The 556,847-nt window shown below is 47.3% G+C and overlaps 31 protein-coding genes, 1 non-coding gene and 4 pseudogenes across 123 annotated transcripts in view; 17 read left to right on the forward strand and 19 right to left on the reverse strand.

Moving 5' to 3' along the window:
• Positions 1-284: 284 nt before the first annotated feature.
• ZDHHC1 (zinc finger DHHC-type containing 1) lies at positions 285-20,960 on the forward strand. 12 transcript variants are annotated; one of them, XM_057533867.1, is made up of 13 exons: positions 285-585; positions 7,705-7,751; positions 9,147-9,389; positions 13,822-13,997; positions 14,294-14,444; positions 15,506-15,717; positions 16,129-16,253; positions 16,336-16,512; positions 16,808-16,920; positions 19,761-19,843; positions 20,083-20,176; positions 20,315-20,393; positions 20,504-20,960. In XM_057533867.1, exons 2-13 carry the CDS (start codon positions 7,743-7,745, stop codon positions 20,767-20,769), a joined length of 1,728 nt encoding a protein of 575 aa, XP_057389850.1. In that variant the 5' UTR covers positions 285-585; positions 7,705-7,742; the 3' UTR covers positions 20,770-20,960. The 12 variants fall into 12 exon arrangements, 8 of the variants coding, with proteins under 8 accessions (XP_057389850.1, XP_057389852.1, XP_057389851.1 ...); XM_057533869.1 differs by having other exon boundaries at positions 16,354-16,512; XM_057533868.1 differs by having other exon boundaries at positions 16,144-16,253.
• A 929-nt stretch (positions 20,961-21,889) lies between these two features.
• On the forward strand, positions 21,890-29,154 carry TPPP3 (tubulin polymerization promoting protein family member 3). Of its 4 annotated transcripts, none has more exons than XM_007198109.3 (5): positions 21,890-22,032; positions 24,059-24,223; positions 24,349-24,542; positions 24,655-24,808; positions 24,924-25,473. In XM_007198109.3, exons 2-5 carry the CDS (start codon positions 24,152-24,154, stop codon positions 25,110-25,112), a joined length of 609 nt encoding a protein of 202 aa, XP_007198171.1. In that variant the 5' UTR covers positions 21,890-22,032; positions 24,059-24,151; the 3' UTR covers positions 25,113-25,473. The 4 variants fall into 4 exon arrangements, with proteins under 4 accessions (XP_007198171.1, XP_007198172.1, XP_007198173.1 ...); XM_057533873.1 differs by lacking the exon at positions 21,890-22,032 and adding an exon at positions 29,129-29,154 and having other exon boundaries at positions 24,137-24,223; positions 24,924-25,083; XM_007198110.2 differs by lacking the exon at positions 24,059-24,223.
• A 350-nt stretch (positions 29,155-29,504) lies between these two features.
• LRRC36 (leucine rich repeat containing 36) lies at positions 29,505-80,449 on the reverse strand. Of its 2 annotated transcripts, XM_057533866.1 has the most exons (14): positions 80,380-80,449; positions 67,073-67,200; positions 63,606-63,798; positions 62,717-62,813; positions 60,059-60,141; positions 48,499-48,626; positions 46,440-46,491; positions 42,380-42,820; positions 39,088-39,377; positions 36,229-36,394; positions 34,790-34,935; positions 33,872-33,995; positions 31,175-31,289; positions 29,505-29,877 (listed from the first exon to the last, which is right to left on the reverse strand). In XM_057533866.1, the coding sequence occupies exons 1-14, from the start codon at positions 80,447-80,449 to the stop codon at positions 29,652-29,654; spliced, it is 2,259 nt and encodes a 752-aa protein (XP_057389849.1). In that variant the 3' UTR covers positions 29,505-29,651. The 2 variants fall into 2 exon arrangements, with proteins under 2 accessions (XP_057389849.1, XP_057389848.1); XM_057533865.1 differs by lacking the exons at positions 63,606-63,798; positions 67,073-67,200; positions 80,380-80,449 and adding an exon at positions 37,927-37,983 and having other exon boundaries at positions 29,527-29,877; positions 62,717-62,841.
• Positions 80,450-81,394: 945 nt separating this feature from the next.
• KCTD19 (potassium channel tetramerization domain containing 19) lies at positions 81,395-113,128 on the forward strand. Its single transcript, XM_057534542.1, has 16 exons — positions 81,395-81,409; positions 85,358-85,654; positions 98,741-98,891; positions 99,692-99,883; positions 101,149-101,280; positions 103,139-103,349; positions 104,884-105,044; positions 106,330-106,433; positions 106,911-107,053; positions 107,248-107,331; positions 107,603-107,717; positions 108,114-108,741; positions 111,056-111,247; positions 111,425-111,579; positions 111,911-112,012; positions 112,942-113,128. The coding sequence occupies exons 1-16, from the start codon at positions 81,395-81,397 to the stop codon at positions 113,053-113,055; spliced, it is 2,796 nt and encodes a 931-aa protein (XP_057390525.1). The 3' UTR covers positions 113,056-113,128.
• Positions 113,129-113,130: 2 nt separating this feature from the next.
• Positions 113,131-120,599, reverse strand: PLEKHG4 (pleckstrin homology and RhoGEF domain containing G4). The gene is made up of 21 exons (XM_028162829.2): positions 120,095-120,599; positions 119,857-119,952; positions 119,658-119,781; positions 119,477-119,570; positions 119,319-119,393; positions 119,118-119,234; positions 118,862-118,960; positions 118,620-118,768; positions 118,329-118,467; positions 118,118-118,234; positions 117,762-117,944; positions 117,004-117,506; positions 116,682-116,928; positions 115,871-115,960; positions 115,565-115,786; positions 115,302-115,472; positions 115,050-115,227; positions 114,557-114,673; positions 114,174-114,410; positions 113,971-114,086; positions 113,131-113,799 (listed from the first exon to the last, which is right to left on the reverse strand). Exons 1-21 carry the CDS (start codon positions 120,597-120,599, stop codon positions 113,794-113,796), a joined length of 3,585 nt encoding a protein of 1,194 aa, XP_028018630.2. The 3' UTR covers positions 113,131-113,793.
• Positions 120,600-120,695: 96 nt separating this feature from the next.
• Positions 120,696-146,304, reverse strand: SLC9A5 (solute carrier family 9 member A5). Of its 13 annotated transcripts, none has more exons than XM_057534696.1 (17): positions 144,722-145,404; positions 141,623-141,925; positions 139,945-140,108; positions 139,693-139,771; positions 139,211-139,388; positions 138,411-138,631; positions 137,970-138,172; positions 137,653-137,742; positions 137,485-137,555; positions 136,618-136,747; positions 136,044-136,132; positions 135,756-135,882; positions 131,514-131,684; positions 130,906-130,975; positions 130,103-130,237; positions 122,178-122,229; positions 120,727-120,808 (listed from the first exon to the last, which is right to left on the reverse strand). In XM_057534696.1, exons 1-16 carry the CDS (start codon positions 144,912-144,914, stop codon positions 122,222-122,224), a joined length of 2,232 nt encoding a protein of 743 aa, XP_057390679.1. In that variant the 5' UTR covers positions 144,915-145,404; the 3' UTR covers positions 120,727-120,808; positions 122,178-122,221. The 13 variants fall into 13 exon arrangements, with proteins under 13 accessions (XP_057390678.1, XP_057390679.1, XP_057390676.1 ...); XM_057534693.1 differs by lacking the exons at positions 120,727-120,808; positions 122,178-122,229; positions 144,722-145,404 and adding exons at positions 126,095-127,541; positions 145,666-145,708; positions 146,048-146,303 and having other exon boundaries at positions 141,623-141,905; XM_057534695.1 differs by lacking the exon at positions 122,178-122,229 and having other exon boundaries at positions 120,696-120,808.
• Positions 146,305-146,443: 139 nt separating this feature from the next.
• Positions 146,444-162,252, forward strand: FHOD1 (formin homology 2 domain containing 1). Of its 6 annotated transcripts, none has more exons than XM_057534685.1 (24): positions 146,445-146,733; positions 154,176-154,282; positions 154,659-154,723; positions 155,059-155,126; positions 155,204-155,309; positions 155,387-155,481; positions 155,750-155,861; positions 155,947-156,041; positions 156,151-156,294; positions 156,426-156,559; positions 156,641-156,859; positions 156,997-157,020; positions 157,394-157,447; positions 158,312-158,427; positions 158,514-159,106; positions 159,441-159,596; positions 159,803-159,985; positions 160,071-160,190; positions 160,298-160,459; positions 160,858-161,048; positions 161,143-161,335; positions 161,417-161,582; positions 161,661-161,861; positions 161,935-162,252. In XM_057534685.1, exons 1-24 carry the CDS (start codon positions 146,533-146,535, stop codon positions 162,015-162,017), a joined length of 3,588 nt encoding a protein of 1,195 aa, XP_057390668.1. In that variant the 5' UTR covers positions 146,445-146,532; the 3' UTR covers positions 162,018-162,252. The 6 variants fall into 6 exon arrangements, with proteins under 6 accessions (XP_057390671.1, XP_057390672.1, XP_057390668.1 ...); XM_057534686.1 differs by having other exon boundaries at positions 156,689-156,859; XM_057534690.1 differs by lacking the exon at positions 146,445-146,733 and adding an exon at positions 149,682-149,743.
• Positions 162,253-162,364: 112 nt separating this feature from the next.
• On the reverse strand, positions 162,365-165,034 carry TMEM208 (transmembrane protein 208). Of its 2 annotated transcripts, XM_007198103.3 has the most exons (6): positions 164,906-165,034; positions 164,185-164,280; positions 163,367-163,426; positions 163,149-163,285; positions 162,747-162,831; positions 162,365-162,647 (listed from the first exon to the last, which is right to left on the reverse strand). In XM_007198103.3, the coding sequence occupies exons 1-6, from the start codon at positions 164,909-164,911 to the stop codon at positions 162,510-162,512; spliced, it is 522 nt and encodes a 173-aa protein (XP_007198165.1). In that variant the 5' UTR covers positions 164,912-165,034; the 3' UTR covers positions 162,365-162,509. The 2 variants fall into 2 exon arrangements, with proteins under 2 accessions (XP_007198165.1, XP_007198166.1); XM_007198104.3 differs by lacking the exon at positions 163,367-163,426 and having other exon boundaries at positions 164,906-165,023.
• Positions 165,035-165,133: 99 nt separating this feature from the next.
• LOC103004690 (leucine-rich repeat-containing protein 29-like) lies at positions 165,134-179,471 on the forward strand. The gene is given in 8 exon segments (XM_057534543.1): positions 165,134-165,157; positions 168,299-168,400; positions 176,874-177,164; positions 178,400-178,502; positions 178,728-178,770; positions 178,772-178,808; positions 179,000-179,221; positions 179,289-179,471. Coding segments are annotated over 8 exon segments (1,005 nt in total).
• Positions 174,712-186,497, reverse strand: ELMO3 (engulfment and cell motility 3). 5 transcript variants are annotated; one of them, XM_057534701.1, is made up of 21 exons: positions 186,271-186,497; positions 186,088-186,128; positions 185,917-185,989; positions 185,670-185,720; positions 185,288-185,457; positions 185,104-185,203; positions 184,850-185,001; positions 184,690-184,768; positions 184,510-184,560; positions 184,302-184,424; positions 184,081-184,212; positions 183,877-183,978; positions 183,664-183,772; positions 183,419-183,555; positions 183,155-183,318; positions 182,923-183,035; positions 182,724-182,828; positions 182,537-182,619; positions 182,369-182,455; positions 182,062-182,281; positions 174,712-174,843 (listed from the first exon to the last, which is right to left on the reverse strand). In XM_057534701.1, the coding sequence occupies exons 1-20, from the start codon at positions 186,346-186,348 to the stop codon at positions 182,069-182,071; spliced, it is 2,163 nt and encodes a 720-aa protein (XP_057390684.1). In that variant the 5' UTR covers positions 186,349-186,497; the 3' UTR covers positions 174,712-174,843; positions 182,062-182,068. The 5 variants fall into 5 exon arrangements, with proteins under 5 accessions (XP_057390684.1, XP_007198161.1, XP_007198164.1 ...); XM_007198099.2 differs by lacking the exon at positions 174,712-174,843 and having other exon boundaries at positions 180,893-182,281; XM_007198102.2 differs by lacking the exon at positions 174,712-174,843 and having other exon boundaries at positions 180,893-182,281; positions 186,411-186,466.
• A 277-nt stretch (positions 186,498-186,774) lies between these two features.
• Positions 186,775-193,355, reverse strand: E2F4 (E2F transcription factor 4). Of its 2 annotated transcripts, XM_007198097.2 has the most exons (11): positions 193,171-193,355; positions 192,645-192,754; positions 192,342-192,503; positions 191,972-192,015; positions 191,197-191,258; positions 190,675-190,972; positions 189,983-190,180; positions 189,835-189,882; positions 188,067-188,114; positions 187,809-187,853; positions 186,775-187,705 (listed from the first exon to the last, which is right to left on the reverse strand). In XM_007198097.2, the coding sequence occupies exons 1-11, from the start codon at positions 193,303-193,305 to the stop codon at positions 187,590-187,592; spliced, it is 1,266 nt and encodes a 421-aa protein (XP_007198159.1). In that variant the 5' UTR covers positions 193,306-193,355; the 3' UTR covers positions 186,775-187,589. The 2 variants fall into 2 exon arrangements, with proteins under 2 accessions (XP_007198159.1, XP_007198160.1); XM_007198098.2 differs by lacking the exon at positions 189,835-189,882.
• Positions 193,356-195,437: 2,082 nt separating this feature from the next.
• On the forward strand, positions 195,438-200,624 carry EXOC3L1 (exocyst complex component 3 like 1). Of its 4 annotated transcripts, none has more exons than XM_057534512.1 (14): positions 195,438-195,602; positions 195,807-195,953; positions 196,156-196,331; positions 196,413-196,632; positions 197,176-197,788; positions 197,868-197,985; positions 198,122-198,247; positions 198,347-198,447; positions 198,651-198,761; positions 199,509-199,638; positions 199,758-199,880; positions 199,965-200,132; positions 200,209-200,333; positions 200,408-200,624. In XM_057534512.1, the coding sequence occupies exons 1-14, from the start codon at positions 195,491-195,493 to the stop codon at positions 200,595-200,597; spliced, it is 2,460 nt and encodes an 819-aa protein (XP_057390495.1). In that variant the 5' UTR covers positions 195,438-195,490; the 3' UTR covers positions 200,598-200,624. The 4 variants fall into 4 exon arrangements, with proteins under 4 accessions (XP_057390495.1, XP_057390497.1, XP_057390494.1 ...); XM_057534514.1 differs by having other exon boundaries at positions 196,171-196,331; positions 199,965-200,120; XM_057534511.1 differs by having other exon boundaries at positions 200,209-200,624.
• A 321-nt stretch (positions 200,625-200,945) lies between these two features.
• On the forward strand, positions 200,946-208,843 carry MATCAP1 (microtubule associated tyrosine carboxypeptidase 1). 5 transcript variants are annotated; one of them, XM_057534516.1, is made up of 7 exons: positions 200,946-201,162; positions 203,762-204,387; positions 204,469-204,612; positions 204,894-205,026; positions 205,959-206,279; positions 206,369-206,466; positions 207,491-208,843. In XM_057534516.1, exons 2-7 carry the CDS (start codon positions 203,818-203,820, stop codon positions 207,656-207,658), a joined length of 1,434 nt encoding a protein of 477 aa, XP_057390499.1. In that variant the 5' UTR covers positions 200,946-201,162; positions 203,762-203,817; the 3' UTR covers positions 207,659-208,843. The 5 variants fall into 5 exon arrangements, with proteins under 5 accessions (XP_057390499.1, XP_007198157.2, XP_057390502.1 ...); XM_007198095.2 differs by having other exon boundaries at positions 205,959-206,264; XM_057534519.1 differs by having other exon boundaries at positions 205,959-206,274; positions 207,491-207,633.
• A 394-nt stretch (positions 208,844-209,237) lies between these two features.
• On the reverse strand, positions 209,238-218,481 carry LOC103000001 (heat shock factor protein 4). 13 transcript variants are annotated; one of them, XM_007198080.2, is made up of 17 exons: positions 218,105-218,370; positions 217,368-217,476; positions 217,151-217,278; positions 216,935-217,059; positions 216,593-216,668; positions 216,389-216,453; positions 215,768-215,864; positions 215,388-215,515; positions 215,039-215,266; positions 214,407-214,512; positions 214,243-214,308; positions 214,045-214,114; positions 212,812-213,041; positions 210,336-210,432; positions 209,927-210,229; positions 209,471-209,776; positions 209,238-209,377 (listed from the first exon to the last, which is right to left on the reverse strand). In XM_007198080.2, exons 1-17 carry the CDS (start codon positions 218,225-218,227, stop codon positions 209,370-209,372), a joined length of 2,265 nt encoding a protein of 754 aa, XP_007198142.1. In that variant the 5' UTR covers positions 218,228-218,370; the 3' UTR covers positions 209,238-209,369. The 13 variants fall into 13 exon arrangements, with proteins under 13 accessions (XP_007198142.1, XP_007198151.1, XP_007198149.1 ...); XM_007198094.2 differs by lacking the exons at positions 209,238-209,377; positions 209,471-209,776; positions 209,927-210,229; positions 210,336-210,432; positions 212,812-213,041 and adding an exon at positions 213,448-213,764 and having other exon boundaries at positions 215,039-215,162; positions 215,388-215,541; positions 218,105-218,481; XM_007198086.2 differs by lacking the exons at positions 209,238-209,377; positions 209,471-209,776; positions 209,927-210,229; positions 210,336-210,432; positions 212,812-213,041 and adding an exon at positions 213,448-213,764 and having other exon boundaries at positions 218,105-218,472.
• A 311-nt stretch (positions 218,482-218,792) lies between these two features.
• FBXL8 (F-box and leucine rich repeat protein 8) lies at positions 218,793-222,783 on the reverse strand. Of its 3 annotated transcripts, none has more exons than XM_007198074.2 (3): positions 222,656-222,783; positions 220,896-221,072; positions 218,820-220,161 (listed from the first exon to the last, which is right to left on the reverse strand). In XM_007198074.2, exons 2-3 carry the CDS (start codon positions 221,045-221,047, stop codon positions 219,189-219,191), a joined length of 1,125 nt encoding a protein of 374 aa, XP_007198136.2. In that variant the 5' UTR covers positions 221,048-221,072; positions 222,656-222,783; the 3' UTR covers positions 218,820-219,188. The 3 variants fall into 3 exon arrangements, with proteins under 3 accessions (XP_057389770.1, XP_007198136.2, XP_057389769.1); XM_057533786.1 differs by lacking the exon at positions 222,656-222,783 and adding an exon at positions 222,206-222,407; XM_057533787.1 differs by lacking the exon at positions 222,656-222,783 and having other exon boundaries at positions 218,793-220,068; positions 220,896-222,407.
• On the forward strand, positions 222,742-228,794 carry TRADD (TNFRSF1A associated via death domain). 6 transcript variants are annotated; one of them, XM_007198077.2, is made up of 6 exons: positions 222,824-222,874; positions 224,029-224,059; positions 225,112-225,270; positions 226,157-226,434; positions 226,512-226,710; positions 226,849-227,698. In XM_007198077.2, exons 2-6 carry the CDS (start codon positions 224,038-224,040, stop codon positions 227,157-227,159), a joined length of 969 nt encoding a protein of 322 aa, XP_007198139.2. In that variant the 5' UTR covers positions 222,824-222,874; positions 224,029-224,037; the 3' UTR covers positions 227,160-227,698. The 6 variants fall into 6 exon arrangements, with proteins under 6 accessions (XP_007198141.2, XP_007198139.2, XP_057389774.1 ...); XM_057533789.1 differs by lacking the exon at positions 222,824-222,874 and adding an exon at positions 223,214-223,323 and having other exon boundaries at positions 226,849-228,794; XM_007198079.3 differs by lacking the exon at positions 224,029-224,059 and having other exon boundaries at positions 222,742-222,874; positions 226,849-227,697.
• An 86-nt stretch (positions 228,795-228,880) lies between these two features.
• Positions 228,881-232,869, forward strand: B3GNT9 (UDP-GlcNAc:betaGal beta-1,3-N-acetylglucosaminyltransferase 9). 2 transcript variants are annotated; one of them, XM_057533785.1, is made up of 2 exons: positions 228,881-230,038; positions 230,372-232,869. In XM_057533785.1, exon 2 carries the CDS (start codon positions 230,398-230,400, stop codon positions 231,604-231,606), a length of 1,209 nt encoding a protein of 402 aa, XP_057389768.1. In that variant the 5' UTR covers positions 228,881-230,038; positions 230,372-230,397; the 3' UTR covers positions 231,607-232,869. The 2 variants fall into 2 exon arrangements, with proteins under 2 accessions (XP_057389768.1, XP_007198368.2); XM_007198306.2 differs by having other exon boundaries at positions 228,883-230,034.
• A 98-nt stretch (positions 232,870-232,967) lies between these two features.
• Positions 232,968-260,994, reverse strand: PHAF1 (phagosome assembly factor 1). The gene is made up of 17 exons (XM_057533784.1): positions 260,916-260,994; positions 260,692-260,807; positions 254,739-254,821; positions 250,369-250,452; positions 245,686-245,729; positions 243,778-243,857; positions 243,448-243,542; positions 242,517-242,614; positions 242,315-242,427; positions 238,773-238,906; positions 238,305-238,388; positions 236,370-236,452; positions 235,920-235,963; positions 235,481-235,524; positions 235,270-235,328; positions 234,571-234,643; positions 232,968-233,928 (listed from the first exon to the last, which is right to left on the reverse strand). Exons 2-17 carry the CDS (start codon positions 260,753-260,755, stop codon positions 233,842-233,844), a joined length of 1,269 nt encoding a protein of 422 aa, XP_057389767.1. The 5' UTR covers positions 260,756-260,807; positions 260,916-260,994; the 3' UTR covers positions 232,968-233,841.
• LOC114236003 (U6 spliceosomal RNA) lies at positions 236,713-236,819 on the forward strand. Its single transcript, XR_003622059.1, has one exon. It is a non-coding gene; the product is annotated as a U6 spliceosomal RNA (small nuclear RNA).
• Positions 260,995-269,087: 8,093 nt separating the features above from the next.
• Positions 269,088-333,945, reverse strand: CBFB (core-binding factor subunit beta). 3 transcript variants are annotated; one of them, XM_057533937.1, is made up of 6 exons: positions 333,537-333,929; positions 333,222-333,308; positions 326,551-326,667; positions 295,505-295,621; positions 285,496-285,591; positions 269,088-271,346 (listed from the first exon to the last, which is right to left on the reverse strand). In XM_057533937.1, the coding sequence occupies exons 1-6, from the start codon at positions 333,612-333,614 to the stop codon at positions 271,278-271,280; spliced, it is 564 nt and encodes a 187-aa protein (XP_057389920.1). In that variant the 5' UTR covers positions 333,615-333,929; the 3' UTR covers positions 269,088-271,277. The 3 variants fall into 3 exon arrangements, with proteins under 3 accessions (XP_057389920.1, XP_057389921.1, XP_057389919.1); XM_057533938.1 differs by having other exon boundaries at positions 285,465-285,591; positions 333,537-333,927; XM_057533936.1 differs by lacking the exons at positions 269,088-271,346; positions 285,496-285,591 and adding an exon at positions 293,736-295,029 and having other exon boundaries at positions 333,537-333,945.
• Positions 333,946-336,837: 2,892 nt separating this feature from the next.
• On the reverse strand, positions 336,838-337,223 carry LOC114235978 (60S ribosomal protein L22-like; annotated as a pseudogene).
• Positions 337,224-346,810: 9,587 nt separating this feature from the next.
• CES4A (carboxylesterase 4A) lies at positions 346,811-357,728 on the reverse strand. Its single transcript, XM_007198378.2, is given in 8 exon segments — positions 346,811-347,434; positions 348,032-348,133; positions 349,937-350,104; positions 350,430-350,555; positions 350,637-350,778; positions 354,081-354,228; positions 354,231-354,281; positions 357,671-357,728. Coding segments are annotated over 8 exon segments (1,419 nt in total).
• A 5,116-nt stretch (positions 357,729-362,844) lies between these two features.
• Positions 362,845-365,735, reverse strand: CES3 (carboxylesterase 3). Its single transcript, XM_007198365.2, is given in 6 exon segments — positions 362,845-363,040; positions 363,147-363,228; positions 363,380-363,566; positions 365,103-365,191; positions 365,194-365,215; positions 365,664-365,735. Coding segments are annotated over 6 exon segments (648 nt in total).
• Positions 365,736-366,661: 926 nt separating this feature from the next.
• On the reverse strand, positions 366,662-394,396 carry CES2 (carboxylesterase 2). 6 transcript variants are annotated; one of them, XM_057534204.1, is made up of 13 exons: positions 393,829-394,396; positions 380,385-380,589; positions 379,330-379,471; positions 378,532-378,665; positions 378,193-378,451; positions 377,655-377,753; positions 377,244-377,384; positions 377,048-377,128; positions 376,672-376,816; positions 376,110-376,247; positions 375,338-375,410; positions 371,993-372,186; positions 366,662-368,204 (listed from the first exon to the last, which is right to left on the reverse strand). In XM_057534204.1, the coding sequence occupies exons 1-13, from the start codon at positions 393,977-393,979 to the stop codon at positions 368,131-368,133; spliced, it is 1,836 nt and encodes a 611-aa protein (XP_057390187.1). In that variant the 5' UTR covers positions 393,980-394,396; the 3' UTR covers positions 366,662-368,130. The 6 variants fall into 6 exon arrangements, with proteins under 6 accessions (XP_057390187.1, XP_028018621.2, XP_057390190.1 ...); XM_028162820.2 differs by lacking the exon at positions 393,829-394,396 and adding an exon at positions 386,110-387,269 and having other exon boundaries at positions 366,663-368,204; XM_057534207.1 differs by lacking the exon at positions 393,829-394,396 and adding an exon at positions 381,365-381,525 and having other exon boundaries at positions 366,663-368,204.
• CIAO2B (cytosolic iron-sulfur assembly component 2B) lies at positions 387,366-389,327 on the forward strand. The gene is made up of 5 exons (XM_007198070.3): positions 387,366-387,568; positions 387,729-387,808; positions 388,074-388,199; positions 388,658-388,703; positions 389,117-389,327. The coding sequence occupies exons 1-5, from the start codon at positions 387,427-387,429 to the stop codon at positions 389,212-389,214; spliced, it is 492 nt and encodes a 163-aa protein (XP_007198132.1). The 5' UTR covers positions 387,366-387,426; the 3' UTR covers positions 389,215-389,327.
• Positions 394,397-394,480: 84 nt separating the features above from the next.
• Positions 394,481-397,752, forward strand: RRAD (RRAD, Ras related glycolysis inhibitor and calcium channel regulator). The gene is made up of 5 exons (XM_007198071.3): positions 394,481-394,632; positions 394,850-395,234; positions 395,902-395,975; positions 396,100-396,304; positions 397,097-397,752. Exons 2-5 carry the CDS (start codon positions 394,865-394,867, stop codon positions 397,372-397,374), a joined length of 927 nt encoding a protein of 308 aa, XP_007198133.1. The 5' UTR covers positions 394,481-394,632; positions 394,850-394,864; the 3' UTR covers positions 397,375-397,752.
• A 4,211-nt stretch (positions 397,753-401,963) lies between these two features.
• On the forward strand, positions 401,964-411,358 carry CDH16 (cadherin 16). Of its 2 annotated transcripts, XM_007198067.3 has the most exons (18): positions 401,965-402,102; positions 403,004-403,061; positions 403,334-403,417; positions 403,845-404,000; positions 404,071-404,209; positions 404,570-404,728; positions 405,535-405,731; positions 406,367-406,489; positions 406,684-406,834; positions 407,062-407,289; positions 407,372-407,448; positions 407,523-407,711; positions 407,813-408,054; positions 408,609-408,742; positions 409,255-409,497; positions 409,628-409,735; positions 410,067-410,183; positions 410,975-411,358. In XM_007198067.3, the coding sequence occupies exons 2-18, from the start codon at positions 403,017-403,019 to the stop codon at positions 411,070-411,072; spliced, it is 2,490 nt and encodes an 829-aa protein (XP_007198129.1). In that variant the 5' UTR covers positions 401,965-402,102; positions 403,004-403,016; the 3' UTR covers positions 411,073-411,358. The 2 variants fall into 2 exon arrangements, with proteins under 2 accessions (XP_028018656.1, XP_007198129.1); XM_028162855.2 differs by lacking the exon at positions 409,628-409,735 and having other exon boundaries at positions 401,964-402,102.
• A 13,822-nt stretch (positions 411,359-425,180) lies between these two features.
• Positions 425,181-432,633, reverse strand: PDP2 (pyruvate dehydrogenase phosphatase catalytic subunit 2). 7 transcript variants are annotated; one of them, XM_007198065.3, is made up of 2 exons: positions 432,575-432,633; positions 425,181-430,114 (listed from the first exon to the last, which is right to left on the reverse strand). In XM_007198065.3, the coding sequence occupies exon 2, from the start codon at positions 430,058-430,060 to the stop codon at positions 428,468-428,470; it is 1,593 nt and encodes a 530-aa protein (XP_007198127.1). In that variant the 5' UTR covers positions 430,061-430,114; positions 432,575-432,633; the 3' UTR covers positions 425,181-428,467. The 7 variants fall into 7 exon arrangements, with proteins under 7 accessions (XP_007198127.1, XP_057390782.1, XP_057390783.1 ...); XM_057534799.1 differs by having other exon boundaries at positions 432,493-432,607; XM_057534800.1 differs by lacking the exon at positions 432,575-432,633 and adding an exon at positions 432,371-432,499.
• LOC103020225 (60S ribosomal protein L30-like) lies at positions 430,471-430,801 on the forward strand (annotated as a pseudogene).
• Positions 432,634-442,550: 9,917 nt separating the features above from the next.
• LOC103019658 (40S ribosomal protein S17-like) lies at positions 442,551-443,037 on the reverse strand. Its single transcript, XM_057534552.1, has one exon. It carries the CDS (start codon positions 443,019-443,021, stop codon positions 442,614-442,616), a length of 408 nt encoding a protein of 135 aa, XP_057390535.1. The 5' UTR covers positions 443,022-443,037; the 3' UTR covers positions 442,551-442,613.
• A 5,862-nt stretch (positions 443,038-448,899) lies between these two features.
• CA7 (carbonic anhydrase 7) lies at positions 448,900-457,624 on the reverse strand. Of its 3 annotated transcripts, none has more exons than XM_007198062.2 (7): positions 457,504-457,624; positions 454,761-454,958; positions 451,835-451,953; positions 451,014-451,109; positions 450,850-450,912; positions 450,167-450,322; positions 448,900-449,664 (listed from the first exon to the last, which is right to left on the reverse strand). In XM_007198062.2, exons 1-7 carry the CDS (start codon positions 457,541-457,543, stop codon positions 449,542-449,544), a joined length of 795 nt encoding a protein of 264 aa, XP_007198124.1. In that variant the 5' UTR covers positions 457,544-457,624; the 3' UTR covers positions 448,900-449,541. The 3 variants fall into 3 exon arrangements, with proteins under 3 accessions (XP_007198124.1, XP_007198126.1, XP_007198125.1); XM_007198064.3 differs by lacking the exon at positions 457,504-457,624 and adding an exon at positions 456,993-457,145; XM_007198063.2 differs by lacking the exon at positions 450,850-450,912.
• A 6,821-nt stretch (positions 457,625-464,445) lies between these two features.
• On the forward strand, positions 464,446-488,719 carry NAE1 (NEDD8 activating enzyme E1 subunit 1). Of its 2 annotated transcripts, XM_007198060.3 has the most exons (20): positions 464,446-464,583; positions 467,764-467,867; positions 467,956-468,016; positions 469,745-469,775; positions 470,545-470,616; positions 470,857-470,936; positions 471,541-471,650; positions 473,654-473,763; positions 474,642-474,704; positions 475,101-475,164; positions 475,810-475,901; positions 477,888-477,947; positions 478,041-478,174; positions 480,549-480,624; positions 480,864-480,903; positions 482,166-482,252; positions 482,751-482,843; positions 486,126-486,240; positions 486,326-486,375; positions 488,484-488,719. In XM_007198060.3, the coding sequence occupies exons 1-20, from the start codon at positions 464,531-464,533 to the stop codon at positions 488,591-488,593; spliced, it is 1,605 nt and encodes a 534-aa protein (XP_007198122.2). In that variant the 5' UTR covers positions 464,446-464,530; the 3' UTR covers positions 488,594-488,719. The 2 variants fall into 2 exon arrangements, with proteins under 2 accessions (XP_007198122.2, XP_057390749.1); XM_057534766.1 differs by lacking the exons at positions 467,764-467,867; positions 467,956-468,016; positions 469,745-469,775 and having other exon boundaries at positions 464,479-464,583.
• Positions 488,720-490,695: 1,976 nt separating this feature from the next.
• On the forward strand, positions 490,696-538,560 carry TERB1 (telomere repeat binding bouquet formation protein 1). Of its 9 annotated transcripts, none has more exons than XR_009006197.1 (18): positions 490,696-491,308; positions 493,968-494,030; positions 500,004-500,114; positions 500,304-500,432; positions 502,401-502,532; positions 503,451-503,511; positions 503,606-503,721; positions 503,825-503,947; positions 508,427-508,579; positions 509,874-510,005; positions 511,171-511,296; positions 512,433-512,590; positions 525,822-526,171; positions 527,483-527,547; positions 527,840-527,935; positions 533,974-534,123; positions 534,868-537,890; positions 538,231-538,310. XR_009006197.1 is itself a non-coding variant. In XM_028162795.2 (18 exons), exons 2-18 carry the CDS (start codon positions 493,988-493,990, stop codon positions 538,442-538,444), a joined length of 2,112 nt encoding a protein of 703 aa, XP_028018596.2. In that variant the 5' UTR covers positions 490,696-491,308; positions 493,968-493,987; the 3' UTR covers positions 538,445-538,560. The 9 variants fall into 9 exon arrangements, 8 of the variants coding, with proteins under 8 accessions (XP_028018596.2, XP_028018594.2, XP_028018597.2 ...); XM_028162795.2 differs by lacking the exon at positions 538,231-538,310 and adding an exon at positions 538,344-538,560 and having other exon boundaries at positions 534,868-534,933; XM_028162793.2 differs by having other exon boundaries at positions 534,868-534,933; positions 538,231-538,495.
• On the reverse strand, positions 520,601-521,126 carry LOC103013350 (60S ribosomal protein L18a-like; annotated as a pseudogene).
• LOC103013062 (inhibitor of growth protein 1-like) lies at positions 521,598-522,623 on the reverse strand (annotated as a pseudogene).
• Positions 538,561-542,391: 3,831 nt separating the features above from the next.
• DYNC1LI2 (dynein cytoplasmic 1 light intermediate chain 2) overlaps positions 542,392-556,847 on the forward strand; it is a 24,539-nt gene continuing 10,083 nt past the window's right edge. For both annotated transcript variants that reach the window (XM_057534139.1, XM_057534140.1), the window contains exons 1-6: positions 542,392-542,551; positions 542,697-542,770; positions 544,779-544,895; positions 549,428-549,658; positions 554,940-555,109; positions 555,832-555,925. In XM_057534139.1, the coding sequence (XP_057390122.1) occupies positions 542,445-542,551; positions 542,697-542,770; positions 544,779-544,895; positions 549,428-549,658; positions 554,940-555,109; positions 555,832-555,925 (793 nt within the window). In that variant the 5' untranslated portion in view covers positions 542,392-542,444. The remainder of the gene's footprint in view (positions 542,552-542,696; positions 542,771-544,778; positions 544,896-549,427; positions 549,659-554,939; positions 555,110-555,831; positions 555,926-556,847) is intronic.

A 556,847-nucleotide genomic window follows, 5' to 3' on the forward strand; every position in this document is an offset into this window, starting at 1 on the left:
TGCCCAGCACATACTCATTAAAAAGTGGGCAGGCTGACTGAGGGTCTCCCTGAGAGTGGTGGGCTCAGGGGGGAAACTGGAGGGGAACACCTCTGGGACAAGTTAGGATTTCGAGAAGACAAGCTGTGGATTGAGCGTGGGGAAAGTGGGTTTTTGAGAAGAAATGTTGGAAAGGAATGGAGAATGGTTGGGCTAGGAGGCCAGGGGGTCCCTGGTGAGCCCCGCCCGGAGCCAGGGTGCCGGAGAGACGTGACGCAGCGCGGTTTGGCCGCTGTGGGGCGCCGTAGCCCGCGCCGTTGCCAGGGGAACGGGCCCGCGCCGGACGAGGCCCAGCCCGTGTCAGCCTCGCCCCGCGGTACAGCCAGCCCGCTCGAGCCGGAGCCGGAGGACTTGCGGGCCTAACCTCCCCCGCGCGGCCCGGGATGGGGCCCCGATCCGGGGCGCACCGCCTCCGGGTCCCGGGAACCGTCTCCGCTGCGAGAGTCTGAAGCGCCGCCGCCCTGGGGTGGGTGGACGGCCAGGCGCGGGGGCTGAGCCGCTGAGTGACCTTGGCAAGGCCGATCTGGCTCGGTCGACGACGCGCAGGTGAGGAGCCCCCGCTGCAGTTCTCACCTCGAAGCCTGGCCTCAGCCACGGGGCCAGAGCTGCTGCCGCCCGGCCGAGCTCTGCGCCTGGATCCCGCGGCCTGGGCTCCAGGTACCGGGCAGAGCGCCCGGCTTCCTTCTAGCATTCATCCGGTTCACAGATCTGCATTGAGCGTCTGCTGTGTGCCAGGCTTTTTGTCAGGCGCGGGGCCACGGAGGGCTCCAGAGAGGACGCCGCGGTTCTCCAGAACCCGCAGTGTTAAGAAGGGGCGGGGCGGGGGGTGCGGGGAGCAGGCGCCAGATACACGACTGAAGTGATTTCAGGTTGGGTTAAATGCTCTGGTGCTGAAATGAAGGGAGGTGGTCAGGGAGGCTCCGCTCTATCATGTGACTTTTAAGCCAAGAGCTGAAGGTTGAAAAGGAGCCAGCATTGTGATCAGGGTAACGGTGTTTCTGGAAGAGGCTAAAGCAAATGCAAAGATCTGGAGGCAGCAGGTACAGAGGAACAGCAAGCGTGAGGGGAGCCTTGAAGGATGCGGTGGCGGTTTCAACTTTATCCTAGCAGCAGGAGGAAACCATTGAGGAGTTTTGATGAATTTCAAGTTTTGAAAAGCTCACCTCACTCTGGTGAGGTGAGCAGTGTGATTGTGACAGGGCACACCAGGAAGTCAGCTGAGGGCCATCCTAGTTCTGCCAGTCTAGCTGTGCCTCCTAGAATTTACTTAGTCTCTCTGAGACTCAGTGTCCTCATCTGTGAAAGGGGCATATTGTTCTGCATGTTGTTTATGAGAGAGAAAGTGAGGGGCCAGCCACATCTGAGACCAATGACTAGAGAGGCCTATGAGAACAATTTGAAATGATAGGACCTACCTCAGAGAGTTGTGAGGGTTTAATAAGTGAATTCCATAAAAACACTTAAAGCAGTGCCTAGCAAATAATAAATGCCCTCTAAATGCTAGCGATGGTTATTGTTATTGTTGAAATACCGTAGGGGAGCAATGACTGGGGCTTGGATTAGGGTGATGGCAGCAGAAATGGTAAGAAGTGGCTTAACTTCCCTTCTTGAAGGAGAACTGGATTTAGAGATGGGTGAGGGGTGGTCCCTCTTTTTGTGGAACTGGTGGTTCACAGTGGGAGACGGGTTTGTAAACAGATAATCACCATGAGATTCAATAAAAGCAACATTGGTACTTAATTAGACAGGTTTTTTTTCTTTTGTTTTTCTTACTTTTCTTACTTTTTTTTCTTACAAAGTTGTTCTTAATGACAGTTTCTTGGTGGGTGTTCCTCAAGGCTTGCTTCTACCATCATGGGAGTTGATTTCCTGGTTAAAATCAACAATGCTTGCCTCTGCTCACTGGCCTTGTTTCAGCTCCATGTTGCTCCCTTCTTCTTGTCCTCTTTCCTTGGCTTAACTTGAATCCCAAATAGTTTGCAGTGGTTGCTTCAGGAAGAGAATGGCACAGGAAATGTCTGCAGACCACGTCAGCTCAGGAATGACTGAGGTTTCAAGCTTTTCCTGCCCTAGCATCAGACTTCTGCGTGTTGTTGATGTGAGGAGCCCAGCCACATCTGAGACCAATGACTAGAGAGGTCTATGAGAAAGGCTTGAGGTTCCAATTTATTTTCTGGGAGTTGCTGTGATGTGTATCTCTTAGTCAAACTAGCCACTTCCCAGAATCTTAAGTCCAGAGACTACTTTGGCACCTGTGGGTAATTCTAATAAACAAAGTACTTGCCCCTTGAAAGTTTTTATAAATAACATTTTGTGCTGTAAAACAGTGTGCACCATGCAGCATTTTCTTTCCAGCCCCTCCTTTAGATGGTTAAATTGGGCATCTGTTAAATCTCAGTGAAAATGGGTTTAAAAGTAGATCCTGGGAAAAAACCAGAAAACTTGTTTTGAAGTATCCATAGAAAATCACACACACAGCAACCATAAATCCTCTAGCAAAAAGAAAAGATGGTTGGGAATGAAACCTTCCTGTGGCATGCACCTTCCCTTTGGGTTCTGGAGTCACGGGGAGCTGAGCTGACCTTCAGCTGAGATTTGGAACAAGGTCCTGCCCAGCTGCTCCTCTGTTGTGCTGCCTGCTTGTCTGATTCCAGCTTTAACAAAAGCCCTAACAGCTCACAGGGAGCTCTTCAGCTGAACAACTCAGAACTTCTTTCGAGAGTGAGAAAGCATTGAACTAAAACTGAGTGCTCTTTTGTTGCATGGTTGTTAGGCAAGATTTCCTTGTTTGCCTGGCGCAGTACTGGGCTCTAGATCACACGAGCACATTTGGTCCACATGGCAGCCCACTGGGGCCAGGAGGGTAAGAGATGACACACTTCAATTATTGATTTGACTTTTTTTTTTTTCAAAAGTAGTACATGCACATGGTAAAAAAAAAAAAAATCCAAACAGCACCAAGGAGTACATAGTAGAAGCAAATCTCTCTCATCCCCAGCCACTGGATCACCTTCTCACAGGCTATCCCTATGTTTGCTTTCTTGCATTTCTTTCCAGAGAGAATCTGTGCATATAGGAACGTAGATGTCTATCCATCCACCTTGGTTTTCCCTCACTCGTAGCACACTCTACAACTGTCCCACATCTTGCTTTTCTGCTTAACTGTGTATCAAAAGTCATTTCATCCCTCATTATTTTTGATGTTATATAGCATTCCATTGTGTGGTTGTGCCATATATTTCTTTGTATTGTTTTTTGTCCTTTATTATTACAAACAAGACTGCAATGAATCTTTGTGCACTTTATGAGCATATGTGTAAGATAAATACCTAGAAATGGAATGTCTTGGCTCAAGGGTATATGTGTTCTCAAGTTTGGTAGACATTACCAAATTGCTTTCCAGTTAACCTTTTTGAAAAATAAATAAAGGAGAGATCCAAAGAGATGGCTTTGTGAAATTTGCCCACCAGGTTCCTCAATCTGTGAGTGGCAACGCAGGGACCAGAACCAGGCTATGTCTCCAGGCCTAGCCCTCTTCCCTGGCTCCAACCTGTTTCTCCCTGTTGGTAACTCAGATCTTCAGGCCCTCCAAGCCCCCACATCAGCCCTGTCACCTCTCTTCTGACCCCATCACTGTACCTTCCCTGTTCTGTGGCCTCTACCAACAAACCCTCTGGTAATTAAGTAGATTCTTTCCTGAAATTCTCAGACATCTTGCAGAAATGCAGGGATGCCTACAGCCTCTCCAGGGCTGGTACTTTTCACCTCAGTCTGGTTCTTTTACAATGCTTTTCATGAATCTCAGAACAACATTCCTAAATATGTTTTTTTGGTGAGAGCAGAGGTGGGCAAGAGGGAAGTGAACCAGTCAGGTAACTATTCTGTAGTTCATAATGAGAACCTGAAATGGTAAGATTTTCCTAACTTAAATTAGGCATATAGGGCTTCCCTGGTGGCGCAGTGGTTGAGAATCTGCCTGCCAATGCAGGGGACACGGGTTCAAGCCCTGGTCTGGGAAGATCCCACATGCCGCGGAGCAACTAGGCCCGTGAGCCACAACTACTGAGCCTGCGCGTCTGGAGCCTGTGTTCCGCAACAAGAGAGGCCGCGATAGTGAGAGGCCCGCGCACCGCGATGAAGAGTGGCCCCCACTTGCCGCAACTGGAGAAAGCCCTCACACAGAAACGAAGACCCAACACAGCCAAAAATAAATAAATAAAATAAAGAATTATAAAAAAAAAAAATTAGGCATATAAATTAAGGTAGCCTAACCTTATTTGGAAAATGCTATTTTAGACTTTTAGCAAGTCAATGTTAACATAGATTATTGTCATCCTAGCAATGGCCTTCCCCTTGTTGGGACAGGGAGGGACCTGCACAGGCCCTCCAGCCTGCCTCAGAAGCCAGGTGGGCCCTTGACTTACCAGGGCAGTGGCTACCTTTGGCCTAACACTCCACGGGGCCTCTTTGCTCTTGTCTTCTTTCTGTCTCCACCAGCTTAACTCTGTGGTTTGTTCTGTGGCAGCAGAAGGTACTTAAGAATCTTTTGTCAAGGTCCACATACCTCTCAGCCCACCAAAGATGCAGCAGGGCATCAGGGAGCTTGTGGGCTTGACCCCCACTTCCCACCCAACTCCTCCCAATACAATAGGCTGCTGCCCTCCCTAGGCCAGCCTGCTGTGGTGTCACCTCCCCCCATGCCCTTTTGCTTCTTGCTCATGCCCTCCTTCCCAGTGTGACTAGAAAGCTTTCTAAAACACCCATCACCTTTATGTCAACTCCCCTGTTTAAACTTTCTGTGATTCCCTGTGGCTCTTTCAACAGTGCCTAAACTTACTCACCTGGCCTCCTGTGATCACCTTGTTACTGAGCCAAAGTCGGATCTGCTTGCCCAACACATAGCAAAGCCAATCTGCTGACACCAGGCTGTGGTGAAGGCAAATACAGTGTTTATTGCAGGGTGCCAAGCAAAGGGAATGGGAGACATGCCTCAGGTCCACTCCAACTTGGTCTTTGAGTTAGAGTTTTCTTTTTTTTTTTTTGGTGGGGGGAGGGAGGAGAACAAAGAGGCTGGGATTAATCATTGTCCTGTGACATTTTTGTGACATTTCTTAATTGTAGTTTCAGGAGTCAGAATATCTCTGGTTTATGATTCTTTGGCCAGGTGGTCCATGGCTCAGGGATCTGTTAGCTCATCTTGCCCTGGAGAAACAACCTGAGTTTGTACATTAATGATGACATCTACAGTAGCAATTTTAGTACATTAATGATGTCATCGACAACAGCAGTTTTAGTCATGTGACTCTGGTTGTTTAGTGTTCAGTTAGCACAGGATTGAGGTCAGAGGTGACTTGAAAGGGAATAAAGTTTTGGAGAGAGAGATTAATCATAATCTTGGTAAGGGAACTTGGTTTTAGGGGCACTTGGTTTCAACCTAGGATCTGACCCTGCAACTTCCCAGGGCTCATCTCTCTCTCTCTCTCTCTCTCTGTGGATCTTGCTCTCTGACCCCAAACCCACCCACTCTGTGTTCTATCATACTGAATGGCTGGCCCTTGCAGGGCTGCCAGAATACCCATTCACCCACTTCTCTGAAATCTGTCTGGGCCCCCAGAAAGCAAGCCCCTGAGGGCAGGAACATGGTCTCATCTGTGTTTACATATTTAATGCACAAGGGGGCTGGACCACAATAAGCACTGACTGGGCCAAGGCATGAGTGCACAAGCTGGCCATGTTGTCTGGTAGCAGAACCACGCATCTTTTAATCTGGTCTCCTAGGGAAGTGCTGAGAGGGGTAGGACAGCCAGAGAAGTCCCTGGGTCTGGTGACAGTACCTGGTCCCATCCATGCTTGAAGCCTCATCTTGGATTCTCTCCTACCTCCAAGCCCTTTTAATCAAAATTTTTTGGGCCAAAAGAATTTGTGGCCACCAACTCCACAAGGGAAAATATCATCAGTTAAGAGTTGGTTGTCTCAGGCTTTTTTTTTTTTTTTTAATTTTATAGCTACTTTATTTATTTTTTTATTTTTTTATTTTTGGCTGTGTTGGGTCTTCGGTTCGTGCGAGGGCTTTCTCCAGTTGCGGCAAGCGGGGGCCACTCTTCATTGCGGTGCGGGGACCGCTCTTCATCGCGGTGCGCGGGCCTTTCACTATCGCGGCCCCTCCCGTTGCGGGGCACAGGCTCCAGACGCGCAAGCTCAGTAGCTGTGGCTCACGGGCCCAGCTGCTCCGTGGCATGTGGGATCTTCCCAGACCAGGGCTCGAACCTGTGTCCCCTGCATTAGCAGGCAGATTCTCAACCACTGCGCCACCAGGGAAGCCCTGTCTCAGGCTTTTGTTGCAGGTGGCACGGTACCAGGCTGCCACTGCTGCAAGGGACTTACACCCGACAGCACCATCCCCTCATCCATGGTCTCATACAAGTGGTACCTCTCTGGGCCAAGGGTACTGGGGTTTGGTATCAGAGCAACCCCTAAGGCTGTTTGTCGTGGGCCCCTGGCCTCAGGTGGTGACTCCTCCTGCCTCAGGTGTCAGGGATGCAGCAGCACTGGGGGTGCCTGTGGCCACTGCCAGCCCACTCTGGCAGCGGGGGCCTGTCAGCCAGCCATGTGCCTCTGCTTCTTTCTTTATAAACTACCTCAAGGTGTTGGGTTATTCAGGTGTGAGGATGGCAAAGAGAAAATCAGGACTTAGGAATCCCAATTAATGGGTTCCCTTCAAAGAAGTTGCCCTGGTGATGATATCACTGGAGAACCTATGTGGAAGCCACAGGGATTTGTCCTCCTGAGCAGAACTGCCCAGCTCAACTGTATACACTGGGCTTGACCTGATGACCTTTGTTTCCAAAAATCAAGGACAAAGATTTGCACCTCTGGGGACATTCCAAATAAAGTGATGCCAGCTTTTTGATCACCTTTGTCATCTTTGATCAAAGCTGAGAAGTTTAGAATGACAATCCAGTGGCCCAGCTCTTATGACAATGTGTTCCTTGGGACTACTGACTTAAGAAAGCAACTTCAACCAACCCCATCACTTTGGGCATAACCTCATAAAACCTCACAGAATATCAAATGCGGTAGCCTCCTCAGTCTGGAGAGATGAGGACACCCCAGAGGGCTATTTTAAGGGTAATCATAACGTCTAGCATTTAGGGAACATTTATGTGTCAATGCTTTACCTACAGTGTTGCTGATCTATATACAGCCCTAGGTAGGCATCCCTACCCCTGTTTTTCAGATGAAGAAACTCAAGCCACTCAGCTAGTAAGTGAAGAACCAGGACTTGAACCTAGATCTGTTTCCTCCGAAGCTGGGGCTCTTTTTTCACCTTTCATTGCTTTTTACTGAAGACAAAGCAAATGACCAAAGAATTCCAGTGGAGTCCCTAGGAGAAAACTAGGGTCACTCCATTTAGCTTTGGGATGAGGCTACTCAGACTCTCCAAGTTTGGTTTACAGGAGGCTCTGGGCCTCAGGTGGGATGAAGGGCAGAGTGGCTGAGCGTGAGTGTCTGGCAGCTAGGGTAACAGCCATGGGGCTGGCGTGGGGGGTGGGTACGGGTGCCTGGCGACTGTGCAGATTGAAGGCAGGGCAGAACGGGCCAGATGGCTTTGGGTGAGTCAGGATTCCTCATCATTTACCGTGCCCACATTTCCTTTTATTTCAGATGTTTTCAAGTCAGAAAACATTCACTGAGCACCTACTATGTACAAGGTATGTTCTGGGTGCTTGGGAAAGGGGATGTGGGGAACAGAGGTGAATGAATCACAGTACCTTTGCTGCCCTTAGGGGAAGCTGGCATAACAGGGGGGCAGACATGGAGATGGCAAAGTGTTCCAAACAGCAAAGTGACTTGCCCAATAAAGACTGAGTGTTAGGGCCCCCTGACTAACTTGGGGCATCAGGGAAAGCTTCCTGGATGAGGTGATGCTTGCAGTGGGCTCTGAAGGTCAAGTCACATTTTGTTGGGTTTAGAAGTGAGGAAGGTGTTCAAGGCAGATGTGCTGAGCAGGGTCTGCCATACCCTTTGGCTTAGTCAGACTCCCTGGCCAACAGGCATGGACTCCTGAAAGGAGAGTCCAGCTGCCAGGGTTTTTTCTGCAGCTCTTGACCTTCCCACCAAGAGCTCCGAATTGGCCTGTCTACCCAAGTGAGGCACTGCCTGCCCAGGCTCTGGTCCCACCTCAGGCCCAGAAGATACTGGGGTTGGGCTCTTTCTCCTGTAATGACAGGCCTACCCGTCTGCCCTGCATGTATCTTTGACCACCGAGTCAGCTCTTGGGCTGAGCGATGGTGGGATGGGGGTAAAGAGTGCTGCCATCTGGTGGTTTGGCTCTGGCCAAGGCCTGTCTTTCCCTGAACTCCCTCAAGTGAGTCAAAGGCATCAGCTCACCTTTTTGTTCTCACTGTACCAGGCCCACATTTACTTAGAGAAACATGGTCATTTCCACTGCTGGAGGGAACCAATGAGGATTCCTCCCCTCTCTTGTGTGTTGGCTTCTCTCCAGCCAAGAAGCCCCAGGTAGCTTATCTGAGGCACAGGGGAGATGGTTCAGGGGCCCCCAGTCCTTAAAGGGATTACATGCTTGCTGAGGGGCAGAGGCCAGATCCCTCTTTTGAACACCTCCACTCCCTGTTTCCCTTAGCAAAGTGTAACGGGGCCCTCTCTGACACTTGCATTTGGGCCTCAAGACAGAGGTGACTAATCCTAACAGAATCAGCATGTGTTCTCATCGCTCTGGCCTCAGCCTGATATTGTTACCAGATGAGAACATGTCTTATTGGGTTTAACTCTGATGGCTGTGGAGACAGAGCAGAATAACAGGCAGTCACACTGTGAGCTGAATAAACCCTGGACCTTCCTACCTTGTCCTGGCTAGGACTGGGGCCAGAACTTGCTCTGGGGCTTTGAGACTAGCACTCTACTGCCATCCCCTCACTGCCAGGCTCCTCATGCTAGGGCCCTGGATTCCCCTGCGAAGTAGCTGGGAGATGGCTTCACATACTAGCCTGCCCCTCCTGCTGAAACCTGACTGCAGGCATGGGGCTCTGGGCTCCAGCCTGGGCCTCCTCAGGCTAATGATCTTTCTACCTTTTCTCCCTCTGGAGATGAACATCTGCAACAAGCCCTCTAACAAGACAGCCCCTGAGAAGAATGTGTGGACAGCACCTGCACAGGCCAGCGAACCCTCCCCGGAGCTGCAGGGCCAGCGGTCCCGCCGGAATGGGTGGAGCTGGCCCCCTCACCCGCTCCAGATTGTGGCCTGGCTGCTGTACCTCTTCTTTGCTGTGATTGGCTTTGGGGTCCTGGTTCCCCTCCTGCCTCACCACTGGGTGCCTGCTGGCTATGCTGTATCCTTGGGAAAGTGTGGGACTGGTACATAGAAGAGTGGGGACAATGGATGGAGGGACATGGGCGAGGCCTGAAGCTGGGTTCCAGAGCCTCAGAGAGCGCAGATGGGCCCTGTCTCTGCCTGGGGGGACCAGTTGCCTACCTGCCTGGCCTCCAACCCCCATCTGACCCCTCTGCCTGATTGGGTGAGGGAACAGGCCTAACGAACCTTGGAGTGTTGAAAGCCCCACACAGATGGGAACCTCATCAACTGAGGTACCACAAGAGCAATTACAGAAGAGAACCTTAAAGCTCTCTTTAAGCTAATTGTGTCCAGAGCTCAACAAGGGATAAAAGAGAGTACCTTATTCCATTTATGAAATAATTTTTCACTTTTTGGAAAGAATAAGAATAATGGTAGAATTCCTTTACATGGTAAGTTTCCTGGTACATTTAGAATATGGTTTTATTTACAGAGATTATTATGCTGTACCCAGGACTGTTTAGGAGCTCATCGATTTTATAAATCAGACTCTTTTAGAGTAAGGTTGAATTGACAAGAGGAGGGATAAATATGCCCTGGAAGCTCCTGGGAACTGTGACAAACATGAGCTTGCCTGAACTTAGTGATGTGACTGCCCCAGCCCTGGCCACAGGCCCCAGGAGCAGAGGATGTGGCTGCAAGTCTGGGCGGTTGAGGGGCAGCATGTGGCCACGTGCCCCAGTCCAGAGGGTGCCCATGAGAGTGTGCCTTGGTGTGTGTGCTTCATGGAGATGATTCCTTGGGCCTCTGGGAGAAGGTGGCCTAGGGTGAGCTGAAGGAGTTAGCAGGGATGAATTTGAAAGTCTCAGGCGAAGAGTCAGCACCCTTCAACTCAGCCCTTTCAGAGCTGCACAAGGCTGAGCGGCTTCTGCCAGCTCTCCGCATCTTAGCCTCCTCCTCTATCTGACAGGAGGAGTCCTGCCTGGTTCCCAGGCAGGGGACAAGGAGCACACAAGGATGTGTGTGTGTGAGCACCAGAACGTATGAGCCATGAATGTGAGCACGCTCTCTTGGGAAATCATAGAGCCCTTGGCTGGTGGGTAGCCAGGGCAGGTGGGTGGAGAAGGACTTTAGAGAAGGTTGTTGGTCTCCGATGCCAGCAGTGTCACTGAGGGGCTTCCTGGTTCACTAGGGCCCAGGGCCTAGTCATCAACTTTGTACATGAAAACTAGACTTTCTCTGAGGTGACCAACAGGGCTTAGTCAGTGCTATTAAGTAGAATGCTTCATGGAACATTCCTCCCATGATCCGAATGGGTACACCACTCACTCAGGACTCCCTGGCTTTCTGCCATCAGGGTACCTGGGAAGCCAGGTTAATAACCACATAGTTTGGAGTGAGCAGAATCAGAGCAAATAACAGTAACCAAGAGTAACTAGCATTTATTGAGCACTTATATGTGCCAGGCGCTGTGCCAACCCCTATACATGGATGATCTTGTTCAACTCTCATAATAATCTGTAAGGAAGGTGTTCTCCCCACTTTCATAAAAGAAATTGGGGCTCAGAGAGATTAAATGACTTCCTGAGGTCACACAATTGCTACCCTGTGAGGCCAGAAGGACTGCTCAGGCAGTCTGACTCTGAGGCAGTGGGATGGTTTGAGGGTTTTGTCCTCCCCATATTTATTGCTTTGGGCAATGCTGGAGGCTCAAAGAACCACCTGGTTTGGCACTCCCATTTCCAGGCCTGAATGGTTCTCTGTCCTCCCATCAAAGCCACCTTCCTTCTGCAGGCTCCCTCAGGGGCCCCTGCAGAATGAGGTCGGGTAATGGTGTGTACCAAGCACTCACCTTGCACCTAGAACTTGCCTGGGCCCTAGGGTTGCAAAGATGGGTAAAACAGGGCCCCAGCTCTAGGTGTTCCGTTTCCAACTGGAGGAAAGCCTTGTAGATTGGAGATCATCACATGGTAAGTATGGGGGTAGGGATTCATACAGCAGACTGTGGGTGCAGGAGGAGGGCCATGTAGACCAACATCACCACCCAGATGCATACCTGTTGCTCTCAGCTCCCCTCCTTCCCTCTTCCTGGCTTCTCTAGGTACTCTTGGCTCCGCCCCTTTCCTTCATCACCTATATCCAGTCAGTCATCAAGTCCTGTTGATTTTGCCTCCTAAAAAGCTATTGTATTTGCCCTCTTTTCTCCCCACTGCCATCTGCCTCTCTTACCTAGATGACCATTCGTTTCCAAACAGGTCTCCCCACACATGCTCTCACCATGGCCAGTCCATCTCTATCCCTGCAGCCAGAGTGCCCTTTCAAAAAACAAATATGATAAAGTTACTCCCCAGCTTAACACCCTCTAATAGCTTCTTCCTGCCTTAAGGCTCAAGATCATCATGGCTCTCCACATTCTGGACTCTGCTTATCTCCCCAGCATCTTCTTATTTTATTTCCTCTGTTGTTCTCTGTTGCAACAACACTGGTCTCTGCCTGGAAGCTCCTAGCCTCTCTCTCCACCCCAATACCCAGCTAAGTTAGAAGTCAAGACCTAGCAGCCCATGGGCCAGTTTGGCCTACAGATTTTTTTTTTTAATTGAGGGATAACAAACACACAAAATGGACATATCTTAAGTGTTTCTTTGGCAGGTACATTTAAAAAATTATTTATTTCCTTGTCAACATTTTAAAAATGAGATGCCTCATATATCCAGACACAAATCCAGATTTCTGGTTCCTTCTGAAAAGCCAGAATTTGGTGACGTGGGCTCTCTTTCTTGCATGGCACCAATAAGCTGAGCTGGAACCACACATCTAGTTGGGACTCTGCTTGTTCCCAGTACCCAGCCAGGCCTCCTTTCCTCTTTGTATTACCTGCCACGTTCCTGTCATCTGTTTCTCTCTAAGTCTCAGCTGAGATGATACTTCCTCAGGGAAACCTTCCAGATCCCTTCAGACTAGATGAGGTCACCCAGTTACAAACTCACATAGTCCCCTGAACTTTCGTTATTGCAATCAACCTACTCTTTGATTAACCTCTGTCTTTCCTGCCAGACTGTAGGCTCCTTGGGGCTAGGGGCCAAGTCTGTCTTGCTCCTGCCATATCCCTCAGTGCCTGGCATAGAGAAAGACCTCAGTGAATAGCTGAATGAATGAACCAGGGGGGTGGGGGGGAGGGAAGAAGTGTTGGAGCAGGCAGGAAACTAAATGTTTGCCTACATTCAGTGTGTCTGAAGAGAGCCTGGAATGGTAAGGAGTAGTGGTTGGTGATACCAGAGAGGTTTGAGAGGATCCAGAGGAAAAGGGGCCGTGAACACTGAGCTGAAGAGTAAACTTTAGCTTGAGAGCCACTGCAGGAGTTTAAGCAGTCAAGGCTTTAGGTTTAAGCTTTTCAGAGCTCACTACCCAAGTAAAGGGTACTCAAGGGGACGCAGACATGAGAAGCAGAGTCAGGAGACTATGAAATAACCCAGGCAAGAGGTGACAGCCTGACCCACAGCCAGGGCCGTAGGGATAGAGAGGTTGTGATGGGCCACAGGATTGTCTCTTTCAGCTCTGGTATAGCACATTAGGGTGGAGCCTGGCTCCTGCAGACACGTAGGAAAATTTGGCTGCTGGGAAGAGGAAGAAAAAAAGGAGGTTGGACAGCTGATGGATGGAGGATAAGTGATGGAGAGATGATGTCTACTTGGCTAGCAAGAGGATGGATGGATGGATTGATAGATAGCTAGATGGAGGGTGGATGGCTGCCTGGGTGGAATCTATTAGTGAAGTTTTACACATTTACTTTGCAGTAAGTTGTCAGCATACTGTGTCCAGCATTTGGTCCAACTGCTGAGCAGATAGATCCTGGAAGATCTGTGTTTCAGGAATTAGCCATGCTGCCCCCTGGCCAGCCCCTGAACATGTTAGGCCATCCCAGACATTCAGCCCCAGGGCTCCAAGTACCTGGACTCTAGATTGGGGAGGCAGTGGATATATGAGGCCCTGTCTGCAAGTGATTCTCCAACTGGCCTGGCTGCTGGGAGAGGATGTCTTCTTCCTTCTCAGAGCTGACTTCCTGTGAAAGCAAGATAAACAAGCTTAGAACTTATATTTTGGGTCCTTCAACCTTTAGAGGATGGTCTCTTTAAGTCTCATTTCACCATTTAGAATCAGAAACCAGGTCAGATTCTGAGGTAAGATCAGCCAGGGCCTAAGCCAGGCCTGGATTAGTGAGGCCAGGGCCCTATAGTTGGTCTCCTCAGCAGCAGCAGGCAGTGCTGGCTTGTGAGCTCCATTACCAGGTAGCACCTCGGCTCTTCCATATGGGGCACAGGTATGAGGTGGCACAGGTAGGAGGTGGCACAGGCAGAGAGTCTCTGCACTGGGGAGTCACATGGAGGTAGGGAGCAGTTCTCTGGCCACAGGAAGCAGAAGTGGGGCTCTCAGCTGGCAGTGTGGAGTGAGTCTTTAACCTGCTGGGCCAGTGCATGGGCGCCATCTTTGCTGGCCACCTCGTGGTGCACCTGACTGCTGTTTCCATCGATCCAGCAGATGCCAATGTGCGGGACAAGAGCTATGCTGGGCCCCTGCCCATCTTCAACCGCAGCCAACATGCACACGTCATTGAAGACCTGCACTGCAACTTGTGCAACGTGGATGTGTGAGTGCGTGTGGACTGGGTGTGTGTGGCCGATGAGTGTGCCCGGGGAACTGCTAGTGGGAGCTGAAGGCAGACAGGGGCATGCCCAGGCTTTACAGTCATTCTGAAGCCTCAGAACCCTCTTATTTCACACAGTCAAGAATCTTAGTGGAGTGACAGAGAACTGGGTGAGGGAGAAGGTGATTGGAAACAGAAGATGAGGAATAGCATTTCCAACAAAGTAGGAAACAATTGGCACTGCCACAAACACTTCTGATGACTAACTCTACCAGTAACCACCCCCCTTCTCTCACCAGCATTCCCAGGTATGGGCAGAGAGGGGAGCAACACTTGACTACTTACCATGTGCTAAGTGCTTATGAACAACCACCCTGCAGAGTGGGCAACATCTTTCTCACTTCACAGAGGAGGAAGAGTCCAATGCTCAGAAAGGCTGAGTGGCCTGAGGTTGGTCATATGGCTACTGGGCAGCCAGATTCACAACCCAGCCTGCCTGGCCCCGAAGCCAATACTGTTATCCTTGTTTATGCACGAGGAATCTGAGGCCCAGAGAGGCCAAGTGACTTACTCCAGGTCACACTGAGGGGTCAGAATGTACAGAGCCCAAACCCCCTTGGCTGGTCCAGACTGCCTCCCTAAGGCCCTCTCTGGAGCATCCCAGTCTCCCAGCCTTAGGTAGGGGATCAGGGATGGGGTATGGTTCAAGGCTAGCTCCACACTTTTAATATTAAGCCCCAAGCAGCCTGTTGAAGGGGTTCTGTCCATAGGACAGAGAAAGAGCCAATGGCATTAAGATGCTGCAGACTTCGGCATCAGACCATCCTTTCTTTCACTAGACACCAGTCAGCGCGTTGTTCCTCAGTGGACGCTCTGGCAGTTGCTGCGTATTCCAGGGCTCCATTCTGTTCTGGGGGAGGGGGTTGAAATTTATTCTTCCACTCTCCTTTGGCCTTTCCTGGTTCCTCCCTGGGGCAGGGAGACTCTCTTGCATTCCTAATGTAGCCTCACCTCACCTGACCCACTGCGGTGAACTGCTTACTGCTCACCCAGATGTCTGCTTACCCCTCTTCCTTTGTCTCCCTTTGGATTAGCCCAGATAGACTGGGGTTTTCTGGAAGAATGCCAGGAAATTTCCCATAGTCTGGCAGAGAAACAGGGACTCAAAAAATGGCGATGTCAGGAAGAGCACTGCAGGCCCTGGGTCCAGCAGCCTTGCTCTCTTCTGCTCCCTGGCCCCATACCTGCATTGCCTCCTGGCTGGGCAAAGGGGGTCCTTGCTTGGAAAAGAAACTCCGTTTTCGTTTCACGCCACCATCACGCGGGTGCACTGTCCCAGAGCGGGACAGTATAACGCCGCCTACTCCTCCTCCCGCCGCTGGGTACACCTCCCGTCCCCGCCCCCACCCCGCCTCTTCAGAAGCGCTGCTTCCTCCGGGTGCCCCGCCCCACAGTGCCCCCCGCCAGAGGGCGCGCGTGCTCCCCTTTGACGCGTTCCGCTCTCCGCTTAGGCGCGGGTGGGTGACCCGCTCCAGGCGCGGAACTGGCAACCCCCCAGCCAGGCCTGGCAGCAAAAGGTGGGAGAAGCCCGCAACCGCGCTGTGCCCCCTCCCCACCGCAGGAGTGCTCGTTCCAAGCACTGCAGCGCCTGCAACAAATGCGTGTGCGGCTTTGACCACCACTGCAAGTGGCTCAACAACTGCGTGGGCGAGAGGAACTACCGGTGAGAGCCAGGCCTGGGCCACAGGGGTGCCTGGCGATGCCTGTGTCTGTGCTAGCCAGGGGTCTTGAACCTGCGTATGGGGCGGGGCGATGATAGGGGTACTTGGGGGACCTGTGCGCTGGTGTGCGTTAGTGTGTGTGCTGGTCTGAGGGTGATGCTCCCGATGGCTTCCGCCTGAGAGCGATGAGGGTAGGTTTGGAGTCTTTCTCCTGCTGGCCCAGGGAAAGGTGGGGAGCCTGTTGGGGGTGGCCGCCTATATTCACCTTTGCCCTAAGGCTTTGGCTTCGTGAGGAGTCAGGGCTGTGGGGTCAGATGCCCAGCTCCCCATCCTAACCACCGGCCCTTCTGAGCTCTGGGCCCTTGCCCAGCTGGAGCACCTGGGTGCTGACAGCTGCCCACGGCTGGGCCCAGGCTCTTTCTACACAGTGTGGCATCTGCCTTACTGGGCGTCCTGCTCCTCGTGCTGGTGGCCACTTATGTCTTTGTGGAGTTCTTTGTCAACCCCATGCGGCTGCGTACCAACCGCCACTTTGAAGGTCAGTGTGGGCTCCAGGCTCACTCCCATCCCCCAACCCTGGGCCTGTTCTGGTCACTGGTTACATCCCTGGCTGAGCACAGTCTGCCTGTGCCTTGCAGTCTTGAAGAATCACACAGATGTGTGGTTCGTGTTCCTGCCTGCTGCCCCTGTGGAGACCCAGGCTCCTGCCATCCTGGCTCTGGCTGCCCTTCTCATCCTTCTGGGCCTGCTCTCCACAGCCCTGCTCGGCCACCTGCTCTGCTTCCACATTTATCTCAGTAAGTGCCCCACATTTATCTCAGTAAGTGCCCCCTGCCCCTACCCCCACATATACACCCACACCTGCCTTTCATGGGATGGGAGTCCCTAAGCTGGAAGTTACCCAGTTTGGGCTGTAGAGCCTTGAAACTATGCCCCTTCCTAGTGCTGGCTCTCTAATGGTGACCTGGTCTCACTCCATGGCTTAGTGTATATGGGGACAATGGTTTTAGCCTGTGGTTGGGTACCCTCCCTCACCTTCTGAACTCCAGGGTTCCTTTTCCATTGCACTGAGCCCTCTCTTTACCCCCTCAGTGTGGCACAAGCTCACCACCTATGAATACATCGTGCAGCATCGTCCGCCCCAGGAGGCAAAGGGGGCCCACAGGGAGCTTGAGTCATGTCCCCCCAGGATGCGGCCCATTCAGGTATAGAAGTGGCCCAGAGGGCTGAGGGAGTGGGAGAAGGGGTGTGGGAGGGGTGGTGGGCTGTGCAGCGAGTAGCCAGTGACAAGACAGGGCAAAGGGAAGCAGGCCTGGAAGAGCAGCTGGGTGGGTGCTGGAGGCAGCAGAGGCGAGGGCAAGGGCAAGCCTGTACTAAGCACGTGCCTGCTTGCTCAAGTGTGGGCACAGCCAGAGGAAGCCCTGTGTTTCCCCGACCCCAGGGGGAAAGGCTCTAAGCATGTGCTGGAGGGCACAGAATGTGGGAGCCTAGAAGCAGGCAGGTTGTGGTCGCAGGAGAAGAGAGAGGGATGGATCAAGGACTGGGTCACCAGGATAGAGCCATCAGTTCTCTCCACCTGTGACCCTGAGCCCTTATACCCATTACTCCATTTAAATCTTGAAACAGCCCATGAGGCAGGTAATGCTACCATACCCATGTTGCAGATGAACATATTGAGGCCAAGAAAGATTAAGCAAGCTGGGTCTAGGAAGAGTTAAGGTCTCTGCACTCTGAAGCAGGAATCCTCCAGCCCAGGCTCAGGGCCTGGCCAGCCCAGCTGTTGATCAGCCTATCCCCATTCCCATGCCCCTTGGCTTCCTGAGGTCAGCAGCTGGGGGTGGGGTGGTCCAGTCCTTGGAGCCCCCAGGGACTGGGAAGGCAGGGGGCCCAGGCAGGCCTTGTTGGGAAGGCTGAGCTCTGGATCCGAAGTCCTCATGGCAACTGGACACAAACACAGGCTGGTGGATGGATTGGGGGAGTGCTTGGGACCCCACCGCTCCTGTTCTCATCGCCAGGGGTGGGCCAGGCTGCCAGGCCTGGGTAGGCCTGGGGGAGTGATGGCTGTTGGTGGAGACCCCCTGCCCCCCGCAACTGCCACACCATTGTGTACCTGCCCTGGTGCTGGGCACGGAACCCATGTAAGCACAGTGGCAGCCATCCTGGGAGTGGGCACCATCCCTATCCCCACTTCACAGAGGAGACTGAGGCTCAGAGGGGTAGGCAGGAGACTTTCTCAAGCTTCACAGCCAGTGCCCACGGAGGCAGGGCTGGCCCTGGGATCCCCAGACTCGAATGCTCAGGACCCCTGCTCTGTAGTTACTGCCTGCTTAGTCTTTGGGGCCAGATGTGCCAGCAGCAAGGGCATTTAATATCATCTGAAAATGACCTGAGGGAGACGTCGGCAGAGGGAGAAGGGGTGTGTTTGTCCCATCGTACAGAGGAGAGCTGAGGCTGAGAGGTGCCATGTACCATTCAGGAATGTGCCAGTTTTGAATGTCTCTGAGGGAGGATGGTACGGACAGCTTTGATGAGGGGAGGGGAATTTGAATGGGGACACCCTGGTGGCACCCTCAAACTTCCCCAGCTGGCTAGGGCCTGGCTCCTGTCCCATTCTGGCCCATCAGGCTTCTGAGACCATCCTCTACTGCTGCCCTGCCCTCTGCCCTACACTTCTAGAACCCAGGGGCACCAGGGTAGGCTTTGCCCCCTCTCTCCTGGGCCCTGGAGGGGTGCTAGGTGCACACTGGTGAAGAGGAAATGTGTGGGGGAAGGACTCCCTTGGCGTCCCAGCCCTTGTGACTGGCCTTTGACTCCTTCCTCTTTCCCAGGGCTCCTCTGCTCAGGCTGGCACCTCCACATTCCTCCCCAAAGGGCCAGCCTGGGCAGGTGTTGGGCACAGGGCTTGCCCAGGGTTCATTCTCTGCCTCTGTGTAGCCAGCCGGTGACTAGCTGGGCTCTGTCCCCCAGATCTGCTAGGGCTGTCCTGCAGGCGGCCTCCCCACCCCTACCCTGAGCAGGAATGCGGGAGGGGCCCCACTCTGGAGCCGTTGCCCCCAAACATAGGCTTGTTTTAGAGACGGTGTTGCTGTTACAGTGTCGTCTCTGCATTAGTCAGGACGCCCGGGTCTCCATGGAAACGACTGCCTAGTCGGCGACAGCTGTCCAGTGCCCTACCCCCAGCCACCCCACATCCTCCGCCAGGCTCCCTTCTCAGGCTGTTTTTCCTGGCTTTTGTTTCCTCACCTGCAGTCCTCTTGGGCGCGGCCCGGCGCTTGCTGCGTGCTGGGGTGCGAGCCTAGGCCACTCCTGCTACCTCCCGGCTTCAGACCCCTTCACTTTCAGGGGTTGGGTCTGCTACTCCCATGGTCACTGTGAGGATCAGCGACTAAACAAGACAGAGAACACCCATAAGCCTGGTCCCAGGTGGGGCTGTGGCGCTGTTTTTTCCACCACCTACTGCCTTCCCTTTACCGGTAGAAGTTGGGGAGACCGCTCATCCCCCCACTCCCCGCCAGCAGCTGAGATTGTGTCTGGTACTCTGAGGACTCAGCTCCGAGGGAACCATGGATTCCTGCAGGTAGCCTCGCAGCCTCGGGTGCACACCCAGGTGTGTGAACTGCCCAGTCTCCCAACTAGGGAAAAAAATCGGTTCAGAGACTGGAGCCCTGGGAGGAGCCAGGAGCAGGAGAGGGCCTCTCTGAGTCCCTCTTCTCCCCAACCCAACTTGGCCAGAACAGCTCTAGACTGGGTACATTGGACACATGAGGCTGGAGGCTTCCTGGAGGAGGTGGAGTTTGACTAAATGAAGTGAGGAAAATGGTGGGGGTGGGGTAAGGTACAAAAACAGGTGTTTTAAGCCTCATTCTGCATTGGGGTTTTCCCAGCATACCTGGGAAGCCTGGAGGACAGCCCTAGACCTCTGTGCCCAGACCTCCGACAGAAACCAGTAAGGGGGTGTTGCATCCAAGACAGAATGGGCCCAGGACCCAGAAGGCCCTGGACCCACACCTGGCCTCCCAGCCTCCCTCACCTCCATCTTCCCCAGGAGATGGAGTTCTACATGCGGACCTTCAGCCATGTGCGCCCAGAGCCCCCTGGCCAGGCCAGGCCTGCCTCAGTGAATGCCAAGTGAGTGCAACCTGGGCAAGTGCCACCTCACATCTCCCATTGGCATGGCAGGGCCATCTGAGGTGGGAGAAAGGGGTTAGGCCAAAGCCAAGGCACAGGTCTTGGTCCAGGCTATCATGGCCTTGGACAGATCAATGCCCCTTTCCAGCTAGGAAGGGAGGCTTATTTTAGGACCTCCAACAGGGTGGGATTTGAAGGAACAACAACATCCAGCATTTATCCTCCCACTTCCCCTTCAGCCCCTCCCGGTTCCTTGCCACCCGCGGCCACGTGGAGCCTCCACCACCCTCCTCCCCAGAGACTCTCGCTCTGCCCCCCCGGATCCGACCCCAGGTAGGGGGGGACTGTGCTGGGCCCCCTGCCCGGTGGAAGGGGATGGGAAAGAAGCCTCTACCCCTCTCTACTCCTGCGCGTCTTTTGGCGATGTGAGGTCTGGGGAAGGGGTATTCAGGCTTCCCACTGTCTCTGCAGAAAAAAAGGAAGCGGCGCATGTATAAGGTACCGACCTCCAGAACCTTGGACCGGGAGCCCCCGTTGCCCAGGCTGCCGGGTGAGCGCCCCTTCCTGACCGGATCCTGCTCGGGGAGCTACGAGGGAGGGAAAGGTAGGGCCCTAAGTGAGTAGCAGCTCCTAGTCTCACGTTCCCTTCCGACCCCATAGGGCCGCGGACCCCCGGCCGCCGCTCCAGCTCGTCGTCGGATTCCGCTGACGCCAGCCCTGCAGGCGCCTACCACTCGGCGTCAGCCGAGTCCATGGACGAGATTCCAGTGGCTCAGACGCGCCTAGGCAGCGCCGGTCTGGCCGCCCCCGTGGGCAGGGGCAGAGAGCCCCGGCTGGCGCTGCAGGCGCGTGCACCGGCCGTTTTCGTAAGCCCGAGTAGCGGCGAGCCCGGTGCTCGGGGCGGCCCGGAGGCCGGTCTCGCTTAGCTGGGACAAGAAACAGGGATGGCGGAGGAACGGCGGGACAGACTCTCTATGCAACACCCCCACCCCCGCCGCACTGAGTGCACTTTAGGGGCCCCTAAGGGCCGGCGGGATCGGCCCCCTCCCCCATGACTCAGCAATAACAGCCCCCACCAGCCGTGATGCTCCAATAAACTTTTTTATGCTTTTGCGGAGTTAGTGCATACTTTTTTTTTTTTTTTTTGGAAAATTTCATCTGTGCATACCTTCTTAATGGCAAGGGCCACGGGCCCTCCTGGAGCCGGACCATTGCCAGTCAGCCTAGGGGCAGAGGGTGAGGTGGGTCCCCCCCCCCCCCGCCCCGTACGCTGGGTGGCCACCCAGATTGTCATGTGGAGAAGCTCAGGTACGGGGCTCCTGGTTGGGAAAGGTCCTGGAAGCTGCCTGGAGGAGGTTATTTTTCTTGAAAATAGGGTTTGCACTTGGAGAGAGGAGGGGAAGCAGGCTTTGGGGTCGGGAGGCAGCAGCGAAAGCAGAGACTGCGAGGCTAACACCGGGTTGGGGTGGGAATAAATGAGGACGCGGACCCAGGAAGTCCAGGAGCTTTTCCCTAGCCGCGGGAGAGAGGTCGGTGTACCAGGATTTGGGGGCTGGCACTCGTGATTCGTTCACTGTCCCCTCCCGCCCCCAGTGACCCGGAGTTGTGACCTGGGATGCCACACGTTCATTGGAGAGCTGTGGTCTTGAGCCAGCTCTAGACCCCACTGTCACTAAGGGAAGGGACCTTCCCACTCCTCTGCACGCCCCTCCCCCCGCCCCCCGCCAAAGGCCTTCGGTTGCTGCTCTGGGAAGTTAGATCTCCCCTGGAGGCGGGCATTTGCTTTGAACTTCGGGCGGAGCCCAGGATGCGGGCCATCCGAGGACGTCCAGAATACAAAGGTCTGGTCACCCCAGCCACAGAGCTGCCCCGGGTGCAGCGGGATGAGACTATCGCAGCAGCTCCGCCCCCGCAGAGCGCGGAGAGGGCGGGGTCGGGTAGGTGGAGCCAGCGTGACCTTGGTCACTCTCCCGCCGAGACAGCCCCGGGGGTGGGACTCGCCGTCTCTATGGAGACCGAGAAACAAGGGAATAATACGGCGGAACCGCCCGGCCTGCAGTCCCGCCCCAGAGCCGGCAGGGAGCAGAGCTGCGGAGCCGCCTAGTCTCCTGCGTCCATCGGTCCATTCTTGCGTCCTTCTTTCTGTCCATCGAACGTGCACTGCAGGAGCAGCCACGAGGTAGAAGCCGGTAGGAGACCCCGGCGCCGACCACTCTAATCAATATCCTGCACGATAAGAAGGGGGTGGGGTGGGAGCGGCCTGGCGGGGGGGGGGGGGGTCCCAACCCTGGATGGTACCGAGTTGAGGACACAAGCTGAGCGGTCCTGCGCTGGGCCCAAACGTTCCACCCCCACCCCCAACTCCTTGCTGATTGATTACTCCAGCTGTCCCAGCAGGAGCGAGCGTGGCCTGCAGACCCCTGGGACCGGGGCCTGTGACTTGGCACCACCTGATCAGCCTGAAATTACCAAGAATCCATCTTCTCACGGACAGGAGTGAGCACAGGTGCAGGGTCCTGCTAGGCCCCTGGAACAAGCATCCTGTGGCACTCAAGCTCCCCCAGACTTTACCCTTGGTGAACAAAGTGCGGGTCCCCTTCAGATTGCTGGTGGGAGATTGCAGTGTAGGGAGAGGGAAGGGGAGTGCTGTTTGAAAGGGATTCTGGACCCACCGAGTTGCTGCAATGTAGGAGCTGTGGGTGAGCCCAGTTCCAGAAACTGCAATTTAGGGATGGGTGAGTGTGGTGACCCGGGGACGGTTTTCAGTGTTAAGGCCAGTGGTAGTGGAAGCGGGGTAGGCAGGCAGGCAGGCTCCAGGCTGTGGTCACTGGAGGCTCTATTATAAAAGGGAGAGGTGGAAGATGGTTGCTGAGGACACAACTGAGGGTGTGGCCAGGGGCTGCATATGTATGGAGAGAGGGTGAGTTGTGAGGCTCTGGTTAGGGGTCTCAGTAAGGCCTGTGGGTGTGTGGACGGGGGACCCAGTCCCAGGGCTTCCCGTGTATGGATGGAAGTGGCTGCAGTGCAGGGCTGAGGGTGTGGTCAGGGAGGCCTCAGTACCAGGCTGTGTTACATGGAGGGAGTTTCAGTGCAGAGCTGAGGGTGTGGTCGGGGACTGCAGTGGGTGCTGTGGGCAAGTGTGGGGAAGACCCTTTAGTGCAGGGCTGAGGGTATTACTGGGGGGCCTCAGTACAGGGCTGTTAGTATATGTGTGGGGCGTGCATGCTGAGGGAATGGCCTGGGCCCTTAGTCCCAGGGCTGTGGGTGTGGTCAGGGGACTGCAGTAAGGGGTGTGAGGGGCACTTCATTGCAGGGCTGGTGTGGTCAGGGAGGTCTGAGTACCAGGTTAAGGGGTGTGGTCAGTGGGACTAAGGCCGAGGGTATGGAGGGCCAGGGCTAAGTGCACACAGCTGTGAGAGTGTGGACTAGTGTGGTGGTGCTCAGGGTGTGGCCAGGAGGCCTCCAGAGAGGGCTGAAGGTGTAGACATTGGGGAAGTGTGCTTCAGCGCAGAGCGTAGGTGTGAGGATTACAGGGCCAAGGCCACAGTCTCACTTGCCATCATGCCTCTAGGGGCTCATAACTCTACAACCCCCACTCAGGCTAGCCCCTCAATCTCCTGCTCCTCCTAAACTCCACAAATTGGGACGTTACAGCCCCAATGGCTGGAAAGGAGCCAGGAAGCCACGGTTGTGCCCCAGGTGCCGGGAGTGCTGATATGCCCCACCCGTGAGCCCATTCTCCAGCCCAGCCCAGCAGCACTGGGAGCTTCTCCCTGAGCTGCCCTGACACCATCCTGCCCTTAGCAACATTCTCCAAGCAGTACCACCCTCCCTTAGCAACTGTCTCCAGGCTTCACAAACTGTGGCCAGGCCAGCCCCAAGTTCCCCTTCCCTCATGTTTTTGTTTAACAGCAAATAGTAACAAGGTCCCAGCTGGGCCAGCTGCACCCCTGCCTGTGCTCTGGCTCCCTTCTCAGCCTGGGCTGGGTCTTGCTGGGTCCTCATGACCCTGAGAGAGACACTGTCCTCACTAAATACCTGCCCAACCAGCAGCCTGGCCTGGTACTGACCCAGCCTGGCATGGAACTCCCAGGGAGGGGGCCTGCTCTGCCACCCTCACTTCCACCCAAGCAGGCCTTGTGCCAGGGCCAGACAAAGCCATGGCCCCAGCTGCTGCTCTCACAGTTTTTCTGGACAGTGCTACTCTGTTCCCAGCCTGGTGCGAGCATCATGATTTCATCTTCTGAACTCCACTCTGAGCCAGGCTGGCATTAAGTGACAGGACCTTTCCTCTCGGGGCTCTTCCTCATGGCTCTGGGGCCCAGTCAGACATTGAGTGCTGGCCCCTTTCTGCAGGCAGCTCCATCTCCAGCTCTGAGGGTATGTGGCAGAAGTGCCTGCAACTTCAACCTTGCAGGTTTTGAGGTAGAGGCAGTGATGCTCTGTGCCTTGGGGGGTGGGGGGGAGAGCTTGGCTAGGAGGTGACCAAGGTGGGTCCCTAACAGGGTGGCATGGCAGCGAGCACAGACGTGGCTGGGCTGGAGGAAAGCTTCCGCAAGTTTGCCATCCATGGTGATCCCAAGGCCAGTGGGCACGAGATGAATGGCAAGAACTGGGCCAAGCTGTGCAAGGACTGCAAGGTGGCTGATGGAAAGGCTGTGACAGGGACCGATGTCGACATCGTCTTCTCCAAAGTCAAGTGAGCCCCAGGCATTCCCTGCTTCTGATGTTCCTAGAAGGGGAATTGGGGGGCTGGAACCAGGGAGGATGTGGAGAAGGGGGAAAACTCATGGTGTCCACATACCTGGCAGGGGGAAGTCTGCCCGGGTCATCAACTATGAGGAGTTCAAGAAGGCCCTAGAAGAGCTGGCACCCAAACGATTCAAGGGGAAGAGCAAGGAGGAGGCCTTTGATGCCATCTGCCAGCTGGTGGCAGGCAAGGAACCAGCCAATGTGGGTGTTACTGTAAGTGCCCTGATGGTCTCGGCTGGCCACTGAGGGGGGTATGGGGAATCTTGGCTGGGGTTGGAAGGGCTGGGCTCCCTAACTAGGTACCCCTGGGGGAACTCTGTCCAAACAGAAAGCAAAAACAGGGGGTGCTGTGGAACGGCTGACTGACACCAGCAAGTACACGGGCTCCCACAAGGAACGCTTCGATGAGAGCGGCAAGGGCAAGGGCATTGCTGGGCGGCAGGACATCCTGGATGACAGTGGCTATGTGAGTGCCTACAAGAATGCAGGTACCTATGATGCCAAGGTGAAGAAGTGAGGCCTGGGAAGGCCCCCCCTAGCACGGCTGCCCCTGCCAGAGGCTCAGGCCTGGGCCTAAGGGGCATGTGGAGCAAGAGAGCCCGGTCCCCTCCTTGCTGGATCTGCCGCCCAGCGCTTCCTGCCCAGCCCTATGGGGCCAGCCCACCAGACCTCTGACCCAGACTGCTCTGCATCCCCTTCCCCTTTTTCTTTCCTCCTCGACTTCTGTCTGTCTGGGGAGAGTCTGTGCCTATAGCCTCACCACCCCAACCTAGCCCCGGGCATGGCTAACCCCTGCCTGCTTGCCTCATATTTAAGCTGCTGCTCTGGCCAAGTGCTAATTCTTACCCGGACCTCAATAAAGCCACCTTTTGTACCAATATGGCCTGGTCAGGTATATGACAACAAGGGTAATGACATTCACACCCCACGACTCCTCAGTGTCATCAACCCCTTCCAAGTCGCACTCTGCTGATTCTTCCACTGGCAGCCCTGCCCAGAAAAAGACACACACCAGGCCCCTTCCATTAGCACAGAGCCAGGCTGAATGAGGATGCTCTACAGGGAAATCAAAAGCCTTTTACCTCAGCCCTGACCTAGAGTTCTGACATCATGGCTACCTTCCCGCAATTAGGGCCTCAGTCTTGGCCTCTCTGCTTTCACAGCAGGGGGGGCGATGAGACAGCAAACTCAGACTAGGCTAAGCATTGGTGGGGCCCAGTGCCAGGCCTCAGCTCTAAGCTTGCTGACAGGCCTCCACTCCAGAGGGCTACCAAGGTGAGTCATGCTGGGCTGCATCTCAGAATATCAGAAAATGCAAGACAGCAGACAGTAGACAGTTCAACTCCCAATTTTATAGCTGAGGAAACTCAGGCCCAGAGAGTGAAGGGGCTTCCGCAGAATAGAGGCCAGAACCATGCCTCTTGCCTCCCTGGCCAGGCTCTTTCTAACACAGCAAGCCCCAACACTGATTTCCAAAAATGAGGCTGGATGGCCAGCGGTAGAACTTGGCACCCAACATCAGCCTTTGACAGGTGAGCAAGGTGTCCAACAGTGAAGGGGCCTCTTCTTGCTGATTCCCTCCCATCTGTTCATCATCCCAGGTTGCAGGGCGGGGGGGTCTCTCTCTGATCCTGAGAACTCCTGGGAGCTTTCAGATCAACCTTTTCTCCCCTCTGAGGTTCTCAATGTTAGGCCAGAGTTATTCCCAAGTCTAAGGCTTTGGGGCCAACTCCCCCTCCTTCCTGCTGACAAGTGGGCTGGATGGAACTTAGGGACTGCCCAGAGTCCCTAAGAGTGCTAGAAAAGGCTTAAAAGGCACACATTCACAAATATTTTTTCTTCACCCAGATAACAAAGCAAAGCAGCACAACTGTTTATTCCCTCTCCCTCGGTCTGTTCTAGGATGTTCTTGCCCCAGGTGGCCCCGGAGTCCCTTGAGCCCAAAGTCACTTGGAGCGAGGGTAAAGAGTGATAGTGTGGCTTGGAACAGAGACGCTGGGGGGTGAGGTGAGAATTAGAGAGCAGAGATCATCACCTGGTCACAGCAGAGCCTTGCCTAATGGCTGACAGTTGTGGGATCCTCCTGACTCCGCTGACCTTGCATTGCTCAGGGAAGAGTTTCAGACAGCTCTACCTCTCCCACCAGCATACAGTAAGAGGAATACTTCCTCCAGCCCTGGGGAATTGGTTTAAATTGCAAGCTTACTTAAATTAGCATAATAGGAGAGAAACCCAAATCCTGCAAATTGGCCTGGTCCAGGTTATTAAGCTATTAAGCTGCAGGTGAGATTACCATCCAGTGCGTATGGGAGCAGCAGTTTGGCCCCTCCTATGATTGGCAGTGTGGCTTAGAGGAGCCCAGAGAGAGAACTGGCCGAGTCCCGAAACTCTACCTTGTAGGGGTAAAGCTCCCTCTTCTTTAAAAGGGGTTATGGAGCCTGAGGGAAATCAAGGCCCACCCGGAGCCAGGAAGACCCTTAGTCTAGCAGAATCTGGTTCATGGCAGGAACTGACCAAACAATGCCACTTCAGCCCTTCAGTTATCGCTGCTCCATCTCCCCATAGCCTCCTCATGGTGGAAAGCTTTGGGTACCCTTGCTAGCAAAGCCAGTTGGGCAAGGAAGAGAAGTTAGGATCTGTGGGATGGAGCCATTAAAACCCTCTATGTATAGCTGGCGGGAAGGCCAAACCTCAGAGGGGTCCTGCCTCTCCTTTTGGAGAACTTCCCCAAGGACCTGTTTTCCATCCCAGCCTTGTTTCCTTCTTTCTCCTAATAGTGCCAGGCCCAGGGTGAGGAATTCTTGTCCACTTATTTTCTACTTGCTTCAGGGGTCTTCCCCCACTCCATGTTGAGCCCACTTAGCCCCATAGGGCAACAACTCTTTGGCCCTTCTCTTGATGCCACCAATCCCAAGGGATTGACCAAGGGCCACACAGCGAAAATCAGAAACACAGCTGACCTCTGCACAAGTGGCCAGCAACCCTAGAGAGGGGCCTGGCCTAGGGTAGGACCAGCCACTTTCAGTGACAATAGAAAATAGAGTGGAAGGTGACTTAGCCTGGGTCAGGCTCTTTGCTCCTCCTTAGAGGTACCCTGAATAGGTTCTGGGCTAGCATTCTCAGATGTTCATAGGAGAAGGAAGGGAGGGCTGGGTTGTAGAAAGAAGTCCGTTATCCCTGCCCCCACCTCCCCTAGCCCCCATCGGCTGTCCAGTAAGTTGGCCTGTGCACTGGGCTGGGATGGTGAAATATGACAACACAGGGCTGTAAGGCTACTAGCTAAGGCTACCCTACCCTACCCGGGCAAGGCTTAGGCTCTTTGGAGGCCTCTCAATGGGTCCAAGACAGGCCCAGGAAAGCGGGGAGGGGGGCTGTTCTTACTGACACTTCCAGAGAAAACGAGCTGACTCTAGCTCCCTCAGAGCCATGCAGCTCAAAGAAACATGGCTCCTCTGTGCATGCTCCTTTTGGGAACCTACCTAAAATTGAGAGATCTGTAGATTTTATTTATAACTTAGAGATGTGTAATCTTAGTTGTGATCTTCATGTCTCATTATTACAGCAATAGCTCTCCTTCCCTGCACAGCACCTGGGTCAGGGGAGCAAATAAGTGTCTAATCTTTCCACCTGCCTCTCTCTCTGACATGACCCTGAAGATGAAGAGAAGTACAATATGACATTAGGTTGACAGTCCTTTGCCCTCTACAGCTCTCTGGCAACATTAGCTACTTGTGCAACCTTGAGGTAGAGACATACCTAGAGCCACTTGCATTATCTTTTCCCATTGATGCCTAATCAATCAGGATTAAAGAAAAGATTGATCCTCAGTCTGAAATACAAGGTACTGACATGTAAAGTGGATGCTGAGCCCAAAGCTAACTTTCAGAAGCCACACCTCTGGTCTAGACTGCACCAGCCTTCTCTCTCATCTCTCTAGCTCCTCTCTGGTCCACTCCACATGGCCGGAGGTCAATCCACTCTTCTTATAGAGAAAGCTTCTCAAACACAAATCTATTGAATACTACCCATCTGCCTTCCCAATCTAAAATATTTAGGGAGCTGTGCAACCTAGCTCCTGTGTATCTCCTCTCAGGCCCTCCATTCCCTGAATGAACCATGTTCCTTCCCATTTCATGGCCTTTGCTTATGCTATTTCTCTCTGCAGCTCTCCCCACTGCCTCTGCCCTCAGTCCTATGCTTTGCCTGGTGACCTCCTATTCAATTCTTCAGGTCTTGGTTGAAAGATCATTTCTTTAGGGGACATTCTCCTGATATCACACCTCCCTCCCAGGCTAGGACAGGTCCCCCAGTTATATACTGTCATGGCACCATGACCTACATCTTCCCTGCCCGGTGATCCCTCTGGGGGCCCCAGACTCTCCTACTCTGTACTCTTGGCCTAGGAGGCTCTGCACCCCCTCTACCTGGTACCATTGTACTCATTCTGCCAAGCTTCCACTCAAACAAGTCCTCACTGATGCCTTCTCCAATTCTCCAGAGTAGGAATTACCTACTCTCTGTCTGTCTTTCCAGGATCTCTCTAGGCTTTTATTTAGGCCTGTTTGGTACCAATGGCAAGCTTTGAGCTCCATCACACAACTAAACTGTTGGCTGCTCCAGGAAGACACCGGACCTTGTCACCTTTTCACTATGGTGGGAGAAAACCCAAAACACGTTTGATGAACTGATCAATAGAGGTTCTCCAAAATTTCTGCTAACACAAAACATACCTGGCCATGGATGTTCTTTTTAAACTTCCTACTACACAGTTTCAACTGACACTTGGGAAAAATGTCTAGTGTTATTTTCTTTTTGACATTTTCAGCCAAACGTTTCTATGTGATATGATGCCTAGGACTAAGTGCCAACTATTTATGTGGTCAGAAGGAAAGAACGACTTGATGGGAGGAGATAAAAAGAAATAAAAAGGACCAACATAGTATAATTAAAATAAGATTTTTTTCTTAATCTTGAGAGTGAATACCACCATACTAGTGGCAATAACACTGAGAGCCCCCTGGGGCTGAGAGGGAAGCTGCAAAGAAGGTGTGCAGTGCTAGCTCCGTAGACTAGGCTCTGGGACAGAGTCTGAAACACTCTGTATTAGATACTGACCCGTATCATGTGCCACTGGTGAGGAGGAAGACAGCGTGCTTTTCCCAAAGGGCGATGATCTCCCCAAATGATGACTCTTCTCAGGAGGCAGGAGTGCTTTCCCAGAATAACCTTTTTGCTCTTTAGTCAGCTGCTGCAGCAGATACTCATTAGTTACCACCAGGGATCTGAGGCATGGGGAAAAAAGACAGTCATGAAGTCATAAAAGCAAAGTAGTTGCCATTCTGACCTGAAATGTTTGCTAAAGATAAATGTAAAAAATAAATAAATAAAAATAAAAAAATAAATGTAAAATGAAGTAACATCTTTAAATAGAAAGAACTGTCTGATTTATGAGTTGGTTATTTTAAAAGCAGGCGGACAGTTTATTTATTCATTGCAGTTCTGTTTATGTTCCAGACTGACTGTAGCAATAACATAGTTCACATTTTATATAGTGATTGTTCTGTTCTTTCCAAAGCACTTTCATGATGAAGTAAGTAGACGCACTGGGAGACTGGCACCTGACCAGGCCTCCAATTTCTATCCCCAAATCTTAATTTCTACTTCTTCTAATCTGTCCTGCCTCTGCAATTAAACTAATGGTGCTAGTCATGACTGTATTCTTGGACTCTGTATTACCATGTAATGTTGGAAGCTATCAGAGACTGCCCCTCCCCGCCAAAAAAGATGCATGCACAATGTTATTCACTGCAGCACTATCTGCAACAACAAGATACTGTAATGTCCATCAGTAGAGGACTAATTAAATACACACACAGTGGAGTCCTATGCATGTATAAAAAGGAGTGAGAACTAACTCTATACACCACTGTGAAATGATTTCTAGATAAAATGTTAAAGCAACATTATGCCTCTTTTTATGTAATAGAGGGGGAATACAAATACACACCCACACCTGCAATGGAAGGCTGGTGGGAAGGAAGGAAAGGATAGAGGAGACAGATAAGGAAGCTAGATTTGTCTGAATTTATCTGATTTTGTGGATCTGACTTTGGGACCATGTAAGTTTTACATTAATTACACACAAGATTAAATCAAAATAATAAAAATATTCCCTATGAATCAAGCAAAATGAAATGAATTGAACCTGTATATTGAATTGATGGTTTAACAACACACAGAAGAATTATTTCAAGTTACTCTAAAATATAGCATCACTAAAGATATATATCTTAATGTTCTCAAAGTGTGGTCCCCAGGCCAGAAGCAAGAGCATCACCTGGAAACTTACTAGAAATGCAAATTCTCAGTTCCCAACCCAGATCTGCTGAATCAGAAACTGGTATGTTCTGGAAAGCAGTATTTTGATCCCTGAGCAAACTGGCCTGGATACAGGTGGTTTGCACACAGAATAGAGTTAATTTGAAAAGTATATAGATATTAACTTGCCAAGTAAAACAAAGGAGATAAAGGAAAGTAAATATCTGCTTCCAGAAGTCAGCTAGATGGACCCAGTCCTACCTCTGACTTTCGTGGAGAAGGGCCACTGTCTCCTCCAGCTTTTTCAGCTGGGCAAGCTCCTGGTTCAGGCAAGCCACCTGCATGTTCAGCTGTTGGTTTTTGCGCAGAAGATCATCTACAAAGGTTACAGTAGCCAGGGGTGAGAGGATTCCAAGCGGCTAGTCTTTGAGCAGAGCTTGAGTGATCAGGGAGACATCTTGAAGAGTTGGGGGCCCCACTGTACCTACCTCCACACTCCATTCACCATTTCCTCTCTTGGAGACAGCAGATATAGTGGCAAGAATACAGGGTTTCACAACAGACATATCTGAATTAAAATTCAACCACTTAATCTTGCACGTTAGTTCATTTTTGTGAGTTTCACTACAGCTAGTAACCCTGCCAGGTAGCACTGTTATGAGGAGTCAGTGAGACATCTGTGCTCACATAGCATAGGCAGTCAACAAATATTTGGTCTCCTTGTATTATCCATTTTAGTTCATGGAATGTATGTCCTTCACTCTGTACGGAATATGTGAAAACATCTAGAACTGTGTCAGGCACATGACAATAGCTCAATGAGTGCTTTCAGAAACTGGCTTTGTGGCCAAGGCATTCATATCTAGCTTTCCAAATACGTTGCCACTGCCTGCAATAATTGGGTAGGTAAAAGCACAGGAACTCTGGTCCTAAGCAAGTCAGTCTTCTAGAACAGTACTTAAACTTTAATATGCTTACAAATCACCTGGGGATCTTTTTAGAAAACAGATTCTGATTCAGTAGGTCTGAGGTGAGGCCAGATTTTCTATATGTCTAACAAGCTCCCAGGTGATGCTAATGTTGTGATGTGTGGCTCACATTTTGAGTAGCAAGGTTCTGGAAGGTGGAAATCAGGGCTGCAACAGCTGTATTTATCACCAGTAATCCAAAATAGAGAACTGGGTCTCATGGCTGATTGAAAATAGGTATCTAGGGCTTCCCTGGTGGCGCAGTGGTTAAGAATCCGCCTGTCAATGCAGGGGACACGGGTTCGAGCCCTGGTCTGGGAAGATCCCACATGCCGCGGAGCAACTAAGCCCGTGTGCCACAATTACTGAGCCTGTGCTCTAGAGCCTGCGAGCCACAACTACTGAAGCCCGCGTGCCTAGAGCCCGTGCTCTACAATATGAGAAGCCACTGCAATGATAAGTCTGCACACCGCAACGAAGAGTAGCCCCTGTTTGCCACAACTAGAGAAAAGCCCGCGCGCAGCAACGGACACCCAATGCAGCCAAAAATAAATAAAATAAATAAATTTATTTTAAAAAAAGTAAATAGGTATCTAGTGAATAAACACCTATTTATTTTCAGTGCAGGTAAGTGGAGAATGATGTCTTGATTATTCAGGCTTATGAATATCAGATAGTGATGAGATTCAACTCTGGAAATTCAATGCTGATTTCCAAATCAAATTCCTCATTCAAATCCAAATACCCATAATGTTTGTTTGTGGGTGCTGAGCTAGAAGCTTAAAGTCGAGGTAGACTTTATCTACCTAAACTATACTAATAATAAAGTAGTACAAATCAAGAATTCAATGGGATATTATTTTTCACTTATCATAATGGCAAAAAAATATAATACCCAGTGCTGGCAAGGGTGAAATGAAAAGGCATTCAAATACATACTTACTGCCGATATGAGTGTAAACTGAAACCATCTTTCTTGGGAATGATTTGGCAATGTGTAACAAAAACCTCAAAAATGTCCACATCTTTTGACCCACTAATTCTACTTCTGGGAATGTCTGCTAGGAAAATAGTCTAACATGTAAACAAAGATTTATATACACAGATATTAATAGCTGCATTATTTATCACAGCATAAATATTAGGACTCTCAGCTCCATCAGAAGAGAAGAAAGAGAATCTTAGAGAAGCATTTTCACTCTAGGATCTTTTCTTCTATTTCAGGTCTTTCGAATGTTTGGAAATTCTTAGAATTAGAATTATTTTTAATATAAAAATGGCAGCTTTATTTATAATAGCTAACATTAAAAACAACTATATAGAGGACTGAATAGAGAAATATGGTATATTCATGTAACATTATAGGAAATGCCTGTGCTATTAAATTAATAACATTAGGTTGTAGAAATCAGATTGCCTAGGGTAGAGAGTAGCGGGAACTGAGTGCACAAGTGTCAAACTTTCTAGAGTACAGAAGTGTTCTGTATTTTGATGGGGATGGAGTTAAATGAATATATATATCTGTCAAAACTCATCAAACTTAAAATGTGTGTATTTTGTTGTACATAAATTAGTTTTTAAAAATCAAGACACAAATTTTAATTCTTTGTTAAATATATGTATAGGCATACGGTGAAAGAAAATATACCAAAAACACTAATTGTAGTTATTTCTGGGTAGTGAGATTATATTTTCCTTATATTTTTCAAACTTTCTGTAAAGAACAAGATCTTCTGCTATAATCAGAAAAAACAAGTGTCTTTCTCAAAAATAATGACAATAATAACACATTTGTAAATGCTTTACACTGATAAAAGAGTAAACTCTTTTACTCTGGTAACTCAAGTCACCTGCATTACAACTCTGAGGCTAGATGGTTGTTTCCATTTAGGAAGCCATGTGAGCTCTGGATGACGAAGCTTATTAAACGGGCCATCTATAAACAAACGGTTGTCTTGGGATGCACCACACATTGCTTTCCTGAACTTACCGTAAGTGTGGGACTGGTGCCCACTCACAATTGAGGTGGTAGCACCTTCCTCCAATTGCTGGATTTTTTCTGACAAAATGAGGTTTTCCTCCAGCACTCTGACCAGTTTTTGCTTCAAACTTTCCTTTAGATTAGAAAACAAAATACAAACACATTAAGAATCTGAAATTCCGAGGAGTGCTTTTAGAAAACTGAAACAATCTTTCCTCTGTTTAGTGATAAACTGAATGGAGGTCAGCATCTCTCTTTCTCACTAGAATTTTAATTCATTGGTAAGCATAGCTCAAGTGCAGCAAACAAATTTATCACATGCAATTGCAATCTTTCCTGTGAGTTATCCACTACTCTCGCAGAACAAGTGGTTGTTTTGACAAGTGGCCAGCATCTGAGTCACCTATCTAAAGTTTCTAGAAACTAAACTTGATGCCTGAAAATCCTCTAATGTTAAGAAAAGGGGGGAAAAAAAGCCTAAGAATATGAGCCCCTTCTTTCCCTCCCAGAGCCAGCAGCCTAACACTCTAGGAATGGCCCCTGGTTTAGGGCTCTCCATCAGAAGGGAGGAAAGATAATCCCAGAGACATCTAACTTCCCTCATCTGAATCAAACCATAACCTTCAAGAACATGGTCCTAAATGTTTTCACTCTAGGGCCCTTTTTTTTTCTTTTTCCATTTCAAGTCTTTTCTTAGAATTTTTGGATTAGGGCTAGGATTAGGGAGTCATCCCTGCAAAATCTCCAAGCTGTCCCTGCAAGTTTTGTGTTCCAGATATGCACAGACTGACTTTTCTATATTTCAGTTCAGAAACATCTAGGTGCTCATGGTGATGATGTTCTTTATGGCACAGACCTGTTCTAGTCTTGCTGCCCCATCCTTTTCTAGTAAAGGAAGAGTAGGAAAAGAAGACGAGAGCAGAATACCATGTCATTAGGGACCAGCTGCCCCGTCTCCTTCAGTTCCATCTCCCTCTTGTGGAAGGCTTTTGATGTATCTTCAGGATGTGAGCGACACCACTGCTGAGAAGGAGCAGGGACTACCAAAGTCAGAAGCAGATCTCGGGCAGGACCTGCCAAAAATTCAGGTTGGGCACACAGGCCAATCTTAAAAGCTAAAGCACAGAATTCCTAGTCAATAACTACCAGCTCTGTAGGACAAATAGGGTAATCTAATATCTCCTTTTTTCAAGAATTTAGTAAGTGGCTGTAAGAGATGTTTCATGACGGAGATAAAAAATTATGGGCTTCCCTGGTGGCACAGTGGTTAAGAATCCGCCTGCCAATGCAGGTGACAAGGGTTCAAGCCTTGGTCCGGGAAGTTCCCACATGCCGTGGAGCAGCGAAGCCCGTGCGCCACAACTACTGAGCCTGCACTCTAGAGCCCGCGAGCCACAACTACTGAAGCCCGCGCGCCTAGAGCCCGTGCTCTGCAACAAGAGAAGCCACCGCAATGAGAAGCCCATGCACCGCAACGAAGAGTAGCCCCCGCTCACCGCAACTAGAGAAAGCCTGCGCACAGCAACGAAGACCCAGCGCAGCCAAAAATAAATAAATAAAAGAAATTTTTAAAAAAAAAGAAAAAAAGAAAAGTTAAACCCAAACAACTTTAAAGTTTCTAGTTCTTATTTAAACTTTTACCACCACCAACAGCTCCTTGAATTCTTCTTCCATTAAACAACAAATAAACACATGGGGACAATATTTGCAAAACCGTTTTCCCCCAATTTCCTAAAAAAGAAGCCCTAAAAAAGAGTCCACGTCATCTAGTCATTGGAGTTTTTTGAATCATATTTTTCGAATCGAATATTTCAACAGGCATCTCAGAACTCTAATGATCAAACCCAATTTCTGTTGTATTTATTGTTGGCACTTTCCCAAGGATCATAAAATCCTTTTGTAATCATTAACATGACCATGCTCTATTTTATATCTCCACTCAAAGACTGTCAAGAAAAAGTTACAGGAGGAACAAGACAATTGGTACACAAGGGAAGGGTGCTGATAAAAACAAACAGGGAAGGGAATTCCCTAGAGGTCCAGTGGTTAGGACTCGGTGCTTTCACTGCTGTGGGCCCGGGGTTCAATCCCTGGTAGGGGAACTAAGATCCTGCAAGCTGCTCTGTGCAGCCAAAAACAAACAAGCAAGCAAGCAAACAAACAAACAACAGGTTAGAAGAAGATTATAAGAAAAATGCAGGTTTGTCAATCACTGTGTGGCTGAGAAATTTTGGTAAGTGATCATGAGAACAATTTTCCCTGCAAGTTAAGGGGACTGAGTGGCTTTTATCAGAACATAGAGCAGAAACACAAAGCAGAAGCAAGGTCTGAGGCTTTCTCCAGGAACTGAGAATGCACTCACTTACCCAGAAACTTCTTGTTGAGGAGGAGGGAGCCGGAACCGTTCCAGTGCTTATCCACAAGCTCCAGGAGCTGTCTGAGGACAGTGGCCACATGGGATGTTCTGGCAGAGATCGGGGGACTGTGGTTTCCTGGCAAACCATGCAAACTGCCCAGGTCACTAGAGAGAGGCTCAAGAAAAAAACCAAAAAACCCAACCATTTGTCATTCTAACACAACAAGGGAAGTAAAAATCCAGACATTTAAAGTGTTAACATTAAAAAAAGAAAAAAGAAAAAAAGAAAGTTGGTTTCATCTTTCAGTTTTGGATTTGAATAGAATATTAATGTCCAAGGCAAATACAATAATATACACAAGGATAATTTCAAAGGTAACAGTATCTTCTATCATAATTTTCTGTAGAGATTTTCAGAAGAAAACAAAAAATGTTTTAACACCTATGTCTATGGCTCAATGTATTATGTTATGTAATATGGAAAGACTAAACTGCAGAACATTTTTTAAGGTATTATATATCATAAAATAAAATGGGGAGTAATTTAATAAAAGTTATAACTCATAAGCTTATATTTAGTATATTAATATATAATAAACATAAATATCTTATAACATTTTAAATGTTATGTTAAATGTTATTGTTGGACCCAGTACTAAAGATACTTTTTATTCAGTAAGAATCTTATGTATATAGATGTATAGGTAGAGCTCTCCAATGAAACTCCCAATTGTTTATTCATTCAGATATGATGTATATGTCTATTTATTTAGTCATGTCCGAATGAATAAAAAACAATTGGGAATTTTACTAGACAGATCAATCTACAAATCTTTTCTGTAGGGTCTCAAGGGACTTCAAGAAAGCTGTTATATATTAAAAACAGCCAAATTATTTCTCAATCTTTGGCTCTTTTGATATTAAAAATATAGATGATTAATTAGATAATGCTGTCATATATGACAACTGTGAAGCAGAACACCAGACAGTGATACCTATGACTTGATTCACACAGGTGGCCTATGATTAATAAGGAAAAGCATTACAAATGGGATAAACATTTATTCAACAGATCTGTACTGAACACTGATCATGTGCATGGAGAGTTCTACATAAGGACTGTGAACATATGAAGAAGTAAAAGATGAGGTCCTTAAGAAGTTAACAGCCTGATTAGGAAGAAAAGTCAGAGAAAAACTGGTTACACTACAAGCCCACTTTAGAGGATCTTTGTCAAAAATGGATATTTACTGTCATTGGTTTTTCATGTATTGGTAATTCTGTGTGCGCATCATGGAACAACTTAGAAACACATACATGCCTTTACGTATTTTCTTTCATTTATCACAATGCGGTGAGAGCGGGGGATAATTTTTTTTATGAACTTTGGAATAATTTTGTTCCTTTTAATTTTCAGCAAATTAAAAGCTGAAACTTCTTAAATGCTCTTCTGATTTATACCTTTCTAGAAACTGAACAGTGTATTTCTTTTATATTTATATTCAAACAGCTCTTTTACAACTTTTCATATAAAGAAATATAGTATCTAACAGGAAAAAAGAAATGGGAATTTTTAAGATAGTCCAGAAAAGTGCATTGAGATTTTAATTGCTGTTTTAACAATCCTATCACATGAAATAGAGGTGAAAAAATCTCCTAGAACACGTCTTATTAATATAGCACCCAAATATCCTAAGTGTTGCTGTACCTTCGCCCCAAATACATTAACACCAGTGCTCTTGTCTGGAAAAATAGGCATCAGTGGCTGAAAATGGAAAACAAAAAAGGACCAAAAAGTCAAAAAAGTATTACAAGACTGCCCCCTTTGGTGCACAAAAATTACAACCACCTCCAAAGTTTTGAAAACTGAATAGAAAGTATTTAAAGGGTAAAAAAAACAACCAACGAAACAACAATAAAACCCCCTTATAAACCCATGTCAATGTGCAAAAAGATTTCCATCAACTGAAAAATAAGTGACTAGAAATAGTTGTTTTTGACCAAATCCCCTGCTTTCTCACAAGGCAGTAAATGATTAAATGACAAATGATTCGTATGACAAAGATTATGGGTTCAAGGGAAGAGAATGCCCCAAGAGCTATAATTCTTTTAACTAATGAGAAGAAAGCTTCATGATGGAAGTAGGGCCTGGAGAAAAATTAATATTCAAACAGATGAGAGGAGAGAAGAAGTCATTCTCCATGGAGGGATGTATGCAACGGCAGCAACAAAACTTAGTTACTAAGTAAGAACAACACTAACTATCATACTACAATTTTATGGAATGAATTATATTGTATATGTGGGAATGGTTCTTGATTTGTTGTTCATTCTCTGAACCAACTCTCAGCTAAAAATCTCTTGGATAATCTAATTCATCTTGGAAAAAAATTGGAATAATTTAAATTTCTAGACAGGAAAGCAATGCTTTTAGAAGAAATATCCCAAGCAAGTTAGTGATTTGTGGCCAAAGCAAATGTGTAAACATGATAAGATTATAAACATCAATGCTACAGAGATCACTCTTCAGCCAACCCTGAGCCCCTGGCAACTTCTGCGTTCCTTCCTGTGGTAAACTCTGTCTACCACTTCTTATTATCAAAGTACTTCTTCACCATGTTTATGCTTTGGAAGTAGATTAGGGACCCTGCTCCCTGTGACAGAAATGAGGAAATGCTGCAGAAGGGGAATGACTTTCCCAAGGGCAAAAGAATCACAGGCTTTGGCCTGGCAGTATTACCCACTGGCCTCTGAAAATCCCTTTGAATTTCTACCACTTTTCATCCGAACTACCACCACCAAAACAGAATCCCATTCTGCTCTTGGACCTGATGTGCTTTTGCACGAGCACAAACAAGCCAACACTTGCCTCGCTGCCTGTAGCATCTCTGAAACCATGTTTTGGATTCAGGGTGTCAAGGATATTTTCTTTCCGTTTGAATCCTCTTCTCAATGGGCTTAATGACCCCTTGGTCAAACTCTCTCTGTTTTCTGAAGTCCCAGTAGGCAACAGCAGTGTCCGCAGAGAGTCTCCCAGGATGGTGTTGTTTGGGAAAGAACCATGTGCTGGTGTTAAATCGCCGAGGCTGGTGGATAATTTTTGCTCTACATTCACCAGCAGAGCAGGGTCGCTGTTGAAATGGGTTGTGGCATACAGATCTGTGAAGGAAACAGGCCAGGAGATGAACCTGCTCTTCAACACTCTCATATCTTACTTCTATCCTTATCCTGTCTGGAGTCCAAGGGTCATAATGATCTCTCCCTAGTATATACCCTCAACTCTCTGGACCCTTTCTCTCTCCCTCCACCTGACAAAACCCCAACTCTGGTTAAATCCAACTGTGCACATACTCCAAGCCTACAGCAGAGCAGTGGGAAGTGACTGGAAAACAACATATATCTCTTTCCAACATCTTCACTTTAAATTCATAACCACTATCTTAACTGGGCCCGGCTATCCTAATACATTACTCTAATCAATTTGCTCTTCTATTCTTTTTTTTTTAATTTTTATTTTATATTGGAGTATAGTTGATTAACAATGTTGTATTGGTTTCAGGTGTACAGCAAAATGATTCAGTTTTACATATACATGTATCTACTCTTTTTCAAATTCTCTTCCCATTTTTTAAAATGTTTATTTATTTATTTATTTGGCTGTGCTGGGTCTTAGTTGCAGCATGCAGGATCTTCAGTTGCAGCATGTGGGATCTAGTTCCCTGACCAGGGATCGAACCTGGGCCCCGTGCATTGGGAGCGAGGAGTCTTAGCCACTGTACCACCAGGGAAGTCCTACTCTTCTATTCTTTGAGATCACTATTTCACATCTCTCTTCTCCTCAAACTTCCAACACCTTCTCCCCCCTCCTCACTCTCAGTTGCTGATCTCTTTACTTCTCTGAGCAAAAGAGAGGCAATCTAAGAAAATATCTATGTGATCTAACCACTAAATCTACCAATTCCACCTGTATTTGTGTCTATAAATTCCCTCCCTTCCTTCTTGTAATAGATGAACTGTCTGTGCTTCTATCCAAGGCCAACCTCTCCACTGGTGGACTGGATTCCATCTCCTCTTGACCACTCCCCAATTTTTTTTCTTGTAATTGTCGCTTTTTTTTCTTGTAATTTTCCCTCTACTGGATTATTTCCACCATGATCTCCTTGATTCCATCCGCCTTCCAGCTACATTTCCATGTCTTTGCTCCCCTTCACTGCAAAACTCCTTGAAGGGGTCATATATATTCAGTAACTCTGTCGCTTCTCCTTTGATTCTTTCTTGAACTCACCTCAACAAGGCTTTTATTAACAACGCATCTCCTGAAGCTGCTCACTAATGCGTTGCCAAATACCATGATCATTTCTCAGTCCCAGAAGTGTTAAAGACATCTTTTAAGGACATCTGACACTGTATTTATCACTCCCTCCTTCTTGAAACATATGCTTCACTTGGCTTCCAGGATACCACTCTCTCTTGGCTTTTTGTTTTTCTCCTACCTTAGTAGCTGCCTCTTTCTTGCTCTCCATGATGGTTTCTTTTCATCTACGAGATTTCTAATTGTTGGAGGACTCAGATTAGTCCTCAGATATCTTTTCTATCTATATTCACTCCCTTGGGGAGATCTCATCTAGTCTGTTTGAATGCCATCCACACACTTAATTCCCAGCTCCACCTTTTTCCCTGAACTCCAGACTAATATGTCTACTTATCAAATTGGCATCTCTGAGAAGTTTTAATAGGCACCTCAAACTTAAGCTGACTAAGACCAACTCTTGGTATCTATCCTAAAACCTGTTCCTCACACTGTTTTCCATCTGAGTAAAATGGTAACTTCATTCTTCCAGTTATTCAGACTTGAAACCTGGGAGTTATCCTTGACCTTCTTTCTCTCACACTTCATCCTCAATCCACCAACAAATCATGGAGTGTTATCTTCAGAACATATTCAGAATCTATTTCTCACCACCTACACTGCTAGAAGCAAACGAAAATCTGGTCTGGAAAAGATATCTTCATGTGAGAACTGCTTGGTAGTTCAAGCTACCAACATCTCTTATCCAGATTCTAATCTGTTAATTTTAAAAACTTCTATCCTTGCTCCCCATTGTCTATTCTCAACTCAGCAGCCAGAGTAATTCTTAAATTAGATCATGTCACTCCTCTGCTACAAACTCTCCAACAGCTTCTGATCTCACCCAGAATAAATGTCTGGCTATCTGAATTCATCTATACTCTTTACCTAGCTCACTCTGCAGCAGCAGCCCTGGCCTCCTCATTGTTCCTTGAACATGCCAAGCATGTTCCAGCCTCAGGAACTTTGCACTTACTATTTCCACTGTCTAAAATTTCTCCCCCCAGTTATCCACATGGCTCACACTCTTACTTCATTCAAGTCTCTACTTTTATGATATCTCACCTGAGAAGCTTACCCTGACCATTCTATCTAAAACATCACCTCCTCCATATTACTAATACCCTTATGTTACTTTTCTTCACAACACTTATCATAACCTGACATATATTTATAACTTGTTTATCATCTGTCTTACCCTCTTTAAAATAGAAATTCCATGAAAGTAGGGACCTTTTTTATTATGTCAAAATATACATGGAATTTTATTTTTGTTTGCTACTTTATCTGCAGATAGAATAGTATCTGGCATATAGTAGGTATTCAATACATTTTGTTGAATAAATAAATAACTGAAGAGTGGTCTCTTACCCTTAAACTAGCTTTTTCTGAAAAAGTAACTCAGAATAGAAGTGACTGTGGCCAGAGAAGACTAGATGTAACTAGAAATATGTCCCAGGATGCTATCAATATTTAACTAAAATAACATATAGTTATGAAGTCTGCATTTCTATAAATTTTCTATATATTTTCTCTAATATATCTATCATGTTAAACTCATACCCTGCAGATTTCTCAAGGCTCTATGGACCACTGGTGACTTTATTTATTTATTTATTTATTTTCAGCTTGCAGGATCTTAGTTCCCCAACCAGGGATTGAACCCGCGCCCTAGGCAGTGAAAGCGCAGAGTCCTAACCACTGGACCGCCAGGGAATTCCCCAATCTAAGAAATATTAATTCCAAAATTTCCAGTTATACCTCAATCTTCAGGCCTATGAAAGAGGTCTATAAACTAATAGGAAGCTATTACCTGAACTAAGCTTCAAAAGCCTTCCGGTGCTGGAGTCAGGGTTTGACAGAGAAGTCAGTAAGTCTCCGCAGGAATGGGATGTGGTGGCCTTCATGTTATTTGAAGGTTTTGTGCTATATTCTCGGTAGTTCCTGCTTCTCTGAGGCCTTTTACCAAGACTTCCATGCAGGGATGGATTTTGAGAATAATGACTATCATAATTTTCTAGACCAGCATCTGAAGGTAACTGATAGGGATGACTCTGTCTAGAATCACCCACATCCAGGCGTTTACCCAATGAGGCATCATGGGTAAGCTGATAAGTATCAGGTTTTAGTATCAAGTCCTTTTCTGGAGAAGAACCTGAAGACTTGTTGTCCAAAAAAGATATTCGGTACCCTTCTCTAGCCATCTTCTCTGGGGTTCGAACTGTGGATTGATGAGGCGAGTAGCGTCTGAATTCTAACCATCACCAAGGGGGAAAAAAAAACAAAAGACAATGAGAATTCTTCTTAGGGTATCCCTGTTCACTGGATATACTTCTGTTTACCAAAAAAAAGTTCTCAGGAAGAGATGGTTTATAATTTTTATAAATGGTAGCATAAAGTGATAAAAGGATTCCTACATGGAAAAACAAAACATGTTGGACATTGTGTAGACAGTAAAGAATCTGTAACATTCTGGAGATAAATTTCATGTCAACACAATCCTGTAGGAATTTCCTTCTAAAACTGTAGTGTCAGAGTTTTCTATATACGATTTCTACTATTTTGGTGCACACCCACATGACAAAAGTTGTGATCTTAGGTATTCAGACAATAGTTGGTAGGTCTATGATTTCATAGACTCCTCGCAATAAAGCTAAACTCACTCCTACCCCCAACCTCTACCCAGAGGATCTAGGTTCACACATAGGGAACCACTATCCTAAGCCAATTAAATGGCAGGAAATGCAAAACCTATGAAAATCCCTAATCCAGCTATAAAGTATTTCTCTCAGACAGGTGTATCTGTCATCTCCAAAAAGCCTCAGAGTAGGGCAAGTAGAGCATCAGACAAAAAGAGAAGTCTTTGGGCTTCCCTGGTGGCGCAGTGGTTGAGAATCTGCCTGCTAATGCAGGAGACACGGGTTCGAGCCCTGGTCTGGGAGGATCCCACATGCCGCGGAGCGGCTGGGCCCGTGAGCCACGGCTGCTGAGCCTGCGCTTCTGGAGCCTGTGCCCCGCGACGGGAGGGGCCGCGATAGTGAAAGGCCCGCGCACCGCGATGAAGAGCGGTCCCCGCACCGCGATGAAGAGTGGCCCCCACTTGCCGCAACTGGAGAAAGCCCTCGCACGAACCAAAGACCCAGCACAGCCAAAAATAAATAAATAAATAAATAAATAAATAAATAAATAATAAAAAAAAAAAAAAAAAAAAAAAAAAAAAAGAACTGAGCCTTGTGTTAAAAAAAAAAAAAAAAAAAGAGAAGTCTTTGTGCTCCTCGGGGCTTTCAGAAATTCATACGCTTGAAGGCCTTCCTGAGTTAGTCACATTAACTTTTAAAAAGTGGAACCAAGTACCTTCTATCTCTACAGAACCTTTAAGAATATCAACATTTTTACCAAGGGCCAGTCTATACAGTAGGGGAAAGGTTATAGAACAATATCTTTATGTAAGAAAAAGAATCTAAGAACAAGTAATGAGATTAGATAATTCAGACTATCCCTCCTGTTGAAGATATTTAAAAAGTGGGATGATATATGGTCTTAAAAGCATCAAAAAGCTAATAAACTAGTGAGGAATTTCTAGGCCAAAATCTAGAAAACAGCAAGAACTCATATAGGTGAGTCTAGCACTTAAAGTGACTTTTACCCTAAGGAGCTTTAGGGTGAAAGGTATAGAAGTCCAAGTTCAGAATCCATCCAAGGTAAGGAGTACGAGAAACCACCCCCTCACCCACTCCCCACATTAAGATGGAATCCTAATCAGGATACAATCTTCAAAGTAAAGGTAAACTGGAAATAAACCAGCCCTTGTACACTGGTAATCCAGGTTTGCATCATTTGGGTGGTCCAGGGAACCTCAAGCGTTGAGCCTGGATTAAGGTGATCCCAGGCTGATAGTGTCCCAGGCAACTGGTAGAAGCAAACGAAAATCTGGTCTGGAAAAGATATCTTCATGTTAAGACTTTAAATCATTCCTACAAATAGTTTTTAAAATACAATAGCCAGCAAGTAGCCAAAACAAACAAACAAAAAAGGAAATAAGACAACACAAGTGAGAATGAGTAGAAAAACCAGACAACATGCACAAAAACTGGAATTAATAGATGCAGCCTATAAGATGGCTATTTTTACTGTGTTTAAAGATATATAAAACAGCTGGGAAATTTCTGCTTATAAAAAGTGACCCAGCAGATTTGAAAAAGAACCAAATTGAATTTATAAAACTGAAAATAAACTACGGAGATTAAGAATTCAGAAGACAAGCTTAACAACAGATTAGACACAGCTGAAAAGAATGTTAGTGAATTTAAATATGGGTCAGAAGGAGTTATCCAGAATGCAGATCAAACCAAAGAAAGATGAAAAATATAAAAGAATAAGAGACAAAGAGGACAAAGTGAAAGAGGACATACATTTACTTAATCAAGAGTCTCAGAAGGACAAAAAAGAAAAAATGGGACATAAATAATTTTTGAAGCACTTTACAGAAATAATGAGACAGAATTCACAAATTCAAGTGTAATAAATACCAAACAAGATAAACAAAAAGAAGTCCACACACCATAGTGAAATTGCAGAAAATCAAAGACAATTGGAAAATCTTAAAAGCAGCCAGAGGAAAAATAAGACAGATTATCCTTGCAGGAGTGACAAATTTCTAGCTCAGTGGTCCCCAACCTTTTTGGTACCAGGGACCAGTTTTTGTGGGAGACAATTTTTCCACGGACCTGGTCAGGGGTGTGGAGATGGTTCAGGTGGTGATGCGAGCGATGGTTCAGCTGGTAATGCAAGCGATGGGGAGTGATGGGGAGCGGTAGATGAAGCTTCGCTCGCTCGCCCGCCGCTCACCTCCTGCTGTGCAGGCCCAGGGATGGGGGGTGGGGGGGACCCCTGTTCTAGCTGACTTCTCAAAAGCAACCACAAAAGATAGAATACAGTGGAATACCTTCAATATTTTGAAAGAAATAACTGCCAACATAGAAATTTATACCCAGCCAAAATACCCTTTAAGAATGATAGTGAAATTGGGGCATTTTCAGACAAAAACTGAAAGAATTCATCACCAGTAGACACACACTAAAGAAAATTCTAAAAGATGTACTATAAGCTAGAGGAAAATTATCTCAGAAGGCAAGTCTGGGATTAAAAAAACGAGAAGTAAAGGGACTGCCCTGGTGGTCCAGTGGTTTAGAATCCGTGCTTCCAATACAGGGGGTGCGGGTTCGATCCCTGGTCAGGGAACTAAGATCCCACATGCCGCGTGGTGCGGCCAGAAAATAAAAATTTTAAAAAAGAGCAAACAAAGTGGTAAATACATGGATAAATTTAAATGAACAATGATTTTATAAAAATAGTATCTTGTGAGTTTTAAAAATATAGAGAATTAAAATCCATAATAATAATACATAAATCAGGAGGGATTAAAAGGAGTAAATTACTTTAAGGTCTTTGAATTATCCAAGAGAAGAGTTAAGGTATTGATTAATTTTAAAGTTGAATAAGTTAAGGACACATATTATAGTTTTGGGAATAATACCAAAAGTATAGAAACAGTGTATAACTTGTAAACTAGCAGAAAGAAAAAAATGGATGAATAAAAACATAATAAATCCAAAAGAAGGCAAGAAAGGTAAAAGAAACAAGGAATAGTCAGCCAATACAAAAAGTCAAGAACAAAAGAAGTCAGAATATCCACTCTTCAACCTGAAAGACCTCACAGGTCACTAAGCATCCAGGGCAGCCCCTTATGAAAGCAGAAAATAATTCATCACGCAGTCTCCCAGGACTGAGACATCTCCATCTTCTCCCAAATCCCGTCACACCTAGATTTCTCTGACTAGTGTGGAGAAAAATACTGTAAGCAAAATATTTACCATCTTCCTGGTGATTCTCACTTGGCATCTCCCTTCTTGCCACTTCCTGCATCTAAAAAAAAGTTTCAAAGTTTAGGAGAAGGGAGTCAATGGGCATTCAGACATGAGTTTAACTAGAACAGGGAGGTTCAGAATACTTTCCTATTAGTAAGCAAGTCCATCCTTGCAAACTAGGGAAAAAGATCTTCAAGCAAAGGTCAAGATTTAAGCTTATTTTAAAATAGTCACAATACAAAGAGATTCTAGAGTTGCTTTGGAGCAGATAAGGGGATGACTTGAAAAAACAAAATATCCTTAGATGGTAAAGGACATACCAAGCAGTGAAATATTGTATTTTCTCTGCTTTAGATAACTCAGCATAGAAGTTAGATGGTACCACCTTTCCCAACTTATTTCTGCTTAAAGAACTCCCACACTTATTTTACCTCTAGTAAAGCTGAGTATCAACCATAGGAGCTACTGAGACTTTTTAATAGGCTGAAAATTAATCTAAGGCATAATTAAGCAAGGATTGATACAAAGTAGAAAGCTTTCTAGAGTTTGCTTTTTACAAAATCATCTTCAAGTATTCAGCATCTTTTTGGTAGTTATGCAGAGAAAGAAATCCTACTTCCTATTTCTTAAACTAAGAGGACATATAGCAGGCTATTCAATTTCCTTTTCTCTCACACTTCAAGAAGTAATTTCAAAGTTTTTTTAATCTAAAAAGTGCTATTTAATGTTAACTGTAGATTACAGTATACTTTGTCTCCATTTCCTTTAAAAGAATACCAATTCTTTTTAAAAATGGTAATTGAAATAGTTTCTAAATTACCCAAGTAGAATCTCCAAAAACAAAGAAACCAACTAAATGTTAATCTGTCTTTTTATAAAATGAAGGTATTATAAATTCAACCTGAAATCTTACTATCTTTTTCTTTGTACAGTGTTGATTATCCAAATTGTGGATTAATCAGAGTCTTTCCTTCTCTTCTTTCTCCTTCTGGCTATTTTCAGCAAACTTATTGCTCATAATTTATCAATAAAAATGCAGACAAAAGGAGAAGTTGAATATGAAGTAGTCAATTCTGCTTCCTGCATCATATTCATTCATATAAATAAGTAATGGACTCCCACCAATTGTTTTCTTTAAAAACTTATTTTTAATTCTTCCCTCATCTTGCATGATCTCTACCTCTTCATTGCCCACAACTTCTATGCCATCTTTACCCCTTAACTTTTCTTTTTTTATGTTTCATTGAAGAGGCAATGTTGGGAGAGCCACCCCTGAGATGTTAAGATCCAGTAATTAAAAGGCAGAGTTAGAAAATGTAAAGAAGCCAGGTAACAGGAAATGGAGACATTGGGTAGAGAGGAGAAAACTGAAAACCAGACAAAACCTGTAACAGTTGTATCCCTGTTTGAGTGCCAAAATGCCTGGCATAAAATGTGCTAAAGTTATATGTATAAATATACTACATTTGATCAGGTACTGGGGGAGAGGGAAAGGGGAGATTGAAATTAATGGAGAAGGCCCTTTGCATCCTGTCTTGTGCTTTCCTTTTAAAGTGTCTAACATGCCTTCATCAAAAAAGTCCTCTTAAGTCAGACAGAGAAAGACAATATCATATATAGCTTATATGTGGAGTCTTAAAAAATGATACAAATGAACTTATTTACAAAACAGAACTAGAGTCACAGATGTAGAAAACAAACTTAATGGTTACCAAGGGGGAAGGGGAGAGGGATAAATTGGGAGATTGGGATTGACATATACACACTACTATACATAAAACAGATAACTAATAAGAACCTGCTGTATAGCACAGGGAACTCTACTCAATACTCTGTAATGACCTATACAGGAAAAGAATCTAAAAAAGAGTGGATATATGTTTATGTATAACTGATTCACTTTGTTGTACAGCAGAAACTAACACAACACTGTAAATCGACTATATTCCAATAAAAATTAATTTTAAAAAGTCCTCTTAGACCTTCACAATAATTGAGAGGCCACTGGATTATTAGCATTAATCATTGACTAGTCAACAGATCAGCAGGAAAGTGAGTACATTACCTGTGTCCCCAGTGGCAAAGTGTCTAATTTCTGATCTGGTATACCATTGCCCTGGGTTACAGAAGTACTTGTTGGGGAATCCTTTACTTCCCAGTTAGGGAAGGGAATAAAAAGTCCTTTGTTTGAGCCTGTGTCAAAAGAAAAGGCATACAATGAAGCACTGACCAGACTTTAAAGGCAAACATGTCATATGGAAAGATACTAGAAGAGAAGTCACAAGATTGAGAGTTAGTTCTGGTGCCACTACTTGGAGACCATGTGAACTTGGACAAACTGCTTAACCTCTCTCAATCTCTCCACTTGTAAAACAGTGATGATAAAATCTAAATTTCCTATCTCTTAGAGTTGAGGTGAGGTTAAAACAAGACAATGGATATGAAATGGCTTCATAAATTATGAAATGCTCAAGAGAAATTAAGAAGAAGGCAAATATTTTGCATACTTCTGAAGTGAATATATAATAAACTTTGACACCAATTCAACAATCTCCAGCTATAGGGGGAGATGGCTGGAAATAGACTCCTGACATCAGGCATCTCCAGGGCTTTAATCAACAGTCTGCAGTGATTCATCATTTTAAATCAGCTTCATCATTTCAAACCAGCTTCTTTCTGCCTTGATTTCCTCATTTGTTCAAAGAAAAAGACTAATCAGGACCTATTTCATAGAAACGAATGCCAAATCCTTAGGTTTCCCAGTATTTTTTGCCTATCATTAGAGAAACAACTTTAAAAATAGAAAGGAAAAACAAACAAAAACTGTATCCTATCCTGGCCACCTCAAGAAGAGTTAGTTAGGATTTCTATTAGATTGTAACACTTGTACAAAAGTTTTTGCATATCCTTGATCGATACTTATTAATTGCAGAATTCTGGGATTTGGGGTCTTCTGGGGGACCCATGGATGAAGATAAGAGGTTTTTGTTTAGGGAGGTTTTTTTCTCTAGTAGGACTGTATAAGAATTAAGATAGTTTCCAAAATTTGGGCCTTAGTCAAACAATGTGCTCTTCTGCTAGTTCCCATGTTCAGGCTCTGGCAACAGAAAGCTACTATAAGGCAGGGCAACTGAGAATACAGAGTGAGAATAAAGCCAGCCTTTTGAAAATCCAGCCCTTCAGTCCATTTGGAGCTCTAAAATGCTTCTTATTTCTGAGTTGCCTTTTGGGAATGAAATGTCCTACTACTTCAATACAAGATGTTCTTCCACCCTTGTACTTGACAGAACTGTATTTCTCAAAGTGATATAAGCTGTCAAAGTTTATGTTCTGTGGTTCCTTTGCAGTAGCAACACAGGAAAAACAAAACAAAACAAAACAAGGTGAAGCAGAAATTGCTGATTTTAACCTGATTCTTAGTAGAAAATTAGAATGGTTAGTAAGCTGTGACTTTGGGTTCAAGGCTCCTCTTACCCCTTTCCTACAGAACAACACAAAATTCCCAGGTGTCCAAGACCCTGCTCCATCCTGGTTTTTCTCCTACCCTGCTAATGCTCTTTTTTAGATTCACAGGTTCTTTTTCTTTCAACCTACCTCTTGGTTCAAACAAATCCCCCAATGTCCAAACTCTTTGCTGAATGCTATCATACCTTCTCTTTGGTGTCAGCTATCTCCCAAATCTGGATGACCCTAAATCTAAATCTCTTAACTCTGATCTGTCATTTCATGTCCAGACTTAAGTTTTTTGAACTGCCCCCCAAAGAGTGCCCTATAGACAACTAAAAAGTCAGTATTTTTTTTTTTTTTTTTTTGGCCACACCGCACGTCTTGTGGGATCTTAATTCCCTGACCACGGATTGAATCCGGGCCCAGCAGTGAAAGTGCTGAGTCCTAACCACTGGACCACCAGAGAATTCACAAGTATTTTCTAAATCGAACTCATAATCTTCACTTCCAGGCCTACTTCTGCTGATGGTCCCCACCTCCATCCCTAACCCTGGTCTGGTCTTAATACTGGCATTACTATTGACCCAATCCCTCAAGATAGAAACTTGTTCTTTGATGTTCTCTCACTCATCTCAAATGTCAATCAATTATCAAATTCTATAGAATCACTTTTTTTGGTGGGGGGAATCTTTATTTTAATTGAGATATAATGTACATGCCATATAAGTCACCCTTTTACAGTATACAATTCAGTGATTTTTACTGTATTCACAAAGTTGTACAACCATCACCACCTTCACTTTCCTCACCCCAAAACAAACCAAATTAACTGTCACTCTCAATTCTCTCCTCCTCACCAGCCCCTAGCAAACATCAAATAGGATTTGCTTATTCTGGACATTTCATGTAGATGGAATAATATGTTTGACCTTTTGTATCTGGTTTCTGTCAAGTAGCATGATGCTTTCAAGATAAACATTGTAGCATGTATCAGTACTTCAATACTTTTTAGGTTGAAAAATATGCCTTATATGGATATGCCATTATTTTGTTTCTCCATTCATCAACTGATAGACTTTTTGGCTATTATGGATAATGCTGATTTCATTCCTGTACAAGTCTTTGTGTGGACATATGTTTTCATTTCTCTTGGGTATATATCTAGGAGCGGAATTGCTGGGTCATATGGTAACTCTAACTTTTTGAGGAGCTTCTAAATTGTTTTCCAAAGAAGCTATACCATTTTCTTTTCCCACCAGAAATGTATGAGGGTTCCAATTTCTCCACATCTTTGCTGTCACTTGTTATCTGTCTGTTTGATTCTAGCCATCCTAGTGGGTGTGAAATGGTATCTTCCTTGTGGTTTTTTTTTTTTTAATTTATTTATTTTATTTATTTATTTTTGGCTGTGTTGGGTCTTTGTTGCTGTGCGCGGGTTTTCTCTAGTTGTGGCGAGCAGGGGCTACTCTTTGTTGCAGTGCGCGGGCTTCTCATTGCGGTGGCTTCTCTTGTTGCGGAGCACGGGCTCTAGGCACATGGGCTTCAGTAGTTGTGGCACGTGGGCTCAGTAGTTGTGGCTCGCGGGCTCTAGAGCGCAGGCTCAGTAGTTGTGGCACACGGGCTTAGCTGCTCTGCGGCATGTGGGATCTTCCCGGCCCAGGGCTCGAACCCGTGTCCCCTGCATTGGCAGGCGGATTCTTAACCACTGCGCCACCAGGGAAGCCCTTCCTTGTGGTTTTGATTTGCATTTCCCTGATGCCTAGTGTTGTTGAACATCCTTCATGTGCTTGTTGGTTAGTTGCATAACTTCTTTAGAGAAATGTCTGTTCAATCTTTTGCCCATTTTCTAATTGGGTTGTTTGTCTTTTTGTTATCGATTTGTAAGAGTTTTTTTGTATAGAATGGATACTAGACCCTTGTCAGATATATGATTTGCAAATATTGTCTCCCATTCTGTGGGTTGCTTTTTTACTTTCTTTGTTTTTTTAATTAATTAATTATTATTATTATTATTTTGGCCACACCGCGCGGCATGAGGGATCTTGTAAGTTCCCCAACCAGGGTTGGAACCCATGCTCCCTCCAGTGGAAGCATGAAGTCCTAACCACTGGACTGCCAGGGAATTCCCCAGTGAATTCTTGATAGTGTCCTTTGAAGCACAAAAGTTTTAAATTTTTATAAAGTGTGACTCAACTATTTTTTCTTTGGTTGTTACACTTTTGGTGTCATATTCAAGATATACACTCACTCCTGAAAAAGATAAACTGACACCTTGCTCTGCTACATTATGACTAAGCATGTCATGTACCACAGTCAGGAAAAATCAGGAAAAAGAAACAATTTGCATTCTGAGATCATTTTTTTCTTGTCTTATACTTCAATTTATTTTCTTCTTTTTCTTCAGATGTAAAATATATCCAACACTTAATTCCAAAAGCAAATGTATTTATGACATTATTGTCCAGCCCAGGTTTTTATACCCATATAACCAATGTGATAGGACCATAATTCATTATCATTTTACCACTGAAAATTGTTTTATATTTTTAATGACAGAGAAATGGCTTTATAATGCTGATGCTGGTGGCAAAGAACTAATAGTTGGCTACTTCAATTACCAGTAATCTTAGATGGATGAGGCCCTGCTTCACACATTTGGCCAAAAACCTTGCAACCCATCTGAGGTAGAAACAGAGATGCACTACCCAGATCCCTTTCAAGGAGGACTTGATTTACTCTTCAGAGTGTGTCTCAGCTACAGAGAACTACCTCCTGATGTCATGCCCTTCCAGAGGCAGTCCATATGCAGTGACCAAATGGGGCCCAGGGGCAGTCCTTGCTCTAGAGCTGTCCCTCTGCTCAACTCTCCTTCCTCCCCTTCCTTTCAATATTGATCTCTAATAAACATCTTGTATCCTAGATTCCACTGAGATAAAAAAAATTTTTTTTTAAATTAAATTTAATTTTATTTTATTTAGTTTTGGCTGTGTTGGGTCTTCGTTTCTGTGCGAGGGCTTTCTCTAGTTGTGGCAAGCGGGGGCCACTCTTCATCGCGGTGCGCGGGCCTCTCACTATCGCGGCCTCTCCTGCCGCGGAGCACAGGCTCCAGACGCGCAGGCTCAGTAGCTGTGGCTCACGGGCCCAGCCGCTCCGCGGCACGTGGGATCCTCCCAGACCAGGGCTCGAACCCGCGTGCCCCGCATTGGCAGGCGGACTCCCAACCACTGTGCCACCAGGGAAGCCCCGAGATAAAATTTTGAGAGCAGAAATAATGGGTCTAGCACTAGCCTCCAAAATAAATGAAGGGGACTTCCCTGGTGGTCCAGTGGTTAAGACTCCACACTCCCAATGCAGGGGGCCCAGGTTCGATCCCAGGTCAGGGAACTAGATCCCCATGCTGCAACTAAGAGTCCGCATGCCACAACTAAAGATCCCGCACGTGGCAATGAAGATCCTGCGTGCTGCAACTAAGACCCAGCGCAGCCAAATAAATAAATAGATAAATATTTAAAACAAAACAAAACAAAACAAACTCCAAAATACATAAAGATTTGCCATTTCCTTTAAATTGCTTATCCCCAATGAGGACAACTTAATCCCCGACTTTTGAAATAATATATATGATACATATTATCATATATTATTAGTATATATAAATTATAATATATATTATAGTGTATATAATATATATTAATATATGATAGCCATTGTAGATATGATAATAATGAAAGGAAATTATAGTTTTTTCCCACCATGAACAGACTGCCTAAGTAACCTTGTGTTTTTCCCCCTTAAATATCTGCTATGTATTTCATTCAAAATTCAGCTCTTTGGAGTTTGGACTCCCTAGAAAAACACTGCAGGTAAAAACACTTAATGTTTTATCTCCAAGTTTTCTTTTCATATCCTCAAGGATTTAATCAATCTGTACCTCCTCATTTGCATTCACACTGCTATTATTGCCCTATGTCAGGATATGTCCTTATTATCTCCCATTGGGACTACTGTTCCAATTTAGAGTTATCTCTCTAAGTCACACATTTAATCATGCTTACCACCTAAAACACCTTTGCTACCCATTTTCAAGAGAATAAAATGAAAATGTTTAGTAAAGAGGCCCTTTGCAACTTGGCTTTAGTCAAGCACCTTAGCTCCAGTCACAAGCTGAGTCAATTTCCAAATCTGTCACACCTGTTTTTTCTACTTCTCTATGCACTGAACGCCCAACTATGTCCAATGAATTCTATTTGAATGCCCAACCTAAATGTCTCCTTTTTGTGAAGTCTTTTCCCAGGTCCCCAGTCAGTACTAACTGCTAGTGCCTCTCCCCCATAGTTCTTTATCTCTATCACAGTCAAACTCATGTCTCAGCCTGACTTGTAACCTAATAGCTATGATAAATCCCTCTGGTGTGGGAGTATCTGAAGATCTGACACTGTTGTGTCATTTCCTAATGCGCCTAGCCTCTAACACAGGATTTTCCAGTAGATATACACTTGTTCGCTGAATTGCTCTCACATCCATTGTGTCAGAGATTGCCAGTTGCCCTCCGCTATATCCTTTATTCACCTCTTAGAACCCCCAATAACATCCCTAGACTGCCAACGTCTGGATTTCTATATGAGGGAGAACTGAACTTCTACCTGCCACAAAACCTTTCCTCATTTGCTCCTAGCACACCCTGAGCCTCTATAGCATATGCCCATCCACATTAGTGTTTCTCAAACTCAACATCCTCATAAACTCTGAGAATATGAATCCAGTCTGAGAAACTTCAATTTAAGAATCTCAGTGTATAAAAAGATATTTTAAAAAGCAGATTATATTGGGTGACAGTTAGGCAATTTCTTACAAAACTAAACACTTGATATTTACCCAAAGGAGTTGAAAGCTTATGTCCCTACAAACACCTGCAAATAGATATCTATAGCAGCTTTTTTCATAATTGCCAAAACCTGGGAACAATCAAGATGTTCTTCAGTAGGTGAATGGATGAACAAATATTCCAGATAATAATGGAATATTATTAAGCACTAAAAAGAAAGTAGCTACCAAGCCATGAAAAAATACGGAGGAAACTTCAATGCATATTACTAAGTAGATGAAGCCAATCTGAAAAGGCTACATACTGTACGATTCCAACAATATGACATTCTGGAAAAGGCAAAACTGTGGAGACAGGGGAAGATGGCAGAGTAAGAAGCATTTTGCATCTGTCTCCCACCTAGGCAACAACTGCACTGGCAGAATTCTGTCATAACTATTTTGGAATTCTGGAGTCTGTTGAAGACTTGCAACTTCTGGGGGAAGATGTGGAAGGTAAATTAGGGTTAATTTTGCTTAATTTCAGTTCTTAGCAAAGTAGCAGCTACCCATCCCTCATTCCTCATGCAAAAGAATGAAGCTGGACCCTTACCTAACACATACACAAAAATTAACTCAGAATGGACAAAAGACCTAAATGTAACACCTTAAACTATAAAACTCTTAGAAGAAAACATAGGGAAAATGCTTCATGACACTGGATTTGGCAATGTGACACCAAAAGCAAAGCAACGAAAGAAAAAATAGACAAATTGAACATCATGAAAAATTAAGGGGCTTCCCTGGTGGCACAGTGGTTAAGAATCCGCCTGCCAATGCAGGGCACACGGGTTCAAGCCCTGGTCCAGGAAGATCCCATATGCCGTGGAGCAACTAAGCCTGTGCGCCACAACTGCTGAGCCTGCGCTCTAGAGCCCGCGAGCCACAACTACTGAGCCCACGTGCCACAACTACTGAAGCCTGCGTGCCTAGAGCCCGTGCTCCGCAACAAGAGAAGCCACCGCAACGAGAAGCCCACGCACTGCTACGAAGAGTAGCCCCTGCTCGCAGCAACTAGAGAAAGCCTGCACACAGCAACAAAGACCCAACGCAGCCAAAAATAAATAAAATAAATAAATTTATTTTTAAAAATTAAAAATTTTGTGCCTCTAAAAACAATATCCACAGAGTAACAAGGCAACCCACAGAATGGGAGAAAATATTCGCAAATCATATATCTGATAAGGGATTAATAGCTAGAATATATAGAGAACTGCTAACACTCAACAACAAAAAAACAAACAACCTAATTCAATAACAAAGGACCTGAATAGACATTTCTCCAAACGAAGATATACAAATGGCCAATAGCACACAAAAAAAAACTCAACATCACTGATCATTAGGGAAATACAAATTAAAAATACAAGATACCACCTCACACCCATTAGATGGCTACTATAAAAAAAACAGGAAATAACAAACGGTAAGGATGTAGAGAAATCAGAACTCTTGCGCACTGTTGGTGGGAATATAAAATGGTACAGCTGCTATGGACAACAGTATGGCAGTTCCTTAAAAAAATTAAAAATAAAATTACTATATGATCCAGTAATTTCACTTTTGGGTGCAAACCCCAAAGAAGTGAAAGCAGGGTCTTGAGAGATATTTGTATACCCATGTTCATAGCAGCATTATTCACAATAGCTAAAACATGGGAGAAACCCAAGTGTCCATCAACAAATAAATGGATAAGCAAAACATGCCACAACTAACTGAGCCTGCACTCTAGAGCCCATGCTCTGCAACAAGAGAAGCCACCACAACAAGAAGCCCACGCACCGCAGTGAAGAGTAGCCCCCACTCGCCACAACTAGAGAAAGCCTGTGAGGAGAAACAAAGACCCAACGCAGCCAAAAATAAATAAATAAAAATAAATAAATCTATTAAAAAAAATATGGAGATGGTAAAAAGATCAGTGGTTGCCAGGGGTTAGAAGGGGAGAAAGGGATGGCTAGGTGAGCACAGAGTATAGGGCAGTGAAACTATTCTGTGTGATACTAAAATGGCAGATACATGTCATTATACATTTGCCAAATCCATAGAATGTACAACACCAAGAATGAACCCTAAAGTAAACTAAGGACTTTGGGTGATGATGTGTCACTGTAGATTCATCAATTCTAACAAAAGCACCACTCTGATGCCGATGTTGGTAATGGGAGAGGACTTGCATGTGTGGAGGCAGGAGGTATATGGGAACTCTGTACTTCTGTTCAGTTTTGCTGTGAATCTAAAGCTGTTCTAAAAAATATTCTATTTTTTAAATAGCAGACTAATACTGCAAAAGAGTATTTTTGCTTTTACATCTTTTAAATATTTTTCAAAACTGCATCAAACAAAAGCACAAAATTAAAGGGTCTCACACTGCCTATGGACCTCTAAGATATATCCCTGGACTAGGAGTCCACAACCCTGAGTTTGAGGAATACTGATCTGTATCATTCATTTGACGTTTTCATATGCACTGCCTGAAATTGTGTTACTTAGCTCTTTCATGTTTGTCTCATTATCCTAATTATGTTGCAACTGATTCAGGGAATGGCTGCATTTTCTATTTCCAGCATATATGTTCTAGAAGGTAAATTATGTGAGTTTACAAAAAAAGGAAAAGAATTTTGGTCGAGGAATCAAAAAATTTCACTAAAAAGAATGGACTTTGAGTTGGGTCATAAAGAAAGATCAGGATTTTGATTCAAGCATTCCAAGCAGAAGGGACAGCATTAGTTCAGGGGCAGAAGAGAGAAAAAGGAAGAACTATGTGAAGAGGAGGGAGTGGTTTGGTTTGATTGAAGCACTGGATATTGTAGTTGAGAAACAGGAGATAAGGTTTCAGGGTAGGTTGAAGAGATAACCTGCAGCCACCATTTAGAGAAGCCCTGTGGGTCAGATTAAGGACTCTTAATTCAGTAGATGAGTGGGAGTCATGCAAGTTTTTGAGCAGGCAAGTATAATAATCACAGCTGAGTTTTAAGAGAATGAAAGAAGAGACTGGGAGGCAGCATGGTGTAATGTTTAAGAGGACTTTGATGACAGATGGACTAGAGTTTGCATCCCAGCTCTACCACTTACTGTATAATTAGAGCAAGTTATTTCACCTCTTTGGGCCTCAGTTTCCTCATGTGTAAAACAAGGATAATTATAACCACCTTCAAGATTGTTGTGAGGATTAAATGAGATAATACACAGGGCCTAGCCCAGAGTCTATACTCAGTAAATGATAGGCATGCCTGTTAAGAGACTATTAGGAAAGGGAAAAGAAGGCTTGTTAATTGTGAATCATAGTCTAAGGTATGAACATTCAGCTGGACTTTAGGGGAGGGGCAGCATCAAACCCTGCTCTGGTTCTGAGCCTCAGTAATGGGAAAGTGGTGGTAACACTAATGAAACTCTAAGAGCTGTAGGAAAGGGGTTCATTTGGTTTTTAAACATGTTTAGCTTGAGGGGCTGGAAAATTATTCAGTGGTGATTCCAAGTGTATATTAATAGTTGGTCAACAGAAATGGGGTACTGGTGCAGAGAAACTGGTACAAGTTGTCAAAGCTAGACCAACATATTTAAGAGTCATCTACAGGGAGGAAATAAAGCAAGCTGTGGAAATAGATGAGATCAACAGGGCAAAGAGTACAGAAAGAAGAGAGTCTGAAGGCATAGCCTAGGTATGCTTATTTTAGGGGTATGGGAAAAGAGAGAGGGAACTTTGAAAGAGTCAAAGCTTATGTGGTTAGGAGACTAGGATGAGGATCCATGACAGTGAGTTTCCCTGCCATCCTAAACGATTGGTAGAAAGCACTGTTTTGAACAATTGAGCTAGTGGGAAATATTTTTCAGAAAGTTTTCTCCTAGCCTGTGGCACGACCATTAACGTGGTATAACTACTTTAGTCATATTGGATTACCAACAGTGCTTACAGGCAACACTCCCCAGGGATCTAGCACAAACATAATTTTCAGGCGAAAGCAAAGCTCTTTAACGTTTCAACATGGCAAAATAAATTTTACATTAAAAAAAATTCCAGCAGCAGCTGGAGCTTCCAAGAACCTTTAGAAATGGGCCCTGTGTCTAGTAAAGCAGTTTGTTCTCAGTAAAGACCGTGCACTTTAGAACGTTTTAATTCATGGAGTGACTCTGTGTGTGCTAATGATATAATATGATATAAATGAAGTTTAACTCAGCTTATACAAAAAAAGGCAGTCAAATTATGCTTTAGTGTATCTTTGTCTTTCTGGAAATGGATATATAAATGCTTGTACCTAGAAAAAAACCAGGAAAGCTATATACCAAATTAACTGGGATTCTCTTTAGGGGACAGGGTTCTGAGTGATTAAAATATTGTTCTTCATGCTTTTCAGTATTTTCCAAAATTATTACAATAGAATATCATCAATTGAAATATAAAAAATGTTATTTAAGAGGAAGTAGAGCAATCCATGGTCCATGACTTACATGTGCTGAGACTTATAAGAAAGGAAAATAAAAATCATACCTCACTATGGTTTATTTTACCATGAAATACTGTGAAAATAACTTGTCAATTAAAGTCTACATGGATAGATAAGAAGTCAGGAAATAAAATACTGTATGTTACAAACTGAAAACCCTTAATGTCTAAGCTACATAGTCAATCTATTAGTTATTGTTGAGATTTTAAGGATTAATTTTTAGAGTTTGTATATAATTCAATAGACCCTTCAAAGGGACAGAGACCTTGATACAAAAGAAAGTTTTCTCAATTAAAAGGTCATCTGATGAGTACCAAATTAATCTATAAGGGCATACTGAATGAAATTTCTCCAGTGGAAAGCTTTCTCCTAGCCTGTGGCATGACCATTAATGTGGCATAACCACTTTATTTACATTGGATTACCAATAGTGTGTACGGGCAACAATCCCCAAGAATATAGCACAAACACAAGAGATTCTGTAGCTGCAAAGGTTCAAGGTGGAGAAGCCCAGAAGGCTAAGGGTGTGAGCTGCATTGATGCAGATGAGTCCTGAGTCTCTGGTTAATGAATCCTGTGGAGATCGGCAATGCAATTTTTAGGATGTCCTAATGATATAAAGTGATGTAAGTGAAATTGAACTCTCTGAGTACAGCTTGTGCACTTTGATGGGTTTTGGCTTAGGCCTGCTCAGTAAATAGGGCCCTTCTGGCAGTGAAAGAAAAGAGGAAAAATACAAGCCAGTAAATCTTGTGCTTTCTTCAAATGTGTGTTATTTCTCAACTATTTTGTCTTCATCCTACTCAAGATTGGCCATGAAAACAGAAACAACTAATGTTTTAATCGTTTTGTGATCAGAAAGGAAAAACTTACCAGTTTCAATCCTGTTATCAACATCAGTGCTGACTTTTGATGCAGTGCTCTCATTTGCTACACAGTTTTTCACTGTCTTCTCCCTAGAGAAGATCGAATAATTTATTTAAAACTCAAAAGAAGCTTCTGAGAGCACCAGTAAAGGCTATTTAGAAAACATTATTTCAGGGTGATCAGATTTTTTTTTTTCAAATGCTCTAGAACATATTATTTTCACAAATATTTCAGTTAAAGCTATTTTTTAAAAAGTCATATTTTCATTGGGAATAATGAGAGAGAAAGACACTATAGTTCAGCTTTTAAAGCATGAAAGCCAGAAAGTTCAGAACTTACTCTGTTTTCTTGACACAAACTTAGGTCTGGGTGATTGAGGGAATAGTATTTCATATTATAAAATAATAATATTTTCTTTTGTATTAAAAAACTCATAGTTAGGACACAGAAAAGAACGTTCTTCTACCAAGAATTATAATGGAGACAACTATAGCTATTAGTTTGAAAAAGAGACAAGAAAGGCAAGTGTTTGCACTTGGTTGATGCAGTATAGTAAGATTGGGAAGTCCAGATTGGGAAATACAGTAAGTACAGACAGCCTAGACTATAAGCCAGGCACTTTACACCCACCATTTCATTTAATCATAAAAGCTCTCCTATTAATCTATTATCACCATTTTATAGGTTGGGGGACCTGGGACTCAGAAAGGCTTTAAAAAAAAAACCTCCACCCAAGGTTGGAGAGCTTATAAAGTATTAATGTTAACACCAGGCACTTGAGCAACATTTTACCTCTGTTTTTGCAGTCACTATAAGGTAACTAAACAGAAATATAGTGGTGAAAATTATTTGCCTCACTAGTAAGTTTATTCAGTTATACATTAACTCATCTTTGGATTTCTATAGTAAACAAGGTACCCCAATGCATATAAAATAGGAATTAATTTACAAAGTACATGCACAAATAATTTTTAAGACATATTCCATTTCTTTCTACCGCAGGGTGAATTTTAGTCTGTGTAAATTAACCTCAATAAACGTGACTTTAAAAAAAAGGGAGCTTCGGTGCTTTGTGACCACCTAGAGGGGTGGGATAGGGAGGGTGGGAGGGAGGGAGATGCAAGAGGGAAGAGATATGGGAACATATGTATATGTATAACTGATTCACTTTGTTATAAAGCAGAAACTAACACACCATTGTAAAGCAATTATACTCCAATAAAGACTTTAAAAAAAAAAAAAAGGGAGCTTAAAAAAATAGGGAACTAAGGCTGCTCTCTGAGGATTACATTATAAAATATATAATGGATCAGAGCAGAGACAGGCAACGTCAGTGGAAAAGAGCAAGATCCCAGGCCAACAGGCACTGACTTCATTCATTCATCATTCAACAAATTACTCCTTAGCACCTTATACGGGCCAGACATTGTTCTAGGCACTAGGGATACTGCAGTAAACAAGATAAGCAAGGTCTTTGTTCTCATGGAGCTATGGTCTAGTGGAGGGGAAAGACAATAAAGAAGTAAACAAATAAAAAACATTCTGGGGAAGAATATTTAATGTTGTGTGGATATTTTCATATTTTATCAAATTAAAAATGGTATGTATAGGAAGAAAATTACTATAAAATAAATGTAATATATTTATTATTTTATATTTACATATTGATTATATAATATATAATGTTATATATTGTTATAATATATAAACATGCACACACAAAACACACACACACACACACACACACACACACATACATATACCTAAGACTAAGAGGATATTTACCATAATATAATTAGTATTTATTTCTGGGTAGTGGGATTATGAGTGGCTTATTCCTTGTTTTTTTCTCTACTTTCCATATTCTCAACAATAAACCCACATTACTTTTACCATCAGAAAAAAGTACTAATAGATACATCTACATGTGTATATAGGTACACAGATGTCTGGAAGGATGTATACCAAACATTACTAGTAGTTAACTTGGTAGCAAAATATGGGGTGATTTTGACTTTTTTCCCTGTACTTCTGTATTATTTAAATTGTTTATAGTAAACTTCTATTTTTCAAAAATAATAAAGCAACTTTTTTTTAAAAGCATGAGTTTTGGGGTAGAAGATATGGTACCTTACTTTGATAGAATTTTGGTAATAAGAAATAGAAAAAAATCTACCATTCAGATACTTTAGAGCTTAAAGGTCCATTTACTTTTGGTTTTGTACAGAAATGCTTCCCTTATCATTCTTTAACAAATTTATCTCTAACGACCCTGCCCATGGTAACGTAATCCTCCTAATTCAATGGGAAAAGACCATGTACTGATTTATAACTCTACCAAGAAAGGGTTGGTATACATTTATGGGGATGATAAGTAATCCCATAATATCCCTATCTATAAACTTTGAACAACAACTTTAGAGAATGTACAACGATTATATCCAAAGAAGACCCAATAGTTCAAGAAAGCAGAAATGTACCACTGAGGGCCAGATTCTCACCCCAGGCAAATCTCAAAATGTTGCATAGATACTTTCATTTCTGATCTGAGGATTCTTACAACTTGTAGAGATTTCTGCTGCAAAATGAAGAAAGTTAAGCAGGAATTCACTATTCTCTGTCCAGAACCAAACTAAAAAAAATTTTTGTAAAAAATCTTCTTACCTTTTTTCCACCTCTAAAAGGAAATTTTCATTATTACCCAACTGACTAAAATGCAGCTTGGCAGCCTTTCTCTCACTTTCTCGTACGGCTCGGTCATCTAGAGGCAAAAACCGTGGTCTGAGCATGTTTTTTTTTGGAGTAAACAGTTATGGGTCAGAAAAGCATATTCACAGAGTAAAAACTAAAGATCAGTCTCATCTTTTGTTAGAGATGGGTCACAGAATAATGCTATTATGTTGTCACTGGAGCACTAGTAACTCAGGGAGACTACAGGGACACCATAGCAACAACTGCCACATAAGTGTAACTACCTCTGCAGCAAAGTACAGCTTGGTCAGCAAACAATCCAAATGGCCTAATCTTAAGGCTGAAAGTTACACCATTTCTGAAAGACTTTTCTTAGTTCCTCTATAATAACTTTCCCAGGGGCATGTAACATAGAAGTTTATATCAACAAGAAATGTATACTCAACAATAAAATTATAAAGAAATACAGACTAACTCATTTAAAGGAATATTTATTGTTCCTTGACAACTAAGCCCCAAAGAGTTGTTGTATTCGTTTTCTGTTGCTAATTCAGTTACAAAGTTGGGGCACCTGGAAAAATAAATCTCAACCTGGAAACTTTTTGTTGGGGAGGAAGTGGTGGTGAAACCATCAACTGAAGAAAACTAAAGCTGGAAGTAACTGATAAAATCATAGATTGTCATTCAATAAACAATAAAAGGACTCGTCATACATCCTGCCAAAACAAAAGAGTTACATAAATATTGACTAATAAACAAATATATCCTGCCAGTGCACACTCTGGGCCAACATCCAAAAGGTTAGGAGGCAGCTGGTTTAAAGTAAGATTCTGGGGCAAAGAACAGGGGAGGAGGGTCTCACCCAGTTTCTCCAGAGTTTGTAGCGTGTACACAGCAAAGAGCCTATAATCTGTATCTTTCCTGACAACAGGATTGAGTCTCAAATCTAGTTCTTTGAGGAAGGGTAAAGGCTGTAGGCGGGACACCTCCACTAATGAAGGAATGTTGTTATAATATAAATTCAGGTCTTGGAGTGAACATAAATACTGGATGCCCTGCAAGGAAAAGACTACATTGTGAAACTGCACATTGGGAAGCACTAGGAATCTCACAGATAAAGATGGAAATACAATTATTACTTTCCATCCTTAAACAGTTACCTGAGACACCTATGAGAAAGGCAGGGTTGAAATTCCCATTTAGTTGCCTGAGAATAAGAATGCTGCAGCCCATGGGTACTGGATGTGCTATACATTAAATAATTCATAGATATCATACATTTCCTCCTTTATAAGCTCTGACATCCAAATATCTGAGGTCAGTTCTCTACTTCTGTTGCCCCGCATCACTCTCCCAATCCAATCCTTCTCAGTGGTAGCCAAGCCAAGTCACTTTTGCTCTTCTCTCACCCTTGCTATAACCACTCTCCCGACCCCAGGAGCACCTCAATTTAAAAGAGGGAAGGAGGGAGGCAAAAGAGAGATGGTTCTGGGGAGAACGGCAGGGAAAAAAATTAAGTGTGTATGTATATGTTCTTATATCTCAAGACCTCACTTTTAGGGTGAATGGACTATATGGCAAAACAAAACAATGTGATCTCCAAGTCTTCCCTCCTGGACCAGTCTGGAGCCCCTTTTGTCCTTGTTTCCCCCTTCAGAGTTACTGCCACCCCACAAGCTCCCCATCCTCCAATCAGTCAGTTCTACTTGGTAGAAATGTTCTGCCTTCTTCTGTTCTATTTCTGTGGACTTAGCAACCCCGCCCCCTCCCCCCACTTCTCTAGCAACAGTACAATCAGAACTGGGACACTGGAGAGGAAAAGCCACAATTTTTCTCCTTTGCTAAAACCTACTATCGAAAATAATTGTTTAATTTTCATGTATTTGGCTAGTTAGGTGCTTGTGCCCAACACTAAATTTCAGGACAATATTTCAAAACATGTACATATATGTATAATCACATACTGTTAGTAGTAAAAATGGTTACCATAAAAGGAACTCTGTCATTGAGAGTTATTTCAGAAAGGTAAGATTATTTTCCATCATGTATTTATAAAATAATGTTTTTATTCTCATTTAAAATTAACCTTTTTATAATTGCAGGAAGTTTAGAAAACTCAAAGATATATTCAAAACATTTCTGAATAGAACACTGTTTACAGTTGGATGCATTTCTTTCTGGCTTTTTTCAGTTCCACTAACTTCTACATTGTGAAAGGGTCAATGGTTGGGAATATTTATCAGTGCTTTTGGCCTCACTCTCAGGGCAGTACACCATTAGTACTGTCTTTAAATGTGTCTGATGTCCCAGCTCAAGTAATCTTTTAATGTCTCATTGTAAAAGTCAAGGGAACAATTCTTATCCTCCTCTCATGTTTCCCAGTTGGCATAAATTCATGTATTCCCCAACGCTACACTAGAACTAAACACAAAACATTTCTCCCCTGGGAAAATTAAGCAAAATGATTCAGAGCTGCTAGAGCTGAATACATGCAGATAAATCATAGATGCAAAAAAATTTGTAAAACTAACATTTATTAAGTGCTTCCTATATGCCAAACACTACAGGAGTCTTATATATGTAATATTTGATTACACGTGCTAATTTGATTAATCTTCACAACAGTTTTCAGCCAATTTACAGAAATGGAACAAAAGAGAGTACAAAAGTAAATGACAGCAATGTTCACTCAGTTTTTTTTTAGTCTGAAAAGAACAATCAGATAAAAATACATATGAGGGCTTCCCTGGTGGCGCAGTGGTTGAGAATCTGCCTGCTAATGCAGGGGACACGGGTTCGAGCCCTGGTTTGGGAAGATCCCACATGCCACGGAGCAGCTGGGCCCGTGAGCCACAACTACTGAGCCTGCGCGTCTGGAGCCTGTGCCCCGCAACGGGAGGGGCCGCAATAGTGAAAGGCCCGCGCACCGCGATGAAGAGCGGTCCCCACACCGCGATGAAGAGTGGCCCCCACTTGCCGCAACTAGAGAAAAGCCCTCGCACGAACCGAAGACCCAACACAGCCAAAAATAAATAAATAAATAAATAAAGTAGCTATAAAAGTAACATAAAATCAGCTTATTAAAAAAAAAAAAAATACATATGAGAAGAGGAGACCTAAATAACTCTGTACTAATACTTTCTGAAATTTGTGGGCCAAATACAAAGGGCTGTTATCAAAGAGTCTGAAGACCTAGTTCAACTTGGAATTTCTGCTTTTAGAATCCTAGTTGGAAATTTGATCTAGCTTGGATTTCTTCTTTCGGGGCCCTTAGTTTTAGACCTTGAGATTGGGTCTAGTTTGTGTTGTTGAACAAGTTTCCCCTAAGAAATGCAAAACTGGAGGAATAATCCAGACCATTAACCAATCCTGGATAGAATCTGTAAGTCTTTCACCTTCAGTCTTGCACAGAAGGGCTTTATCAAGACAGCCCCATAGCTGGGCAAAAAGGGAACAGTGGAAGAAATACCATTTGGGGGTCTATGCAAAGAAAATAAAACTTCCATCTCTGTGTGTGCGGGCGTTTATATTTGTTGAGCTCTTTCTGTGTGTTTGCTAATCCTCACACTTTCTGCTTAAGCATGCTCCCACCTACTTTCCTAAACTGCCCTCTGCTCCACCATCTCCTGGCCTGGAAATTTTTGTTTTCAAGACCATCATTTCCTCCCCCTCCTAGAAAAAACTCACAGTAGCAACTTAGGCCATGCACCAACATCATCAGAATCCCCTGGGAATGTCCTGGACCCACCACAGATTTATTAACTTAGAGTCTCTCTCAGAATAGGGACTAAGACTCTGTACTCTTATTATTATTATTATTATATATTTATTTATTATTATTTTTTTTTTTTTTGGCCATGCCGCATGGCTTGTAGAATCTTAGTTCCCTGACCAGGGATTGAACCCGCGCCCTCAGCAGTGAAAGCACAGAGTCCTAATTACTGGACCACCAGGGAATTCCCAAGAATCTGTACTTTTAACAGTGCTCCTCATAATTTTTTAACACACATTAAAAATTGTACTATTGACCCAACACAGCCATAAATAAATAAATAAATAAATAAATTTTTTTAAAAAATTAAAAAAAATATTGTACTATTGCCCTAGGCAGTGATAGTTTAATATAGTTTTCTCTCAGTATAAAAGGAATTTTTTCCCAATATTTTATAATAAAAAAATGTCAAACATAAAAGAATTTTACAGTGAATAGTAAAATTTAGTTTGGAAACATTTAAAAGGAAGATGCTATATTCCCCAGGCTGATTTATCTATCTTTTATTTCTTCTCATCAAAAAAATAAACAGACTGGTCATAGAATATAGAACTTACCTTCAGGCTAGTGATCAAATTTCTTGATAAATCTAAGGATCGGAGACTTTTAAAATTTCTGAAGGCATCACCAATGGAATGGATTTTTCCAGCGTAAGATCCCTGCAATGAAAGAGACTCCACCAGTTCTGAAAAGAGATCATCAGTAGATATATTATGATCTCTGCTTGGATAAAGAGCAGAGTCACTGAAAACAGGCCTTCCTTCCTCCCGTATCTCATCTGTGAAAGATCCTACATTCAAGGCTCATAAGAAGATCAGATCATCCTTTTAAAAGCATCAATATGGTCTTACGCAGTGACGCCAAGTCTTGGTTTTACAGAACCCTTGAGTTCTCTAATTACCCTGAAGGATGTAGTAAAAGTCTCCAAAAGTTCTCAAAACAAACAAACAAATTCAGCAATCCCACTGCTAGGATTCAGCCCTATAGATAATACTCACAACATTTTGCCAGGATATATAACGTAGACCAGAAGGATGTCAATCACAGGAAAGTTTTAGGAGGAAGGAAGGAAGGGAGGGAGGGAGGGAGTGAGGAAAAGGAGAAAAAGAAAATTGTCAAAGAGCCCATCAGGAGAAGAGTAGAACTAGATGGCTTAAGCAGCAGTTCATTGATACAATGGACAATGTACTAGATCTGTGACCTTGTACAAGTCACTTAACTTCTCTGTGCATCGGTTTCCTTATCTGTAAAACGGAGATAATAACACTACTTACCTCACAAGATGTTGTAGGGATTAAATGAATATGTATATGTGTGTATATAAAGATATATACATATATGTGTGTGTGTATACAAAACTTAGAATAGTGCCTGACACATGGTGCTATATATATGTTAATTATTGTTATGCAGTCATTAAAAAGAATGAGGTAGATTTGTAGATGCTCATATGGAAAGATCTCCAAGACATTAAGTGAGGGAAAAGTATGACTCTGTGTCTGTGTGTGTGTGACTGTGTTTTAAAGAATATATATGTGTGTGTGTATGTACATATGTGGGTATATGTGTATATATACTATATATATATATACACATACATATGTACATACATACATATATGTCAACTAGACTTCTAACAGCACTGAAAAGAGGAGAATCTCAAAACTGCCAATAGGAGCTCACTGGCAAGTGTGGTGGGCCAAAATGAGAACAGCAACCAAAACTGGAAGGAGTGTCTGCAGAATCCCATTTGCTGGTGACTGCCAGGGGATTGCATTGAAATAAGCTCTTAAGGTGCTGGAGCAGACTGGAGCAGTCTAGGACCTATAAACTATAAAAAGTATGAAACTGAAGATCCCTTTCAAGGCAAGACTCATCCCTGAGAGAAATCAGTGGGAGTAGAATCCACATTGAAAGGGATAGAGACAATAGGTTCAAAAGAAAGAGAAGGTCCAGATACAAGTCAGGGAGGGAAGCAGAGATGGCAGTTCTCCGGAAGCTTAAAGCCCTGTTTTTAGCACTTTGTGAACACAACAGAAGAGGGAGCTCCAAAACCTTGAAACTAGAAAAGCTATTCTGGCCCACTCTTCCCATCTAAAAGTATAGAAAACGGAATGCACTTTAACAAAGAGACAGAAAAGGTTTACAGTTAAATTTTATATGAGGTTATTAAAACAAAAAAGAAAAAAGAGCAGAATAGCATCCTTAAAGAATGAAAGCACTCCAAAAAGATACATCCACAAAACAAATGAAAATTTTAACTTAGTATTTCAAAACAAATTTCAAAAGCTAAAAGATGTCATAACAAAATGTAACAGTTCTCAAAACATGGTCCCTACACCCCTGGAGGTCCCTGAGACATGTACAGGGGTCCACAAAATCAAAACTATTTAAAAAAATTATTTTCATAATAATATTAGAACATTAACAGCTCTTTTTGCTGTGTTGATATTTGCATGTACTGTGTAAAGGCAAAAACTACTGAGGCCTTAGGATGAGTCAAGGCAGTGGCATCAAACTTCATTCTTAGTCATTGTATTCGTCACCATTGTATGCTTGCAGTTAAAAAAAAAAGCCACTTTCTCTTAAGAATGCCCTCGAAAAAGCAATAAAAAGGGTTAATTTTAGTAAATCTTGACGCTTGAGTCTTTTTTATATTGTGTGACTAAACGGGAAGTACGCATGAAGTACTTCTGCTTAATACTGAAGTATGGTGGATGCCTTGAGGGAAAACACTTGTGTGGATTTTGAAATGCCAGCTTAACTAACCCCCCCCCTTTTTTTTTAGAACACCATTTTTTTTTTTTTTTTTTTTTTAATATTTATTTATTTATTTATTTATGGCTGTGTTGGGTCTTCGTTTCTGTGCGAGGGCTTTCTCTAGTTGTGGCAAGCGGGGGGGCCACTCCTCATCGCGGTGCGCGGGCCTCTCACTATCGTGGCCTCTCTTGTTGCGGAGCACAGTCTCCAGATGCGCAGGCTCAGTAATTGTGGCTCACGGGCCCAGTTGCTCTGCGGCATGTGGGATCTTCCCAGACCAGGGCTCGAACCCGTGTCCCCTGCATTGGCAGGCAGATTCTCAACCACTGCGCCACCAGGGAAGCCCTAGAACACCATTTTTACCTGAAAAATCTGACATACTATGTTTATTCAGACTTGAATAGTTGGCAGACATTTCCTTGAAAATAAAGTGAGGCTGTCACTTCAGGAAGACAAGTGACAGCAACTGTTGTCAATTATAACATATGAGCTTCCAAGCTGAAATTAGAATTTTGATAAACTTGTATTTGCCACCATGAACTTGACAGATTCCAAAACCTAAAGATCTCTCTGATGAGATTTGTGATGATACTAACAAACATGATTTTTTAATGTTACAAAATGAAATTTGTCAGTATTTGGAAGACAGACATAACTCAGTGAGTTAATATTTTTCAAATGACGGATGCCTGATGTTATTACAAAATCATACATGGGTAAAAGATCTGTTTAAATGCAAAATTACCTGGGGAATTCCCTGGTGGTCCAGTGATTAAGAGTCCACCTTCCAATTCAGGGGACGCGGGTTCGATACCTGGTCGGGGAACTAGTATCCCACGTGCCACGGGGCAACTAAGCCCTCGCCACAACTACTGAGCACGTGTGCCTCAACTAGAGAGCCCGTGTACCGCAAACTAAGGGGCCAAATGCTCTGCAGCCTGTGCGTCGCAACTAGAGAGAAGCCTGTGCACCACAAGGAAAGATCCCATGTGCTGCAACTAAGACCCGACGCAGCCAAAAATTTAAAAAATTAAAAATAAAAATAAATAAATGCAAGATTACCAATGGATTTTAATGTAACAGAGTACAAAAAGTTTATTGATATGGTTTCAGATTCCACATACAACTAAACTTTGAGAAACTACCATTTGCTCAGTTTTCATGTCATATCAAAGAAGAAAATTCACTGAAAAGGCTACTTAAATACTCCCACCTTTTCCAACTATATATCTGTATGACTGTGTGTATATATATATGAAATATATCTATATTTCAACAAAAACAACATATCATAACATATTTAACACAGAAGAAGATATGAGAATCTGGATGTCTTCAATTAAGACATTAAAAAAACATTATATACATTAACACGTAACGGGTATGTTATGTTACCTTTTAATGAATTAAATAAATATTTTTAAATTTTCTGTTTCAATTTCAAATATGGTAAATATAAGTAGATATAATCCACATTAATAAAAGGTCTTTGAAGTTCTAAATAATATTTACGAGTGTAATGGAATCCTGATACCAAAAAGTTTGAGGATTGCTGAAAAATGTAAATTAGAATTAGAAAAATTCAGAAAGATTACTGGAAAGATAAGGAAGATTTGAAAATGGAGAAGACAGAATTCAAGAAATAATAAAAATAAAATGAAAGGTCATTTCAGAAATGAAGATCAGAGCAAAAAAACCCAAAATCCAAAAACCAAATAAACAGTAGAACAATTCCATTTCTGAATGTGTATTCAAAAAAATTGAAATCAAGGACTCTAACAGATATGTCTACATCCATGTTCATAGCAGCTTTATTCAAAATAGTCAAATGGTAGAAACAACTCGAATGGCCACCAATAGATGAATGGATAAACAAAATGTGGTATATATCCATACAACAAAATATTACTCAGCCCATAAAAAGGAATGATGTCCCAGCAAGTTATTTTGTAGATATCAACAAACTGATTCTAAAGTTTATATGTAAAAGGCAAAAGACCCAGAAGAGCCAACACAACATTGAAGAAGAAAAACAAAGTCAGAGGACTAATACTACTGGACTTCAAATCTTACTTTAGAACTATAATAATCAAGACAGTGTGGTGTTGGAAGAGAAAAAAAGATCAACAGATAGAATAGAGAGCCCAGAAATAGACCTACACAAGTATAGTCCACTGCTCTTTGACAAAGTCAATTCAGTGGAAAAAGGATAGCCTTTCAACAAACGGTGCTAGAACAACTGGACATCCACATACAAAAAGAAAATAAAAGAAATCTAGATACAGACCTTATAACTTTCATAAAAATTAATTCAAAATGGATCTAAATGTAAAACACAAAACTGTAAGACTTCTCAAAGATAACAAAGGAGAAAATCCAGGTGACTTTGGGTTTGGCAGTAAATTTTTATTTTTTATTATTATTATTTTTTGGCCGTGCTGCGCAGCATGCAGGATCTTAGTTCCCCGACCAGGGATCAAACCCATGCCCCCCCTGCATTGGGAGCACAGAGTCTTAACCACTGGACTGCCAGGGAAGTCCTGGCAATAAATTTTTAATACAACACTAAAACCATGATCCATGAAAGAAAAACTTGAGAAGTGGGACTTACTAAAATTTAAAACTTCTGCTCTGCAAAAGACACTGGGAAACTGTTAAGAGACTGAAAAGACAAGACACAGAGTGGGAAAAAATATATGCAAAACACAAATCTGAAAAAAGACTAGTATCCAAAATATACAGAGAACTCTTAAAGCTCAAAAATAAGAAAACCCAATTAAAAATTTAGTCAAGGACGTCACTGGTGGCGCAGTGGTTAAGAATCCTCCTGCCAATGCAGGGGACATGAGTTCGAGCCCTGGTCCGGAAGATTCCACATGCCACAGAGCAACTAAGCCCGTGCGCCACAACTACTGAGCCTGTGCTCTAGAGCCTGCGAGCCACAACTACTGAGCCCAAGTGCCACAACTACTGAAGCCCGCGTGCCTAGAGCCTGTGCTCCACAACAAGAGAAACCACTACAATGAGAAGCCTGTGCACGGCAATGAAGAGTAGCTCCTGCTCTCCACAACTAGAGAAAGACCGTGCACAGCAATGAAGACCCAACACAGACAAAAACAAAATAAATTAATTTTAAAAAATAATAAAAATTTAGTCAAGGACTTCCCTGCTGGCGCAGTGGTTAAGAATCCGCCTGGGGCTTCCCTGGTGGCGCAGTGGTTGAGAGTCTGCCTGCCAATGCAGGGGACACGGGTTCGAGCCCTGGTCTGGGAAGATCCCACATGCCGCGGAGCAACTAGGCCTGTGAGGCACAATTACTGAGCCTGCGCGTCTGGAGCCTGTGCTCCGCAACAAGAGAGGCCGCGATAGTGAGAGGCCTGCACACCGCGATGAAGAGTGGCCCCCGCTTGCCACAACTAGAGAAAGCCCTCGCACAGAAACAAAGACCCAACACAGCCAAAAAAAAAAAAAACTAACTAACTAAATAAATAAATAAAAGGAATTCCTTTAAAAAAAAAAAAAAAAAAAGAATCCGCCTGCCAATGCAGGGGACACGGGTTCAAGCCCTGGTCCGGGAAGATCCCACATGCCAGGGAGCAGCTAAGCCCATGCGCCACAACTACTGAAGTCCATGTGCCTAGAGCCCATGCTCTGCACAAGAGAACCCACCGCAATGAGAAGCCCGTGCACCGCAACAAAGAGTAGCCCCCGCTCGCCACAACTAGAGAAAGCCCAAACGCAGCAACGAAGACCAAAAAGAAAAAAAAAAAATGTATTACTATTTTTAAAAAAAATTAGTCGAAAGATTTGATCAGACACCTCACCAAGGAAGATATACAGATGGCAAACAAACATATGAAAAGATGCTCAACATCATAAATCATTAGGAAATTGCAAATTACAAGATACCACTCTACCCTTATTAGAGTGGTTAAAATCCAAAACACTGACAACTCCAAATATTGGTGAAGATGTGGGGTGTCTTTGTCTGTTTGGGTTGCTATAACAAAATACTACAGACTGGGTGGCTTATAAACAACAAACATTTATTTCTCACAATTCTGGAGACTGGAAGTCCAAGATCAGGGTGCCAGCATAGTCAGGTTCTGGTGCAAGCCTTCTTCCAGGTTGCAGACTACCTACTTCTCAATGTGTCCTCACATGGTGGAAGGGGGCAAGGGAATTTTCTGGTCTCTTTTATAAGGTCATTAATCTCTTTTATGAGGGCGTTCATGACCTAATCACCTCCCAGAGGCTCTACCGCTTAGTACCATCACATTAGGCATTAGAATTTCAACGTATGAATTGGGAGGGGAGGACACAAATATTCAGACCATAGCATGGGGGCAACAGGAACTCTCATTCACTGTTAGTGGAATGCAAAGGTATCTTCCACTTTGGAAGATAGTTTGGCAGTTTCTTACAAAGCTAAACATGGCTTTTACCATAAGACCTAGCAATTATGCTCAAGTGAGTTGAAAGTTTATGTCCACACAGAAACCTGTATGTGAATGTTTATGGCAGCTTTATCCATAATTGCCACAACTTAGAAGCAACCAAGATGTCCTTCAATAAGTAAATGGATAAACACACTATGGTACATTTACATAGTGGAATATTACTCAGCAATAAAATGAGCTATGGATCAAGCCGTGGAACGACATGGAGCAGCCTTAAATACACATTACTAAATGAAAGAAGTCAGTTTGAAAAGGTTATACACATATAATTCCAACTGTATAACATTCTGAAAAAGGCAACACTAAAAAGATCAGTGATGTACAGTATGATGACTAGTTACTAACACTGTATTACATATTTGAATGTTGCTAAGAGTAGATCTCAAAAGTTGTCATTGCAAGAAAAAAATTTTGTTACTATGTAAGATGACAAATGTTACCTAGACTTATTGCAGTGATCATTTTGCAATGTATATAAACCTCAAACCATTATACTGTACGCCTGAAACTAAGTTAATGTTATATGTCAATTATACCTCAACTAAAAGATTAAAAAATTTTTTTTAAAGAATCAGTGGTTGCCAGGGGTTATATACTGTATGATTACAACTATATGATATTCTGAAAAAGGCAACAGGAAAAAGGTCAGTGGTTTCCAGGGGTTCAGTGGTGAGGGACGGATGAATAGGTGGAGCACTGGGGATTTTTAGGTCAGTGAAACTATTCTGTTGATACTGTAATGGTGGACACATGACTATACATTTGTCAAAACCCACAGAACTGTACAACACAAAGAGTGAACCCTAATGTAAACTATAGACTTTAGTTAATAATAATGTATTATTATTGGTTCAAAAACCATAACAAATGTACCACGTGAATGCAAGATATTAATAATAGGAAAACTGGGAGGGGATATGGGGGAGGTGTTATGGGGAGAAGAGTATATGGGAACTCTTTGCACCTTCTGCTCAATTTTTCTGTAAACCTAAAACTGCTTTTAAAAACAAAGTCTGTTAATAATAAATATTTTTTAAAAGGGATGAAGTACCCTTTATGCTAAAATATGGATCAACCTTAATAATATCATGCTAAGAGAAAGAAGCCAGACACAAAAGGCCACATATTGTATGATTCCATTTACATGAAATATCTAGAACAAGCAAATCCATGGAGACAGAAAGCAGATTAGTGGTTGCCACGGGCCGGGTGGAGCTGGAAATGAGGACTGACTGCCTAATGGGTATGGGGTTTCCTTTTGGGTTGATGAAAATGTTCTGGAACTAGACAGTGGTGATGGTTGTACAATGTACTAAGTGACACTGAATTGTATACTTTAAGTTTTATAGGATGTGAATTATATCTCAAAAAAAAAAGCAAAAAAAAAATTTCCCGACTTTGAGGGCACCATATTGGTAGCTCTGTACTATGCAATGATCTAATACACTGAGAATCTTGTTATAATGGGACAAAAGCTAAGGTCAGTTATGATTTCATTCAGTGCCCTGCTGCATTTCACATGCCTTTCACTGCAGTCTATTTTGAAGAGCAGACATTTTAACATTTTTAAAGGGAACTAGAATTATCAATCAAATGATAAACTGCCATTGGGACAGATTTTTTTTTATGATTCATATGAAATACAGGTCTTAAGAGATTATGCACTCAGTTTCAATGGTTATAAAGAGAGTGAATACAAATAGATCAGAGAACAAATCAAACACTGCACATCATAGATGTCAAGAACAACAGAATAATCTTCCAATTTTACTATATGGGCCACAATAACCACAATGGGCAGAAACATGCTTTAATCATGAAAACATCAAGTAATCCCCTTATAGAAAACCATTTATAGTTCACTTGGAAACTGAATTCATAATCTTTAATAAAGCCTATTTATAATAATGATGAAAGAGTTTCAAATAAATAAAACTTAAATAAAAAAGGCCTCAGGAATCAACATGAAAGATCTCCCACGACCAAATTTGGGACAAGTTCTTAAATCAATAAGTTTATAATTATATTAAGAAAACATAGGCTTCCCTGGTGGCGCAGCGGTTGAGAATCTGCCTGCCAATGCAGGGGATACGGGTTCGAGCCCTGGTCTGGGAAGATCCCACATGCCGCGGAGCAACTAGGCCCGTGAGCCACACCTACTGAGCCTGCGCGTCTGGAGCCTGTGCTCCGCAACAAGAGAGGCCGCGATAGTGACAGGCCCGCGCACCGCGATGAAGAGTGGCCCCCGCTTGCCACAACTGGAGAAAGCCTGCGCACAGAAACGAAGACCCAACACAGCCAAAAATAAATAAATAAATTAACAACTGTGGGGTTAAAAAAAAAAAGAAAACAAAACAACCCTCGTTGGTCACCTTTGGAGGACGCTAAGAAAACAACTCATTTTTCTAAAAACTGGTAAATAAGGTGAAAAATATCAAGCATTTATCCTTTCTTTCCTATACAAACTGTGCCTCAGGATAACCAAATAGTTGGCATGAGGAAATGTCTTTTTATATAAGTATTACAACTAACAAATATTAAAGAATTTTAAAATTATCATTTTGCAATCCCGAATGAATTAATGGACCCTAGGCAATCATATTCAATGACTAATATCACAAAAAGAACACCAGATGTTATATACTTCCTGATGGAAGTATACACCATCACTTATGAAGTGGTCTTGCAAAAAAACCCAAAAAAACAGGGACTTCCCTGGTTGCGCAGTGGTTAAGAATCCGCCTGCCAGTGCAGGGGACATGGGTTCGATCCCTGGTCCTGGAAGATCCCACAGGCCATGGAGCAACTAAGCCCGTGCACCACAACTACTGAGCCTGCGCTCTAGAGCCCACGAGCCACAACTAACTGAGCCCGCGTGCTGCAACTACTGAAGCCCACGTGCCTAGAGCCCATGCTCCGCAACAAGAGAAGCCACTCCAGTGAGAAGCCCGCACACCTCAATGAAGAGTAGCCTCCCTTCACCACAACTAGAGAAAGCCCGTGCGCAGCAACGAAGACCCAACGCAGCCAAAAATAAATTAAAAAAAAAAATCAAAACTGAATGTGATCAAGCCTTATCTAACTACCAATTCATAGGAAATACAAGGAACAGAGGTAAATGTTAAACATCTTAGGAATGTAGCGAGCAAAATCCAGATTGTAAGAAATTATTCAGGACATGACTAGTTTCTTCAAAAACAATAGAAAAAAAAAAGAAAAGAAAAAAAGAAAAAAAAGAAAAAAAAACAATAGAAAATACAAGAAAAATAATGGGAAGAACCTGTAGATCAAATAAGATTTAAGGTAAATATCAACCAGTTGCAATAGACCTTATATAGATCCTGATTCCAAAAATTAAAAAAAAAGAAAAAATGTATAGGACAGTGGGGAAATTAGAAAACTAATTGGATATTTGATAATATTAAGAAATTACTGTTAAGTATTTTTAGGTTTTATATGTGATTTTGAAAAAAGATTTTAGGGACTTCCCTGGTGGTGCAGTGGTTAAGAATCTGCCTGGCAATGCAGGGTACACAGAATTGAGCCCTGGTGGGGGAAGATCCCACATGCTGCGGAGCTACTGAGCCTGTGTTCTGGAGCCTGTGCTCTGGAGCCCCTGCTCTGCAACAAGAGAAGCCACCTCAGTGAAGAGTAGCCCCCGTTTGCCATAACTAGAGAAAGCCCGCGCGCAGCAACGAAGACTCAACGCAGCCAAAAATAAGTAAATTAATTAATTAATTAATTTTAAAAAAACGATTTACTGTTAAGCCATGGTAATTACAAAAGTCTGATATTGGTGCAGGAGTAGATAAACAGAACAATGGAACAGAATAGAAAACCCAGAAACAGACCCACATTTATAAAGTGACTTGGAATATAGCAGAGATAACACTACAAAGAGGTTCCAGGAAAACTGGCTATTAGCATAGAAAAATACAATTATATTATATCACATATCATATATAAAAATAAACTCCAAATAGATTAGATTTTTTTAAAATCTGGAATCCATTGTTTCCAGATATCAAATGAAATAGATCATAATTAATTAATTAATTAATTTATTTTTTGGCTGCGTTGGGTCTTCATTGCTGCGCTCAGGCTTTCTCTAGTTGCGGGGAGCGGGGGCTACCCTTCGTTGCGGTGCACGGGCTTCTCATTGTGGTGGCTTCTCTTGTTGTGGAGCACGGGCTCTAGGTGCGCGGGCTTCAGTAGTTGTGGTGCACGGGCTTAGCTGCTCCACGGCATGTGGGATCTTCCCCGACCAGGGCTCGGGCCTGTGTCCCCTGCATGGGCAGGCGGATTCTTAACCACTGAGCCACCAGGGAAGCCCCTGGATAGATCAGACATAATGTGAAAAGCAAAGCTGCAGAATTTTTAGAAAAAAAAACGCAGGACCCTATTACATCAGTGTAGAGGAAAACTTCATAAATAAAACACAAAAATCACACATCATAAGGAAGAATAAACTTGACTACCTTAAGATGAAAATTTTCTGCATGACAAAGGATAAATATTAATTAGAAATTTTTAGTACAGAGAAATATAACAAAGAAAACAAACACACAGAAAAGGTCTATAATTGTACCACCAAGATTATCCCTTTGGATATTAAAAAGAAAGTAATGCTTATTACACAGCCAGAAAATTCTAACAGTACAGAAAAGTACAGAATAAAAGTAAAAGCCTCTCTCCCCCAAGGTGACCACTGTGATTTTATACAGAAGAATTTTAGAATGCATATACCAGCACATTCATTTAACTGAAAAGTATCCATGTTTTGGGAATTCCCTGGTCATCCAGGGGTTAGGACTCCACTCTCACTGCCCAGGGCCTGGATTCAGTCTCTCGTTGGGGAACGAAGATGTGCAAGTCATGTGGTGGAAGGATAGAAAGAAAGAAAGAAAGAAGGAAGGAAGGGAGGATGGAAGGGAGGAAAGAAAAGTATCCATGTTTTATTGGTAAGTAAAAAAAGCAAATTGCCGAATAGTATATATGCTCTATTCCTTAAAAAGATAAAAAAGGATACCTATGTGTGTATACTTGTATAAGCAACAGAAAAGGAGAGGGAAGAATATTCTTTTACTTTAGATACTTTTGTATCATTTGAATTGTCAGAATGAGCACAATTTTGTTATTCACATGTAATAAAAACAAGCTAACAAGCAAAAAAAAAAAAAAATCCTGCTACATATTATTCTAGCTGGAAAATGGAAGGGGTATGCGCCCCCCCAAATCAAGTTGAATAAATTTTTAAAAAAGAAAGAAGGAAAGGAAAAAAGAAAAGAAAGGTACACCAGTATGTCAAGCCAATGAAGCTTTTCTTAGGTAACTTGTAAATTAGGGGAGCTCAAAGTATTAATAGTTTGGAAAAGAAAAACCTGAAATATCTACATCAATCTATCTATATGCACACCAAACCATTATCTTTGGGGTGGGGTGGGGGATTTCCAGAAGAAGGACCGATTAATACCCTCTTTGCTTACTCATGTAGTGTTTGACTGTTACCAGCATGTATTAATTTTGATAAATTTTAAATAACAAATAATTTAAATAAAATAAAACCAAGTTATTGCATATCCCACAAATAAAAAGTACTAGAGGAAGCAAGAAAGGTAACTTTGTTATGGTTAGAGAGCAGGCTCTGGAATCAAGAGTCCTGGGTTAATAAACCCTGGCTGCATTACTTACGGCTGTGCGGCTTCGGGCAAGAGTCTAAACCCAATTTTCCTCAACTGTAAAATAGGAACAGTAACAGCATCTGCTTCACAGGCTTGTTATGGGGATTAAATAATGCAGTGAAAGCATTTAACACAGGGCCTGCCATTACGATGCAGTGAATTTAGTTAGGCTAAAAGTTGAATCAGGAACGCTGATAACTTTTCCAACATTTCTACTCCTTAAAAACTTAAAAAGCAAGCTGTGTGAGTCAGACCCCAGGTCAGAGGTGGGGTCAGCAGTCACTCCGCCCGTTTTACCTCTAGGACGAAGTCAAGGCACTGATCTAAACGCCTCGAGAGATCAGCTGCTATTCCTTTTACATCAGACCCCTTTCTGAGTCTCAAAAGGAGGCTACGCATCCAGATGGATCAAAGAAATCGCCAAGTTCTTGAGGTGAAGACTGGACGAAGAGAGGGACTGATCAAGGAACATCCTTTCCCATTTCACCCCAACCAGGAAAAGCCCTCCCGGGTCGTTAGTTTCCGAAACTGCCAAAATTAACGCCCTTTAACGCCCTTTATGGCTCCTATAGCACCCCGACCTCAAAAGCCCTTCTCACAGCGCTTCCTTTCTCCCGCCAATGCCCCTCTTGGGGCTCATTTTCCTTCCGCTAGTTCAGACTGTCCAGTTCTGTGTTCCTGGCCTCAGGGTCCGCTTAACCTTGTTTCTCCTTCTCCATTTTAGACTCGGCTTCTCTCCCTCAATTTCTCGCCCTCCACCCCAAACTTCCCGGTTACTTCAGTTCCTTCACCTCTACTTCACTGTAACCCTTCCGCTTCAGTAACCCCTCCTCCGCCTCAGAGACCGCTCCTCCGCCGCCGTTCCCCGCCATCTACCTCAGGTTCCTCTGCCTCCCCCTCAGTTTTCTCCCCTCACCCTCTAACCCCAAGCTCCCGATCCAGGCCCTCCCGGCCTGGCCCTACCGGGTTGCTCCAGGGTCAGCGCCCCCAGGCGGCGGATGCCCTCCTCGTCCAGCTCCCACTGCTCCGCCATTCCCGCCCACCTGCCCCACTCCGCCGCTCACCTGTCACCGCCCGCGAGGCCGCCCGGCGCGCTCCAAGCCCCGCCCCACGCCTCCAGGCCCCGCCCCGCCCCGCGCGTCGCCGCGCTTCCGGGGGCCGTTATTGCCCGGGTCACGCTCCTGCCCACCCGCCTCAGGACCTTAGACCATGGTATGGAGCCCGCCCTGGCGGGGGCCCCAAAACCGCTAAAACAGCGAATGGGTGCGATGTGGCGGAGGATTAGGGCTGTGGGGTTAGGAACCTGACTCTGGGACACAAGGGGTGGATATAGCCCCAGCTTTGAAGGGTTTGGGGGCTAGTTCTGAGGAGTCAGAAGAATGTACCTGCTTTGAGAGTTGAAGTGCTTTAGCTCTGAGGGTGTGGGGGACGCCAGGTCTGAAGGGTGGGAGTGTGCTTCTGACGGGGTGGTCTTCATATCTCTAGTGCTTGGGGATGTTGTCTCTGAGGCAAGGCGGTGGGCGGGAGGGTGACCGTGGTGGGTGTGGGGGGATCTGAAGGATTGGGTTGGAGGGCAGCTCTCTGAGGCATGATGGGAAGCTCCAGATATGAAACGTTGTCTCTGAGGAGTTGAGGTCCTGTCTTTAGAGCATGAGGCAGTTCTAGTTCTAGAAACTGATTTGGAAGGAGCTCCTCTGGGAGAGAGGGCTCAGTGTGGAAAAGAGAGATACCTTTTGGGATGGGGTGGGGATGACTATGCTGGGGCTGCCCCATTTCCTGCAGTCAATCTGGCAAGAAACCTTTTGTCCTTCAAGTACTACAGGCCCCCAGCCTGTGACTGAGGGCTCTTCCCAGGCCGGGGTAGTTCTGCACTAACCAGCTCCTGAGCAGTCTTTGGGAAGAAAACTCTGGAAAGCATAACCACATCCTTAACCCCAACCCTCCCTCCAGCAGGCGTCTCTTGAGAGCCCACCTGCGGATGGGCCATGTACCTGTAAGAAGGAGGCAAACTCTGTGGCAAGACCCCTTGTCATACCCTATCTTTAATAAGAAAAGAGGAACTGAGACCAGAACTGTGGCTCACGTTCAAGGAGCAGGTTTTATTTGGCACCCAAAATATGCACACTTGGGACACTTTCACTGAGCTCTCAACCAGCCTGTCACCTTTAAGGAGAATAGAAAGCAAAATCAAGAGTCCTTGCATATTTATGCTTTCTGGTCTAGGTGGGGTCCTTAGTTACCCTCAGCTTGTCATGTTCAGCTTTACCTATGTTTAGAAAGGCCAGGACTCAAAAGCTTAGATTAGCACACTAGATTGGCTTTTCCAGCTCTGCTTCTGTGAGTCGTGACACCATTACAGTTTGTAATCTTTCTCTTCATGTCCCTTTTAATTCTTCTAGCCTCAAACGGGCCATGTATAATTGTTGTTCTTTATATCTGACTATTTCAACAAGGCTTGTTATAAGAAGAGAACCCCACCCCCTTCTTTGTTGCATGCATTTATTTTCCTAACTCAGCTGTCAAAATAGGAGATGCAGATTTCTGTTGGAGAAGTGGGCTTTTCCTGCCTTGAGAAACCACCTCTTTTTTTTTTTTTTTAATTTTTTTTTTTTTAAACTTTGGGTTTATTTATTTATTTATTTTTATGGCTGTGTTGGGTCTTCGTTTCTGTGTGAGGGCTTTCTCTAGTTGCGGCAAGTGGGGGCCATTCTTCATCGCAGTGCGCGGGCCTCTCATTATTGTGGCCTTTCTTGTTGCGGAGCACAGGCTCCAGACACGCAGGCTCAGTAGTTGTGGCTCACGGGCCCAGTTGCTCCGCGGCATGTGGGATCTTCCCAGACCAGGGCTCGAACCCATATCCTCTGCATTGGCAGGCAGATTCTCAACCACTGCACCACCAGGGAAGCCCACCACCTCTTATTTTAACATTCTTTCCCCCCACCAACATTTTAATACAAATTTTGAAACATTTAGAAAGTTTGAAAGAATTTTACGGTGAAACTATATACCCACCACCTAGATTCTACAATGAACATTTTGCTGTAATTGTTTAATCACATATCCTCTATCCATCCTTCTATCGATTCGTCTTATCTTTAGATAAATTTTAAAATAAGTTACAAATATTGGTACATTGCACCCCAATCACTTCAGCATGCATAATGTTTACCTAGAATTTGTTAACCTAAAACAATCAGTTATTTTTTACCAGCAAAACAGGTTTATTTGGGAGCAGTAAAGAACTGCAACTCAGGACATGCAACCACGGTGAACCACATGCAAGTCTGGTAAAGCAAAAGATGAAACTCTTTTATAGGGAGAAGGGGAAGTTGGGAGGGGCTGTTATAAACAAAAAATCCATTGGAGGAAACTGGGAGTTTGAAGTATAGTGACTTTCCATTGGCTGAGTTGTGACAGTCTCTCACTGGCTGAGCTGTGCCAGGCAAGAAGAAAATCTTCCTCCTGCTGGCCAATAGTAAGGTAGTATCACCTCCTGCTGGAGCTTTGAGTTATGTCTCTTTCGTTGGATCTTTTATTGACCTTGAGTGGCATGTGTGTGAGAGCTCCCTCTTCTGGCCTCCTGGCTCCATTTTAGTGAGGCTTCCCTTTATTTTCACAAATTCAGTATTGTTTTATGGTTCTTTTTTAAGTAAAATGTTACATACTATTTACGACTCTAAATTTTTTAAGTAAGAGTAGTGCTCCTTGAGTGTTTTTTTTAAAGTCTGATACAGATTGTATGTTTGATGGCTTTCTGCTTTTCTATAGTGTTGATAAGTTAGGTCATCTTGAAGCAAAATGGACAATTTGTTTATGAATAGATAACCTTCAACTTTTAACAATGAACTGGGGAAGGTTAATGATCTTTGCTGCTTTTGTATATATAAAAAGGAACCCACAGCATTCAGCCATCCTGCCATGGCCTTAATAATGTAGTGTCTCTGCAGGTATGATTCCAAGAGAGCCCTGACATATTCAGTGGAGTGGGGAGCACCTCATCATAACTCTTTCAAAAAGAGCTTTATTAAGATATAATTCACATACCGTACAATTTACTATTTTAAAGTGTACTATTCAGTGGTTTTTAGTATGGTCACAGAGCTGTGCAGCCATCACCACAATCAATTTTAGAACATTTCCATCATCCCAAACAGAAATTCCATATGTATTACAAGTCATTTTCCATTTCCCCTCCAATCTCCCCAGCCCTAGGCAACCACTAATCTATTCTCTCTATAAATTTGCCTATTCTGCACATTACATATAGATGGAATAATATGTGGTCTTTAGCATCTGGCTTCTTTCACTTTGCATAATGTTTCAAGGTTTCGTCTATGTTCTAGCATGTATCAGTACTTCATTCCTTTTTATTGACAAATAGCATTGCATTATATGAATACACTACAGTTTGTTTACTAGTTCATCAGCTGATGGACATTTTGGTTGTTTCTACTTTTGGGCTGTTATAAATAATTCTTCTATGAATGCCTGCAAATTTTGCTTGCAAATTTGCCTGCAAATTTTGTTTGGTCATAGGATTTCATTCCTCTTGCACTTATATCTGGAAGTGGAATTGCGAACCATGTAAGAACTCTGTGTTTAATGTTTTGAGGAACCACTGAACTATTTTGCAGAGCAACTGCACCATTTTACACTCCCATCAGCAGTGTATGAGATTCCTAATTTCTCCAATCTTTGTCAGCACTTGTTATTATCTATTATTTTGATTCAGGTCATCCTAGTGGGTGTTAAATGGTATCTAACTGTGAGTTTTGCTTTGCATTTCCCTAATGACTAATGACGCTGAGTATGTTTTCATGTGCTATTGGCCATTTGTGAATCTTCTTTGAAGAAATGTCTATTTAGATTCTTAACCCACTTTTTTTTTTTTTTCCACTTTTTTTTTAAATTAATTAATTAATTAATTTACTTATTTACTTGTTTTGGCTGTGCTGGGTCTTCGTTTTGGTTTTTTTGTGTTTTTTTAAATCAAATTTCTTTTTTTTTAACTACACTATACTAGGTGTGCTTTATTTATTTATTTATGGCTGTGTTGGATCTTCGTTTCTGTGCGAGGGCTTTCTCTAGTTGTGGCAAGCGGGGGCCACTCTTCATCACGGTGTGCAGGCCTCTCACTATCGCGGCCTCTCTTGTTGCGGAGCACAGGCTCCAGACGCGCAGGCTCAGTAATTGTGGCTCACGGGCCCATTTGCTCCGTGGCATGTGGGATCTTCCCAGACCAGGGCTCAAACCCGTGTCCCCTGCATTGGCAGGCAGATTCTCAACCACTGCACCACCAGGGAAGCCCTGTTTGTTTTTGTAGTATGTTTTGAAAGTGTGAAGTGTGAATCCTCAAATTTCGTTCTGCTTTTTCAAGATTGTTTTGATTATTCTGGGTCCCTTGTATTTCCATATGAATTTTAACATCAGCTTGTCAATTTTTGCAAAAGAAAAAAAAAGCAGTTTTAATTTTCATAGGGATTGTGTTCAATTGTACAATAGATCAATTTGAAGAGTATTGCTACCATAACAATATTGTCTTCTGATCCGTGAACATGGGATGTTTTTCCATTTATTTAGGTGTTTTAAATTTTCTTTCAACTATGTTTTGACATTTTCAGAGTACAAGTATTGCACTTCTTTTGTTAAATTTATTCCTAATTACTTTGTTCTTTTTGATACTATTGTGAATGGAATTGTTTTCTTAATTTCATTTTTGTGTTGTTCATTGCTGGTGTATGAAAATACAGTTGATTTTTTATATTGATCTGTACCCTTCTACCTTCTTGAACTCATTTCTAATAATTGAATAGTGAATTCCTCAGGATTTTCTTTATGCAAGATCACATCTACAAATAGAAATAATTTTACTTCTTCCTTTCCAATATAGATGCTTTTTATTTCCTTTTATTGCATAGATCTCTTTTCATTTTCCCTTTAGGAGGAGACTGGTATACCTCATGAGTCAGCAGAGGATTTGTTTCATTTCAACGTCGGGGGCTGGCATTTCTCAGTTCCCAGAAGCAAACTCGCTCAGTTCCCAGACTCCCTGTTATGGAAGGAGGCTTCAGCGTTGACCTCTTTGGAAAGCCAGAGGCTGTTCATTGACAGAGATGGTTCCACATTCAGGCATGTGCACTATTACCTCTACACCTCCAAACTCTCCTTCTCCAGTTGTGCAGAACTGAACTTGCTCTATGAGCAAGCACTGGGTTTGCAGCTGATGCCTTTGCTGCAGGTAAGATACTCTTGTCTTCCAGGAGTGGTGATCAGTAACATAGGCCTTACTTCACTAAAATGTTGTGTCCTTTTATATATTCGTTGCTGAGATGATCCTCTTAATGAGGAAGTGTGATGAGTGAGGTAAGGTAATAAACGGTACACTAGAAATGCATGTTCTGAATAAAGGATTTCATCTGACTCTGCCTTATCTATGCCAGCAGCCACCACAGACCCAGGATAGGACTTTCCATGGCCTGAAAGGGTGTTCTTGACTCTTGGAAATCCTAGCTTAAGCTTCTTCTTTCTTTTGTTGTTGAATTTTAAAAGGTGGAAACACTAGAAATTGTAGGATTTGCTACATACACTGTGTCTGAGATTTAAAATCTAAAAGATTTGTCAAGAACATTACTTCTCGGGACTTCCCTGGTGGCCCAGTGGTTAAGAATCCTCCTGCCAATGCAGGGGACATGGGTTCGATCCCTGTTCCGGGAAGATCCCACATGCCGCGGAGCCACTAAGCCCGTGCGCCACAACTACTAAGCCTGCGCTCTAGAGCCCGAGAGCCACAACTACTGAGCCCATGTGCCACAACTACTGAAGCCCATGCGCCTAGAGCCCGTGCTTCAGAACAAGAGAAGCCACCACAATGAGAAGCCCACTCGCCGCAACTAGAGAAAGCCCGTGCACAGCAACGAAGACCCAATGCAGCCAAAAATTAATTAATTAATTAATTTAAAAAAAAAAAAAGGACATCACTTCTCACTGTGCCTGTTAGGTACACAATGTTCACTTACAGCAAAGTAAAACGTCCTCCAAACTGCAGAATCTTTCATTCGTCTTCACTTCTCTGTTTTCCAAGACTTCTTTTCTTGGTGTAAGAGCTTTAAATACCTTTACTTTTAAACCATCATAGTATCACTGAAGAACATTACCTTCTTTCCTAATTTTTCTCCAGACTACAGAAATCATTTCTGTGGTTTATCTTAATTAGTTTATTCTTAGTTTTTGAACAATGATTTTTTTTAACCTGGAAGAACTAAATATTATGACTGGGAAGGACCATTGGCCATGCTCCCTGTTAATCCTACTGTCTGGACAAGGTGTTGTTTATTCTGTCTTCACGAGCACTGACTGACAAGCCACAGTGCAGCTCAGTGCACTACGAACTATGCCTCTCCAACACCTCAAAGAAGAGAACTGAGGTAGACCGTGCAATCTGGGTCATATGGGAATGAGAACATTTCATAATGCATGTTTTCATGGACACTGTTTACGAAATCAGTGTTTTCTCTTAAAAGGTATTATACAGGGCTTCCCTGGTGGCACAGTGGTTGAGAATCTGCCTGCCAATGCAGCGGACATGGGTTCGAGCCCTGGTCTGGGAAGATCCCACATGTCACGGAGCAACTGGGCCCGTGAGCCACAACTACTGAGCCTGCGCGTATGGAGCCTGTGCTCCGCAACAAGAGAGGCCACGATAGTGAGAGGCCAGTGCACTGCGATGAAGAGTGGCCCCCGCTTGCCGCAACTAGAGAAAGCCCTCGCACAGAAACGAAGACCCAACACAGCCAAAAATTAAATTAATAAATTAATAAATTAGGGCTTCCCTGGTGGCGCAGTGGTTGAGAATCTGCCTGCCAATGCAGGGGACACGGGTTCGAGCCCTGGTCTGGGAAGATCCCACATGCCGCGGAGCAACTGGGCCCGTGAGCCACAACTACTGAGCCTGAGCGTCTGGAGCCTCTGCTCCGCAACAAGAGAGGCCGCGATAGTGACAGGCCCGCGCACCGCGATGAAGAGTGGCCCCCACTCGCCGCAACTGGAGAAAGCCCTCACACAGAAACGAAGACCCAACACAGCCAAAAATAAACATAATAAATAAATAATAAATAAAAAATTTTTTTAATAAATTAATTTTAAAAAAATTAAAAAAGGTATTATACATTTGGAAATCAAAATCCTTAACATACTCCAGTGCAAGTTGTTGTATATTCTTTTCTTTTTATTTTTTTTAAAGTTACCCACCCGAAATAAAAATTTGTTCAACTATCCCAGGAACTGAGTACTAGAATTGCTTACAATTGGCTTCCAAATCACTTAATCAGCCTGGAATGTCAAGATGGCTGCTGATTTTTTTTGGGGGGGTGGGTTGCACCATGCGGCTTGTTCCCCGACCAGGGATCAAACCTGGGTGCCTGGCAATGGAAATGCGGATTCCTTACCACTGGACTGCCAGGGAATTCCCAAGATTACTAATGATTCTATACCAAAGCACCATATTGTGGGGAAAAGGAGGGAGTCACTTGCAGAAAATCAGAGAGATCAAGGCAATTTTTTGAAGAACCATTTTAAAGAGCACAAGCCTATTCTACAGTTTATCAGCCCTTTAATTCCTTTGATGTCCTTACTTCCTAAATTGAAACAAAATATATTTGGGAAGCATCTTCTAAATGGGAGGTAATAACTCAGAAGCCAATGAAGTGGTCCAATTTCAAAGTTCCAAGTTGTGTGAGCAGTAGAAGTATTTGAGGAATCATATGGATCTGCCTCCCTAAAACAGACCAAAAAACAAGTGCTTATGTTTTGGAAATGGTGCTCTAAATAAACATTTAGGCCGGCCCAGCTGAAGTGGTATTTATTCATTGAAACAGAGTGTAAATATAGCTGGAGAATCAACAGCAATCTCAAGCAAATCAACAGCCTCACTCGTTTCCATCATTTTCCCCACTCCTAAGGCCTGTCCACATACTCAGGTTCTTACCTAAGTGTACAAACATTTTGCTTGGAGAAAATGGAGTTTGCCAGTTCTAGTCTAAAGACCCTTCTCAGGCAGCCCACCTTAATGCATTCAGCCAGTATTTATTGAAAGCACTGTGGTTACCAGGCATTATTCCTTTGGGCTTTAAGGAAAACATAGGATGATCCAATAAAAATATAATATAAACCACATATGTGAGCCACATGTGTAATTTAAATTTTTCTAGTAGCCACATTAAAAAAAATCAAGTGAAATTAATTTTAATATTATATTTTATTTAACCCAGTATATTTAAATACTGTCATTTCAATATGTAATCAATATTTTTAAATTAATATATTTTACATTCTTTTTATGTGCTCAGTCTTCAAAATCTGATGTGTATTTTACACTTAAAGCACATCTCAGGTTCAGACTATCACATTTCAAGTACTCAATAGCCATATATGGCTAATGGCTACCATATTGGACAGCACATATCTAAATTGTTCCAACCTGTTAATGCTGCTCACTGTAGAGTCCTTCAGATTTAGACCCTAGCAATAAAAATGCGACTTTGCCTCCCACTAACTAAAGTTCCCATGCACGCAACAGGTGGCATATCCTACACAGGATTATCTATAATATAGTAAACTTTGTTGGAAAGCCATATAGGAGCCAACAAGTAGAATGAGATGGGAATCTTCTGGAGGACAGGTGCCTGAGCTCACACTGCTGCTCTGCTCTCTACCCTTCCTCATCCCCTCACATCCCTACCCTTTATCTCTCCCGTCCCCCAGCCCCGTCCACCTGCCCACCCCACCTCCCCCTGGCCTATAGCTTTGGCCTTCAAAGGGCACACTCAATACCTATTATTGTCTTGATTCTAAGTGTAACATTTATTGTGTATTGAGCACCAATCACAGGCCAAGCACTGGAGATATAGGAATAAACCATACAGCCGTACAAGGTCAGATAGAGGTGTGTGCTATGAAGAATAGAGCAGTGTTTCCTGTGTAATAGTGAAGGAGGATGGCATTTCTGTATTCTAGAACTTCTTGGGGTTTCAGAATGTGTTTAGTTGATTTTCTTTTTGTATGTATAGTTTTTATTTATTCTATCAGTCACTGCCCTCATAGTACTGGAATTTAGTTGAAAGAATAAAGCATTTACATCTAATCTGCTTGTTTTGTAATGTACTGATGTGTAGTATGTGGTAAGGAGATAGCAAGTGACTGAGGCCAGCTACTCCTTTAGAAAGAGTGGTCAGGGCTGGCCTCATTGACAAGGCAACATTTGAGCAGAAGACCGAATGAAAGAGGGACAAGTCATGCAGACGTCTGGGAAAGAGCTTTGAGGCATAAGGAACATCAGACACAAATGGGAGCTTCCCTGGTGGCGCAGCGGTTAAGAATCCGCCTGCTGATGCAGGGGACACGGGTTCGAGCCCTGGTCCAGGAAGATCCCACATGCCGTGGAGCAACTACGCCCATGTGCCACAAATACTGAGCCTGCACGCCACAGTTACTGAGCCTGCATGCTGCAACTACTGAAGCCCGCACACCTAGAGCCCGTGCTCCGCAACAAGAGAAGCCACCGCAATGAGAAGCCCGCGCACCACAGCGAAGAGTAGCCCCCGCTCCACGCAACTAAAGAAAGCCTGTGTGCAGCAACGAAGACCCAGTGCAGCCATAAAAAAATAAATAAATTTATTTAAAAAACAAACAAACAAACAAACACAAATGCCCTGAAGTTAGAGTGACTTGGAAGAGGCATACTCAGCAGCCATTGTCAGGTGCAATGAGAAGTAAGGAGATGCCGGGACTTCCCTGGTGGTCTAGTGATTAAGACTCCGTGCTTCCAGTGCAGGGGGTGTGGGTTCAATAGCTGGCCGGGGAACTAAGATTCCACATGCCATTCGGTGTGGAAAAAAAAAAAAAGTAGGGAGATGCCAAAAACAGATGAGGTCAGAGGAGGCTATGGACCAGATCTTGCAGAGTCTCACAGGTGACACTGAAGACTCAGGATCTATTCTAAATGTTATAGGTACCTTTTGGAGATGTTTAAAGAAATAAGTAAAATTAACAAACTTAACATTTTAAAAGATCATTAGACCTTGGGTTAAGCAGTGTTTTCTCAGGTACAACATCAAAAGCACAAGCAACAAAAGAAAAAATAGATGAATTTTGAATTTCATCAAAATTTTAAAATTTTGTGCTTCAAAGGACACCATCAAGAAAGTAAAAAGACCACACGCAGAATGGAACAAAATATTTGCAAATCACACATCTGATAAGGGACATGTATCCAAAATATATAAAGAACATTTACAACTAAACAACAAAAAGACAATCAAATTTTAAAATGAGCAAAGGATTTGAGTAGACATTTCTCCAAAGAAGATATACAAATGGGCAATAAGCACATGAAAAATGCTCAATATCATTAGCCATCAGAGAAATGCAAATCAAAACCATGATGAGTTACCACTTCACACCCACTAGAATGCCTCTCATCAAAAAGACAGTAACAAGTGTTGGCAAAGATATGGAGAAACTGGAACCCTCATACACTGCTGATAGGAATGTAAATTTGTGCAACCTCTTTGGAAAACAGTCTGGCAGGTCCTCAAAAAATTAAACATATCATTATGACCCAGCAGTTCCACTCCCACGTATATACCCAAGAGAAATTAAAACCTACAGGATGTCCACACAAACACTTGTAGACAAATGTTCATAGCAGCATTATTCATAATAGCCAAAAAGTGGAAACAACCTGTATGTTCATCAGCTGATAAATAGACAAACAAAATGATATATCCATACAATGGATTATTAGTTGTCAATAAAAAGGAATGAAGTACTGATACACGTAACAACAAAGATGAACTTTGAAATGTTATGCTAAGTGAAAGAAAGACACAAAAGACCATATACTGTATGATTCCATTTATATAAAATGTGCAGAATACACAAAGTTAATACGGACAGAAAGTAGATTAGTGGTTGCCTAAGGCCAAGGTATGGGGTGAGAAGGATAGGGTGAGCAAAAATAGGCAGTGGACTGTAAATGGGTACAGGGTTTCTTTTTATGATGTTAAAATAGATTGTGATGATGGTTGCACAACTCTGTGAACATAGTTAAAATCATTGAATTGTATAAGTGAGTAAATTTTATCATTAATATATAACATAAAATTTATTCACATTAGATATAATATGAAATATATTTCAATAGAGCTATAAAAACATCATTAACTCCTGGCTTAACATTAGACCTGGAGTCAGCAAACTATTTACATCCCATGGACCAAATCCAGCCCACTACCTTTTTTGTACAACCTGTGAGCTAAGAATTGCTTTTACAGTTTTAGATGGTTGAAAAAAATCAAAAGAAAAATATTTTGTGGCACATAAAAGTTATATGAAATTCAAATTTCAGTGTTCATTAACAAACTTTTATTGGAACACGCCAAGCTTATTTGTTTTTTTTGGGTTTTTTTTTTAATATTTTATTTATTTATCTATTCATTTATGGCTGTGTTGGGTCTTCGTTTCTGTGCGAGGGCTCCCTCCAGCCGCGGCAAGTGGGGGCCATTCTTCATCGCGGTGCGCGGGCCTCTCACTATCGCGGTCTCTCTTGTTGCGGAGCACAGGCTCCAGACGCGCAGGCTCAGCAACTGTGGCTCACGAGCCCAGCCGCTCCGCGGCATGTGGGATCCTCCCAGACCAGGGCTCGAACCCGTGTCCCCCGCATTGGCAGGCAGATTCCCAACCACTGCGCCACCAGGGAAGCCCAGCTTATTTGTTTATATATTGTCTATAGCTGTTCTCGAGCTACAATACAGAGTTGAATAGTTGCAACAGGAACTATATTCTCAAAGCCTAAAATATTTACTATCTGGCCTTTTACAGAAAAAATTTTGTTGACCCCTGGCCCAGACTCTACTGGGGCATGGGAGGAGCAGGAAGACAAGTTAGGAGGCTCCTGAAGCATTCAAATGAAAGATAGTGATGGTTTGGCCTAAGGTGGTAATGGTAGATTTAGAAGTGTTCAAATTCTGGATATGTCTTGATGACAGAACTGATAGGGTTTGCTGATGAATTGGAGGTAGAGTGAGAGAGAATGGATAACTCCTCTGTTTGTATCCTGGGCAATCAGGTGAAAGATGGATTCTGAGGTGCAGGCTCAGAGGGAAAAATCAGGAGTTCGGATTTGAATGTATTAAGTTTGAGAGGCAAGAAAATGGTGCTTGTCAAACATCCAAGTGGTGATGCGGAGGAGGCAGCCAGATGTATAGATGTGGAATTCATGGAAGCAGTCAGGTCTAGAGACATAAATTTGGAGTCATCAAAGTTGGTATGTAAATCCATGAGCCTGGATGCTTAGGAATGTCATATCTTGTTCACAGGGGAGATATAAACTAGTCATTACAGGTCTGTACATTAATGTCACAGTGCTTCCTAGGACCTTCAGTGTAATTTGGGAAGTCCCCTTTGTGTAAATGTAAGCTGCTCCAAGCCTCTCATATGCTATCAGCTTGGTTGTGAGTCATAGCTGCTACTGTAGAGTGTGAAATTTTTCTTCAGGGTAATTCACAAGGGTTCAAGGTTCATGGCAGACTGTTGATTCCCTTTTACTTGCCCCCTTGAAGTCCACCGAGGACTTAGTCTGTTGACAGTATATGCTACTTGTGTTTCCTTTTTCACTGCCTTCTGAGGACTTCTAAGTTTGGAAACTTAAATCGTTCCACCTGTGAGTGTTCGGCTACCAACAAGCAACCCAAAAACGCCTGCATTCCTTGTGCTCAAGGGAGCCAGAGAGTTTTTATGTTGATCACACAAATGATGCTTTTAAGAAAACAGACCACTGACGAGTCTCACATTTCCTATTACTCATGATGTGAAGACAGATTACCACTGTGATCTTGTAAAGGAAGATTATGTAAACAGCAGATATTTATCCCAACAGTGTAGCTCATCTGTTGATATGGGTAAGTGGACAGCTCAAGTGTAAATGCCTTGACATGGCATCAGGGTTCCTCACAGGACAGCCCATCTGCTTGTCCTGACTCATATCCCAACACATATACACACCTACATGCATGCATGGGCACATACGCATGCACATATGCACACACACTCTTTCTAGAATGCTTCCCCTTCAAGATTTAGCCTAAATGAGGCCCACTGGAAGACTAGCCTGACATTTCCAGATAGAGTTTTCTCTACCTCTCTGCTCTTTTTTTGCCTCTCTGCTCTCAGATCAGTGCTAATTCTGTTGAGACCATGTATTCATATGTCTTTCTCCCACACTAGCTTGTATTCTTTTCATGTTCACATTCCCAGCATCTCTCACAGTACTGGCCCTATAACAGGTGTTTAATAAATATCTGCTGAGAGAACATTGAATGATATACCCAAGATGATCTGTGAAGGCTGAATCTACTTCAGGGTGAGGGGGCTGGAGCTGGCAGTGGAGGGGCAGATTTGAGACGCTGATAGGTGTGTCTTATTTGGCTTGTTTGGCTGATAGCAGCTGTTCTGAATATCCTTTTGTTCTACCGGCCTTGCTTCCTTTGAGCTTCCAAGTGGTGCTGGCCCTCCTTGTCTTTACAAAGCAGTTGGAGATTTGCAGTCTCCCCCAAGCTCTCTTACCATCACATTCCTTCCAACAGCCCACATCAGAGCATAAGGCATCTCTGAGCACTGCTGCTGCTTTGGAAAACCTCCGTTAAGTCCCAAGGCTCTGCCAGTAGGGCATTTGTCAGCCATCTTTTGGCAACCGTATACACACACACACACACACACACACACACACACACACACACACACACACACACTCGCCCCTGTGCCATCAGTCTTACGTTGCCTCTGATTGACATATTTTTTCACTATTACCTAGGCCAAAAGCAACATCAGTTATCCTTGTGCTAGCAAGTAGCCATTTGAATTCAGGTCTGTATTTCCCTAAAGAAATCCTCCCTCTAATAACTTTCTGGGTCATAATATATGAAGAGTAAAAGTACCAGAAGTAATATTCAGGCAGAAAAAAAGGGAATTGAAGTCCACAGAAGACCAGCCACACGCACTGTGGCAACTTCAGTCAGCAAAGCCAAAGGACAGCTGGAAGCATGGGCTCTCTGAAGTGCTCTTCACTCATTCATTCATTCATTCCACAAAAATATATTGAGATCCCACAGACACTATTGTGGGTGCTGCAAATACAGCAGAGAACAAAACAGGCAGGGTCCTCATGGTCTTGGAGGTTATATCTATTAGGGGAGACTGGCAGACAGTAAATAAATAAGTAGGTGTTATTGAGACCAACAAAGCATGTTGAAGGGGTTAAGGGATGCTTCCCATGGATTCTTACAGCACCCAAATGGCTTCCCATGAGAAGAAGGCCTTGTATTTCTAGAAATCAGAGCAAGGATTGGCTGAGAAAGTTTAGAAAAAAACCTAGTTGAGGCTCCTTGGCCTAATGCTTCCAGCATGTCTTGAGTGGCAGGAATTGCGATCTTTGTAGATTTACTTGTTTGTGGGTTTTGTTTTTGTTTTTTTCCTTTTCAAGATTTGTCAAACACACCTTTTTTGGGGGAAAATGGTACTGCTTACACTTTACATTAGTGGAAGTAGCAGGAAATGGAGATTTCATTTCTATAAATTAGATCATTCTTCCCTCAACTAGCACATCTCTCAAGCTAGTCGGACTCTCATTACTGACCCGCCCCAAAGGACACACCTGGGTACGAAAGAGAACCTCCAAATAGTGCTTCTAGGTCCATCCTCAAACAGGTTGTTCTCCCAGGTAGGGATTCCCTCCCCCAACATGTCGCCTCCCCAGTGGCTGATTTAGAGTTGTTCAAGGGCACCATTGTTTCTTCCACTGAGAATCTCGGGATTTGAATCTGCAGATAAAGTAAATGGCAGGTTCAGGTTCCTGTGATTCGGTTAGCTTAGGATAGGCTTGGAATGATATGCTGTCTCTTGCAAGCTCTCCCTAGTTTCACTTCCTTTTCATGCTACTTCACCCAATGTCTTTCAATCCATTACCAATCAGACCCAAGCTGAGCCCTTTCTTCCTGTCATCCTGTCTCCATCTCCTCCTTCATCCCTGTCCTTCACCCCATTAGATCTTCCTTCTGGACTCCAGCTCCCAAGTTGGAATTGCTGCCTCCACTGTCCTCTGAACTCTCTGGTCTCTGCCCATTGTAATCCTGTGCTGGCTTTTCCTATGGTTTTGGATTCTCACCGTCTTTCTCAGTTTTTATGAGTGCAGTCTGCTTCTCTGCCAGCTCCTTTTGGCTCCCCCATGTCTCATTTTGCTTTTCATTCCAGAGGACTCAGCCCTCCAACCCTCCATTTTTATGCATTCTTTCATTCAACACAGCGGTTCTGAGCACTTACTACATACTAGGCTCTAGACTAGAAGCTGGGGATGCATCAATCCAGTCCTTTTTCCAGGAGCCTCAGTAGAGGGGGACGGACAGGCCTGAAGCCAAGCCAGAGGCTGAGATAGAAAAGTTTGCAGGGGTCTGTGGGAACAGAGGGGGAGGATGAACCACTCTGGCTGGGAGAGGCTCCAGGCTCTTCAGGCAGGGAAAGGAGGAGAGAGGTATTCTGGGAAGAGGGAACAGCATACATAAAGTTGAGGAGGTATCACTGAACATGGTGTGTCTTTGGAGTTGTATGCAGTTAATGTCACAGATGTTGGGGTGGAGACAGAAAGAATGGTGGCAGATGAAGCTGGAAAGGTACTTTGAGATTTGACCACTAAAAAGAAGGAAATTAACATAATATTTCCTTTAATCCTTACAACATCTTCCAGATTTTACTGTCTCCACTTTGCATGTGAGGAGCCTGAGGCTTGCAGAGGTTAAGTGACAAATGGGAGGCAGCTGGTTAAGAAAAGTGGTTAAGAGCACAGGCTCTAGCGTCCTGGGTTCCAGTCCTAGCATCTCCACTTACTTGGGGCACTGAGTACTCTTCCTCTTCCTGGATCTTGTTTCCTATTTGCTAAAAGAGAGTGATAGTACTAGAGCCTACTTTGTGAGTTGGGGGACATTAGGAGGATTCAGTTTAAAAGCGCCTGAGCAGTAAATGTTAGCTCTTAAGTGACAGAGTCAAGATTGAAACCCCAGTCTGTCTGAGTTCAAGGCCCTTGTATTGCTCGTGTATACCCTGCTCCTGGCCTTGATTGTGAAGGAGCTTATATGCACTGCTAAGGAGAATTTGGACTTGATCCCATAGGTAATGGGGAGCACTGAAGATTTTTAGGATGGGGAGTGGTTTGGACTCATTTTCCTGTTTGAAAGATCACTGAGTGGAGAGGGCCTGGGGACAAGGAGACCCGGACTGGGGGAAGGGAGAGGAGAGAAGAGGTGGTGCCAAGAGCAGAAGATGGAGTCCTAGGACTTGCTGGCTGACTGGGTGGAGATGGTGTGAATATCATTCAAATCACAGTCCCTGCTTTGAATCCTTCAATGGCTTCTCTTAACCAGGGGATAGACTCCTCAGCCCAGCTGACAGAGCTCTTCACTCTCTGGCTCTTGTTTACTGCTCTAAATTCACCTCACACACTCCCTCAACCTCCATACACCTTAAACAAAGCCACATTCAAGGCAGAGAAGCAGGTGGCTGAGCATATATCCCTACCTACTGTCCCCCCGACCCTGTCCTGTTCCTTCTGTGCACAGTCACCATTTTCCTTTCTTTGCCTCACAGCACAAATACTGCCAGGCTATTATCCCTCACCTTAACTCAATAATCCCGCCCACCCACTGATACAGAATCTGTTCCAGCCTCTCAGTAACCTTCCTGGCACCTCATTTTTATTCCTCTTTGCCCAAGACCAACTACTCCCTCATACGGAAATCCACCTCTCACTGATTTTCCTCCTGAGAACGGCTACAGTTTGATATAGAAGCTAAAGTCGTGTGCAGTCTTGAGCAAAGAGGGACAAGAAAGCTTGGGTCAAAAAAAAAAAAAAAAAAGAAAGCTTGGGTCCCCTTCTAATGCTGTCGAAAGAAATCCCAGAGTTCCTGGAGGTCCTGAAACTTCATAACTGATGCTGCCTCTTATCTCAGTATATGTAAACTGTTGGATCCAGGCACAGTATCTGACTGTGGCCCTGGTGTTGTACAAGTATTTCTCAAATGAATGAATGACAGACTCACTTCTGCTGTTTCACGCATGCACTGTTCTCCTCCATTGTCAGTGCCTCCAGGAAAGCACTCCCCATGACCCTGCCATTATCCAGTCCTTCCACAAATCCATCAGCCACCCGAAGTGAGGAAGATTACCTGCTCCGGTCCTCTCCTTTTACAGACCTTGAGCAGTTATGAGGGTGCAGTTTATAGCCATGGCCACCAGAGGGCTCTTCTCAAAGCTCAGGATTCCCTTGAGCAGCTTCACAAGAGCTTCACCTGTGTAGCTAAGCAGGTTCTTTTATTAGTTTCATACTGCATCTGAGGTGTTCTGTCCATTTTGAGGCTCTTAGAGAAAGAACTGGTCATGTGGTGCCTTTAGAGGACTACTTTTCCAGCTATTTCCAAAAATTTCTTGGGAAAATACTATTTTCTTCTAAGGAAGGGACAGAAAAAATGGGCTTGATGTTATGGTAATCTGTGCCCTGTGCAGGACTTTTTAGAGAGGATAGGTCCCTGAATGTGGGCAGCATGAAGACTCTACCCTGGGCTTCAGCCCAACCTAGCTGGGGTGCTCCATTCCAGCCTCAGCCCACCCCTGGTCACCTGCTCCTTCAAGTGGAGAAGCTCTGGACTTGGAAGACTGCTTGGGCAACTCACAGATCCTTTGACTGCAACTGTCTCACCAGCACAGTGGGAATGCAAACACCACATCTATCTCACAGAGCTGTGTCAGGGTAAATGAGCAAATGTAGGTAAAAGTGCTTTGAAAAGTGTGATGCTCAGTGCCACCTCCATTTCCCTACTTAAATCACATTCCAGGATTAGGATGAGCACAAACAATAAGCAGATCACAATTATAACAGGTCAAAAGGGTTTCTGAACTCTTGAGGAGAAATGATAGCATAAAATCTTAAGTTTTTAATTATTAAATATAAATTACTCTTAAGATTGCATAAGATAAATTTCTATCAATCAACATAAAATTATAATCCAGAAAAATTGTTTCAAAATCAGAAAAGAAATAGTCATTGATATTTTGAATATCAGCATATCATCTTACAGACCTACATTTTTACATTTTTGTGAGTGACTATTTCAAAACACTTTACCAAAGTAAGTCACAAGCTATTTTTCCTGGTATTTTACCCCAGAATTGGTAGATAGTTACTTGGTTTAAAATTTCCAAAGCAATAATCTTCTTTATCTCACAGACTCTAGATAATCTGAAGGAAGGGAAACACCATCTACGTGTGAGGCCTGCAGACATACCTGTTGCCGAGAGAGCATCTTTGAACTACTGGAGAACGTGGAAGTGTATCAGCAAACCCTCAGAATTTCCTATAAAAAGCCCAGCCTTCACAGGTATAACCACAGACTGACCTTTTCTGAAGCCCAGACCAGCTTCCCTTCTCACTCTAATAGAAGTGGCTTCAATCCAGAGAGTGCCCTGATTTCTGAACTAGTTCTGGATGATTCCTCTACCTTCCTGTCATCTCCTTTGAGCTTGTACCTGCCACATGCCCTCTCCATGACTTCTTACTCACTGGAACTAAACATCCTTCTCCATGTTCATTCCCCTGCATGCTGGTTTCACTTGGGCAAGGCTGGGCTGTATTACACCCCGTCCTATTGGTCAGGGCACTCCACCATACTTTCAAGTCACCTCTAACCACCACACAAGGAATGTCTCCAAATGATCACTGTCTGGTGGGTGCCTTGCAGCATAGATCGACCTACCTGGGACACCAGAATAGCCATTCATGATTATTGATGGGTTTTGAGCTTTCGGGAGAGTCAAAAGGATCTATTTTATCTGTAGGTCATCTGTTTTATCTGTGGTTGGTTTGATCAATTAAAAAGAAACAAATAGGTAACCAGTATGAATTTAATGACTGAGTATATAAGCCAAAATTTCACATGTCCCACTGCCCTTCACTGCAGAAAAACTAGATTTCCATGCCCTGCTCCCCACCACACTTCTGCCAAACCTAGGGTTACATCTGAAAAGAGTGAGTGAGAAGAAGGAGGTATCTGGCAGGGACCATCTCTGGGGTGATCTCTTCAGCTTCCTCTGGGGCCCCTGGGTCAGTGAGAGCCCTGCCCACTTCTGAGAGCCCTGGCCTCTGGGAGGTGGTGACACCCCTCTGCACGTCCTCCTCCAGGCCTACATGATAAGGCACCTTTGGGACTTATGGATACACCACTGTTAGACACAGAAGAGGAAGTGCACTACTGCTTCCTGCCCCTAGACCTAGTGGCCAAGTATCCAAGCCTGGTAACTGAAGACAATCTGCTGTGGCTGGCTAAGACCGTGGCCCTCATCGAGTGCGAGTGCAGCGAGTTCCGCTTCATTGGTGATTGCTCTATGGGGGGGGGTGGGGGTTGGGGGAGGGGGAGTGGGGGGGAGGGGGAGTGGGGGGAGGGGGTGGGAGGTGGCGGCAGGCTGATAGGACCCATCCACCCCTCCTAACCCCACACCCCTTGGAGGCCCAGCTTGGGGCTTAGGGCCTCAGGAGCTTCCCTGGGCAGAGCTGGTGGAAGCATGACAGAGCCTTCCTGGAAGCAAATGGATTCTCAGCATTAGACTCCCACTAGCCTCAGGGCTATTTTATTCCCTGTTCATTTTGGAATGGCCTGGGTGTAAAGGGGCACTGGAAACTAGCTGCAGTGGTGTCACGGGCCACAAGAGTTGGTGTAAAGGGCAAGACCCTGAGCTGGACTCCAAACTACTTATCTCTCTGCCTTTATGTATCCAACTGGGCTCTAGACCTCAGTTCCTCTCACCATAAAATGAGGGAATAGGGTTGTTTCAAAGGATGGTCCCTTCCTCCTCTCACTTCCACTAAACTCAGGATAAAAGGGAAGAAGGGTGGATGGTGAAAGGTTCCCCAGAATCATTGTAGAATTGTCCACCTGAGCTAGTGGCTTAAGGAGGGATGAGATCTTCAAACCTGGACAGAAGAGAGCCTCCCTCCTCCACCAGGACAGGCTCTGGTGGGGTGTGAACTGAACTGATTCCAAGATGCTGCTGCTGCCTATATGAATAGGGCAGGAAACACCCAAATTGTACTGGGGACCAAATGCCTGGAACCCCAGCCTTTCATAGTCACAGTCACCTGGAAAGTTGTCTATAATGTGCTTCTGAATCTCCAAGTTGATTCACATAGGACAGTAGCGTTGGCTCCATCTCTGCCTCCCACACTGCAGTCCAGGCAGGGACAAACTGCAAGAGCCACCTGCCAACCCAGGCTCGGCCAGGCCCTTCCTCTCTAAGCGGCAAGACAACTCCCTCTTTTGGAATGACCTGCTCTTGGGTCAAGACTCACAGGGTAAGTCTCAGGGCCAGTGTGCTCACCAGGAAGGCCTGGCTTGGGAGCCCCAGGCCAGGCCATGGGAAGCCACACCCACGGACTCAGACACAGGAAAACAAAGTAATTTGGGGTTTTTCACCTTGAAAACCACAGACTGAAAGCTAATCTAACCAGGTATGTTTAGAAATTGTTTTGGAATAAGGAGCGCCTAGGATAAGTTGTAGCACCAAAAACCTGCCAAAACCTGGACCTACAATTAGATCAGAAATAACCTTGTTAACCCATTTTGTTTCCCTTTGTTTTTCAAGTGAATTTTCTCCGCTCACAGAAGATTTTACTACCAGATAATTTCTCCAACATCGATGTGTTAGAAGCAGAAGTGGAAATTCTGGAAATACCTGAGCTCAGTGAAGCTGTGAGGTTGTACCGAATGAACACGGGTATGTCACCAGGGGAAACTTGCCCTCCCCTTGACATCCTGGGGCAGTCTGGGCTTTAGCCAGAAAAGCCAAAAACAAACATCTTTCCTTCCGCAACCACTTCGGGCTTTGGGTGGTGGTAAGAGAAGTGGGTGTTTTGGCTGACTTGGAATCTGAGAAGAGAAATTTCAGTCTGAAACCCAGTGTGCCCTCTGTCTGCTCAGTCTTGCCACTGACCTGTAGGTAGCTCAGCCCAGCCTGGGTGGGGAAACCGGGCCAGAGTGTCCAGGGGAGGGAAGTTGGGCCTGAGGCCCGGCTTCCCAAGGTCAGGGGAGGTCTGCCCTCCTTGTGGATGTGTCAAGCAACTGGGAACTTGTAACTAACCCCTACCTGCCACTCCCATCCTTCCTCTTCCAGGCATAGCTGGAGGGCGTGGGAAATTCCCCATAGGACTTCAGTTAGCCCACACACCCCCCAGTTCCTTTGTCCCCCCTACTTCAAATCCCTGGCTGCTGTGCCTATTTCTGCCTGCTCCTGACACTTCTTGACCCTGGTCCAGGCCTTCAAGTTCCCGGCCCAACCTCATTCCAATTTGCTCCTCATATTTTTTATTTGCCTTTAACCATCCCATTTCCCAAATCCTGCATGTCTATGGAAGCTACTGTGCATGTTGCAGGAGCTAGCTACCTTAGTGTGGCCTCAGCTGGCATTCTGAGAATATATAGAACTGTCTTGCACATGTGAAGTTTGGCCTGCGTGTCACCAGGTATTTATTCCATGGGAATCAGACTTTCCCTACTTCTGGCCAGCTCTCCCAGACTCCTCCCCAGGCAAGTGGCGTCCTATCCTATTTGGGGGTAGTGGCATCCTGCTGCAGGTCTCAGGAGCCTGTCTTGGGGTCTTACAACCCACTTCAAAGGGTGTAAGTTCAAACCTCTCCCCCAAAGACTTCTGTTCCTTCAGAGAACATGGGTCAGAGAGATGAGTAGAGTGGTGCATGCTGCACAAGAGCTATGTGACGTTGGAAGGGAAGCATGCCTGTGGACGGGCTCTGTAAGCCATAAAGCAGCCCCCAAACACAAAGCATGTTTTTTGTCTTTTATAAAGCACCATAACTAAGGGAAACAGCTCTCGTAGCCTTGGAGGTAGAGGTGCTCTCAAATCTCAGCTGTGCCCCACCTAGCTTTGCTATTTGGGGCAAGGTTCTTAACTGGCCTCTTAGGACACAGTTTCCTCATCTGTGATAAGAGGAGAGTACTACCCCTCTTGTAGGGTTGGAGATGACCCATGAAAATCACCTGGCAGCTTGCCACTGGCCCACTGTTGCCACTGGAACAGGGTCCTGTAGACTGTGTATTGTGCCCACTGCAGGAGAAAAAGGTTTCACCCATGAGCCTGCAATACAAATATCCAACCTGAAAGTAACACTACACAGTGTGTCTCCGGGGAAAATTCTGCGCAAGAGTGATAGGGACTGTGAATCCGGGAAGCCTGTAATGCACATTAAGTTCTATGCTATGGTTGTCATTCTTTACCCATGGATAATTAGAGCAGAGCTTGGAACTAAGGGAAATTCCTGCAGAGGCTGGGGCCAGATGGCTGTTATTCTGAAATTCAAATGTTAGTGATACAGCTAATTAATCTACCCCCCATACCCACCCCGCCTCTCAACAAATAGTTTTGACCTCTAAACCTGACTGAATATAAGAAAAACTATACTGATTTCGAGCAGATCCAGATTTGGCTATGCAAGGAAATAAGCTCCCTCAAAGTCTCTTTAGTTACTGATTTAAGGCAGCAGTAGGAAGCAAGACCCAAAGCTTCCAATACAGTTATGACCATGAGGGATCTAGGAGTCACCCCTTTCTCTCTGGCACAGGTGGCTGTTCCCGGACCTCCTGTCCTCCTCCAAGCCCTGGGAAGGGGGGCCGTGCAGCAGGCCTAGAGTCTGTGAAGCCACTGTACGTGATGGCCCTGGGTCTGCTTGTCAAGTACCCAGACTCCGCACTGGGACAGCTCCGCATCGAGAGCACTCTGGATGGAAGTAGACTGTACATCACTGGGAACGGGGTCCTCTTCCAGCACGTTAAGTAAGGCCATCCTCAGAGCACAGCTTGGTCCCACTCAGGCTGAGCTTTACCTTTCTCGAGGAACCAACGTGGGGCCCTGCCCATGAGCCAGAGAAAGTAGTGTCCTTGGGGACAAACTGATCATTTTAGCCACTCCTACTACCCACCACCAAATTTGGGCCTCAGAGGAGAGGCCTGGTGCCAAGGTATAAGGTTCCCAAGGTTCAAAGGTCTCACACTGTTTCATATTACCATCCTCTGTAATTCATTGCTCTGGTTCTAGCCCTGTGCTAGGTCTGAGGTGACCAGGCCAGTCACAACACTTAGGGTGCTGGATAGTCCCCCTCCTTCAAAGGTCCTCCCCACAACCCTTGGGAGGCTCTCTGACACACAGAAAGTCAGAGCCAGGGGTGAGCCCCCCCCCCAAGAAGCAAGGCAAGGCAGGCTTCCTGGAGGAGGTGGTACCTGGCCTCTGCCTTGCGGGATGAGCTCAGAATGTTCCCATTAGTGCAGGGGCATGGATTCTAATCCTGTTTTTTAAATTAATTTAAAATTCGTTAATTAATTAATTTATTTATTTATGGCTGTGTTGGGTCTTCATTGCTGTGCACGGGCTTTCTCTAGTTGTGGCAGGAGGGGGCTACTCTTCGTTGCAGTACATGGGCTTCTCATTGCGGTGGCTTCTCTTGTTGTGGAGCACCTGCTCTACGCACGCGGGCTTCAGTAGTTGTGGTGCACGGGCTTCAGTAGTTGTGGCTCGCGGGCTCTAGAGCACAGGCTCAGTAGTTGTGATGCATGGGCTTAGTTGCTCCGCGGCATGTGGGATCTTCCTGGACCAGGGCTCGAACCTGTGTCTCCTGCATTGGCAGGTGGATTCTTAACCACTGCACCACCAGGGAAGCCCCTAATCCTGTTTTATAGAAAGGTAAACAGGTTCAGAGTAGAGCAACTCTCTTAGGCTCACAAAATACACTGGTACCAAAACTAAAGATAGAAGTGGGTTTTCCTGAGCACCTGGGGAGAGGGTCAGCCAACCCCAAACACTGTCTTACCCCAAAACTGTCATTTGTGGCCCACACCATCCATCTCTCCCAGAGATGTCCCACCCCTGATGTCACAGGGCACAGAGGGCAAAGACAGGTGCCTTTGGAGGTGGGGGGTTTCCTGGGCATACAAGGTATCAGTAATCTCCCAAACCGTGACAGGCTGCCACATAGTGACTGAGATGTCTTGGGCAGATATTTATGGGGGCAAAAATGGAGTGACTGGGCCCTGGCCTGGATTCTGGAACCTGAGATGGGCTTGGAGGCTTGCAATTAGTCAATTTAGAGGGCTTTGCTGAAATAGGTCAAGCTCAGCTCCAAAAGAGTGAGCCTATGTGTCCAAGTATACCCCCTATGAGACATCACCAGAAACCAGTTAAGGAAACGATGTTAGTGGCCACAGGCCTGAGTTAGTGTTAGGGCAAGACATTCTAGACATGGAAGGTTGACAGGCTGGACTCCCTTGGGGTGCAGTGCTGAGGCTCTCTGTGACAGGCCTTTCCTCTGGGCAGGAACTGGCTGGGGACTTGCTGGCTGCCCCTGACTGAGACCATTTCTGAGGTGTACGAGCTCTGTGCCTTCCTGGACAAGAGGGACATCACCTATGAGCCAATGAAAGTGGCTCTGAAGACTCATCTGGAGCCGAGGACTCTGGCACCCATGGATGTGCTCAGTAAATAAAGAAGCTTCTCAGTTTGAATTCAACATCAGAGGAGGGTCTAGGGGATCACAGAGGAAAGATAAGGCTGGCTAGAACCAGGAACTGTAGATGGAACAGAAAAGGAAAGCTAGACTAACATCTGTGGGTTTCACCTAAAAGGAAACTTTCATGTTAGGTGACCCCTCCCCACCCCAAGCCCACAGGTAGCCTCAAGTAGTCCAGGCTGAGCAGTGCAGACTGACCCAGTTGGGGGGCCACATGGGACCCCAAGGGCATGCCTGCTGTGGCTCTGGGAGCCGATGCTATACCCATTTGGTCCTCTCAGCCATCCAGGGAAGAATGATCCCTGGGTCCATTTAACAAAAGAAGCAGAGGCTCAGGGAGGTAACTTGCTTATATTACTAGATCGTGTTCAAGCTGGGATTTAAATCTGAGTCTAAAGCCAATGTTGTTTCACCAGCTGCCTGTAACTGTTTCCTAACAAAAAGTGTTTTAGATCAATTTATGCTATATTACTATCATTCAGCAACATTCAGTACGTATTTGAGCACCTACCATATACCAGGACAGTAGATAACACTAGAGGTACAGAAGAGAGCAAAACAGACCCAGTTTCTATCTTCATGAGGTTCACAATCTAATTATATACCTCTTGGTTATATCATCTATTTATATACCCTTCATTCATTACAAAGCTCATTAGAAACTGGTTCTTAATACAGAATAAAGCCTAAATCTAGTCACCCCAGGAAAAGGGTCATGAGTTCATCTTCCCAGAATAAAGCCCCATTCTCCAGACATGCCTTGAGGCTTGGTCTCTGTAGAAGTGACAGTGATTTGATGAGAGGCTGGCTCTATGATATTTGCCAAACCATAAGCACAAACATACAGAGGGACTCCTAGCTCCGGTCTGAGTGGCCATGTGGAAAATTACACACCCAGCCAGAAACCAGAAGCAGTTAGCAAGGTAGGTAGAAAGGTACATCAGCCAAGCTTTCTTGGGAGAGGTGGGTCAGGGGAAGAACAGCAGTGCCCTTGGGGTTGGTGGCCCTCCCCTAACCCAGAGTCACCAGCTGACCCTCCAAGCTGCTGTTCTAAACCCACCTTGACACCCAGGAAACCATATGGTGAGCCACAGGGAAGGCCTGAGGAGCAGAAAAGGTTGATGTCAGGGATTTCTGCTGCTTCTCAGACTAGGCAACAGAATATGACTGACGAAGATATTGCGTCTTAACATGTAATGGACAAAATTTCCCTTCTGGCCATGTGATGTGTTCCCTCTCATTGGTTTCCTTAGATGAGGAGTGGATGGCAGAAATCACTGTGTATTCCCCCCAACAGATCGTCAAAGTTTATGTTGGAAGCCACTGGTATGCAACCACCCTGCAGACCCTGCTGAAGGTACTGCTGGCCCGAGGCTGCCCTCCTCTCCTTTTGGCTTCTGCGGCTGAGAAGAATCTGTCACCTGACCCTCACACAGCCTTCAGCACCTGATTAAAACAAGGACCTTCCCTCTGCTCCATGGCCCAAAGTGCTTTTATTGTATGAGCAGCATTCTGGGAAGGCCTTTAGGAGTTTGGGTAGGGATGAGGCCAGTGTGAGGGGCCTGGACTGAGCAGGACCTAGGGTGAGGTTCCAGATGCCTCAAGAGAGTGGTCTAGGAGCCAGCAAAACTTGAAGGAGAGATGATGTGCTTCTCCCTAGATGCTCTGCTCCTCATTATGGCTCCTTGTGGCCAACAAGATAGGGAGATGGAAATCCCAAAGCCTCTGCTCTAGAATGGTTAGGAAAACGAAGAGAAGGCTGACCTTCCCCTTAATAAGGACGTAGCCCTTTAACTAACAGACTAAAAAGAGTCTGGTGTCCAACCCTTTGCAGTATCCAGAACTGCTGTCCAACCCTCAGAGAGTGTACTGGATCACATATGGACAGACCCTGCTGATCCACGGGGATGGCCAAATGTTTCGACACATTCTCAACTTCCTGAGACTTGGAAAACTATTTTTACCATCTGAATTTAAGTGAGTGAAGGAAGGAAATCATATAATGAAACCCCATCCCTCTTCAAGAAGGAAATTTGAGTTTGTAGCCTTCAGGGAGATTATATTATTTCCAACATGTGAACTGCTGTTCAAGGCAGCAGCTCTGGAGGCTTATAACCCCACCCACACTCCCACTCCAGATGCCCAGTGCGACATCTCCTTGTCATTTGCAGGGAATGGCCCCTCCTCTGCCAGGAGGTGGAGGAATACCACATCCCATCCCTCTCAGAAGCCCTTATCCAATGTGAGGCATACAAGTAAGGAAACTGCTCCTGACACCATGTTCTAAAGTTTGAACCTTTATATTCCTCTTGGGAATCCTGTCCTAAGTCTCACCTCCCAGTAGGACCTGTTCTCCTTAGGGTTAAGGGGGTGGAGCAGGCCCAGGATTGGGCAGGGACCTAAGCAAAACCCTTTTAAGCCCCTTCTCCCCTGCTGTCTAGAGTTAACTCCCAGCCAAAGGGCAGACGTGGTCGATGGACTAGTGGAAGCTTCTGCTTACTAACCAAACCCTCTTGGAGTCTGCAGGTCATGGATCCAGGAGAAAGAATCTGGAAATGAAGAAGTTTTTCCCATCAGAAGGCTGCACGTGGTGACAGAAGGGCCAGGGTCACTGGTGGAGTTCAGTAGAGATGCCAAAGAAGTAAGTCCCAGCATTTTTTGGTTTGGTGTTGTCCTGAAAGAACACCAGCACAGGGCTCAGAGGGCAGACCGCTACTGAGGGGCATGGCAAAATGAAAGAGCTGGGCCTACATGGCTCCTGGCACAGTGACTGGTTTCTGAACCTTGAGGGAGACACAAGGAAATGCTGGCTGCCTGTGGCCTGGGATGCTGATATGTCCCTTTGGCGTGTGAAAGGACCCTGGGCTGGTACCACCCCCACTCAGACTGAGCAAATCTCAAATGTAAGACCCATGTGGGGGATGGGATTGTTCTGGGTAAGCAAGTGAAGTCTTAGAGACCCAGCTTATGAGATCTTGGGTAAGGCTTCGATGTGGAAGCACAATATGCCCAGAGCTTCTGTGCCCTCCCTCTCCAGACCACAGCTTGCATGCCTATGGAGTTCCAAGACTGCAATGACAGGACTCCACGGAACAAGGCCGAGGGGACCCTGGCCAGGTCCAGCCAGATAGAGGAGGCTGAGCAGTACTTCCGGATAATCCAGGTGTCCCTATGCCGAGGTGCCAAGAGGGCGGGTAATCCCAGCACATACTCACACTGTCCTGGCCTATGTGCCAACCCTAGACACTGGGGGGCCCACCCTGAGAGTCCTCCCAAGAAGAAGTGCACCACAGTCAACCTCACACAGAAATCTGAAAGCAAAGACCCTCCTGTCACCCCCATGCAAAAACTCATCTCCCTGGTAAGGGAATGGGACATGGTCAATTGCAAACAATGGGAATTCCAGCCACTGCCAGCCCCCCGGAGCAGCTCCTTGGAGGAAGCCACCCTGCAGCTCCCCTCAGGAAGTGAGGCTGTTTCCCAGCCCAGCACCTCAGCTTCCTGGAAAGGCCATTACACAGCCTCAGAGAAGGACCCAGGCCCACAGGCAGGGGCTGGAGCTGGAACCAAAGACAAGGGGCCAGAGCCAACCTTTAAGCCATACTTCCCCATGAAAAGAGCTGTCACCTTGAAGGACTGGGGCAAGCAGAGGCCAAAGGAGAGAGGTGAGTCCTGTCCCATCCTTGACCTAATTCTCATTTACAACAGAGAAGGCAAACCTTGGCCAAGACCACAGAGCGAGTCAGTGATTAAGGGGGACTAGAGCTCTGCACTCACTGATGCCAAGCAGAAGACCCAGAAATGACAGGTGCACTGGCATGACTTGGGGGCTTGAGAAACTACTTGAGGCATATGGGAGGAAGTACCTATAAAGTGATAGGAGCACAGAGAAGGGTTGGGGGCTGAGGAGTCAGCAGGGGAAAGAAGGAGAAGCCTTGGGTGCTTGAGGAAACACAAGTCATGGGTCTAGCAGCTGGAGACCAGGCTTCACATGAAGTGATAAAGAGATAAGGCTGAAGACATAAGGAAATCAGGACAGGTCTTGTGGGTCAGATTCAGGACCTAGCAGTTTGTTCTGATCCTAAGGGGAGTGGACAGCCACTGAAGCATTCTAAACAAGGAAGCAAGCAGTCAGGTGTGCATTTAGAAAGTTTGTTCCAGGGCAGAGGAAATGCAGCAGCAGAGGATACGTGTTAGAAATGCCAAGATCATTCTAGATGAAACAAGTTAGGCAGTTGGAAGAAGCAGGAAAGTATCAGGCCAAGGAGGGGGCAGGTTTCTGGTTTGGGTGATTGCAGGGGGGTGGATGGTTACTGAGGCAGGAAGGACAAGAGAAGGAGTAGGACTTGGGGAAGAGGACACATTGCATGTGAGGTACTGATGGACATCCAAAGGGAGAAGTCCAGAAGACAGGAGGGTATATGGGGACCGGGCTGAATAGACAGGTGTGTGTGTAGTGGGGAAGTGTGGAGCAGCCCAGGGAAGTGAGCTGAGAACTGCTATGATGGACTGTTTCCTCTGCTCCTTCAAAGTCCTTCCTACAGTATTCTGTCATTTTCCCTTTTAGCGGCTCGGGCCCTGCTTGGAGGGGTCTTCTTGGGCCCCACCTGTGAGTCCCAAGTTGGTTTCTTAAGCGTATTCTTTTTTTTTTTTTAATTAATTTGTTTTATTTTTGGCTGTGCTGGTCTTCGTTGCTGCACACGGGCTTTCTCTAGCTGCGGCAAGCAGGTGCTACTCTTTTTTTTTTTTAAATTTTATTTATTTTTGGCTGTGTTGGGTCTTCGTTTCTATGCGAGGGCTTTCTCTAGTTGCGGCAAGCAGGGGCCACTCTTCATCGCGGTGCGCGGGCCTCTCATTATCGCAGCCTCTCTTGTTGCGGAGCACAGGCTCCAGACGCGCAGGCTCAGTAATTGTGGCTCACGGGCCCAGTTGCTCCGCGGCATGTGGGATCTTCCCAGACCAGGGCTCGAACCCGTGTCCCCTGTGTTGGCAGGCAGACTCTCAACCACTGCGCCACCAGGGAAGCCCCAGGGGCTACTCTTAATTGCAGTGTGCAGGCTTCTCATTGCGGTGGCTTCTCTTGTTGCGGAGCATGGGCTCTAGGCCTGTGGGCTTCAGGAGTTGCAGCACGCGGGCTCAGTAGTTGTGGCTTGAGGGCTCTAGAGCACAGGCTCAGTAGTTGTAGCGCACGGGCTTAGCTGCTCTGCGGCATGTGGGATCTTCCCAGAACAGGGATCGAACCCATGTCCCCTGTATGCGCAGGCAGATTCTTTTTTTTTTTAAATAAATTTATTTATTATTTATTTATTTATTTTTGGCTGCGTTGGGTCTTCATTGCTGTGCACGGGCTTTCTCCAGTTGTGGCGAGCAGGGGCTACTCTTCGTTGCAGTGCGTGGGCTTCTCATTGCGGTGGCTTCTCTTGTTGCGGAGCACGGGCTCTAGGCACGTGGGCTTCAGTAGTTGTGGCTCGAGGGCTCTAGAGCACAGGCGCAGTAGTTGTGGCACGTGGGCTTAGTTGCTCTGCGGCACGTGGGATCTTCCCGGAGCAGGGATCAAACCTGTGTCCCCTGCATTGGCAGGCAGATTCTTAACCACTGTGCCACCAGGGAACTCCCTCAAGCATATTCTTCAGAGTGGACATGCATCAGCAACTCCCCACAAAACCTCCTCTCATAATTTTACAAAGATTTCCAGTCCCCAGCTGGGTTGTTATCAGCTCTATTTACTACCAGTCCTAGTTCAACAGAGGATTTGGAAAGTTCCTTGGAGTTCTGAAATTCAGGATTTGGCTTGCAATGATTCAAGGGCAATGGAGAGAGGAGAGCCAGAACATGCCCCTGCCAGCCCAGGGTACCACTCCTGAGAAGCTGGAGGCAAAGGCTCGTGACTGACTGTACTGGTCTGTTGCCAGAGGTCTCCTCCCTGCTTGGGCTCTGAGATGGCTTAAGGAGAGCCCTCCCCCCATGTTGTTTTCACAGAAAGTCCTGCCCCTGAGCAGTCTCTGCCTGAGGCCAGTGAGGTGGACAGCACAGGGGTCATCCTCAAAGTGACCCACCCCCCCGTGGTGGGTAGTGATGGCTCCTGCATGTTCTTTGAGGACAGCATCATCTATACCACACAGATGGACAACCTCAGGCACATGCCACCCACAGCCAGCCCCCAGCCCCGAGGTAAGGCTCTGGAGCCATGCCTGGCCCTGCACTTCCTCGCGGAGATGCCTGAGCCCCCACCCAGGGTACTTCAGGGATACAGTCTCCCTTGGAAGCCCTACACCTCTCCCTTACTCCGGGCTGGCTCTAAGGCTCTAGCCGTGGCAGATGTGGCCACATCCACTCTCTTCTCCACAGAGGTGACTTTCCTGAGTTTCTCTCTGTCCTGGGAAGAGATGTTTTACGCACAGAAATGTCACCGCTTCCTGACTGACATCATTCTGGATTCCATCAGGCAAAAGGACCCCAAAGCCATCACAGCCAAGGTGGTCTCCCTGGCCAACCGGCTGTGGGTACGTGTGATAGGCCTCAGGCCCTGTTCCTTCTCCACTGTCCCCTTGCCTCCACAGTAAGTAGGCAAGGCAAGAGGAAGCAAGCCAAGATGGGGTCAGGGGAGTAAGGGGAAGAGGTCAGGGACAGAAGGGCAGGGACAGGGAGACAGGGCAGCAGCATCTGGGCCAAGCCTTGGCCAAGAGGCAGTTTGAAGTGACAGTATCCTCTGACCTCTGCGGCTCCTGCAGGCCCAGGGAAGCCCCTGCTGTGCATCCCACTCTGAGGGGCTGGGAGCAAATGTGTGTCACACTGCTGCCCCCAGCCCTGCCTGACTGTGGGCTCTTCTGGCAGACCCTGAACATCAGCCCCAAGCAGTTTGTGGTGGACTTGCTGGCCATCACTGGCTTCAAGGATGACCGGTACACCCAGGAACATCTGTACAGCTGGGTGGAGGTGAGGGCCACCTGCACCCCACTGGGAATGGCAAACCCTCCAGATGCCTCAGATGGACACTGTCTTGCTGCATGAGGGCCAGGCCAGTGCTGCCCAGAAGGCAAGACAGGCAACTAGACCTCTAGTCCCTGGTCCCAGGGAGGGAGGAACAATGGATGAAATTAACCTGTCTAGAGTGGTCAAAATGCAGTACTCAGGCCACTGGTTTTTGTAGTTTTCCTCCCATGTTACCAATTTAGCCTTCATCACTAACAACCCTGACTGTACTCAGGGAAGCACATCATGTGAGCTCAAGGTTTTGCGGTGCTGAAATCAGAGAAACTACTGGGAGTCAGATAGATGTTTTCAATGACTGATACCAACTTCACCTACTCAGCCATGATGTCAATACTTTTGTACATTCCTTTTACACTTAAGCTGCTTTAAAGCAGTTTTTACAAAGAAAAGGAAAATGTTCAATAAGGGCAAAGGAATGACTCAGGTTTTTTGTTTTTTGATTCCTTAAAATAATTTTAGGATTCACATTTTTAACATTGTAGGTGAAAAAGATGTAGCTAATTTTTCATTAATCTGGCATTTCTGTAATCAAGTACATTACTATAACACCTTTCACTATAAACACAAAAGTGCCAAGTTACTATCCTATGCCTAGTCTATTGAGTGGAAAGTGAAGTCAGCATCTACGACTAGAAAGTGGAAAACCAGTGGCAGGAAACATGCACTTTTGGCCCTCTATTCATTCTGTCGTGTTCCCTGGTAGCCACTCCAAACCACAGGTCTGTGAGACGCCTTTAGGCAGAAGTGAGCTCAATAGCATCAGGTGGCCTTGCCTTGACCCTGCCCCCACCCAGATAGGAGGACCCCATCCACACAGCCAGAGTAAGCACCCAGCCAGGAAGTCAGGAATAAGACCAGCCTTTTCCTTCCAGCTCACGCTGCCTTTCGCCAGGAAATATGGCCACTGTGTGGACCTGCTCATTCAGAGGGGCCTGTCGAGGTCTGTCTCTTACTCTCTCCTGAGCAAGTATTTACAAGATGGCTAAGGTGCCCAGAAAAGCTGCCCCACAAACACCCCATCCCATCGCCAAGGTTCATTTTAACCGGGGATGTCCCCAGAATGTGTGTGCCCATCCAAGGGTGTGTTAGTTTATTTTTTATTATAAACAAAGAATAAGTCACAAGTCAAGGGTCTGGACTCCATCTCTGAGACACCAAAGACCTTACAACCAGTGAAATAATCTTAAACTGAAAGCTATTCAAAAAGCTTTGAATCAATATAACCAAACTGACCCAGGAAAGAAGGGGCTGGGCCTGGGGAGCCAGGGCAGGCAAGAGTAAGAGTCCAACAGGGATGAGCTTGGCTTTGAGACCAGGGGTTGGGAAGCAGTGGCTAGGAACCCACCTGTATTCCTACTGAGGGGTGGGGCAGCCCAGTCACTAGATGTCCCACCACCCTACAGCATAGAAACAAACACCCACCCTCTGTTCTGGGTGGGAACAGCTGGGGTGGGAGCTGGAGATGGGGACAGAAAAAGGGGACATGAGGCCAGGGGCCCAGAATCAGGGTGCTCATTTAGGCTCTGCAACCAGCATCCCCTAGAGAGGTCCCTGCTGATCTCTCCAATGACACAGACATCAGAAAGGGTAGTCCACAGGGCTGTGCATGTAGGCTGGAGGCGACCCAGGTGCCACCCATGGCCTGGTCATAGCAGATCCCGAGAGAGGTAATGTTCCTTGGATCTAGCAACTCCTGGATCCACTGCCCACCTTCAAGCCCAGGCTCAGACCTGTGGTGCAAAGCTAGGCATGAACATGTATTTCCCTGGCTCGGGGTCCAGGTGGGGTCTCTGAGGAATGGCTCTGACCTACCACCCCCATTTCCACCTAAAAGCAAGGCAGCCATAGGCCCAGGCAGGGCTGAGAAAGGGCTGGTGGGTATAAGGCTAAATAGCACTCACATAAGACAAGTCCTCCAGGCCCCTGCCCAGGGCCTGCCCTGACACACAGCTGCTGTCCGAACCACTGGAGCCACTGGCTGACGGGCACTGGGAGGAGACCTCTGAGTCCTCAGGAGCTAAGAAGGGAGACTGGGTGAGCTGTCAGCAGAGGAGGCCCAGACCCCAAGCCATGCCCTCCTGCCTCTGGCCAAGCCCAGACCTACTCAAAGATGGTTGGCTGCCCAGCTCAGCTTCAGTCTCCAGTACTGCTTCCTCTGGGAAGCTGGTGGAATACAGGGGCCAGCGGAAGCCCAGAACAGCTGGGTCTCTGTGCAGATGCAGGTTGAGGGGCCCCAGTACAGAGCAAGAAGCAGGGTCTCCAGAAAGGGAGCTTGAGGCCCCCAGGTAAGGGCTGTCATAGTCAAACGGGGCCACAGCAATGGAGGCCCGAGAGCGAACTTCTGTATGAGAAAGAGCATCAGGTTGGGAGAGGCCAGAGCCCAGCTGGGCCAAGGTCCTGAGGGGAGCGCAGGCTAGGGCTGACAGAGGTCCATGTTGCCGCCTGTGCAGCTCTCCTCACCCCAACCCCCTGCAGCCTGCCTGCTACCTTGGCACTTCAGGATATAGTTGATGGTGCGGTCGTTGATAGCTTCTTTGCTGGGGGCGATGTCGTGGAAGGCCTTGTTCCCCACACCCAAGGACACCATCTCAGCCATGCGCACCTCTGGGTGGAGAGTGGACATCTGGACATGAGCCCAGCCCTTTATCACTCTTCCCCCTTATATTAGTCTCTCTTGTACACCCATAGCCTGCAGATTGTCCTGTGCGCTGAGCCTTTCCCAACAATCCCATAAGGTGTCATAATTCTCCTTTTAAAGAGGAGGCCTCTGACACTCAGAGGTTAATACTGTGTGCACAGTCTGAGACTGACTGCAGGACTGCCTGACTTTGGAGTTCTTTCCCCTGCGCTGGCTGCTGCTAAGGGACCTTTTCCACCCTCCCAAGTATTTCCAGGTCCCTAGGCCCTCCTTGGGGCCCCTCTGGGACAATGTAAGCTCTCCAAGGAGGGGAGCGTGGGGTGAAATGGGGCAGGGACCCACCCCTGTTGTGGACAGCCTGTCTCCAGAGCAGGCGAGAGATGTCAGCTGTCCAAGCCTGCTTCGTGGCCAAGCTGGCAGCTTGTAGCACAAAGGTGTCCCTGGCCTTGCGACGGCGAAACCAGATCTCAAAGCGCAGGTTGCTATCCCCACAGCACTCAGTGAGGCCAAGGTCTGCCATCTGTGTGGCCAGGAAAGGAGCTTAGTGAGGCACTGGGGGTGCAGGGGGCAGAGGGAGGGGTTGGGTGGGCCTACCTTGAAGGAGCGCTTGTAGGCAAATGTGTCGATGCCTTTGGGTCCTCGGCGAGGCTTGCTGAAAAGCAACAGCTCCTCAAAGAGGAAAACACGACGCAGGGACTTGTGGCGCCCAGAGCGCACTGTGAACTCATCCTGTCGGACCAACTGCCCCTGTTCCTTGAGGTTGACCTGCCAAGTTGGGGCCCAGTGGGTGCCCAGCCTCTTCTGCCCCCTCCCTTCACACCCACTGCCCCTGCCCACCACAGCCTGTGATGACTTACGTCACAGCCCTGGATGGCATCCATGGCTAGCAAGTCATTGCCGTGTCGCAGCTGGAAGCGCACGAGGCTCTGGGCAGCCCGCAGGGCACTCAGCTCTGGCACGGTCCCCCCGCAGGCCCGTGCCAGCTCCTGCAGCAGCAGTGCGTACTTGCTCATGCGCTGGATGGGCTTAAGCAGATAGGAGGCCAAGTCCAAGTGGTCCCCCAGTGCTTGCTGCTTGTCCTGCCAGGTGCGTAAGAGACCGTCAGGGAGCTTCAGGTTATTTGCTCCATCCCCCCCTCCCACTACAGTCTCAGGCTCACCTACCCTGAAAAAGATGTGACCATAACTGGTCATCAGGGCATCGGAGCATGGTTTATTCTTGCTGTAGAGTGCGTACATCCCAAACTGCACCCTCTGCAAAGATACACAGCTTGGCCTGGTGCAAATGGGCCAGCGTCCAAGGGGGCCAAACCACTCTCAGTTTGGGAGGACCAAAATGCCTAAAGGTCCCAAGGAGGCCTCCCCACACAGAGCCAACGTGCCCTGCTTTGAATGACGGGTGATCTGGCAAGAGGCACTGTGCGGAGAGGGGCTTGCCCTCAGGCCCTCTGGGGAAGAAGTCCTGCTTACAGCTCTGCTGCTCCCACAGCTCTGAGGGCAGTGCTCTAATCTCACCTCACCTCGGACTACACCTTCCCTTGCTCACTACGCTATGCTACACTGACTTCTCTCTTCCTTGACCACTGGGCCTCTTTCCTGCCCAGGGCTTTGCACTTGGTCTTTCCTCTGGATGGAATGCTCTGACTGCAGCCCCTCCCTCTGGCCTTAGCTCAAACATCAGCTCCTCTAAGCGGCCTCTCTAACTGCTCTCTCTAAAGGGGATACCTCTGCCTTGCTGCTAACTCACAATCACCTATCTATCCCGATTTTTCCCTCCTAACCCAACTATAATATGGAATTATCTTTTTTACTTTTATGTCTCCTCTGCTAAACTAAAAGCACCCTGAAAAACAGGGACCGGTTGGTCCTCCTCATAGCTGTACCCATCATAGGGCCTGACCCCAAGCACATGCCCAATAGCTCTCTGTTGAACGTGGCAGAATCAGCCAGAGCCTGTGCGGCCTGTGGGGCTTACATGGCGCAGGAAGGCATAGGCCACCCGGGGTGGGTGCTGGGTACAGGCCTCCAGCTCACGCAAGAAGAAATGACGGTGGAAGTCCCGCAGCTTCTCCAGGTTGCCAAAGAGGTGGGCGCGCTGGCCACGGAGGCCCTGGGGCACATCAGGGCGATCCAGCTCAGGGAAGTAGTTCTCCATGGTGTAGTCAAGAGCATGGACATACTCCCGCTCTGTAGCCACCATCTCCGCCAGCACCAGCTGGAGTCTACCAGGTAGGTGGAATCAGGACCCAAGACATCTGCCCTGCCACACTGCCCTCCCCGCCCTGCTCACTGCCTACCTGTTGGGACTCCTGGGTTCAGAGCTACCTGGCGGAGGCATGGTGGGGCATGACCCTGACTGGGCACCAACTCCAGCCTCTGGTCTGTGGCAGGCAGCCACAAGGGCCTCATGGTGGCAGTGGTGGGCAGATTCTCTGAGACTCAGTCCCAGATTCCGATCAAGGCTGTATGCCTTCCTCAGGGGAGGGGTAGCAGGTACAGCCAGCACCCGGCTGACACACAAGCTAGCTGTGCTACCTGTCAGTGGTGGCTTCAGAGCAGCTTCCAACTTCTGGTCCAGGGCCAGCCAGGTGTCCTGGCACCGCGCCCAGGCCCAGCGGCACTCCTGGCGGATACCCTCAGATCCCAGCCCTGTGGCTAGAGCCCACATCTTTCGGAAGTGGGCAGGAGGCAAGTCAGGATGCTTGGTCCAATGCAGCTGCAGCCGTTGCAGCACAACCCCTGGGCGTTCCTGTTCCAGCTCTGCCAACACCCGCTGCCCCTCCTCAGCCCACGTCAAGGCCTGCAACACCAAGGCCAGATAGGCATTGAGGAAGGATCCCACCAAGACTGCTGAGCCTTCTCCTCTACCTCCCCCCATCCCCACAGAATGTTGGCCCCAGGCTGCATCCTCAGTGGTAGGATTTTGGGGTCAGACTGAAGACAAGAAGAGAAAACAGGCAAGATATACAACAAAGCTCAAGCTGTCGTAGAGCTGAGCAGCCACCCCTCTGACTTCACTGACCACCTGGAGCCAGGGATGGGACCCCTCACCCACCTGCTTGAAGAACTGCAACAGCCTCTCAGCATCCGCCAGCTGCTGCCGCCGCTGGACTAAAGCCCTACAGAAGTCGGTCAACTGGGCTTGCAGGGTCAGAAAGCGGGCCCCAGAGGGGCCCAGTTCAGCCGCATCCCAGCCAACCAGTGGCTGCAGAAGTTTCTCCCCTCGCCTGACCTGCTCCTGGAGACAGAGACTGGGCTCAGCAAGCCCGGGCCTGGTAGTGCAGCCCGCGAGCCCAGGTCTTTTCCACAGATGTCTACATGTCCTCATCAGTCATTTCTGTGAAGACCTTCCCTCCACTCCCAACCCATTCCCCTCTCCCTCCGTGCTCAATGAACAAGTACTAAACTCACCTGGGCAATTCGGTCCAGGTCCCAAAAAGGGCCTTGGGCCTGAAGCAGCATGTCCAATGAGGGTTCCCTTGGCTCCTCAAGTGCTGGCCAACCCACCTGCTGTAGCCACACTTCAATCTGGAGGAGTACAAACAAAGAAAGGAGAACTGCTGTGGGGTGGGGGTGATGCTTGAGATTAGAGGTGATGCCCACCTGGGCGGATAGTTCTCACCTGGTGCAGCTCGCCCTCCTGGGCCTCCAGCATCTGGACCAACTCCAGTGCTTGTACTCGCTGGTTACTCTGCAGGGTCAGTTGGTGCAGCAATCCATCCACGCGACCATACAGCTCCTCAACCTCGTCCACTGCAGGCCTGGTGCATGGTACATGTCTTAGCGCCCCTGCTGAGTGCCTAGCTCCACTCCACCCTGTCCTAGGACCACAATCCTGGCTGGTTCTGAGCCAGCCACTGAGTCCTTGGCATGGGATATGGTGGGCTGGGGAAAGATCTGGGCTTCCACCTACCTGTAGTCTGGGCTCAGGGTCACCTCTGGAACCTCCTGCTTCAGCCGTGCCAGCTCCAAGGCTCCCTGGCACTGTAGCCATGCCAACCGAGGTGAGTCTAGCACATGCTGCATCAGGACCCGTGCCTGCCGCAGCAGCCGACCGACTTCCTGTGATTAAGGGCAACAGGCAGTGGAGGTGTGCGTGGGAGAAGAGGAGGAAGATAGGGAGCATTCGGGGAGGTATTGAAAGGAGACACTCACCCCAGACTCCATGGGCTGGGGCACAGCCTTCATGCTCTCAGTGGCCCCCTGGAGCAGGGCACAAGCCACCTGGCAGCTCTGCAGTAGGGTTTCCAGACGCTGTGAGCAGAGGCAGGCATGACCAGGGCAGTGCACAGTGCTAGTCCCAGGTATCTTGGATCCCAGGCCACTGCACTGCTCAAGCCAGCCCAGGGGAGCCTCCTCTGCTGGCCAGACTGCCTGCCTACCCACCCTATGCCCCACCCAGTGCACTGACCATCCGGAAGCCCAGCCAGGCCTGGTGGCAGTAAGGCAGGCCTCCTCCTAGTGAAGTGGGCAACCCCGAGGTGGAGATGTGGGTCAGCAGGCTCTGATGAGAGGACAGCTGCTCTAACTGCAGAAAAAGAAGGTGTAGTGGACTCAGGCCTGGTGGGGAAGCGCCCCACCTCCACCCTGGCCAAAATGGCTCAGTCCCTACCTGCAGCCCTGAAGGCACCTCCTGAGGCATCTTTCCCACTAGCAGCACCTGGTGCACCGACCCTGGGGCTGCTTCCTGCAAGGAATCTGAGCTCAGCCCTGCTCCCAACCCTATAAAAAGGGTTGGGGGGAAGAGGAGAGCTATAATCCTGTACTCACTTGCAGCTGGCTGAGCCCCCAGAAGAGGGAAGAGATTGGGGAACAAATTCGGGCGTCCACTAACACGGTCAGTCCCAGGGCCTGTACTTTGGGCCTAAAGGAGCAGGCTTTGGTTCAGTATCTATTTCCACAACCCTGCCATCCCCTTGCTCAGGTTCTGTCCCCCAACCTCCTCCCCAACCTGGGGATGCTTCGCAGGTAGAGCAGGAGGCGGATGAGTTCATGGCTGCTGCACTTGGGGTGAAGCCAGGCCGGGTTATGGGCACTCAGAAGCAGCACTGCCCGGCCTTCTACATCCCGAGTCCCTGTGCAGAGAAGGCAGTGAACACCTGCACAATCAAGTCACCCCACCTCTTCTGCCTCTAGTGTCTCCCAGTTACCTGGCAGGGCAGCCAGGCCACTGGCAAGCAGCTCCCAGGCGAGGTCTTGGGCCAGGAGGCAGCCAGTGGACTTAAGGAGCCTGGATCCGTTGGGGTCTTGGGAAGGAAAATGGCTTGGGTCTACATTGGGCCATTTACCCAGAGAGCCCTACGTGAACTTGGGCTTTAGCCTGAGTAGAGTCAGAGGCCTCCCCACCTCCAGGTACCCTTACTCCCTTCCAAGACTTTCCTTCCTTACCTGCCTCCAGTAGCTCTGACGATGTCTCAGATAAAAGATCTCCGAGGTTCACAGGGTCACTGTCCAACCCTTCAGGGTCCAAGCTGATTGGCATTGCCCTGCCTGAAACTGAGTCCCCTGCCAAGCCTCCTCCTTGGCTGTCATTCTCATCCTGTGCCAGACTAAGGTGGGAGGACATTGGGCATAGGAGGATCTCCATTCCAGAGGAGGCTGGTTCCTCCCACTGGACTGAGGAACCTCCTAATACGCACCTCTGGCCATCCCCCGACCCATCTGCAACCTTCTGTCCTGGAGGTGACTGAAGCTCACCAGGCAGAGGGCTGCCCTGTAGCCCTTCCCCCTGGGCTGCCCCTGCTGGTGGGCTCGGAGGATTGGGGTTCTGCATCTGGGGAGCAGGTTCCCCCTCATCCCAGGCATCTCTGAAACTGCACACAGCAAACCTCCAGTCGGTGGCGTGGCCCTGGGAGGCTGAGGACTCATCCCCATCCTCCAGGGGCCCTTCCATCACCCCTTCCTTAAGGGTGGGTCTGCTCCCGGCAAGTGGCAGAGGGGCTAAGCCCTCGGTGTGAACTGAGGCCTCAGCTCATCCAGGAAAACAGGTTGAAGATGGTCGGGTAGGGCTGTGCGGGTGATGCAGGTAGAAGGCACTAGGCCGTAGGAGGTGCCAGTCTTGGTGCCCGGCTCAAGGAGCGCAGTCAGTGCCGCAGTTCAGGCCTGAAGAGCGGGGAGAAGAGCCGGTGTCTCTCCCTCCAGCTCACGGCTCGCGGGTCCACGCTCACGTGGGCCTTCCCCGGGATGGCCCCAAGCTCGAACGCTCACTTGCCGCCACGCTGGGCGGGCCTGCGCAGGTGGGACGCTCACGGGGTGGGCGGGGCGCTGCCTCGTGCTCGCGCTCCTGTGGGCCCAGCCGACCCTGGCGTCACCCCCCGCGCCGGGGGACTCGCGCTCCCGCTCCCTCGCTCGCCCGCCCGCCGCGCTCACGCCCGGGGTACGCGCCGAGGGGAACCCCGAACCCGGGAGGCCAGGCAGCCAGAGCCCTCGAACGTACCACACCGCCGCCTCGACGGCGGGTACGGCGCGGCGCCTGGCGTTGACGGGCGACGCCTCCTGGCCGCGGGGGCGGGAACGAGCGCGGCAGAGGACCAGGAGCCGCGCCGCACCGCCCCCTGGGGGCCGGAGGACGCAGCCACAGCCCACCCCGTCAGGCCCGACGGCAGCCGCCAGAGCCGGCCGGAAAGCGCGAAAACGCGGGCTCTCGCAGCGCCCCCGGCCCATCCGCCTCCTCGTCCCCCGCGGACCCGGACGCCTCAGCTTCACCGCCCTACCCCCCGCCGCCGCCCAAGCCCCCGCTGACTTTGACTTGGCTTCTCAGTTCGCCGGTTGGGGCAGCGACCAACGGCCTTCCCACCGCGCCTGCTCAGCGCGCCGGAAGCGCTCCCCCGCTGGGGAAGGCGGTGTAGGTGCGCGAGGGTGAGTGAGCAAGGGGTCCGCCTGGGGCTGAGGAAAGGGGCTTGCAGGGTGGCGGCGGAGGGGAGGGGGGCGCTTCTGCTCTTGAATGCACGCAGGATGCGGGGAGCCCTACCACAGCCTTCCTCAGCAAGACAAGGAGCACTCGTTCCTGTCAGCCAGGAGAAGAAAAGTGTGAGCCCAGGGGCCCAGGAGGCCCCTAGGAAGAGAGACTCCCTAAGCCCAGACCAGCTGCTTGGTGCTGCTGGCAGCCAGTAGGGGTATCTTCACGGAGGGTGGGAGGGAGGGGCCCTTCCGTTGCAGACCCCATCTTCCTTTCAGTCCTCAGTCCCAGGCACCAAGAGCCAGGTTGTATTATCCCATGATAGGCTGCTGTTTGGGTTAGAGGGAAAGAGGAGGCAGGGAGGGGGCTCTGTGGTGGGAGCTGACCCAGACCTGCCGGAATCCACCAATCCGCCAGGCCCAGACCCACCACTCGCTTGCGCTTGCGTTCCTGCACTTCTTTCATATACGCTCCCTCCCCAGCCCCACACCCCTCCCACAAAATCCCACCGAGGAGGCTGAGACTGAGGTCAGGATTCTGGAACCAGAGGGCCAGCTCTGCTCTTCCACTTACCTGCTGACTGAGCTCCAGCAACTCGGTTCTCTTTGAGCCTCATCTTACTCACCTGTTAAAAAAAAAAAAAAAAGGAAAGAAAAAAAAGTCATTCTTTCCTCCTGGGATTGCCCCGAGAACTAGGAAAGACCCTGTATGTTGAAGGTCCACTTGCTGCCAGCTCTTGGGCTGTGTTCGTGTCCTGCCCCTCATTTCATCCTCAGCTGGGGGACCCTGAACTGGTGAAAGTCACTTGGACAGTTGACCTGTGAGATCTCTCCCAGCTCTGAGGTGTGAAGTCCCTTTGGGGCATGTGGGCCTGGCCTGACACTCCCCCAAATTTGTGGGAAGATTGTAAGAAGGTAGGTTATGTGGCCAGAAGAAGACACTGTGCCCCATAACATGCTCAGGCCCTTGGTTCCTTGTGGGGAGAGGGCAGTGGGTGCAGTGGCTTCCCTGGCTGTAAGGTAGTCACCTCCTTCATGAGCCCAGGGAGGCTGCCAGAGGAGGGAACCTGGGCATCAGAAGCAGGCACAGAGGGAACAATAGCAATCCTCCCCTCCCCACCATCGCAGCTGCCACGTCAGCACCAAGTCCAGATTCTCGGAGCAGCTGCCCGGGAGCCTTCTTCATGAGGGGATCTGAATGTGAGTGGGGAGCCTTGGAGTTGTCCTGCTCCATCCCCAACCCCCAGCAGGCCCTCTCATCCCACCCTCCTCTAGCTTCAGCGAGTATCAGGACCAACCTTGGCTCCCTCCCCAGCTGTCCTAGAGCCGCCCCACTGAGTCACTGCCTCCAGCTCCCTCCCTCCCCTTGTGCTGCCCACTGCCTGCCCACCCCCACCCACCAGCCAGGCCCCCTGTGAGCCCTAAGAGCTGGTTGGACCTGCTGGCAGGCACATGTACCCCTCCAGTGCTAAGAGAGACCTCCAACCACAGGCCATAACTGACCCCAGCACCCCTGGGCATAGGCAGAGAGACTGATTCAGCGGCAGGGCCAGGCCTTGGTTTATTCACTCCACATAGAATGTATGCTGTAAGCTTTGCGAAGACAGAGACTGTGTTTTATCCACTTCTATACTTCTAGCACCTAGCACAGGGCCTGGAATAAATGTTGAGGGGTGCCTGAGACTGGTCGCACTACCCCTGTCCTCCTGAGGTTCCCCATTTATAAGCCAGATGTAAACCAGAGTCACAAATGGAGACAGTTCAGAGGCTCGGTCTGAAAGGGACACAGAAGAGGCAAAGAGCTGCAGGATGCACAGCCCCAGGATGGCAAAGATAGAGATAGAAATGGGGACAAACTGAGCCTAGTGGGGAACACTGGGGGCTGGGCCTGGAGCCAGCCTGTGCCAATGACCACAGCAGGCTTTGTGGGCTGAGCTTGCAGGACTGAACAATGACTCATGGGGCCCATCTCTGTGGCTCTCCTGGCAGCAAAATCTACTCACAGCAGCCTTTTCCACTGAGATCATAAAATGGGGATGGGCCTCCCTCCCCTGCCCCTTCCCCAACCTTCCCTCAGCTTTGCATTTCTTACCAACATGACTCAACCAAAAATGAAGTGGGAGCTCTGTGCCTCAAGGGGCCTAGTGATAAGAGATCCACAGTCATTGCCTTCATTCCATCCCAAACCTTGCATACCCTTTTTAGTACTGCCCCAGACAGTTAAGTTGACAAATACCCTAAACCCTTCAGATCTCTCTCACCTCTGGCCTAAATAAACTCCAAACTCCTTAGCGTGGCCTTCAAGACCATCTAGAGCCTTCCTTACGAGCTCTTATACAGGCCTGGAAAACTCATCTGATCACAAGTCGTGTCTCAAACTGTCTCCTATACCTGGAATGCCCATGTCCATCTCCCCAGGTCAAAATCCTTCCTCCTTCAAGGCACTGGAGGCCACTTCTGCCATCCTGCCTAGTCAGGTGGTGACTTGCTTGCTCTCCTGCATCCCAGATGCCTGCCTCCTCCCAGCTGTGCTCACCTGCTTTCTTACCCTCAGTCTGCTCATCTCTGACCAACCCTATTTTCCTGGAAGTCCCCCCTTTTACCCAGCTCCAGGCCCAGGAGCCCCTCTGCACCCCCCTCCCCTACACCACCAGTTGTCTGATGATGGGGATTTTATTTCTAAACCTTTCTAATCTCGTAATTTTTGAAGGATGTGGTGTCTGGGCCACCTTCCTCTGGAGACCTGGTTAAGATTACAAATTGCTGGGCTCCCGTAGACCTGCTGAGTCAGAACCTTTGGGGTAGGCCCAGGAATCTGTGTTTGACAAGCTCCCAGTGATTCTGATACTGAGGTCTGAGAATGGCTGCCTGCCCTCTTCAGCACAAGCACCTTCACATCCCTGGGCTGCTGGAGGAGCCTCCCAACAGGTCTTCCATTTCTAGCCTTTCCTCCTACCAACCCTTCCTCCACGTGGGGTTTCACACATCCTCCACCTGGCACCAGCTACGTTCGAGCTCCCTAATGCGCATCACTGCCCACACTCCCCAGATCATAATTCTCCAGGCTGGCTTTCTGACACCTCCAAAACTCAGTGGGGTCACCCCACCCAAGCCTTTGTGTCCCTGGCTGGTCTCTCCCCAGCACATCACCCACTGCTCCTTGCTTTTCACATGTGCTCCAGATATCTTTTATTCATGCTGCTCTTCCCACCTAGAATGCACCCATGCAATTTTGCCCACGTTATCAGAGCCCCTCCACACACACACACTCATGCTCCTCCCAAAGCCCTCCCAGATTTCCTCAAGGCCTCACATGTTCTTTGGCTTGTAATGTAACACCAATGAGGACAAACATTATAATCCCTTACCATGGGCCAGGCTGTATACTAGGTTTTTACATTTCATCATCTAATCCAGACAGCAACCTTATGAAGTAAGTATGATTGTCACCTCATTTTAGAGATGAAGACACTGGGGCTCAGAGAGAAGACGCGACATACCTAAGATAACATAGCCAGTGAGTGAGAGCTGGGACTAACTGCTAGGCCTTAACACTGCCGACTGTAAGCAGTGTGAGGGCAAAGCCTAAAAGTCACTCTTCCTTCTCTTCACACCTTCCCCAGGCATAACACAGAAAAAATGTTGACTGAATTTGTAACCTTTGCAGTGTGTTGGGTCCTTCAGATCTGTACAGATGAAGAACAGGATGGTGATTACCTAGGGCTAGGCAGAGGGTGAGGAGTGACGGCTGATGGTACAGTTTCTTTTGGGGACGATGAAAACGTTCTAAACTAAGGCCGTGGTGAGGGTTGCACAACTCGGTGGCTATGTTAAAAACCACTGAACTGTACATTTTAAATGGGTGAATTTTATGGTGTGTGTGTTAGGTGTCAATAAAGATAGATAATTTTTTTTTTTTTGTAAATCCTCCAGCACAGTGGAAATTGAATCTGGGTCTGCTGTTATCAGGGATTTCTGTCCCTAAATGTTTCTGGACCCCACGCTATCCAATTTGTGTCGGAAACACTCAAGGTAACCAGCTCCCTTGAGATTGTCCTCCCACCCGCCAGGTGCAGAACACTTCTGTTCATTTGTCCTACACCTCCCTCCAGGTGTTTAAGGAAGGCTTATCCGGTCCCAGTGTGTGGTGGCTGCATCTTTGGGCACCTTGGCACCTGACCTCTGGGGTCTCTTTTCCTACAGGTTGTTTCCATTTTGTGGGCTCCCAGTTCTGTGACCCTGTGCCCATACAGCAATCCCCCGGACTGCAGACATCCTGTAAGGTGATGTATTGGGAAGGAATGGGAGAGGAGGGAGGGAGGGACATAGGGCCTAACAGTCCTTCCCAGGACCCCAGGACCCCCCTCCCCATTCTCTATCCAGGAAGCTCTGGGGCAGGGAATTGGCAGTTTCCATCTCCCTCACCACCTGCCCTCTTGCCCCCTGCCCACACCGCAGAACCCCCAGACACATGGACACAGGACACACATCCATCCGAGAGATGTTTAATGTATCTTAGGTTCAAAGTACAAAATACAGGGCAGGCGCTAACCCCAGGAAAGTCACCTGCCACCCAGTCAGCCCCTTACCACTGCAGCCAGGCATCCCAGCCCCAGAGCAGTGGAGCAGTGGCCCTGGGATACCTGGCTCCTTTCCTGTTTGGGGAATAACAAGGTGACAACGTGGGTGGGAGCCCAGAGGCCATCGTCTCCCCTCCTCATAAAACCCAGACCCAAGGATCTGAAAGGTCCAAACTTGGACACAGAGCAGCAGATCCCCCAGAGTAACCCTGGCTAAGAAGCAGCCCTGTTGTGAAGCCTGGCCCAGCCCTGTGGCCTAAGTCCTGGAAAAGGAGGAACTATTGCCCCAGTGACTGGCAGCAAAGGGAAGGAGATAAAGCAAGGAGTGGAGACAGATTCCCACTGCCCTAAACAAATCGATTATGGGTAGCTGACCCAACAGGGCAGCAAAGCCTGCTGCACTTCCTACCCCATACCCTCTGAGGACCAGCCCCTCGCGGAGCCTTCTGCCAGGGTACTGTCCTTGCGCTGGTGCTAGGGAGGAGATGGAGGGCAGGAAAGGCCAGTGTCAGCTGAGGAATGATGCCCTTGCTTTGGGGGAAGAACATCTGCGTAGAGTCACCCCATGAGGACCCTCTGGGGAAGGGGCATCAACTACCCGCATCTCTGGACCTTGCCCCTAGAAGCTCTGGACTGGGTCTTGAGCCAGGGTAAGGGCCTTACTGAAAGGGAAAGTGTCAGGAGTTAGAAGCAGGGAGGGTGGTGAAAAAGGTCCCTGTGAGGACCAGCCCAGGAGACCCTTCTGACCTGCCCCACGGGAGCCCAGTTGCTACTTCAGTCCAGGCCCCTCTAACCCCGTATCAGGTTGAGTGGGCTCCTCTGCCCATTGTGCAGGGAAGGTTTCCACAGGGGCTCCGGCCCCCTGCTCCTCCTCGAGTCCCTGGGCTACAGCCGGCCACCTCTGTTGAACTGGATGCACCAGTGGGAGTTGGCGGTGCCTGGGCTGAGATGAGTGTGGTCCTCATGTCCCATGAGGGGCTGCAGCTCCTGCTGCTGGGGGATGTCAGCACTGCTCTCGCTGTGAGAGCGGCCAGCCTTGGCCAGGCTCGGGGGAAAGGCAAAGCTAGGGCGTAGATCAGAAGGCAGGTTGAGGGGGGCCTGGGGCTCTTCAGTGACCAGTGAGCGGGGAGGCAGGCGGGTCATAGCTGGGGCCTGGGTACAGGGCGGGGATGCCAGGCTCTCCAGGGACGAGATGCTCTGGTTCCAGCCTGTCTGCATGTCCACGGGCACAATCTTGGTGGTCTCTGAGGACACGTAGACTGCCAGGTCCCCCTGCCCACTCTTCCAGGGCAGCTCCTTCTCTGCACAGGTTGGGGAGGGGGGGATGATGCGTGGGCTTGGGCACACCTCAAGGCTCCCTGGGGACAGAGTACACATGCACTCATTACCAATCCAGTGGAATCTTTCTCAAGTATAAGCACACTTTCAGTAAATAAGTTCATTCCACAGTTGCCACATAGCATCCATGTGTGCAATTATTTGATGCATGCCTTGCCGAGTGGAAGCACCACAGCTGGTCTTGCTCCCCATAGTATACCCAGCACCTAGCACAGGGCTGGGCACATAGCAGTTGCTCAACAAATACCTATTGAACAAATGAAAATAACTAAAGCAAGAGAAAGTGGGATCAAGGCAAGAAAAAACCCATCTACAATCAGCCCTCACCCAACTTGCAGTGCTAGTCTTAAACCACATCCTGCCAAGCCCCATCCCAGGGTGAGACAGCAGCAGGGTGAGGAAGATCTTGAGGCTTGGCCACTGGGCTCCTTGCCTGAGTTCCCACCACAGCCCTTTGGTGGGACAGAGTCCAGGAGTGTGAGCTCATGCGAACCTAACAACAGGCTAAAGCTATGCCGGCGAGGGGGATGCCAGAGCACAGGGGACCTGAGAATCCCAGAACTGCTGGCAGCCAGCATGGAAGTCCCGGCCGCTGCATTACAGGAAGTCTGAGGTTCTGAAAGAGGAAACCTGGGAAAGAGCAGCCCTCTGGCCACCTACCACCCCTTGTTCTCCAAAGTCAAGCTCAATGCCTTGCGTATGAAAGGTGCTCATTATGTGTCTGCTCATTGATAAAGTCCTGAGCACTCCAAAAATCTTGACTGAGTATGTTATAAAATGTATTAATTCTGCGATTGAAAGTAAAACTACCTCTCTTGAAAGACCTGGGATGCTGGATTGAATTTTAACAACAACAAAAACTAAACAGAAAACTTCAGTGTTCACCTTTAGAGGATGCTGGGGAACTAACTGTTGGTATGAAAACTGATAAATAAAATGAAAAATTCAAGCATTTATCCATTCTTCCCTATATGAACTGTACCTCAAAGTAACTAAGTAATTGATGAAGGGAAGTTTTTTTTGTAGAAGAATTACTGTTAATCAATGCAGATGAAAAAAGAGACATAGAATATCACCATTGTGCAACCCCTAATGAAATGTTGGATCTGGCAGTGATCACCAATGGCTGCCAAGACCATCTGATGAAAAGTTGACAGGGAACTTGATAATGGATGGATCAAGCCAACAACAGCTAAAGCCTGTTATCAATGTTAACTTCACAAAAAGAGAGACAACCACATGGTATATGCTTCCTGGTGTGATGAATGCGATAGGAGGTACAGCATCACCACCTATGAAGTATGCTTACCAAATCTGATCTGGATTTAATTATTGGTTTAGAGGAAATATAAGGGTCAGTGAAACATATTAAATGATGCTTTGGGGATGCAATCAGCAAAACCCAGACAAGGAAAGACTGTGGGACAAATAACCAGGTTATTTCAATAAATACAATGCAAGAAAAAAAGGATTGGTGGGGGGAACCTATAAATCAGGGTTTTTCAAACTTGACATTATTGACAGGTTGGAAGAGATACTTTGTTGTAGGGAGGCTGTTGTGTGCATTGTAGGATGTTTACCAGCATCCCTGGCCTCTACCCACTCATTGCAGAGGTACCCCTCCAGCTGTGACAACCCAAGATGTCTCCAGACAATCCCCTAGAGGGCAAAATCACTCCACCACTACCCTCTTAAGAATCACTGCTGTAGATTAAAAGAGACCTATCAACCAAATTTCATCGGTGGGTCTTGTCTGGATTTTTATTTGAACAAACCTACTGTAAAAAAATATTAAGACAATCAGGGAAACTTGAACACCAACTGGATATCTGATAACAAAGATTTTGGATATGATAGTGGTATTGTGGTTATATTTTTAAGAAGAATCCTTATCTTTTAGAGATACATGCTGAAGTATTTTTTGATAAAGTGATAATGATATTTGAGATTTGCTTCAAAAGAATCCAGTGAAGAGAGGGGCATAGTGAGGGTATAGATGAAATAAGATTGGTTAGGAGTAGATAATTATTGAAGCTGTCTGGTGGATAGATGGGAAGTTTATTTTACTATTCTGTCTATTGTATATTTTGAAATTTTCTATAATATGTTTTTTAAAAGACACCTAGGGTGCTTGAGCCAAGTCAGGCTCCTCTCTCAGGTCAGTCTGCCACCCTCACCGGGTCTGTACCTGAGGGCTGGTGTGCTGAGCCCTCACGGGTCACAACAGAGTCTGGTGTTAGGTTTGCTTGTCACCTCGTGTTTCTCGCCAGAGAGTAAAGGGAGGCGGCACGGCAGTAAAAAGGCTTTGGACTTTGAATCGGGTGGGTCAGTTTCAAATTCTGGTTGGTTCTGGACAAGTCCAGAATTCCTTTGAGCTCAGTTTCCCCATCTTGGTTGTTGTGAGGATTGAATCAGATCATGTATGTCAGGTGTCTGACATAAAGGAGATGCTCAGTAAATGCTGGTTGGTGAATAAATGAGCGAATAGGAAGAGGGATTGTCTGGAGTAGAGGCCATCAGTGAAGGGGGAGGAAGCCAGCTGCACAGCTCCAGAGGGAGGTAGGCGGGAGGAAGCCATTACCTGAAACTTTGCCCTCTTGGAGAACCTCACTGGTAGCCCGAGCCACAAAGATGATCCCTTCATCGTCCTCCTTCTCTGTCTCCGAACTGTCGCTGTCCTCCTCCTCCTCAGACTCTACAGTTAATATCACAGCAGCTGGAGAGGGACAAGAGCCAAGTGGGGTTGGCCACCAGCAGCTGCCTCTTGGTACCGCACAACCCCAAGCCGGATCCCCTGTCCACCCAGGTAGAGCCCACAGTTGGCAGGGACACCTGCTTTGTCCTGTGGCTGTTACAGCACTGGCCTACGGAGTTGTGTGTTTGAGAGGAAGGGAGGTGGGGCTGCAGAGCTGAAGAAGGCAACAGGGAAAGCCAGGTCCTCAGAGGAAGCCATAAGGGAAGTCACACTTTCCAGCTCCCCCATCATCTCTCAGCCCCAGATCCCATCGTCAACTGGCAGCATAAACATCTGGAGGGCTGGAAGGCCCATCAGTGTGCAGCTCATCCAAACTCCTGGTTTTACAGACGGGGACACCAGGGTTCACCCATCCTTCAAGGCCCAGACCAAGCTCCCCCTTTATGACACCTTCTCCAAGTCCTCAGGGCCTGTAACCTGTAGTTAGCTATCTGATGTCACAGATGTCTAATAACTACTTAGACATGTTCAGCTTTGAAATCAAGTGTGCCCATCTAGTCCCTGAGGGGAAGAGCCCCAGTTTATGGTATTGAATGCTGTACAGAGGAGGTCCTTCAGGCTTCTGGCTGATGGGCCCCTGCCCTTTCCCTCCCTATCCCATCCTCAACTCCACCCCGCTCCCTGCTTGCCTGTGTCCTGGAAGCCCAGGTCTCGAGGAGGTTTCCCATTTGTAGCCTCCGTGTTAGCCATGCCATCCTTCTAAGGACAAAAAAAACAAAAAACCCTAAGCCTCTGGCCCTGGCTCCAAACCCCAACCCTGTCGTCTGGTGGGGTCAACAGGAGGACAGGTCTTCCTGATGCAGCAGGGAAGGGAATCTGTCAGTCCCAATGGTTCTACCATCCCTTGACCGCCCGCCCCCCCTGGCAAGTGTTGTGGAGTCTGATGTGCCCCAGCAAGGACACTCAGTACATCAGCCTGGGCTGAATAAGGAGCTCATGGAGTCCCCCCAACGAGGAATCTGCCTTTCTCCTGCCCATTTCACCTCTGGTAGGTGGTCCTGCTGCCTCCCAGCAGGTGACCATATGGACAAGAGGCTGATCTCCTTCTGAAGCCCTTGCCTTCCCCTTCTGGGGCTCCAGGAAGATGCAAAAGGGAACCCAAGCTGCTGCAGCCCCCAAGTCCCTGAGGATTATCCATCTAGGGGGTCCCCCTAGGCTGGATTCCAGTACTTGGAAGCGCAAAACTGCGTGCCATCAGCCTGCAGCTGCAAACCGGAGTCCCAGAGAAAGCACATGCCTTCTTGCGGCCGGCCTTGCGGGGTCGTGGCTTGCTCTTGGTGAAGCAGATGTTGTGCTTGGTGGACTTAAAGGACTCCAGCCGCCGCTTCATGTTCTGCTGGAAGACCTCCTTGTCCTGGCGCTCCTGCGCATCCTCAGAGATGAAGTGGCGGCTGCAGCTGGCTTTGTACTGACAATGACAGCCCCGCCCTGCCGTGAGGCTGGGTGTCCTGGCCTCCCACAGGGACCCCAGGCCACAGCCCCATGTTCACCATAGCTCCTGCCAGCCCACTGTTGCCAGAACTAGCCATGGATTGAAAAAACAAAACAAAACAAAAAATACAGTAGGGACCCAGCCAGACTCTATACTCTCTATATGCTCAGTTCACTGGGGAAAAACTTTCCTTTATCCCAGAACCTGTTCCCTCAAATTTGGCTTTCCGTATTCCCTACTGCCCTCTCTCAGTTCTCTCTGATCTGAAGTGACAAGAGGCAGGGGACCCTGTGTCTTGTCCCCTCAGTCCTGTGAGGCCAAGGGGGGCATTTCCTTCTTTGCACCTCTGTTTATCTGAGCCTGGTCCACATGCCTGGCCCATTTGCCTCCTTTTAACTACACAGGACTCTCTGTCCAGCTGGAACTCTCCAGCTAGCCAGTTCTACAGCCACCACCATGACTCCTCAGGCTGCACTTTGAACTTCCATGACTATCTCTCTTGATACCTTCGACCCTCTCAGTCCAACAATACCTGAATTGGTGTCCAATTCAGGACCACCCCCATCTCTCCTCTTTCCAACTCTTTCTCATAAAGACCAAGCCCACTACACACTCACTTAGACTGTCTGCACCTCTGCCCTTGACTGCTGAGCAGCCTTTTCATTACCTAGTGGTAACCCTCCAAAGTGCTGCCCGTATGTTCCCAATCATTTGTCCTGCCTCACATCCCCAGTCTGGTCCTTTCCTTTGCCTCATATTTTCTGCTTCCCTGAGCTGGATCTAAGAGCCCCCTTTAAGTCTCCTCCCAGCTGCCCTCTTCTACACACTCACACAGAGGTGCCCTTCTCTCCTGGGCGTGCAGGGGCCCACCTCCTTCACAGGGCTCATCACTCCCCAACCCAGGCCTCCGCTTTGCTTAGCTCACTCCCTGCCTCCATCAGTTCCCTGCTCTGCTTCCTCCTCCCTCCCGGTCCTCCACTCTCCTGCATCTTCAATCCTTCCCTCGACACTGGCCCCCCTCCCTCTGCTTTTAAGCGTGCTCCTGCCCTTACCTCCTTGAAAAAGGCCTTTCCATTGATACCATTGCCTCGCTTTTGCTGCCAGACTTTTACACTTACATTCTGACACTTTCCCTAGTACCCATTAATTCCTTGACTATCAGAAATACAGCTCCATGTATATGTATAGCTGATTCACTTTGTTACAAAGCAGAAACTAACACACCATTATAAAGCAATTATACTCCAATAAAGATGTTTTAAAAAAAAGAAATGCAAACTAAAAAAAAAAAAAAATACAGCTCCAGTGGGGTTTGCCTGATTGCAACTTCAGTGTGCTGCTTTGTCCCTGGTCAGCAGTGCCATGGCCTCTGGTTAGGCAACATCTGTGCAATGTCCAGCCCTCCTGCCCCAGGCCCCCGAGACACCATCTGCTACTGCCCCTCCAAGGGCTCCTTCTCTCTCCTCCGCTGGCTCCCCTTCCTTTTCTTACATGTGCATTCCTCAGTGTTGTCCTTGGCACCCCCTCTCCCCTCTAAATGCCTTCCCCACTGAAAGTGTCCACTCTCAGCGCCAGCTAGCCCAGGGATACATCTGTGTTTCCCAAACATCAGCCATCAGACCAGCTACATTTGAATCCCCTCAGGGGACTTATTAAGAGCAGATTCCTCATCCCATTGCACACTACAGGATCAGACTCTCCAGGAGGTGAAGCCAGGAATATGTATTCTAGCAAGTTCCCCGGGAGATTCTGATGGAGCCAGGCCAGGAAACCTCTGATATAGATTGCTTCCAAATCTTTATCTCCAGCCCGTGTCTCTCTCCTAAACTATAATCTTATGTTTCTAACTGCATACTAGACACTTCTGTCTCTCTCTAATGATATTTCTGTGAAGAACATGAGGAATTATGGATTGTGTTCTGGCATAACTAAGTGGATTTAGAACTGGTTGAGTAACCATACCCCAAAAATTCTTGATCAAGGTCAGTCTGGAGGAAAGTCTTTAGTAGCGTGCCACAGGACTCTGTCCTCAGCTCTATCCTGTTCAACATTTTTATGTTGATTTTGATGAATACAAAGTTAACAGGCTTAGCAAATTTTCATATGATGTGAATCTGAGGAGATGTTTGGTGGCAGACATGGGATCCAAACAATGGAATGATGGGCTAAATCAAATAAGATGACATTTAACAGGGATAAGCACAATCTTAATCCAGTTTTTTTTAATTGACTTCACAAGAACTGGTTGGACTGAACCATTGACCAATCTTACACACACACATCCACAGACAGTTGGTCATTATGTACTTCCTGATGTAATACAATAAGAAATACATAGCACACCTATCGAATGTTCCTGAATACAACCAGGCCTCCAGATTTAACTACCAAGAAATACAGTATGTAGAGGAACATGTTAAACACCACCACTGGAATACAATCAGCAAAATCTGTAAAATGGAACGTTCTCTGAGATAATGTATCCAGTTTCTTCAGTAAGTAAATAATAAGGAGAAAAAAAGGAAGACAAAACTATCACAGATTTTTTTAAAATAAAGAGACATGTTTACTAAATGCAAACTGTGGACTTTATTTGGATCCTGACTTGAACAAACCAGCTGGAAAAAGGTATTTATTGACCACTGGCTGGATATTTGAGGTGAGAAGGAATCACTGTTATTTGTTGTAAGTGATAAGGGTACTAAGGCTTTTTTTTTTTTAAAGAATTCTTGCCACCTAGAGATACATGTGGAAATATTTAAAGATGATATGATGTCTGGAGTTTGCGTTAAGATAATAAAGTGTAGATGGGGCGTAGGGGGGGGACAGAATGTAACAGAATTGACCATGCATTGAAAATTATTGGAGGTGAGTGGTGGTTAAATGAGTTATTCTCTCTAGTTTTGTGAACGACAGAAATTTTCCATAAGAAAAAAAGTAAACAAAACCAAAAAACAAACAAAAAACCCCACAGGTTGGATGCGACAGGGTTTAATAGTCATTAACTGAGGAAGACATGGTGGGTTGCCTGACTGTAAGAACAATATGGGGCCTCAGGGTGTTGAGCCAGAGCTGGAAGGATTCTGGGCTGTGGGAAGAGAATGGCAAGTTCCAGAACTAGAAAGGTGAAAGAGCCCCTGTGCCAAACCCAGGCCACGGCAATGAAAGCCCAGAATCCTAACCACTAGGCTACCAGAGAACTCCAAGGGGCCTCATTTCTAATGACTAAAGAAGACACACCAAGGACAGGAGCTGCTGGCCTGAGGGCAAGGAGGCCTGTGTGGAAGGAAGCTGTTTTGAAACCTTTGCAGACTTACTCTGCAGAGCTGCAGAGTCAAATCAGGAGCAGTGGGAGAAAATTAAAGGAAACCAATCTGTCTCAGCAGTAGAAACAGCCTTGACTGTTAAAGCTGCCAGGAATGGTAACAGCTGGCTTCTCATTTCAAAAAGGTTCAAGGTAATGGCTTGCTGCCCCCTTGTGGGGTTGCAACAGATTCCTTCCTGTATGGGTTGGGACTTTCCGACCCCAAAGCTTCATGACCTGCATTGGACTAACTCACATTACCTAAAACAGATGTCTGCCTCCCCCAGGTTAGGGTGGTCCTGCAGGCGGCTTCCTCAGCACTCCTGCTTCTGTCTGTGACCCCATCAAGCCCTCTGTATCTCCTGCTCTCCCCTTCCTGGCTGATCACACAGTTCTTTGTGCTCCTCTCCCTTCCGACCACGCAGGTCTAATCCGCAGTGGTTCACTCCAGCTTCCCAACTGGCTCTCCCAGCCTCTCAACTCACCCCCTCCAGTTTGATCCGCCCTCTGCTACCAGAGAAGACATTCTTAAACAGTTCTTGTAACAGGCCAACCTTTCTCAAAAAAAAAAAAAAAAAAACTAAACTAAAAAACTAAAGGTTATAACCAACAAGATGAAGCCCACACTCTTCACCTGGGCATCCACAGCTCTCCACAAGCTGGTGCCAGCTGCCTCTTGAGGCTTCCATCGTGGCCTCCCCAGACAACGCTCCCCCTCAGAACTCTGCCCTGGCTGCTCTCACCCTGTAGCGAGGTTTGTAGAGGCCTCCACAGAGCAGGTGGTGCATCACAGCGTCCTCACGGTCCCGGCCGCTGCGTACTGTGTCAATCACCTGCAGATCCAGACATGCTCCACTGCCACTCTCCCTCCTGCAGGAGGGAGGAGACACGTGTGCTAGGGACGGGCCAGGAGGCACAGGCCAGGGGAAGGGCAGAAGCAAAGGTGCTCACAAATCTTCCCCAGAAGGGATTCAGAGAGAGGGCGCAATAGAGAGGAGCTTGAGGAAGGGGAAGGGGGCTCAAGGACTTACAGCAGGTTGGTGACAGAGGTCTCTGCCACAGAATTGCGGCTGGGCATAGAGGGTAGAGTGAGCCCGGTGGAGGACAAGACGTGGCCTCCCTGCAGGGGCCAAGTCAGAGGTCAAAATGGCAGTCAGATGAAAGGTGGCCCAGACAATCAGAGGGTAATGAAAAGAATAACAATGGTTAACACACTTTGCTCTTTTGAAGTTCCAGGGACTGTGCTAGGCACTTTTTATACTGAATCTACAAAACTCTGACAGAGGTACTCTTACTCGTGCTTTCTTACAGTTGAAACTGAGGCTCCGAGAGGATAAGTGACTTACCCAAGGTCACAAGCGTGAGATGATAAGAACTGAACCACATCTGCTGACTCCAGAGTCCAGCTGTTTCCCACCTTTCTGTACTGCCTGCTAGACTCTACATGTCAGCATCAGGCCAGGCTCGTTCCTGTAGCTGCCACTTCACAAGACTATGGCGTCTGCTGGGAATTCCCAACTCCCTGTTCAGGGCCTGCCTGCTTGTCACCGCTTCCTGCCTTGCCCTGCTGGCCACCTGCCCACCCACCATTGTCTGCCGGCCCACCTGGTCCACGAAGCTGATGGCATCCCGGATGTTGAGTCTGTAGTACACATCCCAAATCTGGTCCCGGATGCGGTAGGCTGACCGCCGCATCAACAGCTGACTCAGGTACTTCTTATCAAACTGCTCCCACCTACAGAGGATGCCAGGCCCGGTCCTGAGTGCCATCCCCAAGGCCTGGGCGGCTGGCCCTTCCTCAGACAGGGCAGGGGCACAGCCAGCGCTGGGCCTATGTCTCTTGGTGTGGGCATCAGTCAGGGAGAATCTCGAAGCTGGTCCCTGCCCTTATGGAACTGACAGTGTTGTAGGAAAGCCTGCCGTTAATGAAGTTATTACATATAACTGTAAAATTACAACCATGGTAAGAACTATAAAGGATAATTATAGAGTATGATAGGGATTTGTCCTAGTCAGGGAGGCCAGGGAAACCTCCCTAAGGACTTGATGCCTGTGGTAAGATCTGAAGGATGAACAGAGGTTAAGTAGGTGAGAGGGAGGCAAAGGAATGTTCTAGTAGAAAGAACAACATGTGCACAGGTCCCAGTGGCCAGGGCCGGGGGAGCATGGTGGGTTCTGAGTTTCTAAAACGGTTCATTTCATTGGCAGACAGAGAGTCAAAGACACAGCTGAGCACAATGCGGCTGGTGTCTGGAGGTGCCAGACCATGCAGGGCAGAGCTGCGCAGGCCTCACTGGGGAGCCTTGTCTTATCCTGAGAGTACTGGGACACCAGTACTGCCTGAAGGGCTTCAGGAAGAGGTCGCCCAGCTTGAGCCTGCCTGTGTCCCTCCTCAGAAGTGTGCACATCCCCCGTGCTGCCCTGGCTGGTGAGGCTGCCGCTGCTGAAGGAGCCTCGGGGCAGCTCCCTCACCTGTCCCTCCAGTAGTGATAGCCATGGTGCCCCACAACGTCCTCCACTGCAGCCAGAATGTGGTCAAAAGTCTAGAAGGGGGGTGGGTAGGGGGACCGGATCAGGACTCTGCTCAAAATAGGAGAAGGGAGAGAGGGACAGGTGGAGGGATGGGGTTCTGGTACCCACGTGCTCATGCAGCTCCTGGTTCAGGGTGGGTTTGTGATGCTCACTCCTCTTCACCTTCAGCCACTTGACCAGTGGCTTGATGGTCAGGCCCTACGGACAGGCAGCCAGTGAGCGCTGCCCTGTCCAGTTCCCTGCTGCCTTTCCCTCCCCATAGTTAGGCTTCAGTTTCTGTATCCCCACCTCACTGCACTCAAGGTCTGGGAAGTCAAGCCCCCCTGCCTCCCACAAGAGGAAGAGTAGCCCCTCTCCCATAGGCTCCAAGCCTCCCCCAGGGCCTGCCAGACCCTCTCCCCATCCAGCCTCATGGGCGCTCCCACCTGCACGATGACTGTGAAGAAGACCACCACAATAGTGGTGGCTACAAAGTAGTCCTTGGCAGGGATCTTGGTCCTGTCCAGGAGGATGACGAGAGCGAAGGCCACAGCCCCCCGCAGGCCCCCATAGGACATCACCACCTGGTCAATCTTGTCCAGAGGGACCAGCCGGAACTGATTCAGCACCCACGTCTGCAGGACTACGCCTACAGCAGGAGGGAGGCCAGTGGGAGCAGGGTGTTGGAGGGCACGCCTACAGCAGGAGTGGAGGGCACTGGGCATGGATGGCACCAAGTATCTGGGCTAAGGTCTGACAGGGGCTGGGAGGGGTGAGCAATAAGGGGAGGCTTAGAAATTGTTGACAAGGATGTGGACTCAGACTGGGAGATGAGCTGGGAGGGTGGGCAGGAAGGAGGGCGGGAAAGCAGAGGGTGCCGGCAATACCGAGGGCTCGGAAGAACAGGATGAAGAAGAGGGTGCCCAGCACCAGCCCAGAGTCCCAGGCCCACTTGGAAGAGTCCACGGCCGAGATGCCAAGCAGCATGAAGATGATGGTCTCAGCGCAGCTGGCTAGAGTCTTCATTGTGTACTTGACAGCTGTGCGGGACTTATGGGAGATATTGGCCTCCACGTACTTCTTACAGCCCAGGCCACACATAGTCACCCTGGGAGAGGAATGGAGAGTCAGGGCGAGTGAGGAGGGGCCACAGGAAGCACAGCCTTTGGGGTTTGAGCATGCGCAGGAGAGGGTGTTGCCCATCACAGGATGTCAGATTCTCAGAGCCGAAGCCCAGGGAGGCATGGAGGCCATCCAAGGATAGGTAGTGGTGGTCCTGGGAGAAAAGGGTCCGAATCTCCAGGCTTCCCTCTCGGTGCCTTCTGGAGGGGGAAGGTGGGAGAAACATGCTCTGACTAGCACACTGTCTGAGGCACCTTTTAGAGTTCTGTGGCCACCAGAGCCAGTAGCATCAGGCCTCAAAGTCCACTTCCAGCTCAGCCTACACCCCAGAGAGCACTTTAAGCAGAGGAAGTTTGGGTTCTGGGGTGCCCAGGACAGCCCTAGAGGCAGGTCCTGGAATGTTACATGAGGCTTAGTATCTCCCCAGGGGAGTTTGAAGCTCCCACTCCCACAAGGGCTCAGGGAGACCTATGGACTCCTCCGGGTCCTGCTTCTGTCCATGTGAGGGGCGACCATCTCCAGTGCCCCCTCCCAGCTGCCTGCCTGCAAGGCCCCCAGGACTCACGCAAGAATGGCGGAGAGCGAGGCCATTTCAGCAGTAAGGTAGGCTGCGTAGGCGAGGAGGAAGACCAGCAGAGGCTCGATGATGCGGACCCGCTTGGTGAAGCGTGTGGTCAGGGCCAGGAGGAAGGCAAAGACTAAGCCCACGGCTGCCCCGCCCAGACTGACCACAAACAAGGAGGCTGGGGGAGGAGTGGGTTGTCAGCGTGACCCCTGGCCCGGACCCCACCAGGGCTGACAAGACTGCTGCCTGGCAGGGAGTGGAGGACAATGCCCACTGTGCTTCCCAGGGGTCAGGGTCCCAGAGCTAGGATTCCAGGAAAGGCCCTCCTTCTCAGGTTCTCAGGGCCCTATTTCTCCATACAGGAGGGAAGGGAATGAGGCAACCCGAGCAGCGTCCTCTGTCCTGACGCGGTGGGGGGCAGGGGCTCAGCAACCCAGGGGAGGCAGACCTCCAGTGCCCGCCAAGAGGGGGGAAATACTGACCGACTCCCTTCAGGTAGTCAGTGGCCTGCACGTTGGCAGAGCCCATCTCCACAAAAGAGTTGCAGACCTTGTACAGCACCTAAGCGAGAAGAGGAGCATCAGGAGCGCCGGGGGAAGGCAGCAATTTGGACTGCTTGGAGAGGGGGAAAGCAGAGACCATATTTCTTCCCCAGGGGGCCCGGGGAAGAGTCGAGCCTGGTCAGAGCATGGCAGCCTGGGGTCAAGGAACGGCAGCCAGCCGAGCACTCTCACCACAGTAACTGCATCATTGAGCAGGGACTCGCCGAAGACGATGATAAAGAGGGTCTCGTTGACGTGCACCTCCTCAAAGACAGCCAGCACGGCCACAGGGTCCACTGCTGAGATGAGGCTCCCAAACAGCAGGAAGTCCAGCAAGCCAGCCTGCACTCTAGGGGCTTTCGAGGGACAGATGAGGGACAGCAAATGGTGAGGTACTGAATTGCCTACAGCAGTCCCTGTGACAAGCCCAGACTCCAGCCCCACTATTAAAACAAGTATGCCCAGAGAGGACCTGGGATGGTGAAGAGAGCATCGGCCTGCAGGTCAGGAGACCTTAGATCTTGAGCCTAAGGCCTGCCTTTGCCACTTACCAGCTCTGTGATGTTGGCACTGTCATTGTCACATGACATCTCATAAGCCATTCCTCCTCATATGCCTGCCTAACAGTACTGCTGCAAAAATCAACCCAGGAGATGGCTACGGTAGCTCTATGTAACCTGGAAAGCTAAGGTGGCACTGACAATAAGAACTGCAGCAACAGTAATAATAACCACCAGCAGGTGGAAATTGGCTGCTGACTGGCTTTATTCGGGAGAAGAACGAAAGAGAGTGCTTTCTCCCACACCGGTGGTTCTCAGCCTAAGGAATTCGACACAGTTCTCAGCAGGAGGGGGAGGGACTATCCATCCATGAAGGCTGAATATAGTATGGGAAGCACCCACCACAGGTGGGACTTGAACATGCCATGTCATCTCTGTGAACCTCAGTTTCCACATGTATATATTGGGAATAATAATAGTGAGAACAATAAGAAACTCAAAAAGTTCCTTATTTAGCCAGTGCCTAATACATAGTAAGCAACCAATAGATATTACCTATTATTAGGATTACTGTTACTATGGTCTGATGTCCTCCCTTCCCTTCCTGCCCCCAAATAGTTCACTGACCCATTAGGAAAACCAGGTTGGAGTCCCCAAGTGGAAATTGCAAACCTCCCCTTGCATCTGTGAAGAAGTCTGAATCATCAACATTCAGGGTTGAATGGATTTGGGGGCCAGGAAATGAGGAAGAAGGGAGCAGGACAGGGCAAAGAGCCTCAGTAAAACAGACCTCTCCTGCTAACTTTGGACCTGATATCAAATGAGTTTAAGGGCCTCTATTTCCTCATCCATTAAAGTGGGACAAATTATACCCCCAGCAAGGTTGCTATGAAGAGCCAGTGGGATGAGTAAAGAGAGAACACCCAGTGTAGTGTCTTGCATTCTGTGGATGTATAATATGTATTTATTAAAAATAATAATAAAAACAGAAAACCACCCTGATGTGGCCTGGGCAGAGCCCGCACAGGAAAGGTGAGCTGTGCCTCAGGGGAGCCAGGCTGGCAAGTGGCAGTATGGTGTCAGGGCAGGAGGCGGCAGAGTCCCAGCCTTGGCAGCCCACACACAGCTGGGAGCCAGGCCCCTACTCAGCTGTCATCTGCAGAAGCCCAGACTCATCTGGCAGGGACCTAAATGAAGGCTGAAGGCCCATCTGGAGCATTGCCTCACATTCCAGTTGGGAGGGACCTAAGATGGAGCTCTCAGGGCATGGCTCTCGTCAACACAGGATCTTCAGAGCTGGAGGAGAAGGGAGCTGGGTGATGAGTCTGGCAAAGCCTCCCGCTACCAGTCCAGGTCTTAAGGTCACTTACCCACAAGTCCAGCCTGCTGCAGGCCCCAGAGGGCAGCACCTGTCGTGAAGGCATTCCAGAGTGTGCCCACCACAGCGTAGGTGAGGATGGCGCCCAGGTTGTCAAAGAACAGCCGGCTAGGCATGAAATAGCCCGAGTCCAGCACGATAGGAGGCAACAGGAAGAGGAAGAAGGTGCCTGGCTCCAGCTGGTATTCAGCTTTCTTGGCCACAGCCAAGACAATGCCCCCCAGCACCAGTCCCAGCAAAATCAGCAGGCAGCTCTCAGGGACCAGAGACGTCACCTTCCGAGACAAGTGAAACACTACAATGCAAGAAGAGGGCAGGAGCTATCAGCTTATGGGGTGTGCGTGCGCGCGCGCGCGTGCACACACGCGCACACACACACACAGTGGCCTATAACCTCCCAGTCTTAAAAGTTTATTCAAGGTCGGGACCCCTGACACTGGGACCAAGGAAGAAGAAAAATCCAGGACTGCTAGAATCTCCAGCCTCCAGGGCTTCAAATCCCCCACTGCAGCCAAAGTTGTCTGTTTCCTGGTGCTCCTGTCATGGTAACCTAGACCTTTGCTTACTTTTTCCACTTCTGGAAATGCCCCCTCCTCTCTAATCCTCGAAGGACCTCACCTTTCTCTGATCTCCCTTATCCATTGCCATTATTTGAATCTCAGCAAATACTAGGTATATTTTTATGCATAACACAGCTGTAAAAATCAGGACCTCTGGAGTCAGGCTGCCTGGGTTTAAAGCCTAGCTCTTCCATTTACTAGTTCTGTGACCTTGGAGCAAATAACTTCACCTCTTTGACTTTCAGTTTTCTCATCAGTAAAATGGGGATAAAAACAGTAATGATCTCATAGGATTGTTGTGAGGTTTAAGTAAGACAGTCTACTCAAAAGCACTTAGCCCAGTGGTTTACAATAAGCACTCTATAAATGTTACCTATTATTATATTCTTGTGCCCTGCCTCTCAAGCTAGACCATAATGCATATCATACCTCCTAGGAGCACTGTAGACCTCCTAGCCCAATGTGCTTTTCATTATATAGGCTCACTAAGGACTCAGTAGTTTAAAAAGCATTAAGTTTAGCAGTCAGAGATCCAGTTCTTCTTCTGGCTCCATCCCTTCCTAATTGTGTGATCTCAGGCAAATTATTTAATTTACCTGAATTTCAATTTCTTCTCCTGTAATATGGGGAAAAATACCCCTCCCACAGGGTGAGGATAAAATGATATAGTGTGAATTTTCCTAGCAGAATGTCAGACACATAATAGGATCTCAACAAATGTTAATTCAATATGACTCTGGAAGAAAATAACAGATCTGTCCCTAGGAAAGAAGAGGAGGTTTTCTAGCACTATTGCCACTCCTACCTTTGCCTCCTAATATAAACTGTTTTGGCTTTCCCTTGGGACCTGAGACCAGATGAGCACCTCTCCCCAGACAATCCCTAGTGTGGTGAGTAGTGAGGGAAGCCTCTGCGTTAGGCTGTGTGAGACCCAATGCTAAGACAGTGCCCTTTGGAAGCTGTACCCAGAGAGCCTAGGACAGTGCCTGGCACATGGTGGGATCTACATAAATATTTGGTGAATAAAAGGAAAAAAAAAATCTCCTGGTAATGAAGCTGGGGAAAGGTATCTCTGAACATTCTACCCATCTCCCCTGCCCCTAATCCCAAGGATTTTTTGTTTGTTTTGTTTGATGAGAAAAAGGTTCTCTTCTACCTCCATAGGACATGTCATCCAAGCTAGAAAAAGCACTATGATTTATGGGGGAAACTACAGTCATTGCTGTAAACCCTAAATAAGACAGGAACTCCAACTGGCAGACTTCTCAGCAAACCCAATTCTTGGCTCCCAAATCTGAGGCTTCTCCCACCTTGCTCTCATTGCTGCCAGGCCCTAAGGTGAGCTCAGCCATAGCTCTTCCCACACTCATCCCTACCTTTGGTCCCCCTTTCCTCTCCTTCAGGGACTTTATTCCATCCTTATCTCCAGAGCATGTATGACTCCCAGCAAAAACCCTTCACAAAAGCCTGTTCTCTGACAGCACTAGGCTCCCTGAGGGCATTTCAAGCCCCATTTTCCATTATTAATGGGCTGCCACAGCAGAGTGGAGAGTTCTTCTGTTCCTGCCCAGCCCCCACCCCCAGCTGTGTCCCTGGGGGGAGAAGGGGGCAAATCCTAGACTGTGTGATTCCTACATGAAGACTGTATTGGTGAGACTGGAGTACAGGCTGTGCCTGCATAGATGGGGAGTGAGTAGCAACGGCTCAGCTATAATTAGTCACCCCCACAGCAGAGCCTGCACAACAGGGAGAGGGAGGAGGGTCTGTGGTGGGAGGAGGGACCACTGGCTGCTCAGAAGTGGGGAGGAAGGGGCAGAGGCAAGGAAAAGCAGCTCTATTCAAGGAAAGGAGTCTGAAGCACAACCTTTACTGTGCAGACTGAAGGAGACTGGATGTATGAAAGCATCTAGTGCAGGCGGTACAGAGTAAGGCCCCAATAAATGGAAGTTTCTTATATCCTGAGGTGGGAAGAAGGTAGACCTGAATTGGGGGTGGGGCGGGCACAGCTAAGCACAAGAAGGGGGCAACTTTAGGGGAGCAGAGGGGGGAGAGAGGAAAAGTGGCAGTTTAGTATCCCAAGAGAATGGACACTTGGCAGTGGCCTCCAGGGAAGGCTGCTTCCTCAGGACCAGGATGCCTGGGTTTGCAGGAGAACACCATCCCCTCAATGTCCCCACACGTCTTCACTGCTGACAGAAGCTTTTAGGAGGCTGGGGATTGGTGGAGGAGAGCCCAGATCAAAGAGCTTACTTCAAGGAGAAGAGAGGAAAGGGCAAAGGAGTCTAGGGATGGGGCTGGAGAGAGCTAGGGCAGCCCTTTGAGAAGGCAAATCCTCAGGGCTCCCACTCGAGGAGAAGGGGAGGAGGGAGATCCACAAGAGGAGGCGCAGAAACAATGTGAGAGCCTGGATTTGTGGAATCGGAAGCTAGGTCAGGGCACTCTGCAAGAAGCCGGCCCGGATCTGGGGACTAGGGGTTGGGGACGGGTCCAATGACGGCCGCCGGCCCTGGCGCACGCACACACGCACTCACCGATTTTAGCCAGGCTGGCCACCAGGATCCAGAGGGCTACCAGGTAGGGCGCCTCCACCTCGTGCCACTGCCAGCGGAAGAGCGCCAACCCTGGGGGAGGCTCACCCGGTGACCCCGGCTCCTGGGTGGGCTCTTCGGTTGCTCCCGCCCCCGCCAGGGGCAACCCGAGCAGCGGCAGTGCGGCGCGCAGCATCCTGCCGCCTGCCTAGCAGCCCTCCCGGCACCGCACGGCCGCCGGCCCCGCGTCGCCGCCGCCGCCTACCGGCCGCCCCCGCGTCACAGGCACGTGGGGCCCGCTCCCCCCAATCCCGGCTCCGATACCCCCAAGCCAGGTCCGGACTCCGAGACCCTGCCCCGGGCGTCCGTAGTGCGGACGCCTGCTCCTCCGCCCTAAACCAGTCCCGACTCTGGAAATTCCCCAGTGCAGCCCTGCCCCAAGTCCTGCAACCTATTCCTTCAAGCCCGCTCCCCCAAACTCTCCCAAAACCTCCCCCGACCCGGATTCAGAGCTGTGAGCGGCCACAGCCCTCCAGGGGCACCTCTGCATTCCACCAGCCGGTGGCGACGGTGGCGACGGCCAGCCGCTGGAGTGACCGGGGTCTGCCGGGGGGCGGGGTCCAGGCGGGAGGAGCGCAGCCCCGCCACCGAGAGTGCTGCCCGCGGCCAGCAGCCGGCCCCCGATACCGAGGCCACGGGCTCCGGCGCTGCCCGGTGCAGACTGGAGGGGCCCCCTTCGGGTCCCCGCCCAGACCAGAGCTGCGCACGCGCAGTGGGCCCTTTTTAGAAAGCCGTGAGGGACAACTGTCCCCATCGTCCCCAGAAATCCCAAGGCCCAGATTGGGCCCAGCTCATTCCAGGCTGAATAGGAGGCTGTTCCTCTTCATTTACCAAACCGAGGGACAGCCGGCCTCCCTTTCCCTTAAAGTACAGTGAACGCTTCTCACCTTTTCCATGAGACAATGAAGGAAACGTATCTTCTTCCCTAAACTATGGAAACCCCAGTCTATCGATTCCCTTCAAACTAAGAGGGATCCACCCAACCTCTTCCCCAAACCTGAGGGGGCATTCGGCTTATCTCGCCCCAAACTGAAAAGGACCGTTTCCACTTTTCATTCAAGCTGAAGGGCAACCCATCCCCGTTCTTTCCCAAAATTGAGGGTAACGTTCTACCTCGCCGCCAAACTGAGTCATCCCATCCTTTTCCCAGAATTAGGGGCACCCGTCCCTCTTTTTCCTCCAACTAAAGGTAAAGGAACCCACCTCTTCCTTCGAATTGAGTGTAATCTATTTTCACTTCTTGCTCTAAACTGAAAGGGACCCATCTACCTGCTTTCTCCAAATAAGGGAAGCCCATCCACTTCATCCCTCAGCTGAAGGAATCAGGACCTTCTCGCCCCTAAACTGAGGGGGACCTGGCGGGCCACGATCCGAAGAAACTTCCACCCCACTTTGCCCTAAAGAGAGCGCATCCTCACCGCCCCCAAGCCCAAAGAAAGCCTCCCCGTGCTCCGCGCGCTCTCGAAGTGGGTGAGGGGCGCGCGAGCTCGGGTTTTCCCCCGGACTAGCCAGTGAACTAACAGGACCATGATCACGCCCTCTGAGTGGCTGGCTGCAGTCTCCGCCACCGGCAGCGGTTGCCCACTCCTAGCCTCCGGAGACTACTATTGGCTCCACCCCCTTCCTCCGCCTGGCTCCGCCCCTCTTCCTCGGCGTCCGGCCCGGTCCCGCCCAGACTGCGAGCTAGTTGAGTAGACGCTGCGGCGCGGCCGGGACCCGCCCGGAGGCGCACTGAGCGAGCCACTGGCGGAGCCATGGCCGGCGAGGAAGACCGCGGGGACGGGGAGCCGGTATCAGTGGTGACCGTGCGGGTGCAGTACCTAGAGGACACCGACCCTTTCGCATGTGCCAACTTCCCGGAGCCGCGCCGGGCCCCCACCTGCAGCCTGGACGGGGCGCTGCCCCTGGGCGCGCAGATACCCGCGCTGCACCACCTGCTGGGGGCGCCGCTCAAGGTGAGGGGAGCCGGAGAAAGGTTGGGGGCGACCGAGGGTTCAGGGTCAGCGCCATGAAAGCCTTTGGGACCCCCTCGAGGAGAGGCTGGAGCGGGTGCGCTCCTCGGGAAAGTTTTGGGCTGGGGACCCAAGGTACACGTTGCCCGGCTTGTGGGGAACGCCTCTCAAGTTGAGGGAAGCTGAAGAAGGGAGGATGGGAGCTTGTACTCTGCGGCACCCAGGCTGGCCCTCGAAATGAGGCCCACCTGGGGAGGCGCTTGGGGTCCGCTCGCTGCCAGTCTGCCTGGTTAACTGCTCTGGATAGGGTGGCGTGGGTGTTTGGGCGGTAGCGGACTTAGGAGACGGAGCTGGGGATAGACCAACTTTCACCTGCTTCAGGTCAGGTGGGGGCGGGACCACGAGGAGGGCGGACCCGGGGCGGGCCACTGGAGGTGTCTGGAGGCTGGATTGGGTCCAGCCGGACAGAGTGTTGTCCCTGCCTGGTGAGGCCCGGCTGGGGAGTGCCGGTGGAGAAGAGTCTTCACGGGCTGAGGGGAGTTCCCGGAAAGCGGCCTGGCCCGGGACACCCCGAGCGCGGGAGGCTGCACTGGTGGAAGAGCCCTTTGAGTCACCGCCCCCACCGTCTCGTACAGCTGCCGCCGCCGGCCGTGAAGCTGGAAGGGAGGGAGCGGGCCGGGCTAATTTTAAACCGCCGGCCTGCCCTCGTTTGCCTGCACCCCAGAACCGACTCGTGCACAGTGCCGGGAGAGGCCCTTTTCCAGATGGCCCGCCCTACCTCCCCTCCTGCTCCCTGCGCTCAGCCCCCCGCAGGCAGCCTTTTCCGGCGCACTCGCAGGCACTCGGTTTCCGGGCCAGAACTCTGGGAGGCACACAATCACCTCCCGGGGTGCCTCGCCAGCCAGTCAGCACCAAGTGGTGAGGAAGAGAAGAGAGAGTTGGTGGAGGTGCCCTCCCCTGATCCCAGGCTTAGCTGGGCGCCGAGTTGCGCAAACTTGCCCCCCGGGCCTGGGGTCTCCCCTGGAATGTGCCCCAGGCTCCAGGCCCCCAGCTTACATTCCTAGCGCTGCGGGCCTGCCCCGCCTCCGAGCGCGGGCGGGAGAAGTGCTGAGACTATTGGCCTGGGGAGTGGCGCGTGTCTGAGCAGAGCCCAGGCTTCAAGGACAAGGATTGAAGATAGCAGCACATTGCCCTCTCCAGAGTTTTGATGCGACCCCTCCTTGTCCTGCCCTGTTCAAAGGGGCAAACTGAAGTGGACCTAAAAGAAGCACCTCTAGCCAGAGGCCACCTCCCATTCACAATGGGCTCTGGGGAGAGAGCGGTGCTGAACTGAGGCCAGGTTCCTGCCTCCAGGCTCCTGGAACTCCTAGTACTGAAATAAGCCTGGAGCACTACAGAGAACATAGTATTCCTCCCACCCCCGACTCGAGGACAGAACTTAGCCCTAACACCCCTCTTCCCAGTTAGGGGCAAGTTTGGGAGGTCAGCTACAGGAAAAAGGATCAAAATTACCCCTTGCCTCTCCCCCTCATTTAGGGACCCATCACCACCACCCCTTCAACCAGGTGCTCTGCCCTCTGTTCTCTGCTCCCTAGCTGAGAGCTACGATAATGCGTTAAGTACCCCCCAACTCGGTCCTTCCTGGTCTCCCCACTTTCAGAACTCCCACCTGGTGTGCCTGAGGACTGCCATATCCCCCACAGGCAGACTATGGGGGCCTGCACACTGGGTTGCCACTGTGCTTGGAGCCAGGACTCCCTGGGGCTGGCAGCTCTGCCAGGAATGGTCAGATGCACTGTGATGTGCTCATCCCAAATATAAACTGTGACCACAGCCCCAGAATAGAAGGCCAGAGGAAGAAGGGCTGAGAATAGGGCAGGGGCAGGGACATCAGAGAGCTGAGGGAGGGGGAGCAGGGCTCCTCCTTGTAGGAAATGTCAACAGCTGGTCCCTCCCCTAGTCCTATAAGTGGGTGGCCCAGGGGCACAGACATGACTCAGGCCTGCTCCACAGCCCTCTAGAGGGGAGAGGTGGCCCAGAAACCCAGGCATCCCCATCCCAGGCTGTAGAGCAAAATAAGAGGGAGGGGTTCTGTGCTCACTGTTTCATCCTCTGCACAGTTATCCAGCAGGAGAACAGTTCACAGCCAAATGACCTCTGCCTCCCACTCTGGCCACTGACGCCCATCATCCCCACATACCCTGCCCCTTCCCTGGGAATGTACAGAGGCCCAGCCCACTTTCCCTCTGTGGCTCCACCCACACACACCCCATTGGGCTGTGGCTTGCCTGTATAGTTCCCCTGGGGGCTTCCTTTTTAAATGTTTCAGAGCTCTCAGGTCTGAAAAGGCCTTGCTCATTTCCTCCCAGTCTAGGAGGAAGCTCCTGGCCACAGCCTCTGACTCATCTCCTGGCCCTGGGGGTGGGATAGGGGGTGTCCTGGCAGTGCCTTGGATCATGTGTGGTGTCCCCAGGGAAACTCAGGAATATCTGTCTCCCCTCTGTGCCAGAGCCCAGGGACCTGCCCCTGCCCCAGGGGAGAACCTGGCCCTCTGGCCCTGCCTCATTTTTTTACCCAGAGCTGCCCAGTCCCACCCTCCCTGCTACCCTGTCCCACTCTCCGTGCTAACCTTTGCCCTTCTGGGCCTGCCTCACGAGCCCCTCCCTGATATCCAAAGGCCCTGCCACATCTGGGATAGCACAGACTCCTTTCTCCCTGGGCTCTGGGCAGAGGGACCTGGGTACTGCTCTGACCCTGATGCAAAGGCCAGATGAGCCCCCTATTCCTAGCAGCAGAGATAGCCCTAGAAATCTGTTCATTACCAGCAACTTTGTTTCCCCAACTGCTGCTAAACATTAGAGTGGAACAGGGGTGGTACTTGTTTCCTGACCTTGCCCATCCCTACTCCAGCCTCAGTTTATCCCTCAGGAGCAGTTGTGACAAAGGGGCTAAAGTGTGAACCTGACCTTCTGGGACAGGGACCAACTGGAGGGGTCCCAGAAGATTCTTAAGGGTAAGATGGGGTGCTCTGGTGATGAACTGAGCCCTTTTTTGTTGTGGAGGTCTCTTTGGGAGCCTATAGAAGATTGTGATGTGGGCATGAGTCATGGTCTCCTCCCATCTTTCCCTGGGGCCAGCATGTCCAGTCTGTTCATTCTGGGTTGCAGCCTGGTAAGGGACCCGAACTTAGTCCTGGCAGAAGTACGCACTGTTACCCCAATGTGTATGATGTGCGTGTGTTCATTTGTGTTCCCTTGCTGGAACTAAGAGGACCAGTTTGGGGTATTTGCACAGTTCAGAAAGCTGAGGGGCGGTCTCCAGCCCTCACTCCACCTCCCCTGCAGGGTTCCCTGGAGCACTTCCAAAGTCCATTGGCCCAGGATCTAGGTCAGTTAGCCCTGGTTCCATTCAGCCTGGGGCAAATTCACAGAATTTCTGAGCCTTGGTTTCCTCACCTGTAAAAGGATTATCAGGAGAATCAAAGGAACCAGGCAGCCCAGTGTGTGACACAGAGGAGGCATAACAAATGTGGGCTTCCCTCCTCAAGACCCATTCATGTCATCTCATTCAGGAAGCCAAGGTCCAGTTGGAGACCCAAGATAAAAGGGAAGGAGGGTCATCAGAACACAGGGTCTTACATTTTTAGGAAAGGAGAAGAAAAAGGTAGTTAACAAATTATTTCCTAAAACAAGAGTCCTTCAGCATGTAATTCTGCACTTTTCTCCAACTTCCTTGCCCCTGGCATTCTCACTCGATTATACTGTTATGAAAAATATTGGGTAGTAGGCACCATGGTGTCCTAAGCTTGTAAAACCATATGTAACAAGTTGGTTTGGGCTGCCAGAAAAGCCTAGCCCAAGGAATCAAGAGAAAAGTGGGCTGGGGCAAGATAGGGGTAGGAGATTAAGAGGTACAAGCTACTATATATAAAATAAATAAGCTACAAGGATATATCGTCCAGCACAAGGAATATAGCCAATATTTTATAACAATTTTAAATGGAGTATAACTTTTTTTTTTTCTTTTGGCCATGCTGCGCAGCTTGTGGGATCCTAGTTCCCTGACGACCAGGGATAGAACGGGCCCAGGCGGTGAAAGCGCAGAGTCCTAACCACTGGACCGCCAGAGAATTCCCAAGTATAATCTTTAAAAATTGTGGATCACTATGTTGTACGACTGAAACTTATACAATATTGTAAATCAACTATACCTCAATAAATAAATAGAGAAAAGTGGGCTGGAGGCTGAAGCGAGGGGCTGAGCCTGGGAAGAGTGAGGGAGAGAGAGACTCCACCCCAAGACAAACATCAGAGAAGTGTGGAAGACAAGAGCCAGGAGGGAGTCCAACATGTGGGCCTACACTGACCCTGTGCTGACCCCAAGCACTGTCCTCAGGGACTAGGGTTTGGGCTTATGCCAGCCTGGCCCAGCCCCCGGGTGTGAGAAACAAAGCCCAGAGGTTTGGCGCTCAGAAGGGTGACCCCAAGATGGATCTAGAGACTGTCATACAGAGTCAAGTAAGTCAGAAAGAGAAAAACAAATATCGTATATTAACGCATACATGTGGAACCTAGAAAAATGGTACAGATGAACCGGTTTGCAGGGCAGAAATAGAGACACAGATGTAGAGAACAAACGTATGGACACCAAGGGGGGGAAAGTGGCAGGGGGTGGTGGTGATGGGATGCATTGGGAGATTGAGATTGACATATATACACTAATATGTATAAAATAGGTAACTAATATGAACCTGCTGTATAAAAAATAAATTAAAAATTAAAAAAAAAAGAAGGGTGACTCCAGGAAGGGGCCAGGGGTGTGAGGGACAAGCAACGCCCAGCTGGCAGGAAGTCTCCGCTCCTTGGAGCTTGCCTGACCCTGCTGCCCGCTCCATCTCCACCCGGGACAGACAGTTAAGGGGGGGGGGGGGCATTGTTCCGGAGGCTTTGGGCTGGCTGTTACCTCTGGACCTCCTCCCCAGAAATGGGGCCCTGGCAGGATAAGACAGGTGAAGTGGCTAGGGAGCCACTGCTGCCACCACAGAGGGAAAGGGACTCATCTGAGGAGGCTGGGGGTGGTAGAGCATTCAGTCTTCAGGACCCTGCCCCAAATGGAGGCAGGTATTCTGGAAGGCGAGGGCCATGCTCAGCTCACTTGGAATTAGAGCCTGCAAGTGTGCGTGCAGGAGGGGAAGAGAGCTTGCTGGACCTGAGCTTTCTGTGGGTGTGCTTCTCACCTGTGCGTGGCCAGTAGCACATATATACCCTGCCTGACTGTATTCTTGGGTGTGTAAGCCACTCCCAGGTGGAATCTGCTCACTCCTCCAGTGTCTACCTTTACAGCACCCCACCCCTCCCCTTTCTTAGCACCCGTGGCGGTTGTGCTTCTACATTTATTTGTGGCCTTTTTCTTAGTCAGACCTGCCTGCCTCCCCAGCGGGGTTGGAAGACAGGGAAGGCAGAGGCAGTATCTTGTTCCCTGCTATGTCCTCAGCACCTAAAACCAGCCTGGTTCGTGACTATTTGAATGAATGAGCTATTCTATATGTGTGTGATTTGGGGGGTCTCTGAGGGTGTTTGTAACTTTGGGGGAAATATGTTTCTCTAGGGTCCCAGAGTCCTCCAGTCCAAGGCAGAAGGAGATGTAGCTGTGCCTGGCTGGGGGTGGGGTGGGTTGGCTGCTGAGTCACCATGTGGGAAGAGGAATCAGGAGGAATGTGGGGCTGCCCTCAGCTGAGCTGGCCCCGGACAAAGGACCCCAGCCCTGGGGCCTTGCTGCCCTATCTCAGGGCCCATTCCCAGTAGGCCCTGGAGAGGATGACTCCGCTCCCAGGGAGGGGAGAGAGGCCAGGCCTGCCCAAGGGAGGGCAGGCAGCCAAGCAGGAAGTGGGACAGAAAACAGGCTGGAGTGTTTGTCCTATGTCCCACGTCCCACGCAGGAGCCTGGGGGGTGGGAAGGAGTGGGAGGTGTGGGTGTCACCAAAGGGCCTTACAGGCTGAACTCAGGCTCTCAGGCATGAGCAGGGGTACTAAGCAGAGGAGGGGTAGGGGCAGGAGCTGGACTCCCTTAACGCCAGGGGACCAAGGGCAGCTGGAAGTCCTTGGGCTGGGTCCAGAGCAGGGCAGGGCTGACAGAACATCAAGACAAATGTTGGGGTTGACTTTCCCGGTAAGATGGAGACCAGAAGACACTCTGCCTCTCCAGAGGTGGGCTTTCCCTGGGCCTCTCAAGAAGCACCACCACTCAAGTCAAGGGAACTTTGCTGAGCGGGGCACACTGGCACTGTGCTACATGGTGGAGGCATCAGGGAGTGGCACGGTGCTGCCCTCAGACTCTCCAGAGTCACCTCACTAGGCTTCTCTACAGGCACTTCTCAAGGGGCCAAGAGTCATCCTGGTGTTGGTGGTGGTGGTGGTGATGGTGGGGAGCCAGCTCAGGGGGGTGGGAGACATGGGCAGCAGACTCATGGGTGGAGCACCTTGTTACAGTGCAGGTTCCAGGGACCCCACTGTAGGCTGACTGAGTCAGACCCTAAAACCTGGTGTTTAATAGGCCTCTTGGAGGTCTCTGAGGTCCAGCTAGGACCATGGTGACTGTAGCTCACTTGGGGCAGGGCAAAGACCCTCAGGCTTGGAGGGACTGGGAGCCCTTCTCCTCACTATCTTAACTCGGGGAGACACACGTCCCCCTCTCAGCTGGGTTTGCACCTCCCAGCATTCTTAACACTTTTCCCTGGGTGTTGAATGTTCACAGCTGCGAACTTCCTTTAAAGCAGGAACTTCCTCCTATTTTCTCTCCATTCCCCTTCCTCATTCATGTTCAGTAGCTCAACAACCATTTAGGGAGCACTTGCTGTGTGCTAAGTGCTGTGATAGGCTCTGCAGATATTGCATGGACAAGACAGACATGGTGCCTGAACCCAGAGAACACACAGTTAGTGGGGAAGGAGACTAGTGTCTAGGACGTGATAATGCTGTGTGTAAGGCCTAAGAGGAGGGTACACACAAGGGCTGGAGGGATTTGCATGGCATTGGCTAGAGGAGTCCAGGAAGGCTTTCCAAAAAAGCATTATCTGGGAATTCCCTGGCGGTCCAGTGGTTAGGACTCCACGCTTTCACTGCCAAGGGCGCGGGTTCTATCCCTGGTCAGGGAACTAAGATCCCACAAGCCGCGTGGTGTGGCAAAAAAAAAAAAAAAAAAAAGCATTATCTAATCTGAAACCTAAAGAATGGGTAGGTATGAGCCAGGAGAAAGCTCTTTGAGCCACATGGGCTTTGCACATAGTAGGCCCATGAGAAATGACTGCTGAAGGAATGCATGGCTGCACCGCAGGCCCTTGTGTGCCTCTGCCAGCACCCTGAGTGGGAGATAGGAGGTCATGGGGTCTCCATATGTACTCCTGCCACCTCTTCCCCAGCCCTGACAGCTCTTCCCTTTGCCCCCAGCTAGAGGACTGTGCCCTGCAAGTGTCTCCGTCTGGATACTACCTGGACCCTGAGCTGTCCCTAGAAGAGCAGCGGGAGATGCTGGAGGGCTTCTTTGAAGAGATCAGGTCAGAGCTGATGGGGCCAGGAACGCTAGGCTGGCTCCCACCCTTGCCCCCATGCTGGAGGGGCTGGCTCAGGTGTCAGCAGCCAAGACACTTGATCTCTAGCCAGGGCTGTGGGTCTCCTCCTACCACCCCAGGGAACTGTGCCAGGGGAATCCCAAGGCCTGGCCAGTGTTACCTGCTGCCTGGGTTGGGGGTGGGGGCTCTCCTACATACCTGAGATGCCTGTGTTCTTCAAACCCTCCTATCTGGACAACCCTTTGGCTTGGAGAAGCAGCTGGGGAGAAAGGAGCTGTGGCCAGGTTTTGGCTGCCTTGGTGTGGGTGGAGGGACCCTGAGGAATGGGCTGGGAGCTGCTGACTGGGCTACTTGATTCCAGCAAAGGGCGGAAGCCTACTCTGATCCTGCGGACCCAGCTCTCTCTGAGAGTCAATGCCATCTTAGGTGAGTGTGTGAGGATATCAGCGTCCAGCGCCTCCCCTCCCCCCCCACCCCCGCCCCGGTTGTCTCAGTTTGTTTCAGGCCTGTGCTGGACAGCAGACAGAGCAGATGGGAGACGGGATGTGCGACTCCTCCCATTCCTATCCTGACCTCTTCTTCCAGGGCAGCTGCTAGACTGCGGTCAGGCTTGCCCAGAGTCAGGGAGTGGAGGAGGAGGTGGGGGTTCAAGAGTACTAGAAGATTCTTTGATGGGGGGTTGTGGTTGCGTCCCAGTAGAAGGGGGTGGGGGGCTTGTGGTGTGTCCCCTTGAGGTTTCCATGCCCACCTACGTCTTGCAGAAAAGTTGTATGGCTCCAGTGGCCCTGAGCTCCGCCGCTCCCTCTTCTCACTAAAGCAGATCTTCCAGGTGAGGCCCGGAGGTGGGCTGGGGGTGGGCATCCAGGCTGAGCCTCCCCCCACTAAACTCCCCCATGGTGCCCGCAGGAGGACAAGGACCTGGTGCCTGAATTCGTGCACTCGGAGGGGCTGAGTTGCCTAATCCATGTGGGTGCTGCTGCCGACCACAACTACCAGAGCTATATCCTCCGAGGTCAGCCTCACCCCCTCCCCCATGACCCCTGCCTTCAGTGACCGCTTACTGACCTCTTCTTGTCCCTGTGTCCCCAGCACTAGGCCAGCTGATGCTTTTTGTGGATGGGATGCTGGGGGTGGTGGCCCATAGTGAGACCGTGCAGTGGCTGTACACACTGTGTGCCAGCCTGGTAAGTGGCCCTCCACCCAGCCATGCATCCTTTTCCCACTGCCTCTCTCTGGGCCTCAGTTTCCTCTTCTGCAAAGTGGTCTGGAATGGAGGGGGTCTGTGGCCCCTCTAAGCCTCAAAGGCACTTCAGTACCTGGGCCTAGAGATGGCTCTTTCTGCCTAGACTCTCCTCTCTGGGTCCAGCCCCAGGAGCCCTTCCCCCTCCCCACCAGGAGCCAGCACAGGTCTGGCCCAAGCCCCACTCATGTATGGTGACCCCTTCCCCCCAGTCCCGCTTGGTGGTGAAGACAGCCCTGAAGCTGCTGCTGGTGTTTGTGGAATACTCTGAGAGCAACGCACCACTGTTCATCCGTGCAGTCAACTCTGTGGCCAGCACCACGGGTCAGAAACTGTCCCTCCCTCCTCCACTGCTCAGAGTCCTCTCTCCTACTTGTTCCCATATGACTGCTCCCTATCTGGGTGACAGGTGCTCTTCCATGGGCCAATTTGGTGTCCATCCTGGAGGAGAAGAATGGCGCTGACCCCGAGTTGCTGGTGTACACTGTCACCCTCATCAACAAGGTGGGATAGGGGGAGCAAAGGGGGAACCATGTGCCATTCTGGGCCCCTCAGGCTCTTGACTTCTGGTCTCCATCAGCTTTAGCCTTGCCGTCCTATCCCCACCCTCCAGACTCTGGCAGCGCTCCCGGATCAGGACTCCTTCTATGATGTGACGGATGCACTGGAGCAGCAGGGCATGGAGGCACTGGTCCAGCGCCACTTGGGCACCGCGGGCACTGACGTCGACCTGCGCGCCCAGCTTATGCTCTATGAGGTGGGCAGGGCCGGCTGGGCTGTCAGGGCCCGAAGGCAGGAGAGAGGAGGGGAGGGAGGGAGGCCGTTCTCCAGTTCCCCACCCCACCTACTTGGGCCTCAGTCGCTCCCATCTGGGCTCAACTCTCCTAGAGCGCCCTGCGGTTGGAGGATGGGGACATCGAAGAAGCCGTCGCAGGTGGGCGGCGCATCACCCGTCGAAAGCCTTCCTCAGAGGAGGGCAAGAGGATCCGCCGATCTCTAGAAGTGCGCTCCCCGGAGCCTGGGTAAGAACTAACTGCCTTGGCGGAGGCGGAGGGGTGGATCCGCCAGGAGGAGCCCTGCCTCCTGACAGGCCACACCTCCAGCTCCACAGGCCCCGCCTCACCAGTAGCCTCCACCTCCTCCTCCGCCAGCCCTGCCTTGCCGACCGGCCCCACCTCCAGCCCCGTGGGCCCCGCCCCACCTACAGGCCCCGCCTCCAGCGCCGTGGGCCCTGTCTCTGGCCTCCATACCACCTTGAGCCTCTTTCCTACCATCTCCGTGATGCCCTCACCTGACAGCTCCTGCGAGAGGAGCATCTACAAGTAAGTAGGGAGATAGAGGCTGTCCCGGGAGTCTTTTCTACAGCTGTCCCTCCACTCTGCGCCCCTCCACGGGCCCTCTGCCTCCTCTGCCCAAACTTCTCTGCCCAAACGCGTGCTTTCTTTCTCTTTCTTTCCAGACTTCACCAAACTGCTCCTGTTTGGTAAGTGACTGCTGGGGGGTGGGGTTCGGCTCTGACTGGACCTCCTCCTCCTGCGGCTTCTCTTCTTCTTTCTGGCATTCTGCGTGTTTTGTCAATGTCATCTGTCTCTCTACCCTCTTCTTTGTTTCTCTGTCACTGTCTCTCCTGTTTTGCTCTTTGTCTTTTACTGCACCCTGTCCTGCGTCATGTCGGTCTCTCCCCTCCACTTCCAGTTTCCTCACATCATGCCTCCCCCACTCCCTCCTCTTCCCACTGTGGCTGGGAAGGAACCCCTGATATCACTGCCCAGCTCTGTGTGGGTGTGAGCAACTGGGCTTTGGGGTGGAGCACATACCACAATTACCATTTCTTCCTCTCATTCCCCCCTACCCAGGGCCCGTGAGAGCCCATCTGTCCCCCAGTTCCCTACTGGGCAGGCCAGGCTGGAGTAAGTACAGAGGCCAGCCTGCCAGGCCTGCCATGTGCTCAGGGCTTCAGCATTGCTTCCCCCAGCAGGGGTTCCATGTGCCTGATGCAGCCAGAGCTGGGGGACTCTCCCAGACTTATGTGTCCTCGGTTACCCAAGGACTAAGCACTGGGGAACAGTTCACCGGGATCATAGAGGTCCCAGTGCTTTTAACAGTGACACCTTAACAGCTTTGATCAGTGATGAGAATGTGGACTCCCAACCTGGAGCCGATTCTCCTGTGTCCTCAGCCCAGGATTAAGGCTGGGAGGGGATCTAGGGTGCTGTGTGGTGCGGAGGTGGAGGAGCAACCTCCGTCTAAGGGAATGACAGAGACTGAGTGCCAACAGAGGCTGGAGGGGCCAAAAAAGAGATGGGATCACCTTTATTACTTCAACATAAACTGAGTGCCTTTCGTTTACCAGGCCCTTTTCTGGGCATAGGCCATAGCTCTCAGAAGCTGCTAGACATGCCAAGGGAGGGACAGCCTGGTGTGCCCATTGGGACAGCTATCCCCTCCCCCTGCTCTAAGGATCCTTGTCTAGAATCAGAACAGTGAACATGAACAGCAGCAAGGTTGCAAGTTAGATGTTAAGTAGAACTTTTCCCTGTATGTTGACCTGGGAATACTGGGTTGGTAGTGACCCTCCCCAGATGTGGAAGACTGAACAGGGGCTGGCCTTTGTGGGGGGGGGCAGGTCCTGGGTCTGCTCAGCGCATGGACTGTTCCCTGTGTGTCTGTGTGTGCCTGCAATTAGGGGCAGTGCCCAGGGGCCCAGCAAGGCATGTGCACCACCCTGGGCTGGGGTGTGTCAGACACCCTCACTGACAGGTCCCTCCCCCCAGAGCCCGGTTCCTGGAGAATGTAGCAGCAGCAGAAACAGAAAAGCAGGCTGCGCTGGCCCAGGGCCAGGCAGAGACATTGGCTGGAGCCATGCCCGATGATGTCGATGGACACCCAGGTGAGCAGGTGGGTGGGCAGAATCCACCCATGTTGCCCTGTTGCTCCACAGAGGACGTGACACTGACGGCTGTTCCCTTTTTCTAGACACCCAAGAATTACGGGGCTCCCCAGAACCAGCCCCTGCACCCGGAACACCCCAGAGCGCTGCCCCTCAAATCCTGCTCCGTACTCAGCACAGCCTTGAGCCAGAGCCCAAGGAGCCATTGGCCCCACCAAGCCCCAAGGCTGAGCCCGTACGGGAGCTCCCTACCAGCGTACCCAGCCTCTGCATTGGGGACCTGGACTTCTCAGATCTGGGGGAGGATGAAGACCAGGACGTGCTGAACACGGAGTCTGTGGAGGCGGGGAAAGGGGTCCCGCCCCTGCCGCCCCCGCTCCCGGGAGGCCCCCCACCTCCTCCGCCCCCACCCCCCCCACCAATCAAAAGCCCCTTCCCACCACCACCCCCAGCTGCCGCTCTTCCCCCCTCAGCACCTGATGGCCTAGCCCTCCCCACCAAGAGGAAGACAGTAAAACTCTTCTGGCGGGAGCTAAAGCTGGCTGGGGTCCATGGAGGCTCTGGCAGCCGCTTTGGGCCCTGCCCCACCCTGTGGGCCTCACTAGAGCCTGTCTCGGTGGATACAGCCCGGCTAGAACACCTGTTCGAGTCCCGTGCCAAGGACGTGCTGCCTTCCAAGGTAAACGTGCCCTCGTCTGCAAGGTAACCCTAGGGGAGAGAGGAGGCAATCAGAGCTCAAGCGTCTGAACTGCTGGGGCTGCCACTCATTTCCCACATGGGGAAACCGAGGCAAAGAAAGGAATAGCGACTTGTCTGAGGTCCTTCAATAAGAATTCAGCCCAACCCTAACTAGTGTCTAAGCCCATCCCAAGGCCTTACACATCCCAGATCCCTGGCTGTGGGGTAATCCCACCATTTAGCCATTCAGAGTGGGGCCTTGGTGTGCCCTCTTAGATTGTTGCCCCAGTTAGACCCTTTCCCAATCTTACACTGCCCTTCGCCCAATTTGAAAGAAAGCTGGTGAGGGCCGCCGCACAGTGACCACCGTGCTGGACCCCAAGCGCAGCAACGCCATCAACATCGGCCTAACCACGCTGCCACCTGTGCACGTCATTAAGGCTGCCCTGCTCAACTTTGATGAGTTTGCTGTCAGCAAGGATGGCATTGAGGTAGGGATACCCAGCTAAGGGTGCAGCAAGTCCGGCCCTCTCCTTTGGTCAGTGGGCATTTCCTGTCCCTCCAGTGGTGAGCATGGGCTTGGCATTTCCCCAGACTCTGGGGCTGCCCCAGATGACCTAGGGAGGAGTCAAGACCAATACGTGAGGCCTCAGGCCAGCACTGAGTGGCCTATGTGGGCCGTTGGGTGCATTCTCAGAAGCTACTGACCATGATGCCCACAGAGGAGGAGCGGCAGAAGATCGAGGAGGCCCAGCTGGCCAATCCTGACATACCCCTGGGCCCAGCCGAAAACTTCCTGATGACTCTTGCTTCCATCAGGGGCCTGGCTGCCCGCCTACAACTCTGGGCCTTCAAGCTGGATTATGACAGCATGGAGCAGGTACCTGGGTCGTGGGATGGGACAGGCAGTGGGGACAGGTGAGCATGATGACCATGTAGTCTGAGTCCCTGGTCTCCCACACCAGGAAATTGCAGAGCCACTGTTTGACCTGAAAGTGGGCATGCAACAGCTGGTGCAAAATGCCACCTTCCACTGCATCCTGGCCACCCTGCTGGCTGTGGGCAACTTCCTCAACGGCTCCCAGGTGAGCTGAGAGCACATGAGGACGGGGGCCGGGGCTCTGGAGCCAGCCAGGCTCAGGCTCAGGCTCAGGCTCAGGCTCAGGCTCAGGCTCAGACGGGGTCCTTTCAGAGCAGCGGCTTTGAGCTGAGCTACCTGGAGAAGGTGTCAGAGGTGAAAGACACGGTGCGCCGACAGTCACTGCTGCATCATCTCTGCTCCCTGGTGCTCCAGACCCGGCCTGATTCCTCTGACCTCTACTCAGAAATTCCTGCCCTGATCCGCTGTGCCAAGGTCAGCACCTGCCAGAGGCTTGACTTAAGACTGGCCGTGGCATGAGGGAGCACTGCTTCTCTCCCTCTCCCTGAGTGGGCTGCTGGGCCAGGGCTTGCTTAGGCTACAGGCGTGCGCGTGGGCTGTGTCCTCTGCCAGAAACTCTTTCTTCTATTGGCATGGCTACACCTACTCTGTCTTTAGGTCTGTTTAGCTGCCACTTATCCCAAGAAACCTTCTCCGTTCTCCACTGCATCAAATGGACTTGTCTGTCTCTTGCATCAGACTGTGAGCTTTTGGAGGGCAGGGGCCAGATCTCGGCTGTGTCTTCAGGGCCCAGGCTAGTCAGCCCAGCACAGAGGCAGCTCAGGCGGTGTCTTTCTGTGGGGGGACAGCATGTGTACTCCCTGCTTTTCCAGGTGGACTTTGAGCAGCTGACTGAGAACCTGGGGCAGCTGGAGCGCCGAAGCCGGGCAGCCGAAGAGAGCCTGCGGAGCTTGTCTAAGCACGAGCTGGCTCCAGCCCTGCGTGCCCGCCTCACCCACTTCCTGTCCCATTGTACCCGCCGTGTTGCCATGCTGAGGGTCGTGCACCGCCGTGTCTGCAACAGGTGGGGGCGTGGGCCAGAGAGAGGCAGGCCCGCCACCACCATCCCTCAAACCCCAAGCAGGACTCACCACTCCTCCCCACCCCAACCTGGCTAGGTTCCACGCCTTCCTGCTGTACCTGGGGTACACAGCGCAGGCAGCCCGTGAGGCGCGCGTCATGCAGTTCTGCCACACGCTGCGGGAGTTCGCACTGGAGTATCGGACTTGCCGGGACCGGGTGCTGCAGCAGCAGCAGAAGCGGGCCACGTACCGTGAGCGCAACAAGACCCGGGGACGCATGATCACCGAGGTGGGTGTCCCTTCCGGGTCTTGACTGCCACCCCCATGGTTTTCTTCCTCTGCTCCCAACCCACCCCTTTCCTCTCTCCAGACAGAGAAGTTCTCAGGTGTGGCGGCTGGGGAAACCCCCAGCAACCCATCTATTCCAGTGGCTGTGAGCAGTGGGCCAGGAGAGGGTGATGCCGACAGTCACGCCAGCATGAAGAGTCTGCTGGCCAGCAAGCCCGAGGACACCACACATGGCCGCCGTAGCAGAGGTGGGACCTACGGCCGCTGGGGGCAGCGGGCTCTGAGGCCGCTTTGGCCTCACCTCCCTATCTATCTGGCTCCCTCAGGCATGGTCCAGAGCAGCTCCCCAGTCATGCCCACAGCAGTGGGGCCCTGCACTGTACCCCCAGAAGAACCTCCAGGCTCCAGTTTACCCAGTGACACTTCAGATGAGATCATGGACCTGCTGGTGCAGTCAGTGACCAAGAGCAGTCCTCGTGCCTTAGCTGCTCGGGAACGCAAGCGTTCCCGTGGCAACCGCAAGTCTTGTGAGTATTCCCCACACCCCCACTGCCCACCTTAACCCCATCAACCCCCTCCAACCCTGCTCTGTCCTTGCAGTGAGACGGACGTTGAAGAGCGGGCTCGGAGAGGACCTGGTACAGGCACTAGGACTGAGCAAGGGTCCTGGCCTGGAAGTGTGAAGGTGCTGCCTCCACGATACCTATCTATCTTGGGCCCTAGTCTGCAGTGCAGGAGACTATGGTGAGGAGGGACCAGAGCACAATTCTGGGCCTCCTCTCAACTTGAGGGCCACTCTGTGCCCGTGGCCAGTGCCGTGAGCAGTATTAGCTGTGTGTGCCTGTGTGAGTGTGCGTGTGCATGTATGAGCTCCCTGGACACGTGGAACATAATAAAGTTTTCCTAGCCAATCCAAGAGCCTTTTTCTTCTTTCAAAGTACCCACCACGCTGAGCCTGTAGCAGAAGGAAAATACCAAAGGACTGGCTGTTCCTGCCTTACCTCTCTTTATCACCCACACAGCCATTAGCCACATTGTAAGCCATTTATTCACCAGTCCTATACCTTAGACTGCCTTTGGCCCTTGGACTAGGCCCTCATTGCTCCTGGCACGGGGGCCATGCAGCCTGATAGAGCCACCCGGGGCCCAGAAACCTGTAGCCACAATGTCAGTGGCTATAACCGCTTCATCTGCCGCCGCTCCTGTCGGCGCTGCCGTTTCTCGTTGTGCTCTGGCGCTGGGGCGCCACTGTCTGCTGTGAACCAAGGGCCCAGTACATTGACCCACAGGAGGTAAAGGGCTCTGCCCGGCGCCTAGGAGAGAAAAGGGAGCTTGAAGCCAGGTGCAGGAAATGAAAGAAGAGAAGGGGTAGATGCCCCAGCTCCTCGTTGGGAGCCCCACCACCCACGTACCAGAAGCCAGAAGGACCAGATGTAGAGGGAGAAGCAGCTGAGCACCTGCACAATAGCTGTCAGCAGGATCACATCTTTAAGGTGCCTGTGGATAGAAGGGAGGCTGCAAGGGCCAAAAATAGTAGACGGGGAATTCCCTGGCGGTCCAGTGGTTAGGCCTCCGTGCTTTCACTGCTGAGGGCCCGGGTTCAATCCCTGGTCGGGGAACTAAGATCCCACAAGCCGCACAGAATGGCCAAAAAAAAAAAATTTTTTTTTAATAAAAAATAAGAACAAAAACAATAGATGGGCCCTAGTGCAACTCCCTTCCACCCTCTTCAAGTTGCAGGTAGCTGTGGGTCCTGGGCCCCAGCACCCCAGCCCTGGCACCGCTCACCTGGGCTGACAGCGGGGGACACTCACTCTGCCATGCCCTGCTCCATGTTGAGATCCATTCCACCATCCATCAGGGCCCCATCCTCAGAGAAGGCTGCCCTTGCCATCGAGCTCATAGAGTGGTAGCTGGCCCCATATACTGCCAGACTAAAGCCCAGGGCCATCTGCCGAACAAGAATGGGGGTATCAAAGGCCAGCCACTGACCCTATGTGCTTACCCACTTCCCAGGATGCGGGACACTTACCCAGGCCCAAAATGAAGCAGATGAGTAGAAGAAGACCAGGGTGACAAGACAGTAAATGGCCTGTAAGCAGACACAGGATCAGGCTGGGATCGAAAGCTTACTAGGGACTTCCCTGGTGGTGCAGTGGTTAGGAATCTGCCTGCCAATGCAGGGGACACTGGTTCGATCCCTGGTCCGGGAGGATCCCACATGCTGCGGAGCAACTAGGCCCATGCACAACTACTGAAGCCCACGAGCCTAGAGCCCGTGCTCCACAAGAGGAGCCACTGCAGTGAGAAGCCTGCACACCGCAACGAAAAGTAGCCCGCACTCGCCGCAACTAGAGAAAGCCCACGCACAGCAACAAGGACCCAATGCAGCCATAAATTTAAAAATAAATAATAAAATTTTAAAAATTTTTAATGAAAAAAAAAATCTAAAAAGCTTACTAAACCATGGACCTCCCTCAACTCTGACCAAGATATTAGGCCAGGTGATGAAAGAAGACAAGTCGCTTCTTATACGGTTGGCGAAAGAGGTCTGCTTCCTGAATACCCAGACTCCCCTCCGTCACTTCAGCCCAGGAAAGAAGCCCCTGTGTATTTAGGATGGGAAGGGCTCTCCAGTCAATCTGAGACTCACACCCTCATTTTGTTTTTGGTTTTTTGTTTTGACTATTCGGCACTTTCTCTGTGCCAGGATCCTTTCTCATTTATTTTTAGTTGGAGTTTTCTTCTGGAGCTTTAGCTGTCATACACTGCCACCACTCCACCCCACCAAACAGAGCTGAGGGCTATGGAACCTTGGGTGGGCACAGAAGCAAGGAGGGAGGCACTTACATTGGCCCCCAGTATGATTCGCAGGTAGAACTTCAAGGTCTCTTTGTTCTCCTCAAATATCTGCTTCTTCCCTCTCGTGCCCACTTTGCCCTTGGGCTGCAGAGAGATGACGAGATGCTGTCAGAACCCTCATCAGCCAGGGTCTTCCTTATCCTCCCCACCATTCCGGTTAGCTACAGAGTTCCATCTGCACCTCAACCGAGTCTCCGTGGTGCTCAAACCTAGCACAATCCTTGGGATGTCCACCCCTCCTCCAAACCATCCTGCTTAGGGCTGACAGCATCTTTGCAGCACACCCAGCAATGACCGCCTCCTCCTGGGAACAATCCAACACTAGGCTGGTATCTCCTGAATCCTCTGATAAGGTCCAGTTTGGGGTTGACAAACCCTTCACGGGGGATCCCTGAGTGGGCTTGAATGGCGCCCCTCTCCGGCCTCTGCTAGAGTAAACCAGATCTGGGCTAACGCCTACCCCGCCTCAAGCCCCTCAGATCTCCAGCTAGTCCTGACACTGTCTGGTACTGACGCCCACCCCTCTCCGGCACCAGCTCTGGTACGTTCCTGCGCCTCTCCACTCCCCACCTTAATCTAGTACGGTCCAGCCACCGGATGGCACCTCCCTCTGGCCGACCCACTGCCCTTGATGTCCTTCCTCTGTTTTCAGTCTCCCGGTCCCGAGAGTGCTTTGCCTCGCGGACCCCGCCCTACTCGCCCTCCTTACCGCCATGGTGCGACGCAAATACCCAGCCGGGGAAAGACGGGAGAGCGACCGAAACAGCACTCAGTAGGTACCACATCTGCTGCACAGGCACTTCCGGTGCAGACCCAAATCGTCAGCAACTGGGACGGAAGTGGGAGATCCACTTCCTTCCCAAGCTCCGCCCGCCAGAGTCGGTGGGACTTCACTTCCCAGAAAGCCTTGCGCGGGGGCGGAGGCGGCAGGGATGCGATGGGTGAATCTCTGCCTCTGGAGGTGAAAGGAGGCCGCCCTCAGGCCTAGCTCGGGACAGGCCCCGCCTTCGGGGTCCCAGGCTGTGGGGAGCGGCTGTCAGACAGCTCGCCTTGGCCCCGCCCGTCTGGCGGAAACAACCAGCCCGGGAGATCCAAGGACCTGCTGGCTATGGGTAACGGCCCCGCCTTTGGGCCACCCCGTCCCCTTACCTTGGGCGACCATCCTCTCCTTCCCCATCGGCCCCAAGAGATGGCCACTCTGTCACCTCAGCGAGGACAGGGCCTCTGCCTACCCTGCATCTCTTGAGATGGCCGCCCCTCCCCCTCAGCTCTGGAAGATGTCCGCTCCATCTCATCATCCCCGAAGGGTAACCGATCTTATCCCCATTGGCCCCTTGGAATGGTCGCTCTATTCCCTCCTCCCCGAGAGACGGCTGCCCCTTCCCCTGGCGGTGGAAAACAGACTGCCCCCTCCCATCAACTTCGGGCATGGTCTCTGAGTTCCCTCACCGGGGACAGGCCTGCTCCCCACTCCCTCGGCCCCTAGTGATGGCTGTCCCTGCTTCCTTCACCCCATGGGATGTTTGCTCCCTCTCCTTAGCCTGGAGCAAGACCACTCTGCCGCTGTTATCCAGAGAGAGATGATAAGTTTTGTCCCCAGTGGCCTCTTGGGATGGCCTCTTCATCCCTTTTCCCCTGAGAGCTGGCAACCCCCTCCCTCAGCCCAAGGGAGACAGGCCACCCTTTCCCCATCAGCCCTTGGAATGGTGCTCCTTTCCCTTAGCAAAAATAGTACTGCTCCAACCCCAGTGAGCCCCCTGCGATGGCGTCCTTTCCCCCTTTGGCCCCGGAGGATATCTGTTCCATCCCCATAGATCTCAGAGATGACCAATCATATCTCTAGTAGCTCCTTGGGATGGGGTTCGTTGGGTGGCCGCTCCACCCTTATCACTGCTTCTTCTGGTCCCTCTAGAAAGGCCTCCCCGCTTCTCAGCTCAAAGAATCATGCTTCCTCCCCTCAGGGAGGACAGGTTTGTTGCCCTCCCTTTGCTCCTTGGATTGACTGCTGAGCCCCAGAAGACAGGATGGCCACTATCTTTCCTCGGCTCAGTCAGGTTTTCCTGCCTCCCCTTGGGGATAGGGGCTTGATCAGTCCCAGTCCCCATCAGTGTTCTCTTCCCCATGCCTAGCCTCCCTGGCCCAGAGGCTGTTCTCCCCAGTCATTCTCCTCTCAGCAATGATCTGCTTTATCTTCCCACCCCTTCCTTGAGCAAACCTTTGGTGAAAACAGAGGTAAAAGCCTGTCCATCCTTACTTAATGCAATCCAGTAAGTATTGACTGAGTACCTTCTGTGTACTAGGGATCAGAGAAGGGAAGAAGAGATCAGAGTGGGCTAGGGGAAAGGTCCACATAGGCAAAAGGAAATAAGGAAATAGACATGCTGTGTTTGTAGGACAGTGAGGAGACTGGATTGTGGAAGCTCTGGAATCAGGGGTCCAGTCAGGCATGGAGGCCTGGCAGTGCTGACCCAGGAGAAGAGATTTTGTCTTGAGGGGACTGGGAAACCCTGAAGGTTTTCATCAGGAGTTCACTGAGACTGAAAGCTGTCTTTTAGGAAAATTAACCTTGTTGCATTGTGAAGAATGATTAGCAAGGATGACCCTGGATGCAGGGAGATCAGGTGGGAGATTGTGGAAGGAATGAAGGTCTGGGGTGATGAAGATCTGGGCTACTAAGGTGGTAAGTTTTCAAAGGCAGAAATATTAGTAACAGCAATCCAGGAACCATTTATGGACAACCTACTAGATGTGAAGCATATTGCATCTATTAAATATATATATATAAATTATATTATGTATATATAATTTAATCCCCATCATAAGACTATGATCTAGATTTTTAATATCCCCATTTTACAGGTGTGGAAACTGAGGCTCAGAGAGGTCAAGTACCTTGCCTGAGGTTACACAGCTAGGAATCTGTGGAGCTGGGATTTGAATGAGTCTAAGTTAGCCTGGCCTAAAGCCTGTGCTTTACACCTATATCTGAGAGCAAGGGACAGAAGAGCATAAAGAGTACAGAGTATTATCAGGATCATCAGGTGAGATGCACTGTTGGCATTGAAGCTCAGGGGCTGGAAAGTTGGGAGGAGGGGCTGCTTTGGACTGAGGTTGAGATGAAGGTGATGGTAAAACATTTGGATGAAGAATCCTTTGGAGAGTTGGCAATACTAAACTAGCACATGAATGATAAAACTATATGTCCATATTGAATTGCTGGTTATTCCTATAGAGGTAACTGTTGAAGCCATGCAAATGAATTTATTATCCTAGAAAGTAAACAGATTGAAAGGCCCAGGTCTGAACCCTGGGAGCCACAGAAGAATCCAGAAACAGGGGAGTTGGAGTGGTGAGTGGAGCCCTAGAAAACACAGTGTCACAGAAGTCATGGAGGGAAGATTCCAGAAGAAAAGAATAGTTAATATCAGATAATTCCTGGTCTCACAGGCAACTCCCTTCCCCAGTCCCTAATAGGGCCTCCACTCCCACGCACCCCCAGCCTCATAGAGCGTAGGTGGAGTGAGAGTCTGAGCCTACCAGGCTGTTAAGATTTTCTTGCTGAGAATCTTAACAGTCAGCTGAGTAGCCTAGTTGGCAGTGAAGAAGATGGGAAAAGAGTGCGGTCCCAGTGTAACTTCCTGAAGATCAGAGAAGGAGCACCTGACTTGCTGTGTTCTACATCCTATGCAAGACACTTTACCATGTTATTTAATTGTCACAACAACCCATTTAAATCTCACTACAATTGTCTTTTTATAGATAAGGAAAATAAGGCTCGGAGAGGTCAGTTGAGAGAATAAGGATCTAAACTAGGTTTATCTGGTCCCAATGCCCAGGTTCTTTTTACCAACTTGAGCAGGAAGTTTGACTTTTGTCAGTCAGAGCAAATCTGCATCCAGGTGGTGCTCAGGAGAGGTTTGTTCCCAGTAAAGATACCTGGCGGCTGGAGAGGGGAAGTGAAGACTCCATGAAGCTTAGGATCCAAGATGAACTAGAAGCCAGTGCTCTAGTCCCCTCTGACCTACTGTGCTATCAGCTGGAGAAGGTTCCAAAGGCCCCCACCAGCACTAACAGCCCCCAATGCCCATTCTTTTTCCCTCAGATGCTCACATATATTCTGAGCTTCCTGCCTCTGTCAGATCAGAAAGAGGCCTCCCTCGTGAGTCGGGCTTGGTGCTGTGCAGCCCAGAATGCCCTTCGGGAGGTAAGGTACCCACCCCCACCTGGCCCATTCTCAGTTGTCTCACTTCAGCTTGCTCATGGCCCTGCTGATGCATCATTCATCCGTTCATTCCTGCATACTTATTCATACATACTTGGCTCTGGGTACAGTGCTGGGGCTCTACAGATGAATGAAACTCCCCTGAGAAGCTCATAGTCCAGTGAAGGAGAAAGACAAATACGTGAGTGATCATGATGTCGTGTGCTCGGTGCTGTGACACTGGAATGAAGGGTGCCATGGGGACATGAAGAAGGACATCGAAGGAGACTGGCAGCATCAGGGAAGGCTTCCTGAAGGAATAGGATGAGGATGAAGGTTGGTCTTCCAGAACTCATATCAGCACAGGTGAAGGCACCAAAGTGTGAAATAGGTCTGGAAACGGCCACACAGGTTCCCTATGACTGGAACTTAGGTGTGTGTGTGAGAAGTGGTAGGAGATGAGGCTAGAAAGGGGTCAGACAGCAAGACAGAGGTGCCAGGTGGCATTGCTGGGACTTTCTCCTGGTTATCATTGTGGGGCCTTTAAAGAAATATTAGGCAGGGGAGTGACATGTGGTGATTTGTGTCTTGGACATCTGCAGTGCAGAGTGGACTGAGAGGGCGAGTCGGAGTGCAGGGAGACAGCCCACTAGGAGGTGAATGCAGGCATCTGTGCTCGTTTGAAGGGCAAGCAATGATAGCTCTTTGTTTCAATTTTGACTTCTTTGATTATCACTGAGGTTGAACAGTTTTCCCATTAGCTGACCATTTACATTTCCCTCTTCTGTGTATTTGTGTTCCTTGTCCATTTAACTATTGGGGTCTTAGTGTTTTTCTTATCCATTTGTATGAACTTTTTATAATTAAAGAGATTAACCTTTTACATATTTATTGAAATACATTCCTAATATATTTGCCTTTTAATTTGATTTGTAGATATGTGTTTATGAGGTTAAATTTCTAGGTTGTTGATTCTGAACATCTTTTCTTTCTTATTTCTTCCATTGCTTTAGAGATCCTTTGCCTCTCTTCAGAGGTCTGATAAATATATACTCATATTTTGTGTCTTTCTTTTTAATTAGAATTTACTTTTTAGATCAGTTTTAGGCTCACAGCAAAATTGTTTCTTGTGTTTTATGGTTTGAATTTTTATATTAATTATATTTTTTATTGGTGTAATTTATTTTGATTTATGCTCTAAGGTAAGGAGCTAAACTGATCAGTTTTCAAATAGCCCAAATACCATTTATGTATAATGAGTTGGAAGCCTCCTCTGTCACATATTAAATGTGTGTGTTTAAGTAGGGTCTGTTGTTGAGTTCTCTCTCCAGTATCATTGAGCTTAGTGTCTAAAGGAATTTGATTTGAACTTGTTGAAAATTTGAAGTATAAGACATCTAAATGGTGAGATCCAGTTGGCAGCTGGGTTTCTGAGAGAGGAATTCAAGAGAAGGGCCTAGGTAATAAATATATATGTGGGTGTCGTTAAAGAACAGGTGGACGTTTAAGCCACGCATCTGAGTCACTTCCCCTGGGGAGAGCATGAGGAGTCCTGAAGAGCAGGCCACAGAGAATGCCCCCGAGAGGACACCAGTCCAAAGGCGTGGAGAGGAGTGGGGGGCCTACAGAGGGCGCTGAGGAGATCCCAGCGAGAGGAGGACACACAAGTCAAAGGTGAAGAGCATCTAAAGTGTTGAGTGGATGAGTAACAGTGTCAAATCCCACCAAGAGTCCAGGAAATAAAGAACAGATAGTGTCCATGATGTTTGACATACAGGGAGGTCACCAGTGGCTTCAGTAACATTTGGCATCTGGGGAAAAAAGCCAGGTAGGTTGAGGAGTGAATGAGAGAAGAAAGGATATGTAGAGGATGACCTCATTTGCAAGAAATTTCCCCATGAAAAGAAGAAAATAAATAGAATTGTAATGAGAGGTTGAGGTGGGCTAAACAAAGGATCTTAACTGGGAGAAACCTCTAATGTGTTTATGTGCTGAAGGAGTCACTAGAAGAGGGTGAGTGTAGGGAGGAGAGAGGTCAGGAATGGCAGCCACCACCTGAGGTGGCAGCCAGACAGGCTTCAGGATAGTACAAGGCTTGGTCTTGGGTAGGATGGAGACGAGGTCACCTCTCCTGAGGAAGCGAAGGGGTGGGGCTGGCAGTGCGAAGCCGTTTGTTGAGGCCGTTCCTTAAAGGCTGGTGGGTTCTTTGCGTGGTGACCGTGGAGGCCAGGTTGTCTTAGGGGAGTAAGTAGGAGGTAGAGGCCAGGGCCTCAGCAGAGAGGTTTGGAATATTCACACGGCAGGAGGAAGATGGGAAGTTACCAGAGACACAGGGAGGGGCCTCACTCACTCAGGTGGTGATGCTGCCTGTCTGTGCCCAGCACGCTGCTGGGCCCTAGGTGTGCAAGGCTGGGGCTGACACAGCACCCAGAGTTGATAGTGAGAGGGAGACAGCACAAGCCAAAAGGAGGGGGCAGGGTGCTGCACTCAAAATCTTATGAGGCACACCAAGGATGCAGAGAGAAGATACACAAAAGACTTCATGGAGAAGGGGATGCTTGGGCTAAATCTCCAGAGAGGAATAAATGCTTGCTAAATAGACAAGTAGGAGTAGGTGAGGGGTCAGACCCACCCACCCCACCCCACCCCACCCCACCCCACCCCTGCCAAATATAAACAGAAAACAGCTGAACCCAGGCAGGGGAGCATGAGATAATAGAAGGGCTTGAGTGCCAGTCAGGAAGCTCAGTCTCCGTGCTGTGCAGTGGCGAACCATCAAAGGGCCTGAAGAGCGTAGTCAATTGCCTTTTGTAAGGATCACCCTGGTGACAACACCAAGGATAGACTGGAGCCAGGGAGACTGGAGGCCCAGACCCTGAGCAGGAGGAAACTGCTTAATATATTTCTGACAGACAATAAGGACACCTGAAATAAGGCAGAGCAATGAGGGGGGAGCAGAGGGACATATTACAATGTATCAAAGAGATGGAATGGAAAGGACTTTCATCATTGTGGATGTGAGGGAGCGGTCTAGGATGACTCCCAGATTTCTGACTTAGGTGATTTGGTAGAGGGCACTGAGTTTAGGAGAAGGGCCAGAGACCGGCAATAAGACAGTAAACTCAGATTTGGGCATATTGCATCCTTGTATCCGGAGAGAGGTCCATCAGATAATGGCTCTCAGTATCTGGTGCTCAGGAAGAAGGTGTGGAAAACAAAGTAGTTGGAATGGGATGAAGTCTGCTGGGGTGCATGTGGAGGGAAACAGCGCGTGTGTGTGTGTGTGTGTGTGTGTGTGTGTGTGTGTGTGTGTTAGAATGGAACAACCCATGGAGAACCCACTGGTCTATGGACTGGGTCTTTCTCTTCTTTGGTGACCCTGAATGGAAAGCAGGCTAGAAGGTAGGAGAGCCAAGAGGGCAGAGTCTCAGAACCCCCAGTGGGAGAGAGCATCGGGGGAGACTGACTGGCCATCCATAGCAGGCAGCATGGCATGGCAGAGAGGACACTTGTGGGAAGTTTTCAGGGGAGCCCCCAGATGCTGGCGACCTTGCCAGAGAGGAGCTGTTGCTGGGAATGAGTGACTCTGTGGGGACAGTGGTGGAGGGGTAAGTGGGCAAAGCCATGGTAAAGAGGTGGCCACAGTGGGTGTGGGCGCCCATGTGCTTCCAAGAAGCTTGACAGTGGAGGGGAGGGGGTGAAAGGTGAGAAGAGGGGGTGCAGGATCAAGGGAGGCCTTTGCTAAGACTCCGGGGTGTTTGTGGACTCTGGAGAAGGAGCAGTGGAAAGGCAGGGTTCTCAGAGGAGAGGGTGGGGGACAGGCTCAGTAGGCCGGGAGAAGGGGGTCACCCTGAACCAAAGAGCAGGAGAGGGAAGGAGGTTAGGATGAGTCCTGCCAGGGGTGGGTTGGTGGATGTGAACAGGGAAAAGGGAGGGCCTTCCCACCTAAGGGGCTTTGGTTTCTTTTTGAAATGGTCAGGTCATCTCTGAGAAGGCTGGAGTGAGGGGAGGGAGCTACAGTAGCGTCAGGGGCTGGAGAAGATGGTGGGCTTGGAGAGAAGTCTGAGGAGAGTGAGAAGAGAGGGGGAGGCAGTGAGGAGGTGGGAGCGGGCAGGCCAATGCTGGCAGTGCAGGCGCGAGGGGAGGCCGTGGCTTCCGCGGGCAGAATTCTGCATCCCCAGCACACACCCAGAGGAGGCAGCGGTCTCATCATCCCTGGCCAGGCAGGGGGCAAGGAGAATGGGCACAGACAGCAGTATGACGGGCAGGGCCACAAGGACCCTGAGGAGAGGTAATCCGGGGGAGGCCTCTTGGAGTCCCGCAAAGAAGGAGAGCATAGAAGAAGCCAAGTGGGCAATCAGGCCCCAGGGATAAAGCTGAGATTGGTATAGGAGTAAGGGAGGGAGGAAAAGGAGGAGACCAGGGTCAGAGTTTGGGATCGTAGAGTCTACCATTTTAGCACTGGGGCTGCTCCAGCTAACTCTGAGCTCCAGATAGAACATTGACAAAGACCCGTTCGGTGCCTCTGCAAAACTCAGTCCCCCACCCCACCCCCAGGGCTGGGAGTGCTGGGAAGCCAGGCCACAGATACCTGAGCATCTAGGGCCCTGCCGACACCATGTCCCAGAGACCAATCTGCGGAACCCTGCTGGCAGGAACCGTCTCCCAGGGCTCAGCAGCTTGATAAGGAGGTGGAGCCCCAGCTAGTAGGTGCTACAGAAGATTCTGGCTGACCGAGGCCAAGCTGGGGCCTATATGGATCCAGGCCAGGCTAGGATACTAGATTTGGTGACTTCTTTTTCTCCGTGACCTGCCCCCACTGAATTCCATTTTTTTTTCAAATAAGAAGGTAGACAAAGGCAGCACCCCGACAATACACCCAGGCTCTGTCCGTACCGGGGCGGGGGTGCTATTTGCCTGCCACTGGGCTGGTCACTGTGAAGAACTCAGGACGGCTCCCACCCCCTGCGGCCTTCTCCTGCCTGAGGCGTCTATAACGTCTCTGGAAATGACCCCCAAGGTCTGACTCCTCTCTGGAGACCAAAGCCCCTGGGCGCCAGGGCATATATTTTCTCAAAGGCCTTCTGGAAAACAGGCGTGTTAACTTTGGATTCCTGTGCCAGCAGACAGGAGGGCCACGTCTCCGTCAGGTGGCTTTTCAAGTCTGCACACAGGCCTGCCATCTCAGCTCAGGACTTCAGTAGTTATGACAGAGTCCTGGCCTCTCACAGTCAAGGGACATGTATTGCTTTTAGCAAGTTTAGGGCATTTTCCAAATGATTTCGCATTTACTCTTAAGATGCCGGCATTGGGAAGGGAGGAGCCCAGGGGGCTAGTTGGCCCCTCTGTGATGGGGCGGCTGAAGCTGGAGCAGGTACCTGTGTAGTCCTCCCTTAGGCCTTTAGAAGCATCTTCCTAGGGCCTGGGAAGGGGGACTTTCCTACACTGGGGCCAAGGACCAGAACCCAGAAGCCTGCTGCTCTGCCCCCACAGATGATAAATATCCCTAACAGGCTGCTCCTGGGCTCCTGTATTTGAGTCCCAGGTAGACCACCTCAGTGATGGCTTAGAGGCTTCCTCCTCCCCACCAAGAAAAACAGTGGGGAGCAAGGAGGCAGTCTCAAATCTCACCCTGACCCCATAGCTGGAAGTCCTTTAGGCCAGGCCTTGCCCCTTTATTGGGTAGCTTTTGCTGCCACCTGCCAGCCCTGTGCTTGGACGCTGGGCTGTTCATCTACCTTGTTCACAGGAAGGCAGTTGGGAGAGGGAAGAACTTTCCTGGCAGCCAGGGCTCAGGAAGACAGGGAAAGAAGGAAGACTGGAGGCTGCTGGAGCTGGGGCCTGCGGGGGTGGCATGTGACTGTTGGGGGCAGGTGCTGCCTGGCAACCAGCACCGCTCTGCACTCCCCCAGGCACAGTTCATTCTACTCATCATCAGATTGGCTCATCTGTCGTCACTGCAGGGCTTTGAAAGGGCTGGAGGCACGCTTTACCTTTCCTTTCTAGAACCTTTTCTCCCTGATCTTTTCGGTACCCTCCCGAACCTCACACACTGAGATCTTCCCCAGCTCTCCTTAAATCTGAGAGAGTGACCCAGGTCCTCGGGAGTCCCCACTACCCCGCTGTCTCCCAGTGTCCACGGGGGGAATCTGTGGGGAGAGCTCCTCTCATCCATACTGACCACAGGGTCTGAAACAGGAACCTGGTTTGACACCCTGATTCCCGTGAAATTCGCCAGGCGCTGGTCTCCCTCTTACCGTACGCTCCTCCTTCCCGTGAGGACAACCATAGTCAGCTGCTTCTCTCTGGGGCAGAAGCCAGGCTGATTCTCCACACCTGGGAATGAGTTCCACGCGTCTTCCTGGGAGAATCCTGTTGATAAGTATCTTGTGGGGAGTGCGTATTAGGCATCATTTCTACCTTTCTGGTTCCCTTTTGATGATGTTCTGTGGGGAACAAGCAGGGAATGTCAGCTTGTTCTTGCCGTTACTCACAGGACAGGTTTTTCGGGGAGCTTGCTTGTGAAAACAAGAGCCTTTGAGTACCACTTGCCTGCAACCTGGGCATTGGTCAGGGGTAGAGAAATGGGGCTAGGATTTTAGAAGCCAAGTCCTCTTCTCCCTCCCCCCACAGACCAGTTCCACACATTCCTGTAGCTACTGTCCTTTGGCTCCTTCTGGCACAAGATCAGGGAAGGTTCTCCAAAAACATCTCCCTCACTGGGGGCTCCCCAAATTCGTAAACAAGCCAGCTTTTTCCCACAACTTAGCCCTGAGCTTGCCTCCCGGCCCCACCCAACTCCGACTGTGTGCTCCCCGCGCTCGCTCCCCTGTTCCTCTACGGCAGGGCCAACTCAGCTTCCTCCCTGCCTCTGAAATTCATCCTATGAGCTCCTGCCCACAGAAACGGGACGCTTCTCCCTCCTTACCTGGACAGATAAGACAGACCCTCTAAAGATGAGCCCCAGAGCTCACAAGCACGTCTTGAACTCTCGAGCCTGAAGGGCCTACACTTGTGAGCGCGCCCACGCCCCCACGCATGCGCACACCACACTCAGGTGTGTGTGCACGTTTTCACTCACACACAAAACCCATTTTTGCAAACATTCATGTGGCTGAGACACTGAATGTGTATGGCCACCAGGGGACCTCACCCTCACTGCCTGCCCCAGATCTCTGGCATCTGGGCCACGGGGGATTGTGCTGAGGGGATTGTGCTGAGCGACACCTGTGTAGCTTCTTCCCGCCCTCAGCTGTTCCGAGGGCTATTTATATGCTCTTGCGAAAGTGGGGGAGGCTGACTGCTTAGCTAAGGCCAAGCTGAGGTCCTGGATTTGGAGCCGAGTCCATGGGTCTCAGGGCCACCTTCTGAAAGTCCCAAAAGTTGGGGTTCAGCATACTTTGTCCTCCTGCTCCCTGGGGGCTTCTCTGGCTCTCCTCCAGGTCACCCCCCAGCCCTCCTGTACTCAGCATGCTAAGTCCCCACTCTGGCCCAGGCCCTCCATAGGCATTCAGTCCCATCCATAACTAACCTTCCTGTCCTCCCCTCGTAGTCATCCCCTTGGAGCCCCAGTGTGACCCATCCTCCCAGCTTCCACTTCCCATCAGCACCCCCTCAAGCACACATGACACCACACACCACAGTGGCTCCCCATTGTAGAAAACCCCTTCCCTGACCAGCCCTCAAATTCTGGCCAGCGAATTGCCCCCAGACCCAATGGCCAGCACACTCTTGAGACCAGAGGGCTAACCCCAGGTCCGCTGCTGCCCCGTAGGCCAACGTGAGGTACAACATCCCCGTGTCCTCTGCCTCCCTTCCGACCATCAAGAGCCTGGGTCTCAGGGGCATCTGCTGCATCAGCCTGACCAACCTGGATGGCTCGCCGGCTTCACACCAGGTGCTGCAGTCTGTTGCCTACCACCTGGGCCTGTACCTGCAGAGCTTGTGCCTTGGTGGGGGCAGCCCCACAGAGGCCTCCTTCGTGGCCCTGATCCTGGGCTGCCCGGCCCTGCGTTTCCTTGACCTCAGTGGCTGCAACAGCCTCTTCACGTCAGGCATGCTGCTAGCTCAGCCCAAGACAGCACAGTGGGTCCAGCAGGCACTGAGCGGCCTCTGTGAGCTCAATCTGGCTAGCCTGCAGGACCTGACCGATCTCAGCTTCAACCGGCTCAGCAGTTGTGTCCCCAGCCTGGAGCGCCTTGCTTTGGCCTACTGCCACCTCACCTTCGAGCCAGACCCAGCCCGGGGCTCCATCGGCCCCCAGGATTCCTCCCCTTCCCAACTCTCCTTCCACAACCTGCTGCAATTTGTGAAGGAGCAGGCTGGTAGGCTGCACGCCCTGGGCCTGAGTGGCACTGGCTTGCCACCCGCGGCCCTGCAGGCCCTGGGCCAGGTGGCCGGGCTGCAGCTGCAGGAGCTGAGCCTGCACAGCTGCCGGGACCTCTCCACAGAGGCTGTGGCCGCCCTTTGCTACCAGCAACCAGGCCTTACCTCCCTGGACCTCCGCGGCTGCTCAGAACTGGCTGACGGGGCACTCTTGGCTGTGAGCCGGGGCCTGCGGCGCCTGTGGCACCTGAGCCTGAGGAAGCTGCAGCGGCTGATGGATGCGAGATGCTCAGCCCTAGGGGGCCTGCGGGAGCTGCAGAGCCTCGACATGGCCGAGTGCTGCCTGGTGAGAGGGCGGGAACTGGCCCAGGCCCTGGGCTTGGTGTGCGGAGCTCCACACCCACTGGCCTCCCTCAGCCTGGCCTACTGCTCCTCACTCAAGGTGAGCGTCCCATCCCCTTCCTTCCTTCCTTCCTCACCAGGACCAGGGATTGGGGGAACTGGGAGCGTGGCGCCAGGGAGGCGCCCGGTGTTTGTGTCCAAGGAGTAGTTAGAGCTGAACTGGGGACACAGTCGGGAAGAGGAAAGGAGCCTAGACAGACAGGGCTGCTGCCAGCACTCCTCCCTGCAGCCCCACGGCGGGTCCAGGTAGAGGGAGGTCCAGGAGACCAGGGGGCCCAGCCCACAAGGTGGCACATACCTCACGAGCCAAGTGATTGGTGACCACTACAGTCTGGGGAGGGAAGTGAGGGTGGGTGTTCTGGGGGCCAGGAAGGCTGGTGAAAGCGGTGACAGAACCAAGCCCTGTGGGGAAGGGTACCAAGGTTACACAGCAGTCATGGTTCAGGCAGGGCCCGAGGGAGGTAATGTGACGTGGGAGCAGAAGGGTCATTTCTTGACTGAAGCCAGTTCCTTCAATAGGGCTCAGCCCTGTCCCTCTGGGTGGCGTCCCTGTCTTCCTGCAGTGTCAGTCTCTTTCTCTTCAGCAGATTATTACTTCAATCTAGCACTGTGCCCAGAGCATTCCCCACCTGAAAAGCATCTCAGCCTTTTCCTCCGAGTGCCTCTCTTCCCCTGCCCTACTCCATCCTCACCGCTTCACCACTGTGCGTCGCTCAGCTGCTCTCTCTGGGGCCCCACCTTCCCGTGTCTCTGCATCCCTCTACAAAGCAGCTTCCTCTCTTCTGCCCTTAGTTCCTGCTCCTGGCAGGTGGCAGCCCTACCCGCTCTGTGACCTCACAGTCCTAGAGGGAGCATATTTGATTGGCTCAGCGAGAATCATGTCCACCACTGGTGCTGGGAGCACAGGCAGGGTGAACACCTTAGAAACTTTCACCTGCATCCTTCCTGCCCCAGCCAATCTAGGCATTTGCTTTTCTCCTGGTGTCCCACCACTGCAGCCCACCAGGTCCACTCCGACACTCACCAGCACAGGAATATTGCTTCCTTCCGTGGACCCTGTGGCAGCTTCCTGGTGCCTGTGGGGCTGGAACCTTGGGCAGAACCTTCCTAGTGACCCCCGCCAAGCCCGGTGACGCAGGCACAAGCCACCTCCCCATTGCCCTCTCCCTCTTCCACTTCCCTCCTAGGATGCCTCAGTGCTCTCCCTGATGTCAGCGCTAAGCCCAAGCCTCAGGGTGCTAGACTTATCCTCCTGCGTGGCCCCTCACCAACCAGACCATGCAGGCCATCTGCACCTCCCTCACCCACCTGTCAGTCCCGTGCCTGGCTTGGTGCAAGGAGCTCTGTGACCGGGGGCTTCTGGACTTGGGGCAACCAAGTGAGGAGACTCTGCAGGGGCCGTAGGTGCGGGACCCTCGAGGTCATGGTGGGCAGGGCGGTCCCTGGGCTCAGCTGCCCTCCTGTCCCTCCTGCGCCTGTCTCTGGGAACAGCTGAGGGCGAAACTCGGGAGGAATCTGGGAAGCAGGGGCTTCCTCTCACAACCTCCCCGAGAGCTGGGCATCGGGCCTCCAGCCCCAAAAGGACCCTTCTCCCTGGCCACAGGTCCCGCCCCGCTCACGCTGCAGACCCTACGGGACTTGGACCTCAGCCTGCAGCAAGCTGACTGATGCCAGTTTGACCAAGGTGTGGGGCTGGGGACGTGGATAGGCTGAGGGCCCTGGGGCTGGAGCCAGCGGTTGGGGCCAACCCACTTTTTGCTTGGAAAAAGTCCTTTCTCATTGGCTTCTGCTGCCCGTAGCCATTCCTCTGGCTGGGGGTGGGGGAAGCTGGAAGGGCTCCAGGGCCACATCACCTGCCCCCCGCCATCCTCGCAGGTGCTCCAGGTCCCCCAGCTGAGGCGACTGTCACTGAGCCTGTTGCCAGCACTCACAGACAAGGGCTTGCTGGCTGCGGCCAGAGGCTGCCCCAGCGTGGAGCGCTTGGTGCTGAGTCACTGCAGCCGCCTCAGCGACGAAGGCTGGGCCCAGGCAGCCGGCTCCCAGCCGAGGCTGCAGCACCTCAACCTGTCCAGGTGCAGTCAGCTCGCGGAGCAGTGAGTGTGTCCGGTGCTGCACAGTGTAGGGGCTGGGCTGGGGCCCTGTGCAGGGTCAGGCGCTCACCCAGTGGCCTCCCTGCGGAACACTGGGTTCCACTGGGCAGGCGTGCAAGCAGCTCCGGATGGTAAGTGTGGCCATGTGTCCTGGCATCAGCATGGCTTCCATCAGGCGCTTCCAAGCCCAACTGCCTGAGGTGACCTGCGTCCAGTCCCGCTTCATGGGAGGGGCTGAACTGACCCTAACACTCTGAGGCCAGGTCAGTAACCAGCCCTGTGGCTCAGCCTCTGTCACCTCCAGAGGCTCCAGCCCTGGCCTCTTGACCTGCAGTTTGACTCAGTGCCTCGCACCTCCCTCTGCTACATGCCCCAGAGCCCCTTCCCCAAGCTAAAAACCCCTGTTCTAGGACTAAGGGTGGGACTATATCAGGGCAGCCCAAGGGGCTTCCTGCCCCAGTCTGCCCCACAGCCCAGCAGGAACCTTTTCCAGCTACATGTCGCTGCCACAGGCCCCCGGAAATGCCAGCTCCTGCTCTCCTGTCCAGGCCTGGGTCCAGAGGCCAGGCCCACAGGTGGGCTGGGTCTGGTGCTGGGAGGAACAGACCCTGTGCCTCTGGCCCTGCCCCTTCTCACACTAAGGCCTGTACTGTTCCCCACAGCCCTCCCAGCCCCCTACCAGCACTGAGCTTTAGCAGCCAAGCCACAGTCTTTGTTGTATACCCAACAAGATTAAAAATTCCAGATCTCACCTCCTTGTCTGAAGTTCTCAGACCAAAGGGCCCCTTGCCTCCCTACCTCAGATGAAGCAGCCCAGCCCAGGGACAATGTGTAGGAAACGCCAGAGGGACAGACAGTTTCTTCCTCACACCTGGCCCAAAGCCCTACATGTGCCCCCAGCAGGCCCTAGCTTCTTCCCCACATGGTGGGAGACTCCAGAGGCCTCTCCCCAGCACAAGCCCCAGGACATGTCCTGCAGCAAAGGCATGTCTGTGTACCCTCATCCCAGCCAGATCCCAGGAGCACAGTGATTAAGGCTGCCTGAGTCATTCAGGCTGTTTTCAGCACACACACACACACAAGACACTAAAGAGGACAGCATCCCTGGGTAGGAAGGCTCATTAAAGGTCTAGTCCAACCTCCTAAACAGAGAAAGAAGCTATAAGCTTACCCTGGAAGGTCAAGGGAAGACTCAAGTCAGTGAAAAAAGAGGAGGGAGGGAAGGAGACAATTAGGCAGAAGGGACCAGGGAGGTGCACATGGGCAGGCCAGAGCTGGCGCTGGGTGTAGGGGTAGTCCCAGTCCCATGGCGGGCAGGGAGGATGCCAGCTTGGACCGAGCATCCTTGGTCCACATGCTTGTGACTCTGTAAGCCACAGGCACTCTGTTGAAAGGGTTAAACCACAACGTGTCTGCAACCCATCTCAACTCTGTTCAATCATGGTACTGTGACCATTATCCATGGTCAATAGGGAGACACCGAAGAATACAGGGGAGACGGTGTGTGTGTGTGTGTGTAATCAGATCGGCTTCCTGTTTGAGAAAGCAGTCGGGTAGTTGGTATTGAGAAGATTGTAAGGGCGAGACAGGAGGCAGGAAGTCAGGAGGCTCTTGCCAAGATGATGGCGGCCTGTTAACAAGGGACTGGAGACACTGAGAAGGAAGAATTGATGGTATTAGGAGACTTAACTGCATTTGGGCTCCCCATTTGCACCCTGAACTCAACAGGGACTATTCTAAGTGCGGTGGGAAGTCTGAATGCAGGAGTGGGCATGTGGGGCCCTGAATGCCCAAGTCAGAAGCATAGCTAGAGAGGGGGAACAAGTACTCCCCCAGAACATTCTTCAAAGGAGGTGCCATATCATCAGTTTTTAGGTAACACGGTGATGGTTAACACTTAAAAAAGATATTTTGAGGAGGCACTGGGAAAGAGAGGTAGTGAGAGGCATGGAGGAGGTCAGAGGGTGGTGGCTGGCAGCTTCCAGCCTGCCCGTGGGTCCTGTGGGTGGGTGTGCTCCTCTTTGCCTCAGAGGCTTGGGGTCTATGACCATAGCCTCCGAGCTTCACCTCCAGCTGGCCTGTCTGTGGCCCCCACCCCACCCAAGCTGCTGCAGTTGGGTTTTAATCAGAATGCAGGCTTCCTGCACTAAATTCCCTCTTGTCAGAATCAGCCTACATCCTCCCACTGGCCTGGGGGACATCTTTTGGAATCTTGAGTTTGCCCTTTAGCACAAAGCATACCCAACTTCACATCTCTCCCTTCAAGCCTCTCAACAGGGGGCCATCACGACCCACAAATGACACAGGGGAAGGGCCAAGCAGGGTTGAGGACTGAGCTCAGACTGTCGAGAGCCTTCTGGAAACATGGCTCCCAGACTAGGCCCCTGTTAATGGCGCCCAGAAAGGCATCCACTTGGGGAAATGCCTCCTGCCCTAACACCTCTCCCTCAGCTGGCTGGCAGCCCCAGACCTCTCTCAGCTGGTGCCCCCAGACTACAGGCCATCCTTCTTTGCAGGCCTAGCACTGAGGGAGGCTGAGGACTCATGTTGGAGAAGGGTAACAGGGCCAGCCGGTCCCCACCGTCCTTCACAACACCAGCCCCTCAACTGTAGCTGCCCAGGTTTGTGGCCCCAAGCTGTGGCCCTGGCCTGACACCCTCATCTCATCTGCCAGCTAAGCTTGAAGGCAGGCTTAGCCTGCAGGGTTCAGAGCTGGCTCAACACATGTCTAAGAGCCAAGCAGACTTTATTTCTGCTGCAGCCTCTGCTGGTCAGGGTGCCTGTGCTTCTCCCCACCTCCACCCTTTGTGGCCACCACAGTGGCAGCAGCTGTGGCCCTTGGCCAACCTCACTGTCAAGGTTCAGCAATGCTGCAGTCGTAGCAGAAGTTGAAGTTGGTGGGGGGCGGGGGGACGGGGGGTGGCTGCTCAGGGATGGGCACATTCTCCAGCTCCAGCAACCGCAGCTTGGTTTCCATGGTCAGCAGCTGCTCCAGGTCCAGCCGTGTCTGCTCACTGCCCATGGGACTGCCCAGCAGGGCGCTCAGCCCATCTGTCCACAGGTGGAACTGGGGATGGGGCCATCTCCATGAGGGCCTTCCCGTCTCCTCCCCTGCCCGTCTGCCCAACTCTGCTCAGCCTGCCCGGACACTCACCTCCCGTTTGGATGGGGCAATGAAGTTGAGGTATGCTTCCTCCTCCCCGTGGTCATAGCTGACTGAGAAAGCTAACTCACAGACATCCTGGGGAAGCAAGAGAGCCAGGAGCACTAAGCAGGGGGCAGGGGCGGGCGGGAAGGAGCCCCTGGTCCCCACTGCACTCACCTTGTTCTGCTTTCCCGAGCCCTTCTCCCGGACGTGGGGGCAGTCCTTGCCTGTCAGCAGTGCCCTGATGTCGGCCACAGGGACTGCAGGAAGAAGGTAGGGCTGACCACTGGGACCCCAGGCGGTCCCGGGGTGGGGCGGCGGTCTGGGAAGAGCAGGTGTCTGACCCCCACCCTGCCCTCCTTACGCTGCTCAGGCAGGCTCTCGGGGGCGGGCGGGCCGACGCCCTCCTCCACATCCCCATACTGCAGCACCTTGTGGTTGGGGGACAGGCAGCAGAACCACAGCTTGTCTGTGGGCAGAAAGGGAAAGAGGGAGGAGTGATGAGAGGGACACGCCCTGACCCCAGCCCAGCCGCTTTCCAGCCCCACTGCCCACGCAATGACCCTGGCGCCTTCGGCTGCTGATCTTGCGGAAGAGTGTCCCCTCGCAGAGGCGGAGCAAACGCTGCTGGCGGATCAGGCCCATGAGCTCTGGCTTCAGCTTCTCCCGCAGCTCCCTGGGGGAGGGGGGGAGGGGGCTCGCTGAACAGGACGATGACGACCTGGGCCTGAGCGAGGCCCAGGGGGCAGCAGGGAAGGTGGGGGCTAGGACTGGGACCCATCCCCACCAACTCACAGAATGGGAGGGGCCAGTGTGCCTTCTTGATGCAGCCGCTCTGTCTGCCGCAGGCGCAGGACCTCCCCGTAGGTGAGCGCGTTCACCTTGGTTCGGAAGAGCTCCAGGGAGCTGGGCTTCAGGGCCAGCGTGCGGGCCAGCTGCTCCCGTACCACTTGCATGACCTGGGGCCACCCCGAGCTTAGCTCAGGGCCTGAGTTCTGGGCCCCGACCCAGAACAACCCCCTGCCCTGGCCCAGGTTTCCCTGTTCCCGCCCTACGCACCTTGTCAAAGTCTTCCTGAGTGGCCCGCATCTCCTTCCAGGTCTTATTCAGCAGCTGGATGCTCACACAGAAGAGCTCATGGAAGCTCTGGTCTTGGCCAAAGAACATGGGCGAAAAGTCCTGGGCAGTTTCGGAGCCTGGAGCGGGGGGGCAGGAGGGGCTCAGGGAGAAAGTGTGTGCAGCCCCTGGCCCTCTCTGCCCTTCCGTCCCCCGTTCCTGGACACGCTGTGCCCGGTACCACTCACAGGGCTCCCCGACATGGAGCAGTTCACACAGCAGCACAGTCAGCTGGATGCTGCTCCGGGCAAAGGGACACTCGTGCTTGTCCTCACGGCTGCTGTTCTCCAACACAAACTGCGGTGGTGGGGGCACAGGACAGGGTGGGGAGTCACGACTAAGGCTGTGGAGACCCCGTCTAGGTGGCATCCTGCCGTATCCCACCCCACCCTGTCACTGACCCGGCTGTAGGCGCTGGGCGCGTGTCTGGAGAAGTAGAGCATGTTGTCCAGGGCCAGCAGGCCAGGGGGCACGCGCTCCAGGTCCTGCGCAGGGTTGCTGTTCTGGGGGAAGGGGGAGAGGCAGCTGAGGAAGGGCCCAGCCCTCTGGAACAACAGCAGCCCCGGGTTGAGGCAGGGGCAGGGAGCTGGATAGGGGTCACTCACAGAGAAGCCCAGTTTGCGGAACTCGCGGGCACAGAGGGAACGGCGACGGTCAGCACTCAGCCCAGTGCCCAGGGACTCCCCCTCCGGTTCAAAGGCAGCCTGACGCAGAGCCTGCAGCTGCTCCCGCTGCTCCTGGGGTCATTGTTGGAGTGGTGTTAAGACTGAAGATTCAAGGCCAAGCTCCAGCCGTCCCCAGCCTCGTGTGCCCCAAAGGCACCTACCTGGCTGTAGGGGTCCAGTGGCGTCCGCATGCGCGGCTCCAGCAGCCCCAGCGTAAGGGCCTGCAGTACGTACAAGTGGTGAGCCATCTCGTCGCCCAGTGGCGCTGCACTATGGATGATGTTCTGGAGAACAGCCAGTTCATGGGTGTGAGCGTGGGCTCACGAGGACAGGAGCGGGGAAGGGTCTGCCTGGCCTGGTCCTTCCTACCTTGTAGATGAACTGGCGAAGGTTTCTCTGCCACAGGTAGTCAAGCATGTGCTGAGGTGGGTGGGAAGGGGACTCAGGTGATTTAGCCCCACCATGAGCACCCATCCTGCAGGCCCACTGTGGAGCACAGTGCCCACCAGCTCCTCCCCCCACCAATCCAGCCACTGGTTGGACACCCACCTTACGTTCAGCAGCGCTGGCTCCCTGCAGCAAAGCTGTCAGCAGTGCCATGGCCTTGGTTTGCAGCTGCTGGTTCATCCTGAGACAAGAAGAGGGCTCAGCCGGCCATCCAGGGTCCAGCCCCGCTCCACTCATCTGTACCCCACCTCCAGACACTTACACCTGTAGGTGCACCAGCAGCCTATCCAGTGGCACCTCGCTCTTGACCAGCTGGCCCAGGGCAGGGCTGCTCAAGGTCACACTCTCCAGCAACCCCAGGGCCAGGGGCTGCACAGATGCATCCATGAGGTTCATGTTCACATAGCACACCACCTTTAGAGGAGCAGGGGTTGTCACCACCTCAGCACCATGGAAGGCCAGACCCTGACACCACTCCACTGCCCCCACCTGTTACCCCTAGAAAAGCCCACCCACCTTCCTAACAAAGGGGATGCTGAGCGTCTCCCAGGACACCACGCCATGCTCCATGAGCTCCAAGAAGGCCCTCAGTGCGAGGGCCAGCACCTCTCCTAGGCTGGGGAGACATGTGGGGCTGAGAGGGCCAGACCAGGACGCCCAGCCCCACCATGTCCACCACCCACCACAGCCCTGTGCTCACTCGTCCCCATCCTCAATGATGGAGCCTAGTCTCTGAAGCCCATCACGGCTGATGACTTCCCGGGTGAAAGTCATGTCTGGGGCCAGCAGGACGAGGTGCCGAAGGGCTTCCCGGCGCCCTTCACAACTCTCGCTCTGCAGCCCATGCAACAACCGCTCAGCCTCAAGGTCCTGCCAGGGGTGGGAGCAAGAACAGAGGTGAGGAGGTAAGGAGTGGGAACTGGGGATGTGGGGACTTGGGTGTCCACTAGGTGGGGCACTACTGGGCTGGAGCTGGGGCTAGGGCTGGGGCCTCCAGACCTAGGGCCCAGGTGCCAGTGGCGAACAGAGAAGAGGCATAGCAGAGGGTCACAGAATGAGGGCAGGGTCAGGAGGGGCATTACTGGGGCAGTACTGAGGCACAGGATGCTGCCATTCTTGATCTCCGTGCGGTTCTGGAAAAGATGGCAGAAAATGGAGAGAAGTCAAGAAGGGCTCTGAGGATTGGTTAATTGGGGTTGTCAATAAGGGAGGATTTGGGAGTCAGTAAAAGAAAGATCATGTTCCATAGAGTGGGACGATGACTCTGAGTCAGAGCCAGGTGGGTTAAAGGGGTCGCAGAGTGGAATGTGGGGCGGAGAGGGGACTCACGTTCTCAGTGATGTATCTCCTGTGCCCATCAGCAAACTGTAGGGCATAGCGCTCAGAGTGAGGCAAGCTCCACCTGCGGGCAGCAGAGGCTCAGCGAGGCGAGTAGGGGGCGCCCTCTCCCTCCTGCCCTCCCACCAGCCACCCGGCTTGCCCCAGCAGACCCGCACTCACGCGTCGCACACCTCCTTCAGCACAGCGGCCAGGGGTTTCGCCTACAAGTGGAACAGTCACTCACCGGATGGGAGTGGGAGTTGGGGAGGAGCCTGGGGGAGGGGGGGTGTGGGCTATTCGAGGGGAAAGGGGCGACCCGGAGGTAGGTGGTGGGGTGGACGGAGGCCAGACAGTCCGGGTGACCTGGTCCAGCTGGATGAGCTGCGGGATGGCGTCGCGCATCTGGACGGCGATCTTCACTACATTCCGCGGGGGCGCCATAGTCTACCCGAGGTGGGGTCCTCTGTACTTTCCAGATGCGCAACTTCCCGCCAAGGGCACACCTGGTCTGAGGCCCCTGAGGACGAAGGTGTTCCTCTGCCCGAGACTTGGCTCCCGTGGCCCGCACTCACAGCCCAGGCAGGCTCCCACTCCCGACAAGGCGCCGCGGCCTTCCCAAGGGAGCCAGAGCCGAGGCTAGTTCCTAGTTCCGGGTTGGAGTCCCGGGGGTAGGAGGGTAGGAGGGCGCCTGCCCCGCCCCGCCCCGCCCCCGCAGAGGCGGCCCCGCCCCGCCCCAAGGTGCGGCAGGTGGGGGTGGGGAGGGCGGGCTGTCAGCACCGCCACACCTTTTCCAGAAAGTTGACCCGCCCGTTCCCACCACCAATCCAGCACAGTCCCAGGGAGGGTCCCTGAAAGAACCAGATCAAAGACAGCCTTAGGCATGGTCTTTATTCACTTGGACACTGTACAAATATTACAATTTCCTTTTGTTGCAAAAAGTATAAAAATAATCTTTATATAGGAATCCATTCGTTACTGCAAATCTTTCTAAATCTCTGCAAATGGCTCTAAATGAGGATAAATGAATAAACAAGAGGGGGACTGCGGGGCAGAGGGAGGCCGGGCCAATCCTCAGGGACTCTCCCGCCCAGATTCCTAGCTAGAGATCTCCATTACTCCTGTTAGCAACCTGCCTGCCCCAACAGGTTCTCAGGGCCAAGGGTCCAGCAGAAAGGGGGCACACGAGCGGTACAGAAGGAGCTGTGTGATCCGCGTGGGGAGAAGTGAAGGAGGCTAGGCTAGGTGCTGGCAAGTGCCCAGCCCCACTCCATGCTTCCTCCTGGAGGGGGAGGGGCTGGCAGGTACAGGGCAGTGGGGCTGGACACGCTGCCCTAGGAGGGTGACGGAGGGTCCTTGGATCTGTGCCACTGGGTGGCAGCTGAAACTGAACTCTGGGAGGGCCGGGGGAGGCTACCAGGTAGGGGAAGGCCCCCAAAAAGGAGCGGCAAACACTTTGGCTCCACAGTGGAGAGGGCTAAGCCCCTTTTCCCTGCTCTCCCAGCACAGAACAGGTGTTGGTGCAGGAGTGGGACTTGTGGCCAGAACTGTGCAGTGAGGGAAGGCTGGGGAAGCCAGGAGTCTACGGCTCTCAAGCTGTGCAGGGGTGGGGTGGGGGGAGGTCCCCAGGCAGCCCCCAGGTTAGACAGTCTGTGTCCCAGCCACAAAGGGCATGCCCCTGTCAGTCAGAGGTTGAGAACAGGCACATCAAAGAGGTCACAGACACCTTCACTCTCATCCAGGTTGTAGATGTAATCGTGGTCTCCAGGGGGTGGAGAAAGGCGGAGGAGGGGTGCAAACACTGCAGAGAGCAACAGGCTGAGGCCCCAGGGCCAAGACCCCACCCAGCAGCCACCCAAACCCTGCCCACACACACTCACCCCCCACCTGCCTGGGCCACCTACCTTCTGAGGACATCAGCTCCTCCAAGAGCTCTGAGCTCATGCACTCTGGGGATGGAGGGAGAGCTCAGTTACATTCTGGCTCCCGCATCTCCACCCACCAAAGCACATGAAGGGGACCACCCAGCCACCCATCAGAAACTTTACCCTTTGCCCAGGTACCGAGCACAACCATAAGGTCCTCAGAAGGGCAAGAAAACGGCCCTAACACCCAATGAGCTGTGCCCCTCACCCCAGCCCCAGGGAAGAACACAGCCCTACCTCGAGTGGGATCAAAGATTTCTGACAGCTCTTTGGGGAGCTCCAGAACTGAAAGACAAGAAAGCCATGCTCAAGGGCACAGAGGTCCAGCCTGGTCCCACTCTAGCCCCCACTTCCCCAGATCCTATATCACCCACCCAGGGGCTCCATACAGCTGAGATGTCGGCCCTGCACCAGACCAAGCCAGCACTGTCTGTAAGTCTCCCCTACCAGACCTGAATTCCTCGGTGCCAAAGGACCACTGTAGGTAATCGGTACAGCCCTTCTAACTCAGTGGTTCGGGAGAAGGGCAGCACACCCTCTCCATTTCTGGGCTCAGAGTACATACCCTGTCTGATGGAGGACACTCTGTCTGATGCAGGATGCCCTGTCTGACAGAGGATGTCCTGTCCATCCCTGCCCTTGCTAAGCACCTACCTGGTGCCAGGCTCAGAGACCACAGCCCAGGCCAGGTCACCTGGCAGAGGAGGAGGCACTCTTAAATAGGGGATAGTGCTACAGGGTGATGACACTGCTACAAAGGTCTAACCAGGAGGACACACATGGGAAACAGAGGAAAGGAGTGCTGGAGCTAGATCACAAGGGATTTCATATGCCAGCTTTAGGGGCTCTGATTTTATCCAGCAGACCTTAGGGAGCTGTTAAAGGTACTTTTGTAAACAGAAAAATGCCAGTCAGGCTGTGTTTCAGACAGATTCTTGTCAGTCGGGGTAAAGAAGATGCTGAAGAACTTAGGATAGAGGTGGCTGGCAGTGATCCTGAGTGTTAGGATACACGAGGCCATCCATGGGGGATGTCTGCAAGAGAACTCACTTAGCTGATGTGGGGTGGGGAGCAGAAGGAGGGAGAAGGAGATAGAGCTGGAGTTGACACCCAGGTGTCAGGCCTGGGTGACTAGGGCCAGTGGTCGGGTATGCACAGAGGTAGAAATCCAAGTTTCAGTTGAGGACACATGGGAATGAAGTGCCCACTGGATGTGCAGAGGAAGGCACGTGGACACAAGAGGTAAAGTTCAGGCAAAAGGCCTAGGCAAGATGGAGGCTGGGATTCATCTACCCAGAACTGGGGCCCTCCACAGGTGTGGAATGTGCCAGAGATCTGGGAAGCCAGATTTAAAGGAATGCCAGGGAGAGGTCAGAAGAAGCAGCCAATTAAGGGAGAAGAGCCAAGAGCTGACATCATTAATGCCAAAGGAGAAAAAAGAGCATCAACACAGAGCAAGAGAGCACCAGAGCAGATCAGCCTAGAAACCTGCTGGAGCTGGCTGTCAGAGCTGGGCAACGTATCAAGAGTAGCACTGGTGTAGCATGGGGTGGGGGTTTGGGGTCCTGACTGCCGCAACCTGAAGGCTGACTAGGGGACCAGGATATGGAGTAGAATGGAGATGACTTTTACAAGGAGTCCAAACACAGAGGACATAGGGAAGAAGAGAGAGAGAGACACAGGCGATGAAGTGTCATTTAACGAGGAGAGACTTAGCAGTGCTTGAGGGCCGAGGAGAGTAAGTCCTGGAAAAAGCAAACACTCAAGTCACAAGATGGAGAGGAGACACCAGGCAGATGACACCACCTCTCCTAAGAACATACTGCCCACCTTTGGAGCCTGAGGGCCATACCACAGCCCGTTCCCCAAGAGAGCGCTCACACCTTCCTGAGACCGGGCTCCAAAGGGTGGCAGGCAGGGCTTGAGGGAGGGCCAGGGAGTTCTGTGTCAGCCCAGGAAAGGGGCAAAGGGGCACCAGCGCCAAGCCAGAGGCCAGGCTCCTCACCTTGGCTGGCAGAGCTCTGGTTGATGGCAGGGGGCTGGGCAGCTTTGGCTGAGGAGATAGGATAGTTAGGTTCCAAGCCCAGTTCTGTTTCTGACCTGGGACTGTCTGAGGCTGGGTTCTCACTGCTGCCAAGGGGACAAGTACTCACCACCTGTGGGGTCTGCCTTGATGGGCTCAAAGGAGGTAGAAGGGTTGGGTCCGGATGAACTGCTATTGCTGCTGCTGCTGCTGCTGCTGTCCAACAGGGCAGAGGACTGCAGCGGCCGGGTGTCCAGTGCTGTCAGGCCCAGCGGGAGAGAGCTGAGCTCACCACCGTCCTTGTTATCGGTTCCAGGGCCAGCACTCACTGCAACCACATCCCCCAAACCCAGTCACTTGGGGACAGGAAGCAGGGTATTGAAGCTGGCCGTGCTAGAAGCCACAGCCAGGATGATCAGCGCCCCTGTTCCTAGGCCCAAGGAAAGTTAGGCACTGCCCATCACTCCCAAAAAGGTAACATGAAAATTAGTCACTGAAGGAGACAAGAGCATGAAGCCTGCAGGAGGGAGACTCACGGACATGGCCGCTGTGACCACACTTCAAGAGGGGTTGCCAGGGCAAGTGTGACACTGGCGGATCTGGGGGAAAACTGCCACCACTAATTCCCCTTCACACAGTCAGAACTTCCCTGTTAACAAGGGCCATTCGCTGGACTAGCAAGGAGAGGCCTGCGGGATGGGGGAGCAGGAGAAAGAACCCCACAGGGTCCCTTCCACTCTGAGTACGGCATTCCATCACACAGACGTACTGCCTCTTGGGCCCCAGAAATCACCCCATCACCACATGGCCATTGTGCCTCACCTGTGAGCTCAGCGGCTGGACCGGCCACCCCTTGGGCTTCGGTGCTGCCGGGAACAGGGTTGGGGGTGGTCACCTGGGGACTGCTTGGGCGTGAGGCATCCTGGGGCGGGGCCAGAGCAGGCTTGGGCAGAGGCGGAGAGGTAGAGACAGCAGGTGGGCTCTGGAGCAGATCTTCAGGTGGCGGCACAGGCACCGCCACAGGTGGTGAGCTCCATGCCTCCTTGTTCACCAGCAGCACCTCGATGGGGCCACTTACGCTCTTCAGGTGAATCTGGTACTTCTTCTGCCCATTGAGGCCCTACCGGTGAGGATGCGGGGTGGAGGACAGGTGGAATTGGAAGCAGGCTCAGCTCCTGCCTGACCCTGGGCAAGGGCCAGTGTCCTCTCCCACCCTAGGCTGCCCGTTCTCCTAGATAACCTCAAACCCCAGGCCTCCCCCTACCTGCCCCACCCGGGACTTATCGGGCTCCACAGCCAGCACCCGCCCTCAACCAACCCCGCATGGCTGGGCTGAGCACCCACCTCTGGGATGGGCACCTCCAGGCTGGTGCCCGATGGGGCCCGGATGGCAAGGAGGGTGTCTCCTAGGATGACAAGGAGAATGGATCAAGGCCCACGGGCTCAATCTGAACTGAGAGTGGGGTGCCTATCCCTTAGAGTAAGGAAGGAGATCATGGTCTCTGAGGGGCTGGACAGTAGGCTGGGACAGAGAACTAAAGCTTTTCTCCTCCTAAGAGCCCAGGAGTCAGTAACCAGAAAATCTGGGTTCAGACACACGGAGCAAAAGATTGCTGGCCACGGGCATCTCACTTGATTGACGGGGCTGCTCCCCAAGCGCAGACGTTCTAGCCAAGGCCAACATCCCTTCCCCAGAACCAGGCTGGGAAATGCAAGATGAACAAGAAACAGTTCCTGTACCTACAAGGCAACTAAACTAACTGTAGGTTGGAAGTGGGCACCATTGCCCCCTGCATACAAGCATACGTGAACATGCAAAAACACATTCTCCCTTGTATGCTTCTGTCACACGTAAGAAGCCAAACCTAGGGGACGATGCAGGTAGGGGTTGACCCAGGGACCCAGTCCAGGATTCTTGCACCCTCTCAGTACGGTTAGCCTCCATAGGGTCCCAGTGACCCTCAAACCCAGGACTTACCCTGTCTGGTTCTTCTTTGGGCAGGCCCCAGGAACCCTCTTAAGAGACAGAAATCTCTTGGGCACTAAGTCCAGTCCACTGCTCAGGGCTGTGGCTCAACCCATCCCCACCCCCGTCTCCCCCTACCCAGGCTCTGCTCACCAGCAAAGCATCTGCAGATGTCCTCATGAGTCACGTAGGCCAAGGTGTGGGGGTTAAGGAGAACGGCTGATGCCCTGCCCGTGGCGACAGATGGCTGACCACAGAGAAGACCCAGCTCTCCAGCAGAGGTCTGACATATATGCTCTCAAAAAAAGTCCTGAGGCCTGGGGTCTACATGGGGAGGGATCACAGTCCAAGACTGGTGGGCGAGAGGCTCTGAGGAGGGAACCTGAGGCTGGAACCTCCTGGAACCAGGAGCTGCAGGACCACCCTCCCAAGAGGGATAGGGACTAGGGGACCACAAGCAAACCCAGCTGGACTAGAGGGCCCCTCGCCCACTCCCCTGGAGCAGGGACTGCCAGGAGGATATCAGCTGTTCTGCACGTCCTCTGTGACGTTCCGGATGCTCTGCTGCACCCACACCTTGTGCTGGTCTAGTTCTTGCTCTCGCTGCTGCAGCTCCTCGATCTCTGCCTTGAGCTCAATCAGCTTGTCCGCGATCTCCCGGGTATTGCAGCCAGGCCCCACGCCCCTGAGCCCGGGGAGTGGAGCTGAGAGGGGCTGCCAGGAACTCTGGGTCCCACGGCCCCCACTCTCTCTTGCACCCTCCACCCCACACCCCTGACGCTTCTGGGTAGGAGATCCCGTTGCCCTCCCTAGTGCCCCCACTCACTTCCACTGGATGCTATTCTTGGATTTTTTCTCGATCAGCCCGATACCTTCCAGCACGTTAGTAATGTCATAAATCCGCCGCTTCTGGCGAACAGCTAGGGTGTCAGCTGCCTGGCAGGCAGAAGAGAGTGGGGAATGCTCAGCCCCACTCTCAGGTGAGACTTGGTCTGGAGTAGTCTGAAAAGGGGGTGGCCTTGATTCCAACCCTCCTCCCAGGCACTACAGCAGCTCGGGACTGTGGGGCGGGAAGAGGCCTGGCGCAGCCTGAGCTGATGTTCTGATGCTCTTCTCCCCACACCTGCCGGGGAGGGCCACGAGGACCAACACCTGCAGCCCCAAGCCTGGCACATAGCTGACGCCCAATGGCCTCGGCCGAATGAATGAAACAGCTCCCGGCCTCCCTCCTGTGAGAAAGCACATGGATGGCGGCCTGCTCTGAAGGCTCAGCTGGGCCGCCCCGGGGGTTCCCGCTACCGGCCCAGGCCTGGTCCACCATCCCCCCTGTCGCCCCTTAGCCCGGGCCTCACCAGCTTGAGGTCAAGCACGCCGTCCTTTGCCTCCTGCAGAAGCGACACGAACTTGGTAGTGAGAAGTCCCAAACTCTTCTCGTGCCGGCTTGGTGTGCCCGGGGGCGGCGGCGCCTGCGGCCCGGCCTCCGCCATAGCGCCCTCCCGCCACCTCCCCTCAGCCAGGCCAGGCCAGGCCGGCGCCGCCGCCACTTCCGCTTCCGTTCCTGGCCTCCAGGCCGCCGGCGCCAGCATCGCTGGTTCCGCTTCCGCTCCGCGCCCTCCCAGGGAATCCAGCACAATTCATCTCTGCGAACACGGCCGAAAAACTTCGGGGACCATCAACAATTGTCCAACCGCCGAAGAGGACGAAAATAACCCCAGGATCCCCGGAGACCAGCGTTGTTGAGGAAGGATGTGGAGGAAGTCTTTGGGCAGCTCCGGTAGCAGGGAAGGAGGAGCCACTGGAACCTTACGGGCTGGCCAACCTGCCCCAACTCCACTAACTCTACCCCAACCCTCATCTCAGGAGAGGAGACTGTGCTGCCCGATGAACCCAATGTGTTTCCCCAAACCTGCTCCTAAAGGCTGCCCCACTGTCTTGGGATCACCCATCCTATTCCTGTCCTTCACTTCCTGCCAAACAGCAAGCACTAACTACATCTAGCTTGTCCACTTGTCTCCATCCCCACTCTCTTTCCCTGATCCCAGCCTCATCTTTCTCTTGTCTCCACACTGCAGTACTCAAAGGCCATGGGATTATAACCACTTTTCAACCAGTGCAAACATGTTTACCTATGTGTAAATATATGTAAAGCGCTTAGAGCTGTTCCTGGCATGTGGGAGGACTGTGTGTTTGCTAGTATCATTTTGTTATTTTTAACATTGTCATTATTTATGATTGTTTACTTTAGGTCAAGTTTTTTGGGAAACAGGGATGTGCCTGCAAGAATTTTACTGAGAAGCCACACTTGTAAGGGAGTAAGACAGGCAGAATTGGGCAGAGAGGAGAATTAAACTGCGATGCAGTTAAAATAGAGGCCTCAGAGACTTCCCTGGCCGTCCAGTGGTTAAGACTTCGCCTTCCAATGCAGGGGGTGTGGGTTTGATCCCTGGTCAGGGAGCTAAGATCCCACATGCCTCACGGCCAAAATACCAAAATGTAAAACAGAAGCAATATTGTAACAAATTCAATAGAGACTTTAAAAATGGTCCACATCAAAAAAATCTTTAGGGCTTCCCTGGTGGCACAGTGGTTAAGAATCTGCCTGCCAATGCAGGGGACACAGGTCCGAGCCCTGACCCGGGAAGATCCCACATGTCGCGGAGCAACTAAGCCCGTGCATCACAACTACTGAGCCTGCGCTCTAGAGCCCGTGAGCCACAACTACTGAAGGCCGTGCACCTAGAGCCCGTGCTCTGCAACAAGAGAAGCCATCGCAATGAGAAGCCTGCGCACCGCAACGAAAAGTAGCCCCTGTTCGCCGCAACCAGAGAAAGCCCGCGCACAGCAACGAAGACCCAACGAAGCCAAAAATAAAAATAAATAAAATAAGTAAATTTATTTTTTTTTTTAATCTTTAAAACAGATACCTTGGCCCATCCTACTCAGAGCTCTGAAACTGGGGTGACTCTTCCAAGGCCTTCCAAGGCAAGGGTACCTGGCTTTTATACCCTAACATTGACTGAGAGACTCAGCTGTGAGACCTCAGCAGCCTACATTTCTGGCAGCTGGGGGAACAAGTATCTTTGTCCTGAAGGGTGGATTCGGGTAGTAGCCGGTGTCCACTACATTATGACTACCTAGTAGCCCCTTCCATGGCTCCCTTTAACCCCCAAGACAAACACAGCTTTCATAGCCCTTCCACCCGTCTCCGCCATCACCTACCACACACCGTCTTCACAAGAGCCTGTGGTCTCTTGCTCCTCTGCAGAGGCACACCCACCTCTGAAGGGCCCATCAACACAGTTGTCACACTGTGATGTGGTCTGGACCCATATTTGCACACCTCGCTCTCCACCCAGGTTGGGGCCATCTAGTTCATGTCTGTGTCCTGAGCACAACAGATCCTGCATAGGCTGCTCAAGTCTCAATGTTCACAGGGAGTACACCCCCCTCCCCCCAAGGAAGTGGCGCCCAGCCCTCCCCACTCTGTCCCACAGTGCAGATGCTCTTTCCTGTTGGGAATAAAGTACCAGAGACTCAGCTTCCTTCCTTTCTGCATGTGGCCTTGGAGAGGGCGGGACCTTGGAGGGAGGAGGGAGCTCCTGGGCAGAGAGGTGGGACAGAGGCTTCCTTGGGGAGAGGAAGTCTCTTGCTGCATGCTGAGGTGTGGGTCTCATGAGCCAGTGGTGGGAGTACCCAGCTCTGCCAAGAGGGCCAGGGGAGAGGGCCATCCTCAAGGCCAAGGCTATCTGTGGAGGAGGGAGAACTGGACGCCTGGCCAAGCCTGGTGAGTTCCATATCAGACTGTCCTCTGCAACTCAGAGCAGGAGCGGTGTCCAGTGGAGGCCCATGCCTACCCTGTTTCACTTGCATCTGAGGGGCAAAACTGAGAAACCCGGCAGGCAAAGGTGTCTCAGGTTCCTTCCCATCACACCCACCTCCCTCTCATTTCCTGAGGGGGCTGGGCAAGAACCTTCCTCCTCCTTCTCAGCGGGGCCTAGACGAAGCCTGCAGCTCAGAGGAGCTCCCACTCTACGTGCTCTAACCTGGACCTTCGCCCCCACTCCTACCTCCGCTCCGGCTCCTCCAGCCATGGACTCAGCAGCCAGGGACAAAATGCAGCCCGCACTTCCCTCTGGTATGAGCCCTTCTGGGTGGGCTGAGGGAGGGATGGTGGCAAGAAAGATGGGGATGGTGGGGTTGGTCCTCCCTGGCTGGAGCTCTATAGGGAGGACAGGGAGAGGAGTGGACTGCCCTGGGGGACAGGCCGAGGGGTAGGAAGGGGAGCAGATTTGGCAGCCACTTCCTGGAGGCCCTGCCCAACTGACGCGGCTGCCCAGGCTCTTCCTGCCCAGGGCCTGAGTGGCCGGAGCAGGAGAGGGCGGAGCAGCTGGCCCGGGGTGCAGCACTCAAGTGGGCCTCGGGTATCTTCTACCGGCCAGAGCAGCTGGCCAGGCTCGGCCAGTACCGTAGCCGCGAGGTGCAGCGTACCTGTTCCCTGGAAGCACGCATCAAGGTGGGCATCAGGCAGGAGGCAGGAGTGCTGAGGGCGGGCTGCAGGACTGGCCAGGCCTCACTGGCTGTCTCCCTCCCACAGTCGGTGGTGCAGTCGTACCTGGAGGGCGTGAAGACCGGTGTGCGGCAGCTGGCCTGGGCCCTTGAGGCCGTGCAGGGAGCCCGCGAAGCCCTGGGCCAGGCTCATGTGTTGCTCCAGGGTATGGCTGAGGCTGCACAGACCCTAGAACCCCTGCGGGAGCAGGTTGTGCAACACAAGCAACTGCAGGCCATGTCTCATCTGCTGCCCCGGCTGCGAGCTGGTCAGTGTGTAGGGCCCTAGGCCGCAGTCCTCTGACAGGTGGTCGACAAACACCATCACTGATCAAGGGGCTGGGGCGCCAGTGGGAGATTGCGTGGACGGACACGTGGGCGACCTCCCAGAGAGTAACTCAGGCTTCAAATGGCATATGAAGCAAGGGTACATATTAGTTCATTCTGGGGTTCCCAAGCATGGGATGTCTGAGTCAGGACTGACACCAAGTGGCTCTGGCCAACCTGGCTGTTAATTTACTAAAATATTTCCCTAACGGGGTGGATGAGTAGCCACTGGCATGGCCCCCCAAGTTCCTCCCTGCCTTCCCTCCAAGACCCCTGACTTCCTCATGTTCCATCAGCTCAAGGGTTTACCCTTGGCCCACCACATAGGCCCTTCCCTGGGTCCTTTCAGATTGACCAATGCTCTACTGTACTGATTATTAAATATTTTACACATCACCCCAGCCCCAGGGCCTCAGCATCTACTGCTATACCCGCTGCACAGGTGGGAAGGCTGAGACCCAGGGCTGCCTCTTCTCCCCGCTTAGTGCCTGCTGCATTGGCCCACACACAGACCCTGATTGATGCCCAGCGACTCTTGGAGGCATATGTGAGCCTTTGGGAACTGGAGCAGCTGCAAGAGGAGACGTGGGCACCTCTCGGGGGCCTGGAGTTGCCAGTGTTCGAGGGGCTGGGCCCTCTGGCTGAGGCTCTGGGCCAGGCTGTGGAGGCGGCTGCAGGGGCTGCAGGGCGGCTGGCACGGGAGGACCCAGCCCTGCTGGTGGCTGCTATGCGTGTGGCCGAAGTGGACGCTGGGCGCACAACCTCCCTGGAGCAGGCCGCCCGAGACTGGCGGCAGCGCTGTCTGCGGGCACTACAGGAGGGCTTGGAGCGGATCCACTTTGGGACACCTCTGCAGCCTGGGCCAGGGGCACTAGCAGAGTGGCTGGAGGCTCTGCGGGTGGCTCTACCAGCAGAGCTGGCCGCGGCTGAGGCACTGGTAGCACCCTGCTGCCCACCACACTACAACGTGGTCCGGCTGTGGGCCCACACCCTGCACAGTGGCCTGCGCCGCTGCCTGCAGCAACTTCTGGAAGGGCCTCAGCTGGAAGCTGCCGACGCCTTCACCTTGCTGCATTGGGCACTGCATGTGTACCTGGGGTCAGTGTCCCTGGGGCAATGGGAAGTGGGTGCATCAAAGGCTGGAGGCTCAATGTAACACTGGGCTACCCATGTCCAGGCCAGAAATGATGGGGAGCCTGGAATTGGGGCCCGAGGCTGACGTGTCTGATCTGGAGCCTCTCCTGACCCTGGAGAACATCGAGCAGTTGGAGACAATATTTGTGGCCAAAGTCCAGGTGAGTAGTTGGGGCCTGGGTTCAGAGCAGCTCTGCCACCAGCTGTGGGCCTGTATCTGTGGAGTCGCATGTCCACCTGTCTCTAGCAGTGTCAGTGCCCTGCTACATACTGCTGCACCTTGCCCCTTTCCCCCAGGCAAGTGTGGCCCAGTGGCTGCAGAAGGCACTGGACGGGGATGTAGCTGAGTGGGGCCGAGAGCAGGAGCCTGACACAGACCCATCTGGCTTCTACCACTCACCAATGCCAGCCATCGTGCTGCAGGTGGGTGAAAAGTGGCAAGGCAGGGGGGCAGCTCTCATAGGGAAAGGGAAGGAGGGCAGGACTAGGACTCTGATGATGGCTGCCCATCCCTGCCTGTAGATCCTGGAAGAGAACATTCGCGTGACCAGAATGGTCAGTGAGTCACTGCAGCGGCGGGTGCATGGCATGGCACTGTCAGAACTGAGCGCATTCCTGAGGAGGTCTGCCAAGGCACTGACCCACTCCCAACCCCTGGCCCTGATCCTGGGGCAGCACTAAGGGGCTCTGAGTGATAAGACACACCTGTGGAAAAGGGCTCCTTCAAAACAGAGCCTTGGGTATCTTGGAGGTGGGGCCAGAGTACCAAGGACTGGGGTTGCACCAGAATGACAGCAGATACAGGAGCCACCTCTGCCCTTTGCAGCTTTAGTGATGCTCTGATCCGATTCTCCCGAGACCACCTCAGGGGGGAAGCAACGGCCCCTCATTACGTGCCCTACCTACTGGCCACCCTCAACCACCAATCAGCACTCAGGTACCAGGAGGCCCCCACAGAACCCCACCTTCACTAACCCCTGACTGAACACCTATTAGGTATGGACCCAGCTCACACTAGGCCTTTAGGAATTTTGGACTCACATAGCCCTGGGGTTCCTATCCTAGTTCTACTAATTACTAGCTGTGTGACCTTGGGCCAGTTACCTAATCTTTCTGAATCTTGCTTTCGTCATCAGTAGTATATGGGTAATAATGGACATTCTGAGAATCACATGAGATAACAGATAAAATGTACTTACCACAGTACCTGGCACATAGTGTCAATTATTCATTCATTCAACAAATATTTATCAAGGCCCTACTCTGTGCCAGGTAATGTCTGGCGTTACAGCTGTGAACAAAACAAAAACATTCCCCTCCTCTTGGGTCTTATGTTCTTTGGGGTGGGGGCAGAGAGGACAAACAAATTAATGATGATTTTGACTCCCTCCTGACTGGGATTAACTCTCTCCCCTTACCGAAACAGAAACTGAAAGACATGACTTGCTCAAGGTCACACCGCGAATTAGAGGCAGGTCCAGCTGGCCTGTGTCCCTTCTAGCTCGCTGAGCCCACCACTCCCATCCTCAATCTGTGGCCCAGACTTTCAGAAGTGCAGGGAGCCGCCCTTCTTGCCCCCTCACGGAACACACTTGCGCCACTAGGTGGCGCCCAAGTGGCTAGACAACGGAGGGCCTCTCGGGCCTTGGCCTTGGTCCTGAAGCCGTACTTTTGGTCGGTCCAGCTCCTCCGTGTCCGTCCTGCAGCCCGACTGGGTGGCTCCAGGGGCCTTGGCTCCGGTGGAGGCAGCGCTGGACGAGTTGCAGAGGAGGATCTGCCTCCTGGTGTTGGAGGCGCTGCTGGCGGAGCTACAGGTGAGGCTTCAGACGGAGATGGGGGTGGGAAAAGGAGATATAGCGTATGCATGGGGGTCTCTGCGGGGAATGCCGGATCTGAATCGTCCCTCCAGCCGCGTCTCTGCCCTCCGCTCCAGCCCCTATTCGCTGCTCTGCCCTCTCGCCGGTGGCTGTCGAGCCCAGAGCTGCTGGATGACGTGTGCGAGCGGACCGCGAGCTTCTGCCAGGACTTCCGACACGTGCGGGATCCTGCGGTCCAGGTGCGTTTGGAGGGGAAGGCTGGGAAGGGGGGAAAACGCCCATGGAAAAAGCGTCCTGGAACCATTTGATCGTGCTCCCCGCAGCTGCTGCTGGCCGAGGCGGAGCGTACCGTGGTGCTGCAGTACCTACGTGCGTTGATGCAAGGCCGCCTAGTGTGCCGCGGTGCTGACGAGCGGACCCAGGCGGCCGAGCGCCTGCGGCACGATGCCGCCCAGCTTCGGGAGCTTTTCCTCGGTTTGGTGAGAATCTGGGTGAGCAGATGGGCGGGAGTCTCAGTGGTTGGGTAGGGGCCGAGGGCTGGAGAGAGACCAACACCGACGTGTTCAGGGCCTGGAGGAGAGCGTTCAGTGCGCGCCAGTGCTGCTCGCCTTGAGGGAGCTGGTAAACCTCCGCGACCCCACGCTGCTTGGTCTCGAGGTGGCAGGCTTGCGGCAACAATTTCCCGACGTGAGGTGCGAAGACGGGCCGGGAATGGAGGAGGGACCCAGGGGGGGCTGGGCGGGGCTGACACACCTGTACTCCATAGCGAGGATCACGTCTCCGCCCTCTTGGACCTGCGCGGGGACGTGTCCCGAGAGCAGCGCCTGGCCGCACTCAGCTCTCTGCAGGCCGGCCCGCAGCCCTCGCCCCCAGCGGGTGGACGCGCACTCTTCAGCCTCGTGCCAGCACCTGCACCCCCGCTGTCCTCCTGCCTCCCCTCGGGGTCCTGTGCCTGACCCCCGGCTGCCCGCAGAATAAAGCCACGGTCCCCGTACGCCTGAATTGTGTGCGTTGGAGAAGGGGGGATAGAAATAAAAGTCCCCGCGAAGGTCAGGGGTTCCAAGTGCAGTGACATACCTAAGGTATCCTGGCTCCAGTTCTGAAATACGTCTGCGCCCCACCTATCCCGGCATCAGACCTGTATATGGGCTGCTTTCCCAAGCACCCGGGCTTCCACCGCTGTATGCGGACTACATCCCCACGTGTCCGTGCACCGGCAGCAAGCTCGGGTCTCCCGCGCGACTGCTGAGTCCAACTACGTAGGCGGAGGGGGCGGGCTTAAGACAACACCCCACCCAGGGGCGTGACCCGATGGCGGACCCCTCCGGCTCTGCCTGGCCCCACCCCCAGCCATGTCCTCGGGCGCTTGAGGCCCCGGAGATTGACGTGAAACCGCGCGCCTTCGTCTGAGCGTGCGCGCGCCCGACTGCGTGCGTCACCAGTGTCGGCTCCCCAGGGCTGGGCAGCCGGCGGCCGGTGTTGCGGAGCGGGAACGGCGGCAGCGAGAAGAGGATTGAACAGGTGGGGGCGCGGCACGCGGACGGAATCCCCCCACCCCCGAGAGGCCGAGAAGGCGTTCGACGCGACCCCTCCTCACCTACCAGGGAACCCCGCTCCATTGTCCTCTGGCCCCGCCCCCCATTGGGCACGCCCTTTGCCCCATCCCCCGCCTCTTATTGGCTGGAGGTCACGCCCCTCCTCGATCTCCCAGTCCCCATTGGCTCCTCTTCCACGTTATCCTCTCCCGGAGTTTCTTATTGGCGCAGGCCACACCCTCTCATTTATCACCAGACTCCGCCTTCAGCCTGGGCTCCTCCCACAACCATCTTTCATTCATTCTGCATCTAGTGCTGGGTACTTTGGTCATGGAGGTGAATCAGACCCGTCCCTGCCCTCACGGAGTTCAGGGGATGACGGGGGGACACGGACCTAGGCTCCAACAGTGACAGTCTAGGACGGTAAAGAAGCCGCCTGGGCACTGGGAACCTCTAAGACGCTGGGAAGGCTTCCGGGAGGAAGTGAGGCCTAAACCAAGTCCTGAAGAATGGTTAAGGAGTTTGCCACGGGGAGACATTGGGAGGGCATTCTTGGCAGAAGGACCTGAGACATGAAAGAAACAGGCGTATTCTGGTAATTGCAAAGAGGTAGGTCAAATGAAAGAAGTGGAGATGAAGGGGATTAGTACAAGCAGAGGCCCGGAGACCAGTGAGGAATCCAGAAACGTGTATAGTTAGTTGAGGGGAGGGAAGCCAGAGGCCTGAAATCTTTTCCAGCAGCTTGTCACTAGGCAGAGTGCCGGGAGGAGCGGGAGGGGATCAGAACTAGATGGGGAAGCAAAGTGCAGGGAAGGTATGATTCCAGTTCTGAGAAGGACAAGGGCTCTTGATTTCATTCCTTTATTGAGCAACTGCTCTGGGGACACAGTTGTGAACACTTAAAAGGAGAAGACAGATAATGCTCACTTGTACTTCAGATGGTGATAACTGCATCATCGGACAATACTGTGGAGAAGGGGAGGTTGTGGTGGAGAGTGTCTAGAGTAGGTTTATTTTATAGAGGGTGTGTTAGGGAGGCTTTTCTAACAAGATATTTGTACAGAAATCTGAGGAAAGTGAGAGTGACCCCTTCAGTTATATGAGGGGAAAGCACTTCAGACGGGGGACATGTTCAGTTTGAGATACCTGTTAGACATTCAAGTAAAGATGTTGAATTGAGAACTGGCAACACTAGTCTGAAGTTTATGGAAGAAGTTTGGGCTGACATATTTAAAACCATGAGAGTGGATGAGATCACCTAGGGAGTGAGCATAAACGGAGAAGAGGAGAGAATTTTCCAAGTTCTGGACATTACAGTGTCAAGAGGTCAGAAAGATAGGGATTACCAGCAAGTAAGACCAAGAACAAACAGCCAGTGAGGTGGGAGAACCATGTTCCAGTGTATTTGGGAACCAAGTGGAGAACATGGCCAAGCCAAGATGAAGTCATTAACTTTGTCAAATTCTGCTGATCAATATGAAGATCATTGGTGACCTTGGTCAGATCAGTTTTGATAGAGAGTGGGGGACAAAAGCCCCCACTTGTTGTGAAATTGAAGAGAGAACAGGAAAGAAGGGATTGGAGACTGAGTATAGACGACTTGAGGTGTTGTGTTGCCCTAGGAAACCGCTGGAGGGAGATGCAGTGGAGCTGGAAAGAGTGTGGGGTCAAGTGAGGGTTTTGTTTTGTTTTTTAAGATGGAGAAATAACAACATGTGTTTATACTGATGGGAAGAATCCAGTAGAGAGGAAGAGATTGATGGTGCAGGAGATGTAGGAAAGAAGAGAAATGCTGGAGTTATGTCCCTGAGCAGGCAGGAGAGTTTGGAGGCTGGAGCCTTCAGTCAGTCTCTGGGGAGAGACTGGGTTGGACTGAGCCCTGGTACAGAGTCAGGGGTGAGTGTCCCAACACTGGCCTTGGATGACCACTAGGAAGATGCCTCTAGGGGACAGACCAGGGATTGGCTTGGATTTGCTGAAGTTTTCCTCTGCTCACGGGAAGCTGATTCTAATTTGGATTTGAGCAGATGGCCCAGAGGAGAGAGAGCATTCCAGGTGGAGGACTAGCATAAACCAGGGGCCTGCAGGCATTCAAACTGACTGAGGCCCAATCCCAATGGGCTGGAGGAAGTGGATGGAGCCAGGTGGGAGGGGCGGGGTGAGACTGAGAAAATGCCATAGGTAGAAGGCAGGTAGAAGGTAGTGAGACCCCCTCACCTGTCATCCTGGCAGCTGAGGCTACACTGTACCAAACTCCCAGTCTGGGTGGGCGCTGAGCACAGGGATTAGGATCATGAGTAGGGGCTTAGGCCTTGCTCTCAGAAGCTCACAGTCTAAGGGGATTTGAGTAACCACCATCTAGCTGGGTGTATGAGACTCTTCCTCTTGCTTTCCCCCAGTCCAGCTTGCTTGGGTGAGCCTGCTGGAGGGGATGGACACTAGGGTGGAGGTGAGGGGGCAGGTTAGAACCTGGCGTCAGGTCCTGGGCCCACCAAAGGCCCAGCAAGGGCAGTGTGGATGGAGCCTGCTGGTCCTCAGGCCACACGCACTCATGCTGGCCTCCACATGCCTTTCTGTGTCTCCAGAAGTCGACCGTGTGGGGAGTTGGAGTGACCCAGCTGGATGTGACCACCAGGACAGAATGGTGCTGGACTCAGGGGCTCAGGTGTATGAGCAGGCACCCCCCAGCCCGCCATCCAGTCCCTCATCCTTGGGCCATAGGCTGAGGCCCTCAGACCGAGATGGGACAGCACTGTACCCCTGGCCTCGGTCCCTGGCCTTGCCCCTGGCTCTCTCAGTCCCCTCAGCCCTGCGGCCCCGGCCTGAGCTGCAGCCCTTCTCAGAGCTGCACTTGGGCCACCGTGGCCACATGCGTCGCAGTGAGAGCACCTACACCGTAAACAGTATTGGCCGGCGGGGGGGCAGCACCCAGGGTCGGGCGCCACCTGGACGGGGACGGGACCCAGGTGGGGGCACCCTGCGGCCTGCGGCCTCCCTGCCTCACATTGCTAAGACTCGAAAGGATGCAGGCCGTGGTGCGAGCAAGAGTCCCTGCATGTTGGTGGCTCTGCGGCCAACCAACATGGACCGTGAGCGGGACAAGTTCTTCCAGTCCCATTACACCTACAACCCACAGTTCGAGTACCAGGAGCCCATGCCTACGGCTGTGCTGGAGAAGTACTGTGAGGCCTCTGGACAGTTCCTCCATCAGGTCAGTCCAGACTGCCCACCTCACCCTGGCCCTACCACCTGAGAGGCCTGGCCTGACCTGCCACTGTGGCCCTTTGTGCAGGCAGTTGGCATCATTGAGGCTGTCCTGGAGAAGTTTGGTACCTATGAACACTTTGAGGCTGCGACTGGGGGCCAGCTGCTGACCAAGTGCCAGATCTGGTCCATTGTGCGCAAATACATGCAGAAGGAGGGCTGCGCTGGGGAGGTGAGTTCGCCCTGCCTGCGAGGCCCCTTTTCCACATGCTCCAAACCAGGCTGCGGAGTGGGCAATGCCAGGCCCACCTCTACACTGATGGAGCTAGCGACCTCGGGCAAGCCCTGTCCCTGCCCCTGCCCCGGTAAGGTGGGAGCTGGCTCCAAGCAGAGGTGGGGAAGGGTAGGTGTTGTGGCCAAGTGTCCAGCCTGACTGCCTTGTGGCATCAGTGGGTCCACCTGCACACTGGCCCCTGGGCTGGTGGCCATGGCTCAGGGCTCTGCCGCCTGCAGGTTGTGGTGCAGCTGAGTGAGGACCTGCTGTCCCAGGCAGTGATGATGGTGGAGAACAGCCGACCAACATTGGCCATCAACCTGACTGGAGCCCGCCAGTATTGGTTGGAGGGCATGCTGCGGCACGAGATAGGTCAGGGTGGGGGTAGGCGGGTGGGCGGGTAGGGGTGAGAGGGGGCTGGGACAAGGGGGGGCAGTAAGGGTCTCCAGTAACCCCACCCCCTCTCTTTCTTCCCCTTCCTTCTGGAGGATGGGCCCCTTCCCTTCATGAGCATCTACCTCCTTCCTCTGGCTCACAGAGGTAGGCCAGAACATGCCAGCACACTCATGAGGAACAAGAAATGAGGGCTCACCCTCATTTCTTGTTCCTTCTGGGTATCTTTTCCTCCCTCTACTTCCTCTATGATTTCCTTTGACAGTGGGGCAAGAGTGCTGAGGCCCAGACAGGCCAGAGGGAGAGCCCTAAGGGTCCCACAAGCCCAGCCAACATGCAGGCTCTCCCCGGTGGGTGGAAGTTCAGATCCTGGGAATGGAATTAGCTGAAGACACACAGAGCTGGGTTTAGGAGGGGATAGGGCCAGGCTGGAAAAGCAAGCATGGGACACTAATTACTATTCTTTTCTGTCTGTCCCTCCTCATCAAGAATCCTGTCGCTCTGGGCAAAAGGTGGTTTTTGCTGGGGACATCAGCATGATATGGGCATGCAGGATGTGGGGCTGGGGTAGTGTGTGAGTTCCTGCACCTCTCTGGGGGCTTGGGGGGCAGTGTGAGTTTGGGAGAGTTTGTGTGTGTGTGTGTAGCCCTGGACGGGTGAGGGAGGGTTCATTTATGTGAGACTCTGGATCCTTGGGTGTGAGTTCACCTGAGGAGAGTCTTCATGCTGCCTGGGGTTGGGTGAGTATGAGTTTGGGGTGGAGGGGACTTGTGTAAGAGCCTGAGTTTAGAGGCATAAGGATATGTGAGTCGCCGGCTAGAGGTCCAGCTGGGCAGACCAGGACCCAGGCCGGGCAGGAGGGTCCCTTGGATGCGCGGCCCAGCGCAGCCTCTCCATCGCCCACCCCACAGGTACCCACTACCTGCGGGGCGTGAACAACGCGCGGCAGCCATGGCACAGCGCCGAGGGCCGGCTGCAGTATGGGCTGCGGCCAGCGAACCCCACCGAGGAGGGCCTGGCCAGCCTGCACAGTGTGCTGTTCCGCAAGCAGCCCTTCCTGTGGCGCGCCGCGTTGCTCTACTACACCATCCACCGCGCCGCGCACATGTCCTTCCGCCAGCTGTTCCAGGACTTGGCGCGCTACGTGCAGGACGCCAACGTGCGCTGGGAGTACTGCGTGCGCGCCAAGCGCGGCCAAACTGACACCTCGCTGCCCGGTGGGCGCCTGTGCGGTGGGGAGTGTCCTGATCTGTGGCAGGGGTGCGGGGGGGGTGCAGGTGGGCCTTTGGGCCTAGGGCTCACGGCCCTCCTGTGTCCACAGGCTGCTTCAGCAAGGATCAGGTGTACCTAGATGGCATCGTGCGCATTCTGCGGCATCGCCAGACCATCGATTTCCCGCTGCTGACCTCGCTGGGCAAGGTGAGGGACCACGGGCCTTCAGAGGACCCAGCCAGCTCTCCCCCTCACTGCAGTATTCCCTGAGCCTCTGATTGGAACTCAACTGAGGACTGGGTGCCAGGCCTTTCTGATGGGGGGGAGCGTGGGTGGAGGTGAGCACAGGAGGTGAAATGACAGTCTGGCAGCCAATACAGGTGCTTGAGCCAGCCCACAGGTGTGTGTGTGTAGACACTGCACTTCAAAGGAGGTGAGCATTCCAGGCCAAGGGAGCAGTCAGGAAGGCCTGGGGAAGGAGGCTGGAGAAATGGCCAGGGAACAAGTCCTTGGCCCTGGGTATTTGTGCCAGGCTGAGGAAGTCGAATTTCATCCAAAGCAATGGGGAATCCTAGGAGCTTTGAGCAGAAGAGTGGCACAGGTGGTTTGCTTTAGAAGGCTCCCGCTGTCATATGGGAGGAGAGGCCTAGGGAAGGGAGTGCAGGGGGAAAAGGAGGAGGCCTTTCCAATCACTTTTGCAGAATTGATGGTGGTCTGGCAAAACCCAGCAGTGGCCATGCAGTTGGAGAGGAAGCGGCAAGCTGGAGAGATCTTCAGAGACTGGATCTTTTTAACTCAGTGGCCACTCTGAGTGGGAGGGTGACAGATTCTAAGCCCCCACCTGGAATGTGACCTAGGGGACTGTGAGGAGGGTGGGGATGGCATAAGCGGCACCCAGTAATGTTGGATATGGGGAGTCTGAGGTACCTGAGGGATATCCCGGGGGAGGTGTTCAGAAGGCAGTTGGATACCCAGGTTTGGAGGTGAGGGGGGAAGCTGGACTGGAGACAGGAGTGGGATTGTAGGACATAGATGATAAAAGAAGGTGTTGAGAGAAAGAGCAAACACCCAGGACTGAGCCTCAGGGTACATAACATTGGGAGTGGATCAGGAGGGGAAAGGGAGGAGTTCCAGGAGCAAAGGGCTATGGGCCATTGCAAGAGAGCTGGGATCAGCTGCCTGAAAGCCAGGGCACCCTGCCTACTCCTGAGGCCCAGCTTTCTTCCTGCAGGTGTCCTATGAGGATGTAGATCACCTTCGGCCCCATGGGGTGCTGGACAACACCCGGGTGCCCCACTTCATGCAGGACTTAGCACGCTACCGGCAGCAGCTGGAGCACATCATGACCACCAATCGGCTGGATGAGGCAGAGCTGGGCCGCCTGCTGCCTGATGACTGATACTGGTTGAGGGCTACAGGCAGAGGCCCTGGAAAGAGGGCTCCAGATCAGCCCCCAGAACATGAAGCTGGCTGCTCTGTGCTTCCACAGCCTGCACGTTTCTTGGGGAATGAGGAGGGCAGAAGCATTTCAGGAGGGAGGAGAGGCAACAGCAGAGAGTTTGTGTCCCTTGCTAGCCTCCTTGGACCCTGAAGGCCAACAGCAGCATGTCAGGCAAACTAAATCTGCCCTCCTGTCTCCAGCTGCCTTTTGAGCAGAGGAAAAGCCTGGGGGCAGGAGGGAAGCTGAGAATGGATGGGGATGGGGGGGTGGTTTGGGAGTAGAAACTTGTTCTTGCATGAGATGGCTTTGGGTGTCTGCATACTCCAGTCTTTTCCTCCCCCACCTGGCCCCTTGGTGCTCCTTCAGCTTTCATGCTGTCTACCTCTCACTGGGTCCTGGTGGGGATCTCCCTTCTTCTGGGGTGAATGCCTGAGCCTGAGGTCCTGGCTTTCACACAGACTCAAGGAGCAGGGATCCTGGTAGTAGAGACCCAGCTGGGCTGGGGTGTGCTTTCCAGCATTTTGCCTCTCCCACTGTCATGTATTTATTCCTTATTTATGTGCTCTACTTACTGGGGCTGGGACACAGCAGCTTCTGAAGGTTCGGTGGAGGGAACAGGGCTCCTCTGGAAGGCACCGACTGTTCCTAGCTCCACTGACACACACACACACACACACACACACACACACACACACACGCCTTGTGAATCAAGCCAAGAGCTCACCTGGCCCTGCCTTCATCCCCTGCACTGGCCTCTACTGTCCCTGTCTTTGCCCACACCCTCACAGCTGGTCTCTGGCAGAGGTTGGCATAGCCTGGCAGCAGCCACAATCAAGCCTGAGGTGCCGGCCCCTTGTTGTTCCTAGTTCTGAGCCCCTTCTAGACCAGGAGAGGTGCCAAGATGATTGTTGCTTCCAGTTTCACCTCAGACTCAGCTGTGTGAGGTTGACCCTGTCCTACTCCCTCCCTTGGCCTTAGTTTTCCCATCTGAAAACTTGGAAACACAGCTGGAAAGTCCTTATTCATTTAGTTAGTGAATAGGTATAGAGCGCCTTCTTTGTACCAGTTAACTGGTCACAACCCTCACTGAGCTCCCAGTCCTGAGAGAAGCCAGACAATTAAAACAATTACAATGAACTGTGTGGGCTCTGCCTACTTGAGATCCCTTTCTCTTTCTCTCTCCTAATCTCACTTCCCAAGGTGGTGAGCTCTAGCCCTGTCTAAGTGGAAAGAAGTACCCTTTTCCTGGCTCTTTGTGCCAGGCCTAGGGGCTTTCATGAGGTGGGGCTGGTGACTACACATGTCCCCAAATGGTTCACGAGGATAAAAGGGCTGTGGAGCAGGGCCCAAGGGTCTGGCCCTTGTCCCACTGGGGACCTGGGTCTGGGGTCTCCAGGGGGTACAGCTTGGGCTATTGAGGATGGAAAGGGGTTGAGGACTGGGCCGTGGGCACAGGGCTGCCCAGGTCATTGGGACTTAGAGGTACAAATCCACACTCTAGTTCCTGGGCAAAGAGTCAGAATCACAGAGTCCAAGCTGACCCTCCAGAGTTTATTCACTTTCAGTGGTACTGGGCCAGATGGAGCCTTCGTGGCATCTGACCCCAGCAGGGCAGGATCCTAGATCCCATCCTGCTAGGGCGAGGAGCGGCCTGTCAGCGTTAAGGCTTTCAGGAATCTAGAAATGACGGAAGGGGTGTGGTCAGTCAGGTGGAGCCCTCCCTCCGCCTCCCAGGCCACGCCCTCCCGCCAGGTTTGGTCGGCCTCACACCTTCAGATTCGTCCCCAGCCCCTAGGTCGGGCTCCGGCTCCAGTTCTGGCTCTGGTTCTGTCCCTGGCTCTGGTTCCGGATCCATTTGGGGTTCCAACTCCGGCTCAGCCCCTTCAGAGGTCTCAGCTTCCAGCTCTGGCTCAGTTTCCTCGAAGGTTCCGGATTGCGCTGCCTCGGAGTCCTCAGGACCCCGGGCCTCATCGCAATCTGAAGCTCTGGGCAGCCAGGGGCATGCGGTCCCTGAGCCAGCTTCCTCAGGAGTCCAGTGGCCTGGGCATGGAGGGTCGTAGCTTCGTTCTCGGTAGCCTGCGGCGGAGGTGGGAGTGTCTCAGGCTCATTTTACCCCTCTGAGGTTTCCTCTGCACACATGCGGGTCTTTGGGGAAGACCTCAACTCCGTGCTCCCACGCCACGCCCCCTCCTCTGACCTAGGCCCCGCCCCCGCGCGCGCTCTCACCCGTGCCCACGTGCTGCCAGTCCCAGGCGGGGTCGGGCGCGCGCACGGTTCGCTGGGCGCAGCTCAGCAGCTCCTGGCAGGCGGCTTCGCCCTTGCTTTGCACCAGCAGCAGCAGGCGGCGTACCCTGCGCTCGGCATCAGGCAGCGCGTCCAACGCCTCGTATTCGGGCCCGGTGAGCACGCCCCGTGCCAGCAGCGCATCCAGCAGCAGCCCCGAGTCCGACTGCAGCGTCTCTACCAGGCGTTTCCGCTCGCGGTCGATCGTCTCTGATGGCCTCTCCTGCGTGTTGCCCATGGTGAGGGCTGCATGGGAGGTGGGGGGAGACAGGGAGTGGGGGCCGGAGCTCCCCTGACCTTGACCTCTCTCCCAGGGCCCCAGTGAACACCCGTGACTGGGGTCTAAGTTCACCTCGATCTCGGCAGTCAGCGGCAGGCCAGCTCCATAGTGCAGCACAGGATCCGTCCTCCTGCCTCCCTGGCCTCTTCTGTCCCATCTCCTCAGGCTCCTCCTTCGGTCCATAAATGTTAACTGTGGCTTTCCAAGGACCCTTACCTACTCTGACAGCTCTCCTCAAGCATGTCCTCCCTCCTGAGCCCCTGCCACCTGCAGATCCTGCGATCAATTCAGACCCAGTTTATCCAAACTAACTTCTCTTTCCCAACCTGCTTCCCCAACTTAACAGGCAGAAAGACCTACAACTGATCCTGATACCCCACACCCAGCTTGCAGTCAAGTTCTTCCCAGTCTTTCCAATATTTCTGTCAATGTCACCACTTACTTAGTCTAGCCTTTCACTTCCATCCTAGACCCTGCAGAGCCCCGAATCCCCCCTCTCCCAGATCCCGAAGTGCTAAGAGCCTCCGCTGCTCCTCTCACCAGCTGGAGGAAGTCCAGACCCCTTATCCTGAGGTCCATCCTTCCAGGACAGGCCCTGCCCCTGCACCACCTCACCAATGCCACCACCATGTTGTAACCCCAAAGTGGTCTCATGGTCTCTCCTGGTTCTAATACCTGAGCAGGGATACCTGAATTCTCTTGAGTCTTAGCTCTGACCGAGATCTCCAGACATCACCTGAAGCCAAACTGTCTCCCTGCTGCCCTGGGAACGATTTACAGCCATCATCTTTAAGTACCCAGGGCCCAACTCATAAAAGCTACCAGCAAATATTGAATTTTCACTGTTTTCCTCCATAGATCCTCCCATTTTGAGAGGCTGTCTCTCCCAAACAGCAGGTGTTAGGCAGAAATTAATCTGCTTTGTTCATTTATTGACAACCAAGGACAATGGCCCATCTCCTCTTGGGTGGCCTGACCCACGCAGCAAGGCCCCTGGCATTAAGGGCAATTAGGTCAGGCCCTGGACCACTCCCTCTCTCAGCCCATCTCCCCTGGCCTTGGCTTTGTCCACAAAACACCCTCCTGGGTCTCGTCCTCCCTTTGGGGTCCCTCCTTTACCTCCTTACCTGGTTCCAGGTCTAGGATTTGGTCCTAGCCCCCATCCTGCTTCCCAGGTCTCACTACCTGGTGTCATGCTATGCCTCCCTGGTCATTTCACCCCTCCTAGCCATACTGAAGTGTCAGCCCTTCCCCCAGGCCATGAGCAGAGACCAGGACTACCCTTTACCCCTCTCTCTCTCTTCATGTCCCATCAGGGACAAATGCTACTCCTCCACTTCTCAGTGAGTTATCAGCATCTCCCTCAACCCCTCTATGGTCATCTCATCTCCTATAACAGTCTCTCTCAGTACCGCTCACTCCTATCCCATCACTCCCACAGAATAGCGACTTTGACAACTCTCTGGGGTAGGGCTTTTGTCCCCATTTTACAGATAAGGGGACAGGCTCAGCGAGATCAACTGGCAGAAGTGGAATCTGACTTGCTCCAGCCTGAACTACAAGGTCTCCTGCCAAGCAAAATGTCAGCCGTTAACTACCTGTCCCCCACACCCCCACAGCTTATCAGAGAGAATCCAGACTATCTGTTCACTTCCCACCCCCTGGACAGCCAGGCTTTCCCCCACTTCCCTCCACCACTCATTACTGGCACTTCCCAAACTTTGCAGATGCTGTTGCCTAGGCCTGGAATGCCCTTTCCTCCCTCCATGCTGTGGATCCATCCTCCAAGATTCAAATGTCCCCTCATCCACCCCAATGCCTGAGTGTCCCACAAGCAGACTGGTTCCTTCTCCTCTGTACCCCAGTGAACAACATATACCCTCACCACTAGGCTGACATCACTGCACTGTGTACTGTGGATCCTCTGCCCTCTTCTCTTGAGGTTTCCAGAGCCTGTCCCCCAAATCGAGTGCAGGAAGGGAGGGAGGACAGAACCCACTCTGCACAGGTGCAGAGAGGGAGGGGGAAGATTAGACTGGCCCCTCCTTCTCTCTCACGCCTCCCCAAGTTCTTTTCATGTTAGCCTCCTCCTTCCATTACCCCGAGTCCTGTCCTCTGTCCTGTCTGGGATGCAGAGACCCCAGCTGGTCCGGGTCCTCTCCCTGAAACTCAATGCTCAGAAGTGAATACCGAAGTTATCTCCTTCAGTGGTCACAGCCCAGATCCTTCCCGGAGCACCAGGCAGCTCCAGTTACGAGGCGTGGACGGGGTCTCTGCCGCCCTCCCCACCTCGCTCCCCGCGCGTCCGTCTGCTAGGGAGCGAAGGTGGTGGAAAACTGCGGGAGCCTTTGCGCACGTGCGAACCCTTAACTCCCCTCCACCCAGCCCCAGAGCTAGAGTCCTGCCGAGGGGCGGGGCTCACAGACCTCCTTCGGTCGCGGCTGGTTTTGGTGGGGTGCGGATTTTGCCCAAACTCAGTTTCTCTCCCCTACCGCAGCCGGGGGTCGGGGGGGCTCCCGGTCCGTGCGCTCCCGGCGGCCCCACTCACGGGTTGAGCCTCGGCGGGGCAGGAGATGACGAGGCAGAAAGGGCCGAGCGGGTTGGGGATGGAAGCAGCAGCTGCAGCGGGGGCGGGGCGGCCAGGGCTGCCGGGAACCGCGAGGGGGTGGGGAAAGGGGGCCGTTCTTCCCGGGACGCGGGGAGGCAGGCCACAGAGGTCGCGTACCGCCTGGGCTCGTACACGTAGTCGGCTTTCCCTCTTCACCCCGGGCACGCCGGCTGAGTCGGGGAGGGGACAGTTAAACCCGCGGCCCCAAGTACCCCGGCAATTCCCAGGCGTGTTACACCTATCCTCTCGTCGACCCATCTCTGCCTGTCACAGACAAGGCTCAGAGGAGACCAGCTTACCCAGGCTCACAGAACGGATGCACTGCGGTGCCGGGTGTGACGCCAAAAGCCCCCGCTTCCCGGAGGTCGCAGTGGCCACGCGCCAGCCCTGGATTCGGACCCGGAGGATGGGGCCTAAGCAGGAGAACTAGGGGCAGGCTCCCCAAGTACCTCCACCCTTCAAGGGTTCCTCGATTAAATATTAAAGCCCTAGGATCTGGACGCTGCTACGAATGCCAAGTCGCCCCCCACCCATGGCTTCTGTGCTCCATGGTCGGTAGAGAAAAGAGAACAGAAACACAGAAAAAAACGCAGTTTTATGCAGGGCTCGGTATTGGAGAGGGGCTGCCAAAGGAGGAGGGGCTTCACTCAGCCTCCAGCAGGGGCTCAGGGAAGCCGAGCTGGGCGTGCTACCGGCCAGCCCGCCCCCTCAGCCAGGCTGGTTTCAGAGTGGAGAGGGCTCTCAGGGGGAGGGGTTGGCCCCTGGGCCCAGGTAGGAGGCGCGGCTCTCAGGGGTGCTGTAAATGGTTAAAGCTCCCGGCAGGCTGAGGGCTGGGCCTCCCAAAGCGGCTTGGACATCCAGCAGGAGTGGTGCCCCCAGCATGGAGTCCTTCCCTAGGAGGAGCGGGGCTGTGCTCAGCGGGGAGAAACGGTCGCCTCCTTTCTTCAGGGAAGGAGAGCCTCACTCGCCTTGCCCTCCGGTCAGTTAGGATGAAACATCCACTCTCAACCTCCCCGCTCTCTTCCAGTGGCTCAAGCAGCTTAAGCAGTACTCTGCAGAGCAGCCTGACTCCGGGGGATTTCCCTCCAAAACACCAACTGCCCAGCCCACACAATCGTGGTAGCTCCGGCCCCTTAGGGCCACCCCCAGGTCCTGAGTCACCACAATTATTACCTGGCCCTGGAGAATTTAACCCCTTGACCGCCAGCTCAGTCTCACCCTTCTCTGGAACCAAGGGCTGCAACTGCATAAGAGAACCCCAGGAAGCAGCTGGGGAGGGGAGCTGGGGCTTTGGCTGAGGGAGAACAGCTGTGGACTAAAGGGCTTGGCTGAACAACCCTGAACCCCCTGCCCTCCCCACCCCCATCTTACCAGGGACAGCTCCATGTCTAAGTCCATGAGAGTCCACTCTCGCCCTTGGAGGCTGGTGCCCAGCACCTAGGGGGAGCTCTGGGTCAATGGTGTCCTCCCCAGGCTGCACAAACAGCTGGACCCCACCAAGCCCCATGCCCCTGCCCTACTGAAGGTGTACTCACATCTAGGGGCCCTGCAGGCTCCACACTTTCAGGGGGGGCCCGAAGCAGCATTGGAGGCAACAGACTCTCCGGGCTCCGGGCTCCTCTCTCCAGGTCCAGAGGCCCCCTGTGCACAGAAAACTGCCGTTGGCCTGCAGTGCCCAACCCCACCCCCCATTAGGTTCCCAAGGAACCTGAATACATCAGGATCTAAATCTGACAACATATAGAAAATGCTGGAAGAGGATCCCACACACACACAGAGAGGGGCACACAGAGAGTGCCTCTGCCTCCTACTTTTGGCCTGAGGTTTGGGTTGTGTCTCCTCCCTATGCAATTATCAATACCAGTGGTTCTTAAACTGTTGTGTACTTTACAATCTTTACAAACACCCCGGTGGTTGCATTTAAAATGCAGATTCCTGAGCCCTACCACTGAGATGTTTCCACTTTCCACGGGCCTCTGAAGCTGGTACTCCTTAGAGCAGCTCTGAGAAATCAGGTGACACCGTGGTGCCCAACCGACGCCCACCACCCCCCTGAGCCAGCCACCAAGGGGCAGAGAAGGCTGGGAAGTCTAGGGGCTAGTTAGTGCTGATCTAGCTGCAGAAGTGGCCCACAGGGCTTACAGTCAAAAATGGTCTCTCTGCTCACCTGTCAGGAACCTCCCTGGGGCCTCTTGGTTCAGGCTGCTGGGCACTCCTGGGCCCCTCGGGGCTGAGGCTCCCTTTCCCTTCCAGGATGGCCTGCACCACAGCCACAGGCAGTGGTGGGGGTGCTGTCACGCAGAAGTCACACTCGTTTGGGGCCAGGGCCAGCCCGGCCTCGCCTTCCCCCCCTGGGCTGGCTGGCTCTTCTTTGAGCAGTGCCAGGCCCTTCTCCCTGCACCAGAGAAAAGCTTCAGCCAGACCCTGGCACTGACCTCTCCCCCATCCCCACAGCCATCTGGGCTGCCAGGCCCTCCGCCACAGGCTCCCCAGAGGGCAGCCCCTGTCCCTCTTACCTCCTGCCACTACTGGAGGGAGAAAGCCTGGTTCCTTCAGGGGATGGAGAGTCTTCCGGAATGTCAGAGATGATGGGGCCCCTGGCCCTGTGAGGGCTGCTGAGGCCCAGGGTGGTCTCTGGGAGAGGCTGTAAGTAGAAGATGAGGCCCAGCCCTTCACCTCAAGCTACAGGGTGAGCCAGAACCCAACCAGTACCACATGGGCTAGATCTAAGGGGGAAGGTTTGAGGGAGGAGGCTGGGCCCATGCTGGGGAGCCTGGGTCTGGTGGGAGGGAAGGCTGGCCTCCATCTTCTCTTCTTTTTGGGGAATGGGGAAAGGGAACAGGCTCTCCATAAACCGAGCTGTGCTCTAAGGAAGAGAGGAGAAGCAAAAACCTACCGACTGGATAAAGTAGGGGTCCTGCAGGAGGGCACCAGGTAGGGGGCAGGCGTTGAATTTGGCTGGTGTTGGGCACCCCTCATCCAGCATCAGGGACCTGTGCAGGGTGGCCAGGGCACAGGCAGGGGGCTGGGTAGGTTCATCTCCCATGCCCCTCAGCCTGCACCACCTCCCTCCCACAGGCCCCAGCAGCCAAGTCAGCAGAGCTGAGGCCTGTTGCCAGGGCATCAGTCACATGCTGGAGGCAGAAGGGGCTCCCCCCAGAGATGGGGGCCCTTTGGGGATAGAGAGGGGAGGGAGGGAGCATGGTTTGAGACCCAGACCCTCTGCTGTTGGGATGCTTTGGGGTGAGGGGGAAGGGGATGACGGGGTGGAAATACGGGGTTAAGGTCCTGGAACTGAGGGGTCTGAGAGTGGGGGTTTGGTGGTAGGGTTGGGGGTAGAGGGGGAAAGCCCTGGAAGGGGGCCCTTGGGGGGATGGCCATTGGGTGAGGAAGACTGTAATGCAGGGGAAAAGAATGAGGATTCCAGGTGAAGGGGCTTCTGGAGGAGAAGGAGTCCTGCCTGGGTTTCTGTGAGGGTCCTGGAAGGGGTGGGGGCGTCCCTGGGTTTCTCACTCACAGCTTTCTCTTAGTTCCTGTGCTGCTGGACCCCGCCTGAAGTGGCCCAAAGAGGCACTGGATCAGCTGAAGAGAAAGCAAAGGGTTAACTCATACTTTGGACCTTGCCCCCCACCCTAATGAGGCACTCCAGGTGGCTTCCAGGACTGGGGGGGGGTACGTTCAGGAGTGAGAGAGAGAAGTGGGGTAGGGGGGAGAGGAACACCTTGCCAATGACCCGGTGCTGCTGACCGTGGCTCTGCCGCAGCGTCACCACCTCCCTCCACAAGATCTCGTTCTGCCTGGGGGAAAGGCGTGGGAGGGTGCTGAGGCATCTGAGAGTTCGCCCGGTCTCCACCCCCCACAGAATGGCAGGCCTGAACCCGCGCCCACTCGGATGATCATCCGTCCATAGACAACAGACTTCCTCAGCTCGGCCCATTGGTCTTGATGGAGGCGCCAAGGCACGAGAGAGGAAGGAGCTGCCCAGAAACGCCTGGAAGCCAGTGCCCTCTCGCCCAGACCCCCCCTTCCCCCTCCCCCTCCTCCTCCGCCCCCTCCCCCGCACTGCCTGAGCTCCCGCAGCCGCGCCTCGGTGCTCTCCTGCACTCCCCGAAAAGCCTGCACCTCGCCCAGAAGCCGGCCCAGGTCCTCAGGGCGCCAGCGGCCGTCGTCACCGCGCAGCGCAGGCACCTGCAGGTGGGAGGCACCCTCAAGTCACAGTCGCAGGAAACAGCTGTCCCACCTACACCCGGGTTTGCTGGTTCCTGCAGGCCGCCCCCACCTTACGCCGCACGCGTTCCAGTAATTGCTCTCGGCCGCGCACGAAGCTCGGGTGCTGGAACTCGACGTGGTCCCGTTCCGGCCTCAGCAGGCCACCCTGCTCGATGCTCACCACCTTCCGAAAACCGTCTAGGGAGTAGGGCGTGGGGGCGTAAATTGCCCCGTCCCCGCGCACCAAGTCACCCACGCCCGCGTCCCGCCCGGCCCTAGGGACTCACACATGTTGAGCTGCCGCACAAAGCTCGCCATATTGCTGTGCTTGAAGTACTGGGGCAGCACTTCCTTGGCGAAGCGGCTCTGGTCGCTGACGAGGAAACTGGTCCCGCTCTGTGGAGAACGCCGCCCGCCCACCCACCGTGCGGGCGGAGACCAGACGACACCGTGAGCTGTGCCCGCCCACGGCCAAGCCAGCGCTCTAGCGCGCGCATACACACTCGCACTCACTCTGGGGACTGAGACTGCCATTCGTGGGGACGTGGGACGAGGCCAGGCCAGAACCAGCTCTGGCCTAGCCTGGGGCGACCACAATCTCCATCCCAGCCCACCCAGACTCCGTACTCGGTTCTCTGAAAGGAGGAGCAGAGGCCAAACCTGGGTTCCAGCCCCGGACGGCTCCCAGACCCGCGATGTGACTCTGAACTAGAACCAGGCCCAGCCCTTCCCTTCTCCTGGCCTCTGTGTTCCAACCTGTCTGACGGGCAGGGTGGGAACTAAATGACCTGGAAGATCCTTCGGGTTCTAGGTCTCCTCCAGAAGGCTCCTACCCTTTCCTCTGCCCAGAGGAAGTCGCCTCACCTCCATCTCGAATACCCCCTCCAAGCCGTCGCATACCCTGGACGGCTGAATCAAGGGACCCTCAGCCCCGTCCCAGGCAGGGATTGGGTGAGCGTGGACGTTCACTGACGTGGAGGAATCCCGGGGACCACTGAGGAAGTCGAAAGGCCCCAGCCCTCACCGGGCTCCAGCGGATCAGGTGGTCGGTGCCCGGGTCGCCCACCAGCGCCCATAGCTTGCCAAGGAAGGCTGGCACGGGGCTAGGGCCCGGCTCCGTGGGCAGCGCGGCTGGCGCTTCCTGCATGGCGCAGTCCCGGCCCCGTTTAGCGCTTGGGCCCGGCCGCCGCGGGCTTGTCAAAGCCGCGGAAAGTGCTGCGTTTGCCGCCCGCTCCGCCCTACTCCGCCTCCCGGCGCCGGGTCAGGTGGGGGCCACGTGCGAACCAGCGGGGCGGGGCTCTGACCGCGGCCTCAGCACTGGCAGACAGAAAGGGCAGTATGTGCGTGGGGGCGGGGGGCGGTAGGGCGGTAGACCTGCGTTCGAGTCCCACCCCTCTCTCAGGCCCGCTGTTTCCTCCTTTGTTCTTCGGGAGAATCGAGCGTACACAGCGTGGTGTGGGCTGGGAAAGTCCTATAAGGCGATGGCGTGGGCATAGTGAAGCCTCGGGTAGAGGGGCAGATAGGAGCGAGCTTGAGAGCGGGAGGGTGGGGGAAGGAGAAGCTGGCCCCCTCCCGCCGAACCCTGGGGCGTTGTCATTCCGAAGATGCGAGTGCCCCGACACTGACCCCCGCAGCCGTACCAGTGGAAGTAAACCTTGAGGTCTCGAGCTCTCCCACCCCTGCCCGGACCCCTCCTCCGGCCTCTGCTGGTTCTCCTCCCTCACCCTTCAGAGCGGACCCGGCCTTTCACAGGACGTAGAGATACTGCTTGATTTATTTCACACTCAACCCTGAGGCATGCTTTGAGCCAGTGCCCTCCCTCCTCCCACGCCGGGGCCGCCGAGCAACGTTTGCAGAGGACTGGGGTTGGAGGAGGGTGATCCCCGTATGGCGGGGACAGTGGGTGTCTGCAGATGTTGACAGCAACGAGTGGACTCAGGTTGCTCCGCGCTGGTACCGACGCCATCCCACAGCCCCCAATTCTCGAGAGGGACAAGAGGCAACAGAGTCCTAAAGGAGAGGACTAGCAGCTGACGCGCCCCGGGGCAAACCCACGCAGCATCTCAGGGGTCACACGTCCGCAGGGAGGGGAAAGAGGGTTTGTCGCCTCACGTCACAAGCGTGGGCCGCCAGGGATGTGGCTCCCGCGTTAGCTTGAGCGTGTAGCTGCGCAGGCGCGGGCAGTGCGTGCGGAAGGCGTGCAGCACGGAGGGTCGCACCACGCAGAAGCAGTGCACTTCGCGCAGGCCCGCGCAGCGCTCTGCCAGCTCTTCCAGCGCGGCGTTCAGCTCGGCAGAGGCGGCAGCGCGCACTTCGAGCGCGCTCAAGGTTGCGGCGTAGTGGCGCGCTGCGAAGCGCACCGGGCCTACGGTGTCCCCAGAGAGGCTGAGGCGCAGCGCAGCCACGGGCACAGCAGGCTGCAGGACGCGCGTCACGCTCTCGGCAGGCAGAGCCGGCTCCAGCTCCAGCTCTACGGCCAGTCCAGGGTGGCGGCGGCTCAGCTCGGCCCAGGCTTCGTTAGGCAGGGGCGGCGCGCGTGCGTCTTCGGGACATGCGCACCGCAGGGCCAGGAGCTCAAAAGGTGCGCGGTCTGGCGCCGCCAGTGCCTCCAGCGCGGTGCGCGACAGGCTGGCCAGGTGCAGGCCGAGGGCGCGTAGGCAGGGGCAGGCCTCTAGTAACTCCAGCACGGAGCCTGGCCCCACGCTGCCCACCAGCGTACTGTTATCCAGGAAAAGGCTGCAGAGCTCCGGGCAGCCGTGTGCCACCTGCAGCACCAGAGCGTCGTCCAGTGTGAAGGGCAAGCGCCTCAGGTCGAGGTGGCGCAGTGCGCGGGCAGCCCTACAGAGGGCGTGCACGGCGTCCAGGACGTCGCGGCCCGAGTCGAAGAGCCGCTTTTCTCCGCGGCACTCCAGGCACAGGCCTCGCAGCTCGGGGTTACGGCCAGCCAGTGCGGTCAGCAACTCTATGGCCGCCAGGCGGCTCGGCTCCCTGGACGGCACAAATTCCAGACGTAGATTCTGAACGTGGTCCAGGCAAGCGGACAGATACTGCGGCTGCATGCCTTCTAGCTCACAGTCGCAACTTGGGGGTAGAATGGTGGAGAAAAGGCTTCAGCCGGCCGAGTCCCCGCGACCTGGAGAGAGGCCTCTAACCCACCCCTCAGCCTGGGTTCCAGCTACCATCCCCACTTCCTGCCCCCTCCCCACACACCTCCCTGTCCCGACCATGCCTGGTCGCTCCAAGGTGATGCTAGAAGGGAACTCCCATCCTATCCCTTTAGAAGACTTCAGATGCATCTGCCGCTGGTTGAAACCTTGCCACGGCGAGCCAATGACATTTTAAGAACAGGGCTTTCTCAGCGGTCTTTAAGGAGGCGGGGCGTGACCTCTGGATTGCCAGGTTCACATTTGCCTCTGCTACTTCTCAGATGAGTAAGAAGTGATTAAATGTCTCTGCCTCAATTTTCTATCTGTGCAACGGAGATAATAATACCACCTATCTACCACATAAAGTTTTAGTGAGGATTAAATAAATTAATATGTGTAAGGCACTTAGAACAATGGTTGGTACACAGTGGGCGGCCAATAAATGTTAGAAATGATTACACTTTTTTGGGGGGGGCTCGTGCGTGTGGAATCTTAGTTCCCTGACCAGGGATCGAACTCACGCCCCCTGAATTGGAAGTGCCCAGTCTTAACCACTGGACCGCTGGAAGTCCTGATTACGCTTCTTAATATGGGGAGAGTCACTGTATCTCCCCAACCCCTGACTCCACCGAGCCAGGGAGAAGGCGGGAGCGGGAGGAGCCTGCTCACCTGATGTTCGTGTTGTGCCACACAGTGCTGCAGGTGGCAGCGGCAGCCCAAGCTCTGCAAACCCTCGCAGCAGCGGCGCGGTCCCGCAGGGGCAGGTGACGGAAAATGAGTGCCAGCACCTCCTCCGGCAGTTGTTCTCCAGGTTCCGCCATGGCCGGGCGCGGGGTGGGGGTTCCGCTGCAGGAAGGCCAAAGTGTTGAGGGAAGCACCTGGAGCCTACGTGTAGAAATGCTTGTAGCCCAGGAGCTGCTATGTAATTTGCAGAGCCCAGTGCAAAATGAAAATGTGGGTCTCTTTGCTCAAAACATTATTAAGGGTTTCAAGACAGCGACAGCAGAGCATTTAACCAAGTTATTAAACCAAGCCTGGGGCCCTGTGCAGTGCACAGGTCACAGACCCATGAAATCTGCCCTGGATGCCGAGGATCTCTGATTCTCCTTTAAACTACGTTCTCACTTGTTGAGCAAATCCACGTTTTATGCTATATTAGAAGGAACTCAACCACGACCAGTGCACCACGTTGATAAAGCCGAATACCGGATTTGGGATGATGCTATGGGATCTTTCTTCTAGTTACCAAAGTTTTCTCTGAGCAAGTTGGAAGGCGGATGCACAGGCTCTGACTCCAGACAACCACGTCCTCCCCCCAGCTCAGAGGGCCCCACTTGCCTCCCCCTGCCTCCCTCTACTACACGCTTACAGCCTCCAGATGGCCCAGACTAGTCTCACAGGGGTCACTGAACTGCTTCCCTTCCAATTTCGACCCTGAGTACTAGGGAAGGACTAAGCCCAAGCACCGAGGACCATTGAAATGAGGCATTCTCAAAGGATGCGGGGCATCAGAATCACTTGGACACTTGTTCACACTACAGATTCCACGGCCCCACCTACTAAGTTAGGCTCTCCGAAAAGAGTAGGGCCCAGGAATCTGAATTTCAACAAGCTCCTGTGGATTCTACAGGCCCCAAGTTGAGAAACCCGGTCCTAGCCCCGCCAGTCACTAGAGAGTAAAGATAGGGTTAATAGGGCGGGATCATTAGGGAAAACTTTTAATTGGCAGAGACCATAAGCCAATCAGAAAGCAGGGACGCGGGTGGGGCGCAACCGAATCCGCCCAGAGAAGGGAGGCTCTTTCCTCCACCTCGCAGGGGGAGGTGTCCTGAGTGCTTCCAAGAAAAGGCCGGCGGGGCGGAGAAAGTCTTGGGTTTCTGGGGCCTGAGGAACCCTGGGTTCAAGTTCCGATCCTGAACCCCGAGCAGCCCAGGCTCCCGTTGGGCGGCTTAGGTTCAGCTGGAATTCGGCAGACCCACCTCAGAGCGCGGTCTTTGTTGGAAAGTGTGCGTCCTCTTTGAAGTTGCCAATTTTAGTTTAAGGTGCTTAAAGGTTTTCGTACCCAACGTTTCACGCCACTGGCTAGTTTTCTATTTTCTAGGCTAACGGTCCCTGCTGGAATTTGCGCCTCGCGTATCCTGGGGCTTCTGATACCCTCCGCCAGGCCTGAACTTGGGACCCACCGGCACCCCGTTCAGAGTGTCAGGGAGTATCAGAGATCAGAGATCTTCGAGCTCTACCATACAGAAGGCACCAAAAACGTCTGGTCCTCAGGGGGCGCCTCCTTGTTGATCCATCCGTTGCCCGCTGGAGGAAGAGGAGCAGCTCTCACCCTGGGGCCCTCCGGCCTCGTAAGAACCACAAGTCCTCGAAGTCCCTTGCCGCGGGCGGTTCTTCCTGCCGTCTAACCTCAGGCGCCAGTTTCTTACCTGCTCAGCGGACCAAGTGGGTTTTGCCCAGAGACTGGGGACTGGCGGCGGAGGACAGTGGTGGGAAGGAACCGCGGGGAGCCCGAGGGGCGGGACGCCGGGACAGATGGGGCGGCTCGGACTGGGGCACCGCCCCTGCGCTCCGCGCACACCCGGAAGCAGCGCGAATCCAGTGGAGCCGGGCGGGCGTGGGAATCCAGGACGGGCGGAGGCGGTCAGGTTAGTGCAGAGAGTGGGTGGGCTTCCCGGTGCCGGCAGGAGCCGAGGTGGATCCTGGCTCAGAAGCATGGGTGCGGAGCGGTTGTCATCCGCGGCTGCTCGGGTCAGGTGGTGGTGGTGGCCTATTGGGCTGTTTCCGTGGGAGGCGGGAGAGAGGGTACGGACCTTGGTCCCCAAAAGTTCCTTGTCCCAGTTAGGGGATTTCAAGGGGCGGCAGGGCCCTGTGGGTGAGAGGAGGGGGTGGGGCTGTTTCTGAACAGATATTTGAGCAGAAACCCTTTGCTCTCCCCAGCCAGTAGCAAGAGCAGAACTCCAGAACGAGGGAGGCCGGGGAGCTCCTGTCGAGAGCTCGGGAGCGGCCCAGCTGAGTAGGATGCTGGGACTATCAGCCTGTCAGTCCTTGAGGGGCCACGCCCGCCAGCAGGCCGTCACCGTCCACCCTGCCAGAGGTGGGGCTACCCGGGGACTGTTAGGCCGTGTTAATAGAACGCTGCACCGTCTGGCTCCCGGTCGTAGGGGCATATTTTCTTGAGTCGGTACCCAGCTAAGAGTTCTCAGCTCAGCTAAGAGTTCCTAGGACCCAGCCCGGCCCCGCCCGCAGAGAGGCGGACTCCGGGTGGGTGGGGCGCGGGGCTTCCCGAGGAGGGGCTTCTTTGGAAGGACACGTAGAAAGGAGTTCCCAAGGGCGCGAAGCAAGCCAAGGGCCCCGGCCGCTTCTCAAACGTTATCTGGCCTTCTCGACCTCTAGCCCGGCAGGCCTGTTTGACTTCTCCCATTTGTCCAGTCGTAGTGAGTGTGAGGGAGCTTCCCCCCTCCTCCAGGTTTTCAATGTCCCTCAGGTAGGCCTGCTGGGGAGACCACGGCCCGGTCCCACCCCTACTTACCTACCCCTTGGGGCGGGACTGCATCTATGCGGTTTACATAAAGTAGAATATTGCTAAATACAGTGAAAATAAAAATCACCCCAAGTCTCCCCCTTCCCCAACAGAGGTAAACAATGGTAACTTCCTGTTAATTTCCAGACTATGGTTTTGGGTAAACACACAAGTATTAATATGTTTTCTACCAAAAGATTATGGGGGGGTGTTGCTCAAAAGGTACGTCCCTGTGCTCAGACGCAGGGTAGGGTTATCAAGTATCATTTTTCTTGCCAGGTCTGGGTGATGCTGGAGCACCCCTGCCCAGGTACTGTCCCAGCTTTGGCTCTCACGTTAGGGTCTGGGGGCAGATCTGAAACACAGAATAAACAGAAATGATTTAGCTCACATAATGGAAAAGTCCAAGATGGGACATAGTGTGATTAGGAGTGCACTTCTTCATCTCTTGGCTCTGTAGCCTCCTGTGCCAGTTTCATTCTCAGTCAGGCTCTTCCCAAGCAGCGGCAGAGGAGAACTACCCTTGCTTCTAGCTCAGCTTCAAGATAGGAAGGGAAACTTATGCCTCTTTCCTATTGGTCCAGCCAAATTTGCAGGTTGATTCTGATTGGTCCAACTTGAATCCTATGCCCAACTCTGAACAAATCATTTCAGGAAGGCGAATGGAATATGCAGATTGGCTAGGCCTGTTTCACTTGCCCAGGCCTGGAGCTAGGGAGTGGAGTTAGCCCTTACAACAGGCATGTGGATTGAGAAAAGGGAAGAGGGAAGGTCCCAGAGGTCAGTCAGGATTGCGGGAGGGAATCTGGGCAGGCGCAAACTACAGGTGTCCTTTGAAGTGAAGCCTGGAGATATAGTAGGAATTCAGGTCAGAAAACCAAAGTGGGGGCTGTGGTCCCACAGGGATCCTGGGGGCTCAAATTTAAGCTGAGGGCATACTGTACCAGCACATGGGCCTGGTTGTGCTGTGGGGCATGGGCACCATCCAGGATGAGGATGTCTCCAGTCAGCTTTGAAAAGAGAGACACCCTGGCCTGAGGAGGGAGCAGAACTTCTTTGCTTCTACTGCAACACTGTCCCTCTCCTCTTCCATCCCTGTGACCCTGGGCTCTTTCTCTGAGAAGACAGTGGAGAGACAGTCCTCACTGAAAACCTTGGCTGGGCTGGGCTGGTTTGGGCTGGGCTGTGCAGAGCCAGAAGCACAAGGGGCTGCCTGTGGGATGATGAACTTACCCTCATAAGTATGCCAGCTGGGTGGGGACGGCTGGATGTCAGCTGAGGGGACAGCTTAGCCACGTGGGACTGGACAGTTGTCTCCAGAGCTGGGTTGGGGGTGATCTGAATGCCTATCTCTGTCCCCAGGAGGCAAGATGGCGGCTGGGCCAAATGAGCTTGAGGAGTGGGTGGGCAGTGCCTACCTATTTGTGGAGTCCTCGCTGGACAAGGTGGTCTTGTCGGATGCCTACGCTCACCCGCAGCAGAAAGTGGCGGTGTACAGGGCTCTCCGGACTGCCCTGGCAGGTGCGTGAGTGGGCGGGCACTTGGAGAGGAAAGGCTGGCCTGGGGCCTTTTGTGGGCGGGGCCAGGGACTGAGACCTCACCTCTTCAACTCTGTGGGCCTGTGCTTAACCAGCACTTTAAGGAAAAGATTCGTTGGGGAAGGGAGGAGGAAGACACCTGGTTGCGTAGGGTCTGTCTTCTCTGTGTATGCATGTGTGCCCTTGGGTGTAGACTTGTGTCTCTGTGTCTCTGTATGATCTACCTATGTGTGCACTAACGTCCCCCTGCTCCATGCCCCCCACTCCCCGGATCAGCCCGCTCACTGCTGTCTACTAATCGCGCCTCTCTCTTCTTTTCCTCTCTCACTGCAGCACTCCTTGCCCAAGACCCCCTCCCCAGTACCTACCTTTCAGGTCCCTTTTTCCTATCTCAGGGCAGAGGCCACAGGAGGTTGAAGCCGATTGGGAGATCTGGCTCCGGCCTCAGAGCGGCGAGAGCCCCTCTCCTTCCAGGGCGGGGGGAGCCACACTAGGAGGCCGAAAACCTGAGATCTCCCGCCCCCTGCCCCGCCAGCCACCTACCCAGAGGGCTTGGCTGCCCAGGGCAAACGCCCCTTTCTACCCTGCAAAGTCTTTTCCACGTCCTTTTTGCCCAATCTCATTTGGGGCTTCAGGGTTGGGGATAGCGTAGCACACACTCCGTCCTAGGGTGCTCCCTGTGATAGGTCCTGGCCTTTATTCTGGGTTGTTGCTGTTTACATCCCAATTTTGCTTCCCAGCTGGGAGCTCTGGCGAATAGCCGCGCCCCTAGGTCTGGGGATGGGGAGGGCGTCTTACCTCGGGCTTCATCCCTCCTCCGGCCTCTTGGAGAATGGCCCCGCATGCCACCTGACTGCCCGCTTCCGCAGAGAGTGGCGGGAGCCCCGACGTGCTGCAGATGCTCAAGATCCACCGCAGCGATCCGCAGCTGATCGTGCAGTTGCGTTTCAGCGGGCGCCAGGCCTGCGGCCGCTTCCTCCGCACCTACCGCGAGGGGGCGCTGCGCGCCGCGCTGCAAGGGTGCTTGGCGGCGGAGCTGACCCTGCACTCCATGCCGCTGCAACTGGAGTTGCGCGCCGGCGCGGAGCAGCTAGATGCCTTGCTGACCGACGAGGAGCGCTGTTTGAATTGCATCTTCGCCCAGAAGGTGCGGCCGGGCTGGGGCCAGGGTGGGGTGGGGATTCGCGGCTAAGACCCCCACCGACGCCGCACTCCCCTCCCTAGCCCGACCGGCTCCGGGATGAGGAACTAACAGAGTTGGAGGATGCGCTCAGGAATCTGACGTGCGGTTCGGGGGGCCAAGGGGGCGACGTTGAGGGCGCTCCGGCCCCCTCGCAGTCTCTGGCACCCTCTCCGTCGGAGGAGAAGCCACCGCCGCCGCCGCCGTCTGGCCAGACTTTTCTGTTCCAGGGTCAGCCCGTAGGTGAGACTCCCGGAGAGAAGCAGAGGCAGGATCCTCGGGAGGATGGAGTTTGGGGAGGGGCGAGGTCTGCGCGGGATAGTCGCGGGGCGGAAATGGAAGGGTGTCCCGAGCTCACTCCGCTTCCCACTCCCCCTGCAGTGAACCGGCCGCTGAGCCTGCAGGACCAACAGACGTTCGCGCGCTCAGTGGGCCTCAAGTGGCGCAAGGTGGGGCGCTCCTTGCAGCGCGGCTGTCGTGCATTGAGGGACCCGGCGCTTGACTCACTGGCCTATGAATACGAGCGTGAAGGGCTGTATGAGCAGGCCTTCCAGCTGCTGCGGCGCTTCGTGCAGGCCGAGGGCCGCCGCGCCACGCTGCAGCGCCTGGTGGAGGCGCTCGAGGAGAACGAGCTCACCAGCCTGGCAGAGGACTTGCTGGGCCTCACGAATCCCCATGGCGGCCTGGCCTAGCCTGGGTACCAGAGAAAGGGGCGGTCGGCCAGTTGCCCAGCCAGGGTTTGGAGCACCTGGATGACTGTAGGGTCCCTTCTGCTGCTACTGCTGACCTCCTGTCCACCCACGGGACTCTGAGGCCACACTGAAAACCAGAGATGACTGCCCTCTCCAGGAGTCGGACAAGCACCCACAATGTCTGCTGGGGTGCCACTGGGGGTTCTGTTCTAGATACTAGGATAGAGAGAGCGTATGGGGGACCTGCTGCAAGAGGTCTGCCTCACCTTTTCCCACCGCAGAAGAGGGGCTTTCAGCCAGACCTTACCTCTTCATTCATAGAACAATTTATTACTATTCATTAATTCAATATAATTCATTAAGCACCTGCTGTAACCTAGGCATCATCCTGGGTGCTGCAAATACTGTGGTGAACAAAACACATGAATCCTGCCTGTCCCCAGTTCACACTCAGTCTGGGACTCTGAATATTAAGAAACAGTAATAAAATACTACCAGTTTTTTGATGTGAAAAATACAAGGAGTTCTGGGAGCAACTGAGCAGGGGCCTAACCCAGGTTAGGGGTTAGGCTTCCTGGGAGAGAAATGAGTGTGAATGTTGTGGGCGGTGGAATGAGAGAGGGCAATATTCTGGGCATGGTCAGCCTCAGGTGAGGTCTTGAGGAAGGTGAGAGGAAGGGATTTAGAACAGAAGGTTTACAGTGGCTGGATCTAGGGGTGGGTGGATTTGCAGAGACCCATTGTTGAGTGGGGGAGGCAGATAGCATGGGGTCAGGTAAACCAGTTTACAGAGTTTGGATTTTATCTGGAGGCTAGTGAGAGGCCTTTAAAGGGTTTTGGCAGTTAAGGCTGGGAGGCTGGTGAGGATGCAGAGAGAGAGAAAAGACAGTGCCCCAGGCTGGGGCAGTTAGCAGCAGAGATGGAGGGAAGGGATGAACATTGAGAGCTGTTTAGGACAAAGGACAACAGGCCTGGTGACACTGAATGAGGAAGGTTGGAGAGGACTCCAGAGTTTCTGCCTTTGCCAGTTGGATGGAAGGTGGAGCTGCCTGCTGAGATAGGGGCCCTGGGGGAGGTGAAGTGCTTGCTCTGTTTGGCACAAGTTGGGCATGATGTTCCTATAGAACATCCAGGGAGAGAGTCCAAGGATAGCTGGATCTATAGTTTTGAGTTCAGGAGAGTGTCGGGCCTAGGATTCAGAAATGTACAGGTGGGAGTGGGTGGGGTGGCCCAGGGGGAGGTCCTGAAGGTCACCAACCAGAAAAAAGAGCAACCCAAAGAGGAAGGAGGAAAACCAGATTTGGAAGCCAGGGGAATACCCACCTGCTGTGATGGAGGCTGCAAATCTGTCAAAGCTGCGGACTGTCCACTGGAGTCAGGGAAAAGGTTACTAGGTGGGGGCTGTTTCTGGGACATGGTGTGGACAGCCTGAAACCAGACCACAGGAGGGATGGGAGGTGAGGTAGCAGAGACAGCCGGACTAGAGGACTCCTGAGAAGTCTGTGACCGGGAGAGTGAGGCTCAGGTTGGAAGGTTTATTTTGTAAGGGAGAATATTGGTGGGAAGAAGTCAGAAGGCACAGTCATAGCCACTGGAAAGAGGATGGCACTGGGTAGCAGTGCTGGTTCTCACAGTCTGCCCTCAGAAACTCTGGGGTGGGGTGGGGCGGGGCGGGGCGGAGTGGGTGTTGTCTACTCCAGGCCCCACTGCATGGCTGGGACCTGGAGGCTCTGAGTTCCAAGAAGAGAGAGGTGGCAGCCAGAGCTGGGCAAGGCCTGGACCCTCAATCTCCAGAGCGCCTCTCTGCCCGCCTGTGTCCACATCAAACCCTTTGCTCACTGGTCTACTTCAGGAGTCCCCCAAGCTAAACCAATCCCTGCCAGCCCTACCTGGCCTGCAGTGGGCCCAGGCTTGGTTATTTCTTCCTGCAGGAGGTGATGATGGCCTGGGGCACTAGGGAATAAAGAACTCAGAACTGCCTCTGGAGAGACAGACTGAAGTGCTCACCTGTGAAGTTAAAGCAGACAGGGTTGGCCCCCTTCTCCTGCATCCAAGTGGATGGATAGGGAGAGGGGCAAGGGATGACAGAGGAAAGAGTCTTGGACTGAATTCCAGAAGATCTGGGACAGTGCTCTTACCTTCCGCCTGTACGATCCTGGGCAAGTCACTCAACTGCCTGAGGGGCAGCGTCCCCATCTGGGCATGATCAATGACAGCTGCTGCCAGGGTTGTGAGAATTGAGCACGCAGTTTTGTTAGTCCTTGTGTGCGTGGTGTGTCTGCTGGCAGGCATGGCAGACCCAGGAGAAAGGAGGCAGCCATGTATCCGGGGCACTTTTTGGACCCTGTCTTGCGGAACCAGGGCTCCTGGAAAGCTGTCGAGAGGCACTTCCAAGGATGGCGTGGGAGGGGTCGATGCCAAGCCCTCCTGCGCTGGGGCTCCTGCCCAGCCCAGGCCCTTTCCGCTCCGGAGAGGCAGGGGTGGGGAAACTAACCAGAAAGGTTAGTGCTTCTTCCTGTCCCCTGGAAAGGCAGAATTGGGAAGTTTGAGCCTGCACGGAGACCAGAACTCACCACTTTGCGTCTTCCCAGAGAGAGCTGACCGTGAGGATCCCTCTCAGAGATTAGTCTCCACTCGGAGACAGCGCTCCTGCAGCGCCAGGGCGGAGCTGACTGAGCTCCAGATGTCCGGGCGCACACAGCTGTAGGGTCACGTGGCAGCGGCCCCGGCCCCCCTTCCTGCCAACGTTGCATTTGGCCCAGGCCCCGTCCATGGCCGCCCTTGGGACCCTGCGCTGAGCCCCGGAGGCCCCGGCATCCGGGGCCACGCCGCTCCCAAGGGCCGAACGTGTATCAGGATCCCAAGGACCGCCGTGGTGGGTAGGGATGGGTAGAAGGGATTCGGCCTCAGCGCGGGAAGGGGGTGGGGCCGAGGCTCCGCGTCTCCCTGTTCTGGCTCTGGGGCACCGTGCTAGGCCGGAGCTGAGAGGGTGGGAGTCGGCTACTAGGAGAAACTTCTTGCCCTTTCAGGGTGCCCATCCCGGTGGGGGGTCAGGGCCCAAAGTAGGAGGACAACGGAGGGGGATGAACGGCCGGCAGCCGGAGACCCCAGGCGTGTGGCCTCCCGCGCCCTACCCCCGGGGAGGGCGGGGCCGGAGCCCCTGCCGGCTGCTGGCTTCCTTGTCTTGAGCCCCTGACTGAGTCTCTCCGCAGGGGCCGCGGGCGCCTGCCAGGCGGACATGAGGCGGAGGCTGCGCCTACGCGGAGAAGCGTCGCTCACGCTGCTCCTCGGCGCCGCCCTCGGCCTCCTGCTTTATGCGCAGCGCGATGGCGCGGCCCCGACGACGAGCGCGCCGGGAGCTCAAGGGAGGGCGGCGCCGGGGCCCACCCCGGGGCTCCGTGTATTTCAGGCGCCGGACGCAGGCGCAGCCCCGCCGGCCTACGAAGAGGATACGCCGGAGCCGCCCACGCCCACGGGACCCTTTGACTTCGGCCGCTATCTGCGAGCCAAGGACCAGCGGCGCTTCCCTCTCCTCATTAACCAGCCGCACAAGTGCCGAGGAAATGGCGCACCCCCCGGCGGACCCGACCTGCTCATCGCCGTCAAGTCGGTGGCTGCGGACTTCGAGCGGCGCCAAGCCGTGCGCCAGACGTGGGGTGCTGAGGGTCGCGTGCAGGGGGCGCTAGTGCGCCGGGTGTTTTTGCTGGGCGTGCCCCGGGGCGCGGGCACAGACGGGGCAGACGCGGAGGGGGCGGGCACTCGAACGCACTGGAGCGCCCTGCTGCGTGCTGAGAGCCGTGCGTACGCGGACATCCTGCTCTGGGCCTTCGACGACACTTTCTTCAACCTAACGCTCAAGGAGATCCATTTTCTGGCCTGGGCCTCCGCCTACTGCCCCGACGTGCGCTTCGTTTTTAAGGGCGACGCCGACGTGTTTGTGCACGTGGGAAACCTGCTGGAGTTCCTGGCGCCAAGGGACCCGGAGCAGGACCTGCTTGCAGGTGACGTGATAGTGCAGGCGCGGCCAATCCGCGTGCGGGCCAGCAAGTACTACATCCCTGAGGCTGTGTACGGCCTGCCCGCCTACCCGGCCTACGCAGGCGGCGGCGGCTTCGTGCTCTCGGGGGCCACGCTGCGCCGCCTGGCCGGTGCCTGCTCGCAGGTTGAGCTTTTCCCCATTGACGACGTCTTTTTGGGCATGTGTCTACAGCGCCTGCGTCTCACGCCTGAGCCTCACCCTGCTTTCCGCACCTTTGGCATCCCTCGACCTTCAGCCGCTCCGCACCTCCGCACCTTCGACCCCTGCTTTTACCGCGAGCTGGTTGTAGTGCACGGGCTCTCGGCTGCTGACATATGGCTTATGTGGCACTTGCTGCACCGGCCGCACGGGCCAGCCTGTGCGCGTCCATGGCCTGTTGCTGCGGGTCCCTTCCAGTGGGGCCCCTAGCCACCTGTCACAGCTCCAAGCCCCCCTCATTCAGACCCAGGATGTAAGTGGGAGGTAGCTTGAAGAGTAGGTTTCCCAGGCGGATTAGTGCTGTGTATGTCGTTCTTCCCCAGAAAGGGGCATCCAGGTGTCTGCCTCCAGAAGGTCCCGGGGAGTGAAGATTGAGCTTGGTTCCTGCTGACCCACCCTACTGGGAGGTGATCTGGAGCAAATCTAATGGGGGCCCTTTGAGACAGCCAGGGCTGAGGTGGTGGTGAACCAGGCTCTTTGCCAAGCAGGTGAACGTGCTTGGTCCTCCTAGTAGGGACGTGGGTGGGGGTGGGCGTGGCAGAGGCTCATGGAATCTGACCATACTTCTTAGTTTGGAACCCCTAGAGTGATGCCAACAAATGCAGATCTTTCTCAAGGTTGGACCCCACAGGGATGGGTAGGGGCCTAGCCTCAGTCCTCACGGAACCGGCAGATTCTGCCACAACTCAATCTGAAAGTAGGTGTTTTGCTTCCTATTTGCCCCTTCAAACTGCATTCTTAGCCACGTCTAGGTCTTTAGATCTGCTTTCCTGGGGCCAACGCCTCCTGAGCCCTGGACTAGCTGGAACATTAGGGATGGAGGCACACAGGGACTGAGCACATTGTCCTACCTAGTCTTCCCCCACGTCCAGCTACCCACCTACACCCACACAACTGTGCCATTCTCCCACTGGAGCCTGTGCTGCCCCCTTCAGAGGAGCCAAGGAGCCTTTTTCTAAGATAACTCCTCCAGCTGTAAATTTCCCCATATTCTTCAACCACCCCCTTTCTCAAAAAAATCAATGCCTCCACGCTCATTTTAGTATAAACATCCCAGCAACAGCACATGGGGAGCTGTCGCGGAGGGCATAGGTCTTTATTGGAGGAGGGGTATGGGCAGGGCATGAGGAAGGTTCCCCCATGCTAGGAGGATGGGAACAGTCCTGGCTGCCCCACAGTGGGATGCGTGAGGGTCTCTGGCCAGGCCACAGTCCACATGGGAAGACACCAATCAGTAACAAAGTCATGGGAACGCCACACAAGCCTGGCTGTAGGCCCAGGCACCACACAGGCGCCCGGGGCAGGTCCCCTGCACATTCATTGTTAAACTATACAGGATGAGGCTGTACATGAGTTAATTACAAAAGAGTCATATTTACAAAAATCTGTACACACATTTGAAAAACTCACAAAATTGTCATCTATGTATCACAAGTCGCTAGACCAAAATATTAAAAATGGGATAAAATTATACATTTCTCTTCTCAATTCTTTTCAAAAGGATTAATATTTTTAAAGCACATATGCTACTTTCCTTAGCAAGTCCCACGAAGAGACTGAGCAGCCCAGCCCTCCATGATCCCCAGAGGCCTTGAGCCGTGAATGGGCCCGGCCAGGGGACACTGCCCAGAGCTGAGGGAGGGGAGCCAAGCCCACAGTGCAGAACAGAATGCTGAAACACAAAAAAAAGGAGGAAGATGTCTTTGGCTAAAACTTTGGCATTAAAACAAAGAGGCAAACAGGATGGAAACATGCAGCGCTGCCAGCCAGGTTGCGGCAGAGTAGGGGAACAGGCGGCCTTGAAGGCTGGCTCCAAGAGGGGTGGGAACCAGGCCTGGGCACGTACCTTGATGGTAGAAAGTTGTGTTTCAACCAGTTGGGTGTGCCTACTGGGCCTGGCAGGGAGCACATGCAAGAAAGAAACAGGGAAGGGCAAGTGAGCCACCTTGGCCACAGCCAGCTCATCAAGTAACTAAAGTGGATGTAGTGCAAAAGTTGCAACCAAGTACTACGGACATGCTACCTGCTTGCCTTGAGGGTCATGTGGCAATGCTGGGCCAAAGGCAGGACCCTGTCCTTGTCTGGGTGCCTGTGTCCTCAGCCAGAGAAAGAGCCCCAAGTTTTCCCAATGTATGGGGGACAGGGGAGACAGAACCCTGTCTCCCTACATGTTAGTCGAGAGCTCCTGGGTCCAGGTATCAAGGCTCAGAGTTTGTGCTTCTCTTTGCAGTCTGTGTCCCCTGTTGGCACCAGCAGGCTGAGATCGCACAGAAGAATATCTGGGCCTCTCACCCCATGGCAGAGCACCCAGCCTGAGCCCCACCTCAAAATATCACAACAGCCCTTCCACACTGGCAAGGTGTCCAAGAAAACCCACAGGGTGGCCTGCTGAACAGGATGCGATACACAGTTCCATGGGGCAGAGGGGCATGGGTGGTGATGTTCCTAGGGGAGTTCCGCGGTTCTCAGGTGGGCACCAGGCCTGGGGGGGCCATAAAGGGTCACTGAGGCAATGTGGTTGTTCTGCATGACCTGTTATGAGAAGATGACAGCGAGTCAAGGGGGAGGAGTTGAAGGAATGTAAGCAGAGCAGGCAATCAAACCCACAAAAACCACCAGTGGCATCAGTCCTGGGCTGTGACTGAAGAGAAGGGACTTGAGGCAGCTCCTGTGCACAGGGGCTGGAGGTTGTGTGTGCAACCCACCTGCACATGGGGCTGGACTGACCCCTCAACACCCCCCAACTCATGCTAAGGGGGTCATCTCTGCTCCTGTGTCTGCCTGTTTCTCTGGGATATATAAACTTGACCACACCCATTTGTCCGGTCCTTCTGGAACTGCTAGAGGTCTGCTGAAGGTATGACATCCAGATGGGAAAACAGGGGCAGCCCATTCTTCTCCCAAGCCAGTGGGGCCTCTATAGCCACTCACCCCATAGCATGTTCATTCACATGGCATTTAAAGGCCCCCAACACCCCCGGACTGAGCCCCACTTGCCCTGTGGTTCCCCTTCCTATTGTACTCACATTTTCAAATATAAATGTGGGATCCCAATTTCCTCTCATCTTGTTTGATTAACCTGCTCAGCAGGGCCCTTAGGCCCTCCCCAATCTCTCTCTCAATCACTTGCCTGTCCTCACCATGACCACCGGCCACTCAACCCCCAGGGCTTACCTCAAAGATCATCCGCTGAAGACCAAAGCAGAATGTGGAGCCAAATGGGTTGGTGTTGTTTGGGGAGGAGGACCTGAGGCCAGGGAAGCCACAGTTAGAGGGGCAGACAGAGGCCAAGGCCAGGCAGGGCATCCGGTTCCTTTTGGGATGGGGGCTATTAGCCAGTGGTCCCTCGTGGCTGTGAGTGTTTCCCACACAGGCCCTTGAGGTCCTAGTCATAGTGATGGGCCTCATTCAAGCACCAAATCCTACATAGTCCAGCTGGCACAGAAAGTTAACATGCAATTGGACTGGAGTGGTGCAGAGTCAGGAGGGAGAGGGAGCCTCAGGCAGGATGCAACCAGGTATTGGGCTGTTAACTAAAGCAGGTAGCAGCTTTGATAGGGAAAAGGGAGCCCAGGACAGCTAGTCAAAACTGCCTCCCTTTCTGAATAACTAGAGGCGAAAAGGTCCCCATACCTGGAGGTAGGTGGGAGAAGGGGGAGCTATCCCAAGGGGCAGCCTCTCTGGTGCGAGTAAACATGCAGAACAGCTGGCCTAGTCCTAGCACGCAGGGTTGCGGCAGGAAGCATGTCTATGGCAACACCAGAAATTTCTGTCATTTCTGTCATTAAGCCATACCCACTGCTAGGGCTCCCTGGACCTTCTGGGCTGTGAGGAGCCAGATGGGGTGATCAGAGACAGCAGCCTCCCACTCACCTGTGCAGGACAACAGGCTTCTCCACAGGGTGGCCCAGGAGCTCCTGGATGTTGTCCCACTGCAAGAGGGATGGGGGTGACACGGGATTAGCAGGGACCTGACCCCACCCGTGACAAATGGCTGGCCCAAAGGACATGGGAACCCAGACTGCTGGCAGGCTGATGCCTACCTCATTTTCAGACTGCATCAGGTGGGAAAATAGGAGCTTACCTTGCTGTAGGTCGTGCATGTTTCTGTCTGACCATCTGTGTTTTCTGAAAAGAGAACACAGGGTGGTTGGTTGCTGGCCTAGCCCGGATTCAGTTCCACACCTGCTCAGGTAGATGTCTCAGCCCACCTGTGACCCCAGCCCTAGCCACCCTATGCACTGGGATTGAAGTTTGGAAAGCAGCAATCCCATGGTCACAGGATAAGACCTTGAGGGCCTCCAGGAGACTACAGACCAAGAACACTGTGGCCCCCAGAACACAGAGCCCAACCCAGAGGAGCTGAGGCTATGGGCAGAAGCAGGTGGGCAAAGACGCCACAAACCCAACCACTGCCACCCTCTCTGCTTGGATCATCACCTCTTCTCGGATCATCATCTCTTCTCATCATGAGAGACTGATTCTAAAACCCTTTCCTTACCCTGAGGACACTGACTACTCACCTCTCTTTATGGTTAGTGGGATCTTGAACTCACAGCGGTGATAACTAGAGAGAAGGCAGATGGGTAAAGGTTGAACCCCTTGGGAGGCCTTGACCACCCCCACATCTCAACTCTGCACCCCAGGAAAAACAGGATCAAGCACACTTGCCCAAAGCCCTGGCTCTGGGCCTGACACAGTGTTCCCTGGAAGAGGCCAGATTTGGGCACTGGAGTCAAACCAAAAAGGGCACAGCTTGGGGGCTCTGAAGACCCTATCACCTCAGATAAGAGGCCAAGCTTTCTGAATCTATTTCCCTATTTGTTAAATGGGTATAAATGGAGAGATGTAAGATAATGGGTACTATACCAGGAACAGAGCCAACACTCAGGAAATGTTTGCTTTCCATGAAATAGCAAACATCCAAAGCCACAAGCTCTCTTTCCTGGAGGGGCAGGTACAGGTATACTCACATATTAAAATTATAATGTCCAGGGTAATTGGTGTGTAGGACAAACTTCTTCACTTTGTGTGTATTCGCGTCAAAGAGGATGTCCTGGGATAGAAAACAAGGATGCCCAAGTGGGGATGCCCTTGGGGAACAGCTTTCTCCCAAATAACAATCAAGGGGACAGCTGAGGCTGAGTGTGAAGTGATGATGACATACACCGAACCATCTACAGGCCACCTCATTCCAAACCTTGTACCAGTAGGCCCAAAAGGCACAAGGGGCTACAGCTCCCACTGCTTGGGAACTCAAACACAGTCAGGGATATCTTTCCTGACCAAAAACACCTGATAAAAAAATGTAACCGAATGCTTACTTCGGCAGCACATATACTAAAGTTGGAACGATACAGAAAAGATTAGCGTGGCCCCTGCACAAGGATGACATGCAAATTCGTGAAGTGTTCCATATTTTTTTAAAGATGTTAAAAAAAAAAAAAAAAGTAACCAAGCACAGATTTTGGCTTACAGGCTAACAAGAAGATTCAGAGGCCACCTGACTCTCAAGGGACTCAAGGCATCTGGCTATTCTGAATGCCATGACCTGCCAGACCCTTCTGGCTTCCACAGGCCCTCTCTGTGGGAGTCAGCAACCCTTGGAACTGAAGTAAAGGCTAGCCTCTAGCCAGGACTCAGATCTGGATTTGACACTGCCTATCAAACACCTCTTCGTACCCTGCCACACCCTTCTCAGGTTCACATCCTGTCAGCTGTTCTGCCTGAGACCCCAGGGTTACCCCTGACTCCAGCCATCCACCAATAGCCACACCATGTCCCATCAGGGCTGGTCCATTCGCTCCATCTTCCCTGACACCTATCATCACTGGCCCTTGAACTCAAAAAGAGGTTCAGCTTGGGACTTCCCTGGTGGCGCAGTGGTTAAGACTCCACGCTCCCAATGCAGGGGGCCCGGGTTTGATCCCTGGTCAGGGAACTAGATCTCACATGCATGCTGCAACTAAGGAGCCTGCCTGCCAAAACTAAGGAGCCAGTGAGCCCCAACTAAGGAGCACATGTGCTGCAACTAAAGGAGCTGGCGAGCTGCAACTAAGGAGTCTGCCTGCTGCAGCTAAGACCCGGTGCAACCAAATAAATAAAATAAATATTAAAAAAAAAAAAAAGAGGTTCAGCTTACAACAGTGCCATTCCCTCCAGCCACCATCCTACCCTCAAGAGTTTATGATCCCATTGCCTCTCCCCTGCTACTCCTGGCTCCTCTCTGGTCTTTTCCACACTGGCAGACCCAGTCCTCCTCCTTTCACCCTCTCTGGAGTATACCATTTCTTTACTGCTTCAGGGCCTCAGGCCCTAGAAAGCTGAACGGTTAGAAAACCCAATATCCAGGCTAGCCCTGCCCTCTGAGCTCTATCCTGCTGGTGCAGTTTCTTTACACTATCATTTCTCTCACACACACATCTACCAGCTGGACTGTCAGCACCGATGGCCACAGCTCCATTCAGCACCGTATGTCCAGAGCACAGGGCCGCAGCAGTGCCTCTAGGGTGATCCCCTAAAAATACACAAGCACACTCCCAGACTTTAAGCCTTTTTTGTTTGCCTGTTTTTTGGCTCCAGAAGAGGGTCCTATGCTCTACAAAACAGCAGTTCCCAAAACATCTTAACCTGAATGACTCCTGCAGCCTCTACTTGTGGATCATGTTTCCCTCAGAAAAGAAATCAAGACATACCAGAGAACCCAGTGTTTCTCAGCAACGGTGGTGACAGGAAAGGTCTACTTTGGGGGTACCAATGCCAATGCAAGATGACCCTGGTAAAGCCAGCTAGGGCTAGGTTTCCTGCAGCCAGGCATGGTTAAAGCTGCATGTATGCACACAGGTATGCCCAGGGGCACTGCACACTCCCACAGAAATGGAACGCTTCTCTAAGGAATCACAACTTACCACTCCGAGAGTGAAGTAGTTAAAAAAGTAGTCATTGCACTTCGATGGAACTTGCTTATGAGGAGAAGGAGAATGAATCTTCATCTGTTGGGGAAAAAATAACAATGAATTGAAATCCAACCCCTTAATACATTTAATTCTTGGATTAAATGAGTCTACAAACTGTGTTTCTTGTATAACATTAATCTGTTGGGGAAGCAAGAGTGTGGGAGTCCCACATGATGGTGCCGAACAACCCAGCCAGCTTTGGTTGACTATAGACTGCGCCCTGGTCTCCAAGGAAAGGCAGAACAATCTGACCAACAGGGGTCAGAAAAGAGCTGTCAATTTACTTTTCCATCAGCTTTAATAGAGCAGGTCCTATGGGAAAACAGCAGTTTACATTTACTCAATATTAAGTTAAAGTTGATTGAAAAAAAAAAGAGAGAGAGACACCACCTATTCACTTTATAAACACATTTTCCCTACCTTGTCTTCTGACTTGTAGAAGACCTTGTGTGGAGAGCCAAGCATGCTAAGAACATCTTGGCAGGAATCGCCAAAATACACTGAGCGTTCAAATACCCGCATCTTGGCATCTGCTAATAAGCCGGGTCCACAACCTGGAAAGAACAAGGTACAGGTGGTCAGGTTCCCAGTCAGCGCCTGTGACCCTGCAGCCCAGGGTCCTGGGAGCCCTAGAGAGGCCAGTGGCTGCATGCTGCATTATCAGGTTTGGCTGAGGGGCAAGACTGCATGTAAGCAGAAGTACCAGGTCACCAGGATTTGAGATGCTAGAAGAGATCACTATCTACTCAAAACAATGCGAGAGATTCACTCAATCCCACAAAAGTGATACAGAGCTCTGGAAAAGTCATTCACTGACTCAGCAAATATTCAGTCATTGACACCATGGGCTAGGACACTTTGCTAGATGCTGAGGAAACAATGGTGAGCAGAACAGGTGCAGTCTCTGCCCACACTGGAGCTTATGGCATGAAGATTCCAATCAGACCATCACACAACCGTGGTACAATAAACAGCAGCACAGGTGCTACGGAAATATATAAATGGGTGCTATTATCTCTTGCCACTTTCTAGGTCCTGACAAGATACAAGGATTTACGTTAAGAAGTACTTCTCGGGGCTTCCCTGGTGGCGCAGTGGTTAAGAATCTGCCTGCCAATGCAGGGGACACGGGTTCAAGCCCTGGTCCGGGAAGATCCCACATGCCTCAGAGCAACTAAGCCCGTGAGCCACAACTACTGAGCCTGCGCTCTAGAGCCCACAAGCCACAACTACTAAGCCCACGGGCCACATCTACTGAAGCCTGTGCTCTAGAGCCTGTGCTCTGCAACAAGAGAAGCCACCGTGATGAGAAGCCCGCACACTGCAACTAGAGAAAGCCCACGTGCAGCAATGAAGACCCAACACAACCAAAAATAATAAATAAAATATATTAAAAAAAAAAAAAAAGAAGTACTTCTCAATGGTAACCCCCAACCTGAGACTGGACCTGAAGATCACTCTATAAAAGAGCCAAGAGCAAAGCACACACTAACTTTTAATTCCCTAATTCTACAAACACCAGACCCACTAACACTCAAAAGAGACAAACCAGGCAAGTGGGAGAAAGAAAAAAACCTGATTTGCCAGAAGTTTCTTTGTTGGGAAGAATCTTGCAACGCTGACTTTGTCTAATACATTTCAGAAATGGTTCTAGTTAAACACACACATACACAGAAGTGGTTGTGGAATAGCAACAGACACACCAAGAGTAAAATTTCCCCCATTCTGTGGATGAGAAGACAAAGTGTTTTGCCCAGAATTATAAAAGGAAGCCAAGAATCCAAGGACTGCAATTCCTGGTACCATGATAACCACCACCATCACCTTACTCTACACAGGGCTTTATAGCTGACAAAGCTCTTTCTCGTGTAACAATCCATTTGTTATATACAGAAGACTTCAGGGATCCAAAATCTGAAACAAAGAGGTACTGAGTTCTCCAACTAACCCAAGAGTCTTAAGTCACAGCACATATAAACTGAGTGGCAAAATAAGAGCTGTTTCAAATCCCACTCCTGACACATACACACACACAGCTGTGTGTAAATTAACTAGGTCCTGGGAAAAACCACAGTCTACATTAACCTCTGTCTATAAATCCTGCACTTAGGCAAGCCTGGGTGACCTATGGAACCCACCAAAAGTCCTGTCAAGCTGGACTGTGTGCCCATGTCTCCAAGTACCAGATACTTGTGAATGTCCAGGTGGGGTTACAGGGGAGACACCCTTCACAGGTGAGCCTCCTCTCTTGTCTCACTCTACCTGAAGCCTCCTCAGGTAAAATTACCCTTAGTTCTTTTTAGGAGACTATTTTAGTTTCTGATTCCCTGGAATGAGTCATCCTATAAATTATTGTGGGGATCAAGACAATTGAATGGACTTTCCATGTTAAAAGCATCACTGTAGCCACACTCCATAGGAAAAAGATGTGAGAAATGGGTTGGCCAGGACAAGCTACCCTTCTGCTTGCCAAAGGAAACTCTCAATGAGTACTGGGTTGGATAGTAAGTCAGTGATGCCTTGACTTAAAGTGTTTTCCCCACTGACCCTGTAAGCGGTGAGATGTGACTGCTAGGAGTGTCCTGTACAGGGTGGCAGTCAGAATTGGCTGAGACCCCCTACTCTCAACAGGCTCCTTTTGCTGTCACCTGGGATAGTCACACCATCCTTGACCATCCTGCTGTTTTAAGCAGCAGTCCTCCTGAGAAGACAGACCTAAATTGCTTGACCTTGTTACCACATCTCAATTCTCTCAAAAACTACAGCTCAAGTGCAATGCTCCTTTAAGTAGCTGGTGTTCTGCCATGGCTAGAAGACCACATTTTAAGAAATTTCTGGGACTTCCCTGGTGGCGCAGTGGTCAAGAATCCGCCTGCCAATGCAGGGGACACAGGTTCGAGCCCTGGTCCGGGAAGATCCCACATGCTGCAGAGCAACTAAGCCTGTGCACCACAACTACTGAGCCTGCACTCTAGAGCCCACGAGCCACAACTACTGAGCCCGCGTGCCACAACTACTGAAGCCCGTGCGCCTAGACCCCGTGCTCCTCAACAAGAGAAGCCACCGCAATGAGAAGCCCGTGCAATGCAATGAAGAGTAGCCCCCGATCGCCGCAACTAGCGAAAGGCTGCGTCCAGCAATGAAAACCCAATGCAGCCAAAAAATAAATAAATTTATTTTTTAAAAAGTTATATATATAATTAATTATTAAAAAAAAGAAAAGAAAAGAAATTTCTAACCTGGAGGCTGTGAACTAACTAATTGTTCAGGGGAGTGAGTTCACAGTTTATATACCACATTCTAAACGGTTGAGAACGGATGCCCCAGAGACTGATGCAAGACACCAGCTTACAAACAAACACTGGCTAGAATATTAACTCCATTAAGGCACAGCCCTGTCATGGAGCTCAAAGTCCCCAGGCCATCCTTACGGAGGCAAACTCCACACCGGAGGATCTCGGTACCACTAAGTATAATCCAAAGGTCTGAAGGAGTTGAGATTGTCCACACAAGAAAATCACAAGATGAGGCGTGAATCCTGGAGAGACCAGCTACTGAAGGCAGCAACTCTTTTTGTTCACAGTCAGCAAAAGTGAGCAGGGTATGGCTAAACCACAATTCAACAAGCTCCTCTTGCCAGTCTACTCTAAGAAATGAGCACAAAGGGTGGAAAACGAGACAACATACAACACTGAGCCCATAAGATATATCTCCAGGACGTAGGAACCACTGCAAAGTTACATAAGTACACAGAGGCTGATGTATCTGCCGAGGGAAGAAGTTTTACTGCCGTTTATAAGATTTGCTCAAAATAAGACTGTCTTGTCCCTTCACAAATTTAAATGAAAACTTTTAACCATAAACATCAGCACCATTTGTCTTCTATCCTAAGGACGTGGGATTTTAGACTATCACAACAAGGACATAACGGAGAATCCACCACCCCAAAGCCAGTAACTGACCTGCGGCAAGTAGGCGAAGTCGTAAACCTGAGGGTCCAGTTCCATCCCGAAGAACATCTACACTCTCAGCGTACACATTGCCCAGGAAACAGCTCAGGGGCATCGCGGGAGCCCTGGGGGAAGGCACAGTGAGCAGAGGCTTTGCCCTCCCTCCCAGGGAGCCCATGGCCTTAGCATGAAGCTTGTGCTCCCCTACACGTACTTGGTATCCTGTAGGCTGTTTCCACTGTAGATGTACATTCGTTTCACAGTTGCTCCATGGGGTATCTGGAGAGAAGCCAGACCATGGGCAAAATTGGGCTGCAAACACAAGACAAATATTTTAATAAAAGCACACTGTAGGCCATGCGACTCAGGCTCTGGCATTTTCCCGACACTCATGGTCTTCAAGAACTGGCCAGGTCACGAAAGTAAGGAACTTAGAATAGGAATATCTCAGTTTCAGATAGAACTCTGCTACTGGTACTGCCTTACTTGGTACAAATTTTCTGTATCTATTTCCTCTTCTATAAAAATGGGTATGGTTACCTACAGTGTAGAAGGATGGGACTGTGGTTTCTGAGAAACTTTGAAGTCTGCTTGTTTTATTTATCAAGATTATTAAAATTCTTGATATTAAAAAAAAAACTGGCCAGGTCAAAGCACACAGTCCAACCTGTCTCCAGGTCAATAAATTCACCTAATCATGCAAGTTCATCTTTAATTTTACTTAGTTTTTCATTACTTCATCAGGGAGAAAATGTAGAAATGCCTCCTTTAATAAAATGTAAAACTTACAAAAAGCTATCATTTCATAACACTAAGGATGCTGTTGCCTAAGGATGAATTCTCTCAAATTCCAGGCCATTGAGAAAAACTGTGGTGATTTGGAGTTTTAAAGCACACGACATGGAATTACCTCTGCAAAGTGAGCTCGACCTCACTCTTCAGTTGGAAGCGCCCTCTTCCTGGGAATGCCAGCCAGGGCTTTGTTCTATCAGCTTCCCCCACTGTACCCCCCCATTGGCCTCCGAAGACCTCAGAGATCAGGAAACCAAAGAAAGAGCACCTATCCAGCCTCCTCCAATGGTACTCTGCTGACCCATATCACCTGGGCACCGGGCAATAAATATCAGGGAAAGAGAAAGGCTAACCTCGTACTTGGGAGCCTCAGTCCATGAATCTAGCTGAAAAGAGAAAGACAGTCCTCTGAAGTTGAGGTGGAAGAGCTGCTCAGCGGAGTTGTACACTGTGGGAGTGGGGAGAAGAAAATGGCATGGTTGAATGGCATTAGAAGTTGCGAACACAAACCAGCCTGGCAGGGAGTAATGGCTGGCAACACCTTCCTTGTGTCTCATTTCTGAACTGACCTACTAGACTGAAAGCAAGAGGGAAGAGCTTTCCTGCACACGCAAGTACCAATCCCCAAATCCGACAGGAACATGGCTACAGATGACCAGAGGAATCAAATGGACTTGGCTTACCTCCAGGATGGGTCGCACCAAAAGACTGGTCAATCTGCTCAATGGTGGGAGCTATGGCTTGAGAATTGAAATGCACACCACTGAAAAACAGAGATACTTTTTAATACCAGGCTTTGCAAGATGGGCTCACAGATCATTAGAGATGGTGGCTGGAAGAGTTACTCTTAAAACACAGGTGGGTGAATCTAATATTATATCAAAATAAAAGTTTAACTATAGAACTTTTAAATAAGAGACAATAAATGAGGTCAGAAATAGTCAATTCTCCTGAGGTTGATACAGAGAATTAGTCCTCTAGGACCTCCCAAGACATTTGTGGCCACCAGGCCAGTTCAGAAGGAAATAAATCTGGCCTCAGCCCCATGGCATTTGGACTTGGATAAAGAGTACTCAGAAATAGACACTGTTAATGTGTTTTCCCAGGATGCCTACTAGTAGTTTGGCTTGAAAAGGAACTTTCTTAAAAAGGGATGAATGTCTTAAAAGGGTATAGCCAAGCGAGGCAGCTTGTTTTCCTAACAAGCAGAAGAACCAGCATTCATGGATTGGGTGAATGGGTACGTGGATGGGGAGGAATGGATCCCAAGCAAAGGAAAAATACCTGGGAGGGGGGTGGGCTTGGGAGCAAAGAAAGGCATATGATTTCAGATAATGAGCATGAAGATAAATCATTTACAACTTTAAGGAAAATGTTTAAGGTTAAGAATACTTTTTAAAAAATTAATTATCACTTATGGAAAACCTCTGCTTTTTAAAAAATTTATTTTATTTAAGTATAGTTGATTTACAATGTTGTGTTAATTTCTGCTATACAGCAAAGTGATTCAATTATATATACATTCTTTTTCATAGTCTTTCCATTATGGTTTATTACAGGATGCTGAAAATAGTTTCCCATGCTATACAGTAGGACCTTGTTGTCTATCTATTCTATATATAATAGCTTGCATCTGGAACCTCTGTTTTTAACCAGGCACTGTGCTATATGCTTTACCAGTATTATCTCATGTCATCTTCCTAACCCAGCAACCTGATTATTGGTTTCATTTCTCTCACGAGAAAACGAACTCAAAGAGGTTAAGTGACTTGCCCAATTTCACAGAGTAATAAAATGAAGAAGTCATAACTCAAACTCAGGGAAGCCTGACTCTAGAACCCTCACTCTTACCCACCACTGTCTCTTAAGAGGGTAAAGAGAAGCCAGATCTTGAGGTACAGAAGGCCCCAACAAGACTAAAAGACAATCAGAATCTACAGGGGTCAGTGCTATTATGCATCTGCTTTATCCACTTCTCTACTGGCAAACACTGCTTGAGTCAGCCCAGGAACTGATCCCTTACACACCCTCGAGAAGGTAAGCCTGTTAAGGAAGCTTACTGAACAGAATATTCTAGATGCCAGCACAGCGCCTTACCATAAGGAGGTTCAAATATTTGTGCATCATACAGGCACAAATACATCCCATTTTCATTCTAAAAAGCAGATTTTGGCCCCCCAAATAGTAATCCTTTTGGCATTCTCTTTAGCATAGGCCTTGAAGTCAGATGTATCTGGTTTGTCCCACCTCTGTTGGTAATGAACACATAAAGAGGTGCCAAAAGAGGCTGTGCAGGGAGGGGCAGCTATGACCCAGGGGACAGTCACAGACCTCTGAGCTGAGGTCCTGCTTTGTTGTGAGATTAAATAAATTGCCACATGTGTGAAGTGTTTCTCACACAGTGTGTTCTTAATGAGGTTTCCTTCTCTTCCCCAGGAAACTGAGTAGACTTGGAGGCTGCACGAGGAAATCATGGCACCAGGCTGTAATCCCAGAACTGCTAAAGATGGGAATCCTTTACTAACTTAATATGGGTAGTAGATAAAGCTCATGTGTACCAAGCCTACGACACATACCAGGAGAAAACTTACCAATATTTTAACTTTACTTTAGTCAAGTCATATACTTCAATCACCTAAAAACAAAAAGCAAATGTTTAAGAGCTGTTAGTGTTTTGCAGTTGAAAAAGATTAATCAGAAAGACATTTATAGAGCAGTGAAGAAAAAAAAAATTATCACTAGTTGAAATTCTCCTGAAGCACTGCACATTACGTTTTTATTTTTTTTAATAAATTTATTTATTTTATTTTATTTATTTTATTCTTGACTGTGTTGGGTCTTCGTTGCTGCACGCAGGCTTTTTCTCTGGTTGTGGCACGCAGGCTTCTCATTGTGGTGGCTTCTCCTGTTGGGAGCACAGGCTCTAGGCACGCGGGCTTTAGTAGTTGTGGCACATGGGCTCAGTAGTTGTGGCTCGCGGGCTCTAGAGCGCAGGCTCAGTAGTTGTGGCGCATGGGCTTAGTTGCTCTGTGGCATGTGGGATCTTCCTGGACCAGGGCTCGAACCCGTGTCTCCTGCATTGGCAGGAGGATTCTTTTTTTTAAATAAATAAATAAACAAATAAATACATACATAAATAAGTTTATTTATTTATTTATTTTTGGCTGTGTTGGGTCTTTGTTGCTGCACGCGGGCTTTCTCTAGTTGCAGCAAGGGGGGGCTTCTCTTCGTTGCGGCGCACGGGCTTCTCAATGCAGTGCTTCACTTGTTGGGGAGCACGGGGTCTAGGTGCGTGGGCTTCAGTAGTTGTGGCTCATGGGTTCTAGAGTGCAGGTTCAGCAGTTGTGGTGCACGGGCTTAGTTGCTCCGCGGCATGTGGGATCTTCCCGGACCAAGGCTCAAACCCGTGTCCCCTGCATTGGCAGGCGGATTCTTAACCACTGCCCCACCAGGGAAGCCCCTGTTCTTATTTTTAAATCTGGAAGAAAAACCCATACCACACACACAGCATAAACTCACCCTACCCCTCTTTCTAGTGGATTGTTGAACAGATGTCCATGGATGTTACGTGTCAGGTTTTTAGATATCACCTACTGCTGGGTCACATAAAAGATTGCACATACCACGCTATAGGACAGTGAAACCCTCCACAGAAACAAATTCATGCAGTTTGTGAAGGCTGTAAACTGTAAAGGGGATACTGAGCCCCCTTCCTTTTATTGTATACTTTACTGCATTATAAAAACCCAAATCAAATCCCTTTCAAAAATAGTTTCAAAATACTGTGGTTTACAAAAACAAAAAAAGATGGATGGAGGGGGAGGTCTATCCTACTAGAAAACAAGTCATATTACATTAGCTTAGGTCAAGTGTGACAATATTCAGCTATATCCCTAACGAAGAGCATCTGGTCAAACCTGGAGAACCTCAGGACCCTTGTGAAGTTTCAAAAGGTTCAGCCTCAGATGAAATGTCAAGAACTCAGGAATGAGACAAAGGAAAAGGTATTGAACACTCAGCCACTAGCGATGCCAAGTAATGAGCATTGTGAAGTCTTTTATGACAGTGGTGTCAAGGGCTAGGCAGGCAGTAGCATAGCTGGCTGAGGCCTGGAGTACCATCTGGTATCCTACAGCTGGGAGGTTTGGCCCCCACTGAAGAAGCACAAGCAGAGCTGGTTCAATGTCTGTTTGCCCAGACAATCAGGGCTTCATCCTGGGAAGGGCTGTAGGACACTGGGTACAGGAGCATCTGGCATTGTCACAGGAACAGAGACATAACAGGCAGTTCATTCTTGGTCAGACTTGTCCCTAACTTTGTTTGAGAATCATAACTGAACCACAAATTGGGCACCTCTTAACTATAAGGTGCAGCTATTCTGATCCTACCTGCTGCTAAGAATCACTCCCTCTGCTGGGCTGTTGTAGCACTTCCATCTGCCCTCTCCTACACTATTAGTATATGCTGTTCACTGGTACCGCTATTAGCATATGCTGTTCACTGGTACCACTGAGTTAAGCCCCTTGAGGTCTGGCTCATTAGTTTGCACAGAGGAGGTACACAACACATGTCAGGGAGTCAGCTGGGTATGAAGATAGCTAAGGGCAATATGAAGTTCAAAAATATGAAAAGTGGTGGCAAGAGAGGTCATGCAAGGGCAGGGGAATAGCTGTGATTCATGACACTATCTTCAGAAAGCCTGGGCATGGCAGTGTATTATGCCAAACTGGTATGCCATTTTACCGAGGCCAGGGTCCCATGCTGGCAGAAGCCTCAACCCTCAGCCAGAATCCCTGCTTGTATAGCAGGGGAAAGCACTCTGCCTCTTTGAGTGCTACCACTATGGCTGGCCAACGATCCCCCAAGGGCTGCCCATCGCTCACCCTGTGGGCCTCCAGGATATTCTTGCTGTGACACTATCATTCACCTGCCAACAGCCCACACCAACACTTATGGCGTGGCACCTGTGACATGAAGGACTCCAAGAGAGTCAGCACTCTGGGTCCCTTGCCAGAATCAACAAGCAGATTTTGACCCATGGAGCTTTCTGGGCCATAGGGACAAGTAGCTGGGGAAATCTGAAGTCCATGGTTTTCCACCCTCTGGGCTGGAAAAGACCTTGATTTCCCCAGAGGAGAAGACATGGCAGCAGCCAAGATAGGAAAGGAAAAGACAGGTGGCTGTAAAGATTGTGACTTGTGAAGCATCATTCCATAGCGCTCTCTCATAGGCAGGGAGTGAGAGGATGGGGAAACTGCAGGAGATAGCATCGGGGAGAAGCAGCTTCTGAAGCCCTTGGATGGAGGGGCAGGCAGATGGGTGAGGTTAGACTTGGTACCAACCCAGGGCACCTGAGGGATCACTCATCAGTTTCCAGAGACTCACGCAGGGCCCCAGCCCCTCTTTCTTCATAGGGACCCCACAGAAGGCAGAGAGAAGGTTCTATTCTATCTCTTTTCCCATTCCTCACTTTTCTGCATAGTATGCTTACACTATTTTCTTCAGCTTTTATCACATCTATTTCCCATACTCATCAACAAACCTAAGCTATTTCTATTCCCAGTGGCCAGTTACCGCACTCTGGTAACATAGGGTTAAAAGCTTGGTGTCAGGTAGACCACTTATCCTCTGTCCCTCTGTTATTTCATTGGTAAGAAGTACCACTCACAGGCTTGTTAAGATTAAATTATGAAATGCATGGGAAGCACTCAGCCATGTGCCTAACATGTACTCAGTGCTCACTAAATATATAATATTGTCCTCACCATGCTGTAGGCTGCCCATCTATCCCCCACTGCTGTCTATTTAGGTTACTTCTGGCTTTTCATTACTATGAAAAGCCCTGCTGTAAATATCTGGCATTATTACCCTCCCCATAATCTTTTTGGGTTATGTTTCCTAAAGTGGATTTACCAAGTTAAAGACAAGTGACTCTTTGTAAAGGTGTTTCCAGATTAATTTCCCCTAATTTGTGATGAAGCCACATTGAAGACCACCTTCTACCCTTTGCCAGTGTGGAACTTCTGGTCAGTAAAGACAGGATGACTGAGCCTACAAGAGGAGGCAAGGGTGTTGTGGGGACAAGAATGTTCACATCAAACTTTCCTTTTTGAAAAACCATCATAAATGAGGAATTCTTATTCCATGTACATATCATTTTTCCATGTTCTGTCTTCCAAGCCTTTTGGAAAGGCAACCCTATAACCTAACCAGGACGATGGCTCTGGCATGTCACTGCCTTGAGCCACATTCAACCTTATGACTCTGAGGCATGAGTCTGATGTCACATGACTAACCTTTCATGTCCAGGCATTTGTAAATAGTGTATTAAAAACATCCTGGACTGAAACAGGTGTTAGTAAACTGCACTTGACTGCCAATTAAGACAACCCTACATACCAGCAAGTTCTTTGTTTACATTTCCTTTTAAAGGGGCTCAAGAATCAACTCAGTGCTGGTGGTGTTAAGATCCAAGCTTCAGCATTTTAGGAAGAACAGTTTCCATTTTTCATATTCCCAGTCTTATTGTTTGACCCAAGAATGAAGCAAAACAACAAGATATAAAAACCTTACTAAAGTCTTCTGGTCCTATTCTGCAGACAGTCCCCATTTTAAGTAAGCTTTTAAAGACTCAGGATCGGACTTCCCTGGTGGCGCAGTGGTTAAGAATCCGCCTGCCAATGCAGGGGACACGGGTTCGAGCCCTGGTCCGGAAAGATCCCACATGCCGCGGAGCAACTAAGCCCCTGCACCACAACTACTGAGCCTGTGCTCTAGAGCCCGCGAGCCACAACTACTGAGCCCACGTGCCTAGAGCCTGTGCTCCGCAACAAGAGAAGCCACCGCAATGAGAAGCCCGCGCACCGCAACGAAGAAGAGCCCCCACTCACCACAATTAGAGAAAGCCCGTGCGCAGCAATGAAGACCCAACGCAGCCGAAAATAAATAAATAAAATAAATGCCAAATACTTAGCTCCTCTCATTTTCCTATTCAACATAAAAGCCCCCTCCCCACAGCATGTTCCCAAATCTTCAACACTCTTTCCCCTTCACCTCTGGAGCCCGGGGCTGGAGTCCTTCCCAGCCTCTTTCCAACCATCCCAATCCACCCCCAGCTTCTCTCTTTTTAGGGGAACAGGCACAGCTTCAGTCCCCTATATTGTGGTTGTCTCTAAACCACAAAAGTCTACTCCCACTTATGAGTTTCAGAAACATCCCACAACGTCACACGTTAATCAGCCTGACATGAAACTTTAGTCGTCATTTATAGTTACCTTAAGTCTCTGATTGAAAGCATCAAACAGTAGTTTGATCCCGTCCTGAGTCAGGTTAAGGATGAGGTCATGGCTTAGAGGAGACTACAAAAAACCAAAATAATAAATAAATACACACTCTGAACATGTAGTATTCTCACCAGCACCCACTGAAACCTTACAACATAAATGCAGTGCACAGGGAATATCTAAGTGTAGACAGCTGACAGGTTTGGAATCCAGAAACTGGTTTGTGAACGCAGTATCTCTACTTCCAGCCTTTGAGTTATTACCTGGGGGAAAAGGCCAAAATTATGTGAGTATACAGGCCATTTTCTTTCGAGGGTCCCAGGTCCACATTTGTAGCATGGGTTTACTGCTGTCAAACCTACAGAGTAGTTGATGAGGAATAAAAGCCTTGTAAAAGGCCTCGCCAGGATCCAAACTCAGCAAGTAATGGTTAATGCATGTCAGCTGAACCTATGTTCATTCACTCCCAGGCTGTTTGTACCACCCACAGGAAAACACATTTTATTCTTTGACTGTTTTATGCCAGGTTCCAGGACAAAGAAGTACCTTGTGATCTGATTATGTATGAGATGACACTCTTACTCCTCCCTCCCTCCCCCCACCATCCCTTATAAGAAAGTGGAAAGCCCAAGTCTAATACCTAAGGAGTCATATTTCTACATTTGCCCCTTCTGAGTCCTGGGGGGAGGGGAGCAGCAGCAAAGCAGTGGACAGAGCTAGCCTTGAGTCTTGGTGAGCTGGTGACCTTAAGTGACTCTAAACTTCTCTGAGCTCTAGTTTCTTCATGGAATACCATTACCCCTTCCCCTCCAGGGTTGTTATGAGGACAGAGATAATAGATCAGAAAGCACCAAGCTCAGCACTCAGCATACAGTACTCTTTCCTAGAGTCTGCCCCACCTGCCTGCTTCTGTGCCAATGCAATCAATTCAAAGTCTGAAGACTCTCCATATGCCTGAACCAGGCTGCCCAGAAGTAGAAGAAAAACACCACCATCCAAAACCCTGCCCCTTCTTGAAATTGGCACACAGCTGTCAAAAGGGCTTAGACAATTTTCTTTATAGAGCTTCTCAAGGTAGGCCCAGTAAATGAAGGTATGCCTGTGAGAGACAGAGATATGGGCTGGAAGGCCAGGTGCCACTGCTGGTGTGGGCCTTACTGGAAAAATTCTCTAGAAAGAGCTTTCTGAGATTAGCTCAGATTGTCTGCTCCCCTCCACCCCACTGAGCTTCACAAGACAGCAGGCCCAGGTGGCACCATTATACCTGGCAAACACTAGAAGAAAGAATGTTGTAATTTTCCAGCAGGTCTGTATGAATGTCTAAAGCCATTAGGTCTCAAGCAAGATAATGGAATAATGAACCCTGACCTTAGGTCACTTATTCTCAACCCAGAATACACAGTTCTATTTCTGAAAGGGCTAGTCCATGGTGGTAAGCAGGATGAAGCAAGATTTTAGCAGCTTTCAAGATCCTTGCTTGGAGTATCTTAATTTTCTTACACACTCCCAAGATCTGATCATTTTTTCCCTGGCACTGTTACAATTCAGGACATAACTAAGCAATTTTCAAAAGCAAGTAAATCATCCTCACAATTAATGTTTTATTAGTACTTTATATCTACAGACCCAAAATACACATGTACTATGTGGTGTTTAAGCAGGTCCTTTGCAGTTCAGTAAAGCTGTCTCTGCTAGTTGTTAACATCTCTTCCCCGTAAGAAAGATGGGACCTACTTGATATGCACATTTAATTTCCAAGGTGTGATTTGTTAGAGACAAGATATTTCTGAAATGTTTAATGGGGCCAAATGATTTTCTGCACATGATGGGAAGCAAAGAGACAAATGGGAAAGGAAGGGAAGGAGGGCAGAAGAGGACAGCACCCACATTTAAGAAGCAACATATCAGAGTTCTGAGAGACTATTTCCTCTTGATCCTCATCAAAAGCTTATTCTATTATAAGGAAACCATATCCACTTTACAGAAGGAGAACCAGTCGGGTTATTAACTTGCTACAGTTGGACAACCAAGAAATGGGGAAAAGCATAGATCTGAACCAAGGTTTGGATTTAAAAACCTATGATTCCGGGGGCTTCCCTGGTGGCGCAGTGGTTGGGAATCCACCTGCCTATACAGGAGACACAGTTTTGAGCCCTGGTCCGGGAAGATCCCACATGCCGCGGAACAATTAAGCCCGTGAGCCACAACTACTGAGCCTGTGTGCCATAACTACTGAAGCCCGCGCACCTAGAGTCTGTGCTCCGCAACAAGAGAAGCCACCGCAATGAAGAGTAGTCCCTGCTCGCCGTAACTAGAGAAAAGCCCCGCACGCAGCAACGAAGACCCAATGCGGCCAAAAATAAATAAACAAACAAATAAATAAATAGAACAAACAAAAAAATCCAAAAAATCCTATGATTCCAGCTGCTTAGAAGACACTGGGGGAAATTCGCTTAATTAATGCTAAAACTACTATTTGTACCCAAAGACTGGAATGACAGACAACAAGGTAGTGATATATGAAATAAACTTCATTTTAAATAATTGGTTAAGAAAGTTTAAAGCCTACTTTCAAATGTATCTAATCTTGGGTGCTTAAATCTGATTTAACTAAATGTACAGGTGGCTATAAGCTCAAGAAGTAAGCCCATTATCCCTGTTTTGATGGCTGCTACTTGTCATGAGTAAGTCCCTCATGGTCTAACACTGAAAGTCAGATAAGGTTAGGGATGATCTGAGTGCAAAAAAGAGGAAGTCACCATCCTTCACTTAATAAATGAGAAACCATTTTGGCATTGTGGCTCCACGAACCTCTGCCCAAGTCCTGTGTTTTGTGGTAGGCACAAGAATATCCAAGCACTTGCTTGCAGATTAAGCATTCCCTGTCTCAGAAGGACCTCTCACACGGGTCTCACTAGGCTGGCAGAGGGGTACAGTACTATGAAATGTAATGTTTGGGTATAGGTAACAGGCTCAACTCTGACACTAAGCCAAACTGGGAAGCCTCACAGAAATCTCACCCACCTCTAATCCACAACATTCTTCATGTCAAAAATAAGCTGTCATTTGCTTTAGGATCAGAAACTAATTGAAACAAATGGAAATAAAATCATCATTTCAGTACTTAAAGGGTCTCAGAAAAGGCACTGAGAACATCTTATAGCCTGTGTAGGATCAAAACTATTCCCTGAGGTTTATGACACATAGGGCACCACAAAGGTTGCTCCATAGTGTCTGTGTCCAGAAGAACCACGGATTCCAGTGAGTTCAACAGAAGGGAGATTCCATTTTTAGAGATAAGAAGAATCTTATTTCTAAAGGTCTATAAAAATGTTTCTAACTTTACTTATAAAACCTAATAAAAGAAATCCTGATGTTCAAAAAGTTCTGCTCCAGTGCCAACCTAAAATATAGTATACTCTTTCCGGAAACTGAAAAGGTCCTTGTAGGTACATATACATTATACTATAGGGATTAATTCTGGGCACAACATTAATAGAGACTACCATAAACCAGACCAAAAAAAAAAAAAAAAAGTAAAACATGTCCATTAACTTGGAGCCAATGTTTTGTAATTTCCATATATCAGATCATTCTCAGTAAAGGGGTGAGCTATACCTGCTTCTTTTCAAGTCTGGGATGCTGTGCTAGCTAGAAATCTGTACTGCAACAATCCTGAACACAAACCAAAGCAATCAACAAAGCAGAAAAGACTACTTTAAACATGAAAGTGGAAGGCAAGCACCCTAGAAGACCAGACAATCCCTGAGGTGACCTCCCACTGAAAAAGCCCCCCCCTTTCTTTTTTAAACTTATTTATCTATTCATGGCTGTGTTGGGTCCCGTTTCTGTGCAAGGGCTTTCTCTAGTTGCGGCAAGCGGGGGCCGCTCCTCATCGCATTGTGCGGGCCTCTCACTATCGCGGCCTCTCTTGTTGCGGAGCACAGGCTCCAGACGCGCAGGCTCAGCAATTGTGGCTCACGGGCCCAGCCACCCCGCGGCATGTGGGATCTTCCCAGACCAGGACTCGAAACCGTGTGCCCTGCATTGGCAGGCAGATTCTCAACCACTGAGCCACCAGGGAAGCCTGAAAAAGCCCCTTTTAAGAGCCAGTAGGTAAGTCAAACAATAAAAAACCAAGTTTGGTTATTACGGCTCGTCTAAGCTTGGCAGCACTAGATTATCAAAAGTTTCAGAATCAAAGAAAATGTACTTGGTAACTGACTAGTGTTGAAGACTCTCCCATTCAAATGCATTGACCTAGGAATTCCTGCCAGTCAGTATCTCCCAGAGCATCAGCCTACAGAGGTGACTCACTGAGTAGAGATGCTATTTCAGTAAACAAATCAGCCACCACTCACCTGTTCACTGTAGAGAACCTGGACATTCTTTATGATGCGACAGTGCTTCTGAAGAATGGCTACTGCCTGAGCCAGAGGCATTCCTGAAATAAAGCAAGGACACCTGTGTGGTTACTTGGGCTATCCATTTACTGACATCTATCACTGTACTAGGCATTAGTCCCTGCAGTAAAGTCTGGGGTGGGAGCAGAGGCCACTAAAGTCTATGGATATATTGAGTAAATAAACGTTCAATAAGCAGTAAGAGCTAGAGAATAAAGTTAACGGCAAGCACTAAGGGAATAACTGGATTGTATAAGGGGAGGGAGTAAATATAAAAGACTTCCTGGAAATGGGGACTTCCATGTTGATCCCAAGCAGGCAAAAAGCTTAGAGAAAGCAAGTCAGCAGGAACCAAAAAATAGAGTAAGAAATGCACTGACTGCATGACTCTGGAGGCCAAGGTTCTGATTCTCACTCTGCCATGATTACATATAACCTAGGCAGGTCCTTCCTCTCTTCCTTTCTGATATCTGTCTTCTCTTTTAGTCTGCAGGAGCACATGATTTGTAAGGGGTCATTTAAAAAGTGAAAAATCACACATTTACCAGAATCAACTTATTTTATGAAGGATTTCAATGGATTCTCACTTATCAACCCACAAACATCCTCTAAATCTTAACACTTGATTTTTTAACTCGTGGGCCATTTTAAACAAATTTACATGTGCCCCCAGTTTAAGAAATCCAGATCCCATTGTCATCTCAAAGATTCCAGGGACTCATAGGGAACAGCAAAAAGTATGTTCTCACAGAGTGCATTATATTTCAAACAAGAAGAAACTCACAGAGACAATCCAAAAACAAAGCTTCATGAGTGCAAGGACAGTGTCTGTGTTATTCACCACTCTCTGGATCCCCAGCACTGGGGACCCATACAGTGGCTGTTGAATAATTAGTGGGACTGAAGGATTATGGGCTAGGTAATAAGAGAAAGGAAGAAGGACCACCATATGACCTTGGGGCAGCACAGTGGCTCACATTCAAGATCAGTTTACCTCTGATTCCAGGAGAGATGTGCAGAAAACAGCTCACACACAAAGAATTAGAAGGTTAAAAAATGTGTGACCCATCTACATTTAAACAATGATCTGATCCTGCCTTCATTCAATGGTCCATTCTACAGTTTGAAGAAAGTTGGAGGGGACCACACCTTAAGGTACTTCCCAGCCTTCTATAGCATAGAGCCTGGCACACAGTAAAATGTTTGTTGAGAATATGAACAAGATGATGCACCATTCAGCTTTGCCATTCCTGAAATGGAGGAGCATCTATGCTGTCTCTCCCAGAGGGAATGGGCAAACATCCACGTAGGCAAGACAGATAACCTCAGGTGCTGAGAAAGAGAAGGCCACATGGCACAAACCAGTTTCTTGAGGGACAGTTCTTTTGCACCTAACCACATCAAATTCCTGGCCTTGGAATCTTTGGGTCCTGAGGCTTCCAGGGAGTAACCCACCTGGAGGAGACAAAGCAGCCACCAATGACCAGTTGTCACACAGCTGCTGGTAAAGGCAGGCTACAAAAGGCCTCTAAAGGGAACCAACCATGTATATGGCAAAGAAACCTGAGCACCGTTCTAGCTCTAAGAGTTACCTAACCCCCCAAAGGGTGTGGAGTATATGGTCAGTCTTCTAAACTCTACACATCCTACACCTTACTCATTATTTGCCTGCTTATAACCCTCCAGTGGTTTCGCATTACAGGGGGATAAAACCCAAACAACATGTCATCACCTAACAGCCTTGAATATTCTGGACCTTGGCCACCTCCTCTACTCTTTCCACTGCTCACCAAGCCTCCCTTTGTTCCTAGCACACATCAAGCTCTTGCCCACCTTAGGCTTTTGCACTAACTCAACTCTGCTGAAATGTTCTTCCCACAGCTGGTTCTTCTCACTCTTCAGGTCTTGGCTCACACTTCACTTCCCTGACTGCCTTATCTAATGAAGCCTCCCATTCCATTTATTTATCTGTAAGAGTCTCCCCTACATGCCTCCTTGAGGACAGAGGCAACATCTGTCTTACGGCTGTATCCTCAGCACTCAATCACCATGCCCACCACACAACAGTAAGTGGTTCTATGTATCTGTTGAGCTCTGAATGAGTGAAATAAAGCAATTAGGTACAATACATAGATCCTGTAGGCCCTTAGGACCACCCTCTCCCTCTGAGAATTCTCATCCTGTCTCCATCAATACCACTCTTTCCTGCTGTTCCTCCAACTTTCCCAAGTCTCTATGATGGGCAGTATTTCCTTCTGCCCATCCCTCATTCACCCAACCAACTAGTTTCTGACTTACATCTCAATCTGTTTTCTGTATATATCAAAAGGCAAATAGGGACTTCCCTGGTGGTCCAGTGGTTAAGATTCCACACTCCCAATGCAGGGGGCCCAGGTTTGATCCCTGGCCAGGGAACTAGATCCTGCATGCTGCAACTAAAGATCCCACGTGTCACAACTAAGACCTGGTGCAGACAAATAAATAAATAAATATTTTAACTAAATAAATAAACCTTAAAAAAAAAGGCAAATAAAGAGTTGACAGATTAAAAGTGACTTTTTAATCTTCTCTTCAATCTGGCCTCTCCTCTGTATGCTGGATCTCAATATCTCTAACACAGTCACTCAAGCCAGAAACCTCTAGATCCTCTTCCTTACCCATCTCTCCAAATCTAGTCTCCAAACTTTCTTCCTAAACCCATGCCCACAACACTTTACTAACATCCTTTTTTCCACTGAACAGAGACTCTTTTGATAGTGTCCCAGGCAGCTAACTACACATAGGGAATCTGGGGATCTGATCTTCTTCCACTAGTACATCATGCTCTAATTACAATACCAAATTGCTTGTAGCTCCCCACACCATCTATCTTTCCCACTTTTTTTTTTTTTTTTTTTTTTTTAAACCTGACTGGAAGATTTATGTCTATAGAAGTGTAGTTGAAAAATCTGGCGGTAGACTTCTGACAGGGCCTTCCTGGTGCTCACTGGCTCCAGGAATGGTATTGGTTCCTACAGAATAACAGGAAGCCTTCTCTGAACTCCCAGGTCAGGTCAAGTCTCTTCTCCCCTTCCACAGCACCCTATACAACCTCTACCTCATTATAATAAAATGAACTATTTCTGTACTCCTTCCCTCCCACTAAACTAAGCTCTTCAGGGCTTATGACCACTTCTTACTCAATTTTCAATGATTATAAGCAGAGTCCACAGAATGACCCTTCAATAGAGTAAGTCCCCAGTCTCTCTGGAACAAGGTAATCTCAGAGAAGACCATTCTCCAGTGACCCTTTAAATCTACCCTGCTTGGGCAGTTTCAAGATTAATTAAAAAAAATTTTTTTATTGGAGTATAGTTGATATAAAATGTTGTGCTAGTTTCTGCTGTACAGCAAAGTGAATCAGTTATACATATACATATATCCACTCTGTTTTAGATTCTTTTCCCATATAGGTCATTACAGAGTACTGAGAAGAGTTCCCTGTGCTATACAGTAGGTCCTTGTTAGTTACCAATTTTTTTCAAGATTAATTTAAAAACAGATTTAGAGATATGTCTCCATACCAATACACCCTGCAAGTCTCATTGAAAACATTTCAAGTTTGCACTGCCTTTACTCCACCACTGGTCAACCCATGGGTGGTACTCTCAGAGATTCCTCTCTGCCTAGGCTTTCCTGTCTCGGTGTTGTTGGCATTTTCCTAATCTCCCAAGAGTACACAAAGGCCAGGAAGGCAGCCAAAAAGCTGGATGCAGCTCCTCACTGTGCCAGGTGGATGATGGCAAGGGCTAGATATATCTGCATTTGCACAGATTCCAAAAAGAAACCTGGAGACAAAGCTGAGCCCATACTCAGAAGGACAGAGCAGTGAGAAGCAGAAAAATCCGTTAGGCTTCTTTTCCTCCTCTCTGCCTTTCTGAGCCTGTTCTTCATCTGGCAAATGGAGGTTACCTTACAGGGTTGTGGTGACTTTAGTCTAGCCTAAGAATGTAATTCTAAAGCACGGATCCACTTCCTAGACCTACCCCTACCTATAAGCCTCAATGGCAGTTTAAATGTGTTGAGGGCTGGGAAGAAGATTGAGAAAGAGGGAAAAATTATTTTTTATAAAAAGCTTGGGGAAGTTAAATGACCACCATCTCTCAGGCAGACACAATTCCAAAATACAAATTTTTTTTTTGGTCATGCTGTGCGGCTTGTGGGATCTTAGTTCCCCGACCAGGGATTGAACCTGGGCCCCCGGCAGGGAAAGCGTCAAGTCCTAAGCACTGGACCGCCAGGTAATTCCCAAAAATGCGGATTTTTAGGACCCACAAAGTAATCATCAAGGCTGATGATCATCAAGGCTCATTCCCTGCATAAGCTTTCACTCAAAGCTCAATTCTGGGCCCAATGTACACAAATGCTCTTTTCACTGTTTGTGGTTGCTACTTACACAGCCTAAAAGAACTACCCAAATCCTTAATTCCTAGAAATTGGCAAAGTTAGGAGTAGGGGTTAAGGTATAAGCAACAGTTGACAGAAGAAGCCTTACTCTCCCACCCAATTTTTTGGAAATCTCAAATGATATCCTAATCACTACTTTTGACCCAGAGACTGCACTACAGAGATCCACAACCTGGTCACACCATCAAGCACAGTTTGAAGCTATAGTTAAGTTTTCACTCCGCCCTGTGAAGTCTTGGTATGAGCATAAGCTGTGGTTAGGGGAGGTTCTTTCCTAACTAGAAGCCAAACAGCATCAGCACGACAAATGGGCCTGGCGGCAAAGATATTATTATTAGCCTCTCAATCAAGTTCTTGGTGCTTCACAAGAAGCTGGAGTGTTACGAGGTGACTGAAAATTCTCAATAAAACTGGCTCCTACAGCCCAGAGGAGGCTTGTTGTTCAGTTCACGGAGACATTGAGCACCAGCAGAGTCCTACCAGCAAACCTGTTCTGCAGTTTCTCAACTACCCTATCTCCACAGACACAAGTCTTCCAGATTCAAGGATAAGCTATAGCCCAACGGAGCAGCTGACTCAGTCCAGTAGCCCAAATTAGTGTGACAAAAGTTCAGCCCTGCACAAACAAACAGCACAGACACCCACTCCCCACCCCCTCTTCCTAGTGCTGGAACATAAAAGTAAACACCCTCTGGGGTTACCGAATGCAGATGATTGTACACATAAAGGTAGTGACGTTGAGGAAAGGGAAAAAATGGGCCAAACCTCACAAAATGGCCAACCTGCATTTTCTACAAGCTAAATGTTACTTTCCCCGAACTCCTATTTCATTCAACCTTTAACTCTCTCGGCTAAGGTCTGGGTTTAGATTACACCACACATCAACCACATTAAAAACGAGAAGGAAGCTAGTCAGAAGTTCCTTTAACACACACAAACTCTCCTTACTCCCTTGACCAAATCCCCGACATCTGACGATGGGAACAGTGCCTGGGTTTCTCCTAGAGGCTACCCACAGCCCAGAAAAGCAAAGGGAGACAGACCACTGTGGCGGTGTTCAAGGGTGTCAGTCACTTCTTAGTTATTTGGTCTTTAAAATGGGGATAGAAATAACAAAGAGTAGCGACCCCGGCGGCATACTTGAGATAATTATGCAGAGGAGAATAGGGCCTGGCCCTGAGTCAATGTTTGGGGCGTGCCAGCCATTGTTATTGTTATTATTACTGAAGCACTGCCCCAGGAGGGGCCCCGCCGAGGCCTGATGCAAGGGCGTCAGGGCCTGGCAGAGCGGCACGCTGCCGGGTCGGGGCGGTCGGAGCGGGCATCCAGTGGCTGGAGCTCCAAAGAGCCGAGGGCCGCGGGCGCAGGGGAGTAAGGAGCAGAGCCCAAAGGTGGGAAGGGCCAGGAAGGAAGGAAGGAAGGAAGGATCAGCGAGTAGGGTCGTGAGGGAGGACCCCATACTCACCCAGCGCGAATTCCCATTGCTCATTTCCCAGAGAGCGCTCGGGCACCACCTCCAGATCCAGCATTGGTTCGGCTCGCCGGGGCGGCCTCCCTGCGGCAGCGCGGACGGGACCGGAGCTGAAGAAACAAAGCAGCAGGTGACCCACCGCCCCCGCCGACCCGCGGCAGCCCTGCTCTCCACCTCTACCCGGTCGCCAGCGCTACCGGCCCAACACCACACCTCACCTGACCTCACCTCACCTCACCGGCAGCAGCCTGAGGCAGCGGCCGCAGCAGAACCGTCTGCGGCAAAAGTGGCGTGCGGGGCCGTAAAGTGTGGCAGAGGCGGGGCGAAGGCGGGATTTCAATCGCCGGGGAGGAGCTAAGGCGGAGTCACTCAGGCGCAAACTCCGGATAGGCTGCTGCGACAGTCCGGGCGAAGGCAGAGAGAGGCCTCAGAGTATCATCCGGAAGTCATACTCCGTGAACCCCTACATCTGCACACCACACCGCACACGTTTCACACAAGGATGTGTGAACCACGCAATACATGCATGTGACATGGCTGTACAGCACCTGTCTGCCGTCTCTGCATGTACGGCCCACTCGCAGTCACTGGGCGCAAAAGGCGAGTTCCGAGGGCGCACCACCTGAGGTCCAGCGTGGAGGGAGGACACGGAGTCTCAAAGCCCAAGACGCACCAGCGCCCTGGCACTCCCGGTTGGTGCCGAGACTGACGGCGGCCGTAGCTGCCTCTAGTTGTCCAGGAATGACTCCTTCTCGCTGCGGCCCCTGGGGCTCGGGTCGAACTCAAAGCAAGCCAGGAGTGGGCTCGAGCATGTGTGTAGGGGCGGGGCGGGGGGCAGTTGGGGTAGAGGACTAGGGTAGAGGGGAGGAGCTAAGCCCGACCTCCTGGCTGAGTATCTTCAGCTGTGCGCAGCCCCCAGGGCAGCAGCTCAGACTCCGCCAGAGCCGGCCTTACCGCCAACGCTGTGTGGTTTTGACCAAACCGCTGGTACTCTTTGTGCCTCAGTTGCCTCATTTACAAGTCGGGAGTAGGGGGTCCTTTAGCCTGTTCAGCCTGAGCTTTTGGCCCGTGCCCTGGGACACTCTAAAACTGAAAGACAACCAGGCTTCTTCTGGAGCTGACCCTTGGTGAATGCAGTGATTATAATCTCACTTCACAGGCGGGAAAAAAAATGAGGCCCAGATTGGCTAAAGGCCTTGTGGACCTAGGCGGTAGAACTCAAATTCTTTGCATTACATTGCCCCTGGAGAAAGGTTTTCAGCAGGGGAGAGAGCGACATGCTAAATTCTTAAACTGGCTTGATAGGAGTGTAACATGGAAGGCTCTGTCAAAACTTGGCCACTGCTACTGGCAGTGGTTAAGAATCTGCCTGCCAATGCAGGGGACACGGGTTCGATCCCTGGTCCAGGAAGATCCCACATGCCTCGGAACAACTAAGCTGGTGTGCCACAACTACTGAGCGTGTGCTCTAGAGCTCGTGAGCCACAACCACTGAGCCCACGAGCCACAACTACTGAAGCCTGCACACCTAGAGCTGGTGCTCCATGACAAGAGAAGCCACTGCAATGAGAAGTCCGCGCACTGCAATGAAGAGTAGCCCCGCTCGCCGCAACTAGAGAAAGCCAGCACACAGCAAAGAAGACCCAACGCAGCCAAAAATAAATAATTAATTAATTAATTTTAAAAAGAAACAAACGAACATGGAGGGACTTCCCTGGCGGTCCAGTGGGTAAGACTTTGTGCTCCTGATGGAGGGGGCCCAGGTTCGATCCCTGGTCGGGGAACTAGATCCCACATGCATGTGGCAACTAAAAAGTCTGCATGCCACAACTAAGAGCCCGCAAGCCACAACTAAGACCCAGTGCAGCCAAAATAAATAAAATAAATACTGAAAGACAAACGAACACGGAGAAGGATGTCCATTTGCAGAACCCTATGCCAAAATAATAGCACTGAGTCACTGAGATGTCCATCAGTAGGAAAGTGGCTAACTAAACTCTGATATATATGTATATAGGATACATTTTTAAAAATGGAGTATATCTCTATATGCTGATGTGGAGGGAGCTCCAAGAGAAAAAAGCCAGGTGCAAAATTGTATGATATGACCCATTTTTTTCCTGTAAAAACAGAAATAAAAGAAACATTGGCCTTAGGGCTTCCCTGGCAGTCCAGTGGTTAAGACTCCTCCATGCTTCCATTGCAGGGGGCACGGGTTCCATCCTGGTCGGGGAACTAAGATTCTGTATGCTGTGCGCACAGTGCGGCCAAAAAAATAAATAAATAAAATAAAATAAAATAAAATAGAACATTGGCCATACTGTAAAAGGGAGAACATTTCTTGAAAGATAAACAAAAAATTATCAATAATACCAAATACAGGGAAAGAGGCAGGGGCTAGCGATCAGGGGGACATTTACCTCTTACAATGCGTGCAAGCATTAAAGATGTGTTTAGGAAAGATTAGTTGGGCAGCTGGCCTGGAGAAAAACATAAGGTTGGTGGGGAGTAATCTTAGTCAATTTGGAATGTCTGAATTTAACTCAAATCCAACTGGACTAGGAATGGTTCTTCTATTTAAAAAACACTTGGAGGGACTTATTTCCGGTGGACAAAGAAGGGTGTAAGAGAGGAAGGAGAAAGAGAAAGCCACACACTATGGATAACAACGTGATGATGAAATAAAATCCATATTTTATGGCAAGACGAGAAAAATTTAAACATAAAATTTGGGCCTCCTCCCTCCCCTTTAGTGTGTGTTATGCACCTGCATTAACCAGACCTCCTTAGGAGATAACATTCCTTCTTAATCTCATCAAGGGTCACAACTCCTTGAGATAACCTTTCTTCTTAATCTTGTAAGGGGCCATGATGACCCATGACCCACTACTCACCTGGTATGCGTGATCTGGATTGTGTAAACTGTCAATAGTGTGTCATTTAATGTACGGCCCTCTGTCTCAAAAACTTATATAACTGTGCTTTGACCTCTAACGGGTGGAAGAGTTCTCAGGCTTTCTGAGAAGCATTTCCCATGTTATAATCCTCAATTTGGCTTGAATAAAAATCTCTATTTCTTTCTTGAATCGACTGATTTTTTTCATCAACAGTGAAAAGGAGTTTTAGTTTGGAAAACCCAAGAAAGAGGAAGAACAAGGTTGGGGAGGCCCCTAAGAATCTCCTTATTGGGATAATAGGTTTCTGTGCACAATGTCAGTCAACAACAAATGGTTATATTAGCTCATTGTGCTATCCCAAGCCATTGACTTAAGTGTGATCCACCCAGATTTTTGTCAGGGGTAGGAGTGACAGCTTTGGGATGGTAGTCTGGGAGGAGGCCAGAGTCCAGAGCCTGATACACAGAGCAGAAGCAGGAGGTGTCTCAGGGGAGGAGGACAACTTGGGAGAATGTCAGCAACTGCTGTTCCCCCAAACTGAGGATGCGGATGTTCAGAAATCTTGAACTGGCTGTTGGTGAACTGCTATGACCTTCAGGGGAGCACAGGTAGTCATTGAGGTGGTCCAAGTCAGATATGCAGGGACAGCCTCAGGTCAGAGTATAGTGAGTGATTAAGTACATGGGCTGGGAATTTGAATCCCAGTTCTGTCCTTTAATAGTTTTATGCCTTGGGCAAGTTACTTAATTTCTCCATGCCTTAGTTTTCCTCATTTGTAAAATGACCATAACTTCACAGATTTGTTAGAGGACTGCAATTATAAGACTGTCTGAGTTATGGTAAAAGCTTTGTGTGTAACTAAAATAAAAAAAAAAAAATCTAGTAGTGGGCCTTCCCTGGTGGTCCAGTGGTTAAGACTCCGCACTTCCACTGCCGGGGTCACGGGTTCGATCCCTGGTTGGGGAACTAAGATCCTGCATGCCGTGCGGCATGGCCAAAAAAAGAAATAAATAATAAATTTTTTAAAAAATGAATTGTTTTAAAAGAAAAGCTACAGAGCTGTTAATTAAAAAAAAAAAAAAATCTAGTAGTGACAGAGAACTGATGGAATCCATTGCCAGGATCTACAGATTGGACGTAGACCATGACAGAGAAAAAGAGTCAGGGATAAAAACACAGGTTTCCAGCTTTGGGTAGCTGGATGGATGGTAGTGTGAAGACAGGAAAGTGGCTGGGGGAACTGACACTGGAGGCTGGAAGGATGCTAATCCTTTTGTTAAAACTGTCACATGTGGTAATTTAGGAGGCAGGAAATGTACCAAGTTTGAAGCCCTAGCTGAAGAACTTGGAAAGCAGAATCTTAGTACCATGATTACGAATTGCTTGTATTTATCAAGGTAAAAAAAAAAAAAGCCAGGGATGGGCCCATGGGTCATGGAAAGCGATGAACTGGGGAGTCTCTCCCAATCAGCCTTACAAAGAACACCCCTCTCTCAGAGTAGGGGGACTTCAAATGTTCTCCCTAATGACTTTTCATAACTGTCATTTCATAAAAGACCAATGACTTGATTCTTCCCTTTCTGAATGGAAGTGTTTCCTGCAGTTTTCCTGTCCCTATTTCACCACTGTATATTGGCTGTGTGGGCAGATAACAACATATCACAGAATTTTAGTTCAATACCTGATTAGCTGGGACTTTTAGGTTGTCTCCCATGGTAGATATATTTTGTTGAGGGCAAGAGAGTAAAATTAAATATTTAATAATTCAAAGGGTGGCCTGTGATAGTCATTGGAGCTATTCACAAATATTCTCTTTCCTGGGCAAAAGGTAGGATTGTGGTTTTCTGCCCAGATGAAGCTGGGCATGGCCTTGTGATTTGCTAGGTCCAATGAAATGTAAACAGAAGTCTCATGTGTCAATTTCAGGTGACAGTTTTAAAAGTCAGTGCCCCTTTCATTACACTATTTTCTTGACTCTGTCACATGGCTGGCAACGTTCCAGTGATGGCTCTGTCAGCCTACGTCAATCACTGATGGGTATTTAACAAATAAGAGATAAGTCTTTAAGCCAATAAAATTTGGGGGGTTTTAGGCAACACAACCAGCCTATCCAGATAAGAGAAACAGGGGAAAACTGCCAGTTATGTCTCCTGTACTTTTTTCTCCAGCTTGAAGTGTTTCCATGCCCACTAAGCTACCCTTAATCTCCCTACTGGGTCACCATATGATCAGTGGGACTGACTTGCTGCTTCTAGTCTTGTTCTATCAACCACCCATTCCCTCAAACTCCCAACCACTCCGTGGCTTCCTGCTTGCCCTAGGGAATTGTTCAGACACTTTAACATGGCTGGAAAAGCCCATCCAGCACTGCTTGTGACCCTCACCCAGGCCCCTGCTGACCCTTTCAGATTTGTCTCACTGCGGCAGCGCCCCCTCCACTCCACGGTCCAGTCATACTCAACTGCGCCTAGTTTCTCAAACTTGCCATGTTACCTGTAATACTTTCGTCACCTTCTCAATGCTGGAATAATGTCTGCCATCTTTCAGATGTCAGCTCAGATGTCTCAAGGAAGCCTTTTCTTGAGCACCCAGACCAAGTTAGATGTGCCCCGTAACAGCCACAACTTCCAGTACAACTTAAAACACTACTGCTTTTGATTAGTTTTTGAGCCAGATTGTAGGTTCCGTGAGGGCAGAGACAGTGTCTCTTTAGGGCACTGGATATATACATTTTTTCCCATAAATGATCCTAAGAGGTAAAATAATCATACTTTGTTTTAATCTCTTTTTTTAAACAGTGATAGTAAGCCTCAATATATATATATTTTAAACATTTTTCCTTTTGGTTGTATGATCTGTCCTTTGCCCACTTACAATCCTAATATTGATGTAAGCCAATACGTGCAATTTAAAATTTTCTACTAGCCACATTAAAAAGGAAAAAGGTAGTTTATTTTAATGTATTTTACTTAACCCAATATAACCCAGTATATAAAAATATTTTAACATGTAATCAAAGTTAAAAATTAAATATCTTTTTTCTTCTTTTGTATTAGATCTTTGATATTTAGTATTTTACACTAACAGTGCATCTCAACCTGGACACAAAATTTTCAAAGGCTAACATGAAATGTAGTCCTCCCAAAACAAAGTTTTAACAGAAAAATATTTAACACTGCCTCAGTTTTTAAATTAAAACATAAATTCAGTTTCTTGGTTTTACTAGACACATTTCAAGTGCTCGACAGCCACACATGGCTAGTACCTACCATTCATGGATATCCGTGATTTCTCTAACAAAAAATTTCTCCCTGTATCATATCTTCTCACATTTTCAAATGTTTCTGAAACCTGAAAAAGGCCAATAATGACTTTAAGTTGCTTATTCTGGCCAAAAGCTGAGAATTGACTAATACAATGACTTTTAGAGTTATCTTGTATTTAAACGAACCAAACTGCCATTTCCACCCATGATTCTACTCTACAAATTGTAATTTTCTAGACTCGGAACATCTTTGAAATGCCATATCCATATATATGGTGGTGATGCAGGAAAGGGAATTGATGCTACCAGGAGAATCATGCCTTGAAATATGCCTGCAGATGACTGAAATCTTATCTTTAAAGAATGTTTGGGAGATCAAAACGCCAAAGTTGTTTTTTTTGTTTTGGCCGTGCCACGTGGCCTGTGGGATCTTAGTTCCATGATCAGGGATCGAACCCGCACCCCCTGCATTGGAAGCGCTGAGTCCTAACCAATGCACTGCCAGGGAAGTCCCCCAGTGTTGTCTTATAAGTACTCAGTTACATATATAAATACAGCAAAATGGCTGTGGTGGTTTTAAAAATATGTCCATAAACTCTTTGACGCCCCCCCTTCAAAAGATGAAGCTTAATAACTCCTCCCTTTCAGTGTGGGCCTAACCCAGTGACTCACTTCTAACATAATGGAATATGGCAGCCCAAGATTAGGTTATTAAGATGTGGCTTTGGACTTCCCTGGTGGCGCAGTGGTTAGGAATCCACCTGCCAATACGGGGGACACGGGTTAGAGCCCTGGTCCAGGAAGATCCCACATGCCACGGAGCAACTAAGCTCATGTGCCACGACTACTGAGCCTGCGCTCTAGAGCCTGCGAGCCACACTACTGAGTCCACGTGCTGCAACTACTGAAGCCCGTGTGCCTAGAGCCCGAGTTCCGAAAAGAGAGAAGCTACTGCAATGAGAAGCCCGCGCACCACAACGGAGAAGCCCCGCTCGCCACAACTAGAGAAAGTCCGCATGCAGCAACAAAGACCCAACGCAGCCAAAAAAAAAAAAAAAATGTGGCTTTCATCTTAGGCATGCACTCTTCCTTGGATCACCTGCTCTGGGAAAGCCAGCTGCCAAGTCATGAGCTGCCCTATGGAGACACCCACGTGCCAAGGAAGTTCTTCATCCCCAGCACCTAGCAAGGAATCAAGGGCTTACACCCAATGGCCTGTGAGAAACTGAGGCCAGTCAATGGCCACATGAGTGGGCTTAGAAGGGGATCCTTCAGCCACAATTAAGCCTTGAGATGATGATAGCTCAGGTTGACAACTTGACTCTAACTTCAGGAGAGACCCTGGATCAGACCACTGGGCTTAGCTTCTTCCAGATTTCTGACCCACAGAAACTGTGAGATGATGTTTACTGTTTTAAGCTGCTAAGTTTTGGGGCAATGTGTTATGTAGCAATGGATAATCCACACAATGGCTTATAGCTTGAAAAAGCTCCCCAGTGCCAAATGAGGCATAAATCAAGTAAGATATTTCTTTTTCCAGGTAGCCCCAAACTAACATATCCAAATACCTGTTTCTAGAGGTGATATACTTATTGAAACCATGATGCTACTGCTCAAATAATTTTTGAAATTAACCCTCAGAGTTTGAATCTTATTCTTTGGAATTTTGCTTCATGGTACCAATTCAGCATTTAAAGGTATTTGTTATTTGCAATAAGTCTGGTAGTGAATAAGTAAATTTTTCCTTATGGATCAAGCTTAGGACATACTTCTAGAGTAAAAGGCTTAATTTTCTGATGTAGGAAAATGCCAAGGAAAGTCCTAAGAATGTCTGAAATGACACCAGCACAATCAAATTGAGTGTATATTCCTAAAATGAAGTTTGAAAGATGGTAGTTATTTGGATGTGTAATTTTTGGAATTCTTCCTTCCCTCCAAGGTCACTACTCTATAGTCATACCTCATAGGATGGGTAAATCAAGGCAGATTTTTTGAAAACTATAATATACACTGGGAAATTAGTGTTCTTTGTGTTATATACATTAAAGGTTTTCTTTGGAATTAACAGAAATGACCACTAGAGGCCACTGCTGTTGGTGGTGGTTTTTATTTTAAGGTTAAAAAGCAGAATGCAAGAACAGATTAGAAACAAAATCAATTTTTATGTCATAATGAACATCAGAACAGAAATTGTTGTACTATGTTAATAAAGAGCCAAGACCCAGAAGTTCACTACACAGAAGTTTATTGTGAAAGTAAATTAAACATACAAACACACAATATGGCTAATGGTGGCAAAAGCAATCTGGTAGCTTAAGGCAAGTTTTAATGAGGATGAGTTTAGAAAAGATGATGCAATGATGTAATTCTGTTTAAATACAGATTATGGAAAAATATCAAATTGTACCAATAACTTAAAAAAAAAGCAGTTTTCAAAGCCTGCACTATTGGAGAAAAAGGGCTCATGATCTTAATGCCAGCATTAAGACAGATGGAAGCAGCACAATGCTAAATGACAGTATGTACAGAAGGATGGCAACATGAACATTTAATAACATTTGATCTTAGTTACTGGTGGACTGAAAGCCCTTAGCTAGAAACAATAGAGAAAAATGTGCCATCATCGTGTTATTAGAAAAGAAAAAATTTAAGTGCAGAAGTCAAAAACCAAGGAGCTCTGTGATAAAGTAACCTTAGAACAGCACTGTAAAGACCACTTAAAAGGTGATTCCCTCAGGGGAAATTAGGGCACTGAGTGTGTAAACATGTGAGCTGCACAACACCAAATACCAACCAGATTCATTCATAGTACTTAGTTACACAAGATCAGCATGGCCTTTTATGATGCATTATTGTTTATAACAATTTAAACACACTCTTTTACCATGCATGACTTCAAATATATAACAAATATTTTTATTCTGAGATACAGGATATGCTTATGAATTATAAGACCTATATACAATGAAAGTCACACCTCCCTCATCAGTCAAGTATACATATATGTTTTAAATGCAATGACCTTATTCAGACTTCAGTTCATTTTCTGAATTGACCATGTCAGTTTTTCAAACTCTTTAAAATAATGCCATTCTATTTTGATAAAATACATTTTTGCAAAAATTCAGAAATGTAGTAACATTTAATGAATGTGACCATGAAAAATATTTGTAAGGAGGTGCCAAATGACTTAGCACTTTTTTCCAGTCTTGTATTAAAAAAAAAAAAGTTGCAATCAATTTGATAGTGAGCCCTATTTTAAAAATATTCTTATACTAATTCATCTCAAAAGGTTCTATTAATAGTCCTTTTGGAAAATACCATATATATAACCTGTGAATTTTTTTCCAGAATAATTAATGGAAGAAAATGTATCCTCTGCACAGATGTACATTTTCTCTCTAAGACTAATCTTTCATCACCCAGCATTGTTTTTACAAAAGCATGCATTATAAAATACACATAAAAGCAGCTATCTTAAACATGATTTTAATACAACATTACCTTTGTAGCTGATTCATCACTGTCTCCAGTTTAATATGCTGTTACATACATGAAGAAGCTCCAGTATCCCTTTTCTGATTGACTTTTTAAAAAAAATCCCTGAATAAAACAGAAGCCAGCCTGTGACTTCTTTAGGCATTTCAGTAGAATATTATCATCTATGGAGAATATCTCCACACAAACTCATGAATACAGAACAGAATCTAAAACAGATCTGGGGCAGACCAGAGTTAATACCAATTAAAATTTTTTATGTTTAAAAAGGAAAGAAAAGGAGCTGATTATCAACATTTAAAAGGATACTGCAACTTTAACAACTGTAAACTTTGTGTTAGAAGGTGTGGCAGACAGCTCTATGCTACTAGGTTTTTAGCTTGTAAATAATGCAAACCATCAGCAGTTTTAAAATGCCATAGACTATAAAAACACAGAAGGAAACAGGGGAAACAAAACAAAAAAAACCAAGAACATTTATCTAAAATGAAGCTGTATAACCAACACATCTAAAATTAAAAAAAAAAAAAATAGAGCAACTGATTAGGGGAAAAAACCCTCTGATAAAAATTTTAATTTCTTGACCTGTTTTAAAATGACATGAACTTTTAAATTAAAATGGTGGAAAAAAAGAGCTTTACAAGTGGATAGTTTCAACTCACTAAAATAATGTCAACATGGTAAGCTTGCATAGAAGAAAATTTCAAATAATTACTGGCTACATGCATACAAAATTAGAAATGCAGTTATTATATCATAGTGCAAAACCATGGCAGTTGTGATGTCTTGTTACCGCCTAAGGTTGAGAAATAGATCGTAGTACCTCCAGTTATCACAGTTTCTGGTCTTTTAATCAATTATTTCTGCAGACTAGAAATGAATATGTAAAGATGGGGGGGACACATCTTTTGTGCCACTAATTAGCGAAGTTTGAGGTCATCACCACCACCTAAACTGGATCCAGGACTAGGGTCTTGTTGTCTTCTTGCCTACAATGACAAAATCATAATTTAGGGTTAAAACGTGTTTTGAAAATCAAAGTGCTAATAAATAAAAGTTACAGTAGCACATAAGAAAAGTTTGCAACTAAAAAAATTTTCAGGGCTTCCCTGGTGGCGCAGTGGTTGAGAATCTGCCTGCCAACGCAGGGGACACGGGTTCGAGCCCCGGTCTGGGAAGATCCCACATGCCGCGGAGCAACTAGGCCCGAGAGCCACAATTACTGAGCCTGCGTGTCTGGAGCCTGTGCTCCGCAACAAGAGAGGCCGCGATAATGAGAGGCCCACGCACCGCGATGAAGAGTGGCCCCCACTTGCTGCAACTAGAGAAAGCCCTCGCACAGAAACGAAGACCCAACACACCCATAAATAATAAATAAATAAATTAAAAAAAAAAAATTTTCAGCCAGTATCTCCACATGTAAGAAGAAAAAGAAAAATTTAGATTATGTATGAAATATTTTGTTAAAGTTTCCTTAAAAACCAAGAATAAAAAATCTCATTATATTCAAAAGAGCATTATCAAAATACGTACTGTGGATAAAAGAGCAACAAACCTACATTTATAGCTTTGGGAATAAAGGGTTTAACTTGAACATATGATCCAATCACCTTAGAAGCAAACTTTCCCATTTTCCCTTTTAATACTAGCTGACATTTTACACACTACTACATATAAAATAGATAACAAACAAGAACCTTCTGTATAGCACAGGGAACTATACTCAGTATTTTGTAATAACCTATAAGGGAAAAGAACATATATATATATATACACACACACACATATATATAACTGAATCACTGTGCTGTACACCTGAAATTAACACAACATTGTAAATCAACTATACTTCTACATGTACTTGTCCAGTTTTCCCAGCACCATTTACTGAAGAGGCTGTCTTGTCTCCATTGTATATTCTTGCCTCCTTTGTCATAGATTAGGTGACCACAGGTGTGTGGGTTTACCTCTGAGCTTTCTTACCTGTACCATTGATCTATATTTCTGTTTTTGTGCCAGTACCATATTGTCTTGATTACTGTAGCTTTGTAGTATAGTCTGAAGTCAGGGAGTCTGATTCCTCCAGCTCCATTTTTCTTTCTCAAGATTGCTTTGGCTATTTGGGGTCTTTTGTGTTTCCATATAAATTGTGTAATTTTTTGTTCTAATTCTGTGAAAAATGCCATTGGTAATTTGATAGGGATTGCACTGAATCTGTAGATTGCTTTGGGTAGTATAGTCATTTTCACAATATTGATTCTTCCAATCCAGGAGCACAGTATATTTCTCCATCTGTTTATGTCATCTTTGATTTCTTTCATCAGTGTTTTATAGTTTTCTGAGTATAGGTCTTTTGCCTCCTCAGGTAGGTTTATTCCTAGGTATTTTATTCTTTTTGTTGTGATGGTAAATGGGACTGTTTCCTTAATTTCTCTTTCTGATCTTTTGTTGTTAGTGTATAGGAATGCCAGAGATTTCTGTGCATTAATTTTGTATCCTGCAACCTTACCAAATTCATTGATTAGTTCTAGTAGTTTTCTGGTGGCATCTTTAGGATTTTCTATGTATAGTATTATGTCATCAGCAAACAGTGACAGTTTTATTTCCTCTTTTCCAATTTGTATTCCTTTTATTTCTTTTTCTTCTCTGATTGCTGTGGCTAGGACTTCCAATACTACGTTGAATAATAGTGGCAAGAGTGGATATCCTTGTCTTGTTCCTGATTTTAGAGGAAAAGCTTTCAGTTTTTCACCATTGAGAATGATGTTTGCTGTGGGTTTGTCATATATGGCCTTTATTATGTTGAGGTAGGTTCTCTTTATGCCCACTTTCTGAAGAGCTTTTACCATAAATTGGTGTTGAATTTTGTAAAAAGCTTTTTCTGCATCTATTGAGATGATCATATGGTTTTTCTTCTTCAATTTGTTAATATGGTGTATCACATTGATTGCTTTGCGTATACTGAAGAATCCTTGCATCCCTGGGATAAATCCCACTTGATCATGTTGTATGATCTTTTTAATGTGTTGCTGGATTCTGTGTGCTAGTATTTTGAGGAAATTAGAACACTCCCTAACACCATACACAAAAATAAACTCAAAATGGATTAAAGTCCTAAATGTAAGACCAGACACTAAAACTCTTAGAGGAAAACATAGGAAAAAACACCCTTTGACATAAATCACAGCAAGATCTTTTATGACCCACTGCCTAGTGTAATGAAAATAAAAACAAAAATAAGTGAATAGGACCTAATTAAACTTAAAAGCTTTTGCACAGCAAAGGAAACCATAAACAAGACAAAAAGACAATCCACAGAATGGGAGAAAATATTTGCAAACGAAGCAACAGACAAAGGATTAATCTCCAAAATACATAAACAGCTCATGTATCTCAATATCAAAAAAACAAACAATCCAAAAAAAAAATGGGCAGAAGACCTAAACAGACATTTCAGCAAAGAAGACATACAGATGGCCAAGAGACACATGAAAAGATGCTCACCAGCACTAATTATTAGAGAAATACAAATCAAAACTACAATGAGGTATCACCTCACACCAGTCAGAATGGGCATCATCAGAAAATCTACAAACAATAAATGCTAGAGAGGGTGCGGAGAAAAGGGAACCCTCTTGCACTGTTGGTGGGAATGTAAATTGATACAGCCACTGTGGAGAACAGTATGACGGTTCCTTAAAAAACTAAAAATAGAATTACCATATGATCTAGCAATCCCAATACTGGGCATATACCCAGAGAAAACCATAATTCAAAAAGACACATATAGGGCTTCCCTGGTGGCGCAGTGGTTAAGAATCCGCCTGCCAATGCAGGGGACACGGGTTCGAGCCCTGGTCTGGGAAGATCCCACATGCCGTGTAGCAACTAAGCCTGTGCACCACAACTACTGAGCCTGTGCTCTAGAGCCCGCAGGTCACAACTACTGAGCTTGCGTGCCACAACCACTGAAGCCCGCGCACCTAGAGCCTGTGCTCTGCAACAAGAGAAGCCACCGCAATGAGAAGCCCACGCACTGCAACGAAGAGTAGCCCCTGCTCGCCACAACTAGAGAAAGCAACGAAGACCCAACACAGCACCCCCCCCCAAAAAAAAAGACACATATACCCCAATGTTCATTGCAGCACTATTTATAATAGCCAGGACATGGAAACAACCTAAATGTCCACCAACAGATGAATGGATAAAGAAGATGTGGTACATATATACAATGGAATATTACTCAGCCATAAAAAGAAATGAAATTGGATCATTTGTAGAGATGTGGATGGACCTAGGGTCTGTCATACAGAGTGAAGCAAGACAGAAAGAGAAAGACAAATATCATATATTAATGCATATATGTGGAATCTAGAAAAATGGTACAGATGAACCTATTTGCAGGGCAGGAATAGAGAGGCAGATGTAGAGAACGGACATGTGGACACAGGGTGGGAAGGGGAGGGTGGGATGAATTAGGAGATTAGGTTTGACATAAATACACTACCAGGTGTAAAACAGATAGCTGGCAGGAGCCTGTTGTATAGCACAGGGAGCTCAGCTCGGTGCTCTGTGATGGCTTAGTTGGGTGGCATGGTGGGGGGAAAGGAGGTACAGGAGGGAGGGGATGTGTGTATGCATATGGCTGATTCACTTTGCTGTGCAGCAGAAACTAACACAACATTGTAAAGCAATTATACTCCAATAAAAAAAAATTATTGTGAGACAATTAGAAAAAAAAAAAGTTAACAAAGAAATTCCAATACCAGATTAGGAAACTGATAGTTACCAAATGTTATTTTTTCCAATAAACAAGTTGTATTTTATATTAAGACATTTAAAAAATAAATTTAACACCAATAATAGCAAAAAAAAATCAACTATACTTCAATAAAATATATATAAATGGATAAATAAAAATTAAAAAAAATAGCTGACATTTATTGAGCACCAACTATATGCTGGGCACTGCTCTAAGCAATTTCCATGGACGAACCAATTTAATCCCTGCCAACTACCTATAACATAGGTGCTATTGTTTATCCATTTTACAGATAAAGAAACTGAGTCACACAGAAGTATATGGCCTATAAATTATATGACTGAAAAATGTAACACTGAATTTCATCTCTCACTGAATACCATCTCTGCCAACTGGGTTTTAACTAGGAATCTCTATCTCAAGAAATAAAATTCAGAATTACTATGGATAAAGTATTGTCTCAAAAGCAAAAACGGAAATATATTAGAATCCTTGGTGCACTTACATATTCAGAAGTATCTTCACAACAATACTTAACAACCAAGAGGCTTGACAATCATAAACATTGAGGATTTCAAGTTTCACTATAGAATAAACATTTGTTTAAACTATGGCAAATTACTTAATAGAGTACATCTAAGAACTAACATACTGTGCGTGACACTCTCTGCTAATATAAAGTTTTAAAATAACATAGTGTCCCCCTTTGATCCACACATAATATTTACTTTCAGTCTCTTTCACAAATTCCAATGCATCTTTCTTCTATTAAGTGTTCTCTAGTGACTACAAATGTCAGTCAAGCACAAACATCTGTTTGTATACAGAACCTAGTTCCCTCAGCAACAGTTTTCCTATGTTAGATAAAGGCTACTCCATTTCACCAGTTATTGTTAAGGGCAAAAACCCCTTAACATCTCTCACATCCAACAGCAAATTCTGACATCTCTACATTTAAATATGTCCTGAATCTGACCACTTCTGACTAACTCTACCACTCTTACCCTAGTCCAAGCCACCATCATCTTTCATGTGGATCTTGTTTTAGCCACCTCTGTTACATGCTAGCAACTGGGACTAACTGCAATTACCTGTGCAATCTTTAGCTAAATGGAATTATGTATTATTATCACCAACTGATTGTCCATTATCTGTCAGTTTTTGGAAACAAATTTAACCAAAAATAGAAATGTTCTGATTTCAATGGTTAAGATCTAAAACAATTAGAGAAAGAGCATCCTTGACCTTCAAAGAAACAGCTTAACAAGTCACACCTGTACTGTAAAATCATGTTTAGTCAGAAGCTCCAGTTATATCATCATTTCTCAAGAGGGTTAATGTTGTTTAGACAGAAATGACACAGCTTTATTCATTTTCAAACAAATCATATAAAACCCAACACTAACTTCCGTGGTCTTTCTTATAAACTGTGATACATTTCTCTAGCAAATCTTAACTATTTATTAGCAGACTGCATGCTGACTAAATTTTAGCACATTCCTTTCATTTAACTAGTCAGGTTAATGTTATGCTGCATGGGTACAGATTGAAAGAGCTATGGAATGCATATGCATTAGGAAAACAATTTATGTTCCATACAGAATCAATGTTAAATGTAATGTAAGGACTGATCAATTCTGCAAAATTAGAGATGGTGATATAAGCATCTGGTTTCAGTCAATGAAGGTTAGAAAGGGGCTGAGCAATGAAGAAACACTGAGAAAAATCAATCCTAATTATACATTTATCAATTACTACTAACCTACCAGTAATACTCTGTGAAAAGAATATTTCAGCTTTTGTCCCGGGATAAGAGTAATTTTCAAATTATTTTAATAATGGGATGACTCCAAATGAGTGACAAAAAAACAGTCAGCAGCTGGAGTTCTCCCTACTGGTCAGGGCTGTGCAGAGGTTGCCATGGGTTTATTTGTTTAAAATATATTTTTGGTAAAAGCATGCAAAGAAAAGTTGTTTTGCTATTTACTTGTTTTTCGTTTCTATTTACATTGTAAAGAAGGAATGAGGAAGATGTAAATGAAGACACTATGAAGGAGAATCAAAGATAAAAAAAAATAAGAGGAACTCTGAAAGAGTATGAATGAGAGCAGAAGAGGGAAGAATTAGAGAGCTGGGAGACTGGGAGGAAATTTAATGCTAGAGAGGAAGACGTATGGGCTGTCTTACGAAGGAGACAAATACAGAAACATTTAGGTTAATGAAATAGCTTCCACAGGACTGGAATTCAACAACTGGATGTGCTGCCTTGGGAAGCAGTGCTTTCTACTGTAGCAGTTTTCTAATGGTTGGATGTTTTAGAATGAATTCTATGAGTAACAAACTAGACTAGATGATGGCAAAGAAACTCTCTGAACTCGATTACTCTGAAAACATAAAGTTCATAATTTCTAGTTTCTTTCTCCCCCGTCAATCCACATAGGCCCTTGATTTTAACTTTTTATTAACAGTTATTTCAGAATAGGGTTTTAATATAAAGCAGACACCCACGAGCCTGTTCAGAATACAAATCTGTTTTTAATATTTATAAGTATTAAAATGTAGAAATTTTACTACAGACCCCTCACTACCAGTCACTCCTATTTTCTTTCTTCAGTATACCATCACCCAGAAACATGGCAAATCCAGTTTCTAGATGGCAGTCATAGGACATGTTCAAAATGAAGAGACAAAGAATATTCACCAGATACTCGAGCTTTCCCTACTGGTCTGGGCTGTGCAGAAGTAGCCAAGAGCAGGGATACCCAAATGAAAATGAATAAAACCTGGTTGATTTCCATTCTTTTATTATCAAGATCATCAAACTGAAGAAAACTCTTCATGAGAAAATGCCCTAATAACTAAAAATAGATCCAATTTATTGAGTGTATACTATATCCAGATAATGTGCAAATCACTTTATGTTTGACACTTGGCTAAAAGTCAGAACATGGCATGACAGAATTTTAGAGCAGCACAGTACTTTATAGAGATCTAGTTCAACTCTCACGTTACAGATGATAGGCCTGAGACCAAGAATGTTAAATGATTCCTCCAAGGTTTCAGAGTTAGGTGGTGGCAGTGAGAACACAAACTCACAACTCTAAAAAGATGAACCTTTAACTTCCAATTAGCATTAATGTCAGCCTCCTAAGTCACTGCTATTTCGCCTGACTTGCTAAGGCTGGAAGAGACACAAAGCAGAAATTTTAAGTCCTAATATGAGAGAAAGGAATGCAATTTTTCCGAACTCATTAAAAACATAAAAACAAGGTCAGCAGACAATCATAAACACGTGTCAGATAAGTAGACTGCAAGAGCTGGTCTAACAGGCACATCAAAAAATACAGTTCTTACAAAGTGTACAACTTCAGGAAAACTTTAAATATAAGGTGGCATTTTAAAATAAAAGAGATAGTGGAAATAACTGACATTTCCAGGCTTGGACTAGGGTGGCTCTACCAAGTTAGCAATGTGAGCTTATACAAGCTTCTTATCCTCTTTCAGCCTCAGTTCCTCAAAATTGAGGTACATCTTATAAGAGCATTTAAGAATCAAGTGTAAAACAAATACTGCAGCATATACTGCCTGGCACATAGTAAGCATTCATGCTGTTGCTATCATAACAAAGCTGCTCATAACTTCCCAATTTATCTGTATGAACTTTTCAAATGTTAAAAAAATCTGCATCCTGCAGATAAGAGTAACTTTTACAGGCTAAAATAAAGTTAAAACAAAATAAATTTTAATAAAACCTACATCTCTTATGATAGAGACCAAACCAAGACCTTGTTTTTCTCCTAGTATGGGAGCAGCAGACCTAGAATCCTTGTCCTCCTTTGCTAATCCTCTTCCGATTCTCATTCTTTTTTGTTTTGTTTTAAAATTTTATATTCTAATAGGATTTTCTTTTTTATAAATTTATTTATTTATTTATTTATTTATTTTTGGCTGAGTTGGGTCTTCATTGCTCCACACTGTCTTTCTCTAGTTGGGGCAAGCAGGGGCTACTCTTTGTTGCGGTACACGGGCTTCTCATTGTGGTGGCTTCTCTTGTTGCAGAGCAAGGGCTCTAGGTGCACAGGCTTCAGTATGTGGGCTCAGGCATGCGGGCTCAGGAGTTGTAGCGCACGGGCTTAGGTGCTCCGCGGCATGTGGGATCTTCCCGGACCAGGGCTCGAACCCATGTCCCCTGCATTGGCAGGCAGATTCTTAACCACTGTGCCACCAGGGAAGCCCTCTCATTCTTTTTTTTTTTTTCGATTCTCATTCTTAAACTGAGTTCATATTCTCGGCTCACTTTCATCTACTGCCTATACCTAAAACACACCTCAGGAAGGTCCAGAAGAGACAGACATTTACGTTCATTTGTCCTTACATAAAAATAAGTGTTGGTAGAGTTAAGTGATATGAAAACTGAAGTCTGTGGGAATTTAAAATAAATAGAGGCTGTGATTTTTTTTCTTGGACCACACAGAATCGAAGGCTCAAAAAACATACAAAACACAAATATAAAAACCACAGTCTCGCTTGTTTTTATTTCCAAATAGTCTCCACATAAAATTCTCATGTGATTTGCTGAACTTTACTTTTAAAACTGCCTATAGCAGAATAAGCAATAATTATTTACCCATTCTCTGACATTAAAGATAACAATTCATTTGCTAACGCTTTTATAACCTAACCAAATGAAAGCATTTTCTAGGTAATGACAGAGAGAAAATCTCTTTCAGCACCCTGTCACCTTGCAGCTGAATTAAGAGCCAACAGTACTATATCACAGTTTTAGGTTAAGAGGCCAATGAAGCTGAAGGCAGTCCCTAGACACACCAAGACTGTGTATAAGCTGCTATAAAACAGATGACAGAGGTATCTTTCCAACTTATTTATGACCAAAGCACTCAGTCTGTACCTTATTAGTCTCAACCTTCCTTCACAAAATCCCAAAGTAAGGTACTGGAATTACAGTTATAGAGACGTGTAACCTGAAGGACTGCCATGGATAACAGGTCAACAGTTTTAAATAATGGTAAGATTCTCAGGTAAAAAGGCACTGGGCCACTTCTATGCGGCAACAGATATCAATGGGCAGGCAGGCAGGCACTTTACAGAAGAAATGTCTGTGATTATTATTTTTTTTAAAGTCTACTTTTTATTAAAGTACAGAAGAGTGTACAAATCATATATATGAGTGATGAATTTTCACGAAGTGAACACACCCATGTAACTAGCCTCCAGATCAAGAAATATAATATCACCAAACGTGGGAAGTTCCCTCTTTGTACCCCCTCCTTGTCACTACCCAACCCCAAGAGAAGCCAGAAAAGTTCAAGATCCTTTAATATTGTTAAAAAACAAAGAAAGAAACAAACAAACACCAGGATATAAAATAGCTTGGCAACATATCTTTGACTTTCAGAGTCTACAGTTAGGATATGCCTGCCCTTATTGCCACTCCAGATACGTTGTGAGCCAAGGTGTATAGAAAGAGAGGATGAAGGAACTAGCTTCCAATGAGTTCCATTTTAAATGTCAGATACTGAGTTAGGCAGCACCCTGGGAGGTAGGGTGTTAGCTCCATTTTACAGATGAGGGTCAAGAGGATACGCAACTTTCCCAATGTCACATGGCAACAAGTAGAGCTAGGACTCAAAACCAGGGCAATCTTTTAGAAGCCTCATCCTCATCTACTACCTCAAAGGTTCTCAAGTTACATTCTGCCAGTTACTGGGTTCTCTCAACACACTCCAGGGACTCTAGAGGGGGACCAGAATAATCCCTACCCCTGTTTCACCCAGAGCAGTGCCCCTTTAAGCTATTTTATACATTAAGGTTCTGTATAAATTTCAAACGAAGACAGGATTTCACATTTTTAAAAACTGCCTATACGTCAGAGAAAACAGATAGCAAGTTCTAGAATCTTCTGTTTTCATCATTCTGTGTTAACACTAGCAACAAATTTTCTCTTCTTAATAGGTAACAGATGCACATGATACAAAATTCAAAAGGTATAAAAGATAAACAATGAAAAGTAATCACTCAAGGAGTTTTAGAACTGATTTCAGGTTAAAAGACACTGGGGAAAACCAAAACCACTTGGAGTTCTGCTTCCCACTGTGAGTAACCTTAATCAGATACACATATTAAATGTTCATGAGCACCACTGTTACAAGTTTAGCATGTCAGGGCTAGAGGCCTCAGAGGTTATCCAAACAGGGGTAGGACATCCGTAAGCCTCTGCGCTGCCAGGATCTTAAGCCTCCAAGGACCATTTACTGGGTTACTGCCACCCAAGAGTTACCACTGCTCCTTGGCCCTTGTCTTTAGTCAGTCATCAGGACCACCCACTAGAACCATTATTATTCTTTTCTTCCTCAGTTTTTTCTTTTCCAGGCAAAATGGTTTCTAACTTCTTCTGGTTCTGGCAGATTTTATTTTTCAACTTAATCATCTTTATGGGTGATGTGGAAATTCTTTTCCCAGTGCTGGGCTGTATTTGTGGAGAACTTCTGCTTAGGAAGATGGTTTAAGTCTTCACCCTCCCTTTCATTAACCAACTATTTGAAAAGAGAGCAAGTCAAATTTTCTCAGAGTCTCAGTTTCTTCAAATGTAATAAGAATTTTACCCAGGTGAGTGTAAGAAAACCATTTTTTATAAAATTGTTACTTTTTAAAATACAAAATTAAAAACAAACAAATAAAAAGAATGTTCAATTATATTTTGTAAGACCCCCTTATAGATGTTTGAATTACAGGGGAAAAAATGCAACCATTTTCCCCCAATGTTCTCCTTTTAGGAAAAAGGAGGTAAACTACAAGAAATAAGCTGACATTAGGAATCTGTCACGATTTTTTTGTTTTAAAAGAGAAGCAAAATACACATGCACAAAGTGCCAAAAGACATGCATACCCAAAACTCCCCTAAGAGACTGCCAGTGCAAGCTCTGGAGTCAGATTCCAGCCCAATTTTCCAGATAACAGTTCTCTATGAGAACTTTTTAAATTACTGCCATAAGGGACTATGGATCTTAAATCACTGATGAAAACCTAACCATTTTCTCTATGCTCTAGGTCATAATGCAGGGAAAGTGCCCTGATACACTTTAGAGAACTAAAACGATGTTCTTGTTAGCCAGATAATTCAATTAACTTGAACCAGCACTGTGGTAGAGCTTTTAGTGCTAAAGAAGTACTTTAGAGCTATTATTTACTGAAGGCCTACACATATCAAGCACCATACTAAGTGCCTTATAAGCACTTTCCCATTTAATTCTCACAACAATTTCTATGAGAAAACGCACTTAAGAGAGGTTAGCAATTAATGGACCAGGAATCTCAAGTGCGCCTGACTACAAAGCCCACGTGCTCAATCACTCACAAAACTCACTAGAAACAATCTATCTGAGCAACAAATTATCTGACACCTCTATCAACAGACTATATTTTTGTTCATACACAAATACAAACATACTCACATATAAACTCACACACCAAAATGTTTTTCTTCAAGTAACATTATTTATAATAATCAAATTAACATTTTAGAGAAGACAATTCTTAGCCTCAACTAATCTAGAATTTTATTTAAAGCAAATCATATAAAAAAAACTCCTAATTGTTCCACTAGTTGTCAAACAGTTATTCTTCAAATATAATGTAGCTGAACAGCACTTTTTATAAAACAATTCGTATATTCATTTAAAGCCATGTTAGCTTGCTCTAGAAAGATTGACCAATCATGTTCTCTGACATGGCAAGATCTCTTTTTCTTTCACTCCTTTGCATACACTGTTCCTTCTGTCCAGAATGCTTTCCCCAGCTTGTCTAGCTGGCAAACTCACATTCTTCCTTCAAATCCCTGCAAGTATATTCTCCTGTGAATCCCCCAGGCAGAGGCAGATGTAAGTGCTCCTTCTTCTGCACTGCCACTGTTCCCCTTTAAGTACAGGTGCTGCTAAAGCAGACTGCAATTATCTGTTTATACATCTATTTTCCCTCAAGATTGATAGATGTTCAAGGACAGAAACCATGCGTTTTCATCTACATATTTCCCAGCCCCTAATGCAGAATCTAGCACAACACAGTTGGAGTTCATTACTTAATAAATTACCTAGTTAATATAAACCAACAAAAAACATTTAAAAATATTTCTGGAGACCATTGACATATATTATTCTACTTTAACGTACAGGCTCTAGTTTTCAGACAGGCAGAGTAGGAGCTATTTTTTGAAGCTCTCCATTTGACAACTAAATGCAATGTACAAAACACTGTGGTGGGTAATGTGGAGGTCAAAAAATCAGGGGCCCCACTTCACTGGTGATCACACTACGGTGGAGTACAGACAACTTTATAATTGTTTTAACATACTGTTCAATAAGAACAATGATAGAAATGAGAAGTGCTCTGGAAACGACAAAGTAGAAGGGCTAATTATGATTAAGAAGATTGGAGAAGGGATTGACAGATAACATTTAAGTTGGGCCTTGAATGGGTAGAAAAAGAAATTCTCAGTCAGGGAACGAACAGCATGAGCAAGAAGGTTCAGAAGTATAAGCTAACAAAGGCACATTATACATTCGAAAACTTCTTACTATTACAGATACAAGGATTCTCAATGAAAATGCCATGGGAAGTTTGATCACAAGAGCTGTAAAAGCTTCAGGGACTTCCCTGGAGGTCCAGTGGTTAAGACTTCACGCTTCCACTGCAGTGGGCACGGGTTCGATCCCTCATTGGGGAACTAAGATTCCACATGCCGCATGGTGCAGCCAAAAAAAAAAAAAAAAAATGTAAAAGCTTCAAAGAAAAAAATGTATTGCATTATATCCCTCCTGTCCCTTCCCCTAGCTAGAAAGTATTCTTCGGGACATCATCAGTTGCTATCAGCCTATTAAATCAATTCACTCATTGACAAAGGGAAATATCAACCATTAAAAGATAATAATTTTATTTCACAAACTAACCACTAAGTAGGCTTGATTTTTTTTCACTTATTTTTTAAAAAATATTTTAACATATATATGAAATAATACCAATAATATCAGCTGACACCTAGTCAGTGCCATATTCTCTAAAAGTGCTTTCACATGTATTTACTCATTTAATCCTTACAATGACCCTATGAGATAGGCACAATTTGCCCTATTTCATAGATGAGGAAACTCAGCCACAGAAAGGTGAAATAATTTGTCAGAGGTGACAAAGTGCCAGAGCCAGATTCAGATCTTGCCATCTGGCTCTAGAGTCTGGGCTCTTAACCACTGTCTTTGTACACACACGTATACACACACACACACACACACACACTTTTACATTAATTTAAACAGTGTACATATAATTTAGTGAATGAAAAAACAACATTTTCTCTACTATGTAACAATGACTTAAAAATATTTTTAACGTGGAAAAATTACAAACATAAAAATTACCATCTTAACCATCTTTAAGTGTACAGTTCAGTAGTGTTAAGTAAGCACATTCACACTGTTGTGCAACCAATCTCCAGAACTCTTTTTAATGCCTGGAAATTATTCTATTTCATTGTTAGTCATATCAAATTTAAACACTGGACAAGACTAAATTTGAGTGTTTAAGACTGAAGTAGACATGGATAATAAAACTATAAAAAGACACAAGGAAGTGATTACTATAAAAATTGAGAAAATTATTAGTTTTGAAGGGAGGGAAAAGGTCATAATTAGATGTACACATGGAGGGGGCTACTGGGATAACTGTCACATTTTAATTTTTTTTTACCTGGATGGTTATAAGGGTGTTATTAGCCTTCTAATAATTAAGCTACATATTTTTTGATGTAGATTTGGTGTGTACTTTACCATAAAAAGGTTAAAAGAAAAATAGTCTAGGTTAATTCCATTCTTTGAGTAGTTTGAAAATAAATTTTCCTCTAGTGAAGAGACTACACAAATGACCGAAAATTATAATGTTACAAAATCAAGACAAATATTTATAGAAAAGTGGGAAATAATGTTACTCCCAGAGAGTTTTAATAATGTTCTAAAAATATGTGTCTTATGATAACATAAGGTAATTTTTACATATAATCTGACAGATAAGAAAAAAGAGGTAAGATATTTGGATCAATCAATTAATAGAAAATATATCTTATTATAGTAAATATATTTTTTTGAGGACCAATAAATGAGGAATTCATGTACAACCTTAAAATTAAGACTAACGTTCTTTATAGCAATTACATTTAATAAACACAAAGTCACAGAGTACAACTTTTAAAAAATGAAAGACATTAAACTACTAAACTATTTAAAATCATTATGCACAAACATCACAAATAGAGCCTGAGAGTTTGGGGGAAAGTACTAACCAGTTACTGCCAGCAGCTGTGAAACTCTCACCTCCATTTCCTCCCGATGAGACCTGTCTCTATCTTCAAATTCACGTGTCCTTCTCCGGGCCTCTTCAAAGGCCTGTTGTGCTAATGCATCCTCCTGCTGTCATAAGAATATATGAAACAGATATTTTAATTTTGATTTATAATAAAAAAAATTTGGGGGTGTCTTATTTTTTGAAAGAAATGAACAGCAGAGTATTTCTCAAAACATCAAAGCCATAAAAAAAGTCAGAGCAACTTCTAAAAGAGAACTTCAGTATTTTCATGTTTTATTATAACACCTTGGAAATAGTAATCGTGTTCAGTCATATTCTAACAACTGAAAATGCTCTTCCCTTTCTGTCCTTACTTTATCCTATTCACCAAAGTAAAATCCTGATCAAGTCAATATTTAAAACATAGAAGTATAAGGAAAAAGAAATTAGTAAATACTTCTACAGTGTGGGGATAAGACAGGCCAGGCGCTCTAAGTATGACACTAAAGCCAGAAATATAAAAGAGAATATTAACAGAATCAACTGTACAAATGTTAGAAACTTCTAGACAACAAAAAGAAAATTCCAAGGGATATTATCAAGAAAAATTTATTTGTAACATATAACAAATCTATCCTAATCCTTTCCCAACTAATGGATAAAGATCTGAAGGAAACCCAGATACTTCAAACTTCTTGTGTCTAAAAGGTAACCAATTTAAACTTTCCCTTTACACTTTTTAGTCTGGATGGTGGCACTACTCACTCATTTCTGCCAAGAACCGGAGCTGCCTTTGACACTTCACTCTCCCCCTGTCTCCACAGAGCCAATCAACCACCAAATCCTATCCATCTGACCTCCTATTTTTTGAATCTTTAGGCTCCTTTTCATTCCTACAAATATTTTCCTAGTTCAGGATCCTAAGACCTCTCACCCAAGTTACTGCAAAGTCTCTTCCTGTTTCCATTCTGTCATCCCCCAATCCAAAACACAGCCATCAGAGCGTGCCTTCTAAAGCACAATCTGACCACAATACTCCCCAACTTAAAGCTCCCTCGCTGTCTGTAGCACAGGATGCTCAAGTGTGTGATTAGCAGTCACGCACTTCTCAACACTAGGATTTTCAATGGCACACTTGAAGAAACTAAAATATCAAAAACAATGCCAAAAAAGTCATCAATATTCACTGCCCTAGTTTCATTACAGCAAGGGGTGGCCAGGTAACTATGTTCTAGCCAATGATATAGAAGTGTAAGTCGATGAATGGGCCTTCTGAGAAAGTCATTTAAGAGACATGTCACCTTTCCTTCTTCCTGGGAACCGATGCAATGACCAGAGATACAGCAACCATCTTGCAAACATAATACTGGGGATGTTGCCACACACTGAGCATAGTACAGCAGGAAAATGAAAAGACCCACAGCCCCTGATAATATCATTGCCTGAACTGCATACTGTTGATATCTTACTCTGTGTGATAAATCCTTTATTTGGCTCTGTTAGTAGGGTTGTTTGATACTTGTAATTTTCACTGACACAAAGTCTATAACTTAAACAAAACTGAAAGGTGTGATCAAGTCTCCATTCTTATGTTGCATTTACTAGCTCTGTGACCCAGGGCAAGGTATTTCATTTTCTAAGCCTCAGTAAACTCACATGTAAAATGCACGTAGTAGTAATACTTACGTCTCAAGATTAAATGAGATAACATATAAAAATGCTTAAGTGCACTACCTGACAACATTCAATAAATGCTATTATAAGCATTTGTGAACATGTAAAATTTACACGTGACTAAACATTACTATAAATACCAACTGTATTCTCAGAATGTACTACATAAGGCAGAGACACCTGCAAAAGAACACTGTTCCCAAATGCCAAGGACTTTCTCTTATTTGATTAGGTATCAACCAGGACATGTCTGCTGATAACAGGATATCCCTTCTGTCCTGTGCATTCATTCACTTTTTCATTTATTCCACAAATATTCCGTGAGTCTTTACCATGCCCAAGTCACTGTGCTGGGTGCCATGCACACAATGTGTGGGAGCAAATGGTGCTTTTCCTTATAGTTTCTGGTCTAGAGGGGCAGGTGGACAATGAACAAATAATTACAAAAATCAATATATAATTATCAGTTGTGACTTAGTAAAGGATTACAAGATGAAATGAGAGCATATAACACAAGATGTAATCTAACTCCCTAAGGAAGTTATTAGCCACTAATGTGTATTCTAGCAATGATCATAGATTTTTACCTTATTAAAATTTAAAAAAGTATTATTACTAATATTTGTAGTAAAATAAGCTAAGAGAGATTTGGTAGCTCTCTATTCTCTAATTCCAGCTTCTATCTTGGTCTTTTCTAGTAAGATGTGAAATGTATGTGCAATGAACAGAGTCTGCACTTTAAATGGTTAAATCTGAAAGATGATCAGTGATCCAGTGTTATCCTGATCCATTCCTGTTGCGAACTTTAGTAACACCTCCCTTTCAAGGACAGCATAAAGGGTACTTACTGATAAAACTATACACTCACCCATAAAGTGTGCTCAAATGGATAAGGACAAACAACCCTATCTAGACTCAGGTGGTGGGAGGCTTTCAGCACTCCAGTCCCCACCAGCTACTTGTTATACTAGCCTGTTACTCCATGGTCTATACCACAGTCTGCACAAAGTAGTCAGGTGGGGTCATCATAAAAGGTGGCTGGGTGTTTGTGAAACCCATGTGGTAAATAAAGACCTAGCAGTGCTCTCATAGAGCATATATATAGACTATTCTTAACCATTCTTGCTACACTGATTTTGTCTTTACTGTATTGCTAAATCTACAACTATATTTATTTTACAGTTTGGTAATACTTACCTTTCTGTGCAATGAATTTAAAAAATAGAAATATATATTTAATGAAAAATTAAGAATCAAATTTGTTTCCAAGAAAGCTGATGATGAATGCATAATTTGTACAAAATAACATTTCCTATTCTCTGTGGGGACCAGAATGATATTACTGATCACATGAAAACCAAAAGAAATAAATCTGCTGAAGAAGCATCAACATATACTTCAAAGGCGACAATTTAACATGTGCAGCTGCAAACGGTACATTTAACACCATTCTGTAAAACATAACTTTTTATTTAAATCAAACGACTCTTCTAAATTTCCACTCACATTCTCGTCAACATACAAAAAGCAAAGCTGTTCATATGTTGGCTTTGCTGACAGAAAAACCCTGCAAAAAGCTGAAGGATACCAGTTTTACATCAGTGTCATTAGGTACTTCAAATAGAAAATCTATTCAACCCAATACGGTTCAATTTTTCTAATCATATTATAGAATCAAAATAGAACTTTTGGAAGGTCATTATATTGAAGGTGAAACATATTTTTGTGACTGCTAATTTAAAAAGTACAAAAATGAAGATAAAGTTATTGGTTCTTAAACTGATAATACAAATACAAATGTTGGTGGAGCAAACATTTAAACACTATAAAAAATAACATTCTCAGTGAATTTTTAAAACTATGAAATAGAAATTTACTAGTAATTAGTTGTGGTACACATGAAATTCATAATTGTTATCCAAACAATTCTTATCCAAAGTAGTGAGGCATTCTACCAATCATTTAGACATTAGAGTTGCATAAATTACAAATATATTTACGTATCCATAGTTAAAGTGACTGAACTATAAAATTTCTGTGACAAAGCTGATGCTGAATACAAATAAATTCACATGACGTTATACAGGCACTTTGGATTTTAGAAATCTGAGCCTTTGAAGAACTTCTATGAAATCAACCTAGTTCCTAAAATGGCATTGATCTTTTTTTTTTTTGTAAATGAGTCCTCAGTTATATTTTGTTCAAAATTAGTTGGAAATCTCTGATTAAAGTATTCAATGGTGAAGTGCCAAATTTTTCAGTTTTTCAAGCTTTTAGAGAATTGCAATTGTTGAAAATCAAACAGATGAAGACAACACTGAAATTATCCTACAAATTACAGAAAATAAAGAAATGAAAGTACAATCAGCAAACATGATTCAATTTTGAGTTTATACAATTATACTCAGAATTATCTTCATTTGTGGGAAACTTTTAAAACATTTTATTGAACTATTTACACATACAAAAAAGTACACATATCTTAAGGCTGTGTTGTCCAATACTGTAGCCACTAGCCACGTGTGACTACTGCATACTTGAAATGTTGCTAATTTGAATCTGTAAGTGGAAAATACACGCTAGATTTCAAATACTTGTTACCAAAACAGGTAAATATCCCAATAAATATTTATATTGATTTTATGTTCAAATGATAATATTTTGGATATACTGGGATAAATAAAATGTAAAAATTAATAATTTTCAAACCTTTTTAAATGTGGCTTTTAAAAAATTTTAATTTACATAATGTGGCTCACATTTGAATTCTACTGGACAGCACTGTCCTAAAAGATAGCTTGACGAATCTTCAGAAACTGAACTAAAAGCCATATGAAGAGAGAGAACAGCACCAGCATCTCAGAGGTCGTCTTCTCCTCCATTCCAGGAACTACCCTCCTCTCCCAAGGATAAACCACTATCCTTCCTTTTAACAACATGTATTATTAGTTTTACCTATTTTTGTACTTTTATCTAAATGGATTCATATAGCATGTGCTTTTTTAATACACTCAATGTATTTGTGAAATTCACCCATATTGGTATGCTAGCTGTAGTTTTTCATTTTCATTGTATTTCTCTGTATGAACATGCAATTTATCCATTTGACTGTTAGTGGGCATTTGGGCAGCTTATAGTTTCTGGCTATTAACCAATAATGCCGCTACAATGTCCTAGTACCTATCTTTTGATGAATATATGTATTCATTCCCATTGCATACCATGCCTCAGGACAGAACTGCTGGATCATAGGTATACACATGTGCAGTTTTAGTATTTATTGCCAAATGTTGTGTCAACTTTATGTAATCAAACACCACACCAACTGTTGTTCCGCATCCTTGCCAACGTTTGTCAAAGGTACTCTGAACAAAGGCAAAAAGACAATACCTGTGAAAATATTTCAGTTGAAATACTTATACAATTTAATTTTTAAAAATGTAATTGTGACTATCCTCCATTTATCTCTTAGCCTACCCGGTACCTGAGCATCTACTGGAGAATTTTGTTCTCACATGGCAGAGAAAGAGATTGAGCAAGCTTAGCTCCCTTGTGCATGTCTTATCAGGACACTAATCCTACCATATCAGGGCCCCACTCTTAGGACTCATTTAACCTTAACAGACCCCATAAAGGTCCTATCTCCAAATACAGTCATATTGGAAGTTGGGGCTTCAAAATATGAATTTTGGGGGAACACAAACATGCCATCCACAATAGCTGGTAAGTGGTGGGGGCAGGAATCACAATTACATGACCATGAAGTGCCTACTCCTAACTTCTATACTTCATTGCCTCTTTACATTTACTATCTTTCAGAAGACTGGGGGATGGGGAAAGCTCCAGAGAAGTGCTGACTGTTGCCTGAATGGTTGGTATCCCCTGCTTTAAAATTTTTATATTATTTAAGACCTATTATTATATTAGTTTACTATGACAACAGATGGTACTTACTTTATAGTGATAAAGCCCAATTTGTGGACCAGGGCAACAAAGCCTGGGAAATTCTCAGTATGGAAAATACTGTGGGCTAAACTTTAAATTTTTACCTATCACTTTAATAAAATATTTCAGTTTTAGAAGTCAACTTAATCTGAAATTCACCCTTACATAAATTCAATCTGCTGTATCACTTCTTACAGAAACAGCCTTCTAAACTGCCAATTATTTACTATTTTTCTGAAGGAATTAGGTATTCCTTATCCCTGTGGAAATTAAGGTAGCAGAGATTCTTTCTTAAGAATTTTAACTTTGAGCCTGAATTTTTTACTAGGAAGGTTTAATTTTTTGATCTCTTAAGAAGAAAATTCCTACATTTCTATATATGGAGAACAAAATGGGAATAACAGAAATAACAAAAAGAGAGCTCCTTTTTATTCTTGCCATTATTTTAACTTTATTAAGAGGATTAATATTAAACAACTAAAAAAATTAACACCGCTAATAATCAGATACTCTGACATGTTCTTTCAGCATTTTGAATATGTCATCACACTATCTTCTGGCCTCCATAATTTCAAAAGACAAGTCAGCTCTTAATCTTATTGTGGCTCCCTTGTATGTAATGAGGCCTTTTTCTTGCTGCTTTTAAGATTCTCTTTGTTTTTCAACAGTTTGGCTATGATGTACCTAGTTGTGGATTTCTTTCTGCTTACCCTACTTGGAGTTCATTAAACTTCTTGGATATGGAGATGAATATTTTTCGTCAAATTTAGAAGTTTTCAGCCATTATTTCTTAAAATATATTTTCTGCCCCTTTCTTTCTCTCCTTACCGCCTAGGACTTTCATTACATATACGTTGGTCTGCGTGCTGGTGTCCTACAATCTCTGATACTGTTCATTTTTCTTTGTTCTTTCTTCTTTCTGTTCTTGAGACTGGATAATCTCTATTAATCTATGTTCAAGTTCACTAATTCTTCTGCCAGCTTAAATCTGTTGAGTCTGTGAATTTTTCATTTCAGTTATCGTACTTTTCAATCCTAGAATTTCTACTTGATTCTTTTTAAAAATTTAGATCTCTTTATTAATATTTTGTCTTTGATGAGTCACTGTCATAATTGTCCTTCAATTCTTTAAAGGAAGAAATTTTCCTTTAGTTCTCTGAACATACTGAAAAAGAATTGCTTTTAAGTCTTTTGTCACTAAGAACCATCATCTGAACTCCCTCAGAGTATCTACTGCCTGCTTTTCCCCCTGAGTATCAGTCACACTTTTGTGCTTATTTGCATGTCTTGTAATTTCCTGTTAAAAATTGGATATTTTAGATAATATAGTGTAGCAACTCTGAATTCTGACCCCTGCCTCCAGCTTGTTGTTGCTGTTTTTTGTCTACTTAGTGACTTGCCTAGTTGTGTGGAGTCTGTTTCCCCAGCAGTGTGCAGCCTCTGATGTCACTGCTTAGTTTTTTTTCTTTTTAAGCCTTGCTTTCTAGGGGGTTGCCCCTGGGTCAGCATAACCTAATGGTCAGCCAATGATTGGTCAGAGGTTTTGCTTAAACACCTTGAGTCAGAAGGCTTCTAATCCTTTGCCATGGAATCTGTGTGTGGCTTACTTTCAAAGTGCAGGGAGTTTATCAGTCTACCCTGTATTCAGCCAGGGACTAGTAGCTTTCAAGGGCTCTCTCTCTGTCCTCTCCTGAACAGGTGTAGCCTTGCACACGTACACAGCCTTTTGGACCATGAGAGGTTAAGTGTGATCTCAATAAGGCTTACTTTAGCTATCTCTTTCCCTAGATTTCCCTGATAAATTTCTGGCTAGTCTGCCATTTTGTTGCTTCCTGAAACATTAGCTTTCTCCAACTGTTTGCCACAGAGACTGCTATTGTTTTCAACAACAGCCCTGGACATGTATTTTTCCAAGTGCTGCTCTAAATAAAGTCAGCTCCCTCTGACAGGACAGCAGAGCTGCCAGTCCTCATGGCTTGTCCTGCCTGCCCAGGGTAGAACTTGAGGAACCACAGAGCTAAGGGAGATGGGAGCAGCTCCCAACTAAAAGGCCAGACTATCACTGTTCTTACTGAAATTCACTAGCTTCATTTGAATAAATGCCTCTCAATATATGTCCTTTGGTTAATTTCCAGAGACCTTAAATGGGTCTTTGTTTGTTTGTTTACAATTTTGTTAAGTTTAATCACTGCTTTTTGGAGAGAGAATCTGCCAAGCTCCTCACTCAGCCATTTCAAAAGTGCTGCTCCTACATTTTATTTTAAACTGGGTTTTTTTTTCCCCCCTCAGAATGTGCTAAGGATCCAGAACAAATATTAAACAGAACCATCTACTACACTTTGAAGTGCCCCACTAAGCACACAGTGGTAATCCAGTGCAATTCAGAACCACTGAAGGAAAAACTTTCCCCAAACCAGGACCAAAATTTGGGTCTCAATCTCTTCAGAATTCATCAATATTATGAGAACATGAGACTTTCTATACTTACTGTTTCTAAAAAATACTTCCTAATTTTATTTGATAACAACAAACTATATATATAAAAAGAGACAAGGAAGGCAGGGAGGCCCATGGATGGAAGTGTGTGTGTGTGTGTGTGTGTGTGTGTGTGTGTGTGTGTGTGTGTGCGTGCTGCGTGCGTGCACGCGCGCAGGGGTACTTGGGGGGGGGGGTCAAGAATGGAGAGCGGGTCAAAAAAGAGGGTCAAAAATTAGAGAAAGGGCCTTCCCTCATCCCCCATCAGAGTTGGCGCCCAGAGGAGGGTTCTTGAGGGAGCTGTGAGGGTCCACAGACGTGCCTCAGCCTATGAGATGGTAGAAGATCCAGCACCCAAAAGTGACCCAGTGACTGGCCCAGCTGAGCTCTGACCACTTGTGGACAGTATATGCCATGCTGTAGCCCTGCTCCTCTGTGGTATCGTCCACATCAACGTCAAACAGGGAGCCCAGGTAGGCCAGGTGGAAGATGGCCAGGGCCCCAAAGAGCAGGTTTAAGGCTCGCACCCCTAGGCCCAAACGATGCTGGTGTGAACAGTCTGGTGGGCACCTTTTCGACAAGACACAGGCACTGAGGATCCGAGCCAGGCGCTTTCGGAGGACGTGCTCCACATAAGTGATAAATGCCAGGGACAGCAGCACCGCAGCCAGGTGGAAGCTAAAGCCGTGCAGGAGGGCACTGGTTGCATAGGTGACCAGCACGGCTGAAAAGGTCCCCAGGTGGAGAGCATTCTTGAAAACATAGTTATTTAGCCAACAAGACATGGGCAGGTTCCAGCTTGTGACAACTTCTACCATGGACCGGGGCAGCTCCACATTCAGTGGCTTAGAGACCGTCAGGTCCCATTCCAGGTGATCCTTCTCCTCGGTGAAGCCAGCCCCCGCCAACGTGGCTGTGGCCTCAGATAGAAAGCCCACAAAATAGTTGCTGAAGTGGAAGGAGACAGCACTCTCGTAGGCTCGCAGCCACTTGTGAAGGAGGTGGTCACCATCAAGGGGGATGAAGTAGGGGAAGAGGTAGGGGCCCACACAGGTGGACAGCACAAGGCACAGCAGGGCCAGCACCAGGCTCTGGGCCACTTTCTGCAGCCACTGACGGCTCAGCGGGAGGCCTTGGACAGCCTGTAGGTAGCTGTGGAAGGATATCCAGGGCCCAAAGACGATGGTGCCCACAAAGAAGAGGTAGCCCATGAACTCCACGGGCGAGGGCACCACACCCACCTCGCCCCGGTCCAGATCGAAGCCCAGAGACACTGCCTTCATGGCCACAATCATCTGGGCCCCTCGCATCTTGTGCCATGTCACAGTGTCCACCATGTGCATCTCACCCATGAGTAGGTAGATGAGGATGGTGACGGAGAGGAAGATGCCACGATGGGAGGAATGTCGGCAGAGGAACAGCACGAGGTAGCACAGAAGGCAGAGCAGCATGACCCAAACCATGTGCAGCTGGAAGAAGTGGTAGAGGCTGAAGAACCCACCTGCCACGGTGCTTGCATGCTTCAGGTAGGATGGCAACCCAAGCCTCCCGAGGAGGCGGCAGGTGAGGCAGATGGCAAGGAGCAGCCAGATCTGGTCAAGGCCCTGCTGGGCAGTAGGCAGGAGACAGCCCTGTAGGAGCTGCTGGAAAAATTCCTGGCGGCTGAAGGTGGCCATTGTGGACCCCCACAGATGGATGAACAGATGGATAGACTTGGCAGTAAAGAAGCTGCGGTCCAGGGGCCCAGGGACACACCACCGCCACCACTGTCGCCGCCTCCTCCAGGCAGCCTCCCCCGCAAGCTGCAAGGCCGGGACCAGCTGCGGCTCCCAGGGCAGCACTGTATACTTACTCTTAAAGACTGGGTAAAATAGATCTCCACACAAAGGCAAGATTAGGGGTAAATAAAGGGACCACAGTCAGTAAAGCCTGAAGTCACCCTACCTGGGCTCGCTCCTCATCAAACTCCAGGCAGCCCATACCATCCAGTCTCTGGAGATCAATCCAACCTTTCCAGATAACACAGACTCCATTCAGAATCATGGGAGCCTTCAAATATACCTAAGACACAGAAAGAAGGATGAAAACCAGTAATAAGCCATCAGACACATAAAAAACAAAGGATAAACTTACTTATGAAAACTGGGTTTTTTTGGGGAAAAAAAAAATACAATTATAAAATTAAGAATTGTAGGAAAGTATACAAAGCATAGCCTCTGACCATATTCTATAAATTAAGTTAATCTGGTTTACCAGGATTTTATTTCTAGTCACAATTTTTCCAGATTATTATTTATTTTTTTAAAGATTTAATTTTATTTTCATTTTTGGCTGTGTTGGGTCTTCATTGCTGTGTGTGGGCTTTCTCCAGTTGGGCTTCTCATTGCGGTGGCTTCTCTTGTTGTTGAGCACGGGCTCTAGGTGTGTGGGCTTTAGTAGTTGTGGCATGCGGGCTCAGTAGTTGTGGCTCGCGGGCTCTAGAGCACAGGCTCAGTAGTTGTGGTGCACGGGCTTAGTTGCTCCGCAGCATGTAGGATCTCCCTGGACCAGGGCTCGAACCCGTGTCCCCTACATTGGCAGGAGGATTCTTATCCACTGCATCACTGGGGAAGTCCCTCCAGATTATTTTTAAAAGGAAGTTTTACAGATTTTGTAAAAACTGTAGTAAGGTGATACTTGAAGTGACATTGTTTCTTTTGCAGCTGAAGCTAGGACAATCAGGTACTTTGCTTTAATTTTTGAATCTTGAACAGGAAGACATAAAGATGTAAAACAACTGGAATTCACTAGCCCCTGAAGAGAGCACGCACTGTTTCTCCCTGTTTGGATACCTGGAGCCACCCAGGGTCAGGTTCTTCATATTTCCTTTCAGATTTATAAGCTACCTCATAGATTCCTGGTAAGTAATGCTGTTTTTCTTTCTTTTTCTTTTTTTACTTAAGTTAGCCAGAGTTGATTTCTACCGCTTTTAGCCAAAGAACCTTAACTGATGCAACATTTATTTATGCATACTAAACATAAGAGAATTCTTCTGTTTCAAGTAAATAACCCTCGAGCAAAAGTCACTTTAGGTATGATTTCCAAATTTAAATCACTTTCATTTTTGATCACCAAATTAATTTTCATATTGCCTGTAAATATAGTTGTTCTCAAGAGCAATTAAGGATCCATCAAGAAAGGAAAGGTGCTAATGCTATCATCTTGAGGTATTTTACTGTGATATAGTAAGAAAATATAAAAGAGAAGAAAAGAGAAATTTGTTAGTTCTTACAATCTCCCTCATCATAACACCATTTTATTCTAATAAGTACTTCAAAAAAAAAAAACAACCCCAACATTGTTATTTTAGGTCTTTTCTACCTCATTTAACAGGGGCTTCTGAATAAAAATCAGCATAGATTTTTTTTTTTATCATTTACTGCCTTAAGAAGATCTTTTAAATGCAGAGGATGCAGGACTTCAATGAGTTTTCAAAATGCCAGGTTATCCAATATATCTTTTTTTTTTTTTTTTTTTTAAATTTTTATGGCTGTGTTGCGTCTTCGTTTCTGTGCGAGGGCTTTCTCTAGTGGCCGCAAGTGGGGGCCACTCTTCATCGCGGTGCGCGGGCCTCTCACTATCGCGGCCTCTCTTGTTGTGGAGCACAGGCTCCAGACGCGCAGGCTCAGTAATTGTGGCTCACGGGCCTAGTTGCTCCGCGGCATGTGGGATCTTCCCAGAGCAGGGCTCAAACCCGTGTCCCCTGCATTGGCAGGCAGATTCTCAACCACTGTGCCACCAGGGAAGCCCCTATCCAATATATCTTTATAAATAAGGTTCTTCATCTGCTTAAACCAAATATATTTTCTTCGGATAATCCCACTGCTTTTGTGAGCTAAAATTAGCATTATTTATTACCTATAATTATATAGTCAGTAAGGCAGTTTCTCATTTTGAGGAAAAAGCTGGAAGCATCAACTTTTTCTTTACTCAATTCAGCAGTTTCTTCAACAAAAAAAGTCATGAGGCATTCTTGTTTTACAGAGGTTTAATAAGAATAACTTATTAAATCATTAATTATGTCAGTAATTATAAATATGCAACAAAAATGACTGAGACACCTGTAAAATAAAACCTAGAGGACTTATGCCTTCTTAGTACATATTTAAGTCATTCCCCTCCGCTAGTAAACACAACTGTTTTTCCTGTTAAGGGCCCCAATAAACCATGCTGAATCAATTTCTACTGATACTGGAAAAAAAGCCAAAAACATAAGCTTCCATTTCTCCTCCCATTTGGACCAAGGGAAACAGTCTACAGTTATAGCTGAAACCGTTTAACCACACATTTCCTTCTGTTCTGATAAGTGCTCATTCCCTTCCACACTGTGAATTTAAAACTCCACTGGTATGCACCTAGTTGAACAAGTAACTGTGACGACCTCATATTCGATACCTCACTAAACCTAAAATAACCCTCTGAATTGCCTATCAATGTAACTTGACTTACCACATCTACTAATCAAGATTCCCACTTACTCTTTCCAACAGAGGGGGTGCTACACAATCAGGAGCACAGCATTTCACTTATCAATCTACCTCATTATTTTAAATTCTCACACTAAACATAAAGATAATCCTCATCTAATAGCAGAGAAAGGTCAACTTCATGATCAGATTCTATATTCTTCATCAATGACTTACATCTTTTAGATTCAAAGATTCCATAATCTAGCTTATTCATATTAACTTCCATAGTCAAAAAATATTTTCCTTACGAAATTACCAAATTTTTAAACAGCTGATTTATTACTTCTTTATAAAAGTTTTCTCATGACTAAGAAAACCACTGATCTGCTTTGGAAAATTCCTAAATGGGTTCAGAAAATGGCTACAGTTCATAATCAAGGCTAGTGCCTGGAATTGTAATTTAAAATATTTAGATGATCCTGTGATTTACTGCGATGTTCACATTTAAATAAATACAGTTTTATGTGTAGACCTTCAAAGTAAATGCTTGGCACTTTCATACATTCATGAATACCAAACCTTGAAGTACGAAGAAACTAAAACTCTCTTAGTTTGGTATTTTGTAATGTAATTTAATAATGTCATTTAAACATTCAGACATTTTTCACTGAAAATAATGATGGTTTATTTCAAACTGTGAAAAGAAAATGTGTTAGAATATGACCTAGGGTTTAAACCCATTGTCCTAGAACCATTAAATGTTTTATATAAAATGAATTCTATAAAGCCTTTAAATTGGGTAAATATTCAGCTAATCACACACAAAAATAACAAAATAGCTTGCTTATCTTTCCAAAAGTAAAATATCAGAGGATATGTATAAGACTTCACAGAAAGTTAAAAGTGACTGCAGCCTCACGTTTTGTGTTCTTTTGGAAATAAGGTAAAGTATTGCACAATTTTTTAATCAGCTCAATCTCTAAGTATCAGTATTTGTGATGTTATTTCAATCCAAATTACACAATCACTTTTCTTTCACATTTGTAGCTTTAAATTCCACATCACTGTAGCAGTAGAGCTTCAGCAAAAACATGTACGCACCAACTGTGGCATTATCCATATAATGGAATACCATTCAGCCATTAAAAAGGAATAAAGTAGTGATACATGCTACAACATGGATGAACCTTGAAAACATTATGCTAAGTGAAAGAAACCAGAAAAAGGCCACATACTATATGATTCCATTTATATGAAACATCCAGAATAGGTAAATACAGAGACAGAAAGGATATCAGTGGTTCCCAGGGGCTGAGGGGAGGGGGGAATGAGGAGTGACTGTTAATAAGTACAGGATTTCTTTTTAAGGTGATGAAAATGTTTTGGAATGACAGAGTGGTGACAGCTGCACAATTCTGTGAATATACTAAAAATCCCTGGATTTTTAGTTAATTTAGCGAGGGATGAATTTTATGGTCTATGAATTTTATCTCAATAGAGCTATTATAAAAAATATTTGCAATAAGTTTTATCTGTTATATAGGTGACATCTATAAGATATGTATATGGAGATTTTTGAGCAGGCAGTTGCATATAGGATTCTAGCACTCTGTGAAGAGATATGGGCTGATGATATAAATCTGGCAGTCATCAACGACACAGTGGTATTTAAATCCAGGGGAAAGGAAGAGATTACTCAAGCAGTAAGTAGAAGGAGAAAAGAGGGGACCCATGAAGAACCCTAAGGAAATCCAACTTTCAGATGTTGGGTAGAAGAGAATAATCCAGCAGAGCAGCCTATGAACTGCCAGTGAAGAAACAGGAAAACATGCAAAGAGCCTAGTGGCTAAAGGTTAAGTTAAAGGCCCCCAAGTAAAAATTTCCCCTTTGTTGGCTGCATAAGATTTTGAAGTATTACGTTACAGTATCTTAGGTTACTCATAACTTTTAGCAATGCTCTTATTTAAGGCAGGAGTTCTTAGTCTGGAGTTCAGAAAACCCACATGAGTTTGAGTTTATGGATAAGTTTCAAGAAGACCATGGGCTTCCCTGGTGGCGCAGTGGTTGAGAATCTGCCTGCTAATGCAGGGGACACGGGTTCGAGCCCTGGTCTGGGAAGATCCCACATGCCACGGAGCAGCTGGGCCCGTGAGCCACAATTGCTGAGCCTGCGCGTCTGGAGCCTGTGCCCCGCGACGGGAGGGGCCGCGATAGAGAAAGGCCCGCGCACCGCGATGAAGAGCGGTCCCCGCACCGCGATGAAGAGTGGCCCCCGCTTGCCGCAACTGGAGAAAGCCCTCGCACGAACCGAAGACCCAACACAGCCAAAAATAAATAAATAAATAAATAAATAAATAAATAAGAAAATCCTTTAAAAAAAAAAAAAAAAAAAAGAAGACCAGAAACCTCCCAAAATTCTGGTAAAAATGTATGTTTGTGTCCATGTGCATTTTTCTAAGGAAGTCCAATGCTTTCACCAAATTCTCAAAAGGGTGTACAAGGGGAAAAGGATTCAACTATGACAGTAAAAATGCAATTCTTCCCTTTCCCCTCACAGACACCAAGGTCTTTGTAGCACCAAGCTTGAGGGATGATAAATACCCTTCATTTAGTAAAGGGACCAAACTGCTTAAGCAGCTAAACATTAGTTTCCCTGGGTTTTGAAATGTGCCAGAGGAAGGATAAGAGAGGACTTAGTTAGTTTCCCATTTATCAACCTGTACAAAATAGTTCTATCTCTGAGTCTGGAGTCTCTTATTCTGAGAGTATATAAATTTGGAATAAACAGTGGCATCTTCAATTGCCCTTTCTTCTACAATACTATATGGATGTTCAGTGTTTCTAGCTCCTAGGTAGCTGGACTGAGAATAGAAATTGAGGGTACAACGGGACAGCAGAAAGAGTTCCCTTTATTGAGTGGTTCTGAAGAAGATAATTTCAAGATAATTAAAACAGAATAATCGTAAATTTGCAAAGACTCCCATACACACTGGTACTGAGCCATAACATCAAGATACACAGAAACCAAGTGTCAAAGCTATTGATAAAAGCAAGAAGCAGATACTTCACCCTCAAAAAACCCATTTCAATTGGAAAGAATATTTCATTTCCTTATAGTAAACTATTAGAGCTCAAATAATTGTGACTCTAGCCAATAAACTGAGATATTAGGGAAAACAGTAGAGGAAATGATCAGTACCCCTTAGGCCCTCAGGACATACCTGAATAATGATTAATAGAAGAACAGAAGTACACCTGGAATTTAGAAATGTTTTTCTTGTAGCTTTCCTATAATTTCAATTTGAAAGGATTCACCTATTCAACAGATGTATATTACCTGTCATTTTGTACATGGTATTATCATAAGGGCAGAGGGGAATACATGATGATTTTTTTAAAAATTGTATCCCACCACCCCAAAAAAGATTCCAACACCAGTTAAAGTCTTTAATAAGGAAGAACGGAATGCATACAAAAAGAACTGTAAGAATTAAAACTGAATTCACCCATTACATTTAAGTAGGACTCACTTAACTCCTAAGGTTAATGGAATGTTCCATTGATAGTAATAAAATTGTAAGGAGCTGGATCCAGCAGCTTTGCAACCTCTTTTTAAAGACCACAGTTCTAACAAAGTTGCATATAAACATGACCAGGATATAATATTTGAAGATTATCTACCTGAAAAATATAAAATATTCAACTGAAAAACCAAGTGAATTAATGAGTTCAATAAAGTGGCTGGTTATAAAAAAAATATACAAAACCCAACAACTTTCCCGTATTACAACAGTAACTATTTAGAAAATAAAATGAAAAATTAAAAAAACAAACCTTATTTTAAAATAGCATTGGGATTTCCCTGGTGGCGCAGTGGTTAAGAATCTGCCTGCCAATGCAGGGGACAAGGGTTCGAGCCCTGGTCCAGGAAGATCCCATATGCTGCGGAGCAACTAAGCCTATGCACCACAACTACTGAGCCTGCGCTCTAGAGCCCGCGAGCTGCAACTACTGGGCCTGTGTGCCACAACTACTGAAGCCTGCGTGCCTAGAGCCCATGCTCCGCAACAAGAGAAGCCACCACAGTGAGAAGCCCGCACACCGTAACGAAGAGTAGCCCCTGCTCGCCGCAACTAGAGAAAGCCTACATGCAGCAAGAAGACCCAACACAGCCAAAATAAATAAATAAATAAATTTATATTTTAAAAAATAGCATTAAAAGTATCTACTAAGAATAAATTTAATACGAAACAGGTAGGCTCTATCAGAAGAAAATACCTAATTTTTGAAACACAGAAAGAGACTTGAAAAACTAGTGAGATGTCATGTTCTCTAATGGTAAGACTACAAATGCCAATTTATACCAAAGTAATCCTTATTTTAACGAAATTCCAGTAAAATCTCAAAATAATGTTTTTTGGAATTTACAAAATAAGTCTATAATTCATACAAAAGAATCAGACCATCCAAGAGAATAAAAGAAAGTATTTTTCTGCTCTTTCAGCTATTAAGACCTGTAACAACGCAATCAGTACATATGCAGTAGTGCTGTGGCAGCCAGAAACAACTTGATGGAATAAACAAAAAAATTAAAAAACAAAACCACATATACAAGTACTTAATAAATGAAAAGGGCAACATTTCAAATCAATGGTAAAAGGGTATTTTACTTAACCAGTGGAGATGGGAAAACTGACTATCATTAAAAAAAAAAAAGTTTGAAAAAAAATAAAATGGCTAAAATACTAAAATAAAACAAGGTAACTATTTCTAAACAAAAGGTAAAAATTTTTTAAATTAGGGACTTCCCTGGTGGTTGACTGGGTAAGACTCTGCGCTCCCATTGCAGGGGGCCCAGGTTTGATCCCTGGTCGGGAAACTAGATCCTGCGTGCTTGTGGCAACTAAGTGTCCGCATGCCGCGACGAAGCTCCAGTGTGCCGCAACTAAGACCCGGCGCAACATACATACATACATACATAAATATTTTAAAAAAAATTTTTTAAATTAAAAATCTTAATAATGTGTATGAGGAGAGATACCAGGTTCTACTACATTGTCAGAGGGAGCATGAACTGGCTAACAATTCTGGGAAGGCATTTTTTGGCAACAGTGTGAATTTTCCTCTTACAAATAGCTCGTGGGGCTCAATATCAAAAAAAAACAAACAACCCAATAAAAAAATGGGCAGAAGACCTAAATAGACATTTCTCCAAAGAAGACATACAGATAGCCAAGAGACACATGAAAAGATGCTCAACATCGCTAACTATTAGAGAAATGCAAATCAAAACTACAATCAGATATCGCCTCACACCAGTCAGAATGCCCATCATTAAAAAGTGTCTACAAACAATAAATGCTGGAGAGGGTGTGGAGAAAAGGGTAAATTGGTACAGGCACTATGGAGAACAGTATGGAGGTTCCTTAAAAAACTAAAAACAGAGCTACCATATGATCCAGCAATCCCACTCCTGGACATATATCCGGAGAAAAACAGGGTTCGAAAGAATACATGTACCCCAATGTTCATTGTAGTGCTGTTTACAATAGCCAAGACATGGAAGCAACCTAAAGGTCCATCAATGGATGAATGGATAAAGAAGATGTGGTACATATATACAATGTAATATTATTCAGCCATTAAAAAGAATGAAATAATGCCATTTGCAGCAACATGGATGGACCTGGAGATTATCATACTAAGTGAAGTCAGACAGAGGAAGACAAATATCATATGATATCACTTATATATGCAGAATCTAAAAAAAAAGTGATATAAATGAACTTATTTGCAAAACAGACTCAGACTCACAGCTTTAGAGAACAAACTTATGGTTACCAGGGGAGAAGCGTGGGGGGGAGGGATAGATTGGGAGTTTGGGATTGACATGTAGACACTACTATATCTACTACAGATAACCAGCAAGGACCTAGTATATAGCACAGGGAACTCTGCTCAATATTCTGTAATAACCTAAACGGGAAAAGAATTTGAAAAAGAATAGATACACGTATATGTAAAACTGAATCACTATGCTGTACACCTGAAACTAACACAACATTGTTAATCAACTATGCTCCAATATAAAAATAAAAATTTTTTTTAAAGTGTGAATTTTCCTTTGACCCAGCAATGTCATGCCTATGAACGTATTCTAAAATTTAATCAAAGATGTATACAGAGTATTTGATTACAAGGCTGTTCACTCTTAAAGGTTTTTTAATAATGGCAAAAGGTTACAAATAACCTAGATGCTCAACATTTTGTTGTTTAATGCTGAATCAACAATATATATTAAACAAGGTGTCTTTAAACAGAAACATACATAAACAAGATTATGTATTAACTGGCTGAGGAGGATGTTGTGACCAGAGGCTTGCAGGAACCTAACTCTGTATTTTCCGCGGAAGAAGTTGTTCGGTGTTCATTACTTCCAAGTCTGCAGGGACTTTATAGAAGATAACTACCATATATTAGGAGAATCAACCATAATTACTTTTTAAAGGAAAGGAATATTATCACTATGCTTAACCCCAAGACAGCATGGGAAGAGTAAAAACTAAATGTACTTTAGAATCAGATAAAACCTGGATTTAAATCCTGGTTCTAACAGTGTATTTGAGACAAATCATTTAAGATTGCTAATAAGCCTCAGATTCCTCACATATAAAGTCAAGGTTAAATAATACCTCTTTCATAGTTGATAGTAAAAATTAGTTAAGCCAATGTACATACACTTATGAAACATATAGAGCACCACAGAAACTGAATGCTTACACACAATACCTCCACCAAAGTTTTACACAGTGATTTCTCTCCAAGGGAAAGAAGCCATTTTTTTTTTGAGACAATGAACAGTTGATCACACCAATGAATCAGCAGATAAGCAATAATACTGGGATGGCCACAGGCACCCAGGAAAACAAGATATTCCACAAAGGAAGTATGCACCCTGCCTTTTAGTTGTAATCATTTCTGTAGTCTATTTAACAGATTCCTTTAGAAGATACTTGGTTCTGACTCATTCTCCTTTAGTCACATGTTCCTCCTCATTTAGAAATGCATAGTCAGCTGCTTGCCTGTTGGATAATCATTACAGACAGTCATTCAATCTCACTTGCCTCTGAATCATAATTGGGTTGCATGTAAGTGTAAAAAACAGCTTCTTCTATAGTGATTTAATGTAATTTACCAATCTACTTCTTACAGTTCCAAACAGAAAACAGTACTTCTTGCAGAAATCATAACATGGATTAACATAGAATGTGCCTGGAACTTAAAAGATTAAGCAAGCAAACGTGTTTACGTGCGTGCATGCAAACACGCGGACGCACACTCAATAAATGGATGTGTTAACCAAACCCATCCTAAAAGGCATATGGAAAATGAATTAAAATATGTAAAAGTAAAGAAAAAAAAAGGCATAGGGACCTGAATAGCCAAAACAATCTTAAAAGAACGAAACTGGAGGATTCACACTTCCTGATTTCAAAACTTAAAGATTCATTAATCAAAACAGCTTAGTATTGGCATAAAGACATACAGACCAATAGACTAGAGTAAAACACCCAGAAATAAACCCTCACATAGGTGGTCAAATGATTTTTGACAAGGGTGCCCAGACCATTCAATGGGGAAAGGACAGTCCTTTTAATAAACGGTGCTAGAAAAATGGATATCCATATGCAGAAGAATGAAGTTGGACCCTTACCTGACACTATCTACAAAAATTACTTCAAAATGTACCAAAGACCTAAATGTAAGACCTAAAACTATAAAACTCTTAGAAGCAAGGATAAAAGCTTCATGACACTGGATTTAACAATGATTTCTTGGGGATGACACCAAAGAAACAGGTAACAACAACAAAAATAGAAAAACTGGACTTCATTAAAATTTTAAAAATTTGTACATCAAAAGACACTATCAACAGAGGAAAAAGGCAACCCACAGAATGGGAGAAAATATGTGCAAATCATATACCTATTAAGGAATTAAAATCCAGAATCAATATAGAGAACTCCTAAAACTCAACAACAAAAAACCCACAAATAACTCAATTCAAAAATGGGCAAAGTACCTGAATAGAAATTTCTCTAAAGAAAATATACAAATGGCCCATAAACACATGAAAAGATGCTCAACAACACTAGTCATTAGGGAAATGCAAATCAAAACTACAGTGAGATACTACGTATAAAATAAGCAACAGGGATATACTGTACAACACACGGAATACAGCCAATATTTTATAATAACTATAAATGGAGAATAACCTTTAAAAATTGTGAATCACTATATTGTACACCTATAACTCATATAATATTATACATCAACTATACGTCAATAATAAAAATAAACCTGCTATAAACATTAAAAAAAACTACAATGAGATACCAACCCACAGCCATTAGGATCACTACCAACAAAAAAAACAGAAAAGGGACTTGCCTGGTGGCACAGTGGTTAAGAACCCACCTGCCAAGGCAGGGGACATGGGTTCAATCCCTGGTCTGGGAAGATCCCACCTGCCGCAGAGCAACTAAGCCCGTGCACTACAACTACTGAGCCTGTGCCCTAGAGCCCAAGCACCACAACCACTGAGCCCACACGTCACAACTACTGACGTCCGTGCACCTAGAGCCCATGCTCCGCAACAAGAGAAGCCACCGGATGAGAAGCCCACGCACTGCAACAAAGAGTAGCCCCCGCTCGCCGCAACTAGAAAAAGCTTGAGTGCAGCAACGAAGACCCAACACAACCAAATATAAATAAATAAAAAACAAAAAACCCAGAAAACAAGTGTTGGTAATGATGAGAAACTGGAACCGCTGTGGGAATGTAAAAGAATATAGCTGCTGTGTAAAAGAATAAAATACCTAGGAATAAACCTACCTAGGGAGACAAAAGACCTGTATGCAGAAAACTATAAGACACTGATGAAAGAAATTAAAGATGATACCAACAGATGGAGAGATATACCATGTTCTTGGATTGGAAGAATAAATATTGTGAAAATGACTATACTACCCAAGCAATCTACAGATTCAATGCAATCTCTATCAAATTACCAATGGCATTATTTACGGAACTAGAACAAAAAATCTTAAAATTTGTATGGAGACACAAAAGACCCCGAATAGCCAAAGCAGTCTTGAGGGAAAAAAATGGAGTGGGAGGAATCAGACTCCCTGACTTCAGACTATACTACAAAGCTACAGTAATCAAGACAATATGGTACTGGCACAAAAACAGAAACACAGATCAATGAAACAAGATAGAAAGCCCAGAGATAAACCCATGCACCTATGGTCAACTAATCTATGACAAAGGAGGCAAGGATATACAATGGAGAAAAGACAGTCTCTTCAATATGTGGTGCTGGGAAAACTGGACAGCTACATGTAAAAGAATGAAATTAGAATACCCTAACACCACACACAAAAATAAACTCAAAATGGATTTGATACCTAAATGTAAGACTGGACACTATAAAACTCTTAGAGGAAAACATAGGAAGAACATTCTTTGACATAAATCACAGCAAGATCTTTTTTGATCCACCTCCTAGAGTAATGGAAATAAAAACAAAAATAAAGAAATGGGACCTAATGAAACTTAAAAGCTTTTGCACAGCAAAGGAAACCATAAACAAGACGAAAAGACAACCCTCAGAATGGGAGAAAATATTTGCAAACGAATCAACGGACAAAGGATTTATGTCCAAAATATATAAACAGCTCATGCAGCTCAATATTAAAAAAACAAACAACCCAATCCAAAAATGGGCAGAAGACCTAAATAGACATTTCTCCAAAGAAGATATACCGACGGCCAAGAAGCACATGAAAAGCTGCTCAACATCACTAATTATTAGAGAAATACAAATCAAAACTACAATGAGGTATCACCTCACACCCGTTAGAATGGGCATCATCAGAAAATCTACAAACAACAAATGCTGGAGAGGGTGTGGAGAAAAGGGAACCCTCTTGCACTGTTGGTGGGAATGTCAATTGATACAGCCACTATGGAGAACAGTATGGAGGTTCCTTAAAAAACTAAAAATAGAATTACCCTATGACCCAGCAATCCCACTACTGGGCATATACCCAGAGAAAACCATAATTCAAAAGGACGCATGATGGGCTTCCCTGGTGGCGCAGTGGTTAAGAATCCGCCTGCCAATGCAGGGGACACGGGTTCAAGCCCTGGTCCGGGAAGGTCCCACGTGCCACGGAGCAACTAAGCCCGTGTGCCACAACTACTGAGCCTGCACTCCAGATTCCACAAGCCACAACTCCTGAAGCCCGGGCACCTAGAGCCCATGCTCTGCAACAAGAGAAGCCACAGCAATGAGAAGCCCGTGCGCCACAATGAAGAGTAGCCCCTGCTCACCACAACTAGAGAAAGCCCGCGCACAGCAACAAAGACCCAACGCAGCCATAAATAAATAAGTAAATAAATACAATTCAAAAAAGAAGGACACGTGCACCCCAATGTTCATTGCAGCACTATTTACAATAGCCAAGTCATGGAAGCAACCTAAATGCCCATCAACAGATGAATGGATAAAGAAGATGTGGTACATATATACAATGGAATATTACTCAGCCATAAAAAGGAACGAAATTGGGTCATTTGTAGAGATGTGGATGGACCTAGAGACTGTCATACAGGGTGAAGTAAGTCAGAAAGAGAAAAACAAATATCATATATTAACATATATATGTGGAACCTAGAAAAATGGTACAGATGAACTGGTCTGCAGGGCAGAAATAGAGACACAGATGTAGAGGACAAACATATGGACACCAAGGGGGGAAAGTGGTGGTGGGGTGGTGGTGGTGGTGTGGTGAATTGGGAGACTGGGATTGACATATATACACTAATGTGTATAAAATGGATAACTAATAAGAACCTGCTGTATAAAAAAATAAAATTCTAAGAAAAAAAAAGTTACATGATATAAGACTTAAAAGAAAAAAAAAAAGAATATAGCTTCTGTGGACAACAGTATGGCAATTCCTCAAAAAATTAAGAAGAGAATTACCATATGATCCAGCAATTCCACTTCTGGGTATATATCTAAAAGAACTGAAAGCAGGGTCTCTAAGACATATTTACACACCCATGTCCATAACAGCAGTATTTACAAGAGCTAAAACATGGAAACAACCCACATGTCCACTGACGAATGAATAGATAAGCAAAATGTGGTCTATATATACAACAGAATATTATTATTCAGCCTTTTAAAGAAGGAAGTTCTGCAATATGCTACAACATGGATGAATCTTCCAGACATTATACTAAATGAAATAAGCCAGTCATAAAAAGACAAATACTGTATGATTCCACTTACAAGAGGTACTTAGAGTAGTCAAAATCACAAAGAAGAATGGTGGCTGCCAGGAACAAAGGGGAAGGGGGAGTCAAGGAATGGGGAGTTACTGTTTAATGGGTATAGAGTTTGTTTTATAAAATAGAAAGAGTTATGGAAAAACTCATGTAAAAAGGAGGCAGTTCATGGTGAACCTAGAATCAGAAAATATAGAGCAGCCCATTTCCTCTGATCATTATTTCCTCCAGACCTCCAGCATACTGTGAACAATGGCTCACATTGTGCCAGATGCCCCAAATCCAGAATGAGCCCTAGGTTTTCCATAACCTACTCATGACTCGGCTCACAAACTTTCCCAGAGGCTTTTAAAATTCGCCGGGAAGCTGAATCCAGAAGTAACACTGAGATTTTGTTCAGCTTATCTCCTAGGAACTTTCATGTTGAACTGACATTATAGTCCTTTATTTACATTGTCATGAAGTTTGTGCTTGCTATATTCAGTTTTTCAAAATTAAACAAATCATTGTTTAGAAATACATCCATATGAACAAGATGATAAAGAAAAGCAAGGAAATAAATATATTAATCAAGGTAGTGAGAAGTTTTTGTGGAGGGGGGAATAGGACTGTGGAGTTTTTAAAGGCATCACTATCCAACATAAATATAATGGGAATCACAAATGCAACTCACATATATAAATGTAAATTTTCTAGCAGCCATGTTTAAAACACTAAAAAGAAACAGGTGAAATTAATCCCAGTAATGTTACTTAACCAAATATACCTAAAATATTATTTCAACATGTAATCAATATAAAAATTATTGAGATATCTTACATGCTTCTTTTTTTTGTACCAAGTTTTCAAAATTCAGTGTGTACTTTTCCACGTACAGCACATGTCAACTAGACTGGCCACGTTTTAAGTGCTCAATAGTCACATGTGGGGACTTCCCTGGTGGTGGAGTGGTTAAGACTCCGTGCTCCCAATGCAGGGGGCCCGAGTTTGATCCCTGGCCAGGGAACTAGATCCCACACGCATGCCACAACTAAGAGTTCGCATGCCACAACTAAGGAGCCCACCTGCCACAACTAAAAAAGCCCATGTGCCACAACTAAGGAACCAGTGAGCTGCAACTAAGGAGCCCACCTGCTGCAAACTAAGACTTGACACAACCAAATAAATAAATGTTTAAAAAAATAAATAAAATAATATTGCTAAAAAAAAAAAAAGCCACATGTGGCTAGTGGTTACCTACTAGACATCACATGGATGTTCCTTTTACTATTATTCTTAAAACCGTATATATGGTTTTTTTAAATTAATTAATTATTTTTGGCTGCATTGGGTCTTCCTTGCTGGGTCTTCGTTGCTGCGTGCGGGCTACTCTTCATTGCGGTGCGCAGGATTCTCACTGCGGTAGCTTCTCTTGTTGCGGAGCACGGGCTTTAGGTGTGCAGGCTTCAGTAGTTGTGGCACGCGGGCTCAGTAGTTGTGGCTCACGGGCTCTAGAGCGCAGGCTCAGTAGTTGTGGTGCACAGGCTTAGTTGCTCCACGGCATGTGGGATCTTCCCAGACTAGGGCTCAGACTCGTGTCCCCTGCATTGGCAGGCGGATTCTCAACCACTGCTCCACCAGGGAAGTCCCCATACATATATTTTTATCTACTCTTTCATAAGATTGTTTAACAAATGAAAACATGACTAGCTTTTAAGGGGAAAATGCGTTAAGTAACAAACATTTAAAAAGTAAAATATGCAGAAATAGCCCACCTAATTTGGGGCATTTTATAAGGTATTTTAAGTGACAATAAAAATCACACTGTATTAAATTTTACAACACAAAAAGTATGCTGAAATATTATACTGGTTTTATTGTACAGTCCCACAGAGTTAATGTCGTGTGTTGCAAATTTTCACTAAACATCATTTTTCAGAAGAATGCTCCACCTAGACACACTGATGGTCCATCGTCTGGAAGAGCCATTCCTTCTGTGAGCCATCTGAGAAGATGCTCACGCACCCACAGTATTCATACTCTGAGATATACATGGCTTTGTTAAGTAGAAAAAACCTTAGATTTTTAGTCTAGTCTAAAATTTGGTAATTTGTAATATGATTTATAGTCTTACACAAAACTGTCCTTCACGGAGGTATATTTAAAATTCCTGGGACTTCCCTGGTGGTCCAGTGGGTAGGGCTCTGTGTTCCAAATGCAGGGGGCCTGGGTTCAATCCCTGGTCGGGGAGCTAGATCCCGCATGCATGCGCAACTAGGAGTCCTCATGCCGCAACTGAGAGCTCCCCATGCCACGACTGGGAGTCTGCATGCCACAGCTAAGAAGTCCGAATGCTGCAACTAAGAGTCTGCATGTTACAACTAAGAAGTCTGCATGCCACAACTAAAAATCTCGCATGCCACAATGAAGTTCCCACATGCCGCAACTAAGGCCACTGCAACTAAGACTTGGTGCAGCCAAAATAAATAAATAAATAACAAATAAATTAAAAAAAAATTCCTGCTGGCTTTCTCACTGTATAAAAAAGTAGTGTTATGTTAGCATAAGCATCACAAACCACCATCAACTTTAACACTGTGAGACCCTGAATGCCATTTCTGGACTCTCTGCAACTCCAAGCCTCTACTTTGAACTCATTTTGCTTAAAGAAGTCCCTATCCCACCCCAAAACAGCTCTATATAGCTCCCTTCATTTCTTAACTCTCTCTTCCCGGTACTTTTTCACTCAGGTTTAACAAGCATTACCACTTTAGGTTTATATAAATTCTTTACAGCTCTCAAAACTTTTCCAAGTCCTATTTGAAGTTTACAACCATCCAATAAGAAGAAAAAGTTTAAAAGAAGAAATTAAAACTGAGAGATTAAATAATTCACTTGCAGAAGGTCACAGAGCCAGTAAGTGGTACAAGCTAACACCCAAAACTCATGACTCTATACATTCACCCAAACCACAGTTGCATTAATGGACTGCATTATTAATGTTTCCTAAGTATTTCAGGACATGTAAAAATAGACTATTTCCCTAAAAATAAGTAGAGACTGGACAGTCAATTTCATGGTTAAATCCTTAACCATCTAGAACAATAAATGACATGAACTCTTCACATGACTTCAGAATATATTATATGAATATCCCACCCCCAACCCAAAATAGACAGCTTACTAGTTCTGCCATCTTCATTCTGTGATACAAAGTAAACAATGCATTTTAAAAAATACATTTATTTATTTATTTGGCTGCATTGGGTCTTAGTTGTGGTATGTGGGTTCTCTAGTTGTGGTGCACGGGCTCTAGAGCGTGCAGGCTCTAGAGTGCGCGGGCTTAGTTGCCCCAGCATGCGGGATCTTAGTTCCCTGACCAGGGATTGAACTCGCGTCCCCTGCATTGGAAGGCATTTTTAAGAGAGTCCTAAAATGTTCTGACCTAAGACGTACAATTTCAAGTGAAAAACATACAAAATTAAGTTATAAAATTCTTTGTTCCTTAACTAAGACCAAAAAAAGGTAATGAAATAAAAGAGGCAGATGCTATTTATTGTAATCCATTCTGAGTCAACTCTGTTAAGAATTATTTCTAAAAATATTACAGCTGACTTTACCAAATTATTAACACAATATTAACACAAACAATTGATTTGTAGTTTTCCAGCAGCTTATCATCACAAATATCATTTGCACTTCAAGTTAGAAAAACAATTCAAGAAAAGTTAAAGGTTGAAAGGAAAAAGATGGAAGTTAAAGGTTGTTCTGAAGTCATCAAATGAGGTCAAAAATGACCATATTAAAATATTCATTATAATAGGAAGAATAACTTGGTGGGCCAAAATATTCAATAACTTTGGAAAGTGGTATGTGGAGTTTCTAGCAACTTACCTAATGATTATTAGCAGCAGTGTGGTAAACTGCAAACAACACAGACTCTTGGGTAAAAGACCTGGGTCTCGATCCTGGCTCTACCTAGGAAACAGATTACATGACTACTGAAGATTTATTTAGCCTCTCTAGGCCCCAGTTTCCTCAGCTGTAAAATCAAGTTATCATTAAATGTGTTCCAATATCAAATAAAAGACTTCACTATAGTGCAGGATTAAGAGAAGTAGTAATGTATAAGTCATCTAGTACTACTGGTGGTGATCACCATAAAAGCTAGTTTGTAGATTGTCAAAATGTATTTTAAATGGTCCAGAGTTCTGAAAACGTTCTGAATTTGATAGTGGTGATGCACATTGTGAATATATTAAAAACCACTGAATTGTACAGATGGATAAGATGGTGAATTCTATGTTACATGAATTTTACTGCAATTAAAAAAAAATGGCCCAGCAGCAACGTTCTGGATAGTAAAGGGATGGCAAGCCAGGACTGAAAAGCTGGAATAAGCAATACCCTCAAAAAATTTAGAAGGGTTTTCCCAAAGGGCCATTATTTAAAACAATACTCTGCAAGTGAGGCCAGACACTTATTAAAAATTATCTTTTAATATGGGCAGAATATTTTATTTATTTGAAAACATCTAAATTCTCCTAATGGAAATGCTGCAGTCACATGTTCCTAGGCTACCCTTTTTTTTGTTTGTTTTTGTTTTTGTTTTTTTGGGCTGCGTTGGGTCTTCATTGCTGCGCGCAGGCTCTTCCTAGTTGTGGTGAGTGGGGGCTGCTCTTCCTTGCGGTGCGAGGGCTTCTCATTGCGGTGGCTTCTCTTGTTGCAGAGCACGGGCTCTAGGTGCGCGGGCTCATTAGCTGTGGCACGCGGGCTCTAGAGGGCAGGCTCAGTAGTTGTGGTGCACAGGCTTAGTTGCTCCGCGGCATGTGGGATCTTCCCGGACCAGGGCTCAAACCCGTGTTCCCTGCATTGGCAGGCAGATTCTTAACCACTGCGCCACCAGGGAAGCCCTACCCTTTTGTTTTAATCTGCAGATTAATCTGCCTTCATATCTGAAGTTTTAAAACACAAAAGGGCTTAGTATTGACTGTATACATGGAAGAAAGGTTTTCCCCTGTAAAAACAACCTGCCAACCATTCCCAGACCTGGCCCTTTCCTGCTGAGGACACACAGTACAGCACAGCAAAGTATCAGAGTCCTAAAAGCACAGTTACACTGCCAAAAGGCACATTTTAAGTGTTATTTTAAATTCTTGGTTCCTAAATACACATCAATTTGAGAAGGCCCAGCCTAAATTGAAAAGCTCATAGTAGATAATAATTTCCAACTATTTACATTGTATACTTTCATAAAGGAAGGTAACAATAATTAAACTCCCCACCAAATCACTGTCTATAACATGAAGAACACAGTTAGCTAGTCTGTGGCTTCTAATATTCTGTAGAAAACTAAGTATTAAAGAAGTGATATCAAAGAAATAAAGTCTCTAAGTCTGCTCAAGCTAAATAGCATTAAAATTTACAAATGCTTTCTTCTCAGTAAAAAGGAGATCATAAAAGTATCAGTCTATGTTATCTATGTAGCAATTAAAACAGCACCTGGCACATAGCCAGTGCTACAGAACTGTTTGCTATTATTATTCCAATTCTTAAATGAGGAAATTAGAGTACACAGGAGCAAAGTAAGTCCCATATATTCAGATGTAGTTTAATAAACGTTTTCTGCCCCGCAAAGTTTTCTGTAGGAGAGAAAAAGATTTTTCATATGATTGCCATGTGTACAGTATTGACTGACCACTGTTTCCTACATTTGCAAAGATTTCCTAGATGGATGAAGACTCGTGTGTGCTTGTTAGGTACATCCATGTCATATTTCTCATCTTTTTATTCTAAAAATTAACACTGATAATCATTTTATTGCTTCTTTCTTATACAAAGGTATCTATTTCTGATTTTTCTATTCTTTGATAGTTAATAACAGTAAGATCAGAAAGATACAGATTTTTTAATGTCAGATAAAAAAGTATCCTACAATTAATAAGATGTGCAGAAAATTCAAAGATAAAAAGTAAATGCTGGGACTTCCCTGGTGGTGCAGTGGTTAAGAATCCGCCTGCCAATGCAGGGGACACGGGTTCGAGCCCTGGTCCGGGAAGATCCCACATGCCGCGGAGCAAGTAAGCCCGTGTGCCACAACTACTGAGCCCGCGCTCTGGAGCCGGAGAGCCACAACTACTGAGCCCGCGCGCCTAGAGCCGGTGCTCCACAACAAGCGAAGCCACCGCAATGAGAAGCCCGCGCACTGCAACAAAGAGTAGCCCCCGCTCGCCGCAACTAGAGAAAGCCCACGCGCAGCAACGAAGACCCAACACAGCCAAAAATAAATAAATAAATAAATACATAAATAAATACATAAATTTATTTTAAAAAAATCATAAAACAAAAAGTAAATGCTATATCAAATAGAATAATTTTTACTTTAAAATTTAAATATACACAGAAAAAAATAAGAACAGCAATATAACAAAACATTAACAATGGTTTTCTAAGAGGTAGGTTATGGATGATTTTTATATCTTTTCTAAAAGTATATTTTCCAAATTTTTCTTATTTCTTTTGTCAGGAAAAAGGTTATTTTAAAACACTACATTGAGGGACTTCCCTGGTGGCGCAGTGGTTAAGAATGCCAATGCGGAGGACACCGGTTCTATCCCTGGTCCGGGAAGATCCCACATGCCGCGGAGCAATTAAGCCCATGAGCCACAACTACTGAGCCCACGTGCCGCAACTACTGAAGCCCGCGCGCCTAGAGCTGGTGCTCCGCAACAAGAGAAGCCACTGCAAAGAGAAGCTGGCGCACCAGAACAAAGAGTAGCCCTTGCTTGCCGCAACTGGAGAAAGCCCGCACGCAGCAACAAGACCCAACACAGCCAAAAATAAAATAAATAAATTTATATATATAAAAAAAACCCCACTATATTGAAACAACACAGATGAACCTTAAAGACATTATGCTAAGTGGAATAAGTCAGTCACAACAGGACAAATACCATATGATTCCACTTATATGAGGTACCTAAAGGAATCAAATTCACAAAGACAGAAGTAGAATCGCAGTTGCCAGGGGCTGGGGGCATGGGAAAGGAGAATGGAGAATTAATGGTTAATGGGTACAGAGTTCCAGTTTGAGGAAGATGACAAAAGTTCTGGAGATGGATGGTGGTGATGGTTACACAACAGTTTTAATATACTTAACGATACTGAACTGTACAGTTAAAAACAGTTAAAATGGTAAATTTTTTGTGACGTGTATTTTACCATAATAAACAAAATAAAAACACAAGTTCAAAAAAAACAACCAACCAAACAAACAAACCCAAACATGGAGGTCCAGTGGTTAAGACTCTGCTTCCAATGCAGAAGGCATGAGTTCGATCCCTGGTCGGGGAACTAATATCCCACATGCCATGCAACGCAGCAACCAATCAATCAATCAATCAATCAATAAAGACTTAAAGAAAAATGCATCAAGCTGTTGAAGGAACTACCATTAATTTCAAGATTATCAACATTATGAGCCAGGCAGCATTAAAGTTTACAAATGAGAGAAAGTTAAGAGAGGCACAACAGAAGCCAAAATTACATTTACATTATAGCAGTTCTGACAGAATCTGTATTTATATTTCCTAATACAATTTTTTTTAAAATAAATATTTTATTTTTAAAAATATTTATTTATTTATTTATTTATTTGGCTGTGCCGGGTCTTAGTTGCAGCATGCGGGATCTAGTTCCCTGACCAGGGATCAAACCGGGGCCCCCTGCATTGGGAGCGCAGAGTCTTAACCACTGGACCACCAGCGAAGTCCCCTAATACAATGTTTATATGCAGTCAAGGCTATCTCTACTTTAAAACAGACTCATAATAAAACTTCAATTGCAAAAATATCAATGAAGAACTTGTATTTAATACATAAAAAAATGCTTACATCTCAATAATAACTTGATATCAAAAAATGGGAAAAGTTCTGAACAGACACTGCCAAAGATACACAAATGGCACACGAGCACATAAAACATGCTCAACATCATTAGTCACTAGGGAGATGCAAATTAAAACCAAAATGAGATACCACTACAAACTCACTAAAATGTCTAAAATTAAAAAGACTGACAGGGCTTCCCTGGTGGCGCAGTGGTTGGGAGTCTGCCTGCCAATGCGGGGGACGCGGGTTCGAGCCCTGGTCTGGGAGGATCCCACATGCCGCGGTGCAGCTGGGCCCGTGAGCCACGATTGCTGAGCCTGCGCGTCTGGAGCCTGTGCTCCGCAACAAGAGAGGCCGCGATGGTGAGAGGCCCGCGCACCGCGATGAAGAGTGGTCCCCACTTGCCACAACTGGAGAAAGCCCTCGCACAGAAACGAAGACCCAACACAGCCATAAATAAATAAATAAATAAAATTAAAAAAAAAAAAAAAAGACTGACAGTACAAAGTGTTAGTAAAGATGTGAAGTAACTGAAACTTTCGTACATGGCTAGTTGGAATGTGAAACTGTACAGCCACTTTGGGGAACAGTTTGGCAGTTCCTTAAAAAGTTATACTCATGAAACAACCCAGTAATTTCAGTCCTATATATCTACCCAAGAGAAATGAAAACAAATATCTACATAAAAGACTCGTATATAAATGTTCAAAGCAGCACAGCCGACAAAACAAGGCAAAATAACTCAAATGGCCATCAACTGGTAAATGGATAAACAAAATGTGACAAGTCCAACAATGGAATACTACTCAGTAATAAAAAGGAATGGACTACTATACACACAATATGGAAGAATTTCAAGAGCAAGTTGCTAAGTACAAAAGACTACATACTGTATGATTCCATTTATATGAAATTCCAGAAAAGACAAAACAGTATGTAATAGAAAGCAGATAGTGGTTACCTGAAATGACATTGCCTGCAAAGGGGCATGAGGGAACTTTCTGAGGTTATGGAAATATTCTGTATCTTTATTGTGGTAGTAATCACACCAATGACTGTACGCATTTGTCACTGAATTATATACCTTAAATAGGTGAATTCTGTTGTATATAAATTATATCTCAATAATGACAATTGAAAAAAAACAATTACAAAAGAAAATGGGAAGCAGTAAAGCTGGGATATAGCAGCCCTTCTCAAAAACTGATTTCTTTAGTTGAACATTTCAATAGTCTTTATCCTTGCAGTGTTTGAATTAATCATTCAAAAATATTGGGGTAGGAAACAGAAGCAAAAAGGGAAAGAATTAAGGATGTTTCTCTCAGACATACTTTCTGACATCTGTAACTTGGAATATATAATTGATATATGGCCAAGACTAAAATGTTATCTTTACACTAAAAGGTAAATCTAGGCAAATAATGCAATTCAAGAAAAGGGGAAAAGATCAGTGCTGTATATTAATTATATCTCAAAAAACCTGGGAGAAAAAAGAGAAGAGAGGAAAAAAAAAAAAGTACATTATCCTCAAATACTTCAGAGGTACATTTACCATATATGAAAATTAATGTAACTCTAACTGGAAGGTACTATGATATTCTCATTTTTAAACATTATTATTTCTTCATGAAGTCAGTCAACTCTTCTTGGATTTAAAAATTGTTGAAATAGGGCTTCCCTGATGGCTCAGTGGTTAAGAATCCGCCTGCCAATGCAGGGGACACGGGTTCGAGCCCTGGTCCGGGAAGATCCCACATGCCGCGGAGAAACTAAGCCCGTGTGCCACAACTACTGAGCCTGCGCTCTAGAGCCCGCAAGCCACAACTACTGAGCCCGTGTGTCACAACTACTCAAGCCCACACACATAGAGCCCGTGCTCCGCAACAAGAGAAGCCACTGCAATGAGAAGCCCGTGCACCGCTACAAAGAGTAGCCCCCTCTCGCCACAACTAGAGAAAGCCCATGCACAGCAACGAAGACCCAATGCAGCCAAAAATAAATAAAATAAATAAATTCATTTTAAAAAATTATTGAAATAAAACTTTTCTAAAAGCCCAGATTACTTATTTCAGTGCACTGAACTGTTGATAACCAAGTGCTGGAAAATATACTTCATGTTTTAGTTGAATTGAAATACTTAAAGTCTAGATCTGACAAGTTAGTTGTAAAGTTGCCTCAATTTCTCTTGGGGAAACCACATTCCGAAGCATTACCACAGATATCTTTTATTTGGAGTGACTGGGCTGTCTAAGGAGGAGAGGGAACTTGCTGCTGAGCTTGAATACAGATTTCTCAAAGCTAACATTAAGGAGTCCTCTAAACTCTGCCAAATTGTGGATGGTATATAAACAGACACAATATTTATTTTGGGACTAAGATCCCGCAAGCAAGTAAGCAAAACACTCCAGAAGCAGCAGTCACAGCCCTTTGAAGACATTTAAAACAAGGGTTTGTCCTCATGCATTAAATCAAATGCTGTTAAATTTTGCTTTGTTATTTTATGCTGATGAAAATGAATGATAAAAGATTTTCATTTTAAGTATAAATGTTCAGAAAGGACAAAAAAAGTAAAACACATAACTTACCAAAAATGTTTAAAAGTACCTACTCTAACGCCATACACATTATAATTACTCCCAATGTCTGCTATTAACATTACCTGACTATCAATTAAAATCGTAAGGTATAAATAGCAATGCAACAACCATATAAAGTTTAACCGCTTTTTCTGGGACCAGATAGTATATTCTAGATATATCTAGATAAAACTAGATAGTATATTCAATTTCCATAGAAAGAATAGTGAACAGTAGCACTATAAAGTTCATTTTTTCAGTTTATAAAGTGTTTTCATACCCTTTATGCTCACAAACTAGGATCATGTAGTAAGCATAAACAATCATTAATTTAAAAACCTAAGGAGGCTTTCAGAAACACAATGCATGCAAAAACCATTAATCTGACCACTCAAGACTAATAACTTATGGTCAACCGTAATCATCTGCATTTGTTTGAAATAAAACTCAATTGGAAATAGATTCTAAGAGGAAAGATCAAATGAATTGGGTGTTGCTTGGTCTACAAAAATTTAACGTAAGAATGATTTCAGGGCTTCCCTGGTGGCGCAGCGGTTGAGAATCTGCCTGCCAATGCAGGGGATACAGGTTCGAGCCCTGGTCTGGGAAGATCCCACATGCCGCGGAGCGACTAGGCCCATAAGCCACAATTGCTGAGCCTGCGCGTCTGGAGCCTGTGCTCCGCAACGAGAGGCCTCGACAGTGAGAGGCCCGCGCACTGCGATGAAGAGTGGCCCCCACTTGCCGCAACTAGAGAAAGCCCTCGCACAGAAACGAAGACCCAACACAGCCATAAATAAGTAAATAAATAAATAAAATTAAAAAAAAAAGAGTAAAACCTTTATAAATTACTAAAAAAAAAAAAGAATGATTTCAATTCTATCTGTTGCATTCCTTGTCTTCTGACAGCTAAATTAGAGGAAAGCAGTTTAAGTTAAGGAAGAATTATAAACATTTTGGCTGTTTAGGTTTATAAAATACCAGGATGGACCACTTGGGAAAGATGCAGTCTCCCAACATAGTAGAGCTACCTGAAGTGAAGCTGACCTAAGGCACTCTACAGCACTAAAACTCCTTGATTATCTATAATCTCACCGTACAAACCCATCAAATAGCCTAACTTTGGATAGGGCTTTACAATTTAAAAGGCATCTTCACATATTCTGGTGCCTCATTTAATCCTCATATGAGGTATAAGAATAGGGAAGACATTCTGATTCCCATTTACAGGTAAGGAAACCAGTTATGATTGTCTTCTGACTCATATCCAGAGCTCTTTCCACTACACTGTATTATTTTAAACCTCTTCTAAGAAAGACCCTTATTAAGAGTCAATGTAGACAACTCACTAGATACCTGGGTGCAAAAGTTTCAAATATATTTGAAAGACAGACTATAAAATCGTGTGCTCTGACCTGATGGTCAGTTATCCATTAACAGACCTTCCTTACTGAAGACCCTTGGTTTGAAAATATTCCTACAAACACAAAGGCAGAAAGAATGAATAAAAGGACTGGTTTTGCTAAGACCATTTTCTTAGATCATAAAGCCGTATTTCAAATCAAAGAGACTATGGAGCTTCTGTTTCCTATTAGCATTCTAATTTTTTTCTGAATTCATCAAATTTAAGTAACATTGTGGTAGCCAGCCTCCAAGATGGCCCCAATGACCCCAGCCTCCTCTCATGTTTGTGAATAAACCACCCCCCTCCCTGTTGAGTGTGGGCTAGACTTAGTGACTCACTTCTAATGAACAGGAGAAGACACAAGTGATCAGAGAATAGGTCATAAAAAGCAGGGTGACCTCATTCTTTTTCTCTCTATGGAGAGGAACATGTGACTAGGAACTGAAGCCACTGACCAAAAGTGATGAGTGAGCTTGGAAGGGGATCCTTTAGCGCCAGCCAAGCCCTCAGAGACTGCACAGCCCCAAGAGCTTGACTGCAATCTCCTAGGAGACCCTGAGCCAGAACCATCCAGCCAAGCCACTCCCAGATTCCTGTAAAAGGGCATGAGGGGACTGAAACATTATCTGGATTGTGGGTGGTGTTTACAAGGGTGTGTACATTTGTTAAAACTCAAATTATACACTTAAAGTGGGTGCAATTTTTGGTAAGTAAACTATACTTCAATTAAGTTGATTTAAAAAAAAAAGCCACTGAACTCTTGAGATAAGCAAAGGGTCACTTATGAAAAAGCAGTGCCATAACTTAAGAAGTTAAGGGTGGATGGTGAGAAAACAGAAGCTGCAACAAGCTACCAACACAAACTCACATGTCCTAAACTGCTCCTCAAAATTGCTCCACCCACAGCTTTTCTCATCTCAGATGACAGCAATCCCATACTCCCAGTTGCTCTAACCAGAAAGTTAGAGTCATTCTTTTTTTTGGTAAATTTATTTATTTTATTTATTTATTTTTGGCTGCGTTGGGTCTTCGTTGCTGCGCGCAGGCTTTCTCTGGTTGCGGCGAGTGGGGGCTACTCTTTGTTGTGGTGCCCAGGTTTCTCACTGCGGTGGCTTCTCTTGTTGTGGAGCACGGGCTCTAGGCTCGTGGACTTCAGTAGTTGCAGCAAGCAGGCTCAGTAGTTGTGGCGGATGGGCTTAGCTGCTACGTGGCATGTGGGATCTTCCCGGACCAGGGCTCGAACCCGTGTCCCCTGCATTGGCAGGCAGATTCTTTTTTTTTTTTTAATTTTATTTATTTTTTAATTTATGGCTGTGATGGGTCTTTGTTTCTGTGCGAGGGCTTTCTCTAGTTGTGGCAAGCGGGGGCCACTCTTCATCGCAGTGCGCGGCCCTCTCACTATCGTGGCTTCTCTTGTTGCGGAGCACAGGCTCCAGACGCGCAGGCTCAGTAATTGTGGCTCACGGGCCTAATTGCTCCGCGGCATGTGGGATCTTCCCAGACCAGGGCCCGAACCCGTGTCCCCTGCATCGGCAGGCAGACTCTCAACCACTGCGCCACCAGGGAAGCCCAGAGTCATTTGTTTTTTTAAAGTTTTTTTTAAAATTTATTTATTAATTTATTTTATTTTTGGCTGAGCTGGGTCTTCGTTGCTGCCCGTGGGCTTTCTCTAGTTGTGGCGAGTAGGGGCTACTCTTCGTTGCGGTGCACGGGCTTCTCATTGCAATGGCTTCTCTTGTTGCGGAGCATGGGCTCTAGGAGTACGGGCTTCAGTAGTTGTGGCTCGCGGGCTCAGCAGTTGTGGCTTGTGGGCTCTAGAGCGCAGGCTCAGTAGTTGTGGTGCACGGGCTTAACTGCGCCGCGGCATGTGGGATCTTCCCGGACCAGGGCTCAAACCCGTGTCTCCCGCACTGGCAGGCGGATTCTTAACCACTGCGCCACCAGGGAAGCCCCTGGAGTCATTCTTGATTCTCACACCTCACATCCAATCCATAAGCAAATCCTGTTGGCTCTATCTCAAAATATATCCAGACTATGACTACTTCTCACCACTTCCATTGCTACCACCCTAGTCTCTCACCAAGACTAATGCAATAGCCTAACTGGTCCCCCTACTTCACTCTTGCCCCCTAAACCTGTTGTTAACCCAGCAGCTAGAGCGATCCTTTCAAAACTTAAGGCAGATCATATCACTGATGTGCTCAAAAAGCAGAAACTACTCCCCACTCCACTCAGAATAAAGTCCACGTTGTTACATGGCCTCCCACAGTCACGTAAACCGGCTCCTTGACATCTCCCTCATCTCTTCTCCTACTACTCTCCTCCTCGCTCAGTCTACTCAAGCCATACCGGCCCGCTTGTTGTTTAACAAACATACTGTGCAAGCTCCCACTCTAGGGCCTTTACAAGACTGTGTCCTCTGTCTGGAACATCTTTCCTTCAGATATCTGCATGGCTCATCATTCCCTAACCTCCTTCGGGTCTCCGCTCAAATATGACCTTCTCTACCCAGACTATCCTATTTAAAATTACAGACATTCCTGTTCATTGATAACCCTTATTTTACTCTAATTTTCCTTTTTTCCCAGAGCACTTACCACTCTGTAACGTATTACATAACTTATGTACTATGCATATTGCCCACTCCTCCATTCCTTCCATAAAACAACCTCTAGGGCAGGATCTTTGTTTTGTTCACTGATGCATCTCAAGTGCCCAGGACAGTGTTCACTCAATACACATAATAGGTGTTCAACAAAGAACTTCTGAATGAATTTTTGAGTAACTGTGTCAGGTACTGAGCTAAGCACTTTATATACACTATTTCATTTAATCACTAGGGCCACCCTGGGAGATATGTATTAAACTCACATTATAATTGAGGACCATAAAGATAAAATAACTTGTCCAAAGTTACAGAGTAATAAATGAAGTAGTATATGAAGCCAGGACTTAATTATACCTAACTTGAAAGGCTTAACCACTCATCTTCTCAAAGCTGGGTTTGAATGGGAAGAGAACTAAGCTGCTTTAGGATGTAACAAGGTCAAGAGTATGTGGAAGAAGAGACTCTGATTTTGGATCCAATATAAGGAGCAGAGGCAAATAATTAACATTTAGGGAAATTCCTTCAATTTGCTTTGCTTCTAGTCCTATGGGCACAGAAATAAACGCTAATGGTTATCAGAAAGACATCATAAAAAAGGAGGAAGAGAAATGAGACCCTGTAGCCTGAGCTCTATGGATGAGAAAACACGGGTTATCTTTTCTCTAAATTCACTGGAGTACTTATTTATCCCAGTGGTATAGAGTGATATACTAGCAGGGGTTTTTTTTTTTTCCATTAAAATGCTTTTTTCCCCCTAGATTCTATTGGCGTAGTACAAGTGTTGGTAAAATTATATTTGAGAAATATATCATCTATGCACAAACATTTACAGATTTAAATCTGAGGGAAAGATACAGATTTCTGCCAGCATTACCATCCTTGGAACACAGCCACGTTCATTTGTTTACGTATTGTCTATGGCTCCTTTCACACTGTAACAGTGAACCTGAGTAGTTGCAACAGAGAACATACGCCTGCAAAACTGAAAATATTTACTCTCTGGCACTTTACAGAAAAAAAATTATAAAACAAGTATTAAAATATAAGTTTCTTGATTTCTTGCATCAGCTCTATCACTCTTCCTGATATATTTGAAAACAAAACCTCTAAATTCTAGAATAAGCCATCTAACGTTTTTGTTCTTGTTGATCATATAACTGAAAACATCTCAATAGCTTAAGTCCAAAGATAATGTGGTCTTGGACCTCCCTGGTGGCGCAGTGGTTAAGAATCCGCCTGCCAACGCAGGGGACACAGGTTGAAGCCCTGGTCAGGGAAGATTCCACATGCCGCAGAGCAACTAAGCCCATGCGCCACAACTACTGAGCCTATGCTCTAGGGCCCATGTGCCACAACTACTGAGCCCACGTGCCACAGCTACTGAAGCCCGTGTGCCTAGAGCCCGTGCTCACAACAAGAGAAGCCACCGCAATGAGAAGCCCGCGCACCGCAACAAAGAGTAGCTCCTGCTCGCCACAACTAGAGAAAGCCTGTGTGCAGCAACGAAGACCCAACACAGCCAAAATCAATCAATCAAATTTATTTATAAAAATAATAAATAAATAAAATTAAAGAAAACAAAAAAAACCTCTTCATTGTATATATACAAAATAAGAAAATCCTTTTCGGAGGGGTGGTGGTGGTGGGATGAATTGGGAGATTGGGATTGACATATATACACTAGTATGTATAAAATAGATAACTAATAAGAACCTGCTGTATAAAAAATAAATAAAATAAAATTCAAAAATTCAATCAATCAATAAAAAGAAAATCCTTTTCCTAATACAGCCCAATACAAAAATCTTTTAAGTTCCTCAAAGGACTATTTAGATGTTCCTTATGTTTTGCAAATAAAGTGATAGGTTATACTATTCACGATGACACTTAGGAAAGTAATTTAGCAAGTTAATAAAAACAGGTTATAGAAATACACTGCAAAGGAAACAGGAGAAATACTGAGTACAAAATGAGGTCAAAAAATTTTCTTTCTTTAAATATTTTATTTCAAGAAGTCAATTTCCACATTAAAAGATGAACCAATCCAAGATATTATTCATTAACATTTCATCAAAATCATAAACACATTTAACTTAGATTTTAATATGGCTCTCAGCTTAAACATTTCCAACTACATTTTTCATATCTTCAACCTAAACTTCCAACATAATAATTTTAAGACATTTATTTATTTCCCAGAAGCTTTTCCTCAAAACAAAGAAATTATTTCCAAGTTAACATCTTCACATTGTTTTTCTCAAAATTAAACTTGCTATATTAACAGAAGTAGAAAGCTACCCATGAACTATTTCCAAATATTATTAAATTTTAAGCCTACAGAGCATCTTCCCATTTTTCTCTAAATTTCATTTTTTTTTTACAACACTATAGTCACACACATTTTAGTAAAACAAAAAATTTCTTGTCAACACTTTAAAGGAATTAAGTTTCAAATGTTACACGTAAGAAAGCACACTACTCTCTTTAAGGGCTAGAACTTTCTATGGCAAATGATATAAACATGAAATTAGCAATAAAATTATATAAAAAATTTGATTTTTAAAAATTGTATTATATCTTTATAATACAGAATGAAAACAAATCTGATCATATGCCTGTATAATCAGATCTGTGATCTCTTTATTAAAATGTAAATCATCAGATAATCTCTAATAATAAAACAATCCACAGTATTTCACATTGCAAAGAAATGTTTCCTACCTTGCCTGCTTCTCTTTCTAAGTCGACATACTCTCGGCTAGGTGTTTGTCGCTGTTCTCCCTGCCAGCTGGCCGGAAAAAACTGGAGAGACAGATTGGTTCCTGTGGCCACAAAAGCCTTTTAGAAAAATCAATACAAACAGGATCAGGAGCAGGACATTACATAAATTATGCAGGCAGTCATTTATTTTTACATCAGTTTCTGTCTTAAGCCAGGCAGCACCAAGATTACTTAAAAGTAAAAAAACATGCACTCATCATTTTTCTTAAGTATTAAGTTACAAACATCTGATTCCATTTTGAGGACATTTGCCATTGGCTGCTTAAATATAAAATCAGACATGGAATCAATACTTTCTTTCAGGTCATTTTTTGCTGACGTTAGTATAGTGCACTGCTAATGTCTAACCAGAAGCCACCATCACTGTATTTAAAAACTTGTATTTTTAAATGTGAAAATCACTGAAGAGCTGAATATTTTGAATTTTAAAGCATACCACAATTTAAAGTTGTGTAAATGAGACATTTTAATTTTTCCTGATTTCTCTTGTTCAAAGAAACACTATGCTCCAAAACCCATGTTAAAAATGCACTTGGAATGAAATTTCTAAAAATCTTATATTTGTATTTGTATGGAAATATGTATGGAAATATGTTAATATAAACGTCTCAGACATTACATGAAATTTCTAAAAATCTTGTATTTGTATGGAAATATGTATGAAAATATGTTAATATAAATGTTTCAGACATTACATGAAATTTCTAAAAATCTTATATTTGTATTTGTATGGAAATATGTATGGAAATATGTTAATATAAATGTTTCAGACATTACATGAAATTTCTAAAAATCTTATATTTGTATTTGTATGGAAATATGTATGGAAATATGTTAATATAAATGTTTCAGACATTACATGAAATTTCTAAAAATCTTATATTTGTATTTGTATGGAAATATGTATGGAAATATGTTAATATAAATGTTTCAGACATTACAGGAAACTTCTAAAAATCTTATATGTTCTGGTATAATGTTATAAGTAATAATCCTAGTTATTACTTTAAAATGTATATCTCAGAAATAACTAATTTTCTTGTCAAATGCATTATTATGAACTTTCATCAAATCTTTAACCATGGTCATTTTTAAGTCTTTTGTCATTTACAGACAGTTCTGGGTGTACTCTGATGATTTTGCAAATATGTTCCTATAAAAGAGTTTCATCTTCAAGAAATTCATGGAAAAGACTCTGACAAGTACAGGTTTCTGGTAACTGACTGTACTGCTGAACTGAATGAATAAGCATTTTCAGAACTCTAATGAAAAACTGATGAACTCATAAAACTGCTAACAAAAGATCAAGATGAAAAAAAAGAAATTAATTACATGGGACTGAGTGAACTGATGAGGATGAGTATAATTTTTGTGACTTTCTGTCTGAATTAAAAAAAAAAATCCCACAAGGACTCAGAGGAAAAGAATATACAAATCAATTTTCACTGCAAAGTAAAGGAGCTGTTACAGTGGAGGATTACTGGACTGAATGTCAATATTATGACATAGTATAAGTGTGTTTCATGTTTGGTAATTGCAATCATTGTTGCTTTTGTTGTGGTCATCCATGTACAATGCTTGGTGTCAGTCTATCTATCTCTTGTAAAAATAAAATACAGTGTGTGTGTGTGGAAAAAAAAAAAAAAAAAAAGCAATGGAGAAAAATATAAGAAAATTAGAGAGTCAGGGAATAGTACATTTGACAAATAAGAATTCCAGAACAAGGAAAAGGAAAACAAAGGGTGGGAAATCATCAAAGAATAAGTCAAGGAAAAAAATGTCCTAGAATTCAAGTTCATGAGTTTCCAGATTGACAGGGCCCATTGAGTACTCAGCAGAAAGACAGTGGAGCAATGCCTTCAAAATTCAGAGAGAAAAACACTTCCAATATGAAATGAGCAACCAAACTACTAACCAAGTGTGAGATTAGTACATGAAGTCAGACATTTTCAGGAAGCTACCAGGAGATGCTCTGCCAAAATAAAGTAGTATAACAAGAAAGACCTTGAATCCAAAAAGCAGGGCATTCATCCAAGGAGAAAATCAAAGAGAACCCCAGGATGATGTAAATGGAGATCCAGGATGGCAGCAGGTCGCCAGATATAGAATCAACCCGTTCAGAGTAGAGCAGGTCCAAGTGCCCAGGGAGAGAGGCTGCCAGGAAGATAAAATTGATGAAATAAATACCTAATGATTCTGAAAGTATTCAAAAGAGATGAAAGACAGCTAAATTCTCATCTTTCTTAGCAGGAATTCAATGGATAATACCTGAAACTGAAAAAAGCAATAATAAGTAGCAATACAAGTATGCATATTACTTATAGATATGGAAATAGAATCCAAAGAAACAAACAAAAGATGTGAAAGTGGTTTTCTTTGGAGAGCAAGAAATGGAGAAAGAGGAATGTGTGACTCCTATATTTTATTATAATTTCTTATTCAAAGTTGACTCAAAATCACGTGGATGAATGTTTTTGGTTTTGTTTTTAGTTTAAATAAATTGAATTTTTAAAATCAAAAAAAAAAAAAAAAAAAAAAAAAAAAAAAAAAAAAAAAATGCACTTGGAGATGACTGGAAGTGAAAATATCTCCACAATATATCACATTGGGAGGAGCTCATTATCATGAATAAACTAACCAAATATCACTTCAAATGCTTTTTAATAACCAAAATTTATAAGATGAAGACAATATCCTCCATTATGGTTTTTAGCAGAATTCTCTCTCAGAGACAAAAATTCTAGTTTCAGGAAAGGCTCAGCTTAAAAAATACAGACCTTTTCATCCCCATAGGTGTCTATTTTATCCAGTTTCCCAAATTCCAGTTACTTGCACAGTGAATACAAATAAAAGTTAATTAATACCTTCCTACTGAAAAAAAAAAATGCACCTGGGACTGTCTCTCCTCTGATAAACCATACACTAGCATGTGATGTGACTACTTCTCATCTCTCTAAAACCTTGGATGATTAAATATGCATTTTCTAAAATCTGACTTTAGGAGAACTGATTCTGACAATAACAAAAGAGTATTCATCTAATATTTATAAAAGATTTGGGTGGCACAGCTCAACAGACAGACAATCTAAAACCATTTCAATCAAGTGTCATTCTGTGTAGCCCCTGAGCAATTTACTCTGTATTTTCCCCAAGTAAAAAATGGAAATAACAATGTCCCTCTTCCCCAGGGAAAATATGAAAGAAATAAGTAAAAAGCATTTGAAAAAAAATTTTTCTCATCATCTAAATGTAAACTCTTCTTTGTTGAAATCAGACAATTTTTTGTTTGTTTTATTTTAGTAACTAAAGTTCTTACGCATAATTTGTTTCCAAGCATAGTCTTCATCTGAAAGCAAGGGGTTCACATTTTTGGGCAATTTGTTTAAAGCATTAGTTGATTCAGCTATCTGCTAGTTCCCCTGATGATTAAGGGCTTAGATTCTTTAGAGATAAAAGTTACAGTACTTCCTATATCTATGACTGGTACTAGTAGGTACAACTGTCAACCTAACTGCTAAATCTCTATAGACATCTTTAATGGCATTTCCCTAATCACTGGGATACCTTTTCTTGTGGTAAATATTTTATATGAATAGAGAATGAACAAACATCAATATTACAATATGAATCTTAAAAAAAAAATTGCCCACTATTAGCATAAGTTTAAAAAACAACCATTGAACTGAAATGAACTAATAATAGTTCAAATGAAAACAGACACTAGGTGGCAAACTGCCTAGGCTGTGTGACCTGAGGCAAATTACTTAACTCTGAACCTCAGTTTCCAGTATTTGTAAAGTGCTTAGAACAGTACCAAGTAAATGCTACATGTATTTGCTAAATACAATGAGAAGTAATTTTGAGCTGAAGAAAACAGCCAACTTTTTCAGTCTCAGATAATGAAATTCTCAGGGCAGATAAGAGATTCTGCCCATGAATGAATACCCTCTGTCAAAATCTCATAGCCATGTTTCTTCAGTATTCACCTAGTAACAAATCCTCCTGCCACCAGTGTACCCCAAATCAGCTCTGTGTTAGGTGAAGACATTCTGCAGCTCTTATTACCTCACCTCCTGCCTGAAGGCCAACCTCAGAAGAGATTTCCTGCTTCATCACTTCATGTCCATTATCTCGTCAACATCCCTCTCTGAGACAGGAGAAGTGGTAAAAACACATCACTCTAAAATACCATCTCCCAAATTTATTTGACCACAGAACTCTTTTTTTTTTTTTTTTTTTTTTACTGGAACACCTACACATACATAGGAGTTGGGAAAATTCTGTTTGAAAACATAAAGATGTCACACTGGTAAAAGTGTCTGTATGGAGGATTTCTAGAATGTCCTGACTATATTTTATAGGTTTCATTAAACTGTAAAATAGCACACCTGTGCCAGTCCAACATACCTTTTATTCTTCCATCTTCAGGATTAAAAATACATAGTTTTTACTGCTTTCACAATAGAGTCACCATACCTCTCATAAGTATTTTTTTCTTTTATTAATCATTAGTGTTGAAGATATCTCTAACACTCCTACTACAAGAGCTTATATAAGGAATAAATCATATTTTACCAAATAAATTCTACCCCTCACCCATAATCACTTTTATTTCATGCTATGATATGGAGTCTGGATAAGTTTTATAACTAATAAGAGATGAGCATCACAGCCTTACACTGTTTCGCATCTAAATACAAAATAAATCCTTCATTAACCTCACTGATAAGTTAAGGAGATGTTCATAATAAAAAGAATAAAAGAGAGGGGGGAAAGTGTTGGATATAGTTTTGGGAACTATGCATATTTTTATCATACATGGCTGCTGTCAAAATAGAAGCAAAAAAATGCCTTTTCCACACCTATTTTCCACCACCAAATAAGTAAAAGCCACAGCCTGTTTATAAGTCATAAGATAAATTTTGGGCATTAAATGAAGTAACCTCTAAATTCAAATAATCAAGTACTTATGATGCAAAAGACACTGTGCAAAACCCATACAGAGGGGGCATACACGGAATTAATGTGGTCTCCATCCTCTAGAAGCTAAAAATCTCTCAATTTAAATATAGCTAACATTGAATTAAAGGGGGGGAAACTAGAAAGAGAGGGAAATGTGAAATTCCTTCCAAATACAAAGTTACTTCCAAAACATCCATGGGTTGGGTATACCATCCACCTATTCCAAAAGGAAATCCAGACAAAGGATGATATAATCACTGAGCCAACTAATGAATGATTCTTCTACCACTCAGTGCCAAAACCAGAAAGTATCTGTCCTATACATTTGAATCATACAACTATTACAAACACTCAAAAAAGTGGGCTAAAATCTAGACATTTTCTTTTATAATGTGCAATAATGACCAAATATTCTAGAGTTCCTAATAAATTTGCCCAGTATCTTCTCATGATCTGTAATACAATTCTAAAGAGCCTTCATTTTAAGCATCAAAATATTTTTTAAAAATAAACGATTTCAGTGATGAAAAGGGAGAATTTTATGATATGTGAATTATGTCTCAATACCAATAAATAGATTCTCTACTGTACAAGGAATGGGAGAAGCAAACGTTTCAATATGTCCTCCTATTGTTAACCTAAATTCAAACTGCTCCCGTACCTTCAAGTGTGTGCAGATGCAATGGTCCAAGTCATGGAGCAGATAATCAGATTCCATTATATAGTGCTTCAACTTTTTTTAAAATTAATAATCAACCTCTTCTCTTTAGTTTTTTCCTATGCACTTTTTGGCTTCATCATTCTCTCTTCATTAGCACCTCCAGTAGGACAAACCAAAAGGAGATGAGGGGAACTAGGACACTTGAATTTTTTTCAACATGAGGTTTCACGGAGGTAAGGCACCAAATCTACCACCTAAAACAGGGCCTCGGATCAACAGTGGGTTTTGCAAATCCATGCAATTCTTTAGTAACTTCAGGCCTAAACGGGATATGTTTTTTAGGTTTGGGGAAAAAACAAAAACAAAAACAAAAAAACACCAAATGGTTTCTTTCTGATTCTCCTGAAGCTTAACATTCTAAGAAAAGAAGATGGCACGTTCTTGAGGGCTTTTTTTCCCCCTGTATTAGGACAACAGATAACTGGATTTACTCTCAGATTTATTCTCAGCTATACTGAAAATAAGACAGTTTCACATATAGGTTTACGAAAAATCTAGCGTCTAAGAGACAAACTATCGCCCAAGAATCAGAAGCCCAATTTTTTCCGTACGGGTGTTTTCTTCCTACTAATAATAGACCCTTTCTTTAATCAGTGTTACAGCCTATACAACGACCTTTCCTTGTTTAGTTGGGCTCCGGTTTGAGTTCCACTCGCGGCAAAGTGTTTGCCGAGTCGTGTCTGGGAAACATAATCCACCCGCCGAGAACCACAGGGAAGCGTCTCCCCGCGAGGACGCGGCCCGCCAGTGTCTGGTTTCGCATTTTGAATCTCGAGTAGGAAGTGAGACGGCGCCCGCTCAGTTCCGGGAGCCGCGGCGTCCGCGGCGCCGTCCGGAACCGGCCTGGGCCGCGGCGGCCCCCGCGCAACAAGTGACCCGCGCGCGGCTCGCTCCCCCGTGCCCCCGGCCCCCTGCCCCGCCGACTTACGATTTCCGAGCGGCCGTCGCGGCAGGCGTTCTGGAAGCGCGCCTGGCGCTCCTCGTGGGGCCGGTCCCTGAAGCCCGTGTACTTAATCTGCAAGGCAGAGACGGCCCGAAATCAGAAGCCAAATCCGCGATGCCGCCCGCCCCGCGCGGCACCGATAAGGGCAACCAGAGTCTGCGGGCAGATGGTTGCCCGGGCGAGACTGCCCCTCCGCAGGCGCGCCGGCGCGGGGTTCCCGGGAGCCGCGCCGCCCAAACTTTTCTCCGCCCGGGCCCGCTCGGGGCGCGCCGCGGCCTCCCCGCCGCCCGCCTGCCTCACCTCACATTCGCGGCTCAGCTTCCTGAAGAACTCCTCGTTCTCGAACTTGCTTCTCTGGTCGGGCACGACGCGCGGCATCTTCCCGCCCTGAGGCTGCGCCGGCCGGCCGGGCTCCGGGCTTCCGCGGACACCCGCTGGCCGGCTCTGCGCTGACCGACTGACCGCGCACCCGCGGCGCCCTGACTCTCGCTTCTCTTTGTTTCAGGCGCCCGCCCGCGTGGGCTCCCGCGCCGGGAGTCTGAGGTGCCGCCGCCCGCTCGAGCCCAGCCCACGCCGCCGCCGCCGCCGCCGCCGCCGCCGCCGCCGCCTCAGCCGTTGTCTACCGCCCGCGCGGACCCAGCACTCGCCGCCTCCGGCCGCCGGCGCCGCCGCCGCCGCCGCCACTTCCTCTCACCGCCCACCTCGCTAGCCCGCCCGCCCCGCCCCCGTCGGCCCCACCCCTCCTCCTCGCGCGCCCGCCCGCCCCAAACTCCAGCAAACAAAACGCACCATTCACAACTCCGAGCCGCGCATGCGCTGCCCGTCCGCCCTCGGCGCCGCTGGGCTGCAGCGAAGCGGAGCTCCTCCCGCGGCGCGGCCCTCTTCCCCTGGACCGCCCGCGGGCCACTTGGTGTGGAATCGTCCGGTGGGGATCTGCCCGGTTCTTGGAGACAGGGAGCGGCCCGTGCGGGTTCTTCCTTTCCACTGGAACTTTTGGGCTCCACAGCAGCGCGGAGTAACCCCAAAATGTCACGTGAATGCGAGGAAACTTAAGTCCTTGGAGACTTTGCGTCCGAGAACCGACCGGGAGGGGTGTAGGCTGTGCACATCAAACACTAAAGATGGAAAGAGACCAAAGAATCCATCTGAATCCGCATCATGGTGGAAAGGTCGGAGCTGTTGGAGTCAGAAGGGCCTCAAATGGGATCTCACTCAACTCCCCTGCCTGCTGGCTGAGGCCCTTAGATGGGCAATGGACCGCGCTAAGCCTCAGTTTGCTTTTTTCCAAAATGCAGACACTCATAAGCTCGCAGTGTTAGCATGAGAGCCTTTATGTAATTCTAGCACATGATGAGCACTCAATAAATTTAAGTTTCTAAAGAACAAGCTGACTTATATAACCCAATACCAGTTCATATATTTACACAAATGTGCAAATTCTAAAAAACAAGATCCACAAGTTCTAGGGAAGTCATTTAGCCCAAGCTGGAGAGAGCCTGATATGGGATTTATGGCAGAGCTTGACTCAAAGTTGGTCTTCAATAAATTCTGATTCTTAAAATCTCAGCTTGTCAAAAACTCAGTCCAAGTATGGCAAATAGGTGCCAACTCTGATTGACAGTAGCTGGCCTTATTGCAAAGGATTGTGAGGCTACACTTAAGCTCACAGGAATTAGTGCCAAGGGCAGTTGGCAATGTCTGCCTGAATGCAGGATTTGGCAGACTTTCCCACCCCTTTCTAGTCCAATCCAATCTCGTTTTTACGGATATGGAACTGAGCTAGGATGATGGAGTATCCTGGTTTTAGCAGTGAAAGTCCCATGTCCCAGGAAACCACTCAGTCCCTGGCAAACTGGATTGGTTGTTCACCCTGAGGTCCAGTTAGTGACTGATTGCCCAAGGTCAGGGAGAGAGTTTTCAGCAAAATCAAACCTGTAGGCTGGTGGTTTTCACAAACACACTCTTTCTGAATAGCAAACATAGAATCAGCTCCTTCTAAGGGCATTCTCCCTGGCCTACACCTAGCCAGTGTGAATGTATGTCTGTACACAAACAGAAAGGGTATACGTAGATATGGATGTCACCAGCCACTGTTGTTGGGCCTCCAGCTATCCCAGAATCTTTCCCTCAGGTGTCTTTCAGTTGCAAGTGACTGAAAACCAATTCAAAAAAACTTAAAGCTAAAAAGTTGTCAGTTTTACTTTAAGTAAACAAATCACAGAGAGGGACTCTTTGTTTCTCCATTGCTTCTCACTGCTAATTCTCTCAGCCTCTCTTCGATGGCATTCATTTCCTGACAAAGGATGGGAGCAGCCACTTCTCCATCTCCAAAGTCTCCATCTCCCAGATTGGCCCAGTCTGGGTCTCATACTCTCCCCTCTGCCAAAATCACCATTTCCAGGCAGATGTGATGACACTGGCCAACTTATGTCACATGCTCTCCCATCGCGGATTGGGGGCCTGAGATTGGCAGCTTCAGAGAGAAGCTGATGGTTGAAAGAAGGGAAGAGCAGTTTTCCCAAAAGGAGGGAGTGAGAGTAGTACATGGTGGGCCCACTGAACAGTTTGTATCAGCTACACCTGGCAAAAGGTGCCATTTTAGTTTCACTGCCTAAAGATTCTGGTGAAACTGAAGGGGGAAACTTCACATCAGCACAAAGTGTGGATACAACCAGCCTTAAAACATCTGCACTTTATGTTGGGAGGTAAGTGAGGCAGCCTCTACCCCAAGTTACCAAGGCAGAACTAAGTCACTCACAAGGAATAGAAGTTTTCATCCATCTGCTGCTTCTCCCTTAAGTCTTTCCAGTTCAACTAAGAAGACCTTGGGGCACGAGGACAACACAGCCATTGTTTAAATGAGAGGAAGATGATGAGTTTGCTCTCAGTCAATATGGACTGTGGTCTGGGGAACAGAGTTTCTGCTGTTGACTTCTATAGCAGGAAAAAAGGATATCCCATGTGATGCCATGCAACACCACCACATTCTGTTTAGGTAGACATTTGTGTAAAACCTTTCATTTCTGTCTCCAAAAGATGATTCACAGGGAAGCACTCTTACTCCACAGTGGGTCTAGGTAGGGCTCACGGACCTGCAGCTGACCTTGGTGTTTGGATTCTAGCAATAATTGTTTCTGGGGCTTCCCTGGTGGCGCAGTGGTTAAGAATCCACCTGCCAATGCAGGGCACACGGGTTCGAGCCCTGGGCCGGGAAGATCCCACATGCCGTGGAGCAACTAAGCCCATGCACCACAACTACTGAGCCTGCAAGCCACAACTACTGAGCCCATGTGCCACAACTACGGAAGCCCATGCGCTTAGAGCCCATGCTCCGCAACAAGAGAAGCCACCACAATGAGAAGCCCGCGCCCTGCAACGAAGAGTAGCCCCCACTCGCCGCAACAAGAGAAAAGCCCGTGTGCAGCAACAAAGACCCAAAGCAGCCAAAAAAAAATTGTTTCTGCCTTGGGAAATGTGGAATAAATAAAAGTTGAAATCTCACTAGAGTGGCCTAGATGCTCAGACAGACATGAACTTCTTGTTGTTGTTGTTCCCAAGTTTTATTCAAGAACTCATACAAAATATTCCAGATAGTTGAATTTTAATCCTCATCTTCCTCCTCTTTTTCATCTCGATTAATCTGGAAGAAACGCAGTTCGTAACTCTCTTTGCTGTTAGCAACTATGCATAACCAATCATGTAGATTATTCTTCTTCAGATATTTTCTGGTGAGATATTTCAAATACCTTTCGGGAGAAGGCACCTCAGACGTTACAGTGATCCTGCTCTTGCTTCTTTTGATTGTTACAACCCCTCCACCAAGATTCCCAGCTTTTCCATTCACTTTGATTCTCTCCCAAAGAAACTGTTCAAAATTGGCAGCATCCATGATTCCATCTTTTACAGGGTGGATGCAGTCAAGGGTAAACTTCAGCACTAGCTTCTTTTTTTGCCCCCCTTCGCCACAGGCTTTTTCACAGGGGCCATGGCAGCAGCAGAGGCAGAAAGCCCCCATGAACTTTTTTGACAAGGAAAAGGTCATGGTCAAGACAAATCCCTTCCAGGCTCAAGGGGGCAGGACTAGGAGCAGTGGGAGTTCAGAGCAGGACAGAGAACTCTAAGTGTCAGCGTCCCAGGGGTGGGGAATGACGTCCTGAAGGAAAGGGATGGGAAAGTCTGCCAGGCGGACCCAGAACAGCAGCACCACAGACAGCCTTAGGCAACTCCAGGCCACAGGGTAACCCACACTCGCCATTGTCTGGCGTCCAACCGGCCAGGATGACCGGGAAACGGCCGCAGGCTGAAGGAGGCCATCTCCTCGACTGACCTCTGTATGCCTTTTTTGGTTGTTGTTAATTTTTTTTCACTTATTTTAAAAACTGGATTAAAGGAAATTAATAAAGGAAAGTTTCACCTACATCAGGTATATTTAGCTCTGTGCTTCTGTCCAGATGGGTATGGATTGGTCCAGGCACCACCCAGTGAAGGAGTTTGCTAAGAGCCAGCTCTAGTAGGGCCCACAGATGGAAGCCTGAGGGTGTCTGTTCATTGCCTAGAAACACCCTCCCAACCCCACAAACCTGGCTGAATTCTCTGAAGCCCTGCTGCTTGGAGCCTTCCTTTCGTAAGGATTCCGTCAGCCCAGGGCCTCCTCTCTCCTACTTTCCCAGTGGGCAGCTGCTCCCACTGATCTTGAATGGGTGGGCAGAGAAAGCACAATACCCCTGAGTAGGGTATTGAGGGAACCCTTAATTGTCTGGCCCAACTGTGAAGCTCTGAACTGGGTGCTTTTATGCCCCTTATGTCAGTTAATTCCCACAACCACCTTCTAAGACAGGCCTCCTTGTCCCTGTCTGACAGATAAGGAAATAGAGGCTCTGAAAAGGTAAGTAAGTGACCACAGGACATGGACAAGACCCTGACCCATGAGAGATAATGAAATGGCTAAGCCTTTGGGTGTATCCTCTTTGTCCACTCCTCACCATAACCCTGCAAGTTTGTTGTTATTGACCCTATTCTACAGATGAGGAAACTGGGGTTCAGAGGGGCTGGTGCCCTTAACCATTCCGTTCCAAGGCCTCTACCGGAAGAGATGCCAAAAGTCCTGCTTGTCTCCTTAACTGAACTGCGAGCTTGTGGAGAGCTGTGGCTGGGGTCATTCCTCCTGAAGCACCCTACCATGCTCCCAAAGGGGCCCCAATGGGTTGAATGAAGGGGTCCTGCCGTGGGCCTTGAGGCAGGACGTGGCTCTTGCCCTTGATGGCTACACATTCCTGCCCCCTGAGCCCAACTGTTTGTCCCTCCTTGGCTTGGAAGGTCAAGGCCTAGACATCCTGCCTCCCAGGTCCAGCAGAAAGGATGGCTTTATACAGATCTGGTGTTAGCTGCCACCCACATCTGCCTCTCCTCAAAGTGAGGGTGAAGTCCTTCCAGGTCCCTGAGCCACTGGTGCACTATTTTCTAAAGGAACAGTTTCCCGTCAGTTAGTGAGGAAATAGTGTACCGTCTTGAAGCTGAAATAGGATCTGGAGCCACAGATGAATGTTGAGGGGGGTGGGAGAGAAGGAGAATTAGGGGCTGGCACAGAGCCACTAAAGCCTGGCTCTCCCCAGCTTCTAGTTTTTGGATGGAGATGAGCTTAAGTCCAGGATGAGGGTATCATCTGCCTAAATGAGGCAGTTTCCTGAGCCCTAAATAATTTTTTGGAGATATAATTCACATACCATACAATTCACCATTAGGCCCTTAAGAATTTCCCCTCCGGGAGGTTTTCCCACCTCTTAACTGCCCTGCCACACTCCCTCCATCAGCTCAGCCATCCCAGAGGGAGAGGAAAGCAGAGAGGAGCAAGTTTCCCCAGAATAGCATTTCTTCAGTGTTGGGATCAATAAACGCGTTTGCTTAAAAGGAACCAGATGATTTCATCCTTGTAATTACAAGTTTGACGTTTGCAAATCTTGCCCAGGCTCCAAATGAGCCTCTTTGTCATGGGAGGTGGAGGAGTTTGTCTGGATGGCTGGGGATGGGGACTGAACCTGGTGTGGTGGGAAGAGGGCCAGGCTGGTGTCAGGAGGCCTGGCTGACCATCTGCGAGGGCTGCTGGACTGCACCCCTTCCTCTCCCCTACTCTCCAAGTTTCTGGAGGGTGATGGGAAACAGACTACACTAGGGAACTGGAGAATGCGGCGCTCTAACCACACCGCCCTCCTGCTTAAACCCCTCCCCCAAGTCTCCGGTTTGCCTATGGCTGAGGCAAAGTCCCTCAGCCCAGCGTTCATGATCCCCTGACAGTCATTACTTTCCTTCCCAATCCCATCTCCCATCATTTCTCTCCATGGCACCCTGTAATCCAGCCACACTGGCCTGCCTGCGTTTCCCACATGCCTCCGTGCCTTTGCTCTAACTGTTCCCTCTACCGAGCATGACTTCCTCCCTTTTCTCTGCTGGGAAAACTCATACTTTTTCTTTAAATATGAGTTCAGGGGCCTTTGATTGTCCTCTGCAGAGTGACTGCACCACAGTGTCACCTCATTCTCTCCGTTGTGTCCATTCAATATGCCAGGGAGATGGTCAGCACACCTAGGACACAGCAGTACCCTGGGTTCTGGAAGGAGTTGGCTCCCCCCTAATTTGTGTTTATTTTACTTCTGTGCAGGCTTCATATGAGTGTCTCTCACTCCACCCTTACATTTCGTTTTAATTATTTAAAACTTGTGTGTATTTATTGTAGAAAATTTAGGAAATACAGGAAAAGAAGAGAGTCCACCACTTCAAAACAATCATTGCTAACATTTCAGTATATTTTCTTTGGCCTCTTTCTATCCACATTTCTTCACCCAGCTATGACATTCTATATGTACAGTTTTGAATGTTCCATTATGACCTAACCTTATGGCATAAGTATTTTCCCACGTAATCATATAAAACTCCTAATGGCATCTTGGCTGATCCCCTATTGTCGGACATTTATTTAGGTTGTTTCCCATTATTCACTGTTATAAAATAAGGCTTCTGTGAACATCGTGGCGCTTAAGGCTTTTTCTTAACAATTTTGGATAGTGTTTTTAGGGTCAATTTCCAGAAATAGATCCACTATGTCAAAAGACACAGGCATTTTAAGGTTCCTGATACCTGTAGCCAAATTTCTCTTTGGCACTGCCTCTTCTCTCTTCTTGAGTCTTAAAAATCTGGTCCCTCCTCCCTCCATTTCTCTTCTCACTATCTCAGACACAGGAAATGCTAACCAAGAATAAACCAAGACCTGCAGAGAGAGATCAATGGATCAATAAAGCAGGTTGAATAATTCAACACTCACTTCTGGCTCATTCATCAACTCTTGAGTCCAAATGCATCCTCTTTTACCATCTCTCCTTTTGTCTCTCTGCTGATACCTTGACACCTTGCCCTGTTCTCGGATTCTTTCCCAAATTTGTCAAACTCTAAACCATCCTTGCAGGCAGGGTTTCCCATCATGTTGTAACATTGCCTTATAAATAGGCAGATAGAATTACTAGCCCATGGCCACCTCACCGGCTTGCCTTCCCTCTAGGAACATGAGGAATAATTAATAAAGCAGACGATAGCCCTCTTCCTCTAGATGACACTTCTGAGTGAATGGTCAAGGAGTTCAGCTTCAGACTGTTCCAGCCCTGCCTAACTTCCTCTGTTTAGCTTGCTTCTTTCCCCTTCTCGGCCAAGCAAATTCATACTCCTTCATTAAATGTGGGTTCAGAGGCCTCTGAGAAATCTTTCTCAACTGTGCTGGGCAGAATGACGGCCCCATAGCATCCCCTCACCAATGCCTGCCCTGGAGACTAAATGCAACCTCCTCAAAGACACCTCACAGTCTTGGTAGCTTTCCCAGCCCCACCTTATGCTAACTTCATCTTGCTCCCTCCTGCCCAAGGGGAGCTCCCAGCATGCCTTGCAGCTTGAGTAGTGTTGGTGATTAACATGGACACAGAGATGCACCACCCAGATCCCTCTTCAGTGAAGGACTTGTTACCCCAGCAGCTGGGATGCTCTTATCCCTCTCAGGGATTTCCTGAGCTGCAGAGAGCTACCTGCAGGTCACTCTTCCTTCCTGGGCAGCTCACATCCAATGACTGATCAAGATGGGATTGTAAAGGCCCAGCAGGGCAATGCTGATGGGTCATAATAGCTCTAAAGCTCCCCGTGGAGTCAGCTGAAGCTGTTGTTGGACCTGCAGTGGAGCTTGGCTTCTCCCTCGACCCAGTTCTGCTTCCTTCCTCTCCCATCAACAGGTTCTGATCCCAAGGGCACTCCTTAAAAAACAGCCTGTAGCAGTTCCCTCGTGGCGCAGTGGTTAAAAATCTGCCTTCCAATGCAGGGGACACAGGTTTGAGCCCTGGTCCGGGAAGATCCCACATGCCGTGGAGCAACAAAGCCTGTGCGCCAAAACTACTGCACTCTAGAGCCCACGAGCCACAACTACTGAGCCCGTGTGCCACAACTACTGAAGCCCGCACGCCTAGAGCCCGTGCTCCGCAACAAGAGAAGCCACCACAATGAGAAGACCACGCACCGCAATGAAGAGTAGCCCCCGCTTGCCACTAGAAAAAGCCCACATGCAGCAACGAAGACCCAACGCAGCCCCCAAAAATAAATAAATAAATAAATTTATTTTAAAAAAACAAAACAAAAAACAGCCTGAAGGTAAAGCTTCCTAGAGAGCTCAGCAGTGACAAAGAGTGATTCCCAAGCAAGCTTCACTCAGTGCCATATCCCTTACTTTACCTGGGCCTGTCCTGAGCTAGATCCTGCCCAATGAGATGCTGTGGGTAAGCCTTCTTTATAAATACGTTTCAATGTCTTAAGTTTTATTTTTAAAAGCGTTAAAAAACTGTTTTGGAAGAGATTTGAGCCATTTGGGGACAACAATGGTTGTCTGGTATGAGCTGAGATTCCTCCTTTGTATAACATGCACCCTACATAACATTTGCTTTAGTACAAGCAATTTTCCAAACACTTTCTCACTGGACTCTCCCAAGGTAAGGAGAGAAGGAATGACTGTCCTATTTTGTAGCTCAGAAAATTGAGACTCAGAACAAGTGATTGATTCTTTTAAGGGCATGTGGCCAGGTAGCTCCGGAGATCCCAGTAGAGCAAAGGAGTCCTGAAGTTGAAGAAATTCAGTCCTTTCAACCTTTGTCAGAGCAACCTGATGTCAGAGAGCTTTAGTGACTTGCCTGAGAACCCAGAGCTAGCTGGTTCCTCAGATTTCTAATCAAAAAATTGAGGACGGAGACATCTACTCATACCTGTCAGGATTGTTTTGGCTTCAAGTGACAAAAACCCAATTAAAACTAACTTCCACAAAAAAAAGGAATGTATCAGCTCATTTAATTGAAAATTCTTGGTTCAGGCATGGCTGGATCCAGGTGTTCAAGCACTGAAACCAGAAATCTGTCTCTGTCTCTCTCTCTGTCTCTATCTGTCTGTCTGTCTGTCTGTCTCTCTCTCTCGGTCTCTTTGTTCTGTTTTAGCTTCATTCACATGCTGACTCACCTTCAAGAGGTAAGGACTACTCTTTCCTGATATTCCCACAAAAATCTTGGGATTGACTTTAATAGGCCAAATTTGGGTTACGTGCTCATCCCTGAAGTGTGGACACTGTGAATCTCTGTGGACAGGGTGATGTCATAGGAAAAGGAAAGGATGTACTGGGCAGCCAAAAACATCTGTACAAAGTGTCTGACACAAAGTTATAAGCTCTCAAAGAATGGTGGCTATGACAATCTTTAAGGTCCTTTCTAGCTCTGAAATTCTAGGATTTGTACAACTTCATACTTTGATAAGTATCCAGCTGTAAATGTTGGCCATCAAGGGAAGAACTGGATAACAACTTGAGTCCATACAAGGTCCAGTCAAAATACCATAAAATGAGGGGGCTTCCTTGGCCATCCAGTGGTTAAGACTCCATGCTTCCACTGCAGGGGGCGTCGGTTCGATCCCCGTTCAGGGAGCTAAGATTCCACATGCCTCACAGTGCGGCCGAAAAAAACCCCCTCAAAAACAAAAAACATAAAATGAGCTAAGAAGGGCCTGGGAAAGGAAGCTGGCTTAACAAGGCTGGGGAGTTAATGATCTCCTACAGCAGAGGATAGCTGCCTGTGGTGTGCCTCCTTTTGTAGCTGAGCCAGAGACAGTGGCAGTGCCAGGGTCAAAGTGTCCCTGGAAGGGATTCCCTGTGGCTCTGGGGTCTGCTACATCCATAGCCCCTTCAAAGGATTCTGCTTCACATGATCTGGCTGGTCTGGTGGCCGGACCAGTTCTGGGAGCTGAAGGTAAACATGGACAGTCTGGAGGGGAGGATGGAGCTGCAAAGACTGTCCAGTGTGGATACTTTGTGTTAGATGGTAACCAAGAGATCCCATCAGAGCCTTCTCTGAGGCATGGGTGGTGTACTTGTGCGTGTAGGTGGCAAGTTCAGAGGAGGTAGGGCATGGAGCTCAGGTAACATCCTGTGGCTCATTCACACTGTCAACCAGGTAAATGGTGCTCCCTGGAGGTGTGTCCTGCAACAGTTCTTCTGGCTTCCATAATACCTGGAAGTGGGAGGGAGGTCTGTGCCACCAGAATAATGAGGTCCACATCCAGACTGTTTCCCTGCTGCCTTGGTCCCACTACCAAGAGTTGTTTGGATATGGTTCCATCCTCCCTCTTCGGAAAATTATTCTTTTCCCAGATATGCTGAGTATTATAGATGTATTGGTCACCTAGAAGGCAGGCAAGGTCAGAATTCCTCCTGGCAGAGAGGATCAGAGAGCCCCACTGAGTGTCTGAGATCACACAGCAGAAGGAACAGTTGTATTCAAACCCAAGTCCCCTGTCCAACAGCAGCCTTTCCTAGCACTGTAGAATCCCATGATTCAGGAGCAAAAAACTCATGGTGGTGTCCCCACCAGATGATGAGAGCCCCAGCAACAGGGCCAGCGTTTTGGAGTCTTGGGTCTGGGGTCTTTGGAAGGCCCTGGAAGCTACCAGTCCTTCCCTCTGGCCAGAAGAGCTGCTCCTTAAGCAAGAGACATGAATCAGCACCAGGAGCCTCTGTCAGCTTTTGATGAATTTTCCCGCCACTAGTGCTAATTTCCTGAAAGGCTTTTCTTCCACCTTCAGGCTCCCCTTCAAAAGGGTCCTTGCTCCTTCACAGTAGAAGATACGTAATGATCTCCCAGTGACTCCTTGGTGAAGCCACAGGCATGCTCCTCCATAGCACCTACGGCTGAACAGGCTGGGAGTAGACAGGAGTCCTGGACCATAGCTGGAAGGGCCCGGGGCTGGAGCAGTGTCCTACCCCAGAGATTGCTCCCAGTGCACTGAAGAGTAGAAACCAGGCCTAGATAGGCAAGTGGCTTGCTTGAGGACACACACAGAGGAACAGGCCCAGACAGGAACACACAGCTCCCAAACTCTGCCTAAAAGAGATATGTTGACCTCTGCTCCGTGAGGCCACCTGCTCTCAGCCTCTGAGTTCCTTCAGGGCTCCCATGGACCTTCCTCCCCTTCTGGTTTGCTCCACAGACAAATAGGCCCAAACTCAACCCCTCGTGGCCATGGAGCTATCATTGCAATGATAGAGGGTCAGTGGCAGGAGGCTACAGTACTATCTTGATCAGCTTATGTGGGGGGAGGGGGTGGAGGGGGGAGCTTCCTCAGCAACACTTGGCCCTGCCTGTGCCCTCACCTTGGACTGGACTCCCTCTTGGGGCTTTTCCTGGTCCCAGTTGGTTGGGGCAGAGATACCCCAGGCCCTGGGGAGGGTTCACATGAGTTCCCAGGCTGGGCTGGGTGGGAGAGCTCTGAGCCAGGGGCCCACCTGTGGATGGGGGAGAGGGGATGCTGAGAGTTGACCTCGCCCACCTGCTTTATGAAATTGTTTGCTCTGTTCCATGTCCAGAACTCGCTGTCCAGTTCTGCACCACCCTCCCCCGGCCTCCCCACTTCTACCCTCTCCTCCTCCAGTTGCTCTGTACTCTGTAACCTTCTTCTGGAAGATAAGCCTGACCAGGACATGTCCTTCCCATGGCTCGCCAGTACCTCAGGGTAGAGGCCGTGCTCTCTCCCAGGCTTACAGGACTGGTCCTCCAGCTCTGGTCCTGGTTCCTCTTTTAGCCTTTCCGTGAGGGCCAAAATGACGCAGAACTGTTGGGATGGAACAGGCTAATTCCTGCCTCCAGGCCTGTCCTTCTGCTGTGCCTCTGACGTAGCTCCCCCTCCCCCTCCATCCCCTCCAGTCTTTCCTACTGGTCCTTTCAGGTGCTCCTCCTGGAAGCCCTCCTGACACCCCAACCCAACCCAAGATAGGTCATCTCTGTGCTCCCACAGCCTTTCCAGATGACCCTTTCTATCATGCCCCCAAGGGTCTCAGCAGTCAGACAACTGGGATGAGAAACAGGTCCCTGCCCACTGCCCCCTTCTGAGTGCCTAGGTACTGCCCTTCTCCAGCCTGGACAGCCCCCGGCACTGCCCTGGCTCTCTGTCCATTTGCTTGTCTGGGCGTGTGTCCACCTGCTTCTGTTTCTTTCCTCCACTCCCTGGCTTTCTTGGCAGATTGTTCCATGGTCTCTTTCACCTGTCTCCGTACCTTTCCTCATGCTTTAATTCAATGCGCTGTCATCTCATTCCACAAAGGACCCAAGGTGCTATCTGTGTCGTTGTCTCCCTTCCTCACTCAGTCCCCATGCCCCAATTTCTCAGTCTTCTCCCCTGCCACACACACAGCTAATGAGCTTGGTACGGAGAAAGGGGAATTCTCACTCCCTTAGAAGTGATCCCTTCTCCCTCACAGGAAGTCTGGCCCACCAGGGCCTGAGTGAGGTTCTGGGGCACAAGGCAGGCCCCCAGCCCTTCCCTACCAAGGCCAGACCTGAGTTGGGGGGGGCACAGGGAAAAAGCCACCCTGAACCCCACACTACTGCATCCAGGACTGGTCAAGGGACTCAGCACCTCTAACCCAGCCCCTTGTGGCACAGGTGGGGGAAACAGAAGTATCCTGCAATAGATCTCTTTGGTGAACCCCATTTGTGAACCTTCCTGCCGAACCCTACCCCACTGCTTCTTCCCTTCCTCAGCCTCATCCAGAGTGTGTCCTGGGCTTAGGCCCACCTTGTCCCTCAGTACAGGACCCCAGTGTGTCCAGCTTGGGCCGAAAAGGAGTCAGTTGGGGGAAGGGGAAGGCTTGAAGTGGTAGTGCCTGCCCCTTTCCTTCACCTGAAGCCTCCCTGGACCGCAGAGTTTCCATTAGCTTGGGATCCCAGCCAAGCCCCTGGAGCTTCTGCCCACAGCCTGAGGGCTCCTGGAGGGCAAGACTGATCCCTCTTGGGTCTCCCAAAGCCTACAGGTGGGTGAGGCAGGTTGTGCATGGCAGGGACCCAGCGGAGGAAGTCTATGCATTCATGCATCAGTGAAAGAGGCCTGTGGCCCCGCACTGCCCACCCACCCTTCTGCCCACCTCCTCTTGCATGGGAGCTTTAATCAAGCACAAGCCAAGACTTTCTAAAGCCAGGTCCTGCTAAGGCCTCCAACAGGGAACTGCTCTGGGCTCGGCCAGCCTAGGCCAGAGCTTTGGAGGTCCCGAAGTCAAAGGACCTTGAGGCTGTAAGAGGGCCTCCCCGAACCCCTCGGCCCCACCCCCGCCCGCTGCTGCGCCGCTGCAGCCCGCCTGCCTGGCGATTGAAGAAGGCAGGCGCCGGGGCGCAGGCCGTCGGGGGTGCAGGAGCCCTCACAGGGAGGGAGGCCCCATTCCGCTCACCCCCACCACCCAGCGGTGGCGAGTTGCAGCTCCCGGCGCCCTCGCGTCCGCCCGGGCTCTGGCCCCACGCCAGGCGCCTGGATCCATCACTGCAGTTGGCTGGAGGCCGGACGGCGCGTCCCCCGGGGCTCCCAGGCGGCTGGCGCTGTCTGCCGGGCAGGGAAGGCGGCGGCGGCGCTGCGGGGCTGCGGTCAGCGCGGGCACAGCCGAGGGGCTGCGTCTCCCGCACTAATTGGCCCTTCCCCAGCCGCCACGGCCGGTAATTGCTGCTTCGGTGGGTGGGGATCTCGGGGTGTTGGAGGAGAGGAAGGGGCGAGCTGAGCCGCGGGGGCCCGCAGGAGACGCGTGTGCGCGCCCGTTTCCTAGGCCAGCTTTGCAGCGGTGCGCCTCCGTGCTCATAGTGCACCGGGCGAGCCGAGGTGAACTTGGAGAAAAGCCACAGAAGTGCCCTGGGGTCTTCACCAAGATCTAATCAGTTCTGAGAACCGCTCCCTGCGGGGTGGGGTCTGGCAGGGGATTTAGGAAGGCCTCTGGGTGGCCATCGGGGGATCCCAGCGAAGGCATGAAGACAGGGTGGAGACAGGGCAGCGGGTAGCCCTCTCCAACCCCCTCATCCAGGAGTGCCATCCGCGAGGAGCAGACGGGAAGAGAGGTACCCTCCGGGGCGGATGGGGAGGGTATGAGGCAGGGACTATGGGAGGCAGGGGCCCAGCTCACCATCCAGGCTGCCTACCGGAGTTCTTGCAGGCTTGAATTCCTAGAGAAGGTCCTAGGGTTCCCCAAAGTCCTTTATGATCCTCGCAGCTGCTGCAGCCTGACTGAGCCCTGGCTTCCGCTCAGCTGCTCTCCCTCTAATTTGGGGAAGAATAGCTTCTGGGTGGCTGTTTGGAGAAGCTCCCTTCCCCAGACCTGTGTGAGAAAGCCTGAGGAGGGGAGAACTGAGGGACCCTCAGAAGCAGGTCTGGACCAGCGTGGATCCTCAGGGCAGAATGTCCCCTGTAGGCACTGGGGTGAATCAAGCCCAGCTAGACCTCAGCCAAGTGATGAAGTGATGAAGTGGCACTGCGGTGCCACTCTGGGAAATGGCCTGATGGAAGAGACCCCAGGCTAGGGGTGATGTCATCTGCAGGGGTGGGGAGAATTGCACCCATGAGATGCAAAAGTGGGGACCACTGGCCATGGCTGGGCAGCCTGAAGGGGCCCAGAGAGGGCAGAAGGTGGGAGGGAGTCAGGAGTTCTGGGTTGGAGTCCTAGACCTAGAGCCAGTGCCGTCCTGTCTCTGGGCATCCTTGTTCTGGTCTGTGCAACGGGCCCCAGGGGTCCCAGAGGGGATCTAGTGTTGTTATAGTGGTTCTGCTGGTGTAACAACCAGAAAGGGCCTCCCTCTGCTGCTGGGCTAGCAGTGTGGGAGAGGGGGACCGTATGGTTCCCAGGGCCCCAATTATCTGCACTGATAGCTCTTAGCCTTTCTCTGCTGCCCAAGTTGGAGGGAACAACCATATCTGGGACCCCCATCCTGTCCCTTGGGCACCTCATACTTCATGTGCCCAAAACTTGCTCCAGCCACTCCCTATCTGGGTGTTGTCCCTTACCCATAGCATCCACCTAGCCCCAGGGGCCTTCCCTCTATCCTCTGGTCATCTGTATGCTGCAGCTGCCCCTGTCCTGTCCACTTGGCCTCCTGCATCACTCTGCAGCCATCCTCTACACCTCTATTTCAGAAACAGCCCCCATTAGATATGTCAGCCCCCCACCCCAAGCTGGTCTCCAAGCCTCTGCTTGTGCTTCTTTTTAACCCAGTTCCAGCAGACTGAGCCAACTCTAAATGCACATCTGATTGTGTCACTCCCCTGCTTAAAATCTTTCCCTGCTTGGGACTTCCCTGGTGATGCAGTGGTTAAGAATCCGCCTGCCAATGCAGGGGACACGGGTTCGAGCCCTGGTCCGAGAAGATCCCACATGCCGCGGAGCAACTAAGCCCGTGCGCTACAACTACTGAGCCTGCGCTCTAGAGCCCGTGTGCCACAGCTACTGAAGCCCGCGCGCCTAGAACCCGTGCTCCGCAGAAAGAGAAGACACCGCAACGAGAAGCCCACGCACTGAAACGAAGAGTAGCCCCCGCACGCAGCAACGAAGACCCAATGCAGCCAAAAATAAATAAATAAATGCAAGACTTGACCTTTAAAAAACAAATCTTTCCCTGCTCTCCAGTGCATTTTCAATAAAGTTGCTTAACTTCTCTGGGCCTCACTTTCTTCATCTATAGAGTGGAGAAGACTTCTCTTTTTGCAGAGGGCAGAAAGGGAGTACTCTTCTTTTTGGATTGTTGAGGTAATTAAACAAATGAATACACCTAAGGTGCTTAGAAGAGTGACTGGCACATGGAATGTGCTCCAGGGTTCGAGCATTATTATTGTGGCCCACAAGGCCTTGTGTGATGTGGTCCCTGCTCACTGCCCAGCCACATGTCCCTCACAGGGCACCTGACCTTACACCCACACTACAGGAACACTCCAGGTCAGCAGTACCCCAGGAGTCAGGGGCAAAGCCCAGTCTCTAACCCAGGCCTGACTCCCAGGCCTGGTGGGTGGCCCCAACCCTGCCCAGAGGGCCGATGGGGGGCTCTGTTTCAGGCATAGAGCTCTGGGGGAACGTGGAGGGGCAGGAGGTGCTGGGTGATCTTTCTGGCCCACCACATCCATAGTGTTAGCATTGCCCTTCCTGGGCTGGCTTGGTTTTCTCATCAGTGCTCCCTGAATGTAATGGACATCCTTGGCTGTGCGGGGCGGTACCCATGGCAGGGGTGAGGGCAGGTCTGTGGACCGGAATGTTCTTGCACATGCAAATCTTCAGACATATCTGTGCAGAACCCGTAGGCCATGCGGGCCTGCGTCCCTGTTTTGGTCTATCTGGGTACTGCACTCACCAGTCCCGAGATGCACATGGCCCCTGATGACTGGCCAAACAAGGTCACCCAGCCTGGGTCTCCGCCGAAGGCTGCGATGTTCTTCAGCACCCAGCGCAGAGCTGCAACCTGGTCCAGCCGCGCTCAGTTCCCGCGGGCCTGGCTATCGCCTGTGCTGAGCGCGCGGGGCTCACGATCAGGGTCCGGAGCCCCGACGCTTGGGTGCTGGGGGCTCCCGCCTCGCCCCCTGTGTCCCTCAGAGACTGGGTCTTACCACCGCATCTCCTTCCTTATAACTGGGCGCCGCCCCATTGAGGCGGTAGCAAGCACCTGTCCGCTCCAACAAGCATTAGACCATGCCCATGTCACGCCCCTCACGCGGATACGCCCCATAGGCCGTGCCCCTTTCCTTCCGCCCAATCCTCTCCTCCCCCCTCCCTGAGCCCAAGTCCAGAGGAGGCCCCACCCCTGGTCCCCGGCTCGGGTTCCCGGCCCCGCCCACCTAAGGAAGGACACCGAGGACACCGAGGCTGTGGCGCAGAAGCACTAGCACCGCTTTCTCCCGGGCCGCCAATTTGGAGCCATCACACGTGGAAGCGGAGCCCACGAGGAAGGCGTGTCCTGGGAACCAGACCATCACCTGGGCGAGAAGGGCTGAGGCCTGAGCGGGACAATGGGGAGCTTGAGTGGGATGGTGCGTGGTTGAAGGCTGAGTACTCACAGGCAGCAGAGGGTCCCCAAGCGCTCCTACTGGCGCGCACACATTCAGGTGCAGACAGTCCTCACTGAAATGCAGCCACTTGTAGTTTTTGTGTGTGTTGAAGTACATGGAGGTGATCTGCCCCCAGGACTCCTGAAGGCACCTGTGGGCACGATGTGAGTTGGGGCCCAGCGCTGAGAGAATAGTGGGGAGAGTGGTTTCAACCCAGGTTCTGCAGTGAGGGACCAGAACCCAAAGCAAAATCCAGGCAATATGTGTGTATGTGTGTGCGTGTGTGTATCTGTGTCCTAGCAGCCTTCACTAACGTTAGGTCCAGGGATGGGAGGCAGGTTGGCACCCCCTGCCTGTGCCTTGCCTTATGGGTCTGCCTGGGAAGCGGTTCCCTGCTCCTGCTGGACACGTGTTGGTGCTGTCAAGCCATAAACCTGGGTGCCCTGGGCACCTCCTTTCCTTCATGCCCTGTCCTCCGCTCAGTCTCTGTTCTGCCTCACAAACAACTTTTGAATAGGCCCCCTCTGTCCACCTCAGGGCTGCTGCCCTGTGAAGGCCACCACCACTCTGGCCAGGACTCTGCCCTGGCCTCTTCATCTCCCCTCCAGCTCATCCTCCACACGCCGGCCAGAGAGATTGATAGACAACACAAATCTGACCACGTCATCCCCCTCCTTATTACCTTCCCTGGCTCCTCCTGCCCTCATTCACCCACACTGACCTAGGCCCTCCTTTCCATCTAGTCATCTCCTTCCCAGCCATTCTTTGTTCCAAATACACATGACCCCTTGCCTCTCACCTGCAAGCCCCTGTACTTCTGTTCGTCTACCAAATGCCTTCTCCTCTGCCCAGCAAACTCCTACTCACATTTAAGGTCCAGCTTAAGTGGTGCCCCCTCTGCTGGGTACTTTTCCCTCTGTGCTTCCCAAAGCTCTATCCACCATTGACTACAATACTGGGTTGGAGTTATTTTGATTGGTTGTTTTTACTGCCAAAGGGCAGGGATGTAGGTGTATTCATCTGATTCCTGGCACTTGGCCCTGTGCCTTGCACTGTGTGGACATCTGGTATACTCATGGAGCTTGGGCTATTGGTCCACCTTGCCTTTTCTCCCTGCTGGCCCAGCCCTGAGGGTGGCTATTCTTATAACAGCTGGGGCTGGGCCCATTTGACTGAATGCAGGAATCCCTGTCTACCTATTCCTCTGTTCCTTTCTCTTGTCCCAGCCTGTCTTCAGTGTGTGTATGTGTGTGTGTACGTAGGTGTAATTCATTCCCACCTCCCTAACTAGGGTATCACCTGCTCCCTTTCAGTCCTTCCCAACAGCACTTCAACATACCTTGGTCCAAACCTATCCTCTACCAGCCACCTTCCCCAGCAACTATGCTATCTCTCTCTTCCCCTCAAGGCCAAATGTTTCAACAAGTTGTCTTTCCCTCCACCCCCACCAGCCTCTCCAAGGTCACCAGCAGGCAGCTTGTCTCTGTCTCTACAGATTGTCTTTGGCCTTCCTTGCTTGACTTCTCGGCAGCAGCTAATGTTGTTGTTAGGATGCTGTCCAATAAATCACGTGCAGCATCCCAGCAGGAAAGCCAGGCCTCTTACAGCCTAGAACAGGGGTTATAAGCATTTGAGGCATCTGTCCCCAACCCGCCACCAAAGCCATTTTCGTCAAGGTCACCAGTGACTTCCATCTTGCTACATCTCTCTCATCATCTTACTTGCCCTGGTAGCCCCTCTATGTGGTTGCCCACACTCTCCTTCTTGAACAGCTTTCCTTCTCTAGGCTTCTGTAATCCCACTCTCCTGATTTTTCTGCCACCTCACTGGTGACTCCTCCTCTTCTTCCTGGCCTAAGCGGGAGAGTGCCCCAGGCCTCAACCCTCATTTCTCTTTTCATGCTGATTATTCTTTCCCGAGCTGCTGTCCTTCAGGCCTAGGGCTTCACACTGTTAACCTGCTGATGACCAGTCTCCTTCCAGCTCCATTTATCCAGACTACCTACCCCACATCTCTACATGGATATCTATTAGACATGTCAAACTTAACATGCCCCCAAATGAACTCTTGTTTTGCCCAAACCTGCTCTTGCCCTAGTCTTCTCCATTTCAGTAAATTGTACCTCTATTCCCCTTGCTGCTCTGCCCTGAAACTAGTTATTATCCTTGATTATTCTTCTTCCCTCGTGGCTCACATCCAATTCTCTAGCAAATCCTGTCAATTTTACCTTCAAAATAAATCTGGAGCCTGACCACTCCCACCACCTCCACTGTAACTACTCTGGTCAAAGCCACCATCCCTGTAACAGCTTCCTCTCTCCCTGTTCCCCCCTTAATTGCCACCCCACAGTCTGTTCTAAGCCATCCACAAATTCTTACACCTAACACTCTGTGTTCCAAACAGCCAGTGTCTGACAGCTCATGGCCAATGTTCCAACAGCTGACACCCAGATTTCTATGCAAGGGACACCCCAATCTCTAAACCCCTGATCCTCGGGGTCCTAACAATGGTTATTCCATGTTCTGTCCCCTGATCCATGGAGTTCCAAATAACAGTCACACAATGTTCAGAATGCCTTGGCTTCTCTTAGTGATGGCCAGTGTTTTAACAACCAACATGCCAGTGTTCTAGTAACAGTCAATCATGTTCTAACAGTGGACATCGTGTTTTTAACAACTAGATACCCAGTGTGGTAGTTGTAGTTTTTTATATCACCTGACACCCAGGTTCTCACAGTAGACATTTTTCTAAAGCCAATACTTTATCCAACTGATGCTGAACATTGTTAATGTTCACCACAGAATGTTCTGGACAGTGGGTTACTCAATGGTCTATGTAAACAGTAAATACACTTGTTCTTGGTAAACTGCCAAGCCCAGTGCGTCAAAGGGCAGCCATTGTCCCAACATGCTCATGTGATTCAGGGCTTGAGCCCAGCTAGAGGTTGCACTGAGACCCTGGGACATCAAAACTGAAACTGAGCCCATGCCCTCCCCATTTTGGCCTCCTTCTGCAGGGAAGGGCTGGTGGTGCCACGTGGGCTTGTTCTTAGGTTCAAGCACCAAGGAAGAGGGAAGAGCTCAGGGTTCATTCTGTGTGTGTGTGTGTGTGTGTGTGTGTGTGTGTGTGTGTACTGCTCCTCACACACATTTAGGGAAACTCAGCTCCCCAGCAGGTCCTGGGGGCACAGTCAGTATGCACCTCCTCCTTTCCTGGAGCTCTCCCATGAGAGAATCAAGAACAGCATTATCAGTGCCTTAAACACCATCTGGACCAGCCACTTCATTATATAGGTTTGGAAACTGAGGCCCAGAATGGTCGCCAGGACTGCCTGTGGCCACACAGAACACTCTTTTCAGTGAGTTGTTCAAACCCCGGCCCAGAGGCAGGCATAGGTTCACCGCCTTCCTCAGGGTCTGCCCACCTCCCAGCTGACAGTCCTCTGGCTCTTACACCAGGGCATAGGTGGTAGCATCTCTGATTCCTTCCCAGGGCTCTGGGGGTTCTGGGGCAGTGAACCTGCAGGCACCCACAGGAGGTCTGTAGAAGGGAACTCCTAGGAAGGCATTGATGGGTGTCTTCCCCACGTGTATCTGCTTTCTTGGAGGGTCCCATATTTGGTAACCACTAGAGGCTCCTTGGTGTGCAAGGCACCTAGGAGGAGAGAAGAAGGGTCACCCTGGACACTGAAAACACCTTGGCCCATCTGCCACGGGCACCAGCACCAGCTTGAAGCTTTTCACAATTATGTATTTGGCTACTTTTTCTGTGTTCCTCTTAGTATTTTTCTCTATCATTATTTGATTTAAGATTTCAAAGCTATGTTGGTAGATGCATAAAAGTTCATGTCTGTTATATGAATACTTTTCTGTTGGTCATTTAATGTATCATTTAATGTCAATAAATGTGTCATTTATTTTGATTTCTGTTTGTCTGATATTGGTATGCCTATATATCTTTCTTGTTGCTAACATCTGCCTGGCATTTTTTTGGGAAGAAATCACACACATATATGCATTCTCACACATATATCCACACTCGCATTAATACTTACATGTACATGCAAATTTATACACACATGGGTATATATGAGCACAGATCATTTACAAAAAAAAACATGGGGAAACACAAGAGTTAAATGCGTGCCCAGGGCTTCCCTGGTGGCGCAGTGGTTAAGAATCCGTCTGCCAATGCAAGAGACATGGGTTCGAGCCCTGGCCCGGGAAGATCCCACATGCCGCGGAGCAACTAAGCCCGCGTGCCACAACTACTGAGCCTGCTCTCTAGAGCCCACAAGCCACAACTACTGAGCCCATGTGCCACAACTACTGAAGCCCGAGCGCCTAGAGCCCGTGCTGCGCAACAAGAGAAGCCATGACAATGAGAAGCCTGCGCACCTCAACAAAGGGTAGCCCCCACTCACTGCAACTAGAGAAAGCCCGCGCACAGCAACGAAGACCCAACACAGCCAAAAATAAAGTTAAAAATTAATTAATTAGTTAATCTTTAAAAAATGTGTGCCCACATGCATATAAGTATAGTTATATATAGGTTACAATGTATCCATATGCAGCATACATTCACATCTGTACACTACAAGCATACCTACACCATAGCTAGCTCTTGCAATGGATACAAGCTACACCAAGTTGAATTTAGACTCTGCCAATGGACACCTCTTCTTCTACGCCCTCACCCTGCCTCGCTCCTGTTGCCGAGGGTCGCTGAGACCTCACATTTGTTGCCCCTTCCTGAAGCACCCCTGTCCTTTCTCTCTCCTCCTCCCCGTTTATCAAAACTGAATTTTTTGGGAATTCACTGGTGGTCCAGTGGTTAGGACTCTGCACTCTCACTGCCAAGGGCCCGGGTTCAATCCTTGGTCGGGGAACTAAGATCCCACAAGCCACATGGCAAAAAAAAAAAACAACCAAACCTGAATTTTTCTGTGCCCTGGTCCCCTGGAGGCTCACTCTGCAAAGTGACAGAAGGCAAATCTGATCTAAATATTATTGAACTTGATTGTGCTTGAGAATCATCTGGGGGAATCACTGGGAAATTCAGATTCTTAGGTCCCCCTTACACCCTCTGAAAGAGAATCTCAGGTTGCATCAGGAAATTAGATTTACAACCCTCTCTAGGAGACTTTGATGCAACTGCTTTTTGGAATAGCATTTGGTATTGGTGTGGTAAGAACAAACCCTCACACCCCAGCTGCAGGTGGCCAAAAATACCTCTCTGCTCACATCCCCACGTCTCTCCTGGTCTTACATAAGCAATATCCAGGCACAAAGAATTGGTTGTAATGGTGGCCCTTCAGGCATGGAGACAGGTCAGTGGCAGCAAGAGGCCATCTCAAATCTCCTCTGTGTATGTAGCCCTTTGCAATTTACGAAGCCCTTTCACATGGTCCTCTCACATAGGCTTCTCATTTGCCCTGGGAGGAGTGGGGTGAGGCTTGGAGGCCCAGAGATGATCAGTGACCAGCCTGAGGTCTCATAGGACAGAACCAGGAGGCCAAGGTCTATCATATTACCCAGATTTGCCCTGAATTCTGGGTCCACTTATTGAATAGCCAACGACTGTGATTGACTGAGCCTTTATTATAGCTTGGCACTGTGCCAAACACTTATATGCTATTTTACCTCATCCTCCTAAAAAATTTAGAAGGTAACTGTTACTATTTTCCCACTACACAAATGTGGAAATGGAAGCTCAAAGGGTTATATAACTTGCCCAAAGTGACACAGAGTGACTCACATCAGAGTTCTGCTCTAAACAGTAGTGTTTTACTGCCCTCACCCCACCCACTGGGGGCACCTAAGCATGTGACAGAGTGCTCTACACCCCTGAACAGGAGCTGAGGTGGAGTGGTCTCCATCCCAGCTCTGCTACCCAGAGGCAATATGTAAGCACTTAAAAATATTCCACATTTTTAGTAGTCATAAAATGTTAATTAAAACCAGGAGTCACAATTTCCACCTAATAAATTACAAATGATGGCACCCAGTTGTGGCAAAGATACGATGAAAAGGACATTCACATATACTGTTAGTGGAGGATAAATTGATACACCACCTCAAGAAAATAATTTGGCAAAACGTATAAGAGCCATAAAATGTTCACATAGTTTCTGACTATTTTCATAAGGGGTCCCACCCTTATGAAAATAGTCAGAAACGCATTAAAAGAAAGACTTTTATGAACCATAGTCATATATGCTATCGTGAGTACGGGAAGCATTATTTGTATCTGGGGACCAGGCAACGTAAATATAACTATAAACTTAAGTTATAAACTGTTTATGGTATGATTTTAAGTGAAAAAAAGCAGAGTATAAAATCGTATACATGCTGATATCACAGCCATATACAAACATGCAATAAAAAAAGTAAGAGAAAATGTGCCAAAATGCTAAAAGCGGTTTTAGCGAAGTTTCCCTCAAGTTAAAAAAATTTTTAATGCGGGGTCTTCCCTGGTGGTCCAGCAGTTAAAACTCCGCTTCCACTGCAGGGGGCACAGGTTCGATCCCTGGTCGGGGAACTAAGATCATGCATGCCGCGTGATGTGGCCAAAAAAACATTTTTTTTAATGCATTAATATGGGCAAAACTTATTTATGATAGAGGCCAGAACAGCGGTTATTTTGAGGGTATTGACTGGGAAGGGGCATGTCGGGTGCTGGAAATGTTCTAGATCTTGATCTGGTTGGTGGTTACATGATGGTTTTACACACCACACACACACACATACACATACACTAATATATATATACTAATATAATACGAATTTTATATAATATTAATTTTATAAATAATATAAATATAAAATCATAAATTATAAACATATAAAATTATGTAAATTATAAGATACATTTTATAAAAATGTAAATATAAATGTCCACACTCCCAGCTCTCTACCACCCATCCGCCCAGACCTCTAAATGTCCCTGCCCTGCTGCCCCCAGGAGAGGTTGAGCTGTTGGCCTGTCCCTGTGTCCCTTATATCCCTCTTGCCCAACGCCCTCAGGAAGGGGTGGGGGCTTACCCAGGGCTGTCTGTACCATCAGGCAGAGGGTAAGGCTCAGGCACAGAATCCGACTCATGCTCCAGCTGGCTGGCACCTGCCACAAGCAATCATGATGTGGGAGTCCAGAACTGGGTGATGGTGGTCAGGGAAGAAAGCCTCTCTGGAGAAGATCCAGTCTTCGTGGTGAAGGACGAGGAGTTAGTCAGGGAAAGGGGAAGGCCCATTTGAAGTCTGGAGCTGCAGGAACAGGTGCAGAGGGTCGTTTCATCTTCATTCAAAGATAAGACTGTTCACAGTGGGGCAACAGCTCTCTCCAAAGAAAATCTCTCACCTAACTCTTCCCCCTTCACACTCTCTTTTTCAAGCCTTGAATGGCTGAGGGGTCCAGGAATTGTGGAAATGGTTCTTAGACCATTTTCTACAAAATTCTCATGTGCTGATATGGCTTGGGGACCTTTATATCCACTGCATCCTGGAGTCTTGGTTGACACATCAGTGTCCCTGTCTGTTACACCCTCCCTGTTGGCAAAGTAGGAGCCTTCATCCTCTGATGGAAGGCGTATGAATAATGCAGCCTTTCCTAAGGTCATTGAACAATACGGAGCAAGAGGCTTAAAATTGCCCCATCCTTTGACCAAGAAATTTGGTCTGGGAGACTGTCCAAAATACACAAAAAATTGTTTACATCATCATGTGTCCTATAGCCTTGTTGACAACAGCCTCACCCCAACATGACCGAAGGGGATGGGTGAAGAAGGATGTTACATCTACAGAATATAATATATGCTACATGGTCAGTATTACCATGTTCCACAAGACTCTAGAGCAGCGGATGGCTTAGTGCAGTGGTTCTGAGCCAGAATACTGGGTTTGAATCCCAGCACTGCCACTTACAAGCTGCATGACTCTTAACTTCTCTGGACTTCAGTTTCTCCATCTGTAAACTCTGCATTATAATAGTACTTATCTCAAGGGATTGTAGTGAGGGTTAAATGCGTTAATGTAGGTAAAGCACTGGAAATAGGGAAAACCCGTTGTGTCAGCTGTCTTCTTCAGTATTTGGGAAAAGGCAGATGTGGTTTAATAACTTGAAAAAGGCAGAATTTGAAATTGTATATTGAATATGACCATATTAGCCATGGAAAGTGCACACCAAAATACTCCAAAGATGTCTAAAGTAACAGTCAGGAAGGATTGAGGCCAAAATGGTGTCTGTGGTTGGCTCTGAGTTGCAGTCATCAGTGACCTTGATTTTTTTTTTCTTCTTTTTCCTTCAACTTTTCTGTATTTTCTATATTTTCTTTAACCAACATTAGTGGAGAGTTCACCATCAATGTGGAGTTTAAAGAGTCAGGTATGGGAGGACAGGGATGGCAGGAGCAGGGTTACCAGCAGTTTCATCTGACCTGGACCACGTTTCTCTCTCTTCACTCCGCCGGCCTCCCCTGTGGGCTATGTGTAGCCACACCAATAGGAGTATGGAGCCTAGTCTGAGGGAGGTGACAGAGCCACTTTTTTTCTGCTGCCCAGACAAGGTTGGTTTATCTGTATGCACTAAGCATGTCACTCAAAACAAAGGCCAAGCTGGGGGTGGAGGACAAGGGAAGTGGGTGGTGGAGAAGGCAGACAAGACTGTGAGCCCACCTGCCAGGCCTGGGGGCCAGTCACACGTAGACTCCCCAGCCCAGCTGTGGAGCAACTTGGCCAGCTCTGTGTGGGCCTTAAGGACTGGTCCTGCCAACAACTGGCCCCACTCCTGCCTCCTCTCCCTGGGGAAGAAACAACCTTTCACCTGGTCCATACGGGTGGCAGTCGTGCCAGGCCAGGCTCCTCAGTGGAGCACCTAGGACTCATGTGGGTCCCATCCAATGCTCACATGGGGCACAGGGAATGTTGAACAGGTAGCTGGGTCAGCCAGGTGGCCCTGGGACAACACTATCTTAGGGGTAAGAACATGAGATTCTGATATGTAATACCAGGTGACTCTTCTCCTGAGTCACCTGGCATCCTCTGTTTTTATGTGGAGACTGAGGCTCCATCTGGTTCACGATTGGGCTTTACACACACACAGACATGTGTGACAAGTGGGGCGGGGTGTCCTTAGAGGCCAGACCACAGGGTGGAGCCTGTGCTTGGAGCTGGCTCCACAGGTGGGTCGGGGTGAAGGCAGAGAGCATGGTTCTGGGCCCACCAGTGGCTGCAAGCACAGGAGCCTACCTCATCCAAGGCGAGCTACGACCTGGCTCGGAGTTCACTTCTTTGGGGCCTCAGATGGTGCTGGGGGTTAATGGGGCCTGGTGACTAGGGAGAAGGATGGCCTGGATGCTGACAGCTGATTATCGTTCAATCCTCACAGCAGATCCATAAAGGGGGAACATTATCATTGCCCCCATTTTTCAGATGGGAAAACTAAGGAACAAAGAAACTAAATAACTTGCTCAAACATACACATCTAGGAAATTGCCGAACTGGATTGGAACCCTATTAGTGAGGGCGTGTGTGTGTGTGTGTGAGTGATTGCTCATGTGTGTGAGTATCTACGTCTGGCACTGGGTATGTACATGCTTGTCTGTGTCTACTGGGAGCATCTACCAGTCCCTTGCCTGGTGGCTGGGTCCAGGTGTGCACATCTGATCCTGCAGTACCCCCTGGTGCTCACACACTCACACTGTTCACAGGACCCTTCCTGTCACCCTGCCACGGAGAGGCTCCCTGGGTCTACCAGTCCCTGCCCTGCAGGGCCTGTTCCGTCTGAGTTTGTGGGTGCCCCTGGCTTGCTCCCCTCAGCTCTGTGGCTGCTGGGTTCTGGGGCAGGGCCATCGGTGGATGGAGGATGCCCTGGCCGGCAGGGGAGGGGAGTTCCGAGAGTAGTGGCCCAGGGAAGGGAGAATAGAGAGGCAAGAAGACTGGAATCCCAGGAGCACCCCTTGTCTGAGCACTCCCCCAAGCCACTGGGGCCGTGCCAGGCCATTCCCCTCCCTCCCCGTGAGGAGAAAATCCTAGAAGCTGGGGGGAGGAGGAGGAGAGGCAGGGAAAGCTGGCAGTGAGACAGGGTCTGAGGCCTCACCGGCAGGCTTGCCCACCCCCTCAGAGCCCTTTGGCAATGGTGACACCAAAGCTGGTGACGTCCCCCGCCCAACAACCCCTGCCTCCCCGTGGCTGCCAGGTGTGCTGCAGCCTCAAGCCCGCAGGAAGAGGCCTGTTTGTACATCCAGCATGGTCAAAACCGAGCCCTTGATTCCCAGCCCAGTCCTGCTCGCCTCCAGGCAGCCCCGGGAAGTCTTCCTTCTCCCACCTTTGTGTCCCCTTGGATACCAGGTCTGCCTGTCGCTTCTAAATCTAGAGCCCACCAGTGCCTTCCACCTACCCGCAAGCCCACACTGGCCCCCTCCCTGCTCTCGCTGTCCCCACTCTCACCCACCACCTCCAACCTGTTCACATCATCCCCGGGTTACCAGCTCAGCCCACAAGGGCCCTCACAGTCCGGTCTCTGCTGGCCTCTCCAGATGTACAGAACTGTGTTTTCTCAGCACATCTCAACCTCCAGGCCTTTGTTCCTGCTGTTCCCTCTACCAGAAACACCCTTCCTCTTTGTCCCCACCCCTCGAGCCTACTCCTCTGGCCTGTGCAACTTCTGCTTGTCCTTCAGGTCTCAATTTAGATGTCCCCCCTCCCCTGTCCCAAGTCAGGGCCGATCTATGCCTCCTACAGCCCTTTGCGTCCCCAGTAACACACTGTGATTGGGGCCTGTTTAACCTGTCAGGCTCTCTTACCAGCTTGTGGGGGCAAGTTTCCTGGTGGAAAGAAGGGGAGAAGAATAGGAGGCCTTCAATGCCGTGTAAAGAACTTGAACTTGCCCCGGGGGCGACAGGGAGCTTTTGAGCAGAGGAATGGCATGACTCAGAACCCCTCTGGTTTATGACTCACTTTTCTGCCCCAAATGAACTTTCCCCAAACAGAACTGGTCTCACCTGCAAGTGTTTTTCATGTAACCATCAGCAGCCAGGAACTTAGTCAGACTGAGGAAGGGTATATGTGGGACCAGAGTTGGCAGGATGGGATTCAGCAGGGGCAGGGGAAGTCATTGTGATATGTACTAAAATCCAGATTTCTCAAGGGAATGGTGCATTGATCCTCAAAAAAAGAAATGTGTGCCCCCCACTCTAAAACCTCTGGCTGCTTTTGACCTGTTGTAGCCTGAGTGGGTAGACCTCGTCTTCCCTCTGTGACAACAGCCTGACTGATGCACTAGTCCAGATGCCTCCCCCAACCTGTTCTCCTGTGTCCTGCTGGGTGCTCCGCGACCTGTGCCCAGCAACCCCAGAAGGTGATCCTCCCTAGCTGGAGGGGGAGGAAAGAGCCCAGGCAGGCCATAAAGGGGTGAGGTGCTGGCGCTGGGAAACTTGCATCTCACATCCAAGGGTCAGGGCTCTGGCCCTGCTGGACTCTGCTCTGCCTTGTACAAGGGCCAAGACTGGACAGCACGGGCAAAGGGACTTCCCTCAGCCCTAGTCAGAGGCATCTGGGGTCTGGGATCTGTTCTCGGCTGGATCCCCTGATGCCTCAGGACTCCTCCGACTCCAGGTCTCTGCCGTCGGAGTCCACCCACTCTTCTGGTCAGGGAGGACATCATCTGTGCAGAACTAAGCAGAGCTGTGGTGCCTAAAGGGCCTGGGTTCAAGTCCAGCAGTCACCATTCTCACACTTTCTCAGTCTTTCACTCACTCACCAAGCATCCTCTGATTCCAAGTCCTGACTGATCCTGGTATGGGAGATGCAGAAGGGGGTCAGGCTGATTTCCACACTCAGAGAGCTTCTCAGAGGAGGACAGAAACACTGACTGACAATGCTAGCTTAGAGTGGGCTATGCTGTAATGGACACAGAAAGGGCCAGGCCCAGAGAAGGCAGGGAAGACTTCCTAGAGGAGGAGGGTCCTCTGGGGAGCTTGAGGTATGAGCTGGAACTCGCCATGAAGCAAGTGGGAAGAGGGAGAAGTTTGGGCAAAGGCCCCCTAGATGGGAAGTAGGTGACATGTCAAAGGAGTCATGGAGGGGCTGATGCTTTAAGGGACATGACCACCCATCAGCCTGGTTTGGGTTAAAGTCTCTTAGCAGGGGGAGAAGGAGGCTGCCTTGTTGGGACTTGGCCACCGCTAGGGTTGGCCCCCAGCCCAGAAGACCCAGGACCTGCCTCAGAGCTCCTCCTGGGCCTTCCTGCCCTTCTGCTTCTGCTGCCACTGCCAGATCTTGGTGGGAAGTGTCTCTGCCCAGAACTGCTGTCGGGCCTTCCTTAGCTTCTGGCTGACCCGTGGCACCAGGTGGATTTCCAGGTATTGCTCTGAACAGTTGAATGGGGGCCAAGGAAGCAGCCCCTTGCCATTGGGATCCCTGGGTGGGAGGAATGAATGAAGACAAAGGTCTCCTGTATTGCTCCCTGGGAGGCAGATCTCAGTAGTCTAGGCCCAAAGCCAGGCATGCCTGTTTGCTTCCTCACCCTGTCCAGGAGAAGTGGGTCCACTGGGTCATCACGGTGAGGCTCAGCTGCTGCTCTTCCTCTGTGGCTTCTGGAAAGGTTATGACAGGGACAGACCTGGATCAAGGTCACGTGGGTCCTGGAGGAGACTCAAGGGTCCCCTCTGATGACCTGAGACCTCTGTTCCTGCATGCCCCGCCCTACCCTGCTGGAGCCGGCAGCCTAAGGATCTTGTGTCTGTTCATCCTCACCCGGCATGGAGCTCTCATCCATGAGGAAAGGACCCCCGAAGATGAAGGTCTTCTCAGTCCCATGGTCAGCCCGCACCCAGGCCGGCTTGATCTTCGCAAAAAAACTGGGTCGATGCTGGAACTCATAGAAAAAGATGGAGGCCCCAGAATCTGTGGAGAGATGGCTGGCTGAGAAGTAGATACCCACAGCCTGATCAGGTCCTGTCTTTGGTAAGCCAGGCTCATCATAACACCAATACCAGTAATAATAATGATGATGACAAAATGATGAACAGCAAGCCTTTACTGAGTGCTTGCTAAGTGTTGAGCACCATTCCATGTGCTTTATGTGTCATTGTTTATTTTGTCCTCATAACAACCTATGGATTAGCTCATTATATATTATTACTGCCATTTTACAAACAAGGAAACTGAGGCACAGAAGGGTTAGGTATCTGCCCGAGGTCACAAAGACAGGAACCTGGAGCTGTTCTAGGACTGTGTTAGAGATTAGCCATGAGGTTTGGAGGAAGCAAGACTTTTCTCCCAGGAGAAGGGCTGAAAGCAGAAGAAATCACTCCTGAGTCAATTGAATCCCTGAGAATTGGTGATAAGTCCTGCTGGGTGACCTTCAGCAAGTCACTGCACCTCTCTGTGCCTTGGTTTTCTCCTCTGCAGAGTGCCACGCCAGAGCCGCCTCTCATTGCTGTGACACTGCATCCCTGAGAGGAAGTGGAGAGTGGGGGTAGCAGTGGAGCGTGGCACCATGTCACTTGTTTTTTTTTTTTTTTCTTTTTAATGTAATTTATTTAATTGTAAGTTTATATAATTTAATTTTTATAATGGCTGTGTTTAACAGCTGGATCGTAGAATTCTTAAAAACTTAGTGATCAGCTCTCACAAGACAGTCTCAGCCAGCTCGGGCACATCACTAGTTCCAGTTGTCTTCATGGTTTCCAGCTTGCCTTTGCTTTCCCCAAGTTCACATCCAGCTTTCCTTTCCACCAGTCGGCTCTGCTGAATTCAAGTGACTTCAGACCCAATGCCAGACACAGAAGCAACAACCTTACATGGAGGTCTTAGGACTGTTTATTGCCTCAGACTCCTTTCTGCTTTATCCCAACTGAGTCACAGCAGTTTGATTTTTTACTCCCTACCACCTCTGGTATCTTTTTGGCCGCACTCTGCGTCTTGTGGGAATCTTAGATCTCCAACCAGGAATCGAACCCATGCACCCTGCAGTGGAAGCCCGGAGGCTTTTTTTTTTTTTCCACATGTTGCAATGAATTGTATTTAATTTGCTTTTTCTGGGAGCCTATGTGCCAAAGGGCAACCCTTCTTTTTATGGAATAAGTGGGAGTAAGAGTGGCTCAAGGAAACACAGCTAGTCAGTGAGAAACCTAGGAACGGAATAATTTAAGAAGACACTGAGGGTAGGGACTTAGAAGATTGGGTAAAATAGCAAAGAAACAAAAACCCTAATAAGAGATCAGTGTAATGAGACATCTTGCTCAGCTACTGCAGTCTGTTTCTACTCTTTGTCATTACAGTTTTCTTTCTTTCTTTTTTTTTCCACACACACACGCACACTGTATTTTATTTTTACAAGAGATAAATAGACTGACACCAAGCATTGTACATGGGGCACCATGTCACTTGTGATAACTCAGCTCCTGGGCCCAAGTGGGAAAGGTGGGACAGGTAGACAGGGATAGGCTTACCTTGGAGGTTTCTGGAAAAATTCAACATTCATGACAACATTGCTTATCAATTCCTGGAAGGCTTCTCATTTGGCTTGTCCATCTGAGCTGCTGTGTAGGTATTCATCTATGATGATGGCATCACCTCAGTGGGCACATCCTGGGGCAAGAGGCCTGCTCAGGTCCCACAGCCACAGCAGACCCTCCCAAGAAGCTCCACACCCTCCTGCCTGGCCTGTCTCATGTCCCAGGGCTCATGTGCCAGGAGCTAGCCACTTGCCGCCCTTGGGGGTTCTAGATGGTGTCTGGGAGGGATAAGGTCAGATCTGGAGTAAAATGCTAGCTCTGCAATCACTGCTTGGCTGTGTGACCTCAGACAGGTTGCTGAGCCTCTCTGAAAGGTAGTTCCTCCCTGGAAGGTTGTTTGGCAGCTTATGTGAAGCACAGCATTCTGGCCTGGAGCAGGTGCTCAGTTGAAGTTAGTGACAGAACAAATCATGAGCACTCCCCACAGCTCCAGAGAGCAGTGATGAGGTTGTGTGAATGAGCAGGGCTCTGGGGGGTCTCAAAGAAAGGAAATGCACATAGATTGAGCACCTCCTGGATACCAGCTCCTTGGTAGACTCTTCAAATGCAGCATCCAATATCCTTAAACAGCTCACACGGGTGGGATGTATCATCCCCATTTACAGGTGAAGAAATGGGCTCAGAGGGGTTAGGATAACTGTGGACAAGTAGCTAGGGTTGGGATTTGACCCCAGGTCCACCTGGTTTCACATCTGACAGTGCAATCTTAATAGCTGAAGCTCTGGGATCAGACAACTGGCTCAAGCTCTGCCTCTGCCCTTTACCCATCATGAGACCTGGAGCCTCAGTTTCCTCATCTGTAAAATAAGGATAATGAAAGTCCCTACTTCACAGGGTTGTAATGAGGATCGAAGGAGATGAACGCCTGTCCCAGTGCTCAGCACAACACAGTTCCTGGCAGAGAGTATGTGCTCATTAAGGGGCAGTCTATGATGAAAATGATGGTGATGATGATGATGGTGATGATCTTCCTTTGAGAACCACGTTGACTCATGTCCAAGGGGTTCATGGATAGAACTAAAATTCAGTATTTGGCCCACAGGGCTTGGTGGTAGGTAGGTAGCTGTGGGTGTTGGAGGGGAGGAGTAGAGACTACGCTGGGTTCGGCCCCACTGGACTACCCCTTCCTGCCTTTTGTCAAGGAGGGCCTCAGGATGGCCAGCATGTCCTCCAGGCTCATCTGACCCATCTTATCCAGGAAACCCCAGCCCAGCAGAGACAGCAAGACCCTCTCAGCACAGCCTGATTGCCGCCCATGCTCCCCCACCCGCACCTTCCCATCCAGCTCCCAGCCAGGAGTAGGCAAGTGTTCACAGCCCTGCAGCCATGAGCTTGTCACGGAGCCCAGTGTGGCCAAACCCACTAGTCTGCAGACCCCCCAAAATAAACTTCAAACTGGGGAGGGAGGGAAAAGCACCAAATACAACAGGCAAGTGGTTAACAGCAATCTCGGAATTTGTTCAATATTTTCATAGAATAACATCAAGACCCCCAGGTGCTGTAGCAGGGGCTACAGGGAAAGTTCAAATGCTGTTTTTAAAATCAAATGTTGGTTACAGTTTTTTGTTTTTTGTTTTGGTTACAGTTTTAACGGCGCAGTCTCTGGGTTCAAATCCCAGCTCTGCCACTTACTGGATGCATAACCTGGACCACTTAAATTCTCTGTGTCTCAGTTTCTTTTTTTTTTTTTTTTTTAAACAATTCAGACTTTCTTGTTTATTTTTTTAAATTTTTATTTATTTATTTGGCTGCACTGGGTCTTAGTTGCGGCACACGGAAGCTTCATTGCCGTGTGCAGGATCTTCGTTGCAGCATGTGGGATCTTTAGTTGTGGCATGTGGTATCTAGTTCCCTGACCAGGGATCGAACCCCGGCCCCCTGCATTGGGAGCGTGGAGTCTTAGCCACTGGACCACCAGGGAAGTCCTCTCAGTTTCTTAATCTGTAAAAGGAGTGACAATATCCTACCTCATAGGATTGTTGTGTGGACTGAGTTAAAGGCCCTGACAGAGTAAGCATGATGGAAAGGTTAAAGTTATTAAAGTTAATTTCATGGCTCCTAGGCTCTTTGTTAATCTTTGTAAGAGCAGGAACAGAAAATCCACAGATGAATAAACACAAAGAGTGTATACCCAAAGGGAGACATTAATCTTCACTAAGAATTAAAGGACTAAATTAAAGGTCACAGAAGCTAAAGCAGCAAAACTTTTTTAAAAAGTTGGTCTACAAGATCAATATACAAAAATCAATTGTGTTTCTATACACTAGCAATGAACAATCTGAAGATGATATTAAGAAAACCATTCCATTTACAATAGCATCAAAAAGAATAGAATACTTAGGAATAAATTTAATAAGGGAAGTACAAGACTGTACATTAAAAACTAGAAAACATAATTGAGAGAAATTAAAGAAGACTTAACTAAATGGAAAGATGTTCCATGTTCATGGGTTAGAAGACTTAATATTGTTAAAATGGTAATACTTCCCAAACTGATCTATACATTCAGTGTGATCCCTATGAGAATCTCAGCTGCTTTTTTTTTTTTTTTTTCAGAAATGAACAAGCCGATCATAATTCACTTGGAAATGCAAGGGACCCAGAATAGCCAAACAATTATTATGGATTGATTTGTGTCTCCACGTAAAAAATATGTGGAGTCATAACCCCCAGTACCTCAGAATGTGACCTTATTTAAAGATAAGGCCATTAGTCAAATTAAGATGATTACAGAGGTAATCATTCGGGTGGGCCCTAGCCTAATATACCTGGTGCCCTTGTAAAAGGGGGAAATTTGGACACAGAGGCGGACAGGTCAGAGGGAAGACAATATGAAGCCAGAGGGAGAATGCCATCTATAAGTCAAGGAATGTGTGAGGCTACCAGAAACTAGGAAAGAGGCATGGATTCTCTCTCACAACACTCAGAAGGAACCAACCCTGCTAACACCTTGATTTCAGACTTGTAGCCTCTAGGATTGTGAGACAATTAACTTCTCTTGTTTAAGTCACCCAGACTGTGGTCCTTTGTTATGGCAACTCTGGCAAAATAATACAGCAACCCTGAAAAAGAAGAACAAAGTTGGGGAATTCACACTTCCCAATTTCAAAACTTACTACAAAACTACAGTAATCAAGATAGTGTGGTAGTAGCATAAGGATAGACATATAAATTAACAGAGTAGAATTGAAAGTCCAGAAACAAGCTCCTTCATTCATGACCAATTGATTTTCAGTAAGGGCACCAAGACAGTTCAATAAGTAAAGAATAGGTTTTTTTCAACAAATGATGCAGGGACAGCTGGATAACCACAAGAAAAAGAATCCCTGATTCATACCATATACAAAAATTAACTTCAGATGAATGTAATTCATTCATGTAACAGCTAAAACTATAAAATTCTTAGAAGAAATCATAGAGGTAAATCTTTACCTCTATCTTTACCTTTATGACCTTGGATTAAGCAATCATTTTTAAGGTATGACACAAAAAGGCCAAGCAACAAAAGAAAAAATAAATTAAACCTCATCAAAATAAAGAATTTTTGTGTTGCAAAGGTTACTGTCAACAAAGTGAAAAGACAACCCACAGAATGGGAAAAATAGTTGCAAATCATATATTGGATAAGAGACTTGTATCTAGAATATATGTAAATCTTTACCACTCAACAATAAAAAGACAAATAATCCAAATGGTCAAAAGATTTCAGAAGACATTTCTCCAAAGGAGATATAAAAATGGCCAATAAGCGCATGAAAAGATGTTCACTATTTCAGTCACTAGGGAAGTGCAACTCAAAACCACAATGAGATACCACTTCACACCCACTGGGGTGACTACAATCAAAACAAAAGATATTAACAAGCATTGGCAAGGATGTGGAGTAATTGAAATCCTCACACACTACTGGTGGGAACGTAAAATGGTGCAGCTACTTTGGAAAACAGTTCAGCAGTTCCTGAAATGATTAAACAAAGAGTTGCTATATGACCCAGAGTTTCCATTCCTAAGTATATAACCAAGAGAAATTAAGTCATATGTTTGCACAAAAACTGGTACATAAATGTTCTTAGTAGGGGAATCCATAATAGCCAAAAATGTGGAAACAACCCAACTGTCTATCAACTGATGGATGGATAAACAAAATGTGGTATATCCATACAATAAATAGACTATTCAGCCACGAAAAGGAATGAAGTATTGATATCTGTTACAACATACATGAACCTTGAAAACATTATATTTAATGAAAGAAGTCATACACAAAAAACTATATACTGGGATTTCCCTGGTGGTCCAGTGGGTAAAACTCCGAGCTCCCAATGCAGGGGGCCCCAGTTCCATCCCTGGTTGGGGAACTAGATTCTACATGCATGCCACAACTAAGAGTTTGCATGCCGCAACTAAAAGACCCTGCATGCTGCAACTAAGACCTGGCACAGCCAAAATAAATAAACAAATATTTAAAAACCAAACAACCCCCCCCAAAAGCCCCAAAACCCATATATTGTATGATTCTATTCTATGAAATGTCCAGAATAGGCAAATCCATAGATTTGACAGAAAGTAGATTCGTGATTGTCAGGGGCTGGGGGTGGGGGGGCGGGGAGGGATGGGAAGTGACTGCTAATGGGCACCGGCTTGTTTTTGGGTGATGCTGATGCAAATGTTCTGGAATAAGGTAGTGGTGATGGTTGCACAACTTTGTGAGTATACTAAAAACCACTGAACTGTACACTTTAAAGGGGTAAATGTTATGGTATGTAAATTATATTTCAAAAAAAAGTTGACATTTGGGCTTCCCTGGTGGTGCAGTGGTTAAGAGTCTGCCTGCCAATGCAGGGGACACGGGTTTGATCCCTGGTCCGGGAAGATCCCACATGCCGCGGAGCAACTGGGCCCGTGCGCCACAACTGCTGAGCCTGCGCTCTGGAGCCCGCGAGCCGCGGGTGCTGAAGCCCCCGGCGCCTGGAGCCCGTGCTCCACAGCAAGAGAGGCCACTGCATTGAGAGGCCTGCGCACTGCAACGAAAAGTGGCCCCTGCTCGCCGCAGCTAGAGAAAGCCCGCGCACAGCCACGAAGACCCAACGCAGCCAAAAATAAATAAATAAATAAATAAATAAATAAATAAATAAATAAATAAATAAATTTATTAAAAAAAAAAGTTGACATTTAAAAATTGTGGTCTGCAAATGCTGGTAAAGTTGCAATGAAACTTGTAGACTCTAGGGACTTCCGTGGTGGTCCAGTGGTTAGGACTCCACGCTTCCACTGCAAGGGGCATGGGTTTGATCCCCGGCTGGGGAACTAAGATCCTGCAAGCCGCGCAGTACTGCCAAAACTAAACAAAACACCCGTAGACTTTGCTGGTGGCAGTTTAAATCGGCAGAGCAATTTCAGAAAGTGTTACGCCAATGGCGACACGTAAGAAGTGAAGAGGTCTACATAAGGGATATGAGTTACTTTCCATGGCTAAAGCTTTCACCATGGATATTTACTAACCAGCTAGTTGGCTGAAAAATGTACAGTTTATGGAAATTCACATAACATACAATAAACCATTATAAAGTATACAATTCAGTGGCATTTAGTGTGTTTGCAATTTTGTGTAACTACCGCATCTCTCTAGTTACAAAACTCTTTCATTTCCCCAGCAATACACCCTGTACCCATTAAGCAGTCACTCTCCATTCCCACCCCTACCCCCTTCACCTCACACACCAATACCCCCATCCCCTGATGACCTGATAACCATTAATCTGCTCTCTGCCTCTATGGATTTACCTATTCTGGATGTATCACATAAAAGCAATCATATGATATGTGACCTTTTGTGTCTGGCTTCTTTCACTTAGCACCATGTTTTTGAGGTTCATCTAAGTTGCAGCACATATCAGTACTTCATTCCTTTTTCATGGCCAAATAATATTTCACTGTGGCTGCACCACAATTTTTTTATCCATTCATTCATTGAAGGGCATTTGGGTTGTTTCTACGTTTTGACTATTATGAATAATACTGCTATAAACATTTATTTATACATTTCTCTGTGGTCCTATGTTTTCATTTCTCTTGGTTGTATAGCTAGGAATGGAATTGCTGGTCATATGGTAATTGTGCTTAATGTTCTGAAAAACAAACAAGCTCTTTTCCACAGTGGTTGGATGATGCCCTTATAGAGCCTCAGTGCCTTGGGCCTGAGCAGCTCTGCCAAGGGGCTGGAGGACTGAGGATACCCAGGTTGTATGTTGGGGGTGACTCTCAGGTAGGCCTACTCTCTTGGAGGACCCTCAAATGACAGGGCAGAAGCAGGGCACTACCGTCCAGTGGCCCTGAGACCCAGGGTAGGGATGATGGAGGAAAGGGGGCAGGAAGACTGCTGTTAACAACTCGAATCCCATTCCAAATGCAGGGAAGATGTGACTTAAGAGCCAGACCTCCTGCACTCAAATCCTGGCTCTGCCAAGTGGCAACTGTGTGACCTAGTACAAGTTACTTCACAGCTCTGGGCCTAGTTTTGTCATCCATAAAACAGTGATGATAACAGGAACCAACCTCATAGGGTTAAAGGGAGGTTACATTGTGAAGACACGAGGCAAGAAACCAGAGCCAATGGGAGCCTGTTCTTGTGTCAGGACAGGGTCTCTCAGGGTGTCTGTCTCTCTGCTGGCTTGGGAGACTCCCACTCCAAGGCGGGGTAGGACTTATCTCTGGGCCTCAGTGTCAGGAACATGGCTGGCTGGGAGTGGGAGGTGGGGGGATGGGTGGAGAGTATGAGGCACTGGCAAATATTTGCTGATTCAAACAGTTAGATGTGCTGATTCAATGAGGGACAGGGTGAGGGTCATGCCTGGACTAGGTGCCAGATCCTCTCCTGGGCTTCCAGCTGGCACCTCGAGTTGGAGAGCCTGAGCATCAAACTTCTGCCAGAAATAACCAGTGCAGCTTCCTGAATCCTCTTTGGAAGCCTCCTTGATGGGGCTGTTCCCTCTCCCAGAATCTTGACACATAGGTACATTCAGGGCCTCATGAGTAAGAGAGAGACTGAGAAAGAGAGAGAGAGAGGCAGGTAACCAACCACAATGAGATGCCACTACACACCCATTAAATTAATCAAATGTAAAAGACTGATAAGACCAAGTGTTGGCGAGGATCTGGAGCAATTGGACCCCACCTATATGGCCGGTGGGTGTGCAAAAATGGAACAGTCAATTTGGAAGACAGTTTGGCACTTTCTTTAAAAGTTAAGCATACACTCTCCATATGACCCTGCGATTCCACTCTTAGCTATTTACTATTTACAAAATGAAAGCATACGTCCACACAAGGACTTGTCTGAAAATGTTCATAGCTACTTTATTGAAAATAGCCAAAAAATAGAAATCACTCAGATGTCCATCAATGGATGAATGGATAAAATGTGGCATGTCATATATGGAATACTATTCAGCAAGAAAAGAGAAGAACTACTAATTGAATCTCAAAAACATTATGCTAAGAGACAGAAGCTGGTAAAAAAAATGATTTCATTTCTATGACATTTTAGAAAAGGCATACTATAGCAACAGAAAGCAATTTAGTGGTTGTGAGGGACCAGGGTCAGGGCAGTGCAAAGTGGCGTAAAGGAACTTTTTTTTTTTTAGATTTTTTTTTTTTGATGTGGATCATTTTTAAAGTCTTTATTGAATTTGTTACAATATTGCCTCTATTTTATGTTTTGGATTTTTGGCCACGAGGCATGTGGGATCCCCGATCAGGGATCAAACCCGCACCCCTCACATCAGAAGGTGAAGTCCTAACCACTGGACCACTAGGGAAGTCCCTAAAGGAACTTTTCGGAGCAATGGATGCATCCTAAAACTTGATGTGATGGTGGTTGTATGTCTTATACATTTATCCCAATTTATCAAACTGTACACCTAAAATGGGTGAATTTGATTGTATGTAAATTATTCCACAATAAAGCTGTTAAAAAAATAAGATTAACTAGTCCTAAAAACTAGTTTTGGGAATCCACTTTTGGGAAGTATACTGTGCATATGCAGGACTGAAAAACATAGAGGCATGCATGCCACAGGTGCTCAATAAATGCTTTCAGGATGCGGGGGAAGCATTAGCACCAGGCAGTGTTCTTTAGAAGGAAAGCTCCTTCCGGCTCCAGAGTTGGTCATCTCAAGCTTAAGGTTATGCTAGTCTGCCATCTGATGGGCATAGTTGGCAATGCAGGAATCTCCAGCCTTCAAGCCCAACTTCAGGAGGCTCTATGGTGGGGCAGAAAGAAGGGGGACCTTCCTCCTGGGAAACCTGGTGCCCAGAGGGTCAGAGATAGGGAGTCCTGGATCTATGAGAAGAGGGATACAGCTTCTTAAAGATAGAGAGAAAGTGCTTTGGCGGCACAAACAGGCAGAGTGAACATAATTGGTATCTTTGCATGTTGAGATAAAATATAAGACAGGGTTTTTTGTGGGGGGGAGATGGTGCAGGGGGAATAAAAGTTTGGGGAAAACAATGAGATAAGTAGGAAAACTAATCATGTGGATGCCCACAGTGAGTTGGTGAGTTGGGCGATGCTCAGCAGAGAGGGCGGGGGAGGGGGGCAGGGTAGCAAGGGGAATTCTAAAAGGCAAGAGGAGACCTCCCTGGATGAAGAGGCCCTTGGGAGCCAGCCAACAAGAGTCTCTTCCCCTAGATATGCCTGGATCTTCTGACCCCTCAATCCTACTTCCAGGAAACATCCCACAGATAAACATCTTCATGGATGTGCTACAGTCATGTAAAGTTTGGGCCCTACAGTGTCTGCAGAACCACTGAGAATGAAGACAAGCTTCCAGAGGCAGTGACTGAGGAACCCGCCTGCTTCTCCTGGCCACTGGGCAGCTGGTCCAGGCTCCAGGGACCCATGGACAAGCCCACTCTGAGTTCCTACAAAAAATGGGGTTACCTCCGTGGGACACTGATAAGTGAATGAGTAGGTTGTTTAAATGTCAATGATAGACGGCACTTAATCTAGGAGGACAATGAGTGGGGACAGGGACATTTACATTCTTAGTCATTGGGAGCCTCAGTGGGGCTGAGATCTTGGAGCTCCCAGGCTCCTGGTATCCAGGCTTCCTATTGGCCATTTACAGATGGAAAGCATGGGGGGCTTGTTGAGAGCCAAGTGTGGGCGACATGCCCCAAAGCACCTTCCTTCAGAGGGAGAGGAGAAAGAGGGTGGGGAGGGAGTGGAGGTGAGGAGGGGAGGATGGGGCCCAGGGCCCACTGGGGTGTTGAGGAAGGTAAACTTCCATTGGGGTTTGCTCATCCAGCTTCCTGGGAGGGTTTATGGATTGTGTCTAACAAGAGAGGACCCATGGCAGGCTTGGGAACTAACATCATGCAGTAGGTTCTTCAATGTTTGCTGGATGGATGGATGGATAGACGAATGAATGAATGAATGAATGGCTATGTGAATGAAGGAAGAAACTACTGGCTCCTCACTGGGTGTGTGTGGGCACATCCGGCAGACTCCCACCTACACTCAAGCCCACCCCTCCACCCCCCTCCCCCAGACGCAAGCAGCTACAGTTCTGTGTGCTTCTCCTTGGCCTCCATTAGCTCCCGTATCTTCTGGGGTAGGGTCTTCGTCCAGAACTGGAGCCTGTGGGCCTTCAGGGCTCGGCCCACTGCAGGCTGAGTGTTCAGCTGCATGTACTGCTCCTCCTGGTTGAACACAGGCCAGTGGGGCAGACCCTCGCCGTTGGGGTTCCTGTAGACATGCCCTCCCGTGGGGCAGTGTGAAGGTCACTATGAGCCCTACCGAGCCCAGACAGAGTACCCTGACTGGGGTCAGGCAAGGCAGCCAAACAAGCTTGGGGAATGGTGGGGGGGACGTTCCAGAAGGAGGAAAGAAACTACCTCCCAGCAGAGCGTCAGCTCCGCAGGGGACAGGGCGGCCTCTGTCCCTTCCTGATAGAGGGAGGCTCTGCGGATAACAGCACTGTCACCCCCCATCCAGGTCACCCCAAGATGGAATGAGTGTCCAGCACCCACAAGGCCCCTTTCTGTCCAGGAGGGTCCTGGAGCTGGGGAGGGGGCTGCCATGCAATTAAGGACACATCCGCTAATGAAGTCACCACAGACAAGGGGAGCCCTAGATGGGCTCAAGCCCTGCCCTCGCCACCGTGGAGGTTAAAGTAGGAGTGTGACATCTCACCCATTTCGAGCAAAGTTGGCCCAGTACTTTATCATCTTCCTGCTCAGCAGCTCTTCCTCCTCAGTGAGTTGGACTACAGAGCACGGGGACAAGGGTCCAGGTCAGGGCAACTCCAGTCCGGCATGTGGGTCATTTGCCCTCACCCCATCTCAGGCTCCTCCCTGCCATCCCAAGGCCTGGCTCTCTGCCCGCTCCCCAGGCCCTCTCCTTGCCCAAACCCCATATATTCATCCCGGCTTCTAGCTGACCCAACACTGGGCTCATCCCTGACCCAGAAGGCTCCCTTCTTCTGACAGTAGAAGGCCATTTAAGAAATAAATATGAAAAAGAAAGAAAGCAAGGAAGGAAGGAATGAAGGAAGGGAGGGAAAGAAAGAGAGAGAGAAAGGAAGGAAGGAAGAAAGGAGGGAGGGAGGAAAGAAAAGAAAGGAAGAAAGAAAAAAAGGAAGAAAGAAAGAAAGGAAGGAAGGAAGGAAGAAAGAAAGAAAGAGGCCTTTCAAACACCCCCTCTGCACCCATGCCAGAAACCCAAGGTCAGGGTGGGGAGAGGTGAAGGGAGCACGGGTTCCAGTCTGAAGAATGCTAGACTCCAATTCAAGCTCAATCTTTCTAGCTGTCAGATCTTGGACACCTGATCCCCTCCTCCCTCTGAGCCTCAGTTTCCTCGTCTGTACAGTGAGGGCAATCACCCTCACTCAGGGTCTTATCCAGTGTCCCATCCCACATCCTGGGGATGAGGAGCCTCTGAGGGACCCCCACCTAGGAAGACTCACTGTGGCTGCTCCCGAAAGGACTTCTGAAGATGAAGTGAACCTCATCTCCATGGTCTGCCCTCACATAGCTCGGCCTGACATCCTTGAAGAAGCTGGGCTGATGCTGGAACTCGTAGAAGTAGACAGGGGCGTAGGAACCTGGGGAGGTGGGGAAGACGGGCCATGACCTGGCGGCCCCTCACCCGGAGCTTTCTTGCATCACCCATGGTGACGACATAGCTAAGTCCAAAGCTGGTTGGAGTCTGGACAATGGGGTGAAGGAGCCCCAGGCTGGAGCAAGGGCAGTGGGAAGGGCCTGGATTCAAATTGTGGCCTTGGAACTTCCTAGGGTATGGTTTTAGGCAAGTCACTAAAGGTCACTGAACCTGTTTCCTCCTCCGTAAAATGGGGTAAATGTCTGTCTCTTAGACTAGCCATGAGGATTTACCAAGATGAAGGATATCAAGTGCCTGGCACCAATAAATAGACATGGGCTAGGTTTTGGACACCAGTAGACCTCATCTGGCACCTGCAGCTCTGAGTCGCCCCCTAGCCAGTCTGGCTTTAGTGCAGATGTACTCACACTGCAACTTTGCTACTTGGAGTGCAGGGATCACGAAGATGCAGTCCCCCATGATCTCATGGAACTGGATTCGGAGGGTCTGGGGGTCCTCACTGTCCCCTATGTACTCCTCCATCAACAGGTCACCAAACTCAGGCGGCATCATCTGCCCCAGGTGCATCAGGAAGAGGCAGGTTAGACAGGCTGGCAGGGGCCGGGAAGCAGCAGAGGCAGGACTGGGGAGATGGATCCTGGGATGGGATAGAGAATCGGGGAAAGGGGCCAAGCTCTGGGTGAGGGGTGCTGCATGGACAGGATATCTGGGGGCTGGGCTTCCCGTGCCTTGGGATAGGAAAGGGGCCCCCTCCCCATGTGGGCAGGTCCCCAGGAACCTCACCATCATTGTTGATATTATCTGCAAGCCATCCTTTATGGTCTCTCTGTCCATTTCCTTCTGGGTGTCAGAATTGTTCATGACCTGGGTGGTGGGGGAGTCTCGAGTTGGAGATACGATGGGCCTGGAGCTACGAAGCCCCGAGGCCTTCCCACTGGATGGGCTCCCCCGCACCTGGAGGCTTGGGAGTGGGCCTCACCGAGGGCATGATCCAACTGAACTCATCGTTGTTTACACCAATGATGCTGGGGACAGGGTGCAAGTCGGCAGAGGCCAGCAGCTCCTGGGGGTGCTTGGGCAGGAAGATACCGTCCACCAGGCCAGGGATGATGCTGAGGGGCTAAAGAACACTCAAGGTCAGGTTGCAGACACTTTCTGATGCCGCAGACATCTTCCACCCCTTCTTGGCTCGTCCCAGAATGCTCACACCCACCCCAGCAGGTCCTATACCTGCCTCAGCATGGCCTGGCCTCGATTTCCCATCCAGGGCTGTGAGGACACCAAGGTGAGGAGCTAGAGTAACTTGCCCAGGGAGGATGAAGGGCACCCAGGCTTGCCTGCCCCACACCTACTGGACCCTTCCCTCCACAGCCATGTCCATCAGTCAAACCTTGTTGATGGCCAGAATCTCCTCTTCACTCTTGTGCCGCAGGCAGTCCACCAGGGCCTCTGAGTCAACCTGGCCACAGGCAGACAGGTTGGCCACCACCTGTAAACAGACAAGGCAGCGGCTGGCTCATGCTTCCGGGTAGGGGAAAGAGGTTTGCCCAGTGCCCCAGTTGGAGGCAGGTGTACCCCAAATCTCACAGAGTATTGTGAATGGATTCCTACAGTTTTGAAATTGTTCCAACTTCCCTGATGCTCAGAGGACTCTGCCAGGAGCGCCATCCCACCTGCCTAGATGGTCCTGCCTATGATGGGGGCCCCCAGCGCAGCAGTCTTGTGGGCCACAGAATGTACTCAGCCTCTGCGCTGACAGAGGTCTGTGAATTCTGACCCTTGAACAATCCCCAGATAGGCGGCTGTTTCCAAGGTCCTCTGATGGCAGGGGAGTCCTTGTTATCCCCATTTAACAGACAGAGTAATAGAGGCTGAGAGATAAGAGATGGGGCAGCAGGTCTGGGCTTCCCACGGTTGAGGGCACTCACTGTGGAGACCACATCAGATGAGTTGGCGGTGAAGCTGGGCAGCAGGGCCACGCCACTCTCCATGATGGCGCAGTGGAAGAGTCCTTCGGACATGGGGGACACAACATGCAAAGACATGCTTACGCCACCCGCAGACTCGCCAAAAATGGTGACATGGTCAGGGTCGCCTCCAAAGTAGACGATATTCTGCTGGACCCAGTGTAGTGCGGCCACTTGATCCAGGTAGCCCCAGTTGCCAGTTGCGTGTTTGTCTCCAGTGCTGAGAGGTGGCAGGGGTGAGGGTCATGGGATTGTCCTGGCTCCATCAGCCCGCATGGCCGAGCCCAGCCCCAGTCTCACCTGAAGAAGCCCAGCAAACCCAGGCGGTACTGGATAACGACCACCACCACGTCCTCGAAGGCCGCCAGAGCAGAGCCATCATACATGGAAGCCATGCCCACGACAAACGCACCACCATGGATCCACACCATCACCTGGCGAATCCAAGGCACAGATACCATATGGCTCCCACCAAGCCCAAACCCCACCAGAGCTGCTACCTAAACTAACCACCACTTTGGCTCTGTCCTCCTAACCACATGGACAGAACTCCAGCAAGACAAAGCGGTGTCTTCATGACCTGGGCTGAAGGCAACCCAAGTTCTATCAGGAAAACCGGGCCTCCCACACTTTGGGGCCTGTCCCACATACCAAAGCCTGGCTCCATTTCTCCCAGAACCCTCTCTGACATGGAAAGAAAAGGGGTGTCTCTCTGATCACCCCACATGCACGCACATTAATTAAAAGTGTACTCTATTCTCATTGGCCCAACAGATAATCCATGGCTGGGGTCTCCGGCCACCTCAAAGTGCATCCCTCAGGCACCTGAGTGGGTCCTGGGTATGAGTTGGTTGGGTAGGTCCTGGGTCCCTACCAGGGCCACAGTTTCTGACGTCTGGGAGCAGCCAGAGTTCTGTGACCCTGTGCCCAGGCATCAGCCACCCATGCTGGGTAAGAAATAACTCTCTTGGATCTGATAGTAAGAAGCTTCTTAACAGGGTCCACACTGCAGTGGGGCCCAGGTTGATCTTGTTCTTTTAAATCTTCTGCAGAAGAAATGTCCTCCCACCCCTTAGCCAGCTGTGGCCTGGCACTCACAGGCAGTTTAGAGCCCTCATGGGAATGGGCAGGTGTGTAGATGTTGAGGTACAGGCAGTCTTCAGACATGGAAGTAGAAGGCAGGGTCACATTCAGTAGTTTCAGAGTCATTTCTTTCATGCTAGCGAAGTCCTGCAGACACCTGGTGACCATGGCAGGCAGTCAGTCCTGGGGCCATGCTGTGGCCATAACCAGATCCTGGGCCCAGATATGCTCCCAGCTACCCTTAGTCCCACCTCCTTTGATACCTCACTCACATGTGATCCCTCCCTAAAGCCCCTTTGCACCAAGCTACAGGCCACAGACTCTGGGGAAGCTGGGATAGAGCCTAGTCTTCCAGGAGGCCTCAAGCTTATGAGGGCCTTGGATATCAGTCCTCCTGAGGCTGAGAAATCTTGACTCTGGAGGGTCTCTATGAGAACGATTGGTTACATGTGTTGACATTCACCACCATATAACTGTACTCAGGCAGACCTGGAACAGGGGAGTAGCCCGTATACATGTGCTGCCAAAAGGAATGGATTAATTTCTCATGAGAAGGGCAGTGGGACATCCCTCATCCCAAGTCAGACTCTCAGGGAACCTCATCACTCCCACAGTTTCTAGTTTCAAGAACATATACCCCTTGGTCAATGGCATCTGGCCCTGTCGGTTGGCACAGTGGCTGTGCAGAGTGGGGTCTTCTGCTCCTCAGGGATCTACAGTGTCTGCTGCTAGAGTCAGGAGCTCCTACAAGGTTCAAACCTCTCCCAGAGATACCTCCTCTGGTGGCAGAGATCACTTGTCACAACTAGAACCTAGGGAGTTGTGTGTCTATGCTTGTCCCTTCAGCTTGTGGAGCTAATGCTCTTTGAGTGCTAAGCCCTCAGTCTGGGAAAGTTACTTCACCCTTTCAAGCCTCTGCATGCTCATCAGAAAAATGCATGTGAAAATCCACCAAACTCAGAGGGAAAACTGGCTGTTTTGAAATGACATGAAATGACAACTGCAGCCTGGCCCAGAGCTCAGAGTACCCTCTATCCCAGGGCCTAGAGTTCCCTGGAACCCCTGCTTACTTGGCTGGGTGGGAGGTCCCATCCTTTATACCACTCCAAGATTCCGGGGGCTCCGGGGGTGCAAACCGCAACAGCCCTAGAGGTGGCTTGGCGAAGGGAATTCCCAAGAAGGTGTGGATCCCCACATCAGTGTTCTTCACATGGACGAGGCTCCCCCGCACCTGGCCCGTGTGCGTGGTCCGCACGGGGCTGGCCGAGTCCTGGCCTGTGGGCAGAGAGATGGACGTCAGGGTTGGGTCTCCCCATTTAGCTGCCCTCCCAGACTGTTGATGCTGCCACCTCCTTCCTGTCCTCAGCTCAGCTCAAGGGACACTGATCTACCAACACTTGCTTTACAGATTTCCTGCCTGTAACTCTGCTCCCCCCACCCCCAACTGCCTTCACTGCCCCAGCCTTTTCCACCATGCTCACTGAGGTTCCTTGGGGCTCGGCACCATGGTTTAGCCCCATAGTTTAGCCTCAAACAAATAGTCACATGAGCTTGATGGGGTGAGAGTGTCCTTTCTACTCACTGTGTGCCAGGTCCTAGGAGGCAGTAGGAGAACTGTGGGAATCGGACAGACAAGATTCCTGTCCTTAAGGATCTCACACTCTAGGTGGCAAGAATGACATAAAGAAAGTATCCTCCAGCAAGAAGGAAGAGATATGGGAACGTATGTATATGTATAACTGATTCACTTTGTCATAAAGCAGAAACTAACACACCCTTTTAAAGCAATTCCACTCCAATACAGATGTTAAAAATTAATTAATTAATTAATTAATTAAGTCTTTAAAAAAAAAAAAAAGAAAGTATCCTCCAACAAAGAGTGACAGTATGAGGAGAACTACAAAGAGAAGGGCAGCTGTGTCTAGAACATAAAAAGCACAGCCCACCCTGCTATGGGGATCAGGTAGGCAGGAAGAGATTGAAAGTCCCCTGACAGAGAAAGGGCTGATATTCTTTTTTTTTGTTTTTTTAATTTATTTATTTTATTTACTTATTTTTTGCTGCGTTGGATCTTTGTTGCTGCGCACGGGCTTTCTCTAATTGCGGCGAGCGGGGGCTACACTTCGTTGCGGTGCGCGGGCTTCCCATTGCGGCGGCTTCTCTTGTTGCGGAGCATGGGCTCTGGGTGCGTGGTCTTCAGTAGTTGTGGCACACGGGCTTCAGTAGTTGTGGCTCACGGGCTCTAGAGTGCAGGCTCAGTAGCTGTGGCGCATGGGCTTAGTTGCTCTGTGGCATGTGGGATCTTCCCGGACCAGGGCTCGAAACCGTGTCCCTTGCATTGGCAGGCGGATTCTTAACCACTGCGTCACCAGGGAAGCCCAGAGCTGATATTCTTAATAGATAAAGAATTTCTATAAATGAATAAGAAATATGCCAGCTATGCATATTTGGTGAAAGAATGTGAAACGGTGAAAGAATATGTCCAGACAGAATAAGGAATACCAGTAAACAGCTCCTACACAGATGAGATGTTCACCTCACTCATGCTAAGAGAAATGCACATTGAAATCTGATCGTGATGTCAACAACTTATTTTGTCACAAAAAGCAAGACAATCAGACATTGTATGTTTTCTGTTGGAAGTCCACTGCACCACATATGAAGTAGTCTTGTCCCCGAACAAAACAAAGCAAAACCTAAAATCTGAATCTGATCAAGCCTCTGGAATATAAATACAAGTTTACAGGCATACAGGGGACAGAGAAACAGTTAAAAGACACCCTAGGGATGTAATCAGCAAGACCCAAACTCTGTTATATGTGGAATCTAAAAAAAATGATACAGATGAACTTATTTACAAAACAGTGACTCACAGACATAGAAAACAAACTTATGGTTACCAAAGGGACAAAGTGGGGAGGGATAAATTAGGAGTTTGGGATTAACACAAACACAGTACTATATATAAAATAACCAACAAGGACCTATTGTATAGCACAGGGAGCTATACTCAATATCTTGTAATAATCTATAAGGGAAAACATTCTGAATATATAATATATATAACTGAACCACTTTACTGTATGCCTGAAACTAACACAACATTATAAATCAACTATACTTCAGGAAAAACAAAAACAAAAACAAAAAAACCCTCAAACTCTGGGATACTCTCCAGAACAAACTGGTTTCTTCAACACAGCAATAAAATTACAAGAAAAATAAAAGAGAGGCAGAGGAGGAATCTGAAGATTGAAAGAGACTCATGAAATACTTCAAAAGATAGATAATAATAAATGTTGGAAAGGATGTGGAAAAACTGGAACCTTTGTATATTGCCGGTGGGAAGGGAGAATGGCGCAGGTGTTTTGGAAAACACCCTGGCAGTTATTCAAAAGGTTAAACATAGGACTTCCCTGGTGGCGCAGTGGTTAAGAATCCGCCTGCCAATGCAGGGGACACGGGTTCGAGCCCTGGTCCGCGAAGATCCCACATGCCGCGGAGCAACTAAGCCCGTGCACCACAACTACTGAGCCCGTATGCCACAACTACTGAAGCCCGCGCGCCTAGAGCCCGTGCTCCGCAACAAGAGAAGCCACTGCACCGCAACGAAGAGCAGCCCCTGTTCGCCACAACTAGAGAAAGCCCGCACGCAGCAACGAAGACCCAACACAGCCAAAAATAAATAAAGTAATTAACTTTTTAAAAAAAAGTTTAAACATAGAGTTACCATAGGACCCAGCAATCCCACTCCTAGGTATAAACCCAAGAGAATTGAAAACATATGTCCACAAAAAAACTTGCGTATGAGTGTTCATAGCAGTATTATTTATAATAGCCAAAAAGTGGGAACAATCCAAATGTCCATCAACTGATAAATGGATTGATAAAATGTACCATATCTATACAATGGAATATTACTCAGCAATAAAAAGAAGTACCGAACATGCTACAATACAGATGAACCTTGAAAATACGCTAAGTGAAAAAAGCCAGTCACAAAGGACCACATATTGGATTATTTCATTTATACGTCCAGAATTGGTGTATTCATAGAGACAGAAATGTTGGGGAAAGGGGAATTGATGTGGTAAACTCTGTGAATATACTAAAAACCACTTTAAATGGGTAAAAGTTATGCCATGTGAATTATATCTCAAATCTGTTATTAAAAAAAGCACATCTAGGGCTTCCCTGGTGGCGCAGTGGTTGAGAATCTGCCTGCCAATGCAGGGGACACGGGTTCGAGCCCTGGTCTGGGAAGATCCCACGTGCCGCGGAGCAGCTGGGCCCGTGAGCCACAATTACTGAGCCTGCGCGTCTGGAGCCTGTGCTCCGCAACAAGAGAGGCCGCGATAGTGAGAGGCCCGCACACCGCGATGAAGAGTGGCCCCCGCTTGCCACAACTAGAGAGAGCCCTTGCACAGAAACGAGGACCCAACACAGTCATAAATAAATAAATAAACAAATACTTTATAAAAAAAAAAGCACATCTACTAATGTTTAAAGTAAGAACCTTGTTTAAATCATGGTTTTTAAAAAGTCATAAATATCATGAGATAATATGAAATAAGAATATTTGACTAGATGTTTGATTACATTAAGAAATTATGAGAGATATATATTTCTTCTTTTAGTAGGACATGATAAAAAAATTACAGGTGATATGATGTCTGGGATTTGCTTCAAATAATGGTGCAAAGGAGAGGTGATAATCCAGACAAAAGTAAGTTGCCCAGGTCTTGATAAGTGTTGAAGGTAGATCGTGGTACATTGAGTGTGTTATATTATTCTCGCTACCTCAGATGAGGAGCCCTGCGGTGCTGTGTGACCTTGGGCAGGCCTGACCCTCTCTGTGCCTCAGGGCGCAGGGAGGTATCCAGTCAGGCTCCCAATTCCCCTGGTGTTATCTCCACTGGCTCCCACCTCCCTGGAGCCTTTCCTCCTGCAGGCTCAGGCTCTACTTCTGCAGAATTTGGCAGATTTGAGCCTGGTTTCATAATAAAAAGTAAAAAAAAAAAGAAAGAAAAGAAAAAAAATCCTTATGGAACTATACTACCCTACACCCATTAAATTAACGTGGATGAATGCGCCTGATGACACCTGGTGTGGGTGAGGCTGGAGTTAGCAGCTATTCACATGCTCCACAGAGGGCAACTGAGCAATGCCTTTCCAAGTCAGAAGACTCATCCTTCTCCCGAGGAACACGCTGTCTACATAAGTCCTTTGTGGGATGTGACGTCTGCCCATGTAATTCACTGCCTCCACCGACCTTTAATGCTTGATGTTTGTTATAGCAAAAGACAAAACCTGCTAAAATGTTCCTGATCAGAGGCTAGTTACATCAAGGATGCTTCCTCCTTGAAGAGAAGCCCTTTCATTAAACAGTATGAATAAGTTCTACCATGTGGGCGTGTGGAGAGGTCACTCCCTGTGTCAGGAAGTGGAAAAGCCAGGGACCAAAAACGGAGGCAATGTGTGACCATTTGGGTGAAAACCAAGGATGCATGCACACATCCATTCTTGGGTAAACTCCTGGTTAGTGTGTGGAAGGCCCTGGGGACCTAGATGGTCCCTGCCAATAAGCCAGGACTGGGTGGGACAGGAGAGGGTCAGACCCATCATCTGTGCTTGCCAGTTCTTTTCTGAAAGTGGGTCCCATCCAACACAGCAACATTTTTAGAAAGAGGCATCAGCGAGGCCTCACATATTGTGGCACTGGAAGGTTCCGGTGACCTCTTAGAGCCTGGTGAACAAGGGGTAAGGGCAGAGCACGATGGGTTGGGCCTCGGGGTAGTCATGAGTGTGGACGCACCCAGGCAGATTCGACTGGGAAGGGAGAGGATAGTCAGGTCCCACAGGCAGAGCCTGTTTGGATTAGAGGATCACGCCCTTCAAGAGGAGCACAGGGAACTTCCATGGTGGCCCAGTGGTTAAGACTCCACACTCCCAATGCTGGGGGTGTGGGTTCAATCCCTGGTCAGGGAACTAGATCCCACATGCTGCAACTAAAAGATCTCATGTGCTGCAACTAAAGATCCCGCATGCTGCAAGGAAGATCCTGCACAAGGCAATGAAGATCCAGCATGCTGCAACTAAGACCTGGCGCAGCCAAATAAATAAATAAAATTTTTTTTAAAAGAGAGGGGGCACAGGAGCTGGAGCTGTGCCCAGGTACTGTGCCCACATAGCGTAAGCTATAAAGGCTACCAATAAGGGCTGGCACAAAGAGAGATCACCTTTGCCCTGGAGGTCAAGACCTGCCCTCACTCAGGGTGGGTGCACGGGGTGAAGAGAAGCACGTGGAAGTCTGTCTGATAGTAGGATGTGGTGGCCGGGGGATGGGGGCTTCTGTAGGCTGGGCCAGTAACCTTGCCCAGGGCTCCTGTGGAGAGGGGCTCAGTGGGTGTCAGGACACCCCTCTGGCCAAGGGCGAAACACTCAGAGCCACATGGTGGCGGGAAGGTATAATTATTGTTATTACCCCCATCAGCACCAGCTCCACCACAAACACTCGCAGGGAAATGTCCCAAATAACTCCCCAGCTCGCCCGGTGCTGCTCAGAGCCCCTAGGGCCTGCTTGCGCCTTGGGGTAGTGCGACTCGGGGCAGCCCAGACTCTCTCTGCGCCTCAGGGGGTGCAGAGATGCGTCGTATCCCTCACACGTTTCTGGCGCTGGAACTCTCCGCCGGCTCCCACCTCCCGGACGCCTTTCCTCCCGCAGCCTCAGGTCCTGCTTCTGCAGAATTTGGCAAATCCTACCCCAGTCCCTGCCGCCCCGCGTCGGAGCCTCACCCTGGCCCGGGACAAGGAGAAGCAGGACCCCGAAGGCCACGGCTCTCAGCCGCTCGCGAAGTCGGTCCAGCTGCATCTTGGGCTCACAGGTCTTTCTTGCACTACCGGCGGACACGCTGCTTTTCACCAAGAGGCTGCGCAAGGACGCATCCAGCCGTCGACGATTGAGTGCCTCGCCCAGGCCTGGACTTTGGACTGGGAAGGGAGTAGGCGGGGAAAGATGGGTTTGGCAGGAAAGCGGGACAGAACAGGTAAAGGCCAGTGGCAGGTAGGGGCTAGCACAGCCACTTCCCCTCTGTCCTCTTGGGCCTCCTCCGCAGGGACCTTGAGGCTTCTGCAGCCACTCCGCAATACCAAGAACCCTCTCCACAAACCTGCGTTCAGTGTCCTTATAGTCACAGGCCCGACAAGTGTGTTCCGAGGGGGAGAGAGAGGGAGCAATAAGCTGTGATTGGGGAAACCAGGAGAGCTTCCTTGAGGAGGTGCACGATCAGGATTCCCATAGACAGATAAATGAAAACAATCTTCGTTCAGAGTGAAAGGAACCACCCGAGTAAAGGCAGGGAAGTGTGACGGCACTTCATTCCAAAAACTCCTTGCTTTCGGGGATCGATTTCCTGGGTCCGCCTTCATCCCCCTATTGTCCCTGGTCTGAGGGTCTCCGTGGGCCCTCCTCCCTACTCGGCAAAGGCCCGTCTTTTGAAATGCACACCTGATTGTGGCACTCATCTTAAGGACACCCTCAACCCCACCCCGTGTCTTTCCCTGTCCCCACCTCCCGTCAAAATCGAGGTCACGGTCCTTTATCCATTGGACAAACATTTGAAGAACGTCTTTAGGGCCGCACGCTGGGAACCGTGAGAGCACTCCCAGGCCCAAGGTGCAGCGGGGGCTGCAGGTGCGTCACTGGGAAGTTCCGAATCGCAGTGAACCGTGCCGGGACAGAGGCAACTCTGGGCGCCCGCCCAGCCTAAGGGGCAGGCCTCTCGGAGGAAGTGATGCCTGACGGTACGCCTGGCTCAATCTCAAGACGGGTCTTTAGTACCCCAGCCTTGGCCTGCGCCGTCAGGCACCCTCCCGGTTCGCACACGTGGTCCCTTCTCCGTGTCTTTGTTGGAGCGCTCGGCATTTTCTCGGATCCGCGTAGAGAGCGCAAGGAGGCAGCCGCTCCACCCAAACCGCAGGCGGCATACCGGCAAGGCCGCGTGTCCCTCGCGTTACCCCGTCGCCACGCCACGCCACGCCCCCTTCCTGTTCCCCGGAAATGCACCGTAGGAGCGGAAGCGCCCGCCTACAGTTGCCGGCAGCAGTTCCGCGATGGTGGGCGGCGGCGGAATGGGGGGCGGCCTCCTGGAGAACGCTAACCCCCTCATCTACGAGCGCTCTGGGGAGCGGCCAGTGACCGCGGGCGAGGAGGACGAGCAGGTTCCAGACAGCATCGACGCGCGCGAGATCTTCGATATCCGCCGCTGCTGGGCGCGGGCGGGTTGGAGGGGGCCTGGGAGGTGGTGGGATGAAGTGATGTCCAGTAGTCGGTGGAGCTGTAGTAGGGCCGGGCAATCCCGGAGGGGGGTTCTGAGTGGGCAGAGGCTCAGAGTCCCCTTTCCTTCACTTGCCACATCTGATTCGCTCCATCAATGACCCGGAGCATCCACTGACACTAGAAGAATTGAACGTAGTAGAGCAAGTCCGGGTTCAGGTGAGTCACTCCCAGCGTCCAGGGGAGCGACTTGTTCAGGAGAGTCAGAAAGGCTCAGCTGTGCACCAGGGGGTTGGCGTTCTCTCAGCTCACGGACTCCTCAGGGGATCTTTGGAATGGGGTGTGTGTGTGTGTGTGTGCCCATTTTATGGATGAGGAAACTGAGACCCATACTGGTTAGATGACTTCCCTGAAGCAACAAACTAAGAAGAGGGTCTCTGGGCTGGACGGGCCATGACTTCTAACATCCCACCTCTCCAACCAGGTGAGCGACCCCGAGAGCACAGTGGCCGTGGCCTTCACACCCACCATTCCGCACTGCAGTATGGCCACACTTATTGGCCTGTCCATCAAAGTCAAGCTTCTGCGATCCCTTCCCCAGCGTTTCAAGGTAAGGTGGAACTGAGCCCTGGGGGTGGGGCAGGCATGAGTGTCTGCTACTGAGGAGGACATGGAGAGCATGAACTTGAACATCAGAGTGAGATCTGGAAGGATCCCAGCTAGCAGAGATGAAACTGGGAGGAGGTTTTCCAGTTGGATGGGGCAAGAATAAAGATCCAAGCTGGAAAATGCAGAAAAGTAGTGAGGAGTGTGGCAGGAAGGGCAGTAGGGAGCTATAGATAAGTTTGGAGCAGGGATGGGGCGCAGGTGGGCCTTTAAGTCAGTAGCAATTGGCCAGTCCTTTGGGTAGAGATGGAATGGCTGTGAGTGGGTTTGGGGTGTAATGGAAGGGCCGGAGTCCAGAGGCATGATTAGGAAGAAGGATCAGCTGGAGGTGGTGAGTGGGGAGAGGGGAAAAGGGAGTAGACAGGTATGTGAGTGCTCAGGCCCCACCTATCTCCCTCCCAGCTGGACGTGCACATTACACCAGGGACCCATGCCTCGGAGCATGCAGGTAAGTGTGGACTGGTGTTGAGGCATTAGCCCGGAGGTTCCCCGCTTGCCATGGTGGTCTGTAGGGCAAGATTAGGGGGAGGGTTGGGGGCTTGGCACTAGGTGGGTGACTCGCCAGTGGAGGTGGCAGCCTAGAGCTAAGCTGGCCTGACTTGAGTCTCCTGTGTTTACCATGTTCTCCCACTCCTGCCCTCTCCCTCTCCTAAGTACACAGGACCAGGGTTGTCAGGCTTTATAGCATAGGAAGCAGACATGTATGGCCAGGTGGGAAGGGGTCACAAGAAGGTGGGGTAGTTGTGGGCTCAGGTGGTTGGGGTAGCCTGACCAAGGTTTGGGATCCTGGGAAGGCGGCGACAGGAGGGCTTTGTTGGTGGGGGTATAAATATATTTCACCACTCTCTCCTTTCCACCCAGTGAACAAGCAGCTTGCGGATAAAGAGCGGGTGGCAGCCGCCCTAGAGAACACCCACCTGCTGGAGGTTGTGAACCAGTGCCTATCAGCCCGCTCCTGAGCCTGAATTTTTGCTCCCAGCCCCACGCAGGGCTCATGGCCTTGTTTTCTTGAACCACTGACAATAAGAAACTAACATTTTGCATTTTGTAATAAACCTGTAATTTATATTCATTTCCCAGCATGCCTGAGAGTCTTTCATTTCAGTGGGGGTCACTCCGGGTTTGGGATAGGGGTGGTAGTGAGTGCCTGTACAGGCTGGGTCGATGAGGTTTGGTTCATTTTTTAAATTTCTCCCAATGGTTTGATTAGGAAAAGTTGCAAGTATGCCAAAAAATTGAAAGAATAATGTAGTGAACACTTTTGTATACCCACCACCTAGATTTAACAGTTGTTAACGTGTTGCAGCTTTGGTTTTATTTATGTGTGTGTAGAATATAAATAGACTTGAAAGTAAGCTGCAGACACATGACCCTTCACTTCTCAGTACTTCATCCTGTGTCTCCTAAGAATAAGCCTGTAACCACAGTACTGTAATTTGGCCCCTAAATGAACAATTCTCTGACACTAATATCTAATATCCAGGCATGTATGAATTTCTCCCAAAATGTCATTCATAGTTGTTTTTTTAAGTCAGGCTCCAGTCAAGTTTCATGTATTGCATTTGGTTGTCATCTCTCTTTAGCCTCTTCTAGAACTGTCTCCCTGCCTCCCTACCTTTTAATCTTTCTTGACACTGACTATTTTGAAAAGCCCAGGTGAGTTGTCCTGGAGAAGTCCCACAGTCTGATTTGTTGTTTTGTCTGCTGTGTTTCCTATAAACTAGAAGTTGGTTGAGTTCAGGTTTGAGTTGACTAGCGAGAACCTTGCCCAGGAGTGTTGTATGTATCCTTAGCATCCACCAGTAGCTGTGTGATGCCAGCTTGTCCCCACTGTTGGTGATACTCAGTTTGGTCCCCTGGTCAGGGCAGTGCCAGCAGATTTCTCTGCTGAAAGCCATCTGAAGCACTGTCTCCACCAGCAGCCTGGGAAATGTGTGTCACCCCAGGTGCTCAGGTCTGGGGCCTCTGCCTCGCCCAGCACAGTTGGTCACCAGGATAGACCGTGGGGCTTAGACCTCGGATCAGCCAGTCAGGAGTCATAATGTCACAATTCCCTGCCTGCATTTCCTTCTCTGAGGAAAAATGCGGATATTAAGAAGACTTGCCCACCTGGTGGGCAGAGGCCTCAGCAGGGAAACTGGCCGCTTGGCAAATCTGTTTTTGGGGGCCTTCTGACAATATTGGACCTGTCCTGAGAGTGGGCATTGGCCGAAGGTTTTATATATACTATCTAGTCAGTCAGTCCTGAAGCCAGCCCTGTGTGGCAGTTGCTATTCTTTATCATCTCTGTTTTGCAGATGAGGAAAGAAGCTTCTAGAATAAGTGACTCCCCAAGACCACCAGTGAGGGAGTAGAGGAACCTCAGCTGTTCAGCGGGTACTGCTCAGCTAGCAGGGGGTGCTGTTGCCTGGCTGGAGGGGCCTACGCCCACCTCCAACCCCCACTTCCAGGCGGGAGTAGCTTCGCCACCTAGTGACCAAGATCTGGCTGCTCAGAGGGGTGAAGCCATCGACCCATGTCACCCAGTTTCTTCATGTGTGATGTGGGGAGACGCAATAGCTTAGGACTGCTCTGGAGATTGAAAATGGATCTGGGACCATTTCAGGTGATCTTCCAGGCAGAGTACCTCCCACTTCCACAGATGAAGAAGCTCAGTGCTCCAGAGAGGCAGGAGACCACCCAGGGCCCCGCAGGCCCCAGGGAGCCTCCCCAACCACCAGTACCCAGCTGTAGGCTTTACCAAGTGTGTACTTCTGCACTGACAGCCCGATGTGTCTAGGTGTCTGTGGTGTCTGTGTTCAGCTGGGGGTGGGAGGTCACGGGGGAGGCAGGTGTCACTGAGTCATTCAGCTGGCTCTCCTGGCAGCCAGGCCACGGTGGACGAGGATCATCAAGCTGCTCATATCCAGCTGGCATATCAGATCGTCCCCTTGTCAGTCTTGACTCATCTGTGCGTGGCCCACAGCTGCCTGCAGGGACACCATTTGTGAATCCTGGGCTAGTGCCCGGGGAACTTTCTGGAATCCCAGCTGCTGTCTGAGAACATGGGGGTGGGAGGGGTGGGGTGAAGTTTTAGGTCCCTGAAGCCCTCCACCAGGGGTGTCTGGCTGTGCTGTTTCTGACCTGTGACTTCTCAGGCCTCGGTTACCATGTCTACAAAATGGGAACAACAAATCACAGCTGAGTGAGACTGACCCAGAGATTAGATGACATGTACGAACAGGCCCAGCTATGTCCATTTTTGCTCATCATCATTCCCAAAGCACAAAGGCCTGGCACACAGTAGTAGGTACTTAGTACAGGTCAGTGGAATGAATGAATTGAGACTTAGAACAGAACAGAAGAACTGGGGTGTGGGAGCTGTGGTGTAAGGAGGGCTGGGAATACTGAAATCCAGCCAAGTTGCCTTTGCAGCATTTTGCTACCCGAGGGAAGGGGAAGGGCATGGGGTTCCACAGAGAAAAGGTGGGTATGGGGGAGAGGGGAGAGGTATCTGCATCTGCCCCTCTCCTGGGCAGCCCACCATTCTGGAGAGAATGGAGCAGGAGCAGGAAAGAAGAAGCAGGAGAGGGCCCACGGATTCACTCAACCTGTCCTGTCCAACTAAGGGTGATAATAAAAGTGTTCATATCAAGATATTACTATAGGCCAGACATGTGCCAACCACCTTACCTCTGCATTTTGTGTTATTTATATCTTATAACAACCCCCATGAAGACATTATCCCTGTTCTACACAAGCGGGAACTGAGGCTCAGCCAAGCTAAATGGGCAGAGGTGAAACAGCTAGTAAGGTGCAGAGCTGGGATTTGAAGGCTGGGCTATCCTAGGGGTATTCAAGCCTCAGTTTGCTCCTTCTGGGCAGCCAAGCTCAGCCCAGAGAACTGAGAGGACCAGGAGTTGGGAATGGGGGTGTTTCAAGGTCATGTTCTGGTACGGTTCCCCGGGCCCCTGGCCATACCGATGCTTGTGGTGGGTCTGGCCTGTTGCAGAATGCTTGGGGCCTGAGTGGCCCAATGTGGATGCAGTTCCCTTGGCAATGAGGAAACATTGCTGAGGTCAAGAGCTTAGATTATCAGAGGGGAAACCCAGCCCTAATTCCTTGCATGGCTCCCTGCTTGGAAGGACCACAGCTACCCCCCACACCCACCCTCTGTTGGACATCCAGGGGCTCTTGTCAGCAGCAAGGTCATGTGTAAGGTGGTTAGGAGGGGCCATAAGCAGCCCAGCAGCGTTCCTGATGGGAAGTAGTTTGCTGGCTCTTAAGACTTTCGTTCCTTTTGTTTTGTTTTGTTGTTTTTTAATTTTTTGGCCATGCCACACGGCATGTGGGATCTTAGTTCTCCAATCGGGGATCGAACCCATGCCCCCTGCACAGGAAGCACAAGGTCTTAACCACTGGACCACCAGGGAAGTCCCAAGACTTTCGTTCTTTGACAGGAGGCTCAACCCATGACTCCCTCTTCCCTCTGGATCTCGTCCAGGAAGCTAGAGCCAACATGGGATTGCCTAGGCCTCCAAGACCCCCCAGGCCATGTGAAGAACACAAATAGATAGATCATCCCTCAGTCCAGGCCTTGCCTAACTTTGAGGACCTCAAGTACCAGAGGGGCCTGCATGAACCCTCTAACAGTTACCTAGCCAGGCCCTCCTCATTCCAAGGCCCTCTCAGATGTTGCCAAGGAAACTGATGCAGCAGTCAGAGAGACCTGACCCAGGTCTCCATGACAACCTACAGCAGCCCACTAGGATCCATCCATCCGTGATGTCACCTGAGCCCTGAATGGGTGCCCCCCACCCCCACCACACTCATCACAATCATACGTCACTCTAATAGCGGGTCCCTGTCACAAAGTACCTCACAGCGTGCCTGTTCCCAGTCTCCACACACCCCAAACATGAGCAAGGCAATTTACAGCTGGCCACCCTGAGGCTGGGAGGGAGGCAAGATCCAGGAGCCTGGAGGCAGATTCAGGAGTAGAACCCAAGCCTCCCCATTACATCTCCTCCCCTCTGTGCCCCAGCGCCCTCCCTGGGTTGAGGAGGGGCTGATCTCCGGGCAGTGGTAGCACCAAGTGGTGGCTAACCCACCCCCACCCCGCTGACCCCATCCCTACTCTACAACTATGCCCCTTCTGAAGGGGAGTCTGAACCTCCAGGCCCTGTGTGTGCCCTGAACTGCAGGCGCAGTCTGAGACTAAAGGGAAGGAAGGAGACATTGCAGACTCTTAGAGTGGCTGGAGCTGGACCTGACCCTGGTCTAGTCCCACCCGTATCCGCTCCTGCTGGCATCTGACACCTGTCTGCCAGGATTTCCCCAACTTTGGGCAACCTCCAGGCCAGGAGCAGAATGACCAGGGCCAGGTATTTTTAGCAGAGTTACTGGCAGCTGCCTGGAGGGTGCTGAGGGGGAGGTGGTGCTGACTTCATCCTTTTCCTTCTCTGGGCCTGTATTCCCTCCCCAAGGTTCAAGCTGCCCCTCTACCTGCACCACACTGCCAGCGGGCCTCCCCTTCCTTGCCCCCTCCCCCAAACAGCTCTCCAAGGGCCCCCAGGGGCTCAGGTGTCACTAACCCTCATCCTGAAGGGCAGGCTCATCAGGTGGAATCTTCAACTGCCAAGGGCAGGGATGAGAGCGGGAAGGACCTGGTGCTGAGGTTAGAAGCCTGGATTTAGGCCCCCTAAATTCTAGCTCAGATACCAGCGGGTGGGGAATGGGTGTCATGGGCAGTGAAGGGTGAAGTCTGTCCGACCTGTAAGTGGTCTGCTTGCTGAGGCGACAGGCCAGGACTGGGAGAGAGGGAAAGGAGAAATCACTTTTAAAGGACCAGACCTCAATTCTTCCCTAGTGGGGACTTGGCGCACTTGGCTGGGGCTTTCCCCCTGGCCCCCACCCGTGGTGGCACCCTCCACCTCCATCGCCCTCCTCCGCACCATTCACGTGCTCCCTTTCTTTCTCCCTTTTCCCCAGCCCTCGCCCCCCTCCACCACACACACACACCCACACACACACTCACTCACACACACACACACACACACACACTCAGACCGGGCTGTTGTCTGCGGAGCCTGCCCCTGCCCCGCCCTGGCGGGTGAGGCGGGGGCTGGGTGGGTGTGAGGTCCTAGGAGGAGGGCGGGGGATCCCCCTCGGGAGAGGGGGACGGACACGTCAGCCCCCGGACAGCGCAGCCCGGGGCGAGCGCGGGGGTGGCGGCGGGGGCGGGCAGAGGCTTAAATAGGCGGCTCTGGAGCCCGGACCCAGTGCGGACCGAGAAGGCAGCGGCTGCGACAGCGTCGAGTGTCCGAGCCTGGGTCTGCGAGTGGATTGTATGCGAGCCCGGGACCTACCTAGTCCTGACCGTGTCCGTGTGTGAGTGGGTGAGTGTCCTGGCAGAGCGGGGTGGGGGTGGTCTCACCGTCTGGGATGAACGAGTCAGGAGGATGGGTCACAAGTCAGGGCGCAAGGACCTTCTGCGGCATGTCCCGGGCCCCGAGCATCTTTCTTGACCCGTGGTCGGGCAGGCGGGTCCCGGGTCCAGCTTCCCACTCCATCTCCACCGCGGCTCACGCGGCCATCTGGATTCCCGTTCCCCAGACGGCGTCCGACGCGATGACTCTGAACGGCGGCGGCAGCGGAGCGGGCGGGAGCCGCGGTGGGGGCCGCGAGCGCGAGCGCCGTCGGGGCAGCACACCCTGGGGCCCGGCGCCCCCGCTGCACCGCCGAAGCATGCCTGTGGACGAGCGCGACCTGCAGGCGGCGCTGACTCCGGGAGCTCTGACAACGGCCGAGTCCGGGACGGGGGCCCAGGGTCCGAGGCTGGACTGGCCCGAGGGCTCCTCCGACTCGCTCAGCTCAGGAGGCAGCGATTCAGACGAGAGCGTTTACAAGGTGCTGCTGCTGGGGGCGCCTGGCGTCGGCAAGAGTGCTCTGGCGCGCATCTTCGGTGGTATAGAGGACGGGCCTGAAGCAGAGGCCGCAGGTGAGGGGCTGGGAGGGACTGTTCAAGGGCGGGGCGAGCACAGGGTTAGGACTGGGATTTACAGGACTGGGGACCAGGATTAAAAGCAGCAGATAACAACGGGATTCTGAAGGCACTTTGAGAATCTGCTTCTACCTACCCCTTTCACAGATGGGGAAACTAAGGGAGAAGGTACCCCAGCCCTTAGTAGGAAAAGAAGTGCTTAGAGTAGAAGGCCCAGGGCATACGATTAATTACTCTGTAGTCTGGGGGCAGGATATCCCTCCCTGCCAGGACTGGCAAGAACCCAGCCAGAGGGAGTTTCTAGGAGAGGAGTCCTAGGTAACCAAGGTCCCCAGGGGATGTCTGTTCTAACTCAGGCCACTGTGGTCAGAACCACCCTGGGTCTCAGGCAACAGGAGGGCAGGGAGCACAGGAGTGGCTACCCAGGACATTGCTAGCTTGGCGAAGGGGTGCCTAGGTGGGGGCCAGGCACACCATGCCCTCCAACCCCCCATTTCTCAGCCCTGTCACTTCTGTTGCTACATAGCAGCCATCAGTGGAGGAGAAGGTTAGGAGGGCTCTGGGGAGGAGTTGAAGGGTGTGGCCAGAACAGGAAAACTGGTGTATTGGAGGAGGGGGGCTCTTGCCAGCCAGCAGGTAACCCGACTACTGGTCTCCTGCCTAGGGCACACGTATGATCGCTCCATCATGGTGGATGGAGAAGAGGCAGCGCTCATGGTCTATGACATTTGGGAGCAGGTAAGATGCAGGCTGAGACCAGGGCAGGGTGGGAGGGGTGAGCTGGGGGTAGGGACCTGCCGGGAGTGACAGCCTTGTAGCTGGGGCGTGAGGACTATTGGGTAAATGTGTCTGTGTTCCCTAGGATGGGGGCCGCTGGCTACCTGGCCACTGCATGGCCATGGGAGATGCATACGTCATCGTGTATTCAGTGACAGACAAGGACAGCTTTGAGAAGGCCTCAGAGCTTCGGGTCCAGCTGCGGAGGGCGCGGCAGACAGACGACGTGCCCATCATCCTAGTGGGCAACAAGAGCGACCTGGTGCGCTCTCGTGAGGTCTCCTTGGATGGTGAGCAGGGAGTGGGTCAGAAAGGGAGGGAGATCCTGGCTGGGCTGTGGTCCACTCAGTCTTGACTCAGCTCGAGTCCCTGGGGATCATCAGTGGCTAAAAATGTTTAGGAAGAAAACTCAGGGAGAGGGGGGAGAGCTTCTGCCCTCCCACAGGACTCCCAAAGACCTGAGTGCTGGGGAAAGGACCAAATGAGCTAGGGGAGGTGAAGGCTGCTGGGTGCTGAGCTGGGCCACCTCAGAGCCCTCCTTTTCTGTCCTCTTTGTCCCTGGCCTGGCATATGAGGGGTGAGGAGAGTACAGGGAATCAGGCCAGGAGTTCAGAGCCTGGATTCCAGGCCAGGGCCAGTCTCAGCGTAGTCTTGCCCTTGGGGAGCAGCCCCCTCTTGGGCTCAGCAGACCTGAGCCCCGCAGAGGAACCAGCCGTGACTTGGCGATGTCCCCCCTATTCTACCCATCATTCATCATGATTTAACATCAAGCCATAAAACACCAAGCTGTTCAACAAAGTTTTCATTTTGTTGACAACTACAGCACCTCCATTTAAATATCAAACTTCAAATTATTTCAATAAACGAGTCTCCTTTTGTGGGCCTTTGTGAGCTCCTTAAACGTGGGCACGCTCTGCCAGTTGGGTGACCCAGTGATGCCTGGGCCCCTCTGTACAGGACCTGGGGTCGTTGTGTTTCTGGGGAAGACCCAGGGATGTGGTAGCTGCCATGGGGTGGCCAGGGTTTTGAGTGGGCCACCCACCCTTTGTTTATTGACGTGTGCCTGTCCCCACCCACACCAGAGGGCCGGGCCTGTGCCGTCGTCTTCGACTGCAAGTTTATTGAGACGTCGGCTGCGCTGCACCACAATGTCCAGGCGCTGTTTGAGGGTGTCGTGCGCCAGATACGCCTGCGCAGGGACAGCAAAGAGGCCAACGCACGTCGGCAAGCGGGTTCTCGGCGGCGAGAGAGCCTTGGCAAGAAGGCGAAGCGCTTCCTGGGCCGCATCGTCGCTCGAAACAGCCGCAAGATGGCCTTGCGTGCCAAGTCCAAGTCCTGCCACGACCTCTCCGTGCTCTAGGCCCTGGGGCACTCACTGTATTGTGCAGACAGATGGGCAGATTGGTGGGCTGGCCCAGCCAACTGCCCAAGGTGCCCCAGGGCTGGCTCAGACTCTGGGTATCCCCCACCTCATGGTCATGGACAGAGAGACAGTGCTGCCCAGGGAGGTGGCTCCCAGTGGCCGTCAAGGGCTGGGCCCACAGAGATGCCTGTGCAGGCCCATGTGCGTCCCAAGCAGCAGCCTGAGCCCAGCCTGTGGAGCAGGCCTATGGGTGGGGAGAGGACTCTGCCTTTCTCTACACATGTGGTGTGCATGCCCTGGAGGGAGGCTGTTCAGTGCAGTGGCTATTTGTTTACATGCAGATTTTTGTAATAAAGACTATTTCCTGATAGGTCAGGGCTGTTGAATCTGTGTTTCCTTTGATTCGGGGGCTGCAGGAGCAGGAAGGGTTCCTGAAGTTGAGGAACCTACAAGGCTGGTTCCTGAAGATGCCCCACCCTAGTGTGTGGCCTTGACTATTCTAATGTTTGGGCCCAGATATAGCCAGCTGGGTCAGAGGGGCAGGTGTGGGTGGGGGCCTGGTTGGGGAGTCCAAGCAGCAGGAAGAGACATGAATCCCACCCAGCCTGTTATCCAGATTCTTCTGAGCTGGAGCCTGGCATTGCCTAGCTGATCAAAGGCTCAGTTACCCCACTGTATGTAAGGGAAATTGAGGCTGCCCAAGGGACCACGTCCTGCCCCAGGTGTCATGGCCAAACAAGAACCCTGGGTCTGGCTCCTGGGTGGGTGTCTCTGCCCTGCTCCCTCCTGAGGGGCTGGAAATCTGCTGAGGTGGAGTGGCTGTGGAAGACTTCTGAGACTCCCTGGCTGGAGAAGGAGGCAGCTGGTTTGTTAAGGCTGGGATGAGGAAGGCACATTCAGGCGGACTTGAGTCCGCATGTCTCCCCACCTCCCAGCTGAGGCTGGGCTACTGGGAAGGGGGTGGGAGGGGGAGGACAGGGAGGGTTCACTGTTCTCCCCACTGTGAGTGGCCAGGCCAGAGGACCCCATGCTCAGCATTGGCTAATGTGGGAGCAGGTCCCTGGAGCCCTCCTTGCCTGGAAGGAGAGGCCTTGCATTTGCGCATAAATGTGTGCACGTTCACTAACAGCTGGAGGTGTGCATCTCCCCACCACCCACTCCTGGGAAGGGGAGCCTTCTGGGCATAGGTGCCTGCTAGGAGTTTGCCCGCATCATTTCAGGAGGGAGCATCCCCATTCAGCAATGGCAGACAGGGGACAGAAGCACTTGCCCGAGGCCACACGGGCAGAAGTGGCTGAGTGGGGACTGGTATACAAGTCTGCCTACCTTGGGAGACCAGAAGCAGCCTGGGGCAAGGCTGGGGACAGTTTCTGAGAAGGTTCCAGGCCAGGGTCCATACATTTCTTTTTTTATTAAAAAAATTTTTTTTTAATACAGCAGTTTCTTATTAGTTATCTATTTTATACATATTAGTGTATATATGTCAATCCCAATCTCCCAATTCATCCCAACACCTTCCGCACCCCTGCTTTCCCCCTTGGTGTCTATACGTTTGTTCTCTACATCTGGGTCTCTATTTCTGCCTTGCAAACGTGTTCATCTGTACCATTTTTCTAGATTCCACATACATGCGTTAATATATGATACTTGTTTTTCTCTTTCTGACTTACTTCACTCTGTATGACAGTCTCTAGGTCCATCCACATCTCTACAAATGACCCAGTTTCGTTCCTTTTTATGGCTGAGTAATATTCCATTGTATATATGTACCACATCTTCTTTATCCATTCGTCTGTCGATGGGCATTTAGGTTGCTTCCATGACCTGGCTATTGTAAATAGTGCTGCAATGAACATTGGGGTACATGTGTCTTTTTTTTTTTTTTGATTAATTTATTTATTTTTGGCTGTGGTGGGTCTTCGTTTCTGTGTGAGGGCTTTCTCTAGTTGCGGCAAGCGGGGGCCACTCTTCATTGCGGTGTGCGGGCCTCTCACTATCGTGGCCTCTCTTGTTGTGTAGCACAGGCTCCAGACGCGCAGGCTCAGTAATTGTGGCTCACAGGCCCAGTTGCTCTGCGACATGTGGGATCTTCCCAGACCAGGGCTCAAACCCATGTCCCCTGCATTAGCAAGCAGATTCTCAACCACTGCGCCACCAGGGAAGCCCTACATGTGTCTTTTTGAATTATGGTTTTCTCTGGGTATATGCCCAGTAGTGGGATTGCTGGGTCATATGGTAATTCTATTTTTAGTTTTTTAAGGAACCTCCATACTGTTCTCCATAGTGGCTGTATCAATTGACATTCCCACCAACCGTGCAAGAGGGTTCCCTTTTCTCCACATCCTCTCCAGCATTTGCTGTTTATAGGTTTTCTGATGGTGCCCATTCTAGCCGGTGTGAGGTGATACCTCATTGCAGTTTTGCATTTCTCTAATAATTAGTGATGTTGAGCAGCTTTTCATGTGCCTCTTGGCCATCTGTATGTCTTCTTTGGACAAATGTCTATTTAGGTCTTCTGCCCATTTTTTGATTGGGTTGTTTGTTTTTTTAATATTGAGCTGCATGAGCTGTTTATATATTTTGGAGAGTAATCCTTTGTTGATTCGTTTGCAAATATTTTCTCCCATTCTGAGGGTTGTCTTTTCGTCTCGTTTATAGTTTCCTTTGCTTTGCAAAAGCTTTTAAGTTTCATTAGGTCCCATATGTTTATTTTTGTTTTTATTTCCATTACTCTAGGAGGTGGGTCAAAAAAGATCTTGCTGTGATTTATGTCAAAGAGTGTTCTATGTTTTCTTCTAAGAGTTTTATAGTGTCGGGTCTTACATTTAGGTCTTTAATCCATTTTGAGTTTATTTTTGTGTATGGTGTTAGGGAGTGTTCTAATTTCATTCTTTTACATGTAGCTGTCCTGTTTTCCCAGCACCACTTATTGAAGAGACCATCCATTTCTTCATTAGTCAATTGTTTCACTCCACAGACTCCTGGGAACCCTCAAAACCTGGTTAGAACTCTGATTGCAGTTTTGCAATAGCAGAAGGAGGTTTGAGGGCTGTTCCTCAGGTGTGAGATCCCTGTGACTAACCACGTGCTAACTAACCCACACGCCCCCTAGGGCACTGTTAACTGCTCAGAGCTGCTGCCGCTCCCCACTCCCAATCCCAGCATACTTCGAGGCATGTGGCAGGCATGGTTTTCTCAGAGTAGGTGAAGGTTCTGAGGCCTGAAAAAGAGTACAGACCTTCCTAGCTCTGCCACTGATTGGCTGTTGACACTGGGCAAGCCACTCAACCTCTCTGTGCCTCAGTGTGTGACATGGGGATGATGCCTTCTTCAGAATGGAGTGGGTGGAATAATGAAGGTATGTGCTTAGAGCAGTGCCAGGCACATAGTAGGAGCTTAACGCATGTGGGACCCCTTCAATATCTGCATGCTGCGCCGCTCCAGGCTGGGGTGCCCAAGTGACACTGAGGCAGGCACTCAGCTTGTGACAGACAAAGCTGGGGTGAGCTGAGGAGTCCTGATCCAGCCTTCCGGCCTGAGAGAATCTAACCAGATATGCAGTGGGAAGGACTTGGGGGAAACCATGGGAGAGACTGGAGACCAGGGTCCCTGACCTTTCCTACCCTCCCCCCATCATCCCAGACTCCCAGGCCCAGAAGCTTCTCCTGACTCTACTTGGCTGCCCTCACTGGGGGCAGGGCCCCTGGTCAGCCCTGCAATTCCCTCAAGGTCACCTGAGCTGGCTCAGTCTTTTCTCTCCTTCTCAGAGGCACAAGACAGTACATTTTCCCAGCCCTGTCGGTGTCCAGGGGCTAGTGTGAGCACTTAGGGAGGCTCAGGGGGTCTCACAGGCTGCTGTCCCCCCACCCCACCCCCTGGTCCCACTGGTGGGTGGTGTGGAGCCCTAAGTATCCAGTTCAGGTAATGCACTACTCCCCTATCCTGCACGTGCCACCTCTAGCTCCTTATCTTAGTTCCACAAGCCAGTTGGGAGCTGCCAGGGCCGGGCAAGGGCCAGATCATTACTGGGTCCCTGATTCTTGCTCTGGAGGGCCTCCCAGTCTGATGGAAGAGACAGCCAATGACAACCTGGTGTCCTCTCTGTGTTGATAGAGATAGCACTTGTCATGGGGGCGTGGGTGGGGGCCAGATATTCCTGCAGGAGAACGCTGAACAAGCCTGGGAGCCCAGGGAAGAGTTCCTGGGAGAGGGGGATATTTGAGCTGAGAACTGAAGCCAGAGCAAGTGCTTAGCAGACAGATGAAGAAGAGGTGGGAAGGGCATTCCAGACAAAAGGAACAGAGTGGGCCAAGGCAGAGCAGCAGATGCTGGTGCACAGGGGGAGAAGTGGGAGCGATTCTGGAGCCACGGAAAAAAAAGCTGTGTCCAAACCCAGAGCGCTGAGAAGTATCCACTGGGCCGTGTAGGGGTGGGACAAGTGCCAGGTCGATGATCTCCCCACCCCCTGGGGCCGGCGGTCATGGATGCTGAGCAGCCCCCAGCTTTCCAAAGTCAATGAGTAACTTGGGGGGCTGGGCAGGGCCAGGCCTGCTGCTGTGGGCCCAGTGGTGTTTTCCACTCCTGAGCGAGCATGGCTGGCCCGCCTACCTGCTCAAGTGTCCGCCCTGCCCTGTTCCACCCGGTCTGGCCTGGCCAGCACTCCCTGTAGAAAGAGTTCTCTCACCTGGCGGCTGGACCAAGGAAGCCAACCTCAGGCACCGGCGGGTGAGGGTCTGGGAGTGGAGGGTGGGCAGGGCTGAGGCTGGTGTTGGTGGTGGGGGAAGGAGAAACACTGCCCTGTCGTCCAGGGAAGAATTCCCGGGAGTGGCTGGCGTGGCTGTCTGTGCTCTGTGCGCCCAGCTCCGCGCTAAGTGCTGGAAAATGCTGAGACGAGGGCAGGGCTCCTGCCCCGCGGGGACTCCCCCATGGCTGAAGGATGGCAGTGGGCGGTAGAACAGTCCTGCAGACCCTGAACCACGAGTCCTCTGTTCCAGGAGGAGTTCTCCTGTGGTCAAGTCTTCTGTGACCTTGGTCAGCCTCTGCCCTTCAGGCCTGCAACGTGAGGCGATCACAGGAAGTGGCCCTCAGAGTCGTCAGGGTCTTTCGAGCTTCAAACTTTTGTGACTTGGGGTGCTTCTGGGAAATGACCACTTTGGGATCTACGAGCTGGGGAGGCCATGGGGGGAAGGACACAAAGGTCTGGAGGTGAAACTCCCATGGAGACCCTTGTGGGCACAAGAATGAAGAAATGCAGGGCAGCTGGGCCTGGGGGTCTTGATGGGCCTGGCCAAGGAGCTGGACACTACCCTGCAGGCAATGGGGAGCGGCAGGCCCTTAAAAGGGGAGGAAGAGGAGGCCAGTCTGTCGTGAGGTCTCTCTGGCTATGTGTATGCAGTGGGCTCTGGCAGGGGACAAGAGCGGGGGCAGTGTCCAAGTGGGTGGGAGGGGGAGGGGCAGCTCTGAGAGTTGCTGGTCCAGCTGAACAAGGAGGGACCGTTGTACCCCATGGGGCCTGGGCAAGCCATGGCCCCGGGGCTGAGGGGGAATGAGGGGAGGAATACTTTCTAGAGAGAGGAACCCTCTTGCCCACCAATCTGGGCTGGATCCTTACTGCCATGTCCCTCAGGCCCATCCTGACCATGGTCCCTGCCTGGCTGTGTCTGCTTTGCCTCTTCATCCCCCAGGTGAGTTGGGTCCTGCTCCTCACCCTCAGATCCTGGCTTTGGTTGGTACTCTACCTGGACCAGTGGCACTGACTATGGATGGTAGTGTTTGGGGGATGGTGATGAGAGCTGGCTACAGGCCTGTTGTGGGGTCAGGAGGTCAAAGGCCAGGGGGTGGATGGGCTAAGGTATGGCCAGGCCCAGGGAAGGGGCAGAATTCCCCTTCCCTGTCAGGTTCCGGCACCCACGGCAGGAAGGTACAGCTTGCTGACGTGGTGAGAATCCTCCCACAGGCTTTCCCCGGGGCCCAGCCTGCAGAGGTGTATGTGGACGTCCCGGAAAACTACGGTGGAAATTTCCCTTTGTACTTGACCAAGGTGAGCCTGAGAGCTGCATGGGCTGCCCTCCCCCCAAGTCCTGCTTCCCCTACCTCCAGCACTCCTTTCTCTTTCTTGCTCTGGCTTTCTTTCAACCCTGCTTTCTAGAGAGTATGTGGTATAGCGTGAATGACTAATAAGATTTTAATCCCAGAAGAAAGTAGAGCTTTAAGTTTAAGGATGAAGTGATGGAGGGGGGGTTTCAAGCTTTAGAAAGTAGGGCACGGAGCATAGGGAGCATCAGGCACAGAGGAAAGAGCTCTGGCTTTGAACTTCCACCCTGTTCCTTACTGGCTTTGTGACCTCAGGCAAGTGCCAACCCTCTCTAAGCCTCAGTTTCCCCACATATAAAATGGGGCCATAGGATGGAGGGGGCATCCTCCAGGCCCGGCCCCCACTCCCTTCACCTCTGTTCTCTCCTCGCCAGCTACCGCTGCCCCGTAAGGAGACTGAGGGCCAGATTGTTCTGTCAGGAGACTCAGGCGTGGCAGCTGAGGGCCCCTTTGCTGTGGATCCAGAGTCTGGCTTCCTGCTGGTGACCAGGGCCCTGGACCGGGAGGAACAGGCAGAGTACCAGCTACAGGTACGACTGGACCAAGGGTAGGAGAAAGCCACCAAGGCAAGGTGGGACACTGACTACCCTTCCCTGCCAGGTCACCCTGGAGACAGAGGATGGACGTGTCTTGTGGGGCCCGCAGCATGTGCTTGTGCATGTGAAGGATGAGAATGACCAGGTGCCCCATTTCTCCCAGGCCATCTACAAAGTTCAGCTGAGCCAGGGCACCAGGCCTGGTGAGTGCCCAAAGCAGCCAGCTCACAGCAAGGTCAGGTGGCCACTGATGGGAGAACAGAGAGTAAAGAGATGGCCATAGAGTTGGCATAGGGACAGGGCAGTCAGGGTCCAAGTCACCCCCTCCCATTTCTGTCCCATCCTGCACCCACCCCCACCACACTGAGGGTCCACAGGTGAGTTCCATCTACTCTTGGCCTCAGTTTGCTCATCTATGAAGTGGGGTGAAGAGCCATGGCTCACCTTCAGAATCCTGATATGATGATGAATACAGAAGGAAGACCCAGGGAGAGATAAAGGAAGCTTGGCAGACTCTCCCCACCCTTTCATCCCTAATGGTGAATCCTCTCCACACACACCAGGTGTCCCCTTCTTCTTCCTTGAGGCTTCAGACGGGGATGCTCCAGGCACAGCCAACTCGGATCTTCGATTCCACATCCTGAACCAGGCCCCATCCCAGCCTTCCGCAGATATGTTCCAGCTGGAGCCTCAGCTGGGGGCTCTGGCTCTCAGCCCTGAGGGTGAGCCTGAGCTGGGTGTGAAGAGGGGGGAGGGTTGGGGAAAGCTGGGGAAGGTTGCATCTGAGCTGTAGGATGGGTTGGAGCTTGAGAGATAAAGCAGGAGGAAAATGTATTCCAGCTGGAGAGAGCAGCAAGGCAAAAACATGGGGGGAGGCAGGACCATACATGGAGAGTTAAGGAATGGTGTGGATGGAAGTGCCTCAACCCTACATTCTGCAGACTTGGGCCTAAGAGACAAGGATAGGAGAGACCTGAGGGGTTGTGGCCCAGGACACTGCTGGGAGACCTTGGGACTGATGGCAGGAGAGACCTGGACCTGGGAGTTCAGACCAGAGGCACAGGTTTGGGAAGGAAAGAAAAGCCAGTCACACACCCACTCAGCCAGCCACCCATTCATCCATCTACCACGCAAACATACATACAGTCCATCTATCCAACCATCCATCCACATGCCCAAATCCCCAGCTTTCTACCCTCTCAAACCCCCATCTCTCAAACCCCCATCCATCCACCTAGTCAACTGTCCATTTATCCAACCGGTCATTCACTCATCTACCTATCCACCCGTTTACCGCCCCCCATCCTGGTCATCCACCTATCCAGTCCATCAACCATTCATTGTGTGGACAGATGTGGAAGTGATTTTGCAAACCGTCAAGTCCTGGTTGGATGCTCACAATGGTGCTAAAGGTCCCTCTCATCCATTGGCCAAGAGAGTATCCTGAACACCTGACATATGCTTGGCTTTGTGTTTGGTACCAGGATGCCCTGGCCCCCTGCTCAGCTGACCACCCTGCCCCTTTTAGGGAGCACCAGCCTAGATCAGGCTCTGGAGGGGCCATACCAGCTGTTGGTACAGGTCAAGGACATGGGTGACCAGGCCTCGGGCCACCAGGCCACAGCCACCATAGATGTCTCCATAGTAGAAAACACCTGGGTGCCCCTAGATCCTGTCCACCTGGCAGAGAATCTCCAAGTTCCATACCCACACCACGTTGCCCAGGTGAGTAAGTGGCTGTTAGCAGCTGAAATAACCCCATGGATGGTGCAGCTGGGCCTGAGTCTCGTGCAGATTTGGGGGTGGGTGGGTCTGGGGCTCAACTTGACCCCTGTTCCTCCCCTACCTATGCTCCTCCCTCCACTGTCCCCATCAGTTCTCAAGATGGAGTGAGCGTATAAGGCCCTGGGACCAGGCCCTTAGCTCCTCACCTGCTATCCTCTGGCAGGCGTGGCTCTGCGCTCTGACTTCCTGAGCTGACCCCAGGCTTCCTCAGCAGAACAGCTGCCACGTCCTTGCTGCCATGGGGATTGTCACCCAGGCCAGGAATGTCTCAGGCTCCTCGAGGAATGCCCTGGGGTCAGGCCCAGCCTGAGAGGGCAGAGAATAAAACAACCTGGTCATTCAGGCACTTTGGGCAAGATCCAGGCTTGGACCAGGGCAAGGCCACCGTGGAGTTGTCACAAGTGCCCCGAAAGAAAAGGACCCTACCTGGACTCCAGAGAGGGCAGCAAATTGCCTGGGGTCACAAAACAGTTGGGGCCCAGGCTCCCTACCCAGGAACAGTTGGAATATAAGGGCTGACATGGGCTATTCCTGCCCCTCGTCCTGGAGGCCTTCATTCTGTGTCCCCCTCCCAGGTACATTGGAGTGGGGGGGATGTACATTATCACCTGGAGAGCCAGCCCCTTGGACCCTTTGATGTGGACAAGGAGGGGAAACTATACGTGACCAGGGAGCTGGACCGAGAAGCCCAGGCTGAGGTGAGGTGAGGGGGAAGCCAGGAGGACAGGCTGAGGGGTGCTTGGTCCCCGTCCAGTGGGCTTCTGGGGGTGTCACATCCCCCACAGGCACTGAGGCAGAAGAGCTGGAGCTGGCCACCAGAAGGGAACCCAGACCCAGGCCAGGCTGGAGCTGCCCCTGGTCTTCATCTGAAGCCCTCCACTGCCCACTATAGTACCTGCTCCAGGTGCGGGCTCAGAATACCCGCGGTGAGGACTACGCCGAAACTCTGGAGCTGCATGTGGTGGTGATGGATGAGAATGACAACATGCCTGTCTGCCCCCCACGAGGCCCCGCGATCAGCATTCCTGAGCTCAGCCCCCCAGGTGGGCTATGGGCCTTGTCAGGGGGGTGGGGGAGGGGTGAAGTCCTTGTGAACTATCCCATCTTGCTCTCCTCTGGGATGGAAACAGCCTCAGGTCCCTATATCTATGTCTCACCCCAACACACACACACACACACACGCACACACACACACACACAAAGAAGAGTGGGTGAGGTAAGGCCTCGAGGCCTGGCTGTGGTCCCATCCATGTGGGTGCTGTCTTTGCAGGTACCAAGGTGGCTAAGCTTTTGGTAGAGGATGCAGATGCCCCCGGTTCCCCCAATTCCCACATTGTGTATCGGCTGCTGAGCCCTGAGCCCGAGGAGGGGGCAGAGGGGAGAGCTTTCGAGCTGGATTCCACCTCGGGCAGTGTGACACTGGGGGCTGCCCCCCTCCAAGCTGGCCAGAACATCTTGCTTCAGGTGCTGGTCACTGACCTGGGAGGAGCAGAGGGCGGTAAGTGCCCTGAAGGTGACCAGGGTTCCCTGACCCCTCTGTTCCCACTCTGGCCTCCCCAACATGCCCTCCCCTGCCTCAGGCCTCAGCAGCACCTGTGAGATTGCAGTCACGATCACGGACATCAATGACCATGCCCCTGAGTTCACCACTTCCCAGGTAAGCAGGAACAGGGGAGGACACCTTGAGAAGGTGCTAACGGGGGGGCTCACGGCCCCTCCCCATCCCTCCAGATTGAGCCCCTAAGCCTCCCTGAGGACACAGAGCCTGGGACTCTGGTGACCACACTCATGGCCACTGACGCTGACCTTGAGCCTGCCTTCCGCCTCATGGACTTTGCCATTGAGGCAGGGGATGTGGAGGGAAGCTTCGGCCTGGATTGGGAGCCAGACTCTGGTCGTGTCCAGCTGCGACTCCTCAAGGTAAGGGGCTAGGGGTGGGGGATTGGCGCACACGTACACACATTCATGCAGAGGGTGCCAAGCCGTGGCCCACACAGTGACCCGGGCCCCACTGGTTCCAGAACCTCAGCTATGAGGCAGCTCCAAGTCACAAGTTGGTGGTGGTGGTGCGGAGCGTGGCAGAGCCGGTGGGGCCAGACCCAGGCCCTGGAGCCACAGTCACCGTGACTGTGCTGGTGGAAAGGGTGGTGCCACCCCCTCAGTTGGACCAGGAGAGCTACGAGGCCAGTGTCCCAGTCAGCACCCCCGCTGGCTCCCTCCTGCTGACCGTCCGGCCCTCACACCCCATGAGCAGTCCCCTCAGGTGAGCCAGAAGCCCAGCCCCTTAGCTGGGCTGGACCACCCCTGCTTCCTCGGGATGATCCCAGGGCCTCAGAGGGAACTCACATTATCTACAGCCTGCAATGTTCCTCAAACCATGGCTAATGTGAAGGCTGTGACTCCTGGCAGGGATCGGGGCTGGACGGAGAGGGGTGTTTGGACCCCTTGAGAGCTCAGATGTTGCTTCCCCGTACTGTCCTGCACCAGGCCCTCTTCCAGCCGCCCACCCAGACTGCAGCACTGGGTGCTGTTCCCAGGCTCTGGCTCTATCCGGCCCCTTTGTGGGCTGACCTGGGAATAGTGGAATTGAGTCAGGACCCCCAGGCTCTGAGAGTCCCTCCCTCAGCCACAGTATCTGTGGTTTAAGCCCTGCCCCGCAACGAGTCCCTTAAGCTGGAGAGACATCACGGGCACTGCTGCTGCCCTCAAGTCACAAAGGGCATGTGGAACTTGGGCAGATCACATGACCCAGAAGGTTTCTGGGCAAGACCCCATATGTGGTCCCTGCCTCCCTGCCCCATCTTCTTTGGCCCTCAGGTTCTCCCTGGTCAACGATTCAGAGGGCTGGCTCTGCATTGAGGAGGTCTCCGGGGAGGTGCACATAGCCCGGCCCCTGCAGGGCGCCCAGCCTGGGGACATGTACACAGTGCTCGTGGAGGCCCAGGATGCAGGTATGGCCAGGCTGTGGTGGGGGCCTCTGGGAAGGTGGGAAAACCTAAGACAGACAGACAGATAGGCAGGGCCAAGCTTCCTCCCCAGCGCCCTTGCTGGCATGAGGAGCTGGCCCAAGGGCGGGCACGTCAGGAAGGCAGCTTTCAGCTCTGAGCTGGGCTGTCCGGTGACAGGGGTGAGCAGGGGTGAGCTCATCTGTAGTCAGGGCATTTCCACATTGTTGGGCCCTGGCACCAGGGGCCAGGGTGGGGTGGGGGGACAGTGAGAACCAGCTTGGCATCCAGAACGGCACAGAAAGGCCTGGCAGCTGTTTGGATAGTGAAGGGGGTGAAGTGCATTGTGAGGAAGAGAGAGGGGATGGAGAGGAGGGGGTCGAGGGGAGGGAAGGGGCACGGAAGGGGACTCACAGGGTGAGACTGATGGGCTGTGGGGAAGGGGACCAGGCCAGGGACTCTGAATTCACCCCACCCCCAGATGGGCCCAGGCCAGCTCAGCACTACCTCCTCTACAGATGAGCCAACGCTGAGCACCTCTGCGACCCTCGTGATCCACTTCCTGAAGGCCCCTTCTGCCCCAACCCCGACTCTGGCTCCTGTGCCCTCCCGACACCTCTGCACACCCCGCCAGGACCGTGGCGTGGTTGTCGGTGGACCCAGAGGGGACCCTGACCTGGCCGGCGGACACGGTCCCTACAGCTTTGCCCTTGGTCCCAACCCCACGGCGCAGCGGGATTGGCGCCTCCGGGCTCTCAATGGTGTGTAGTGGGGGAAGCAGGGAGGCTGTGGCCAAGGTGGGGAGTGGGTGGCGCTTGGAAGTGAGATGCCGTGGGGCTGGGCCTTGGGGAGCGGGCTAGTGACTCTGATCGCTGCTTATGGTCCCCACAGGGTCCCACGCCTACCTCACCCTGGGCCTGCACTGGGTGGAGCCACGCGAACACGTAGTCCCCATAGTTGTCAGCCACCATGACCTGGTGTGGCAGATCCAGGTCCGAGGTGAGGCTGGACTGGGGTGCAGCCAAGGTCAGGGGCCTGTAGTTCCTGAGGGAACCCCTGGAATGCAGGGGGAGGAGCTGGGCAACACGTCTACGGGCTCATAAGGACAGCATATGCCTGTGCACACCTGCATATGTGTGGCTGGGCGCACAGACTGCAGTGCACACAGGCACGTGCACAGAGGAGCTTGCATCCCCCTGCCACACCCACGAACACAGCATATGCACCAAAACCCACATACTGGCCAGCTGGGCTGGGCTGGGCTGAGGGCTCTGAGGAGCTGGGGAGCCCACCCCCACTGCTCTTACCTTCCTCCCCTGCCTCTCCCCAGTGATCGTGTGTCGCTGCAATGTGGAGGGGCAGTGCATGCGCAAGGTGGGCCGCATGAAGGGCATGCCCACGAAGCTGTCAGCGGTGGGCATCCTCGTGGGCACCCTGATAGCAATAGGTAACGGAGGTTGGGCTCCTGTGTGGGGAGGGCAATGGTGGCTGGAGCCTCAGCCTCCGGATAAACAGTGCCCCGTCCCATGGTGTCCCCACAGGGATGGAGAAGGAGCCCCCCAACTCTTCTAGTCATTATGCTGTTGCCTCCTGTTATCATAGTCAAGATCATCCTCATTGATAACAGCATTTACTGTTACTGCTACGCATTAACTGCGTATCAGGCCTTATGCCAAGCATAGGATTATTGCGTTGAATCCTCCCTACAACCCTGTGGTGCTGGCATTTCCCCATTTTCCAGATGAGGTCACTGATGCTCAGAGAGGTTAAGTGATTTGTCTGAGGTTACACAGCCAGGGTGTGGCAGAGCCCAGCTCTTTCCAGCCTAACTCTTTCAGTCCAAGCCTCCCTCTCTATCCCCTTTGTTTCTTTAGCCCCCTAAATTTTTTTCTGGCTGGTTTTCTTTGCTGGTTCTAGCACATTGCTACAGTGTGCCTTTCTCTCAGAGGTCCATGGGAACAACTCACTGGCTCCCAGATGATCCCCACCCAAACTGTTCCCCAGAGAAAGGGACCTTGGAGGCTGGGGTGTTCTGGGCCTGGTGAGGGCTGAGCAGGCCAAGCAGTCAGGCTCCTTCAGGCACCAGAACCACAGAGTCATACCCAGCCCAGCCTTGGGGATGCTGTCTAGGAAACTTTGCTTCCTTATTAAATCAATACCAATAGCAAGGAGTCCCTAGTGATAGACAAGTCCTATGGCCCTTTCGGAGGGCTGATCTATCCCTCTCCGGCCCCTCAGGCATCTTCCTCATCCTCATCTTCACCCACTTGACCCTGGCGAGGAAGAAGGACCTAGATCAGCCAGTAGACAGTGTGCCCCTGAAGGCGGCGGTTTAAATGGTCCAGGCAGCCCCTGCTGGGAACTTGGCCTCTGGCTCCATCTGAATCCACTGGGAGATGGCCCAGCACTCCAGATCCACGAGGGCCAGGACAGGGCAGAAGCCCCTTCACCTGCCCTAGGGTGGAGGCAACATCACCAGACATATCTGCAGAGCCTGCACACTGACTAAATGGGCTGCCCATGGGAGCACTTCAAATGGCTCATGTTTGTCCAATAATAAAGCCTCGGAGAACTGGGCATGGGTCCTAAAGGACTGTGGGCCCATGTCCAGGTGTCCATGTGCGTGTGTGCAGTATTCATGTCTACCTGCCCTTTCGTCTCTTCCGCATCTCCTGCTGCACAGAAAGGGTGTGGGGGCTTGAGGGATGAGCCTGGGGTCCCCTGCGGGGAAAGACACAGGGGCATCATATGGGCTCTTGGTGAGATCTTGAGGCTAGAGCAAGGTGGGTCATTTCTGTGGGCATTTGGAGACCACTGGCTGCAGGCCCTGCATGGGTTAACTGTCCAGGTGATGGTTGAGGAGGGTGTCCCTGAGAGTGTCATTTCTGTGTTTGCCTGGATATCATCTTTGCTCTGGGGGGTGCACCTTGTGAGTCCATGTCCTGTACTCATGTGTGAGCATACTCGTGTCCCTGTATATGGGTCACCTGCACACAGGGGTGGGCAGAGGTCCCTCAGTCTCAGGAGGGGTCTGGGTAGGAATCGTGAGGGCCTGGGTAGGAATCGTCAGGGCCCCATGGGGCTGGAACAGGAGAGGTGAGGCTGGGGATCGGTCTCTCTGTCCCCATGCTGGCCCCAAGGCACCTCTGGGTTTTACACACAGGCTGGTGAGTGCATGGGGAGTCTGCAAAAAGAGAAGGGGGAATTATTCAGATGGACACCACTGGGGTGGAATAGGAACCCTCGTGGCTCACCCTGCCCCTGCCCCAGGTGAACCCCTTCCCCTGGCCGAAGATTAAGCCATGGCCCTGGTGCTAAGCCCTGACCACATCTCCAGACTGACCTCTAATCCCTGACCCTTGACTGACCCCAGACACATGCTGATCCTCCATGCCTTCATCCCAACGGTCTCTGGGGAGCCGGGGTGGGACTTGTTGTCCCAGGCACCCTGAGCTGATGACGGTAAATCACGGGGAAGGGAGAAAAACAACCTCACTGGGGCCCAGGCCCTATTTTTAGGAGATAATCTCTTCACTCCTGGCAGATTCTGTGGGATGGAGGCCAAGCCCAGCCAAGAGAGACGGGGCAGGCATCCTGGCTGGCCTGGGGGAGCGTGGGAAACTCAGCCTGGATCCCCAGCCCAGGGAGAGACCCTGAGGCTGATCCCAGCCGCTCTCGGCCCAGGTCCCCTCTCCCCACCCACACCCCCATCCGCCACGGGAGGCTCTGCTGACTACTGTGGTCCAAGCAGAGCTTCCTGCCCCTCTCCTAGGATCCTCTGCTTGGCCTGTACCCACTCAGAAGTCTTCAGGGTGCAAAGTTCTTCGAAAGCAGATCTCATCTAATCTTTCCGTCAACCTACGAGGGCAGGCTTATTGGCCCCATTTTCCAGTGAAGGATCTTGAAGGTCAGGGAGATTAAGGGCTGCAGCTGGGAGTCTTAGAAGCGGGGCACAAGGTGAGACTGTCTGGTCAAGGTTTATCTTACCTCTCCAGCAGTGTCCACAGCCTTCAGCTGGGCTCTGCTCCCACGAGATCCCCCAGAAGGGCCTTAGAGATCACCCAGGCCAGCAACTTCTAATCAAGTTGGAAAAGTGAATTACAAAGAGGTGGGGAGACCATCCCAAGTTCATCCAGCCAGTGGGATGCAGCACCTGAGCTGGAACCCTGGAATCACCTGCTTTCTGGGTCCTTGTTCTAGATGGATAGATAGGCTGATAGGTGGGTGAGTGGATGCATGGATGGATGGGTGGGTTGGTGGATGATGGATGGGTAGATGGGTAGATGGATGGATAGGTGGGGGGGGGGGGTAAGTGGATGGATGTATGGATTGGTAAGCAGGTAGGTGGAACCCCAGCAAAGGAAAGGATGGATGACAGGATACCAGGGCATATTAAGGCATCTGTCCCAATTTGAGGGTTCCTTTCTTAAGCCTCCAGACCTCAAAATACTTTCTGCTTGTGGGGCTGACAACAGGGTCCATAATCCCCAGTTTTCCTGAGCATTTGTGGACATAAGCCTCTCCTGCAATCCGCAGCCCCTTCTATAGAGGAAAGTGAGGGTCATAGAGGGGCGTGGCTTCTCCTGGGTCTCAGAGGGAGAGAAACAAGAAGCTGGTGCTTGTTTGTGGGCTTGGCGGTAGGTCAGCAAGTGCTTGTTCAGATTCGCGCTAGTGAGGCGGGCCTCACTCTGCAGGTGGCGGGGCCTGGACCCTGCGAGGGCAAAGTGGGGGATAACTGGTGGCTCGGTGTTGGCAGAAGAACACGTGATTCATGCTCTGCCTCATCCTTGCTGTGTGTTCCCAGGTGAGTCTCTTTACCTCTCTGAGCCTCGGTTTACTTGTTGATAAAATGGGCCCGGCTCAGATGGAGTTGTTGAGAGGACTACGCGAGATAATCCCCCTAAAGTGTGTAGCACAATGCCAGGCACACAGCAGGAGCTCAGTCAACATGGCTTTCCCTGGTCCATGGACTGTGGGGAGGACTTACCTCAGATGCCTATAGCCACAGGCTCTCACACACTCCCCATGGGCCCCGTCGGCCCAGGCCTTTGCAGGGTGGAGTGTGGAGAGGGGCCCCAACTCCAGCTCTCACACGGCCCTGGACAAGACATCTGCCTCCAGCCTTGGCTCCTTGCCAGCTCCAAGGCTCTCTCTGGGTGACGATGAGGGTTCTCATGGGGTTCAGACTGGTCTGGAGGCTCCCCCAGTGGGGACCTCATGGTCTCCCTCTCCCAGACTCCTTCCAGAGGCACAGGGCCAGATCAAAGGGACCCAGCGCTGAGGATTGGGAGGCGGGCTTGGAAAGAATGTAAACATGAGGATATTTTTAAACTTTTTCCAGCTCCAGAGATTAGGGCTCTTGAAGCAAGAGGCCCAGAGGTCAGTCTGGCCCTTGCTCACAAAGGAAGAAACAGTCTTGGGACCTCAGAGACCCCCACCCCACTCACATCCACCAATACCCCTCCTAAGACTCTAGCTTGGGCCTCAAGGCAGGAGTTCTTCCTCTGACCTCACCTCCAGACGTCCTGCTGCTGCGGGGTAACGTGTTTCTAATGAGGGGGCCTCGGGGACATGTGAGGACCCAAAGGGTTGAGGGGTTTTGGGGGCCTACCTGAGAGCTAGTGCTAAGAGACTGAGCCTGGAGACCCCATGGCAGCCCTGTCACTCCATCAGGTGTGCGTGTGTGCCTGTGTGCACACGCATGTGTCTATGGGTGTGTAAGTGTGCGTTAATCTCTAATCTGCGTGATGTAAGCATGCGAGGAACCCATCCCAGCCCCTTCCTTCTTCCCCCTCCCTAGCAACCCTGGCCCCTTCCCCCTGGGACTCCTTGGGTCAGTGGGGGACATGGGGGGGCGGGCAGGAAGTAAGCTTGAGGGCCAAGGAGAAGAGAACAGGGAAGATGAGGAGAGCAAGCGTGCTGGGAGGGGTGAGGAGGCTGGGGGAGGAGCTGGGTCCGGGTCTGAGCCATGCAGTGAGTCAGGCTGTGAGAGCTTCAGGGACCACTGATCTGGGGACTGGAGAACTAAGCCTCATCTCCCTTAATTACCCCCAGGTGTCACAGTGACTCAGGCACTTAGATGCAAGCCTCCTTAGATCTCCCTGCTTCAGATGTCGTGGTGACGCTCATCCTGGGTTCCATGACAACAGCCTCTTCCCTCAGAGTGATGCAGCCACCCTTGCACACCCATGTGACGCAGTGGAGCACACACAGGAGTGTCACAGGGAGACTCATAGAGGGGACTCAGTCACAACATGTGCCATATCCCAGGGACTCCCATACTCTTACCCCATCCACGTCCCCACTGACCAGGAAGTCAAAGGGTCAGAGTTCACATGGGCACTCAGGAGACGCCAGGCAGCAGGTAGAAGGACAACAAGGGCCCCTAGCATGTGGAGAGGCCTTGCTGGCCATTTTCCATGCTTCAGGGGGCTGCTGTGCTACCTTACCCTGCTTAGCGGCCCAGAGAGGGACAGTGTCCGGCTCCAGGTCACACAGCTCGTCAGTGGAGGACAGGGCTCAGGCCCCAGGCCAGGATCCACAAGGCAGTGTGCTTCCCTCCATGTCCCTTCCACTGAGGCAGCAGGGGAAGAGGATGAGGCTTGGTGCTTTATCATAAGGTGTGGTGGGACTTAAGGACAATGGGTGGGAGGTGGCAAATGAGTCTGATGGGAAGAGGGACCTGGAGACTTGTCCTCAATCTGAGGGCCAGAGCTGCCTGCCTGAAGCTGTTGCTGTGTTGTCCCTGTGTACATGCCCACTCAGCAGGGCTGTTGCTATTCTTACCCACTTGGTGGTGGCAGCAGGGTCAGAGATAGTGGCTAGGTGGGAGCAAGTCATGAGCACCAGTCCCTTATCGGACACGTTCCCTGGAAACTTGGCAGGGGCTGCCAGGCTCTGGGAGCCTGGGCAGGGCAGGTGAGGTGGTCACAGGGACAGGGTGGGGGATGGGCTCACTCGGAACAAGGCCCTGTGCCAGTTCAGCTGTCTCTCCTACAGCTAGGCAAGTTCCCATCAGAACTGGCCAGGGGTTTCCAGTGGAATTTCTTCCCATGTGGTCATTAAGACCCTCAAGTCATCCTTAGCTTCCTACCCAGTCCACCCCAGAATGGACCACCTCTGAGCTTTCAATGCCCGAGAAGGTAAGGTGTTGGTTTCCCCAGCGAGGCTATAGGCAGGGGCCACATTTACAGGGAGAGCACTGTACTGTGAGCCACAGGGGCCCAGGCTGACCGCTGTCCTGCCCACTTTCTAGCTGTGTGACCTTGGGTAAGTCACTTCCCTTCTCTGAGCTTCTGTTTCCTTACCATTTCCGGGGCTGTTGTAGGGATGACAAAGTCCAACAGTCAGGAAGGTGGACTGAGGGCTGCAAATACGTGTGTGTCTCTGCGCACGGCCAGGATGGGGAGAGGGAGACACGTGGGTTCCCCACCTTGGAGACTCCCGCCCCATGGATTTTCCATTGGCACGTCGGCACCCTCTCCCCAAAATAGTCCCTACGAGCCGTATGCGACAGAGCCCAGACTGAGGGGACTTTTTTTAGCTGCCCTTTGATTGTCAGCTCTCGAGCAGCCGCTATTTTGAGCCCCAACGCCTGAAGGAGTAGGGCCAAGTGAGGGCTGGGGTCAGCTCAGTGGGTCTGGCTGGCTCCCCGAAGGCATCCCCGAGGGGCCCAGCCATGCCCTCTCAGGCCCAGCACTGCTGGCAAGGAGAGCACAGCATCCCCTGTGTATTGGGCCTGAGGGCTCAGTAGTCCACCTCCAGGGAAGCTGCAGACCTGGCAAAAACCATCCTCATTTATGGCGCTCACCCCACAGGCCACTGGCCATGGCCCCCAAGAGAAGAGCACGTTGTGGGGATTAACTGAGATAACACAAGCAAAACCCTTACTTAGCACAGGGGCTGACACATAATTGGCCCTCAAAAAATGGGAATAGCTAGTATTATTATTGTCATCACAGCTACAGTCGTTCTTGGTTTTGTTGTTACAGTAACATTTTTATCAGGTTTCCTTCTAGTCTTTTTTCTGTGCATTTATCTTATGTCACTGAGTTCAGGTCACAAAACTCCTCCCCCCTCCACACACTTGATTTCAGCAGAAAGGAGCCCTTAAGTCTGCTGGGGTACCTCTCTCTGCATCTCTGGGCCCCACTCCCAGGGATCACCCCTCTATAAATAGCCTTTGGGGTCCATGACCCCTAAGACTGTACTTGACCTTCCAGAGTGTCTGTGGTATGCCCGCAGCTTCTGTCATCTCCTCAAATGTCTGCCCCATAGGATTCCAGGGCTCCAGAATCTGAAAGTTGAGTTTAGGAGCTGGTTTCCCAGATGGCCCCTGCACCTGGATTCTAGAACTCTCTGGCTAACACCTAAGGAAATGGGGCTTGTTTCCACAGATAGATGTGAGAAAGAATTTTCTGGCTGTTCAGGTGCATAAGATTAAGCAATGGATCATGAGGACAAATGATCCATTTGTCAGTTTCCTAGTCTTTGTCTGGGTCGGGGGAGGGTGTGGGCTGCCAGGAAGAAAGGATGGGGGTAGGAAGCCTGATTCTGGAATGTGGCTGAGCCAGGCCTCCGCCTTCCCCACTGGGATCATTTCCCAGCAGGGAGCAAGGTCAGCTGGGACTGGGGAGTCATATGTTTTATCCTCACCCCAAGGGGTTACTGCACAAGGTGAGACTTCCTTGTTACCCGAAGGACAAAAATAGATCCCAGGTGATGGTCAGTGATCCATGCCCAGAACCACCAAGGTTACTCTGAGAGTGGCAGCACAGGGCCAGCCTAGGCTCGGTCAAGTGGGACTGAGCTGGAAGTGGCATCGTCAGCCTGCAGGCCGTCCCTGCCATTTTGGGAATCCTGAATGGGGTGGGGGGACTGGAGCCATAAGCAGGCCGACCCTCAATAGGTGGGCCTAGATAGAATTCTGACTTGGCCATGTGACCTTGGGCAAGCCACTTGGTATCTCCCAGCATCGGCTTCCTCGTCAAACGATGGGGACCTTGATCCCTGCTTCTCAGGGTGGTTGAGAGAACCCTGTGAAGCTGACAGATGGTGCTCAATAAATGCATGAATCTCCACTTCATCCAGAGACGGGACTTCCCTGGCGGTCCGGTGGTTAGGACTCCGCACTTCTACTGCAGGGGGCATGAGTTCGATCCCTGGTCGGGGAACTAAGATCCCACATGCCGCGTGGCGCGGCTAAAAAAAAAAGAATCCAGTGAAGACAAGGGCCTTGCCTGTGTAGCTCCGCCACCAAAATGCCCCTTCCCCGCCAATCTGAAGGAACCGGAGTCAGGCACAAAAGCACGTTTCTGGAAGGGCCAGTGGGGATTTTCCAGGAACAACCCCATCCAGCTGGAGAATTCCATTTCTGGCCCTGCTGCCCAGGGCTCAGGCTAAGGAGGGGATGCTCTGGCTCATTCCAGTTCTGCCCAGTTCCTGCTCCTCGCCTGCAAAGCCCAGATCAGGGTGTCCCACACTGTATTCTCTTGCTGTTGGCTCTGGAGTGTGAGGGGCCTGAGGTTCTGAGGTCCCCCTTGGAGCCCTGACACAGAACAGTGCTGGGCATGCAACTGGTCCTCTCCTGACCCCCCACCCCTTCCTGGGGTCCTCCCTTTCCTTCATCCAACACGTCTTAGCGTTTTCCATGGAGCCAGCCCCTGACCTCGGGGTCACCCCCGATGAACACGGACAAGCCAATACGATGGACACTGACCTGGGGGACAGATGGCACCCGACCCAGCTCAGGGGTGGAGGTGACCCAGGCAGCTGGAGTGGGGAAGTGTAGCCAGTTTGGGACAGCTGCCTGGGCAGAGGCTCAGAGGGTTAAGACTTACTGGGATGTTTCCGTGAAGCATGTTTCCGTGAAGGAGAACGGGTTTGAGGGAGTCTCGTGGGCATTGAGGTCCAGGTGGGAGCTGAACTGAACTCATTTATTTACTGAGCTGGAACGGGACCCCAGTCCCCTTCCCAGTCCAGGCCTCTCCCCTCCACAGCTACCCGCACGAGGGTTTTCCCTGGGTTTGGTGAGAAACGGGGGGAGTCCTCTCAGGGGAAGGCCAGACTGGCAAGTAGGAATCTCAAGACATAACAGGGCATTAGAGCTGGGCCTAAGGGGACACAGCTCAGCTCACCACAAGGGATATTCCACCCTCTAGGATATTCCTGCACCCACAAAATGCACTTTCTGCCCACAAAGGTCCCTGTGGAGTGACAGGACACTCAGATCTGCTGGGAGCAAAGCTCTTGTAGGGTCCCAACTGGGCCTCATGGACCCCTAGATCCATTCTGCCATTTTATCGCAACTTCAGCCCAGCACCTGTGCCGTATCCAGCTTCGGCCACCGCTCCGCCCCTCGGGACGGGACGGGGAACACAGCCCCCCTCCACCCTGTAGGCTGGCGCCAAGGTTTATGATCCAGCACAAAAGACGCTGAGAGCCACAAGGGTGGAAAAAGTTAGCCGGTTCTAAATCAGCCAGGCTTTGGGTGATCTCATCCCCTTCCCAATATAGCCGCAGTCCCCTCCCCCATGGACCAGCCCCTGGCCAATGCAGTTAGTCACGCGGGAGCTGGTGGAGGGGCAGACAGCGTGTGTGTGTGTGTGTGTGTGTGTGTGTGTGTGTGTGTGTGTGTGTGAGTTCTGGGGGGGAGGGATTTCAACTTGGGGTTGTACTGTACATTCTGTTTTGCAATCTGATTTCCTGGCTCCTCATTTACAGAATTTACATTTAGTAGTTTTCCTGTCAAATAATAAAGATCTTCCATCATCACTTTCACTTTTAAAGTCCACCAGGATGGATGTGCTAGAATCTCCTTGTCCAGTATGTAGAGAAAGGACATGTCAGCGGTGTCCAGTTTCTCTTTCTTACAAATACCAGTGCTATGACCATTTTTGTTCACACCCCTTTGTACAGTTGCCTGATCCTCCCTCCCTCTCTCCCTCCCTCCCTCCCTCCCTCCCTCTCTGTCTGTCTGTCTCTCTCTTTCGGATAAATTCTAACAGGTGCTGGGTGAGAGAACAGGCTTCACTGTATGACTGATGAGTTCTGAGCCCTCCCCTAAGCCAGAGGTGCCAGGCCCAGGGCAGGGAGGGGATCCAAGACCAGTCCAGGGCCACGGGGTCAGGGGAACAGGGCAGGCTGTGGTCTGCTGGTCCCTCCTGCTGCTCAAGGCCAGCCTCCACCCCTAGCTTCCACCTGCTCTTGCCTTCACAACCCCATAGGCCGGACTGACTGGGGACGCAGGGAAAAGCCATATACGAGGTCTGTCCTGTGTTGTATTCACATAGTCCCACCCCAGGCACAAGAGGACCGCACAGTCCATCCAGTTCTCGTCTTGCCAAGTACTCCCCGCAGCTTCTGCTAGAATGCTTCCACGGGCCAAGAGCTTACTCCGTCCTGCCAGGCTTTTGGGGAGCAGACAGGGCATTTTTTTAAAAAATCAGATGAGTAGATATTCAACAGGATTACATGATCTCTTAGCAAATGCACGAAAGCTACAAGGAAGCTTTGGAGACAAGCACCAGGGTTTGAAACTCAGCTCTGCATTTACTAGTTTTATGACCTTGGGCACATAATTTTACCCCTCCAGGTTCAGTTTCATCATCTGTAAAATGGGTTCATAATACTTGCTTCATATGGTTGCGAGGACAAGGGATTGGCTCTTGTGATTATGGAGGTTAAGTCCCACCATCTGCTGTGTAAGCTGGAGGCTCAGGAAAGCCAGTGGTGTGGTTCCAGTCCAAATCCAAAGGCCTACGAACCAGAGGAGCCAAGGATATAAGTCCCAGTCAGAGTCCAAAGGCCTGCGATGTCCGAGGTCAGAAGATGGATGTCCCAGCTCAACAGAGAGCAACTTTCCTCTTCCTTCCACGTTTTTGTTCTATCCCAGCCCTCAATGGATTGGATGATGTCTACCCACTTCTTTACTCAGTCTACTGATTAAAATGCTAATCTCTTCTGGAAACACCCTCACAGATGTGGGCCTTAAAACCCTTACCTTAAACCACAGCCAGGAATAAGAGGTGGAGGGTTCCAGGCTATATCCCAGAGGTGACAGGGTGCTGGCCTGACCCTTAGAAGAGGTGACTCCAGCTTGTGGGGTAAGACAAAGACCGCTTTCTCTTTTCTCAGTCCTTCCTCTATGTGTGACTGTCGTGCCCGCACACCTGGGGAGGAGGATTCTGAGCTTTCCCCCAAGGGTGATGGTTTGGAGCAGAGGAGTGACACGGTCAGATTTGAGTCTGACCAAGACGGCTCTGATAGCTGTATGCTGGGAGGAGTTGACCAGAGGGGGCATCTATTGTTTGGGGGTGGAGGAGGGTAAAGGTGGTTTGGACCATTCTTGGGGCTGGGACAGGTGGTGGGCAGGAGGGAGTGAACCCCAGAGCTGCTGGGGGGCGCTGTGGGACTGGCTGCAGGGAGCGGAGTGTGGAGGTGGGAAGGGTTCAGAGGTGTGGGGCAGTCCCCAGAAAGGAGCACCCACACTGGGGGAGACCAGAAAAGGTGGCAGCCACCCCCTCACCTCTCTTGGGATCCCTGCAGCACCTTCCCCACAAGGCATGGTTGAGTGACCACAGGCCAGGGTCCTTCCCCTCCTACCACCCACTCGTTCAAGCCCCAAGGACATCCAGGGTTAGGTGAGGCTCCCGGAAGGGTGTTCCAGGCTGCAGTGCCCGGAGACCCTGCTCCACCTGGGCGTGAGCCTCAGGGCCTCGTTTTCTCTGGAACACTTTCCTCCCACTCCTGCTGCAGCTGACACCAACATGGCTCGATGGTGACATCTAGAGGCAGCCACCCGCCTCATGTTGCTTGACCACAGCATCCCACAGCAAAGGCCTGTGCCACCAGGGCTCCACGCTGGTGTTCCTATGATGCCATCCTCAGGTTTAGAGACCAAGCCACCAGGCAGAGCTCTGAAGAGGTCCAGCTCCTCCACCCTTCCCTGCCAAAGCCCAGTGTGTGGTCAACAGGGCCCCTGGAACCCCAAGTCAGCCCGTGGACACCCTCCCCTTCCACAACCAAGGAGCATCTTGGCTTATTGATGACATTCCCCTGTCCCCCCACCCACTGCTCTGCTTTGTTTCAGAGCAAGGGTCATCCCAGCAGCTCAGCTCTCACAAAGCCAACTTCTCATCTCTACCTCACTGTCTAGGCCCATCTTGTGTCCTGAGTCCCACGTGAGAATACCCAATGGCCCTCATCTTTCCTTAGTGATCTTTTTAGCTAATTGTTCATTTTCATCCATCCACGCCCACGGTCTTTTCTGGGTCTGGACACTCCTCACCCGCCTCTCCTCACTTCCATGCCACCCACTCATAGTTTTCCTCCTACTTCTCTGGTCTCTCTTTTGCTGGTTCCTCTCTATCTGCTCCTCCTTTGATCATCCATTCATCCATCCATCCAGTCATCCATCCATCCATCCATCCATCCATCCATCCACCCATCCATCCACCCATCTGCCCCCCATCCCTCCTTATTCATTGTACAATCAGTAGGCAGGGGGCTAAGCCTGACATTACAGGGATGAGTGGGGAGGAGAAAAACAAGGACAAATGCCCAGCAGCACCTGGTGGTAACACCGCACGGAAAGTGGGGGAATTGAGGTGAGACTTTCTGCGTTGCCCCCACCCCACTCCGTGCTGATGAAGAGCAAGCCATGTCCTCTCTGAGGTCGCTGCGTGGCCTTGTCCACTCCCCCATCCCCAGAGATCACCTGAGGGGCTCCTTCTTGCCCACTCAGCCACTTTTGGCCAGCTCCCCCTCAACCTTCACTACAACTCTTGCCCCTACTTCCACAATATCCCCAGAGCCCGTCCCAGACCCCCGGGCTGGCCCTTCCCCGTCCCCATTGTGCCCAGAGTCATGAGCCAATCCCTGGACAGCTCAGCATGCCTGGCGCCGGGGCCACACAAGGTGTTTGCAGGTGGATTGGACAGAGCAGCAGCTCATGGCAGACATTCCTTCTATTCATCTGCTGCAAGGAGAATGGCGCTGTGAAGCCACACACCTCAGATGGGACTCGCTCCCACGATCTTCCAACTGAAAACCACAACTTGTCTCAGGACTTAATGGAACTCAGGTTCTTTATGTCTCGGCGCAGAAGTAATTCAGCAAGAGGCAAAGTGACAGGTAAGAAGTAAATTTATTAATAGCCTTTGTAAAGAGGTTGCAGGAAGATGGGGCCTGAGAGGATGGTCACGTCCCAGGTCTCTGTCGAGTTCCTGGGACGGGCTGCCAAGTGAGGGTCCTTGGCTTCATGCGGGAGAGAATTCAAGAGCTAGCGAGCCATAGTAAAGTGAAAGCAGAGATACACATTTCCATAGGCAGAGGTGAGGGGGTCCCGAAATATGGGGTGGTTAGTTGTTTGGGTTTTGGTTTTTTTTAATTTATTTTATTTATTATTTATTTTTGGCTGCGTTGGGTCTTCGTTGCTGCGTGCAGGCTTTCTCTAGTTGCCATGAGCAGGGGCTTCTCTTCACTGCGGTGCGCAGGCTGCTCATTGCGGTGGCTTCTCTTGTTGCCGAGCACAGGCTCTAGGCGCGTGGGCTTCAGTAGTTGTGGCACGCGGGCTCAGTAGTTGTGGCTCACGGGCTCCAGAGTTCAGGCTCAGTAGTTGTGGCGCACAGGCTTAGTTGCTCCACGGCATGTGGGATCCTCCCAGACCAGGGTTCAAACCCATGTCCCCTACATTGGTGGGCAGATTCTTAACCACTGTACCACCAGGGAAGTCCCTAGGTGGTTAGTTTTTATGGGCTGGGTAATTTCATAGGCTAATAAGTGGGAGGATTATTCCAACTATTTTGGGGAAAGGGCAGGGATTTCCAGGGTGATGTCTTGGTAATCTCAATCATCCGCCTTCTGGTTCCAACCAGTCTGAGGTCCACAGTGCGTGTGGTCAGCACGCAGTCACCGTCGTCCACCTGGGCTTGGGGGGTGGGGTTTAGTTCCTTCAGAGCAACTCAAAGCTAAGTGTCAGATTGTTATGCATTCCCCTTGAGGAGGAACTGTTTTATCCATGAGCTATTGTCATTACTTTTCTTGTTTAACTGCTTTTCCTTTGTTTCTGAATTCCCTCACTTCCCTAATTAGTAACTCTTGTGCCGGCTCTTTGGAACTCTGGGAAAGCCTAGGGCCTTTTCTACAAATAAAAAACAGGAGACAGGAGTGGGGGAGCAGCTTTTGTATCCAGGAGGGCCCCACAGGGTCCTGTTCGGTTTCACTTATTCCCTCGCCAGTGAAAGTTGAAAGTGGAACTCTGGCCCCCTTAATCCCCGCTTGCTCCTCCCAGCCAGGAACAGGTAAGTTCAGGGGTCAATGGAACAAAGACACTATGACCCATGGAGGTCCAGTAGAGGTTCACCCACCCATCCCAGAGGGAGCTGCTTGGAGTGCCAGCTACCCACGATACAGAGGGTCACTAGCCTGGGAACTACTTAAGGCCATTGAGTAGCATCAAGTAAAATGGAAGCAAAAACTCTAGAGGTGAAAAGAACAGTATAAATTGACTTCCCCCTCTAGTTAAAGAGCTCAATGTTTAAAATTTAATTCTCCCTGTTTCCCCTCTATTTTTATCAAGTGCCAAATGATGGGATATTGGAATGCATGGGTTATCCATCTAGCTTCTTGTCAGCACGCCCTACTTCTCCACCCACCCACCCTGTGCCAAAAGTGGGCCATGAGATTTTTCCTGCATTATTATCCCTTTCTGAAAGCCCAGTATTGGGACATGTGCACATCACAGTGGACTTGGTTCAAATTCCTGCCCTACTACAGTGTCAGGGGCAAGTTTTCAAGCCTCTGGGCCTGCTTTTATCATGTTATAAAGAAGGAAACAACTCCTCCATTACCCTTAGCACACCTCAGACAGTCCCTTTTCCACCTTTCTCTCCCCCAAGTCTGCTCCTCCTCAAGGCCCAGTTTAACCACCCTAGCCCATACTAAATTTAATAACTTAATAGTTGTATTTGCATTTTAAGAAGCACCCATTGGAGCTGTCCTTATGAGGGGTATCACTCAGAGGCAATGAGATAAAACTCAGTCAGTGGGGGTGGGATGGAGTGGGGTCTTCAACTCTATCTAGGTAGCTGCCTAGACATTTTCCCCAAAGCTGGCTCTGAATTTAAGATGAACAAAGAAGCTGGTTTTACAAGGCCAGTTAAATAATGTGAAATCCCAGCAGGCCTTGGCCTTGAGTGTGTGGAGACCCTCACAACAAAAGCCTTCACACTTCCTTTTCATTCTTTTCAGCTTCCCACACACTGTTAACATTAAGCAAGGACTTCCTGTGTGCTCAGCAGTCACCGAAAACTTGCAAAGAAAATTTCTCTTTTGGGTGGACTATTGAACAGACCAGATAAAGGTGGTGAAACAAAGGCTGGCCTAACCTAGTACCCTAAGGACCTTAAAAATATGAATATTCAAAAACAAAAGAAACCAAATCTCATTTTTCCTCTTTTATTTACAAGTTTCATTTAAATATCTCTCATGGTTAGAAAATCAATGTCAAAAAAACATTGGTATACAGTTTACAGTACAAATGTCAGTAAATATTAAAGAACATGGTTAATAATTTTTCCAAGTAAATGTTTGATAAATATTTTCCAGGAGGCCAGTTAAACTAAACGTCAGGTGCCCAAGGCATCGGGAACAGAGCCTCAGCCTGCTCAGGAGACGGTCGCACTGCAGTCCCTGTGTGTTTTCCACTTAACGCACGTGGCAACTCACGGGAAAAAGCGGTGCCACCAGCCTTTATTCCCCAGCCTCAAAGCCACACCAGGGCGTTCTCTGCTATGGGAGTCATGTTCAGAGACAAATGAACCACCAACAATGAAACTAGGATAGCTCAGTTCCAGGATATCCTGATTTAACCTGGGAAGTTAAGGTTTCCCCAAAATTGTCAAACGAAAAATAGGTCACTAGGGGCTGATGGATGAAAGCGTCAAGCTAGACTCATTCTGAATACATTGTCGTGTTCTATACAATGAATTATTCTATTCTTTAATTCAAGTTTGAGCTGTTTCTATTTCCCTCATATAAAAGGTGTCAGCTCAGTTGTGTCTAACCTAAGTCTTAACCCACTCGATCTTTTAGGCCAATCGTACTTCTGGGAAAAATATGTTTATAGATTAACATACCTCAAAGTTTACACTTTCATTATAATAAATTAGTTTTAATGTTACAAATAACATCTCAGAAAACTGAATAAGTAACTTGACCTAGCATACTAACTTGAATTTAGAACTTCTCTATCCATTTTGACCAATCCCCAGAATCAGCAGAACTGTATTATTTACATATAAAACAATATCTAAAATATGCCAATATTACCATTTCTTACCTAAAACAGTAAATATGCTGTTTAAAGCACCAAAGCGTACTTTATTCAAAAGTGACATCCTAAACATTAAAGATTCAATCTCATTTTTTTAGTTCATTTCAGAAGTCTCAATATCAGAATCTTTACATAAAAGGAATGATAAGTGTTTCGGAAGACCTGACAAGTACCACCAACCCCCTCTCAAATCCCAGTGTCCTCAAGTGGTAGCCCATGTGCCTCAGGAAGGTCAGTGACAGCAGAACTGTGGTCAGGGAATCAGACATGCTGGGGTTTAACCAGGAGGTGCTCCTTGGAGCATTCATGGCAAGAGCAGACAGAGTTCACAATGGAAAAAGGCAGACAAGAAACCAGCCTTTCCTCTCTCTCAATATACCAATTAGAAAGCAGGAAATCTATTAGGCTGAGAAAAAACACAGATACCCTTGAAGGAACAGGTGGGAAGTCTGTATTCTCTCAGCTGTCCCACAGGTTACTTAATCAGATATATTTATGACCCAAGCTAGGCTCCAAAACAGGATTCAGACACTGTAATCCAGGTAAATGAGAGTGCACCAGGGTTTAGCTGGCATAAAGAACAAGGATGTCAGACAGGCAGTCTTCGGCTCTAGTAACAATGTCATGCAAGCTGAATGATAGGGATTCACATTTTATTTCTGAGTTAAGATCTAGGAGATCAGAAGGAATATTAATAGTTTCAGAATAAAAGGACCAAGGCTTAAGCACTCAAAGGAGAATTTCTTAGATGAAGCCATATCAGTAAACATACAGGGAAATATCCGCAGGCTAGAAGTTTCTCAACACTTGAATGTCCTGAATGTGAACAAAAATGTGGAAGTCAAACCTAGCTATTTGCTTTCCTTTCAGTACGAAAGGGGATGAGGAAAGCGATCAATGAAGATAGTGCAGGAACATAAAAAGTGTCAGTTTTGTGGGATTATATTTGTGTTTCCATTTAGGGACACATTTCCTGTTGTTTAAATGCTACAGCAATTCAGAACATGAAATTCATCCCCCCAGAAAGGATCTACATGGTTTAATTTCCAAATAAACACAAACTGTGCAGCCCACAGAAGCCAGTACAGGTTACATATGTTTTTGCCCCAACTCCTATACTAAATAAGGCCTAGTTCCTGAGGAGTAGCAATGGCCATTTATCCCACAGTCTATGGGCAAGTGTCCCATCTGAAAAATCTCACTCCTCCCTCTTCCCCACTGCCCCTCGGGATGCAGCTAGGGAGACTTAGTGACTGTTCTCAGGTCCTTCATGTTTTTACCTCTCCAGATTCAGGCTGAATTTTAAGTCTAGAATCCACTGTATAAGCAGTCCTGCCTAAACTGTCTGTCACAATTACCACATGCAATCTTGAATTTTCTCCTTCCCTGCAACCATGTGAAGTGGGAGCATTCTTTCTAGACAGTATTGCACAGTCAGCAGCAGGGTGAGGGAGTTCAGCATAGCAGAGGGGGAAGGAACATTAGGTGGAATTAGAAGAATGTTTGAGAGGTATAATCAGAAAGGAAAAGTGCTATGAGTAAATCTGCAGAGTTTTACTAAACCCTGGAGGAAATTTTATTAATGCAGGAAAGGAGTTAAGGCTCAGACAGAAGTAACCTCCTAGCATGGCTCAAAGGTTCAGGGGGTGGGGCTCAGTGGAAAGGCCCGAAAGCTGCACAAATAAATTCAGCTGGTCCAGAGGCCTGGCCACCTTCACCCTCAGCTGAAAACCAAGAAAACTCATTCCAAGCATGCTCGCTTAGAGCAGGCCTGTTTGCAAGTTTGAGGACTCAATTTTAAAATAAACTAAATCGGAACTTGAATGCAGCATTACAAAATGTTTTCACAAGTAAAATCACACACAAAAAGAAGTTAGAATATTGCATAGAAAAGTGTCCTGTAATATGCTTTGTAAACCTAGGTCTTTAGGAACTTCAAAATAAAAAACAAACAAAACCTCCCTTCATAGTCTAGAAGGCCATGATTACGAATTGAGAATTACCAATTTTGCAGATTTTGTATCAAGACCTCAGAAGATCCTGAACTTCTTCATATTCTTAGAATCATGATAAATTTTACCCTTCGCAGGCTCAGGCTGACACAGTTTAACAACAGTGTCTTTATAAAAGGACTTGGGTTACACAAGCCCCAGCCAAGTCTACGGTCTCTGTGTTCCACCCTTTCTGTGTAGAAGAGGTGAGCAAAACATGCAGGGACATAAAATCACTACTATTGTTTTTAATCCTAGGCTGTTTTTTCTCTCACGTTAGTCTATTATTAAGCAAGCTACATCTGCCTGCCCTTTAACAACAAGGTCTAAATAGTCAGTTTAAGAGTAAGTGAAAATGTCTTAGAAGAGCATTTAAGTTAACCTTGGCAACAGGATGGGAGACTCTTAACTCCCCTTGTAAGATGCACCAATCGAGTCTGAGTTAAAATACACCACAGTGACAGAGATATCATCCCTGTACATCCTTGCCAAGTCCTCTGGCAACGTCAGCATCGCCGACAGCCGCTCAGGCTCCATCTCCCCGTACTCGTTGTTCCCTATGGCATATCTGATCAGACGTGTGGCTGCGTTTTGGTCGGTGGCGTGGAGCCCCTGGGCTTTCCTCTGCAGCAGCAGGCTCTGCATGAGTCCCAGGTTGGCGGGTCTCTGGGCCAGGTCTGGCTTGTGCCGACACACTTCAGCCAGGTGCTCCACCACCAGCCTCACCACATCCTCATTGCCCAGCACATCCCACAGGCCGTCAGAGGCCAGCACAAGGAACTTATCCTGGGGCCTCAGCCTGTGGTATGTGACCTCAGGCCTGGCTGTCAGGTAAGGTGGAGTGTAGTAGTTTGGGGGGGTGAACTGGTAAATGTTGAGGGCCTCGGTGTCAAAGCCCCGCTCCAGGACACTGCGCTGCAGCTCTTTACTCCACTTCAGCTGGACGTCCCCGAAGGCCCTGCAGGGCATGAGGACACCCAGCAGCCTGTTGTCCATGATGACTGTCCTGTGCTCTGACTCAGGATGCTCCCTCGTTAGCCGTGACAGCTCGGTTGGGTTCCAGGCATTGTGGTCCCGGGTGAGGGGCAGACAAGACCACATGCCATTGTCTTCCTGGACACCAAGGATGGCCCGGCAGTCACCAGCGTTTGCCACATGCAAGTGAACTCCATCAACATGGGCCATGCAAGCTGTTGCCCCTGAGAAAGCAACCTGGAGTGAAAGGTTCCTGGTCATCTCATCTTCCAGGGCGGCCTGGATCTCTAGCGAGATGTCAGAATCCAGCCTCTGGAAGGAGTACATTAATGCTTCCTCAATGTTCAGCCCCATTTCCATGTGCAGGTTCAGCAGCTCCTGCCAGTAGACACGGAGGTGATCAAGGTGCACTGACGTGACATCCTTGTAGATACTGTCCCCTGGGTGCTTGAGCCACTGCAGAATGGGCAGCAGGGGCTTCATGCTTTCCATCGCCCCCTCCATCTGCTCCAGCGTCTGCTGGGACATCAGTGACACTGCCACATAGTAGAAGAGCCTCTCGCTCACTGCTTGAGCACATGCGTGGCCACCATGTCCATCGAAGACGCCAAACATCAGCCCATTGGTCTGCAGGCAGGCAGCTACACCTCCCCGGTCCTCCACTGGGAAATTGGCAGCCAGCTGGTTGCTCTCAAACCGCAACACCGAACTTGGGACTCCACTGACAAGGTCAAGAATCTTGTGGGCCGACTCACCGGCTCGCAACACTTCATTTACCTGCTCAGGGCTGAGTGGCAAGTGGAAATCATCTTCCTCTGTTGATGTGTGTCTATAGGCTTTCTGCAGAGCAATGCCACCACATGAGGCATTGTTTTTTAGGGTGACTGGCCCCTGGGGAAAGAGCCTCCATTTTGATTTAATCCTATTTGAGGCATACCTTGAATATAAACGTTGTCCCCCTTGTAATGTGGCAATGCTGTTTCTTGCAGAATTGAAAATCCAGTAGGACACAGTACTTGACATTCTGAAACTGTATGAGCAAATGGGTTCCTTCAGCAAAAAGGGTTTTTTTCAAACCTGAAAATTTAAGAGTTTAAGAAAGTTTTAAATTTAATTTTTTAAAAATGACTTCTGAAAACAATCTCAAAATACTTAAGCAAGTCTCCATACCTCCCATTATAATATATAATCACACTTCAGAAAATGGGTTTTTAAAAACTCTCTGATCTTAAAGAGTCACTGAAGGCTACCCCGAGGGGCCACCTTTTCCTCCTTCCCAAATCCTTTCCCTTGCCAGGGCCCAGTGCCCAGCTCCCATGTTCACTCTCCCCAGTAGGCTTTAAGTGTTCATTTAAATATAAGCTCTTTCTTGCTCCCCAGCTATCTTGGTGGCTGCTCTCTGTTGGACGCCATCCAGCACCTAAACCAGGAAGATGGTGGCAGCAAAGAAGACGGAAAAGTCGCCGGAGTCAGATCAATTCTAGGCTCCAGCTGGTTATGGTAAGTGGAAAGCATGTGCTGGGGTACAAGCAGACTCTGAAGATGATCAGACAAGGCAAAGTGAACCTGGTCCTCCTCGCCAACAACGGCCCAGCCTTGAGGAAATCTGAACTAGAGTACTACACCATGTTGGCCAAAACTGGTGTCCGTCACTACAGCGGCAATAATATTGAATTGGGCACAGCGTGAGGAAAATACTACAGAGTATGCACACTGATCCAGGTGATGATTAGAAGCAAGCCAGAAGAAACTGGTGAAAAGTAAATCATGCAAAATTTTTCTTTAATAAAACTGGCCAGAGGGCCTTCCCTGGTGGTGCAGTGGTTAAGAATCCGCCTGCCAATGCAGGGGACAGGGGTTTGAGCCCTGGTCCAGGAAGATCCCACATGCCGCGGAGCAACTAAGTCCGTGAGCCACAACTACTGAACCTGTGCTCTAGAGCCCACGAGCCACAACTACTGAGCCCACGTGCCACAACTACTGAAGCCCATGCGCCTAGAGCCCATGCTCCGCAACGAGAAGCCACCGCAATGAGAAGTCCGTGCACTGCAATGAAGAGGTGTAGCCCCCACTTGCCGCAACTAGAGAAAGCCCACGTGCAGCAAGGAAGACCAAACGCAGCCAAAAATAAATAAATTAAATTAAAAATAAAAAAATAAAAAAAAATAAAACTGGCCAGAGCTTGTTCTACATGTATATAAATGAATGCCTCAAACATTGGCTAAACATGGCAATTTCAGAGGCCCAAAAGCACACTAGGTATGATACTAGCTGTCTAGCAGCAGACACACTACTTCACTTGCCTGAGTTCCAGTTGTCCATCCGTGGAATGGGAATACTAGTTTCATAAGGTTTTGTGACAGTTTAAAGAAATATAACCCTTTGGCTCCAAAAAAGGTATTATTACTTTTATCATTAGGTGTATCATTGGGGATTAGAGGTTGTTTCCACTGTCTCTCTACTGATAAAATACCAAACTGCAATACTTAACACCTCAACCTTTCCCCTACTTAGGTTTTAGCCTACTTATTTCCCAAGGCTGACATCAGTAGGTCAAAGGATGGAGACTCATATTGCCAAACTGAGTTCCAAAAGGTTCACATCTGCCTCCACAAGGGCATGAAGGAAGCAGTTTCCTAGCACTTTCAACAGCCTCTGGTGGTATTTTTCCTCAGACAAAAAAAAAGCTGCTCTATTTTCTATTTTCTCTTGTGACCCGGGAGGAGAGTTTCCACGTGTTTTCAGATTTCGTTTCTGAATCCTGCCCTCCTCAAGTTTGTCTGTTGGGGTGTGGAGAGCGCCCACATTTGAGGACCGCCCCCTCTCCCCAGCCCACCCCGCCGAACTACGGACTGGAGCGGTCGGGCAGGGCGCGCAGAGGGCGCCTCCCCGCGCCCCCCATCCCCACCCCCAGCCCTGCAGAGAAGCCAGGCGGCGATGCCCGACGCAAGGCGATCTGCCGCAGACCGGACCCAAACAATTTCGCGTATCTAAAGAAAACAGATCCCAAAGTCAAGCCTCACAGATAAGAAAGAGCGCGGCCTCCAAAGTCCAACAAGCCCTATCTCCCTCAAACCCTGGCGCGGCCACGTCCCTGAGCCCCAGCTTCCGGGTCTATATAAAAGGGGAATTCAGTTGAGATGCTGAGCTCACAGAGGGTACTCCGAGGGCTAAAACAGCTACTGCGGAAGTCCCGGTACGCAGCCAAAGGCCCTGCGCAAGGCCGCGAGCCCACGTGGCGCGTGCGCGCGAGAGGGGTGACCGTAGCTGTGACCAAGACTCTTCCCCGTCCGCCGCGGGCCCGCCCCCTCACCTCACCTCACCTCACCTCACCTCCACTCTCCGCCCCATCACGTGAGCCGATGCTGCGGGCCGGAGCGGACCCGGCGAGGTTAGAGGCTTTCACATCCCAGGCTCACCCCCTTCCCTCCATCGCACCCTGGTCCTCTTCTCACCCGCTTGCGCCAAAGCCGCCGGGTCCGTCAGTCAATTCTGCGCCAGCCTACGGTGCCGCGGCTGCCCCCACCCCGGACTCACCTCCCTGAAGGGACCTCTTGTGCTGAGCCAGCTAGAGAAGGAAGTATCCTCTCGCCACCCTTTATTGGTTCATCTGTGGAGGCGGGCCCCTGACGGACAGCGTAATTGCCCAATGGCTGAGGAGGGCGAGAGGGCGGGATCCAGAGGGGCCCAATCCGGTTCCTCCCCCTCCCCCGCCCATCCTACCCAACCTTTACCCCCACCTCCCTCAGGGTCTGACCTTGGGTAGGCTCGGCGCCGGGCTTCGGGACCAGGCAGTCTTGTGGCTGAGCACGCCCACCAGGTGACAACCCCCCCTCCCCGTTCTGCGCACCCCAAACCGAGCAACCTCTCCCATTCCTCACTGTTGTTAATAATACCCCAACGGCTTCCTCTCCATTTCTGTGCTGACCAGTTCAGACCCCTCTCCCAGGCGCCACACCCTTCTATGTCCACTTGGACGCCTCCCTCTGGAGGCCCTATGTACACGTTAAACATAGCTTCTCTGGAACTCATCTTTCTGCCAGACCTGCTCTTCCTCTCCTCGCCTAACCCAGTAACGGCCCCATCATCTGCTCAGAGACCCAAGCCCCAAGCCTGGGAGTCATTTTGACTCCTCCTCCCTCACCCCGACCCGTCTCCTGTCAGTTACCTAATCCTGTTCATCTCACCTCCTAAATATCTCTCCAATCCAAATATTTGCCTCCAGCTACCCTCCCACTCCACTGCAACCTTCTCATCTGGTCTCCCCACCTGTGACTTCAACTTAGCCCTAGTTGCTCTGCTTCTACAGATCAGGTAGGGTGACCCTTCTACAGCTCAAATTGCTGCTGTAAAGTCTTCATTGGCTCCCCACCAACCACTGGGCCTTGGACTGACAATTACATTGGCATGGCCACGGATGGTTACCACAATAGTTAATGGTTGGTAGGTTGAGAAAGGCTGAGAACCAGGACACCAGATACTTCCTCAGTCCCTTCCATTGTGGAATTCCAGTTATGGCCTGCTGGAATTGCTTTAATAGAACTCATCTATTACCTCTGATAAGTCAAGGGCAGTCTTCCCTGGAGGCAGAGAAAAATAGGAGATGACCAGAAAAGGCCACTTAGAGCCCTGAAAAGGTGGTGTTCTGGAAGGAAGACACACTGGCTTACCTGGGGAGCCTGGCCAGCCCACCTGGATCCAAGGACATGGCTGCCATAAAACAGCTCCTGTCAGACTTGCCTCTGATATGATAGTCACACCGCCACTCACCCTTGGCCCTTTCCGGAAGTTCTACCAGTAAGTCAGAATTTGCAATATCTCTCTTCCTGGATATTAAGACGGCTGTTTCGGACTTAAACTAAAAATAACTCCAAGGGATTCTAAATAAATGGGTACAATTATTATGATTTTGTATAGATAGTCCATTTGGGGTTATAGAGGGTTATCCTTCAGGACAGAGGCAGCACAGCTTATGGGTGCCTGCAATATGTCAGGCCCTGGGCCGACTACAGGGGACACAGATGGCTGCCCTCACCACACTTTCCTGAGAATATTACATCACTCTGCTGTCTGAAACTGCTGAGTTTCTAAGTTACCACACACACACCACTTCCAAAGTAAAAATGCACCCCTGAGGATTTTGTGTGCACTGGAACTTTTGTTTAAAGGCTATAACCAGCTCAGTTACCCTATACATGATGGCTAGCCCAAGGACCCTATCCAGTCTCCCAAGGCTTCCTTGTCACAAGGTCTTACTAGAAAAAAAATGAAGGAAAAGGACTTACCTCTGCCTTGAGAAAGGGAAAGCAGCTCAGCTGTCATTTTCCAAGAAAATATGTAAAAATACTCTGTCTCACTCAAAACCAAGCAAATGTGAATTAAAATGAGATACTGATTTTTGTCAGTCAACCTGACAAACATTAAAACATGATTAATACCTAATGTTGGTGAGTGGGCATTGCCATCTTGGCAGGTGGGAGTGTAATTTGAGGCTGTCCAAGGGACAGATCTTTGACCCACTAATTCTACTTCTTCTAATTTATCCTACAGAGGCAGTCAAAGGCAAACCTTACAAATTTTCTACAATAAATACACATTACCCCATCTGTATAATATCTTGTATAATCAGAAAAAAAAAAGGAGCAAAATTGCATTTTAAAAACAGAGGAGTGGCAGGGGTAGGGAGATAGATTTCTTAGATGATTCTGGCCAAGTCCCCTGATTCCTTAGCAATGCAGATAGGACCATCTATGGAATGTTAGGAAAGCTGGATTTGAGCATGATCTTGTGTCAGGAGGAATTGAGATGGTGGCAGAAGGTTTTTGTCTAACTGTCAAAACCATATCTGGCCTGATATCTGGGAGAGTTTATAAAAAACCTCAGATGTCTTCTTTGCCAACATGAGCTTGCCCTTGCAATGTTTCTGTGGCATCATTGCTGCCCAAGGTAGCTGAATAAGCCCAGAAAAGCCTTCTTGCTGATCTGAGCACATTTGTGCTCTGAGACAATTGTCCCAGAGACCAGTGCCATCCTAAATCAAATGATTTAACCTCACCACCTTTTAACCAAGCAGGTGGCTTTCCCCGGCACTGTCCTCTCCCAAACTGATCACACATGGGCACGTACACACATACACACACACACACACACACACACACACCCCACCTCCCTTTCCTTTAGAAGGAATGGTTACCAATCCCTGCAGAGCAGCAAACTCAGGGACATATTTAGCAAGTCTTGAGGATGCTCGTGACAAAGGCTTGGGAAATTTTGAAAAATACAAGTCCTGCCTCAGCCCTCTTAAACCTGTTCTGAAGCAACAGCACTGACAGACTTGCCAGGTTACCAGGAGGCCTCAGAATGGTTATGTTAGGCTCCTAGCTTCTAGAGGCAAGCTAAGATTGCCCTTCAGTAGAAGATGGGCAGAGCCTTTGAGGGGAAATACGACCTGTGTTTCTGTCTCTTTAAGGCTTCTCCAAACACAAGTCAATCTTTTTCAGCTGCCTGATGGAACAGCTGCAGCCAGGGCTGTGATGACCTAGGCCAGGGGGCAGCTTCTTCTGTGACACTCAACTAATCATTCCCTTTGCCACCATCATCCCACACCCATTCTCACTCAGGCCATATTAACTGGCAAGCTCAGAATTTTCCATCACCCTGGAGTCCCAAGCCTGAGGCCCAGCTCTGCCACCTACTTGCTATGTGATCCTGGGCCAGTCATTTCCTCTCTTGGAGTCTCTGTAGAACTACTTGGAGAGGGCAGTTGTGTGGCCCTTGGAGTTGTCATTTGTACTCTAGGTTGCCAATGACGTATCCCTTCTTGAAAGTAAATCTGGGGAGGAGTAGAAGAACAGCAATAGGGGCCTAGTGTGGGGAAGAGGAAGCAAGAGGAAGTTGGGAGACGACCTGGAGCCCCCCAGAAGCACACTTCCTGTTCTTTCCCTTGCAGCTTTGCTACCCTGTGAAACAATAGTCCTCCGGGCAACTTTGAATTCTCTCTCGCCACTTCTGTGGAGGCCATGCCCTGAGCTCCCAGGGCGCCCCTTTCAGGCAGGGTCGGAGGTGGAATGTCAGCGCCTTGGCCTGAGCACGCCCCCAGCGCCCAACAGGAAGCCAAGAGTCAGGTTGGAAAGTCCAGGAGGGAGCTATTGACCAGGACAGAATTCAGATGGAAAAACCAGATTACAACAAAGAAGAGAAGGCATTTGATAATAACAGCAATTATTTCTGCATCTCTCCCCACCCCCGCTTTCTCTTCGCACATGCCTTTGCGGGCAAAGAAAAGATTAGTAGGACACATGCCAGAAGTTAACAATGCTTATCTCTGTAGGGACTTTCACATTCTTTGCCAGTCCATTTATTTCTTTATTTCCTTTTTAAAAAATGTTTTTAACAGGCAGCATGTATTTAGTAATCAGAAGAACCCCAATAATGTCTATCCTAGATAATTACACATGGGAGTGGGAAGGAAGAAGGCACAGCACAGGCTGGGTAGGGGCTGTTCAGGGGCAAGAGAGGCAGCTGGGGATAGGACAGGGTCCTGGAGGAGCCTGATGTTTTAGATGGGGAATCAGGAAGCTTTATCTGATAAGATAAGCTTTGGACAGACATCTGAAGGAAGTTAGGGAGTGAGCCTGGCAGTATCTGGGAGAAAGCATTTGATGGAGAGAAAATAGCAGGGACAAAGGTCCTGGCCTTGCCAACTAAGGGAAGGGCTTGAATTTTATGGCCAGGGCTTCCTGTCTCATCTCCACCCCTTTGGCCAGGGCTGGGAAGAACGTGAAGGAGCATCTCACCCATGCTTTCCTAAAGTGTGCTCCATGGAACATAGTACCAGAAAATATTCTGAGAGAAAAGGACCACATCCATACTACCCTGCACTGGAAGAGATTTCACAGTGAATAATGGCTTAGTCAAGGCACTGAAAAATTGTGCAGTAAAAGTAATTCATCCAACTTCATAGCAGCAATTCAAAACAGTTCACCATGAGCCTCCTTTTTGCTGTAAAATCTAGTCATGTCTGGCAGAACCCATATACTTTGTGAGATGCCTGTATATCCATTCTTGGAAGAGCAAAATAGAGTCCGAAGACCTGAACTGACTTCCCCAGGTTCTCCTTTAAGCTTGTGGCTGAGAGGAGTCTGGGCCTTGCTCTCTGAACTCTGAGCCAAGCCACATTCCTAGAAGTTTCTTGTCTATATTTGATAGCCTGAGGGACCAGTTTAGGCTTCTCCAAAGCCAGAGGGAGAGCCCCTGTACACTGTACAGGGTACCCTCTCACCATGCTGTGTTTTTGTTTAGCCATCTTTAGGTAAAGACTATAACTTAATAGGAACTTCATCTTCATGGATGCTAACAATGTATGCGTCTTTTCTGAACCTGGTCCTCCAGTGGGCAATGCAGGGCTGGTGCATTTCAATCACACTCATGAAAAATCAAATATACTTTAATCAGGCAATAGCGACAATTGAAGCCTCTATCTGAACACCCCACTTCTTGTAGAAGGCTGGGAGTCTGTGGACTGGGTTTTTTTTTTTCTATAGGATTTTTTAAAAATTGAAGAATAGTTGATTTACCATGTTGTGTTAATTTCTGCTGTAAAGCAAAGTGATTCAGTTATACATATATATCCATTCTTTTTTAATATTCTTTTCTATTATGGTTTATCATAGGGTATTGAATATATTTAGTTCTCTGTGCTATACAGTAGGACCTTGTTGTTTATCCATTCTATATATAATAGCTTACATCTGCTAACCTCAACCTCCCACTCCATCCCTCCTCCAACCCTCTCCCCCTTGGCAACCACAGGTCTGTTCTCTATGTCCATGAGTCTGTTTCTGTTTTGTAGATAGGTTCATTTGTGTCATATTTTAAATTACACTATAAATGATATCATATGGTATTTGTCTTTCTCTTTCTGACTTACTTCACTTAGTATGATAATCTCTAGTTGCATCCATGTTGCTGCAAATGGCATTATTTTGTTCTTTTTTATGGTTGAGTAGTATTCCATTGTATATCTGTACCACATCTTCTTTATCCATTCACTTATTGATGGACATTTAGGTTGTTTCCATGTCTTGGCTATTGTGAATGGGATGCATGTATCTTTTTTAAAAAAAAATTTAAATTTTATTTTATTTATTTTTTATACAGCAGGTTCTTATTAGTTATCTATTTTATACATATTAGTGTATACATGTCAATCCCAATCTCCCAATTCATCCCACCACCACCACCACCCCCCTGCCACTTTCCCCCCTTGGTGTCCATACGTTTGTTCTCTACATCTGTGTCTCTATTTGTGCCCTGCAAACCGGTTCATCTGCACTATTTTTCTAGGTTCCACATATATGCGTTAATATACGATATTTGTTCTTCTCTTTCTGACTTACTTCACTCTGTATGACAGTCTCTAGGTCCATCCACGTCTCTACAAATGACCCAATTTCGTTCCTTTTTATGGCTGAGTAATATTCCATTGTACATATATACCACATCTTCTTTATCCATTTGTCTGTTGATGGACATTTAGGTTGCTTCCATGACCTGGCTATTGTAAATAGTGCTGCAGTGAACATTGGGGTACATGTGTCTTTTTGAATTGTGGTTTTCTCTGGGTGTATGCCCAGTGGTGGGATTGCTGGGTCATATTGTATCTTTTTGAATTAGAGTTTTGTCTGGATACATGCCCAGGAGTGGGATTGCTGGATCATATGGTAATTCTATTTTTAGTTTTCTGAGGAACCTCCATACTGTCTTCCATAGTGGCTGCACCAACTTACATTACTTACTTACCAACAGTGCCGTGGACTGGGTATTTTTTCTTCCCTGCTGAGAACCAGTGTGGCACTGTGGCCTTGGGACTCATTTATGAAGTGCCAAGCCCCTCAGTACTTTTTACACCTGCCTTCCCAGAAGACAAGAGCCTCTTTTGCCTCTGAAAGGGCACCCTGTGTAATGTGGTTTCAGAGGCTGGGCCTAGGGTTGGGCAGACACGAGAACCCCAGCTCTGCCATTGACTGGATACATGACTTGGGTAAGGGGCCTCGGGTGAATTTCGAGCCTTTATTTAGAGGCTCAGCCATCTGCTGAATGGGGGCAGCCATTCCCATGTATGTTGTCGGGGTGACCCCCCCAGGTGTGTTGTGACTACAGAATGGGGGCAGGGGACAGTATGGCGGGGTGTTGAAGCAGAGCTGTCCTCCTTTTCTTGGCTCCGGAAATATTTCTGTCTAAAGAACTAGGACCTGTCACTGTAATCAGGGCACCCCCGCCCCCAGACTCTGCTGGAGACTGGGTCAAATTTAATTCAGCTTTTTTCCATGCTCACCTTCAGTTCCATGTAACTACCTCCAGGCCTTTGTCCCTATTATTCCCCTGCCTAGAATGCCCTCCTCTATCCTCCATACCTTTGGGGAACAGTGGGGCCACTGTCTCAGACTTTCATGCATGCCCTCTCCCCAGTAGCCCAGTGGTCTCGGTGGCACTGACCAGCTGCCTACTCCACCCAGGGCTGGACCCCCTGGGCAGCAGAGGAAGCAAGAGCTTAGGATGCTAGTGAAGCAGGAGCACAAACAACAGCAAAAAATATTTTAAATATTTTGACAAGTAGTAACCTGCTGGGCAAGGTTGTTTCCCAGCACAGCTGGGCTGGGCCCCCGCTAGTGATCACTGGCTGGGATGGAGCAAAGACCAAGCTACACATGGCCACCAGGGGGCGTAAACACACTGCAGGAAGCACCTGAGAGAGAGAGAGAGAGAGAGAGAGAGAGAGAGAGAGAGAGTGTGTGTGTGTGTGTGTGTGTGTGTGTGTGTGTGTGTGTGTGTACATCCCTCCACAGTGCTTAGTGCCAGGAACTGACAGTCAGTGGTGGAGAGGCTGAATGCCTTTTAAGGGGCTTAGAGAGTGGTGGCTCAGTCTTGGCTCTGAATTTTATCCAATGCTGGTCCCAGCAATTCCCGCTCTGTGACCCAGAGCAAGTGTCTTAATCAGTCTTATCCTCAATATCTCATCTGCCAAATGGGAATAAGAATGGTGCCCACCTCAAAAGGTATTGGGTTTAATTAAATGAGTCAGTCCATGGATTGTGTTCACTGGTTGGTCATACCGCAGGCTCATGGAGCACGTTCTCAGGGTCACCAAAGGAAGGTGCTTTAAAATAATTTTTTATTTAATATTTTATTAAAATAAAAACATAATGGGAGAAATCAGAACTATGTTTAACTTCTTTATAGTTACCTGTCAGTTTAGTATCATATTGTATTGTTTTTATATCTGATTACACAGGTGAGGGTCCTATAATCCTTTTGGTGTTTGGCTTGACTGGCTTTTCAGCCCAGAGAGGTCCCCAGAGGAGCTACAGATGATGGGGCCCCCTATGTCTGTTGGGGGTGCACTTCCTGAGAGATCCAGAGCAGTTGAGCAGATGTCCATGCAGGGCCCAGGAAAGTAGGTCCTGGTGGCGTCCTCTGAGGGAGGAGTTGGGGGATGGGTAGCAAGGTCCACATAGGGTCCCCAATCCTCCAGGCCCAGAGACCAGCCTGCTACCCAGGAGCTGGCCATGGGGAGGCCCCACCTTAGAAACCCCATCAGTGCTCTCATCCATGCCCCCTCCTCCTTCAGGTCATGCCCAACCTTCTACCCTACGCCCCCCCAGGTGCCCCCCATGTGGTTCTCTGACCCCCAGATGACCTCCCCATTTGTCCCCTAGACTTGTGGTACCACCTCAGAAAGCATTTGGAGAATCTGGGGTCAGTTGTCACATGGCTGAGGAGACCCTGGCATTTGGGGTGGTCAGGGTGCTAGGAGTCCTACAGGATAGATTCACACAACAAAGGATTGTCTGAGTCCTGCCCCACCTTCAAACATCTCACCTGGATGTTCAGACAGGTGAAGAATCTGTTTATCTCCATGGGAGTCTACAACCTTGTTCCATTTTATTTGGAAGCACAAAGTAATGCCTGCACAGGTTTAATATGTAGCAAATTATCATACTTTGTGTCATTTGGAATTTTACCAGGAGTTGTTCACCAAATAGGAAAGTCTCACCATGATGGCAACAATACTCGTGCTCCTCTGCCTGGAATGCATTCGTAGCTGCCATGTTATGGGGCTTCTGAGTATGGGCGCAAACACAGGAAGACTTCATTACATCCTTGCGCCCCAGCATTTACATACTGCCACACATATCACTTTATTGAAAATAACATTATTTGTATATATAAATGTACCTTATTTTGCATTATAAATGACTGTCCTTTATATTACAACTAAAGTGTTACACTGGTTTTTTGAAATTATGTGTCGAGATAAGTTATATTTTCTTCAATTTTCATTGTAGGTTCATAATGGGAGGTATGGCGTTTATTATTATAAAAAGGAGGCTCTGAGAATCTCACAAACATACTATGAGCAAAAAATCCAGAAACCAAGGATGTTTCTGAAATAAATACTTTCATTTAGTTGAAGTTCGAAACCAGACAAATGTAATTTATGCTATTAAAAGTCAGGTCAGTGGTTACTTTGGGGAGGTAGGAACGTAATGAGGACTTGGGGGGTATGGAGTGCTGGAAACATGCTTTTGGTGATCTGGGTGCTGGTTGCACATGTGGGTTCAGATTGTGAAAGTTCATTGGCTATATGTACTTTTCTGTATATATGTTATGCTTCCATTTAAAAACAACAACAAAAAACAAAGTTAACATCACCAGTAATAGGGCAAATCAATATCATGTGCTGAAGACAACATGGGATTGTTTTGTGATATTCCCACAAAAAGTACATAACCTGAGTCTCTTCATGAGAAAACACCTGACAAACCCAATTGAGGGACATCCTACTACATCATTGGCCTGTGCTCTCCAACCATATCAAGGCTGTGAAAGGCAAAGACACACTGAGGAACTGTCTAGAGAAAAGGAGACTTAAGGGACTGGACAACTGAATGCAATGCATGGTCTGGGAATTTTGGGGTTTACAAAGACACTATGGGGACAGTAAGCAAAATCTGAATAAGGTACATTGATTAGATAATAGCAATGTAACAACGTTAATTTCCTGATTTTGATTCTTGTACTGTGGTTATGTAAGAGAATGTCTTTGTTTTTAGGAAAAACCACTGAAGTATTTAGAGGTGAAAGGGTATCATGGCTGCAACTTATTCTCAAAGAGTTAAAAAAAATGTATATATGAAGAAAGAGAATGGAAGAGAGCAAAAGTGATAAAATGGGGAGCCTGGGTGGCCAGTCTATGGGTATTCATTGTATTTTTTCAACTTTTCCATAAATCTTAAAATATGCTATAGTAAAACATTGGGATTTAGGGGCTTCAGGTCTGATAGTGGAACCCTAAACGTTGGCTCTTCCTTTTTCTGTTCCCACGGCCACAACCCCAGTTCTCCTGGGTGTCAATGTGAAGAGGGACAGGAAAAGAAGGAAGTAAAGCCTGGCATTTCCTGACATGGTGGCAAGGTCTTGTGTGGGCACTGAGGGACCATCTCTAAGGGTCTTTTTTTTTTTTTTTTTTTTTTGTCCGAGGTTTATTGAAAATATTACAGCACAGCAGAAAGATTCAAACGGCTCCACGTGGTGTTTTGAAATTCATCCCAACTGTAGGCTGAGTGACCTGCAGCTTGGACAGACTGCCAAAGTCCAAGAGCTTCAGCATTTCCTTAGTGTCAGGATCTACTTCAATGATTTCCTGATCCAGGGCTGAGACCTCAGGCGCGTAATTATCTCTCCTCTCTCTCTCCTCCTCCTGCAGCTTGATGGAGATACCTCTCACTGGGCCTCTCTGAATCAGCTTCATCAGATGTGTGACATAGCCTGCGATCTTGTTGTGGAGCTTCTTGCTGGGAATGATGGCGATCTCCTCGCACATGCGCTTGTTGGTGTGGAAGTCGTTGCCCAGGTGCGTGTAGTACTTCTCAGTGATGACCCGGGCTGCCTTCTTCACGGTTTTGGTGCGAACGCGGCCCATGTCAGCGGGTCCTTGGTAAAAGAGCTAAGCGTCTTAACTTACAGCAAGGCTTAGTGAAGTTGGCTGGGGTTGGTAGCTCTTGCCAGCTGCCTGACACCTGACTTTCTTTCCTCAGCATGACCTCTGACCTCAGGCAGCACTGGGATCAAAGCAGGTGCCGCAAAGACTGTAGAACTGGCTGCTGTGTCCTGACCCCGGCTCCCAGAGTTGCCGGAACTGCCACTGGCGCCAGCTAAAGCAACCAGTTTGGTGCTCAGCGTTCCACCCCCAGCCCAGGGTCAAAGGACGCATGTGAGCAACTCTGTACCTGGCTGATCTGAGCTGCAAGGGGTAAGGGCCCCCCCAGTCCCCTCTGCTGCCCCCAGAAACCACAGGCTTCTGGATTTAGTGCTGGGGCCAAGGCTTTGAAGGCTTGGCTGCCCCCAAAATATCTTTTCAGTTCACCTGCCCCTGCCTGAAATTATGCCATTTGAGCTCTTCTCTCCTAGGAGAGACCATTTCCAAACACTGAGTTCTCCTAAAGTACAGACCTCGTGTTGCAGGGGTCATAGTTCATGGACTTGGGTAAACATATTAAATGCCTTCATTTTCTGTAAATCAGTTGAATCTAGCTCTGAGCCCCCATTACACTGGGCTGGGAGGAAATTCATCCCAGGTATTCTCCCGTCACATTGATGGGCAAGGTCCTGGGGGTCATGGGAGGCTGTTCTGGTCATCTGTCCCTGCAGTTTCTTTGTGTGTTTATTTTGTTTTTTTTAATTTATTTATTTTTATTTTTGGCTGCGTTGGGTCTTCATTGCTGCATGCGGCTTTCTCTAGTTGCAGCAAGCGGGGGCTACTCTTCATTGTGGTGTGCAGGCTTATCATTGTGGTGGCTTCTCTTGTTGCGGAGCATGGGCTCTAGGTGCGTGGGCTTCAGTAGTTGTGGCACACGGGCTCAGTAATGGTGGCTCGCAGGCTCTAGAGCACAGGCTCAGGAGTTGTGGCGCATGGGCTTAGTTGCTCCGTGGCATGTGGGATCTTCCTGGCCCAGGGAACGAACCTGTGTCCCCTGCATTGGCAGGTGGATTCTTAACCACTGCGCCACCAGACTTTGCTCTGGGCCTGCAGGCCTGGGGCGCCTGTGTCCCCATGCCTTCCCTGCAATTCCTGTCCCAGGAGGGCAGCTCAGTGGGAATAAAGAGCCACCAGCTCACCCTCACATGCCCCTGAAGACAGCATTTGGGTTGCAGCTGGAGGGATTTAGATTAGACTCACAGACTGCCAAACCAGGAACTGCCAGGGCACGGGCATGAGTCCATTCAGCGGGGCCAGGGAGGGGCAGCAGGAGGAGCTTATGAACTGCACCTGCCAAAATTTGCACTTGAGCCCCAAGTTAGAAGGTGAATTCAGGCCAAGATGCCCAGCACTTTCTGAGCCTCAGGGAGAGTTTTCTTCCTCCAATCTGGGAGGCTTTTAGCCCCTGCTCTAGTCCTCCAGTGGCTCCTCATGGTCCCTGGATGTACGGGCAAACTCCTGCCTGGCATTTGAGGCCTCCAGAGCCTGGGGACCCCTGTGTCCCCAGCCACACATCTCCTCTTTGTCGATACATGCTGAGCAAGAGCCAGGCCTCCCTCCTGTCTGTCTGGTAAATGTTCACTGCTGCTGAGGCTTTTGTGCCTCCGCTGGGATGCCAACGACTTTGCTCTGGGCCCCTCTTCCAGAAAGACCTCCCAGATTAGTCAAGTCTCCTCAACCAAGCCAGGATCCTTCTCAGGGACACTACCACCTCCCCCAACTCTTGACAGTCTCTTGCGATCAGTTCCTTCCTGAGGGTCTTGGCCTTTTTCCCAGTGGAACAGCAAAGGTCCTTCAGGGTGGCCTGGGACAGGGCCAGCCAGGCTGGAGGAAGGTGGGGAGTAGGGAGGTTTCCTGGAGGAGGGAGGCCCTGACAGAGGGAGCCAAGTTGGTATCAAATGTTCTGAGACTGCCCTTGTCGAAGACAGAGGCTTGAAGCAGATCTGACTCATTCCTGCCATCGCGTTGTCTGGCTCCGGGCCTGGCCAGAGGGCCTGCTTGGACCCCTCGCTAGCAGATGGCCTTGCAAAGAGTGACATCCGTTTTGGGCTATGCTGTCCAATACGGTAGCCACTGGCCACATGTGTTCTTGGGCACTTGAAATGTGGCTAATTTGAGTTGAGATGTGCAGTGAGTGTGAAATACTCACTGGATTTCAAAAATTTAGCCCCCAAAATAATGTAAAATATCTCATTAATTTTTCATATTGATGATATGTTAAAATGGTAAGATATTTTGGATATAATTGAGTCAACTAAAATATATTCTTCAAATGAAATATACTTTTTTCTTTTATATAAAATTTTTATTATTTTTAAATTTTATTTTTGTTTTTTTCTTCCAGTTTTATTGAGCTATAATTGACATACAGCACTGTATAAATTTAAGAGGTACAGCATAATGATTTGACTTAACATACATCATGAAATGATTGTCACAATAAGTCTAGTGAACAGCCATCATCCTGTATGGATAAAAAATTAAAGAAATAGAAAATTTTTCCTTGTGACGAGAACTCTTAGGATTTACCCCTTAACAACTTTCATGTATAACTTACAGCAGTGTTCATTATATTTATCATGTTGTACATTACATCCCTAGTACTAATTTATCTTATAACTGGTTTGTGCCTTTTGACTGCCTTCATCCAATCCCCCCTACCCACACACCCCCACCTCTGGTAACTACAAATTTGATTTCTTTTTCTATGAGCTTGTTTGTTTGTTTTTGAAGTATGATTGACCTACATCACTATGTTAGTTTCTGGCACACAACGTAGTGATTCGATATCTCTATACATTTCAAAATGATCCCTGCTCTAAGTCTAGTTACAATCTGTCACCATACAAAGATATTACATAATTCTTGACTATGTTCTTCACATTGTACATCTCGTACCTGTGATTCATTTATTTTGCAACTGGAACTTTGTACCTCTTGATCTCCCACATCTATTAATTTCCTCCGCCACCCCTTCCCCTGGGCCCTCCAGTCCAGATCTCTTAGAGGGTCACCTGGCTGCCCTGGGAGGGCCTCTCTGGGATCTTGGGAGCGAGCAGAGCCCACCTTGTCTTGGGTACCCCAAATGTGCCCAGCATTGGCTCCAGGAAGCAATCTTGCCATGGATGAGGATTCAGGACCCAGTCCTGGGTCCCTTGAGGTTGGCCATCCCTATTGGATGTAATAGGGTCAAACCTTGCACTGTAATTATAAGAGAAGGAGGCCACTGTGGTTTTAAAATAGTTTTAAAATTAAAAAAATGGGGCTTCCCTGGTGGCGCAGTGGTTAAGAATCCGCCTGCCAATGCAGGGGACACGGGTTCGAGCCCTGGTCCGGGAAGATCCCACATGCTGCGGAGCAACTAAGCCCATGAGCCACAACTACTGAGCCCGTGTGCCACAACCAATGAAGCCCATGCACCTGGGGCCCGTGCTCCACAACAGGAGAAGCCACCGCAACGAGAGGCCCACACACTGCAGTGAAGAGTGGCCCCCACTCGCTGCAACTAGAGAAAGCCCATGCGTAGCAACGAAGACCCAAGGCAGCCAAAGATAATAAATAAATAAATAAATAAAATTAAAAACAAAACAATAAATGAATTAAGTGGAAGGATGTAAGGAATGAGGAATCTTGGCAGCCTTGGGATAATTATTTTAAAATCAGCTCCCATTTCTCAAGTCCTCTGCAGCGCCAGGACTGCGGTGCCACCATCCCTGGGAGGTGGCGGTGGGGTGCTAAGATCCCTGGCAGGGCCAGTAGTATTAAGCCTATTTGGTCACCACTCTGCTCAGTGCTCTGGCGTAGAGCAGGAGAGTTAGCAGACAGATCCAGCTTCAAATTTTGCTTGGCCATTTGCCTATTTAACCTCCCCCAGCCTCATCTTCCTCATCTGTAACATGGGGGTGATGACAGTTCTTAGATCATAGGGAGAGAGTCAGACATCTGCCCCAGGCCCTTTACCTGCCGTCAGGGGCAGCATTACTAGCGTTACTTCCCTGCGGCCACCTGCCCCCAGGCTGAGCAAACACTGTCCTCCAGACGCTATCCTTTTCACCATCTCCTGAAACATGGAGAGAGAAAATGGCCCCCAGATTGGGCCAGGGGTGCCAGCCGGGCTGAAACTGTCTGGCCCTGTGCTGGAGCAGCACTTGATGAGGGGCCCTGCCCCTCCTGTGCCCCAACGCACTCTGGGGACAGGTTTGCCCTGAGCATGAGAATGGAAGGGGGGAGTCAACAGAGCAAGCCTCTCCCTTACCTGCCTCCCTGGTCTCGAAGCTAGAAGTCTCAGGCCTAATTCTACCCTCTCCTCATGGCCTCACCCAAAACCCAGAAGTATCCCATGACCCTGGAGTGCCCTTCTGGTATAGTGACTATGACAGGAGCTGTGGCCAAAGTGAGTAGACCGATGTGCCCCCAGCCCCGCTGGGACCTGCAGCTTGGCCTCCTTCCCAAGGATGTTCAGACACGCCACCGGCCCATCTTTCCAAAAGCCTCGACCCTGTGCCCCCTCAGCTATCACTTTCTTCCCCTTCACAACCACACGTATACATTTGCTGTCCCGGTTTCACTTCCCCTCACTCCTCAGCCCCCTCACTGTCCACCATCTGCCCCTGTCCTGGCTCGTGGGGCACAGTGTTGGCTGGGTCTCTAAACCTTCTGGACTTGGGCTGGGACTAGGGTGAGTCCAGCGAGGCACTTTCGGTGCACATTTAAGGAGACACGCACTCTCAGCGTCATACAAGTGCAGGCTCGGGGCCTGAGGGTGTGTGCCTCCTTAAATTTTGCACCCTGAGAGATCACTTGCCTCACCCCAGCCCCAGCCCTGCCTCAGACTCCTCAGCAGCCCCCAATGCCCCTTTCCAAACTCTCTCACCTAGGTATCTCGGACCCCACTCTGTGGCTTTCCCTCTCAGCAGCCCCTCCTCAGGGTTGTGCGCTGGTTCTGTGCTAGATCCTGGGTCCCTTCTCTCACTGAGCACCCTCCCCCTCCCTCCCCTCGGCCTCACCCACCACCTTGAGTGAAGATGCTCCAAAGCAGCCCCCTCTACCCTCCACCTCTCTCCTCGGCTCAGACCCCAACACCCCAGCGCTTCCTAGCACTCCTCTCAGGGCCCCACAAACGCTGTGTGTCCATCCTGGTCTGCTGCTGCCCAGGCTTTCCTGTCCTCTCTCTCCGCCCAGGGACACACCCTGCACTCCCCTCCACCCTCACAGATAGCCAAATGCTACCTTTGGGCTCCACCTCCTAAATCGCTCTCATCCAGCCCCCTGCTCCCTGCCTCCACCACCCTGTATTCTTTCTCCTGGCCGCTGGCCACGACCTTCTCCTGCTGCCAGTCCTGCCTGCCCGCTCACACTCCACAGGGATCTCCCAGCCTTTGCACATCTGCCCCTGCCCCTCCTCTACTCCAGATCCTTCCTGACTCCCATTAGCCTTGGGAGAGAGTCCCAGGCCCTCCCCCAGGGCTCCAGCCCCACTCGTTCTTCTCTGTTCCACAAACACCCTGGGTTCTCACCTGGGAGCTGGCACACCTGCTCTTCCCTGAGCTCAAACATGCTGCTCCCTTCTCTCTGCCTTGGAATACTGGTTGGAATTTAATTTCTTCACCAGATGAAGACATCACAGTGTGAGCTCAGGGTGGGGGAAGTAGGTTCCCCCTTTTCTCTGCCTCCATGGCCCCTGCCCTGCCCTCTGTATCACCCTCACCTGTTCGGTGCCCATGGCCCTCTCAACATCCTGTGCTTGACTTATCACCATGGCCTCCCCGATGCCTGGAACAGCACTTGACAGAACACAGGCACTCAACGGGTATTTGTCGCATGAATGAATGAATTTATTAATCAGTGCATGGATGGATTGTCATGTAGGTGGCTTTGGTGGCTGGGTGGGGATGAAGGGAGATACTACATAAGCTGTAGCCAGTGCCTGCCTATGGCAGCAGGTGGCTGGAGGGAGAAGGCCATGTCACCTCCAGCAGGCTGGGTCCTGACTTTAATGGCCTGGCAGTGAGGTGCGTGCATGGCGGAGGCCTGCAGAAGAGGTAACACCGAGAGGGCAGCTCTGCCCACTTCTAATTATTGCTTGAGTCTTTCTGGCAACACCAGCTGCCTGCCCTGGAGAGTTTGGTCTCATCCATCACAGTGTGAGCTCAGGGTGGGGCTGCTGCCATTGCCAGTGGGGAAGACAAGAGGAGGTTCCCAGGGGCCTTTGGGTCTTGGAGAGCAGAGGCAGCGTTAGGCTCGGACCGTGCTCAGCTTCTGTCCTTCCTGTCCCCAGGGCAGCTGAAAGGTGTCCCCCGACTTGAGGGTCCCATCGAGAAGCCTCCAGGTGGCCAAGGAGCAAGCCAGCTGAAGTGGGGTCCACAGCAGCCCTAGGCAGGGAGCCTTGGATGGTTTGGTGTCTGCTGACATGGAAGCCCTTGGGAAGATGGTGCTTCAGTGGCCGGCTGGGCAGGTAGGCAGCTCAGGCCCTGAAGGAGGCCTTGACCACACGGCCCTTCAGTGGCTGTGGCGGCCGGAAGTTGTTCACCATGTGGATCCTCTCATCATCCTCTGCGGTGAAAAGCAGGCTCCGGAATTTCTCCATCTTAAGGCAGAAGAGATACTCAGGGCAGAATGGGGGCATTGTGGTCCTCTCTGATCCCAGACACGACATCTGGCATACCCTGCCCAGCCAGTTCTGCCCCTCTCTCCTCTTGCCCCTAGGGCTTGTCCCTACTTCTCCCCGCTCATTTCCTCTTTGGGAGCCCAACCTCAGTTACTTACTCACTAAAGATCCTCTGAACCTGGACCCTGCTCCACCTAGTTCCAGTTCCTGTCTAGCTAAGAATCATCAGCAAATGCAGCATTCAGATTCTAGCACGCTAGGGGTGGTCCCAGGATCCAGGGAGCTCCCCTTCTAGTCTGTGTCCAGGTCCTAATAACTAACAACCAAGCTGACTCCCACCCAAGAATCTAAACATTTATTAGCGAAAGACGGGAGCCTTGATGGTGGGACCACCGGCTGTGGGCTGCTGGTTGGGAGAGTCACACTGCCCGGGTGTGCCTGAGTGCCGCATCCTTCCATCTGGTACTCTGGGAGGACTCACCTGCCTCTCAGAGATGCTGATGGGCTCCCGGAGCACAATCCAGGTGACGCTCTCGCTCAGTGGGGGTGTTGTCAGGGAGCCGGGGTAGGTCCAGTAGTGCTGGCTGGCAGGCAGGAGGTACTTGGGGTTGAAGCAGCTGAACTGGGCCTTGGTGCCCTGGGGCAGGGTGAGGGACCCAGGAGTCAGCAAAGACCTCCCAACAGGATGAGACCAACACCCTCCCCACCCATTTCTGTCAATAGGATTTAGGCTTCTCCTTGGCCCACTGATGCAAATTGTGGCCAAATGTCTGTGATCCCAGAGGCTATTTTCCAGCCTGGCCAGCCCTCTCCACCCATTCCCTTGTATGTAAAAGCTGTGGTTCCTAAAGCTCTTTGGGCACCATGTTCTCTCCCTTGCCTTCAACAGAACTTAATGGCGCTGCTGGTCAGAGTACCATTAATGTGACAGGCATCTTATCAATCCTATGCCCAACCAGACTTCACGCTGGGCATTCAGTGGGGCCATGGACCCTGATGACGAGGAGTCAGTTGCAGGGCACCACAGGTGCTGACCTGCACCCTTCACCTCTGCCAGGGTTTGCTGCCAGGATGGAGACGTGGATGGGCCCACTCCATGATCTGGCCTCTTCCTTCCTCCCCACCAGGCTGCTGTGGATCAAGAGCATGGACCCCTGGTCTCACCTTAAACCGAACCATGTAGAGTGCATCTGTCAGACGGTTCATGCTGGGGTGCTCGTCCCCCGTCTGTCAGGGAGAAGTAGTGTGAGCCCAGATCTCACTGTGTTCTGGAACTAAGGGTGGTACCAGGCCTCCCACGGCCTTCTGGGCCCAGGTAACCCCCTCACCTCCAGGAAGACACCAACCACAGCCAGGCCATCGGGTGCTGAGGCCGCCTCCCCAAAGGTGCTGTACTTCTTGGCATTCCAATGAACCAGGTGCAGCTACAGGGGCAACGACAGGCCAGGCCAGTGCTTAGTGCCTCCCAGGGGCCATGGGAGCTCAGAGCCAGGCTTCCCTCACTCCCACCAGACTCCTGGCCCCTCTGCAGGAGGGGCGGGCCACAGATAGCATTTACCCTGTTCTGGGCCTGACCCTTTCCTGAGCCCCAAGGGACCAAAGAGATCAGGCCCTGCCCTCCGTGAACTGTGAAACAGATAATGACTATCCAGTGTGACACCTCCCTGAGGAAGTGAAGCCTGCAGCTGAGTCCAAAGAATAAGAAGGGGGTTACAGGATGGAACTCTTGGGGCAAGGTATTCCAGGCAGAGAGAACAGCAGCCTGGAGATAGGACAGAGCCAGCTGTGGGCAGGGGATTCATCACATGCAGGTCAGTATGGGAAGAGGTCAAGGGAGATGAGGCCAGGCAAGGCCAGTTCATGCAGGGCCTTGAATGCCAGGCTTAACCCTTGAAAGGTTGTTAGTAAGGCTGTGGTGGGACTGGATTTGGCCATCATAAAATTCCTTCTGGACACACAGATCGGGACAACAGTAGGCAGAGTTCAGGTGGAAGACCTGAACTTCAGGTGAAGGGCGTCTCTCCCAAAGGTCCCTGAGTGACCTCACTCTCTCCAGTGCCTCACACCAGGCACCTGTCAAGACCCTGACTCCCCAGTCCCCAACTCCTTCCCCAAGTGGTAAAGGGATTCAGGTAGAGGAGGGTCTTACTTCGCTGGGGAATGACTTGCCATCCACCGTGTGCTCTGAGCCCTCACTGTGCTTCTTGCCCCAGTGGAAATGGAGCTGCTTGAGCCGGTAGGGCCCATCCAGGGGGCCCCCAGTCACCACTGCGGGGAGAAGGGGGGTGTGTAGCAATTGCTGTGAGAGAGCCCACACCGCCTGCAGGCAGCAGTGCCAATATCAGGGCAGTGCTCAGGAGAGGGATAAACTTTTCATTTGCAACATTCCTTGTGCTAAGTGGACTTGGATCAGTCCCCGCCCAGTTCCCTATGCCCTTAGCTGGGCCAGGGCAGAAATCCTGGAGCCCTGTATGTGACAGAGGAGTCTGGTATAGAGTGGGTATATCTCTCCATCTGGATCCTCCCCACTGTTGCCCAGTTTCGAGTGGAAGCTGGGACTTTGCCTCTCACGCCCCGATTATCACTAACAATAGACCTCCCATGTCTGGAGGAGCCCTGACCCACAGCTGGGTCAGAAAGATTCTTTTCTTTAGTCCTCATAGTAGCTCATGAAAAACAAAACCTATTATTATTTCTATTTTATAAAGGAGGAACTGAGGGCACAGAGAGGGCAAGGCATTTGCCCAAGGTCACACAGCAAGGCACTGAGCTAGGATATAAGCCTGCATCTACTTCATATAAGTCCAGAGCCCAAAGCCCTAATCACCAGGCCGTGCTGCCTCCCCAGAACCTGGAGGCTCCCCAGGACCTGATGTCTGAGGCCAGCTCCTAAGGGTCCCCACTCTGATGGTCAGTCCCAGGTACCTCCAATGTCCCTCCTTCATGCCCTCTTTGGCAGGCCCCACTTATGCTGGTTTTGTGAATTTCCCACTCTGATACCTGGAGAGCTGGGGCCACTCACAAGGCCTCCTGGGACTGATTGAATTTCCAGCTGAAAGAGATCTGGCAGTGGAGGGAGCCCCAGCCAGGCCAGAATGTGAGCTCCTGGATCAGGTGACGGCCCTGGGCTCAGAGTTCCACTAGGCCCCTCCAGGACCGGTGACCAGGGCAGGGCCTTGCCCCCTGTGGGCCCTTCAAGGAGGAGGACCATGGGACAGCCCAGAGGCCCCTTCTTGCTGTCCTGCCTCATCTGAGGAGCAGGGCCTGTGCATGGCAATGCTGGGTGGTTGACTGAGCCTGGGGGTGATGGCTGTGGGCCAGGGCCCAGTCAGGCTGCTCCATCCTGGGGAGGCAGGAGTAGCCAGGCCTGCAGGCTGAGCTCCCTGATATGGGCTGGGAGGGCCCACTCTTCTGAGCATGACCCACCTGGGACTCCACAGTGCAGTCTCTTAGGGAGTGAACTGCCTCCCTAACCCTTGAGCTTGGCTCCCTTAGCCTCCTCTCTCCATCCTGACCATAGAACACACTGCCATTCACTGTGTACTTCCTATGTGTTCAGCAGTCTGCAGACATTAATCCCCACAGTGACCTAGAGGGGGACACATTGTTACCCCCTTGGCCAGACGTGGGACTGAGGCTCAGAAAGGTAGGTATCCTGCCCAAGGTCACACAGCTGGGGAGTGGCAGAGACCCAACTGTCTCACTCCCAAGCCTACTTTCTTCCCACTGGTCCCCTACCCCTCAGGCCTGGGCATTCTGATAGGGGAGGGAACCCAAACCAGGCCGGAAAGTGAGCCCCTGGATCAGTGGTCCAGAGGAATGTTCCCTTGGGCCTTTCCCTGCCAAGAGTGGCCTTCACTGAGCTACTGATGTCTGAATTGAGCCCTCAGTGCCCTCTGAAGGCTGTTTAGAAGATCCAACCATTTGAAAACTGCTCCTTCATAAACTGTGATCTAAGGTCATCAGGAGCTCCATGTCCCTCCCCAAAGTTCTGGGTGGGAGGCTTTTCTTAGAATTCAGTACCAAGAATGCTGTGTCTCTCTTCTGAGGATCTGTTGGATTTCCTACCTTCTGCAACAAGAACTATAACTGATCCTCTTTCCCTTTTTCCCTAGCCTACCAGGGAACTCAGAGTTAAGCAACTAAGATGATTCCTATCTGGCTTTCCTCCTCTTCTCTGCCCTTTGATTTTCTATTTGAAACTTAAGTTTCCCTGAGTGCTTTCATTGTGCGTATGGGGGGTTGGGGGAGGCGACAGAGGGGAAAAGTACCAGTCACTTCCTTACATAAGAAACTTTAGCAGGTTCCCTCCTTACCCCACTTCATCCCTCACAGGCCTGGTCATAAGGACAAAAATCCCTTTACTAAGGAGCACTCCCGAGGCTTCTGTCCAAGAATTTATCATGAAGGAACCCGAACTCTAATCCCAGGGCAAAGAGACCTTGGAAGGAGCTGCTACAAGTTCCCATTGGCCTCTCTTTGGCCCAGGATGGTTGGGATCTTGAGGCTGTAGGTGGGTTGGAGAAAAGACCTTTGGAGTGGGACCAGGCTGGTTCTGGCCCTCCCCAGCTCACTGAGTCTCTACTTGCCCATCTTAGAGGTAGGTTCTTGAGAAGAATAAAAGAACTGCCTGTGACCTTAGCAAGGGGTCTGGCAAGCAGAACATTTTAGCTCCGTTCTCTCTGCTGGGCTTGGCCAGATCACACAGAGAGGAGGGTTTGGCCTTAGGCCACACAGCAGCTCAGTGATGGGGCAGGGAGTGAAAACAAACCTGACCTAAAGCACTAACTGAAAGAGAAGAAAGAGAATTAGCATTTCTTGAGCATCTGCTATATGCCAGCACTACAAACATCACTTCAGTTTTTCATTTCTCCTCTCTGTGACCCTAGGGAGGAAAATAGGGTCTTAATGCTCCCATCGTATTCATCAGGAGACTGAGGCTCAGCCTAAGGCTTCACAGCTGGTGAGAAGTGGAGCCTTCCTTCCCTACCACAGCATGCTGCCCCTCCTGAGCCTGCCCAAAACAGGTTAGGATCCCAGGGGGAAGGGTACCAGGGTCCGGCAGGGCCACTTACCAGTTCGGTCATCACTGTCATTGAAGTCCACTTGGACAGAGTGGCCATTGTTGGCGATGCTGAGGGACATGCAGGACTCATAGGAAAGCTCTAGTGGCTTCAGGCTGGGCGAGTACACAGCCTGGCTGGATACAATATTGATTGGTGACTGGCGGTCTCCCTGGGCAATGGGATACAGCTTGTGCCAGTGTGAGGGGCCTGCAGATGGGGAGAGGGCAAGGACTCAGGCCAGCCTGAATCTCTGGGCTGCAGACTGAGGGCACCTGCAGGGGATGGTCTCCATGCTATCCTTTCAGAGATTAGCCCCTGCTTTGGAGCCATGAAGTCTGGAGCTCCAATCCCAGCTCTGTCACTTCCCCTCTCAGCCTCTATTTCCTTGTCTGCGAAATGGCCTCACTAAAACTCTCCACCCAGAGCTGATAGGAGGCCCAAAGAGGTAATGCATGGAAGGGAGCACAAAAAAGCTACAGGCTCAGGGGCAGTTTGGGGTAGTGGGTCCTCCCCAACAGGCAGTATTGCTTAGAGAGGTCCCCGGGCTCCCGAACTCCCTGACCTGACCCTACCAGGTATCTGGCCTCTTCCTGCACTTTGGCCAAGTTCGAGTTGGTGTTTGTGATAATGATAACAAAAGTTCACATCAACCTCGCTTTGGCTCTGTGACATGAATTTGCTCCTCATACCAGCCTCGTGAAGTAGAAACGAGCATGATCCCCATTTCACAGATGAAGGAACTGCGGGCCACTCGCACATGTGCGCGCACACACTTGGGCACTGGTATAAATACACAGTGTGTGCATGCATTGCCCCCAGCTGCCCTCCCCAGGCATGTGCAGGTCCGGAGAGATTTTCACATGCGCACACATATATGCACAGTGACCTGAGCTCACTGCACCCAGAGCCGTCAGGCCCAGTAACACATGTGTACAAACACATAGCCCTGCCAACTACCTCTGATACACACATATGCACCCTCACACACAGCCATTCCCTGTTGCAAACCCCGGTCTGCACTAAGAGACTACAGCAAAACACATGCTCGTGCACACGCACACACACCTGCATGCACACCCACGAGCACCCGCCACCTGCCTCCCAGAGACTCCATCTGCAGCCGAGAGGCTCGGCATCTCCCCGGGGAACATCCTGAGATGCAGCCTATTTTTAGAGCTATTGCCGGCTGGTGCTTCTCCCCGTTTTTGGCTTCTTAAGTTTTCCTGAGAAAACAGCAGCAGGTGCTGACAAAGCTGTGTCCCCAGTGGATGACTCAGAATCGTGGCCCAGACCCACTGGGTTATTTTTGAAGTCCTGTGAGCATGCTGCATGCCGGCACCTCCATCCTCTGTCTTTCCTTCCCTAATTGCACCTAGACTGGATGGCCCAGGACTGGGCGAGGGGCAGCAGCTTCAGGGTGGCCAGCTATGGGGCAGGCCTATTGGGATACTGGACACAGTGCTGGTGGGCAGGACCAGCAAGAAGGCTGGAGTCAGGGGGAAGCACCCTGAAGCTGGTTGGGAGCAGGTGCTCTGGGGGAAGAGGATCTTCTACGGGTCGTGTCAACCTGCCCCTTCTCTGCCTCTCTCTACATCTCTGCTGATCTCTGTTGCCTTTTTCTGAAAGTCTCTTTCTAGCTTTTGCGTGTCCAGATTTGGGGTTCTCCCCTCCAAAATATTCTCCTGTGTGCTTGGGGTCCCAGAGGGGCCAGAGACACCACAGCACCTCCCTAACTCTTTCTGGCCCATTGTAACCTCCAAACCCCCAGACTTTGTAGCCTAGGACCCCCGCCCACCCTCACAGAGTGCCTGTCTCTCCTCAGATGAGTGGGAACGGGGGTGCTCCTCCCACCAGCACTTCCCCTTCTCCCCACTCCCACCTGCCTTGCCTGGGTTTCGTCTTGGCAGCCTGGATCTTGGCTCCTCATTGTTCCTCTCAGGAAAAGCAAGAAACCCTTATCCCACACCCCGACCCCAGTTTGGTAAGAAATAGCCCCAAAGGAACTGACTTGCCCCAGTCCCACACTCAAGCCTTCTGGCTCTCACCGTCTGCCTCTTCTCCCTTCCTCTGCATCTTAAGAAAGCTGAGTTAGGACCGAGGAGCTATTCTCCCGGTCAGAGCAGGAGGCTGCTGTGGGCCACGGGCTCCCATGCCTCACACCTGGACCTGCTCAAACACCCTGCCCGAGGCAGACACCCAGACACGTCCGTGAGCCCCCAGATGCTCCCTTCCTTCACATACCTGCCGACTCGAAAGCTCGGGCGCTTCGACGGGGAAACTCCGCGCAGGACACCGCGCCCTTGCCCACGGGGAGCCCAGCTCGCCGGAGGTCCCGGCACACACGCGTGCGCGCTCCCCGCACAGACACCGCGCACAGCGCTCCGCCGGGACCGCCCCCCGCTGCCCTGGGCTACCTTCACCCGCTGCGCACTCCGACGATAAGTGAGTGTCCCGGCCCGGGTCAGAGCGAGCGGGGCCGTCAGGGACTGCGCGGAGGAGGCGGCTGGACGCGCTCGGCCGCGGGGTGGCTCGCTGGCGGCGGGGCCGGCCGGGGTGCAGCGCGGACTTTGCGCCAGGTGCGGGGGGAGCCAGGGCTCGGGCCGGGCGGGTGGGCCGGGTTCTGGGGGACGGATGGGAGAGGGATCCCGGTCCGCCTAGAGGATAGGGGGCTTGAGGGTCCCGCAAACCCGGCTGGGCGCGAGGGTCAGGAGCGAGTCCCAGCGGGTGGGGGCCGGCCGGGGTCTGCGCCTACCGTCGTTGTGGCCGTAGCCCCAGCCGTGGTGGCCGGTCATGCTGTTGCAGTCCCCGCAGCCGTGCACCTGCCTGCTCGGCTCAGTTCTGCTCGCTCGGACTGCGGCTCCGGCCCCGCTCGCTGCCGCGGAGCAGCCTCTTAAAGCGGCGGCAGGCAGGAGGAGCAGTTCCCAGGCGACCCGCCCCCCACCCCCCCAGCAGGGCGAGAGGGGCCGGCCCTGCCTCGCCCTCGCCCACCCGCCCTCAGGCCAGTTGAGCCCCGAGTTGAGGTGCGAGATGCGGGGGTGGGTGGGGGGCGGTCAAGGGGACCTAAACCCCAGCCCCATCCCCACCCTGGCCCTGGCCGGAGCACTCTCCCTCCTTCCCTCCAGCACGTGTACAGGCTCTGGGGCAGGAGAAACGGCCAATGCTGAGGGCGGCCTCTGTTTCTCCACGTCCTGTCTATTCCCCAGGCTTGTCACTGGGCAGTAAATCCCGCCACCGGAGACCTGGGCTCTGGGCCCTGAGTCCTCTTGGACTGGGACCCTTTTAAACTGCAGATTGCACTGACCCTCAGGTGTCCAGAACTGGAGCTTCCCCTGTTTGCCAGACACTGGCAGGTTCTGGGCCAAGCTTTGGGTCCTTCCTGTCATCTAACCCTCTCAGCTTCCCTACAACAATGGGTGGTCCTTCCATTAGCCCTATTTCACAGAACAGGAGACTGAGGCCCAGAGAGGTGAAGTGACTTGCCCGAGGTCATCTAGCCAGAGAGTGAAGGATTTACTCTTAGTTTGTCTCACTCCTAGGCTCTTGTGCTCTTTACTACTTCCCCTTGGTTCTGGGGGCAAAGGGGTCCTGTGGTTGTGGGGATCTGGGAGCCCTGGGCTAGGAGGAGGCCTCAGGCAGAACCAGAGCCTCACAGGGGGAGTGGGGAGTTTGGGCTTTAACCACTGGGCATTAAGACAGACAGACCCACAGACACCAGCTGGCTTTCCCATGGAACTAAGTCTGAGGCCTTGCCTCCACCCTCTCCTTCTCTTCCTGGCTTCCTCCTCTGTCCGGGTCTCTTTGCCTACTCCTCTACAGCCTGCTGTTTGTCCCTCCTTTCCTTGCCTCTCCATGACCTTTAGCACACCTGCTGGGAGCTCAGGGCCTCCACCCTGCACTCAATCTCAGTATCTGCCTTGGCCCAACATTTTCCCACCCACAAGGCCTGGTCCTTGCTGTGCCCTCCACCTGGGACGTCCTCTGTCTTCCACCCACTGGCTCCAGCCGGCCCAATCCGACTCATCTGAGGATGTGGCCTTATGCCAAGGATAGGGCTTGTCTCTGGCTAGGCCGCAGCAGGCAGTTTTGGGAAGACAATCAGATGAGTGGATAGAAGGACAGACAACTGATCCCACCCAGGGGCTTGTACCCAACCAGAGTTGAAGGGCCATTTGTGGAATGTCTGCTGGTCTGACCTCTACCAGAGGAGACTATTTCAGGCCCTGTTGTTGGCTGACCTTGTGAAGGAATCTGCCATCTTGTCTGCCAGGCTCCCCTATATCTGTGTGGCTGTCTTGGTTTCCCTCTCCCAGACCCTGAACCCCTCAGGTCCCCAAGTAGAGTTGTGGAGATCAAGGGACAACTGGTTGGCTGGGCCAAGGTCAGTCAGTGACTTCCCAACGCTGCCTAGATGCTCTTCCCTGACCCAAGAGCTGGAAGGGGCCCTTAATAGAAATCTGACCCTAGGGCAGGGGGGCAGGGCATCATAATAAACATGTAGGGGGTGGCCCCCAAGACTGGCATGTGACAGGGAATGCAACCTTGTCAAGGTCCCAGGTCTCCAAACCAGAAATGTCATCTTTAGACCAAGAAGACAAAGACTAGCTTCAGAGTGAGGACTGCAGCCTCTGTTCATCTCCCAGAAGAGCCAGCCACTCTTCTCCTGGGGGAGTTGCAACACTTTCAGGGCCTGGGGATGGGCCCAAATGTGTCTACTTCATTGACCTACTTCCCCCTCACTGTGACCCAGAAGACACTTCCATGTTTATTTATAGTGCTAAAAAAGTTGGAATTACTTAGTTTTGAATCCAGTTTCATCCACACAGCAACCCCACTTTACAGATGAGGAAAGCAAGGCTCAGAGATGTTGGGTTAGGCTGTACAGTGAGCAACTGAGCAAGAATGAAAACCCAGGGCTGCTGAGTCCCTTATTCAGCATGTCTAAAATCACCAGGAGAGGGGAGGAAGTGGATTTTAAATTTGATTGTCATTTGTGTATGTATGCAAGACTCTCTTCACAATGACTTAAGAGAAGCTAGGGAGAGTGTTTGCCTCCAGGGTGGAGACTGGGAGCCCGGAAGGGTGGGGGAGGGTGCGGAATGGGGGTGGGAGGGACACTCTTTACTGCCTACTCCTTTTGAAAGAATTAAAGTATTGCCTCTTTAACAACCAAATAAAAGTTGATCCAGTTCTTTCCTTCCTATATCCTGTCTTTGGCAATTTTCTCTGGGTGCTGGAAAACTGGGAACTCAGGTAGGTAAGAGGAGCCAATGGAGTCTGCCTGTCTCAGGTGAAGCTCCAGTTTCCCTGCAGCCCACTCAGGTCAACTTGGGAAAGACTGTACCCCCATTCAGGCACCTCCTGTCTCAATTACGTGCCGTCTTTAAAGCTGAATTGATTTCACTGTTCTGGAGTTTACTCTTTGGTCTCACTGGCATCAGTGACCTCCTGGATTTTGCTGTTTCTGGCGGAGAGGGAGGGTAGGGATGTGTGAGCTATGAGGAAGGGCTGGGGAAGGAGGGCAGGAGCAGATTGCACAGCCACACCTCATTCATTGCGACCTTGACCGGATCTCACTTCCCCTCTCAAAGTTACAAGTCTCTCTTCTCTATAACAATGAGGTGATTAGGGCATCATCCCAGCCCTGACCACCTCATGGGATCCCTGTGAACATTGGTCGAGACAACAGTTGTCCAGTGCTGCACCAACAGGCAGAATCATGCCTGCTCTTCACTGTGTGTTGTGCACAGGGCCAACGGGCCAGACCGAAGACTTAGAGACTCTAAGATCAAAATTACAGCTTATTGTGGGTGTGTTTTTTTTTTAAATTAATTAATTAATTTTTGGCTGCATTGGGTCTTCATTGCTGCACGTGGGCTTTCTCTAGCTGTGGAGAGCAGGGGCTACTCTTCATTGGGGTGCACGGGCTTCGCATTGTGGTGGCTTCTCTTGTTGTGGAGCACGTGCTCTAGGTGCGCGGGCTTCAGTAGTTGTGGCTCGCGGGCTCTAGAGCACAGGCTCAGTAGTTGTGTGTGGCGCACGGGCTTAGTTGCTCCGCGGCATGTGGGATCTTCCCAGATTAGGGATCGAACCCATGTCCCCTGCATTGGCAGGCGGATTCTCAACCACTGCACCTCCAGGGAAGTCCTGAGCCTGTTTTCCGATCTATCAGATGGGAATAGAGAATCGAGAGGGCTAATAGGATGGTCAGGTGAGGTGATATCTGTGAGAGTCCTGGAACCAAGTAGGTACTCTCAGACCTCTGTTCTTTCCCCTTCTCCTTAGCTTGTTTGGGCACATTTAAACCAAACATTCCTTGTCCAGTTACAGTAGTGGCACCTATTTACTGTAGAAAATTTGGGAGAATCAGAAAAGCATAGTAAAGAAAATTAAAATCACTGGTCATATTACCAGCCAAGAATCATCACTGTTAACATTGTAGTGACCATACTGCCAGGCTTTTTCAATATGTATTAGTAGTACTTAAAAGACAATCAGAATCATATGTGGAGTTTTGGGACCAGTTTTTTTTTTTTTTTTTTTCACTTCATGCCCTATGATAAGCATTTCCCTGTGTCATCAGTCTTGGAGGACTTGACACTTAATAATTGCACAGTGCTCTAGTATGTGGATTATTTCCAGTTTTCACTATTGTAAATGCACTGCAGTGGACATCCTTATTTATACATCTTTGTGTATGTGTCTGATGATTTCCCTGGGAAAGTGGTATAACCAAATAAGATGAGGTACACATTGTGGGTAAGGCATTTTAAAATGTAGAAGGTATGGCGGAAATAGTTTTAGAAATTTATTCTTTCGTTCAAAGCATTTATTGAAGACTTATTAGATGCGAAGGGCTGAGCCAGGCATGGATGATACAATTGTGAACATTACAGACCCACAGTTTTCTCAGGCGAGGGGTGGGGGAAAGAGGCAAGAGATTGGCCAATGAGCACTAGGATAAGAAGGGCTGGGATAGGTAAGGTCAGGTAGGGAGGGCTAGTGGCTAAGGCCTGGGAGTGTGTTCTAGGTTGTGATTCATTCTTCCTGGCTGGTTTCCCACAGATTATAACCTCTTCCAGGGCAGAGGTAGCCCCAAACTTCCTGGAAGCCCAAGTATCCTGTCTCCTCCAGCTGAGACCAACCAGGATGGGTAAAATAATAGACCTAAGCTGGGTCTGGCTAGATCTGTAGCTGTGTTTGTTTCTAATCCCTGTGCCACCTTTTAATAGCTGTGAGAATTTGGAATTTTACTTACCTCTCCAAGTCTCTGCTCTCTTGGGTATAAAATGGGGTAAGCAGTAGTATCTATTGCATTGGGTGAGTACAATGAGCACAAAATGATGATGCATATCAAGGGCCTGCCTGGCATATGAGTACTCAGTAAACAGGGGTAGTATAGGGATTTGGGGACTCAGTTTTCCCACCTGTTCAGTGGGAGATTGGCCTAGGTTGGTGGTTCTCAAACTTGAGCATGCATCAGAATCACCAGCAGGGCTTCTTAAAAGTTTCCCAGGCCTCACTCCAGAGTTTCTGATTCAGCAGGTCTGGAATGGGGCCTGAGAATTTGCACTTCTTACAAGTTCCCAGGTGATGTTGATGCTTCTGGTCCAGGACCTCACTTAGAAAACCAATGGTTTAAATGAATGCAGCCTTTGTTTCCTGGTCTGATACCTTTGATTCCCTGTCTTCTATAATAGGAAGAACTTGTGAGGTGCCCTGAGTTCCCAGATGGCAGGGTTTGTGTCTGGTCAACCGCCACGGCTCCATCACAGGCACCTTTACATGCTGTTATGGGTTGAATTAGATCCCCCAAAAGTTGTTGAAGTTCTAACCCCCACGACCTTCGAATGTAATCTTATTTGGAAATATGGTTTTTGTAGATATAATCAAGTTAAGATGAGGTCATTAGGGCGGGCCCTGATCCAATGTGACTTATAAGAAGAGAAGAAATACAGAGACATGAGGGGAGAATATCTATGATGATGCAGGCAGAGACTGAAGTGCTACATACAGCTGTAAACCAAGGATTACTAGCAAACCACCAGAAGCTAGGAAGGCCAGGACAGATTCTTCCCTTTAAGCTTCAGAGGGAGCATACTGCACACACTTTAATTTTGGACTTCCACCTTTCAGAACTGTGAGACAATGAATTTCTATAGTTTGTACCAGTCTGTGGTACTTTGTTACAGCCGCTTTAGGAAAATAATACACTGAAGTATCTTTTTTATGGGACACCACCAACACAAACCTTTTTCAAAATCTTATATTTCTTCATAGGCAGTATGACTCCCCTCTGCCAAATTTGGGGATGTTTTCATTCATGCAGTCCATGATTGCACTGAACTCTCACCTGTCGCCTTTTGACCTTCCCACATTCCGTGGGTGTATTTTATTATCCCTTATATTTCACTTTCCAATTGGAGGATTTGTGACAGCATAAGCACATGACAAACTGGGAAAGTCTCATGCCTCTGTTTCCCATCAGTTGTGTTCCATGGGTGCTATGTAGGGGTCAGGGAAGTCATGAGTGGGTGTGCCCCCACCTGATCCTGGAGACAGCACCTAGGGGGAATTTACATCCATCATCGCTGCTTCATTACTCTCAAACTGTGCCCCTTCCCTGTTCCCATTCCAGGGTGGGTTGGGGTGGAGATCTGTGCCCATTTTCACCTTATTTCATGTAATTATTAACCTGAAGATGCCTGTAGAGTCTGGGAGATAGAGAGGAAGGAATCTTCATGTCCCTCCAGTCTCCTCTCTCTCCCCCTTCCTCATGGGGTAATCCCCTTCCTTGGCACCCATCCCCAAAGGGATGTTTCTTTTCAGGAAGTGGAGGGCTTTAAATTCCACCTTGCTTTTATGTTCTCAGTCCTCGTGACCTGGCCCCTGCTGTCCCTCAAACTTCTCCTGACCACTCCCTACCCTTCACCTAACTCCACACCACACCAAACTTTAGTGCCTCAGCCTGTCATGCCTTCTCTGCCTCCCAGGGATGACACCTGCTGTTCCTTCTGCTTAAAACATTCTACCTTGCCCACAACACGTGAAACATTCCTGGAGAGGGGGAGTGGGTGGGGTTCCTCTGCCCACCTCTCAGCTCCCCAGCTTCACATTGTCTAGTGAGTACTCGTTTACTGTCCCTCTCCTGTCTTGGGACAATGAACTCCCCTAGAACAGAGCCCAGGACTTATTCCTCTTTGCATCTGCATCCAGGAGCAGCTAGCTTTGTGATTGGAAACCTGCCCTAGTGTGAGCTTGTTGAATGACAGGATGGAAGAGATGGGTGAATAATAATGATCATAATAATGAAAGTTATTATTCAGACATGATTTTTTGTGAGTCTTGTTCTGTGTATTCAAAATCTCATTTAACACTAATAGAACTCTGTGAAGGAGGCTCATTTATCCCCATTGCACAGAGGAACAAACTGAGGATATGAGCGGTAAAGAGCAGATCTCACAACCAGTAAGTGGTTAAAATCTAAATCTGCCTGATTCCAAAGCTCGAGTTCCCCACAGCTACTGCGTACATAGTCTCGGACTGGCGGACTAGAGGAGCTGGTGCACTGGGGAGGACTAGATCACCAGCCCCCAGTCTGAGCTTTGGCCGCACACGCCTGGCGTACAGGCGACGCGTGCGCAGTGCAGTGGCGGCGCCCCCTGCGGGCAGCGCGCAGGAGGCAGCTGCAGCGAAAGGGGGCTTAGTGCGCCTGCGTGCTCGTGGAAGTGGTGGCCGTTCGCTGTAGTGGCCCAGCGGTTCTACGCGCGGCGGGCGCGGCCATGGCGCAGCCCGGGAAGCTGCTTAAGGAGCAGAAGTACGACCGGCAGCTGAGGTGAGCCAGGGCTCACCGAGTCGGGCGGGCCAGCGGGTTCCTCTGCGTCCGGGCCGGGGCTAAGCGAGCGGGCGGCGTGGTTGGGCCTCCCTCAGGCCTCCCACCGGGCTGGGCCGGGCCGTGCGGCCGGCGCTCAGGGTTCCGGCCTGGGGCCGGCGGTGCTTCTCGAGGGCCGGGACTCGCCTTCCCCGAGGGGCGCGCCCGCCCGCTCGCCACGCGGTGTGCAGGTCGAGGTGCACCGTCCCAGCGTCAGCCGGGTCACCGGGGCGGCTGCCAATTCCACCTCGCTGTGCTCAGGCTTCTCGTTTTGCAGAATGAGGGGATCGGGAATACCCCATCCCGGCCGCAGAGAGCAGCACCGAGTGTTAGGTATTGTTCTAAGCCGGAGCTGTCCACTAGAAATACAATGCTAGTCTCATGTAAACCACCTGTGTAGTTATATATATATTTTGGTAGCCACATTAAGAAAGGAAAAATAAACAGGCGAAAATAATTTTATCATGCAGTTTATTTTATTTAACCCAATATATCCAAAGTATTACCATTTCAACACATAATCAGTATAAAAAGTTATTAGAGATATTTAACATTTTTTTCCATTCTGTCCTTGAAATCCAGCATTTTACACTTCTAGCACATCTCAGTTTGGACTAGCCTTATTTCTAGTGCCCAGTAGCCACATGTGGCTAATGGCTACCTTAATGGACACTGCAGGTCTAAGCCATTGGGCTGGTTCTTGACTACTTCCTCTCCCATGCCTTTTCTCGTAACACTCCCCATTCCTTATTTATTGATTATCTTCTGTGTGTTAAGGCAGCAGAAGTAACACAAATGTTTGGCCCCCTTCCTTTCTGGAGCCCCCAAGCCAGAAGTTACAGTGTGTCCCTAAGGACTGGAACCCATTTGTACCTACAGCTTAGTGCTGTGTTAGGGGCTTTATGCACTCAATTCTGAGAGCAGCCTTGAAGGTAGATATTCTCTCTGCTTTATAGATGGGGAAACTGAGTCTTAGAGAAGTTCGGTAACCTGCCCAGTCTCCCATGTATTTGAACCAGGATGTAAACTCAGGTCCTTTTGGCTTTTTCAGAGCTGGTACTATCTGCTCCTGAGCTTCTGGGGAAAGAAGCAAGGTGGCAGAGCCCTTGTAACCAACTTGTGTTCTCTTGTAAATTCTTGGAGGTCCTTGTGTTTTGAGTGCAGATGTAACCATACATGACAGAGCTGAGAATATATTTTAGATTACTAAGTAACCGTGACAAAAAAGAATTTTTGCTGAGTCCAGTCCATTTAAGGACCAAACTTTACCTTTCATCGTGAGAACTGTTTATTGGCTTTGAAGTGTCAGAGGGAAGCAGTTACAAGCAAAGCTGTTCAGCCAGCTAGCAGTCAACAGGCCCTGCTTTCCTTAGGCCAGCAAGAGAATAGAGAGGATTGATTTCTTGTGTGGGCCATTTCTTGAAATATATTACCTAGAGATGCACCAGTATTCTTTTAGGCTTACTTTCCAACTACCCGGGTATCCATCAACCAAATATGTCAGGTGTCTTCTGTGTGCTCTACTTTCACAGAAAAAACAGACATTTCCAGTCTGTCTGGTTCTTCTAGGCTATTCCTCTATGCATTTGACAGCTATTCAGTGATCACTTATCCTGGGCAGGGCACTGTATCGGGCATTGGGGTTCCAGTGGTGAACAGAGGGAGTGGTCTGGACCCTTATGGAGCTTAGAGTGGAATGGAGAGATGGCTGTTCAGCAAATAAAAGACCAAATGAGGGCTTCCCTGGTGGCGCAGTGGTTAAGAATCTACCTGCCAATGCAGGGGACACGGGTTCGATCCCTGGTCTGGGAAGATCCCACATGCTGCGAAGTAACTAAGCCCGTGCGCCACAACTACTGAGCCTGCACTCTGGAGCCCACGAGCCACAACTGCTGAAGCCCGTGCACCTAGAGCCCGTGCTCCGCAACAAGAGAAGGCACCGCACCGCAACGAAGAGTAGCCCCGCTCGCTGCAACTAGAGAGAGCCCAGGCACAACAACGAAGACCAAACACAGCCAAAATTAAATAAATTAAATAAATAAATTAAAAAAAAAAACCCAAATGAGGCAGTTACAGTTGTGATATGCTCTGGAGGACATATGGGCTACATAAAAAGAGGGAATCTGCTTTAGATCAGGTGACAGGGAAGGCATCTTAAAGTCTATCAGTCCTCCAGGCTATGAAATTTTTCTAATGATTTGGGCTCCCCCTATACTAGTTCCTATACTGACAAGAAAAGATACATTAGTTAATAGGCTTTCTGGGTGAAAGTAACCAGGTTGGATCAGCTGTCATGATGCTTATTTGATCATGTACCTTGCCATGTTGACGATATGCTGGTGTGACAGGATATAACATATATTTCAGGTTATAACATATATTTCTAATCCTTATTACATCTTTCTGTTTGTTAATGTATGCATTTATTAATCATGCTATTAGAATGTTCATTGGGAATTACATTTTAAAGCACTCTTATTGAAGTCAGTGTGAAGGCTTTTCAGATGATAATTCAGTTTTCTTGGTAAAGCTTTTCTCACTCTTGCAGATGTCATGGTGATAAGTCCTATGTCAAGATCTTAAATATTCTGGATCTCTATAACTTAAGGAGAAATGAAATTGAGAATAATAGGTTTTAAATCTAAGGTACTTCTCAGGACTTTCCTGGCAGTCCAGTGGTTAAAATTCCACACTTCCACTGCAGGGGGCGCAGGTTCAATCCCTGGGAGGAGAACCAAGATCCCACATGGCCCACATGCCGATTGACACGGCCAAAAAAAAGAATAATAATAATAAATAAATAAATCTAAGATTCTTCTCTAATGTTAATGACTACAAAGACTTTCTGTTCTGTAAGTTATCTGGCTTGAAAAGAGTAATGGACTAGGAGCTGGAAGACCAGATTTTTAGTTCTGATTTAACCCCCCCCTTTAACCATGCCGGGCATCAACCTGTTTGAGTCTCAGGTTAGTCAGCTATATAACCCCCGTAACAACTCCTGCTGTTCCTGTCTCACATATTTGCCATGGTTGTCACATCAGTTATTCTATACAAGAACACTTTAAAGATCAAAGATCACGATTCAAATAAAGTTGTATTTTCATGAAAGTTTTTAAAATGTTAAATTTGTGTATTCTTTTGTAGGTTGTGGGGTGATCATGGGCAAGAGGCTTTAGAATCTGCTCATGTTTGCCTAATAAATGCAACAGCTACAGGAACTGAAATTCTTAAAAACTTGGTACTACCAGGTATTATAGTTTTGTGGTTGTAAATTTACTTCTTTAAGGTTTTGAGCTAGAAATATATATTCTTGACTGACTCTGTTTTGTCTCCCAGGTATTGGTTCATTTACAATTATTGATGGAAATCAGGTCAGCGGAGAAGATGCTGGAAATAAGTATGTTCTATTCTTTTCAAATACCTGCATGTTAGGGAAGGCAGTGCATTGTCATGGGAGAGCAAGGCCTTAATCCAAGCTTCAACTCCTCAATCAGGGTGACTTAACTTCCAGGTGGAAATAGCCCCTATGCTTAGGATCATGGCAAGGATGAAGTGAGTTAATATAGGTAAAAGTGCTAGCACAGTGTCTGGCAAATAGGCCTTTAGTAAAAGATACCCATCATTATTGTCTTTATTCTTGTTATTAATGAAAAAGGGTAGTCATTATTACTTTATTTGTGAAATCTGGATCCTTCCTGAGTCCTTATATTGATTCCTAGATGCTAGTATATAATTAACAATAATTGTATTTTTGGATTATAAGATAGTAAAAGCTACCTTTTGTTTGTGGTGTCTTCTAGGCTTAGTCCAGGTATGTCTCTTTCTACACTACACTGTCTGTAAAAATGCTGTTTGTTTTGGTTTTTTTTATAAATTTATTTATTTAATTTATTTTATTTTTTTGGCTGTGTTGGGTCTTCGTTGCTGTGCGCAGGTTTTCTCTAGTTGCGGCGAGCAGGGGTTACTCTTTGTTGCGGTGTGCAGGCTTCTCACTGCGGTGGCTTCTTTTGTTGCGCAGCACGGGCTCTAGGTGCGCGGGCTTCACTAGTTGCGGCACGCGGGCTCTAGAGCGCAGGCTCAGTAGTTGTGGTGCACAGGCTTAGTTGCTCTGCGGCATGTGGGATCTTCCCGGGCCAGGGCTCAAACCCGTGTCCCCTGCATTGGCAGGTGGATTCTTAACCACTGCGCCACCAGGGAAGCCCTAAAAATGCTGTTTTAAAGATGGCCTGTATATCATTCTTTAAAGATGATCATATTTAGACTTTCAGAGCATTCCCCAACTTGGATTTCATGCTTGCCTTTTCAGGGACTTGGAGTCTGGGATCTCTCACTATATTTGTCAGTAAACAACAACAATGAGTAAATAGAAGGGAAATCAGAATTTGGTTCATACTGAGCTTTGTTACCTTTTCTCTGGGTGGTAATACAAGTTTCACTACCACAACACCCTTTTATTGATATCTATAAAGAAAAAGTCCTTTTATCTTTGCTTACTTGGTTGGTTAGAACAGGGTGTAGTAAGAATGAGGTTTCTTTCTCTTGTGGAGCTGCTGAGCTTGTGCTCCAAGGGTACCTTGACTCTGATCAGCAGACTCAGATCTGGACCTTGGGGCACAACAAGGGTATGTGTGGGAGGAAGCCTGAATAAATCTGTTATAGTTACCTGCAAAAGCAGACTGTTCAATGCAGCATTTCCCAAGTGTGGTCAGTAGCTGTTAAATGGGCAAATGGATTCCATGGTCAAATGAGTTTGGGAAATGGGTCAAATGAAACTAAATATTTCTTTAGTGTAAGACTTTAATATCATGCGTATTACGTATATTATGAATTTCCAAGAGAGAATATAACATATGGTGTTTCCCACACTTTTTAAAGCCCGGGAACCCTTTTCTCTCAGAGCATTTTGTGAAATTCATGTTCTGTGGTACATACTTTGGGAAACATTGATTTATTAGCCTGTCTTTGGTTACAAGTTTCATCCAGCTTTCTTCCTCCAGGAAGGCTGTTACAGTCTGAAATTAAAATATAGTTTGTTTTAAACTATGAATGAAATGCACCTGGTATTACAAATAACCTTTCCTTTATAGTCAGAGAAGCCATTAAATTTGTTTTTATTCTATTTTAGTTTTTTCCTTCAGAGAAGCAGTATTGGCAAGGTAAAAAATCAGTTTGTTATAGAATATAGTTGTATTTGAACATCTAGTGATGCCACTATGTTTTGATTGTTTGAAAAGCTTTACTTTAAAAGAGCTGAAAAGCTTTACTTTAAAAGAGCTTATTATTCCTCTGAGAAAAAAGCTAATTATCTCATTTTTTTCTGATCTCGTAAATCTTTATATGCTTGGTAGTTTAAGAACTTAGAAGTACTGTTCGTGTTTTTATACTGTATCCTGTATTAAAACTAAATATTCAGTGATGTTAATGTTCAGAGGTTGGAGTATTTTGGTTAAGAAGATTTTTTTTTACCAAGAGTTAGTCAGAATGTGTCTTATTTTTGTATTTCATATTAAAAATCTTACAAAACCATATGGGTCAACTTAGTATAGTATTCTGAATAGAAATGACTGTTTCTTTAATGACTAATCTCTCATGTGCAGGACTGTAAATGTGGGAGGTTAGAGTAAGTCTCAGCTTGACTCAGAATCTCCCTGCCTGCTCTCCAGGGTTTTCTGGTCATTTGCCTAATCAGAAAAGTAGAGTGCAAGTAATGTAAGCATTTAAGAATTCTGAATAATGATGGTTTAGCTCTGTTTTAAGTAATACTCTGGTTTAGTCCCAGGTTAAACACTATGAAAAGCAGAGTTGTCATATCTATGTATGGAATTTGGGTTGTTTTACAGTGTTTTTGCCTGATCTGTAAATTAGGGGGTTACATTTTAACCAAATTTTTTTCTAATTCAAGTAAAATGTTTTGTTTTTATAAAGAACCGAGCTCAAGCCGCCATGGAATTCTTACAAGAATTAAATAACGATGTCTCTGGGAGTTTTGTGGAAGAGGTATATATATATATATATATATATACACATTATTATTTCTGGTCAGAAATTTAATTTTTTAGTAATTCAGAGTCCTAGGAATTTAGAATTTTGAATCTTTGTATATTTATGTTGAGAGTTGAATTATTTTAACATTGGAGTCTAGCATTTACCTCACTTGTTCTAAAGTAGCTTAACTGTTTCTGTCATCTTTAATATGATTGTGAAATTGTTGGATTTTCTTTCCCCTGTCCTATTTAGAGTCCAGAAAACCTTCTAGACAATGATCCTTCATTTTTCTGTAGGTTTACCATTGTGGTTGCAACTCAGCTTCCTGAAAGGTAAATTTTTAAGTTAATTTGTTTTTATTTTAATCTCTTATTAGATTTGCATAGTTTTGTTTTCTCTGCAGAGTCTGTGGTCTTTAAAATTCTTAAACTCCATAGAAACCTTTAATTAGAAGTGCTTGTAGATCTCCAGCACTAAAAAGATAGGGAAGAGAAAAATACTGAGATGTGAAACTTTAAAAAAAATATATTTAGAACAGTTAAATTGAACATTGGTTATTTTTTTAGTGAAAAAAAAAAAAACTAGTTAGAATTACTTATAGGGAGTGCTTGGCGCTGTATACAAAGGTTTTATAAATATTTTCTTCTTTATTATGGAAATGTTTAGGAGATGTCTTTCAGTAGCATTCCCCCTAATACAAAGGACTAGGTTTTCATATCTCTCTAGTCCAAAAGATATACTTTCTTTGAGACTGCAGCCTTGTGGAATTGCTTGCTTTTCAGCATATCTTTATGTAAATATGCTGTTTATGTAAATGCAATAGAATATATCTTTGCATTTATTATTTAGTAAGAAAGTTGCTTTATTTTAAAGCATTTTCACATTTGGCATGTTTCCATTTGCTTATGTTCTTATCTTTTGTGCCTTCTTTTACAGTACATTACTAAATTTAGCAGATGTCCTCTGGAATTCCCAAATCCCTCTTTTGATCTGTAGGACATATGGACTAGTTGGTTATATGAGGATCATTATAAAAGAACATCCAGGTAAAATTGTTGCACATATGGGGCTTCCTATTGGTTGCTTTAGCTATAATTTTAGGAACTTGACAATTTAGAAAGTCAATTTTAAATCACAGAGTAAATTTGTAGCAGCTCAACTCTGGTTACACGTTCAAAGTGGCAGTCAGAATCAGTAGGCTTTAATCTTTGTATTTCCTTTACTTAGCATTATAGAAGGATACAAAGCAGGAGATACAACAGGTGCAGCTTCTTCATCTTATTAGGAGGCCCAGCAGCTATGCAAATACCTAGCTTTTTTTGCCTCCTAACCTACATAGGGCATGTATGTCTGTCACAGGTAAGAGCCAAGGTATGTGGGTTACACTGACACAGAAAGGATATGCCACCTTTTCCCCCACCAGTTTTCTGTTCCATTCTCATACAGGCCTTAGGCTTCCCCAGTTCAGGTGTAATTGCACACAGCAAGCAAGGCATTTACCTAACTACTGTTCCAAGGAAACAGTGTTAATAGGAGACTGAACTCATCCATAGGCAGGCTTGCATCAGCTCAAGTCCCTTTATTTGGAAAATTTTAATCTTAAATCATCATAAAGTTTTCGTTCAGAACTCCTGCATTGCTCTGAGCCAGGTACTCTACTAGTGTAATGACAGTCATTGGCATTGGTAGCATCACTGAAAAGTGGTATCTGCTTGGGCAGCTAAGGAGTGGCTTTTGAGGATAAGTTTTTGGCAGTGGTGCTGGATCATTTAAAAGTTGTAAGTAGGAAAGTGACGAGGTAAACGTTTTGTTTTAAACCAGTCACTCTGAAACCCGGTGGAGAATGAATGGATTTGAAGGGGCAAAGATTAGAGACAAGGGTTGCTTTTAGGAGATTTTCAGTTGTCTAGGTGAGAGAAAGAGAGAGACAGAGAGAGAGCCCCTGACTGAGGGCAGATGTTATAAGGATAGGGAAGAGGGGGTAGATGGTAATGAAGGTTAACATTGCTAGTTGTGGGCTTCCCTGGTGGCACAGTGGTTGAGAATCTGCCTGCCAATGCAGGGGACACGGGTTCGAGCCCTGGTCTGGGAAGATCCCACATGCCGCGGCGCGGCTAGGCCCGTGAGCCACAATTACTGAGCCTGCGCGTCTGGAGCCTGTGCTCCGCAACAAGAGGGGCCGCGATAATGAGAGGCCCGTGCACCGCGATGAAGAGTGGCCCCCACTCGCCACAACTAGAGAAAGCCCTCACACAGAAACGAAGACCCAACACATCCGTAAATAAATAAATAAATAAATAAATAAAATTTAAAAAAAAAAGTATCCCTTGCTTTAAAAAACAAAACAAAACAAAAAAAAACATTGCTAGTTGTGTGCCTGCCTTTATGTGGATTATTTCATTTAATCTTTCCAAAATCCTTGTAAGGCAGATACTGTTTTACGTGCTTTTTACAGACAAGGATGCTGAGGCATAGAGAGATTAAGTTATTTGCCTAAGGTCACACAGCTAGCAAGTGACAGAATGGAGCCTAGTTCTAAACACTCACTGAAATTACACACTTTCCCATGCTCCCCTATGTGGAGAGCTGTGTGGGAAGTGACATCAGGATGTGTGGGGAGTGACTGATACTGGCCCAAGGAAGCTCGAAGTCAGGGAAGACCATCACATTTCTAGGGAAGAGGTCTAGGTAGATGGTGATGCTGTCTGTTGGAGACCACAGGCAGAGGAAGGGTAGGTTGTTGGGTGCTATCGGAACACAAATTTTACCTATTTTGATCGTTTCCAATTGTAATAACAAGAAAATTCTTCACTAAAGGAATCTTGATTTTACTTTTATTAAAACTATAGTCCACTTAAAATTTGTGCATTTAGTAAAATATAAATTTATATGTATATGTAAATTTAACTCAGTAATGAACAAAACAGTGAGAAAAACCTGTAGGCCCTATGTCCATTTAAAAATTACAGATTTCCTAAGTTCCTATAATGTATGTACTGCCAGCAGTATTGGTAAAGAAGTAAGTCTTTTGGAATTATTTGTTTCACAGTAATAGAATCTCATCCAGATAATGCATTAGAGGATCTACGACTGGATAAGCCATTTCCTGAACTGAGAGAACATTTTCAGTCTTATGATTTGGATCATATGGAGAAAAAGGTTGGTAGTGTGTGTGACCTTCCATTTATAGGTATACTTAAAACTTTGTTTTTAACCTAAGGTTTTTGAATTACAAAGTGAGGAAATATTATAAACCTCCATAGTCCTGTCATCCAGGTCACATAATAACATTGTACCTAATTTGTTTTAAATAAATCTATCTTTCCCCAAAATTTAAAAACTTTTTTATTGAAGAAAAGTGCATTAACTGAACATATCTGTGTAATCAACACCCAGGTCAAGAAATTGGACATTAACATATCCCAGAAGCCCTCTTCATGGCTCTTTCCTAAACAAATAGATGTACTTTTTAAAACAGTTTGAATTTGGGGTGGTGTTTGTTGAAATTGACACCTCTTAAAACTTATTTTTAGTGTTTGAGAATTACCAAGGCAACTGCATATTTCATTATAGAAATAATGATATTTATAACAGGCCATGTAATTTAAGGCATATATATATATTTTTTTTTTTTTCCTGACTACACATTAATTAAATGCAGGTATTTGGTTCATCAGAAAACACAGAAAGGATCCCTTTTCCTTAGTCTAGGTTTGGTATCTGAAATCAAGATACTTGAGCTTTGTTTTTGGGTGGCAGTCCCTGAGACAGTTTTCTTAATGGTAAAATGGGGACAATCATAGTATATACCTGCCTGATTAGAATTAAATTGGACACTGCCTTCAAAATCTTTGTAAAGCAATTTTTGTTAACCCAGTTCATTTTCCTTCGCTCATTATTCCACATATACTGAGAGATGTAAACATTGTTGAGTAATTGAATTTAATAAATATTGTTGAATTTGTTGAAAATGATATGGTATAGTGAAAAATAATGTTAACTAATACTGATATTTCCTTTGATTCTTTTATTTTTAGGACCATAGCCACACTCCATGGATTGTGATCATAGCTAAATATTTAGCACAGTGGTATAGTGAAGTATGTCCTTTCTTGAAAAAAGAAATTCCATATGTGACTGTATTTTTTCAGTTTATTATAAAGAATTTCATTGGGGGGGGTGGGACATTGATTTTTTTTCCTTATGTGGTTATAGGGCAGCTGATTTAAACTGCTAATTTAAATCTAGCAGTTTCTCTTTTGATACTGATGTTTTTATTAACAAAATGAAGTTTGAACAAATGTCATTCTGAAACTGGCAGTGGGGAATGAATGTAGAGAAATGGCCCACAGTTTCTGTTTTCTATCAAGTCAGCTGATTTCACCGAGGTATAGATTTGCTGATGAAATCTCATATGGATAGGGGGAAACTGGACTTTCAATTTCCATATTTTGAGTTTTTACAACTAGATTAAAAATTTTTTTAACCCAATTTAGACAAATGGACGAATACCTAAAACGTATAAAGAAAAAGAAGACTTCAGAGATTTGATTAGACAAGGTAATATGGGATGTGATTAAATGTATAAAGTTTGAAAAGCATATTGCTTGAAGCTAATGTTTATTGGATTTCTGTCAACACCTTTGTCAGATGATGCCATCATGAGCTTTTTTTTTTTTTTTTTTTTAATTTGGCTGCATTGGGTCTTCGTTGCTGCACGTGGGCTTTCTTTACTTGCGGCGAGCGGAGGCTACTCTTCGCTGCGGTGCGCGGGCTTCTCATTGCGGTGGCTTCTCTTGTTGAGGAGCACGGGCTCTAGGTGCACGGGCTTCAGTAGTCGTGGCTCGTGGACTCTAGAGCACAGGCTCAGTAGTTGTGGCGCATGGACTTAGTTGCTCCGCAGCATGTGGGATCTTCCCGGACCAGGGCTTGAACCCGTGTCTCATGCACTGGCAGGTGGATTCTTAACCACTGCGCCACCAGGGAAACCCCCATCATGAGCTTTTATGTTATTTTCCTCGGGAGGTTAAGGAGCCACTCCTTGTGTAGTTTTAAGAATGAGTAGTGATTAGCCATATTTCTTCTTAAGGTTCAGTATCCAATCCTCCCTTCAGAATCTGACAAGGTTATCTCCATAATGCTGGGGGGAGAGAAAGAATGAAAAGAAAAGGGCCATTGTCTGCTAATCAATTTCTATTTTAATAGGAATTCTAAAGAATGAAAATGGGGCTCCGGAAGATGAAGAGAATTTTGAAGAAGCTATTAAAAATGTGAACACAGCACTAAATACAACTCAGGTATTAAGAGCTGCTGAGGTATTCACAAATGAAAGGTGTTTTCTGAAGTCCTCATATGTGAAATAGTTGATTTTAGATTTAATTTAATATTTCTCAAATTGTAGAGTTGGTTAGAAATTAATATCTATAATACAGCTTGAATATTCTTTTAATAAGATTCTGTATTGTCCTTGTTAAAATGGATCTCAGTGCTTCAGCATATAATTTGATACAGTGATTTATATAAATTAATTGTTTGAAGTACATGATTTGTGAATAATAAGTGTTTGGGCGTAGGACTTATATAATGAAGGTGGTATTTTGCTGGTCCAAAATAGTGTTGCCTGAAAAGTTAAATCTTAACCCTGCTTTGCTTTTGACAGTAATTATTTGGATATATTGGAAGATGTTCTTAATGACATTGTATACCTTAAAAATTACTTGGAGGATAACCTAGTTTAGATGCTCTTTGTTTTGTTGTTGTTTTGTTTTTGAATTCTGGCCAGTGAGTTTTTTGGGGAACTTTGGAATAATACAACTGGTAGTATAAGTTAGAATTTTATTATTATTTTTTTAATCTTTTTTTTTTTTTTTTTAATCTTTTTTTGGCTGCACCACACAGATTGTGGGATCTTAGTTCCCTGACAGGGATTGAACCCGGGCCCTCAGCAGTGAGAGTGTGGCGTCCTAACCACTGGACCACCAGGGAATTCCCAGAATTTTCTTATAATTTAAAACAGGAAAAAATGCTACCTTTCAAGTTAGGAGAGCACTCAAGGTGTCATTACATACTTTTTGGAGACAATGAGGTAGTGTTGCTGAGTGATTAAAAATGTGTGCTCTGTGAATCACACAGTTTTCTGGGGTGATGAAAATTTTCTGTGTCTCAGTTGGGGTGATGGTTAGAAGTATGTGTATAGTTATCAAAAAACATTGAATTGTACATTTTGCTGAATGTAAAATTTACCCCAATTAAAAAATACAAGGTTCTCATGGTTGGGGGACAGTGAACTAAGCAAACAGACAAATGTACCAGGTGCTGTGAACAAAATTAGAGTAGAACAAAGGGGTAGAGCGTGATAGGAGGTCTGGGATCAGGAGGGGCCAGGGAGACTCTCAAAGAGATGTGTTTAAGCAGAAGCCTAAGTGAAGTGTCATGCAGAGGTCTGGAGGAAGAGCTTTTCAGGCCAAGGAAGCACATGTGCAAAGGCCCAGAAGTGGGATGATGCTTGGCATTTGTTCAAGGATCAGTATGAAAGCCACTGTGATTGGAATGAAGTAAACAAGGGGGAAAGAGGTGGGAGGGATTTAAGTTTGGAGAGGCAGAAAGGGCCTGATCATAAAGGCACTGCAGGCCACTAAAGTGTTTTGAGCAGGGGAATGGAGTGACCTGATTTATATTTCTAAAAAAATTATTCTGGCTCTTGTGAGGACAAAAGACTGTAGGGGACTGGGAGTGGAAGCAGAGCAGTTAGGAATTACCAGTAAGAAAGTTCTTTTTTCCACACAACAGTAGAATCAAAGCCTAAGATTTCTATAGTTTTTATTAATGTATGATGTTCTTGCTAGCATTAAAAGTCCTTAATTTAACTATCTCGTTTTTGTCAGAGTGGTTGTCTCTTTCAGCAGTCACTAATTAGGATGTAAGGGTTTCAGATTTTTGCCAAGATGGAAAAACATGAAGGACTACAAATCTAGCTTGGTATTAATGTCTGTTATCTTTGTTCTATCTTCAAATATGACTATAAAAAGATTTACTTAGGTTCCTTCTTTATGATGTAAGAGAATAGGTCAGTCTTTAATGCTAACAGCAGTGGGCAGGAGGGGACTTTCTTCCATTCGCTCTTTCCCCAAAAATCTCCATCTGGTGGTGATTCTGAATAAAAGTCTAAGTTTGTATTTGAACTTGTTTGGAAAATTGCAGTGAAAGTTAAAGTGGGCAGTGAAAATAAAAGTGAACTTATATTAATTCTTAGTATAAGTAAATGTTTCATGTTCCTTTGTTAGATCCCAAGCAGTATTGAAGATATATTTAATGATGATCGCTGCATAAATATCACCAAACAGGTAACAATAACAAAAAAAGTAAAAATAGTGCCACCTTAACCTTTGGGTCAAATTCAGATGTCACTTAATATTAATTTTTTTTGCTTCTTTTAGACTCCGACATTTTGGATATTAGCTCGTGCCTTAAAGGAATTTGTGGCCAAAGAGGGTCAAGGAAATTTACCTGTTCGAGGCACAATTCCTGATATGATTGCAGATTCAGGCAAATATATAAAACTGCAAAATGTGTAAGTCACCTGTTTTCAAACTATGTAGTAGAAAAATCAATCTGTTTATATTAGAGATGAACATATTTTATCAGTCTACCAGAAATCAGAAATCAAATGGAAACCTGTTATAATCTTATCACTTTAAAAATAATCTAAGGGACTTCCCTAGTGGCGTAGTGGTTAAGAATCCCCCTGCCAATGCGGGGACACAGGTTCTATTCCTGGTCCGGGAAGATTCCACATGCCGCAGAGTAACTAAGCCCGTGCGCCACAACTACTGAGCCTGTGCTCTAGAGCCTGCGAACCACAGCTACGGAAGCCTGCACGCCTAGAGCCCGTGCTCCACAACAAGAGAAGCCACTGCAATGAGAAGCCCGCACACCGCAACGAAGAGTAGCCTCCACTCGCCACAACTAGAGAAAGCCCGCGTGCAACAACGAAGACCCAATGCAGCCCAAAATAAATAAATAAATTTATAAAAATAAGCTAAAAAACTTAGGGGGCAGATTTTTTTTTTTTTTTTAATTTTTATTTATTTATTTATTTATTTATTTATTTTTGGCTGTGCTGGGTCTTCGGTTCGTGCGAGGGCTTTCTCTAGTTGCGGCAAGCGGGGGCCACTCTTCATCGCGGTGCGGGGACCGCTCTTCATCGCGGTGCGCGGGCCTCTCACTATCGCGGCCCCTCCCGCTGCGGGGCACAGGCTCCAGACGCGCAGGCTCAGCAGCTGTGGCTCACGGGCCCAGCCGCTCCGTGGCATGTGGGATCCTCCCAGACCAGGGCTCGAACCCGCGTCCCCTGCATTAGCAGGCAGACTCTCAACCACTGCGCCACCAGGGAAGCCCAGATTTTTTTTTAATATATTTTATTTTTAAGAATAGTTTAAGTTCACAGCAAAATTGAGCAGAAAGTATAGAGTTCCCACATATCCCCTGAGGGGTCAGATATTGTTTTTCATATTTCAAGATAAAACCTAACATTTGAGCACTTAACTCTGTGCTATCAACTGTTCTATGTATTAACTAATTTAATATTCACAACAGCCCTATGAGAGAGATACTATTATTGTCCCAGTTTTACAGGTGAGAAAACTAAGACATAGAAGAGGTAATTTTTTCAGGGTCTGACAACTGGGAAATGGCAAAACCAAGACCTGAATCTATGAAACTCACCTCTGTACTCTTAACCATGGCCCTATACTCTCTTTTATCTGTAATTTAAAACTTTGAAGTCTTTAGTTTTGATAAATTTTTTGTCATTAATTTTCATAATTTAAAGAGTTCATGACTATAGATAGACACCTGCTATCCAGGTATCACTAGCCTGAACCCAGGTAGATTGTCATAAGGACAGGTCTCAATGGATATTACCCTTGTGTACTTCGGGCATGGTGCTGATGAATCCAGGGCCACCGGCCTTGTTTCTTTAGGGGCCAGATAATGACACACAGAGGTCTCCGTTCCCTAGACAGATTGTACTCTTCATCTCAGTCATTCTCTAACACATCTTTATTGCCCTAGCCTAAAAGTTCAACTACCTAAAACTTGGGAAAAGTCAGTTGAGGACAAAAGAATTATGACCTCATATCAGAGGTAGTCAGCTTTAACACATCATCTCTAGAGGTGAATATGTAAATAGACTTAAAGAAAAGTTTTACATGAATTTGTAGATGGACAGTTTTGAAGTATTTAACTTTCCTTGGATTTGACTTCAAGGAGATTGTATTCTTTTGCAACATATTTTGTTAGGTCCTCTGTCAGAGAAGCATGGATCATGGATCTCTCTAGGAGGGCAGTTTTTAAGTTAGGTGCTGTTAATTATTGAGGGAGCCTAGGTTATTAGTGGAGTCCAAGAATCCATCACCAACCACTAACAGGTGCTGGTAGCATTTCCATGGCATTGTCACATTCCATGTGTTTTCAGATCAGTATTTTTTCATGAAAGGGAAAGACATTTTTTGTTTGATTCATGGTGATATTTAAATTTGGTAATTAATTAATTAATTATTTATATTTGGCTGCTTTGGGTCTTTGTTGCTGCGCACAGGCTTTCTCCAGTTGTGCCAAGTGGGGGCTACTCTTCGTTGCAGTGCGCGGTCTTCTCATTGCCGTGGCTTCTCTTGTTGCGGAGCATGGGCTCTAGGCATGCGGGCCTCAGTAGTTGTGGCACGTGGGCTCAGTAGTTGTGGCTCATGGGCTCTAGAGCTCAGGCTCAGTAGTTGTGGCACACGGGCTTAGTTGCTCCGCAGCATGTGGGATCTTCCCAGCCCAGGGCTCGAACCCGTGTCCCCTGCACTGGCAGGCAGATTCTTAACCACTGTGCCACCAGGGAAGTCCCCAAATTTGGTAATTTAAATATTCGTTAATAGTAGCTTTTTGTTGTTCTTTTCCAGTTACCGTGAAAAAGCAAAGAAAGATGCTGCTGCTGTGGGTAATCACGTTGCCAAATTGCTTCAGTCTATAGGCCAGGTAAGCTGCTGGGCACACTGCCTTTGATGGACAGTACAGCTGCATATAGGCCTGATTGCATCATGTAACTCCAGCCAGAAAAGGCTTAGAGAGAAGGTGTGGCACTGGCTCAAAGCTTCTTTAGAGGGGTCCTCACTTGCCTGCTAATGAGAAGGCCTGTCATAGTGATGGGCTTTGTGCTGCACCCTCTGTTAATCTGCTTTTATACTGGAGAAAAATCTGCATTTATCTCTTTACAGGCACCAGAGTCCATTTCAGAGAAAGAATTAAAATTACTCTGTAAGTCACCTTGACTTAATTTCCTTATTTTGTTTGATAAAAATGTGCCATGGGAAATGTTCCCAGCAATTTTAAATGGTTGAAATTAAAAATTTTCCATGGTCTCAGTGGTATTGACATAGGTAATTATTGGGTAAGGTTTTTTTTTTCTTATAATAAATGGAGAGGGTATTCTAAGACTGGTCAGAGGTAGAGCATATTTATCTAATGCTAAAAAGACATGAAGATCAATTAATTGAAAATTATCAGTAATACAGAATTATTTTCAGCTTACTAATTTTAAATAACTTGGGAAAGTTTTATCTGAAGACTTTGGGTGTGAAGTCTTGAGTCACATGTACATTGACAGTATTGGTTTAAATAGTAACTTTGATCAGTGTTAAAGGACTGTGATAGAATTAAGAATTTTGCCATCTAGTTTCAGAGTGGCTAGGCTCCTGGGGTCTTCTTGATAACTCCTGAGTAGGCCCAGAGAATTTAAGAGTTAGTTTAAGAGTAATAAAAATCTGTTTTACATGCCATCTGAGGATTTTTCCCTGTAGCTATGACCCCTAGTTTCTGCAAAAGTCTATATTTTGTATGTTACCCATCCTTAAAATTATTTATCCAAATTATTCATTTTAAGACTCTCCAACATGTTTGTTTAGGCTTAGTTTCAATGTTTTGTTCCACTACTAATCTTACACCGTGTTTATGCATTAGTGTTTGTGCTACTAGATTATATGATACCAGCTTAAAAGCTGGATGTGTTGGGTATTTGAGAGTTTATTATTCTGGCCTCTATTGGGATATGTTTGAAAATTTCCATAATACAAAGTTTTTTGCTTTTTTTTTTTTTTTAAAGCCTTACATATACTCAGAGCACAGTATGTATAACACTCTCCTTCAGTACTGCTTGTCCATAATAATGATAAAAACTACTATTCATTGAGCCCTATCAGGTATTCTGCTTGGTATGTACTGTACACAGTTACACTTTTGGTCCACAGAACAGCTCAAAGGTAAACAATATATCTCCATTTTACAAGTGAAAACTGAGGCTCAGAGAAGTGCCATCGTCTATGTAGTCAGTGCTGAACTGGTTGTAATGCCAAGGACATGAATTTAAGATAACTTGTGTTCTGATGCCGTCTCTGCTAACTATTAGAACCTTTTCTTCATACTTCCATGTCTGTAAAGAGGATACACAGAATTTCCTGTTCTTAATCGGGATAGTCATGTATCTTAACCATTTACTTCCATAATGTCTTTTCTGTGTTCAGGCAGCAATTCTGCATTTCTTCGAGTGGTGAGATGTCGATCCTTAGCTGAAGAATATGGCTTGCATACAGTTAACAAGGATGAAATTAGTAAGTAATAACCTTTTGATGCTAGGTTATTAATTAATTCTAAGGATGTAAATATTTTGTGTATAACAGAATGTATAGTAGAGTGTATGGTGATAACATAAAGGATAATGTAAATATTTATACTCTAAATTTTATTCTATAAACCTGTCCAAGAACTCGTAATTTCAAATATAAAACTTAATATATACATACATGAAATCCTATTTAGGTCACTGAGTAAGTTGTGTGATATGTAGAAGAGCTAAAGTCAGCATAATACTACCTTAGAGGTTATGTGACCATAGCTAATAGTCCATAAGACCATTGAGTTTTATCTCAGTAACGTATCTCCCTTTATTTTATAATTATTTATCATTTTCTATTTCATTGTCACAAAATATTTAAATTTTATGATAGAATTGCCTTGTATTCTGAAACTTGAGTATATAGTAAATTCAGTCCTTCCTTGTTTTTATGTCATGAATTACACAAATTATACTGAAATTTTTTTCCTTTCAGTTTCCAGCATGGACAATCCAGATAATGAGATAGTATTATACTTAATGTTACGGGCTGTTGATAGATTTCATAAACAACATGGTAGATATCCAGGTAAGAATAGCAATCAAATTATCAAATACAATAAAATCTTTTTTTTTGGCCGCACAGCATGGCTTGTGGGATCTTAGTTCCCTGACCAGGGATTGAACCCAGGCCACAGCAGTGAAAGCTCTAAGTCCTAACCACTGGACAACCAGGGAATTCCCAATAAAATCTTTTTTTTTTTTTTTAATTTATTTATTTTTGTCTGCATTGGGTCTTTGTTGCTGCACGCAGGCTTTCTCTAGTTGTGGTGAGCGGGGGCTACTTTTCTTGCAGTGTGCGGGCTTCTCATTGCGGTGGCTTGTCTCTGTTGCAGAGCACGGGCTCTAGGTGCACGGGTTTCAGTTCTTGTGGCGTACGGCTCAGTAGTTGTGGCACACGAGCTTAGTTGCTCTGCGGCATGTGGGATCTTCCTGGACCAGGGCTCGAACCCATGACTCCTGCATTGGCAGGCAGATTCTTAACCACTGTGCCACTAGGGAAGTCCCCAATAAAATCTTAAATAAATACTTAAATAGAATGAAATCTTAAAGGATTCTTGGGGTGTTTGCAGTAGTGATGCTTGAAGTCACACTGTAAACAATTTACACCTGGTTCGTCTCAGTGAGGAAATACCATTTGTTTTTTAAGTGTAAACAGTTGCAAGTAGTGTTTGATTCAACACAGGGGACTGTTTGTTGATTGCATATAGGATAAAATTTTTTCCTGTCAATTTGTACAGTTTACTCCTAAGACTCACACTGAGTTTGATATAGTGGAATGAGAAAGCCACAAGAAGTATGCCTGTGATTTCTGAGCTCAGAACTCTGAAGAAGTTTCTTTGCTCAGTATCTATTTTTTGTTATCTGTAAATGTAGTAATTGGGGAATTGGCATATGCTCAAAGGTCTTCAGTTGCCCAGGATATCTTTATTAAGATGATAATTTTAATTGTGCAGGATTATTGCATAGCAGCACCTTCTGGGTGTGTCATAAAACCTGTTGCCCCAACTAATGTAGTATACCCACTGAGTTATAATCTTAATGACAAGCTTACCAGAAAAGGAAAAGGAATAAACACCAAATATGTATTGCTTTATTTGTATTGTTTGCTTAGAATGTATTTTTGGTTATCTCTTGCACAACCAACCATCCCCAAATTTAGTAGTTTAAAACAATCAATTTTTCTGTCTCATTACTTTGTGGATTGGCTGGGCTCGGTTAGGCAGTTCTCACTGGGGGAAGGGGATCTCACGGAGTTGCATGACGCCTGGGGCTGGAGTCATCCAAGAAGACATGCTCACTCGCGTGTGTGGCACTTTAGTTGGGATATCCGGAACTGCTGTGGGGGGAGCGGGCGGGTGCTGGTCAGGCCTCTCTCTCCACATGGCTACTTGGGGCTTCCTTTTAGCATGGGAGTCCTAGATTTCTTACATAGTGGCTGCCTTCCCCAGAGTTAACATTCCAAAAGACCCAGGTGGAAGGTACAAGGCTTTTTACGACTTGGCCTTGGAAGTCACAGCATCACTTATGTCATGTTCTGTTGGCTTCACAGGGTCACATTAGATTAAGAGCGGAAGGGGGAACCACAAAAGGGCACGAAGAGGTGTTCATTGGGGAGCCATCATGGGAGATTAGCTATTACATAGAGCACAGGCTTTGGAGTTAAACCTAGGTTCAAATCCAAGTTCTATCACTTATCGCTTGATCTCGGGTGAGTCACTATTTCCCTCCAAGTCTCAGTTCTCTCAGTATGGAAAGGTGATAATAATAACTACTCTATTAGATAGTAAGGGTTAGATACGTGATGTATGAAAATCACTTAACATACTGCTTAGCTTTTTTTAAGTACTCAATAAAGGGTAGATGCTACTATTTTGAGAAGGAGTGATAGGTTTTTTTTTTTATTAATTAGTTTATTTTTATTTTTGGCTGCGTTGGGTCTTCATTGCTGCACAGGGGCTTTCTCTAGTTGCGGCGAGTGGGGGGCTACTCTTCGTTGCGATGCGCGGGCTTCTCATTGCCGTGGCTTCTCTTGTTGCAGAGCACGGGCTCTAGGTGTGCAGGCTTCAGTAGTTGTGGCATGCGGGGTTAGTAGTTGTGGCTCGCAGGCTCTAGAGCACAGGCTCAGTAGTTGTGGCGCATGGGCTTAGTTGCTCCGCGGCATGTGGGATCTTCCCAGACCAGGGCTCAAACCCGTGTCCCCTGCGTTGGCAGGTGGATTCTTAACCACTGCGCCACCAGGGAAGTCCCGATGATAGTTTTTAAACTAGAGGGGTTAAAAAATAAAATAAACTAGAGGGATTTAGTAATACCTGGATATTATGGCAATTACATTTTTCCTTCTAGTAGTAATAATAATAATAGCTTACCTTTGGAGACATTATAGTTTAATCATTAAGAACTGCTTGGGCTCATATCACAGTTTTCCTACTTATGAGCTAAGTAACTCGGGCAAATAACTTAATCTGTCTGTGCCTCAGTTTCCTTATCTGTAAAATGAAGATAATAATAGTGCCTACTTCATAGGGTTGCTGTAAGGATTAAATGAATTAATATTTTAGATGGTGTTTAGAACAATGTCCAGCATCTATTAATGCTCCATAAGTGTTACCTATTATTATAGTTTTATATGTGTCATTTAATCTCCTGGAAATGGGTAATAAACGCTATAATTTTTTTTTTAATTTATTTATTTATGGCTGTGTTGGGTCTTCACTTCTGTGCGAGGGCTTTCTCTAGTTGTGGCAAGTGGGGGCCACTCTTCATCGCGGTGCGCGGGCCTCTCACTATCGCGGCCTCTCTTGTTGCGGAGCACAGGCTCCAGACGCGCAGGCTCAGTAATTGTGGCTCACGGGCCCAGTTGCTCCGCGGCATGTGGGATCTTCCCCGACCAGGGCTCGAACCCGTGTCCCCTGCATTGGCAGGCAGATTCTCAACCACTGCGCCACTATAATTTTTATAAAGGGTATAAATAGGACATTACTTTCTCATTCATTCAGTTCTATCAAATAATTATTGAGCACCACTACGTGTCAGATACTCTTCTAGATACTGGGTAAGGAGCACTGAACAAAGCAGATTTGTCAAACTCAAATTTTTAATAGATTTTAGACGGTTTCTTTGATTGTTATAGATTTGTGATAGTTGCAGATATTAGTCTCAACTTTACATTATTTTTGTTCTTATTTCAGTTTTACACCTTAATGTTTTGACTAGAACACCTAAAACTGGATTAAATAAAGGAGATAGCCAATAATTTTGAGTCACATATTTACTTTAATGAAAATTAATTTACATATATATATTTTAGGGGTATCTAACTATCAAGTTGAAGAAGATACAGGCAAGTTGAAGTCTTGTCTCACTGGCTTCCTTCAGGAATATGGATTATCCATAATGGTGAAAGATGATTATGTCCATGAATTGTGAGTATTTTTTTAGGGAATGCAAGAGACAATACTGTCCTGTCATAAGGCTAATCTATGTTCATGTCTCCATCCTTTCCTGTAGTTGCCGATATGGAGCTGCTGAACCACACACCATTGCTGCATTCTTAGGGGGTGAGTTCCAGAGATGAGAAGACTGTCACCTGTTGTTATATAGTACAGTATGAAGTTTTGTTTTCCCAGCTGTTTTAACTAGGGAGGTCAGTGAAGCACAATGTTATATTGAGTTTAGATTATTTTGGTAGCCCCCAAACTGGTCTCCCTGCTTTCCATCTCTCCCACTGCTGTCCATTTTAAACTCCTGAAGAGTAATCAGTCTTTCTAAAGCATAGCTCTGATTGTGTCTCTCACTTAACTAACCCTCTGACCTGGCAGTACACACATATACACTACAGTAGTCCTCGGAAAATAAATCCAGAGTCTTTCATTTGACATTTAAAACATTCTGTGTTCTGGTTTTACCCAGCCTTTCTGGCCTTGGTTTTTTCAAGTTACTTGCTTTTCCCCAGACATGCCCTTTGATTTCCTGCTCCTTGAATCTTTACCCCACTCTGGGCCCATTTGCCTTAAGTCTCCCTGTTGCCTGCATGTCTAAAATCTACCTGTTCTTCAGGACCCAACTCAACAATACCATCTCTTAAAAAAACTCCTTGGAGCCTGGAAGTTTGAGGTCAGGGCCAGCATAGTTGGTTTCTGGTGAGGCCTCTCTTCGTGGCTTGTAGGCAGTCACCATCTTGCTGTGTGCCATAACCTCTTCTTTGTGCAGGAAGGTGAGGAGGCTCTCTGGTGTCTCTTCTTATAAGTATACTAATTCCCATCATGAGGGCCCCACCCCCATGACCTCAATTACCTAATTACCTCCCAAAGACTCCAGCTCCATCTCCAAATATGGTAACATTGGGGGTTAAGGCTTTAACATATGAATTTTGGGGGACATGCATTCAGTCTATAACATGTGCATTCTATAATCATTCTGTACAAGTCATTTCTTTCAGGTCTTTGTTTAAGTATTATCTTCCCTGTGAGGCCATCCCTGATTCCCTGATTTAAAACAGTCCCTCCTCTTGCATCATATCCCCCTTCCTTGCTTTTTCTTCTTAGCACTTAGTCACTTGACATTTTACTTATTTGTAAATTCTCTCTCCCTCACTACTGAAAAGTAAGATCCATGAGGATAAGGATTTTTGTCTTTTGTTCCCTGCTGTATCCCTAGTGCCTAGGACAGTATCTGGTACACTAGAGTCTCAAATTTTATTGAATCAGTGAATGTGAAAGCGGAAGCTTCAGATTATAAAAGATGAAAACTTGTTTTCTTGGTAGTTTTTTTTTTTTTTTCCTGCTGTTTTGTTTTGCATAGTAACTTTAAAACTTGTTACTGTTACTATATACTCAGACTGTTACTGAGTATAGCAGTCTTGGTATCTAATATAGATCCTTTCCAAATTACAGATATTCCTTTACCCCCCTTTTTTAAAAAAATTTATTTATTTTATTTATTTATTTTTGGCTGCATTGGGTCTTTGTTGCTGCACGCAAGTTTTCTCTAGTTGCGGTGTGCGGGCTTCTCACTGTGGTGGCTTCTCTTGTTGCAGAGCACGGGCTCTAGGTGCCCGGGCTTCAGGAGTGTGGCTTGCGGGCTCTGGAGCACAGGCTCAGTAGTTGTGGCACACGGGCTTAGTTGCTCTGCGGCATGTGGGATATTCCTGGACCAGGGCTCAAACCCGTGTCCCCTGCATTGGCAGGCGGATTCTTAACCACTGCACCACCAGGGAAGCCCCTTTACCCCCTTTTTATTATAAAACATGCTTAGGGTAAAATTCAAATGCAACAGAAGGGTATCCTTTGAGAATCCTTTCTGCCTATATTTAGCCTTTAAAAAAAGTGCAGTCATGCATACTACTGTTTTGACTTTTTCTTGCTTAATATATTTTGCCAGTCTTTTTAAACCACCATAATTTAAAATTCTTCTTTCTTTTAAACTATGGCATAATACCCTAGGGTGTGAATGTATAGAACAAAATTTTTATTTCCTTTAATAACATAGTTATAAAAAATTGTCCTTTGTTTTGATATGACTCAGTAAGTTATGTCTGTTTTGGATTACTTTTTTAAACATCTTTGGTTTTGGAAAGGAAAGGTTTTCTTCACAGAATTGAATATTTTTATAGAACTCTTGAAATTTACCTTTTTCAAAGATTTGCTTTCCTCCTTTTTCCTTGCAGGAGCTGCTGCTCAAGAGGTTATCAAAGTAATCACCAAACAATTTGTAATTTTTAATAATACTTACATTTATAGTGGCATGTCACAAACTTCAGCAACTTTCCAGTTGTAGAATAAGTACCCTATAGTGTGTTAATGATTGAAACTGTAATTGCCTTCAGGTTGTGCTCTAGTCTGTAAAGTTCTGCTAAGGGAGAACTGTTGTTTCCTTAATAAATATTTTTCTCATTTGTAATAATGTAGTCTTGTTCTTTGGGGAGCTGAGGTGGAGGGAGGAAGGAAACAGTTTTCTCAGAGAATAAAAGCTATCCATTTCTAACTGAGTTCATTATTTCTGGCTTGCTATTTCAAAGTTACTTATCATAGAAATGTCTTGTATGGACTTCCCTGGTGGTGCAGTGGATAAGAATCCGTCTGCCAATGCAGGGGACATGGGTTCGATCCCTGGTCCGGGAAGATCCCACATGCCGTGGAGCAACTAAGCCCGTGTGCCACAACTACTGAGCCTGCACTCTAGAGCTTGTGAGCGACAACTACTGAGCCCGCGTGCCACAACTACTGAAGCCCACGCGCCTAGAGCCTGTGCTCTGCAACAAGAGAAGCCACCGCAATGAGAAGCCCGCACAGCCCGCACACCACAACGAAGAGTAGCCCCCGCTCACCACAACTAGAGAAAAGCCCACACGCAGCAATGAAGACCCAATGCAGCCAAAAATAAATTAAAAATTTTTTAAAAAAAGGTCTTGTGTTACATTAGAAATAGCTTAAAATATTTTTTCTTATAATCTTAAATAATGAATTTAAGGCACGGGCAGACTTTAGCTGTGGACATCTTAATACCATCACTGTTTGTTAAAATACAATTTAAAAGGGGCTTCCCCCAGGACATGGCAGCAACCTCAGTGTCCATCGACAGATGAATGGATAAAGAATATGTGGCACATATATACAATGGAATATTAGCCATAAAAAAAATTGTTATCTGTAGTGAGGTGGATGGACCTAGAGACTGTCATACAGAGTAAAGTAAGTCAGAAAGAGAGAAACAAATACTGTATGCTAACACATAAATATGGAACCTTAAAAAAAAAAAGGTTCTGAAGAACCTAGGGGCAGGACAGGAATAAAGACGCAGACATAGAGAATGCATTTGAGGACACGGGGAGGGGGAAGGGTAAGCTGGGAAGAAGTGAGAGAGTAGCATTGACATATATATACACTACCAAATGTAAAATAGCTAGTGGGAAGCAGCCACATAGCACAGGGAGATCAGCTCAGTGCTTTGTGTCCACCTAAAGGGGTGGGATAGGGAGGGTGGGAGGAAGACGCCAAGAGGGAGGGGATATGGGGATATATGTATATATATATATAGCTGATTCACTTTGTTAAACAGCAGCAACTAACACAACATTGTAAAGCAATTATACTCCAATGAAGATGTTAAAAAAAAAAGGGGCTTCCCTGGTGGCGCAGTGGTTAAGAATCCACCTGCCAATGAAGGGGACACGGGTTCGAGCCCTGGTCCGAGAAGATCCCACATGCCACGGAGCAACTAAGCCCGTGTGCCACAACTACTGAGCCTGCGCTCTAGAGCCCGCAAGCCTCAACTACTGAGCCCGTGTGCCACAACTACTGAAGCCTGTGCACCTAGAGCCCACGCTCTGCAACAAGAGAAGCCACTACAGTGAGAAGCCCACTCACTGCAACGAAGAGTAGCCACAACTAGACAAGAGCCCACACACGGCCAAAAATAAATAAATTTTTAAAAATACAATTTAAAAAAGACAAATATTTCAGATGTATAGTTTTATCAGAAAACAAGAACAGGATACAAAGGGGAGGGAAGTTTGGAAAAGACTAATGATGGCAGCGCTTGGGGCTCAGACAGCCTCCTCCCCACGCCTGCGCACACCTACCCGAGGCCACGACGCCGGCCTCAGCGACCCCAGAGCCCGTTCTCCTAACTCGTTCGGGCGAACGCCCCTCCGAGCAAAGAAAGCCCTTTACACAGGGAGCAGTGAGATTACAGGATTTCCCCTTCATATTGTGACTTTCCACTACTTAAACAGGCGCACACTCGCTATCCGCTGCCCTTTGGAAAGTGGGTGAGTAGCGGCCGGCGAGAAACTCCGCGTGGGGGCGGGGCGGCCGGAAGTCCCGCCCCACCGAAGTGCGCCAGGTCTTCTCGGCGGGAAACCAGGTCGGGCGTCGTGCTAGGCGGGCGGCAAGGGAAAAAGGGCGAATCCCAGGGCGCTGCGACTTAAGGGTAAAGGCCACGGCCTCCATTCCCTGCGCGTTCGGGTCCTGCCTCAGCCCCGCCTCGGAACCCGCCCGTCGCCTCCTGTGGAAGGTCTGGGATGCAGAACGCCCCGCTCTAACCTTCTTAACCGACCCACATGAGGGGATGGGGTGATGAGGCGGGATGGGGCCTGAGGAGGCGGTCGCCCCGGGCTGAGGCCCGCACAGGGAAAAAGAGAATTGTCACGTACCACTTAGGCGGCTAGAGCCTGGCCGATTGTACTTCAGAATACTCGGGCACCTCCCCAGGTGATTCTGATGTATGAAGGGGGTGGGCGCTGCTGGGGCAGTTGTTTCTCAGATCGGGGGTGGGACTCTGTGTTCCGCATCACCTGAAGGGGAGGGCACGTTAACGGGACTGACTTTCAGACCCACCCGCTGCCTTGCCGGTGAATCGCCTGTGGTGGAGCCGGCCTCGGGTCGCTAACCAGCGGCCCCGTCCCTGCAGGAGTTGGAGAACCCTGGTCTAAGAGGGAAGGGCCCGAGGGACCACATATGCTCTTCAAAAGGAGTTCCTCCAGCTGTTTAGGTGAGCCAGGCCGTGGTGTTAATGAGCGCAAATTGACGAAACAGGGTGGAGTTAGTCTTCTCTCCTGGGAAAGATGTCTATCGGTTACCTGTGGAAACTGGGATGAGGTGATGAGGATGAATGCGGAACGGCTGCTCCAGTCTCCTGAGACCGGGAGTGTTGATGTTGTAGTGAAATGGCTCCTGGTACCCTCAGACTGTTTCTGGACCTGATTGACTGTTTTTTCTCAATCTAAACTATTCTAACAGAAAGTTTACATTACATTACTTGCATCTTGGCCGTTTCTCCCTTGCCTCTCCTACTTTAGGGAAAAGTTTCCGCTTGGTATGAGCCCAAGCTGAGGATCCACTGTCAACAACTCAGTGGTGGCAGATATGGTGGGATGTTCAGCCCTGCCAGCCTTATGCACAGAAAGATGTCATTTATCTTTCAGATATTTTGGGGAGTGCTATTTAGATTTCAAAAGGCTTTTCCTGTGAACATTTTCTAGGCCACGTAAAAGAGGAATGTTCAGTTCATTTTCTTGCTTAAATTTGAATTTAACAGTACTATTTTGGGGAATTGATTGAGTGCAACCTGTAAGTAGGATAGTTTCTTCCTGTTACCTGGAAAAAAATCCCTTTTTCCCCCTGTGAGAATACAGTAAATAATTTTGAAATCTTGTTCATGGCAGTTTGCATCTATTCACTAAGTTACTGAAAATACTTAATAATATGCTTTATTGGGCAGATGATTTTGTTCTTGGGATTATACTATATTTTATACTTTTAAATATAATTTTATAGTTATCCCTCCCTTGGAAGTTATAACTTGTCCTTTGCTGTGAATGTTTTTAAGCATGTAGCAGGTAAATAGATGACTTGTATTAATGCTACTAGATATTTGGCACACTTTATCTTATTTTACTGTGCAAAGTAACCATTTATTAGAAAACAGTATAAGAAAGACAGACAAAGGGGAACAGAAGGTAGTTTGTGTTGTCAGCTTCAATTTAAAACATATCCCTCTTTAAATATGAAAATTATATTAAAAAGCAGAATAGATTGACTAATTAAAACTAAGGAAATAGTCCTTAAACTCCCTCACAAAGCAAAAACCTCCATGTGTGATACGTCTTTTTTTTTTAACAGGCTGTTTTTTAATCTAGTCTTTTTCCAAATCCTAACCCATTTGCTCAAAGATAATGCAACCTTTAAAAAAGGATGTAAAATTTCCTGTAAATTTTCATTTATATATAGTATGTCTGTTTATAATATGTCTCCAAATTATATGTAGGAGACAGTATAACAGGATAAGAGTGTAGCCCTTGCCTCAGATTTTCTTGGTTCCCATTCTAGCTCTGGCGCTTACTAGCTGTTTGAACTTGAGCAAATTGTTTACTTTCTCCTCATCTATCTTTATCCTTATAGCTCCCTTGCAGGGTTGTTGTAAAGACTAAAAAGATAGTATTTATAAGGTTTATAGGGGTTTATAGAGCCTGGCCTATCATTGGGCTTGCTGAACATTAGAAGCTTCTATTATAAAACTTGTGAAAAATGAAAAACAGTGAAATAAAACACCACCAGCTAAAGACAACTAGTGTTAATATTGTTGATATTTTCCATCTAGTTTTATTTTATATTTGCCTCTACATAATTGGGGTCATACTGTAGATAAAATTTTGAGTCTTGCTCTTTTGATTACATTGTAACATAAGCATTTTCCATACTGTCAAACATTTCAAGTAAATGTCAATATTCTTGTAACAATATCCTATCCTGTGGATATACTATGATGTACCTACCCATTCCTTTTTAAATGGAATATTTAGGTTAAAAAATGACAAAACTAGTAAATATTTGTATATTACTTTATAAAAGATTCTCATATTTATCATTAAATTTTTTGTTTGGGAATTTTCAGTTTGAGAGTTAAAATAAAAGATAGAAAGGATAATTAACTATCTCTCTTTAACCACCCAGTGCTGGAGTAAATAAGAATTTTAGAGTTCTGTGAGTCCTGATTTATTGCTCTAAGAAATTAATTGGACTCTGATGTATTTTTGTAAAAAATCAATTTAGCATTTTAAAGAATGTGAGAGGCCATATTAGGGTTGCCAGTTATTTTTTAAATTCGTCTAATGAATATAAACAGAGGTTTAAGCTTGAAAATAACCATGAGTTATTAGAAAAAATTTTAGTATTAAGCTAAGCTTGTGAAGAGAAATGCACATCTAAAGAGTGTGTGCTTATTTGTGTTTTAAACCTCTGATTCATGGAGGAGTGCCCAATCTGAAATGATGGGATAAAAATTTACAGAAAAGAAAATAAGGAAGGAGAACCAGAAGTGGAGCAGCTAGATTCAGTCAACCAATCATTCGTGTGTTTGTTTAATAAAATGTGTTGAATGCCTGTAGTACTTAAGAATGCGAGGTGCATTTATGTATGTTTTCAAATTTAATTCTTATAACAACTCTATGAAGTTGGAAATTTATATTTTACAGATGAGGAAACTGAGCCTCAGAGAACTTAAGCATACCTAATACCACACACCTAATAAGTTTCAGATTCAATCTTTGCTCTTCTGGTTTGAGAAAACTATTCTTTTCCTACCCCTTTGCATATATAATTCTGGAATTCTCAAAATTGATTTAAATTGAGAAAATACCTTTATCTTATAGATGAAATATAAGGTAAAAGAATGCAGACAAGCATGGAAAGTGAGGACACAAAGAAAATACAAGGTGAGAAGTTTATAGATCATATATCTGGAATTTGTTTTATAGTGTATTTGCGGGATATACTGCAGATTATCTGACAGGCTCCAGGAAATGAAAGAATTGTTCAGCAATTTACATGAATATTTATTAAGCATCTACTCTGTGCCTGTCACACTGACTTCAGTAAACTGACATTCTAATGGGAGATGGCATGTTGATAATTAGAATACCATATGATAGCTGATTTAATGGAGGTATATATAAGAACAGTGGAAACCTGAGAGGACCACCATCAAATTTCAGAGCTGTCCTCAGAAAAATGGAAATTTAATTCATGGGCATAAAGGAGGTTAACCAGAGAGGAAATATTAAAATAGAAAAGGATGGGGAATAATATTCCCTAATGCACCCCATCACATCAGGGTTTGGCTGAGGAAGAGGACCCTCAAAAAAAGACCGAGAAAAACATTTCAGAAAGGTCAGGAATGTGGTATTTTGGAAATCAGCCTTAGGAGAATGCTTTGAGAAAGATTACCCAAGAGCCTCAGTGTTAAATATCACAGATGAAGACTGAAGTATCCACTGGATTTTTCATTTAGGAGGTCTTTTGTTTTATTAATAGTAAATTCAATAGATTTCAGCCAGATTGCAGTATATTGAGGTCTGGGTGGGAAATAGTCTGGAGACAGTATGAATAGCTTACTCTTCTTAAAAGCTTGTCTGAAGATATATGGCATTAACTAGAGGGAGGATGTAATGTTAAGGAGTCTTATAAGAGGTATAGAGATAAGAGAATATGTGAAAAGGGAATGGGGATTATGGAGTGGGAGAAACTGAAGAAACTGGAAAGACGGGATAATTGCTGGAGATGCTCCTCTCAGATCATTTATCACACTATGGGAATTACTTACATCCTCTTCTGTCTCTATCACCAGATTGTGAGTTCCTTGGAATCAGAATCCCTATCTGATACAGAGTGGATGCATAGTAGACATTCAATAAAGATTTGTTAAATGAATATATTTTAAAGAAGGTCATAGGCCTGTAATAGTGCCCTTTGAGTTGTATGCGAGAGAAATCCAACTCAAACTAGTTCAAGAAAAAAAAGGAAACGTATCAGTTCATACAACTGGGAAACTCAGAGTTGTGAGGAAGTGTTCTCCGAAGGAACCACAAGAAGGAAGAGGGAAATCATTCTGGGCAAGAAAAACACTATAGTACAGTTGAATCTTGAACAACATGGGTTTGAACTGTGTGGGTCCACTTATTTTCAGATATTTTTTTTGATAGTACTACATGATCTGAGGTTGGTTGAATAGGAGGATGTGGAAATATGGAGGGCGGATTACAAATTATATGTGGGTTTTCAACTGAGTGGAGGGTCGGTGCCCTTAATCCCCGTGTTGTTCATGGGCCAGCTGTAGTTGTAGTCACTGCAGGATCCCAAAACACAGGTGAATGTGTTAACCATGAACAGGATGGGAGCTGGATCCTGGTGTGATATTGTAGAGGAAGAGGTAAGAATGGGTGTGGCTGCAGATATTTTTGTAGGAATTCTGTGTTGTGGAAAGTGTTCTGGGAATTCTGTGAAGCCTAACATCTGTGTCTTTTTGACTGAGAGTTTATTATAGCATTTATAACCTGCTTTGCCCAGAGAGCAAGGCAGAGCCAGAGATGCCAAATAATTAATGGCTTATTCTCTGGAATCAGCCCTAAACAACTGATGGGAGCTGATGGATAAATACTCTTCACACTTCGACCGGGATGACTCTGAGACACATGGCTCTACCCTAGCTCCCAGAGTTTCCTGGTGAGGTTACTTGTGTCTACCTTCCCTTTCTGTTTCATCTTTTCAAAACAGTACTTGCACTCGAATTTTTGTTTCATGGTCTACTTCTGGGGGGCCCGAAATTAAAACATGAAGTGGAAGAGAAAGAGATGAGGTTTGAAGAGAGCTGAAGATTTGGAGTAGCCATTGAGGAAAATGGGAGAAACAACAGAAGGGCATTGGAGATGGAGCTGACCATGGATGGGGTTGCTGAGTAGAGTTGGGGAGTGTAACCTGGAATGCATACCAAATATTTGCAGTGGTATAACTGCTGAATTTTTTTTTTTCCTTTTAGCAGTGCCCAAATTTGAGCTGAAAGAGCAGAGAAATAAACTGTTTTGAGTCACAATTAGGATTATAAAACATGTTTGGTAGAAGGACAAGGGGTCAAAGAAATCCTAGCAAGATAATGGTTGAGGTGATGAACGATGGGATCTGGGATGAAGAGGGAAGGAAGTGAAACCAAGTCTCTGAGAACACGAGTAAAGGAAGTAGAGATCATAGGGGTCAAGGAGTAAATATAAGAATAAGGAAGTAAGACAGTTGAAAGAATTAGGAGTAATATTCAGAAAATGAAATAATGGAGTTGAAAATATCAGTGGTAGAGCTGTTCTGACTAATGACGAGGGTCCAGATTTGGCCTTGGAAGTGAATAGCCAAATTTACATACAGTTTGAGACTTGCAAAGGAGAGAGACTGTCTCTTTCCCAGCATCCATATCAATCACCCAAAAGAACTGTGATTGGGGCTACTTCAGTCATTAGGTCAACTGCAGAGCATACCAGTAATTAAAAATATATATATATATGTATACCTATAAATTTATTAAGATGTAATTGACATACCACATAATTTACTCATTTAAAATATACAGTTCACTTGTTTTCATATATTCACAGTGTTGTACAACCATCACCACAATCAATTTTAGAACATTTTCGTCACCCTCAAAGAAACCTGTACCCTTTAGCAGTCACATCCCCCCCCACACACACACCCCTGTTAACCCTAGACAACCACTAATCTGTTTTATGTCTCTAAATTTGCCTATTCAGGACATTTTATATAAATGGAATCATATAATATGTGGGCCTTTTTGACTAGCTTCTTTCACTTAGCATAATGTTTTCAAGGATCATCCATGTTGTCTCAGTATCTTCATTCCTCTTTTTTGTGGAATGATTCCATTGAATGGATATATCATATATTATTTATCCATTCAAGAGTTGATGGACATTTGGGTCTCCATTGTTTGGCCATTATGAATAGCGCTGCTATGAATATCCATGTATAAGTTTTGGGGTAGACATATGTTTTCATTTCTTTTGGGTATATACCCAGGAGTGGAATTGCTGAATCTATGGTAAATTTATGTTTAACCTTTTGAGGAATTGCTAGACTGTTTACGAAAGCAGCTGTACCATTTCACATTCCCACAGCAATGTATAAGGGTTCCAATTTCTCCAAATCCTTGGTCAGAATGTTAGACTATTTTTGATTATAGCCATCCTAGTGGATGTGAAGTGGTACCTAATTGTGGCTTTAGTTTGCACTTCCCTAAGAACTAATGATATTGAGCATCTTTTCATATACTTATTGACCATTTGTATATGTTCTTTGGAGAAATGTCTATTTAAATCCTTTGCATGCTTTTTAATTGGGTTGTCTTTTACTGTTGAGTTTTAGGAGTTCCTTATGTATTCTGAACACGAACCCCTTATTGGATATATCTGATTTGCAGATATTTTCTTTCAGTCTGTGAGTTGTCTTTTTACATTCTTAATGATACCTTTTGAAGCTCAGAAATTTTCAGTTTTAAGTCCAATTTATTGAATTTTCTTTTATTGCTTGTGGTTTTGGTATTGTATACACTTCAGTTTTTGTTTGCTTGTTTATTGTCTTCAGGAATTATTGAAGGAGCTACCTTGCATAGCCTGGAGAAGATAAAAACCCAGTTGTAGATATCAGTAGGTGCTTTGTCTGGGAAGGGAGGGATTATGATAGGAAATATTAAAGTACGAAAAAGAAGTACAGAAGGAATTAAGAAAAGTACATAAAAAGTTTCTGTGCCTAGAATTGAAAATCACCATGCCCCATCAAAAATCCTCTTCGGCATGTTATTGATGATGAATGGCTTATTGATATCTATACAGTCACACTAACCTTCTTATGGTTTCTATTAATGTAGAACATGATCAATAAAAGTTTGCTGTTACTCCAAGACAACTCAGTGATAACCTTTGTACTATGATATTTTACTAACAAATTGAGTCATGAATTATTTCATTGAACCAAATTACCAGTTGAATTTCTGTCAAGGGGAAGACTAATTGATTCACAATAGATCTTAGTTGGTTTTTTTTAGTGTGCTTCTCTATATTTTTTTCCTCCCTTCATCCTATATCTTTGAAAACTTTAAATATTAATTCAAGCATTATGTCAATCTATGTACAATTTTATTTAAATCCTTAAAACCAAGAGAAGAAATTGTTTAAAGGCTATTGTAAAGAATTTTATAGGAAAATGATTGTCTATTGTTTCCTTTTAGTTGTAAATAAATATTTAAATTTTGTATGTTGATAAATTTTAACATATGTATATACCCAGCATTGTGTAAACATCAGCACAATCATTATAGTGAACATAGCCTCGTGTCCCTTTGTAATACCTCCCTTCTGTCCCTTCCTGGACCTCCTTTCCCCAAGCAACCACTGATGTGCCTTCCGTTACTGTAGACTAGTTTGTGTTTTTTCAATATATGGAATTGTACAGTATACTATCGTATACTCTTTTTTGTGTGTAGTTTATTTCACTCAGCATAAGTATTTTGAGATTTATCCATGTGGTTGTATGTATGAATAGTTAATTCCTTTTTATCACTAAATAGTATTCCGTTGTATGGTTATACCACAACTTCTTTATCCATTCATCTGCTGATGGACATTTCAGTTGTTTACAATTTTTGGTTATTACATATAATGTCACCATGAACATTTGTGTACAAGTCTTTGTATGTACATATATCTCCTTTTATTTTGAGTAAGTACTTAGGAGTAGAATGACTGCATCAAATTTTAGGTGTATGTTTAACAATTTATGAAACTGCTAAACTTTCAAAGTGGTTGTACTATTTTATGTGTCCACCAGCAGTATATGAGAGTTATAGTTCCTTTGTATCCTTGTCAAAATATGTTGTGGTCAGTCTTTTAAATTTTAGTCATTCTAGTGGGCATGTAATAATGTCTCCTTACGGTTTTAATTTGCATTTTCCTAATGATTAATGATGTTGAGCAGCTTTTCATGTGCTTATTTGCTATCTGTATATCTTTTTTGTCTGTTCAAATCTTTTGCTTGTTGTTTTGTTGGGTGGTTTGCTCTCGTTGTTGAGTTTTGAAAGGTCTATATGTTTTCTGGATATGTTTTTATCAGATATGTGCTTTACAAGTATTTTCTCCATTTGTGGCTTATCTTTCCTACACTTCAGAAAACACTATTTTTATTTTAAAGGTATTTTTAAAATTTATTTATTGTATTTATTTTTGGCTGCATTGGGTCTTTGTTGCTGTGCATGGGCTTTCTCTAGTTGCGGTGAGTGGGGGCTACTCTTCGTTGTGGTGCACGGGCTTCTCATTGCGGTGGCTTCTCTTGTTGCAGAGCATGGGCTCTAGGCGCCCAGGCTTCAGGGGTTGTGGCTCACAGGCTCTGGAGAGCAGGCTCAGGAGTTGTGGCACACGGGCTTTGTTGCTTCGTGGCATGTGGGATCTTCCTGAGCCAGGAATCGAACCCATGTCCCCTGCGTTGGCAGGCGGATTCCTAACCACTGTGCCACCAGGGAAGCCCCTAATATGGTGTATTTTTATTTTCATTCAGTTCACTCTAAATAGCAGATATTTAAACCAATGTGGCTTTAATTAAAGAAAATAATATTTGGATTTTCTTTTCCTATATTTCATGCAAAGGGAAAATCAAATAATTATAAGAAGTTCATTTCAAGTTATATTATCTAAGGAACATCTTTCTTTTACATATCTTTATTGCTTATTAGATTTTTAAAAGTAATACATATTTAAAAAGCAAATACAAAGATATGTATTTAGAGGGTGAAATTTAAATGGTTAGTTTTTGAAAGGAAATGTTTGGTTTAAAATAATGAAATTTTTGTTCTTTAGAAATGAAGACTGACCTGAACTTATTATTGGAGTGTCTGAAGTATCAAATGGACAATGCTTTTTCGCAAAAGGAAGCTCTTGTCACTATTCATTCAATTTGCCAACAAAACAGTAAGACATGATAGTGAATTTTTATTTGTGATTCTAGTTGTTTAATATTGTGATATATGAAATAAGCATAGTTCTTTCTCGTCTACTCAGTTACTTTACATATTATGTTACTAGGTTCATGTGATTTATTGTCCTTAAAATAATAATTATAATAAATATTCTTCTTTGTTTTGTCTGCGCACTCTACAGGTAATGCAAGTCTTTATTTTCGGGAAATTGGTGGTTTGATGTTTGTAAAAAATCTTGCAAAGTCAAGTGAACATAGTATGGTAAAAGAAGCAGCATTATATACATTAGGAGCTGTTGCAGAACAAAATGGTAAAATATGAAAACTTTATTTCACTATCCTTTAATCATTGTGTTATACTTTAACAAACTACTAAAAAATAATTTTAGAATTCAATTCCTTTTTTACATGTCTGGATAGTTTTATCCAGGTATTTTATTTAAATTAATGCATACCAAATATTTTATTTATCTTATTAACTAATGAGGGAACGAGTAAAATGTTACAACTGTTTCAAAAGTAATGGCAAAAAACAATACTATAGGCATTTGGGAAAGCTGAAATTTAGGAATAAGCACATGACTGGTCAGTGTCTGCAGGTCAAAAATCAATTATGTTCTACTGGTGGAAATGTTTTGCATTTCTGTGGACAAGAATAACTTGCATTAATATCAGTTTTCTGCAATTTACAGAGTTATAAAATAGCCTGAAGACAGTAAAAGACACAAATAATCTAGAAGGGTGTGCTAGACAGGACATTCAGTAGTTGTTATCATCCATTTCAAAATCTTTCACAATTTTTCTTGCCATTAGTTGGAAACATTTTTTTTACTTTGTCTTTTACTATGCTTATCTTTTTTTTTTTTTTGCCATACGAATGTTTTTTATTTTTATAAAAATAAAATTCATCATTCTTTCTCTTTTTTGCTTTTGGATTTTGAATCATAGGAAATTTTTCCATACTCCCAGATTATAGGGGAATCCATCCATGTTTCCTTTTTTTTTTTTTTTTTTTTTTTAGGATTTTCTTATTTATTTATTTATTTATTTTATTTTTTTTTTTTTTTGGCTGTGTTGGGTCTTCGGTTCGTGCGAGGGCTTTCTCCAGTTGCGGCAAGCGGGGGCCACTCTTCATCGCGGTGCGGGGACCGCTCTTCATCGCGGTGCGCGGGCCTTTCTCTATCGCGGCCCCTCCCGTCGCGGGGCACAGGCTCCAGACGCGCAGGCTCAGCACCATGTTTCCTTTTGGTACTTGTGTGATTTTATTTTTTAGTTATACATGTTTCATTCTTTTTGAATTTTCCTGGGATATGATGTGATGAATGGTTCCAGTTTTATCTTTTTCTTAATATGGCAATCCAGCTATCCCAACACTTCTTATTAAAAGTAGATCTTTTTCACATTGATTTGAGATGCTACCATTATCACTTAATGAGTCTATTTCTAGTTTTCCTATTCTGTTCATTATCTATATATCCAGGTACTTGAATCAAAATATGAAGATAACTTACAGCCATCTTGTATGTGGATAAATATGCTTTCTGTATGGCCAACAAAAACATTTTTCTGTAGCATACCTGAAATGAGGTTAAATCTAAACTATCAGTTTGTCAAATAACTTTATATTCTTATATTTTCAACCGTTAAATATTTCTTCACCACTTGTTGAGAACCAAGCTGTGTGCTAGGCATTGGGGATAAATAAGACATTGCCTTTGCCTTTGAGAGTGTCTAAAAGCTGTTCTAGACACTGGATATATGTGTTCAAATTATTTTTAAAAAATTCTGCTTATTGCATGATTATCACCAAAAAACCTCTCCTGTCATGTAGGTATCATTTTTGTCTTTGGGAAAGATATTTTTATATCTAGAAAACTCTCTTTAAAAATACCACAAGTATCATTTGTCCCTCTTTTCTAAAGCAGGTTTCTGAATTTTCTTAAATTTTTCTTTGGCTATGTTTTGTTACTTATCCTCAATATTTTGGTCATGTTTTATTTTAAATTTTTGTTCAGTTAGGCTTTTATTGGAAATTCTATGAGATTGCAGTACATGTTTTAGAACCTAGATCAAGTACTTCTGATTAAAATATTGCTTCTTTGGTCTGTTAATTGAGTAAGCACATAAGATTGTCAGAATTTGTTGTATGACTAATAAATGTCAGTGAAATGAGATCTGGTTGAGAATCATCCATATGGCAATTTTATATTTTGTTCAGCATATTTTAAAACTTGTCTGTGCTAATACCTAGAAATTAAAATTATATTTTCATATTTCAGTTTACTGTCAGCAGACTTTGTGCACTTCAGAATTGTTTGAAGACTTAACTTGGTTCTTATCCAACAATGATTCAAACACAAATTTGAAAAGAATGTCTGTCTATGTTATTTTGGTTCTAGTTTCAAATAATAGTAAGTACATTCTCTTATGTTATAGAAATATTTTAAAAAATAATAAATTAGAACAGTCATTATTAGTCCTTTTTTTCTAGTCTTTATGTCAGTACCTTTTTTAATCTTACTAACTTCTGAGAACTACGGCTTTAAAGAAAGGAGAATTAATAGCATGCATTTAATTGTTTGATATTTATTAATTTAGTATTTAAAAAAATACTAAAGTGATTTGCATTATTTAATTAACATTGAAAAGAAACAGCTTTAAAAGCAAAAGAGAAGCATTTAATGAATTAGTTTGGTTGATTTTCCACTGAATTGGCCATTTAATTATCATTGTATTTAAGGTCATTTTATCAGTCAGCAATGGCGTTAAATTTCATGTAGCTCTTGGCTAAAGTTTTACTTTGTTTTTGTTGTTGTTTTAGTTTTTATTTTGGAACAATCTTAGATTTACAGAAAAGTTGCAAGGGTAGTGTATAGAGTGTTCCTGTATACCTATTGCCCAGGCTAAGGTTATTTTTTTAACATTGCTTATTTAAATCTTCAAATTGTTAGAAATTTTATATGCATTTTAAATGCTTCTAGATTTTATTTTTCCTATTTTTATATTTTGAATTAATTTTTTTTCTATTTTGGAACATATTTTGGTATTGTAACACAGAACCATGCAAAATAAGTGTTTTGCAATTTTTAGAGGAAATTTGAATACTATCATTCTCTAAGCGTAAGTAATGTATTTTCCGTAATAATCTTGATTACAGATTTTTACCTACTGTAATTCTGTATTGTACTTTATAATACTTTAAAGTGACTGAAAGTTATTTATTAAAAATACTACTTAAAAAAATACTACTTAAATGTTGTTCTCCATTTCCACAAAATTATTTTCCAAACAGAAGTCATATTCATGTAATATATGGCTATTTTTTTAAGGGACTGGACAGACGCTTGTGAGAGAAACAGGTTGTATTTCAGTTCTATCACAGTTGTTCAAGTAAGTAAATATACATTTCTTGTTATTAATTATTCATTTCTTAAGACCTTAACACATTTGTATTAATTACTTCCTTTTCTATTTAACCTAATAGGACAGTTCTTTCAAAATATGAGTTGAATTTGTCAGATGAAAATGTTTTCCAGAGTTATCAGTTGTGGTCTTCAGTGTGTAGTACTCTGTGTGTCTGTGTCAACAATCCTCAAAATGGTAATTATCTCAAATATTTATATATAAAAATAAAGATAAAAACAAATAAAAAACTGATATTTTCCAAGTATATTAAAATATGATTGCCTTTTTCTCCTTTCAGATGAAAATCAAATGCTTTGCTCTTCACTTTTTCCACATGCTAATGACTGGCTAATAAATTGCATGAAACCTGAGATAATTCGCCCTATTTGCTCATTTATTGGACTCACTCTTGCAAATAACAGTAAGTATTCATTATTCTCTAGGTTATACTTGAAAAAACATATTTTAAAGCATAACAAAAACCTATTGAATTAATGAATTCCAGTAAGTTGTGTCATTTTGGATGCATTTATACTATTGTATAAGTTAAAATCTTATACATAGAAAATCTTAAAAATAGATATTGTTATGAAGATATGGGAAGATGGTGGTGGGAGCATAGTTTTGAATCTTCCCATATATCCTCACAAAACAGAACACCTAGACAGCAAAACTGTAAAAACCCACAGAGAGTGTTCTCTGACCACATAGAATTAAATTAGAAATTAATAAAAGTAAAACATCTAGAAAAGTCCCTAATATCTAGAAATTAAGCAACACAGTACTAAAAAAAACCCACATCAAAATAAAAATACAAACCTATGAATCACAAAATAAATCATAAAGGAAATTAGAAATGTTTTTAACTTAATGGTAATGAAAACACAAAATTAAACAGTGGGATGCTGCAAAATCAGTGTTTAGATGGAAATTTATAGCAAGGCTTGCACAGGAAAGAAGGAAGGTCTCAAATCAATTATATTAGTTTCCACCTAAGAAACTAGAAAACAGAGCAAGTTAAACTCAAAGTAAGCATAACAAAGGAAATAACAAAGAGAAGATTGGCAATCAATGAAATAGATAAAGAACAGAGTAGAGAAATCAATTAAACCAAAAGCTAGTTCTTTGAAAAGATCACTAAAATGGATCCTTTATCCAGACTAACCACAAAATAGAAGGCCCAAATTATAAGGAATGAGAGATGACATCACTATATCTTAACAGATATTAACAAGATAACAAAGGAATAGTAGAAACAACTTTATACCATTAAATTTGATAACTTAAATGAACTGGACAAATTCTCTGAAAGACACAAACTACAAAAGCTCACTCAAGAAGAAAGAGAGAACCTGAATATTCCTATATCTGATAGCGAAATTGAATTTGTAGTTTAAAACCTTAACACAGAGGAAATTCCAGGTCATAAAGGCTTCACCGGGGCTTCCCTGGTGGCACAGTGGTTAAGAATCCGCCTGCCAATGCAGTGGACATGGGTTCGAGGCCTGGTCCGGGAAGATCCCACATGCCTCAGAGCAACTAAGCCCGTGTGCCACAACTACTGAAGCCTGTGCTCTAGAGCCCACGAGCCACAACTCTGAGCCTGCGAGCCACAACTATGAGCCCGCATGCCACAACTACTGAAGCCCACGTGCCTAGAACTTGTGCTCCACAACAAGAGAAGCCACCACAATGAGAAGCCCGCGTACTGCAACGAAGAGTAGCCCCCACTCACCACAACTAGAGAAAGCCCGCACGCAGCAATGAAGACCAAATGCAGCCAAAAATAAATAAAAGAAAAGAAAAGAAAAAAGAAAAAAGGCTTCACTGGTGCATTCTACAAAACATTTAAGGAAAAAAAATTCTACATAAATTATTCCAGGAAATACAAGTAGAAGAAACACTTCCCAACAAACTTTTAAGGGCAGCATTATTTCCATACTAAAACTTGAAAAAGACATTACAGGAAAACTATAGGCCAATATCCTTTATGAACATAGATGCAAACATCCGTAACAAAATATTAACAAATCAATCCAGCAATATATAGAAAGGATAATATATTCTGACCAAGTGGCATTCACTTTAGGAATGCAAGATTGGTTTAACATTAGGAAATTCACCATATACATAGACTAGAAAAGAAAAACTATATGATCTCCAAAGATGCAGGAAAATCTTTTCACATAATTCAACATACATTCATGACAAAAGATTTTGGTAAACCAGGAATAGAAGGGAACTTCCTCAATGTGATGAAGGGCTTCTACAAAGTACTACAGCTAACATACTTAAATGGTGAAAGACTTAATGCTTTCCCCCTAAGATTGGAAAAAAGACAAGGATGGCCACTCTCTTTATTTGACTGGACATCCAAGTCAGTGCAGTAAGGCAAGAAAATGAAATAAAAGGCATAGAGATTGAAAAGGAAGAAGAAAATATAGTATTTATTCATAGATGACATGATTGTCCGAAGAATCTACAAAAAGCTACAGAACTAATAAGTGATTTTAGCAAGGTTGCGGGATACAAGGTCATATACGGAAATACTAGCAACACTTGGGAACTTAAAGTAACTGTCATTTACCATAATATAAAAAAACCAAAATACTTAGGGATACATTTAGTGATTTCATCTGCAATGTCTATCTGCAATGTCTATATGCTGAAAACTATAAAACATTGCTGAGATAAAGAAAACCTTAAATTAATGGGAGAGATATCATATTCATGGATTGTAAGATTCAATATTGTTATAATGTCACTTCTCAAATTCATCTCTAGATTCATGGCACTCCTCATCAAAATCTCAACAGGCTTTTCTGCAGAAATTGACAAGCTGATTCTAAAATTTACATGGAAATGCAAAGGGGCTAGGATAGTCAAAATTATTTTGAAAAAGGACAAAATTGTAGGATTTATATTACCTGATTTCACTACTTACTATACAGTAATCAAGAGTGTAACATTGGTGTAAGCGTAGACATAGATCAATGGAAAAAGTAGAGAACCTAGAAATAGACATATATATATGATTGATTTTCTACAAATGTTGGTTTTCTATAAAGGTGCCACAGTAACTCTGTGTTGGAAAAGGTAGAAACAAATGGTGCTGGAAAAAGTATTTATCTATCTGTGAAATATGAAGCTCAACCTTTACCTTACACAGTATACACAAATTAACTTGAAATGATCCCTACACCTCAGTGTAAGACCTAAAACTATAAAACTTCTAGACAAAAACATAGGAGCAAATCTTTATAATTTGGGAGTAGACAGAGATTTCTTAGGACACAAAAAGCATGAGCCACTAAAGAAAAGATTATAAATTGGACTGCACTGAAATTAAAATCTTTTACTCTTCAAAAGATCCTGTTAAGGTGAAAAGGCAAGCCATAGACTGGGAGAAAATATTTGTGAAATGTACATCTGATAAAGAACTTGTACCCAGGAAAACCCCAAGGAGATAGCCCTATACACCCACTAGCATGGCTAAAAGTAGAAAGGCTAGTGATATTAAATATTGATGAGGATGTGGAACAACTAGAACCTTCTCACACGTTGCTGGTGTGTATCTATATTCAGATGTTTAAAGCAAATAGTCATGTTTCACATGCAAAGGAACATATCTCTATAATTTCAAAAATTGAAATCTATTTCCATGATGCTTTGACATTTCCTCTTTCTTTAAGTACCAACTTAGATGAGTAATACTGCTGTGTCCTACTTATAGGACCTTATTACTCTGAGCAAACTGACATGAAATAGATTAGAAGTAATTTGAAATATTCAGTGTACAGGTGTAGACTAGGATGTTCTGCTGCTTATAAGCCTGAATTTTCATTACGTAAGCTATAACTGAAAATCTTTGTGGTAACATAGTGCCCAATTTCATCTAAGAATTTTAAGATACTTCCTTTTTTAAAGATTTTTTTAATGAAAATGCTTTGTAGTAAAGAAGCCTATTTTGGAGTCTCCATAATATTGAAAATGTTTGCTTATCCTTAAATAACATTTCCTAACAGTCTGTTCCCAGATGTAGAAATTTTTGAACATGATGTTTTTAGATTAAGATTTTTGTGTTTTATTGAACAATACAAAAAGTAATTTTTGTGTTTAAATCATCCTGGCTCAATTTGTGGTACTAGGGTAGACTGGGAAGAAGGTTTGTGACAGAATTATAATCACTAGCCCATATATCCATTTGTTATATGCCCATTGCTTGGATAGGGGCTGTTGAATGCACAGACCTGTGGGGTACTTTCCCATCAGAATCATTTCCTACAGGGGAACAAAAGACTAAAGGCTTTTAAAAAATGTATCTGTCATCCAATCTTTGCTTGGAATAGTTGTTATGACTCTCAACAATATGTTATACTTTTATGCTCCAAGAAGTAAAAGAATTAGGCTTAAATAAGATGGATGAAATATGTGGTTTTTTGGAAACAGTTAAATTACTTTGCCCTTTGTTGATTCAGATTTGAGGAATGAGTTATGTTGGAATTCAGAAAATAGGCAGCTTGCTAATTGTAATACCAAGCTAAATGAATGAATCTATTCTTTATAGCTCTTGAAGGACTTGAATTTAATAATGTCATTCTTGCAAAATATACCAGTTGTTGCTAAATGAAACAAGATATCTAACATACAAGAAAGAAGTACTGTACTATACATGTAGTTGTACTATGTCAAAGTGAGTTTCTTATGTAAGTAAATAAAATTAATCTTGTGATTATGTATATGCACAGGTAAAGATTGGATTTTTCATTTTTTAATTTTGGGATTTTTAGTAAATATCTTAAAGAGTCAAGTTAATGTTATATTTAGTGCAAATTAGTTTAATGAAACCATATACTTGTCTTGTTTGAAGTATAATAGTTCTGCTACTTTATTCCTTAAGCATACGTGCAGAAATACTTTATATCTGTGGGTGGACTGGATGTATTATCTCAAGTTCTTGTGCAGTTGGAATCTGATTCACACAAGACTCTTTCCAGTGCTAAGCTTGCAGTGGTGGTGACAAAGACAGTGGATGCATGTATTGCTGATAATCGTGAGTGAAAACGCTTAGTAATTTTTCTGCAATTGCATTTTGCTTCAATTCAGCATGGTGAATGTTGAAATGATAGATTGAATGCTAACATGGATTGGACTTCCAGTTTCTCATAAGTGGGAGAGAAACTTAGAAATTTCCTAGTCCAACTCCTTGTTTTCTCATGGAGGTTATGACTTCCCTAAGAATTCAAATCTAGGTCTTCTGACTTCAGGTTTGATGATAGAATCAAGATAAGAGTCTATCAGTCCTAAACCTTTGTTTCACTTAAAAAGCTGCATTAAATGAAAAAGTTTAGATGAGAAATCAAGGGACATTTTGGAGACATAGGGAATGGAAAGCCCAATTTATAGATTTTAAAAAGTGAGGTAAAGAATTAAGGTATGCCTCTATCTGATAAGTGTGAGATAGACTTACCCTACTGTAACCAGTGAGTAACAGAACCAAACTTGAACTCATGGCTGCTTCTCACATGTACAGATACTGAGGAATGATAGTCTGTAAATCTCTGTAATAAGCAACTCTCGACATTCACAAATAACTGAAAAAGTGGATCATTTAAAAAAAAATCAGTTATTTAGGGCCTGCTATGTGCTGGGCTCTATGTGAGCTCTAGAGATACAAAAATTATTAAGATGTAGTCTGCTGAGGAATTCACAACCTTTTTCTTGCTGTCCGTAGTTAGACTCTGAACTCTGTTAAAAAAAACAAAACACCACACATACACACGAAGAACAAAACCGTGAGAAGTGTAGCTTAAGTTGGTGGACTTCTTGAATTTTTCACATCTCAGTATCGCTTCGGTATGCTTCACTGCATCATTAACGTCAGTAGAACCGTGGCCAGTTAATAGTGTATTTCAATGACAGGCAGGAATCGATTTCATAGGAAGGTCTTTACTGTCAATCTAGATAAGACGAGGTATGTAAGGTGAGAGTAAGTAGCTTTTAGGAAGGTAGTATTATTACTTCATATTCACAACATTATGCAGGACAACTTAGAAGAAAGCATTCTTCAAATAACTTGCTTTAGCATAATGTCTTTAGTATGGGAAGAGGAATTAATGAGGGCTATATAAGCCACCATTTTATTACAATGAATTTGTTTATAGTCACACATATATATACATATATATTAGATATTATATGAGATGTGAATTTTAGATATTATGTAGATATATAATGTCATTCTCCCAGGATAAGATCTGAAAAATAGTATAATGTAATATCTGGAAAATACTATATGTATAGTTATACGCTTTAAGTTTGTACTTGTTCTTTTTTTCCTTTTTTAGCTACTTTTGGGGTAGTACTATCCAAGTACCACATTGTTTCAAAACTTCTGGCATTACTGCTTCATGAAAGTCTGGATTCAGGAGAAAAATTTAGTATCGTACTTACTGTTGGTCATTGTACAGAGGATTGTGGTAAGTATTGGATTTATTTAGTGTGTTTATTAAAACGGTGGAGTGGAAATACACTATTCCTCCCCACCCACCCAGCTTAAAAGTATTGCCTTTCTCCTAGTCCCCAAACCAGTCATTTTGCTCCTCATCCTTCTTCAGCCATGGTATTCAGTCAGTCCCTAAGACCTGTGGCTCTACTTCTGTTTACCCCTCCTTATCCCCTTCTGCTCAGTTCTAGTGCTATTTTCCCCATTTAAGCCCTCAGCCCCTGAACATCTTTCACCAATGTTATTGCAATAGATTCCTCCCTGTGTCCTCTTCCTTCTATCTCCATTTTTCAATCCACTCTTCACACTGCTGCACAGATACGATCGTGTTCTCCCTTGTTGAAAACCTTAGAAAGTTCTATCTTTCTTTCTCTACTTAACATTCTCTCCTCTCTCTCTTTTTTCTCTTCCCCTTCCGTTTTCTCCTTCTCTCCACTTTCCTGCCATTCTTCCTCTTTCCACTCTCCTCCTTTCCAACCCTCTTCACTTTCCTCTCTCCTTTCTGTCTTCCTCCAATCTCCTCTCTCTCCTCCTCCCACTTTTCCACTTCCCTCTTTTTATTCTCTCTTGCTTCTTCTGCTCTCTCTTCCCTCATTTTCCTTTCTCTCCATTCGTTTATTTCTCTATACTTTCTCTTCACCTCTGTATAATTTAGGATTCACTATACCTTTAAAATTTTTAATTTAATTTTTATTTTTTTATTGAGGTATAATTGACAGCGAAACCTTTTTTTAAACCAAGTGAGGGCAGTTTGTTTACTCTTATGAGGTGTGACACTGCTCCGTGGCTATGTTTCAGAGATTATCACTTACGAGACTTAGGTATCTTATATAAGTAGATTATTTTCTAAATTGAAAATACCTTTGAAACTTTGTTTTTCTGTATTTTAAAATTTGAACTATGTTCATAATTATCACAGGGAAGAATTATGACCTCATGCATATAGTTTAAGATAAAATAACTATTGGGAATTCCCTGGTGGTCCAGCGGCTAGGACTCCGCGCTTTCACTGCCGGGGCCGGGGTTCAATCTCTGGTTGGGGAACTAAGATCCTGCAAGCCGTGCAGTGTGGCCAAAAAATAAATAAATAAATAAATAAAGTAACTCTCTTCTGCTTTAATCTTTGATGTGTTTTCCAGAGGAAAATCAGTATGACCTTTTTAAAAGCAATGGGCTTCCACTCATGATACAAGTCTTAACTGAATCTCAGAACGAGGAACTAAACAAAGCTGCCACTTTTGTGCTTCACAACTGCAAAAAAATTAGTAAGTTTACTATTACTTTAAAAAAATACCAACCAAAGTTTATGCAAGAGAATTATATCTGCTATGATGAACCAAGCCCCTTTAGCTCCCAAGCTCTTCTTACATTTGAAAAGCAGATTATATAATTTTGACGTGACAACTAGAGTACTACAGCATTTAAAAAACTTATAAGGAAGAGAACAACAGTATAGATAATTCTCTTATTTAATGCAGTGTGGACAGATATAGCCGTAGGACTTAAATTTGAGGGCTACAAGTGACTTATGATTAAATCATAATGTAAAGTACCTTCGTTTATTTATTTAAAAAATGTTTGAGTGTCTCTTATTTGCCAGGCACTGTGCTAGGCATTAGGGATACAGTGATAAGATACAACAGTCTATGTGTTTACAGAGCTTAGTGTAACTAGAGAAATAGGTAGTAATTGAATAATCCCAAAAATGAATGTGTCATTATAAATTAACATACAGGTTAAGAATGGATGGAGCACAGATCTTAACCTGTAACAGGGACTGTGACCTAGACTTGGAGCAGAAAAGGCCTTGGGAGGAAGTGATTCTTCAGCTGAGATCTGAATGTAGAGAGTTAATTAGGTGAAAAGAAAGGAGTTTGTTATGGTCCAGTGTCTCAGGCATATGCAACAGTGAGGCATAAATGTCCTGTGAGAGGAGGGAGCCTGGTGCATTGAAGGAATTGATGGCTGGAGCATAGAGGAAGTGGCCATGAAAAGGATTTTGGTCTTTTGGAAGAAAACTGCTGCCACAATATGTAAAAAGAGAATTTAAAAGAATATAGCAAGGAACCACTTTATGGAAACTGTGTTTAAAAAAAAACTACTTTACAACCAGTAGCCATAAACCTGAGGGTGTTTATATGCCCAGCATAACATGTTTTCTTGCCATTTTTTTTCCCCTGTAATTCTGAAGAGTAAAGTCTAATTTATGACTCTTTGTGTCCTCAGCCTCTGCCAAGCACTTGCTTTCCACTTATTTTCAGTACCACTTAGGCAGTTAAGATGGTTTGGATGTGCAAAATTTAGAGAAGGGGGTATGGGGTATGAGTTTGTCCTTATTTAAAGTGTTAAAATAACATTTCTAGTAATGGATAAACTCACTATTTTTTCCCATATTATAAAGCTGAGAAATTATCTCTAAGTCTAGGAGAATATTCTTTTGATGAAAATGAAGAACAATTAAAGGATGTAAATATGAAAGAGAAGAATCTTGAAGATTACTGGAAGAAAGCGAAGGAAATTCTACACAGAATAGAACAGCTTGAAAGAGAAGGAAATGAGGTTGGCTTCTTTGTTTCAAAGAATGTAGAACTTTTTTCAAATATTTTTTAATAATACAGGTTGGAGGGTAAAATATTTTTCTTGCCAAGTTACTTTTTATTTTAATGGTTTTAAATTTAAAATTCATTAGTAATACTTGAGGAATCATCCTTGAACACAGAAAAAAATATTTTTAAAAAGTGGAAGTGGGGGCTTCCCTGGTGGCGCAGTGGTTGGGGGCCTGCCTGCCAATGAGGGGGACACGGGTTCGAGCCCTGATCTGGGAAGATCCCACATGCCGCGGAGCGGCTGGGCCCGTGAGCCACAGTTGCTGGGCCTGCGCGTCTGGAGCCTGTGCTCCACAACAAGAGAGGCCACGATGGTGAGAGGCCCGCGCACCGCGATGAAGGGTGGCCCCCACTTGCCGCGACTGGAGAAAGCCCTCGCGCAGGGGCCAAGATCCAACACAGCCAAAATAAATAAGTAAATAAATTAATATTAAAAAAAAAAAAAGTGGAAATGATGACTGATAAAATAAGAGACGTGGAAGATAGAGCCAAGAGATCTATCATTTGTATAATAAGGGTTCAAGATGGAGAAAGAATGGAGAAGTAATAATCTCTCTCTCTTTCTCTCTCTCTCTCTCTCTCTCTCTCTCTCTCTATATATATATATATATATACACACACACACAAACAGTTGACCCTTGAACAACAGGTGTTTGAACTGCTTGAATCCACTCATACATGGATTTTTTTTCAATGAATATGTACTACAGTACTACACAGTCTCAGGGTCTCAGGTTGGTTGATTCAATGGATATGGAACTGTGGATTTGAAGGGCTGACTGTAAAGTTATATGTGGATTTTCGACTGCCCCATGTTGTTCAGTGGTCAACTGTATATATACACGTTTATGTATGTATATATACACATACACACATTTCCATATTTTAAAATATTTATTTATTTATTTTTGGCTGCATTGGGTCTTTGTTGCTGCCCGCAGGGTTTCTTTAGTTGAGGCGAGCGGGGGCTACTCTTCGTTGCCGTGTGTGGGCTTCTCATTGCAGTGGCTTCTCTTGTTGCCGAGCATGGGCTCTAGGCATGCGGGCTTCAGTAGTTGTGGCTCGTGGGCTCTAGAGTGCAGGCTCCGTAGTTGTGGCTCACAGGCCCAGTTGCTCCATGGCATGTGGGATCTTCCAGACCACGGCTCAAACCCGTGTCCCCTGCATTGGCAGGCGGATTCTTAACCACTGAGCCACCAGGGAAGCCCCATTTCTATATTTTTACTATATATGTATGCTCTGTGTCTTTGTATGTGCATGCATTTTAAAAAATAAAAACACAGTATCCAATTTAGTATAGTAATTTTATTCTTTTAAATGACTGAGTAGTATTCAATATCATAGATTACCATATTTGATTTAACTAGTCTTTTATTGATGGACATTTAGAAAATATTTAATCTCTCACCAGTGTAACCAACTCTAGAGTAAGTATCCTGCTACATATATATCTTTGTAAGAGCTTTATTGAGATATAAATCACATTCCATACAATTGACCCAGTTGAAGTATACATTTCATTGGTTTTTAGTATACTCACAGAATTGTGTGACCATTACCACATTCAATTTGAAAACTTTTTTATCACCCCAAAAAAGAAACTCCATACCATTTAGCAGTCACCCTCTGTATTCCCCCATCCATCCTCCCCTAACCCTAGGCAACCACTGATCTATTTTTTGTCTCTCTGTATTTGCCTATTCTGGACTTTTTATATAAATTGAATTATATAACACGTGGTCTTTTGTGACTGACTTCTTTCATTTAGCACATTTTCAAGGTTCATCCATGTTGTAGTATATATCAGTACTTTTTTCCTTTCTTAAAAAAATAGCTTTATTGAGATGTAATTCATATACCATTTGCCTATTTAAAGTGTACAGTTCAGTAGTTTTTATTCACAGATACGTGCAATAATCACCAAAGTCAACTTTAGAATATTTTTATTCCTTCAAAAAGAAACTCTGTACCCTTTAGCTATTTCCCTGAACACTCCGATCCGCAGCCATAAGCAACCACCAATCTTCTATCTAACTCTATAGATTTGCCTATTCTGGGTATTTCATAAGAATGGAATCACATAATATGTGGTCTTTTGTGACTGGCTTCTTTCACTTAGCATGTTTTCAAGGCTCATTCATCTTTCAGCATGTATCAGTATTTCATTGCTTTTTATGGCCAAAGAGTTTTCCATTGTGTATACTACATTTTACTTATCCATTTATCAGTTGATGGACATACTCTTCTTTTTTTTAATTTATTTTTTATTTATTTATTTTTGGCTACATTGGATCTTCGTTGCTGTGCATGGGCTTTCTCTAGTTGCGGCGAGCAGGGGCTACTCTTTGTTGCGGTGTGCAGGCTTCTCATTGCAGTGGCTTCTCTTGTTGCAGAGCACAGGCTCTAGACACGGGGGTTTCAGTAGTTGTGGCTCGTGGGCTCTAGAGCACAGTCTCAGTAGTTGTGGTGCACGGGCTTAGTTGCTCCGCAGCATGTGGGATCTTCCCGGACCAGGGATTGAACCCATATCCCCTGCATTGGCAGGTGAATACTTAACTACTGCGCCACCAGGGAAGTCCCTGGACATATTTTTTTACCTATAGCCTATGTCTTTATAGTTAGCGTGGGTTTCAGTATATACTTTGGTCTTTATTATCCTGTGTATTTCTGCTTTTTAATTGATGTGATCATTCCATTTCCATTTAATGTAATTACTAATGTGTTTGGGTTTAAGTCTACCATATTGCTATTTGCTTCCTATTTGTCCCATTTGTTCTTTGTTCCTTTTATTCCTGCTCTCCTGCCTTCTTTTATATTATTTTTAAATATTCTATTATATCTCATGTTAGATTATTGGCTAAACATTCTTGGTTTTTTAAGGGATTGCTTTAGGATTTATAATACACATCTTTAACTCATCATGGTCTATATTCAGATAATATCATTACACTCATGTAATATTGTAAGACCTTTGCAATAGTGTGCTTACATTTCCATTTGTTCTTTGTGCTATTGCCATACGTTTTACTGCTACATTTGTTATAAACTGCCCAGTAATGTTATTATTTTTGCTTTAAACAGCTATCTTTTTTCTAAAATATTTTATTATTTAATAAAATAATATTTACATACAATGGTAATCACACATTTTAAGCATTCAGTTTGACTTATGATAATTTTTTTTTATTCCACAAGAGATAATCTTTTAAGTTTTATTTATTTATTTATTTTGAATTTTAGAATTTTATTTATTTTTTTATACAGCAGGTTCTTTTTTTTATTTTTTATGTTTTTATACAGCAGGTTCTTATTAGTTATCCATTTTATACATATTAGTGTATACATGTCAATCCCAATCTCCCAATTTATCCCACCACCACCACCACCCCCGCCACTTCCCCCCCTTGGTGTCCATACATTTGTTCTCTACATCTGTGTCTCTATTTCTGCCCTGCAAACTGGTTCATCTGTACCATTTTTCTAGGTTCCACATAGATGCATTAATATATGATATTTGTTCTTCTCTTTCTGACTTACTTCACTCTGTATGACAGTCTCTAGGTCCATCCACGTCTCTACAAATGACCCAATTTCGTTCCTTTTTATGGCTGAGTAATATTCCATTGTATATATGTACCACATCTTCTTTATCCATTTGTCTGTCAATGGGCATTTAGGTTGCTTCCATGACCTGGCTATTGTAAATAGTGCTGCAATGAACACTGGGGTGCATGTGTCTTTTTGAATTATGGTTTTCTCTGGGTATATGCCCAGTAGTGGGATTGCTGGGTCATATGGTAATTCTATTTTTAGTTTTTTAAGGAACCTCCATACTGTTCTCCATAGTGGCTGTATCAATTTACATTCCCACCAACAGTGCAAGAGGGTTCCCTTTTCTCCACACCCTCTCCAGCATTTGCTCTTTGTAGATTTTCTGATGATGCCCATTCTAACTGGTGTGAGGTGATACCTCATTGTAGTTTTGATTTGCATTTCTCTAATAATTAGTGGTGTTGAGCAGCTTTTCATGTGCTTCTTGGCCATCTGTATGTCTTTGGAGAAACGTCTATTTAGGTCTTCTGCCCATTTTTGGATTGGGTTGTTTGGTTTTTTAATATTGAGCTGCATGAGCTGTTTATATTTTGGAGATTAATCCTTTGTCTGTTGATTCGTTTACAAATATTTTCTCCCATTCTGAGCGTTGTCTTTTCATCTTGTTTGTAGTTTCCCCTGCTTTGCAAAAGCTTTTAAGTTTCATCAGGTCCCATTTGTTTATTTTTGTTTTTATTTCCATTACTCTAGGAGGTGAATCAAAAAAGATCTTGCTGTGATTTATGTCAAAGAGTGTTCTTCCTATGTTTTCCTCTAAGAGTTTTATAGTGTCCAGTCTTACTTTTAAGTCTTTAATCCATTTTGAGTTTATTTTTATGTATGGTGTTAGGGAGTGTTCTAATTTTGTTCTTTTATATGTAGCTGTCCAGTTTTCCCAGCACCACTTATTGAAGAGACTGTCTTTTCCCCATTGTATATCCTTGCCTCCTTTGTCATAGATTAGTTGACCACAGGTGCGTGGGTTTATCTCTGGGCTTTCCTGTTCCATTGATCTATATTTCTGTTTTTGTGCCAGTACCATATTGTCTTGATTACTGTAGCTTTGTAGTAGAGTCTGAAGTCAGGGAGTCTGATTCCTCCAGCTCCATTTTTTTCCCTCAAGACTGCTTTGGCTATTTGGGGTCTTTCGTGTCTCCATACGAATTTTAAGATTTTTTGTTCTAGTTCTGTAAAAAATGCCATTGGTAATTTGATAGGGATTGCATTGAATCTGTAGATTGCTTTGGGTAGTATAGTCATTTTCACAATATTGATTCTTTCAATCCAAGAACATGGTATATCTCTCCATCTGTTTGTATCATCTTTAATTTCTTTCATCAGTGTCTTATAGTTTTCTGCATACAGGTCTTTTGTCTTCCTAGGTAGGTTTATTCCTAGGTATTTTATTCTTTTTGTTGCAGTGGTAAATAGGAGTGTTTCCTTAATTTCTCTTTCAGATTTTTCATCATTAGTGTATAGGAGTGCAAGAGATTTCTGTGCATTAATTTTGTATCCTGCAACTTTACCAAATTTATTGATTAGCTCTAGTAGTTTTCTGGTGGCATCTTTAGGATTCTCTATAGTATCATGTCATCTGCAAACAGTGACAGTTTTACTTCTTCTTTTCCAGTTGTATTCCTTTTCTTTCTTTTTCTTCTCTGATTGCCATGGCTAGGACTTCCAAAACTATGTTGAATAATAGTGGCGAGAGTGGACATCTTTGTCTTCTTCCTGATCTTAGAGGCAATGCTTTCAGTTTTTCACCATTGAGAATGATGTTTGCTGTGCATTTGTCATATATGGCCTTTATTATGTTGACATAGGTTCCCTCTATGCCCACTTTCTAGAGAGTTTTTTGTCATAAATGGTGTTGAATTTTGTCAAAAGCTTTTTCTGCATCTATTGAGACGATCATATGGTTTTTATTCTTCAATTTGTTAATATGGTGTATCATAGTGATTGATTTGCGTATTTTGAAGAATCCTTGCATTCCCTGGGGTAAATCCCACTTGATCATGGTGTATGATCCTTGTAATGTGTTGTTGGATTCTGTTTGCTAGTATTTTGTTGAGGATTTTTGCATCTATATTCATCAGTGATATTGGTCTGTAATTTTCTTTTTTTTGTAGTATCTTTGTCTGGATTTTGTATCAGGGTGATGATGGCCTCATAGAATGAGTTTGGGAGTTTTCCTTCCTCTGCAATTTTTTGGAAGAGTTTGAGAAGGATGGGTGTTAGCTCTTCTGTAAATGTTTGATGGAATTCACCTGTGATGCCTTCTGGTCCTGGACTTTTGCTTGTTGGAAGATTTTAAATCACAGTTTCAATTTCATTGCTTGTGATTGTTCTGTTCATATTTCTATTTCTTATTTATTTATTTTTTTGATGTGGACCATTTTTAAAGTCTTTATTGGATTTGTTACAATATTGCTTCTATTTTATGTCTTGGTTTTTTGGCTGTGAGGCATATGGGATCTTAGCCTCCCAACCAGGGATCAAACCCATACCCCCTGCACTGGAAGGCAAAGTCTTAACCACTGGACTGCCAGGGAAGTCCCCGGGTTATGATAATTTTTTACAGTTGTGTAACTATCAGGACAGTCAAGATATAGAACAGTCCACTCACCCTAAAATGTTTCCTTGTGTCCCTTTATAGACAGGCCCATTCACCATCCTCAGGCCTAGGCAATTCACTGATCTGCTTTCTGTCATTAGTTTCCGTTTCTATAATTTCATGTAAATGGAATCATATATTATATAATATTTTGTGTTTGATTTATTTCACTTAATATACAATGTTTTTTAGATTCACCAATGTTGTTTTATTAATATTTTGTTCCTTTTTACTGCTGAGTAACATTCCATAGTATGGACACACCACAACTTGTGTATCCATTCACCAACTGATAGACATTTGGGTTGCTTCTAGATCTTGGCTACTAGGAATAATGTTATGTGAACATTGGTGTACACTTCTGTGCCTGTAGTGTACATTTTCATTTCTCTTCGATAAATACGTAAGAGCAGAATCACTGGACAATTATATTTTAAAGAAATTATGAACCCCCTTTTTTTTTTTCCTTTTGGGCCACACTGTGCGACATGCAGGATCTTAGTTCCCCCACCAGGGATCGAACTCATGCCGCCTGCAGTGGAAGCATGGAGTCTTAACCACTGGACCTCCAGGGAAGTCCCAGAAATTACGAACCTCTTTTAACATTTCCTACAGTACAAATCTGCCTCCACTTGCCACCACTCAAAACAACACGACACCAAAAGAAGAAAAAGTCCCTTCTTTTTCTTCCATCCTTGTGTTGCCCCTCTAGCACATTCTGATGTCAGAGTGTAACACTGGCTAGCCCTAGAATAGTGGTCTATAGAGTCTAGTTTAAGTTTTACAATGCAGGACAAAGGAGGATAGGTTTGGAGTTGAGGAGCAATAAATTAAGAACTGGTACATCCTTTATGTCATGTACACAACCGTTACCCTGGGATACTCCTTTACCATCATCTTAATGATTCTCTTTGTATCTTTCCTTGATCCCTGATTTCCTGGATCCTATGTCATTCTCTCTTTTTTGGTTTGGTTTCCCATTTTGATGGGGTACATTCTTCTGTAGCTTTCTGAAAAAGGGTACATAGGATGTAATTTTTTTGAGACCTTGTAAATATGAAAATAATTTTATTTTGCCTTCAGAATTAATTGATAGTTTGGTTGGACAAAATATTCTAGATTGGAAATCACCTCAGTATATTAAACGTGTTGCTCCATAGTCTTGTAGTTTCCAGTGTTACTCTTGAGGTCCAAAGCCATTCTGATCCTTTGGTGTGACCTGTGTTCTCCTTCTGGAAGCTTATATAATCTTTATCCCCAGTGTTTTAAAATTTTACAGTGAGGTACATTGGTGTCAGTCTCTCATTCATTGTGTTATACACATAGTGGGCCCTTTCAATCTGTTGACTTATGTCCTTCAGTTCTGGGAAAGTTTATAGCATTATACTGTGATGATTGCTTCCCTGTTTTCTCTTTCCTTGTTTTCTGAAACTCCTATTATTTATTTGTTGGACTTCTTGAGCTGGTCTTCCTTCTTATCATTTCTCTCTTATTTTCTTCTCTTTTTTGTTCTACATTCTGGGAAATGTTCTCATATTTACTTTTTAAACTAACCTATTGAGTTTTTCACTTCTGCTATTATATTTTTAGTTACCAAAGCCTCTTTTTTACTCCTTTTCAATTATCTTATTCTCATTTCATGCACTTAAGACTTAACAGGCATTCTTCTTTTAAATATATCAATGACAATTCTAATTTTTTCTCCTGGTTTTCCCAAAGAGTTTATTGGGCAGACCTGGGGATGGGGAGGCCCTGCATCTAAAACAAGGTGTTGGGCCTCTTGGTGGTGAAGCGTGGCTTGTGCTGCTGACACAGGACCCAGTGGGGCAGTGGTGATCTTGGAGTTGTGGAACTGGTTGATTGCTGGTTGGTGGCACTTGCTGGCTGCCATCTCCTCCACCTTCCTGATCTGCATAGAGTTGGGCCTAGGTGCGAGGCTGGGCGCCCATGTCTCGGTAGCACTGGGTGATGGCACCTGCTGCAGTCAAGTCCTGGTACTCCTGGTACATGTTGTGGGTGCCACTGCAAGAGTCATAGTGCAGCCAGATGCTAGAGTTCTTCACCTGAAGGGGAGATTTCTCTAACACTCGTCCACAATAGACAATTTTCCCTGAAGACTTCTTCATCTTCTTCAGCTGAGACACAAAGTACCAGAAGTGGGACTTGGAAACAACATGATTAGGCACAAAGATTCTCATGTGATAGAGGGGTAGCATGCAGTATTTGGGGGTGGGCAGCAGTGCCCCACCACCTTGTACTCTCGCAGTATGCCTGAGGCCTTCATGGCGCTCTGTGTGCGCTCGATGCCTCCTGTGAAAAGGCACAATTCTCATTTTTAAAGTTTTTTTTTTCTAATCCATATTTCATCTTACTCCTCAGAGGTGTTTTTTGGTTGTTGATGTTTGCTTGTTTTTTTCTTTCCTGGTCTCTAGCTTTCTTCAGATTTCTGGTGATCTTTGGTTGCTACTAATATGTAAGAGTCATATGCTAAAAGCCTTCCTGGAAATTTTTTTTTTTTGAGTGTTTAATTCAAACCTATATTTGCAGTTCCTAAAATGCTGATCCACAGACCACTCTCTTGTTACACATTTGCACCAACAGAAAAGCAAAGAGAGCTCCAGTGTCCCTACGAGAGGAAGAGCTTCTCTTCCAACAGTCTTTAAAAGGCTATATGTACAGTCCCTGCACCCATCCAGGTGGCCATGCAATAAATACACAGCTTGTCCTGCTCGTCTCACTCCAGCCAGGCCTGCCACTACCTGTTGTAGGCCTGCTCCTTTTTGGACTTCTCCAGGGCCTTGTCCATGGTCTTCTCATTCTCCCCTCAACATTTGGGGCAGTACCACTTGCCCTTGGGTTTATGGTTCAGCCCCACGCAGGAGAAGTGGAACCACCCGGGGCACTCGTCATTGTCACAGCCGATCATCTCTCCATAGGAGACCTGATTGCACAGACAGTACGTGGGCTCGTTTGGCTCAATGGGAAGGTCTGCAGGGGATGCTTCCCTCACGGCTTTGGCCTTGGAGCGTTTCTTCTTCTTGGAGGCCTTTGCCTTCTTCTCCTTAGGCATTCCGGAGGTGATGTCATCATGGTCGTGATTATTAGCTGCGTTGTTGCACTGTCGCTGGGACCACTTGTTGTTGGGCTTTTCTGCCTGCGTGATTGTCTCATTTTTTGACTTACCCTGGCCAGCTTTGCTGTGGCCAGTGGTGTCACTGACCTCTTGATGTGCCTCAAAGAGTTCCACGTGACTGTCCACCTGCCTGGCCCAGTTCTCCACCAGCTCCACCATCTGACTCGCGATCTGGATCTTCTCGTCGCCCAGCTCCTGGCTCCGAATCAGGGCCCTCTGAATGCAGTGCAGCACTCTCCTCCTCTGGGCGCCGTCCGTCTCCCGCTTGAACTTCTCATGATACTCATCCAGTTCCTACAGGATTTCTTGGTATTTCGCGTCAATCTCCTGCATCAGAGAGACGTTTCTCTGCAGATCGAAAGGCAGGGACTCGATGGAGTCCAGGTAGTCCTCCACGTAGTTCACCAGGTGGATCTGCTCCCCGTTGGGAGGCTCAACATGGTTTACCGAGGTCCCCGGTGACTGCGCGGCTTGCGGCTTTCCGCTTCCTCCGGCCCGCGACCCCTTGGAGCCCAGCGCTGCAAAATGCAAGGCTCCCGCCCGCCAGTGCCACTCATCTGGCCGACCCCGCGCCGCTACATCTGCGAGCCACACCGCCTGGGCCCGGGTACCGGCACCTTGCGGCGCGCTGTGCGGCCTCAGGCGCATGGAGGGCGCGGGTGGGCGTGCGGGCGAGCACCCCGCCGCCCGGGCCGGGGCCAGGGCCGAGCTGGCGCGGGAAGGGGCCCGCGTCGCCCGCTGCCGCCTTTCCTGGAAATTTTTTGACTGTGGATTCTTGTAGAATTAATTTGGTGGGTCATTTTTTGGAGAACCTCCAGTGTCTAATCTCCTGCCTGGAAATTATGAGCCAATATTCTGGAGTCAAAATGTGGGAAAGATAGCTTGGGAGTCTTAGTATTCAGTATGTAAATATTTTCTTAGTCTTTGTTTTGCAATAGTATTCTGCCTTCAGCTTTGCTTGGTGTCCTCCAGTGTAGAGACTGTTTTATCCCCCTCAGAGATTAAACTTGGATCTTTGGGGAGGGAGGGGACCTTCTGGTGTCCGTCAGCTGCCTGCTGAGTGTGTGTATGTGGGGGTCAGGATCTAGCAATCCAACTACTTGAACTTTCATCCAACCTTCCTGTTTTTAACCCCACTTTCACCCTACCTCCAGTTCATAAGTCTTTTGAGAGTTTGGCAGCATATTTTAGTTCCTTGGCTTTTCCCATTGTCAGCTTACAAGTCTGCTTTATTTTTATTTACTTTTAATAAATTTATTTATTTTTGGCTGTGTTGGGTCTTCGTTGCTGTGTGCGGGCTTTCTTTAGTTGCGGCGAGCGGGGACTACTCTTCGTTGCAGTGTGCGGGCTTCTCATTGTGGTGGCTGCTCTCATTGTGGAGCACAGGCTCTAGGCGTGTGGGCTTCAGTAGTTGCGGCACGTGGGCTCAGTAGTTGTGGCTCACGGGCTCTAGAGCACAGGCTCAGTAGTTGTGGCGCACGGGCTTAGTTGCTCCGTGGCATGTGGGATCTTCCCGGACCAGGGATCGAACCTGTGTCCCCTGCATTGGCAGGCGGATTCCTAACCATTGCGCCACCAGGGAAGCCCTGCTTTATTTATTTAAATTCAACTTTATCAAGTCTGCTAAACAGGCTGTCATTCACCTATCTGCTTTCCAATTCCAAAATTTTGTTGCATTTGTATCTTCTTCCATTTCTCCTTGTGGGTTTATGCCTTTTTTTTTTTTTTTTTTGGCTGCGTTGTGTCTTCGTTGCTGCACACGGACTTTTCTCTAGTTGCGGCAGGTGGGAGCTACTCTTCATTACGGTGCGTGGGCTTCTCATTGCAGTGGCTTCTTTTGTCGCAGAGCACCGGCTCTAGGAGCACGCGGGCTCAGTAGTTGTGGCTCGCGGGCTCTAGAACGCAGCCTCAGTAGTTGTGGCACATGGGCTTAGTTGCTCCACGGTGTGTGGGATCTTCCCGGACCAGAGATAAAACCCATGTCCCCTGCCTTGGCAGGCGGATTCTTAACCACTGTGCCACCAGGGAAATCCCTATTTCTTTTTATTTTTTATTTATTTATTTTAATAAATTTGTTTATTTATTTATTTTTGGCTGTGTTGGGTCTTCGTTGCTGTGCCACCAGGGAGGTCCACCTATGCCTTTTTTTTTTTTTTTTTTTTCACCTATGCCTTTTTAAGAACTGTTGTTCTAATTGTTTTTTTGGAAGGAACGAAAATAAATATGGGTGTTAAAGTCATCATCTTTACCTGGAAGCCCTGTCTATCTATCTGTCTACCTATCTATCTTACAATTGCAGAGTATTCCACTGATGGATATGCTAGTTCCCCTTGAGACGAACTTTCAGGTTCCAACTTTTAGCTATTACAAACCATACTGCAGTTAATAACATTAACATTTTGCACATGTAAAAGTATATCTATAGGATTTTAAAAAAAGATATACACAGTGTTTTGTTTGTTTGTTTGTTTTGTGCTGCGTTGGGTCTTCATTGCTGCACGTGGGCTTTTTTCGCTCTAATTGTGGCCAGCGGGGGCTACTCTTCGTTGCAGTACGTGGGCTTCTCATTTCGGTGGTTTCTCTTGTTGCGGAGCATGGGCTCTAGGTGCACGGGCTTCAGTAGTTGTAGCACGTGGGCTCAGTAGTTACGGCACGTGGGCCCTAGAGCGCACGGACTTCAGTAGTTGTGGCTCACGGGCTCTAGAGCTCAGGCTCAATAGTTGTGGCACACAGGCTTACTTGCTCCGTGGCATGTGGGATCTTCTCAGACCAGGGATCAAACTGGTGTCCCCTGCATTGGCAGGCGGATTCTTAACCACTGTGCCACCAGGGAAGTCCCACAGTTTTTATTATGAAAGATACCGTCAAATTGTTTCTCCATAGAGATGTATCAGTTTACACTCTCCCCCATAATGTACAGAATGTTTCCCTATACCCTTTTGATCTTTGCCAAAGTCATAGATGAAGAAAGATGTCTATGGGACTTCCCTGGCGGTCCAGTGGTTAAGACTCTGCACTTCCAATGCAGGGGGCGCGGGTTTGATCCCTGGTCGGGGAACTAAGATCCCACATGCTGTGTGGTGGGGCCAAAAAGTAAAAAAAATAAAATAAAGAAAGATATCTCATTTACCTTTAATGTTTATTTCTCTTATTAAAGTGAGATGGAGCATTTTTCATATGTGTAAGAGCTATTTATTTATATTTCCTTTCTTGTGAACTGTTCATCTCCTTTGCCTGTGTTTCTACACTGTTACTGATCTTTTTCATAGTTCATTGTAGTAGCTTTTTATAAATGTTACTAGAAAAATTCTACTGTAGCTCAAGATATGACATACATATTCTTTCTAGCTGTTTTTATTTGTATTTGATTTTGCTTTTGGCCCTTTTTTCCTCTGGGTCCCCACCCCCCAACATTGTTTTTCGTCTCTAGCAGAACTTAAAAAAAAATTTTATGTGGTAAAGTATAGGTTTTTCTTTTATGATTTATTGATTTTTTGTAATACTTGGAAAGGTATTCCTCCCATTGAGAATATTAAAACATCATGGTTTCTTTTAGAACATATGTAATTTCATTTTTTTATATTTAAATATTTAGTTAATTTTTACTTTATTTTTGTGTAAATTGTGAGATATGTATTCAGTTTATCTTTTTCCCCAGTTGACTTCCCAATGTCCCCAAATCATTTAATGAATATTCTCCCCTTCCTTCCTAATGTAAACTACCCCTTTTATAATGTATATTCTATTGACAATCATAAACTTTTTCTGCATTATTTAAAGGGAGTGTAAATTGAATTATAAAGCAAATGATTATTTTGAAATTATTTACTTATTTTTACATTACAGGAAACAGTACAAAGAGAAAAATATAAGGATTATGTTTCATCTATGAACATAAATATTCAAAATACATTGAAACACCTCCACGCAGATAGCAGTGGTGGAGGTCCCAAAGCAGAAGATAAGGATAAAAGCCAGTCTAGAAAGCTTCAGAGTTATAAGTCCCATGAAGTCATGTCTAAAGCATGTACAAATGATGATCAAATGAAGACCCTGTTAAAGAGTGCAAATCCAGTTAATGCTTGTTATAGGGAGAGTGGGCAAAATAAGACTTTATGTAAAGCCAATTCAAGCTGCAATCAAAAGTTACGTGAAGAAACAACCTTTGAAAAAAAGAATTTTGTTTCTCAATCAAGGTATAGTTTAATAATTGTTTCTAACTTTTATTTATTTATTCAGCATTTGTGTGTGTGTGTGTAGTACTATGTGCCATACTCTTAAACACTGGGATATAGAAATGATAAGCATGCTTTTAGGAGGAGCCTAATGTAGGAAATGTTGGGAAAGGAGTTTGGATGGGCCAGTATGGGCCAGTTCATCTAGGGCCTTGCATGTAATACTCAAGATTTTCTGTTATAACTTATAGAGTATAGGGAGCCGCTGACGATTTTAGATTGAGTGACACAATCAGATTTGAATTTTAGAAGGGATACTCAGAAAACTTAAACTGAACCTCTGTAGCTGAAATAACAATGCACGTATTGATAATCCATCAGCAATTTAGCAAAAGCCAGTTTGTAAGTTTAACTTGATAAAAGGGAGTAAGGTGTGATGAAAATCTGGTTTAGGCTTGTCTTTTCATTTGTTCCCTGTACCTCACCTCCAGTATATGTCCTTTCTCGCTCACGGGTAGCCTGTGGGGCTGGACCTGGAATTGCAGCTTTTCTTCCTAAAGCCTTTCTTGTGTTCTGCTCTTCTGATAGTTACTGGGCTAGGAGGGAAACTGAAGAGAATGGTGCTATGTTCTGGGGAGGCTGCAGGGTAAACTAAGTGTTAGATAGATGGATTACATCATCACACCCCCTTTTTCCTTTTCAAAACCATTCTTCATGTAGTTTTAACCCGATTTCTCAGGGATATAGAATTGGGAAGTAGTGGGATATGCTCTTGGGCCAGCCTTCTTGCCCTCTGGCCCAAAGAATTTGTTATTTCCTCTTTTTTGCTCTCCTTCCTTCCTGTTTTCCTCTTTTATAACTTTTTCTTCCATGTTTCTGCTGGCATCAGTATTATTGACCTCTGGAGTCTTGTTTAACTCCACTTTTTTTTTTTTTAATTGAAGTAGAGTTGATTTACAATGTTTCAGGTGTACAGCAAAGTGATTCAGTTATATATATATACACACACACACACACACATATATATACTTTATCAGATTCTTTTCCATTATACGTTATTACAAGATATTAAATAAAGTTCCCTGTTCTATACTATAGGTCCTTATTGTTTATCTATTTTTTATTATATATAGTAGTTAACTCCGCTTTTAGAAACAAGGCTATAACCATTGCATACCATACTTTGGCAGAATTTGGTAGATTTTGGTAGATCCTGACTCCAGCTCTTTCTGCCTGTCAAACATCAGAATCACACTACTGCTTACGGAAAGATTTGTTCACACACCAAACAATATGTTTACTTTTATTAATCTGGTGTCTATTTTCTTTTAGCGACCATATTTTTAAACATCCAACTCCTATTGCCAAAAACACAAAGCAGCAGTTACCAGTAACAGGTATGACTAAAAATGTTTCTTCTTTGATTGTTCAAGAAAACATATTTAGGTGATTAATATAGCTAAAAGTAATATCTTCCCTCTAACATATAAGCCATGCCTTTGACTCTCTTTCTGGTCTAAATGCCTCAGTCACCTTTTATTGATATCCTTTCTGTATATCCACTAGGATGACTGGAAGTGTAGTACTGTGCTACAGTTTATGAAACTCCTGAGAATTAATAAATCTTATAAACGTCAGGTCCTTTTCACTAATCAAAAATATCTTGCATTTTGCAATTTTTTTCCCCAGATCCATTTACATTATGTTCAGATATAATAAATAAAGAAGTCATTGGTTTTCTAGCAACAGACAATTGTTCCAAAATGTTGAAGTATAGATGTTCAGGTAAATATTTTTTTAATTGTAGTTGTTTCATAATTAAAGCTTTATATGACATTAATTAACTAGAATTTGTAATAGTTCTACTTGTGTGATTTAAAATTCATTTCCTTTGGACAAATAACAATCTGGGGTCTCATAAAACACTCAAATTAATACCTTCTATCTGCATTAGTCTGTGTTCCCAATATTTGCTCATATGAATCAATGCAGCTAATACTCTTTTTTTCTTTTTTGAATTTTATTTTATTTATTTTTTTATATAGCAGATTCTTATTAGTTATCCATTTTATACATAGTAGTGTATATATGTCAATCCTAATCTCCCAGTTCATCACAGCACCACCACCCCCCTCCACCGCTTCCCCCCTTGGTGTCCATATGTTTGTTCTCTACATCTGTGTCTCAGTTTCTGCCCTGCAAACCGGTTCAGCAGCTAATACTCTTAAAAAATTACTTTATTATTCTCTTTCTGTCACCATCTGTAAGTTTAACTTTACTGAGTAAGGTAAACATTTTTTATATTTTCAGTGAGCCAATAAATAGGTATATATTCTGGATTATGAATAATCCAGAATTCCACAGTGCTTATTCCATCCCTTCTTCTCCTTCATATCCCAGTATTTGCTCTTTGTTTACTCTTACTGTTGCACCCTGCTCTTTGGAGAAAACTGAGGCTATTCCACATTAGGCTCAAAATATTACTATTCTTCTGTCTTAGATGAAGGGTTTATCTCTTTTACTCTAAAACTGATATCTAGCTATAATCCAAATCCCATCTATGTTTTCTCCCCATTTTATAATAATACTTGTGTAGGCTTTCTCTTTAGTCCTTTTCTATTCATTAACTCCATTTGTCCCACCTTAAACTATGTTCATTTCTCCTCATCTTAAAAAATACCCAAGGGACTTCCCTGGTGGTCTGGTGGTTAAGAATCTGCCTGCCAATGCAGGGGACACAGGTTCGAGCCCTGGTCTGGGAAAATCCCACATGCCGTGGAGCAACTAGCCCGTGTGCCACAACTACTGAGCCTGTGTGCTACAACTACTGAAGCCCGCTCTCCTAGAGCCTGTGCTCGGCAACAAGGGAAGCCACCGCAATGAGAAGCCCGCGCACCGCATGAAGAGTAGCCCCCGCTCGCCGCGACTAGACAAAGCCAGCGCGCAGCAACGAAGACCCAACACAGCCATAAATAAATAAATAAATAATAAAAATAAATTAATTATTTAAAATTTTTTTAAAAAAAACCCAAATACTTTGTGTGATTTGCTATCCCTTCAAGTATTCATCTATTCTTTCTTCCACCGTCTATTACCAGATTCCTGCTCTTGTTCCCTTCTCTTTCAGCATATTCTTTCCCTTCTTAACCCCCTGCAGTCTAGCTTCTTTTATTGCCATTCTACTAAATTTTAATGTTAAAGGTTACCTGAAACCTCTTTTTTAACCCCCAAACCAATGACTTTTTAAAAGATTCTTATTGTCTTTAGTATCTCTGCACTGTCAACTACCATTCCTTGAAATCCTCTCCTCTCATTTGAAAACCATAGTTCCCAAACTGTCCACCCGAGCTCCCTGGGGCTCTGCAGTGAACTCCAAGGGCACTACACAATATTTAAAAATTTATAAGTGAAACACAAAATGGTCAACATCTTTTGGACACCACGTAAACTACTAGCTCAAAGTAGTTCACAGTCTCACCATTAGATTGTACTACATCTCTTTTGATGATGTCACTTCTTTGTGGAGCTGGGTTTTCAGTGGTTGTTGTGATTTTTTAAAAATTAATTATTTATTTATTTTTGGCTGCGTTGGGTCTTTGTTGCTGCACGCGGGCTTTCTCTAGTTGTGGCGAGCTGGGGCTACTCTTCGTTGTGGTGCGCAGGCTTCTCATTTCGGTGGCTTCTATTGTTGTGGGCGTCGGTAATTGTGGCACGTGGGCTCAATAATTGTGGCTCTCGGGCTCTAGAGCGCAGGCTCAGTAGTTGTGGCACACGGGCTTAGTTGCTCTGTGGCATGTGGGATCTTCCCAGACCAGGGTTCGAACCCGTGTCCCCTGCATTGGCAGGCGGATTCTTAACCATTGCGCCACCAGGGAAGTCCCAGTTGTTGTGATTTTTAAAAAGCAAGCACCACGTGAAAATCAGTGTGGAAAAGGAAATGAGGGTGGCAGTGTCCAGTCTGATTACAAGTTTTGAGAACTTGTGCTGTACCCAATTGTTGCACAAATCCCATTAGGAAATAACTGTAATTAATAAGAATGAAATACAAATATATATATATTTCAAATTTAGGTCTATTATTTTTTTAAATGGCTACCAAGTTGTTAGAACATAAATACGTATTGAGTTGTTTTGGGCCTAACAGAACATTTGGTATTTCTTTTGGCCTAAGGGTGCTGTGAAAAAATCACCAAGATCTTTTTTTTTTTTTTGATTTTTTTTGGCTGTGTTGGGTCTTCATTGTTGCGCGCGGGCTTTCTCTAGTTGCAGTGAGTGGGGGCTACTCTTTGTTGCGGTGCGCGGGCTTCTCTTGCTGCAGAGCACGGGCTCTAGGTGCAGGGGCTTTAGTAGTTGCGGCACGTGGGCTTAGTAGTTGTGGCGCACGGGCTTAGTTGCTTCGCGGCATGTGGGATCTTCCTGGACCAGAGATCGAACCCGTGTCTTCTGCATTGGCAGGTGGATTCTTAAGCACTGCGCCACCAGGGAAGTCCCAATCACCAAGATCTTAAAGATGCCACAGAGTGAGACAGTTGGGAACCTCTGGTCAAAAATATTCCAGTTGGTAGAATGGATGCTCTATAACTGTTAACTCCCTTTCATCCCTTAGTTTGTTTGAGATAGTTCCTTCCTAGTTGCTTTGCTCCCTCAGTGACCATTCATTCTGCAGACACTTAGGGAGTGTTTATTCTGCAGCAGGCACTGGAATCAAAGATGAATAGAACTCAGTCCTCACTTCAGGAAGTTTACAGTCTATAAAGCTCTCCATTTTATCACCTTTATTCCTTTATCTTATCTTCCTGCCAAATTTCTACAGATACTCCCCCCAATATATAGTCTACAGCACTTACTCAACTCTGCTGCAGCATTTACTTTTGTGGCATCATCTATCATTTTACCAATGATTTTCAAATCTGTATCTCCACACTTCGCGTCTACCTCGGGTTATAACGTCATTCTTCCATTTCCAGCTGTACCTAGGACATACTCACTTTAATATTTTGTTATTTCAAGCTTAATGTATTCAAAGCACAACATCTTTCTCCCTCTTAAACTGCCCCCCCTCCAGCCACTCCATTTTTATTAGTGTTGCCATTATTCTTCTGACCCCCCAGATTTCTTTCTTTTTTTAAATTTATTTTTGGCTGTGTTGGGTCTTTGTTGCTGTGCGCGGGCTTCCTCTAGTTGTGGTGAGCGGGGTCTACTCTTCGTTGCAGTGCGCGGGCTTCTCATTGTCGTGGCTTCTCTTGTTGCGGAGCACAGGCTCTAGGCTTGCGGGCTTCAGTAGCTGTGGGCTCAGTAGTTGTGGCTCACGGGCTCTAGAGCTCAGGCTCAGTAGTTGTGGAGCACGAGCTTAGTTGCTCTGCGGCATGTGGGATCTTCCCCGACCAGGGCTCAAACCTGTGTCCCCTGCATTGGCAGGCAGATTCTTAACCACTGTGCCACCAGGGAAGGCCCCCCAGATTTCAAACCTTGAATCATCTATAACTATCTTTTCTCCTTACATCCCCTATTTCTAGTCTGTCATATTTGGTTCTTTCTTTCTTTCCCACACAGGCCCCTTTTCCTTCATGCCTAAATTACTAGCAGTCTTTCAGTCTCAAGTCTCACCAACCCCCAAGTAACGTGTATTGCTATTAACTTCTCTTCCTCATATGTGCTTTGTATCATGTCACCATACTAAAGAACCCTCAGTGCTTCTCTGTAACTCACTAAATCGAACTCTCTGCCTGGCTTTCAGAATTGTGTGGAACTTTGTCCTGCATCCACTTGTTAAATTTTACTGCAATTTGTTCTGTTTAAGTCCACCAGAAATGTGCCATGCTTATTCCAAACTTTGCCATTCGATCCATTACAATCGAATTGTCCTAAACATCTCCCTTACCCCGACAGCTCATTATTCACCAATTTTACCTCAGAAATCTCTGCATTCTCCCTGCAAATGCTGTGTTTCAGAATCCCCTCATTTATCTGGACTGTTTAAGTTACCCCTCAACTGATCCTCTTACCTTCAGTTGAGCTTTCTGTAGACAAATCTTGTCATTTCCCTGCTTAATAAATATCCTTCAGTTCCTCCCATTGACTTGAAGATAGTAGTTAAAAATCCTTAAGATGACTTTCAAGACCGTTTTTTTTTAAATTCATTTAAGATTAATACATTTATTTATTTATTTTTTAGCACCTTTAATTATTATTTATTTATTTATTTTTTGGGCTGTGTTGGGACTTCGTTTCTGTGCGAGGGCTTCCTCTAGCTGCAGCAAGTGGGGGCCACTCTTCATCGCAGTGCGTGGGCCTCTCACTATCGTGGCCTCTCTTGTTGTGGAGCACAGGCTCCAGACGCACAGGCTCAGCAGTTGTGGCTCACGGGCCCAGTTGCTCCGCGGCATGTGGGATCTTCCCAGACCAGGGCTCGAACCCATGTCCCCTGCATTAGCAGGCAGACTCTCAACCACTGCGCCACCAGGGAAGCCCTCAAGACCGTTTTTGACCTGGCGCCTTGCAACCCTTACCAGCCTCAACTTTTCTCCCACAGTTCTCTCATACCTTATACTCCAGCCACACACAGTACCTGTGATTCTCTGAACACACTATGCTTTTTTACTCTTCTGTGCTTTTGCACGTGTTCTTTGTACTTGAAATGTCCTCATCCCTGCCAACTTTCTGCCTGGCTAACTTTTCCTATAGGTGACAGGTGGATAGAGAACTTTATAATGGATGGATGTGGCTAACATTACCTGAACCTACTGATCAATCAATATCATAAAAAGAGAGATAGTCAGACTTTATGTTTCTGTTAATGTGATGCAGTAAGAAGTACACAATACTACCTGTGAGGAGTTCTACTAAAAACAATTGAACCTGAATCTGATCAATCATCTAGATCTAGTTACTAGTTTCTTGGGCACACAGGAATATTTTAAAGGATGCAACTAGGATGTAATCAGCAAAACCCAGCCTTTGGGAAACTGCACATTACAAATGACCCAGGGTCTACAACAAGTAAATGACAAAGAGGAAGAGAGGAGAATTGGTAGATTAAAAGAAACTCAAGAGACATATCAGCTGAGTGTAATGGTGGACCTTGTTTGGATCATGATTCAAATAAACCAACTGTAAAGAGAAAGTTTTGAAATGATGGGGAAATTTGAACACTGACTGGATATTAGATTGTATTAAGCATAATTTTCTTAGGTGTGATAGTGGTTTTGCCATTTAAAAAAATAAAACAAAGTAAGTGTTTTTTTTAAAAAAGTTCTTATCTGTTAAGAATGCATATGAAGTATTTACAGATGAAATGATACTAGTATGCAAATTGCAGCCTTCATAGTCCAGTGTGTACATGGGGGGCAGAGCTGAGTAGGTGGGGTAGATAAAATATGACTGGCCATGAGTTAATAATTGTTGAAGCTGGATGATGGATATGTGGTGGGTAATTATACTTTTCTCTTTATTCTCATGTGTTTGAAATGTTCCATAGTAAAACATTACAAAGAAAAAAAAGAAAAAAAAAGACGACTGGGCATAAGGGTCACTTCCTTTGGATATCTTCCCTGATAGTGACTCCTGCTCAGAATTAGGCCAAGGTAGATGCTGCTTTTCTATATCACCATAACTCTGTTCACACCGCTATGGCAACACTTATTTCACTGTATTATATTTGTTGTCTTTACTCTCTCACATGACATGACTTGGAGTTTCTTGATGTATTTATAATTAAGTTGCTGATTTCACTTCAGTTACTATCATAAAGATATTTGCTTTCATAAATTTGTTATTAGATATTTTGTAACATCTATACATCACTTTAATTTGTTTTCTTTTAGGTTGCATAGCAGTAGGAAAATCCCTGAATAGCCGAAATTTTAGCAAGCTCTTACACTCTTGCCCATACCAATGTGATCGTCACAAAGTCATTGTGGAAGCTGAAGACAGATATAAAAGTGGACTAAGGAAATCACTTATCTGTAACAAGAGTAATTAATTCAGCAGTTTTAAAACTGTAATTATAGTAAGAAAGAGAAAAACAAATACCATATGCTAGCACACATGTATATAGAATCTAAAAAAAAAAAAAATGGTTCTGAAGAAACTAGGGGCAGGACAGGAATAAAGACGAAGACATAGAGAATGTACCTGAGGACACGGGGAGGGGGAAGGGTAAGCTGGAACGAAGTGAGCGAGCGGCATGGACATATATACACTACCAAATGTAAAATAGATAGCTAGTGGGAAGCAGCGGCATAGCACAGGGAGATCAGCTCGGTGCCTTGTGATGACCTAGAGGGGTGGGATAGGGAGGGTGGGAGGAAGAGGCAAGAGGGAGGAGATAAGGGGATATATGTATATGTATAGCTGATTCACTTTGTTATACAGCAGCAACTAACACAACAATGTAAAGCAATTATACTCCAATAAAGATGTTAAAAAAACACAAAACTGTAATTATAACCATACCTTCTGAACTATGATCTAGAACATTAAGTATATTAAAAGATAAAGGGTAAAATAATGTTGAAAAGAAAATCTGTCTCTGAGCAGCTGTGATTTAAAATGTTCCCAGGGAGTAGATTTAGTCTCTAGTAATTTAAAAATTCATCCTAATCCACCTAAGGATTCCCATTAGAAGGGGGAAAAAGGGCATATCATACTGATGGGATTGATGTGATACTACTCAGATTGATACTCTAAGTACACTAAATGTTTTCTGTATTTTTCAGAAATTCTGCTGACCCCACGTAGAAGACGACAACTCAATAATGAATCTACTACCCCTGGAGGAATAAGTGAATATATTTAATTTTTAAATAAATATAAATTTCGTATATTCCTGAAAAAGAACAGCTGAATGATTGTTCTCAGTCACATCATTAATGGCTTTTAAATGATAACCCTTTCTTCTTATGAGGGTCATACTTCCTGACAAAAGAGGCTTCCCTCTTCCCTTTTTCATGTTGCTTGCTCATCTGTTACTTTCCAGCTGGGGAAGGGGCAGGAGAAAACTAACATTTATTAAGAACCTCCTATGTATTAGGTGTTTCATACATGTTATTTGCTTTATTTCGTATAATAACATTGTAAGATAAGCTATTATTTTATTCCCACTTTAATTTGTTTTCTTTTAGGTTGCGTAGCAGTAGGAAAATAGCCAGAATTTGCCAATGAGTTGGCAAATGGCAGAACTTAGATTCAAATGCAAGCCTGTCTTTCTCCAGAATCCCCTTTTCTATCCTCTGGATCACTTTTCTATTTTAAGAGCAAAGTTATTCTCCTATGCACAAGTGCTTCAGAAAAATTTTGCGGAAGATTTTGGTTCACATCTGCAGCACTTTGAACAATCAAAATTGAAGAGACAAATAGTATAAACCTTAGAGCCCTGTTTAAAAATTAAAATACTTCTAAACTATGAGTTAATTTACAGGAGCTTTTCTTTAACTACAGGGTTAATCACCATTTCAGGTTTATCACTATTTCAAATTTATCACAAGACTTAAAGAACATTACCATTATCTTCTGTTCATATGGAATTAGTATGTGCAGAGTAAGACTAAGCCGTTGAGTACACTACTTTTCAAAGTCACCTAGAAATTAGTAATATCTGTAGAGCCATTCTATTATTTATTGTGAAGACATTTGGACTTGATCCATCCAGGAAACATTTTGCCACATACTTTTGTTTGGCCATTTTCACTGCCAAAACCTTGAAAGAAATTTCAAATTTACTTTTTCTAACTGGGTCTTTTTCTAGGTTAAAATTTCTGCATACAAATTAAAATTAAGCGCAGTACCACTACAGGGTAGCCCACTTTTTGAAGTAATATTTTCTGTAGAAACTGTTAGAAAATGGGTATTTTTCCATAGAAACGTTACAGTTGGAAATCTTTTTGAAAAGGAGTTGGCATCAAATTAATAATAGAATTTCTTGAGCAGCATGTCTTAAAAGCAAATATATAACAACTAAAAGTATTCTATAATCATTTTTTCATAGTAAAATCATTTGCAGAGCATCATGAAATATACATAATTATGGTTATATATTGATTATACAGAAGGATCCTAACTACTGTTAAGTCACTTTCAGCTCGTAAATACCTACATCTTTTTTGTAGATTCCAGCTGCTTAGCTAAAATCCAATAGTTAATAAGTTGGCCTGCTTTTTTCAAATTTAGAAAGGCATCTTGAGGAGGTAGTGATTAGATTGGTCTTATATCTCTTTTACAAGCAGGCCAGGAATATTTGATGTACTGCCATTTTTCCCCCTCTTAATAAATTTCACTTTCATACTAGAGACATTCATCACCTTTCATTTGGTTATAGGTTACACTCAAATTTGAGACTCTTCTTTTGAGAAGGGACCATTTGCAGCATCTAAGTATTTAAAGAGCCTTGGGGGCAAGGCTCTCTTTTAGGATGGATTGATAATCTTGAGAGGGTTTGAAAAATAAGAGTTTCTAGGAGGGCTTCCCTGGTGGCGCAGTGGTTGAGAATCTGCCTGCCAGTGCAGGGAACACGGGTTCGAGCCCTGGTCTGGAAAGATCCCACATGCCGCGGAGCTACTAGGCCCGTGAGCCACAATTGCTGAGCCTGCACGTCTGGAGCCTGTGCTCCGCAACGAGAGAGACCGCGATAGTGAGAGGCCCACGCACCACGATGAAGAGTGGCCCCCACTTGCCGCAACTAGAGAAAGCCCTCGCACAGAAACGAAGACCCAACACAGCCATAAATAAATTAATTAATTAATTTAAAAAAATTTTTTTTTAAATGGTAAGTTTAAAAAAAAAAAAAAAAAGAGTCTCTAGGACTGAGCCCTCTTGCCTATTTTTCCCTGCTTTTTTCTAATGACCAATCAGTATTAGGAGGAGCACTGAAGAAGTCACAGAAGGGAGTCTTGTGGTGTAGAGAGCTGTTTCCTTCTTCTAGGCTGCCAACTATGCTGCTGTGGTAACCTTTGAGGTATTTGGCACAGATGCTAATTTAAGCGTAGAAGTCAGTGAGACGGCAACTGCAGGGGAAAAGTGGGGATTGGCTCTACATGAACAACCTCAGGACCCAATATCTTGAATGTTATAATAACCCATCTGGTCCTGATTATAATGAGTTCAGATCATTTAGCAAGTGAAGTTGAAATCATCTATTTCTCGGATAACCACAGTTTTCCAGTAGACCCAAGTAAGAAGTAACTTCATTGATAAGTTTTAAAACAGTTTTTACCGGTAGTAACATTTTTATGTCAACAAATATTTATTGATCACCTACTATGTGTCAGACACTGTCTTAGGCACTGGGGACACATGGTGAGTAAAACAGACAAAAATCCCAGTCTTCATGGAGCCTGCATTCTAAGGAATACCATTAAGTAATATTTAGACATTATTTTCATTGATTTCTTGGCCTTCTGCTGGTAAGATTTTTCCCTCCTGCTTTAAAAGATCTGAACTATGGCTTCTATCTCAGGATAGATGGACTAACAGTCATGACATGCAAAGGCAAGATTTTCGAAGGTTGTCCCAGCATCGCTATTCAAGGTCCTACTAAAGTAAATAGCAGCCTTAATTGGAAATACAAAAACTCTTCCTCATCAGCATCTACCCACAATGATAACGTGCATTAACAGTGAATTAAAAATCTTAAGGGACTTCCCCGGTGGTCCAGTGGTTAAGAATCCGCCTTCCAACACAGGGGATGCGGATTCTATTCTATGAAGTTATGGAGCCCTTTGGGAAGACTGTATCTGTAAGATAGGTAAGCTGTTTGTTAACTGTCCTCACAGGAATGTTGAGAGAATTAACAATCAAATGTTTATAAAATTTTGTGTTTCTTGATTGAAGGATTTTGCGAATATTATTGTAATAGGATTGTTACAATTATTGAAGAGATCACAGTGATAGCATCTAGTTTAATAGTAGGCACTCAGTTTTGTTTTGTTTTAATTGAAGTGGACTTCTATATGATGAGTAGTCCAGGCATGAAGTTTTCTCACTGTGTAATCCATATCCTTAGAGTAAGTTAGGCATTTATTTGGGTCTCAAGAACTCTTTCTTCAGCAAGTACTAATATATTCTACAATTCTCATTAATTACAGAAAAAAGAAGAATTCGTAAAAACTTTACTGAAGAAGAAGTAAATTACCTTTTCAATGGAGTTAAGAAAATGGGAAATCACTGGAATTTAATTTTGTGGTCTTTCCCCTTTCAGCAAGGACGGAAGGCTGTCGACCTTGCTCACAAATACCACAAGCTGACCAAACGCCCCAAGTGTGTGGCTCCTTGACTGGAAGAAGACTTGTCAGTTTTTAGTTTGATATCTTAAAATACAGTGTGTTGAAAATATAAAATTTAAAATATTCTTATAAACTCTTATGAGACAGGAAATGTGGCAATGGGGATACTGTTTTAATTACTTTTTGTGATGCTGTAGCTCATCAAACTATTAAAATAATTTATAAAACAAATACACTTTTGGATTTCCCTAGTGGTCCAGTGGTTAAGACTCCACGCTTTCAATGCAGGGAACATGGTTTTGATTCCTGGTCGGGGAACTAAGATCCCACATGCCTTGCAGCACGGCCAAAACAACAACAATAACAAAAATTGTTTAAAACAACTTTTTATTGTTTGCTTTTAAGTTACTTTTCTTCTAGTTGGAAACCAAACTATTAGATCTCAAACTTCTATTTTTCTCACTCTTTTTATATTCCATCATGCTGATGCATCCTCCATTATACCTAAAATGCTGTTGCTGTGGCAAAGTGATCAAGTATCAGGGCATGAAAGCTCAGTTGTGCTTATGTACTCATTGGGTCACTGCTTCATGTCATTCTTATAAATACCAAAGGGTATTTCCCTATAAGCATGTATTCTTTCACCCTTTCAGATCATGACTATGTCTACTTAGATAAAGCAGAATTTTTATTAAATATCTTTTATTCTGATCCACAATGAAAATTCCAGAGGGTTAATAAGCAGAAAAATTTTAAGCATGAGAATAATTTACAATTAGGAAAATTCTTTGCATCATTTAAAGTGTGAATGACTCTAGTCCATTATCTGTCAGTATTTCCTAAGCACTATGGGGATGATTTAAATGGTCTGCTGGGTTATTTTGATGTGTATTTCTCAAGATGTATGAATGTAGTTTTAGGTCAAGGGGGAAAACATTTTGTCTGTTGCCTCAGCCTTACTGGCAATAGTTGCTTTTTTTTTTTTTATTGATTGGAAATTATCTATGTAACAGAAAATCAAATACTACTTACAGAGCATCCCCAAGAGTATGACATACTGTAGCTGGGACACTGTTTTGTGTCAGTCACTGACACTATATTTAAAATAACCTATACTGCCTTCTGAAACCTTGAAATTTTATCCTAACCCTTGGCTAACTTTTGGTTAATGTGAACTGCTTTTTTCCCTCAAATGGAATTTGGTAATAAAATAAGTGAATATACATCAAAAGGAAAGCCAAAGAATGATCACATATTAGAGGACTGTTTGACTTTAGGGACTCAGACCTGGCCAGTTCAACAGGGAATAAAAAGGGATTTCAATAATGTCAGACCCTTGCAGTCGGGGCTGACCTCAGTTATAGTTCCCTGCCAGAGGCATAAACTGCTGTACAACGATCTGGACATTGGCTATCTTTAGTTTTGCATATATCCTCAGGAACCTGGAATTTACTATTTCACAGGGTGATAATTGATGGTCAGTTCTTCGTTATGCTAAAATGAAATATACTTTTCTGGAGTACCTCCTGCAGAACCACAAAAGTTGAATCTCTTTTCCACATACCAGCCCTTGAGAGAGTTCAGATAGATATCTATCACTTTCCCCTCTACATCCTTTATCCTTCATGCTGATGAGCCCCAGCTACTTCCTGTTTCAGCTGAACAGTGTCATGTCCCCTTATGAGCTTAGTCACTGACCACTGGATACCTTTTTGTTTATAGGCTGTGTCCAGAAAGAAATGTGGCTTGACTGGCAGAGTAGGGGGATCAACTTCTTTGCTAGGACCAAAGAGGTTTTATGGACCTTACCTAAGATACTTCTTGGCATTCTACATGATCAACTCTCTGATTATAGTTGATATAGTTAAGACTTATAATTTTTATTAATTCCTATCTTGTTCTTACACATTTATTTTTAACTCCACTACAGGACTTCAGTGGCCCCTGTTAAATTTAATCTTGTTAGAATTAGTCTGTACTCAGTTTGTCACCCAGTGTGTTAGGCCTCCCTTCCTGCTTCAGGTCATCTACAGCTTCTATGAGTGTGCTGCTGCATTCTCATCCAAGTCATGGATGGCACCCTGAATTGGCTGGGCCAGGGCAGGAGATGGGGGCAGGTCCCTAGCAGCCTCCTCTGGTGGTCCTTGCTCATCAGCCCCCTCTGGGCCTGGTCTTTAACAAGCCTCAACACTATCATCCAGCCTACATTCACTTTCTTGTCTATGATGTGCATTGGCAAATGCCCCATTGAAATCCGAATTTTCCAGGTCTGCAGCATCCTCCTACCTGCTATTCCTGCAAAATAGAAACTGTGTAAATCTGGTGCTGTCTTTTCCTTTTCCAACTGGTCACATTAGAGAATTTCACCTAGGGCTGATGAAGTTCACTGGCCTGTAGTTTTCAACTCCATCTTTTGCCCTGTGAAAATTCAGACATTGCTTACCTTTTTATGATTTACAGCACTTTTCCTGCTCTTCCTAGACTTCCAGGGTATAATTCTTAATAGGTTTTCACTCCCATTGTCTTGTTTGAACCTTACATTCAGGTTGGCAGATGATATGCCCATTTATTGGATCTGTAATTCATGCTGCCAAAATTCTGGCAGAGCCAGGATCAGAATCCTACTCATCTGAATCCCACATACATGGTTGCTTTTCTGACATATCCTACTTTCTTGTGATATTTAGAAATGCCTTGTAAAATGCCTCTGCTTCCACAGAGGCTAGCAAGAGCCCTCAGGTAGCGGCCAGGCCTAAAGTGAAACTCGATAGGTGAAATGTATTTTTTCTTTCCTTTTCTTCCATTACCCTCTTCCTTCCCCTTCTCTCCCCGTCCCTTCCCCCTTCATATCTCTTTCTTCCTTCCTTCCTTCCTCCCTTCCTTCCTTTCTTTCTCTTTTTCTTTCTTTTTTCCTGAAGAAAGGACATTAAAGCCTCCTATTTCTGGTGTCAAATGCTGGCTCCCAGAAAATATCATTAAAAAAACCAAACACTGGGGCTTCCCTGGTGGCACAGTGGTTGAGGATCTGCCTGCCAATGCAGGGGACACGGGTTCGAGCCCTGGCCTGGGAAGATCCCACATGCCGCGGAGCAACTGGGCCCGTGAGCCACAACTACTGAGCCTGCGCGTCTGGAGCCTGTGCTCCGCAACAAGAGCCCGCGCACCGCGATGAAGAGTGGCCCCCGCTCGCCGCAACTAGAGAAAGCCCTCGCACAGAAACGAAGACCCAACACAGCCAAAAATAAATAAATTAACTAAAAAAAAACCAAAAAAAACCCCCAAACACCTGTTAATAAGTAAAACCAAGCAAATTACTCACTACAGTAAAGATCACTACCTCGTGGTCTTAATGAGGTCAAGGAAGGAGGAGGTGAAAAGCAGGATATTTGTGAGGATTTGGGGGTCTAGTTTAAGGCCGGTCTTTCAATTCGTGGTTCGATTAGGATTAAGCGAAGTTCATGATAGAATAGGTTAAGATCGGTAAAATTGGAAGTACCGGGATGCTATCAGAAGATAGCCAGAAAGCACTGGGTCCTTGGTCAGGTTTCTCAAGATTTCTGAGCTTCAGGTTCCTCACCCGTAAAAGAGTTAGACAAGATTCAGTGAGATAACGTATGACTCTGGCACACGGTAAGCGCTCGGTAAACGGCGCTATCCTGTACTGATCTCATCCCAAGGCCTGAGCTTTTTGCTTCAGTGCGTCGGGTGCCTCGGCCCCCGACGGCGCAGCTGGAGCGGCCAGCTGACGGAGGACCGGGAACGGGTGTCGTTGCGCCTCTCGGCCGGCAGAGGCCGCTAGCGCGCCCTCCACCCCGGTGGCTCCCGCTCGCGCCGCCGCCTCCCCGAGCAGGGCTGCCCCGGCGGCCGCCTGACCGCCTCCCATCTCCCGCCACCGCGGTGGTCTCACGACCCTGCGAGAGCCCGCGGACATTGCAAGCCCGGCGGAGCGCAGGGGGCGGCGCGGACCCTGCGGGGCGGGCGGCTGGGGGCGCGGCAGGCGCGGGCGGGCCGGCGGGGTCCTCGCGGGTCCTCGGCGGGCCCGGGGGAGGGCCCTCTTTGTGGCTGCAGTTGGCAAGATGGCGCCGGTGGGGGTGGAGAAGAAGCTGCTGCTGGGCCCTAACGGGCCCGCGGTGGCGGCCGCCGGCGACCTGACCACTGAGGAGGAGGAGGGCCAGAGCCTATGGTGAGACCGCAAGGCGGCCAGGCTGGGCTGGCCGGGCCGGGGAGGGCGCGGCCGGGCCGGACCGTCGGACAGACTAACGGGCCGTCGCGGGCCGGTCAGGTTCAGGCTGGCCCTGGGGCCGACCGCTGTGCCATTGTCCCCACAGGTCCTCGATCCTGAGCGAGGTGTCCACCCGCGCCAGGTCCAAGCTGCCGTCCGGCAAGAACATCCTGGTTTTCGGTGAGCGCCGGCGCCGGGGCGTTGCCCGGGGAGCTGGGGTGGGCGAGGCGGGCGCCCTCTCACTGGTGCCAGCCTTCCTCTCCCCTGCTGCCTGCCCGGGAGGGCCTGGAGACCCTGGCTTCACAGCCTGAGAGTGGCCAAGTCCACCACGGCCGAGGTCAGGACGTTGCCCCTTTTCGAGAGCCCAGGGATGCTGGCAAGGTTTCGTCGGCACATTCCTTAGTCTTTTGGCCGCAGCATCAGCTTTGCTTTAAATGTCCCTGACTTCCTGCGCTCATAGCCTTGAAGTTCACCGAACTGCGGGCGTAGAGAGGGGAGGGAGTAGATGAGGTTAGCGGAGGAAGCGGGCGAACGAGGTGACTGGGGGTCGTCGGGCTGTGGGGAGATGCCACAGGAGCCATTTCTCTATCTTGATGAGCGGTGCGCGGTGGGAGGGGCGCTGCAAAGAACAGCAGGCCTTGGAGTCCTCCCCAGGGACTTTTCCTACATTATTTTAGCCTTCACTGCTGGGTTACCGGGGTCAGGTCCCTTAGCGTCTCTGGTCTCCTTTCCTCGTACAAGTGGGGGAGTTTGGCTGGGTTCATTCATACAACAGACCCATTTGTTGAGTGGGTCCTTGACTGTCGGTTGGGCACCGGGACAGCACAGACATCCCTCAGACACTACACGAGAATCTCAGTTTAATGAGACACAAGTAGATGTGTTGGTGATTGCACTACACCATGTTGGGCATAGATGATTCGGGGCACATCATATGGCTTGATGCTGTTTGGAGTTAGGTGTTTTGAAGGGTAGGTGTTAACGTGCAGGGGCCCAGAGGGTTAGTGTTTGCAGGAACACAGAGGTGACAAGGCGGGGGCGGGCGTTGGAAGCTACCACAGCCTCCTTGTGGAAGGTGACTGATGAGGTGAGTTCGAGGCAGATGTGGAAGGCTGAAGAGTCGATGCTTTTTCCTGAAGGCACCTGATTCTCAGGGGCCTTTTATTTTACCTCCATTCTCTGATTGTCACGGGAATCACTGTGAGGGTGGTTTTCCCACTGTTTTTGAGGGGAGTGGCTGGTCTTTAGTTGATGACCACTGCAGCAGGTAACAGAAGACCTTTAGAGGTCTTCACGAACTGGGGGATCAAGGGCACCAGATCTGTGTTTAGAAAGGGGGTGCTGGCAGCAGAGTGGCAGGTGGCTCAAAATGAGCAGGTACTGAAGTCAGGCTGAGTGCTCACCATGTCCAGATAGGATGTGAAGGGCCTGAGTAAGGTAGTGGCATTGGGGGTGGAAAGGAGGACTTTGATCTGTGGAATGCCTTTCAGTTCTCATGTTCTGTAATTCCATATTACTAAACCCCAGGGGTGCTTAGGAGTGTTTTTTGGTGGTGGCTCTTTCTGATGTTTAAGGTTTCTTTTGGGAGGGAGAGTTGTTAGCTGGGTGGAGGGGGATGAGGAGGCGCTTGGTAATTACTAAGATAGTGCTTTAAGAGTTTTGCTTAGGTCTGTAATTCTTTTCGTCAGTTTTCTAGCCTTCAGGGTGCTTATGAAAGAAATGTACTAAAATCAACAGTGAATAACAGCTTCATTCTTCATGATTATGAGGCAGGATCAGACTTTTTTAGTTCAGAGTTCCTAGGCTTTAAGGTTAATTATATTCTAAAGACTTCTTGCTTTCCTTGTGGTAAAAGTTTATTTTGTGAGAAACTAGCCCCACCTTTTACTTTCACTTTTCCAGATGCGTGTCTTATAAATTATAGGTAGGGCCTGCGGACCTGCCTTCTTCCTTTCCTTATGAGGTAAGGATGACTGCAGTAGATTGTCATTTTAGATGTTGGAAATTGCTGCCTTTATCACCTCTCCCCACCCTGACCACTCTTACAACAGGTCCTGCTTTGTTTATGAATACAGGTGAGACCTCAATAGCAAGCTCTACATGAAAGTTCCTTGTGTGAATGTCCAGACTCCCCATCCTTGCCTAGAATAAGCGGTACGCTTTGTCTTCTTACATGCATCACTTATAGGTGAAGATGGTTCTGGTAAAACAACCCTCATGACTAAACTTCAAGGAGCTGAGCATGGCAAAAAAGGAAGAGGCCTAGAGTATCTCTACCTCAGTGTCCACGACGAGGACCGAGATGGTGAGTGAAGCATTGATCCATGCAGGTCTCTGACTCCTCAGTTGCCACTCCTGCAACATGCCCAGGCATTCTCAATTTTCTCTTTAGGTCTAAGAGAATTAGTTACAGGGGAGTAGATGAAGTGTATCTCTTTGTAGGACTTCACCTACTTTTCTTTATAGAGTATGTTAGCAAAATGGGGAATGGGCCTGTTACCTGCTGCTCTGGGTAGCCCTTACTTAAAAGGAGAGACTGAGAGTAAAGTTTCAAATGCACATAAAAGTAAGAAACTGAGAAGGAAGTTTTTGGACTTCCCTGGTGGCGCAGTGGTTAAGAATCCACCTGCCAACGCAGGGGACACGGGTTCGAGCCCTGGTCCGGGAAGCTCCCACATGCTGTGGAGCAGCTAAGCCCGTGCGCCACAACTACTGAAGCCTGAGCGCCTAGAGCCTGTGCTCTGCAACAGAAGCCACTGCAATGAGAAGCCAGTGCACCGCAACGAAGAGCAGCCGCCTGCTCGCCACAACTAGAGAAAGCCCGCGTGCAGCAACGAAGACCCAACACGGCCATAGATAGATAGATAATATTTATTAAAAAAAAAAAAAATTAAGAAGTTTTTAAGTGCTTTGGACTTTTCTATGAGAGAAACACTTGGCAGACTGATCTGGGCACCATTGTTACTCTGCCTGGTTTTAGTGGAGAATCTGAAATTGATGTGGTTTAGAGTATAAAAGCTTAACAGATATTCACAAGAGAGTTTTGAGTCTTTTTGTGACAGTGTAGAAATGCTGATTGCTTGTGGGTTTTTGTTTTGTTTTGTTTTGTTTTGTTTTTATCCCCCAGTGGAGAGAATAGAGGCTCAGAGGTAATAATGTTCTCTTAATTTCTGATGTCTAGAATGTGGATAATAATCGTTTTCTACCTTCTGGGTAATTGAGATGGTTAAAAGTGCATGGTAAAAAAAAAAAAAAAGTGCACGGTAAGCTCTATTATGAGGATTAGATATCATTTAAAATTGTGATAAGTACGATTGTGAGTTGGATTGGAATAATGGTTTTTGGTTACCACTAGTCAGTAATACCTCCTTTGTAAACTTTTAGGCTTTGTGTTAGATCTTGAGTGGCTCTAAAATAAATAATTATTAATGCCTACGTTTTTTGTTTTTTTTTTTTTTTAAAGGATTTTCTTATTTATTTATTTATTTATTTATATTTATTTTTGGCTGTGTTGGGTCTTCGGTTCGTGCGAGGGCTTTCTCCAGTTGCGGCAAGCGGGGGCCACTCTTCATCGCGGTGCGGGGACCGCTCTTCATCGCGGTGCGCGGGCCTTTCTCTATCGCGGCCCCTCCCGTCGCGGGGCACAGGCTCCAGACGCGCAGGCTCAGCAATTGTGGCTCACGGGCCCAGCTGCTCCGTGGCATGTGGGATCTTCCCAGACCAGGGCTCGAACCCGTGTCCCCTGCATTAGCAGGCAGATTCTCAACCACTGCGCCACCAGGGAAGCCCCTCTACGTTTTTTTATTTGTAGAAAAGTGACCATGTAACCTAAGGATGAAATATCTTCATTAAATTACTTTCTTAAAATTGCGTTTACCCTTTTGTACAGTAAGGACCATGATGTAGGGGTGATTATATAAGGGGGAATATCCCACCACCTCTGGTCCCCCATTTCCTTATTGCTAAAATGAAGAAGCTGAACCCAGGTCCTTCCTTGCACCTTAATTCTTCGAGCTCCAAGAATCATTTAAATAGAGGGGAAAAACCCTTTAATCTTAACTTAGTAGTCATCTTAGAACCCCAAGATTTTATTCCTGTTCCTTCTTCCCTGGCTTCCTTTGCCATGCTGAACATTCTCTGAAGGATGTGAAAGAAAGGTAGGAGGTAGACCTGGTGCTAAGGGCTCTCCTTGTATAAGGAGAGCAGAGGCTTTCCAGTGCCCACCTAGGCCCACCGGAGTTTGTGTAGGTAGGGTTGGGACTCAGGGGTCACTGAGCTGGGCTAAGGGGCCTCATATGTCTGAGTGTTTTGCTTCCTGTCTTTGATGATTATTGTGGAAAGAACTTGGGCTTTGGAGCCAGGCAGAACTGGTTCGGAATCCACTCCGGTAGTCACTAGTTGTGACTGACTTAACCACTCTGCACCTCAGTTTCCTCATTTGTAGTATTGGGCGATGGTACCAATTTGTAGGTTGACAGAATGAGAGGTGGCATGTGTCAAGTGTAGCTGAGTGCTTGAGACAGGTGGTAGGTCTAGTACCCTTTTGAAAGTACATGAAACATGGTGTAGATACTCTGACATTGCTATAGCTGCTTGTTTCAAAGGGGCATAAACATTTCATGCCAAGCATCAAAGTAACTATATTCACTTACCTTTGAGTTGAAATACATGTTAATTTTTATTTCAGATTCCTTAAGGTTGCCTTAAAAACTTTGATCTCTGCATTTATGGGATTTTTTTTAAGCTGCCTACTTGCAAGTTCCTCTTTGATGAAAGAGTTGCCCTTACCTGTGGTTAATTATACATCTTTTAGCCCCAGTATTTTTTATTGTGTGGTGTGACTAGGTTATAAATACACATTTTGCAGGCAATCACCCAGGTAGAGAAAATCGATTCTGGCTTGTCCTTGTTTTGTGGTAGGACATGGCATGTCAAAGGACCTCTGCCTTCAGGGTTGGGGGCATCCATTTAATGCCACATGTGGTATGTGTAATCTCCATGCACATGGGTGAGTTATATGTAGTGGGCAGTGGGAAGAAAGGCTAAAAAAAAAGAACTGTGTCTGGTGAGGGGCAGACATTAAAATCTCTAGACTTCAGGTACAGTGCAGTGCAGTTTGTTTTTAGGGGGTTCTTTTGGCCACGCCGTGCAGCATGCGGGAGCTTAGTTCCCCAACCAGAGATCGAACCCGTGTCCCCTGCATTGGGAGCACAAAGTCTTAACCACTGGACCGACAGGGAAGTCCCAACAGTGCAGTATACTTTTTTTTAAATTAATTAATTAATTAATTAATTTTTGGCTGTGTTGGGTCTTCGTTTCTGTTCGAGGGCTTTCTCTAGTTGCGGCAAGTGGGGGCCACTCTTCATCACGGTGCGCGGGCCTCTCACTATCGCGGCCTCTCCTGTTGCGGAGCACAGGCTCCAGACGCGCACGCTCAGTAGTTGTGGCTCACCAGCCTAGTTGCTCCACGGCATGTGGGATCTTCCCAGGCCAGGGCTCGAACCCGTGTCCCCTGCATTGGCAGGCAGATTCTCAACCACTGCGCCACCAGGGAAGCCCAGTGCAGTATTTTTGAAGGCATTGGTAGAATCCAAGTCAAAACCGCTATCTGAAATGCATTAGAGTTTTGAAAGTATATCTAGATGTAGATACCTTTGTTGTACTGTTGAAATAAAGTTATGAATATAAAATTTTTCACAGCATGTTAGTGAATTGATTATACCCAAAAAGAGATAGCTAACAGAAGACAGGTTTTTAAAGGGTAAGTTGCAATTTACTGGGGAAGAAGTTAATGAAATGATATTTTTGATAGTAGGATTTCTCCCTCATGGTGCTTTTATTAAAAAAAAAAATTCTCAAAAAGGTGTCTAAAATTTTTTAAAAAGTGTATTATTAATTTGGAGAATTATCTTCTACAGTTTGATCATCCAGATGTAGTTTTAGAATCACATGCTTCATTAAATGTCAGCACTTGCACATTTGTCTGTATATGTTTTTAACTTTACTGTGGAAAACAGAACTACATAAAAGCATAGACTATTTTGATGAACCCCAATATATGTATCACCTGCCTTCAGGTTACAAGTTCTTGGTCAATTTTATTTCACCTATACTCTCACCTTCTTCTCTTTTCACTCCACATTGGATTATTACAGCAAATTTCAGACATTATATCTTTTTATCTGTAACTACTTCCATATGTATGTCTAAAAGATTAGGATTTTAAAAAACATAATCATATTATCATATCAAAAGTAAGTGTAATTCCTTAATATTATCAGGCACCCCGTAATTCATATCTCAGTTTATATAAGTAATGAGTTTATCTTGGCATTTAAATACAAAGGTCCTGTCTCTTTGGCACCCTTTGTGGTATGTGAGCGCACTGTTTAGTGTGACTGACACAAGAAGAGCTCGTTTAACCACAGGCTCTTCGGCATAGCTTGCTGCCTCACAGATTGCTGATATTTTAGAAGAATGGATTATTTAGACTATGGCACAGTCGTCCAGGGAACATTTGTAGCTTTTATTAGTATCTTTTGATTCTTACCGAAAGCTAAAATGTCCTTCACAATTTACTCCTCAGACATTGCTGGAATCTTTTTGGATGTGGACACAGTATATTATGGTTGTTAAAAAATTTTATTGTTTAGACAGTTCACAAGGCACCTTGATGAAGAGTTGCTGTCCACTGAGCACTTGGACCCTTTTCTGGTTAGGATTGCTGTCTGTTCTGTGTGGAATTCTGTGGCTGTCACCTTTAAGTTCTTCCTTATGTGGCTCTTTCAGCTGTGCTGATGGTCATTGTCAGTAACTTAGCTTCACTTCTTTTCTTAGATCACACACGCTGCAATGTGTGGATTCTGGATGGAGACTTGTATCACAAAGGCCTGCTGAAATTTGCAGTTTCTGCTGAATTCTTGCCGGAGACCCTGGTGATTTTTGTTGCAGACATGTCTAGGCCTTGGACTATGATGGAATCTCTACAGAAATGGGCTAGTGTTTTACGTGAGCACATTGATAAAATGAAAATTCCACCAGAAGAAATGAGGGAGCTGGAACGGAAGTGTAAGTAAAACAGGATTTTCTTAATTGGAAAATTCACTCGTCTCTTTGGATGGTTCCAGCCACCTTCCTTTTCACAGTGTCAAGAGGCTACAAAGCTTCCCTTACAGAGTGTTTGTGTTTTGTTTGCACCATTTATTTCAGATTTGCTTTTGTAGATTCAGTAGTCAAAAAGTCTTCAAAGCAATCTTTATCTCGGCTGTCACAGTTGAAGAAAATAAATCAGTATTTCTTATTATTTTCATTGGTTCTCTTTTATAATAAGGGTTCTTCCCTCACCCCCAAAATGTGATCAGGTCTGTGAGTCTTTTTGCTCTTCTGTTAACTCGTGGTCTGCTGAGTTAGTATCAGTGGGTATAGAGATTTACTGGGATCTCTGCAGCTTGAGTCCATTTCCCTGGGATTCCATTGAGATCCTATGGACCCTCTTGTTGACAAGTTTAAAGGAAGACCTACAAAAGATAAATCTTTCAGTTCCTACCTTAGTTCCTTTGGGGATCCAGCAAATATGATTTTAGTTAGAAATAGGAAATTCTTTTTTTTTTCCATGAAAATGAAAGGATGTTTTAAGACTCAGGGCATCCAAGCCCTTGTGAGAACAGAGAACTTTAAAGGAAGTTCTTTTTGTTTTGTTTTTTTTTTCCTTAATGTGGTTCAGAAGCTTGTTTTTCCTTTTCGTTGCTTCTGTGCAGTTACATCAGCTTCTGTTCACTTGCCAGGGAAATGGGAGGGGCAGGGGCTGGAGCTGTGGCAGCAGCAGTGCTGTCTTGGCCAGGGCAGTCTTGGCTTAGCTTAGCCTGGCTTATTTCCACGGGATGACATCATTCCCTTTAGTGAATTAATGAGGACTTCTGGAGCATGGCACACAGGCTCTTCAAACTTACTGGCAGAAGGGTTCAGAAATTTTGATGTGCTTTTCAAATCAGATTTCTTGCTGTGTGTCTTCCTGTCATAACTTCACTTGCTCCTGACTACATTAGCTAAAGCAGGAAGTTTAACAGATAATTCTTTAGTTTGCTGTGTGCATGTGTGTTTCCTGGGACACCCACGTGTGCTGCAGTGATTGTTATGCAGCTCAGCGCATCTGTCCTCAAACACTGACCTTTCTAGATAAAGCCTATTTTTCCCCTGAAATAGAGACCCTAAAGACAACTTCTGAGAATAGTTCTGAGCCTGAAGAGCTGTTCTCCTTTCACTGCGCATTTACCATCGTACCCAGACTAGTGGGTTAATGCACAGGAGATTTCAGTTTCTGAACCTGTTTTCTTAGAGTCATAACCTTGTAAAGATTTGTTAAAACAGAAAAAAAGGAAGAGATTGAGCCAAGGATGTTTTTCTTTCCCAGCTAGGGAGAGTGTCTGCCCGGTGCCAGGTCTGTTCAAGGCATTGGGGATACATACAGCAGACAAGGTGCCCGCTCCTGGGGAGCTTGTGCTCCCATGACACACTGAATTTGTTTTGTGGTCTTAGTCATTGATGTCTGTGTTGCTTAGGATTAGATTGAGCTGCATGTGACACAAACCCAAAATAACAGTAGCCTAAACAAGACTGGGTTTTATTTCTCTCTCCTGTGAATGAAATCCAGAGGTAGTTCAGGACTGGAAAGCATCTTGAGGAAGACAAGTCAAGGACCCTGGCTCCTTTGTGCTTACTGCTTTGTCATCTTTAGGGTGTGGTTCTCTTCCTCTTGGCAACCAGAGCTCCAGCCTTCACATCTGTGTTGCAGGCAACAGGAGGAAAAGCAAAGAAGGGCTGAAGAGTGTGTGCCTGCTGTCTTCCTAAGGGGACATTTCCTAAGGAAATGTAGTCTGTGTGGCCGTGTGTTCTGAGTATCAGTGCTCGGTGTGGTTGTAAGGAGGAAGAGGAGAGGACACTGGAGGGCAGCTGGCGATTGCTGGAATCACATCCATGCCTCATGACTCTCGTTAACCTTCTGAGAGCCTCTCGTGTTCACCACCTTTCCTCTGAGGTGTTTGGAATGGTACTCACGCCTTTCTGTTACCCGTTGAAGGAGTGCCTTTGTTAGCTAGTTTTAGGTTACATTTTAATAAAGTGGTTGGCCATCCTCTTGCTTAGAGGACTCCCACTTTCCAGATTAATTGGACTCTAGGTATTGTATTGAATGAGCAAAGGGCTGTCACCCAACCTGCTTTCTGATCCAACACCAGTCTCCAGTCTGCTGAGTTTGGAAAGTTGCTCCATGGCCAGCCAGTATCTTTCCGGATTAGGTTCCTCAGTGGTCCTGAATCTGTGGCAGCTGCTTGGCTGCCGGGTTTGTCTGAGGGAGAGGGCAGAGCAACCCCTAAAGCTGCCAGAAGGTGGTGCTTGTGTGTAGGTTAGTCTTGTCTTTCCTGCTTTGTGTCTGGGGCTTCACTTGCTTATCAAGTAGAGGAAAAAGATTAGGTGCAGTCTCTTGGGTCTTCTCAGAACTGTGGAACCAACCGGTGATCAGTGAGGTAGAAGGGAAAAGAAGAGAAAGGCGGCGCTCTGCAGTCTCCTTCCCATAGCCACTCCCATCTGATGCTAAAGGGGAACCCCTGGTGGGCTGATGGCTCCTGCTGTGAAATACTGGCCATCCCACCACCTAGAGAGAAACTGCTAATGCTGTGGTATGTGTGTACGCTAAGGGAAATGCACATTTTACTATCCAAATTACACAGTCCTCACTATGTTTTTATCATTCCTTTTCACCACCTCCGTTATGAATATTTGCTCTGCCTTCCAACTTATTTTCTAAAATGCTGAGTTATTAAAAACACATGTGCATTTCCTACTGTTTTTGGATAGCCGTAATTAAGTCATTCCTTCAGAGAATGAATAGCCTAGCCCAGGGTTTCCCAGCCATTTTCATATCATGGTCTATGTAGAATACAGCAGTTTATGCAGCATGCTGGGTCGTGGAGGTTTGTGGAGCAGACTGCTGGAGCTGCCCCATCCCTGCCTCCCTTCCCACGGTCATTTAGTTTACCTGTAACCTGTTCCAGGCTCTGCCATGCTCACTGTCTTGGAAGCCTGGTTGAGTGCCTCACGTGACCTTGGGCAATTATAGATATTACCCAAACAGTTAAGCCATTGTATTTTTCATTGACTTGAAGATTTGTTAAAATGCTTTTAAAGAGAAAATGTGGGAAGACTAAAAAGAGTACATATTCTCAATTATATTTATATTATAAATGTAATTACATATGTAAATGTAATTACATACATATAAATTATATTTATATTATAACTCTAGAAAATGCAAACTAATCTGTATTGAAAAAAAAAGCGGATCAGTGGCTGCCTGGAGTTAGGGATGGTGTTGAGGAGAGGTGGGGAAAATAGATTACCAAAAGGTACAAGGAAACTTCTGGGGGTGATAGATAAATGCACTATCTTGACTGTGGTACTGACTCATGGGTGTATTCATATGTCAAAAATACCAAATTTAGGGAGTTCCCTGGTGGCCTAGTGGTTAGGATTCCAGGCTCTCACTGCTGTGGCCCGGATTCAATCCCTGGTCGGGTAACTAAGATCCTGCAAGCCGTGAGGCATGCCAAAAAAAAAAAAAATCAGATTTACATTTTAAACATGCGCAGTTTGTTGTGTGTTAATCTTGGCTCCATAAAGCTAAAGTAAAGCAGATTTAAAAAAAAAAAAAAGAAAATGTGGGAGCCTTTGATTTCTTAAGAGCCTTCAACAATCATCAGAAAACCCTTCTCTGTTTTTGTCCAAAATGCAATGCAGTAAAGATCTCTTGAGTATTCATTTATTGAATCTGAAGAAATAAACTGCACTGATGGTAAAAAAAAAAAAAAAAAAAATCTCTTGAGTAGATTGTTTTTGTGTGTTTTTTTTTGTTTTTGGCCACGCAGCATTCAGGATGCTAGCTCCCCGACCAGGGATTGAACCTGCGCCCCCTGCATTGGAAGCGCAGTCTTAACCACTGGACTGCCAGGGAAGTCCCATGAGTAGATTATTTATATTGGCAATGAAATTATATGAATGAGCTTAATTAAAGAGAAGTTGTAGAGATGAAATGTTATATCTGCGTTTTAGGGTTTAGGCAGTGTTTTTTTCCCAGTATTATATGAAAGACATTGTACTCCCAGATAATTCCAGAAGCTTATATAACAATAACCTAAAGTCTTTGTAAATTAGGACTCACTGTTTTAAAATATTTGAAACCTGTTCTGTGGGTGAAGAAGAGTACATGCACTTTTCTCTAGATTCTCTTTAATCTAGTTGTCTGTGTTTTCTCAGTGAGCATGTTGTGGATGAGAGTAAAAGTCCTTTTGGTCCTTTAGGCATGTTGTGTGTAGAAGAGTAGAGCTGCCGGCTCGAAGTAGCTTTAATCATCATGTCCTTGTTCTCTGGCCTGACATGTAACCTTGAAGCACCCAGGAAAAGGTGCGGGTCTGTGGACTTTGTGTTCACTTGCCTTAACCAAGACCATGGACCACTCTCAGCTTGAAGGCCCTCCTATGGGATTGCACCCATGGCCAAAGTAGTGCCAAGAAGTAGATGTTGTATCACTCACCCCTTCTTGTGTTAGGCAGGAACAGGTCCGTGATACATGTGACTCAGGATCTCCTGAAGATGAAACTGAGTCCACAAGAGTGCGGATGATGAGGAGATGCAGATGGTGCTGGCAAGTCCAGCCTCGCTCTTTAGCACGGACGCACCTCAGCTGTATGGAAACAGCATGTTCTTGGTAATTCAGGTGGTTTCTAATGAGAACTCTGAGGAGTTTTATAAGTTGTAACCTATTCTAGTGGTCGCGTCTGTTGAAGTAGCACAGTTCAACTATCCTAATATTTTGAAAATGTAAAATATATAGGAAAAGTGTTGGGAATTCCCTGGTGGTCCAGTGGTTAGGACTTGGCTGTTTCACTGCCATGGCCTGGGTTCAATCCCTGGTAGTGGGACTAAGATCCTGCAAGCCTCGCTGTGTGGCCCAAAAAAGAGTGTTTTGTTTTGTTTTTCATAGTAGGAACTATTGAAGCCTTAGGAGTTTTTAAAAACCTGTTTAATTGTTAACAGTTAGATGCAATTAAAGATGACCAGGGGAATATCTTTGCTGCTCTGAAGTTATACTGCTCAGACTGACTGAAAATGTCAGAATTGGGATTTTGTATCACCACCCCTAAATCCGTAATATTGCAGTTAAGTCAGATGCAGTTAGGAAGTTTGTCACAACTCTTTATGTTTTGTGCTTATCACTACCTGCTTCAGTTTTCTAAAGCTGGCATGTGCATTTTTTATTGTGTGTGTGTGTAATTTTCTTTTTCTTTTTCACCTGTAGTTGTGAAAGATTTTCAAGACTATGTTGAGCCTGAGGAAGGTTGTCAAGGTTCCCCACAGAGAAGAGGGCCTCTGACCTCAGGTCCTGATGAAGAAAATGTTGCCCTGCCTCTTGGTGACAACGTGCTGACTCATAACCTGGGGATCCCAGTGTTGGTGGTGTGCACAAAGGTGTGTGCCAGGGAATTGTACGCTTGGCTGGGTTTGGCAGTGCAGCAAATAAATAAAGTGCATTAAGAAAAAAAATCCAGTAAACAACAAACAAAAAAATGGGGGGTTTGAAAAGTTCTTTGATCCTAGTCAGAGCGACTAGGTTGCCCAACTGCAGCATGTGCCATTCACATCATATTCTGTGAGAATGGAGCCCTGTGGAGTGTGCAGTGCACAGCCATGTCCAGTGGGCCTGTTTCCTGATGTGACCTTGTTTGATTCTTAGAGCAACTGTGAGGTGATCAGGGCTATCATATCCCTGCTTTATAGATGTGGAAACCGAGGCCCAGGATGAAAGAAGAATCTCCAGTTGCTTTTCACTCTTGTCTATTTATTTAATTAACGCTTGGACTTTGGGCTGTGGCTGCCTTCTTTTTTTTTTTTTTTAATTAATTAATTTATTTTGGTTGCGCTGGATCTTAGTTGCGGCTGGCGGGCTCTTTAGTTGTAGCATGCAAACTCTTAGTTGCATCATGCATGTATGATCTATTTCCCTGACCAGGGATTGAACCTGGGCCCCCTGCATTGGGAGCACGGAGTCTTAACCACTGCACCACCAGGGAAGTCCCATGGCTGCCTTCTTTGAAGCTATGATACTTTATTACTGACAAAGACAGTGTTCCCATCCTTATCAGGCAGACAGGCAAAAAGATGACTCCTTTCTCTTTCTATCTTACCTGCAGTGTGATGCGGTGAGTGTCCTGGAGAAGGAGCATGATTACAGGGACGAGCACTTTGACTTCATCCAGTCACACCTACGGAGGTTCTGCCTCCAGTGTATCCTTGGGGCGCTGTGTTGGGGTCCAGGGGCACAGGCTCCCCTCTGTGTGTGCTAATCCAGGCTTCCTCCAAATGGGGCATCTTCAAAGAGATACAGTACTTCCTGAATCCAGAATAGTCTTTTGCCAGGGTGAAACTGTATACATCAGTGGTCCCCAACCTTTTGGGCACCAGGGACCAGTTTCATGGAAGACAGTTTATCCACGGACCACGGGAGGCGGGGGAGGGTTCAGGCAGTAATGCGAGTGATGGGGAGCAGCAGATGAAGCTTCACTCGCTTGCCCACTGCTCACCTCCTGCTTTGCGGCCCGGTTCCTAACAGGCCGAGGACCAATACCGGTCTGTGGACCCGGGGTTGGGGACCCGTGGTATACATCATTTTACTTTCTAAAAGTTTACTGTGTTGGAATTTGAGACTTAATAATTTGTGCCTATTTTTGATTACTTTTTATTTTTAATGGTGTATATTTGATAAGCTTTTGTATTAAGAAGAAAGCTGATATGATAATTTTATTGCAAATTATTTTTATCATATCTTGGAAATCTTTTTAAACTTTGCTTTTTTTATAGAAAAGGTTAATTACCCAACATGGTAGTGTTTTGGCTGCTACAGGGTTTCCTTTATGTTTATGTTTTGTGCTGTCCGTGAGAGAGATGCTGTGTCAGCAGACTTTGGAGTCTTGTTTCTGTAAAAATCCAATAGCAGTTGGTGCCATCATCCCACATCCTGGGCGGGGCAGGGTAAGGGTGGGTTCCGCTACTTCCTTTGGGCTCTTAAGCTTGTCCAGCTCAGTGGAGGGTGCCAATAACATGTAGGTACCCAACTCTTGTGTGCTTAATGACCAACTTGATCACATGCGGGCATCTGTCTGGGAAAGAATCTGTGTACCTTGGATATGCTGAGGGTTATCCTGGGCTA

Source organism: Balaenoptera acutorostrata, chromosome 19 (assembly GCF_949987535.1).
Source record: "Balaenoptera acutorostrata chromosome 19, mBalAcu1.1, whole genome shotgun sequence".
Classification (NCBI taxonomy): Eukaryota; Metazoa; Chordata; class Mammalia; order Artiodactyla; family Balaenopteridae; genus Balaenoptera; species Balaenoptera acutorostrata.

Excerpts from the sequence above, each read along its gene's own strand:
- LRRC36 (XM_057533866.1), bottom strand. The coding sequence starts at position 80,449 with ATGGCGGAGCAGTGGGAGCTGGACGAGGAGGGCATCCGCCGCCTGGGG. Across the intron at positions 62,814-63,605 it reads ACAAACTCTGGAGAAACTGG|ATGACCGAGCCGTACGAGAA; the intron begins GTGAGACCCTCC and ends TTTTGCCTCTAG. Across the intron at positions 42,821-46,439 it reads TGAGAATCACCAGGAAGATG|AATTCAGACGCTACTCGCCT; the intron begins GTAAATATTTTG and ends GGTGATGGTTAG.
- NAE1 (XM_007198060.3), top strand. The coding sequence starts at position 464,531 with ATGGCGCAGCCCGGGAAGCTGCTTAAGGAGCAGAAGTACGACCGGCAG. Across the intron at positions 470,937-471,540 it reads GCAACTCAGCTTCCTGAAAG|TACATTACTAAATTTAGCAG; the intron begins GTAAATTTTTAA and ends CTTCTTTTACAG. Across the intron at positions 474,705-475,100 it reads TAGCACAGTGGTATAGTGAA|ACAAATGGACGAATACCTAA; the intron begins GTATGTCCTTTC and ends AACCCAATTTAG.
- CES2 (XM_057534204.1), bottom strand. The coding sequence starts at position 393,979 with ATGACACCCATTCCCCACCCGCTGGTATCTGAGCTAGAATTTAGGGGG. Across the intron at positions 377,129-377,243 it reads TCAGTTGGATCATGCCCTCG|GTCATGAACAATTCTGACAC; the intron begins GTGAGGCCCACT and ends CCCACCACCCAG. Across the intron at positions 375,411-376,109 it reads TCCTTTCGGGAGCAGCCACA|TCCAACTCACTGAGGAGGAA; the intron begins GTGAGTCTTCCT and ends CGTGCTCTGTAG.
- LOC103000001 (XM_007198080.2), bottom strand. The coding sequence starts at position 218,227 with ATGCAGGAAGCGCCAGCCGCGCTGCCCACGGAGCCGGGCCCTAGCCCC. Across the intron at positions 215,516-215,767 it reads ACCCCTACTTTATCCAGTCG|CCTCTCCCAGAGACCACCCT; the intron begins GTAGGTTTTTGC and ends TTCTACTTACAG. Across the intron at positions 214,115-214,242 it reads TAGACATGGAGCTGTCCCTG|TTGCAGCCCTTGGTTCCAGA; the intron begins GTAAGATGGGGG and ends TCTCTTATGCAG.
- TERB1 (XM_028162793.2), top strand. The coding sequence starts at position 493,988 with ATGCAGACAAGCATGGAAAGTGAGGACACAAAGAAAATACAAG. Across the intron at positions 510,006-511,170 it reads TCATTGTACAGAGGATTGTG|AGGAAAATCAGTATGACCTT; the intron begins GTAAGTATTGGA and ends TGTGTTTTCCAG. Across the intron at positions 511,297-512,432 it reads TCACAACTGCAAAAAAATTA|CTGAGAAATTATCTCTAAGT; the intron begins GTAAGTTTACTA and ends CATATTATAAAG.
- CIAO2B (XM_007198070.3), top strand. The coding sequence starts at position 387,427 with ATGGTGGGCGGCGGCGGAATGGGGGGCGGCCTCCTGGAGAACGCTAAC. Across the intron at positions 387,809-388,073 it reads TAGAGCAAGTCCGGGTTCAG|GTGAGCGACCCCGAGAGCAC; the intron begins GTGAGTCACTCC and ends CTCTCCAACCAG. Across the intron at positions 388,200-388,657 it reads CCCTTCCCCAGCGTTTCAAG|CTGGACGTGCACATTACACC; the intron begins GTAAGGTGGAAC and ends TCTCCCTCCCAG.
- E2F4 (XM_007198097.2), bottom strand. The coding sequence starts at position 193,305 with ATGGCGGAGGCCGGGCCGCAGGCGCCGCCGCCCCCGGGCACACCAAGC. Across the intron at positions 192,755-193,170 it reads GCGTGCTTGACCTCAAGCTG|GCAGCTGACACCCTAGCTGT; the intron begins GTGAGGCCCGGG and ends TCTGCCTGCCAG. Across the intron at positions 190,973-191,196 it reads TGGAGGTGCCCATCCCAGAG|GGCCTCAATGGGCAGAAGAA; the intron begins GTGGGTGCTCAG and ends CCTCACCGGTAG.
- EXOC3L1 (XM_057534511.1), top strand. The coding sequence starts at position 195,491 with ATGAGCCAGTGGTGGGAGTACCCAGCTCTGCCAAGAGGGCCAGGGGAG. Across the intron at positions 195,603-195,806 it reads TGGACGCCTGGCCAAGCCTG|CGGGGCCTAGACGAAGCCTG; the intron begins GTGAGTTCCATA and ends CCTCCTTCTCAG. Across the intron at positions 198,448-198,650 it reads CTGAGCGCATTCCTGAGGAG|CTTTAGTGATGCTCTGATCC; the intron begins GTCTGCCAAGGC and ends TGCCCTTTGCAG.
- ELMO3 (XM_057534701.1), bottom strand. The coding sequence starts at position 186,348 with ATGGCGCCCCCGCGGAATGTAGTGAAGATCGCCGTCCAGATGCGCGAC. Across the intron at positions 185,721-185,916 it reads GGAGATACATCACTGAGAAC|AACCGCACGGAGATCAAGAA; the intron begins GTGAGTCCCCTC and ends CATCTTTTCCAG. Across the intron at positions 182,620-182,723 it reads CGAGAGCCTGCCTGAGCAGC|TCCCTGTGGCCGACATCAGG; the intron begins GTAAGGAGGGCA and ends TTCTTCCTGCAG.
- TRADD (XM_057533788.1), top strand. The coding sequence starts at position 223,248 with ATGCTGGGACTATCAGCCTGTCAGTCCTTGAGGGGCCACGCCCGCCAG. Across the intron at positions 225,271-226,156 it reads TCTCCGGACTGCCCTGGCAG|AGAGTGGCGGGAGCCCCGAC; the intron begins GTGCGTGAGTGG and ends CCGCTTCCGCAG. Across the intron at positions 226,435-226,511 it reads ATTGCATCTTCGCCCAGAAG|CCCGACCGGCTCCGGGATGA; the intron begins GTGCGGCCGGGC and ends TCCCCTCCCTAG.
- FHOD1 (XM_057534685.1), top strand. The coding sequence starts at position 146,533 with ATGGCCGGCGAGGAAGACCGCGGGGACGGGGAGCCGGTATCAGTGGTG. Across the intron at positions 157,448-158,311 it reads ACTGGGCAGGCCAGGCTGGA|AGCCCGGTTCCTGGAGAATG; the intron begins GTAAGTACAGAG and ends CCCTCCCCCCAG. Across the intron at positions 158,428-158,513 it reads TGATGTCGATGGACACCCAG|ACACCCAAGAATTACGGGGC; the intron begins GTGAGCAGGTGG and ends CCCTTTTTCTAG.
- MATCAP1 (XM_057534516.1), top strand. The coding sequence starts at position 203,818 with ATGGTGCTGGACTCAGGGGCTCAGGTGTATGAGCAGGCACCCCCCAGC. Across the intron at positions 204,388-204,468 it reads CTGGACAGTTCCTCCATCAG|GCAGTTGGCATCATTGAGGC; the intron begins GTCAGTCCAGAC and ends CCCTTTGTGCAG. Across the intron at positions 204,613-204,893 it reads AGGAGGGCTGCGCTGGGGAG|GTTGTGGTGCAGCTGAGTGA; the intron begins GTGAGTTCGCCC and ends TGCCGCCTGCAG.
- PHAF1 (XM_057533784.1), bottom strand. The coding sequence starts at position 260,755 with ATGCTGGATCTGGAGGTGGTGCCCGAGCGCTCTCTGGGAAATGAGCAA. Across the intron at positions 242,615-243,447 it reads CTGAGGCTCCCAAGTACGAG|CCCAATTTTGCCCATGGTCT; the intron begins GTTAGCCTTTCT and ends TTGTGTTTGCAG. Across the intron at positions 242,428-242,516 it reads AACAGCCTACAGGATACCAA|GGCTCCCGCGATGCCCCTGA; the intron begins GTACGTGTAGGG and ends GCCTTCCCCCAG.
- LOC103019658 (XM_057534552.1), bottom strand. The coding sequence starts at position 443,021 with ATGGGCCGCGTTCGCACCAAAACCGTGAAGAAGGCAGCCCGGGTCATC.
- CDH16 (XM_007198067.3), top strand. The coding sequence starts at position 403,017 with ATGGTCCCTGCCTGGCTGTGTCTGCTTTGCCTCTTCATCCCCCAG. Across the intron at positions 406,490-406,683 it reads ACCGAGAAGCCCAGGCTGAG|TACCTGCTCCAGGTGCGGGC; the intron begins GTGAGGTGAGGG and ends TGCCCACTATAG. Across the intron at positions 409,736-410,066 it reads GTGGCAGATCCAGGTCCGAG|TGATCGTGTGTCGCTGCAAT; the intron begins GTGAGGCTGGAC and ends GCCTCTCCCCAG.
- CA7 (XM_007198062.2), bottom strand. The coding sequence starts at position 457,543 with ATGACCGGCCACCACGGCTGGGGCTACGGCCACAACGACG. Across the intron at positions 454,959-457,503 it reads GGGCTACGGCCACAACGACG|GCCCCTCACACTGGCACAAG; the intron begins GTAGGCGCAGAC and ends CCCCATCTGCAG. Across the intron at positions 451,110-451,834 it reads GCAAGTCATTCCCCAGCGAA|CTGCACCTGGTTCATTGGAA; the intron begins GTAAGACCCTCC and ends TTGCCCCTGTAG.
- PDP2 (XM_007198065.3), bottom strand. The coding sequence starts at position 430,060 with ATGTCAAGTACTGTGTCCTACTGGATTTTCAATTCTGCAAGAAACAGC.
- B3GNT9 (XM_057533785.1), top strand. The coding sequence starts at position 230,398 with ATGAGGCGGAGGCTGCGCCTACGCGGAGAAGCGTCGCTCACGCTGCTC.
- TPPP3 (XM_007198109.3), top strand. The coding sequence starts at position 24,152 with ATGGCTCTGGGGCCCAGTCAGACATTGAGTGCTGGCCCCTTTCTGCAG. Across the intron at positions 24,543-24,654 it reads ATCGTCTTCTCCAAAGTCAA|GGGGAAGTCTGCCCGGGTCA; the intron begins GTGAGCCCCAGG and ends CATACCTGGCAG. Across the intron at positions 24,809-24,923 it reads CAGCCAATGTGGGTGTTACT|AAAGCAAAAACAGGGGGTGC; the intron begins GTAAGTGCCCTG and ends CTGTCCAAACAG.
- PLEKHG4 (XM_028162829.2), bottom strand. The coding sequence starts at position 120,599 with ATGGAAGGGCCCCTGGAGGATGGGGATGAGTCCTCAGCCTCCCAGGGC. Across the intron at positions 118,235-118,328 it reads AGGAGGGCGAGCTGCACCAG|ATTGAAGTGTGGCTACAGCA; the intron begins GTGAGAACTATC and ends GTACTCCTCCAG. Across the intron at positions 114,087-114,173 it reads GGGCAGCCAACCATCTTTGA|CTCCTGAGGACTCAGAGGTC; the intron begins GTAGGTCTGGGC and ends CTCCCTTCTTAG.
- SLC9A5 (XM_028162831.2), bottom strand. The coding sequence starts at position 144,914 with ATGCTGCGCGCCGCACTGCCGCTGCTCGGGTTGCCCCTGGCGGGGGCG. Across the intron at positions 137,556-137,652 it reads ACCAGGAGCTGCATGAGCAC|ACTTTTGACCACATTCTGGC; the intron begins GTGGGTACCAGA and ends CCCCCCTTCTAG. Across the intron at positions 135,883-136,043 it reads ACCTCTGTCACCAACCTGCT|GAGGGAGAGTGGCAGTGGAG; the intron begins GTAAGTCCTTGA and ends TCCCTCCTGCAG.
- CBFB (XM_057533936.1), bottom strand. The coding sequence starts at position 333,614 with ATGCCGCGCGTCGTGCCCGACCAGAGAAGCAAGTTCGAGAACGAGGAG. Across the intron at positions 326,668-333,221 it reads GCGACGGCCGCTCGGAAATC|GCTTTTGTGGCCACAGGAAC; the intron begins GTAAGTCGGCGG and ends TTTTTCTAAAAG. Across the intron at positions 295,622-326,550 it reads TAGAAAGAGAAGCAGGCAAG|GTATATTTGAAGGCTCCCAT; the intron begins GTAGGAAACATT and ends TCTGTGTCTTAG.
- FBXL8 (XM_007198074.2), bottom strand. The coding sequence starts at position 221,047 with ATGGCGGAACCTGGAGAACAACTGCCGGAGGAGGTGCTGGCACTCATT. Across the intron at positions 220,162-220,895 it reads TGGCACAACACGAACATCAG|TTGCGACTGTGAGCTAGAAG; the intron begins GTGAGCAGGCTC and ends TCTACCCCCAAG.
- RRAD (XM_007198071.3), top strand. The coding sequence starts at position 394,865 with ATGACTCTGAACGGCGGCGGCAGCGGAGCGGGCGGGAGCCGCGGTGGG. Across the intron at positions 395,235-395,901 it reads GCCTGAAGCAGAGGCCGCAG|GGCACACGTATGATCGCTCC; the intron begins GTGAGGGGCTGG and ends TCTCCTGCCTAG. Across the intron at positions 396,305-397,096 it reads TCGTGAGGTCTCCTTGGATG|AGGGCCGGGCCTGTGCCGTC; the intron begins GTGAGCAGGGAG and ends CACCCACACCAG.
- KCTD19 (XM_057534542.1), top strand. Across the intron at positions 101,281-103,138 it reads GTTGTACCGAATGAACACGG|GTGGCTGTTCCCGGACCTCC; the intron begins GTATGTCACCAG and ends TCTCTGGCACAG. Across the intron at positions 111,580-111,910 it reads CCCTGGCCAACCGGCTGTGG|ACCCTGAACATCAGCCCCAA; the intron begins GTACGTGTGATA and ends CTCTTCTGGCAG.
- TMEM208 (XM_007198103.3), bottom strand. Across the intron at positions 163,427-164,184 it reads GAATCATACTGGGGGCCAAT|GCCATTTACTGTCTTGTCAC; the intron begins GTAAGTGCCTCC and ends GTCTGCTTACAG. Across the intron at positions 163,286-163,366 it reads CTGCTTCATTTTGGGCCTGG|ATGGCCCTGGGCTTTAGTCT; the intron begins GTAAGTGTCCCG and ends CTTGTTCGGCAG.
- ZDHHC1 (XM_057533867.1), top strand. Across the intron at positions 16,254-16,335 it reads TACCAACCGCCACTTTGAAG|TCTGCCTGTGCCTTGCAGTC; the intron begins GTCAGTGTGGGC and ends GGCTGAGCACAG. Across the intron at positions 16,921-19,760 it reads CCAGGATGCGGCCCATTCAG|GAGATGGAGTTCTACATGCG; the intron begins GTATAGAAGTGG and ends CATCTTCCCCAG.